This window comes from Megascapheus bottae, chromosome 37 (assembly GCF_031878675.1).
Source record: "Megascapheus bottae isolate mThoBot1 chromosome 37, mThoBot2.hap1, whole genome shotgun sequence".
Taxonomy (NCBI): domain Eukaryota; kingdom Metazoa; phylum Chordata; class Mammalia; order Rodentia; family Geomyidae; genus Megascapheus; species Megascapheus bottae.
The window spans coordinates 2,682,292-3,259,007 of NC_143545.1; the positions used below are offsets into that span (position 1 = coordinate 2,682,292).

Consider the following 576,716-nt stretch of genomic DNA (forward strand, 5'->3'; position numbering starts at 1 on the left):
AAACCAGCTCTGGCAAAAAAAAGTCCATGAGACTCTTATCTCTAATGAACCAGCAAAAAGCCACAAGTGGAGTTGTGGCTCAAGTGGCTTGAGTGCCAGTCTTGTGAGAAGAAACCAAATGGGAGCGAGAGGCCCCGAGTTCAAACCCCAGCACTGACAATACACACCAAAAAAGGAGATCAAGAGACATTGTACTCACAGATACACGGAATAGAAACCCTGTGTTCAACTAAGATAATACAATAATTAAAACCAAACCATATAAATATCCGGCAAATTGGCCCTAAAAATGATACTGCTCAGGTTTTACAGAAACTCTAGCCTGATTTTTTTTTAAAAAGAGTAAATCCATCTATGTATGAGCTAGTGCATGTGCAATACATTCTTATAGTTCTTAAAAAACAAAAACAAAAAATATGCATATCCGTTTGGGCCAGAGATATTTGAAGAGTCAATACAGAGGAATATCTTGACTAATTGTGGCCCCGCCCCACCCCACCAAAGAATTGGAGGCTCACAAGAGAAAGTATATTTGTTTAGTTTGAGGAGGAGAGAGACAGTTTAAAGTTCTGTGGAATGAGTTCACGTGTATTTCATTCCGGCATATTACCTACCTCGACATAAACGAGCGGGAACTGAAAAAGAAGAGAGAAAAACAATGAGTGTGTCTTCTAGAATAATAAAGCTTAGGGGATTCTGGCTTTTTGGTGATTAATTGGAAACCGGAGTCTGGGCTGGCTTCTAAATTCAGTCCTCAAATCTCAGCCTCCTGAATAGCTGGGATTAGAGGCGGGAGCTACTAGTGCCTGTCTGTCTGTCTGTCTGTCTGTCTGTCTGTCTGTCTGTCTCTCCCTCTCCCCCTCCCTCCCTCCTTCCCCCCCCTCTCTGACACCAGCATTTGAGCTTGGGTTCAAGCTCATTTGGTGCTATGTCTCTGTGAGGTGTTTCTGCAGCCTGGCCTTTTGCTGGTATTTCTTAGCTGTTGGAGTGTCATACATTTTCCTACAAAGAGGGATTTGAACTCCTGTCTTTTGCATCACCGCTTCCTGGGAAACTAGGTTTACAGGCATGAGCCAGCAGCAGCTGGGCCCCGACAGAGATCTCTGAAATCACGAACTGTGTTTGTGAAATAAACTCCAAATCGAGGAAATCAAGTCAGACGAAAAGGTCCAAATAGCCAGAGCTTTTTTACTGTTTGGTAAATATTTTGCAAAGAGCTGTTTGCCAGAGGATTATTTGGTTTAAGAGAGAAAGCAGACGCACGTCCATCTTTGGTTTCATTTAAAAACCACAGCAGCTGTGATCTGAACCCGGCACTTCAGCTATCTTTCGACTCCTTCAACATGAAGTGCCTTGGTTATCAACAGTTTTGGGGAGATAAGAGCTTTGAGGACTCCCCTGGCCCCTGGCTGGTTTCTAATCGTGATCCTGTGTAGCTGGGGTGACAGGCGTGAGACGCCAGGCCTGGCCGAGGTGAAGTGGGGTCAGAGGCATGGCTGAGTATGACTGCTATGAGCCCCCCCACACCCCTCCTTTCATATCACACATTGGGGTGACTCACCGTGGGGCTCAAGGGGCGAAAATTGACATCCACAGAGACGATGCGGAATTGCACTGAAATAAAGCACGTGTCACCCCAGAAGTGTGCCAGGGGTGGGAAGCAACCAAGCCGAAAGAAACATGACCAAAGCAAACACCACCCCAAGATCCCCAGCACCCCCAAACAAGCTGTCCCCCACCCCATCTCTTCATACCTGTTTGCCCCGGCTTGTACATGGGTTTGTCTGTCTGCACAAAAACTGGGTTTTGGACCTTCAGGATCTGGATTTGTTTCTTCTTGGTGAAAAGGTGAGTGGGGCCTCGAACTTGCACTGTCAGAACAGCCGAGGAAGATGGCGATGAGGGTATCTACAAAACACAAGGACATCTTGGTTGTGCATCTTAGCTTTTCATCATTTTCTATTTCCCTGGTCAGGCCCTGAGAGGGGACGGGAATGAATATAGGATAATATCAGCCCAGATTCCACTCCCTGATTTTATGTCATTCCTCGGATTGTGTCATCAAATTCCTCATGAATCCAATGCAAGTGGAAGCTTTCTATCAATGTATTCGGTAGACGTGGGGGACTGGTTGTTCACGCCTGTGATTCCCGCTGTTCAAGAGGCTGAGATCTGAGAATCGCAGGTTTGAAACCAGCCAGGGGAGGAAAGTCTGTGAAGACTCAGCTCTCCAACAAACCACCACAAAACCTAGAAGTGGAGGTGACTCAAGTGGTACAGCACCGGCCTTGAGTGGATGGAAACAGCTGAACAAGAACACGAGGCCACCCCCGAATTCAAGCCCCCCCCAGTAATGGCACGAAAACAAACCCACAAATACGTGGAGACAGGAACAGATAAATAACAACAAACATGAAAGAGAATTTGGGGTGAATGTTTTTTCGTTTCCTGGCACCTGATTTGAAAGTCCCTTCGTGAGGACCATCTTTTCTCAACGATGTTTTCTTCCTCATTTTTTGGAGGGGACAACCTGAAACCATACATGTCAACTCCTATCCATCCCTGCCTCTCCCTCCAGCCAACCCTGCTGACCAGAAAGGGGCTGCAGAAGAAGGAGTTTTCCTGCACGGCCTGCTTTGTAAGGATACTCTGGCTGCCCATCCCGTAGCTGAGCACGATGTGGAGAGTCACTGTCTCGTTCAGGTGGCTCAGGTGCACGCAGGCCTTCTCCGGAACCCCAGCATAGAGCTGAGAAGGGACCACCACCATGTACTGTCTGCAAAGAACACGGCACAAAACAGAGTTTCCAGGAAGGCAGTTCTCAAAGACTTGAGGACCCCCCCCCCTCCATAAACAGTGTGAGGGCCCAGGGCTGGTGTTCACGCCTGTCTTCTCAGCTACTTGGGAGACTATAGTCTGAGGACCAAGGTTCAAAGCCAGCCAGGGGCAGGAAAGTCTGTGAGACTCTTATCTCCTATGAACCAGCAAAAAACTGGAAGTGGAGCTGTGGTTCAAGTGGTAGAGCGCCAGCCTTGAGTGAAAAAATTCAGGGACAGCGCCCAAGCTCCCAGAATCAGAGAGAGAGGGGGGTGGAGTGCTATGCCTCTAATATTCATCCTCAGAATGTCAAAAAAATACCTTGGGCAAAAAAAATCACAAGTTATTAAATATTTGGTCTAAAATATTTAAATGTACAAAGTACAAATTCTTCAATGAATCATCATTGAAGACATGATTTCCTCCCCTCTTTTTTTTTATATGCTGGTACTCCCTCCCTCCTTCCCTCCCTTTCTTCCTTCCTTCTTCCCTTCCTCCCTTGCATCAGTGAATGTGTTTCCATCTCTTCTGGAATTAAAAGCATCTAGTCTGAGTGATAACTAAGTTACGCACGCTTCCAGACCCCGAACATGTTCTAGGAAATCAAGAAGTGGATAAAGATCAAGCAGGAGATGAGTCCAGAGGAAAGAAAGAAAAGGGAGGGGGTGATAGAATGTTCTGGAAACTTTTCTCACGGTTTAGCCGCAGGGGAGACATCTCTGGGAAGGAGGAGGAAGAGAAGAATCAAAGCTGGCCTGGGGAGTTTTGTCCTCATGGCGTCAAGACTCCCTGAACTCTGCTCTTACCCCACATCCACTGGTTTTTATGTCACCCAGTGAGCATGAAAGCAAACGTCTAGATATTTGCTTTTGTGACATATTAACTATTTCACTATAAAAAATCAATGCTAGCCAGAAGCCCAGTGTCTCACACCTACCATCCCAGCTGAGATCCGAGGATCACGGTTCAAAGCCAGCCTTGGTCAGGAAGAGCCTATGAAAGTCTATCTCCAATAAGCCAGCAAGAGGCTGAAATGGAGGCGTGGTTCAAACAGTAGAGTGCCAGCCCCTCAAGTGAGAAATTTAAGTGACAGCGCCTGGGTCTACACAATGAACAAATAGGAGATGTTTTTCTGTGTCTGGAGAGATACCGGTCCTGGAGCTCGAACTCAGGGCCTGGATGCTCTACCTCTTGAGCCAGTGTCACTTCCAGCTTTTTCGTGGTTTATTGAAGATAGTCTCATGGATTTTTCCTTCCCTGGGCTGGCTTTGAACCATGATCCTCAGATCTCAGTCTCCTGAATGGCTGGGATGACAGGCAGAAGCCACCGTGCCCAGCTCTCTCTCTAGTTCCTCTGAAGCCCTCACTCTCTCCACCCTCACCCCTGCAGCCATTCATCCCCTCCCTGGAGCAGCAGAATCTGGGGCTGATAAGCAAGGCGTGTGGCGTGTGTATGCTGCAGGCGTGGAGATTTCTCAAACCTGGATTGGATCAAAGGTTGCATCACTGGGTTTGCACAATGAATCCAAGATGGCCTGTCGGTGCTGTGCTTTTCAAAGCAGGCCTGAATCCCAACCGTCACCCCAAATTTTACCATTTTGATCATTTTATGATGTTCTTTAAAACAATTTTTTTTTACTGTTATGAAGGTGACGTGCAGAACGCTGACAGTGACATTTCTTCGTGCACTGTGTATCCCCTTCCCTCGCTCTCTCCCAGTTTTTCCACCCTCCATCCCCATCCATGAGCTGCCTTTGTTTACCCCTTTGTCCTTCCATGTCTGTGCCCCTCTCAGCCCCCCCACAGACCCAGAAACCAACACACAAGACAAAAAAGAAAACAAAAACAACAAAGGAAGAAAAAAAAAACTCTAACATCTGACACGATGAGAAGATGGTCCCGCCCCTGAAGTGTTTAGTACTTTTTTATGGCCAGTCCTGGGGCTTGAACTCAGGGCCTGGGCATCGTCCTCGAACACTTTTTACTCAAGGCTGGCGTGCTACTACTTGAGCCAGAGCACCACTTCCGGCTTTTTCTGTGTATGTGGTACTGAGGAATCGAACCCAGGGCTTTTTGCATGTCAGGCAAGCACTCTACCACTTTGTACTGTCTGCTCTGCTTTGTACTGTCTGACAATCTTCAAGATAGTACTGGGCTTTGAACTCACATCTCAGTGCATTCTAGACAAACACTCTGCCCCGTGAGTCACATCTCCAGGCTCCATAGCTTTCATTACTTTTTTTTAAGATAGAGTTGTACATTTTAAAATTATTTATTTTAATATTTTGGTTCTCACTTTCCCCCCAGGGCCAACCTGTAATTTCATTCCTATTATCAAAACCTTGTATACCTGAGACTAAAGGCATATACCTCCACCCTGAGCATTCATATATTTAATATCTATATTGAGCTATATAAGCATATTCTATTTATATATGCTTATACATATTAATATGTTATATTTAAATATATATTTCTTAAAAGAATCTCACTACAAATATTCTTTGGAACCTTGTCTGCTTGACCTCTAAAACCTTTCATCAGGAGCAAGAAATCCCTCTATGAATCCCTTTATTAGTCATTTCTATGACTAAATATAATGAAATTCTGAAAAGCTGTGCTGTCTCTACAGTTCTATGTTGGTGACTCATGCCTGTAATCCTAGCTACTCAAGGGGCTGAGATTTGTTTAGTAGATCAAAGTCAGCCTGAAACTAATCTCCAAATCAACACCAAAAAAAAAATGCTAGAAGTCGAGCTGTGGCTCAGTGGTAGAGCTCTAACCTTGAGCTCAATAGCTCAGGGACAAAACCCAGGCCCCGAGTTCAAGCCCCAGGACTGGCATAAAACTAAACCAAACCAAACAACAATAGAAATCCCAGACAACCAGAAGTTATAATAAAAAAAAGACAAAAGCCTGTTATTTCTCTTCTCTTTTGTTGCCCTTTGGTTAATCTCATATTGTTACAGTATCTGACTTTGTTTTCTGGTATATTGTATATATGCTTATTTGTTTATTTGCAATAAGAAAGGGAAGGAGGGGAAAACAAAATGATTGGGAGGGGGTTGGAGGAGGGAAATGAGGACAAAAGCAAGGGTATCAATATGTGAGAAGTCATGTACCCTCTATCTTGTGACTATAACTATAACCCCTCTACATTACAATAAAAATAATATATAGATATAGATATAGATAGACAAAAGCTATGTCATGATTGAATTATACACTGAAAGGTTTACCTAAACCAAAATGAGAGGAAGAATACGTAAGTAAATAGAAAAAGGGTTGACTTTGGAATTAATGGTAGTTTTTATATACTCAGGTTAAGAGAGAGAGCTTTTAAACGATCAAATGAAGCTAATTTCCCCCAAACTACAGGAACATCAGCATCACCTTTGAACAGATTTCTAAACCAATGCCATTTCCAGAGAAGTCTGTTTACAGAACGTTGAGCAATATCGTTTTTTTCATGTCGTTTTGCACCACGGGAGTTTGGCAAACACATACTACGTGATTAGCAATAGTTTGGATGAAAACAAAAAGCAAGAATATTTGCTAGACATACAGTTTTGAAAAATGAATCTGCCATTGCTTTTGGGATAAACACTTGGGTTTTGTGGAGAGTCATCTGGTCAACAGATCATGGAATGATAGTGTGGATGTGATTATTTTTGTCTTATTAAGAGACTCTTGCATGCTGGGTGCCGGTGGCTCACGCCTGTAATCCCAGCTTCTCGAGAGGCTGAGATCTGAGGATTGTGGTTTGAAACCAGCCTGGGCAGGAAAGTTGGAGGCTCTTTTTTGTTTTTGTTTTGTTTTTGCTAGTCCTGGGGCTTGAACTCAGGGCCTGGGTGCAGTCCCTGAGCGTCTTTTGCTCAAGCACCACTTTTGCTCAGAGCCACAGCACCACTTCCAGCTTTTTCTGTGTCTGCGGTAGTATGGAATGGAACCCAGGGCTTCATGCATGCTAGGCAAGTATTCTACCACTAGGCCAAAACCCCAGCTTTGGGAGACTTATCTTCACTGAACCATCACAAAAGCCACATGTGGAGCAAAAAAGCTCAGGGACAGGACAGGGCCCAGGCTCTTAGTTCAAGCCCCAGGACTGGCACAAAAAGAAGTAAAAGAAGGAGGAAGAGGAGGAAGCAAAAGAAGAAGAGGAGGAGGAGGAGGAGGAGAAGGAGGAGAAGGAGAAAGAAGAAGAAGAAGGAGAAGAGGAGGAGGAGGAGGAGGAGGAGGAGGAGGAGGAGGAGGAGGAGGAGGAGGAAGAACCACCGAGGTTATGCAAACCCAAGAAGCTAGCTAGGTAAATATATGCAAGAGAAAACTACAAAGACAATGCAACATACAAAAGGTTTACCTTGCACAGACTGTGGGGTGGGGTTCTGGGGTTCATGGAGGCAGACATCAAACTTTTCTAGGGCAAATATGCATTGATAACTCAGGAAAAAATAAACCTGGCCTGGGTAGAAGATTTATTCGGCTATCAAAGAATTTTTTAATGAAGTGTGATTAAGATGCTCTATCTGTGGTCTTGAATAAAGACAGCCTGAGGACATTCCATTTCATTCGGCAAGCTGAGCCCCGAAAACCAGTATTGTGTAATAATAATCAAGTAGTGTGTGTGTGTGTGTGTGTGTGTGTTGTCACTCATGGGTCTTGAACTCAGGGCCTGGGCGCTGACCCTGAGCTCTTCAGCTCAAGGCTGGCGCTCTACCGCTTGAACCACAGCACCACATCCGGTTCTCTGGTGTTTCATGGGAGATCAGGATCTGATAGTCGGGCTTAGAACAGTGGTCCTCCCATCTCTGCCTCCAGAGTCGCTGGGCTGACAGGCGGGAGCCCCTGGGCCTGGCCATTCTTGCAGAAAGCTGTGAGGCTCAGGTGGAGACCAAACCCTCAAACTTGACTCCTGACAGAAGAGGACAGACGCCAGGGATTGTGTGGAAATTCCCCAACTCACCTGAGGAGTGCAGGTGGGAATTGTTCAGGATTAAGGCATCCTGTAGCCAGTGTATTTAGCAAGTGTATTTAGCTATCTAAATACACTATAACTATTTAGATAGCTAAATACACTTGATTTAATGACCCCATTTGTGGGCTGGGAAGGTGCCTGCAAATACCTGGCTGTATCCCAGCCTTGGATTTGATTCTCCAGCAGGTGAGCAAATTAAAGAAACAACACATTATAAAGGCAGTCTTCTTAATTGTTTATGGCAAGGGTTTATTTATGGAGGATTTTAATTTCTCTTCCTCTCAGGGCCTAATTACCCGGATGTGGGTGGCTGCTTGGAGGCCCTCTGTGATTTCAGAGACAGAGCCAAGGTAAACAGACATTGATAAGCCCAGAGCTAGTGGGAAATTGGATCAGCAAAAAGAAAAAAAGAAGGCAACGAAACAAACCAACAAAACAAACAGAAAACAGCCCAACCCTCTTTGCAAGGTTGTGTGATGGTTTGAGGGCAAATCAAAATGTTAGAATAGAAATCTGTCCTGCATCCACAAAAGAGAAGAATAAAAGTCCATCCAGAGGTCAGATTCAAAATTCCTTCACAATTCCAGAATTTCATAATCCCCTCTCTTCTGTATTTAAAACACGCTGGACGCCCTGAGTGAAAGCCACATTCATAATTCTGGATATGAGTGTGTGTGTGTGTGTGTGTGTGTGTGTGTGTGTGTGTGTGCTGATTGTGGAACTTGAACTCAGGGCCTGGGTTTTATTTCACTCAAGGGTAGAGCTCTACCACTTGAGCCACAGCTCCACTACCAGCTTTTTGGCAGTTCATTGGAGAGCAGAGTCTCATGGACTTTTCTGCCTGGGCTGGCTTTGAACCATGATCCTCAGATCTTAGCCTCCTGAGGAGCTCGGATGACAGGCGAGAGCCACCGTGCTCAGTTTATGTTATGATTTTAGAATGCTATTACGCATATTCTTTTCTGATTTATACCTCCATTCCCTCAAGCTTCAGAGTTTTCTCTAGGAAAAAAAAATCAGAAAGAATTGCAAAATAAACATGCCTGAGCTACTGAATTGGTGGTGGCATTTACTAAGATGGCATTTAAGAATTTTGCTTGCCTAGCGGCAGTGATTCTGTATCAGATTTGTGGATCTTTTGGCAAATAGAAGGATAAAATTTACTCCTAATCTGGGCACTGGAGGCTTACGCCTGGCACCCTAGCTATTCACAAGGCTGAGATCTGAGGATCCTGATTCAAATCCATCTGGTTAGGAAAGTCCATGAGATTCTTACCTCCAATGAACCAGCACAAAGCCAGAAGTAGAGCTGTGGCTCAAGTGGTAGAGCACTAGCCTTGAACAAGAAAGCTAAGGGGGAGGAAAGAGAGAGAGAGAGAAAGAGAGAGAGAGAAAGAGAGAGAGAGAGAGAGAGAGAGAGAGAGAGAGGAGAGAGAGAGAGAGAGAGAGAGAGAGAGAGAGAGAGAATATGAGACTGAGTTCAAGCCCTAGTACTGGGATCAGAGAAAAATCTATTCCTAAATGACCTTGGGTAAGACAGTCTTTGACCTTGTGCAGTTTTGGTTTGGGGTTGGAAAGCTGAGACGTGTCAATCCAATCGTACAGGAAATGTAGGTCCCATCTGTTTCCCTTCGTTGCTTTCTGCCCATCATCACCTCCGCTTGGGCATTGTGCTTGGAAATTTCTTTGCAATTTGACTGGAACCATCAAAGCAAAAGCTAAAAGAGAAAAGACAAAGCTAAAACAACCTATGATCAAGAATGGCGATTTTTCCCCTCAATTCAGCTTTGTCCTTGAGGAGAAAATGTGTGTTCCAGGTTTCCCACACCGGAAACTGAATAGTTCTTTTTCTTTTAAAACCATCAGGCTCTGCCTAGCCACACCTGGTCTATTTCTAAGCCCAAGTGTTGGCTTGGATATTTCATAAAAGTTTTTCAGACACTCAGAAGGAAAATTCCTATTTATTTTAACTCTTAACATGGATTGTGTTTGTTTACGCTGCTGCTGCTGCAAAAAAAGGTCAACTAAAATTCTTCTTCTTTTGAAAAGAATGTGAGAAGAATGCTGACTTAGATTCAAGCGAGCAGTGCTAGGAAAATAATGTCTAAAACTCAACATCGCCGCCAGTTAACTATAGAGCAGATAAATGATCACCTTTCTCTGTTGTTCATTCCGTGTGTGTGTGTGTGTGTGTGTGTGTGTGTGTGTGTGTGTCTGTCTGTCTGTCTGTCTGTCTGTCTGTCTGTCCTGGGGTTTGAACTCAGGACCTGATGTTGTCCCAGAGCTTTTGTGTTCAAGGCTGGAGCTCTACCATTTGAGCCACAGCACCAGTCTTGGCTTTCTGGTGGTTCACTGGAGATAAGTGTCTCACAGACTTTAGTTCCTGGACTGGCTTTGAACCAGGATCCTCACATCTCAGTCTCTTGAGTAGCTGGGATTACAGTGTGAGCTACCAGCTCCTGGCTTCTGGTCATTTAAAAAAATTAAATAAAATAACCGGGCGCAATGACTCTTAACTACTCAGAAGACAGGCCCGGAGTTCAAGCCTCACGTGTGTACATATAAAACGAACAGAGAAGGGGTGACTCGGGCTGAGAGATGCAAAGCTCAGAGGGAAAGCGCTTTTGCCTAGCAAGTTCAATGTCCTGGGTTTGATCCTCAGTACCAAAAAAAGAAAAGGCAAACCAGAAAATACAGAAGGAAGGAAGGAAGGAAGGAAGGAAGGAAGGAAGGAAGGAAGGAAGGAAGGAAGTCACTCTTTCCCCGCCATAGGTAACTGTCGCCTCTTTGTGTATCACCGTACTCCTAGCCATTTTTGAAATGGCCTCAGAATCAGGCCATGTGGCCCTCCTGGCTTTGGGAACTTGGAAGGCTCTGATCCCTTTCTTTTCCCTTCTTCCACACCAGGCCACCCACATCCACCCCTCCAAGCTACCATCCTCCTGGCTGGCTGCTGTGTGACTACTCACAGACTCTCGCTTCCTGGTCTCGTGCTTTGACTCTCCAGCCAGCAGCTTCCTGAAGAGCAACCCCAAACCCAGCAGCCCCCTTGTCACCAACTGAAAATGACTGTTGGGGACGCCACACTCAGTCCACGGGCCTATCGTCATGGTTCAAGGGTAAAGTACTTCCATTCGTGAGACTGGTGATCCTGTCCCTGTGTCACTACCTGTCACAGAACAGTTTAGAAAACCTACGTACAAGGCCTGTGAGAGCTCAACAAGCCAGTTGAGAATCAATCCTACATCTCAGAAATAATCCAGGCCTGATGCCAGATGCCTGTAGGCCAGCTACTTATGAGGCTGAGGTTCTGGGTTCAAATCCTCGTTCTTTGTTTTATTTGCTTTGTGTTTGTCTTGTGACAATCCTGGGACTTGAACTCAGGACCTGAACACTGCCCTTGGGCTTTCCTCTAGGCTAGAGCTCTACCCCTTGAACCCCAGCACCATTTCTGGCTTTTTTCTGTGTCTGTGGTACTGAGGAATCGAACCCAGGGCTTCAGGCATACTAGGTGAGCGCTCTACCACTAGGCCAAACTCCCAAACTTTTGATAGTTTATTAGAGATAAGAGTCTCACAGACTTTCCTGCACTGGCTGGGTTTGAACCTTTGATCCTCATCAGACACTGGCACCAGTCTCAAATCCTCACTCTGCCAACATCAAAACAAAAACAAAAAGAAAGATTAAAAGAGAGAGAGAGAGAGAGAGAGAGAAAGTCAATGATACTTCATAGGTTTCATGCAAGGATTGAATGAGTTAACAAATATAATGTTCGTAGAACACCGCGTGGCACACTGTAAAAGTTCACCCAGTATTCACGCACAGAATGTAATACTGAGTGTGGTTTTCAACTTCAAATGTCTTTCACCTGCCTGGTACTGGTGGCTCAAATCTGTCGTCCCACCTACTCATGAGGCTGAGATCTGAGGATCACAGTTCAAAGCCAGCCTGGCCAGGAAAATCTATCTCCATGGACCAGCAAAAAGCCAGAAGTGGAGCTGTGGTTCAAATGGTAGAGCGCCATTTTTCAGCAAAACAGTCAACCAAGAGCATGAGTCCCTGAGTTCAAGTCCCAGAACCAGCACACACACACACACACACACACACACACACACACACTCAAGAATATGACCATGGTACAAAAACAGAACATCTATAACGCCATCTGTTTCTATTGAGCCTGTGTCTAGGGTTAGATTAAATAAAATTCCAAGTTCAATTGTTTAGAAAAACAAGTGTTGTTTTGCTCCTTGGCAGGAACGACGATTTGTCATGTTCGAGGAAAGAGGAAAGAAGATAAAGATTTCCTGATGAATGCATTCTGCCTCATTGATCAGACACTGCGCAAATAATTATAACAATGTTTGATTGATTCTGTCCAACTCACACCTGGGAAATGTCTTCCAGGTCTAGTTTATCTTCCAGGACTAAAAACAGAAACTCAGAAGCATTAATATGTATAATATGATAATATTAATATGTAATATACATAATATACACAAAACCAAATCAAAACAAAAAGCCAGGCAATGTTTTTTGTGGGTCATGGGGCTTGAACCCTGGGCCTGGGCGTTGTCCCTGAGCTCTTCAGCTCAAGGCTACCACCTTATCCTTGAGCCAAGCCCCACTTCTCGTTTTCTAGAGGTTAATTGGAGATAAGAGTCTCAGGTCCTTTTGTGCCTGGGCTGGCTTTGAACCTTGGTCCTCAGATCTCAGCCTCCTGAGTAGCTAGGATTACAGGCGTGAGCCACCACACATGGCTTAATTTTTTTAATACTTCCAATAAACCAGCAGTCATTTCCTGCTAGAAAATACTCTACAGTCAACAGAACATGGAGAGCTTTTGTTAGAAGTCTTTTAAATTAGAGTTGAATTCTGGACCAAGAGCACTGCCTAGTGGTAGAGTGGGTTCAATTCCTCGGTACCACATATAGAGAAAAAGCCAGAAGTGGTGCTGTGGCTCAAGTGGTAGAGTGCCAACCTTGAGAAAGCCCAAGGACAGTGCTTAGGCCCTGAGTTCAAGACCTAGGAATGTAATGGCATTATGATTATGATTATGATTATGATTAATACCTAAAAGAGAGTTGAATTCTGTCTAGGACTCTCAGTTCTTTGTCCTTGAATGTTAAATAAAGAATGAAACAGAGAGTTATTTTTGTCTTCAGACCTCATCAGAGGGAGACAGAGGAGAAGGTGGCATGTTAGTAAAACAAGAACTTTTTCCAGATAACCCTGATTAAGAATAACGTTTTTCAGTTTCATTGTGGCTTGCCCCGAGCTTGTTTTATTTTTTTTCTTTAAATCTTGCTATGAAAATAAAATGAAAAAGGCCACTCACAAAGGTTCACATGCACTCGGCTCCATTTGTTTTTCTGAATTCCTTTTTGTTGTTATTTGAGGCAGTGAAGAAGCTGGCATCTTCCTTCTCCATGTCCGCTCATTGCCAGCTCAATGACACTTAATTCTGGAGGGAGCCGATCTGTCTTATGTAACTGACATGTCACACGGCTCCATCTGTCCCACCTTCCCCCCCTCATTCAGCTCTCTCACCCCCTTCCCCCGTCTGAATCCCCTTGACAGAAGAAGGATGGTAGCCAGGCATTGGAGGTTCAGATCTGAAATCCTAGCTACCCAAGGGGCTGAGATCCAGACACTCTTAGTTCAAAGCCAATCCAAACAGAAAGGTCCAAGAGACTCTATCTCTCGTTAACCAGCGAAATGCTGGCCTGGAGTGGTGGCTTAAGTGGTAGAGCACAAGGCTGGAGTATAAAAAGGGAGTAGGGGAAAACATGAGGTCCTGAAATCAAGTCCCTAGTATGGGCGTGCAAACACACACACACACACACACACACGTATGTAGGTATAGGTAGGTATGTAGGTATGAAGGTAAGTAGGTACAATACATTCCATAAATACATTATATTGTGGCTGGGAGTGTGGCCTAGTGGTAGAGTGCTTGCCTAGCATGCACTAAGACTGGGGTTCGATTCCTCAGTACCACATATGCAGAAAAAGCCAAAATGGCTCTGTGGCTCAAGTGGTAGAGAGCCAGTCTTGAGAAATCTCAAGGACAGTGCCCAGACTATGAGTTCAAGCCCCAGAACTGGGAAAAAGAAAAAAGAAGCCCAAACATTATATATACATATGTTTTATAAATATATTGTATTATACATTACATGATATATTATTATACATAATATATTATAGAATATATATATTAATTGTCAGGATATGTATAGAGGGGTTACAGTTACATTCATCAGGTAATAGTGCATTACTTCTCACACATCGACACCCCTTCTCATGTTTTTGTCCCCATTTCCCTCCCCCAACCCCTCCCAATCATCTTGTTTTCCTCCTTCCCTTCCCTAGTTCAAATAAACAAATAAATGTCTATATACTATTCCAGGTAGCAAAGTCAGATACAGTAACAACATGAGATTAACTATAAGGGCAAAAAAAGAGACAAGAAATAACATAGTACATTAAGAAAAGCAATCACACAAGATAAAGCTCTTGTTTCCATATCCTAGAGGCCCTTTCATTTTTTCTCATCCTATATGACCACATGTATATAGTTTCTGAGCAATTGTAATCCTCTGCTAGGAGAGGCCTAGATGTCTACTGATTATGACGAATGAGGGAAACCATTGAGCCTATGTTCCTTTGGGTCTGACTTACCTCACTTAATATGATTTTTTCCAAGTCTTTCCATTTCCTTATAAGTGGGGCGATGTCCTTCTTTCTGACAGCAGCATAGAATTCCATTGTGTACAAATACCACAACTTGTTGATCCACTCATCAACTGAGGGACATCTAGGTTGGTTTCATATCTTTGCTATGGTGAATAGTGCTGCAATGAACATTGTTGTGCTAGTGGATTTAGTATGTCCTTGTTTCTGGGTGGTTGGGTAAATGCAAAGTAGTGGAATTGCTGGGTCATAGGGGAGTTCTATGTTTAGCCTTTTGAGGCACTGCCACACTGCTTTCCATAGTGGTTGAACGAGTTTGCACTCCCACCAACAGTGTAGTAGTGATCCCTCCTGGCCACATCCCCTCCAGCATCTGTTGTCATTCGTTTTCCTGATCCTGGCCATTCTAACTGGAGTGAGGTGGAATCTTAGAGTTGTTTTGATTTGCATTTCTTTTATGACCAGAGATGGTGAGCATTTCTTCATGTGTCTATAGGCCATTTTTGTTTCTTCTTCAGAGAAGTCTTTCAGTCTTTGGCCCACCTTTTATTGGGATGGTTGTTTCTTTGAGGATTTGTTTTTGAGAGATTCAATTTTTTCAGCTGTTGATATATTTTAGATATGAGGCCTTTGTCTGTTGTATGGTTGTGAAGATCTTCTCCCACTCTCTGGGCTTCCTAGTTAACTTGCTAGCTATGTCCTTTGCCATACAGAAGCTCTGCAGTTTAATGCAGTCCCATTTGTCCAAACTTTCTTTAATTTTTTGTGTTCCTGGGTCTTTATTAAGTTTCAGCTTGTAACAAGGAGACCTAGTGTGTCTCCTATTCCTTCTTGTAAAGTTTTCAGTGTTTCTGCTTTTACCTCAGGTCTTTGATCCATTTGGGATTAATTCTGGTGCAGGGTGACATAGAAGGATCCAGCTTTAGTTTTCTGCAGGTGCTTAACCAGTTCTGCCAGCAGCATTTGTTGAAGAGGCTGTCTTTCTTCCATTCTTGACTCCCTTATCAAAGATTAGGTGGCCATAGGTCTGTGGGTTGATTTCTAGGTCTTCAGTTCTTTTCCATTGGTCTTCAAGCTGTTTTGCTTACTATAGCTCTCTAATGGAGTCTAAACTTTGGTATTGCAATTCCTCCAAGGCTGTTCTATCCACTGAGGATTGTTTTTGCTATATGGGATCTTTTATTATTGCATATGAATTTTTGGATTGCCTCCTCTAGTTCCTTAAAGAATGACATTGGAATATTGATGGGTATTGCATTGAATTTATAGATAGCCCTTGGCAAAGATTGCCATTTTCACGATGTTAATTCTTCCAATCCAGGGGCATGGGAGATTTTTTCATTTCTTCAGTTGTGCTTTAGTTTCCTTTTTCAGAGTTGTAAAGTTTTCATCAAAAAGGTTCTTTTACATTCTTAAGTTAATTCCTGGGTACTTCATTTTTTTTTTTTGAGGCTATTGCAAAAGGAGTTGCTTTCTTGATTGTTGCCTTGTTCCTCTCACTGTTGGCATACAGGGAAGCGGTTGATTTTTGAGGGTTAATTTTATAGCCTGCTACCCTTCCAAAGTTTTGAATCAGCTCAAGTAACTTTGGAGTGGAGTCTGTAGGGTTCTTTAAACACAGAATCATATCATCTGTAAAGAGGGAAAGTTTCACTTCCTCTTTCTCTATGCTTGCTTCTTGCCTTATTGCTCTGACTAGGAATTCTAATACTATGTTAAAGAGGAGTGGAGAGAGTGGGCATCCTTGTCTCGTTCCTGATTTTAGAGGGAATGGCTTTAGCTTTTCGCCATTAAGTATAATACTAGCAGTGGGTTTGTCATACACAGCCTTTATTATATTGAGGAATGTTCCATGGATTCCTAGTTTCTCCAGAGCTTTTAACATAAAGGGGTGTTGGATCTTGTCAAATGCCTTTTCTGGGACAATTATGTGATTTTTGTCCTTGCTCCTGTTGCTGTGTTGAATTATATTAATTGATTTGCGTATGTTGAACCAGGTTTGCTTCCCTGTGATGAATCCTGTTTGATCATAGTGGATAATTTTTTTGATGAGTTGTTGTAGACGGTTGGCCAGTATTTTGTTGAGAAGTTTTGCATCGATGTTCATCAAAGATATAGGTCTATAGTTCTCTTTCTTTGATGAATCTCTGTCTGGTTTGGGGATGAGTGTTATACTGGCTTCATAGAATGAGTTTGGTAAAGAACCTTCATTTTCAATTTCGTTGAAGAGCTTGAGGAGTATTGGTGTGAGCTCTGCTTTGAAGACCTTATAGAATTCAGCTGTGAATCCATCTGGCCCTGGGCTTTTCTTAGGTGGAAGGTCTCTTATTGTCATTTCTATTTCAGAGCTTGAAATAGGCCTGTTTAGTCGGTTTAGTTCTTCTTTGTTCAGTGTGGGGATGTTAATATTGGCTAGAAATTCATCTATCTCTTTTAGATTCTCAAATCTGTTGGCATAAAGGTTTGAAAAGTATTCCCTCATGATGCTCTGGATCTTGGTAACTTCTGTCATGATATTTCCATTCTCATCCATGATTTTGTTTATTTTGGTATGCTCCCATTTTTTTTTATAAGATTTGTTAAGGGTTTGTCAATTTTGTTAATTTTTCCAAAGAACCAACTCCTTCTTTTTGTTTGTTTGGTTTTTTTGCTTTGTTTTGTTTTTGTTTTTGCCAGTCCTGAGCCTTGAACTGAGTACTGTCCTTGGGCTTTCTCAAGGCTACCACTAGAGCCACAGCACCATTTCCAGCTTTTTTTCTCTATATATGTTATTGAGGATTTGAACCTAGGTCTTCATGAAAGGTAGCCAAGCATTCTACCACTAGGCCAGACTCCCAGCCCCTCAACTCCTTGTTTGGTTAATTCTTTCTATTTTTTTTTTACTCTAATTCATTTAATTCTGCTTTAGTCTTAATAATTTGTTTCCTTCTACTCGAATTGGGATTGGTTTGTTGCTCTTTTTCCAAGCACTTAACGTGCACCATTAAATTGTTAGTTTGAGGTTTTTCTAATTTGTTAATTTAGGCTCTCAGAGCTATAAAATTTTCCTCTGAGTACTGCCTTTGCTGTGTCCCAAAGGAGCTGGTATTTTGTGTGCTCCTTTTTGTTAAATACCATAAACTGTTGAATTTCTGTTCTGATCTCTTCAATGACCTACTGGTGATTCAACAATGTGTTATTTAATCTCCAGTGTTTTCCTTGATGGAGATTGGTGCTCAGTTCCAATTTTATGCCATTGTGGTCTGAGAGAATGCAGTGAATAATTTCAGTGTGTCTGAATCTGCACAGGCTTGCTTTATATCCTAAAATGTGGTCTATTGTAGATAATGTTCCATGTGCTGTTGAAAAAAAAAAAACCCGTATATCCTGGTGTTGCTGGGTGGACTAATCTGCAGATGTCTTTTAGGTCTAGTTGGTCTATGCAGTTGTTTAATTCTGAGGTTTCTCTGTTGCGTCTTTGCCTGGTTGATCTATCCAGAGACAACAGTGGTGTGTTAAAGTCACCAACAATCACTATGTTTGGATCCAAATTAGCTGGTATGCCTTTTAGGTGCCATTTCTCTGTTAATAACATGTTTGTGTTGATTCTCAATGTGTGGAACATCTTCGAGAATTTTCTGTAATGCTGGTTACAATTTTTCTTTGCTGTGGAAGGTTTTTATTTTTTTTCTCAGCTATGAATAAGAACTTAGCTGGGTTATTGCAGAATATACTGTGTATAATATAATTCATATGCCAATTAGCATGTATCTCAGACACTGTGATGAGGTTTTGTGGTTTTCTTTTTACTTCCATAGGCTTATGTCTTTTCTTTTCCCTTTTTTCTATTCCTGTCCAAGGGCTTGAATTCAGGCCCTGGGCACTATCTCTGGCTATTTTGCTCAAGGGAGGCGCTCTACCATTTGAGCCACAGCCCCACTTCTGGTTTTTGCTGATTCATTGGAGATTAGAGTCTCATGGAGTTTTCTTCTCAGGCTGGCTTTGAACTGTGATCCTCAGATCTCAGCCCCTGGGTAGCTGGGGTGACAGCCTGAGCCACCAGCACTGCTCTTAGGTTTCTTCCAGCTCCCTTGCAAACCATGCAGAATGAAAGGCCTTGGGAGGGAGGGAAGGGGATTTCAACCCTTTCTGGCCTAAGCAGAGGCCATGGCGTCTCCACTCTCCTGGTCTCCTGTGGAAATGGAACATTGTCACTCTGCAGGCTGCAGCCACGCGCTGCGCCCACACGGGGGCGGTAGATTCCCTGCCAAGTCCACCTGGGCCAGAGACCAAGGCTTCCCTAGACAGCTGAGTGTGTGTGTGTGTGTGTGTGTGTGTGTGTGTGTGTGTGTGTGTGAGTGTGTGACTCCAGAATGAGCAGGGAGCAGTGGGTGTTTCACGTCTGTCACGTCAGTACTCAGGAGGCTGAGATCTGAGGATGGAGGTTCAAAGCCTGGTCAGGTAGACAAACCTGTGAGACTCTTATCTCCCGTGAACCAGCAAAAAGCCACACATGGACCTTTGGCTCAAGTGGCAGAGCACCAGCCTTGAGGGGGGGGGAAGTAAACAAGAGAGCAAGGCCCTGAATTCAAATCCCAGTAACAGAGCAAAGCCCAGTACACACACACACACACACACACACACACATACACACACACGAGTAATCTCTGAGCAGAGCCATGTAGAGACCTGAGTTCCAGTCCTAGTAGAAAATGACAGGTTCAGTGGACGTTTGGTGGCTGTGGAGAATTTTCCTTGTGTTGGATTGGTTTGTTTTTGGGGTCCTGGGGTTTGAACTCAGGGCCAAGCAGTTGTAGGCATGAGCTTTACCTCTAGAGCCACAGCTCCACTTCTGGCTATTTGTACATATGTGGTACTGAGGAATCGAACCCAGGGCTTCCTGCATGCTATGCAAGCTGTCTAAAACGAATCCCCCCTGTCAGTCCTGCCCCTGAGCTCTTCAGCTCAAGGCTACAGGTCTACCCTTGAGCCACAGCCCCACATCCAGTTTTCTAGAGAATAATTGGGTAGAAGAGTCTCTCAGCTTTGTGGTGCTCATCTTAGCCAAGATTACAGGAAGAGCCACGGAGAACGGCCCAGACCCCTTTTCTATTTCTAGTGACTCATTTATTTCTATGTCTTCTATATCCTTATTTTTCTAGTTTTTCTTCTATTCAGTTTCCCCCAGGAAGTGTTTTGTTTTCAAGCAACCCCAGTAGGTGGGCCACAGGGTTTCAACTCCCCCCCCATTTTGCCCTCATCAGATATGGGGGGTCAGATGGGGGTCCCTTTAGCCCTGGCCCCACAGGAGACCTCAGGTCCAGCCCAGCTCTAACTCCACTGTCAGTACTAAGTTTCATTTCTTGGGGAGAAAGTGGAGGAAGTGTTAGAGATCTGGCTAAAAAACAATCCATCTTAGGAGAGCAAGTAGAGCTGCAGAGACTCCTCCCTTCCTGGGGACAATCTGTTAGATAGGTTATCTGCCCTCTTTTCCCTGTAGTGGGGTGCAGAGGTGGACAAACCTTTGAGACAAACTCAGATCCCAATTAAGATGTTAAAAGTTTATTGAGCAGGGAAGGAATTGACAGGCCAAGGTCAGGATCTCAGAGTGCAGCCCCCATCTGCAAAAGCGGGCCATAAATCTCCTTCTTTATCTACAGGTGAGGTGTATGTGGTCCTGGGTGCCAGGAAATTTCAAGAGCCAGCCTTAGTCTGGGTAAGGGATTGTCAGGGGAAAGGGTAAACAATGGCAGAGGGAAGCAGGGGGGAGGGAAGGGCTCTAAACCCCAGTCCCTAATTTCTACAATTCCACAACAATACATTTTCCCTGTTTTCCCCATTACACCCCCTCCCCGCCCTGTCCCAGTTGGAGAGTAGAACTTGGGGAGGGTGGGAATCCTGCCTCCTGGACTGGGAGTCTAGGGGAGAAGCCCTATTTACTTATTTAATTATGTATTTTTTGGACCTTTTTTTTTTGGTATAGGTTGGCTATTCTGCATATTATGGTAGAGGGATGGCTATTCTGCATAATATGGTTAATTTTTTTTTTTTACTAGCAATGTAACCAATGCTCCTGAACTGTGACCATTGTTCTACAAAACAATCAAAAAAAGGGAATTTCAGAGAATTTCAGAAGATAAGGGAGTGTTAGCGCCAGGCAACACCGCACTTCTCATGTGTTATTTTTTTACCCCCCTTAAAAAGTTGTGTACCAGTTAGCAACTTGACGGCTCACGCCTGTCATCCTAGCTACTCAGGAGGCTGAGATCTGAGGATCAAGGTTCAAAGCCAGCCCAGGCACCAAAGGACCCGTTTGGCATATTTGACATTTCACTTGGACTTGAACTCTGGGCCTGGGTGCTGTCCCTCAGCTCTCCAGATCAAGGCCAGCACTCTGCCACTTTGACCTTCAAAGCAACTCTGTCTTCTCAGCACTCTGCTGGCAGATTAAAGATGACAATGTCCCGGGGACTTTACTCTGCCCAGGCTGGCTCAGAACTGCTGTCTTCAGGTCCTTTAAAAGACCACTTTACTGGAAATTAAAGTAACAAGGTAGTCAACACAGAAATAGTCTCCAAGCATGATCTTACCTGGAACTTGGTAAGGGCCAAAATTATATCTGAATAAAGACCTGCTGTCCTTTTTCTCTGGACAAGAAACTTACATGGGCAAACTGAAATCGCAATTAAACAATCACTTTGGCAGTCCTAATTTCCCTTTGTTTTCCTCTTTGAAACAAACATGTAGGACAACCTTACTTCCAAATTTTGTTCAGAAACCCATTTCTATTTTTTTTTAACTTTTACTGATATTTGCTTAAACCTTTAACAGTTTAGCCTTTATTTGCATTATTTGAAAAACCTTTAAGACACTTTGCCTCCAGGCCTCCTTTTAGAAGAGGCTTTTTTTTCTTTTTTTTTAAGTTACTGCCTAGAACTCCAATAATAGTTTAAAATAAGTTTTTTGTTATGGTGAGAATTACAAACGTCATCATTCCACCAAAGGTTCAAATTTAGTTTCTTTCTTTCTTTTTTTTTTAATTGAAACCAAATCATAAGTAGATAAAACATTCCTTTTAAAACTTTTTCCTAAATCTAATACATTTCAGGAGGCAGGTTGTAAGCCCATCTCTTTCATAACTGGGCGAACTTGTCAGTCATCTGTAATACTGGGGTCCAGTGGTGGACAAATATGAGTCGACTTAGAACACGATTAAGGAGTTTATTGATCCACGTCTATAATTTATTGGAAGATAAGAGTCTCACAGAATTACCTGGGCGAGGCTGGCATCAAATCCAGGTCCTCAGATGTCAGTCTTTTGCATAGCTGGGATTCTAGGTGTGAGCTTTTAGGATCCCAGCTACAAGCAGACAGTATGTGGAGAAGGAGACACGGGGTAGGAGAGAACTGGAGGCGGCTGGACACTGGGTGTAGCTGCTTGGTTTGCTGCAGATCCACTTTCTCTCTGCGTAGACCCTGGCGCTGCTAATTCCAAAATCGTCCAAATAAGCGTATTCCCCAGGGCCTCGAACTTCCACGCTAGAGCCAAGCAGAAACACGTTCAGTACTCACATTTGGCGACCTACTTGAGTACTTTTTCACTTTTTGGTCAGGTATAGGGTTTGAACTCGGGCCTGGACACTGACCCTGAGCTTTTGTGCTCAAGACGAGTCCTGCTCTCCCATTAGGAGCCACAGCACCACTTCTGGCTTTTTTTTTTTGGGGGGGGGTGATAAAAGAATCTCATGGATTTTCCTGCCTAGGGTGGTTTTGAACTCTGATTCTCAGCTCTCAGCCTCCTGGGTAGCTAGGATGACAGGTGAGAGCCATCAACACGCAGCCTGTTGCCTGTCTCTAAAAAAAAAAAATGTGGGCCGGGAGTTTGGCCTAGTGGTAGAGTGCCTGCCTAGCATGCACGAAGACCCGGGTTCGATTCCTCGGTACCACATACATAGAAAAAGGCTGGAAGTGGTGCTATGGCTCAAGTGGCAGAGTGCTAGCCTTGAGTAAAGCCCAAGAACAGTGCTCAGGCCCTGAGCTCAAGCGCATGACTGGCAAAAAAAAAAAAATGTTTGTTGTTGTTGTTGTTTCCAGTGCTGGGGCTTGAACTTAGATCCAGGGCACTGTCCCTGAGCTTCTCTGGCTCAAGGCTGAAGCTCTACCACTTGAGCCACAGTGCCACTTCTGGCTCTTTCTATGCATGTGCTAGAAAGGAATCGAACCTAGAGCTTTGTGCATGCTAAGAAAGCACTCCAGCACCAGGCCACAAGCCGGCCCCTGTCTGGAGTTTCAGTAGAATAGAGCAGCGGTCGTCTCACATTGGTGATGAGCACTGCTGACTGAGTTGCGTTTCTTCTCCATTCTCAAAGTCCTGGTGTGAATGCCACCTGTCTGTCCATCACCCGTCCATCCCAGTCACACTAACCACGCATTCATTCATGACCCACGGCCACCTGTGGGCTCCCTAGACGTGACCTCCACTCAGGCTCAACTGATTCCAAAATGCAGAAAAATAAAACATCAACAACAACAAATCCATGGTGGGTTCCAGGACTCACAGCTGTCATCCAGCTACTCAGGAGGCTGAGATCTGACGATCACAGGTCAAAGCCAGCCCTGCCAGCAAAGTCCATGAGACTCTAATCTCCAATAATACTATTTAGGAAAAGCTGGAAGTGGCGCTGTGGTTCAAGTGGTAGAGCACTGGCCTTGAGCAAAACCTCAGGAATAAAGACCCAGGCCCTGAGTTCAAGCCCAAGTCCTGACCTAAAACAAACAAGCCAAAAGATGGTTGAAAACGTACAAGTTGGTGAAGTCTGTGTTGTCTGCCCACTTCCAACTGTGCTTTGAGGATTCTCTTCTCAGTCCAATCCAATGATAGTAACCTTTGTGTTTTTTCAAGAAATTCTGTAATAAAACACAGTAAGTTGAAAATGAGAGTCCTTCTCTTTAACACAAATCTCCTTCCAGTTTTTTCCTGGAAGGTAAGAGTCTCACGACTTTCTTTCACAGTTTGTCTTGGAACTGCGATCCTCCCATCTCAGCCTCCTGGGTAGCTGGATGACAGCGTGAGCTCCTGGCGCCCAACCCTTTAACTTCACACAACCTCTCCAAGTCGGGGTGGGCTGTCTTTAGCAAGTCACAGAGAACAGGAACCCCAAAAGCATTTCTTACCAGGTCCTGGATGGTGTCAAAGGTGGCCAGATTGGCTCCTTTGGAGGCACAAAAGTCCTGACTGGACGTCCAGTTCCTTCTGGTCTCAGAAAAATAGAAACACTGATTCCCAAAGCCAATCCACTCTCTTGGACAGGAAGAATACAGGCTGTGCTCTGGAATGCGGCTTTCTGCTTGGTTCACGAACACACAATGGATTTGCTTTATAATCAGTCTTCTGTTTTCTGTGCCCGTCCCGGGGCCTAAGCCACACATTGGCCATCAAAGCCACTCACCTGCTAGAATCACCGTTAGCACAACTGTCGTCCCAAACAGAAGCACAATAGTCAACAGACAGCACTGCAGTTTGGCTGTGGTGATAGGTGACAATATTCCTAGGCATATTTCCCAGAGCTTTTTCACTGCAAAAAGAGGAGAGTTTGAATCTAAGGAAACGTCTAGAAGGAAAATGATCATAGCATTCCCTACTTGTGGCTTGTCCTGGCTCAATTACCACCAAGGCCATCTTGCAATGGTGGAAATGGAAAGAATAGAGGAGCTGAGCACTGGTGTCTCCTCCTGTAACCCCAGCTACTCAGGAGCCCAAGATGTGAGGGTGGCAGGCAGGGAAGTCTGGGAGACTCTTTATCTCCACAGAACCATGAAAAGGCCAGAAGGGGAGCTGTGGCTCCAGTGATAGAGCCAACCTTGAGAGACAAAGGTGAGTTCAAATCCCTGCTTGGTCATATGCTATATGATAGATATTATAAACATTTCATATGACATACCATTATGTTCTATGATACATAATTTTTTTTTTGCCAGTCCTGGGCTTGAGCTCAGGGCCTGAGCACTGTCCTTGGACTTTCTCAAGGCTAGAGCTCTACCACTTGAGCCTCAGCACCACTTCCGGCTTTTTTCTATGTATGTGGTACCAAGGAATTGAACCTGGGTCTTCATGCATGCTAGGCAAGCACTTTAACCACTAGGCCAAACTCCCGGCCCTATGATACATAATTTATATAACATCATGGTATATGTTCTATTGTAAATATACTGTATAATATAGCATTATATTATATTATATATACTTTCTTTTTTGGTCAGACCTGGGGCTTGAACTCAGGTCCTGGGCACTGTCCTTGAAGGTTTTCCCTCAAGGCTAGTTAGTGTTCTACCACTTTGATCCACAGCTCCACCTCTACTTTTCTGGGGGTTCATTGGAGAGAAGAGGCTCATGGACTTTCCTGCTCAGGATGGTTGACCACCAGCCACCTGAGTAGCTGGGATGACAAATGTAAACTCCAGCCCCCTGGCTACATAGACCCTTATATTACATACAGGATTAGGTTACATGGTGCTACTTAATTGTTGTATGTTGTACTTTATCAATCCTATAACATACTATATGATCTACATGCAAATTGTATATATAATATAAATATATGGAATAATAAAATATAATAATAAAAATGTCATATAAAAGTAGGCCACGAGGGAAATGGGGCTGTGGCTCAGGTATAAGGTGGTATCCTTGAGGTGAAGAGCTCAGGGACAGTGCCCGGGTGCAGAGATCAACCCGATGACCCACGAAAAAAAGAAAAAAGAAAGAAAGAAAAAAGGTACACTGGGAGTGTTGTCTAGTGGTATAATGCCCAGAAACTTGAAGCCCCCCGGAAGGATCACCAGAGACCGAAGATCAGTGCAAATTGCAATGAGTCGTTTATTGACGAGCTCGAGCACGGGTCTCTGCGCACTGATAGTCGAGTGCAGACCAGAGGCCACGTGCACAACATTACAGCACCTTTAATACATTCTTTGGTAGGGGGCAGGTCCCAGTAAGCACTGGCACCAAGATTCCATTAAATGATTGGCACAATACAAAATGGGAGAGGGTCGTGACTAGTCATTGGTCGGTTTAGCAAGCTGTAGTGCTTTGAACTGATTGGCTAATGGGTGAAGGGACAGACCCACTATGTGGTCAGTGGAGAAAACCTGCGGACAGGCTATCAGGCTTCTGCCTAGTTCGCTGGCTCTCGCAGGTCCGACCTTGTACAAGTATAAAGATACAAATAAAGATACAAATGAATACAAGTATAAAAATACAAATGGCTAATCATAGGTTTATAGGAAATATATAGATATTTTCTACGCTCCTCAGTGGAACAGTGCTTTCCTAGGATGCATGGGTTCGATTTCTCAGTACCACATACTCAGAAAAGGCTGGAAGTGGCCAAGTGGCAGAGCACTTGCCTTGAGTAAAATGTGTCCAAGGACAGTGCCCAGCCCCTGAGTTCAAGCCTCAGGACTGGCAATAAAAATTTTTTAGAAATAAGGGCTGGGAGTGTGGCCTAGTGGTAGAGTGCTTGTCTAGCATGCATGAAGACCCAGGTTCGATTCCTCAGTATCACATACATAGAAAAAAGCTGGAAATGGTTCTGTGGCTCAAGTGGTTGAGCTCTAGCCTTGAGAAAGTTCAAGGACAATGTTCAGTCCATAAGCTCAAGCCCAGGACTGGCAAAAAAACAAAAACAAAACAGAAACAAAAAAAGCAGCAGAAGAAAAGCAGAAGAGGAGGAAGAGGAGGAGGACGACAATGAGGAGGAAGAAGAGGGATGTTACAACTCAAGGCACACATCCCAGATCTAACCTTCCCTCCTCCGTCCCAGCCTAGCTGCCTTTGTGGGAGACTTCAACCCTAATGCAAGTTACCTGCTGGCCAGCTTTTTGGGTTGTCTGTGGAAGGCAGATTTTTCTGTACCATTCTCACCAAGGCTTCTGTTATTTTTCCTCCTTGTTCTTTTTAGGCTGAACCGACGGCATTTGCAAGTGTCATATGACAGCTGGATATGCAGATTCTCCCACTAGCCTTCTGCCTTTCCTGGCTCTTAGTCCTGACAGAGAAAACAAACAAACAAAAAACAAAAAACAAAACAAAAACAAGAGAGGAATCAGGATCTGAAATTCAATGGATTAGAAATGAAATGATTGATGTGTCAGAATTATTATTATTATTATTATTATTATTATTATTATTATTATTATTTGCCAGTCCTGGGGTTTGAACTCACAGCCTGGGCACTGTTCCTGAGCTTTCTCAAGGCTGGAGCTCTACCACTTGAGCCACAGCTGCACTTCTTTCTTTTTCTATGTCGGTGGTACTGAGGAATGGAAACCAGGGCTTCATGCATGCTAGGCAAGCATTCTACCACTAAGTTGCTTTCCCTGTTCCCCGAGATCTATTTTTCATAATAATAATAATAGTAATGATTTCTTTGGCTTACAGCCTGAGATGTTATCTGAAGTGAAAACAATCTAGGGCAGGAGAGATTGTGAAATTCCTTAGCTCCTGTTCAGCACCAAAAAGCCAGAAGTGGAGTGGAGAGAAGTGGCTCAAGTGGTAGGGTGCCAGCCTCCAGTGAAAAAGCTCAGGGACTGCACACCAAAAAAATATGAAAAAGAGGGGGCTGGGAGTTTTGCTCCAGGGAAGGAATTCAAAGACTTTGGTTATGCTAAATTATCTTGCTAGCAGATAAACCCTGGAAACAAAAGGCCCAGCAAAGTGCTCAGTAAGAAGTGTTGTCTTAAAGGATGCCAGAGTAAGATTGGCAAAAGTATCTCTTGCCACTGATATTAATTTTGTGCACTTTAAGATCTTTGTGAGTATGAATGTGTGTGTGTGTGAGAGTGTGTGTGCGTGTGAGTGAACATGTTCAAGATTAAACTATCAGCATGCTGTTTTTACGGGTAAGTTTCTACTTGACACACAAAAAGGTAAATGGGTGAATTTAAGTCTAAACTCCAAGAAAAATGATCAAGTTTGGGTGTTCCAAATATCTCAAAGAATTACTGCATTAAGAGGAACTAGTTAAAATATTTTTCTAAGGATTCTGTGATTTGCATTTAAAAACCTGGTATTATAATGCATTAGGCTGTTTATATTATAATCAAGTTATCCAGTTTAGCAAAAAGGCATCAGGGAAACTGGGATTTATTTTCCTCAACTAAATTTGAGGATAAGTATTAGAAATAAGTATTTGATATTTAAATAGAAATGTTTGCTTATCAGTGTCAAGACCTTTGTCTGTCTAAAAGTGTTTATGTAATTAAGTGGCAAGAGAAAGGACTGGGAAAACTTAGGGTAGGCCTGTGGGCCTGACATTGAGGTTGAGAGGAGAACTGGCAAAGGTGTAGCTCTGGTGTCTATGTTGGGACAGGCCCTAGGGAAAGTTCACACATGGCACAAAAGCTGGGCCAGATGTGTCACCTTCATCCTGTCCCTTTTCCTTGCAGACTGACACTGAAAACCTGATGGTAAAATGTGGGTGATGTGATTGGTATTTCTGAAACTGTCCCTTAAAAATATATGAAATTGGAAAAAAGGCTTTAAAAGGAATGTTTAAAAGTTTATCTACTTATGATTTAGTCTCAATACTAGTTTGCAGTTAGATGTATTTAGGAAAAGAAAGATGCTAAGTCTGGATTTGGGTATAGTGATATTTGTAATTCTTGCATCAAGGAAAATCTGTAATTTGGGTTTAATCTGTTATTGGAGTTCTAGGCAGTAATTCAGACTGAAAAAAAAAAAAGCCTCTTAGAAGAGGCCTGGAGGCAAAGGGGATGGCTTTAAGCCTATCAGAGTAATTCAAATGCAAATAAAGGATAAAGTGTGAAGTGTTAAAAGCAAAGGTTAGTAAAAGTTTTTTTTTTTTTTAATTAGAAATGGTTTCTGGATAAAAATTGGAAGTGAGATTGTCCTAAATATTTGTTTCAAAGTTAAAAAAAAAAAAAAAAGGAAAGTTAGTGCTACCAAATGATTGTTTCATTGCCATTCCGGTTTTGACTTGTAGATTTTCTGTAACAATTGTAGTCAGGCCCACAGAGAGAAACAGATCATTCTTACAAGTTTGTCAAATGTAACCCAAGTTACATTTTGGTCCTTAACAAGTTTCAGGTAAGATCATGCTTAAAATCTACTTCTGTGTTCCTCACCTTGTTGCTTTGAATGGAAGTAAAATGGCCTTTTAAAGGACTCATTGAGCTGAAAACTGCATTTCTGGGCCAGTCTGGGCAAAGTCCCTGTGAGATTGTGATATCTAATCTGCCAGCTACCCACCCTAACCTGCCTGACTCCCCCACCCTGCAGGGACATACTTTCTGTGCTAAGTTGAAAGTCCCCTGACTGTATTTAAAAAGTCAGGATTGTCTTAAAATGTTTGTTAAAAGAAAGAAGACAAATCTCATGAAGTTTTGAGTATGTTGCAAATGGTATGAGTATGTCTGAAAGTTGGAGCTTATAAGGAAAATGGGTTATAGGTATGAATTTCCAGGTATGTAGACCTCCCCATTTTTTTCCCCCAAAGATCAGGGAGCTGAGCTGGCTGATAATACTAACCACAATTTAATTCAGTCTTCACTGGCTTGCAGTTGACTCTGGAGCACATTCGTCATTTGGTTGGTAGTACCCAGACACCTGTGGACTCTGAGAAAGTATGCCCTCTTCTCCCCTCACCCAGGCGCGGATTCACCATCTCCAGAGCTCCAGGGCTCAAGCCTAGCTGGACAGGACCCTTCCCTGTGACCTGAGGCCCTCAGCCCTCCATAAAAGGCCCCACCTGGTGATCCCAAGACTGCCAAAATGAGCGGACTCTGAGCTTAGATACACCACACCCAGGTTAAACAGGCATAACACCAAACCTGGACTCTGCTGTGATCACCAAGACACAGGACCCAGAACTACCATCTCCAAAGAGATGGCGACTGGGACCCCCTACCAAGGACTCCCTAAAGCCAAGACTTTTCTATTCTTAACTGTAATCTGTGTTTTGATATTCGCCCCAAATCGCTATCAGCCTAGATCATTTGATTAGGAGTTAATGGACCCCACACCTGGAAGAATATTGGCCAAGGGACTTGAACATACTATGTAGGGCCCTCTTTTGAATTCAATCTCTGTGTTTTATGGGAAAGTCTAGGAAGTTATAAAGGCCAAGGTCTCCCAGGAGCGTCATTAGGAGAAGGGGGAGGCGGCTGACAAATTATGTCTACCTGGTATGGCTGTGGCAATTTCGAATTTGAAAGAATAGAAATCAAAAAACCATTACGAGGAACTACATAGTATGCTTTTCCATCCCAGCAGAACCTTCTGCTAGGCTGCCAGAAAGATTCATTGCAAGAATTGGGGCTATGAAACCATATCTCCGGTAGTTGACAATAACCCCTACATCTCTCTCACTGGACCCCCAAATCAGAAAGTTCCAGGCACCTGTACCGCAGTTATTATTATCCTAAAACACTGCGATGCCTTAACCACATCTGGATATGGGAACTGGAAAAACATGGGGTCTCTGCCAGGAGGCCAGGAATGTTTCCTTCCACCCTTTCTTAACCCAGGGCGCCCAAATTGGGACTTTCTCTTCCATAAGGCGCCCCCTCCGCTTGCCGGAGCCTACTACTTCTCCCTCAGGGCTGCTCACACTAACTTCCCCTAAACTTGTATTTTTTGCCAGTCCTGGGCTTGAGCTCAGGGCCTGAGCACTGTCCTTGGGTTTTTCTCAAGGCTAGAGCTCTGCCACGTGAGCCTCAGCACCACTTCTGGCTTTTTCCATGTATGTGGTACCAAGGAATCAAACCCGGATTTTCGTGCATTCTAGGCCAGCACTCCACCACTAGGACAAACTCCCGGCCCCTCTAAACTTGTTTTAAATGAGCCTTAGATCTTTGACACGTCCTCCAGAACAGAAGGGGGCTCCATCTCCTGTTTCTCAAAGAGGAAGGCCTCGGATGGCTCTGGGAGAGGCCTGTTGTTTTTGTGCCAATTAATCTGGCATCATCAGAGATACAGTGATCAAGGACAGTGAAACTCGAGCACAGACCTCAACCAAGTGGTTTCAGGTATGTTTGGCCAGTCTCCCTGGCTGACCACACTTTTGTCTGCCCTGGCTGCACCCCTACGTGGCTTCTCACTGGCATTACTGCCGGGCCTTGTATCCTTCATACTTTACTCCATTACATAAAGGGGTGAATGAATTCTGTGAAACTCAAGCTCTTACAGTCTCCATACATGAGGATGCACAGGAGTCAAGTTTGACTCAGTACAAACACAGAGAGAGGTGTAATGTAGAAAACGGGGAAAATGCATTCTTATGGAATGGTAGAAATTAGGGACTGGGGTTTACATCCTTCCCTTCCCCAAGCTCCCCTCTGTCACCATTCACTTCAACTTAACACCCTTTCCCCTGCCATTCACTTACCCAGAAGAAGGCTGTATCCTTGCCCACAACCACATGCACCTTGCCTGTAGATAAAGAAGGAGATTTATGGTGAGAACACTCAGCATGTGTGCTGAGCTTCTTTGAAAACCGCCTGCTTCTCACATTGGGGCTGCACCCCGAGATCCCAACCTTGGGGTGTAGTCTGGGTGTGTCGGCTCCTTCCCTGGTGAAATAAACGTTTAACATCTTAATTGTATTCTGAGTCATCTCATATTTTGTCCACCTCTAGACTCCACTAACAGCACCAAGACCTGGGTTCAATTCCTTGGTACCACATACAGAGGGGGAAAAAAGCCAGAAGTGGTGCTGTGGCTCAAGTGGTCTTGAGAAAGCACAAGGACAGTGCCCAGGCCCTGAGTTCAAACCTAGGACCAGCAAAAAGAAAAAAAAATTAAAGAAAGAGAAGAAAATCCCATCCTCACCTTCCCCCCCCAAATAGCAAGAGTTGAAAGACAAAGAAAGAACCTATCAAAAAAAAAAAAGCAAGAAGTAAACTCGTAAAGCATGGAGGGATAGGAGTATGACTGAATAATAGAGACCTGCCTAAGAAAGAAAAGAAAGAAGTAGACTCTAACTGCTAGTAACGGATGCAAAACTGAAGTTATTCCTCAAGCCCAAAGCCCAGGAAAACGCTGCAAACACAGCAGGATGGTAGACAGGGCTCCACTTACATGACAGAATTCAGCCCCCAGAACCAAAATTCAGTCCCCAGAAGCCTCTGAGCACTGCAGAGTAGAGATTACCACAAGAAAGAAATCACAGCAGCGGGTTCTAGTGATTTGTGGGAGGGAAGCCAGCAGAGGGAGGAGGAGTGACCCGCCCACCACACTGGCCCAGAGTATGAAAGCAAGCTGCAGCTCCTCTCTCTCTTTCACTCTCTCTCTCTCATCTCTATCTCCATCTCCCTATGAGAGCACCCACACTCTCAGTGTGTGCCACTGCCCTTCTGTTTGTCTGCCTTTTGTCTATTTCTTTCACTCCTGCCAAGTTTTCCTACCACTGTGACTTGTTCAGAACTTCCAATTCTGCCACCTTCGTCAAGGACCCTAAGTGAACAGGTCCTGTATTTTAAAGGCAAGCTTCACTAAACCCTCACCTCTATCTGGTGACAAGGTCCCCAGTTCAAATCGTGCCACAGTTAAAAAAACAAGCCAGGCTGGGCGTTTGGCCTAGTGGTAGAGGGCTCACCCCGTATGCAGATCTCAGCCACCTGTGTAGCTGGAATTGCAGGTGTGAACCACAGCTGCTGGCTGTTTTTTGTTGTTGTTTTTGTTGTTAGTTTGGTTGTTATGTGTTGTTTTTTTTATTTTTTTGCCAGTCCTGGATCTTGAACTCAGGGCCTGAGCACTGTCCTTGCACTTTCTCAAGCCTAGAGCTCTACCACGTGAGCCACAGCACCACTTCTGGCTTAGTTCTATGTATGTGTTAGGAAGGAATCGAACCTGGGTCTTCATGCATGCTAGGCAAGCACTCTACCACGAGGCCAAACTCCCAGCCCTCTGGCTGTTTTCTTTTGGTCTTGTTTGTGCACTATGTCTTTGGGACACAGGAATGGAGGACAGAGGACGAGCAAAGGCACTGGACACGATGTGGTAAATGAACTCTCCCACTTGTGGGTGGGGACGACAGGAGGAAACTGGGAGAGAGTGGGAGAGAGGGAGGGATACTGTGCAAACAGACATGCGACTTCCAGAACCGTTACCCTCTGCCCATCACATCCATCCAGGATAAGAAACACGTAAACTGTCCTAAATGTCCATTCACTTTCCATCAGTGAATTAACTTTACCTCATCCCGAGACATCAGAGGAGGCCATGAGCAGGGATAAGAACAGGGATATCAGGAAGGGTGAATTGTCACTGGGGTCCCGTGGGAGGGGTGGAAAATGTCATGGCTGCCCTGCCTCAGTTTCCCCCCAGGCAGGGTCCCCTGTGGGGTGAGAATGGAATGGCGGGGCTCAGGCTCTGCTGTCATCACAGGGTGATGGTGTATTTCCACGCAGCTGTTTAATGCACAGCTGGACACAGAGTGGATTGGTCAGGACCCCAGGCTCTGGTCATCCCAGCTAATCAGAAGGCTGAGACCCGAGGATCTCGGTTCAAAGCCACCTTGGGCAGGAAAATCCGGAAGACTCTTATCTCCAGTGAACCACCAAAAACAAGCCAGGGGTGGCACTGTGGCTCCTGTGATAGGGCACAAGCCTTGAGCAAAACCACTCAGGGACAGTGCCCAAGCTATGAGTTCAAACCCAAACACATTACTTGTGAAATACCTGCAGGAGCAGGGGAATCGTGTGCAGGGAACTGGTATTCTCGCCACCCAGGCTCGTGGGATCACACAAGTGTTTGTTTCCGCAAGCATACACCCGTGCCCTACAATGACGGAACACGAACACGACGACACATTAGGAAATACAAGTGAACGTCGGGTGTCGTTTCCCCTGCCTGTAGTCTCAGTGCTTGAATGGTGGAGGCAGGAGGATGCGGGTGAAGGCTGCGCTGAACAGAGGATCCTGAGTGGAATAAGGACATAAACCCCAAGAGAAAAGACGGGAAGGAAGGAAGGAAGGAAGGAAGGAAGGAAGGAAGGAAGGAAGGACGTAAGTAGTAAATTAGACAGGAGGTCAGCAAGCCAAGGAGTCTTCTGGAAAGGATGTACAAGGCTGCACACACCTCCACTGCAGACTTAGAGATCTGACCACGTAGGAAAGAAGACACTGCTCAGGGCCCAGAGATGTGTAAATTTAGTGGTGGAAGGTTCTAGAAGGTTCTCACCTAATGGTCAAGGTTTTTCCCCCTTTGTTTTTTGTGTGTGTGTTTTTTTCCTGGTGCTGGGACTTGAACTCGGGGCCTGGATGCACTCCCTTAGCCATGTCACTCAAGGCTGGCGCTGTGACATTTTGAGCCCCACTTCCGCTTCTGGTGTAAGTATTATTGTTCTTGTTATTATTACTGGTTACTGGAGATAAGAGTCTCTCAGCCCTGCCCAGGGCTGGCTGTGAACTGCAATCTTCAGACCTCAGCTGGGATGACAGACATGAGCCACCATCAGCCAGCCACAGTCACAGGAGTGAAGTGTTCCATGAGAAGGCACCTGGGGGAGTCTAGACGTCCCTCGTGGCCGTGGATGAAGAAAGCTCTTGTTGGCAAATGCAGTGACTGGAAATGGCGCACTTTTCAGAGAAAACGCCCTGGTGTGTGACCAGGGCACAGGCGTTCTCTCCTGCCTGGCCTGCGACCTGAAATCTGGGAGACAAAGACAATCAAAACCCCCAGGCTGGCCCAGGGCCCAGTTCTTCCTCCTCTCCCATTTTGGTTCCCTGCATCTCCTCACCAGCTCCTCTCCAAGCTAGATTGCTTAAAACATGGAAATATGCCATAGACAACATTACACATTGTTTTGCTGACACCAGGACTTGAACTCTCAATTTCCTGGCTCAGGACTGCCACTTTGCCACTGAAACCACGCCTCCGGCTCATTCCCTGTCTCACTCATACAAGTCGTGTGGGCTTTTCTGTGTGGACTGGCTTCCAGCCACCATTCTCCATCTTCAGCTTCCTGAGTAGCTGGGATTACAAGAGGGAGCTTCTGGTGCCTGGCCTGAAAGCCAGGGTGAAGGAATGGTTCCATGCGTATTTGTGTGTGTGTGTGTGTGTGTGTGTGTGTGTGTGTGTGTTGGTCCTGAGTCTTGAACTCAGAGCCTGAGCACTGGCCTTGAGCTTTTTCACTCAAGACTGATGTGATCTACCCTTAAGCCACAGCTCCAGGTTTTGCCTTTTTGCTGGTTCCTTGGAGATAAGGGTCTCATAGACTTTCCTTCCCCGGGCTGGCTTCGAACCATGACTGTGGACTGGCTTCCAGCCACGATTCTCCATCTTCAGCCTCCTGAGTAGCTGGGATGACAGGCGTGAGCCACCAGCACCCAGCATATCCTGGTATATTTAGATCTAGCTTCTGCCTGTGTGTGAGAGAGAGAGCGCCATTTGTCTTTCTGACCCTGGCTGACCTCACTAGCCATGAGTTTGTCCACTCATTCCCCTGCAGCGGGCACGATTGTGGAATAACACACAACCATGACACCACAGCACCAGGGGTGGGTCTGTTACTCTTGAAGAAGAATGTCCTGAAACACTTCATGCTGCAGTGCCTGCCTTACACCAGCAGGTGTCACCAGAGAGCTGTGTGCTGTTTCCACCATGGGCCTTGAAAAGCCAATGACAAACTCACAGCTGTGGGTTCAAGGCCGCCGCATCCAGCCAGGCCCAGGTCTTCTGGGTGTCAGGAAGGTGTAATCCAATCCAAAAATAAACCCCATTTTGCACCTCATTCTGGATGAACTCCTGTGGGAGAAAGAAATCAAGTTCAACCTGTCCACAGAGCCTCCTCTGAGGTTTGCCCAGAGTCTTGACATGAGCTGTCCAGTTTCCACGAGCTGACTTCCACCACCCAGTTCTTACCAGCTCTGCCCTGTCCTCGATCATAAAGAGACTCGATTTCCTCACGGAACAGGATTCTCGACTCTCCTGCCATGACTGGAAGTTCGTGGAAACTTATAACATCTCCTCTTTGTCTGTAACCAGTCACGCAGGCATGTGTTTCCTGAAATAGGAAAGAATTAGAGAAAAAAAGAAATGGAAGCCGGGTACTGGTGTACACGCCTGTAATCCCAGCCACTCCAAAGGCTGAAATCGAGAAGTACACCGTTCAAAGCCCACCTCAGCCCCCTCCCCAACACTCCATCTCTAAAACTCATCAGAATGAAAAAGTTGGAAGGGGTGTGTGACTCAGTCGGTAGAGCACCTGAGCTGGGCTACCAGGGGCTCCGAGCTCAAATTCTGACACTCACCTCCCCCTCCACAGAATAAATAAAAGTACAACGAAATAAACCCCTTACTTGTACCTTTGTCCTGGTGCTTGCTGGGAGAATCTTTCACACAGCTGCAATCATGGCTTCTACTTTCATTACAATACCTTCTATCATTGGGTCCCTCTCGCATGGAATAGCTGCTTAACTGACTTACTAAGAAATACAATATATAGAGCAATGCCCATCATATTTCTACAGATATAACTGCATGCTCTTCCACTACTTATGTTACTGTGGCTACAGTAGAATTTGCACAAACTGTTGTTTCTTGTAGTTGTCTATGAACAGATGAGAGATGTCTTCTTATTCAAACTCATGGAGAAGCCGGGCTTGGTGATGCACGCCTGTAATCCCAGCCACTCAGGAGGCTGAGATCTGAGGATTATGGTTCAAAGCCAGGAAAGTCCCTGAAACTCTCATCTCCAATGAACCACAAGAAAACTGAAGTTGCACTGTGTCTCAAGTGGTAGAGTACCAGCCTTGAGCACACACACACACACACACACACACACACACACCCCTAGAGGGCGCCAGGAGTTTGGTCAAGTGGTAGAGTACCAGCCTTGAGCGCACACACACACACACACACACCTAGAGGGCACCAGGAGTTTGGCCTAGTGGTAGAGTGCCTGTCTACCATGTAAAAAGGCTGAGCTTTTTGGCTCAAGGCTGACGCTCTACCACTTGAGCCACACAGCTCCTCTTCCTGCTTTTTGCTGATTCACTGGAGATAAGAGTCTTATACACTTTCCTGTCCAGAGTGGCTTCGAACTGTGATCCTCAGCTGTCAGCCTTCTGTGTGGCTGGGATGACAGGAGTGAGACGTCAACCAGGGCCAGGCTCGACTTCCTGTGTTCAATTAGTGATCTAGGCATGAAATTCATAAAATAAATGATGATTTCATAGAACTGTTCCATTTCCTGCCTCAGCGGATGGCACGTGGGCACCTGATTAAAAAGAACGTGTTGAAGTTTTAAGGCTGAAGAAAGGGAAATGACAGGGAGCCTCTTTTTTCCGGCCTTTATGCAGGGCTGAAGCCGTCCCATGAAGTTCACCCACACCCACTGGCCTTACTGCACCCTCCTGTAGTCATGGCTGGAAACCTAAGGCCCAAGTGGAGCTGTGGCTCAAGAGGTAGAACACCAGCCTGGAGAGAAAAAGCTCAGGAAAAGCACCCAGGCCCAGGGCTCCAGTCCTGGCCAGGGAAGGCGGCAGTTCCTGCAGAATATTCCCAGCTGATGTGGCTGCGGGGACTCAGGCCCTGGGCTCCAGTCCTGGCCAAGGGAGGCAGAAGTTCCTGCAGAATATTCCCAGCTGATGTGGCTGTAGGGACTCAGGTCCTGGGTTCCAGTCCTGGCCAGGTGAGGTGGCATTTCTGCAGAATATTCCCAGCTGACGAGGCTGCGGGGACTCAGGCCCTGGGTTCCAGTCCTGGCCAGGGGATGCGGCATTTCTGCAGAATATTCCCAGCTGACGAGGCTGCGGGGACTCGGGTCCTGATGCTCCTTTCTTGCCAGGTGGTTTCAGGCCAGCCTGGGCATAAAGAAGTCTACAAGACTCAGCCTCCACCAAGGGCCTGGGTTGCGGCTGAGACGACAGAGCTACAGCGCCGCACACAGCTCTCCTCCTGAGATGGGGCCTCGCTCTCCTCTTCCCCAGGCTTTTCGTGAGAACAGACATCTTTCTTCCCTCCACCTCCTCCATAGCCGGGATGTTTTGATTGCTCTGATTGGTGAAGCGGTGGTCAGGCACCGCCCCACGCCTACTCGGATTGGCTGCTATTTGACCGGGCCCCGCCCACCCTGGCGGAAGTGGGCGGGCCTTCCTCCGGGGCGGGCTCTTGCTCCCCAGAGGACCGGAAGAGGAAGTGGATTCCTCCCGCGAACAGCCATGGCGTCCTCGGCCCGCCGCCCCTCAGCTCAGCCCCGGCCCCGACCCGACGACCCCGCAGGGGCTGCGGGAAGGGCGCTCGCTCCGCGGTGAGTGTGGACGCTGGGCTGGTGGTCGGGTTCTCTCGGGGTGAAGCAGGTTCTGGAATGGAGTCCTGAGGGGGGGGGGCGGCGTCCCGGAGCGGCCGGGCTGCAGGACGGAGCCCCGGGCGCCGCGCTGACGTCCCCGGAGGACCGGGCTGGCCGGGCGGGCCTGGGGCCCGCTGGGGCCGGGACGGAGGCGCCGCTGGGCCCCGGCCGAGAGCGGCCTGGACGCCCTCGTCAGCCTGGAGCCCGGCCTCGTCCACCGTGCCTCGTCCTCCGGGCCTCGTCCTCCGGGCCTCGTCCACCGGGCCTCGTCCTCCTTTTGTGCCCCAGCTGCCTTTGACCCTTGAACCTCTGATGTCAGCCTCCTAGGTAGCTGGGATTGCAGGCCTGAGCCACTGCACCCAGCTTGTGCCAGAGATTCTTTTGCTCAGGACTTGTGGCTTTTGGTGTTCACTGGAGACCAGAGTCTCACAGACTTTCAAACCTCAGTCATCAGATCTCAGCGTCTTGAGCAGCTAGGATGACAGTGTGAGCGGGCAGCGCCCGGCTCCAGGATTTTTTATTTTAGTCAGTGTGACTTGTGTTATATTTCCAGCATGGGTTTTATTTCTCACAAATTGATTGTGCGTCCTATGCCAAAGGGACAGTCCTAGCCAGCTTGTCCTTTCTATTTTATTGTATGATTTCATTGTCATTGTAAGTATAATCTTGCATCATGTGGAAATTCCCACGAGTATCAAAACAAATTGTACCTTTACAGTCATACCAAACAGCCAGGGACACCCTTGAATCAAACTCTCTGGATCCATCAGCGAGTGAGCAGGAGGGTGTATTTGTGAGTGTAGAACCTTCTCAGTGTCTGGTCAACCTAGGGTCACAGGACAGGGAATTAGAAGTGTTGAGAGCCAGGAATGATGGAGCCCCGTGTCTGAGGTCACATTACCATGGTGTGTGACCTGTCATCCATCTCATGGCCTAAATACCACTGGAGACATCCCCCCAAGCCAGCCTTGTCTCAGGAATAGACTTTTAATTGTATTGGGGGGGGGGTGATGTGCTAGCCCTGGGGCTTGAATTCAGGGTCTGGACGCTGTCTCTGAGCTCTTCACTCAAGGCTGGTGCTTTACCACTGGAGCCATAGCACCACTTCCAGCTTTCTGGCGGTTCATGGGAGTTAAGAGCCTCACAGACTTTTTTTTAGCAGGGTTGGCTTTAAATCCTGATCCTCAGATCTCAGCCTCCTGAGTAGCTGGGATGACAGATGTGAGCCACCAGCGCCCAGCTGTTTTTATTCTATTCATCCCCTAAAACCCAGTGTGGTAACACACGTAAGAATTCCCTTACTTCTCCAAGTGTTAATTCTGCCTTCTGTGGTTTTTCTCTTTCTCAAGATAGATAGGTAGAAACATACATCCATAAATACATAGATGTAGATAAAGGTAGATGAGATATAGACATGACATATATGATTGGACAGACACAAAACGATACTCACATGCATGCATATATACATATGTGCAGACACAGATACATACAGAATACATAGATACAGAGATGCTTGCACCTTTGGTATATGACGGTCAAGTTGGGAGAAATAAAACTCATGGTGGAAATAGTACAAGAGTCACACACACAGACCCACCATACACACAGCACCAAGTGAACATTTTAGTGAAGATTTGTTTTAGGAAAATAGGAAGAAATGAGAAAGAGCTTACTCTGTGCAGCTTCTTACCCAGGAAAGGAGTTTTGGGGACTCATAATGGGGATTCTTTTCTGAGCAGGGAGGGTGTTCGGGGTCCTGGAATGTCCAGAAATTTCCCCAGCCGTCCCATAATGTCCAGAGGCCAAGCTGGGTAAGGCACAGCCCCAAATGCAGGCTTTTAATCAGATACACATTCCCCGTCCCCCCCCCCACCCCGTCCATTCATGGAGATGTGTTAGCTCTTTTACTCTGTTAAAAAGGTAGATTTAGATTGTCATTCTATGACTCCAATTCTTTTTTTTTCTTTTTTTTAATGCCAGTCCTGGGGCTTGAACTCAGGGCCTGAGCTTTTTCCTTCAAGGCTGGTGCTCTGCCACCTGAGCCACAGCTCCACTTCTGAGTTTTTGGTGGTACCTTGGAGATACCAGGTCCTTGGACTTTCTTTTCCAGCCTGGCTTTGAACCGTGATTCTCCTATCTAAATACCTTGAGTAGCTGAGATTATAGGCATGAGCCACTGGCACCTGACACTTGACACTTGACTTAATTAGGTGTCAAAGTTAGAAGAGATTAGAAGGAGAACGACAGAAAACAAAGCTAGGGGTTGAAATGACCTCACTTAATTTCCACGTCTAGTGATGGACAGCAAATTAAGAAATCTGTGTGAAGCTTTGTGCTGTAATTTGTTTGGTTGAGTGTGACTCAAGGATTATTTCATTGTTAGATGAAGAATTGGAATGAGGGAGAAGAGTGGAAAATATGAAAACGATCAAGACTAATTGAAGTGCCATGTCAGGGGCTGGCAACTCACTCTGCCATCCCAGCTAATCAGGAGGCTGAGATTTGAGGATCAAGGTTCCAAGCCAGCCCGGGGCAGAAATCCATAAACTTCTTATCTCCAACAGACCAGCAGCAAGGCAGAAGTAGAGGTGTGGCTCAAGCACCACAAAAACTCAGGGACAGTGCCCAGGCCCTGAGTTCAAGTTCCAGGACCAACACACACACACACACACACACACACACACACACACAAACACACACAGAAATAATGCCTTGTACTCTTAGGTAGACATGGTGAGTTGAAACTCTTTTACAACTTCTTGAAGGTAAAGATAATTGTGAAAAAGACAGAACTGAAATGAGTTTCAGGTAGGAAGTGTGTAAATCGCCATCTTTTTGGATAGTACAGGCCTTTCAGGGTGGCTGTGTCACCCACATGTGTGACGCATGATTGACTCATTCCTCATGTGCTCTGATACCCCCACCCCTGGAACAGAAGTGAGCAACTTTTCCCTCCAGTAGCATAGCATCACTGTGCCTACCCTGAACTTTATTCATTATATAGCAAATCTATATGGATGCACGGTTTTTTGGTTTTTTTTTTTATTGTAATTAGTAAAAGGCTTACATGATATTTGCCAGATAGAAGGTGCATTAATTCACATACATTGATACCCTTTCACATGTCTTGGTACCCATTTCCCTCCTCCCCACCCCCCTTTTTTTTCTTTTTCAATCCTGAGGCTTGAACTCCCTGCCTGGCCACTATCCCTCAGATCTTTGGCTCAAGGCTGGCTTCGAATCCAGGTCCTCAGATGTCAGTCTTTTGCACAGCTGGGATTCTAGACATGAGCTATTAGGATTCCAGCTACAAGCAGACAGTATGTAGAGAAAGAGACACGGGGTAGGAGAGAGCTGGAGGCAGCTGGACACTGGACATAGCTGCATGGTTTGCTGCAGATCCACTTTCTCTCTGCGTAGACCCTGGCGCTGCTAATTCCAGCTTCATTCAAATAGGCGTATTCCCCAGAGCCTCGAACTTCAACCCTAGAGTCAAGCAGAAACATGTTCAGTATTTGCATTTGGGTATTTACTTACTTTTGTTCATTTTTCTTTTTGTCAGGTGTGAACTTTGAACTCGGGGCCTGGCCTGCTGTTCCTGAGCTTTTGTGCTCAAGATGCGTCCTGCTCTCCCATTATGAGCCACAGCACCAATTCGGGCCTTTTTTCTTTCTTCTTCTTCTTCTTTTTTTTTTTTTTTTCGTGGTTCATGAGAGGTAAGATTCTCATGGATTTTCCTGCGTAGGCTTGTTTCAAACTCTGATTCTCAGATTTCAGTCTCCTGTGTAGCTAGGATGACAGGTGAGCGCCACCAGCACGCAGCTTGTTGTCTCTAGGGTTTTTTTGCTTTTTCTTTTTTTCATTTTTGGGTCATGGGGCTTGAACTCAGCTGGTTGCTTTCCTTGAGATGTTCGGCTCAAGGCTGCAGCCCTACCCTTGCGCCAAGCCCTACTTTCCCAGCTAGCTTTGAAACTTGATTCTCAGATCTCAGCCTCCTGAGTAGCTAGGATTATAAGTATGAGCCACTGTGCCGAATTTGTTGTCTGTAGTTTTAGGAAAGTAAGAGACTAACAGAAGTTTGACATTGGTGATGAGCACTGCTGACTGAGTTGCGTTTCTTCTCCATTCTCAAAGTCCTGGTATGAATGCCACCTGTCTGTCCATCACCCGTCCATCCCAGTCACACTAACCACGCATTCATTCATGACCCACGGCCACCTGTGGGCTCCCTAGACGTGACCTTCACTCAGGCTCAACTGTTTCCAAAATGCAGAAAAATAAAACATCAACAACAACAACAAATCCATGGTGGGTTCCAGGACTCACAGCTGTCATCCAGCTACTCAGGAGGCTGAGATCTGACGATCACAGTTCAAAGCCAGCCCAGGTAGAAAAGTCCATGAGACTCTTACCTCCAATAAACCTGTTTAGCTAAAGCTGGAAGTGGCACTGTGGTTCAAGTGGCGGAGCACTAGCCTTGAGCAAAACCTCAGGAACAAGGGCCCAGGCCCTGAGTTCAAGCTCCAGTCCTGACCCAAACAAACAAACAAGCAAAAAGATGGCTGAAAACATACAAGTTGGTGAAGTCGGTGTTGTCTGTGCACTTCCAGCTGTGCTTTGAGGATTCTCTTCTAAGTCCAATCCAATGATCGTACGAATCTTTGTATCTTTTCAGGAAACTCTGTAATAAAACACAGTGAGTTGAAAATGAGAGCCCTTGACTTTGGATGTATTTTGTTTTTCTGTCAAAGGCCGGCTTCAAACTGATCTCACATCTCAGCCTCTGAGAAGCTGTGTTTTAGGACTAATAATTCTTTTTCTTTTGTCTGTGTTTATGTGCCAATCCGACTTGCACAGTTTGGCTTGGAACTTCGATCCTCCCATCTCAGCCTCCTGGGTAGTTGGATGAGAGCCTGAGCTCCTGGCACCCAACCCTTTAACTTCACACAACCTCTCCAAGTCGGGGTGGGGTGTCTTTAGCATGTCACAGAGAACAGGAACCCTAAAAGCTTTTCTTACCAGGTCCTGGATGGTGTCAAAGGTGGCCAGATTGGCTCCAAAGGAGACACAAAAGTCCTGACTGGACGTCCAGTTCCTTGTATCCTCAGAAAAATAGAAACACTGATTCCCAAAGCCAATCCACTCTCTTGGACAGGAAGAATACATGCTGTGCTCTGGAGTGCGGCCTTCTGCTTGGTTCCCTAACAGAAAATGGATTTGCTTTATAATCAGTCTTCTGTTTTCTGTGCCTGGGGCCTAAGCCACACCTTGGCCATTCAAAGCCACCCACCTGCTAGAATCACCTTTAGCACAACTATCGTCCCAAGCAGAACCACAATAGTCCACACACAGCAGTGGAATTTGGTTGGGCTGATAGGCAACAATATTCCTGTGTTTCTTTTCTGGAGCCCCTTCACTGCAAACAGAAAGAGGAGGGTTTGAATCCAAGGGTTTGAATCTATAAGGAAAATAATCCTAGCATTACCTACCTGTTGCTTGTCCTGGCTCAATTACTACCAAAGGCCATCTTGCAATGGTGGAAAAGGAAAGAATGGAGGAGCTGAGCACTGGTGTCTCCTCCCTGTAACCCCAGCTACTCAAAGAGGCCGAGATGTGAGGGTGGCAGGCAGGAAAGTCTGGGAGACAGTTTATCTCCAAGGAGCCATGAAAAAGGCAGAAGGAGATCTGTGGCTCCATTGCCAGGGCAGCAGCCTTGAGACAAAGCTTAGAGACAGGATCCAGGTCCTGAGTTCAAACCCCAGCTTGATCATATAATAGTAGATATTATAAATATATGTCATAATGTATGACATATCACATGGACTATTTTAACTGTATACTCTACTGTATTATACTATTATGCTGTATATACTTTTTTTTCTTTTGTCAGGGAGCTTGAACTCAGGGCCCATGTGCTGTCCCAGAGCTTTTTCCTTCAAGACTAGCACTCTACCACTTTGAGCCTCAGCACCACTTGTGATTTTCTGATGGTTCATTGGAGATAAGAGTCTCATGGACTTTCCTGCCTGGACTGGCTTTGAACTGTGATCCTCAGATCTCATCCTCCTGAGTAGCCAGGGTGACAGGTGTGAGCCACCAGCTCCCGGCTATATATCCTCGTATAGATAGATAGTACATCCATCATAGTATATATTATTTGAGGCTATATTATATATCATGATATATGATAAGTAGTATATTATATAGTATTTAATACAGCCTATATAATAAAATAAACAGTAAATATTAAAGTATATGAGATAGTAAGTAATTTACTATTTAGTATGATAAATATGCATAAGAGGTGTATATGTATGTTCTCATATATATATATGTTAGAATATATATAATACACAATGAGCAATGTTTATTGTAAGTGTTTTATTGTCAAGTTACAGCAGGCAGTTCCAGGCATTATTTCTGGCTAACACCAATGGGCAGCCAGTTTAGAACATGGCAGCTCAGCACAGGGTGCCAACTTACCCAAATCCTGAGCACTTATGCCCGCACACACATATGTCTTGCTTTTTCTCTTGTCCTTGCTCAAGCCCTGTCCTCACAACCAGGTTACTGGAAGATTCTGTTCCCCAGAGGCTCAGTTCAAGGCCAGCACTAGAGCAGGGAGGACAAAATAGCCCACAAAGTACTGTGTTTATGAGAACCACAAAAAAAACTACATTTCCTGCCCCGCTTCCTTCAGATATCAACAGGTGATATAGTTCAATGGTGTCAGCCACTATTTTCCATTGGTTTGTTCTGTGTGTGTGTGTGTGTGTGTATTGTGTGTGTGTGTGTGTGTGTGTGTGTGTAGTTGCTGACGACAGGCAGGCCTCAAGTCTAGTTTCTTGGTGATTTATTAGAGATAAGAGTCTCTTGGAGTGGCTGGGAAGGTGTCTAGTGGTAGAGTGCTTGCCTAGCAGGCATGAAGCCCTGGGTTTGATTCCTCGGTACCACATACACAGAAAAAGCCAGAAGGGGTGCAATGTGTGGATCAAGTGGTAGTGTGCCGGCCTTGGGCCAAGAAGCTCAGGGACAACACTGTGGCCATGAGTTCCCAAGACTGGAAAAAGAAAAGGTCTCATGGACTTTGCTGCCTGGGCTGTCTTCAGACTATGATGGTCAGATCTCAGCCTCCTGAGTAGCTGGGAGGACAGGTGGGAGCCACTGGAGTCTGGTCTGAAAGCAAATTCTGCAGAGGTTGCAATGTACATTGCAATTCTGTTCCATTGCAAATGAGGTCAGGTAATAATCTGGGAAAGAGGAAGAAGAAAAAAAAGAGGAAGGAGAGGGATGTTACCTCATCTCAAGGCACACATCCCAGATCTAACCTTCCCTCCCTCCATCCCAGCCTAGCTGCCTTTGTGGGAGACTTCAACCCTAATGCAAGTTACCTGCTGGCCTGCTTTCTGGGTCGTCTGTGGAAGGCAGATCTTTCTGTAACATTTCCAAGGAGGCTTCTATCTTTTTCCTTCCTTGTTCTTTTAGGCAGAACTGGAGCCTGGGATTAAGGAGGTAACCTTGGCCTTCTCCAACATTACCTGACATCTGGTAAACAGATTCTGCCGCCAGCCTTCTGCCTTTCCTGGCTCCAAACAAAAAATAAAAACAAAACAAAAACAAGATTGGAATCAGGATCTGAAATTCAATGGATTAGAAATGAAATGACTGAGGTGTCAGAAAACATGTTAAAATGTCCCAGTATATTTCAATTTAAGCCAGGATGGAATACAAGGGGGATGGTTGAGGGTGGCAGTTAGACTTTTCCACTGAGATCCACTAAAATAATAATAATAATAATAATAATGAGAGTCAGACAACTACCAGAGATCCATCATCATCGTCATTATGATTATTATCATTATCATTATTGTTTGCCAGTCCTGGGACTTGAACTCATGGCCTAGGCACTGTCCCTCAGCTTTCTCAAGGCTGGAGCTCTACCACTTGAACCACAGCTGTACTTCTTTCTCTTTCTATGCCTGTGGTACTGAGGAATGGAAACCAGGGCTTCATGCATGCTAGGCAAGCTCTCTGCCACTAAGCTACCTTCCCAGTTCCCTGAAATCCATTTTTCATATAAGAATAACAATAATGATCTTGGCTCAGGCTGAGATAGGACACTCTAGGGCAGGAAAGATTGGGAAATTCCTTAGTTCCTATTCAGGACCGCCAGAAGTGGAGTGGAGAGAAGTGGTTCAAGTGGTAGGGTGCCAGCCTCCAGTGAAAAAGCTCAGGGACAGCACAGCTAAAACATATTGGAAAGGGAGGAGGGGAATTTGACCTAACGTTAGAGTGCTTGTCTAGTATGCATGAAGACCCGGGGTCAATTCTTTGGTAACACATATATTGAAAAACCAAAAAGCCAGAAGTGGTGCTGTGGCTCAGGTGGTAGAGCACTAGCTCTGAGAAAGCTGAGGGGTAGGGGCCGGGAGTTTGGCCTAGTGGTAAAGTGCTTGCCTAGCATGCATGAAGACCCGGGTTCGATTCCTTAGTACCACACACATTAAAAAAGCCAGAAGTGGTGCTGAGGCTCAAGGGGTAGAGCTCTAGCCTTTAGAAAAATCCAAGGACAATCCTCAGGCCCTGAGCTTAAGCCCAGGAATGGTAAAATAAAGAAAAAAAGAAAAAAAAGCTGAGGGACAGTGCCCAAAAGCCCAAGGACAGTGCTCAGGCCCTGAGCTCAAGCCCCAGGACTGGCAAAAAAAATTTTGTAAAGAAAGAAAAGAGAAGCCCACCTTCCCCTCAAGAAGCAAGAAAACAAAGACAAGAAGCACCAAAAATAAAATAAAAGCAAAAAGTAAACTCCTAAAGCATGAAGGGATAGGAGTATGACCCAAATACTAGAGAAGTGCCCAAGAATGAAAAGAAAAAATTAAAAAAACAAAAAGCAGACACTAACTGCTAGTAACAGACTAGTAAGGCTAGACAGCAGGCAGTCTCTGAAAAGTATTCCTGAAGCCCAAAGCAGAGGAAAATGCTGCAAGCACAGCAGGACTGCAGACAGGGCCACACTTACCCGCCAGAATTCAGTCCCCAGAACCAAAATGCAGTCTCCAGAAGCCTCTGAGCACTGCAGAGTAGAGAAAAGACCACAAGGAAGACGATGATGACGATGACGACGACGACGACGACTATGGTGAAGAAGACAATGTAGACCACAAAGAAAAACTGAGTAGAAGAAGGCGGAGTCACCCCGCCCACCACACTGAACCAAAGCACCAAACCCCAAGCAGGAAATCCACACAGCAGCTGCTGCAATTCAGTATGCAACTTGAACCTGCTGAACCCTAAAAACATAGTTACATAGATGATGTGCAAAAAATGCACACACATATATATAAATAAAAAATATAATACAAATACAATGCATAAATACAAAAGTATACATAATCTATAAAGATACACATTTTGTATATTACATACACATAAATATATGTAACAATATAAAATATATAACATAACATGGCATAGTATATAAATATATTTTTTCAACAAGATACACTTAATAAAAGTCTGGGCTAGGGCCAGGAGTTTGGCCTAGTGGTAGAGTGCTTGCCTAGCATGCACGAAGACCCAGGTTCGATTCCTTGGTACCACATACATAGAAAAAAAGCCAGAAGTGGTGCTGAGGCTCAAGTGGTAGAGCTCTAGCCTTGAGAAAGTCCAAGGACAGTGCTCAGGCCCTAAGCTCAAGCCCAGGACTGGCAAAAAAAAAAACAGTCTGAGCTATCCTGGAAATGAAACTCATATATATGTAATATATATAACATATAATTATATACATATACCTACATTTTGCCAGTTCTGACACTTGAACTCAGGTCCTGGGCACTGTCCTTGGACTCTTTTTGCTCAAGGCTAGAGCTCCACCACTAGAGCCACAGCACCCTTCCCCCTTTTTCTGAACGTGTGGTACTGAAGAATCAAACCTAGGGCTTCCTGCACGCTAGGCGAGCCCACTACCACTAGGCCATGCTCCGGGCCCATATATATGTGTGTGTGTGTGTGTGTGTGTGTGTGTGTGTGTGTATTTTTTTTTAAAGAAGATGCAAACTGTTCATAAGTCTGGGCTACACTGGAGATGTAGCTCATATATATACATAATACATGAATCTGTATGTCTATATTGAAAGAAGCAAAGCCTAAGTAACCCCTCCAGTCCTAAAAGTAGGGAAGAAAAGACAAAGAGATGCAAGTGGTTGAAGACATCTGGGCAATGCTGGAGATGTGACATATATATATTATAACTACAAATATTACAGATATATATTTTATGGTAGTCTTGGTTCTTGAACTCGGGGCACTGTCCTTGAACACTATTTGCTCAAGGCTAGAGTCCACCACTAGAGCCACAGCACCATTAACAGCTTTTTCTGAATATGTGGTACTGAGGAATCAAACCCAGGGCTGCACTGGGTAGCTCATATATTAATATTATGTATAATTTATAAATATATATTTAAAACAAGATACAAACTGTTAATAAAAGTCTGGAGATGTAGCTCATATATATATACATATATATGTACACATAATACATGAATCTGTGTGTCTAGATTGAAGGAGGCGGGGCTAAGTAACTTCTCGCAGCCATCCAGTTGGCTCTAGTGCTGAAAGCATGGAGGTGAGAGATGCTACTCGCCGAATGCAGACGCCTCAGAGAAACACACATAACACAAGCTAGAGAGGAGCTGAGCATCTGGAGAAGGCAGGGCTGCCATCTTGTCCCCAAGGTGGGGAAAGGTGAACCCCCTCCCAGGTGTGGGGTGGCACTTGACTGACAGATTCCTAGACCTGACAGTGTAGTGCCTGGGACTGGACTTTCCTGTGACCCCGCCCCTCTCCCTGACCCAGTGTAACCCTGGACAAGCTTAGATGCATGAAGCCACAGCCATGTGTCTCCATGTTCGAGTCCTGTCTCCTGGCTGTTCTCTGGTCTCCATGGCGTCCTGATCCAGCTCTCCATCAGAGCTGAGTTGGCTTGTTTATTGTTTCTGGCATCCCTGGCCTGTTTCCTAACTGTGTGAATGTGCTTTCTGGCTGCTGGTCTTTGAGACAGGAGTCTGTCATGCAGTCCCTGGCCTAGTAATAAAAGACTCCCCAGATTTGAACTCTCAGAATGTGGCTTCTCTGATTTGGAAGAAATGGTTTTATTGTCAAGATTCCAAGACTTAAACCTATGAAACAATAGAGTTTTTTGTATATTTCAACATTCATATATATATATATATATGTATGTATTTGCCAATAGTGGTGCTGAACTCTGACTAAGCACAATCATTGGGCTTTCTCAAGGCTAGATCTCTACCACTTGAGCCACAGCACCACTTCTGGCTTTTTCTGTGTATATAGTACTGAGGAACGGAACCGGGGTCTTCATGCATGCTAGGTGGGCTCCATTAGGCCAACTCCCAGCCCCAACATTTATAAATTTTGTAGTCTAGAATGATGATGCTTAGAATTATAAAAGTAAAAATGTGCAGCCAGGAGCATGGCCTAATTTTTTGTATATTTCCACATTCATAATTTCTTTTCTTTCTTTTTTTTTGCCAGTCCTGGTGCTTGAACTCAGGGCCTGAGCACTGTCCATGGGCTTTCTCAAGGCCAGAGCTCTACCACTTAGCCACAGAACCACTTCTGGCTTTTTCTGTGTATGTGGTACTGAGGAATTGAGCCCAGAGCTTTGTACACTTAATATGATTTTTTTCTAAGTCTTTCCATTTCCTTAAAATGGGGCGATGTTGTTCTTTCTGGCAGCAGCATAGAATTCCATTGTGTATAAATACCACATCTTGTTGATCCACTCATCAACTGAGGGACATCTGGGTTGGTTCCATATCTTTGCTATGGTAAATAGTGCTGCAATGAACATCATTGTGCTAGTGGATTTAGTATGCCCTTGTTTCTGGATGGTTGGGTAAATGCCAAGTAGTGGAATTGCTGGGGAATAGGGGAGCTCTATGTTTAGCCTTTTGAGGAGCTGCCATACTGCTTTCCATAGTGGTTGAACGAGTTTGCACTCCCACCAACAGTGTGGTAGTGATCTCTCCTGGCCACATCCCCTCCAGCATCTGTTGTTAGTAGATTTCTTGATCCTGGCCATTTTAACTGGAGTGAGGTGGAATCTTAGAGTTGTTTTGATTTGCATTTCTTTTATGACTAGAGATGTTGAGCATTTCTTCATGGGTCTATAGGCCATTTTTATTTCTTCTTCAGAGAAAACTCTCTTTAAGTCTTTGGCTCATCTTTTAATGGGATGGTTGTTACTTTAGAGATTAGTTTTGGAGTGATTCAATTTTTTGAGCTGTTGATATATTTTAGATATGAGGCCGTTGTCCATTGCATGGTTAGTGAAGATCTTCTCCCATTCTGTAGGCTTCCTAATTAATTTACTAGCTATGTCCTTTGCCACACAGAAGCTCTGCAGTTTAATGCAGTCCCACTTATCCAGCCTTTCTCTGATTTGCTGTGTTTCTTGGTCCTTATTGAGAAAGTTTCGACCTGTGCCAAGGAGGCCTGGTGTGTCTCCTATTCCTTCATGTAAAGTTTTCAGTGTGTTGGCTTTTACCTCGAGGTCTTTGATCCATTTGGAGTTAATTCTAGTGCAGGGTGACAAAGAAGGATCCAACTTTAGTTTTCTGTAGGTGAAGATAAGCTTCTTTTTTATGGCAGGGTGCAATCTTTCCAGGAAGCTTGGAAAGCAACACCAGCCGTAATTAAAGCAAAGATAAAGCACCTGGCCTTGCATAACATTGAAGCCAGAACCCCTGCCTTTACCCTAAACACCCCAACAGCCAAGGAGCTGTGTGTCTCTGGGATATTTACACGTCTCTGTCTCTCTCTGTCTGTCTGTCTCTGTCTCTCTCTGTCTCTGACTCTCTCTGTCTCTGTCTCTGTCTCTCTCTCTATCTCCCCATATGAGAGCACCCACATTCTTAGAGTGTGCCACTGCCCTTCTATTTGTCTGCCTTTTGTCTATTTGTCTCACTCCTGCCAAGTTTTCCTACCATTGTGATTTGTCCAGAATTTCAAATTCTGCCACCTATGTAAAGAACTCTAAGTGAACAGTTCCTATATTTTAAAGGCAAGCTTCACTAAACCCTCACCTCCATCTGGTGACAACGTCCTGGGTTCAAATCGTGCTACAGTAAAAGAAAAAAAAAGAGCCAGGCTGGGAGTTTGACCTAGTGGTAGAGTGCTCGCCTAGCATGCATGAAGACTCTGGGTTCGATCCCTCAGTGTCACATACATAGAAAAATTCTGACATGGTGCTATGACTTAAGTAGTTGTGCACTAGCCTTGAAAAATTCCAAGGAGAGTGCTCTGGCCCTGAGTTCAAGCCCCAGGACTGGAGGGAGAAAAAAGAAACAAGGAAGCCAGCATGGTGGCTCATGTCCGTAACCCTAGTTATACTCAAGATTGAGATCTGAGGATGGCAGTTCAAATTCCGCCTGGACAGGAAAAACAAGTCCAGGAGACTTTTAGCTCAACTTAACAAATAAACAAAGAGGGAACAGCTTTGAACAAAAACAACAACAGAAGAAAGCTCAGGAGTCAGGCACGGTGGCTCGAGGCTGTTATCCTAGTAGTAAGGAGGCCGAGATGTGAGGATCACAGTTCAAACTCAGCCTGCGCACTAAAGCCCATGAGAACCTTATCTCCAATTAACCACTAGAAACCCAGAAATGCTACTGTGGCTCAAGTGGTAGAGCACCAGTCTTGAGTAAAAGAGCTCAGGCCCAGAGTTCAAGCCCCACAAGGGACCAAAACAAACAAACAACAACAACAAAAAAAAACAAGCCCAGAAACGGCCATGAAGTCCTGAGTTCAAACTTTCTGGGATTTGTCGTCTACTCTTTTGGGCCTCAAATTCTGACAACCCCAGACTTGGTGACGCTTGTAAAGCAAACACATAGCCATAAAGCTCAAGTATATTGGCATTTACACGGATTGTAATTACTGAAAAAGTACACAAAACCCCACAAAGAACAAACACTGCCTGCTCTTGATGTTCCGAACTGTTGGGAGCCGAGTGCAGGGTCAGGCTGGCCCATGAATCTGCATCATTAAATATGATAACCATGCAAAGAAATGAGCGCCATGCCTCACGTTGAGCTATATTGTCGGTATTGGGAATCACTTTCTGCTGAGACTTGATTACCATTGGGTACGCATGTGTTATTGCTTTATCACTCTGCTGAGACCTAGAGTGAGAATAAACATGTGGACCTCCCCGCCCTGCCCACCTTTGTGCTGATAGGCTCCTGCACTCTATTAACTGAATGGACTTCCTCAATAAACGACCTCCTCCTTGACAGATCTCGAGGGAGGTCTGGGTGTGGACGGTCAGTTGGCCCTCTCCTTTCTTGGCTCTTCCTGGTTGGGGCATGTTCTCTCTATCCCTCCTGAGGGTCAGGAGGGGCCGAGGACTAAAAACCCCTGGCACCACACAAGTAAATGTTTAACTTTATTCTCATACATGGGCCTGGCCCCTAAACCACATTTTACTTTGGAGTTTTTGGTGGGTTTCTGCGATGTGCTTTTTTCCCGCCCTTTGGTCGTGGTCCTCAATTTCAAGTCTGGGTTTTGTTTTTCTGGTTTGGGATTTCTTTTTTTTTGGTGGGGTGGTGATGGGGATTTCTCTCAAGGCTAGCACTCTGCCACTTGAACCACAGTACCACTTCTGGATTTTTTTGTTTGTTTTGTGGTGATAACAGTCTAATCGACGTTCCTGCCCAGACCTGGTTTCAAATCCAGATCCTCCCATCCCAGCCTCCTGAGCAGCTGGGACCACAGGTGTGAGCCACCAGCGCCAGGCTTGGCTGTTTTAAGTCGCTCACTCTCGATTCCCGCAGCCGCACAGCACACTCTTTCATTATCATCTGTCAGCCCACCAGGGGGCTGAAAACCCTCTTGGCTGGACCCCCGACTCTGGCCGAGAAATGGGGTGAAATGGTTGACATGTCAGCCTCTGTAGCATTGCTCTTTTGCCTTCTGATTTCTGGGAAGAGGAAAGTGAAGGCTAAGAAACCAACAGGAAAGCAGCCAAAATTCTGCCCTTATGAGTTCCCTGGCTTCAATTCAAATCCCAGGTTAAAATAAACGCCAGGGTTCTGGGAAGGCCTCAGCCCATCGCCCCGCCCCTCCTTATGTAACACCTTCTCCCTCCTCTGTGAGGCTTGAACTCTTCATCTCAAGGGTAGGGTGGGAGGATTCCTGTCCTTGAGCCAAGCCCCATGTCCTGTTTTTCTAGGTGAATTGTTCATCTGAGGGCTGCTCTGGTCAAATCTGCCTTTTCCATTTTACACTCCCTTCCTCTGGCAACTGGGGCTTCATCCAGGGGTGTCAGAAAGAGAAGGGAGGTGGACAGGGGCTGGTAGAGGCTTTCTTTGGTGACTCCAAGACAAAGGAGTGTGGGAGAGGGAGACAGGGAATAAATAAAGGGGTGTGGCACGCTGGGGGTGCTTGTTTGGTTTCTTTCTCCAGGCCTTTCTCCACTCTGTCTCCCTCTGCCCCCCCCCCCCCCAGATCAGAGCTCCCATCCCAGGAACTGCTTCACTCTGCTTCCCCCCCCCATCCCCTCCCACCCCAACACCAAACACAAAGCCTAAAGTTCCCTGTGGCTTTGGTCAGGAGGATGGATCTGAACCCACAGCATCTGGATTTCTCTTCCAGAGAAAATCTAAGACCTTGTCCAAAACCTGTACACGTGTCTAACTGCCACCACTCTGGGTTTCACCTACATCAAAACAGTGAGAGAGAGGGAGAGGGGTAGGGAGGGAGAGGAAGAGGGAGAGGGAGGGAGGTTAACTTCGCTCCTGGGGCCAGGATAAAGGCTGGGCTTTGCTGAGGCTTCCATTCCTGTGTTTCTGGCCATGGCAAGAGCCTTTCTCTCCAGGACTTCTTCAGCCATCTTCAAAACCAAGAAGAAAACAGATGAACCCACCCTGCCTCCATAGCACCTGCTCACCTAGCCAGGCCTGGCCCTGAGCCACAGGACTCGTGACCACACCTCTGCATACACGCGCCCCCCCTGCCTGGGTCACTCTGCAGGCCTTCCTCACCCCTGCCCTCTAATCCCCCATGAAACCTGACCCCATGTCTGCCTTTCTCTGCTGCCTTTATGAGCCTCTGTGTGTGTGTGTGTGTGTGTGTGTGTCCGCGTGTGCTAGAGCTTGAATTTTAGGGCCTGGCTGCTGCTCCTGACCCTTTGTGCTCAGGCTGGTGCTCTACCACTTGAGCCACAGCACCACTTCTGGATTTTTGCTGGTTCATGGATTCCTGCCCAGGCTGGTCTTAGAACCCTGAAGCTCAGATCGTCTGAGTAGCTGGGATTACAGGTGTGAGCCACAGCACCTGACATCACATGCAGACACACGTGGCTGTGAGGCAGGAGCCCCACCCGACAATGAACTTGAGTCTGCCAGGATGTAGGCCTTTCTGAGAAAAAAACTGAAGCAATGCCCTGCCCCAAATGCAGATCGGCAGGGCGCCCCCTTCTCTCAAGGTTAAGGATCCCAGAAAATAACACCTGCTGTGAGCAGAGCAAAGACAAAAACACCTAGCTTTGAATAACTGAAGCCAGACACCCCTGCCTTTACCACAGAAATACCCAACACCCCAAGAAGTCCTGCCTCTCTCCCCCTGTGTCTCTGTCTCTATTTCCCTGTGAGAACACCCCCACTCTGCCACAGCCTGCCCACACCTTTCTGTGTGTCAGTTTTGGGGTCTGCTTACCTGCAAGTTTACTTCATCAAACCCTGCCATGTTTTCTTACCATGGTGACTTGTCCAGAAATTCCTCATTGTGCCATCAAAGTCAATCACCCTCCGTGAAGAGTTCCCACATTTAAAAAGGAAAACTTCAGGGCTGGGAGTTTGGCCTAGTGGTAGAGTGCTTGCCTAGCATGCACAAAGACCCAGGTTCGATTCCTCACTACCACATACATAGAAAAAACTGGAAGTGGTGCTATGGTTCAAGTGGTAGAGCTCTAACCTTGAGAAAGTCCAAGGGCAGTGCTCAGGCCCTGAGTTTAAGCCCCAGGACTGGCCAAGAAAAAAGGAAAACTTAACTAAACCTCGCTCATCCTGTAGGCCTCCTGGATTTTGTAGGTTCTGGCATCTAGAGTCTTGGGGCTCAACACCCCACTCTGGAAGTGCTTTAAAAGTTGGGGGGTCACCCACTGTCCCAGACCCTTTTCTATTTCTAGTGATTCTTATTTATTTCTATGCTTTCTATATCCTTATTTTTCTATTTTTTCTTCTATTCAGTTTTCCCTAGGAAGCCTTTGGTTTTCAAGCAACCCCAGTAGGTGTGCCACAGGATTTCAACCCCCCATTTTGCCCTCATCAGATATGGGGGTGTGGGAGGGGGTCCCCTTAGCCCTGGCCCCACAGGAGACCTCAGGTCCAGCCCAGCTCTAAACTAAAGAAACTGTCAGTATTAAGGTCCATTTCTTGGGGAGGAAGTGGAGGAAATTGTAGCAATCTGACTAAATAACAACCCATCTTAGACAAGCAAGTAGAGTCTCAGAGAGGCCTCCCTTCCTGGGGACAATCTGTTAGATCAGATTATCTGCCCCCCATCCCCCAACTGCCACCTCATCCCCCCCATTGGAGAGCAGAACTTGGGGAGTCAGGAAACCTGTCTCCTGGTCTGGGAGTCTAGGAGATAAGCCCTATTATTTATTTACTCCTTTCTTCAATTAATTTTTGCCCAAGAATAATCCAGGACCTTTTTTTGTACAGAGCAGCGATTCTGCATACTACAGTAGAGGGACAGTTATTCTGCACAATATGGTTAATTTTTTTTAATAGCAGTGTAGCCATTGGAGTGCTGGTGAACTATCACCATTGTTCTTAGAAACAACTAAAAATGGAATTTCATAACTTTCAGAATACAGGCAACTGTGAGCACTAGGGAAGTCCCCACTTGCCACGTGTTATTTTTTTACTTCCCTTCAAAAGTTGTGGACCAGGATATTTCTTTGCAATTCATGCAGTATGTCATGTCTGTCTTTGTTAAAGAGAACAAAACTGGCAGCTAGAATCATTTCCTCCTCTTGTAATGGTGTAAACGAGTTAGCTTTATTAGTTCCAAAGTTTAGTATTGTCAATATTATTTACAATGCCAATATTATTCTAACGACTGAAGCTAAATGTTTTCCAACTAGCCCTACCATCAAGCTCTGCAGCCATATAACTTGGTTTGAATTGGTCCTTGTTCTGCTTCTTTCTTGGAAACCTGGGAAACAGGTCAGGAGACAGGTCAGAAGCCATTTGGTGGCAGGAGTTGCCTCTTGGGGGCTTCAGGTGAGAACTGGACAAGCAAGTTCAGTCATTTAATGACTACAGGCCAGGCTGCACGAAATCATAGAAGAGTAGAACAATTCAGACTTTTTCTAGAAGAGGATATGGCTGGTTACCTTCTGAAAATACCTAGTCATACACAGCCAGCATCTTACAAGTGTGAGTCCAAGAGCAAAACAGATTCATGTCTGCAGAGCTTTATGGTAGGGGCTAGCTGGAAAACTTTTAGCTTCAATCCATAGAATAATAAGGGCAATATAAACAATATTGGTAATATTAAAAATTGGAAAAAATTAAAACGATAACCCCATTTCATTTTCCCCCTTTTTTGTCAGACATCAAATCTTTGATGTTTGGGGCTCTTCAATTAGAGGCAAATATTGAGAACACAAGACCATGAGGGTTTTTTTTAATTAAAGAATTTATTAACATTGATTTTTACATCACATTTCAAATGACATGTTTAACAAACGAGTGTTCAAGAAGGGAATCTCTATATATAATCACTGGCACTTGGATTTTAGAACATAATTAAAATTAGGCGAGGGTTTATATGCCATAGATACATCTTAATCTATGTAATAAAACATTATGTCTATAGAGTCATAAATTTTTATGACTATGTAGTTGTGTTTATATTTCCAGTTCCATGTCCATATCACTGGGTATGTAAATATTGAGTCCTCGCTCTTGTACTGTTTGGATCTAATAGCCACATATTAAGGATACCTTGTGCCTTTTGTTTCTTTGGTCTTGTCTCACTCAACATGATTTGCTCTAGATTCCTCCATTTCCCCAAGAATGCCATTATTTTATCTTGTCTGTTGGCTATGTAGAATTCCATTGTGTATATATACCACATTTTCTGTATCCATTCATCTGCAGTAGGGCATCTGGATTGTTTCCATCGCCTGGCTATTGTGAATAATGCAGAGATGAACATGGCTGAGCAGGTGTCTTTATAATATCCTGGGTTACGATGTTCAGGATAGATGCCCAGAAGTGGTATGACAGGATCATAGAGAAGGTCAATTTTTAGTTTTTTAAGAAAACTCCACACTGCTTTCCAGAGTGGCTGAACTAGTTTACATTCCCACCAGCAGTGCAGTAGAGTTCCTTTTTCTCCACAACCCCACCAGCAACTGTCATTGTCTGAGCTCAAAATCTTGGTCATTCTTGTTGGGGTAAGGTGGTATCTTAGGGTTGTTTTTATTTGCATTTCCTTTATGACCATGGATGATGAACATTTTCTCATATGTTTTTCTGCCATTTTAATCTCTTCTTTTGCTAAGTCTCTCTTTAGTTCCCTTGCCCATTTAGTGAATGGTTTGTTGGGTTTGCGGGCGGGTGGGGGCATTAGTTTCTTGAGTTCCCTGTAGATACTGGACATTAAGCATTTGTCTGATGTATTATAGGTAAATATCTTTTTCCAGTTGGTTGGCTATCTTTCTATGTTAGTGGCTATGCTTTTATCTGTGCAGAAACTTTTTATTTTTAGGTAGTCCCATTTATGGAGTCTCTCTCAAACCTGTTGTGACCCTGGGATTCTGTTCAGGAATCTTTTGCCTGTGCCTGTGAGTTCCAGTGTCTCTCCTACTCTATCATGTAGCAGTTTCACTGTTTCTGGTCTGACGTTGAGGTCTTTGATCCACTTTGAGTGAATGCTTGTGCATGGCGAAAGACTACGGTCAATTTTTAGTTTCCTGCATGTGGCTAGCCAGTTTTGCCAACACCAATAATTGAATAGATTGTGTTTGTTCCACTGTATATCTTTGGCTCCTTTGTCAAATACAAGTTGCCTATAGGTCTGTGATTCTATTTCAGGGTCTTCTATTCTGTTCCATTTGCCCTGGCCTGTAGGGTGAGTCAACTAGAGCTCGAGGAGGAGCAGACCTGAATGAGAGAGACAAACAGACACCAGAAAGGAGACCAAGACAGTATTCTGATCAAGATCTCAATCGTTATTTTTGCACAGCAGAATATATACGTTTAGCAAAAGGGTGATTGACGCAAGCAGGTTGCCTAGTGATATTGTGTAGTAACCATCTCTATACAACATGTACCTGAAACAAACCTGGGGAGGGGGTCAGGAGTTGGTCAAAGTGTTCTGCCAAACAGGATACATAAATCAAGTTCTTTATGCTTAACAGAATATTGCAGTTGGGTCATCATGGAAGGGGTAGTAGAAACAATAAGCGATTCTTTCAAATTACAGACAGAGTCTTACAGTTACTAAGGTCTTTCAGTTTACAGAAACTTATAGTTTCTGGATGGCATAGTAACAGCTATTTGGTTCCCAGTACCATTGATCTTCTGGTCTGTTTTTGTGCCAATACCATGCGGTTTTTGTTATTACGGCTCTACAGTAGAGTTTGAAGTCTGGTGTTGTAATACCACCAGCATCCTACCGCTATCCCTATTCGCAGATGACATGATCCTCTACTTGAGTGACCCCAGAAGCTCCACTCCCAAACTCCTAGAATGAATAAACTACTTTAGCAAAGAGGCAGGATACAAAATTAACCTTCAGAAGTCAGAAGCCTAGGCCGGGAGTTTGGCCTAGTGGTTAAAGTGCTTGCCTAGCATGCATGAAGACCCGGGTTTGATTCCTCGGTACCACATATAGAAAAAAGCTGGAAGTGGTGCTGAGGCTCAAGTGGTAGAGCTTTAGCCTTGAGAAACTCTAAGGACAGTGCTCAGGTCCTGAGCTCTAGCCCAGGACTGGCAAAAAAACAAAAGTCAGAAGCCTTCTTGTACACCAACAATACACAAACACAAGGCCAAATCAAGAAAATGATCCCATCCACAATAGCCCCCCCAAAGAATAAAATACTTAGGAATTAACTTAACCAAAGATGTAAAGAAATTATTTAATGAAAAGTATAAAAGCCTTATGAAAGAAATTAAAGAGGACGCTAGGAAATGGAAAGACATCCCATGCTCATGGCTAGGGAGAACCAACATAGTGAAAATGGCTCTACTGCCAAAATTGATATACAAATTCAATGAAATCCCCATCAAAATCCCAAAAACATTCTTTACTGAAATAGAAGATAAAATCCAAAGATTTATATCGACCAAGAAAAGACCTAGAATAGCCAAGACAATCCCAGGCAAAAAGACCATGAGTTTTACAGAATTACTGTGGCTCTGGATATAGCAAATAGTGTGCCAGTGACTCAGAGTTCAACAGTAATACATTCCTAAAGAGCAGCATCAAGACACGGACCAGGGCTGGAAGCACCAGGCTTCTCCTATAATTATAGAGGCGCCTTCTTTTAGAAAGAGCAGGTCTAGTCCTCTTCCATGTTGCAGGGCTACCTCAGCTTGGATTCTACCCACCTTTAAAGCAGTGAACAGAGCTTTGGAGAAAGAGGGAAGTCTCGCTTAGCTTGTGGCATGCTCTAGGACACAGGCCTCTGCATACTGGGAAGTGAAAATGTCTACAGCCAGGCAGGTGGGGAGGCCTGAAGTGCAAGAGAACCAAGCATTTTCTAGCTCTGGCTGAGTTTTGTTAATAAGCCTGTGCCTTGTATTCACCATTGCCACTTTTTGAGAAGGGTGACCGCCCTCGGGGGCTGAAACTACTGGCTTCAGTAGAAAGTTCTAATTCCTTCTTTTTCTTGGGAAGAGGTTGGCTGTTGGGCTAACGCTGATCCTCATTCTGTTTCCCGTATTTGTCATTCTCAGACTGATGGGGTTTATTATTATTATTATTATTATTATTATTAGTCCTCCCTCAACCCCAAACGAATTCCATAAGAGCATTAGGATGATTCTGACAGGCTGACCTTTAGTGGATTTCTTGGATCACACTGAGGTGTCCATTTTCCCGAGAGTGTGAAAGTCCAGGATCCTCCCACACTGTGCTCAGCTGGGAGTGGAGAATCCAGCAGCTCTTTCCACCACCTTCACAGAGGCTGGGCTGAGAATCCAGTGTAGGCCTGCACCAGCTGGGCTCGGGTGTGGAGCTCTGGTGACAGCGAATACACACTTGGGTGCCAGGGCACTGGAAACCCGACGTTGACCGTGTCTCAATGTCAATTTGTAAGGCCTGTAAGGTCTGGATTCAGTCGTGGTCAGCAAGCTCACCTAGCTCAGCTTCCCAGTTTTAGGGGACAGCTAAGAGCTCCTTCAAATGCCTCCTCCTGGATCTGTGTGTGGACATGGGGGATAATAGGCCTGGGGTCAACCATTGTCAGCAGACCTGGGCACCCAGCATTCTTTGGCTCCCAGTTCTGCACCCAATAAGACCCTCACCATTGGGAAATAGGCATCAAAGCATCGCCAGCCTTCAGGTGGATGTAAAGGAAAGTTCCACCTCAGTGTTACCAACCCTGAGCCTGTTTATATTATAACTAACTCAATTCCATAAACCTCGACTTGTAACTTCCATTCTGAAGACACACTCAAACTTCCTGGGATTTGTCTTCCTCCCTTTGCCTCTGAGGTGGTCTGGGTAAATGAAGGGGCAGCAGAGACCATTCCCTCTTCTGGGTTTAAACACCTGCACGATGGTGATTGTGCCTGTTCAGTTGAACCTGCATGATGTGATGGAATCACAGTCTCCACAAGCTATACATACTACTCTTCTCCTGCCTATAAAATCCCCAATTTGCTTAAGTTTCAGTTAAGCTTCTCACGTCCCAACCAGGAGTTTGCCCAGAAGTGGACCCAAATACACTTTCCTTTGTCTCCACTTTCCCCTCTTTCTCAAACCCTTACACCAACATTTTAAGAGAATCCGTACTTCTCAGATGCTTTCTTATCCAGAGGAGACCATTTTTCTGCTTCCTCAGTTCCTTTCCCTAGGTTTTCATGGCTAGCCTCCCTCTTTCTTTTACATTTCCCATAATCCTCATTTGCACTCAGCATCTCTCCCCTCCAGGCTTTTCAGCACTGGGTGCAGAATTCCCCTCCCCCAGCCAGAGGCACCAGCACAGCTACAAAACCTACTTAGGTTCAACTCCTTCCTTCCGTCCCTCCTCACATGAAATCATACTATTGGTTTCTCTGGAAGAGAGGTGAATGTGGGCCTGAGCTTTTCCTCCTGTGATGTAAGGTGTCTCCAGAAATTACAGTTGACCCCAGACGACTAGAAACTATAATCAAGGGATTTTGAAATTAGCAAGAAAAGAATGTTCCACCGCCAAAGTCTTCATTCTAGTAGAATCAAAGCCCTGCAGGGTGGTGGAAGCAGGCAGGAAATGGTGGGTTGCCCCAGCCTTGTTTCTCAGCAGCACGGATGGAATGTCACACCTCCTGCTGGGTTGCCTGCAAATTTCTGCCCAGACTGGTTAAAGAAGCTGAACCTAAGGCCTGACTTGGTGAAATCTCCCAGTGATTACCTCCTTGCTTCCCTGAGTACACTGGCTTCTGCAGGCTGGCACCCCAATGGTTTGGAAGACAATATAAAGCTGAGACCTTAAAGTAAATTACCAGGGGAACAACTTTGAGGAAGCAATTTAAAAAAAAAATCAGGCTAGGATTTTCTGGGCAGGCACAGAAGATTTGGACTTGTTACCTTTCCACACAAGTGCAATCTTCCTCTTGCACACTTGCTTATTACCACTGTTTCCCATGCCTCTTTAATTTATCCTGCCTCATCTTCTGAAGATGACGCTGGTCTCTTGATCTTCAGGGGTTTATGGGAGTATTTCCATCTTCTATAACTTCTTCAAGTTGATTCAGGTGCATTGACTCCATTCTTAGCCATGGACCCTAAAAGCTTAGCCTATTTTACCAAGAGGGTTGCCAAGATTAGAGATCATAGCAATATTTTCCGCCAAGCTGGAGACATACACACCATTTACCATCTGCACAGGCCTTTTCTTCAGCTGCCATGGTGCAGCTTCCTTAGCACTTGTTGGTAAAGGCATTTTCTTGATTGTCTGGGGAACTTGATCTCCGTGACTCTAACAACATCTAAGTTAACTCTGCAGGCCTTTAAACAGATCTCAATAGGAAATGGGTTAAAAAAGAAAATTCATGAGAACTGTCAGCATAAACTGTCAGATTAAAGAAAGAGAGTTATCAGAGAAACCTCAGGCAAACAGCCCAACAACTTAGCAGGAAACCCCAACAAAAGAATTTGGAGAATGACGTAATACCAAGATCATATGGTCCACTTGTTATAAAAATAAACCAAAAAAATATGTTCTAAGTTTCACTTCCGCATCCTACTTGCTGACATGGTCACGTCAATTTTGACGTTTATAGTGATTGCCATATAAAGATTAGGCCTCAGAACTCGGATGGCAGTGTGTCTATATGTGGTCTTTGTCTTTATAAACCCCCACTTTGTGAATTCGGGGCTGCTCACTTCTCAGTTGAGTTAGCCCCGGCCAGTCAGCTCAATTAACCACGAGACAGAGTTTGTGACTTTCTTTCTTTCTTTCTTTCTTTCTTTCTTTCTTTCTTTCTTTCTTTCTTTCTTTCTTTCTTTCTTTCTTTCTTTCTTTCTTTCTTCCTTTCTTGCTTTCTTTTTTCTTTTTTGCTAGTCCTGGGGGTTGAACTTTGGGCCTGAGCTTTTTCCTTGGGATTTCTCAAGACTAGAGCTCTACCACTTGAGCTGTAGCACCTCTTTCAGCCTTTTCTATGTGGTACTGAGGAACCGAACCTGGGTTTCCATGCATGCTAGGCAAGCCCTCTACCACTAGGCCAAACTCCCAGCCCACAGTTTGTGATTTAATAAGGTCCCAACCCACTGAAAATAGGAACAGGATCTCAAGTCCAGGAAAACCCACGAGTCTCTCATCTCCATTGAAACGACCAGAAAACCAGAAGAGGTGCTGTGGCTCAAGTGGTACAGCGCCCACCTTGAGCACAAACTGCTCAGGGACAGCGGCCTAGGCCCTGAGTTTAAGCCCCAGGGTGGGAAACAAACAAAAAAACAACCAACCATGAAATGGTGCATAAGTTATTATCTCACAGTATATGAAATATATACAATTTTATTTTTCAGTTACACATCCAAAAAAGCCAAAGGAACAACAACAAAAATGGGTTAAATGAAGGAAGCGTGGCTGAGTGAATGACCCCCTTAGCACCTGGGAACTAGGGATGTCCCATGCCTTCCATGTGTGCACACAGGGTTTCCACTGTGCTCCAGAATGCAGGCCAAATCCTCAGGAAAATAATAATAATAAAGCCAGGCACCCATGGCTCATGCCTGTAGTCCCGGCTACTCAGGAGGCTGAGATCTGAGGATTGTGGTGAGGATTGTGGTGCAAAGCCAGGCTAGGCAGGAAAGTCCCTGAGACTCTTATCTCCAATGAACCACCAGAAAACTGAAAGAGGAGCTATGGCTCAAGTGGTAGAGCACCAGCCTTGAGCCCAAGAAGCGCAGGGACAGCGCCTAGGTCCTGAGTTCAAGCCCCACAACTGAACAAAAGAAAGAAAAATGGACCTGGTGGACATTAAGACCACAGGCTTCTCTCACACATGTGATGACCCTGGAGCCACCACCACTGTGGTCAGAAATAGACGGCCACCATCTCACAAACTGATCGCAGCCTTTTACTACAGCGTATGTCATTCCAGGCCCATATTCTAGAATAATACTCTGGAGCGTTCATCCCAACACAGGCTTCTTCCATGTCACTGGGTTCACCCCTGCGCCAGAATCTGAAAGGGAGAAAACGGAGGAGGACATTTCTTTTATTTTGGTTTCTTTTTTTGTGTCAGTCCCGGGGCTTGAACTCAGGGCTTAGCCACTGAGCTTTTTCAATGGAAGCTGCTGCTCTACCACTTGAGCTGCAACTCTACTTCTGGACTTTTTAGGGGTTTAGGACTTGGAGATCAGAGCCTCAGAGACATTCCTGTCCAGGCTGGATTGGAACCAGGATCCTCAGATTTCAGCTTCCGGAAAAGCCAGAGTTATAGGTGTGAGCCACTGGGGCCTGACAGAATGTGTCAATAGTAAGTTGTGACCTCAGTGGACCTGAGTTGCTGGTGTGATAACATGATAAAGAGATTCTGGGGACAGAGGAACCCAGCAGGATCTTAGCACATTTTGGGGGAGATCTTACAGGAAATGTCCAATCTGTAAACTCAATTTCCTCAGGTTGAATGGAAGAAAATTAATAGTGTGTCTCACAGGGAGGGTTGTGGTGAATAAATAAGATAATAAAGTAATTTAACCCAGTGCCCAATACTTAAAATTGAGCTATTTCATAGAATTTTACCACCCATTAGAAAGAATAATATCCCAGCTACTCAGGAGGCTGAGAGCTGAGAATCTCAGTTCAAAGCCAGCCAGTGCAGGAGACTCTTATCTCCAGTAAACTGGAAAAAAAGCCAGAATTGGAGCTGTGGCTCAAGTGGTAGAGCACTAGTCTTGAGCTTAAGAGTTCAGGCACTGAGATCAAGCCCCATGACTAAAATAATAGTAGTAATAATAATAATAATAATACTTTGCTTATTTTTCAATAAAGGGAGGCATCTCAGATCCTGGCACGTGGCTGGCCCCCTCCCCACGCATGCCCCCTATGCGATGTCTGCACTCACATGGCACTGAGGTTGTACGGTGTCCCATGTACCCACTGCCAGTCATTCTGACCACGTAGGTCCCACAAGCCCAGGTAATAAGAGGAATCTTTATCCAGATGCTTGGTGATGAAATCCTAGATCCATTAAAAATTAAAATAAAAGAGGTCCTGGCATTAGAAGACTCAGCTTCAACAGAATTCTTTTTGTCATAACCACTCCTTTTAAACAATTGGGTGTTCTCTCTCTCTCTCTCTCTGTCTCTCTCTCTCTGTCTCTCTCTCTCTGTCTCTCTCTCTCTGTCTCTCTCTCTCTGTCTCTCTCTCTCTCTCCTCTCCTCTTCTCTCCTCTTCTCTTCTCTTCTCTCTTTAATGGTGATGGTACTAAGATTTGAACTCAGGACCTCACACTTTCCAGGAACTCAATTCACCTGTCACTCATCCAGCCCGTTTGGTGTTAGCTTCTCTCACAGGTCGGGATTTGTGCTTTTGTCCTGGACATAATCTTCATTCCTCCATATACCCAGAGTGGCTGAGATTACAGTGATGAGCTACTGTGACCAGTGTGTGTGTGTGTGTGTGTGTGTGTGTGTGTGTGTGTGTGTGTGTGTGTGTTGGTCCTGAGGCTTGAACTCAGAGCCTGGACACTGTCCCTGAGCTTCTTTTGCTCAAGGCTAGCACTCTACCACTTGATCCACAGAAACACTTCCAGCTTTTTCTGTGTATGTGGCACTGAGGAATCGAACCCAGGGCTTTGTGCATGCTAGGCGAGCACTCTACCACTAGGCCATACTCCCAGCCCCAGCCACAACATTCTTATACTTCACCTTTGGAACAATGAGAACAATACACCCCTAGGCCAGGCCTGATAGTTAACTTTAATTGTATGATTCTGTGGAAATATAGGATGATAACTTGATATATGTACATCGCATACCACTAACCAAATTAGATCCATCATATTTCCATTTCCTTAGCAACTTTTATAATTTAGATGTAGCTAAATGACGGAGGCTCAAGCCTCTAATCCCACCTACTCAGGAGGCTGAGAGCTGAGGATCATGGTTCAAAGCCAGCCCAGGCAAAAAAAGTCCAGGAGACTCTTACCTCCAATGAGCCACCAGAAAATCAGAAGTGGAGCTGTGGCGGAAGTGGTACAGTGCCAGCCTTGAGCTGAAGAGCTCAGTGCCTAGGCACTGAGTTCAAGCCCCAGGATGGGCACACACACACACACACACACACACACACAAAATTAAGGGACAAAGGTTGCATATTCTGTGGGGAGAAAGTACCTGCTCATCTTTACTGTTCACCACCAGCAGATGGGCCTGCATCCTCGAACACGCCTTCCTGCTCTCCTTCCACGTTTTGGCATCACCAGACATGAAATAGCAGTGGGAACCAAATGAGTGCCAATTCTTTGGGCAACACCGCCAGGCTTTTCCTTTATTGGGGAAAAAGAGGTCCTTTGATTCCAGTGGAAGAAAATCCATTTAAAGGGGAAAGCCGGGGGCTGGCGCCTCACGCCTGTCATCCAGGTTCTCAGAAGGCGGAGATCCAAGGATCGCGGTTCAGAAAAGTCTGATATCTCCAAGGAAACACCAGAAAACTGAAAGTGGTGCTGTGACCCAAGCGGTAGAGCACCAGCCATGCACAAAAGAAGCTCAAGGACAGAGCCCAGGCCCTGAGTTCAAGTCTTATAACCAACAGAAGAAGGAGAGGAAAGAAAAAAGCTAGATTAAGATTGCCTGACTGGGTGCCAGGGGCTCATACCTGTAATCCTAGCTACTCAAGAGGCTGAGATCTGAGGATCACCGTTCAAAGCCAGCCTGTGCACAGAAGTCCAAGGGACTCTCATCTCCAGCTAACCACTAGAAAACCAGATGTGGCACTGTGGCTCAAGGGGTAGAGTGGTAGCCTTGAGCTGAAGAGCTCAGGGACAGCGCCCAGGCCCAAAGTTCAGGCCCTACCATGAAAAAGAAGAAGAAGAAGAAGGAGGAGGAGGAGGAGGAGGAGGAGGAGGAAGAGGGGGAGGGGGAAGGAGAAGGAAGGAGGCGGAAGGAAGAAGAATAGGAGGAGGAGGGAGAGAGAAGGAGGGGATAAGGAGGAGGTGGTCACGTTTCTATGGTTGGAAGAGGTGGGGCAAAACAATGTTGAAATTGAGGAAGAATTGCTCACCACAACATAAGGTCTCACCGTGGGATAAGGGGCCCAAGAAATGAGAAAAACCCAGAGGTAGAGAGACCCAGAGACGGCAGCGACCAGAGAGCCCAAGACTTCCTGGTCAAATAAACACTTTTATCTGAGTTCATGCAGGGAACATGAATACATGCAAAAAAATAAAGCCTCGATCTGTCACACTCAGAGTCAACACAGAGATTGTGACACGTTTTTCCTTTATTGTTGCAGACAGAAGACTTGCAGATTAGAGAAAGATATGATGAAAGCCAACTAAATCTATGCATTTATTATATGTATTGGGTAGATACATAGAGATATAGATTCCTTAATAAGTGGTATGTGCACAGATTTTAACAACAAATGTCATGGCTGCCCTGCCTCAGTTTCCCCCCAGGCAGGTTCCCCGTGGGGTTAGAACGGAATTGCGGGGCTCAGGCTCTGCTGTCGTGACAGGGTGATTGTGTATTTCCACGCAGCTGTTTAATGCACAGCTGGACACAGAGTGGATTGGTTGGGACCCCAGGCTCTGGTCATCCCAGCTAATCAGCAGGCTGAGACCCGAGGATCACGGTTCAAAGCCAGCAGGAAAGTTCAGAAGACGCTTGGGCAGGAAAGTTCAGAAGACTCTTATCTCCAGTGAGCCACCAAAAATAAGCCAGGGGTGGCACTGTGGCTCACGTGATAGGGCACCAGCCTTGAGCAAAACCACTCAGGGACAGTGCCCAAGCTATGAGTTCAAGCCCCAGGGCTGGCCAAAACAAACATTACTTGTAAAATATCTGCACGAGCAGGGGAATCGTGTGCAGGGAACTGGTATTCTCGCCACCCAGGCTCGTGGGATCACACAAGTGTTTATGTTTCCCCAAGCACACACCCGTGCCCTACAATGACGGAACACGACGACACATTAGGAAATACAAGTGAACGCCGGTGTCGTTTCCCCTGCCTGCAGTCTCAGTGCTTGAATGGTGGAGGCAGGAGGATGCGGGTGAAGGATGCGCTGAACAGAGGATCCTGAGTGGAATAAGGACATAAACAAACCCCAAGAGAAAAGACGGGAAGGAAGGAAGGAAAGAAAGAAGGAAAGAAGGAAGGGAGGAAGGAAGGAAAAGAAGGAGGAGAAAGGATGGGAGGGAGGGACAGAAGGAAGAGGGACATAAGTAGTAAATTAGACAGGAGGTCAGCAAGCCAAGGAATCTTCTGGAAAGAATGTACAAGGCTGCACACACCTCCACTGCAGACTTAGAGATCTGACCAGGTAGGAAAGAAGAGACTGCTCAGGGCCCAGAGTTGTGTAAATTTACTGGTGGAAGGTTCTAGAAGGTTCTCACCTAATGGCTTCTCTTTCTACATCAAGGTTTTCCCCCCTTTGTTTTTTTGTGGGTGTTTTTTTCCTGGTGCTGGGACTTGAACTCGGGCCTGGATGCACTCCCTTAGCCATGTCACTCAAGGCTGGCGCTGTGACATTTTGAGCCCCACTTTCGCTTCTGGTGTGAGTATTATTGTTCTTGTTATTATTAATGGTTGCTTGGAGATAAGAGTCTCTCAGCCCTGCCCGGGGCTGGCTGTGAACTGCAATCTTCAGACCTCAGCTGGGATGACAGACGTGATCCCCCATCAGCCAGCACAGTCACAGGAGTGAAGGGTTCCATGAGAAGGCACCTGGGGGAGTCTAGACGACCCTCGTGGCCGTGGATGAAGAAAGCTCTTGTTGGCAAATCCAGTGACTGGAAATGGCGCACTTTTCAGAGAAAACGCCCTGGTGTGTGACCAGGGCACAGGCGTTCTCTCCTGCCTGGCCTGCGACCTGAAATCTGGGAGACAAAGACGATCAAAACTCCCCAGGCTGGCCCAGGGCCCAGTTCTTCCTCCTCTCCCATTGTGGGCTCCCTGCATCTGCTCACCAGTTCCTTAAAACATGGAAATATGCCATAGACAACATTACACATTGTTTTGCTGACACCAGGACTTGAACTCTCAATTTCCTGGCTCAGGACTGCCACTTTGCCACTGAAACCACGCCTCCAGCTCATTCATTGTCTCACTCATACAAGTCGTGTGGGCTTTTCTGTGTGGACTGGCTTCCAGCCACCATTCTCCATCTTCAGCTTCCTGAGTAGCTGGGATTACAAGAGGGAGCTTTTGGTGCCTGGCCTAAAAGCCAGGGTGAAGGAATGGTTCCATGCGTATTTGTGTGTGTGGGTGGGTGTTGGTCCTGAGTCTTGAATTCAGAGCCTGAGCACTGGCCTTGAGCTTTTTCATTCAAGACTGATGTGATCTACCCTTAAACCACAGCTGTACGTTTTGCCTTTTTGCTGGTTCCTTGGAGATAAGGGTCTCATAGACTTTCCTTCCCCGGGCTGGCTTCGAACCATGACTGTGGACTGGCTTCCAGCCACGATTCTCCATCTTCAGCCTCCTGAGTAGCTGGGATGACAGGCGTGAGCCACCAGCACCCAGCATATCCTGGTATATTTAGATCTAGCTTCTGCCTGTGTGTGTGTGTGAGAGAGAGAGAGCCATTTGTCTTTCTGACCCTGGCTGACCTCACTAGCCATGAGTTTGTCCACGCATTCCCCTGAGCGGGCACGATTGTGGAATAACACACAACCATGACACCACACCACCAGGGGTGGGTCTGTTACTCTTGAAGAAGAATGTCCTGACACACTTCATGCTGCAGTGCCTGCCTCACACCAGCAGGTGTCACCAGTGAGCTGTGTGTAGTTTCCACCATGGGCCTTGAAAAGCCAATGACAAACTCACAGCTGTGGGTTCAAGGCCGCCCCATCCAGCCAGGCCCATGTCTTCTGGGTGTCAGGAAGGTGTAATCCAATCCAAAAATAAACCCCACCTTGCACCTCATTCTGGATGAACTCCTGTGGGAGAAAGAAATCAAGTTCAACCTGTCCACAGAGCCTCCTCTGAGGTTTGCCCAGAGTCTTGACACGAGCTGTCCAGTTTCCACGAGCTGACTTCCACCACCCACTTCTTACCAGCTCTGCCCTGTCCTCGATCATCAAGAGACTCGATTTCCTCACGGAACAGGATTCTCGACTCTCCTGCCACGACTGGAAGTTCATGGAATACTTATAACATTTCCTCTTTGTCTGAAACCAGTCACGCGGGCATGCGTTTCCTGAAATAGGAAAGAATTAGAGAAAAAAAGAAATGGAAGCCAGGTACTAGTGTACACGCCTGTAATCCCAGCCACTCCAAAGGCTGAAATCGAGAAGTACACAGTTCAAAGCCCACCTCAGCCCCCTCCCCAACACTCCATCTCTAAAACTCATCAGAATGAAAAAGTTGGAAGGGGTGCGTGGCCCAGGTGGTAGAGCACCTGAGCTGGGCTACCAGGGGCTCCGAGCTCAAATTCTGATACTCACCTCCCCCTCCAAAGAATAAATAAAAGTACAACAAAATAAACCCCTTACTTGTACCTTTGTCCTGGTGCTTGCTGGGAGAATCTTTCGCACAGCTGCAATCATGGCTTCTACTTTCATTACAATACGTTCTATCATTGGGTCCCTCTCGCATGGAATAGCTGCTTAACTGACTTACTAAGAAATACAATCTATAGAGCAATGCCCATCATATTTCTACAGATATAACTGCATACTCTTCCACTACTTATGTTACTGTGGCTACAGTAAAATTTGCACACACTGTTGTTTCTTGTAGTTGTCTATGAACAGATAAGAGATGTCTTCTTATTCAAACTCATGGAGAAGCCGGGCTTGGTGATGCACGCCTGTAATCCCAGCCACTCAGGAGGCTGAGATCTGAGGATTATGGTTCAAAGCCAGGAAAGTCCCTGAAACTCTCATCTCCAATGAACCACAAGAAAACTGAAGTTGCACTGTGGCTCAAGTGGTAGAGTACCAGCCTTGAGCACACACACACACACACACACACACACACACACACACACCCCTAGAGGGCGCCAGGAGTTTGGTCAAGTGGTAGAGTACCAGCCTTGAGCGCACACACACACACACACACACACACACACACACACCCCTAGAGGGCGCCAGGAGTTTGGCCTAGTGGTAGAGTACCAGCCTTGAGCACACACACCACACACACACACACACACACACACACACACACACCTAGAGGGCTCCAGGAGTTTGGCCTAGTGGTAGAGTGCCTGTCTACCATGTAAAAAGGCTGAGCTTTTTGGCTCAAGGCTGACGCTCTACCACTTGAGCCACACAGCTCCTCTTCCTGCTTTTTGCTGATTCACTGGAGATAAGAGTCTTACCCACTTTCCTGTCTAGAGTGGCTTCGAACTGTGATCATCAGCTGTTAGCCTTCTGTGTGGCTGGGATGACAGGAGTGAGACGTCAACCAGGGCCAGGCTAGACTTCCTGTGTTCAATTAGTGATCTAGGCATGAAATTCATAAAATAAATGATGATTTCATAGAAGTGTTCCAATTCCTGCCTCAGCGGGTGGCACGTGGGCATCTGATTAAAAAGAATGTGTTGAAGTTTTAAGGCTTAAGAAAGGGAAATGACAGGGAGACTTTTTTTCCGGCCTTTATGCAGGGCTGAAGGCGTACCATGAAGTTCACCCACACCTGCTGGCCTTACTGCACCCTCCTGTAGTCACGGCTGGAAACCCAAGGCCCAAGTGGAGCTGTGGCTTAAGAGGTAGAGCACCAGCCTGGAGAGAAAAAGCTCAGGGACAGCGCCCAGGCCCTGGGCTCCAATTCTGGCCAGGGAAGGCGGCAGTTCCTGCAGCATATTCCCAGCTGATGTGGCTGCGGGGACTCAGGCCCTGGGTTCCAATCCTGGCCAAGGGAGGCGGAAGTTCCTGCAGAATATTCCCAGCTGACGTGGCTGCGGGGACTTGGGTCCTGGGCTCCAGTCCTGGCCAGGGGAGGCGGCATTTCTGCAGAATATTCCCAGCTGACGAGGCTGCGGGGACTCGAGCTCCTGATGCTCGTTTCTTGCCAGGTGGTTTCAGGCCAGCCTGGGCATAAAGAAGTCTACAAGACTCAGCCTCCACCAAGGGCCTGGGCTGCGGCTGAGACGACAGAGCTACAGCGCCCCACGCAGCTCTCCTCCTGAGATGGGGCCTCGCTCTCCTCTTCCCCAGGCTTTTCTTGAGAACAGACATCTTTCTTCCCTCCACCTCCTCCATAGCCGGGATGTTTTGATTGCTCTGATTGGTGAAGCGCTGGTCAGGCACCGCCCATGCCATCCTCTGATTGGATGCTGTTTGCAGGGCCCCGCCCACCCTGGCGGAAGTGGGCGGGCCTTCCTCCGGGGCGGGCTCTCGCTCCCCACGAGGACCGGAAGAGGAAGTGGATTCCTCCCGCGAACAGCCATGGCGTCCTCGGTCCGCCGACCCTCAGCTCAGCCCCGGCCCCGACCGGACGACCCCGCAGGGGCTGCGGGAAAGGCGCTGGCTCCGCGGTGAGTGTGGACGCTGGGCTGGTGGTCGGGGTTCTCTCGGGTGAAGCAGGTTCTGGAATGGAGTCCTGAGGCGGGCGGGGGGGGGGGGCGGCGTCCCGGAGCGGCCGGGCTGCAGGACGGAGCCCCGGGCGCCGCGCTGACGTCCCCGGAGGACCGGGCTGGCCGGGCGGGCCTGGAGAGCGGCCTGGACGTCCTCGTCAGCCTGGAGCCTGGCCTCGTCCAGCGGGGCCTCGTCAGCCTGGAGCCCGGGCCTCGTTTCCCGGCTTCGACGCTGGGGGGCGGGCGCCGCTCACACGAACCTCACAGCCGCCCTGGGGACCAGGTGACATTGTGAACAAAAACCTTGACAGGTTCAGTTCTGTCTGTCCGTCTATTTTATCTACCTGCCCACCTACCTACAGGTGCATATGCATAGCGTGTGCCTTTACGCGTGTGTGTGTATGGTTATTACATACATACGTATATATTTATTTATTTCAATTCATCCTTATTTTGCCTTCTAAGAATCTTCCACCTTCAGAATGTTGGAGGTTCACTGGAGATAACAGTCTTACACACTTTTCCTCCACCTCTACCCCCAGTCCTGGGGCCTCAACGCAGGGCCTACGCACTGTCCCAGAGATTTTTCTTTTTTGGTGTGTCATGGGGCTTGAACTTTGGCTTGGACACTGTCCCTGAGCTCTTCAGCTCAAGGCTATCTCCCTACCTTAAGCCAAGCCCCACTTGCTGTTTTCTAGAGGTTAATTGGAGATAAGAGTCTCAGGTCCATTTGTGCCTGGGCTGGCTTTGAACCTTGATCCTCAGATCTCAGCCTCCTGAGTAGCTGGGAGTGCAGACGTGAGCCATCGCACCCAGCTTGTGCCAGAGATTCTTTTGCTCAAGACTTACTTAGCACTCTACTAACTTGAGCCACAGTGCCACTTCCCGCAGTTCCTGCAGTAAAGAGGAACTGAACCTTGATCTTCCACCTCAGCCTCCTCCGGGGTAGCTGGGATGGCAGGCAGGCAGGCAGGCTGGCAGCGTGGGAAAGACAAAAGTGGCTCTTGGGTATGTGGAGATTTGTGCTGCAAAGAAGGGAAATAACCAGGCCACTAGAGGTCAGGCTGTTTTCCCTACAAAACCTTTCAGCTTTTTTATATGGCTTGGAACAGTGGCAGATTCACATAGCAGTGGTGGCTGGCCTGGGAATGAAGATCTATACACCCCAGAACAATAGGCCCTTTTCAGGGCTTTTGAAGTCTGGCGTATAACCAGAGATGGATATATACACCCCAAAACATGAGGCCCTTTTCAGGGATTTTGAAGTCTGGCATATAACCAGAGATTTTACTTCCTTGGAAGAAGAAAGTAGAGGTGAGAGTCAACTTAGTAGGTAAAAAATGTACACAATCCTATTGCAGATTAAAATATAGCACACGCTCTCTCGCTTTTGCTCTCGTTCTCCTTTTTATTTTTTATTTTTTTTATTTTGGCTTTCAGTATTCTGTAGAGGAAGAGGAGGAAGAAACTGGTTCATTTTGTGATCTAGCTCTAGAAAAGGAGAATTTGACTGGTACATTGTGTAGTGTGTGTGTGTTTTCCTGGGACTTGAACTTAGGATCTGGGCGCTGTCTCTGAGCTTTTGTTTTCAAGGCTACCACTTTGAGCTACAGGTCCACTTCTGACTTTTTTTGTGTGATTCATTGGAAATAAGAATCTCATGGTCTTCCCTGCTGGGACTGGTTTGAAACTGCAGTCTTTAGACCTGAGCCTCCTAGGTAGTTGAGATTACAGTTGTGACCCACTGACAATTGATTTGTTCATTTTCTTCTTTTTTATCCTCTGTTTCAGTCTTTGCCATTTAATAAGTTGATCTTATTGTTGTATACTCGAAATGATTGATGATAAATGATTTATGTACACCTTGTCTTTGTGTCTTCTGTATTCTTATTCTGTAATTTATCTCTGTCATTGTTGTACCCAAAGTTCCCAATCCTCCCGAAAGACCACCAGAGTCCACGACCAATGCAAGCAACAAAGAGCAGTTCATTAGCAAGCTCGAGCTTGGTCCTCCTTGCCTTAGAAACCAGTGATGCTTGGAGCCCCGGAGTACAGAATTAGCACAGCTTTTATAGTACAGAATAAACAAGTTAGCTTTTTTTTTTTTTAGTTTCCATCCTCACAGCCTTAGCCTCATGTTTTGGTTAACTTTTACATTGGAACACTCCTTCATTTCTTATCGGCTCTGATGTCACTGTTTTCCACAGAAATTTAGGTCAGGATTGCCTTGCTAGCTGTGGAACACAGCTGTAGTCCTAGAGATTACCTTTGAACGTCCTTGCTAGCTGTGTGAGTCAACAACTGATGGAGCATCTCACAGTTCTCCTGAGAAGAAACAGGAGCTTTCTCAGACTTAACTTCTGCTTAGAAATAACTCTTTACTAAAGTTCATGAAACTTCAAAATTAATTTAGCCTCACATTCCTCCCTCTCACTAGTACATTAATGAGTCAATCATGACTCATTACTGATTGCATTGCCACTTTTAGTGGTTGGTATTGTCATCTAAGAACCATTACCTGAACTGTATTGATCCTCTTCTTTACAAAAATCACCAATCTGATTAACATGGTCACCTTGATTAGTAAGGCAATTAGAGGCCCCAGTAGAGTTGTAATTAATGTTGTCAGCCACGGGGAGGCATTAAACCAAGATTTAAACCATCCTTGGCACCCCTGTTACTCTCTTTTTGGTCAGGTTGCTGTGGACCCACATCCTCATGATTGACATGTGTCTCTCCACAGCAATAGCCAGCTAATTGATCACGAGGCAGTCAGGCTTGTGTCCAGAGGCCCCTGGTAGAGAAACCAGAGGTTGACAGTCAGTGTTTTTGAAACTGGGCCTGTGTTAAACATCAGGAAGACATAGACAATTCCAGCAAAGAAATGGGCAGTGGCTAAGTTAGCCAACAGGTAGTAGAAGGGGAAGTGAAATTTTCTGTTGTTGATCACGGCTGCGATGACCAGAGAATTGGAAAAATAAACAGGCAGAAAAAGGTCCCAACACACAAAACAATCACAAGCTTTGTTCCTGTCCACTCATCTGCAGTGTCAGTGCTGCTCCTATTATCGAAAAAGTTCATGTGTTTATCATAGTGACATTCATTCATTGTGGAGAAGAGCTGAACACCCTAAGACAGTCTTCACACAGTCTTCATTAGTTTCATAGGCGCCCTCCGGCGGCTGAGAGACCCACTTGTGTGGGGGGACAAGACATTGGTCTTCCTCTTGACGTACATGTAGATCCACAGGCACACTACTGTTGGGAGCCGGAGTGTGGAGTCAGACTGACCCATGATTCTGCATAACTCAGTAAGATAACCACACAAAGACAGGAGCTGTCATGTATGGCACCATACCTAGGAACTTTTGAACTGCATTGTGTTGTGAGCTCCCAGACCTTATCAATTTATTGCTTTATTGTTTTATGGCCTTGTCCTGCTTAACTGATCTGAGATTTACCACTTTGTAAAAATGTAACCCCTGGCAGTTCCCTAGTTTCAAGAAAGTATTTAAGGCTTGATTTGGAAATAAATCGGGGCTACAGTCTTAAGCTCATAGCCTTCTTGGGCTGCTGACTTAGGCTGTAGTCCTCCTGATCCCATCTTGTTTGCCTCTTGTCTATTTTTTTTCCCAGTCTTCACCCCCAAGGTCAGGAATTCCGGTTCGCTGCCAGCTGGCTCCGGCACACTACCACCATGATGAAGAAGGCCATGAGGTTGGATACAGTCCAGCCTGGGGGGGAGGGGTTAACAATTGCTAACCGACAGCTGGACAGAATGCTGGCTAGACAGCATTCTTTGGAAGAGCATACAGCATACCCTCCAAGTTCTGCACCCAAGAAAACCCTCACAGTTAGGAAATGTTCATCCAATCATAGTAACCCCTCACATCAGTGTATCAGTTCTGACTCTATTTACATTACTGCATTAACTAACGGCATAGCAACTTTACTCAAGACATACTCATACCTACATACTCAAACCTTCTACGACTTACTTAGACATTCCTTAATTTTTCCCTTTTGAGCAAACATTTAAGACAATTTCTTTCAGATCCTTTTTTATCCAAAATGAACCATTTTTTTTAACTCCTTTTCCAAAACCTTTACTAACCTTTTTTTCTCTTAATTGACTATAGGCCTCATTTACATTTAGTGCCTCTCACCTCTAGATTGTTTAGCACTAGATGGAAAATTTCCTTCATCCATCCAGAGTCACCATGATGGCTGCAAAAAGTTACTTAGGTGCAGTCTCCTTATTTTATTTTTATTTATATGAAATTATACTATTGATTTTTCTGTAAGATTTTCTGCCTGAACTTTTTTTTTCCCCCATGACTTTGTTAGGGGACTTTGAACTTAGCACAGATAGAATGTCCCACCACCAAGGGTTTCTAGTCTTTAGGGAACAGCTGTGGGGTGGTGGAATCAGGCGGATGTGTAGCAGCAGCCTTGTCTCTCAGTAGCTCCAGTAGAATGTCACACCTCCTGCTGGGTGGCCTGCAAATTTCTGCACAGACTGGTTAGAGAAGCTTAACCCAAGGCCTTACTTTGGTGAATTTTTCCAGTGATTTCCTGATTGCTTTTCCTGAGCACACTTGTTTATGCTTGCACCCCATTGGTTTTCAAGACAGTATAAGGCGAGACCCCAAAATAATTTACCGGGGTGACAACTTTTAGTAACCAGATTTCCTTTGAATGAGGCTAGGATTTTCTAGACAGGTATAGAAGACTTGAACCTGTAAACATTTCTTACAAGTGCAGTTTCCGTTCTTGTACATTTGTTACTACTGTTACCCATGCCTCTAATTTATCCTCTTTTTTCCAAAAATGACTCATCCCTTTATCTTAAAGGGGGAGGGGGATTGATGGGCAGAAGATCCATGTTCTGTAACTTTTTCAAGCTGACTCAGGGGTGTTGTTTCTAGGGACCTAAAAGCTTAGCCTATTTTATGAAGGAGTTGCCAGGATTAGATATCAGGAACAACACAACATTTACCAACTGCACAAATCTTTTCTTTGGCTACAACAGTGTAGCTTACTTATTAGCCCCCATTTGCAAAGGCATTTTCCTGATTGTCTGGGGAATCTTAGTTTCTGTGACCCTAACTATGCCTAAGTTATCTATATAAGCCAATATACAGATCAATAGGGACACAACCTCAGGTCCACAAACTTTTTTCCCAGAATTTGTGGCTGGTGTCAACTCAGAATTTGCTCAGTTTGGGCTTTGAGCAAACATGGGATTCAGGATTGTGAACTACCCACTATTACAGATAACTGACAAGTTCCTGCCCAGTTATGGAGTAAATTGACATGGACAGTAGTAAGGCATGCTCACAAACTATTCTATGACCTCCAGGCTCATTACTTTTGAATGGCCAAGCACGAGTGACTCTAGGAGCTGACACCATCTCTGCCATCCAAGCAGAGGCTTTCTGCATCTGGATGCCTCGTTGCCTACCGTCTCCAGGATTTTAGCTGTTGGTTTTTCTCTCCAATTAAAAACAGTTAACATAACACAAGACAAAACACTTAATCAGACAAATCTCATGCGCATCCAGGCTGTAAACCTGAGGGATTTGGTGTCCCTCCAAAATGTGGACTCCACGTCCCACTAAGACAGGAACTATCAGACAACAGATGGACACAACAACGCATCCCTCCTAAGGATAGTCCCCAGTACAGCCTGGATGGAGCTATCAGACAACGAGACGGTCTCAGACTTAACTTCTGCAGAATGGAGGCTGCTTAGAAATAACTCTTTACTGAAGTTCATTAAAGTTCAAAATTCATTTAGGCCTCACAGGGCCCCAGAGGAGGAGGATTTTTAGGGGTGTGTTTGTTTTACACTCAACTTCCCTATAACCCTTTAAAGTAGGTAAAAGTTATTTTGTATTTTCCACCCAAACTCCACACAGGACCTTGAAAATGTCTCCTCTATCCACTGCTGCTCACGCCTGTTATCCAGATCCTCAGGAGGCTGGGAGCTGAGTGTGGAGGTTCAAAGCCAGCCTGGGCATGAAAGTATGTGACTCTTATTGTCAACGAACCACCCGAAAACGGGAAGTGGAGCTGTGGCTCTAGAGGTAAAGCTCATGTCTACAAGTGCTTGGCCTTGAGTTCAAACCCCAGGACCCCAAAAACAAACCAATCCAACACAAGGAAAATTCTCCACAGCCACCAAATGCCAGCTGAACCTGTCATTTTCTACTAGGACTGGAACTCAGGTCTCTACATGGCTCTGCTCAGAGATTACTCGTGTGTATATGTGTGTGTGTGTGTTGAGTTTTACCCCGGTGCTGGAATTTGAACTCAGGACCCTGTTCTCTTGCTTAGTTTCTTGTTTTTCCCCCCTCAAGGCTGGTGCTCTGCCACTTGAGCCAAAGGTTCATGTGTGGCTTTTTGCTGGTTCACAGGAGATAAGAGTCTCACAGGTTTGTCTACCTGACCAGGCTTTGAACCTCCATCCTCAGATCTCAGCCTCCTGAGTACTGCTGTGACAGGCGTGAAACACTCACCCACTGCTCCCTGCTCATTCTGGGGTTTTACACACACACACGCACACGCACACTCAGCTGGCTAGGGAAGCCTTGGTCTCTGGCCCAGGTGGACTTGGCAGGGAATCTACCGCCCCCGTGTGGGCGCAGCACGCGGCTGCAGCGTGCAGAGTGACAATGTCCCATATCCACAGGAGACCAGGAGAGTGGAGACGCCATGGCCTCTGCTTAGGCCAGAAAGGGTTGAAATCCCCTCCCCTCCCTCCCAAGGCCTTTTATTCTGCATGGTTTGCAAGGGAGCTGGAAAAAGCCTAAGAGCGGTGCTGGTGGCTCAGGCTGTCACCCCAGATACCCAGGGGCTGAGATCTGAGGATCACAGTTCAAAGCCAGCCTGGGAACTCCAGGAGACTCTTAGCACCAATGAACCAGCAAAAAAATGTGGCTCAAGTGTCAGAGCACCCGCCATGGAGAGACACAGTGCCCAGGATAGGCAAACAAACAAAAAGACATAAATCTGAGAAAGTGTTTTAAAAAAAAAAAAGACCCACATATAGTGTCTGAAATACAATCACATGCACATTGGCATATGAATTGTATATTATACACAATATATTAATATGTTATATATTACATACATGCATACATATGTAAACGTGTGTATATAATATGTTTTGTTTTTGCTAGTTGTGGGATTTGACTCAGGGTCTGGACACTGTTCTTGACCTTTCTCAGGCTAGAACTCTACCACTTGAGCCACAGCGCCACTTCTGGCTTTTTCTGTGTCTGTGGTACTGAGGAATCGAACCCAGGGCTTCCTGCATGCTAGACAGGCACTCTACCACTAGGCAACACTTCCAGCCATAATCTAATGTATTTATAAAATATGTATTATAAGTACATTCATACACACACATATGTGCGTGTGTGTGTGTGTGTGTGTGTGCTGGTACAGGGGGACTTGAACTCAGGGCATTATCTATTCCCATACTTTAAAAAATATAAACAAAACCCTCAGAGCTGGTGCCCTAACCTCTGAGCCATGGCTTTAGCTATCTGAAAATCCCCAGGCAAAAAGTAGGTGTGGCTTCAAGTTAGAATCACGTGGTTCACATTTCACAAAATCCAGCTCGCAGCTCTGCCTCTGGAATCTGCTCACCTACTTCTGCACCCATTTTTGGTAATCTTTAAAATGACAGATCACAGTTCAAAGCCAGCCTGGGCAGGAAAATCTGTGAGACTCGTATCACCCATGGACCAGCAAAAAGCCAGAAGTGGAGCTGAGGCTCAAATGGTAGAGAGCCTTCTTCAGAAGAACAGCCAACCAACAGCACGAGTCCCTGAGTTCAGGGCCCAGAACAGACACTCACACATACACCATACACACACACACACACAAGTATATGACCATGGTACAAAAACAGAACTTCTACAATGCCATCCATTTCTACTAAGTCTATGTCTAGGGCTAGATTACATAAGATTCCAAGTTCAGTTATTTAGAATTGTAAAGAAGAATGTCATTTCCCCATGTTAAGTGAGTAGCACAACACACACACACACACACACACACTATACAGAGAGAGAGAGAGAGAGAGAGAGAGAGAGAGAGAGAGAGAGAGAGAGAGAGAGAGAATAGATGTGTTGCGTTTCTAACATAACATGGGGAGAGGAAAGGAATCCTTTGTTGTGCACAGAGGAGGGGGCCCCAAGGAAGACCACCAAGAGCCAGGCGTCCCTCTGCTGCTCACTCATTGCAGTGAGGAGGGAGGAGCTGTTAATCAGGGTTTACGCAGTCTTTTTAAGGGCAAAAACCACAGATTTACACCCACCAAGTGGTCGAGTGAGATAAGGTGGGGCTCAGGGGACTTTCCATGGCAATGGAAACTGATAGAAGTTGAGTCCCCTTCAACTGTCAGAGAGAGTAGTTTTATGGCTTGGGAAACAAATGCTATACGTGTAATCTAATTTTGACACAAAATAGGCGAGTTCCTGGAGCTTATGGACACCTGCACAAACAATGGCTGACTGGGTTTATAAGTTCCTTTCAGATAAGGTGGCTTATTAATTTTTCTTTCCCATTTGTGCAGCCTCTGGGTCCTTGGAGACATTTTCCAATCACTGTTTCTGCCGGGGCCTACCGGCAGCAAATTGGGGTTCCTGAAATAGGGGGCAGGGACTGGAAAAAATAGAAGAGAGACAAACACATCGGGTCCGGGAGGTCTGCAGCCCAGGTAAAAACTGCAGCCCCGTTTATTACCAACTCAAAGCTTATATCCCTTCTTGAGACCAGGGTACTGCCAGTTGTTACATCCAGATGGTTAATCAGGGAACTGTTGGGGGTTACATTCATATGGTAAATCTCAGATCAATTGAACAGGAGAAGGCCAAAAAACAATAAGACAATCAAGCAATTATCTGATGCAAATCAAAGTACAGTTTGATTCCACTCTGGCTCCCAACAGGTTTCTATTCTGCTTGCTGAAAAGGAATAGTTTTGAATCTGGGTGTAGTTATTATTCTTTTTTATCCCTTCACCTTCTTCACAATTCCTTGGAAGTAAAGATACGGTGAAAGTAAAAGCAGGAAGTGGGATGAGCTTCAGGTGGGAAATGTGTAAGTCCCCATCTTCTGGTAGCACAGGCCTTTGACGCCTGGCCGTGTCATGCATGTGTGTCACTGGTGAATGACTCGTGTTTCCAGTGGGCTCTGACACCCCCTGGCTCCATGAACCCCAGAATAGAGAAGTCACATCTTTGTCCCCTAGTAGCAACGCTAAAGTTGCTGTAAACTTTATTTATTTTATTTGGCAATCCTGGGGCTTGAACTCAGGGCCTGAGCACTGGCCCTAGCTCAAGACTAGTGCTCTACTAATTAAGCCACAGTGCCTCTGCTGGTTTTCTAGTGTTTCACTGGAGCTGAGACTCTCACAGAATTTCCTGCCCGGGCTGGCTTTGAACCCAGGTCCTCAGATGTTAGTCTTTTGCATATCTGGGATTCTAGGCATGAGCTATTAGGATCCTAGCTACAAGCAGACAGTATGTAGAGAAGGAGACATGGGGTAGGAGAGAGCTGGAGGCAGCTGGACACTGGGCATAGAGGCTTGGTTTGCTGCAGATCCACTTTTTCTCTGCGTAGACCCTGGCGCTGCTAATTCCAACATCATCCAAATAGGCGTATTCCCCAGGGCCTCGAACTTCCACCCTGGAGCCAAGCAGAAACACGTTCAGTACTCACATTTGGGTACTTACTTGCTTTCTTTTTTTTCTTTTTGTCAAGTATGAGGTTTGAACTCAGGGCTTGGTCTCTCCCTGAGGTTTTGTGTTCAAGACTAGGCCTGCTCTCCCATTATGAGCCACAGCACCACTTCTGGCTTATTTTTTTTGTGTGTGTGTGGTTCATGGGAGATAAGAGTCTCATGGGTTTTCCTGCCTCGGTTGGTTTTGAACACTGATTCTCAGATTTCACCCTCCCGTGTAGCTAGGATGACAGGAGAGAGCCACCAGAGCGCAGCTTGTTGCCTGTCTTTTTTTTCCCCTCCTTTTATTTATTTATTTTCTTCTTGCCAGTCCTGGGACTTGAACTCAGGGCATGGCACTGTCCCTGAGCTTCTCTGGCTCGAGGATGAAGCTCTACCACTTTAGCCACTGCACCATTTCTATGTATGTGCTAGGAAGGAATCCAACCTAGAGCTTTGTGCATGTTAGGAAAGCATTCCAGCACCAGGCCACAAAACGGCCCCTGTCTGGGGTTTCACCAGAATAGACCAGCGGTCATCTCACATTAGTGATGAGCACTGATGGCTGAGTTGCGTTTCTTTTCCATTCTCAAAGTCCTGGTGTGAATGCCACCTGTCTGTCCATCATCCGTCCATCCCAGTCACACTAACCATGCATTCATTCATGACCCACGGCCACCTGTGGGCTCCCTAGATGTGACCTTCACTCAGGCTCAACTGTTTCCAAAATGCAGAAAAATAAAGCATCATCAGCAACAACAGATCCATGCTGGGTTCCAGGACTCACAGCTGTCATCCAGCTACTCAGAAGGCTGAGATCTGAGGATCACAGTTCAAAGCCAGTCCTGGAAGAAAAGTCCATGAGACTCTAATCTCCAATAAACTCTTTAGCAAAAGATAGAAGTGGCACTGTGGCTCAAGTTGTAGAGCGCTGGCCTTGAGTAAAACCTCAGAAACAAGGGCCCAGGCCCTGAGTTCAAGCCCCAGTCCTTGCCCAAAACAAACAAACAAGCCAAAAGATGGTTGAAAACGTACAAGTTGGTGAAGTCTGTGCTGTCTGCCCACTTCCAGCTGTGCTTTGAGGATTCTCTTCTCAGTCCAATCCAATGATTGTATGAATCTTTGTATCTTTTCAAGAAATTCTGTAATAAAACACAATGCGTTGAAAATGAGAGTCCTTGTCTTTCGGTGAAGTTTATTTTTCCCCTGTCGCAGGCTAGCTTAGAAGTGTTATATCACTTCTCAGCCTCCTGAGAAACAATGTGTGTGTGTGTGTGTGTGTGTTCGTGGTTACATAAGCGTGCCAATATTGGGCTTGAAGTCAGGGCCTGGCAGTGTTCCTGAGTCTTTTTTGTTTGTTTGTTTTGTTTTGTTTTGTTTTGCCAGTCCTGGGCTTGAGCTCAACGCCTGAGCACTGTCCTTGAACTTTCTCAAGGCTAGAGCTCTACCACTTGAGCTTCAGCACCACGTCTGGCTTTTTTTTCTATGTATGTGGTGCCGAGGAATCAAACCTGGGTCTTCGTGCATGCTAGGGAAGCACTGTACCACTAGGCCAAACTTCCGCCCCCCTGAGTCTCTTTTTCCTCAAGGCTAGCACTCTGCCACTTGATCCACAGCTCCACTTCCCATCTTTTTGCCATATGTAGTTCTGAGGAATCAAACCCAGTACTTCCTACATGCTATCAAGCTCTTAAAACCAAGCCACCCTGCCAGTCCTGTCCCTGAGCTCTTGTGCTCAAGGCTTTAACACAAATCTCGTTCCACCTTTTTCCTGGGAGGTAAGAGTCTCACCAACTTTCTTGCAGTTTGTCTTGGAACTTCAATCCTCCCATCTGAGTCTCCTGGGTAGCTGGATGACAGCGTGAGCTCCTGGCACCCAACCCTTTAACTTGACCCAACCTATCCAAGTCGGGGTGGGGTGTCTTCAGCATGTCACAGAGAACAGGAACCCCAAAAGCATTTCTTACCAGGTCCTGGATGGTGTCAAAGGTGGCCAGATTGGCTCCAGAGGAGGCACAAAAGTCCTGACTGGACGTCCAGTTCCTTGTATCCTCAGAAAAATAGAAACACTGATTCCCAAAGCCAATCCACTCTCTTGGACAGGAAGAAAACAGGCTGTGCTCTGGAATGCGGCTTTCTGCTTGGTTCACAAACAGACAATGGATTTGCTTTATAATCAATCTTCTGTTTTCTGTGCCCGTCCCGGGGCCTAAGCCACACATTGGTCATTCAAAGCCACTCACCTGCTAGAATCACTGTTAGCATAACTGTCGTCCCAAACAGAGTCACAATAGTCAACAGACAGCAGTGGTGTTTGGCTGGCATGATAGGTGATGATATTGCTATGTATTTTTCCTGGAGCCCCTTCACTGCAAACAGAGAAAGGGGAGGGTTTGAATCCAAGGAAAGCTCTAGAAGGAAAATGATCATAGCGTTCCCGTCTTGTGGCTTGTCCTGGCTCAATTACCACCAAAGGCCATCTTGCAATGGTGGAAAAGGAAAGAATGGAGGAGCTGAGCACTGGTGTCTCCTCCTGTAACCCCAGCTACTCAGGAGCTTGAGATGTGAGGGTGGCAGGCAGGGAAGTCTTCAAGGAGCTGGGAAAAGGGCAGAAGGACAGCTGTGTCTCCAGTGATAGAGCACCAGGCTTGCGAGACAAAGCTAAGGAACAGGGTCCAGGCCCTGAGTTCAAATCCCAGCTTGACCGTATGCTATATGACAGATAGTATAAATATGTCATATGACATACTATTTATGTTCTATGATACATACACAGTTATGTAACATAGTAGTATATGGTCTATTATAAATATACTGCATAATATAACATAATATTACACAGTATATTATACTATTATATATACTTTCTTTTTTGGTATTTCTGGGGCTTGAACTCAGGTCCTGGGCACTGTCCTTGAAGGTTTTCCCTCAAGGCTAGTTAGTGCTCTACCACTTTGATCCACAGCTCCACCTCTACTTTTCTGGTGGTTCATTGGAGAGAAGAGGCTCATGGACTTTCCTGCTCAGGATGGCTTGACCACCAGCCACCTGAGTAGCTGGGATGACAAATGTAAACCCCAGCCCCCTGGCTACATAGACCCTTATATTACATACAGGATTAAGTTACATGGTGGTACTTAATTGTTGTATTTTCTACTTTATCAATCATATAACATACTATATGATCTACATGTAAATGGTATATATATATATATATAAAATATAAATATATGAAATAATAAAATATGAAAATAAAAATGTCATATAAAAGTAGGCCAGGAGGGAAGTGGGGCTGTGGCTCAAGTGGCAGAGCACTTGAGTAAAAGGTGTTCAAGGACAGTGCCCAGCCCCTGAGTTCAAGCCTCAGGACTGCCAATAAAAAAATTTAAAAAATAAGGGCTGGGAGCTTGGCCTTGTGGTAGAGTGCTTGTCTAGAATGCACGGTTCGATTCCTCGATACCTCATACATAGAAAAAACTGGTGCAGAGGCTCAAGTGGTAGAGTTCTAGTCTTGAGAAAGTTCAAGGACAGTGCTCAGGCCCTGAGCTCAAGCCAAGGACTGGCAAAAAAAAAAAAAAAAAAAGAAGCAGAAGAAAAGAAGGAAGAAAGGAGGAGGAGGAGGAAGAAGAGGAATGTTACCTCCACTCGAGTCACCCATCCCAGATCTCTCTTTCCCCACTCCGTCCCAGCCTAGCTGCCTATGTGGGAGATTTCAATCCTAATGCAAGTTACCTGCTGGCCTGCTTTCTGGGTAGCCTGTGGAAGGCAGATGTTTCTGTAACAGTCCAGCTGAGCCTGCCAGACCTGTCATTTCTCCTCCTGGTTCTGTTTGGGCAGAACTTGCTGGAGGGCTGGAATTAAGGAGGTAACCTCAGCATTTGCAAGTGTTTCAGGACAGCTGGATATGCAGATTCTCCCACCAGCCTTCTGCCTTTCCTGGCTCTTAATCCTGACAGAGAAAACAAACAAACAAATAAAAACAGAACAAAAACAAGGGAGGAATCAGGATCTGAAATTCAATGGATTAGAAATGAAATGATTAATGTGTCAGAATTATTATTGTTATTATTATCATTACTATTTGCCAGTCCTGGGGCTTGAACTCATGGTCTGGGCACCATTCCTGAATTTTCTCAAGGCTAGTGCTCTACCACTTGAGCCACGGCTGCACTTCTTTCTCATTCTATGTCTGTGGTACTGAGGAATGGAAACTAGGGCTTTGTGCATGCTAGGCAAGCACTCTACCACTAAGCCACCTTCCCTGTTCCCCGAGATCTGTTTTTCATAATAATAATAATGATTTCTTTGGCTTATAGGCTCAGATATTACCTGAAGTGAAAACACTCTAGGGCAGGAAAGATTGGAGAATTCCTTAGCTCCTGTTCAGCGCCAAAAAGCCAGAAGTGGAGTGGAGAGAAGTGGCTCAAGTGGTAGGGTGCCAGCCTCCAGTGAAAATGCTCAGGGACAGCACAGCTAAAACATGTTAAAAAGAGGGGGCTGGGAGTTTAGCGCCAGGAGGAGGAATTCAAAGTGTTTGGTTATACTAAATTATCTTGCTAGCAGATAAACCCTGGAAACAAAAGGCCTAGCAAGTGCTCAGTAAGAAGTTTTGTCTTAAAGGATTCAAGAGTAAGATTGGCAAAAGGATCTCTTGCCACTGATATTAATTTTGTGCACTTTAAGATCTTTGTGAGTATGAATGTGTGTGTGTGAGTGAGTGAGTGAATGAACATGTTCAAGACTAAACTGTCAGCATGCTGTGTAAAACATTGGGTGAGTTTCTACTTGACACACACAAAGGTTAATGGGTGATTTAAGTCTAAACTCCAAGAAAAATGATCAAGTTTGGGCATTCCAAATATCTCAAAGAATTATTGCATTAAGAGGAATGAGTTAAAAGATTTTTCTAAGGATTCTGTGATTTGCATTAAAAAATCTGGTATTAAAATGCATTAGTCTCGGGGCCGGGAGTTTGGCCTAGTGGTTAAAGTGCTTGCCTAGCATGCACGAAGACCCGGGTTCGATTCCTTGGTACCACATATAGAAAAAAAGCCGGAAGTGGTGCTGAGGCTCAAGTGGTAGAGCTCTAGCCTTGAGAAAGTCCAAGGACAGTGCTCAGGCCCTGAGCTCAAGGCCAAGACTGGCAAAAAATAAATAAATAAATAAAATGCATTAGTGTGTTTATTTTATAATCAAGTTATCCAGTTTAGCAAAAAGGCATCAGGGAAATTGGGATTTATTTCCCTCGACTAAATTTAAGGATAAGTGTTAGAAATAAGTATTCAAAACTTATAGTTTACTTATCAGTGTTAGGAACTTTGTCTAAAAGTGTTTGTGTAATCAAGTGGCAAGAGAAAGGACAGGCAAAATTTAGGGTAGGCCTGTGGGCCTGATTTTGAGGTTGAGAGGAGAACTGGCAAAGGTGTAGCTATGGTTTTCCATGGTGGATCAGGCCCTAGGGAAAGTTCACACATAGCGTAAAAGCTGTGCATCTAAGCCCAGTCAGATGGGTAGAAGGGGCCGGATGACTCACCTTCATCCTGTACCTTTTTCTGCTACTGACACTGAAAACTTGATGGTAAAATGTGGGTGATGTGATTGGTACTTCTGAAACTGCCCCTTAAAAATGTATGAAATTGAGTGGGGGGGAAAGACTTTAAAAGGAATGTTTGAAAATTTATCTACTTATGATTTAGTTTCAATACTAGTTTGCAGTTGGATGTATTTAGGGAAAGAAAGATGCTAAGTCTGGATTTGGGTACAGTGATAGTTGTAATTATTGCATCAAGGAAAAACTGTAATTTGAGTTTAATCTGTTATTGGAGTTCGAGGCAGTAAGTCAGACAGGGGAAAAAAAAAGAAAGAAAAAGCCTCTTAGAAGGAGGCCTGGAGGCAAAGGGGACAACCTTGAGCCTATCAGATTAATTCCAAAGCAAATAAAGGATAAAGTGTGAAATGTTGAAGCAAAGATTAGTAAAATTTTTTTTTAATTAGTAATGGTTACTGGATAAAATTTGGAAGTGAGATTGTCCTAAACATTTGTTTCAAAGTAAAAAAAAAAAGGGAAAGTTAGTGCTATCAAACGATTGTTTCATTGCCATTCCAGTTTTGCCTTGTAGATTTTCTGTAACAATTTTAGGCAGGCCCACAGAGAGAGACAGATCATTCTTACAAGCTTGTCAAATGTAACCAAAATTACAATTTGGTCCTTAACAAGTTCCAGGTAAGACTGAAAGACCCGCGGAGACCCGCACCCAAGGACGCACACAGGGACCACTGGATGCAATAGGCAAGAGGATTTTATTCGGGCATATGCTCGGGCTCCCAAGTCCACTTGACCACGAGATCCACAAGGTTCGGGTCAGTGTCTGGGCTCAGGCTTCCCAGGTACACGTGACCTTGAGATCCGTGAGGTTCGGGTCAGTGGCTGAGAGCCCCGATCTGTCTCGGGAGTGACTTTTTATACAGTCCTACAGTCCGTTATAGCAGAGCCCGCGCTTTTATAGCCAATAAGTTTAAAGCATTTCAGCAAGGTCTGCACGCAGGCAGCCAATCCTTGAGAAACAAATTATACATTTTGACCAATAATCGCTCAGACAGGGCCTGGTGGGAAATATGTCCTTTGGGTGGGGAGGCGACCCTTATCTGAGTTAGCACATGCTGTTTGTGAGGTAGGATGGCCAGCTGCAGAGACTGGTCAGCAGGATGTGAGCTTATTGATTAGCTTGTGAGGCTACTACCTATTTACCAAGGGGAGAGGGTGGGGTGAGTGATCTAATAATATAATTTTCTTAGCAAAGCATATTTTGTACAGAAGCCAGAAACAGCTTGGTCAGGCACAGAAGTCTGCTCCCTGCTCCTTAACAATGTGGGCTAGCAGGGTCTTCGCGCTGAGTAGCACATTCCAACGGGCCCGCGGTCCTGGGGAAAATGACCCTTGTCCTGTTATAGAATTAACTCCTTTCAAGGCCTGGATGGTGCTACTGCCAGCTAGTTGTCGACTACAGATAGCAGAGCAACCAGGACGTTACAGAAAACAGAACAAGCAGGACGTGGGCTAAGCTTGTAAAAACTACTACCATGGGGAAGGGGCAGGGTCGGGTTTTACACAAGTTCCTGCCCAGTTATGAGAGGTACGGGCATTAGTAAGGCGTGCTTACAAACTAAAAAGTGCCCCCATTCTGAAGCAGCAACTGTCTTGTTTATGTAAGCTGTTCAGGGTATAGAGATGAAAAATAACTACCCCCAGACCCAAAACCATTCCCCATCAGTAAGCAGAATAAAAATCCCCAAGGACCCAGAGGCTGCACAAACAGGAACTCTGAGCCCTAGTCAGCCATTGTTCACACAGATGTCCATAAGCTCCAGGAACCAACCTATTTTGTGTCAAAATTAGACTGCACGTATAGCATTGTATAGCATTTGTTTCCCAAACCATAAAACTACTCTCTGACAGTTGAATGGGACCCGGCGTCTGAGAACTTCCCGTTGGTTTCTGTTGGGAGCCAGAGTGGAATCAAATTGTACCTTGATTTGCATCAGACAATGGCTTTATTGTCTTATTGTTTTATGGCCTTATTCTGTTTAAATGACCTGAGATTTACCATAAGACTGTAACACCTGGAAGTTCCCTGGTTTCAAGAAGGGATATAAGCCTGGAGTTGACAATAAACGAGGCGGCAGTTTTGCCTAGGCTGCAGACTTCCCGGACCTGATGTGTTTGTCTCTCTTCTATTCTTTCCAGTCCCTGCCCCCTATTTCAGGAACCCCAATTTGCTGCCGGTAGGCCCCGGCAACTGGCGCCCGAACAGGGACCCTGAAAATCTGGGACTACGGTGGACGACCCCGCTGTGGTGAGTAACACATCATAGGACTATTAAGAGAGGATCTTAAGAGAGTGTATAGTCAGGAGTAAAAATTATGGGTCAAACTCATAGCCATAGGTCATATGTACCGATCTTAACAGGCCTACTTGAACGTGGGTGGAAAAAGGGGTGCTTCAGAGCTTCCTACAGTTTGTCGAGGAGGCATGCCCGAGGTCTATAGAGGAGGAATTCCTAAAAACCTGGCAACGGATAGGAAAAGGAATTCAAGATTATTATAATGTATATGGCCCCGAAAAGACCCCAGTAGAGGCTATTAATGTATGGAATTTAGTAAGTGAATGCATAAATCCTCAACATGAGAATGCTGAACTTAATCTTGAATTAAGGGAAATTTATAAATTAAAGGACCCTTCTGAAAAACCTGAGGCTGAGCCATATGCCGCAGCCCAAGAGAGTCTAAGTGAGATCTTGAAACCAGGGAACTTCCAGCTGTTACATTCCTATGGTAAATCTCAGGTCATTTAAACAGAATAAGGCCATAAAACAATAAGACAATAAAGCCATTTTCTGATGCAAATCAAGGTACAATTTTGTAGGGAGCCGGAACAAACGCCATTATAAGATGGCGCCCGTTTCCTGACTCCTTAGAGGTAAACAACTCCATATAAGGCAATGCTGTGCTCGACTACGTGTCCTAAGTTATGCGCATGCGCGAATCACATGATGATCCCTGACCAATCCCGCGGCACCTTGTTGGGGCAGTAGGGCGGCAGCCAATGGTGGAGCGACCCGTGTTCCTGTTCCCTATATAAGCAGCTGCTTTTGATGCCTTTGCCCCTTTTCGCTTCCTGCTCCCCCTTCAATCAAAAGGCTCTCCAATAAGGTATGATTTGAGAAGAATCCTCGAGTGGTGGTCGTTCTTCCTCGCTGGTCGAGGAGCTCGCCACACAATTTGATTCCACTCTGGCTCCCAACAGGTTTCCACCAGCCTGGGAAGCTCCCTAATCCCTATCTTATCTCATCTGACCACCTGATGGGTGTAAATCTGTGATATTTGCCTTTGAAAAGACTTTGTAAACCCTGACTGTCAGCTTCTCCCCCCCCACCCCCCCCCACCCCCCCCCCCCCCGCACCTCACAGCATCACTGCTTTGAGGTGTGAGTGGACAAGTTGCTTGCTGGCTCCCTTAATCTATGGCCAACTGGCCACCGTTCCTTAGTTAGCAAAAGCATGAGTTAAACTTTAAGATGGCAGCACTATGGTTCTGACCTGGGGTCCTTCACTCCTATCCCCTCATGCTTTAGGCGTGCACTTTATGTATTTATTTTTGGTGGTTCTTCTTCCTCTTTCTCTTTTTGCGGGGAAGGAAGGCTGTTCTTTTTTTTCTTAAAAAATTTTTTTTTCTAAGTCCTCGGCTGCCCCCTGCCCCCACCCGTGTATAGGTTATGTGCGGGGCCGCGGCACAAGCCGGCGAGGAAGAGTGCGCGGGGGCTGCGCACGCTCCTCTAGCAGAAGGCTAGGACATGGGGCTAGGGAGCCCCGCTGGAGTCTCTCCATGGCTCCCTGCGTTGCTGGTCTGATCCCCTTCCCCAGCTCTTCCATGGTGGCCCGCAACTCCGCCTACTTCCTCTGGGCCACCTGAAGGCTCCCTGTTCCCTGGGAAGAGCCCAGCAAGGGCGGCAGTGGCAAAGCCGGTTGGCCGTGCGTGGACCCCGGGTCCCTGCGCCCCGGGTCCCCACATCCCCGCGCCTGCCAAGCGCCCGCGCACTCTTCCTTGTCCCCGGCTCGGGCCGCGCCCTGCAGATCACATGGGGCACAGGCTCGGGGCGGCAGACAACTTAGAAATGTTTTTTAAGAAAGAAAAGAACTGCCCTCCCTCCCCGCAAAAAGAGAAAGACAAAGAAGAACCACCAAAAATAAACTCCTAAAGCATGAAGGGATAGTGCCCGAGCCAGCGGGCAGCAAACCAGGCTTCGCAGATTGGGATTCCTGAAAAGGGGGGCAGGGACTAGGAAAAAATAGAAGAGAGACACAAACAGATGGGGTTCGGGAGGGCCACAGCCCAAGTCAACAGCCCAGGAAGGCTGTGAGCTCAAGACTGCCGCCTAAGACTGCAGCCCAGTTTATGTCAAGTTCCGCCCTTAAATACTCTTCTTAGAACTAGGGAACTGCCAGAGGCGACATTCATACAAAATAGTAATCAAGTCACAAACAGGGTGAATGACAAGAGATTAACATTGCCCAAAGTCATGTTGATAAGATGTGATTGACATTGCTTAAAGTTATCATGATAAGGACTACTTCCTTGTGTACACAATTGTGTGGGTCCACGGTCACTGACCCCACAGTCGGTCCCCAACAGGATAGGAGTATGACACAAATACTAGACAAGTGCCTAAGGATAAAAAGAAAAGAAAAAATTAAAAAAAAAAAAAAGAGCAGACTGAAGATGACAGTTATTGTAAGGCTAGACAGCAGGCAGTCTTTGAAAAGTATTCCTGAAGCCCAAAGAGGAGGAAAATGCTGCAAGCACAGCAGGACTGCAGACAGGGCCACACTTACCCGACAGAATTCAGGCCCCAGAACCAAAAATGCAGTCTCCAGAAGCCTCCACGATGAAGACGAGGACGACGACGACGACCAGGACGACTAGGACTAAGACAAACTGAAGACCAACCACAAAATATGAAGGATTCCTGAGCAGAGGGAGGCGGAGTCACCCCGCCCACCACACTGAACCAAAGCACCAAACCCCAAGCAGGAAATCCACACAGCAGCTGCTGCAGTTCAGTGTGCAACTTGAACCTGCTGAACCCTAAAAACATAGTTACATAGATGATGTGCAAAAAATGCACACAAACGCAAATATACACATAAATAAAATATATAATACATACAAATACGATGCATAAATATAAAAGTATACATAATCTATAAAGATATATAGACATTTTATATATTACATATAAATATATGTAACAATAAAAATATATAACAATAACATGGCATATTCTATAAATGTATTTTTTTAATATTTTTATTGTAATTAATAAAAGGGTTACATGATATTTGCCAGATAGAAGGTGCATTAATTCACATACATTGATACCCTTTCACATGTCTTGGTCCTCATTACCCTTCCCTTCCACCCCCCATGTTGGTTTTCCCCCTTCCCTATCCAATTTCAAATAACCAAATATAAGTATATCCAATATATCAGATAACAAAGTGAGATACTGTAACAATATGAGATAACCAAGGGACAGCAAAAGAGATGAGAGATAACATAGTACATTGAGGACAATAATCATTCATTATGTGGCTTTTGTTTCAGTATCCTGGAGGTTCTTTCAATTAGCTTCAAACTATATGGCCTTATGTATCAATGTTTTGCTTTATTGCAAATCTCTTCTAGGAGAGCCCAAGGTTTCTACTGATTATGACGAATGAGGGAAATCATTGAGCCTAAGTTCCTTTGACTCTGGCTTACTTCACTTAATATGATTTTTTCTAAGTCTTTCCATTTCCTAACAAATGGGGCGATGTCATTCTTTCTGATAGCAGCATAGAATTCCATTGTGTACAAATACCACATCTTGTTGATCCACTCATCAACTGAGGGACATCTAGGTTGGTTCCATATCTTTGCTATGGTAAATAGTGCTAGAAAATACTCTACAGTCAACAGAACATGGAGAGCTTTTGTTAGAAGTCTTTTAAATTAGAGTTGAATTCTGGACCAAGAGCACTGCCTAGTGGTAGAGTGGGTTCAATTCCTCGGTACCACATATATAGAAAAAGCCAGAAGTGGTGCTGTGGCTCAAGTGGTAGAGTGCCAACCTTGAGAAAGCCCAAGGACAGTGCTTAGGCCCTGAGTTCAAGACCTAGGAATGTAATGGCATTATGATTATGATTATGATTAATACCTAAAAGAGAGTTGAATTCTGTCTAGGACTCTCAGTTCTTTGTCCTTGAATGTTAAATAAAGAATGAAACAGAGAGTTATTTTTGTCTTCAGTCCTCATCAGAGGGAGACAGAGGAGAAGGTGGCATGTTAGTAAAACAAGAACTTTTTCCAGATAACCCTGATTAAGAATAACGTTTTTCAGTTTCATTGTGGCTTGCCCCGAGTTTGTTTTATTTTTTTTCTTTAAATCTTGCTATGAAAATAAAATGAAAAAGGCCACTCACAAAGGTTCACATGCACTCGGCTCCATTTGTTTTTCTGAATTCCTTTTTGTTGTTATTTTAGGCAGTGAAGAAGCTGGCATCTTCCTTCTCCATGTCCACTCATTGCCAGCTCAATGACACTTAATTCTGGAGGGAGCGGATCTGTCTTATGTAACTGACATGTCACACAGCTCCATCTGTCCCACCTTCCCCCCCTCATTCAGCTCTCTGCGCCCCCTTCCCCCGTCTGAATTCCCTTGACAGAAGAAGGATGGTAGCCAGGCACTGGAGGTTCAGATCTGAAATCCTAGCTACCCAAGGGGCTGAGATCCAGAGACTCTTAGTTCAAAGCCAAACCAAACAGAAAGGTCCAAGAGACTCTATCTCTCGTTAACCAGCGAAATGCTGGCCTGGAGTGGTGGCTTAAGTGGTAGAGCACAAGGCTGGAGTACAAAAAGGGAGTAGGGGAAAACATGAGGTCCTGAAATCAAGTCCCTAGTATGGGCGTGCAAACACACACACACACACACACACACACACACATGTATGTAGGTATAGGTAGGTATGCAGGTAGGTAGGTAAGTAGGTACAATACATTCCATAAATACATTATATTGTGGCTGGGAGTGTGGCCTAGTGGTAGAGTGCTTGCCTAGCATGCACTAAGACTGGGGTTCGATTCCTCAGTACCACATATGCAGAAAAAGCCAAAATGGCTCTGTGGCTCAAGTGGTAGAGAGCCAGTCTTGAGAAATCTCAAGGACAGTGCCCAGACTGTGAGTTCAAGCCCCAGAACTGGCAAAAAGAAAAAAGAAGCCCAAACATTATATATACATATGTTTTATAAATACATTGTATTATACATTACATGATATATTATTATACATAATACATTATAGAATATATATATATTAATTGTCAGGGGTTACAGTTACATTCATCAGGTAATAGTGCATTACTTCTCACACATTGATACCCCTTCTCATGTTTTTGTCCCCATTTCCCTCCCCCAACCCCTCCTAATCATCTTGTTTTCCTCCTTCCCTTCCCTAGTTCAAATAAACAAATAAATGTCTATATACTATTCCAGGTAGCAAAGTCAGATACAGTAACAACATGAGATTAACTATAAGGGCAAAAAAAGAGACAAGAAATAACATAGTACATTAAGAAAAGCAAACACACAAGATAAAGCTCTTGTTTCCATATCCTAGAGGCCCTTTCATTTTTTCTCATCCTATATGACCACATGTATATAGTTTCTGAGCAATTGTAATCCTCTGCTAGGAGAGGCCTAGATGTGTACTGATTATGACGAATGAGGGAAACCATTGAGCCTATGTTCCTTTGGGTCTGACTTACTTCACTTAATATGATTTTTTCCAAGTCTTTCCATTTCCTTATAAATGGGGTGATGTCATTCTTTCTGACAGCAGCATAGAATTCCATTGTGTACAAATACCACAACTTGTTGATCCACTCATCAACTGAGGGACATCTGGGTTGGTTCCATATCTTTGCTATGGTGAATAGTGCTGCAATGAACATCGTTGTGCTAGTGGGTTTAGTATGTCCTTGTTTCTGGATGGTTGGGTAAATGCCAAGTAGTGGAATTGCTGGGTCATAGGGGAGTTCTATGTTTAGCCTTTTGAGGCACTGCCACACTGCTTTCCATAGTGGTTGAAGGAGTTTGCACTCCCACCAACAGTGTAGTAGTGATCCCTCCTGGCCACATCCCCTCCAGCATCTGTTGTCATTCGTTTTCCTGATCCTGGCCATTCTAACTGGAGTGAGGTGGAATCTTAGAGTTGTTTTGATTTGCATTTCTTTTATGACCAGAGATGTGGAAGCATTTCTTCATGGGTCTATAGGCCATTTTTGTTTCTTCTTCAGAGAAGTCTTTCAGTCTTTGGCCCACCTTTTATTGGGATGGTTGTTTCTTTGAGGATTTGTTTTTGAGAGATTCAATTTTTTTTAGCTGTTGATATATTTTAGATATGAGGCCTTTGTCTGTTGTATGGTTGTGCAGATCTTCTCCCACTCTCTAGGCTTCCTAGTTAACTTGCTAGCTATGTCCTTTGCCATACAGAAGCTCTGCAGTTTAATACAGTCCCATTTGTCTAAACTTTCTTTAATTTTTTGTGTTCCTGGGTCTTTATTAAGTTTCAGCTTGTAACAAGGAGACCTAGTGTGTCTCCTATTCCTTCTTGTAAAGTTTTCAGTGTTTCTGCTTTTACCTCAGGCCTTTGATCCATTTGGGATTAATTCTGGTGCAGGGTGACATAGAAGGATCCAGCTTTAGTTTTCTGCAGGTGCTTAACCAGTTCTGCCAGCACAACTTGTTGAAGAGGCTGTCTTTCTTCCATTCTATTTTTTTGGCTCCCTTATCAAAGATTAGGTGGCCATAGGTCTGTGGTTTAATATCTGGGTCCTCAGTTCTATTCCATTGGTCTTCAAGCTGTTTTGCTTACTATAGCTCTCTAATGGACTCTAAAGTTTGGTATTGAAATTCCTCCAGGGCTGTTCTATCCACTGAGGATTGTTTTTGCTATATGGGATCTTTTGTTATTGCATATGAATTTTTGGATTGCCTCCTCTAGTTCCTTAAAGAATGACATTGGAATATTGATGGGTGTTGCATTGAATTTATAGATAGCCCTTGGCAAAGATTGCCATTTTCACGATGTTAATTCTTCCAATCCAGGGGCATGGGAGGTTTTTCCATTTCCTTAGTTGTGCTTTAGTTTCCCTTTTCAGGGTTTTAAAGTTTTCATCAAAAAGGTCCTTTTACATTCTTAGTTAATTCCTGGGTACTTCATTTTTTTTTTTGAGGCTATTGCAAAAGGAGTTGCTTTCTTGATTGTTCCTCTCACTGTTGGCATACAGGGAAGCGGTTGATTTTTGAGGGTTAATTTTATAGCCTGCTACCCTTCCAAAGTTTTGAATCAGCTCAAGTAACTTTGGAGTGGAGTCTGTAGGGTTCTTTAAACACAGAATCATGTCATCTGCAAAGAGGGAAAGTTTCACTTCCTCTTTCTCTATGCTTGCTTCTTGCCTTATTGCTCTGGCTAGGAATTCTAATACTATGTTAAAGAGGAGTGGAGAGAGTGGGCATCCTTGTCTCATTCCTGATTTTAGAGGAAATGGCTTTAGATTTTCACCATTACGTATAATGCTAGCTGTGGGTTTATCATACACAGCCTTTATTATTCTGAGAAATGTTCCATGGATTCCTAGTTTCTCCAGAGCTTTTAACATAAAGGGGTGTTAGATCTTGTCAAATGCCTTTTCTGTATCTATTGAGACAATCATGTGATTTTTGTCCTTGCTCCTGTTGATGTGTTGAATTATATTAATTGATTTGCGTATGTTGAACCAGCTTTGCCTCCCTGTGATGAATCCAGTTTGATCATAGTGTATAATTTTTTGATGAGTTGTTGAAAACAGTTGGCCAGTATTTTGTGGAGAAGTTTTGCATCAATATTCATCAAAGAAATGGGTCTATAGTTCTCTTTCTTTGATGAATCTCTGTCTGGTTTGGGGATGAGGGTTATACTGGCTTCATAGAATGAGTTTGGTAAAGAGCCTTCATTTTCAATTTCATTGAAGAGCTTGAGGAATATTGGTGTGAGCTCTGCTTTGAAGACCTTATAGAATTCAGCTGTGAATCCATCTGGCCCTGGGCTTTTCTTAGGTGGAAGTTCTCTTATTGCCATTTCTATTTCAGAGCTTGAAATAGGCCTGTTTAGTCGGTTTAGTTCATCTTTGTTCAGTGTGGGGATGTTAATATTGGCTAGAAATTCATCTATCTCTTTTAGATTCTCAAATCTGTTGGCATAAAGGTTTGAAAAGTATTCCCTCATGACGCTCTGGATCTTGGTAACTTCTGTCATGATATTTCCATTCTCGTCCATGATTTTGTTTATTTGAGTGTGCTCCCATTTTTTTTTGGTAAGATTTGCTAAGGGTTTGTCAATTTTGTTAATTTTTCCAAAGAACCAACTCCTTCTTTTTGTTTGTTTGTTTTTTTTTGCTTTGTTTCATTTTTTTTTTTGCCAGTCCTGAGCCTTGCACTTTGGGCCTGAGTACTGTCCTTGGGCTTTCTCAAGGCTACCACTAGAGCCACAGCACCATTTCCAGCTTTTTTTCTCCATATATGTTATTGAGGAATTGAACCTAGGTCTTCATGAAAGGTAGCCAAGCATTCTACCACTAGGCCAGACTCCCAGCCCCTCAACTCCTTGTTTGGTTAATTCTTTCTATTTTTTTTTACTCTAATTCATTTAATTCTGCTTTAGTCTTAATAATTTGTTTCCTTCTACTCGAATTGGGATTGGTTTGTTGCTCTTTTTCCAAGCACTTAAGGTGCACCATTAAATTGTTAGTTTGAGGTTTTTCTAATTTGTTAATTTAGGCTCTCAGAGCTATAAAATTTTCCTCTGAGTACTGCCTTTGCTGTGTCCCAAAGGAGCTGGTATTTTGTGTGCTCCTTTTTGTTAAATACCATAAACTGTTGAATTTCTGTTCTGATCTCTTCAATGACCCACTGGTGATTCAACAATGTGTTATTTAATCTCCAGTGTTTTCCTTGATGGAGATTGGTGCTCAGTTCCAATTTTATGCCATTGTGGTCTGAGAGAATGCAGTGAATAATTTCAGTGTGTCTGAATCTGCACAGGCTTGCTTTATATCCTAAAATGTGGTCTATTGTAGATAATGTTCCATGTGCTGTTGAAAAAAAACCCGTATATCCTGGTGTTGCTGGGTGGAATAATCTGCAGATGTCTTTTAGGTCTAGTTGAGGTTTCTCTGTTGCGTCTTTACCTGGTTGATCTATCCAGAGACAACAGTGGTGTGTTAAAGTCACCAACAATCACTATGTTTGGATCCAAATTAGCTGGTATGCCTTTTAGGTGCCATTTCTCTGTTAATAACATGTTTGTGTTGATTCTCAATGTGTGGAACAGCTTCGAGAATTTTCTGTAATGCTGGTTTCAATTTTTCTTTGCTGTGGAAGGTTTTTATTTTTTTTCTCAGCCCTGAATAAGAACTTAGCTGGGTTATTGCAGAATATACTGTGTATAATATAATTCATATGCCAATTAGCATGTATCTCAGACACTGTGATGAGGTTTTGTGGTTTTCTTTTTACTTCCATAGGCTTATGTCTTTTCTTTTCCCTTTTTTCTATTCCTGTCCAAGGGCTTGAATTCAGGCCCTGGGCACAATCTCTGGCTGTTTTACTCAAGGGAGGCGCTCTACCATTTGAGCCACAGCCCCACTTCTGGTTTTTGCTGATTCATTGGAGATTAGAGTCTCATGGAGTTTTCTTCTCAGGCTGGCTTTCAACTGTGATCCTCAGATCTCAGCCCCTGGGTAGCTGGGGTGACAGCCTGAGCCACCAGCACCGCTCTTAGGTTTCTTCCAGCTCCCTTGCAAACCATGCAGAATAAAAGGCCTTGGGAGGGAGGAGAGGGGATTGCAACCCTTTCTGGCCTAAGCAGAGGCCATGGCGTCTCCACTCTCCTGGTCTCCTGTGGAAATGGAACATTGTCACTCTGCACGCTGCAGCCACGCGCTGCGCCCACACGGGGGCGGTAGATTCCCTGCCAAGTCCACCTGGGCCAGAGACCAAGGCTTCCCTAGACAGCTGAGTGTGTGTGTGTGTGTGTGTGTGTGTGTGTGTGTGTGTGAGTGTGTGACTCCAGAATGAGCAGGGAGCAGTGGGTGTTTCACGTCTGTCACGTCAGTACTCAGGAGGCTGAGATCTGAGGATGGAGGTTCAAAGCCTGGTCAGGTAGACAAACCTGTAAGACTCTTATCTCCCGTGAACCAGCAAAAAGCCACACATGAACCTTTGGCTCAAGTGGCAGAGCACCAGCCTTGAGGGGGGGGGGAAGTAAACAAGAGAGCAAGGCCCTGAATTCAAATCCCAGTAACAGAGCAAAGCCCAGTACACACACACACACACACACACACACACACACTCACACACGAGTAATCTCTGAGCAGAGCCATGTAGAGACCTGAGTTCCAGTCCTAGTAGAAAATGACAGGTTCAGTGGACATTTGGTGGCTGTGGAGAATTTTCCTTGTGTTGGATTGGTTTGTTTTTGGGGTCCTGGGGTTTGAACTCAGGGCCAAGCAGTTGTAAGCATGAGCTTTACCTCTAGAGCCACAGTTCCACTTCCAGCTATTTGTACATATGTGGTACTGAGGAATCGAACCCAGGGCTTCCTGCATGCTATGCAAGCTGTCTAAAACGAATCCCCCCTGCCAGTCCTGCCCCTGAGCTCTTCAGCTACAGGTCTACCCTTGAGCCACAGCCCCACATCCAGTTTTCTAGAGAATAATTGGGTAGAAGAGTCTCTCAGCTTTGTGGTGCTTAGCCAGGATTACAGGAAGAGCCAAGGAGCCCGGCCCAGACCCCTTTTCTATTTCTAGTGACTCATTTATTTCTATGTCTTCTATATCCTTATTTTTCTAGTTTTTCTTCTATTCAGTTTCCCCCAGGAAGCGTTTTGTTTTCAAGCAACCCCAGTAGGTGTGCCACAGGGTTTCAACTCCCCCCCCCATTTTGCCCTCATCAGATATGGGGGGTCAGACGGGGGTCCCTTTAGCCCTGGCCCCACAGGAGACCTCAGGTCCAGCCCAGCTCTAACTCCACTGTCAGTACTAAGTTTCATTTCTTGGGGAGAAAGTGGAGGAAGTGTTAGAGATCTGGCTAAAAAACAATCCATCTTAGGAGAGCAAGTAGAGCTGCAGAGACTCCTCCCTTCCTGGGGACAATCTGTTAGATAGGTTATCTGCCCTCTTTTCCCTGTAGTGGGGTGCAGAGGTGGACAAACCTTTGAGACAAACTCAGATCCCAATTAAGATGTTAAAAGTTTATTGAGCAGGGAAGGAATTGACAGGCCAAGGTCAGGATCTCAGAGTGCAGCCCCCATCTGCAAAAGCGGGCCATAAATCTCCTTCTTTATCTACAGGTGAGGTGTATGTGGTCCTGGGTGCCAGGAAATTTCAAGAGCCAGCCTTAGTCTGGGTAAGGGATTGTCAGGGGAAAGGGTAAACAATGGCAGAGGGAAGCAGGGGGGAGGGAAGGGCTCTAAACCCCAGTCCCTAATTTCTACAATTCCACAACAATACATTTTCCCTGTTTTCCCCATTACACCCCCTCCCCGCCCTGTCCCAGTTGGAGAGTAGAACTTGGGGAGGGTGGGAATCCTGCCTCCTGGACTGGGAGTCTAGGGGAGAAGCCCTATTTACTTATTTAATTATGTATTTTTTGGACCTTTTTTTTTTGGTATAGGTTGGCTATTCTGCATATTATGGTAGAGGGATGGCTATTCTGCATAATATGGTTAATTTTTTTTTTTTACTAGCAATGTAACCAATGCTCCTGAACTGTGACCATTGTTCTACAAAACAATCAAAAAAAGGGAATTTCAGAGAATTTCAGAAGATAAGGGAGTGTTAGCGCCAGGCAACACCGCACTTCTCATGTGTTATTTTTTTACCCCCCTTAAAAAGTTGTGTACCAGTTAGCAACTTGACGGCTCACGCCTGTCATCCTAGCTACTCAGGAGGCTGAGATCTGAGGATCAAGGTTCAAAGCCAGCCCAGGCACCAAAGGACCCGTTTGGCATATTTGACATTTCACTTGGACTTGAACTCTGGGCCTGGGTGCTGTCCCTCAGCTCTCCAGATCAAGGCCAGCACTCTGCCACTTTGACCTTCAAAGCAACTCTGTCTTCTCAGCACTCTGCTGGCAGATTAAAGATGACAATGTCCCGGGGACTTTACTCTGCCCAGGCTGGCTCAGAACTGCTGTCTTCAGGTCCTTTAAAAGACCACTTTACTGGAAATTAAAGTAACAAGGTAGTCAACACAGAAATAGTCTCCAAGCATGATCTTACCTGGAACTTGGTAAGGGCCAAAATTATATCTGAATAAAGACCTGCTGTCCTTTTTCTCTGGACAAGAAACTTACATGGGCAAACTGAAATCGCAATTAAACAATCACTTTGGCAGTCCTAATTTCCCTTTGTTTTCCTCTTTGAAACAAACATGTAGGACAACCTTACTTCCAAATTTTGTTCAGAAACCCATTTCTATTTTTTTTTAACTTTTACTGATATTTGCTTAAACCTTTAACAGTTTAGCCTTTATTTGCATTATTTGAAAAACCTTTAAGACACTTTGCCTCCAGGCCTCCTTTTAGAAGAGGCTTTTTTTTCTTTTTTTTTTAAGTTACTGCCTAGAACTCCAATAATAGTTTAAAATAAGTTTTTTGTTATGGTGAGAATTACAAACGTCATCATTCCACCAAAGGTTCAAATTTAGTTTCTTTCTTTCTTTTTTTTTTAATTGAAACCAAATCATAAGTAGATAAAACATTCCTTTTAAAACTTTTTCCTAAATCTAATACATTTCAGGAGGCAGTTTGTAAGCCCATCTCTTTCATAACTGGGCGAACTTGTCAGTCATCTGTAATACTGGGGTCCAGTGGTGGACAAATATGAGTCGACTTAGAACACGATTAAGGAGTTTATTGATCCACGTCTATAATTTATTGGAAGATAAGAGTCTCACAGAATTACCTGGGCGAGGCTGGCATCAAATCCAGGTCCTCAGATGTCAGTCTTTTGCATAGCTGGGATTCTAGGTGTGAGCTTTTAGGATCCCAGCTACAAGCAGACAGTATGTGGAGAAGGAGACACGGGGTAGGAGAGAACTGGAGGCGGCTGGACACTGGGTGTAGCTGCTTGGTTTGCTGCAGATCCACTTTCTCTCTGCGTAGACCCTGGCGCTGCTAATTCCAAAATCGTCCAAATAAGCGTATTCCCCAGGGCCTCGAACTTCCACGCTAGAGCCAAGCAGAAACACGTTCAGTACTCACATTTGGCGACCTACTTGAGTACTTTTTCACTTTTTGGTCAGGTATAGGGTTTGAACTCGGGCCTGGACACTGACCCTGAGCTTTTGTGCTCAAGACGAGTCCTGCTCTCCCATTAGGAGCCACAGCACCACTTCTGGCTTTTTTTTTGGGGGGGGGGGGTGATAAAAGAATCTCATGGATTTTCCTGCCTAGGGTGGTTTTGAACTCTGATTCTCAGCTCTCAGCCTCCTGGGTAGCTAGGATGACAGGTGAGAGCCATCAACACGCAGCCTGTTGCCTGTCTCTAAAAAAAAAAAAATGTGGGCCGGGAGTTTGGCCTAGTGGTAGAGTGCCTGCCTAGCATGCACGAAGACCCGGGTTCGATTCCTCGGTACCACATACATAGAAAAAGGCTGGAAGTGGTGCTATGGCTCAAGTGGCAGAGTGCTAGCCTTGAGTAAAGCCCAAGAACAGTGCTCAGGCCCTGAGCTCAAGCGCATGACTGGCAAAAAAAAAAAAATGTTTGTTGTTGTTGTTGTTTCCAGTGCTGGGGCTTGAACTTAGATCCAGGGCACTGTCCCTGAGCTTCTCTGGCTCAAGGCTGAAGCTCTACCACTTGAGCCACAGTGCCACTTCTGGCTCTTTCTATGCATGTGCTAGAAAGGAATCGAACCTAGAGCTTTGTGCATGCTAAGAAAGCACTCCAGCACCAGGCCACAAGCCGGCCCCTGTCTGGAGTTTCAGTAGAATAGAGCAGCGGTCGTCTCACATTGGTGATGAGCACTGCTGACTGAGTTGCGTTTCTTCTCCATTCTCAAAGTCCTGGTGTGAATGCCACCTGTCTGTCCATCACCCGTTCATCCCAGTCACACTAACCACGCATTCATTCATGACCCACGGCCACCTGTGGGCTCCCTAGACGTGACCTTCACTCAGGCTCAACTGATTCCAAAATGCAGAAAAATAAAACATCAACAACAACAAATCCATGCTGGGTTCCAGGACTCACAGCTGTCATCCAGCTACTCAGGAGGCTGAGATCTGACGATCACAGGTCAAAGCCAGCCCTGCCAGCAAAGTCCATGAGACTCTAATCTCCAATAATACTATTTAGGAAAAGCTGGAAGTGGCGCTGTGGTTCAAGTGGTAGAGCACTGGCCTTGAGCAAAACCTCAGGAATAAAGACCCAGGCCCTGAGTTCAAGCCCAAGTCCTGACCTAAAACAAACAAGCCAAAAGATGGTTGAAAACGTACAAGTTGGTGAAGTCTGTGTTGTCTGCCCACTTCCAACTGTGCTTTGAGGATTCTCTTCTCAGTCCAATCCAATGATAGTAACCTTTGTGTTTTTTCAAGAAATTCTGTAATAAAACACAGTAAGTTGAAAATGAGAGTCCTTCTCTTTAACACAAATCTCCTTCCAGTTTTTTCCTGGAAGGTAAGAGTCTCACGACTTTCTTTCACAGTTTGTCTTGGAACTGCGATCCTCCCATCTCAGCCTCCTGGGTAGCTGGATGACAGCGTGAGCTCCTGGCGCCCAACCCTTTAACTTCACACAACCTCTCCAAGTCGGGGTGGGCTGTCTTTAGCAAGTCACAGAGAACAGGAACCCCAAAAGCATTTCTTACCAGGTCCTGGATGGTGTCAAAGGTGGCCAGATTGGCTCCTTTGGAGGCACAAAAGTCCTGACTGGACGTCCAGTTCCTTCTGGTCTCAGAAAAATAGAAACACTGATTCCCAAAGCCAATCCACTCTCTTGGACAGGAAGAATACAGGCTGTGCTCTGGAATGCGGCTTTCTGCTTGGTTCACGAACACACAATGGATTTGCTTTATAATCAGTCTTCTGTTTTCTGTGCCCGTCCCGGGGCCTAAGCCACACATTGGCCATCAAAGCCACTCACCTGCTAGAATCACCTTTAGCACAACTGTCGTCCCAAACAGAAGCACAATAGTCAACAGACAGCACTGCAGTTTGGCTGTGGTGATAGGTGACAATATTCCTAGGCATATTTCCCAGAGCTTTTTCACTGCAAAAAGAGGAGAGTTTGAATCTAAGGAAACGTCTAGAAGGAAAATGATCATAGCATTCCCTACTTGTGGCTTGTCCTGGCTCAATTACCACCAAGGCCATCTTGCAATGGTGGAAATGGAAAGAATAGAGGAGCTGAGCACTGGTGTCTCCTCCTGTAACCCCAGCTACTCAGGAGCCCAAGATGTGAGGGTGGCAGGCAGGGAAGTCTGGGAGACTCTTTATCTCCACAGAACCATGAAAAGGCCAGAAGGGGAGCTGTGGCTCCAGTGATAGAGCCAACCTTGAGAGACAAAGGTGAGTTCAAATCCCTGCTTGGTCATATGCTATATGATAGATATTATAAACATTTCATATGACATACCATTATGTTCTATGATACATAATTTTTTTTTTGCCAGTCCTGGGCTTGAGCTCAGGGCCTGAGCACTGTCCTTGGACTTTCTCAAGGCTAGAGCTCTACCACTTGAGCCTCAGCACCACTTCCGGCTTTTTTCTATGTATGTGGTACCAAGGAATTGAACCTGGGTCTTCATGCATGCTAGGCAAGCACTTTAACCACTAGGCCAAACTCCCGGCCTTATGATACATAATTTATATAACATCATGGTATATGTTCTATTGTAAATATACTGTATAATATAGCATTATATTATATTATATATACTTTTTTGGTCAGACCTGGGGCTTGAACTCAGGTCCTGGGCACTGTCCTTGAAGGTTTTCCCTCAAGGCTAGTTAGTGTTCTACCACTTTGATCCACAGCTCCACCTCTACTTTTCTGGGGGTTCATTGGAGAGAAGAGGCTCATGGACTTTCCTGCTCAGGATGGTTGACCACCAGCCACCTGAGTAGCTGGGATGACAAATGTAAACTCCAGCCCCCTGGCTACATAGACCCTTATATTACATACAGGATTAGGTTACATGGTGCTACTTAATTGTTGTATGTTGTACTTTATCAATCCTATAACATACTATATGATCTACATGCAAATTGTATATATAATATAAATATATGGAATAATAAAATATAATAATAAAAATGTCATATAAAAGTAGGCCACGAGGGAAATGGGGCTGTGGCTCAGGTATAAGGTGGTATCCTTGAGGTGAAGAGCTCAGGGACAGTGCCCGGGTGCAGAGATCAACCCGATGACCCACGAAAAAAAGAAAAAAGAAAGAAAGAAAAAAGGTACACTGGGAGTGTTGTCTAGTGGTATAATGCCCAGAAACTTGAAGCCCCCCGGAAGGATCACCAGAGACCGAAGATCAGTGCAAATTGCAATGAGTCGTTTATTGACGAGCTCGAGCACGGGTCTCTGCGCACTGATAGTCGAGTGCAGACCAGAGGCCACGTGCACAACATTACAGCACCTTTAATACATTCTTTGGTAGGGGGCAGGTCCCAGTAAGCACTGGCACCAAGATTCCATTAAATGATTGGCACAATACAAAATGGGAGAGGGTCGTGACTAGTCATTGGTCGGTTTAGCAAGCTGTAGTGCTTTGAACTGATTGGCTAATGGGTGAAGGGACAGACCCACTATGTGGTCAGTGGAGAAAACCTGCGGACAGGCTATCAGGCTTCTGCCTAGTTCGCTGGCTCTCGCAGGTCCGACCTTGTACAAGTATAAAGATACAAATGAATACAAGTATAAAAATACAAATGGCTAATCATAGGTTTATAGGAAATATATAGATATTTTCTACGCTCCTCAGTGGAACAGTGCTTTCCTAGGATGCATGGGTTCGATTTCTCAGTACCACATACTCAGAAAAGGCTGGAAGTGGCCAAGTGGCAGAGCACTTGCCTTGAGTAAAATGTGTCCAAGGACAGTGCCCAGCCCCTGAGTTCAAGCCTCAGGACTGGCAATAAAAATTTTTTAGAAATAAGGGCTGGGAGTGTGGCCTAGTGGTAGAGTGCTTGTCTAGCATGCATGAAGACCCAGGTTCGATTCCTCAGTATCACATACATAGAAAAAAGCTGGAAATGGTTCTGTGGCTCAAGTGGTTGAGCTCTAGCCTTGAGAAAGTTCAAGGACAATGTTCAGTCCATGAGCTCAAGCCCAGGACTGGCAAAAAAACAAAAACAAAAACAAAACAGAAACAAAAAAAGCAGCAGAAGAAAAGCAGAAGAGGAGGAAGAGGAGGAGGACGACAATGAGGAGGAAGAAGAGGGATGTTACAACTCAAGGCACACATCCCAGATCTAACCTTTCCTCCTCCGTCCCAGCCTAGCTGCCTTTGTGGGAGACTTCAACCCTAATGCAAGTTACCTGCTGGCCAGCTTTTTGGGTTGTCTGTGGAAGGCAGATTTTTCTGTACCATTCTCACCAAGGCTTCTGTTATTTTTCCTCCTTGTTCTTTTTAGGCTGAACCGACGGCATTTGCAAGTGTCATATGACAGCTGGATATGCAGATTCTCCCACTAGCCTTCTGCCTTTCCTGGCTCTTAGTCCTGACAGAGAAAACAAACAAACAAAAAACAAAAAACAAAACAAAAACAAGAGAGGAATCAGGATCTGAAATTCAATGGATTAGAAATGAAATGATTGATGTGTCAGAATTATTATTATTATTATTATTATTATTATTATTATTATTATTATTATTTGCCAGTCCTGGGGTTTGAACTCACAGCCTGGGCACTGTTCCTGAGCTTTCTCAAGGCTGGAGCTCTACCACTTGAGCCACAGCTGCACTTCTTTCTTTTTCTATGTCGGTGGTACTGAGGAATGGAAACCAGGGCTTCATGCATGCTAGGCAAGCATTCTACCACTAAGTTGCTTTCCCTGTTCCCCGAGATCTATTTTTCATAATAATAATAATAGTAATGATTTCTTTGGCTTACAGCCTGAGATGTTATCTGAAGTGAAAACAATCTAGGGCAGGAGAGATTGTGAAATTCCTTAGCTCCTGTTCAGCACCAAAAAGCCAGAAGTGGAGTGGAAAGAAGTGGCTCAAGTGGTAGGGTGCCAGCCTCCAGTGAAAAAGCTCAGGGACTGCACACCAAAAAAATATGAAAAAGAGGGGGCTGGGAGTTTTGCTCCAGGGAAGGAATTCAAAGACTTTGGTTATGCTAAATTATCTTGCTAGCAGATAAACCCTGGAAACAAAAGGCCCAGCAAAGTGCTCAGTAAGAAGTGTTGTCTTAAAGGATGCCAGAGTAAGATTGGCAAAAGTATCTCTTGCCACTGATATTAATTTTGTGCACTTTAAGATCTTTGTGAGTATGAATGTGTGTGTGTGTGAGAGTGTGTGTGCGTGTGAGTGAACATGTTCAAGATTAAACTATCAGCATGCTGTTTTTACGGGTAAGTTTCTACTTGACACACAAAAAGGTAAATGGGTGAATTTAAGTCTAAACTCCAAGAAAAATGATCAAGTTTGGGTGTTCCAAATATCTCAAAGAATTACTGCATTAAGAGGAACTAGTTAAAATATTTTTCTAAGGATTCTGTGATTTGCATTTAAAAACCTGGTATTATAATGCATTAGGCTGTTTATATTATAATCAAGTTATCCAGTTTAGCAAAAAGGCATCAGGGAAACTGGGATTTATTTTCCTCAACTAAATTTGAGGATAAGTATTAGAAATAAGTATTTGATATTTAAATAGAAATGTTTGCTTATCAGTGTCAAGACCTTTGTCTGTCTAAAAGTGTTTATGTAATTAAGTGGCAAGAGAAAGGACTGGGAAAACTTAGGGTAGGCCTGTGGGCCTGACATTGAGGTTGAGAGGAGAACTGGCAAAGGTGTAGCTCTGGTGTCTATGTTGGGACAGGCCCTAGGGAAAGTTCACACATGGCACAAAAGCTGGGCCAGATGTGTCACCTTCATCCTGTCCCTTTTCCTTGCAGACTGACACTGAAAACCTGATGGTAAAATGTGGGTGATGTGATTGGTATTTCTGAAACTGTCCCTTAAAAATATATGAAATTGGAAAAAAGGCTTTAAAAGGAATGTTTAAAAGTTTATCTACTTATGATTTAGTCTCAATACTAGTTTGCAGTTAGATGTATTTAGGAAAAGAAAGATGCTAAGTCTGGATTTGGGTATAGTGATATTTGTAATTCTTGCATCAAGGAAAATCTGTAATTTGGGTTTAATCTGTTATTGGAGTTCTAGGCAGTAATTCAGACTGAAAAAAAAAAAAAGCCTCTTAGAAGAGGCCTGGAGGCAAAGGGGATGGCTTTAAGCCTATCAGAGTAATTCAAATGCAAATAAAGGATAAAGTGTGAAGTGTTAAAAGCAAAGGTTAGTAAAAGTTTTTTTTTTTTTAATTAGAAATGGTTTCTGGATAAAAATTGGAAGTGAGATTGTCCTAAATATTTGTTTCAAAGTTAAAAAAAAAAAAAAAGGAAAGTTAGTGCTACCAAATGATTGTTTCATTGCCATTCCAGTTTTGCCTTGTAGATTTTCTGTAACAATTGTAGTCAGGCCCACAGAGAGAAACAGATCATTCTTACAAGTTTGTCAAATGTAACCCAAGTTACATTTTGGTCCTTAACAAGTTTCAGGTAAGATCATGCTTAAAATCTACTTCTGTGTTCCTCACCTTGTTGCTTTGAATGGAAGTAAAATGGCCTTTTAAAGGACTCATTGAGCTGAAAACTGCATTTCTGGGCCAGTCTGGGCAAAGTCCCTGTGAGATTGTGATATCTAATCTGCCAGCTACCCACCCTAACCTGCCTGACTCCCCCACCCTGCAGGGACATACTTTCTGTGCTAAGTTGAAAGTCCCCTGACTGTATTTAAAAAGTCAGGATTGTCTTAAAATGTTTGTTAAAAGAAAGAAGACAAATCTCATGAAGTTTTGAGTATGTTGCAAATGGTATGAGTATGTCTGAAAGTTGGAGCTTATAAGGAAAATGGGTTATAGGTATGAATTTCCAGGTATGTAGACCTCCCCATTTTTTTCCCCCAAAGATCAGGGAGCTGAGCTGGCTGATAATACTAACCACAATTTAATTCAGTCTTCACTGGCTTGCAGTTGACTCTGGAGCACATTCGTCATTTGGTTGGTAGTACCCAGACACCTGTGGACTCTGAGAAAGTATGCCCTCTTCTCCCCTCACCCAGGCGCGGATTCACCATCTCCAGAGCTCCAGGGCTCAAGCCTAGCTGGACAGGACCCTTCCCTGTGACCTGAGGCCCTCAGCCCTCCATAAAAGGCCCCACCTGGTGATCCCAAGACTGCCAAAATGAGCGGACTCTGAGCTTAGATACACCACACCCAGGTTAAACAGGCATAACACCAAACCTGGACTCTGCTGTGATCACCAAGACACAGGACCCAGAACTACCATCTCCAAAGAGATGGCGACTGGGACCCCCTACCAAGGACTCCCTAAAGCCAAGACTTTTCTATTCTTAACTGTAATCTGTGTTTTGATATTCGCCCCAAATCGCTATCAGCCTAGATCATTTGATTAGGAGTTAATGGACCCCACACCTGGAAGAATATTGGCCAAGGGACTTGAACATACTATGTAGGGCCCTCTTTTGAATTCAATCTCTGTGTTTTATGGGAAAGTCTAGGAAGTTATAAAGGCCAAGGTCTCCCAGGAGCGTCATTAGGAGAAGGGGGAGGCGGCTGACAAATTATGTCTACCTGGTATGGCTGTGGCAATTTCGAATTTGAAAGAATAGAAATCAAAAAACCATTACGAGGAACTACATAGTATGCTTTTCCATCCCAGCAGAACCTTCTGCTAGGCTGCCAGAAAGATTCATTGCAAGAATTGGGGCTATGAAACCATATCTCCGGTAGTTGACAATAACCCCTACATCTCTCTCACTGGACCCCCAAATCAGAAAGTTCCAGGCACCTGTACCGCAGTTATTATTATCCTAAAACACTGCGATGCCTTAACCACATCTGGATATGGGAACTGGAAAAACATGGGGTCTCTGCCAGGAGGCCAGGAATGTTTCCTTCCACCCTTTCTTAACCCAGGGCGCCCAAATTGGGACTTTCTCTTCCATAAGGCGCCCCCTCCGCTTGCCGGAGCCTACTACTTCTCCCTCAGGGCTGCTCACACTAACTTCCCCTAAACTTGTATTTTTTGCCAGTCCTGGGCTTGAACTCAGGGCCTGAGCACTGTCCTTGGGTTTTTCTCAAGGCTAGAGCTCTGCCACGTGAGCCTCAGCACCACTTCTGGCTTTTTCCATGTATGTGGTACCAAGGAATCAAACCCGGATTTTCGTGCATTCTAGGCCAGCACTCCACCACTAGGACAAACTCCCGGCCCCTCTAAACTTGTTTTAAATGAGCCTTAGATCTTTGACACATCCTCCAGAACAGAAGGGGGCTCCATCTCCTGTTTCTCAAAGAGGAAGGCCTCGGATGGCTCTGGGAGAGGCCTGTTGTTTTTGTGCCAATTAATCTGGCATCATCAGAGATACAGTGATCAAGGACAGTGAAACTCGAGCACAGACCTCAACCAAGTGGTTTCAGGTATGTTTGGCCAGTCTCCCTGGCTGACCACACTTTTGTCTGCCCTGGCTGCACCCCTACGTGGCTTCTCACTGGCATTACTGCCGGGCCTTGTATCCTTCATACTTTACTCCATTACATAAAGGGGTGAATGAATTCTGTGAAACTCAAGCTCTTACAGTCTCCATACATGAGGATGCACAGGAGTCAAGTTTGACTCAGTACAAACACAGAGAGAGGTGTAATGTAGAAAACGGGGAAAATGCATTCTTATGGAATGGTAGAAATTAGGGACTGGGGTTTACATCCTTCCCTTCCCCAAGCTCCCCTCTGTCACCATTCACTTCAACTTAACACCCTTTCCCCTGCCATTCACTTACCCAGAAGAAGGCTGTATCCTTGCCCACAACCACAAGCACCTTGCCTGTAGATAAAGAAGGAGATTTATGGTGAGAACACTCAGCATGTGTGCTGAGCTTCTTTGAAAACCGCCTGCTTCTCAGATTGGGGCTGCACCCCGAGATCCCAACCCTGGGGTGTAGTCTGGGTGTGTCGGCTCCTTCCCTGGTGAAATAAACGTTTAACATCTTAATTGTATTCTGAGTCATCTCATATTTTGTCCACCTCTAGACTCCACTAACAGCACCAAGACCTGGGTTCAATTCCTTGGTACCACATACAGAGGGGGAAAAAAGCCAGAAGTGGTGCTGTGGCTCAAGTGGTCTTGAGAAAGCACAAGGACAGTGCCCAGGCCCTGAGTTCAAACCTAGGACCAGCAAAAAGAAAAAAAAAATTAAAGAAAGAGAAGAAAAACTCATCCTCACCTCCCCCCCGAAAAATAGCAAAAGGAGAAAGACAAAGAAGAACCTATCAAAAAAAAGCAAGAAGTAAACTCGTAAAGCATGGAGGGATAGGAGTATGACTCAATAATAGAGACGTGCCTAAGAAAGAAAAGAAAGAAGTAGACTCTAACTGCTAGTAACGGATGCAAAACTGAAGTTATTCCTCAAGCCCAAAGCCCAGGAAAACGCTGCAAACACAGCAGGATGGTAGACAGGGCTCCACTTACATGACAGAATTCAGTCCCCAGAACCAAAATTCAGTCCCCAGAAGCCTCTGAGCACAGCAGTGTAGATTACCACAAGAAGGAAATCACGGCAGAGGGTTCTAGTGATTTGTGGGAGGGAAGCCAGCAGAGGGAGGAGGAGTGACCCGCCCACCACACTGGCCCAAAGTATAAAACCAAGCTGCAGCTCCTCTCTCTCTTTCTCTCATCTCTATCTCCCTATGAGAGCACCCACACTCTCAGAATGTGCCATGGCCCTTCTGTTTGCCTGCCTTTTGTCTATTTCTTTCACTCCTGCCAAGTTTTCCTACCACTGTGACTTGTTCAGAACATCGAATTCTGCCACCTTCGTCAAAGACCCTAAGTGAACAGTTCCTGTATTTTAAAGGCAAGCTTCACTAAACCCTCACCTCCATCTGGTGACAAGGTCCCCAGTTCAAATCGTGCTACAGTTAAAAAAACAAGCCAGGCTGGGCGTTTGGCCTAGTGGTAGAGGGCTCACCCCGTATGCAGATCTCAGCCACCTGGGTAGCTGGAATTGCGGGTGTGAACCACAGCTGCTGGCTGGTTTTTGTTGTTGTTCTTGTTGTTAGTTTGGTTGTTATGTGTTGGGAGCCAGAGTGGAATCAAACTGTACCTTGATTTGCATCAGACAATGGCTTTATTGTCTTATTGTTTTCTGGCCTTATTCTGCTTAAATGACCTGAGATTTACCATATGAATGTAACACCTGGAAGTTCCCTGGGTTTGAAGAAGGGAGATGAGCCTGGAGTTGAATAAACGGGGCGGCAGTTTTTACCTGGGCTGCAGACCTCCCAGACCCGATGTGTTTGTCTCTCTTCTATTTTTTCCAGTCCCTGCCCCCTATTTCAGGAACCCCAATTTGCTGCCGGTAGGCCCCGGCAGTTATGGGTTTTTTTTTTATTTTTTTGCCAGTCCTGGATCTTGAACTCAGGGTCTGAGCACTGTCCTTGCACTTTCTCAAGGGTAAAGCTCTACTACTTGAGCCACAGCACCACTTCTGGCTTTTTTCTATGTATATGGTAGGAAGGAATCAAACCCGGGTCTTCATGCATGCTAGGCAAGCAAGCTACCACTAGGCCAAACTCCCAGCCCTCTGGCTGTTTTCTTTTGGTCTTGTTTGTTTACTGTGGGAGCGGTGGAAAATGTCATGGCTGCCCTGTCTCAGTTTCCCCATAGGCACGGTCCCCCGTAGGGTGAGAATGGAATGGTGGGGCTCAGGCTCTGCCGTCGTCATCATCACAGGGTGATTGTGTATTTCCATGTAGCTGTTTAATGCACAGCTGGACACAGAGTGCATTGGTGGGGACCCCAGGCTCTGGTCATCCCAGCTAATCAGCAGGCTGAGACCCGAGGATCTCGGTTCAAAGCCAGCTTGGGCAGCAAAATCCGGAAGACTTATCTCCAGTGAAGCACCAAAAACAAGCCAGGGGTGGCACTGTGGCTCACGTGATAGGGCACCAGCCTTGAGCAAAACCACTCAGGGACAGTGCCCAAGCTATGAGTTCAAACCCAAACACATTACTTGTGAAATACCTGCACGAGCAGGGGAATCGTGTGCAGGGAACTGGTATCCTCGCCACCCAGGCTCGTGGGATCACACAAGTGTTTATGTTTCTGCAAGCACACACCCGTGCCCTACAATGACGACACATCAGGAAATACAAGTGAACGCCGGGTGTCCTTTCCCCTGCCTGTAGTCTCAGCGTTTAAATGGTGGAGGCAGGAGGATGCGGGTGAGGGCTGCGCTGAACAGAGGATCCTGAGTGGAATAAGTACATAAACAAACCCCAAGAGAAAGACGGGAGGGAAGGAAGGAAGGAAGGAAGGAAGGAAGGAAGGAAATAAGTAGTAAATTAGACAGGAGGTCAGCAAGCCAAGGAATCTTCTGGAAAGGATGTACAAGGCTGCACACACCTCCACTGCAGACTTAGAGATCTGACCAGGTAGGAAAGAAGACACTGCTCAGGACCAGAGTTGTGTAAATTTACTGGTGGAAGGTTCTAGAAGGTTCTCACCTAATGGCTTCTCTTTCTACGTCAAGGTTTTCCCCTCTTTGTTTTGTGTGTGTGTGGTTTTTTTTCTGGTGCTGGGACTTGAACTCGGGGCCTGGATGCACTTCCTTAGCCATGTCACTTAAGGCTGGTGCTGTGACACTTTGAGCCCCACTTCCGCTTCTGGTGTGAGTATTATTGTTCTTGTTATTATTACTGGTTGCTGGAGATAAGAGTCTCTCAGCCCTGCCCGGGGTTGGCTGTGAACTGCAATCTTCAGACCTCAGCTGGGATGACAGACGTGAGCCACCATCAGCCAGCCACAGTCACAGGAGTGAAGTGTTCCATGAGAAGGCATCTGGGGGAGTCTAGACGTCCCTCGTGGCCATGGATGAAGAAAGCTCTTGTTGACAAATCCAGTGACTGGAAATGGCGCACTTTTCAGAGAAAACGCCCTGGTGTGTGACCAGGGCACAGGCGTTCTGTCCTGCCTGGCCTGCGACCTGAAATCTGGGAGACAAAGACAATCAAAACCCCCCAGTTGAGCCCAGGGCCCAGTTCTTCCTCCTATCCCATTTTGGGCTCCCTGCATCTGCTCACCAGCTCCTCTCCAAGCTAGATTGCTTAAAACATGGAAATATGCCATAGAGAATATTATAAAATTTTTTAGTGACACCAGGACTTGAACTCGTGGCCTTGAACTCTCAATTTCCTGGCTAAGGACTGCCACTTTGCCACTGAAACCACGCCTCCGGCTCATTCCCTGTCTCACTCATACAAGTCGTGTGGGGTTTTCTGTGTGGACTGGCTTCCAGCCACCATTCTCCATCTTCAGCTTCCTGAGTAGCTAGGATTACAAGAGGGAGCTTCTGGTGCCTGGCCTAAAAGCCAGGGTGAAGGAATGGTTCCATGTGTATTTGTGTTTGTGAGTGTTGGTCCTGAGTCTTGAACTTAGAGCCTGAGCACTGGTCCTGAGCTTTTTCACTCAAAACTGATGTGATCTACCCTTAAGCCACAGCTCCACGTTTGGCCTTTTTGCTGGTTCCTTGGAGATAAGGATCTCATACACTTTCCTTCCCCGGGCTGGCTTCAAACCTTGATCCTCAGACCTCAGCCTCCTGAGTAGCTGGGATGACAGGCGTGAGCCAGCAGCACCCACCATATCCTGGTATATTTAGATCTAGCTTCTGCCTGTGTGTGAGCCTGGCTGACCTCACTAGCCATGAGTTTGTCCACGCATTCCCCTACAGTGGGCACGATTGTGGAATAACACACAACCATGACACCACACTACCAGGGGTGGGTCTGTTACTCTTGAAGACAAAAGTCCTGCCATACTTCATACTGCAGTGCCACCTCCCACCAGCAGATGTCACCAGTGAGCTGTGTGCAGTTTCCACCATGGGCCTTGGAAAGCCAATGACAAACTCACAGCTGTGGGTTCAAGGCCGCCCCATCCAGCCAGGCCCAGGTCTTCTGGGTGTCAGGAAGGTGTAATCCAATCCAAAAATAAACCCCATCTTGCACCTCATTCTGGATGAACTCCTGTGGGAGAAAGAAATCAAGTTCAACCTGTCCACAGAGCCTCCTCTGAGGTTTGCCCAGACTCTTGACACGAGCTGTCCAGTTTCCACGAGCTGACTTCCACCACCCAGTTCTTACCAGCTCTGCCCTGTCCTCGATCATCAAGAGACTCGATTTCCTCACGGAACAGGATTCTCGACTCTCCTGCCACGACTGGAAGTTCATGGAAAACTTATAACATTTCCTCTTTGTCTGAAACCCGTCACGCGGGCATGAGTTTGCTGAAATAGGAAAGAATTAAAGAGGAAAAGACATGGAAGCCGGGTACTGGTTCATATGCCTGTAATCCCAGCCACTCCAAAGGCTGAAATCCAGAAGTACACGGTTCAAAGCCCACCTCAGCCCCCTCCCCAACACTCCATCTCTAAAACTCATCAGAATGAAAAAGGGGTGTTCAGGTGGTAGTAGAGCACCTGAGTTGGGCTAGCAGGGGCTCTGAGTTCAAATTCTGATACTCACCTCCCCCTCCAAATGAATAAATAAAAGTACAACAAAATAAACCACTTACCTGTATCTTTGTCCTGTTGCATGCTGGGAGAATCTTTCACACAGCTGCAATCATGGCTTCTACTTTCATTACAATACGTTCTCCCGTTGGGTCCCTCTCACATGGAATAGCTGCTTAACTGACTTACTAAGAAATAAAATATATACAGTAATGCCCATCATATTTCTTCAGATATAACTGCATGCTTTTACACTGCTTATGTTCCTATGACTACGGTAGAATTTGCACACTCCCTTGTTTCTTGTAGTTGTCTATGAACAGATGGGAGATGTCTTCTTATTCAAACTCGTGGAGAAGCCGGGCTTGGTGACGCACCCCTGTAACCCCAGCCACTCAGGAGGCTGAAATCTGAGGATTATGGTTCAAAGCCAGGAAAGTCCCTGAAACTCTCATCTCCAATGAACCACAAGAAAACTGAAGTTGCACTGTGTCTCAAGTGGTAGAGTACCAGCCTTGAGCGCGCGCGCACACACACACACACACACACACACACACACACACACACACACACACACACCCCTAGAGGGCGCCAGGAGTTTGGTCAAGTGGTAGAGTACCAGCCTTGAGCACACACCACACACACACACACACACACACACACACACAGCTAGAGGGCGCCAGGAGTTTGGCCTAGTGGTAGAGTGCCTGTCTACCATGTAAAAAGACTGAGCTTTTTGGCTCAAGGCTGATGCTCTACCACTTGACCACACAGCTCCTCTTCCTGCTTTTTGCTGATTCACTGGAGATAAGAGTCTTACACACTTTCCTGTCTAGAGTGGCTTCGAACTGTGATCCTCAGCTGTCAGCCTTCTGTGTGGCTGGGATGACAGGTGTGAGACATCAACCAGAGCCAAGCTAGACTTCCTGAGTTCAATTAGTGATCTAGGCATGAAATTCATAAAATAAATGATGATTTCATAGAACTGTTCCATTTCCTGCCTCAGCGGATGGCACGTGGACATCTGACTAAAAAGAACGTGTTCAAATTTTAAAGCTGAAGAAAGGGAAATGACAGGGAGCCTCTTCTTTCCGGCCTTTATGCAGGGCTGAAGGCGTCCCATGAAGTTCACCCACACCTGCTGGCCTTACTGCACCCTCCTGTAGTCACAGCTGGAAACCCAAGGCCCAGGGGAGCTGTGGCTCAAGAGGTAGAGCACCAGCCTGGAGAGAAAAAGCTCAGGACAGCGCCCAGGCCCTGGGTTCCAGTCCTGGCCAGGGGAGGCGGCAGTTCCTGCAGGATATTCCCAGCTGATGTGGCTGCGGGGACTCAGGCCCTGGGCTCCAGTCCTGGCCAGGGGAGGCGGCAGTTCCTGCAGAATATTCCCAGCTGACCAGGCTGTGGGGACTCAGGCCCTGGGCTCCAGTCCTGGCCAGGGGAGGCGGCATTTCTGCAGAATATTCCCAGCTGACGAGGCTGCGGGGACTCGGGTCCTGATGCTCCTTTCTTGCCAGGTGGTTTCAGGCCAGCCTGGGCATAAAGAAGTCTACAAGACTCAGCCTCCACCAAGGGCCTGGGCTGCGGCTCAGAGGACAAAGCTACCGCGCCCCACACAGCTCTCCTCCTGAGATGGGGCCTCGATCTCCTCTTCCCCAGGCTTTTCTTGAGAACAGACATCTTTCTTCCCTCCACCTCCTCCATAGCCGGGATGTTTTGATTGCTCTGATTGGTGAAGCGCTGGTCAGGCACCGCCCCTGCCATCCTCTGATTGGATGGTGTTTGCATGGCCCCGCCCACCCTGGCGGAAGTGGGCGGGCCTTCCTCCGGGGCGGGCTCTCGCTCCCCACGAGGACCGGAAGAGGAAGTGGACTCCTCCCGCGCACAGCCATGGCGTCCTCGGCCCGCCGCCCCTCAGCTCAGCCCCGGCCCCGACCGGACGACCCCGCAGGGGCTGCGGGAAGGGCGCTGGCTCCGCGGTGAGTGTGGACGCTGGGCTGGTGGTCGGGGTTCTCTGGGGGTGAAGCAGGTTCTGGAATGGAGTCCAGAGGCGGGCGGAGGGGGGGGGGGCGGCGTCCCGGAGCGGCCGCGCTGCAGGACGGAGCCCCGGGCGCCGCGCTGACGTCCCCGGAGGACCGGGCTGGCCGGGCCGGCCTGGGGCCCGCGGGGGCCGGGACGGAGACGCGAGCCGGGCCGGGCGCCTAGGAGAGGCCGCGGGGCCACGGCCGAGAGCGGCCTGGACGTCCTCGTCAGCCTGGAGCCCGGCCTCGTCCACCCGGCCTCGTCCACCGGGCCTCGTCCACCCGGCCTCGTCCACCCGGCCTCGTCCAGGTGCATATCATAGCGTGTGCCTTTACGCGTGTGTGTATATGGTTATTACATACATACGTATATATTTATTTCAATTCATCCTTATTTTGCCTTCTAAGAATCTTCCACCTTCAGAATGTTGGAGGTTCACTGGAGATAACAGTCTTACACACTTTTCCTCCACCTCCAACCCCAGTCCTGGGGCCTCAACGCAGGGCCTGTGCACTGTCCCAGAGATTTTTCTTTTTTGGTGGGTCATGGGGCTTGAACTTTGGCTTGGACACTGTCCCTGAGCTCTTCAGCTCAAGGCTATCTCCCTACCTTAAGCCAAGCCCCACTTGCTGTTTTCTAGAGGTTAATTGGAGATAAGAGTCTCAGGTCCATTTGTGCCTGGGCTGGCTTTGAACCTTGATCCTCAGATCTCAGCCTCCTGAGTAGCTGGGAGTGCAGACGTGAGCCACCGCACCCAGCTTGTGCCAGAGATTCTTTTGCTCAAGACTTACTTAGCACTCTACTAACTTGAGCCACAGTGCCACTTCCCGCAGTTCCTGCAGTAAAGAGGAACTGAACCTTGATCTTCCACCTCAGCCTCCTCCGGGGTAGCTGGGATGGCAGGCAGGCAGGCAGGCTGGCAGCGTGGGGAAGACAAAAGTGGCTCTTGGGTATGTGGAGATTTGTGCTGCAAAGAAGGGAAATAACCAGGCCACTAGAGGTCAGGCTGTTTTCCCTACAAAACCTTTCAGCTTTTTTATATGGCTTGGAACAGTGGCAGATTCACATAGCAGTGGTGGCTGGCCTGGGAATGAAGATCTATACACCCCAGAACAATAGGCCCTTTTCAGGGCTTTTGAAGTCTGGCGTATAACCAGAGATGGATATATACACCCCAAAACATGAGGCCCTTTTCAGGGATTTTGAAGTCTGGCATATAACCAGAGATTTTACTTCCTTGGAAGAAGAAAGTAGAGGTGAGAGTCAACTTAGTAGGTAAAAAATGTACACAATCCTATTGCAGATTAAAATATAGCACACGCTCTCTCGCTTTTGCTCTCGTTCTCCTTTTTATTTTTTATTTTTTTTATTTTGGCTTTCAGTATTCTGTAGAGGAAGAGGAGGAAGAAACTGGTTCATTTTGTGATCTAGCTCTAGAAAAGGAGAATTTGACTGGTACATTGTGTAGTGTGTGTGTGTTTTCCTGGGACTTGAACTTAGGATCTGGGCGCTGTCTCTGAGCTTTTGTTTTCAAGGCTACCACTTTGAGCTACAGGTCCACTTCTGACTTTTTTTGTGTGATTCATTGGAAATAAGAATCTCATGGTCTTCCCTGCTGGGACTGGTTTGAAACTGCAGTCTTTAGACCTGAGCCTCCTAGGTAGTTGAGATTACAGTTGTGACCCACTGACAATTGATTTGTTCATTTTCTTCTTTTTTATCCTCTGTTTCAGTCTTTGCCATTTAATAAGTTGATCTTATTGTTGTATACTCGAAATGATTGATGATAAATGATTTATGTACACCTTGTCTTTGTGTCTTCTGTATTCTTATTCTGTAATTTATCTCTGTCATTGTTGTACCCAAAGTTCCCAATCCTCCCGAAAGACCACCAGAGTCCACGACCAATGCAAGCAACAAAGAGCAGTTCATTAGCAAGCTCGAGCTTGGTCCTCCTTGCCTTAGAAACCAGTGATGCTTGGAGCCCCGGAGTACAGAATTAGCACAGCTTTTATAGTACAGAATAAACAAGTTAGCTTTTTTTTTTTTTAGTTTCCATCCTCACAGCCTTAGCCTCATGTTTTGGTTAACTTTTACATTGGAACACTCCTTCATTTCTTATCGGCTCTGATGTCACTGTTTTCCACAGAAATTTAGGTCAGGATTGCCTTGCTAGCTGTGGAACACAGCTGTAGTCCTAGAGATTACCTTTGAACGTCCTTGCTAGCTGTGTGAGTCAACAACTGATGGAGCATCTCACAGTTCTCCTGAGAAGAAACAGGAGCTTTCTCAGACTTAACTTCTGCTTAGAAATAACTCTTTACTAAAGTTCATGAAACTTCAAAATTAATTTAGCCTCACATTCCTCCCTCTCACTAGTACATTAATGAGTCAATCATGACTCATTACTGATTGCATTGCCACTTTTACTGGTTGGTATTGTCATCTAAGAACCATTACCTGAACTGTATTGATCCTCTTCTTTACAAAAATCACCAATCTGATTAACATGGTCACCTTGATTAGTAAGGCAATTAGAGGCCCCAGTAGAGTTGTAATTAATGTTGTCAGCCACGGGGAGGCATTAAACCAAGATTTAAACCATCCTTGGTACCCCTGTTACTCTCTTTTTGGTCAGGTTGCTGTGGACCCACATCCTCATGATTGACATGTGTCTCTCCACAGCAATAGCCAGCTAATTGATCACGAGGCAGTCAGGCTTGTGTCCAGAGGCCCCTGGTAGAGAAACCAGAGGTTGACAGTCAGTGTTTTTGAAACTGGGCCTGTGTTAAACATCAGGAAGACATAGACAATTCCAGCAAAGAAATGGGCAGTGGCTAAGTTAGCCAACAGGTAGTAGAAGGGGAAGTGAAATTTTCTGTTGTTGATCACGGCTGCGATGACCAGAGAATTGGAAAAATAAACAGGCAGAAAAAGGTCCCAACACACAAAACAATCACAAGCTTTGTTCCTGTCCACTCATCTGCAGTGTCAGTGCTGCTCCTATTATCGAAAAAGTTCATGTGTTTATCATAGTGACATTCATTCATTGTGGAGAAGAGCTGAACACCCTAAGACAGTCTTCACACAGTCTTCATTAGTTTCATAGGCGCCCTCCGGCGGCTGAGAGACCCACTTGTGTGGGGGGACAAGACATTGGTCTTCCTCTTGACGTACATGTAGATCCACAGGCACACTACTGTTGGGAGCCGGAGTGTGGAGTCAGACTGACCCATGATTCTGCATAACTCAGTAAGATAACCACACAAAGACAGGAGCTGTCATGTATGGCACCAGGCCTAGGAACTTTTGAACTGCATTGTGTTGTGAGCTCCCAGACCTTATCAATTTATTGCTTTATTGTTTTATGGCCTTGTCCTGCTTAACTGATCTGAGATTTACCACTTTGTAAAAATGTAACCCCTGGCAGTTCCCTAGTTTCAAGAAAGTATTTAAGGCTTGATTTGGAAATAAATCGGGGCTACAGTCTTAAGCTCATAGCCTTCTTGAGCTGCTGACTTAGGCTGTAGTCCTCCTGATCCCATCTTGTTTGCCTCTTGTCTATTTTTTTTCCCAGTCTTCACCCCCAAGGTCAGGAATTCCGGTTCGCTGCCAGCTGGCTCCGGCACACTACCACCATGATGAAGAAGGCCATGAGGTTGGATACAGTCCAGCCTGGGGGGGAGGGGTTAACAATTGCTAACCGACAGCTGGACAGAATGCTGGCTAGACAGCATTCTTTGGAAGAGCATACAGCATACCCTCCAAGTTCTGCACCCAAGAAAACCCTCACAGTTAGGAAATGTTCATCCAATCATAGTAACCCCTCACATCAGTGTATCAGTTCTGACTCTATTTACATTACTGCATTAACTAACTGCATAGCAACTTTACTCAAGACATACTCATACCTACATACTCAAACCTTCTACGACTTACTTAGACATTCCTTAATTTTTCCCTTTTGAGCAAACATTTAAGACAATTTCTTTCAGATCCTTTTTTATCCAAAATGAACCATTTTTTTTAACTCCTTTTCCAAAACCTTTACTAACCTTTTTTTCTCTTAATTGACTATAGGCCTCATTTACATTTAGTGCCTCTCACCTCTAGATTGTTTAGCACTAGATGGAAAATTTCCTTCATCCATCCAGAGTCACCATGATGGCTGCAAAAAGTTACTTAGGTGCAGTCTCCTTATTTTATTTTTATTTATATGAAATTATACTATTGATTTTTCTGTAAGATTTTCTGCCTGAACTTTTTTTTTCCCCCATGACTTTGTTAGGGGACTTTGAACTTAGCCCAGATAGAATGTCCCACCACCAAGGGTTTCTAGTCTTTAGGGAACAGCTGTGGGGTGGTGGAATCAGGCGGATGTGTAGCAGCAGCCTTGTCTCTCAGTAGCTCCAGTAGAATGTCACACCTCCTGCTGGGTGGCCTGCAAATTTCTGCACAGACTGGTTAGAGAAGCTTAACCCAAGGCCTCACTTTGGTGAATTTTTCCAGTGATTTCCTGATTGCTTTTCCTGAGCACACTTGTTTATGCTTGCACCCCAGTGGTTTTCAAGACAGTATAAGGCGAGACCCCAAAATAATTTACCGGGGTGACAACTTTTAGTAACCAGATTTCCTTTGAATGAGGCTAGGATTTTCTAGACAGGTATAGAAGACTTGAACCTGTAAACATTTCTTACAAGTGCAGTTTCCGTTCTTGTACATTTGTTACTACTGTTACCCATGCCTCTAATTTATCCTCTTTTTTCCAAAAATGACTCATCCCTTTATCTTAAAGGGGGAGGGGGATTGATGGGCAGAAGATCCATGTTCTGTAACTTTTTCAAGCTGACTCAGGGGTGTTGTTTCTAGGGACCTAAAAGCTTAGCCTATTTTACGAAGGAGTTGCCAGGATTAGATATCAGGAACAACACAACATTTACCAACTGCACAAATCTTTTCTTTGGCTACAACAGTGTAGCTTACTTATTAGCCCCCATTTGCAAAGGCATTTTCCTGATTGTCTGGGGAATCTTAGTTTCTGTGACCCTAACTATGCCTAAGTTATCTATATAAGCCAATATACAGATCAATAGGGACACAACCTCAGGTCCACAAACTTTTTTCCCAGAATTTGTGGCTGGTGTCAACTCAGAATTTGCTCAGTTTGGGCTTTGAGCAAACATGGGATTCAGGATTGTGAACTACCCACTATTACAGATAACTGACAAGTTCCTGCCCAGTTATGGAGTAAATTGACATGGACAGTAGTAAGGCATGCTCACAAACTATTCTATGACCTCTAGGCTCATTACTTTTGAATGGCCAAGCACGAGTGACTCTAGGAGCTGACACCATCTCTGCCATCCAAGCAGAGGCTTTCTGCATCTGGATGCCTCGTTGCCTACCGTCTCCAGGATTTTAGCTGTTGGTTTTTCTCTCCAATTAAAAACAGTTAACATAACACAAGACAAAACACTTAATCAGACAAATCTCATGCGCATCCAGGCTGTAAACCTGAGGGATTTGGTGTCCCTCCAAAATGTGGACTCCACGTCCCACTAAGACAGGAACTATCAGACAACAGATGGACACAACAACGCATCCCTCCTAAGGATAGTCCCCAGTACAGCCTGGATGGAGCTATCAGACAACGAGACGGTCTCAGACTTAACTTCTGCAGAATGGAGGCTGCTTAGAAATAACTCTTTACTGAAGTTCATTAAAGTTCAAAATTCATTTAGGCCTCACAGGGCCCCAGAGGAGGAGGATTTTTAGGGGTGTGTTTGTTTTACACTCAACTTCCCTATAACCCTTTAAAGTAGGTAAAAGTTATTTTGTATTTTCCACCCAAACTCCACACAGGACCTTGAAAATGTCTCCTCTATCCACTGCTGCTCACGCCTGTTATCCAGATCCTCAGGAGGCTGGGAGCTGAGTGTGGAGGTTCAAAGCCAGCCTGGGCATGAAAGTATGTGACTCTTATTGTCAACGAACCACCCGAAAACGGGAAGTGGAGCTGTGGCTCTAGAGGTAAAGCTCATGTCTACAAGTGCTTGGCCTTGAGTTCAAACCCCAGGACCCCAAAAACAAACCAATCCAACACAAGGAAAATTCTCCACAGCCACCAAATGCCAGCTGAACCTGTCATTTTCTACTAGGACTGGAACTCAGGTCTCTACATGGCTCTGCTCAGAGATTACTCGTGTGTATATGTGTGTTGTGTGTGTTGAGTTTTACCCCGGTGCTGGAATTTGAACTCAGGACCCTGTTCTCTTGCTTAGTTTCTTGTTTTTCCCCCCTCAAGGCTGGTGCTCTGCCACTTGAGCCAAAGGTTCATGTGTGGCTTTTTGCTGGTTCACAGGAGATAAGAGTCTCACAGGTTTGTCTACCTGACCAGGCTTTGAACCTCCATCCTCAGATCTCAGCCTCCTGAGTACTGCTGTGACAGGCGTGAAACACTCACCCACTGCTCCCTGCTCATTCTGGGGTTTTACACACACACACACACGCACACGCACACTCAGCTGGCTAGGGAAGCCTTGGTCTCTGGCCCAGGTGGACTTGGCAGGGAATCTACCGCCCCCGTGTGGGCGCAGCACGCGGCTGCAGCGTACAGAGTGACAATGTCCCATATCCACAGGAGACCAGGAGAGTGGAGACGCCATGGCCTCTGCTTAGGCCAGAAAGGGTTGAAATCCCCTCCCCTCCCTCCCAAGGCCTTTTATTCTGCATGGTTTGCAAGGGAGCTGGAAAAAGCCTAAGAGCGGTGCTGGTGGCTCAGGCTGTCACCCCAGATACCCAGGGGCTGAGATCTGAGGATCACAGTTCAAAGCCAGCCTGGGAACTCCAGGAGACTCTTAGCACCAATGAACCAGCAAAAAAATGTGGCTCAAGTGTCAGAGCACCCGCCATGGAGAGACACAGTGCCCAGGATAGGCAAACAAACAAAAAGACATAAATCTGAGAAAGTGTTTTAAAAAAAAAAAAAGACCCACATATAGTGTCTGAAATACAATCACATGCACATTGGCATATGAATTGTATATTATACACAATATATTAATATGTTATATATTACATACATGCATACATATGTAAACGTGTGTATATAATATGTTTTGTTTTTGCTAGTTGTGGGATTTGACTCAGGGTCTGGACACTGTTCTTGACCTTTCTCAGGCTAGAACTCTACCACTTGAGCCACAGCGCCACTTCTGGCTTTTTCTGTGTCTGTGGTACTGAGGAATCGAACCCAGGGCTTCCTGCATGCTAGACAGGCACTCTACCACTAGGCAACACTTCCAGCCATAATCTAATGTATTTATAAAATATGTATTATAAGTACATTCATACACACACATATGTGCGTGTGTGTGTGTGCTGGTACAGGGGGACTTGAACTCAGGGCATTATCTATTCCCATACTTTAAAAAATATAAACAAAACCCTCAGAGCTGGTGCCCTAACCTCTGAGCCAAGGCTTTAGCTATCTGAAAATCCCCAGGCAAAAAGTAGGTGTGGCTTCAAGTTAGAATCACGTGGTTCACATTTCACAAAATCCAGCTCGCAGCTCTGCCTCTGGAATCTGCTCACCTACTTCTGCACCCATTTTTGGTAATCTTTAAAATGACAGATCACAGTTCAAAGCCAGCCTGGGCAGGAAAATCTGTGAGACTCGTATCACCCATGGACCAGCAAAAAGCCAGAAGTGGAGCTGAGGCTCAAATGGTAGAGAGCCTTCTTCAGAAGAACAGCCAACCAACAGCACGAGTCCCTGAGTTCAGGGCCCAGAACAGACACTCACACATACACCATACACACACACACACACAAGTATATGACCATGGTACAAAAACAGAACTTCTACAATGCCATCCATTTCTACTAAGTCTATGTCTAGGGCTAGATTACATAAGATTCCAAGTTCAGTTATTTAGAATTGTAAAGAAGAATGTCATTTCCCCATGTTAAGTGAGTAGCACAACACACACACACACACACACACTATACAGAGAGAGAGAGAGAGAGAGAGAGAGAGAGAGAGAGAATAGATGTGTTGCGTTTCTAACATAACATGGGGAGAGGAAAGGAATCCTTTGTTGTGCACAGAGGAGGGGGCCCCAAGGAAGACCACCAAGAGCCAGGCGTCCCTCTGCTGCTCACTCATTGCAGTGAGGAGGGAGGAGCTGTTAATCAGGGTTTACGCAGTCTTTTTAAGGGCAAAAACCACAGATTTACACCCACCAAGTGGTCGAGTGAGATAAGGTGGGGCTCAGGGGACTTTCCATGGCAATGGAAACTGATAGAAGTTGAGTCCCCTTCAACTGTCAGAGAGAGTAGTTTTATGGCTTGGGAAACAAATGCTATACGTGTAATCTAATTTTGACACAAAATAGGCGAGTTCCTGGAGCTTATGGACACCTGCACAAACAATGGCTGACTGGGTTTATAAGTTCCTTTCAGATAAGGTGGCTTATTAATTTTTCTTTCCCATTTGTGCAGCCTCTGGGTCCTTGGAGACATTTTCCAATCACTGTTTCTGCCGGGGCCTACCGGCAGCAAATTGGGGTTCCTGAAATAGGGGGCAGGGACTGGAAAAAATAGAAGAGAGACAAACACATCGGGTCCGGGAGGTCTGCAGCCCAGGCAAAAACTGCTGCCCCGTTTATTATCAACTCAAAGCTTATATCCCTTCTTGAGACCAGGGCACTGCCAGGTGTTACATCCAGATGGTTAATCAGGGAACTGTTGGGGGTTACATTCATATGGTAAATCTCAGATCAATTGAACAGGAGAAGGCCAAAAAACAATAAGACAATCAAGCAATTATCTGATGCAAATTAAAGTACAGTTTGATTCCACTCTGGCTCCCAACAGATTTCTATTCTGCTTGCTGAAGGGGAATAATTTTGAATCTGGGGGTAGTTATTATTCTTTTTTATCCCTTCACCTTCTTCACAATTCCTTGGAAGTAAAGATACGGTGAAAGTAAAAGCAGGAAGTGGGATGAGCTTCAGGTGGGAAATGTGTAAATCCCCATCTTCTGGTAGCACAGGCCTTTGACGCCTGGTCGTGTCATGCATGTGTGTCACTGGTGAATGACTCGTGTTTCCAGTGGGCTCTGACACCCCCTGGCTCCATGAACCCCAGAATAGAGAAGTCACATCTTTGTCCCCTAGTAGCAACGCTAAAGTTGCTGTAAACTTTATTTATTTTAGTTGGCAATCCTGGGGCTTGAACTCAGGGCCTGAGCACTGGCCCTAGCTCAAGACTAGTGCTCTACTAATTAAGCCACAGTGCCTCTGCTGGTTTTCTAGTGTTTCACTGGAGCTGAGACTCTCACAGAATTTCCTGCCCGGGCTGGCTTTGAACCCAGGTCCTCAGATGTTAGTCTTTTGCATATCTGGGATTCTAGGCATGAGCAATTAGGATCCTAGCTACAAGCAGACAGTATGTAGAGAAGGAGACACTGGGTAGGAGAGAGCTGGAGGCAGCTGGACACTGGGCGTAGAGGCTTGGTTTGCTGCAGATCCACTTTTTCTCTGCGTACACCCTGGCGCTGCTAATTCCAACATCATCCAAATAGGCGTATTCCCCAGGGCCTCCTCGAACTTCCACCCTGGAGCCAAGCAGAAACACGTGCAGCATTCACATTTGGCTACATACTTGCTTTCTTTTTTTTCTTTTTGTCAAGTATGCGGTTTGAACTCAGGGCTTGGTCTCTCCCTGAGGTTTTGTGTTCAAGACTAGGCCTGCTCTCCCATTATGAGCCACAGCACCACTTCTGGCTTATTTTTTTTGTGTGTGTGTGGTTCATGGGAGATAAGAGTCTCATGGGTTTTCCTGCCTCGGTTGGTTTTGAACACTGATTCTCAGATTTCACCCTCCCGTGTAGCTAGGATGACAGGTGATAGCCACCAGAGCGCAGCTTGTTGCCTGTCTTTTTTTTCCCCTCCTTTTATTTATTTATTTTCTTCTTGCCAGTCCTGGGACTTGAACTCAGGGCATGGCACTGTCCCTGAGCTTCTCTGGCTCGAGGATGAAGCTCTACCACTTTAGCCACTGCACCATTTCTATGTATGTGCTAGGAAGGAATCGAACCTAGAGCTTTGTGCATGTTAGGAAAGCATTCCAGCACCAGGCCACAAACCGGCCCCTGTCTGGGGTTTCAACAGAATAGACCAGCGGTCATCTCACATTAGTGATGAGCACTGATGGCTGAGTTGCGTTTCTTTTCCATTCTCAAAGTCCTGGTGTGAATGCCACCTGTCTGTCCATCATCCGTCCATCCCAGTCACACTAACCACGCATTCATTCATGACCCACGGCCACCTGTGGGCTCCCTAGACGTGACCTTCACTCAGGCTCAACTGTTTCCAAAATGCAGAAAAATAAAACATCATCAACAACAACAAATCCATGCTGGGTTCCAGGACTCACAGCTGTCATCCAGCTACTCAGGAGGCTGAGATCTGAGGATCACAGTTCAAAGCCAGCCCTGCCAGCAAAGTCCACGAGACTCTAATCTCCAATAAACTCTTTAGCAAAAGATAGAAGTGGCGCTGTGGCTCAAGTTGTAGAGCGCTGGCCTTGAGTAAAACCTCAGAAACAAGGGCCCAGGCCCTGAGTTCAAGCCCCAGTCCTTGCCCAAAACAAACAAGCACTCCAAAAGATGGTTGAAAACGTACAAGTTGGTGAAGTCTGTGCTGTCTGCCCACTTCCAGCTGTGCTTTGAGGATTCTCTTCTCAGTCCAATCCAATGATTGTATGAATCTTTGTATCTTTTCAAGAAATTCTGTAATAAAACACAGTGAGTTGAAAATGAGAGTCCTTGTCTTTCGGGTGAAGTTTATTTTTCCCCTGTCGCAGGCTAGCTTAGAACTGTTATATCACTTCTCAGCCTCCTGAGAAACTATGTGTGTGTGTGTGTTCGTGTGTTCGTGGTTACATAAGCGTGCCAATATTGGGCTTGAAGTCAGGGCCTGGCAGTGTTCCTGAGTCTTTTTTGTTTGTTTTGTTTTGTTTTGCCAGTCCTGGGCTTGAGCTCAACGCCTGAGCACTGTCCTTGAACTTTCTCAAGGCTAGAGCTCTACCACTTGAGCTTCAGCACCACGTCTGGCTTTTTTTTCTATGTATGTGGTGCCGAGGAATCAAACCTGGGTCTTCGTGCATGCTAGGGAAGCACTGTACCACTAGGCCAAACTTCCGCCCCCCTGAGTCTCTTTTTCCTCAAGGCTAGCACTCTGCCACTTGATCCACAGCTCCACTTCCCATCTTTTTGCCATATGTAGTTCTGAGGAATCAAACCCAGGACTTCCTGCATGCTATCAAGCTCTTAAAACCAAGCCACCCTGCCAGTCCTGTCCCTGAGCTCTTGTGCTCAAGGCTTTAACACAAATCTCGTTCCACCTTTTTCCTGGGAGGTAAGAGTCTCACCAACTTTCTTGCAGTTTGTCTTGGAACTTCAATCCTCCCATCTCAGCCTCCTGGGTAGCTGGATGACAGCGTGAGCTCCTGGCGCCCAACCCTTTAACTTCACACAACCTCTCCAAGTCGGGGTGGGGTGTCTTTAGCATGTCACAGAGAACAGGAACCCCAAAAGCATTTCTTACCAGGTCCTGGATGGTGTCAAAGGTGGCCAGATTGGCTCCTTTGGAGGCACAAAAGTCCTGACTGGATGTCCAGTTCCTTCTGGTCTCAGAAAAATAGAAACACTGATTCCCAAAGCCAATCCACTCTCTTGGACAGGAAGAAAACAGGCTGTGCTCTGGAATGCGGCTTTCTGCTTGGTTCACGAACAGACAATGGATTTGCTTTATAATCAGTCTTCTGTTTTCTGTGCCCGTCCTGGGGCCTAAGCCACACATTGGTCATTCAAAGCCACTCACCTGCTAGAATCACCATTAGCATAACTGTCGTCCCAAACAGAGCCACAATAGTCAACAGACAGCAGTGGTGTTTGGCCGGCGTGATAGGTGATGATATTCCTGTGTATTTTTCCTGGAGCCCCTTCACTGCAAACAGAGAAAGGGGAGGGTTTGAATCCAAGGAAAGCTCTAGAAGGAAAATGATCATAGCGTTCCCGTCTTGTGGCTTGTCCTGGCCCAATTACCACCAAAGGCCATCTTGCAATGGTGGAAAAGGAAAGAATGGAGGAGCTGAGCACTGGTGTCTCCTCCTGTAACCCCAGCTACTCAGGAGCTTGAGATGTGAGGGTGGCAGGCAGGGAAGTCTTCAAGGAGCCGGGAAAAGGGCAGAAGGACAGCTGTGTCTCCAGTGATAGAGCACCAGGCTTGCGAGACAAAGCTAAGAAACAGGGTCCAGGCCCTGAGTTCAAATCCCAGCTTGACCATATGCTATATGACAGATAATATAAATATGTCATATGACATACTATTTATGTTCTATGATACATACACAGTTATGTAACATAGTAGTATATGGTCTATTATAAATATACTGCATAATATAACATGATAATATTACACAGTATATTATACTATTATATATACTTTCTTTTTTGGTATTTCTGGGGCTTGAACTCAGGTCCTGGGCACTGTCCTTGAAGGTTTTCCCTCAAGGCTAGTTAGTGCTCTACCACTTTGATCCACAGCTCCACCTCTACTTTTCTGCTGGTTCATTGGAGAGAAGAGGCTCATGGACTTTCCTGCTCAGGATGGCTTGACCACCAGTCACCTGAGTAGCTGGAATGACAAATGTAAACCCCAGCCCCCTGGCTACATAGACCCTTATATTACATACAGGATTAAGTTACATGGTGCTACTTAATTGTTGTATTTTCTACTTTATCAATCATATAACATACTATATGATCTACATGTAAATGGTATATATATAATATAAATATATGGAATAATAAAATATGAAAATAAAAATGTCATATAAAAGTAGGCCAGGAGGGAAGTGGGGCTGTGGCTCAAGTGGCAGAGCACTTGAGTAAAAGGTGTTCAAGGACAGTGCCCAGCCCCTGAGTTCAAGCCTCAGGACTGCCAATAAAAAAATTTAAAAAATAAGGGCTGGGAGCTTGGCCTTGTGGTAGAGTGCTTGTCTAGAATGCATGGTTCGATTCCTCAATACCTCATACATAGAAAAAACTGGTGCAGAGGCTCAAGTGGTAGAGTTCTAGTCTTGAGAAAGTTCAAGGACAGTGCTCAGGCCCTGAGCTCAAGCCAAGGACTGGCAAAAAAAAAAAAAAGAAGAAGCAGAAGAAAAGAAGGAAGAAAGGAGGAGGAGGAGGAGGAAGGAGAGGAATGTTACCTCCACTCGAGTCACCCATCCCAGATCTCTCTTTCCCCACTCCGCCCCAGCCTAGCTGCCTATGTGGGAGACTTCAATCTTAATGCAAGTTACCTGCTGGCCTCCTTTCTGGGTAGCCTGTGGAAGGCAGATGTTTCTGTAACAGTCCAGCTGAGCCTGCCCGACCTGTCATTTCTCCTCCTGGTTCTGTTTGGACAGAACTTGCTGGAGGGCTGGAATTAAGGAGGTAACCTTAGCATTTGCAAGTGTTACAGGACAGCTGGATATGCAGATTCTCCCACCAGCCTTCTGCCTTTCCTGGGTCTTAATCCTGACAGAGAAAATAAACAAACAAATAAAAACAGAACAAAAACAAGGGAGGAATCAGGATCTGAAATTCAGTGGATTAGAAATGAAATGATTAATGTGTCAGAATTATTATTGTTATTATTATCATTACTATTTGCCAGTCCTGGGGCTTGAACTCATGGTCTGGGCACCATTCCTGAATTTTCTCAAGGCTAGTGCTCGACCACTTGAGCCACGGCTGCACTTCTTTCTCGTTCTATGTCTGTGGTACTGAGGAATGGAAACTAGGGCTTTGTGCATGTTAGGCAAGCACTCTACCACTAAGCCACCTTCTCTGTTCCCCAAGATCTGTTTTTCATAATAATAATAATGATTTCTTTGGCTTATAGGCTCAGATATTACCTGAAGTGAAAACACTCTAGGGCAGGAAAGATTGGGAAATTCCTTAGCTCCTGTTCAGCGCCAAAAAGCCAGAAGTGGAGTGAAGTGGCTCAAGTGGTAGGGTGCCAGCCTCCAGTGAAAAAGCTCAGGGACAGCACAGCTAAAACATGGTAAAAAGAGGGGGCTGGGAGTTTAGCTCCAGGAGAAAGAATTCGAAGACTTTGGTTATGCTAAATTAACTTGCTAGCACATAAACCCTGGAAATAAAAGGCCTAGCAAGTGCTCAGTAAGAAGTTTTGTCTTAAAGGATTCAAGAGTAAGATTGGCAAAAGTATCTCTTGCCACTGATATTAATTTTGTGCACTTTAAGATCTTTGTGAGTATGAATGTGTGTGTGTGAGTGAGTGAGTGAACGAACATGTTCAAGACTAAACTGTCAGCATGCTGTGTAAAACATTGGGTGAGTTTCTACTTGACACACACAAAGGTTAATGGGTGATTTAAGTCTAAACTCCAAGAAAAATGATCAAGTTTGGGCATTCCAAATATCTCAAAGAATTATTGCATTAAGAGGAATGAGTTAAAAGATTTTTCTAAGGATTCTGTGATTTGCATTAAAAAATCTGGTATTAAAATGCATTAGTCTCGGGGCCGGGAGTTTGGCCTAGTGGTTAAAGTGCTTGCCTAGCATGCACGAAGACCCGGGTTTGATTCCTTGGTACCACATATAGAAAAAAAGCCGGAAGTGGTGCTGAGGCTCAAGTGGTAGAGCTCTAGCCTTGAGAAAGTCCAAGGACAGTGTTCAAGCCCTGAGCTCAAGGCCAAGACTGGCAAAAAAAAATAAAAATAAAAAAAAATAAAATGCATTAGTTTGTTTATTTTATAATCAAGTTATCTAGTTTAGCAAAAAGGCATCAGGGAAATTGGGATTTATTTCCCTCGACTAAATTTAAGGATAAGTGTTAGAAATAAGTATTCAAAACTTATAGTTTACTTATCAGTGTTAGGAACTTTGTCTAAAAGTGTTTGTGTAATCAAGTGGCAAGAGAAAGGACAGGGAAAATTTAGGGTAGGCCTGTGGGCCTGATTTTGAGGTTGAGAGGAGAACTGGCAAAGGTGTAGCTATGGTTTTCCATGGTGGATCAGGCCCTAGGGAAAGTTCACACATAGCGTAAAAGCTGTGCATCTAAGCCCAGACAGATGGGTAGAAGGGGCCGGATGACTCACCTTCATCCTGTACCTTTTTCTGCTACTGACACTGAAAACTTGATGGTAAAATGTGGGTGATGTGATTGGTACTTCTGAAACTGCCCCTTAAAAATGTATGAAATTGGGTGGGGGGGAAAGGCTTTAAAAGGAATGTTTGAAAATTTATCTACTTATGATTTAGTTTCAATACTAGTTAGGGAAAGAAAGATGCTAAGTCTGGATTTGGGTACAGTGATATTTGTAATTATTGCATCAAGGAAAAACTGTAATTTGAGTTTAATCTGTTATTGGAGTTCTAGGCAGTAAGTCAGACAGGGGAAAAAAAAAACAAAGAAAAAGCCTCTTGGCCTGGAGGCAAAAGGGGACAACCTTGAGCCTATCAGATTAATTCCAAAGCAAATAAAGGATAAAGTGTGAAATGTTAAAGCAAAGATTAGTAAATTTTTTTTTTTAATTAGTAATGGTTTCTGGATAAAATTTGGAAGTGAGATTGTCCTAAACATTTGTTTCAAAGTAAAAAAAAAAAGGGAAAGTTAGTGCTATCAAACGATTGTTTCATTGCCATTCCAGTTTTGCCTTGTAGATTTTCTGTAACAATTTTAGGCAGGCCCACAGAGAGGGACAGATCATTCTTACTAGCTTGTCAAATGTAACCAAAATTACAATTTGGTCCTTAACAAGTTCCAGGTAAGACTGAAAGACCTGCAGAGACCCGCACCCAAGGACGCACACAGGGACCACTGGATGCAATAGGCAAGAGGATTTTATTCGGGCATATGCTCGGGCTCCCAAGTCCACTTGACCACGAGATCCGCAAGGTTCGGGTCAGTGTCTGGGCTCAGGCTTCCCAGGAACACGTGACCTTGAGATCCGTGAGGTTCGGGTCAGTGGCTGAGAGCCCTGATCTGTCTCGGGAGTGACTTTTTATACAGTTCTACAGTCCGTTATAGCAGAGCCCGTGCTTTTACAGCCAATAAGTTTAAAGTATTACAGCAAGGTCTGCACGCAGGCAGCCAATCTTTGTGAAACAAGTTATACATTTTGACCAATAATCGCTCAGACAGGGCCCGGTGGGAAATATGTCCTTTGGGTGGGGAAGCGACCCTTATCTGAGTTAGCACATGTTGCTTGTGAGGTAGGATGTGAGCTTATTGATTAGCTTGTGAGGCTACTACCTATTTACTAAGGGGAGAGGGTGGGGTGAGTGATCTAATAATATAATTTTCTTAGCAAAGCATATTTTGTACAGAAGCCAGAAACAGCTTGGTCAGGCACAGAAGTCTGCTCCTTAACAATATGGGCTAGTAGGGTCTTTGTGCTGAGTAGCACATTCCAATGGGCCCGTGGTCCTGGGGAAAATGACCCTTGTCCTGTTATAGAATTAGCTCCTTTCAAGGCCTGGATGGTACTACTGCCGGCTAGTTGTTGATTACAGATAGCATAGCAAACAGGACGTTACAGATAACAGAACAAGCAGGACATGGGCTAAGCTTGTAAAAACTACTACCATGGGGAAGGGGCAGGGTCGGGTTTTACACAAGTTTCTGCCCAGTTATGAGAGGTACGGGTATTAGTAAGGCATGCTTACAAACTATTAAGAAGCGCCCTCATTCTGAAGCAGCAGCCGTCTTGTTGTTTATGTAAGCTGTTCAGGGTATAGAGATGAAAAATAACTACCCCCAGACCCAAAATTATTCCCCATCAGTAAGCAGAATAAAAATCTCCAAGGACCCAGAGGCTGCACAAACAGGAACTTCTGAGCCCTAGTCAGCCATTGTTCACACAGGTGTCCATAAGCTCCAGGAACCAACCTATTTTGTGTGAAAATTAGACTGCACGTATAGCATTGTATAGCATTTGTTTCCCAAACCATAAAACTACTCTCTGACAGTTGAATGGGACCGGGCATCGTGAGAACATCCCCTCGGTTTCTGTTGGGAGCCAGAGTGGAATCAAATTGTACCTTGGTTTGCATCAGACAATGGCTTTATTGTCTTATTGTTTTATGGCCTTATTCTGTTTAAATGACCTGAGATTTACCATAGGAATGTAACACCTGGAAGTTCCCTGGTTTCAAGAAGGGAGATAAGCCTGGAGTTGACAATAAACGAGGTGGCAGTTTTTACCTGGGCTGCAGACCTCCCGGACCAATGTGTTTGTCTTTCTTCTATTCTTTCCAGTCCCTGCCCCCTATTTCAGGAACCCCAATTTGCTGCCGGTAGGCCCCGGCAACTGGCGCCCGAACAGGGACCCTGAAAATCTGGGACGACGGTGGAGGACCCCGCAGTGGTGAGTAACACATCGTAGGACTATTAAGAGAGGATCTTAAGAGAGTGTATAGTCAGGAGTAAAAATTATGGGTCAAACTCATAGCCATACGTCATATGTACCGATTTTAACAGGCCTACTTGAAGCCCACGGAACGTGGGTGGAAAAAGGGGTGCTTCAGGGCTTCCTACACTTTGTCGAGGAGGCATGCCCGAGGTCTATAGAGGAGGAATTCCTAAAAACCTGGCAGCGGATAGGAAAAAGAATTCAAGAATATTATAATGTATATGGCCCCGAAAAGACCCCAGTAGAGGCTATTAATGTATGGAATTTAGTAAGTGAATGCATAAATCCTCAACATGAGAATGCTGAACTTAATCTTGAATTAAGGGAAATTTATAAATTAAAGGACCCTTCTGAAAAACCTGAGGCTGAGCCATATGCCGCAGCCCAAGAGAGTCTAAGTGAGATCTTGAAACCAGGGAACTTCCAGCTGTTACATTCCTATGGTAAATCTCAGGTCATTTAAACAGAATAAGGCCAGAAAACAATAAGACAATAAAGCCATTGTCTGATGCAAATCAAGGTACAATTTGATTCCACTCTGGCTCCCAACAGGTTTCCACCAGCCTGGGAAGCTCCCTAATCCCTATCTTATTTCATCTGACCACCTGATGGGTGTAAATCTGTGATATTTGCCTTTGAAAACACTGTGCAAACCCTGACTGTCAGCCTCTCCCCCTCACCTCACAGCATCACTGCTTTGAGGTGTGTGTGGACAAATTGCTTGCTGGCTCCCTTAATCTATAGCCAACTGGCCACAGTTCCTTAGGTAGCAAAAGCATGAGTTAAACTTTAAGTGGCAGCACTATGGTTCTGACCTGGGGTCCTTCACTCCTATCCCCTCATGCTTTAGGCGTGCACTTTATGTATTTATTTTTGGTGGTTCTTCTTCCTCTTTCTCTTTTTGCAGGGAAGGAAGGCTGTTCTTTTTTTTCTTAAAATAATTTTTTTTTCTAAGTCCTCGGCTGCCCCCTGCCCCACCCATGTATAGGTGATGTGCGGGGCCGCGGCACAAGCAGGCGAGGAAGAGTGCGTGGGGGCCGCGCATGCTCCTCTAGCAGAAGGCTAGGACGTGGGGCTAGGGAGCCCCGCTGGAGTCTCTCCATGGCTCCCTGCGTTGGTGGTCTGATCCCCTTCCCCAGCTCTTCCATGGTGGCCCGCAACTCCGCCTACTTCCTCTGGGCCACCTGAAGGCTCCCTGTTCCCTGGGAAGAGCCCAGCAAGGGCGGCAGTGGCAAGGCCGGGCGGCCGTGCGTGGACCCCGGGTCCCTGCGCCCCGGGTCCCCGCGTCCCGTGCCTGCCAAGCGCCCGCACACTCTTCCTTGTCCCTGGCTCAGGCCGCACCCCGCAGATCACCTACACATGGGGCGCGGGCTCAGGGCGGCAGACAACTTAGAAATGTTTTTTAAGAAAGAAAAGAACTGCCCTCCCTCCCCGCAAAAAGAGAAAGACAAAGAAGAACCACCAAAAATAAACAAACTCCTAAAGCATGAAGGGATAGTGCCGGAGCCAGCGGGCAGCAAACCAGGCTTTGCAGATTGGGATTCCTGAAAAGGGGGGCAGGGACTAGGAAAAAATAGAAGAGAGACACAAACAGATGGGGTTCGGGAGGGCCACAGTGGAAAATTTGAAAGCGATCAACACTCATTGAAGTGCCATGTCAGGGGCTGGCAACTCACTCTGCCATCCCAGCTAATCAGGAGGCTGAGATCTGAGGATCAGGGTTCCAAGCCAGCCTGGGGCAGAAATCCATAAACTTCTTATCTCCAACAAACCAGCAACAAGGCAGAAGCGGAGGTGTGGATCAAGTGGTAGAGCACCACAAACGCTCAGGGACAGTGCCCAGGCCCTGAGTTCAAGCCCCAGGACCAATACACATACACACACACACACACACACACACACACACACACACATACACAGAAATGATGCCTTGCACTCCTAGGTAGACATGGTGAATTGAAACTCTTTTGTGATTTTTTTTGCATATATTATTGAAATTAAGATTATTAGTATTCACCAGCTAGAAGGTGCATTATTACTTCACAAACATTGATATCCTTTCTCATGTCTTGGTCCCATTACCCTGCCCTCACCATCGCCCTTTTTACAACTTCTTGAAGGTAAAGATAATTGTGAAAATGAAAGACAGAACTGCAATGAGTTTCAGGTGGGAAATGTGTAAATCCCTCATCTTTTCAGATACTGCGGGCCTTTGAAGGTGGCTGTGTCACCCTCATATGTGGGTAATTGACTCATATTCCCCAGGTGATCTGACACCCTCACCCCCAGAGAACCCAGGAACAGAAGTGAGCAACTTTTCCCTCCACTAGCATCACTGTGCCCACCCTGAACTTCATTCATTGTACAGCAAACCAATATGGGTGCACGGTACCCCCTGCCCCCCAAAATGCAGGGTTTTTTTTTTTCAATACTGAGTCTTGAACTCCCTGCTTGGCCACTATCCCTCAGATCTTTGGCTCAAGGCTGGCTTCGACCCAGGTCCTCAGATGTTGGTGCCTGATCGCCGTCTCTGGGGCCTGTTCACCATTCTGGCTCAGCGGCCACTAAAGGGCTTTGTCCAGGCCTTCCTCGCAGACCTCTCTTGAGGTGTTTCTGTGAACATGACTCCACTGAACCCCTAGCGCAGGACTGCAGCCCTTGCATGATTTCTTGCACAGGTCCTGCCCAGTAGAAACCTGAAAGTTTGCCCTGACCCTTAGTGACAGCACCTTGGCCTTTTTTCTGTTGGGTCCTTTCTGCTTCTCCATCTCTTTCCCCCACAGTATATAACTAAGTGCCCAACACAATAAACCTGAGATCTGCTGCGCTTTCATGGCTGACACAGTGCCTGGCTGTTTTCTCCCGGGTAATTGGGGGAGGGCTGGGTTACTTGCCATCTCCTCGGCTCTGTGGGACTTCAGGCTGGCCCCGTGTCCTACCTGTGTCCTACCTGTGTTCCTGGAGAGCAACACTCAGATGTCAGTCTTTTGTGTAGCTGGGGTTCTAGGCATGAGCTATGAGGATCCCAGCTACAAGCAGACAGTATGTAGAGGAGGAGACGACACGGGGTAGGAGAGAGCTGGAGGCAGCTGGGCACTGGGCGTAGTGGCTTGGTTTGCTGCAGATCCACTTTCTGTCTGCGTAGACCCTGGCGCTGCTAATTCCAACTTCACTCAAATAGGCGTATTCCCCAGAGCCTCGAACTTCCACCCTAGAGCCAAGCAGAAACACGTGCAGTATTCACACTGGGTACTTACTTGCTTTTGTTCATTTTTCTTTACCTTTTTGTCAGGTGTGGGGTTTGAACTTGGGGCCTGGGCTGCTGTCCCTGAGCTTTTGTGCTCAAGACGAGTCCTGATCTCCCATTATGAGCCACAGCACCACTTCTGAACATTTCTAGCTTTTCTTTCTTTCTTTCCTTCTTATTTCTTTCTTTCTTTCTTTCTTTCTTTTCTTTTTTTGTGGTTAAAGGGAGGTAAGAGTCTCATGGATTTTCCTGCCTAGGGTGGTTTCGAACTCTTGATTCTCAGATTTCAGCCTCCCATGTAGCTAGGATGACAGGTGAGAGCCACCAGCACACAGCTTGTGGTCTGTAGGTTTTTCCTGGGTGCTCTTCCTGAGCTCAAGGCTAATTCCATACCCTTGAGCCAAGCCCTACTTCCCTGGCTGGCTTTGAACCTTAATACTCAGATCTCAGCCTCCTGAGTAGCTAGAATTATAAGCATGAGCCACCGCGCCCGCATTTGTTGTCTGTAGTTTTAACAGAAGTAAGAGACTAGCGGTCGTCTCACATTGGTGATGAGCACTGCTGACTGAGTTGCGTTTCTTCTCCATTCTCAAAGTCCTGGTGTGAATGCCACCTGTCTGTCCATCACCCGTCCATCCCAGTCAGAAGAACCACACATTCATTCATGACCCACGACCACCTGTGGGCTCCCTAGACGTGACCTTCACTCAGGCTCAACTGTTTCCAAAATGCAGAAAAATAAAACATCAACAACAACAAATCCATCCTGGGTTCCAGGACTCACAGCTGTCATCCAGCTACTCAGGAGGCTGAGATCTGAGGATCACAGTTCAAAGCCAGCCCAGGAAGAAAAGTCCATGAGAATCTTATCTCCAATAAACTATTTAGCAAAAGGTAGAAGTGGTGCTGTGGTTCAAGTGGTAGAGCACTAGCCTTGAGCAAAACCTCAGGAACAAGGACCCAGCCCCTGAGTTCAAGCCCCAATCCAGACCCAAAACAAACAAGCCAAAAGATGGTTGACAACGTACAAGTTGGTGAAGTCTGTGTTGTCTGCCCACTTCCAGCTGTGCTTTGAGGATTCTCTTCTCAGTCCAATCCAATGATCGTACGAATCTTTGTATCTTTTCAGGAAATTCTGTAATAAAACACAGTGAGTTGAAAATGGGAGTCCTTGACTTTGGATGTATTTTGTTTTTCTGTCAAAGGCCGGCTTCAAACTGTGATCTCACATCTCAGCCTCTGAGAAGCTCTGTATTAGGACTAATAATTCTTTTTCTCTTCTTTGTGTGTATGTGCCAACCCGACTTCCACAATTTGTCTTGGAACTTCGATCCTCCCATCTCAGCCTCCTGGGTAGCTGGATGACAGCGTGAGCTCCTGGCGCCCAACCCTTTAACTTCACACAACCTATTCGAGTTGGGGTGGGGTGTCTTCAGCATGTCACAGAGAACAGGAACCCCAAAAGCATTTCTTACCAGGTCCTGGATGGTGTCAAAGTTGGCCAGATTGGCTCCAAAGGAGGCACAAAAGTCCTGACTGGACGTCCAGTTCCTTGTATCCTCAGAAAAGTAGAAACACTGATTCCCAAAGCCAATCCACTCTCTTGGACAAGAAAACAGGCTGTGCTCTGGAATGCGGCTTTCTGCTTGGTTCCCTAACACACAATGGATTTGCTTTATAATCAGTCTTCTGTTTTCTGTGCCCGTCCCGGGGCCTAAGCCACCCATTGGCCATTCAAAGCCACTCACCTGCTAGAATCACTGTTAGTACAACTGTCATCCCAAACAGAACCATAATAGTCAGCAGACAGCAGTGAACTTTGGCGCGGGTGATTTGTGATGATATTCCTGGGTATTTTACTATATTCCTGAGTATTTTTCCTGGAACCCTTTGACTGTACACAGAGAAAGAGGAGGGTTTGAATCCAAGGGTTTGAATGTAGAAGGAAAATGATCATAGTGTTCCCGTCTTGTGGCTTGTCCTGCTCAATTACCACCAAAGGCCATCTTGCAATGGTGGAAAAGGAAAGAATGGAGGAGCTGAGCACTGGTGTCTCCTCCCTGTAACCCCAGCTACTCAGGAGCCCGAAATGTGAGGGTGGCAGCCAGGAAAGTCTGGGAGACTCTTTATCTCCAAGGAGCCATAAAAAGGGCAGAAGGGGAGCTGTGGCTCCAGTGACAGGGCAGCAGCCTTGAGACAAAGCTTAGAGACAGGATCCAGGTCCTGAGTTCAAACCCCTACGTGATCATGTAATACAGTAGGTATTATAAATATATATATCATAATATATGACATACTATATCACATGGTCTGTTATAAATGTATACTCTGTATTGTATTATACTACTATGCTGTATATACTTTTTTTCTTTTGTCAGGGAGCTTGAACTCAGGGCCCATGTGCTGTCCCAGAGCTTTTCCCTTCAAGACTAGCACTCTACCACTTTGAGCCTCAGCACCACTTCTGATTTTCTGATGGTTCATTGGAGATGAGAGTCTCATGGACTTTCCTGCCTGGACTGGCTTTGATCTGTGATCCTCAGATCTCACCCTCCTGAGTAGCCAGGATGACAGGTGTGAGCCACCAGCACCCGGCTGTATATCCTTGTATAGATAGGTAGTATATCCATCATATATTATATTATATATTATTTGAGGCTATGTCACATATCATGATATATGGTAAGTAGTGTATTATACTGTATATAGTATGTAATATGGCCTATATAACAAAATACACAGTAAATATTATACAAGATATATGTGATACTAAATAATTTAGTATGATATATATGCATAAGATGTGTATATGTATGTTCTCATATATATGTTAGAATATATATAATACACAATACACAATGATCAATCTTTATTGTAAGTGTTTTATTGTCAAGTTAAAACAGGCAGAGGGACTGAGCCTCAGTGGAAGTTCCAGGCATTATTTCTGGCTAACACCAATGGGCAGCCAGTTTAGAACATGGCAGCTCAGCACAGGGTGCCAACTTACCCAAATCCTGAGCACTTATGCCCGCACACACATATATCTTACATTTCTCTTGCCCTTGCTCAAGCCCTGTCCTCACTACCAGGTTTCCGGAAGATTCTGCTCCCCAGAGACTTAGTTTGAGGCAAGCATTAGAGCAGGGAGGAAAAAATAGCCCAGAAAGTACTGTGTTTATGAGAACCACAACATTTCCTGTCCTGCTTCCTTCAGACATCAACAGGTGATATAGTTCAGTGGTGTCAACCACTGTTTTCCATTAGCTTTGCTGTGTGTGTGTGTGTGTGTAGTTGCTAACGACAGGCAGGCCTCACATCTAGCTTCCCAGCCACTCCAAGAGTGACTGGGAAGATGGCCTAGTGGTAGAGTGCTTGCCTAGCAGGCATGAAGCCCTGGGTTTGATTCCTCAGTTCCACATACACAGAAAAAGCTGGAAGTGGTGCTATGTATGGATCCAGTGGTAGTGAGCCAGCCTTGAGCAAAAGAAGCTCAGGGATAACACCCAGGCCCTGAGTTCAAATCCCAGGACTGGAAAAGAAAAAGTCTCATGGACTTTGCTGCCTGGGCTTTCTTCAAACTATGATCGTCAGATCTCAGCCTCCTGAGTAGCTGGGAGGACAGGAGGGAGCCACTGGAGTCTGGCTTGAAAGCAAATTCCGCAAGGGTTGCAATGTATATTGCAATCCTGTCCCATTGCAAATGAGGTCAGGTAATAATGTGGGAGAGAGGAACCAGAAGGAAAAGGAGGAAGGAAAAAAAGAAGTAGAAGAGGAACTAGAAAAGGAAGGAAAGGGATGTTACCTAACTCAAGTCACACATCCCAGATCTGACCTTCCCTCATCCCAGATCTAACCTTCCCTCCCTCTGTCCCAGCCTAGCTGCCTTTGTGGGAGACTTCAACCCTAATGCAAGTTATCTGCTGGCCTGCTTTCTGGGTCGTCTGTGGAAGGCACATCATCCTGTAACATTCCCACCGAGGCTTCTGCCATTTTCCCTCCTTGTTCTTTTTAGGCAGAACTGCCTGGAACCTGGGATTAAGGAGTTAACCTTGGCCTTCTCCAGGGTTACATGGCAGCTGGTAAACAGATTCTCCACCTGCCTTCTGCCTCTCCTGGCTTCTAGTCCTGGCAGAGAAAACTAACAAACAAAAAATAAAAACAAAACAAAAAGAAGATTAGAATGAGGATGTGAAATTCAATGGATTAGAAATGAAATGACTGATGTGTCAGAAAACATGTTAAAATGTCTCAGTGCATTTCAAGTTAGACACATTTAAACCAGGATGGGATACAAGGGGATGATTGAGGGTGACAGTTAGACTTCCTACTGACATCCACTAAAATAATAATAATAATAATAATAATAATAATAACAACAACAATAATAATAGCCAGACAACCACCAGAGATCCATCATCATCATCATCATCATCATCATCATCATCATCATCATCATTATTATTGTTTGCCAGTCTTGGGACTTGAACTCATGATTTGGGCTCTGTCCCTCAGCTTTCTCAAGACTGGAGCTCCACCACTTGAACCACAGCTGCACTTCTTTCTCTTTCTAGGTCTGTGGTACTGAGGAATGGAAACCAGGGCTTAGTTCAAGCTAGGCAAGTACTCTACCACTAGGCCACCTTCCCAGTTCCCTGAGATCCATTTTTCATATAATTATAATAATAATAATGACCTTTTTGGCTCAGAGGCTGAGATGTTATCTGAGATGCAAACACTCTAGGGCAGGAAAGATTGGGAAATTCCTTAGCTCCTGTTCAGCACCAAAAAGCCAGAAGTGGAGTGGAAAAAAGTGGCTCAAGTGGGAGGGTGGCAGCCTCCAGTGAAAAAGCCCAGGGACAGCACAGCTAAAACATGTTAAAAAGGGGAGAAGGGAATTTGGCCTAATGTTATAGTGCTTGTCTAGCATGCATGAAGACCCGGGGTCAATTCCTTGGGAACACATATATTGAAAAATAAAAAAAAGCCAGAAGTTGTGCTATGGCTCAGGTGGTAGAGCTCTTGCCTTGAGAAAGCCCAAGGACAGTGCCCAAAAGCCCAAGGGCAGTGCTCAGACCCTGAACTCAAGCCCCAGGACTAGCAAAAATGTTTTTAAGAAAGAAAAGAAAAGCCCACCCTCCCCCCCAAAAAGCAAGAAAAGAAAAAGAAGAACCACCAAAAAAAAAGAAAAAAGAAAGCCAAAGGTAAACTCCTAAAGCATGAAGGGATAGGATTATGACACAAGTACTAGAGAAGTGCCCAAGGATGAAAAGAAAAGAAAAAAACTAAGAAAAAAAAAAGCAGACTAACTGCTAGGAACAGACTCAAAATGGCAGTTATTGCAAGGCTAGAGAGCAGGCAGTCTCTGAAAGGATTCCTGAAGCCAAAGCAGAGGAAAATGCTGCAAGCACAGCAGGACTGCAGACAGGGCCACACTTACACGCCAGAATTCAGGCCCCAGAACCAAAATGCAGTCTCCAGAAGCCTCCACGATGAAGACGAGGACGACAAAGACCAGGACGACGACGATGATGACGACGACGACGACGACCAGGACGAAGACAAAACATGAACGATTCCTGAGCAGAGGGAGGCGGAGTCACCCCGCCCACCACACTGAACCAAAGCAGAAAACCCAAGCAGGAAATCCACACAGCAGCTGCTGCAGTTCAGTGTGCAACCTGAACCTGCTGAACCTAAAAACATAGTTACATAGATGATGTGTAAAAAATGCACACACATATAAATAAAATATAACACATACAAATACAGTGTATAAATATAAAGTATACATAATCTATAAAGACATAGACATTTTATATATTACATATAAATATATGTAACTATAAAATAACATGGCATATTATATAAATATATTTTTTTCAACAAGATGCAAACAGTTAATAAAAGTCTGGGCTAGCCTGGAATGAAACTCATATATATGTGATATGTATAACATATAATTATATACATAACATATAATTATATACATATTTGTATATATTTTTTGCCAGTCCTGGGGCTTGAACTCTGGTCCTGGGCACTGTCCTTGGACTCTTTTTACTCAAGGCTAGAGCTCCACCACTAGAGCCACAGCACCACTTCCCCTTTTTCTGAACATGTGGTACTGAAGAATCAAACCTAGGGCTTCCTGCATGCTTGGTGAGCACTCTACCACTAGGCCACGTTTGAAGCCCATATATATATATATTTTTTTTTTTTTAAAGAAGATGCAAACTTAGTAAGTCTGGGCTGCACTGGAGATGAAGCTCATATATATATATATACATAATACATGAATCTGTACGTCTATATTGAAGGAAGCAAAGCCTAAGTAACCCTCCAGCCCTAAAAGCAGGGGAAAAAGCCAAAAAGATATAAATGGTTAATAAAAGTCTGGGCTATGCTGGAGATGTAACATATATAAACATATATGTAATGTATGTAAATATATATTACATATATTTTTATGGTAGTCCTGTTTTTTTCATATATTTTTATTGTAATTAATAGAGGGTTACATTATATTTGCCAGGTAGAATTTGCATTAATTCACATACATTGATACCCTTTCTTATGTCTTGGTCCCCATTTCCCTCCCCCCTACCCCTACCCAGTCCTGGTTCTTAGACTCAGAGCCTGGGCACTGTCCTTGAACATTATTTGCTCAAGGCTAGAGTCCACCACTAGAGCCACAGCACCATTAACAGCTTTTTCTGAACATGTGGTACCAAGGAGTCAAATCCAGGGCCGCAGTGGACATGTAGCTCATATATTAATATTATGTATAATTTATAAATCTATATATAAGACAAGAAGCAAACTGTGAATAAAAGTCTGGACATGTAGCTCATATGTATACATACATAATATATGAATCTTGTGTGTCTAGACTGAAGGAGGCGGGGCTAAGTAACTTGTCGCAGCCATCCAGTTGGCTCTAGTGCTGAAAGCATGGAGGTGAGAGATGCTACTCACTGAATGCAGACGCCTCAGACACACACACATAACACAAGCTAGGGAGGAGCTGAGCATCTGGAGAAGGCAGGGCTGCCATCTTGTCCCCAAGGTGGGGAATGGTGAACCCCCTCCCAGGTGTGGGCACTTGACTGACAGTTTCCTAGACCTGACAGTGCAGTGCCTGGGACTGGACTTTCCTGTGACCCCGCCCCTCTCCCTGACCCAGTGTAAGCCTGGACAAGCTTAGCTGCCACCAAGCCACAGCCATGTGTCTCCATGTTCCAGTCCTGTGTCCTGTCTCCTGGCTGTTCTCTGGTCACCATGGCGTCCTGATCCAGCTCTCCATCAGAGCTGAGTTGGCTTGTTTATTGTTTCTGGCATTTCTGGCCTGTTTCCTAACTGTGTTAAATGTGCTTTCTGGCTGCTGGTCTTTGAGACAGGAGTCTGTCATGCAGTCCCTGGCCTGGTAATAAAAGACTCCCCAGATTCGAACCCTCAGAATATAGCTTTTCTGATCTGGAAGAAATGGTTTTATACTCAAGATTCCAAGACTTAAACCTTTCTTTCTATGAAAGGATAGAGTTTTTTGTATATTTCAACATGCTAGTACTGGTGTTGAACTCAGGACCTAAGCGCTATCATTGGGCTTTCTGAAGGCTACAGCTCTCCCACTTGAGCCACAGCACCACTTCTGGCTTTTTCTGCGTATGTAGTACTGAGGAACAGAACCGGGGTCTTCATGCATGCAGGTGGCTCCATTAGGCCAACTCCCAGCCGCAACATCTATAAATTTTGTGGTCTAGAGAATTATAAAAGTAAAAATGTGAGGCCAGGAGCATGGCCTAGTTTCTTGTATATTTCAACATTCATACTTTTTTTTTTTGCCAGTCTTGGGCTTGAACTCAGGGCCTGAGCACTGTCCTTGGGCTTTCTCAAGGCTAGAGTTCTACCACTTGAGCCACAGCACCACTTCTGGCTTTTTCTGTGTATGTGGTACTGAGGAATTGAGCCCAGAGCTTTGTGCATGCCAGGCAAGCACTCTACCAGTAGGCCACACTCTCAGCCAGCCAATTTATATATATATTTAAAACAAGAATGGAACTCTTACTAAATGAATGGGCTCTTCTCGAGATGCAGCTCAGTCTCTAAGCCAGGGTGAGGTTTAAGCTGGACAGAAAAGGGCAGAATGAAGCACAGTCAGCTAACAGCAAGGAAGCCAGCGCTGTGGCTCACATCTGTAACCCTTATTACTCAGGAGGATCGGGGTTCAAAGCCAGCCTGGGCACTGAAGTCCCTGAGACTCCAAGTAACCACTAGAGAAGCAGAAGTGGCCCTGAAACTTAAGGATTAGGGTGGTAGCCTTAAGCCAAAGAGCTCAGAGACAGCGCCCAGGCTCAGAGTTCAAGCCCCACGACCCACAAAAACAAAAAAACAAAAAACAGGAAGTATTCCTGTGGCTCAAGCCTTGAGAAAGCTGCTTAAGGAAGCAAAAGTCATTTTAGAGGAAATGAATCAGGATTACTGAAGGAAACGGGAATGTGGTGTAGACAATGCAGAAATATGGTCTTTAGAAACAAGTGCTATTTGTTCTGCAGACACAGCAGGATCAGGATGCATTCATTCCTCTCTAGGATTAACAGCTGTCAGATAGCATGCCCCAAAGGCAGATCCCCCCCCCAACCTTATCTCAAGGATAAGCTTTGTTTTTATGGCAGGGTGCAATCTTTCCTGGAAGCTTGGAAAGCAACACCAGCTGTAATTAGAGCAAAGATAAAGCACCTGGCCTTGCATAACATTGAAGCCAGAACCCCTGCCTTTACCCTAAACACCCCAACAGCCAAGGAGCTGTGTGTCTCTGGGATATTTACACGTCTCTGTCTGTCTCTGTCTGTTTATCTGTCTCTGTCTGTCTCTGTCTCTGTCTCTCTCTCTCTCTATCTCCCCATATGAGAGCACCCACATTCTTAGAGTGCGCCACAGCCCTTCTGCTTTTTGTCTATTTGTCTCACTCCTGCCAAGTTTTCCTACCAGTGTGACTTGTCCAGAATTTCAAATTCTGCCACCTACGTCAAGGACCCTAAGTGAACAGTTCCTATATTTTAAAGGCAAGCTTCACTAAACCCTCACCTCCATCTGGTGACAAGGTCCTGAGTTCAAATCGTGCTACAGTAAAAGAAAACAAAAAGCCAGGCTGGGAGTTTGGCCTAGTGGTAGAGTGCTTGCCTAGCCTACATGAAGACTCTGGGTTCGATCCCTCAGTGCCACAAACATAGAAAAAGCCTCAAGTGGTGCTATGACTCAAGTGGTTGCTCACTAGCCTTGAAAAATTCCAAGGACAGTGCTCAGGCCCTGAGTTCAAGCCCCAGGACTGGAGAAAAACAGCCAGCGTGGTGGCTCATGTCTGTAACCCTAGTTATACCCAAGATTGAGATCTGAGGACGGCAGTTCAAATTCAGCTTGGACAGGAAAAAAAAGTCCAGGAGACTAAACAAATAAACAAACAAAGAGGGAACAACTTTGAACAAAAACAACAGAAGAAAGCTCAGGAGTCAGGCACGGTGGCTCGAGCCTGTTATCCTAGTAATAAGGAAGCTGAGGTCTGAGGATCACAGTTCAAACTCAGCCTGGGCACTAAAGCCCATGAGAATCTTATGTCCAATTAACCACTAGAAACCCAGAAGTGGTACTGTGGCTCAAGTGGTAGAGCACCAGTCTTGAATAAAAGAGCTCAGGGACAGTGCTCAGGCCCAGAGTTCAAGACCCACAAGGAACCACCTACCCCCTCCCCCACCAAGACAAAAAAAAGCTCAGAAACAGCCATGAAGCCCTGAGTTCAAACTCCAGGGCCTACACACACACACACACACACACACACACACACACACACACACACACACACACACACACGTGCGCCTGGCCCCCGAAACACATTTGACCTTGGAGTTTTTGGTGGGTTTCTGTGATGTGTCCCCCCTCCCCCGTACTGGTCCTGAATTTAGAGTCTGGGTTTTGTTTTTCTGGTTTTGGGGGAGTTTTTTTGGGGGGTGGAGGGGGTTTCTCTCAAGGCCAGCACTCTGCCACTTGAGCCATGGTACCACTTCTGCTGGGGTTTTGTTTGGTTTGGTTTGGTTTGGTGATTCAGTGGTGATGACAGTCTCGTGGACTTTCCTGCCCAGACTTGGTTTCAAACCCAGATCCTCCCATCTCAGCCTCCTGAGCAGCTGGGACGACAGGTGTGAGCCACCAGCGCCAGGCTTGGCTGTTTGAAGTCACTCACTCTCGATTCCCGCAGCCGCACAGCGCACTCTTCCATTATCATCTGTCAGCCCACCAGGGGGCTGCAAACCCTCTTGGCTGGACCCCCGACTCTGGCCGAGAAATGGGGTGAAATGGTTGACATGTCAGCATTTCTCTGTAGCATTGCTCTCTTGCCTTCTGATTTCTGGGAAGAGGAAAGTGAAGGCCAGGAAACCAACAGGAAAGCAGCCAAGTCTCTTCAATTTTCAGTTCTTTAAGAAACCTCCACATTGCTTTCCAGAGTGGCTGAACTAGTTTACATTCCCACCAGCAGTGCAGTAGGGTTCCTTTTTCTCCACAACCCCGCCAGCAACTTTCATTGTCTGAGTTCAAAATCTTGGCCATTCTTGTTGGGGTAAGGTGGTATCTTAGGGTTGTTTTTATTTGTATTTTCTTTATGACCATAGATGATGAACATTTTCTCATATGTTTTTCTGCCATTTTAATCTCTTCTTCTGATAGGTCTCTCTTTAGTTCCCTTGCCCATTTAGTGAATGGTTTATTGGGTTTGGGGGGGATTAGTTTCTTGAGTTCCCTGTAGATACTGGATATTAAGCATTTGTCTGATGTATTATTGGTAAATATCTTTTCCCAGTTGGTTGGCTGTCTCTCTACTTTGCGACTATGCTTTTATCTGTGTAGAACCTTTTTATTTTTAGGTAGTTCTATTTATTCAGTCTCTCTCCAATCTCTTGTGACCCTGGGATTCTGTTCAGGAATCTTTTGCCTGTGCCTATGAGTTCCAGTGTCTCCCCTACTCTATCATGTAGCAGTTTCACTGTTTCTGGTCTGACGTTGAGATCTTTGATCCACTTTGAGTTAATGCTTGTGCATGGCGACAGGCTAGGGTCAATTTTTAGTTTTCTGCATGTGGCTGCCCAGTTTTGCCAGCACCAATAGTTGAATAGACTGTGTTTGTTCCACTGAGTATCTTTGGCTCCTTTGTCAAATACAAGTTGCCTATAGGTATGTGGTTCTATTTCTGGGTCTTTGATTCTGTTCCATTGATCTTCTGGTCTGTTTTTGTGCCAATACCATGCGGTTTTTGTTATTAGGGCTCTACAGTAGAGTTTGAAGTCCGGTGTTGTAATACCACCAGCATCCTACCACTATCCCTATTCTCAGATGACATGATCCTCTACTTGAGTGACCCCAGAAGCTCCACTCCCAAACTCCTAGAATGAATAAACTACTTTAGCAAAGAGGCAGGATACAAATTAACCTTCAGAAGTCAGTAACATTCTTATACACCAACAATACACAAACAGAAGGCCAAATCAAGAAAATCATCCCATTCGCAATAGCCCCCAAAAGAATAAAATACTTAGGAATTAACTTAACCAAAGATGTAAAGGAATTATTTAATGAAAACTCTAAAAGCCTAATGAAAGAAATTAAAGAGGACACTAGGAAATGGAAAGACATCCCATACTCATGGCTAGGGAGAACCAACATAGTGAAAATGGCTATACTGCCAAAATTGATATACAAATTCAATGAAATCCCCATCAAAATCCCAAAAACATTCTTTTTTTTTTTGCCAGTCCTGGGCTTGAGCTCAGGGCCTGACCACTGTTCTTGGACTCTCTCAAGGCTAGAGCTCTACCACTTGAGCCTCAGCACCATTTTTGGCTTTTTTCTATGTATGTGGTACCGAGGAATCAAACCTGGATCTTTGTGCATGCTAGGCAAGCTTTCTACCACTAGGCCAAACTCCCGGCACCCCAAAGACATTCTTTACTGAAATAGAAGATATAATCTAAAGGGTCATATGGAAAAGAAAAGACCTAGAATAGCCAAAACAATTCTAGGCAAAAAGACCATGAGTTTTATAGAATTACTGTGGCCCTGGATATAGCTAACTAGTGTGCTGGTGACACACAGTCCAACAGCAATTCCTACAAGAGCAGAGTCAAGACACGGACCAGGGCTGGAAGCACCAGGCTTCTCCTATAATTATAGAGGCGCCTTCTGTTAGAAAGAGCAGGTCTAGTCCTCTTCCATGTTGCAGGGCTACCTCAGCTTGGAATCTACCCACCTTTAAAGCGGTGAACAGAGCTTTGGAGAAAGAGGGAAGTCCCGCTTAGCTTGTGGCATGCACTAGGACACAGGCCTCTGCATACTGGGAAGTGAAAATGTCTACAGCCAGGCAGGCGGGGAGGCCTGAAGTCCAAGAGAACCAAGCATTTTCTAGCTCTGGCTGAGTTTTGCTAATAAGCCTGTGCATTTTTCTCACCATTGCTACTTCTTGAGAAGGGTGACCGCCTGCAGGGGAGGGGCGGTGGCTGAAACCACTGGCTTCAGTAATAACTTCTAATTTCCTCCTCCTTTGGGGAAGAGGTTGGCAGTTGGGCTAACACTGGTCCTAATTAATTATTATTATTATTATTATTATTATTATTATTATTATTATTAACTCTCATTCCTCCCTCAACCCCAAAAAAATTCCATAAGAGCATTAGGATGGTACTGACAGTCTGATCTTTAGTGGATTTCTTGGATCACACTGAGGTGTCCATTTGCCCGAGAGGGTGAAAGTCCAGGATCCTCCCACACTGTGCTCAGCTGGGAGTGGAGAATCCAGTAGCTCTTTCCACCACCTTCACAGAGGCTGGGCTGAGAATCCCAGCTGAGCCCAAACTGGGCTCCAGTGTGGGGCTCTGGTGACAGCAAATACACACTTGGGTGCCAGGGCACTGGAAACTCGACGTTGACCGAGTCTCAAAGTCAATTTGTAAGGCCTGCAAGGTCTGGAGTCAGTCGTGGCCAGCAAGCTCAGCTAGCTCAGCTTCCCAGTTTTAGGGGACAGCTAAGAGCTCCTTCAAATGCCTCCTCCTGGATCTGTGTGTGGACATGGGGCTAATAGGCCTGGGGTCAACCATTGTCACCAGACCTGGGCACCCAGCATTCTTTGGCTCCCAGTCCTGCACCCAATAAGACCCCACAATTGGGAAATAGGCATCAAAGCATGGCCAGCCTTCAGGTGGACGTAAAGGAAAGTTCCACCTCAGTGTTACCAACCCTGAGCCTGTTTATATTATAACTAACTCAATTCCATACCAACTCAACTTGTAACTTCCATTCTGAAGACACACTCAAACTTCCTGGGATTTGTCTTCCTCCCTTTGCCTCTGGGGTGGTCTGGGTAAATGAAGGGGCAGCAGAGACCATTCCCTCTTCTGGGTTTAAACACCTGCACGATGGTGATTGTGCCTGTTCAGTTGAACCTGCAGATGGTGATGGAATCACAGTCTCCACAAGCTGTACGTATTTCTCTTCTCCTGTCTATAAAAAACCCCAGTTTGCTTAAGTTTCAGTTAAGCTTCTCAAGTCCCAACCAGGGGTTTGCCCCGGAGTGGACCCTAATACACTTTCCTTTGTCTCCACTTTCCCCTCTTTCTCAAACCCTTACACCAACATTCTAAGAGAATCCGTACTTCTCAGATGCTTTCTTATCCAGAGGAGACCATTTTTCTGCTTCCTCAGTTCCTTTCCCTAGGTTTTCAAGACTAGCCTCCCTCTTTCTTTTACATTTCCCATAATCCTCATTTGCACTCAGCATCTCTCCCCTCCAGGCTTTTCAGCAATGGGTGCAGAATTCCCCTCCCCCAGCCAGAGGCACCAGCACAGCTGCAAAACCTACTTAGGTTCAACTCCTTCCTCCCGTCCCTCCTCACAGGAAATCATACTATTGGTTTCTCTGGAAGAGAGCTGAATGTGGGCCTGAGCCTTTTCCTCCTGTGAGGTAAGGTGTCTCCAGAAATTACAGTTGACCCCAGACAACTAGCAACTATAATCAAGGGATTTTGAACTTACCAAGAAAAGAATGTCCCACCACCAAGGTCTTCCTTCTGGTAGAATCAAAGCTACTGCAGGGTGGTGGAAGCAGGCAGGAAATGGTGGGTTGCCACAGCCTTGTTTCTCAGCAGAGCCCATGGAATGTCACACCTCCTGCTGGGTTGCCTGCAAATTTCTGCCCAGACTGGTTAAAGAAGCTGAACCTAAGGCCTGACTTTGGTGGAATCTCCCAGTAATTACCTCCTTGCTTCCCTGAGTACACTGGTTTCTGCAGGCTGGCACCCCAATTGTTTGGAAAACAATATAAAGCCAGGACCTTAAAGTAATTTACCAGGGTGACAACTTTGAGGACGCAAATTTAAAAAAAAAAATCAGGCTAGGATTTTCTGGGCAGGCACAGAAGTTTGGACTTGTAACGTTTCCACACAAGTGCAATCTTCCTCTTGCACACTTACTGTTTCCCGTGCCTCTTTAATTTCTCCTGCCTCATTTCTGAAGATGACTCTGGTCTCTTGATCTTCAGGGGTTTATAGGACTATTTCCATTTTCTGGAACTTCTTCACGTTGACTCAGGGGCATTGACTGTATTCTTAGCCAGGGACCCTAAAAGCTTAGCCTATTTTACCAAGAGGGTTGCCAAGATTAGAGATCATAGCAATATTTTCCTCCAAGCTGGAGATCATACACACCATTTACCATCTGCCCAGGCCTTTTCTTCAGCTACCATGGTGCAGCTTCCTTAGCACTTGTTGGTAAAGGCATTTTCTTGATTGTCTGGGGAACTTGATCTCTGTGATTCTAACAACATCTAAGTTAACTCTGCAGGCCTTTAGACAGATCTCAATAGGAAATGGGTGAAAAAAGAAAATTCATGAGAACTGTCAGCATAAACTGTCAGATTAAAGAAAGAGAGTTATCAGAGAAACCTCAGGCAAACAGCCCAACAACTTAGCAGGAAACCCCAACAAAAGAATTTGGAGAATGACGTTATACCAAGATCATATGGTCCACTTGTTCTAAAAATAAACCAAAAAAATATGTTCTAAGTTCCACTTCCGCATCCTACTTGCTGACATGGTCACATCAATTTTGACGTTTATAGTGATTGCCATATAGAGATTAGGCCTCAGAACTCGGATGGCAGTGTGTCTATATGTGGTCTTTGTCTTTATAACCCCCACTTTGTGAATTCGGGGCTGCTCACTTCTCAGTTGATTTACCCCGGCCAGTCAGCTCAATTAACCACGAGACAGAGTTTGTGACTTTCTTTCTTTCTTTCTTTCTTTCTTTCTTTCTTTCTTTCTTTCTTTCTTTCTTTCTTTCTTCCTTTCTTTCTTCCTTTCTTGCTTTCTTTTTTCTTTTTTGCTAGTCCTGGGGGTTGAACTTTGGGCCTGAGCTTTTTCCTTGGGATTTCTCAAGACTAGAGCTCTACCGCTTGAGCTGTAGCACCTCTTCCAGCCTTTTCTATGTGGTACTGAGGAACCGAACCTGGGTTTCCATGCATGCTAGGCAAGCCCTCTACCACTAGGCCAAACTCCCAGCCCACAGTTTGTGATTTAATAAGGTCCCAACCCACTGAAAATAGGAACAGAATCTCAAGTCCAGGAAAACCCATGAGTCTCTCATCTCCATTGAAACGACCAGAAAACCAGAAGAGGTGCTGTGGCTCAAGTGGTACAGCGCCCACCTTGAGCACAAACTGCTCAGGGACAGCGGCCTAGGCCCTGAGTTTAAGCCCCAGGGTGGGAAACAAACAAAAAAACAACCAACCATGAAATGGTGCATAAGTTATTATCTCACAGTATATGAAATATATACAATTTTATTTTTCAGTTACACATCCAAAAAAGCCAAAGGAACAACAACAAAAATGGGTTAAATGAAGGAAGCGTGGCTGAGTGAATGACCCCCTTAGCACCTGGGAACTAGGGATGTCCCATGCCTTCCATGTGTGCACACAGGGTTTCCACTGTGCTCCAGAATGCAGGCAAAATCCTCAGGAAAATAATAATAATAATAATAATAATAATAATAATAATAATAATAATAAAGCCAGGCACCCATGGCTCATGCCTGTAGTCCCGGCTACTCAGGAGACTGAGATCTGAGGACTGTGGTGCAAAGCCAGGCTAGGCAGGAAAGTCCCTGAGACTCATCTGCAATGAACCAGCAGAAAACTGGAAGAGGAGCTATGGCTCAAGTGGTAGAGCACCAGCCTTGAGCCCAAGAAGTGCAGGGACAGCGCCTAGGTCCTGAGTTCAAGCCCCACAACTGAACAAAAGAAAGAAAAATGGACCTGGTGGACATTAAGACCACAGGCTTCTCTCACACATGTGATGACCCTGGAGCCACCACCACTGTGGTCAGAAATAGACGGCCACCATCTCACAAACTGATCGCAGCCTTTTACTACAACGTATGTCATTCCAGGCCCATATTCTAGAATAATACTCTGGAGCGTTCATCCCAACGCAGGCTTCTTCCATGTCACTGGGTTCACCCCTGCGCCAGAACCTGAAAGGGAGAAAATGGAGGAGGACATTTGTTTTATTTTGGTTTCTTTTTTTATGTCAGTCCCGGGGCTTGAACTCAGGGCTTAGCCACTGAGCTTTTTCAATGGAAGCTGCTGCTCTACCACTTGAGCTGCAACTCTACTTCTGGACTTTTTAGGGGTTTAGGACTTGGAGATCAGAGCCTCAGAGACATTCCTGTCCAGGCTGGATTTGAACCAGGATCCTCAGATTTCAGCCTCCCGAAAAGCCAGAGTTATAGGTGTGAGCCACTGGGGCCTGACAGAATGTGTCAATAGTAAGTTGTGACCTCAGTGGACCTGAGTTGCTGCTGTGATAACATGATAAAGAGATTCTGGGGACAGAGGAACCCAGCAGGATCTGAGCACATTTTGGGGGAGATCTTAGAGGAAATGTCCAATCTGTAAACTCAATTTCCTCAGGTTGAATGGAAGAAAATTAATAGTGTGTCTCACAGGGAGGGTTGTGGTGAATAAATAAGATAATAAAGTAATTTAACCCAGTGCCCAATACTTAAAATTGAGCTATTTCATAGAATTTTACCACCCATTAGAAAGAATAATATCCCAGCTACTCAGGAGGCTGAGAGCTGAGAATCTCAGTTCAAAGCCAGCCAGTGCAGGAGACTCTTATCTCCAGTAAACCAGGAAAAAAAGCCAGAAGTGGAGCTGTGGCTCAAGTGGTAGAGCACTAGTCTTGAGCTTAAGAGTTCAAGCACTGAGATCAAGCCCCATGACTACAATAATAATAGTAATAATAATAATAATACTTTGCTTATTTTTCAATAAAGGGAGGCATCTCAGATCCTGGCACGTGGCTGGCCCCCTCCCCACGCGTGCCCCCTATGCGATGTCTGCACTCACATGGCACTGAGGTTGTATGGCGTCCCATCTACCCACTGCCAGTCATTCTGACCACGTAGGTCCCACAAGCCCAGGTAATAAGAGGAATCTTTATCCAGATGCTTGGTGATGAAATCCTAGATCCATTAAAAATTAAAATAAAAGAGGTCCTAGCATTAGAAGACTCAGCTTCAACAGAATTCTTTTTGTCATAACCACTCCTTTTAAACAATTGGGTGTTTTCTGTCTCTTCTCTCTCTATCTCTCTCTCTCTCTCTCTCTCTCTCTCTCTCTCTCTCTCTCTCTCTCTCTCTCTCTCTCCCCCTCTCTCCTCTCTCTCTCTCTCTCTCTCTCTCTCTCTCTCTCTCTCTCTCTCTCTCTCTCTCCCTCTCTCTGTCTCTCTCTCTCTCCTCTCCTCTCCTCTCCTCTCCTCTCCTCTCCTCTCCTCTCTCCTCTTCTCTTCTCTTCTCTTCTCTTCTCTTCTCTTCTCTTCTCTCTTTAATGGTGATGGTACTAAGATTTGAACTCAGGACCTCACACTTTCAAGGAACTCAATTCACCTGTCACTCATCCAGCCCGTTTGGTGTTAGGTTCTCTCACAGGTCGGGATTTGTGCTTTTGTCCTGGACATAATCTTCATTCCTCCATATACCCAGAGTGGCTGAGATTACAGTGATGAGCTACTGTGTGTGTGTGTGTGTGTGTGTGTGTGTGTGTGTGTGTGTGTTGGTCTTGAGGCTTGAACTCAGGGCCTGGACACTGTCCCTGAGCTTCTTTTGCTCAAGGCTAGAGCTCTACCACTTGATCCACAGAAACACTTCCAGCTTTGTCTGTGTATGTGGCACTGAGGAATCGAACCCAGGGCTTTGTGCATGCTAGGCGAGCACTCTACCACTAGGCCATGCTCCCAGCCCCAGCCACAACATTCTTATACTTCACCTCTGGAACAATGAGAACAATACACCCCTAGGCCAGGCCTGATGGTTAACTTTAATTGTATGATTCTGTGGAAATATAGGATGATAACTTGATATATGTACATCGCATACCACTAACCAAATTAGATCCGTCATATTTCCATTTCCCTAGCACTTTATATAATTGAGATGAAGCTAAATGACGGAGGCTCAAGCCTCTAATCCCACCTACTCAGGAGGCTGAGAGCTGAGGATCATGGTTCAAAGCCAGCCCAGGCAAAAAAAGTCCAGGAGACTCTCACCCCCAATGAGCCACCAGAAAACCAGAAGTGGAGCTGTGGCGGAAGTGGTACAGTGCCAGCCTTGAGCTGAAGAGCTCAGGGACAGTGCCTAGGCACTGAGTTCAAGCCCCAGGATGGGCACACACTCACACACAATTAAGGGACAAAGGTTGCATATTCTGTGGGGAGAAAGTACCTGCTCATCTTTACTGTTCACCACCAGCAGATGGGCCTGCATCCTCGAACACGCCTTCCTGCTCTCCTCCCACGTTTTGGCATCACCAGACATGAAATAGCAGTGGGAACCAAATGAGTGCCAATTCTTTGAGCAACATTGCCAGGCTTTTCCTTTATTGGGGAAAAAGAAGGTCCTCTGATCCCAGTAGAAGAAAATCCATTTAAAGGGGAAAGCCGGGGGCTGGCGCCTCACGCCTGTCATCCAGGTTCTCAGAAGGCGGAGATCCAAGGATCACGGTTCAGAAAAGTCTAATATCTCCAAGGAACCACCAGAAAACTGAAAGTGGTGCTGTGACCCAAGCGGTAGAGCACCAGCCATGCACAAAAGAAGCTCAAGGACAGAGCCCAGGCCCTGAGTTCAAGTCTTATAACCAACAGAAGAAGGAGAAGGAAAGAAAAAAGATAAAGATTGCCTGACTGGGTGCCAGGGGCTCATAGCTGTAATCCTAGCTACTCAAGAGGCTGAGATCTGAGGATCACCGTTCAAAGCCAGCCTGCGCACGGAAGTCCAAGGGACTCTCATCTCCAGCTAACCACTAGAAAACCAGATGTGGCACTGTGGCTCAAGGGGTAGAGTGATAGCCTTGAGCTGAAGAGCTCAGGGACAGCGCCCAGGCCCAAAGTTCAGGCCCTACCATGAAAAAGAAGAAGAAGAAGAAGGAGCAGGAGGAGGAGGAGGAGGAGGAGGAGGAGGAAGAGGAGGAGGAGGAAGAAGAGGGGGAGGGGGAAGGAGAAGGAAGGAGGCGGGAGGAAGAAGAAGAGGAGGAGGAGGGAGAGAGAAGGAGGGGGATAAGGAGGAGGTGGTCACGTTTCTATGGTTGGAAGAGGTGGGGCAAAACAATGTTGAAATTGAGGAAGAATTGCTCACCACAACATAAGGTCTCACCATGGGATAAGGGGCCCAAGAAATGAGAAAAACCCAGAGGTAGAGAGACAGAGAGATGGCAGCGACCAGAGAGCCCAAGACTTCCTGGTTCAAATAAACACTTTTATCTGAGTTCATGCAGGGAACATGAATACATGCAAAAAAATAAAGCCTCGATCTGTCACACTCAGAGTCAACACAGAGATTGTGACACGTTTTTCCTTTATTGTTGCAGACAGAAGATTTGCAGATTAGAGAAAGATATGATGAAAGCCAACTAAATCTATCTATGCATTTATTATATGTATTGGGTAGATACATAGAGATATAGATTCCTTAATAAGTGGTATGTGCACAGATTTTAACAACAAATGTCATGGCTGCCCTGCCTCAGTTTCCCCCCAGGCAGGTTCCCCGTGGGGTTAGAATGGAATGGCGGGGCTCAGGCTCTGCTGTGGTCACAGGGTGATTGTGTATTTCCATGCAGCTGTTTAATGCACAGCTGGACACAGAGTGGATTGGTTGGGACCCCAGGCTCTGGTCATCCCAGCTAATCAGCAGGCTGAGACCTGAGGATCACGGTTCAAAGCCAGCAGGAAAGTTCAGAAGACGCTTGGGCAGGAAAGTTCAGAAGACTCTTATCTCCAGTGAGCCACCAAAAATAAGCCAGGGGTGGCACTGTGGCTCACGTGATAGGGCACCAGCCTTGAGCAAAACCACTCAGGGACAGTGCCCAAGCTATGAGTTCAAGCCCCAGGGCTGGCCAAAACAAACATTACTTGTGAAATACCTGCACGAGCAGGGGAATCGTGTGCAGGGAACTGGTATTCTCACCACTGAAGCTCGTGGGATCACACAAGTGTTTATGTTTCTGCAAGCACACACCCATGCCCTACAATGACGGAACACGACGACACATTAGGAAATACAAGTGAACGCCGGTGTCCTTTCCCCTGCCTGTAGTCTCAGTGCTTGAATGGTGGAGGCAGGAGGATGCGGGTGAAGGCTGCGCTGAACAGAGGATCCTGAGTGGAATAAGGACATAAACAAACCCCAAGAGAAAAGATGGGAAGGAAGGAAGGAAGGAAGGAAGGAAGGAAGGAAGGAAGGAAGGAAGGAAGGAAGGAAGGAAGGAAAAGAAGGAGGAAAAAGGATGGGAGGGAGGGACAGAAGGAAGAGGGACATAAGTAGTAAATTAGACAGGAGGTCAGCAAGCCAAGGAATCTTCTGGAAAGGATGTACAAGGCTGCACACACCTCCACTGCAGACTTAGAGATCTGACCACGTAGGAAAGAAGAGACTGCTCAGGACCAGAGTTGTGTAAATTTAGTGGTGGAAGGTTCTAGAAGGTTCTAAGAAGAGAGTGATCAGGGCCCAGAGTTGTGTAAATTCAGCGGTGGAAGGTTCTAGAAGGTTCTCACCTAATGGCTTCTCTTTCTACATCAAGGTTTTCCCCCCTTTGTTTTTTGGTGGGTGTTTTTTTCCTGGTGCTGGGACTTGAACCCGGGGCCTGGATGCACTCCCTTAGCCATGTCACTCAAGGCTGGCGCTGTGACATTTTGAGCCCCACTTCCACTTCTGGTGTAAGTATTATTGTTCTTGTTATTATTACTGGTTACTGGAGATAAGAGTCTCTCAGCCCTGCCCAGGGCTGGCTGTGAACTGCAATCTTCAGACCTCAGCTGGGATGACAGACGTGAGCCCCCATCAGCCAGCACAGTCACAGGAGTGAAGGGTTCCATGAGAAGGCACCTGGGGGAGTCTAGACGTCCCTCGTGGCCGTGGATGAAGAAAGCTCTTGTTGGCAAATCCAGTGACTGTAAATGGCACACTTTTCAGAGAAAACGCCCTGGTGTGTGACCAGGGCACAGGCGTTCTCTCCTGCCTGGCCTGCGACCTGAAATCTGGGAGACAAAGACGATCAAAACCCCCCAGGCTGGCCCAGGGCCCAGTTCTTCCTCCTCTCCCATTTTCGGCTCCCTGCATCTGCTCACCAGCTCCTCTCCAAGCTAGATTGCTTAAAACATGGAAATATGCCATAGACAACATTACACATTGTTTTGCTGACACCAGGACTTGAACTCTCAATTTCCTGGCTCAGGACTGCCACTTTGCCACTGAAACCACGCCTCCAGCTCATTCATTGTCTCACTCATACAAGTCGTGTGGGCTTTTCTGTGTGGACTGGCTTCCAGCCACCATTCTCCATCTTCATCTTCCTGAGTAGCTGGGATTACAAGAGGGAGCTTCCGGTGCCTGGCCTGAAAGCCAGGGTGAAGGAATGGTTCCATGTGTATTTGTGTGTGTGTGTGGGTGTGTGTTGATCCTGAGTCTTGAATTCAGAGCCTGAGCACTGGCCTTGAGCTTTTTCACTCAAGACTGATGTGATCTACCCTTAAGCCACAGCTGTACATTTTGCCTTTTTGCTGGTTCCTTGGAGATAAGGGTCTCATAGACTTTCCTTCCCCGGGCTGGCTTCGAACCATGACTGTGGACTGGCTTCCAGCCACGATTCTCCATCTTCAGCCTCCTGAGTAGCTGGGATGACAGGCGTGAGCCACCAGCACCCAGCATATCCTGGTATATTTAGATCTAGCTTCTGCCTGTGTGTGTGTGTGAGAGAGAGAGAGCCATTTGTCTTTCTGACCCTGGCTGACCTCACTAGCCATGAGTTTGTCCACGCATTCCCCTGCAGCGGGCACCATTGTGGAATAACACACAACCATGACACCACACCACCAGGGGTGGGTCTGTTACTCTTGAAGAAGAATGTCCTGACACACTTCATGCTGCAGTGCCTGCCTCACACCAGCAGGTGACACCAGTGAGCTGTGTGCAGTTTCCACCATGGGCCTTGGAAAGCCAATGACAAACTCACAGCTGTGGGTTCAAGGCCGCCCCATCCAGCCAGGCCCAGGTCTTCTGGGTGTCAGGAAGGTGTAATCCAATCCAAAAATAAACCCATCTTGCACCTCATTCTGGATGAACTCCTGTGGGAGAAAGAAATCAAGTTCAACCTGTCCACAGAGCCTCCTCTGAGGTTTGCCCAGACTCTTGACACGAGCTGTCCAGTTTCCACGAGCTGACTTCCACCACCCACTTCTTACCAGCTCTGCCCTGTCCTCGATCATCAAGAGACTCGATTTCCTCACAGAACAGGATTCTCGACTCTCCTGCCACGACTGGAAGTTCATGGAAAACTTATAACATTTCCTCTTTGTCTGTAACCAGTCACGCGGGCATGAGTTTGCTGAAATAGGAAAGAATTAGAGAAAAAAAGACATGGAAGCCGGGTACTGGTGTACACGCCTGTAATCCCAGCCACTCCAAAGGCTGAAATCGAGAAGTACACAGTTCAAAGCCCACCTCAGTCTCCTCCCCAACACTCTATCTCTAAAACTCATCAGAATGAAAAAGTTGGAAGAGGGGTGTGTGACTCAGTCGGTAGAGCACCTGAGCTGGGCTACCAGGGGCTCCGAGCTCAAATTCTGATACTCACCTCCCCCTCCAAAGAATAAATAAAAGTACAACGAAATAAACCCCTTACTTGTACCTTTGTCCTGGTGCTTGCTGGGAGAATCTTTCACACAGTTGCTGCAATCATGGCTTCTACTTTCATTACAATACCTTCTATCGTTGGGTCCCTCTCGCATGGAATAGCTGCTTAACTGACTTACTAAGAAATACAATATATAGAGCAATGCCCATCATATTTCTACAGATATAACTGCATGCTCTTCCACTACTTATGTTACTGTGGCTACAGTAGAATTTGCACACACTGTTGTTTCTTGTAGTTGTCTATGAACAGATGAGAGATGTCTTCTTATTCAAACTCATGGAGAAGCCGGGCTTGGTGATGCACGCCTGTAATCCCAGCCACTCAGGAGGCTGAGATCTGAGGATTATGGTTCAAAGCCAGGAAAGTCCCTGAAACTCTCATCTCCAATGAACCACAAGAAAACTGAAGTTGCACTTGGCTCAAGTGGTAGAGTACCAGCCTTGAGCACCCGCACACACACACACACACACACACACACACACACACACCCCTAGAGGGCGCCAGGAGTTTGGTCAAGTGGTAGAGTACCAGCCTTGAGCACACACACACACACACACACACACACACACACACACACACACACCTAGAGGGCTCCAGGAGTTTGGCCTAGTGGTAGAGTGCCTGTCTACAGATGAGAGATGTCTTCTTATTCAAACTCATGGAGAAGCCGGGCTTGGTGATGCACGCCTGTAATCCCAGCCACTCAGGAGGCTGAGATCTGAGGATTATGGTTCAAAGCCAGGAAAGTCCCTGAAACTCTCATCTCCAATGAACCACAAGAAAACTGAAGTTGCAATTGGCTCAAGTGGTAGAGTACCAGCCTTGAGCACCCGCACACACACACACACACACACACACACACACACACACCCCTAGAGGGCGCCAGGAGTTTGGTCAAGTGGTAGAGTACCAGCCTTGAGCACACACACACACACACACACACACACACACACACACACACACACACACCTAGAGGGCTCCAGGAGTTTGGCCTAGTGGTAGAGTGCCTGTCTACCATGTAAAAAGGCTGAGCTTTTTGGCTCAAGGCTGACACTCTACCACTTGAGCCACACAGCTCCTCTTCCTGCTTTTTGCTGATTCACTGGAGATAAGAGTCTTATACACTTTCCTGTCCAGAGTGGCTTCGAACTGTGATCCTCAGCTGTCAGCCTTCTGTGTGGTTGGGATGACAGGAGTGAGACGTCAACCAGGGCCAGGCTCGACTTCCTGTGTTCAATTAGTGATCTAGGCATGAAATTCATAAAATAAATGATGATTTCATAGAAGTGTTCCAATTCCTGCCTCAGCGGGTGGCACGTGGGCATCTGATTAAAAAGAATGTGTTGAAGTTTTAAGGCTTAAGAAAGGGAAATGACAGGGAGACTTTTTTTCCGGCCTTTATGCAGGGCTGAAGGAGTCCCATGAAGTTCACCCACACCTGCTGGCCTTACTGCACCCTCCTGTAGTCACGGCTGCAAACCCAAGGCCCAAGTGGAGCTGTGGCTTAAGAGGTAGAACACCAGCCTGGAGAGAAAAAGCTCAGGGACAGCGCCCAGGCCCTGGGCTCCAATTCTGGCCAGGGAAGGCGGCAGTTCCTGCAGAATATTCCCAGCTGATGTGGCTGCGGGGACTCAGGCCCTGGGCTCCAGTCCTGGCCAGGGGAGGTGGCAGTTCCTGCAGAATATTCCCAGCTGATGTGGCTGTGGGGACTCAGGCCCTGGGTTCCAGTCCTGGCCAGGGGAGGTGGCATTTCTGCAGAATATTCCCAGCTGATGAGGCTGTGGGGACTCAGGCCCTGGGCTCCAGTCCTGGCCAGGGGAGGCGGCATTTCTGCAGGATATTCCCAGCTGACGTGGCTGCGGGGACTCGAGCTCCTGATGCTCGTTTCTTGCCAGGTGGGTTTTAGGCCAGCCTGGGCATAAAGAAGTGTACAAGACTCAGCCTCCACCAAGGGCCTGGGCTGCGGCTCAGAGGACAGAGCTACAGTGCTCCACACAGCTCTCCTCCTGAGATGGGGTCTCGCTCTCCTCTTCCCCAGGCTTTTCTTGAGAACAGACATTTTTCTTCCCTCCACCTCCTCCATAGCAGGAATGTTTTGATTGCTCTGATTGGTGAAGCGGTGGTCAGGCACCGCCCCATGCCTTCTCGGATTGGCTGCTATTTGGCCGGGTCCCGCCCACCCTGGCGGAAGTGGGCGGGCCTTCCTCCGGGGCGGGCTCTCGCTCCCCACGAGGACAGGAAGAGGAAGTGGATTCCTCCCGCGAACAGCCATGGCGTCCTCGTGTAAGACCCCCGACTCAGCGGGATGTCTACAGATGGAGACCCTTCCCAGGAAACAACGAGACCACGCAGTCGGATGCAAACAGCAAGAGGTTTATTCGGGTACACGAGCGCCCGGGGCTGCAAAGTCTCCAAGAAGACTTGCGCGCCGAGGCTGGGGAGAGGGGAGTATTTATGGGTAGCTGAAGCGGGTTACAGAAGCAGAAGCATGGTTACAGTGTAGGGATTGGTTAATTCAAATGAGGCTGGGGGTTTATTCTGGGCAGTAGTGGAATTTTCCTTTTTGGCTAGAGAAGGACTTACGTGTCCTTCTCCTGGTCATAACATGTTTTTCACATACTCCTTATCTTTATCCTGTTTATACAACTTCAGTCCTCGGTCACTCTGACCGTGAACATCTTGCTGGTTATTTTTCAATTTCTTTTTATAACTAAACTGCAGCTGCTACACAAAATGGAGTCACTTCTGCTATTCTGGAAATTACAGTTAAAGCAGTTAAAAGCTATACATTCCTCACTCGGCCCGCCGCCCCTCAGCTCAGCCCCGGCCCCCACCGGACGACCCCGCAGGGGCTGCGGGAAGGGCGCTCGCTCCGTGGTGAGTGTGGACGCTGGGCTGGTGGTCGGGGTTCTCTCAGGGTGAAGCAGGTTCTGGAATGGAGTCCTGAGAAGGGGGGGCGGCGTCCCGGAGCGGCCGGGCTGCAGGACAGAGCCCCGGGCTCCGTGCTGACGTCCTCCGGAGGACCAGGGTGGCCAGGCTCCGGGGCCCGCTGGGGCCGGGAGGAGCGACACAGGGCCCCCGCCAAGAACGTCCTGGACGTCCTCGTCAGCCTGGAGCCCGGGCCTCGTCCAGCCGGGCCTCCTCCAGCTGGGCCTCGTCCCCTGCCTGTCCCCCGCCTGTTCCCTGCCTGTTCCCTGCCTGTTCCAGGCCTGTTACCTCTCGCAGTCGTTTCTGCTCTGTCTGCTCAGCGTCGTTACCCGGAAGTCTGTGACACACCCATCTCCCAGGAACAAACCCAAAAATATGGAGGTGGAGTTATGGCTCAAGTGGTAGAGCACCAGCCTTGAGTGAAAAATCCAAGTGACAGTACAGGCCCCAAGTTCCAACCTCTGCACCAAAATAAAGATCTAAATTAAAGATCAATGGGCAAATGCACACTTCCTCCACGTGGAAATTAACATGCAGCCTGGGAATCCTTTGTCTTCGCAGGCTTGTTCGCCTCTGGAGAATTTCCTGGCCCAAACTAAGATACCTCCATTGAGAAACAGGCTCCATCTTGCACCACACACCTGACACCTGTATTGTAGGGTAATGTCACCAGGACTCACATGTTGAGATTGAATGCAGAACCATTTCTCCACTTGCACGCCTTCTCTGGCAGTGTGTACTGTAGTCCAACTTGGTAGGGATGTCTGCCATGTTTCAGAAAGTCCTGAAGAGATGACAACATGACTCTCTTTCTTTTTTGTGTCAGTCCTGGGACTTGAACTCCGGCCTTGGTACTGTCTCTGAGCTCTTTTATTCAGGCTGGCTCTCTCTACCACTTGAAGCACAGCTCCACTTCTAACATTTTGCTGGTTCACTGGGGGTAAGAGTCTCAAGGGCCAAGAGTGTGGCCTAGTGGTAGAGTGCTTGCCTTGTATGCACAAAGTCCTGGGTTCAATTCCTTGGTACTACATACACAGAAAAGGCCAAAAGTGGTATGTAGCTCAAATGGCAGAGCACTAGCCTTGAGCAAAAAGTGTCCAAGGACAGTGGCCAGGCCCTGAGTTCAAGCCCCAGGCCTGAAAAAAAAAAAGTTACCTGGTCTTTCTTGCCCTAGCTGGCTTTGAACCTGAATCCTCACCTTCCAGCCTCCTGAGTATCTGAGATTACAGGTGTAAACAATCTAATCTCCCAATTGATAAATGAGACTTTTTCATGGTCTCTGTATGCAGTTTGGTAAGAAAATACAAAAACTTTTAACTACTTTAAGGGTTATCTGGAAGTCAAGTGTAAAACAAACACATCCACCTAAATCCGCCTTCCTCCACTGTGGGGTGAGTCCAGGTCTCCTTCCACAGCCAGAGTCACCCTTGAATCAAACTCTCTGGATCCAACAGCGAGCGAGCGGGAGGGTGTATTTGTGAGTCTAGAACCTTCTCAGTGTCTGGTCAACCTAGGGTCACAGGACAGGGAATTAGAAGTGTTCAGAGCCAGGAATGATGGAGCCTCGTGTCTGAGGTCATGTTCCCACAGTGTGTGGGAACTGGAGCCATAGCACCACTTCCAGTTTTCTGGTGGTTCATAGGAGTTAAGAGCCTCACAAACTTTTTTTTTTGGCCTGGGTTGGCTTTAAACCCTGATCCTCAGATCTCGGCCTCCTGAGTAGCTGGGATGACAGATGTGAGCCACCAGCGCCCAGCTGTTTTTATTCTATTTATCCCCTAAAACCCAGTGTGGTAACACAAGTAAGAATTCCCTTACTTCTCCAAGTGTTAATTCTGCCTTCTGTAGTATTTCTCAAGATAGATAGGTAGAAATATGCATCCATAAATACATAGATGTAGATAAATGTAGATGAGATACAGACATGACAGACATAATTGGACAGACACAAAATGATACACACATTTGCAGACACAGATGCATGCAGGATACCTAGAGATGGACATACTTGCACCTTTGGCATATGACAGTCAAGTTGGGAGGAATAAAATTCATGCTGGAAATAGTGCAAGAGTTACGCACACAGACCCACCATACACAGAGCACCAAGTGAACGTTTTAGTGAAGATTTGTTTTAGGAAAACAGGGAGAAATGGGAAAGAGTTTATTCTTTGCAGCCTCCTACCCAGGAAAGGGGTGTTGAGGGCTCATAATGGGGATTCTCTTCTGAGCAAGTAGGGTGTTCGGGGTCCTGGTCCAGAAACTTCCCCAGCCGCCCCATAATGTCCAGAGGCCAAGCCGGGTAAGGCACACCCCCAAATGCAGGCTTTTAATCAGCTACACATGCCCCCCCCCCGTCCATTCATGGAGATGTGTTAGCTCTTTTACTCTGTTAAAAAGGTAGGTTTAGATTGTCATTCTGTGACTCTGGTTCTTATTTTTTCTTTTGTGCCAGTGCTGGGGCTTGAACTCAGGGCCTGAGCGCTGTCCCTGAGCTTTTTCCCTCAAGGCTGGTGCTCTACCACCTGACCCACAGCTCCACTTCTGAGTTTTTGCTGGTACCTTGGAGATTCCAGGTTCTTGGACTTACTTTTCCAGGCTGGCTTTGAACCGTGATTCTCCTATCTAAATACCTTGAGTAGTTGCGATTATAGGCATGAGCCACTGTCACCTGACACTTGACTTATTTATGCGTCTATGTTAGAAGAGATTAGAAGGAGAATGACAGAAAACAAAGCTAGGGGTTGAAATGACCTCGCTTAATTTCTACATCCAGTGGTGGACAGCAAATTAGGAAATCTGTGTGAAGCTTTGTGCTGTAATTTATTTGGTTGAATGTGACTCAGAAGGATTATTTCGTTGTTAGATGAAGAATTGGAATGAGGGAGAAGAGTGGAAAAGATGAAAATGATCAAGACTCATTGAAGTGCCATGTCAGAGGCTTGCACCTCACTCTGCCCTCCCAGCTAATCAGGAGGCTGAGACCCGAGGATCAGGGTTCCAAGCCAACCCGGGGCAGAAATCCATAAACTTCTTATCTCCAACAAACCAGCAACGAGGCAGAAGTGGAAGTGTGGCTCAAGTGGTAGAGCACCACAAAAGCTCAGTGCCCAGGCCCTGAGTTCAAGCCCCAGGACCAACACACACACACACAGAAATAATTCCTTGCACTCCTAGGTAGACATGGTGAATTACAACTGTTTTACAACTTCTTGAAGGTAAAGATAATTGTGAAAAAGACAGACAGAACTGCAATGAGTTTCAGGTGGAAAGTGTGTAAATCACCATCTTTTTGGATAGTATAGGCCTTTGAAGGTGGCTGTGTCACCACATATGTGGGTAATTGACTCGTATTCCACATGTGCTCTGACAACCCCCACCCCCGGAGAACCCCGGAACAGAAGTGAGCAACTTTTCCCTCCAGGAGCATTACTGTGCCTACCCTGAACTTTATTCATTGTACAGCAAATCAGTATGGGTGCACAATTACCCCCCTTCCCCCCCCAAAATGCAGGCTGTTTTTTTCCCCAATCCTGAGGCTTGAATTCCCTGCCTGGCCATTATCCTTTAGATCTTTGGCTAGAGGCTGGCTTCAAACCCAGGTCCTCAGATGTCAGTCTTTTGCATAGCTGGGATTTTAGTAATGAGCTATTAGGATCCCAGCTACAAGCAGACAGCATATAGAGAAGGAGACACGGGGTAGGAGAGAGCTGGAGGCAGCTGGGCACTGGGCGTAGAGGCTTGGTTTGCTGCAGATCCACTTTCTCTCTGCGTAGACCCTGGTGCTCCTAATTCCAATATCATCCAAATAGGCATATTCACCAGAGCCTTGAACTTCAACCCTAGAGCCAAGCAGAAACACGTTCAGTATTCACATTTGGGTATTTACTTGATTTTGTTCATTTTTTCTTTTTGTGAGGTGTGGGGTTAGAACTCAGGGCCTGGGCACTGTCTCTCAGCTTTTGTGTTCAAGTCGAGTCCTGCTCTCCCATTAGGAGCCACAGCACCACTTCTGGCTTTTTTTTGTGTGTGTGGTTCATAGGAGGTAAGGATCTCATGGATTTTCCTGCCTAGGCTGATTTCAAACTCTGATTCTCAGATTTCAGCCTCCTATGTAGCTAGGATGACAGGTAAGAGCCACCAGCACGCAGGTTGTTATCTGTAGGGGTTTCATTTGTCTTTTTTTTGTGGGTCATGGGTTTTGAACTGGCCTGAATGCTCTCCCTGAGCACTTCAGCTCAAGGCTACCGCCCTGTTGGCTTTGAATCCTGATCTTCAGATCTCAGCCTCCTTAGTAGCTAGAATTATAGGTGTGAGCCACTGTGCCTGGCTTTGTTGTCTGTAGTTTTAACAGAAGTAAGAAACTAGCAGTAGTCTGACATTAGTGATGAGCAGTGATCACTGAATTGCGTTTCTTCTCCATTCTCAAAGTCCTGGTGTGAATGCCACCTGTCTGTCCATCACCCGTCCATCCCAGTTACACTAACCACGCATTCATTCATGACCCATGGCCACCTGTGGGCTCCCTAGACGTGACCTTCACTCAGGCTCGACTGTTTCCAAAATGCAGAAAAATAAACCAACAACAACAAATCTATGCTGGGTTCCAGGACTCGCACTTGTCATCCCAGCTACTCAGGAGGCTGAGATCTGAGGATCCCATAGTTCAAAGCCAGCCCTGGACGAAAAGTCCAGGAGACTCTAATCTCCAATAACTATTTAGCAAAAGCTGGAAGTGGCCCTGTGGTTCAAGTGGTAGAGCACTGGCTATAAGTAAAACCTCAGGAACAAGGACCCAGGCCCTGAGTTCAAGCCCCAGCCCTGGCCCCGGCCCAAAATAAACAAGCAGAAAGATGGTTGAAAACGTACAAGTTGGTGAACTCTGTGTTGTCTGCCCACTTCCAACTGTGCTTTGAGGATTCTCTTCTAAGTCCAATCCAATGATAGTGACCTTGGTGTCTTTTCAAGAAATTCTGTAATAAAACACGGTAAGTTGAAAATGAGAGTCCTTGTCTTTTGGGTGAAGTTTACTTTTCCCCTGTCCCGGGCTGGCTTTGAACTGTAATCTCACATATCACCCTCCTGAGAAGGTATTTATATTAGAAGGAATTATTCTTTTTCTTTCTTCTGTGTGTGTGTGTGTGTGTGTGTGTGTGTGTGTGTGTGTGTGTGTGTACATGTGTACATGTGTGTATACGTGCTAGTGTCTGTGTGCCAATATTGGGGCTTGAATTCAGGGCCTGGGTGCTGTTCCTGCGTCTCTTTTTGCTCAAGGCTAGCACTCTACCACTTGAGCCACAGCTCCACTTCCCACTTTTTTGGCAGTTGTGGTATTGAGGAATTGAATCCAGGGCTTCCTGCATGCTATCAAGCTCTCTAAAGCCAATCCACACTGCCAGTCCTGTCCCTGAGCTCTTGTGCTGAAGGCTGTAACACAAATCTCCTTCTAGCTTTTTCCTTAAAGGTAAGAGTCTCACCGACTTTTCTTGCAGTTTGGCTTGGAACTGCAATCCTCCCATCTCAGTCTCATGGGTAGCTGGGATGACAGGCATGAGCTCCTACACGAGCCCTCCATTCTGTTTTACCTTTAACGTTACACTACTTATCCAAGTTGGGGTGGGGTGTCTTTAGCATGTTACAGAGAACAGGAACCCCAAAGGAATTTCTTACCAGGTCCTGGATGGTGTCAAAGTTGGCCAGATTGGCTCCAAAGGAGGCACAAAAGTCCTGACTGGACGTCCAGTTCCTTGTATCCTCAGAAAAATAGAAACACTGATTCTCAAAGCCAATCCACTCTCTTGGACAGGAAGAAAACAGGCTTTGCTCTGGAATGCGGCTTTCTGCTTGGTTCACTAACAGACAATGGATTTGCTTTATAATCAGTCTTCTATTTTCTGTGCCCGCCCCAGGGCCTAAGCCACACATTGGTCAATCAAAACCACTCACCTGCTACAATCACCATTAGCAAAACTGTCCGCCTAAACAGAACCACAATAGTCAACAGACAGCTGTGAACTTTGGCTGGGGTGATAGGCCACGATATTCCTGTATATTTTTCCTGGAGCCCCTTCACTGCAAATAGAGAAAGAGGAGGGTTTGAATCCAGAAGGAAAATGATCATAGCATTCCCTACTTGTGGCTTTTCCTGGCTCAATTACCACCAAAGGCCATCTTGCAATGGTGGAAAAGGAAAGAATGGAGGAGCTGAGCTCTGGTGTCTCCTCCTGTAACCACAGCTACTCAGGAGCCTGAGATATGAGGGTGGCTGGCAGGAAAGTTTGGGAGACTCTCTATCTCCAAGGAGCCATGAAAAGGGCAGAAGTAAAGCTGTGGCTCCAGGGCTAGGGTACCAGGCTTGAGAGACAAAGCTTAGGGACAGGATCCAGGTCCTGAATTCAAACCCCAGCTTGATCATGTAATATACAGTAGATATTATAAATATATGCCATAATATATGACATACCATAATATTGCATATGTCCTATCATAAATGTATACTATATACTGTATTATACTATTATGCTGTATATATTTTTTATCTTTTGTCAGGGAGCTTGAACTCAGGGCCTGTGTGCTGCCCCAGAGGTTTTTCCCTCAAGGCTAGCATGCTACCACTAACAGAGACAAGATTTAAAAAATAGAGTTTCATGAACTTTTCTGCCTGGGCTGGCTTTGAACTGTGATACTCAGATTTTAGCCTCCTGCATAGCTGGTATGACAGGTGTGAGCCACTGGTGTCTGGTTTGAAAGCAAATTCTGCAAGGGTTGCAAGGGTACATTGCAATACTGTCCCGTTGAAAATGAGGTTAGGTAGTAATCTGGGAAAGAGGATCAAAAAGTAAGAGGAGGAGGAAAAAAGAAATAGAAGAAGAGGAACGAGAAGAGGAAGGAGAGGGATGTTACCCCAACTCGAGGCACATATCCCAGATCTAACCTTCCCTCCCTCCATCCCAGCCTAGCTGCCTTTGTGGGAGACTTCAACCCTAATGCAAGTTACCTGCTGGCCTGCTTTCTGGGTCGTCTGTGGAAGGCAGATCTTCCTGTAACATTCCTACCGAGGCTTCTGTCATTTTCCCTCCTTGTTCTTTTTAGGCAGAACTGACTGGAGCCTGGGATTAAGGAGGTAACCTTGGCCTTCTCCAGGGTTACCTGGCAGCTGGTAAACATTCTCCACTAGCCTTCTGCCTTTCCTGGCTCCTAGTCCTGACAGAGAAAACAAACAAACAAAAAATAAAAACAAAACCAAAGCAAATTGGATTAGAAATGGAATGACTGCTGTGTCAGAAAATATTTTAAAATGTCCCAATACATTTCAGTTTAGACACATTTAAACCAGGATGGAATACAAGGGGGATGGTTGAGGGTGGCAGTTAGACTTTCCCACTAAGGTCCATTAAAATAATAATAATAATAATAATAATAATAATAATAATAGCCAGATAACCATCTGAGATCCATTATTATTATTATTATTATTATTATTATTATTATTATTATTATTTGCCAGTCCTGGGACTTGCACTCATGGCCTGGGCACTGTCCCTCAGCTTTCTCAAGGCTAGAGCTCTACCATTTGAGCCACAAATGCACTTCTTTCTCTTTCTATGTCTGTAGTATCGAGGAATGGAATCCAGGGCTTCGTGCATGCTAGGCAAGCACTCTACTACTAGGCCACCTGCCCAGTTCCCTGAGATCCAATTTTCATATAATAATAATAGTAATAATGATGATGATCTCCTTGGCTCAGAGGCTGAGATACTATCTGAGGTGCAAACACTCTAGGGCAGGAAATATTGTGAAATTCCTTAGCTCCTGTTCAGGACCAAAAAGCCAGAAGTGGAGTGGAGAGAAGTGGCTCAAGTGGTAGGGTGCCAGCCTCCAGTGAAAAAGCTCAGGGACAGCACACCTAAAACATTAAAAAGGGAGAGGGGAATTTGGCCTAATGTTAGAGTGCTTGTCGAGTATGCAAGAAGACCCAGTTCAATTCCTTTGTAACACATAAATTGAAAAAGAAAAAGCCAGAAGTGGTGCTGTGGATCAGTTGGTAGCCCTAAGAAAGCACAAGGACAGTGTTTAGGCCCTGAGCTCAAGCCCCAGGACTGGAGAAAAAAAAATTTTAAAGAAAAAAAAGAAAATCCCACCTTCCCCCGAAGAAAGCCTAAGAAGAACCACCAAAAAAAAAAAAAAAGGAAAAAGTAATCTCCTAAAGCATGATGGGATAGGAGTATGTCTCAAATAATAGACAAGTGACCAAGGATGAGAAGAAAAGAAAAAAAATATTAAAAACAGAAACACCAAAAAGCAGACTAACTGCTAGTAACAGACTCCAAACCACAGTTATTGTAAGGCTGACAGCAGGCAGTCTCTGAAAAGATTCCTGAAGCTCAAAACAGAGGAAAATGCTGCAAGCACAGCAGGACTGCAGACAGAGCCCTACTTACCCGCCAGAATTCAGTCCCCAGAACCAAAATGCAGTCTCCAGAGCCTCTGAGCACTGCAGAGTAGAGAAAAGACCCCGATGAAGACGATGGATGACTATGGTGAAGAAGACAATGCAGATGACAAAGAAAAACTGAGCAGAGGGAGGCAGAGTCACCCCGCCCACCACACTGAACCAAAGCTTGAAAACCCCAAGCAGGAAATCCACACTGCAGCTGCTGCAGTTCAGTATGCAACCTGAACCTGCTGAACCTAAAAACATAGTTACATAGATGATGTGTAAAAAATGCACACATATGCAAATATATAAAATAAAACATACATACAAATACAATGCATAAATATAAAAGTATATAATCTATAGAGATATATAGGCATTTTATATATTACATACATATATAAATATATGTAACATAATATAAAATATATGACATAATAACATGGTGTATTATATAAATAAGTTTTATTTCAATAAGCTGCAAACAGTTAATAAAAGTGTGGGCTACCTGGAAATGAGACTCATATCTATATAATATATATATAACATATAATTATATACATATATACAGAACATGTGGTACTGAAGAATCAATCCTAGGGCTTCCTGCATGCTTGGCGAGCACTCTACCACTAGGCCACGCTCTGTGCCCAAAGAAGATGCAAACTGTTGATAAGTCTGGGCTGCACTGGAGATGTAGCTCATATACATACATAATGCATGATTCTGTATGTGTATATTGAAGGAGGAAAAGCCTAAGTAATACCCCAGGCCTAAGAGTAGGGAAGAAAAGACAAGAAGATGTAAATGGTTAATAAAAGTCTGGGCTGTGCTGGAAATGTAACATATATATGTATATATAATATATATATCCCATACATATTTTTATGATAGTCCTGGTTCTTGAACTGAGGGCCTGGGCACTGTCCTTGAACACTATTTGCTCAAGGCTAGAGTCCACCACTAGAGCCACAGCATCATTGACAGCTTTTTCTGAACAAGTGGTACTGAGGAATCAAACCCAGGGCCGCACTGTTGATGTAGCTCATATATAACATATAAATCTCTCTCTATATATATAAAACAAGTTACAAACTGTTAAAAGTCTGGAGATGTAGCTCATATATATATATACAAATAATATATGAATCTGTGTGTCCAGATTGAAGGGGGCGGAACTAAGTAACTTCTCAGCCATCCTGTTGGCTCTAGTGCTGAAAGCATGGAGGTGAGAAATGCTATGCACTGAATTCTCTGAATGCAGGCGCCTCAGAGAAACACAGATAACTCAAGCTAGGGAGTTGCTGAGCATCCGGAGAATTCAGGGCTGGCATCTTGTCTCCAAGGTGGGGAAAGGTGAACCTCCCTCCCAGGTGTGGGGTGGGCACTTGACTGACAGATTCCTAGACCTGACAGCCCAGTGCCTGGTTCTGGACTTTGCTGTGATCCCACCCCTCTCCTTGACCCGATGTAAGCCTGATCAAGCTTAGATGCATGAAGCCACAGCCCTGTGTCTCCATGTTCCAGTCCTGTGTCCTGTCTCCTGGCTGTTCTCTGGTCACCATGGCGTCCCGATCCAGCTCTCCATCAGAGCTGAGTTGGCTTGTTGGTGTTGTTTATTGTTTCTGGCATCTCTGGCCTGTTTCCTGTCTGTGTTAAATGTGCTTTCTGGCTGCTGGTCTTTGAGACAGGAGTCTGTCATGTAGTCCCTGTCCTTGTAATAAAAGACTCCCCAGATTCGAACCCTCAGAATGTGGCTTCTCTGATCTGGAAGAAATGGTTTTATTGTCAAGGTTCCAAGACTTAAACCAATGAAAGAATAGAGTTTTTTGTGTATTTCAACATTCATAATTTTTTTCCAGTACTGGTGCTTGAACTCAGGGTCTAAACACTACCATTGGACTTTCTGAAGGCTAGAGCTCTACCACTTGAGCCACAGCACCACTTCTGGGTTTTTCTGTGTATGTACTATTGAGGAATGGAACTGGGGTCTTCATGCATGCTAGGTGGGCTCCATTAGGCCAACTCCTGGCTCGAACATTTATAAATTTTGAAGTCTAGAATGATGATGGTTAGTATTACAAAAGTTAAAATGTGAGGCCGGGACCATGGCCTAGTATTTTGTGTATTTCAACATTCATAAATTCTTTTATTTTTTTTGCCAGTCCTTGTGCTTGAACTCAGGGCCTGGGCACTATCTATCCTTGGATTTTCTAAAGGCTAGATCTCTACCACTTGAGCAACAGTACCACTTCTGGCTTTTTCTGTGTTTGTGTTACTGAGGAATTGAACCCGGAGCTTTGTGCATGCCAGACAAGCCTTATACCACTAGGCCACACTCCCAGCCCCGCCCCCTATATACATATATATATATATATATATATATATATATATATATTTAAAACGAGATTCGAACTGTTAATAAGTGACTGGGCTACTCTCGAGATGCAGCTCAGCTGTTTAAGCCAGGGTGAGGTTTAAACTGGACAAAGGAGGGAAAAATGAAGCACAGTCAGCTAACAGCAAACCCAGGGGATAGATCTCCATGTACCTCTCTTTAGATTAAGGGAAAAGGAAGCCTAGTGCTGTGGCTCACTTCTGTAATCCTAATTACTCAGTAGGATTGTGGTTCAAAGCCAGCCTGGGCACTAAAGTCTCTGAGACTCTTATCTCCAAGTAACCGCTAGAAAAGCAGAAGTGGCCCTGAAGCTTAAAGATTAGGATGATAGTCTTGAGCTGAAGAGCTCAGGGACATGCCCAGGCCCAGATTTCAAGCCCCATGACCCTCACACACACACAAAAAGAAAAGAAAAGGAAAAAGAAAAAACAGGAACTGGTCCTGTGTCTGAAGCCTTGAGAAAGATGATTAAGGAAACAAAAGTTGTTTTAGAGAAAATGAACCAGGATTACTAAAGGAAACTGGAATGTGGTGTAGGCAACTCAGAAATATGGTATTTAGAAACAAGTGCTATTTGTTCTTCAGACACAGCAGGATCAGGATGCATTCATTCCTCACCCTAGGATTAACAGCTGTCACATAGCATGCCCCAAAAGGCAGATGACCCCCAACCTCATCTCAAGGATAAGCTTCTTTTTTAAGGCAGGGTGCTATCTTAAAACCTCAACCTTACAATAAACAAACACTAACAATAACCCAAACAATAAACAAAAACCCTGAGAATAAACTTTAATGCAAATCATAACCGAAATCCGAACACTAACCCATACACCAACCCTAACTCCAATCCAAACCTGAACCTTAACCCTAACCAGAACCTTAATCCTATACCTAATCTGAACCCTAACCCTAAGCCTAACCCCTAGTCCTAAACCTATCCACTAACCCTAATCCTAAACCTATCTATCCCTAATCCTAACCCTAACCCCAACCCTAAACCCTAACCCTAATCCTAAACCCTAACCTAAAACTCTAATCCTAGCTCTAACCCTAAACCTAAGCCTAACCCTAACACTAAACCCTAACCCTAATCCTATAACCTAACCCTAACTATAAACCAAACCAGAAAATTAACCCTATCCCTAACCTGAACCCAAACTGTATCCCTGATGTTAGACCTAACCCAGCTCTATTCTAATCCTAATTCCTAACCCTAACCCTAACCCAGTCCTAATCTCTAACCCTAATCAGAACCGGAACCTAAACCCCAACCCATGCACTAACCCTAACCCTAATCCAAACCGTAACACGAACCCTAAACCTAACCTTAAACCTGACCCAAAAAATAACCCTAACCGAACACCATCCCTAACCCTAACCCTAACCTGAACCCTAATCCTAAACCAAACCCGAACACAAACCCTAACCCTAAACTGAACCCTAACCCTAACCTGAACCCTCATCCAAACCTTAACCCTAAACCGAACCCTAAACGAACCCTAATCCCTAACCCTAACCTAACCCTTAACCTAAGCCGAACCCTAACACTATCCGTAAACCTAACACTAATCCTAACACTGAACCCTAAATCTAAACCCTATCCCGAACCCTAATCTCTAACCCTAACACCTAACACTAACCCTAACCCAAACCCTAACCCTAAACCAAACCTTAAACCGATCGCTCACTCGATCCTTATCCCTAAATCTAACCTGAACACCATGTCTAACCCTAACCCTAACCCAAACCCCAACATGAACCCAACCCAAACCCGAACCCCAACACTAACCCTAAACTTAAACCTAAACCTATTCTTAACTCCTAACCCTAACACTAACCTTAAACCCAAACTGTAATTCTAATCCTAAACCCTAACTCTCAACCTAAACCTAAACCCTAACCCTAAACCAAACCCTATCCCTAAACCCTAAAACTATACCCTATCCCTAAAACCTAACCGTAACCCCAACACGAACATGGACCCTAACCCTAAGCTGAACCTTAACCCTAAACTGAAACCTAACCCAGCTCTAACCCAACCCTTATCCGAACCTTAACCCTGAACCGAACCCTAACCCTAACCCTAACCCTAACCTGAACCCTCACACGAATCCTAACCCTAACCCTATCCATAACCATAACCATAACCATAACTCTCAACCTAACCTGAACCCTCACACGAACCCTAACCCTATCCCTAATCCTAACCCTAACCTGAACCCTAACTCTAACCCGAACCCGCATGTGAACCTTAACCCTAAAGGTAACCCTAATTCGAACTGGAACTGGAACCCGACCCTAACCCTAACCCAAACCAGAACCCTAATTCTAAACACAACCCTAATCCTAAACCTAATCAGAATCCTCAACCAAATCCTAAACCTTACCCTAACCCAAACCCTAAACCAAAACCAAACACAAACCCACACCCTAACCCAAACATGAACCTGAACTGGAACCCTAAACCTAAACATAATCCTAACCTGAACTTGAACCCGAACCCATACACTAACCAGAAACCTAAAGCTCAACCTAATTCTTTTTTTATTAAAGAATTTATTAATGTTGATTTTATATCATATTTCAAATGACATGTTTCACAAACTCAAAGATTTTTTAATAGTTCAATTTCATTTAATCATTTTTCATATGAATGAGAAAGCATTTACTCCTTCCCTCCAAAATCCCCCTCTTTCTTCATTGCTTTGTAAATCGTTTCCATTAAGATTTCAATTCACAGCCAGGTATCAATGACTCACATCTATACTCCTAGCTACTCAGAAGGCTGAGGTTCGAGAATAATGACTTGAAACTTATTCCAATTAGCCACTAAAAAATGTCAGAAGTGGTGCCCAGGCCCTGAGTTCAAGCCCCACTACAGGCACAGATACTATATATGAATATATATACATATATATATACAGATACATATTTCATCATATATCTGGCCACTTCACATCATATGACTGCCCTATCATTTATATAGGCATTGGAGTTTATTCATATACATTTATGTATATTCTTATTTGCATAAGCTTATTTACATTCTCAAATGGAGTCAGCAAAGATGTGAAGTCTTTAAGGTGGGGACAAAGTCATATTTTTTTTGTACCTTACTAGGGCTTGAATATCAGTCTAGTTGCTATCCCTCAGTTATTTTGCTCAAGGTTAGCACTCTATTAACTGAACCACAATGCCCTTCTTATTTGGGGAAGCTCAACCTAATTCTTAACCGAACCCTAAACATAAGTGGAAACCTAACCAGACCAGGAATCAAGTCGAAAAGGAACCCTAACCCCTAATACTAACCATAATCCTAAACCCTATCCCTATCCCTAACCCTAACCCCAACCCCTAATCATAACCCGAAACTCTAACCCTAACCCCTAAAACTAACCCTAAACCCCAACCCTAACCCTAACCGTAAACCCTGACACTAAACCCTAACCCTAACCCTAACAATATACCCTGTCCCTAAATGCTAAACCTAACCCTAACCCCTAACCCTAAATCAAACCTGAAGATGAACCCAAACACTAACGCTAACCTGAACCTAATCCTAACCTGAAACCTAACCCAGCTCTAACCCAAATCCTCATCTGAAATTTATCCCTAAACGGAACCCTAACACTAACTCTAACCCTAGCCGGAACACTAACCCGAACCCTCACCCAATCCTAATCCCTAACCCTAACCCTAACCTTAACCCTAACACAAATCCTCACATGAACCAAAACCAAATCTTAACCCGAACCCTCACCTGAACCTGATCCCTAAACCTAAGCCTAACACAAACTCTAACCCAACCCTAAACCAAACCAGAACACAAACCCTAATACTAACCCTAACCCAAACCTGTAACCGTAACCCCTAAGCCAAAACCTAAACCCTAACCCTAATCCTAAACCCTAACCCTTAACAAAATCTTAAAAAATGAACAATAAGCAATAACCCAAACAATAAAACCTAAAACTTCAAAACAAAAAAACATAGAAACATGGAAAGACAGCTGTCTGGAATTTAAGAGTGACTTGCTAGCCAGGGAGGAGGAGGAGAAGGAGGAGGAAAAGTTACTCCACTCCTTACCAAACAACTTGGAATATGGAGGCAAAAAGAATTTTTAAATTAAATTTAAAAATGGGGGGTGGGGAGAGAGACTGGGAACTTGAAGTTAAGAGTCTAAAAGAAAAGGTGCTACTTATCAAACAAGATTCTGTGAGACTCTACCCAGGAAACAGAATGCAGTTTGGGGATCTCTAGTTGCATACAGTTCCCTTTTGTGGGCTGAGTAGTTCTCTGTTCCATTCCGGTCACTCACAAAGGGAGAACAATCTCAAAACTTGCATGGCCGGGCAGGAGTTTGGCCTAGTGGTAGAGTGCTTGCCTAGCATGCCCGAAGACCAGGGATCAATTCCTCAGTACCACATACATATAAAAAAGCTGGAAGTGGTGCTAAGGCTCAAGTGGTAGAGCACTAGCCTTGAGAAAGCCCAAGGACAGTGCTCAGGCCCTGAGCTAAAGCTCAGGACTGGCAAAAGACAAAACAGAACAAAAAACTTGCATAGCCAAAGCAAGAAACAAGTTAGGTCAAATTGGTCAACTAAATACCCAAAAGTTGTACTGTGGCTCAGGTGCTAGGGCTCTAGCTTTGAGAAAGTCCAAGGACTAGTGCTCAGTCCCTGAGCTTAAGCCCAGGACTGTCAAAAAAAAAAAAAGAAAAGAAAAAGAAAAAGAACCACCAGAGTAGCCATGATCAGCTCAGTGTCCACAATGAAAACAAAAATGGAAGCATTAAGCAACAGATTGACTGAGATGGAGAATAGGACATCAGGAACGGAAGATAAAACACAAGAGCTTGAACAGAGAATCAGAGAATCATCAGTCTGGAGAAATCAGTCAGTATTCACCAGAGAACTCCAGGACCTGGCAGATGCAGCCAAGAAATCCAATCTTCGTATAAGGGATTGATGAAGGAGTGGAATATATCAGTAAAGGAATGAAAGCCTTATTCACCAAGATCATAGCAGAGAACTTCAGCAACAACAAAAGGGAAAATACACCCATTATTGAAGACTTCGGCTCCAAACAGGCAAGACCCTAGAAGGAACTCATCTAGACACCTCATAATAAAAATGCTAGACCCAGGGCTGGGAATTTGGCCTAGTGGTTAAAGTGCTTGCCTAGCATGCATGAAGACCCGGGTTCAATTCCTCGGTACCACATACATAGAAAAAAGCCGGAAGTGGTTCTGAGGGTCAAGTGGTAGAGCTCTAACCTTGAGAAAGTCCAAGGACAGTGCTCAGGCCCTGAGCTCAAGCCCATGACTGGCAAAAAAAAAAAAAAATGCTAGACCCAAATACTAAGGAGCTCATCTTAAATGCCACAAAAACAAAGAAAGAACTATACTACACTGGAAAAAAATTAGAATCACTGCAGACCTCTCCACGCAAACCCTAAATGCAAGAAAAGCTTGAAAAAATATCATTCATGCCCTGAAGACCAACAACTGCCAACCCAGACAGATATATCCAGCAAAACTAGCATTTACATTTGAGAGAGAAACAAGAATATTTCATTCCAAAGAGAAGCTATATGAATACATGCACACTAAATCAGCATTACAAAAAATATTAAATAATCAAGAACAAATTGCAGAACAGCAAGAACTCCCATCAAGAAGCTATCACCTATAAATCACTAAATACAAAAGGGGAAAAAAAGAGAAAGAAATTCAGAAATAAAACTAATGACAAAGGACACTGACCTCTTCTCTATAATTTCCCTAAATGTGATTGGGCTGAACAATCCAATCAAAAGACACAGAGCAGCCGACTGGATTAAGAAACAAGACCCATCCATATGTTGCCTCCAAGAGACCCACCTCACTGCCAAAGACAGAAACAAATTTGATGTGAAAGGATGGAAAAGAATTTTCCACTCCAACCCACTGGGGGAAAAGAGTAGGAGTAGCAATCTTAATCTCTTGACAAAATTAACTTCTCAGTAAAATCAGTACATAAAGATAAAGATGGCCACAACATATTAGTAAAGGGTACAATCCATACCCAGAATATTACAGTTTTAAACATTTACTCCCTCAACACGGGAGCACCCAAATTCGTCAGGAAAACCCTTAGAATTACAGTACAAGATAGACTCAACACACAGTCATAGTGGGAGACTTCAATACGCCACTCTCACCAAAAGACAGGTCAACCCAACAAAAGTTAAACAAAGACACCACTAACTTAAATGACACCATAGCCCAGCTGGGCTTAATAGATACACAAAGAGTCTTATATCCAATGGTAAAACATTTATCTCAGCAGCACATGGAACACACTCCAAAATAAATCATATAATAGTTCATACGGAAAACTTAAGCAGATACAAGAGGACTGATATAATCCCATGCATTCTATCTGATCACAGTGGAATCAGACTAGTTACAATGCAGTAAAAGTCAAAATACATTCAAATACTTGGAAGCTGAACAATACCCCTCGGAATAATTCCTGGGTTACAGAACAAATCAAAGAAGAAACTCAAAACTATCTAGAATGTGATGACAATCAAGAGACATCACAAAGGAACTTATGGGACACAGCAAAGGCAAAATTTATCGCGCTAGGAGTGCATATTAAAAAGAAGAAGAGCATGTAAATAATCTAAAGAAAAAATTGAAGCACCTAGTGGAGCAAGGAAAAAATTCTAAAACAAATAGAAGGACAGAAATAACAGAAATAAAATCAGAAATATCAGAGATTCAAATAAGACCTGCTATACATAAAGTGAATACATCAAAAAGTTGGTTCTTTGAAAGTCAACAAAATTGACAGACCTCCATTTGACGAAATACAACATCTATTCGTGTTGAAAGCACTAGAAAAAATAGGAATAAGAGGTACATTCCTTAAAATAATTAAAGACATATGTGACAAACGTACAGCCAATATTATACTAAATGGAGAAAGACTGGAACCATTTACCTTAACATCAGGAACTAGACAGGGATGCCCACTCTCTCCATTTCTCTTCGATATAGTGCTGGAATACTTAGCCAGAGCAATAAGACAAGAGAAGGACATCAAAGAGATCCACATAGGGAAAGAAGAAATTAAACTATCCTTATTTGCAGACGACATGATCCTCTACATGAGTGACCCGATAAACTCCACTGCCAAACTCCTAGAATTAATAAACCACTTTAGCAAAGTGTCAGGATACAAAATTAACCTGAAAAAGTCAGTAGCCAACAATACACAAACAGAAGGCGAAATCAAGAAGATGATCCCATTTGCAATAGCCCCCAAAAGAATAAAATACTTAGGAATTAACTTCACCAAAGGTATAAATGAATTGTTTAATGAAAACTATAAAAGCCTAATGAAAGCAATTAAAGAGGACACCAGGAAATGGAAAGACATCCCATGCTCATGAGTAGGGCGAACCAATATAATGAAAATGGCCATTGTGGGGCACGTCACATCAGGGAAATGGCTTGGGACCGCACCTAGCTTAGATGGTGCCTGCCGCCTGGTTGGAAGGCGTGGCTGTGGTTGCATCCTCCCCTGGTCCTGTCTCCCTTTATGCTGATTGGCTCCTGCATCCTATATTAGCCCAATGTACTTCCGGAATAAACGAGTTCTCCTGTGACAGTCACCTGGGCGTGTCTGTCTGTCCTTTGGTAAGGGAGGGCCCTAACCTTTCTCGGTCTCAGTCGGGCCATGTTTTCCTAAGAAGGACTAAAAACCCTAACAGGCCATACTGCCAAAATTAATACACAAATTCAATACAAAAAAAGTTTTTTTAAAGAAAGAAAAGAAAAGCCCACCTTCCCCCCAAAAGCAACAAAAGAAAGACAAGTTCTGTGCACACACACAAAAAGGAAAAAGTACACTCCTAAAGCATGAAGGGATAAGAGTATGACACAAACACTAGAGAAGTGCCTAAGAATGAAAAGAAAAGAAAATTAAAAAAAAAAAGCAGACTAACTGCTAGGAACAGACTGAAGATGGCAGTTATTCTAAGGCTAGAGAGCAGGCAGTTTCTGAAAAGTATTCCTGAAGCCCAAAGCAGAGGAAAATGCTGCAAGCACAGCAGGACTGCAGACAGGACCCTACTTACCCGCCAGAATTCAGTCCCCAGAACCAAAATGCAGTCTCCAGAAGCCGCTGAGCACTGCAAAGTAGAGAAAAGATGATGGAGAAGACAGGATAACGAAAAACTGAGGACTAACCACAAAATAGGAAAGATTCCTGAGCAGAAGGAGGCGGAGTCACCCCGCCCACCACACTGAACCAAAGCAGAAAACCCCAAGCAGGAAATCCACACAGCAGCTGCTGCAGTTCAGTATGCAACCTGAACCTGCTGAACCCTAAAAACACAGATGATGTGTAAAAAATGCACACACATATATATAAATATATAATGCATACATAATATATTATAAAATATATAACATAACATGCTGTATTATATAAATACATTTTTTTCAACAAGATGCAGTTAATAAGGGTGTAGGCTACCCTGGAAATGAAACTCATATATATAATATATGATTATATATATATTTTTTACCAGTCCTGGGGCTTGAACTCAGGTCCTGGACACTGTCCTTGGACTCTTTTTGCTCAAGGCTGGCGCTCCACCACTAGAGCCACAGCACCACTTCCCCCTTTTTCGGAACATGTGGTACTGAAGAATCAAACCTAGGGCTTTCTGCATGCTAGGCAAGCACTCTACCACTAGGCCACGCTCCTGGCCCTTATATACATATATATATATATTTTTTTTTTCTAAAGAAGAAGCAAACTGTTAATAAGTCTGGGCTGCACTGGAGATGAAGCTCATATATATACATAGTACATGAATCTGTATGTCTATATTGAAGGAGGCAAAGCCTAAGTAATCCTCCAGTATTAAAAGTAAGGGGAAAAAAAGACAAAGAAAATGAAACTGGTTAAAGAAATCTGTGCTATGGATCAAGTGGTAGTGTGCCAGCCTTGGGCAAAAGAAGCTCAGGGACAGTACCCAGGCCCCGAGTTCAAATTCGAGGACTGGAAAAAAAGGTCTTATGGACTTTACTGCCTGGGATTAGTTCAAACTATGATCGTCAGATCTCAGCCTCCTGAGAGGTGTGAGCCACTGGAGTCTGGGTTAAGGCAAATTCTGCAAGGGTTGCATTGTACATTGCAAACCTGTCCTATTGCAAATGGGGTCAGGAGAGGGATGTTACCCCAACTCAAGGCACACATCGCAGATCTGACCTTCCCTCCCTCCATCCCAGCCTAGCTGCCTTTGTGGGAGACTTCAACCCTAATGCAAGTTACCTGCGGGCCTGCTTTCTGCGTAGTGTGTGGAAGGCAGATCTTCCTGTAACATTCCTACCGAGGCTTCTGTCATTTTCCCTCCTTGTTCTTTTTAGGCAGAACTGACTGGAGCTTGGGATTAAGGAGGTAACCTTGGCCTTCTCCAGGGTTATATGACAGCTGGTAACAGATTCTCCACCAACCTTCTGCCTTTCCTGGCTCCAAGTCCTGACAGAGAAAACAAACAAACAAAAAACAAAACCAAAACAAGATTGGAATTAGGATGTGAAATTCAATGGATTAGAAATGAAATGACTGATGTGTCAGAAAGTATTTTAAAATGTTGCAATGCATTTCAATTTAGATACATTTAAACCAGGATGGGATACAAGGGGGATGGTTGAGGGTGGCAGTTAGACTTTCCCACTAAGGTCCATTAAAATAATAATAATAAATAATAAAAGCCAAATAACTACCTGAGATTATTATTATTATTATTATTATTGTTGTTATTTACCAGGCCTGGGCAATGTCCCTCAGCTTTCTCAAGGCTGGAGCTTTACCACTTGAACCACAGCTGCACTTCTTTCTCTTTTGTGTCTGTGGTACTGAGGAATGGAAACCAGGGCTTCGTGCATGCTTGGCAAGCAGTTTACCTTCCCAGTTCCCTGAGATCTATTTTTCATATAATAATAATAATAATAATGACCTTTTTGGCTCAGAGGCTGAGATATTATCTGAGGTGCAAATACTCTAGGGCAGGAAATACTGTGAAATTCCTTAGCTCCTGTTCAGGACCAAAAAGCCAGAAGTGGAGTGGAGAGAAGTGGCTCAAGTGGGAGGGTGGCAGCCTCCAGTGAAAAAGCTCAGGGACAGCACATCTAAAACATATTGAAAAGGAGAGAGGGGAATTTGACCTAATGTTAGAGTGCTTGTATAGTATGCATGAAGACCCGGGTGCAATTCCTTGGTAACACATTTATTGGGAAAAAAAAAAAGCTAGAAGTGGTGCTGTGGCTCAGGTGGTAGAGCTCTAGCCCTGAGAAAGCCCAGGGACAGTGTTCAGGCCCTGAGCTGAAGCCCAGGACTGGAGAAAAAAATCTGTTTAAAGTAAGAAAAGAAAAGCCCTCCCTCCTCGCAAAAAGCAAGAACAGAAATTCGACAAAGAAGAACCACCAAAAAAAAATCAATTAATTTAGAAAAATAAATTAAAAAGGAAGCACAAAGTGAACTCCTAGAGCATGAAGGGATAGGAGTATGACTCAGATACTAGAGAAATGCCTAAGGGTTAAAAGAAAAGAAAAAAAGCAGACTCTAACTGCTAGGAACAGACTGAAAATGGCAGTTATTGTAAGGCTAGACAGCAGGCAGTCTCTGAGAAGTATTCCTGAAGCCCAAAGCAGAGGAAAATGCTGCAAGCACAGCAGGACTGCAGACAGGGCCCTACTTACACGCCAGAATTCAGTCCCCAGAACCAAAATGCAGTTTCCAGAAGCCTCCATGATGAAGACTACGATGAAGAGGACAAAGAGAAACTGAAGACCAACCACAAAACATGAAGGATTCCTGAGCAGAGGGAGGCGGAGTCACCCCGCCCACCACACTGAACCAAAGCAGAAAACCCCAAGCAGGAAATCCACACAGCAGCTGCTGCAGTTCAGTATGCAACCTGAACCTGCTGAACCCTAAAAACATAGTTACATAGATGATGTGCAAAAAATGCACACACATATATATAAATAAAAATATAATACAAATACAGTGCATAAATATAAAAGTATACATAATCTATAAAGATATATAGACATTTTATATATATTACATATACATATAAATATATGCAATGATATAAAATATATAGCATAACAACATGGTGTATTATATAAATATTTTTTCAACAAGCTGCAAACAGTTAATAAAAGCCTGGGTTACCCTGGAATGAAACTCATATATATGTAATATATATAACATAATTATACATATATTTATATTTTTTTTTTGCCAGTCCTGGGGCTTGAACTCAGGTCCTAGGCACTGTCCTTGAACTCTTTTTGCTCAAGGCTAGAGATCCACCACTAGAGCCACAGCACCACTTCCCCCTTTTTCTGAACATGTGGTATTGAAGAATCAAACCTAGGGCTTCCTGCATACTTGGCGAGCATTCTACCACTGGGCCACGCTCCGAGCCCACATATATATGCATATATATATATATATATATTTAAAGAAGATGCAAACTGTTAATAAGTCTGGGCTGCACTGGAGATGTAGCTCATATATATATATATATATATATATATATATACACACATAATACATGAATCTGTATGTGTATATTGAAGGAAGCAAAGCCTAAGCAATCCCTCCTCAAAGTAGGGAAAAAAAGACAAAGAAGATGTAAATGGTTAATAAATGTCTGGGCTATGCTGGAGATAAAACATACCTACATATTATATAACTACATATATTACATATATATTTTTTTGGTAGCCCTGGCTCTTGAACTCAGGGCCTGGGCACTGTTGAACACTATTTGCTCAAGGCTAGAGTCCACCACTAGAGACACAGCACCATTAACAGCTTTTTCTGAACATGTGGTACCAAGGAATCAAACCCAGGGCCGCACTGGAGATGTAGCTCATATATTAATATTATGTATAATTTATAAATATATATATCTAAAACAAGATGTAAACTGTTAATAAAAAGTCTGGAGAGGTAGCTTATATATACACACACACACACACACACACACACACACACACACACACACACACACAATATGTGAATCTCTGTGTCTAGATTGAAGGTGGCGGGGTTAAGTAACTTCTCTCGGCCATCCAGTTGGCTCTAGTGCTGAAAGCATGGAGGTGAGAGATGCTATTCACTGAATGCAGACGCCTCAGAGAAACACACATAACACAAGCTAGGAAGGAACTGAGCATCTGGAGAAGGCAGGGCTGCCATCTTGTCCCCAAGGTGGGGAAAGGTGAACCCCCTCCCAGGTGTGGGATAGGCACTTGACCTACAGATTCCAAGACCTGACAGTCCAGTGCCTGGGACTGGACTTTCCTGTGACCCCTTCCCTCTCGCTGACCCCATGTAAGACTGGACAAGCTTAGATGCATGAAGCACACCATTAGCACAACTGTGGTCCCAAACAGAACCACAATAGTCAACAGACAGCAATGAACTGTGACCAGGGTGATAGGTGATCATATTCCTGTGCATTTTTCCTGGAGCCCTTTAACTGCAAACATAGAAAGAGGAGGGTTTGAATCCAAGGTTTGAATGTAGAAGGAAAATAATCCTAGCATTCCCTACTTGTGGCTTGTCCTGCTCAATTACCACCAAAGGCCATCTTGCAATGGTGGAAAAGGGAAGAATGGAGGAGCTGAGCACTGGTGTCTCCTCCTGTAACCCCAGCTACTCAGGAGACCGAGATGTGAGGGTGGCAGGCAGGAAAGTCTGGGAGACTCTTTATCTCCAAGGAACCATGAAAAGGGCAGAAATAGACCTGTGGCTCCAGTGCCAGGGCAACAGTCTTGAGAGACAAAACTTAGAGACAGGATCCAGGTCCTGAGTACTATTATGCTGTATATACTTTTTTTCTTTTGTCAGGGAGCTTGAACTCAGGACCTGTGCGCTGTCCCAGAGCTTTTTCCTTCAAGACTAGCACTCTACCACTTTGAGCCTCAGCACCACTTCTGATTTTCTGATGGTTCATTGGAGATAAGAGTCTCATGGACTTTCCTCTCTGGGCTGGCTTTGATCTGTGATCCTCGGATCTCAGCCTCCTGAGTAGCCAGGATGACAGGTGTGAGCCACCAGCACCCGGCTGTATATCCTTGTATAGATAAATAGTATATCCATCATGGTATATATTATTTGAGGCTATATTATACCTCATATGATATATGGTAAGTAGTATATTACATTGTATATAGTACATAATATACCCTATATAAAAATGTACAGTAAATATTATGCAAAATATATGAGATACTAAATAATTTAGTATTTAGTATGATACATGTGCATAAGACATGCATATGAATGTTCTGATATATATATATATACACAAATATGTTAGAATATATGTAATACACAATACACAATGAGCAATCTTTATTGTAAGTGTTGTGTTGTCAAGTTACAGCAGGCAGAGGGACTGAGCCCCAGTTCCAGGCATTATTTCTGGCTAACACCAATGGGCAGCCAGTTTAGAACATGGCAGCTCAGCACAGGGTGCCAATTTACCCTAATCCTGAGCACTTATGCCCACACACACATATGTCTTGCTTTTTCTCTTGCCTTTGCTCAAGCCCTGTCCTCACTACCAGGTCTGTGAGATTCTGCTCCCCAGAGGCTCAGTTCAGGGCAAGCACTAGCACAGGGAGGAAAAAGCAGCCAGAAAGTACTGTGTTTATGAGAACCACTACATTTCCTGTCCAACATCTTTTAGGTGATATAGTTCAGTGGTGTCAGCCACTATTTTCCATTAGCTTTGCTCACTCTGTGTGTGTGTGTGTGTGTGTGTGTGTGTATGTGTGTGTGTGGTTGTTGATGACAGGCAGGCCTCAAGTCTAGCTTTTTGGTGATTTATTAGAGAAAAGAGTCTCTTGGAGTGGCTTTGAAACTGGCCTAGTGGTAGAGTGCTTGCCTAGCAGGCATGAAGCCCTGGGTTTGATTCCTCAGTACCACATAACCAGAAAAAGCCAGAAGTGGTGCCAGCCTTGGGAAAAAGAAGTTCAAGGACAATACCCAGGCCATGAGTTCAAATCCCAGGACTGGAAAAAAAGGTCTCATGGACTTTGCACCTGGGCTTACTTCAAACTATGATCGTCAGATCTCAGCCTCCTGAGTAGCTGGGAGGACAGGTGGGAGCCACTGGAGTCTGGTTTGAAAGCAAATTCTGCAAAGGTTGCAGTGTACCTGCACAAGCTTAGATGCCACAAAGCGACAGCCATGTGTCCCCATGTTCAAGTCCTGTGTCCTGTCTCCTGGCTGTTCTCTGGTCACCATGGCGTCCTGATCCAGCTCTCCATCAGAGCTGAGTTGGCTTGTTGGTGTTGTTTATTGTTTCTGGCATCTCTGGCCTGTTTCCTGACTGTGTTAATGTGTTTTCTGGCTGCTGGTCTTTGAGACAGGAGTCTGTCATGTAGTCCCTGGCCTTGTAATAAAAGACTCCCTAGATTCGAACCCTCAGAATGTGGCTTCTCTGATCTATAAGAAATGATTTTATTGTCAAGGTTCCAAGACCTAAACCTATGAAAGAATAGAGTTTTTTGTATATTCATAATTTTTTTTTACCAGTACTGGTGCTGAACTCAGAGCCTAAGTGCTATCATTGCACTTTCTCAAGGCTAGAGCTCTAACACTTGAGCCACAGCACCACTTCTGGTTTTTCTATGTAGGTAGTACTGAGAACTGAACCGGGGTCTTCATGCATGCTAGTCAAGCTCCATTAGGCCAACCCCCGGCCCCAACATTTATAAATTTTGTAGTCTAGAATGATGATGCTTAGTATTGTAAGAGTAAAAATGTGAGGCCAGGAGCATGGCCTAGGTTTTTTCCATATTTCAACATTCATAATTTTTTTCTTTTCTTTTGCCAGTCCTGGTGCTTGAACTCAGGGCCTGAGACTGTCGTTGGGCTTTCTAAAGGCTAGATCTCTACCACTTCAGCAACAGTACCACTTCTATATATATATAGTTAAAACAAGAATCAAACTGTTAATAAGTGACTGGGCTACTCTCGAGATGCAGCTCAGTTCTCTAAGCCAGGGTGAAGTTTAAGCTGGACAGAAAAGGGAAAAATGAAGCACAGTCAGCTAACAGCAAGGAAGCCGGCACTGTGGCTCACATCTGGAACCCTAATTACTCAGGAGGATCAGGTTCAAAGCCAGCCTGGGCACTGAAGTCCCTGAAACTCTTATCTCCAGTTAACCACTAGAGAAGCAGAAGTGGCCCTGAAACTTAAGGATTAGGGTGGTAACCTTAAGCCAAAGAGCTCAGAGACAGCGCCCAGGCCCAGAGTTTAAGCCCCATGACCCACAAACAAACAAACAAACAAAAACAAACAAAAAAGGAAGTGTTCCTCTGGCTCAAGCCTTGAGAAAGATAATTAAGGAAGCAAAAGTCATTTTAGAGATGAATCAGGATTACTAAAGGAAACTGGAATGTGGTGTAGACAATGCAGAAATATGGTATTTAGAAACAAGTGCTATCTGTTCTTCAGACACAGCAGGGTCAGGATTCATTCATTCCTCACCCTAGGATTAACAACTGTCACATAGCATACCCCAAAAGGCAGATGACCCCCCCCTTCCACCTTATCTCAAGGATAAGCTTCTTTTTTAGGCAGGGTGCAATCTTTCCTGGAAGCTTGGAAAGCAACACCAGCTGTAGTTAGAACAAAGATAAAGCACCTGGCCTTGCATAACATTGAAGCCAGAACCCCTGCCTTTACCCTAAACACCCCAACAGCCAAGGAACTCTGGTCTCCTTCAGGATCTTTCCAGGTCTCTCTCTCTCTCTCTCTCTCTCTCTCTCTCTCTCTCTCTCTCTCTCTCTCTCTCTCTCTTTCTTTCTTTGTGTGTCTATCTCCCTATTCTTAGAGTGCACAACAGCCCTTCTGCTTTTTGTCTATTTGTCTCACTCTTGCCAAGTTTTCCTACCATTGTGACTTGTCCAGAATTTCAAATTCTGCCACCTATGTCAAGGACCCTAAGTTCCTATATTTTAAAGGCAAGCTTCACTAAACCCTCACCTCCATCTGGTGACAAGGTCCTGAGTTCAAATCATACTACAGTAAAAGAAAAAAAAAGCCAGGCTGGGAGTTTGGCCTAGTGGTAGAGTGCTCGCCTAGCATGCATGAAGACTGTGGGTTCAATACCTCAGTGCCACATACATAGAAAAAGCCTGAAGTGGTGCTATGACTCAAGTGGTAGAGTGCTAGCCTTGCAAAAGCCCAAGGACAGTGCTATGGGCCTGAGTTCAGCCCCAGGACTGGAGAAAAAAAAAGCCAGCCAGCGTGGTAGCTCAAGTCTGTAACGCTAGCTATACACAAGATTGAGATCTGAGAACGGCAGTTCAAATTCAGCTTGGACAGGAAAAAAAGTCCAGGAGAGTTTTAGCTCGACTTAACAAATAAACAAACAGAGAGGGAACAGCTTTGAACAAAACAATAACAATGAATCTCAGAAGTCAGGCACCGGTGGCTCCAGGCTGTTATCCTAGTAATAAGGAGGCTGAGATGTGAGGATCACAGTTCAAACTCAGCCTGGGCACTAAAGCCCATGAGAATCTTATCTACAATTAACCACTAGAAACCCAGAAGTGGTACTGTGGCTCAAATGGTAGAGCACCAGTCTTGAGTAAAAGAGCTCAGGGGGCCAGGAGTTTGGCCTAGTGGTAGAGTGCTTGCCTAGATGCATGAAGACCCAGGTTCCGTTCCTTGGTATACATAGAAAACAGCTGGAAGTGGTGCTGAGGCTCAAGTGGTAGAGTGCTAAGCCTTGAGAAAGTCCAAGGACAGTGCTTAGACCCTGAGCTCAAGCCCAGGACTGGCAAAAAAAAAAAAAAAGAGCTCAGGGACAGTGCTCAGGCCCAGAGTTCAAGCCCCACAAGGGACCAAAACAAACAAACAAAAAAACAAGCCCAGGAACAGCCATGAAGCCCTGAGTTCAAACTCCAGGGCCTACACACACACACACACACACACACACACACACACACACACACACACACACACACACACACACACACACACACACACACAGCCAAAAGCAACAAAATCTCATGATGAAGAAAGCTTCAGCATGGGGTTAAATTTTTCACTGGACATTTCTTGAATTCTAGAGTCCAATTCTGTAACACAGGCTTGTTGGCACTTGTAAAGCAAACACATAGCTCAACTATTGACATTTACACGGGTCATAGTTACTGAAAAAGTACACACAACCCCACAAAGAGCAAACACTGCCTGCTCTTGATGTTCTGAACAAGGAAAGAAATGTTTAACTTGATTCTCAGACTTAGGCCTGGTCCCCGAACCCCATTTTACTTTGGAGTTTTTCGTGGGTTTCTGTGATGTGTCCCCCCCGCCCCCTGCCCCGGTACTGGTCCTGAATTTAGAGTCTTGGTTTTGTTTTTGTTTTGGGGGGGGGGTTGAGGGGGTGGAGGGGGTTTCTCTCAAGGCTAGCACTCTGTCATTTGAGCCATGGTACCACTTCGGCTGGGTTTTGTTGTTGTTGTTTTGGTTTTGGTGATTCAGTGGTGATGACTGACAGTCTCATAGACTTTCCTGCCCAGACCTGGTTTCAAACCCAGATCCTCCTATCTCAGCCTCCTGAGCAGCTGGGACGACAGGTGTGAGCCACCAGCGCCAGGCTTGGATGTTTTAAGTCATTCACTCTAGATTCATGCAGCGGCACAACGCACTCTTTCATTATCATCTGTCAGCCAACCATGGGGCTGAAAACCCTCTTGGCTGGACCCCCAACTCTGGCTGAGAAATGGGGTGAAATGGGTTGGCATGTCAGCCTCTCTGTAGCATTGCTCTCTCTTGCATTCTGATTTTTGGGAAGAGGAAAGTCAAGGCTAGGAAAGCAGCCAAGCCTCTGCCCTTATCAAGTTCCCTGGTTTCAATTCAAATCCCATGGTAAAATAAACCCCAGGGTTCTGGGAAGGCCTCAGCCCATCCGCCCCACACCTCCTTATATAACACTTCCTCCCTCATCCGCATCCCCGCCTTTCTTTGTGCCTGTTAGGGCTGAACCACCCTATCCTTGAGCCAAGCCCCTCGTCCTGTTTTTCTAGGTGAATTGTTCATCTGAGGGCTGCTCTGGTCAAATCTGCCTTTTCCATTTTACACTCCCTTCCTCTGGCAACTGGGGCTTCATCCAGGGGTGTCAGAAAGAGAAGGGAGGTGGACAGGGGCGGGGAGAGGCTTTCTTTGGTGACCCCAAGAAAGGAGTGTGGAGGAGGGAGACAAGGAATAAATAAAGGGGGTGTGGCACACTGGGGGTGCTTGTTTGGTTTCTTTCTCCACCCTGTCTCCCCCCCACATCAGAGCTCCTATCCCAGAAACTGCTTCACTCTGCCTCCTTCCCCTTCCCTCCCCCCCAACACCAAACACAAAGCCTAAAGTTCCCTGTGGCTTTGGTCAGGAGGATGGATCTGAACCCACAGCATCTGGATTTCTCTTCAAGAGGAAATCTAGGACCTTGTTCAAAACCTGAACACGTGTCTAACTGCCACCATTCTAGGTTTCACCTACATCATAACAGTGAGAGAGGAGGAGGGGAGGGAAGGGAAGGAGAGGGAGAGGGAGAGGGAGGGAGGCTAACTTCGCTCCTGGGGCCAGGATAAAGGCTGGGCTTTGCTGAGGCTTCCATTCCTGTGTTTCTGGCCATGGCAAGAGCCTTTCTCTCCAGGACTTCTTCAGCCATCTTCAAAACCAAGAAGAAAACAGATGAACCCACCCTGCCTCCATACACCTGCTCACCTAGCCAGGCATGGCCCTGAGCCACAGGACTCCTGACCACACCTCTGCACACACGGCCCCCCCCCCCTGCCTGGGTCACTCTGCAGGCCTTCCTCACCCCTGCCCTCCAATCCCCCATGAAACCTGACCCATGTCTGCCTTTCTCTTCCTGCCTTTATGAGCCTCTGTGTGTGTGTGTGTGTGTGTGTGTGTGTGTGTGTGTGTGTGTGTGTGTGTGTCCGCGTGTGCTAGAGCTTGAATTTTAGGGCCTGGCTGCTGCTCCTGAGCCTTTGTGCTCAGGCTGGTGCTCTACCACTTGAGCCACAGCACCACTTCTGGATTTTTGCTGGTTCATGGATTCCTGCCCAGGCTGGTCTTAGAACCCTGAAGCTCAGATCGTCTGAGTAGCTGGGATTACAGGTGTGAGCCACAGCACCTGACACTACATGCAGACACACGTGGCTGTGAGGCAGGAGCCCCACCCGACAATGAACTTGAGTCTGCCAGGATGCAGGCCTTTCTGAGAAAAAAACTGAAGCAATGCCCTGCCCCAAATGCAGATCGGCAGGGCGCCCCCTTCTCTCAAGGTTAAGGATCCCAGAAAAAAAAATCACCTGCTGTGAGCAGAGCAAAGACAAAAACACCTACTTTGCATAACTTGGAAGCCAGACTCTCCTGTCTTTACCACAGAAATACCCCAACACCCCAAGAAGTCCTGTGTCTCTCCACCTGTGTCTTTGTCTCTATTTCCCTGTGAGAACACCCCAACTCTGCCACGGCCTGCCCACACCTTTTTGTGTGTCAGTTTTGGGGTCTGCTTACCTGCAAGTTTACTTCATCAAACCCTGCCATGTTTTCTTGCCATGGTGACTTGTCCAGAAATTCCTCATTGTGCCACCAAAGTCAACCACCCTCCGTGAAGAGTTCCTAATGTAAAAAGGAAACTTCAAGGGCTGGGAGTTTGGCCCAGTGGTAGAGTGCTTGCCTAGCATGCACAAAGACCCAGGTTCAATTCCTCAGTACCACATACATAGAAAAAGCTGGAAGTGATGCTGTGGTTCAAGTGGTAGAGCTCTAGCCTTGAGAAAGCCCAAGGACAGTGCTCAGGCCCTGAGTTCAAGCCCCAGGACTGGCCAAGAAAAAAGGAAAACTTAACTAAGCCTCGCTCATCCAGTAGGCCTCCTGGATTTTGTAGGGTCTGGCATCTAGAGTCTAGGGACTCAACAGCCCACTTTGGAAGTGCCTGAAAAGTTGGGGGGTCACCCACTGTCCCAGACCCCATTTCTCTTTCTAGTGATTCTTATTTATATCTATGCCTTCTATATCCTTAGTTTTCTATTTTTTCTTCTATTCAGTTTCCCCCAGAAAGCATTTGGTTTTTAAGCAACCCCAGTAGCTGGGCCACTGAGTTTGAACTCCCCTCCCATTTTGCCCTCATCATATATGGGGGGGAGTGGGAGGGAGGTCCCCTTAGCCCTGGCCCCACAGGAGACCTCAGGCACAGCCCAGCTCTAACCTCAAGTAACTTTCAGTACTAAACTTCATTTCCTAGGGAGGAAGTAGAGGAAGTTGTAGAGATCTGACTAAATAACAACCCATCTTAGGCAAACAAGTAGAGTCGCAGAGAGGCCTCCCTTCCTGGGGACAATCTGTAAGAACACGTTATCTGCCCTCCTTCCCCCCCCCCAACCCCATTAGGAGAGCAGAACTTGGGGAATCAGGAAACCTGCCTCCTGGTCTGGGAGTCTGGGAGAGAAACCCTATTATTTATTTACTCATTTCTTTAATTAATTTTTGCCCAAGAGTAACCCAGGACCTTTTTTTGTACAGAGCAGCTATTCTGCATACTACTGTAGAGAGACCGTTATTCTGCCCAATACGGTTAATTTTTTTCAATAGCAATGTAACCATTGGAGTGCTGGTGAACTATCACCATTGTTCTTGGAAACAACTAAAAAATGGAATTTCATAGACATTCAGAAAACAGGGAATTGTGAGCACTAGAGAAGTCCCCACTTGACACATGTTATTTTTTACTTCCTTTCAAAAGTTGTGCACCAGGGTGTTTCTTCTCAATTCATGCTATATGTTATATGTCCTGTCTTTGTTAAAGAGACCAAAACTGGCAACTAGAATCATTTCCTCTTCTTGTAGTCGTGTAAACAAGTTAGTTTTAATTGTTCCAATGTTTAGTATTGTCGATATTATTTGCAGTACCAATATTATTCTATTAATTGAAGCTAAAAGTTTTCTAACTAGCCCTACCATAAAGCTCTGCTGCCATATTTGTTAAACTTGGTTTGAATTGGTCCTAGTTCTGCTTCTTTCTTGGAAACCTGGAAAACAGGTCAGGAGACAGGTCAGAAGGCATTTGGTGTCAGGAGTTGCCTCTTGGGGGCTTCAGGATAGAACTGGACAAGCAAGTTCAGTCATTTAATCACTACAGGCCAGGCTGCACGAAATCATAGAAGCATAGACCAGTTCAGACTTTTTCTGGTAGAGACATGGCTGGTTACCTTCTGAAAATACCTAGTCATAAACAGCCAGCATCTTACAAGTGTGAGTCCAAGAGCAAAACAGATTCAGATCAAGTGATAATTCAAACCAAGTTTAACAAGTATGTCTGCAGAGCTTTATGGTAGGGGCTAGCTGGAAAACTTTTAGCTTCAATCCATAGAAGAATATTGGCATTACAAACAATATTGACAATATTAAAAAATTGGAACAAATTAAAATGATAACCCCATTTCATTTCCCCCTTTTTTTCAGACATCAAGTCTTTGATGTTTGGGGGTCTTAAGTTAGAGGCAGATATTGAGAGCACAAGACATTGAGTTTTACAGAATTACTGTGGCCCTGGATATAGCTAACTAGTGTGCCAGTGACTCAGAGTCCAACAGTAATTCCTACAAGAGCAGCATCAAGACACGGACCAGGGCTGGAAGCCCCAGGCTTCTCCTATAATTATAGAGGCGCCTTCTTTTAGAAAAGCAGGTCTAGTCCTCTTCCATGTTGCAGGGCTACCTCAGCTTGGAATCTACCCACCTTTAAAGTGGTGAACAGAGCTTTGGAGAAAGAGGGAAGTCTCGCTTAGCTTGTGGCATGCTCTAGGACACAGGTCTCTGCATACTGGGAAGTGAAAATGTCTAAGGTCAGGCAGGTGGGGAGGCCTAAAGTGCAAGCAAACCAGCATTTTCTAGCTCTGGCTGAGTTTTGTTAATAAGCCTGTGCATTGTACTCACCATCGCCACTTCTTTTTTTTTTTTTTTTTGCCAGTCCTGGGCTTGAGCTCAGGGCCTGAGCACTGTCCTTGGACTTTCTCAAGGCTAGAGCTCTACCACTTGAGCCTCGGCACCACTTCCGGCTTTTTTTCTATGTATGTGGTACCGAGGAATCGAACCCGGGTCTTCATGCATGCTAGGCAAGCACTTTAACCACTAGGCCAAACTCCCGGCCCCGACCATCGCCACTTCTTGAGAAGGGTGACCACCCCAGGGGTGGGGGAGTGGCTGAAACCACTGGCTTCAGTACTAAGTTCTAATTCCTTCTTTTTGGGGGAAGAGGTTGGCTGTTGGGCTAACACTGGTCCTAATTATTATTATTATTATTATTATTATTATTATTATTATTATTATTAACTCAACCCCAAACGAATTCCATAAGAGCATTAGGATGGTCTGACAGGCTGATCTTTAGTGGATTTCTTGGATCACACTGAGGTGTCCATTTTCCCGAGAGTGTGAAAGTCCAGGATCCTCCCACACTGTTCTCAGCTGGGAGTGGAGAATCCAGTAGCTCTTTCCACCACCTTCACAGAGGCTGGGCTGAGAATCCAGTGTAGGTCTGTCCCAGCTGGGCTCAAGTGCGGGACACTGGCGACAGCGAATACACACTTGGGTGCCAGGGCACTGGAAACCCGACGATGACCGTGTCTCAAAGTCAGTTTGTAAGGCCTGCAAGGTCTGTATTCAGTTGTGGTCAGCACGCTCACCTAGCTGAGCTTCCTAGTTTTAGGGGACAGCTAAGAGCTCCTTCAAATGCCTCCTCCTGGATCTGTGTGTGGACATAGGGATAATAGGCCGGGGTCAACCATTATCAGCAGACCTGGGCACCCAGCATTCTTTGGCTCCCAGTTCTGCACCCACTAAGACCCCCACAATTGGGAAATATGCATCAAAGCATCACCAGCCTTCAGGTGGACGTAAAGGAAAGTTCCACCTCAGTGTTACCAATCCTGAGCCTGTTTATACCATAGCTAACGCAATTCCATACAACTCTGCTTGTAACTTCCATTCTGAAAACACACTCAAACTTCCTGGGATTTGTCTTCCTACCTTTGCCTCTGGGGTGGTCTGAGTAAATGAAGGGGCAGCAGAGACCACTCCCTCTACTGGGCTTAAACACCTGCACGATGGTGATTGTGCCTATTCAGATAAACCTGCAGATGGTGATGGAATCACAGTCTCCACTAGGTATAAATACTTTTCTTCTCCTGCCTATAAAAAAACCCCAGTTTGCTTAAATTTCAGTGAAACTTCTCATGTCCTGACCAGGGATTTGCCCGGGAGTGGACCCAAATACACTTTCCTTTGTCTCCACTTTCCCCTCTTTCTCAAACCCTTACACCAACATTCTAAGACAATCCGTACTTTTCAGATGCTTTCTTATCCAGAGGAGACCATTTTTCTGCTTCCTCAGTTCCTTTCCCTAGGTTTTCATGGCTAGCCTCCCTCTTTCTTTTACATTTCCCATAATCCTCATTTGCACTCAGCATCTCTCCCCTCCAGGCTTTTCAGCAATGGGTGCAGAATTCCCTTCCCCCAGCCAGAGACACCAGCACAGCTGCAAAACCTACTTAGGTTCAACTCCTTCCTCCCGTCCCTCCTCACATGAAATCATACTATTGGTTTCTCTGGAAGAGAGCTGAATGTGTGCCTGAGCCTTTTCCTCCTGTGACATAAGGTGTCTCCAGAAATTACAGTTGACCCCAGATGACTAGAAACTATAATCAAGGGACTTTGAACTTAGCACAGAAAAGAATGTCCCACCACCAAGGTCTTCCTTCTGGTAGAATCAAAGCTACTGCAGGGTGGTGGAAGCAGGCAGGAAATGGTGGGTTGCCACAGCCTTGTTTCTCAGCAGAGCCCATGGAATGTCACACCTCCTGCTGGGTTGCCTGCAAATTTCTGCCCAGACTGGTTAAAGAAGCTGAACCTAAGGCCTGACTTTGGTGGAATCTCCCAGTAATTACCTCCTTGCTTCCCTGAGTACACTGGTTTCTGCAGGCTGGCACCCCAATTATTTGGAAAACAATATAAAGCCAAGACCTTAAAGTAATTTACCAGGGTGACAACTTTGAGGACGCAAATTTAAAAAAAAAATCAGGCTAGGATTTTCTGGGCAGGCACAGAAGTTTGGACTTGTAACGTTTCCACACAATTGCAATCTTCCTCTTGCACACTTACTGTTTCCCGTGCCTCTTTAATTTCTCCTGCCTCATTTCTGAAGATGACTCTGGTCTCTTGATCTTCAGGGGTTTATAGGACTATTTCCATTTTCTAGAACTTCTTCACGTTGACTCAGGGGCATTGACTGTATTCTTAGCCATGGACCCTAAAAGCTTAGCCTATTTTACCAAGAGGGTTGCCAAGATTAGATATCATAGCAATATTTTCCTCCAAGCTGGAGATCATACACACCATTTACCATCTGCACAGGCCTTTTCTTCAGCTACCATGGTGCAGCTTGCTTAGCACTTGTTGGTAAAGGCATTTTCTTGATTGTCTGGGGAACTTGATCTCTGTGACTCTAACAACATCTAAGTTAACTCTGCAGGCCTTTAGACAGATCTCAATAGGAAATGGGTGAAAAAAGAAAATTCATGAGAACTGTCAGCATAAACTGTCAGATTAAAGAAAGAGAGTTATCAGAGAAACCTCAGGCAAACAGCCCAACAACTTAGCAGGAAACCGCAACAAAAGAATTTGGAGAATGATGTTATACCAAGATCATATGGCCACTTGTTCTAAAAATCAACCAAAAAAATATGTTCTAAGTTCCACTTCCGCATCCTACTTGCTGACATGGTCACGTCAATTTTGACGTTTATAGTGATTGCCATATAAAGATTAGGCCTCAGAACTCGGATGGCAGTGTGTCTATATGTGCTCTTTGTCTTCATAAACCCCCACTTTGTGAATTCGGGGCTGCTCACTTCTCAGTTGAGTTAGCCCCGGCCAGTCAGCTCAATTAACTTCAGACTTTTTACCACCAGACAGAGTTTGTGACTTTCTTTTTTTCTTTCTTTCTTTCTTTCTTTCTTTCTTTCTTTCTTTCTTTCTTTCTTTCTTTCTTTCTTTCTTGCTTGCTTGCTTCCTTTCTTGCTTTCTTTTTTCTTTTTTGCTAGTCCTGGGGCTTGAACTTTGGGCCTGAGCTTTTTCCTTGGGATTTCTCAAGACTAGAGCTCTACCACTTGAGCTGTAGCACCTCTTCCAGCCTTTTCTATGTGGTACTGAGGAACCGAACCTGGGTTTCCATGCATGCTAGGCAAGCCCTCTACCACTAGGCCAAACTCCCAGCCCACAGTTTGTGATTTAATAAGGTCCCAACCCACTGAAAATAGGAACAGGATCTCAAGTCCAGGAAAACCCACGAGTCTCTCATCTCCACTGAAACCACCAGAAAACCAGAAGAGGTGCTGTGGCTCAAGTGGTACAGCGCCCACCTGGAGCACAAACTGCTCAGGGACAGCAGCCTAGGCCCTGAGTTTAAGCCCCAGGGTGGGAAACAAACAAAAAAACAACCAACCATGAAATGGTGCATAAGTTATCATCTCATAGTATATGAAATATATACAATTTTATTTTTCAGTTACACATCCAAAAAAGCCAAAGGAACAACAACAAAAATGGGTTAAATGAAGGAAGCGTGGCTGAGTGAATGACCCCCTTAGCACCTGGGAATTAGGGATGTCCCATGCCTTCCATGTGTGCACACAGGGTTTCCACTGTGCTCCAGAATGCAGGCAAAATCCTCAGGAAAATAATAATAATAAAGCCAGGCACCCATGGCTCATGCCTGCAGTCCCGGCTACTCAGGAGGCTGAGATCTGAGGATTGTGGTGCAAAGCCAGGCTAGGCAGGAAAGTCCCTGAGACTCATCTCCAATGAACCAGCAGAAAACTGGAAGAGAAGCTATGGCTCAAGTGGTAGAGCACTAGCCTTGAGCCCAAGAAGCTCAGGGACAGCGCCTAGGTCCTGAGTTCAAGCCCCAGGACCAAACAAAAGAAAGAAAAATGGACCTGGTGGATATCAAGACCACAGGCTTCTCTCACACATGCGATGACACTGGAGCCACCACCACTGTGGTCAGAAATAGACGGCCACCATCTCACAAACTGATCGCAGCCTTTTACTACAGCGTATGTCATTCCAGGCCCATATTCTAGAATAATACTCTGGAGCGTTCATCCCAACGCAGGCTTCTTCCATGTCACTGGGCTCACCCCTGGGCCAGAATCTGAAAGGGAGAAAATGGAGGAGGACATTTCTTTTAGTTTGGTTTCTTTTTTTGTGTCAGTCCCGGGGCTTGAACTCAGGGCTTAGCCACTGAGCTTTTTCAATGGAAGCTGCTGCTCTACCACTTGAGCTGCAACTCTACTTCTGGACTTTTTAGGGTTTAGGACTTGGAGATCAGAGCCTCAGAGACATTCCTGTCCAGGCTGGATTTGAACCAGGATCCTCAGATTTCAGCCTCCCGAGTAGCCAGGATTACAGGTGTGAGCCACTGGGGCCTGACAGAATGTGTCAATAGTAAGTTGTGACCTCAGTGGACCTGAGTTGCTGCTGTGATAACATGATAAAGAGATTCTGGGGACAGAGGAACCCAGCAGGATCTGAGCACATTTTGGGGGAGATCTTAGAGGAAATCTCCAATCTGTAAACTCAATTTCCTCAGGTTGAATGGAAGAAAATTAATAGTGTGTCTCACAGGGAGGGTTGTGGTGAATAAATAACAAGAAAGTAATTTAACCCAGTGCCCAATACTTAAAATTGAGCAATTTCGTAGAATTTTACCACCCATTAGAAAGAATAATATTGAAGCCACACACCGGTGGCTCACGCCTGTCATCCCAGCTACTCAGGAGGCTGAGAGCTGAGAATCTCAGTTCAAAGCCAGCCAGTGCAGGAGACTCTTATCTCCAGTAAACCAGGAAAAAAAGCCAGAAGTCGAGCTTTGGTTCAATTGGTAGAGCACTAATCTTGAGCTTAAGAGTTTAGGCACTGAGTTCAAGCCCCATGACTAAAATAATAATAGTAATAATAATAATACTTTGCTTATTTTTCAATAAAGGGAGGCATCTCAGATGCCTGGCGCGTGGCTGGCCCCCTCCCCACGTGTGCCCCCTCTGCGATGTCTGCACTCACGTGGCACTGAGGTTGTACGGCGTCCCATCTACCCACTGCCAGTCATTCTGACCCTGTGGGTCCCACAAGCCCAGGTAATAAGAGAACTCTTTATCCAGATGCTTGGTGATGAAATCCTAGATCCATTAAAAATGAAAATAAAAGAGGTCCTAGCATTAGAATACGCAGCTTCAACAGAATTCTTTTTGTCATAACCACTCCTTTTAAACAATTGGGTGTTTTCTCTCTCTTCTCTCTCTCTCTCTCTCTCTCTCTCTCTCTCTCTCTCCTCTCTCTCTCTCTCTCTCTCTCTCTCTCTCTCTCTCTCTCTCTCTCTCTCTCTGTCTCTCTCTCTCTCTCTCTCCTCTCCTCTCCTCTTCTCTTCTCTTCTCTTCTCTTCTCTTTTCTTCTCTTCTCTCTTTAATGGTGATGGTACTAAGATTTGAACTCAGGACCTCACACTTTCAAGGAACTCAATTCACCTGTCACTCATCCAGCCCGTTTGGTGTTAGCTTCTCTCACAGGTCGGGATTTGTGCTTTTGTCCTGGACATAATCTTCATTCCTCCATATACCCAGAGTGGCTGAGATTACAGTGATGAGCTACTGTGACCAGTGTGTGTGTGTGTGTGTGTGTGTGTGTGTGTGTGTGTGTGTGTGTGTGTGTGTGTGTTGGTCCTGAGGCTTGAACTCAGGGCCTGGACACTGTCCCTGAGCTTCTTTTGCTCAAGGCTAGCACTCTACCACTTGATCCACAGAAACACTTCCAGCTTTTTCTGTGTATGTGGCACTGAGGAATCGAACCCAGGGCTTTGTGCATGCTAGGCGAGCACTCTACCACTAGGCCATGCTCCCAGCCCCAGCCACAACATTCTTATACTTCACCTCTGGAACAATGAGAACAATACACCCCTAGGACAGGCCTGATGGTTAACTTTAATTGTATGATTCTGTGGAAATATAGGATGATAACTTGATATATGTACATCGCATACCACTAACCAAATTAGATCCGTCATATTTCCATTTCCTTAGCAATTTATATAATTTAGATGAAGCTAAATGACGGAGGCTCAAGCCTCTAATCCCACCTACTCAGGAGGCTGAGAGCTGAGGATCATGGTTCAAAGCCAGCCCAGGCAAAAAAAGTCCAGGAGACTCTCACCCCCAATGAGCCACCAGAAAACCAGAAGTGGAGCTGTGGCGGAAGTGGTATAGTGCCAGCCTTGAGCTGAAGAGCTCAGGGACAGTGCCTAGGCACTGAGTTCAAGCCCCAGGATGGGCACACACACACACACACACACACACACACACACACACACACAAAATTAAGGGACAAAGGTTGCATATTCTGTGGGGAGAAAGTACCTGCTCATCTTTACTGTTCACCACCAGCAGATGGGCCTGCATCCTCGAACACGCCTTCCTGCTCTCCTTCCACGTTTTGGCATCACCAGACATGACATAGCAGTGGGAACCAAATGAGTGCCAATTCTTTGGGCAACAACGCCAGGCTTTTCCTTTATTGGGGAAAAAGAAGGTCCTCTGATCCCAGTAGAAGAAAATCCATTTAAAGGGGAAAGCCGGGGGCTGGCGCCTCACGCCTGTCATCCAGGTTCTCAGAAGGCGGAGATCCAAGGATCACAGTTCAGAAAAGTTTAATATCTCCAAGGAAACACCAGAAAACTGAAAGTGGTGCTGTGACCCAAGCGGTAGAGCACCAGCCATGCACAAAAGAAGCTCAAGGACAGAGCCCAGGCCCTGAGTTCAAGTCTTATAACCAACAGAAGAAGGAGAAGGAAAGAAAAAAGATAGATTAAGATTGCCTGACTGGGTGCCAGGGGCTCATACCTGTAATCCTAGCTACTCAAGAGGCTGAGATCTGAGGATCACCGTTCAAAGCCAGCCTGCGCATGGAAGTCCAAGGGACTCTCATCTCCAGCTAACCACTAGAAAACCAGATGTGGCACTGTGGCTCAAGGGGTAGAGCGGTAGCCTTGAGCTGAAGAGCTCAGGGACAGCGCCCAGGCCCAAAGTTCAGGCCCTACCATGAAAAAGAAGAAGAAGAAGAAGAAGAAGGAGGAGGAGGACGAGGAGGAAAAGGAGGAGGAGGGGGAGGAGGAGGAGGAGGAGGAGGGGGAAGGAGAAGGAAGGAGGCGGGAGGAAGAAGAAGAGGAGGAGGGAGAGAGAAGGAGGGGGATAAGGAGGAGGTGGTCACGTTTCTATGGTTGGAAGAGGTGGGGCAAAACAATGTTGAAATTGAGGAAGAATTGCTCACCACAACATAAGGTCTCACTGTGGGATAAGGGGCCCAAGAAATGAGAAAAACCCAGAGGTAGAGAGACAGAGAGATGGCAGCGACCAGAGAGCCCAAGACTTCCTGGTCAAATAAACACTTTTATCTGAGTTCATTCAGGGAACATGAATACATGCAAAAAAAATAAAGCCTCGATCTGTCACACTCAGAGTCAACACAGAGATTGTGACACATTTTTCCTTTATTGTTGCAGACAGAAGATTTGCAGATTAGAGAAAGATATGATGAAAGCCAACTAAATCTATCTATGCATTTATTATATGTATTGGGTAGATACATAGAGATATAGATTCCTTAATAAGTGGTATGTGCACAGATTTTAACAACAAATGTCATGGCTGGCCTGCCTCAGTTTCCCCCCAGGCAGGTTCCCCATGGGGTTAGAACGGAATGGCGGGGCTCAGGCTCTGCTGTCATCACAGGGTGATTGTGTATTTCCATGCAGCTGTTTAATGCACAGCTGGACACAGAGTGGATTGGTTGGGACCCCAGGCTCTGGTCATCCCAGCTAATCAGCAGGCTGAGACCCGAGGATCACGGTTCAAAGCCAGCAGGAAAGTTCAGAAGACGCTTGGGCAGGAAAGTTCAGAAGACTCTTATCTCCAGTGAGCCACCAAAAATAAGCCAGGGGTGGCACTGTGGCTCACGTGATAGGGCACCAGCCTTGAGCAAAACCACTCAGGGACAGTGCCCAAGCTATGAGTTCAAGCCCCAGGGCTGGCCAAAACAAACATTACTTGTAAAATACCTGCACGAGCAGGGGAATCGTGTGCAGGGAACTGGTATTCTCGCCACCCAGGCTCATGGGATCACACAAGTGTTTATGTTTCCCCAAGCACACACCCGTGCCCTACAATGACGACACATTAGGAAATACAAGTGAACGCCGGGTGTCGTTTCCCCTGCCTGTAGTCTCAGTGCTTGAATGGTGGAGGCAGGAGGATGCAGGTGAAGGCTGCGCTGAACAGAGGATCCTGAGTGGAATAAGGACATAAACAAACTCCAAGAGAAAAGACGGGAAGGAAGGAAGGAAAGAAAGAAGGAAAGAAGGAAGGGAGGAAGGAAGGAAAAGAAGGAGGAAAAAGGATGGGAGGGAGGGACAGAAGGAAGAGGGACATAAGTAGTAAATTAGACAGGAGGTCAGCAAGCCAAGGAATCTTCTGGAAAGGATGTACAAGGCTGCACACACCTCCACTGCAGACTTAGAGATCTGACCAGGTAGGAAAGAAGACACTGCTCAGGACCAGAGTTGTGTAAATTTAGTGGTGGAAGGTTCTAGAAGGTTCTAAGAAGAGAGTGCTCAGGGCCCAGAGTTGTGTAAATTCAGCGGTGGAAGGTTCTAGAAGGTTCTCACCTAATGGCTTCTCTTTCTACATCAAGGTTTTTCCCCCTTTTTTTGTGGGTGTTTTTTTCCTGGTGCTGGGACTTGAACTTGGGGCCTGGATGCACTCCCTTAGCCATGTCACTCAAGGCTGGCACTGTGACATTTTGAGCCCCACTTCCGCTTCTGGTGTGAGTATTATTGTTCTTGTTATTCTCAGTGTTTGCTGGAGATAAGAGTCTCTCAGCCCTGCCCGGGGCTGGCTGTGAACTGCGATCTTCAGACCTCAGCTGGGATGACAGACGTGAGCCACCATCAGCCAGCACAGTCACAGGAGTGAAGTGTTCCATGAGAAGGCACCTGGGGGAGTCTAGACGTCCCTCGTGGCCGTGGATGAAGAAAGCTCTTGTTGGCAAATGCAGTGACTGGAAATGGCGCACTTTTCAGAGAAAATGCCCTGGTGTGTGACCAGGGCACAGGCGTTCTCTCCTGCCTGGCCTGCGACCTGAAATCTGGGAGACAAAGACGATCAAAACCCCCCAGGCTGGCCCAGGGCCCAGTTCTTCCTCCTCTCCCATTTTGGTTCCCTGCATCTGCTCACCAGCTCCTCTCCAAGCTAGATTGCTTAAAACATGGAAATATGCCATAGACAACATTACACATTGTTTTGCTGACACCAGGACTTGAACTCTCAATTTCCTGGCTCAGGACTGCCACTTTGCCACTGAAACCACGCTCCAGCTCATTTATTGTCTCACTCATACAAGTCGTGTGGGCTTTTCTGTGTGGACTGGCTTCCAGCCACCATTCTCCATCTTCAGCTTCCTGAGTAGCTGGGATTACAAGAGGGAGCTTCTGGTGCCTGGCCTGAAAGCCAGGGTGAAGGAATGGGTTGTGTGTGTGTGTGGGTGTTGGTCCTGAGTCTTGAATTCAGAGCTTGAGCACTGGCCTTGAGCTTTTTCACTCAAGACTGATGTGATCTACCCTTAAGCCACAGCTGTACGTTTTGCCTTTTTGCTGGTTCCTTGGAGATAAGGGTCTCATAGACTTTCCTTCCCCGGGCTGGCTTCCAGCCACGATTCTCCATCTTCAGCCTCCTGAGTAGCTGGGATGACAGGCGTGAGCCAGCAGCACCCAGCATATCCTGGTATATTTAGATCTAGCTTCTGCCTGTGTGTGAGAGAGAGAGAGCCATTTGTCTTTCTGAGCCTGGCTGACCTCACTAGCCATGAGTTTGTCCACACATTCCCTTGCAGCGGGCACGATTGTGGAATAACACACAACCATGACACCACAGCACCAGGGGTGGGTCTGTTACTCTTGAAGAAGAATGTCCTGACACACTTCATGCTGCAGTGCCGCCTCCCACCAGCAGGTGTCACCAGTGAGCTGTGTGCAGTTTCCACCATGGGCCTTGAAAAGCCAATGACAAACTCACAGCTGTGGGTTCAAGGCCGCCCCATCCAGCCAGGCCCAGGTCTTCTGGGTGTCAGGAAGGTGTAATCCAATCCAAAAATAAACCCCACCTTGCACCTCATTCTGGATGAACTCCTGTGGGAGAAAGAAATCAAGTTCAACCTGTCCACAGAGCCTCCTCTGAGGTTTGCCCAGAGTCTTGACACGAGCTGTCCAGTTTCCACGAGCTGACTTCCACCACCCACTTCTTACCAGCTCTGCCCTGTCCTCGATCATCAAGAGACTCGATTTCCTCATGGAATAGGATTCTCGACTCTCCTGCCACGACTGGAAGTTCGTGGAAAACTTATAACATTTCCTCTTTGTCTGTAACCAGACATGCGGGCATGAATTTGCTGAAATAGGAAAGAATTAAAGAGGAAAAGACATGGAAGCCGGGTACTGGTGTACACGCCTGTAATCCCAGCCACTCCAAAGGCTGAAATCGAGAAGTACACAGTTCAAAGCCCACCTCAGCCCCCTCCCCAACACTCCATCTCTAAAACTCATCAGAATGAAAAAGTTGGAAGGGGTGCGTGGCCCAGGTGGTAGAGCACCTGAGCTGGGCTACCAGGGGCTCCGAGCTCAAATTCTGATACTCACCTCCCCCTCCAAAGAATAAATAAAAGTACAACGAAATAAACCCCTTACTTGTACCTTTGTCCTGGTGCTTGCTGGGAGAATCTTTCACACAGCTGCAATCATGGCTTCTACTTTCATTACAATACGTTCTATCGTTGGGTCCCTCTCGCATGGAATAGCTGCTTAACTGACTTACTAAGAAATACAATCTATAGAGCAATGCCCATCATATTTCTACAGATATAACTGCATGCTCTTCCACTACTTATGTTACTGTGGCTACAGTAAAATTTGCACACACTGTTGTTTCTTGTAGTTGTCTATGAACAGATGGGAGATGTCTTCTTATTCAAACTCATGGAGAAGCCGGGCTTGGTGATGCACGCCTGTAATCCCAGCCACTCAGGAGGCTGAGATCTGAGGATTATGGTTCAAAGCCAGGAAAGTCCCTGAAACTCTCATCTCCAATGAACCACAAGAAAACTGAAGTTGCACTGTGGCTCAAGTGGTAGAGTACCAGCCTTGAGCACACACACACACACACACACACACACACACACACACACACACACACACACACCTAGAGGGCGCCAGGAGTTGGTAGAGTGCCTGTCTACCATGTAAAATGGCTGAGCTTTTTGGCTCAAGGCTGACGCTCTACCACTTGAGCCACACAGCTCCTCTTCCTGCTTTTTGCTGATTCACTGGAGATAAGAGTCTTACACACTTTCCTGTCTAGAGTGGCTTCGAACTGTGATCCTCAGCTGTCAGCCTTCTGTGTGGCTGGATGACAGGAGTGAGACGTCAACCAGGGCCAGGCTAGACTTCCTGTGTTCAATTAGTGATCTAGGCATGAAATTCATAAAATAAATGATGATTTCATAGAACTGTTCCATTTCCTGCCTCAGCGGGTGGCATGTTGGCATCTGATTAAAAAGAACGTCTTCAAGTTTTAAGGCTGAAGAAAGGGAAATGACAGGGAGACTCTTCTTTCCGGCCTTTATGCAGGGCTGAAGGCGTCCCACGAAGTTCACCCACACCCGCTGGCCTTACTGCACCCTCCTGTAGTCACGGCTGGAAACCCAAGGCCCAAGTGGAGCTGTGGCTCAAGAGGTAGAGCACCAGCCTGGAGAGAAAAAGCTCAGGGACGGCGCCCAGGCCCTGGGCTCCAGTCCTGGCCAGGGGAGGCGGCAGTTTCTGCAGGATATTCCCTGCTGATGAGGCTTCGGGGACTCAGGCCCTGGGCTCCAGTCCTGGCCAGGGGAGGCAGCAGTTCCTGCAGAATATTCCCAGCTGACGAGGCTGTAGGGACTCAGGCCCTGGGCTCCAGTCCTGGCCAGGGGAGGCAGCAGTTCCTGCAGAATATTCCCAGCTGACGAGGCTGTAGGGACTCAGGCCCTGGGCTCCAATCCTGGCCAGGGGAGGCGGCAGTTTCTGCAGAATATTCCCAGCTGATGAGGCTTCGGGGACTCAGGTCCTGGGTTCCAGTCCTGGCCAGGGGAGGCGGCAGTTCCTGCAGAATATTCCCAGCTGATGAGGCTGCGGGGACTCAGGCCCTGGGCTCCAGTCCTGGCCAGGGGAGGTGGCATTTTGTTGGAGACTGCCTCTGGGTCTCTTAACTTGTTGCCTAGGACTTTAATATGATAGGCTTAGGAATGCTTTAAGTTGCTTTGATCTGTGTTAAGAAACGTCTGGACTGCTATCTTTCTCACAGACCTGCTATCTTTCTCACAGACCTGCTATCTTTCTCACAGATCCGTTATCTTAGTGACCAAATTGCCTATGTCCTGTTCCCACAGACTCATGCTGAGGAAAATTTTTTCTACTGAACCTAGCCCCTGCTTTAGAGCCCTATATAAACCCCCTCTGACTTTCAATAGACAGACCTTGATCAGAGCACTGTCTTGGTCTCATTCTTTGTGTTTGTCTGTCCCACTCATTTAGGTATGGTTCCCTCTCGGGTCTCAGTTGACTGAACCCCGCGGACCGGGGCAGATTGGCGCCCAACGAGGGGCTCGAGGCACGGGAACCCCGCCTAAAGCCGTCGCCACCGAAGAAGGACTGCGCAGTCCAAGCCACCCCAAATTCAGAGGACGAGGAGTACCCGCCTGCGTCCGCTGCCAAGGTAGGAGAAATTCGACGAATTGGGACAGAAACTTAGTAAGCAAGAGTTGTTTGTTCAAGGCTTAAAGGCTTCATTCAAAACACAAGGAACTTGGGTTAAAAAGAAAGATTCAAAGGCATTTTTCGAAGAATTATGTCCTTGGTTCCCCAAAGAGGGAACGATTAATGAGGTTAAATGGCAAAGAGTAGGGGACTGTTTAAATGATTAAGAAGATTCATGTTTTTATAAGAATTTTCATGTAATTATTGCAATTGTGGTCAAATAAGGAACATTTTCTGCTTGAAACTATAACTAGTGCATGCTTGGCCATGTACATTGTAAATAGCCTTTACCAAATGTGTTTGACAAGGAATTGTTTTTATGTAGATAAAATGATCATTGATCTTAAAGATTGCTTTTTTACAATTCCACTACACCCTGATGATATTTTGTTGGCAGCTCAAGACAGGCCAGATCTACTTTCTAAGGCCTTTCTTAACCTTGGCTTGCAAATAGCTCCTGATAAAGTCAAAGTAGTGTTGACTGCCTCCATACCCTTAGATATTCAATGGCTCAGGCCTTATTGAAAATTGCCTAATAATATCTTTTTGCCCCTCAATGATATTCTGCGAGGAGACTCTGACCCCTCCTCCCCCCGCAAGCTTACAGCAGGCTAACTTATTGCAGGCCTTGTGTCAGCTTGATTTGGACATCTCCTCCCAGTTAAAAGTTAGACCCTTAAAGAATCCACACAAGTCTCAGGTAAAACAGCAGGCCCCTCCCTTACTTGTCTGTCCAGTCACTCCCTCTCAGATTAAAATTACCCCAGGGTGGTGACAACCAAAACAAGGAGGCAGAAATCCTGGAGTGAAGGGGAGTCAGGAAATGACTCCCCTCAAGGAGATCAAATAGAGCACTCTGATAATCAGAGTGAGGAGGAGTCAGAAGAAGAGGGAGAAAGAGGCCCCCGGTTAATCCTCAGAGCCCAAAATAATTATCGGCCTTTCAGATTTAAACAAATTAAAGAACTAAAGAACGCTGTTTCCTCCTATGGGCCGACTGCCCCTTTTACTCTGTCTCTGTTGGAAACCTTGTGCTCATAATACCTCACTATCTATGATTGGGAAACCCTGGCAAAGGCAGTTCTTGGCCGAGGTCAATATCTTTCCTGGAAAGCTGATTATACAGAAAGATGTCGAGAGCAAGGAAGGAGCAATGTCCTTAAACCAGAAAAGGCCAAGTGGACGCTTAAAAAATTATTAGGACAGGCTCCCTCTAACACTAATGAATGGCAAGCCAGGTTTTCCCCTGAGTTGTTAGCACAGGCCTGAGAAGTGCAGCTAATAAGTCATTAGTGAGGCCTTGACTATAATTGCTATTGCTTAACAAAGGCACCTCTATTCTGTGCAGCAATAGCAACTTAGTAAAGAAAGAAGTTGAAAAACAGCCAGCAGGATGTTCGCGGTTGGGGCCGATAACGTTGTGTATCCAGATAAAGCAGGGAAATTCCAGGAAAGGGACATGTGAAAAACATCTAGTGACCAGATTGCAAGGCACGTCAGCCCTCTTCTAGCTGAGAGGAAAATTCCACTACTCCCCAGAGTGAACTCCTAGCCTTATTTGAATTAACCAATCCCTACACTGTAACCATGCTTCTGCTTCTGTAACCGTGCTTTTGCTACCCATAAATACTCCCCTCTCCCCAGCCTCGGCGCGCAAAGTCTTCTAGGAGGCTTTGTCGCCTCGGGTGCCCGTGTTCCTGAATAAACCTCTTGCTGTTTGCATCCGACTGCGTGGACTCGCTGTTCCTTGGGAAGGGGGCTCCGTCTGGAAGACGTCCCGCTGAGTCGGGGGTCTTACAGGCCCAGCTTGCCACACTGCAGGCCTGGAAAGCAATACCTTCCCCTGGCTCCATTTTTTCCTCCATTGCCAAGATTCGTTAGGGACCGCAAGAGCCCTATAATGAATTTGTGGGGAGGCTTACTGAAGCCGCTGAACGTATTTCTGGTAGGGATGAAACTGAGAGTGAGTTTATTAGACATCTGGCCTTTGGATATGCTAACACTGTCTACCAAGCAACTCAAAGAGTTACACCCAGAAAAAATGCACCTGTGTTTTAACTGCCTTCAGGCCAGGCCAGACACTTTGCTTGGGAGTGCCCAGAGCCCAAAACTACTAACTCAGCTCCGGGGAACTCCCCACAGCAGGGACAAATTCTGCCCTTTTGTCCTCGGTGTAAAAAGGGCAGACATTGGGTTTCCCGAGTGCCACTCCAAGATAGATATTCAAGGAAAACCTTTAACTTCTGGGCTGGCGGGAAACTACAGGAGGGGCCAGCCTCAGGACCCCAGTCAACAAACTTCTGGGGCAGTCAGATTTGTTCCCCCACAGCAGGCGGCCCCTGCAGTGTCTCATCCCTCATAGGGGCCACCCCAGGGAGCGCAGGACTTGACCTCTGTTCCTCCACCCATACATATTAACCCCTGAGGTGGGAACCCAGCTCCTATGCACCGGAGTGTTTGGGCCCCTGCCGCCAAATGTATTTGGCCTTATTTTAGGAAGAGGCAGCTCAGTTATTCAGGAACTTAATATTTCACCTGGCATAATTGTTAATGATTACACAGGTGAGATAAAAATCATGGCCTCTGCACAGGACGGCCCTGTCTCTATTTATCCGGGACAGAGAATCGCTCAATTGGCTTTATTACCCCCTCATTAACACATTTAAAAGGAATCTGCCAGTCTTCCAACCCTCTCCAGAGCTCAAAAGTTTTAACATGGGAGGATCAAGAAGGAAGTAAAGGCACAGTTCAGCCCTATGTAGTTCCAAATATCCCAGTTAACTTATGGGGGAGGGCTAGTCTCTCTCAAATGAAGCTTTTTATGTGCAGGCCAAATGAGATTGTAACACAGCAAATGCTTAGTCAAGGAATTCTTCCCGGCCAAGGGCTTGGAAAAGAAAAGCAAAGGCCTCCGGCCTAGAAACTGCTGCAGGCCCAGCTCCTGGGTGTAGCTGGCCTAGCAGCATCTTAGCAATTGGCATGCCCCCTGTTCTGGCCAGAGCCATTCAGCCGCTGCTCCTATAATCTCTAGGGAGAGACAAGATATGGATGTTGTGACATTCTATGATGACTGCATTAGTTATGAAAAAATTGACATGGAACTGCTCCCCCAATTCTAGGGGCCACAGTCTAATCGCATAGACGGGAAAAAACAATTGGGGCTACTAAAATTAATAAGGATCAGGCAAATACAAGCTTCAAATACAGGTTTCTTCATAATCTCCCCACAGTAAATATGCTCATGGGAACCACCCAACCAAGGCTCCCAAGTCTTTCACCAATTCCTAATAATTTGTATATTTATACTATTGAGATAAAAGATTGCTTTTTTCTAGAAACAGTGGTTTTCCTTTAACAACCTGTTTTGTAAAATATGCCCAGGTGAAAAGCAAAGGGCTCCGGAGGTAAGTAGAAATTGGCTGACCCCCTGTATGTCTGTGTTTTGTTTTGTTTTGTTTTTAAGAAAGTGCACTGTGGTCCTAAAACAGAGAAAAGAAGGCTGGACGCAGCAAGGTCTCTAAGGCCTGGGTGGTCAAGGGACGCCTTGACCCCCCCTTCTGAGTTTCTTGTGGATAACAGGGCATGCCTGAGAGTCCCACCAGCAAGACACGTCTAAATCTAAAAACAGCTGTTTGGTGAAAACATTCATCTGAGCTCATGTTTTTGTGTTAAGTGTATCTGATTGAGTCCAATTTTCTTGTTATATGTCAATGTCTGATTTTGTTTCAGAGGCTTTTGTAGGTAGATTAGGATGGCCTCCGTCTGCCAGCTACCAGGGGATGGAAATCTCTTTCTGTCACTCTGGTAGTTTAAGGCCAGGCATGCCATCAAAAGTTTAGGAGTTACTTAAAAGTCTCTGCTTCTCTGTCTTGTTCGTGTTACATATTTTTCCTTGTCCAGTTTTGTCTTTAAAATTGGTACCAGTTCTAAATATGGATCCTTGTGATTTTTATGTGTGTATATGTCTTTGTTATTTATTTGAACATTTCTGGGCCTGGTATGGCCGCCCCCGCGTGTCTGCAGTTGTAACAAGCCCTGGAAAAATAAATTCCAGCTAAGTTGCCTTGCAAAAAGTTTTGTTTTGAACCTGGTTCTTACCTGCAAGAGTAAAATTGGCAAAGCTCTCTTGACACAAACTTCCGGAAAACGAACGGCCGATATTAATTTTACGCGCTTTAAGATCTTTGAGTATGAATGTGTGTGAATGAGTAAGTGAGCATATTCAAGGTTAAATTCTCAGCATGCTGTATAAAATGGATGAGTTCATACTTGAAACACAAAAGCAATTGGGTAGATCTAAGTTTAAACTTCAGGAAAAGTATTAGGTTTAAATGTTTCCTATGTCTCAAAGGTGCATTGTTTTAAAGAGAAACTGGTAAAAAGTATTTTCCTAAAGATCCTAAAATCTGCATTTTAAAAATTTGATATTGTAATGCATAGAGCTGTTTACATTGTAAACATTGTATCCTGTTTAGCACAGAAAAAATTAAGGACTTTGAAATTTATTTCCTTAAGTTAAAGCTTGGAGACATGTATTAGAGATTTAACTGTAAATTGTTTATCAATCTCAGAAACTTTGCCTGTCTTTTAAAACTGTTTAGGTAATCAAATGCCAAGAGAAAGGACAGAAAACTTAGGATCATCTTCATCTTTTTTCCTTGCAAACTGACACTAGAAATCTGATGGTAAAGTGTGGATAATATGATTAGTATTTTAAAGGAATGTTTAAAGGTTTATCTCCATGCAATTGGGTGTATTTAAAAAAAAAAAGGGAAGGAAACTAAGTCCAGACTTAAGACTTTTGGTGCACTGATGTCCGTAGTTCTTGCATTAGGGAAAAAGTGTTATTTGAGTTTAAACTGTTGTAGGAGTTCTAGGCAGTAATCTAAACTGCAGGAAATAACAAAAAAGCCTCTTCTAAGGCAAGGGGAGAGCCTTGAGCCCTAGGGGGCCTGGAGACAAAAGGAAGTTCCTTGAGCCCTTGAAGGTTTTTCAAATGCAAATAAAGACTAAAGAGTTAAATGTTTAAGCAAATATCTGTAAAAGTTTTAAAGAACATTAGAAATGGGTTTCTGAACAAAGTTTGAAAGTGAAGTTGTCCTAAATGTTTGTTTCAAGAAAGAGAAAAGAGGAAAATTAGGACTACCAAAATGATTGCTTAATTGCTATTTAGCTAGCTCTTATAAAGTCTCCTTATAGCAATTTCCAGCTGGCCCATGGAGAAGGACAGCAATCCTTATACAGATGTAATTTTGGCTCTTACCAGGTTCCAGGTAAGATCATGCTTAGACTATTTCTGAGTTGACCACCTTGTTGCTTTAATTGGAGTAACATGGACTTTTGTAGGACTCATTTGATCTGAAAGCTGCAGTTTTGAGCCAGCCCGGACAAAGCAAGGTCCCTGTGAGACTGTGGTGTCTAATCTGCCAGCAGAATGCTGAGGCAGAGTTGCTTTGGAGCTCAAAGTGGCAAAGTGCTAGCCTTGAGCTGGAGAGTTGAGGGAAGCACCCAGGCCCTGAGTTCAAGTCCAGCAACCAACAGAGTGAAGTGCCAATGGGATGTTCTTCCCTGTGTGGAGAGACACCACTGGGACAAAAAGCAATAATGCAGTAAGCCGCTGCTTGGATGGCAGAGATGGTGTCAGATCCTAGAGTCACTTGTGCTTAGCTATTCAATATTAATCAGAGCCGGGAGGTCATAGAATAGTTTGTAAGCATGCCTTACTAATGCCCGTGCCTTTCATAACTGGGCAGGGGCTTGTCAATCATCTGTGATAATGGTAGTTCTGACTAAGTAAAGTTTGGTTTGACACCAGCCACAAATTCAGGAAAGTTTGTGGATCTGAGGCTTGTGTCCCTACTATCTGTTTAGATCTGGCAACTGAAGCATAGTTAGAGTCACAGGGATTAAGTTCCCCAGACAATCAAGAAAATGCCTTTGCAAATGGATGCTAAGTAAGCTAAACTATTGTAGCCAAAGAAGGTTTGTGCAGTTGTTAAATGTTGAATATGATCTCTAGTTCAGAGCAAATCATTGCTCCTGATAGCTAATCCTGGCAACCCCTTGGTAAAATAGGCTAAACCTTTTAAGGTCCCTGGTCAAGTACAGAGACAACGCCCCTGAGTCAGCTTGAAGAAGTTACAGAATCTGAATCTCCACCCATCAATCTCCTTTAGATAAAGGGACCAGGAAATCATTGGGAGAATTCACCAAAGTCAGGCATTAGGTTAAGCTTCTTTAACCAGTTTGTGCAGAAATTTGCAGGCCATCCAGCAGGAGGTGTGACATTCCATTGGAGTTCCTGAGAGATGAAGCTGCTGCCACATATTCTGCCCTGCCTGATTCCACCACCACCGCACATCTGTTTCCTGAGAGGACGGGAAAACCTCTTGGTGATGGGAATTGGAGATGTACAAGCATTATCTAGTACTGTCCGAGATTTACAGGACCAGCTAGATTCCTTGGCAGAGGTAGTACTTCAGAACAGGAAAGGGTTAGATTTGTTAACTGCAGAAAAGGGAGGTATCTGTTTGGCTTTACAGGAACGATGTTGCTTCTATGCAAACAAGTCTGGCATCGTCCGGGACAAAATCAAAAACCTTCAGGAAGATTTGGAAAGAAGGCGAAAAGAGCTGGCTGATAACCCCCTCTGGAGCGGATTCAATGGACTCTTACCTTATCTCTTGCCCCTGCTAGGACCCTTGCTTGCTTTATTACTAATTGCTATGATTGGACCATGTATTGTTAATAGGCTTGTTTCATTCATAAAGCAGCAGGTAGATACCCTGATGGCAAAACCCATACAAATCCATTATCATCAATTGGCTCTCAAAGACCTTGATGTACCATATGGCTCTCCTATGGAGACTGCGCCTTAGTCCCACATGGCGCACACCCTCTGGGTGAAGTCATCTGCTTAAGAGGTGCACTGCTAGTGCAAAGGGGCTAGTAAAGCTAGCATGTGGGACCCCTTGAGAGATACGCACGATAGCATAGGGGTTGGTGTCGCATCATCATTGGACGTGGCCTTGTGAGTACGGGACCATTTCCCCTGACAACCCCCTCCTTCTCAAAACGACACCCGAGGCTTTAAATAAAGGACACAACTGCCAACCAACAGTTCGCTCCCCTTGTTCCACCTCCAAAGTACATGAAGGATAAGTGCCTCTGTCTCCCCTCTCAGATTAATGCCTATCATTACCAATGTTGCCATATGCGTTCATTTATAAAAACAAAAAGGGGGATTTGTTGGAGACTGCCTCTGGGTCTCTTAACTTGTTGCCTAGGACTTTTAATATGATAGGCTTAGGAATGCTTTAAGTTGCTTTGATCTGTGTTAAGAAACGTCTGGACTGCTATCTTTCTCACAGACCTGCTATCTTTCTCACAGAACTGCTATCTTTCTCACAGACCTGCTATCTTTCTCACAGATCCGTTATCTTAGTGACCAAATTGCCTATGTCCTGTTCCCACGGACTCATGCTGAGGAAAATTTTTTCTGCTGAACCTAGCCCCTGCTTTATAGCCCTACATATAAACCCCCTCTAACTTTCATTAAACAGACCTTGATCAGAGCACTGTCTTGGTCTCATTCTTTGTGTTTGTCTGTCCCACTCATTTAGGTATGGTTCCCTCTCGGGTCTCAGTTGACTGAACCCCGCGGGCCGGGGCATGCTGGAAATATCACACACACACACACACACAAACACATACCATGCAGAGAGAGAGAGAGAGTTGATGTGTTGCTTTTCTAACTTACCATGGGGAGGGGAAACCCTTCTTCACAATTCCTTGAAGGTAAAGATGTGGTGAAACTGAAAGCAGGAACTGAATGAGCTTCAGGTGGGAAATGTGTAAATCCCAATCTTTTCTGATAGCACAGGCCTTTGACGCCTGGCCGTGTCATGCACGTGTGTCACTGGAGAATGACTCGTGTTTCCAGTGGGCTCTGACACCCCCTGGCTCCATGAACCCCAGAACAGAGAAGTCACATCTTTGTCTCCCAGTAGCAATGCTTAAGTTGTTATAAACTTTATTTATTTTATTTGGGCAATCCTGGGGCTTGAACTCAGGGCCTGGGCATTGCCCCTGAGCTTTTCAGCTCAAGGCTAGTGCTCTACTAATTAAGCCACAGTGTCATTTTGAGTTTTCTAAAACTTTATTGGAAGATAAGAGTCTCACAGAATTTCCTGGCCAGGCTGGCATTGAACCCAGGTCCTCAGATGTCAGTCTTTTGCATAGCTGGGATTCTAGGCATGAGCTTTTAGGATCCCAGCTACAAGCAGACAGTATGTAGAGGAGGAGACACGGGATAGGAGAGAGCTGGAGGCAGCTGGGCACTGGGCGCAGCTGCTTGGTTTGCTGCAGATCCACTTTCTCTCTGCGTAGACCCTGGCGCTGCTAATTCCAACTTCACTCAAATAAGCGTATTCCCCAGAGCCTCGCACTTCCACCCTAGAGCCAAGCAGAAACACGTTCAGTACTCACATTTGGGTACATACTTTCTTTCTTTCTTTCTTCTTGTCAGGTATGGGGTTTGAACTCGGGGCTTGGTCTCTCCCTGAGGTTTGGTGTTCAAGACTAGCCCTGCTCTCCAATTATGAGCCACAACATCACTTCTGCCTTATTTTTGTTTGTGGTTCATGGGAGATAAGAGTCTCATGGATTTTCCTGCCTCGGCTGGTTTGAACCCTGATTCTCAGAAGTCAGCCTCCCGTGTAGCTAGGATGACAGGTGAGAGCCACCAGAGCGCAGATTGTTGCCTGTCTTTTTTTGTCTTTTTTTTTTGTCTTGCCAGTACTGGGGTTTGAACTCAGGGCCTAGCCACTGTCCTTGAGCTTCTTTGGCTCAAGGCTGAAGCTCTACCACTTGAGCCACAGTGCCACTTCTGGCTCTTTCTATGTATGTGGTACAAAGGAATCGAACCTAGAGCTTTGTGCATTCGAGGAAAGCACTCCAGCACCAGGCCACAAGCCGGCCCCTGTCTGGAGTTTCACCAGAATAGACCAGCGGTCGTCTCACATTTGTGATGAGCACTGATGACTGAGTTGCATTTCTTCTCCATTCTCAAAGTCCTGGTGTGAATGCCACCTGTCTGTCCATCACCCGTCCATCCCAGTCACACTAACCACGCATTCATTCATGACCCACGGCCACCTGTGGGCTCCCTAGACGTGACCTTCACTCAGGCTCAACTGTTTCCAAAATGCAGAAAAATAAACCATCATCAGCAACAACAAATCCATGCTGGGTTCCAGGACTCACAGCTGTCATCCAGCTACTCAGGAGGCTGAGATCTGAGGATCACAGTTCAAAGCCAGCCCTGGAAGAAAAGTCCATGAGACTTTTATCTCCAGTAAACTATTTGGCAAGAGCTGGAAGTGGCGCTGTGGCTCAAGTGGTAGAGCGCTAACCTTGAGCAAAACTTGAGGGACAAGGACCTAGGCCCTTTGTTCAAGCCCCAGTCCTGACCCAAAACAAACCAACAAGCCAAAAGTTGGTTGACAACGTACAAGTGGGTGAAGTCTGTGATGTCTGCCCACTTCCAGCTGTGCTTTGAGGATTCTCTTCTAAGTCCAATCCAATGATCACAACCTTTGTGTCTTTTCAAAAAATTCTGTAATAAAACACAGTGAGTTGAAAATGAGAGTCTTTGTCTTTCAGATGAATTTTATTTTTCCCCTGTCCCAGGCTGGCTTTGAATTTTGACTTCGCATCTTAACCTACTGAGAAGCTATTTATTAGAAGGAATTATTCTTTTTCTTTCGTGTGTGTGTGTGTGTGTGTGTGTGTGTGTGTGTGTGTGTGTGTGTGTATGTTTGCATATCTGTGCCAATATTGGGACTTGAACTCAGGGCCTGGGCGCTGAGTCTCTTTTTGCTCAAGGCCAGCACTCTACCATTGAGCCACAGCTCCACTTCCCATCTTTTTGCCTTATGTGGTACTGAAGAATCGAACCCATGGCTTCCTGCATGCTATCAAGCTCTTAAAACCAAGCCACCCTGCCAGTCCTATCCCTGAGCTCTTGTGCTCAAGGGTTTAACACAAATCCCCTTCCAGCTTTTTCCTGGGAGGTAAGAGTCTCATGACTTTCTTGCAGTTTGTCTTGGAACTTCGATCCTCCCATCTTAGCCTCCTGGGTAGCTGGATGACAGCGTGAGCTCCTGGCACTCAACCCTTTAACTTCACACAACCTCTCCAAGTTGGGGTGGGGTGTCTTCAGCATCTAACAGAGAACAGGACCCCAAAGGCATTTTTTTTGCCAGTTGGGGCTTGAGCTCAGGGCCTGAGCACTGTCCTTGGGCTTTCTCAAGGCTAGAGCTCTACCACTTAAGCCTCAGCACCACTTCTGGCTTTTTTTTCTATGTATGTGGTTCCAAGGAATTGAACCTGGGTCTTCGTGCATGCTAGGCAAGCACTTTACCACTAGGCCAAACTCCGGGCCCCTAGGCCAAACTCGTGGCCCCCCAAAGGCATTTCTTACCAGGTCCTGGATGGTGTCAAAGTTGGCCAGATTGGCTCCAGAGGAGGCACAAAAGTCCTGACTGGACGTCCAGTTCCTTGTATCCTCAGAAAAGTAGAAACACTGATTCCCAAAGCCAATCCACTCTTTTGGACAGGAAGAATACAGGCTGTGCTCTGGAATGCGACTTTCTGCTTGGTTCCCTAACAGACAGTGGATTTGCTTTATAATCAGTCTTCTGTTTTCTGTGCCCATCCCGGGGCCTAAGCCACACATTGGTCATTCAAAGCCACTCACCTGCTAGAATCACCGTTAGCACAACTGTCGTCCCTAACAGAACCACAATAGTCAACTGACAGCAGTGCCATTTTGTCAGTGTGATAGGTGATGATATTCCTGGGTATTTTTCCTGGAGCCCCTTCACTGCAAACAGAGAAAGAGGAGGGTCTAAATCCAAGGAAAGTGCTAGAAGGAAAATGATTATAGCATTCCCTACTGTGGCTTGTCCTGCTCAATTAGCACCAAAGGCCATCTTGCAATGGTGGAAAAGGGAAGAATGGAGGAGCTGAGCACTGGTGTCTCCTCCTGTAAGCCCAGCTACTCAGGAACCCGAGATGTGAGGGTGGCAGGCAGGAAAGTCTTGAAGACTCTTTATCTCCACAGAACCACAAAAAGGCCAGAAGGGAGCTGTGGCTCCAGTGGTTGAGCCAACATTGAGAGGCAAATCTAAGGGACAGCACCCAGGCTCTGAATTCAAATCCCAGCTTGGTCATATGCTATATGATAGATATTATAAATACTTCATCTGATATACCATTGTGTTCTGTGATACATAATGTTATATAACATAATGGCATATATTCTAATATAAATATATGTTATAATATAACATGATAATACTATATATTGTATCATACTACTATATTATATATACTTTCTGTTTTGATCAGACCTGGGGCTTGAACTCAGGTCCTGGGCACTGTCCTTGAAGGTTTTCCCTCAAGGCTAGTTAGTGCTCTACCACTTTGATCCACAGCACCACCTCTACTTTTCTGGTGGTTCATTGGAGAGAAGAGGCTCATGGACTTTCCTGCTCAGGATGATTGACCACCAGCCACCTGAGTAGCTGGGATGACAAATGTAAACCCCAGCCCCCTGGTTATATAGACCCTTATATTACATACAGTATTAGGTTACATGGTGCTATATAATTGTTGTATGTTGTACTTTATCAATCCTATAACATACTATATGATCTACATGCAAATTGTATATATATAATATGAATATATGGAATAATAAAATATAAAAATAAAAATGTAATATAAAAGTAGGCGAGGAGGGAAGTGGGGCTGTGGCTCAGGGGTAGGGTGGTAGCCTTGAGGTGAAGAGCTCAGAGATAGCGCCCAGGTGCAGAAAAGAAAGAAAAAAGGTACACGGGGAGTGTTGTCTAGTGGAACAGTGCTTCCCTAGTATGCATGCAGCCCTGGGTTCGATTTCTCAGTACCACATACTCAGAAAAGGCTGGAAATGGCACTGTGGCTCAAGTGGCAGAGCACTAGCCTTGAGCAAAAGGTGTTCAAGGGCAGTGCCCAGCCACTGAGTTCGATCCTCAGGACTGGCAATAAAAAAATTAAAAAAATAAGGCTTGGGAGTTTGGCCTGGTGGTAGAGTGCTTGCCTAGCATGCATGAAGACCCTGGTTCGATTTCTCAGTACCACATACATAGAAAAAAGCTGGAAATGGTGCTGTGGCTCAAGTAGTAGAGCTCTAGCCTTGAGAAAGTTCAAGGACAATGTTCAGTCCATAAGCTCAAGCCCAGGATTGTCGAAATAATAAAAATAAATAAATAAAGCTGGACAGGATGGCTCACGCCTGGAATCCTAGCTACTCAGGAGGCTGAGAACTGAGGATGGTGGTTGAAAGCCAGCCCAGCACTAAAGTCCATGAGACTCTTATCTCCAAATAATCACTAGAAAACTGGAAGTGACACTGTGGCCCAAGGGTAGGGCGGTAGCCTTGACCTGAAGAGCTTAGGGTCAGTTCCCAGGCCCAGAGTTCCATAATCAACATACACACACACACACACACACACACACACACACACACACACACACACAAAGAAGGGCTGGAATTTGGCATAGTGGTAGAGTGCTTTCCTAGCATGCACAAAGACAGGGGTTCGATTCCTCAGTACCACATACATAGAAAAAAGCTGGAAATGGTTCCATGGCTCAAGTAGTAGAGCTCTAGCCTTGAGAAGTTCAAGGAAAATGCTCAGTCCATGAGCTCAAGCACAGGACTGGCAAAAAAAAAAGCAGAAGAGGAGGAGGACGACAAGAAGGAGGAGGAGGAGAAGAAAGAAAGAAGAGGAATGTTACTCCAACTCAAGTCACACATCCCAGATCTAACCCTCCCTCCATCCATCCCAGCCTAGCTGCCTTTGTGGGAGACTTCAACCCTAATGCAAGTTACCTGCTGGCCTGCTTTCTGCGTAGTGTGTGGAAGGCAGATCTTCCTGTAACATTCCCACCGAGGCTTCTGTCATTTTCCCTCCTTGTTCTTTTTAGGCAGAACCGACTGGATCCAGAGGATTAAGGAGGTAACCTTGGCATTTGCAAGTGTTATCTGGCAGCTGGATATGCACATCCTCCCACCAGCCTTCTGCCTTTCCTGGCTCTTAGTCCTGACAGAGCAAACAAACAAAAAATAAAAGCAAAACAAAAACAAGAGAGAAATCAGGATCTGAAATTCAATGGATTAGAAATGAAATGATTGGTGTGTCAGAATTATTGTTATTATTATTGTTATTGTTACTGTTATTTGCCAGTCCTGGGGTTTGAACTCACGGCCTAGGCACTGTTTCTGAGCTTTCTCAAGGCTAGAGCTCTACCACTTGAGCCACAGCTGCACTTCTTTCTCTTTCTATGTCGGTGGTACTGAGGAATGGAAACCAGCGCTTTGTGCATGCTAGGCAAGGACTCTACCACTAGGCCACCTTCCCTGTTCCCGAGATCTAGTTTTCATAATGATAATAATAATGCTTTCTTTGGCTTACACCCTGAGATACTATCTGAAGTGAAAACACTCTAGGGCAGGAAAGATTGGGAAATTCCTTAGCTCCTGCTCAGCATCAAAAAGCCAGAAGTGGAGTGGAGAGAAGTGGCTCGAGTGGTAGGGTGCCAGCCTCCAGTGAAAATGCTCAGGGACAGCACAGCTAAAACATGTTAAAAAAAAGAGGGGGCTGGGAGTTTAGCACCAGGAGGAGGAATTCAAAGAGTTTGGTTATGCTAAATTATCTTGCTAGCACATAAACCCTGGAAATAAAAGGCCCAGCAAAGTGCTTGGTAAGAAGTTTTGTCTTAAAGGATGCCAGAGTAAGATTGGCAAAAGTATCTCTTACCACTGATATTATTTTTGCATGCTTTAAGATCTTTGTGAGTATGAATGTGTGTGTGAGTGTGTGTGTGTGTGTGTGAGAGAGAGTGAACATGTTCAAGATTAAACTATCAGCATGCTGTGTAAAACAATGGGTGTGTTTCTACTTGACACAAAAATGTAAATGTAAATGTGATTTTAAGTCTAAACTCCAAGAAAAATGATTAAGTTTGGGCATTCCAAATATCTCAAAGAATTATTGCTTTATTTTAAGAGGAACAAGTTAAAAGATTTTTCTAAGGATTCTGTAATTTGCATTAAAAAATCTGGTATTATAATACATTAGGCTGTTTATATTATAATCAAGTTATTCAGTTTAGCAAAAAGGCATCAGAGAAACTGGGATTTATTTCCCTCAACTAAATTTGAGGATAAGTATTAGAAATAAGTATTAGAAATTTAAATATAAATGTTTGCTTATCAGTGTCAAGACCTTTGTCTGTCTAAAAGTGTTTATGTAATCAAGTGGCAAGACAAAGGACAGGGAAAACTTAGGGTAGGCCTATGGGCCATAACATTGAGGTTGAGAGGGGAACTGGCAAAGGTGTAGCTCTGGTGTCTATGTTGGGACAGGCCCTAGGGAAAGTTCACACATGGCACAAAAGCTGTGCAGATAAACCCAGTGGGATGGGTAGAGGGGCTGGATGGCTCACCTTCATCCTGTCCCTTTTCCTTGCAGACTGACACTGAAAACCTGGTGGTAAAATGTGGGTGATGTGATTGGTATTTCTGAAACTGCCCCTTAAAAATATATGAAATTGGAAAAAAAGGCTTTAAAAGGAATGTTTAAAAGTTTATCTACTTATGATTTAGTCTCTAGTTTGCAGTTAGGTGTATTTAGGAAAAGAAAGATGCTAAGTCTGGATTTGGGTACAGTGATATTTGTAATTCTTGCATCAAGGAAAATCTGTAATTTGAGTTTAATCTGTTATTGGAGTTCTAGGCAGTAATTCAGACTGAAAAAAAAAGCCTCTTAGAAGGAGGCCTGGAGGCAAAGGGGACAGCCTTGTGCCTGTAAGAGTAATTCAAAAGTAAATAAAGGATTAAGTGTGAAATGTTAAAGCAAACATTAGTAAAAGTTTTTTTTTAATCAGAAATCATTTCTGGAAGTGAGATTGTCCTAAATATTTGTTTCAAAGTAAAAAAAAAAAAAGGAAAGTTAGTGCTACCAAATGATTGTTTCATTGCCATTCCAGTTTTGCCTTGTAGAATTTCTGTAACAATTGTAGGCAGGCCCACAGAGAGAAACAGATCATTCTTACAAGCTTGTCAAATGCAACCAAAGTTACATCTTTTTCCTTAATAAGTTCCAGGTAAGACCATGCTTAAAATCTACTTCTGTGTTCCTCACCTTGTTGCTTTGAATAGAAGTAAAATGGCCTTTTAAAGGACTCATTGAGCTGAAAACTGCATTTCTGAGGCAGCCCAGGCAAAGTCCCTGTGAGATTGTGATATCAAATCTGCATGCGTGCTGGGCTTCTTTAAAAACCACTTGCTTTTGCAGATTGGGGCTGCACAACAAATTCCCACCCACAGGTTACAGTCCTGGCCTGACAGCTCCTTTACTGGTGAAATAAACTTTTAACATCTCAATCGTGTTCTGAATCATCTCATTTTGTCCACCTCTGGACTCCACTAACAGCACCAAGACCTGGGTTCAATTCCTTAGTACCACATACATAGGGAAAAAAATGCCAGAGGAGGTGTTGTGGCTCAAGTGGTAGAGCTCTAGTCTTGAGAAACCACAAGGACAGTGCCCAGGCCCTGAGTTCAAACCTAGGACTGGCAAAAAAAAAATTAAAGAAAGAGAAGAAAACCCCATTCTTACAGTCCCCCACCCCCCAAAAATAAGGGATTCTACATCCCTCCCGATAGGAACCTCCACCAGGGGGTCAAGGCGTCCCTTGACCAGGCTGGCCTTAGAGAGCTTGCTGCGTCCAGCTTTTCCTCTCTGTTTTAGGCCACAGTGCACTTCCCTGATATAAGTACAGAAATACAGATCACTTGACTGACTTCTACTTACCTCCGGAGGTCTTTACTTTTCACCCAGGCAAATTCTCCCAAAAAGATCATTAGGAATTCCTCAAGGATAATCAGAGGCTCTCTTGGGTCTGACGCTATGGATGGGATTCCACATCCACCAGTGGGACTCGAACCCATGCGTCACCCTGTGGTTAAGGATTCACTCCCGGCCCATGCACCCAAAATGTTATGGGGTCAGGAGGAGGGGATTCCACATCCCTCCAGGTGGGGATTCCACGTCCCACCAGAGTCCACCACACAGAGACAGTCTCATATAAAAAGGTGGATTTATTGGGGAAGTAGATGGTGAACTGACTGGCCAGGGACACAGCCCAGACTCCGGAGGTGACACTGTGAGTTTTTAAAACCCATGTGGTCGAACGTGGGCACACACAGGTGGCCAATAGGATAGTGACATACACAGAGGGGCCATTGCCAGCTCGTGCCACACGCAGGGAGCCAATAAGGTTAGAGCCCAGTGCTTGAATTTACCTTAGTTGGAGTTGGCACAGGAATTGGGCAGATCGCCACAGGAAGCAGGCCCAGCCCCACCCAGGTGGATTTCCCTCTTCATGGAGGATGGGGAGAAGGCCAAAGTTGCCCCACCCTAGAAGCGCAAAGCTGGCTGGGCTGCTTTACCATTGTTAACTTTCCACAACTCCTGGCCAGGCTTGGCCTGAGCTTGGAAAATGAAGAGGAGACAAGACTCCTGACTTCCTCCCCTCTCTCCTCTCCCCAGAGGGAGGTAACGTGGGGGTCAGCCATGGGACATTTCCTACTCACACACTCGGCCTCACCGAAGGGTAGAGGGCAGAGCCCAGTCCTGCCCAGACATGCCCACGCCCTCCCCCAATTCTGCCTGTCTGTCTCCCTGGGACTGGGGTGGCACTCACTCCACCACCTGCAGGGGGTGGGTGGTAGCAGTCTGATCAGTCCAGCTAGCAGGAATCAAGCCAGCCAGCCAGCCAGCCAGCCAGTCAGTCAGTGGTTGGCCCAGGGAAGCAGGGAAGTGGCTGGCAGCAGCAGAAAAAAAATACTCCAAAAGCTGCCTTTTCCTGCCCAAGGATCAAGCCAAGCACAAAAGAGGCTATGTTTGAAGAGTGAGCCATTTCCCCGTGTGCGTGTGTGTGTGTGTGTGTGTGTGTGTGTGTGTGTGTGTGAGACACCTCACCAGCGCCCTCTGCATGGTGGGGGTGCCTGCCTGATGCGTGTCTCTACCCACCCCCCCTCCACCCACCAACACTTGTTCACTCGTGCTTTTGTTTCTGGACTCCAGAAAGAACTGTATTTTAAGGCCGACGGGTCTGCCAATCTCCCTGCCAGCCTGGAAACCATGGAGAGCAGATTCCACTGCAGAGTCCAGGAAGGAACACACACACACACACACACACACACACACACACACACACACACACACATACACACTGCATTGAAGCACATGGGCTGAGCTCCAGAAAAGGCAAAGAATCCATTGAGTGGCCTCTTGTCTCATTTGGAGCACCGATACTGTCATCATGTCACTTCATCACTGTTTCTGAAGAGGAAAATCCCTCTGTCCCCAGCTGTCCCCCCTCACCACCCACCCAAGAGGGGCAGTAAGGGCAGTAGTTTTCGGTCAGTGTGTGTATGAAGGTGAAGAGCATAAGATCTTTTGTGAGCAAGGTAGTGATGAAAACAAAGTAGCAGGGGTGGCTAGAATAGAACTGTGGCTCTAAAACAAAAACATCTGACATCTGTGGGTAGAGATTCAAACTCAGCTCAAGCTCAAAAGATTCTCTCTTTCTCTTTCTATTTTCCCCTTCCTTCCTTCCTTCCTTCCTTCCTTCCTTCCTTCCTTCCTTCCTTCCTTCCTTCCTTGTTCTGGCCCTTGAACGCAAGGCCTGGATTCTCTGGCCTTGGTCTCTCTCGAAGCTAGTGAGTGCCCTAACCACTGGTGCCACAGCACCACTTCTGGCGTTTCTGTGTAAGTAGTACAGAGACATCCAACCCAGGGCTGCACGCATGCTAGGCAAGTATTCGATCACTAGGTCACAGTCCTGGCCCACTTTTGAGATTCCTCATCATGATTCATCCCTAAAAATGCCACAAGTGGACCTGTGGGTCCTGTGTTGTCTAGAGTCCTAGACGTGAGCCCCCCTCCCCCAAAAGTCAGGGGCAATGCTGAAGTCTCAGGACCTACCTCGGTGCAATTCTCAGTACTGAACCCGCAACCCCCCCCCAACAGAGAGTCACAGAGAGACATAGAGAGAAAGAAAGAAAGAAAGAAGGAAAGAAAGAAAGTTGTTTGAAGACTATTTCCTCAGTGTTGAATTAGTAGTATGTCATGCAAGAACAGAAGCTCAGGGATCATGGCTCCAGGCAGGCAAAATCCGGTTTCTTACCTCCTGCGCGCCCCCACCTGTCCCTCTCCTCCCTGTGCCATTCAACGTGCCGAAGGCCAGCACGTGTCCGCTATCTACTGTCAACTTTCTGAAACTACCAGGGCTGTGAATTCCCATGGCGGGTCTGTCCTTTGGTCCAGTAGGAGCCGGGGTGGGTGCAGGGCGCAGAGAGTGGGTGAGATGGACATTGAAAACAGTACGTGCAGCACACACACCAACCAGCGCCCAAGATCTCAAAGAGAGCAAGGGAGCACACGGAAATCCGGCCACCTAGGCTCTTCTCTTCCAGTCAGTCGGGCCTGGCCGGGCCGAGACTAGCTCTTCACATAAATCAGGGAGGGGTGGTGGTGGTGGTGGTGGTGGTGCTAAAAGCAGGCATCTGCATGCATGGATGGATGGATGAGCAGCAGAGAAAGGCCAGGCAGGCTCTGATTCAAGAACTCCTGACCTGCCGGGCGGGCAACCTTTGGCTCGGGCTGTTGACCCAATGACTGAGGATGCAGACAGAGGAGGGAGCAAGGTCCTTCCTGCCATGCATGCCAACCCTCCCTCTGAGGAGAGGCAGACAGAGAGCAGCGTGGTGTCCTACCACCCCCATCCCATCGTCCATCTGTCTGCCCATCTGCCCGCCGACCCATCCACCCACCCCACACCCTGACCCCCAAGAAAGAACCTTCTCTCTCTGGCCCAGCATAGGGAGAATCGGGCATCACCCCCTTTCATCTTGGGAGTGGAATACAAACACAAGCAAAAGACAGTGCGATTCAAGCAAATGGGTCCTTTTATTTTATTTCTAGGGGAGGGAGGGAGGGCTGTGAGGTTGCGGTGGGGGCAGGGGGAGGGAGGGAGCTAGGGAGGAGGAAGGGGCAAGGGCAAGGGCAGGGGCAGGAGGCAGAGGCCGAGGGGAGTTTAGGAAGAAGCAGGAGGCTTGCTTCTTCCCCCAAATCTCGCCTTGCATCCCTGGCTCAACAAAACCTCCACACACACCAATGGTGCACTGGATCGGATTCCTGGCTGGCTGGCTTCTGCTCAGTGCTGAGTGTTTTAGACGTCTCTCCCTGGTCCTGTGGTCTATCCAGCGGTCCCTGGCGGGGGTGCAAGATAAAGAGATGTTACAAGGAGGAGCAGCCTTTACTTTTTCATCATGGATTTTTTTTTTATCTTTCCCTTTCCCATCAAACTCCCCACCTGACAGAGCTTGAACGTACTGGCCACACACGTGCACAAGTATCTACTACTTGAAATGGACCCCACCCACCCCCAAAGGAAAAGGTTTGGGAACTCGATGCGGGATGGGTGGACATGGAACCTACAGGCAGGCAGGCAGGCAGGCAGGCCCCACCCACATAGGCCCAAAGGAAGGACCTGTCGTGGAGACAGATGCCATCTAGTGTCCGGATCCCACTACTACTACGAAGGTTTAGGAAAGGAAAGTCTGTTTGGTGAGAAAGAAAAATCCACAGAGTGCAGCCACGTTCACATACATACATACATACATACATACATACATACATGCATACGTACGTACATACATACCTCCAGAAACAAGTCCAAGTACAGCCACCTCTCCGCTGCTTTGGTTTTCGCCTCCACAAGTTGCTCTCTTCTACCAGTAAATGGGCTGTTTTAGAGACTCTGGGGAGGGAGGGAAGGACGGGGGAGAGAGAGCACAAACAATCACAAGCAGGGAGGGGGCGGCGGGGGAGGAGGTGGTGAAAAATGCAAGACCCTGTTTCTGACATACAAAGCCTTAGCCTAATTTTGATTAAGTTCTAAATACTAAGTCCCAGTGATTGTAAAAAGAGATTCCCTCCTTGAATACTTGCTTGTTAAACTTATCATTTAAAAAATGACATAAAAATCATTAATAAATTCTTTTTTTTAATGTTATTTATTTATTTATTTTTTGCCAGTCCTGGGCTTGAGCTCAGGGCCTGAGCACTGTCCTTGGACTTTCTCAAGGCTAGAGCTCTACCACTTGAGCCTCAGCACCATTTCCGCTTTTTTTCTATTTATGTGGTACCAAGGAATCGAACCCGGGTCTTTGTGCATGCTAGGCAAGCACTTTAACCACTAGGCCAAACTCCCGGCCCCTCATTAATAACTTCTTTAATAAAAAAAAATGCAAGACCCTAACAGCCTGGAACCAGCAAGCAAGAATCTACTCAATGAACACACACACACACACACACACACACACACACACACAAACACACCTACCTATCTTTAAATTAAAAAAAAAAACACGAAAGATGGTGGAATAGCACCGCGAGGTTGTTAATATTAAGTCTCTGCGCCGACCTAGCTTCTCCTCTTCGCAGCACCCGTGACCTCTTAGAGAAGACCTAGGAAAGCTGTCCAAGATGCCGAATATCAAAATCTCCAGCGGTAGCTCCCATCAAGACTTAGCTCAGAAAATTGCAGACCGCCTGGGCCTGGAGCTAGGCAGGGTGGTGACTAAGAAATTCAGCCATCAGGAGACCTGTGTGGAGATTGGTGAAAGGGTACGTGGAGAAGATGTCCACATTGTTCAGAGTGGGTGTGGTGGAATTAATGACAATCTCATGGAGCTTTTGAACATGATTCGTGCGGGCAAGATTGCTTCAGCCAGTCGGGGTACTGCAGTCATCCCATGCTTCCCTTATGCCCGGTAGGATAAGAAGGATAAGAGCCGGGCTCCAATCTCAGCCAAGCTGGTTGCAAATATGCTGTCTGTAGCTGGTGCAGATCCCATCATCACCATGGATCTACATGCTTCTCGGGTTTAGGGCTTTTCTGATATCCCTGTGGACAATTTGTATGCAGAGCCTGCAGTCCTGAAGTGGATTAGGGAGAACATCTCTGAATGAGGAATTGTACTATTGTTTCACCTGATGCTGGTGGAGCCAACAGAGTGACTTCCATTGCAGACCGTTTAAATGTGGACTTTGCCTTGATTCACAAGGATCAGAAGAAGGCCAATGAGGTGGACCACATGGTGCTCGTAGGAGATGTCAAGGATCCTTGTGGATGACATGGCTGACACTTGTGGCACCATCTGCCATGCAGCTGACAAACTTCTCTCAGCTGGAGCCACCAGAGCTTATGCAATCTTGACTCATGGGATCTTTTTCTGGCCCAGCCATTTCTCGCATCAACAATGCCTGCTTTGAAGCAGTTGTAGTCACCAACACTATACCTCAGGAGGACAAGATGAAGCATTGCTCCAAAATACAGGTGATCGACATCTCCAGGATCCTCGCAGAAGCCATCGGAAGAACTCACAATGGAGAATCTGTTTCTTACCTATCCTGCCGTGTCCCTTTATAATAGAATAACTTCTGAGGCTTTTTAAAAAATGTTAGCCCCCACCCCTTCTTCTCCCTTGGTTTCTCTTAGTATTTGATAAATTGAGCAGAAGGCCTAGCTTGCTCCAGTGTAGCTTTCTATGTCCCACATGTTATATTAGAGTTGGTGGATCCTAACCTGGGGAAAGACAAATTGAGATGAACTGCTGGGATTTTCTCCCTGCGATATCCTGGCTTCCTTGCTCATTTTATGACCCCTTCAGCATGAACTAGAGCTCAGCTGCTGTAAGATTTGCAGACCTTTGTGCATATTCTGCAAAGCAGTTTAAATGTGATTGATAAAGTTTAGACTCCTTTGCTTGTGAACGCTTTGGGTTTTTCCCCCCTTTGTTCCAAGTAACTTGCAACAAAGCCAGCCTATGTGAGACAAATTCTCCAAGGCCTATAATACTACAATAAAGCAGGTCTGAACAACCTCAAACCTAGTCCTGGTAGCTGAGCACCCTGTAAGGCAGGAGCAAGTAGTTCAGCTTAAGCAGTTGTTAGGCAGGATCTTGAAGAGGGGATGGAGGGTAGCAAATGTGTTTTGGGAGGAAGAAGCCTGATCATCATCATCATCATCATCATCATCATCATCATCATCATCATCATCTGCTTGACTATGTGTAGCTTGGATACTCCTTTGTATCTATTCCTTTCCATTTGGCTTTACATTTAGCTATCTTGACCTTTTCCTGGCCAAATATCATGTTGGGCCCAACTGGTCATTGTACTATAGTCTCCTGCAGTACAAACTTGCTTCCTGCTGTATAACTGTTAATGTTCACATTAATTTGCTGTAGTTTAATCTTTCAGCTTGTTGCCACAGTGGTTGTAGGTATTAGGTGATATCTTACATAGTGCCTTTTAACTAATTTAAATATTTAATTTTCATCTGTGTTCCTTGGATCCATTTGGCCTGAAGTAAACTGAGAATCTGTTTTTAAAAGACTGATGTTATTGTCTGTTGTAGAGAAACTAATAAAGTGTTTGTGTGGGGGGGAAAAAAAAACGAAAAAAATGAAAGACCTCATAAAGAGGAGGGGTGGAGGTAAGTTTAAATACATAGAACTGTTTTTAGAGTTCCCAAAAAGGCAATAACCTCACTGAGAGATCTGGTTGACCTTCCAAATGGAATAGAGACATCTGGTCTACCTTCTAAATGGAACAAAGACATCTAGTGAACCTTCCAAACGGAACAGAGACAGCTGGTCTACCTCGGTATGGTTAGGCAGGGATAACTGGTCGACCTAGCAACTTCCAGGAAAGAAGGAGTACAAGTCTCCGTGGACTCCTCCCGGACATCTTCCCAGACTCCCTGGACTCCCCGAACTCTGAGTCCGAGTCCGAGTCCGAGTGCGAGTCCGAGTGCGAGTCCGAGTCCGGGTCCAAGTCCGGGTCCGGGTCCGAATCCGAATCGCGGGTTGTCGCCAAGTCCTGGGTGGGTCACCCCGTCCTTGGGTCCACGGTGTGTCCCAGCGACTCCACGGCTCCCAGAGTCCCAGTCAGTCCTCGGCGGGTACCTGGGTCCCTGGTCCCCGGACTCGGTCCTCGGTCCTCGGTCCTTGATACTCAGCGGGTCCCCGGGATCCTCTCCTCCATCCAAATCCGAGTCCGAGTCGCAGGTTGTCGGCAGGTCCTCGGCGGGTCCTCAGCGGGTCACCCCGTCTTCGGGTCCACATCGTGACCAGGGGCTCCACAGCTCCCCGAATCCCAGTCAGTCCTTAGCGGGTCCCCGGATCCCCGGTCCCTGGTCCCTCGTCCTCTGTTCTCGGTTCTCGGTCCTCGGCGGGTCCCCGGATTCTCGGGTCCCAGGTCCCAGGCGCGTCCCGGGGATCCTCTTCTCCGTTCGAGTCCGAGTCCGAGTCCGGGTCCCCCGTCCACGGATTCTTGTGTTCCACCCCCTAAGTCCAAAAAGAGGATGGACAACAACTGGTCGACCACTCTGCCATCTGAAGGAGGAGGAAATTTGGGCCGAGTCCCCCGCGTGGCTGGCAACTGGTCAACCTTCCAGGACCCGAAAAGGGGGGAAACGAGGGGTAGGGAAGGCCTGCGGCGTCGGGAGACCGACAGCCTTCTCCCTCCTTCCCCCCACCAACAACGCCAAGCACAGGCATGGGGGGAAAGACGGGAGACGGGATGGAGCGGAGAAACAGGACCGCGACATGGGGACGAGGTCGGGAACAACGCCCAGGCGGGGCCGAGGGAAGCGCGGTGATCAGGAACCTGATGAGACCCGCCACCACGCGCCTCGTTTTCCCCAACCCCCGGCGGTGGAGAGACCCGGGCCTGGGCCCACCACCCACCTGTCCAGGCCTGCTTCGTGCCCCAGCCCGATCGACCCAGCCATTAGAGCCAATCCTTATCCCAAAGTTACAGATCTGGCTTGCCGACTTCCCTTACCTACATGTTCCAACATGCCAGAGGCTGTTCACTTTGGAGACCTGCTGCGGATATGGGTACGGCCCGGTGCGAGATTTACACCCTCTGCCCCGGAATGGACAGGTACAAAACAATACACACATGCATATACACACCTATGCACACAAGAGGCATACAGAATACATAGAGACGGACATGTTTGCACCTTTGGCATATGACAATCAAGTGGGGAGGAATGAAATTCATGGTGGAAATAGCGCAAGAGTCACACACACAGACCCACCATACACACAGCACCAAGTGAACATTTTAGTGAAGATTTGTTTTAGGAAACTAGGGAGAAATGGGAAAGAGCTTACTCTTTGCAGCTTCCTACCCAGGAAAGAGGTGTTGGGGGCTCCTAATGGGGATTCTCCTCTGAGCAGGGAGGGTGTTCCGGGTCCTGGTATGTCCAGAACCTTCCCCAGCTGCCCCATAATGTCCAGAGGCCAAGCTGGGTAAGGCACAGCCCCAAATACAGGATTTTAATCAGATACACATTGTCCTCCTCCCCCCTCCCCTATCCATTCATGGAGATGTGTCAGCTCTTTTACTCTGTTAAAAAGGTAGATTTAGATTGTCATTCTATGACTCCAATTCTTTTTGTTTTCTTTTTTGTGCCAGTGCTGGGGCTTGAACTCAGGGCCTGAGCGCTGTCTCTGAGCTTTTTCCCTCAAGGCTGGTGCTCTACCACTTGAGCCACAGCTCCACTTCTGACGTTTTGCTGGTACCTTGGAGATACCAGGTTCTTGGACTTTCTTTTCCAGGCTGGCTTTGAACCGTGATTCTCCTATCTAAATACTGTAAGTAGCTGAGATTATAGGCATAAGCCACTGGCACCTGACACTTGACTTAATTAGGTGTCAAAGTCAGAAGAGATTAGAAGGAGAATGACAGAAAACAAAGCTATGGGTTGAAATGACCTCACTTAATTTCCACGTCCAATGGTGGACAGCAAATTAGGAACTCTGTGTGAAGCTTTGTGTTGTAATTTATTTGGTCTAGTGTGACTCAGAAGGATTAGTTCATTGTTAGATGAAGAATTGGAATGAGGGACAAGAGTGAAAAGATGAAAACGATCAAGACTCATTGAAGTGTCATGTCAGGGGCTGGCAACGCACTCTGCCATCCCAGCTAATCAGGAGGCTGAGATCCGAGGATCAGGGTTCTAAGCCAGCCCGGGGCAGAAATCCATAAACTTCTTATCTCCAACAAACCAGCAACAAGTCAGAAGTGGAGGTGTGGCTCAAGTGGTAGAGCCCCACAAAAGCTCAGGGACAGTGCCCAGGCCCTGAGTTCAAGCCCCAGGACCAACACACACACACACACACATAGAAATGATGCCTTGCCACTCCTAAGCAGACATGGTGAATTGAAACTCATTTTTACAACTTCTTTTTTGCATATATTGTTTATTGAAATTAATATTAATGTTATTATTAATATTATATTCTCCAGATAGAAGGTGCATTATTACTTCACAGACACTGACACCCTTTCTCATGTCTTGGTCCCATTTCCCTGCCCTCACCACCGCCCTTTTTACAACTTCTTGAAGGTAAAGATAATTGTGAAAATGAAAGACAGAACTGCAATGAGTTTCAGGTGGGAAATGTGTAAATCCCTCATCTTTTCAGATACTCCGGGCCTTTGAAGGTGGCTGTGTCACCACATATGTGGGTAATTGACTCATATTCCCCAGGTGCTCTGACACCCCCACCCCCAGAGAACCCCGGAACAGAAGTGAGCAACTTTTCCCTCCACTAGCATCACTGTGCCCACCCTGAACTTCATTCACTGTACAGCAAACCAATATGGGTGCACGGTACCCCCTGCCCCCCAAAATGCAGGCTGTCTTTTGTTGCTGTTTTTTTCAACCCCGAGGCTTGAACTCCCTGCCTGGCCACTATCCCTCAGATCTTTGGTTCAGCTGTTTGTCGCTATCCCCTCGGCCGGCAAGGAAGACGCAACAAGTGAGACTTCTTCTAGAGCAGCAGTTTATTCAGCAAGCTTACAGCTATGCCGGGTCGACCCCGACTTCCTCAATACCCTGGGCTTTTATAGGCCCATCATCCAATCACATTTGCTTTCTTACAATTCTATAGCCAATAATATAAGTACACCTCTATAGCACATTCTAAACAAGTAGCAATATGGCATTACACATACTTCCAATCATGCATAAAGCTCATGAACAATCACATCTTTTCCTGGAAACTTTCAGACAAACAACTCAGTGGCGCAACCACAAAGGCGGATGCCAGCGCCATCTTGTAATGGCGAATGTAATAGCTCTCTACAGCTGTTGGGGCCTGATCACCATCTCTGGGGCCTGTTCACCATTCCGGCTCAGCGGCCACTAAAGGGCTTTGTCCAGGCATTCCTCGCATAACTCTCTTGAGGTGTTTCTGTGAACCTGACTCAGCTGAACCCCTAACTCGGGTCCTCAGCCCTCGTGCTTTCTTGCACTGGTCCCGCCCCGTAAAACCTGGAAAGTTTGCCCTGACCCTTAGTGACAGCACCTTGGCCTTTTATCTGTTGGGTCCTTTCTGCTTCTCCATCTCCTCTTTCCCCCACAGTATATAACTAAGTGCCCAACACAATAAACCTGAGATCTGCTGCGCTTTCATGGCTGACACAGCTCCTGGCTCAGTGTTGTTTTCTCCCCGGCAATTGGGGAGGGCTGGGTTACTTGCCATCTCCTCAGCTCCATGGGACTTCAGGCTGGCCCTGGGTGTCCCTTGTCATACCTGTCAGTCTTTTGCATAACTGGGGTTCTAGATGTGAGCTATTAGGATCGCAGCTACAAGCAGACAGAATGTAGAGAAGGAGACACGGGGTAGGAGAGAGCTGGAGGCAGCTGGACACTGGGCATAGCTGCTTGGTTTGCTGCAGATCCACTTTTTCTCTGCGTAGACCCTGGCACTGCTAATTCCAACTTCATTCAAATAGGCGTATTCCCTAGTGCCTCGAACTTCCACCCTAGAGCCAAGCAGAAACAGGTTCAGTACTCACATTTGGGTATTTACTTGCTTTTGTAAATTTTTCTTTTTCTTCTTGTCAGGTGTGGGGTTAGAAACTGGGTCCTGGGCTGCTGTCCTGAGCTTTTGTGCTCAAGACGAGTGAGTCCTGCTCTTCCATTAAAAGCCACAGCACCACTTCTGACCACTTCTGGCTTTTTTTTTTTGTGGTTCATGGGAGGTAAGAGTCTCATGGATTTTCCTGCCTAGGCTGGTTTTGAGCTATGATTCTCAGATTTCAGCCTCCTGTGTAGCTAGGATGATAGGAAAGCGCCACCAGCATGCAACTTATTGCCTGTAGGGTTTTTGTTGTTTTTTGTTGTTGTTGTTTGCTTTTTGTTTTCATTTTTTGTGGGTCATGGGGCTTGAGCTTGACCTTGAGATTTTCGGCTCAAGGCTACTGCACTTCCCTTGAGCCAAGCCCCTACTTTCCTGGCTGGCTTTGAACCTTGATACTCAGATCTCAGCCTCCTGATTAGCTAGGATTATAGGTATGAGCCACTGTGTCGGGATTTGTTGTCTGTAGTTTTAGAAAAGAAAGAGACTAACAGAAATTTGACATTAGTGCTGAGAACTGATGACTGAGTTGTGTTTCTTCTCCATTCTCAAAGTCCTGGTGTGAATGCCACCTGTCTGTCCATCACCCGTCCATCCCAGTCACACTAACCACGCATTCATTCATGACCCACGGCCACCTGTGGCTCCCTAGACGTGGCCTTCACTCAGGCTCAACTGTTTCCAAAATGCAGAAAAATAAACCATCAACAACAACAACAAATCCATGCTGGGTTCCAGGACTCACAGCTGTCATCCAGCTACTCAGAAGGCTGAGATCTGAGGATCACAGTTCAAAACCAGCCCTGGCAGAAAAGTCCATGAGACTCTTATCTCCAATAAACTCTTTAGCAAAAGCTGGAAGTTGCGCTGTGGTTCAAGTGGTAGAGCACTGTCCTTTAGCAAAACCTCAGGAACAAGGACCCAGGCCCTGAGTTCAAGCCCCAGTCTTGGCCCAAAATAAACAAACAAGCCAAAAGATGGTTGAAAACGTACAAGTTGGTGAAGTCTGTGTTGTCTGCCCACTTCCAACTGTGCTTTGAGAATTCTCTCCTAAGTCCAATCCAATGATCGTACAAATCTTTGTGTCTTTTCAAGAAATTCTGTAATAAAACACAGCAAATTGAAAATGGGAGTCCTTGACTTTTGGATGTATTTTGTTTTTCTGTCAAAGACCGGCTTCAAACTGTGATCTCACATCTCAGCCTCTGAGAAGCTGTGTATTAGGACTAATAATTCTTTTTCTTTTCTTTGTGTGTATGTGCCAATCTGACTTCCACAATTTGTCTTGGAACTTCGATCCTCCCATCTCAGCCTCCTGGGTAACTGGATGACTGCGTGAGCTCCTGGCGCCCAACCCTTTAACTTCACACAACCTCTCCAAGTCGGGGCGGGGTGTCTTCAGCATGTCACAGAGAACAGGAACCCCAAAAGCTTTTCTTACCAGGTCCTGGATGGTGTCAAAGGTGGCCAGATTGGCTCCAAAGGAGGCACAAAAGTCCTGACTGGATGTCCAGTTCCTTGTATCCTCAGAAAAATAGAAACACTGATTCCCAAAGCCAATCCACTCTCTTGGACAGGAAGAATACAGGCTGTGCTCTGGAATGAGGCTTTCTGCTTGGTTCCCTAACAGACAATGGATTTGCTTTATAATCAGTCTTCTGTTTTCTGTGCCCGTCCCGGGGCCTAAGCCACACCTTGGCCATTCAAAACCACTCACCTGCTAGAATCACCGTTAGTACAACTGTCGTCCCAAACAGAACCATAATAGTCAGCAGACAGCAGTGAACTTTAGCGCACGTGATATATGACAATATTCCTGGGTATTTTTCCTGGAACCCCTTGACTGAAAGAGGAGGGTTTGAATCCAAGGGTTTGAATCTAGAAGGAAAATAGTCATAGCATTCTCTACTTGTGGCTTGTCCTAGCTCAATTACCACCAAAGGCCATCTTGCAATGGTGGAAAAGGACAGAACGGAGGAGCTGAGCACTGGTATCTCCTCCCTGTAACCCCAGCTACTTAGGAGCCCAAGATTGAGGGTGGCAGGCAGGAAAGTCTGGGCACAAGGAGAGCTGTGGCTCCAGTGCCAGGGCAGCAGCCTTGAGACAAAGCTTAGAGACAGGATCCAGGTCCTGAGTTCAAACCCCTACGTGATCATGTAATAGACAGTAGATATTATAAATATATGTCATAATATATGACATATCACATGGTCTATTATAAATGTTTACTCTGTACTGTATTATTCTATTATGTATATGTACTTTTTTTCTTTTGTCAGTCATGAAGCTTGAACTCAGGGCCTGTGTGCTGTGCCAGAGCTTTTTCCCTCCAGGCTAGCACTCTACCACTTTGAGCCTCAGCACCACTTCTGATATTCTGATGGTTCACTGGAGATAAGAGTCTCATGGACTTTCCTCTCTGAGCTGTCTTTGAACTGTGATCCTCAGATCTCAGCCTCCTGAGTAGCCAGGATGACAGGTGCGAGCCACCAGTACCTGGTTATATATCCTCATATAGATAGATAGTATATCCATCGTAGTATGTATTATTGAGGCCATATCATATGTCATGATATTCGGTAAGTAGTAAGTGTTTTGTTGTCAAGTTAAAGCAGGCAGAGGGACTGAGCCCCAGTTCCAGGCATTATTTCTGGCTAACACCCATGGGCAGCCAGTTTAGAACATGGCAGCTCAGCACAGGGTGCCAGCTTACCCAAATCCTGAGCACTTATGCCCACACACACATATGTCTTGCTTTTTCTCTTGCCCTTGCTCAAGCCCTGTCCTCACTACCAGGTTTCTGGAAGATTCTGCTCCCCAGAGGCTCAGTTCAAGGCCAGCACTAGAGCAGGGAGGACAAAATAGCCCAGAAAGTACTGTGTTTATGAGAACCCCCCAAAAACTACATTTCCTGTCCTGCTTCCTTGATACATGAACAGGTGATATAGTTCGGTGGTGTGTGTGTGTGTGTGTGTGTGTGTGTGGTTGCTGATGACAGGCAGGCCTCGTCTAGTTTTTTGGTGGTTTATTAGAGGTAAGAGTCTCTTGGATGGGGCCTGAAGTTTGGCCTAGCGGTTAAAGTGCTTGCCTAGCATGCACGAAGACCCGGGTTCCATTCCTTGATACCACATATATAGAAAAAAGCCGGAAGTGGTGGTGAGGCTCAAGTGGTAGAGTTCTAGCCTTGAGAAAGTCCAAGGACAGTGCTCAGGCCCTGAGCTCAAGCCCTGGACTGGCAAAAACAAAACAAAACACAACAAAAAAAAGAACAACAAAATGAGTCTCTTGGAGTGGCTGGGAAGGTGTCTAGTGGTAGAGTGCTTGCCTAGCAGGCATGAAGCCCTGGGTTTGATTCCTTAGTACCACATACCCAGGAAAAGCCAGAAGTGGTGCCATGTATGGATCAAGTGGTAGTGTGCCAGCCTTGACCATAAGAAGCTCAGGGACAACACCCGGGCCATGAGTTCAAATCCCAGGACTGGAAAAGAAAAGGTCTCATGACTTTGCTGCCTGGGCTTTCTTCAGACTATGATCGTCAGATCTCAGCCTCCTGAGTAGCTGGGAGGACAGGTGGGAGCCACTGGAGTCTGGTTTGAAAGCAAATTCTCCAAGGGTTGCAATTTAATCAGGGAAAGAGGAATATGAAGGAAGAGGAGGGTGAAGACAAAGAAAAAAGAAGAGGAAGAGGAAGGAGAGGGATGTTACCCCAACTCAACTCACACATCCCAGATCTAAACTTCCCTCCTTCTGTCCCAGCCTAGCTGCCTTTGTGGGAGACTCCAACCCTAATGCAAGTTAACTGCTGGCCTGCTTTCTGGGTCGTCTGTGGAAGGCAGATCTTTCTGTAACATTTCCACTGAGGCTTCTCTCATTTCCCTCCTTGTTATTTTTAGGCAGAACTGACTGGAGCCAGGGATTAAGGAGGTAACCTTGGCCTTCTCCAGATACATGGCAACTGGTAAACAGATTCTCCACTAGCCTTCTGCCTTTCCTGGCTACAAACAAAAAAATCAAAACAAGATTGGAATCAGGGTGTGAAATTCAATGGATTAGAAATGAAATGACTGATGTGTCAGAAAACATTTTAAAATGTCCCAATGCATTTCAAATTAGACACATTTAAACCAGGATGGGATACAAGGGGGATGGTTGAGGGTGGCAGTTAGACTTTCCCATTGAGATCCATTTGAATAATAAATAATAGTAATAATAAAAGCCAGACAACCACCTGAGATCCATCATCATGTTTATTATTATCATCATTATTATTATTATTTGCCAGTCCTGGGACTTGAACTCATGGCCTGGGCACTGTCCCTCAGCTTTCTCAAGGCTAGAGGTCTACCACTTGAGGCACAGCTGCACTTCTTTCTCTTTCTAGGTCTGTGGTACTGAGGAATGGAAACCAGGCCTTCCTGCATGCTAGGCAAGCACTTTGCCACTAAGCCACCTTCCCAGTTCCCTGAGATCCATTTTTTTATATAATCATCATCATTATCATCATCACGATCATAATGAAGACCTTGGCTCAGAGGCTGAGATATTATCTGAGGTGCAAACACTGTAGGGCAGGAAAGATTGGGAAATTTCTTAGCGCCTGCTCAGGACCAAAAAGTGGAGAGAAGAGGCTCAAGTGGTAGAGTGCCAGCCTCCAGTGAAAAAGCTCAGGGACAGCACATCTAAAAAAAATTAAAGGAGGGGATGGGAGTTTGGCCTAATGTTAGAGTGTTTGTCTAGTATGCATGAAGGCCCAGGTTCAATTCCTTGGTAACACATATATTGAAAAAAAGCCAGAAGTGGTGCTGTGGCTCATGTGGTAGAGCTCTAGCCCTGAGAAAGCCCAAGGACAGTGCTCTGGCCCTGAGCTCAAGCCCCCTGGACTAGCAAAAAAAAGTTTTTTTAAAGAAAGAAAAGAAATGCCCTCCCTCCCCCCAACAAGCAAGAAAAGAAAAAGAAGAACCACCAAAAAAAAAAAAAGCAAAAAGTGAACTCCTAAAACATGAAGGGATAGGAGTATGACCCAAATATTAGAGAAGTGCCCAAGAATGAAAAGAAAAGAAAAGATAAAAATTTAAATAAAAGCAAACTCTAACTGCTAGGAACAGACTCAAAATAGCAGTTATTGTAAGGCTAGACAGCAGGCAGTCTCTGAAAAGTATTCCTGAAGCCCAAAGCAGAGGAAAATGCTGCAAGCACAGCAGGACTGCAGACAGGGCCACACTTACCCGCCAGAATTCAGTCCCCAGAACCAAAATGCAGTCTCCAGAAGCCTCTGAGCACTGCAGAGTAGAGTGACAAGGACTATGGAGAGGATGGGAGACAGGGGAAGAAGGAGAATAAGGAAGACCAGGAGACTAACCACAAAACAGGTTTCCTGAGCAGAGGGAGGCGGAGTCACCCCGCCCACCACACTGAACCAAAGCACCACACCCCAAGCAGGAAATCCACACCGCAGCTGCTGCAGTTCAGTATGCAACCTGAAGCTGATGAACCTAAAAACACATGTACATAGATGATGTGTAAAAAATGCACACACACACAAATATACACATAAATAAAATATATAATACTTACAAATACGATGCATAAATATAAAAGTATACGTAATCTAAAAAGATAGACATTTTATATATTACATATACATATAAATATATGTAACATCATATAAAACATATATAACATAATAACATGCATATTATATAAATATATTTTTTCAACAAGATGCAAACAGTTAATAAACGCCTGAGCTATTCTGGAAATCAAACTCATATCTATGTATGACCCTAAAGTTTTTACTTCCCAGAACAAGGTGGAAACAAGGTGGGCCTAGCAGGGGTGTTTCTTAGCTTGTCCATTCCTCCTTCAGGAACAGCTTTGAACAAAAACAACAACAGAAGAAAGCTCAGGAGTCAGGCACGGTGGCTCGAGGCTGTTATCCTAGTAATAAGGAAGCTGAGATCTGAGGATCACAGTTCAAACTCAGCCTGGGCACTAAAGCCCATGAGAATCTTATGTCCAATTAACCACTAGAAACCCAGAAGTGGTACTGTGGCTCAAGTGGTAGAGCACCAGTCTTGAGTAAAAGAGCTCAGGGACAGTGCTCAGGCCCAGAGTTCAAGACCCACAAGGGACACACACACACACACACACACACACACACACACACACACACAAACAAAAAAGTTCAGAAACAGCCATGAAGCCCTGAGTTCAAACTTCACGGGCCTACACACACACACACACACACACACACACACACACACACACTGGAATTCTAGACTCCAGTTCTGTAACACCAGACATGCTAACACTTTAAAGTAAACACATAGCCATAAAGCTCAAATATTGACATTTACACAGGTCATAATTACTGAGAGTACACAAAACCCAACAAAGAGCAAACATTGCCCTGCTCTTGCTGTTCCGAACAAGGAAAGAAATGATTAACTTTACTCTCAGACGTGGGCTTGGCCCCCGAACCATATTTGACTTTGGAGTTTTAGGTGGGCTTCTTGGATGACTTCTTCAGCCATCTTCAAAACCAAGAAGAAAACAGATGAACCCACCCTGCCTCCATAGCACCTACTCACCTAGCCAGGCCCGGCCCTGAGCCACAGGACTCGTGACCACACCTCTGCACACACCGCCCCCCATCCTGGGTCACTCTGCAGGCCTTCCTCACCCCTGCCCTCCAATCCCCCATGAAACCTGACCCATGTCTGCCTTTCTCTGCCTGCCTTTATGAGTGTGTGTGTGTGTGTGTGTGTGTGTGTGTGTGTGTCTGTGTGCACGCGCCCACGCGTGTGCGAGAGCTTGAATTTTAGGGCCTGGCTGCTGCTCCTAAGCCTTTGTGCTCAGGCTGGTGCTCTACCACTTGAGCCACAGCACCACTTCTGGATTTTTGCTGGTTCATGGATTTCTGCCCAGGCTGGTCTTAGAACCCTGAAGCTCAGATTGTCTGAGTAGCTGGGATTACAGGTGTGAGCCACAACACCTGGCACTACATGCAGACACACGTGGCTGTGAGGCAGGAGCCCCACCCGACAATGAACTTGAGTCTGCCAGGATGCAGGCCTTTCTGAGAAAAAAACTGAAGCAATGCCCTGCCCCAAATGCAGATCGTCAGGGCGCCCCCTTCTCTCAAGGTTAAGGATCCCAGAAAATAACACCTGCTGTGAGCAGAGCAAAGACAAAAACACCTAGCTTTGAATAACTCTGAAGCCAGACACCCCTACCTTTACCACAGAAATACCCAACACCCCAAGAAGTCCTGTGTCTCTCCACCTGTGTCTCTGTCTCTATTTCCCTGTGAGAACACCCCCACTCTGCCACAGCCTGCCCACACCTTTCTGTGTGTCAGTTTTGGGGTCTGCTTACCTGCAAGTTTACTTCATCAAACCCTGCCATGTTTTCTTACCATGGTGACTTGTCCAGAAATTCCTCATTATGCCTTCGAAGTCAACCACCCTCCGTGAAGAGTTCCCACATTTAAAAAGGAAAACTTCAGGGGCTGGGAGTTTGGCCTAGAGGTACAGTGCTTGCCCAGCATGCACAAAGACTGGGGATCAATTCCTCAGTACCGCATACATAGAAAAAAAGCCCCCGGACTGGCCAAGAAAAAAGGAAAACTTAACTAAACCTTGCTCATCCTGTAGCCCTCCTGGATTTTGTAGGTTCTGGTATCTAGAGTCTTGGGGCTCAACACCCCACTTTGGAAGTGCCTTAAAAGTTGGGGGGTCACCCACTGTCCCAGACCCTTTTCTATTTCTAGTGACTCTTATTTATTTCTATGCTTTCTATATCCTTATTTTTCTATTTTTTCTTCTATTCAGTTTTCCCTAGGAAGCCTTTGGTTTTCAAGCAACCCCAGTAGGTGGGCCACAGGATTTCAACCCCCCATTTTGCCCTCATCAGACATGGGGGTGTGGGAGGGGGTCCCCTTAGCCCCTGGCCCCACAGGAGATCTCAGGTCCAGCCCAGCTCTAAACTAAAGAAACTGTCAGTATTAAGGTCCATTTCTTGGGGAGGAAGTGGAGGAAATTGTAGCAATCTGACTAAATAACAACCCATCTTAGACAAGCAAGTAGAGTCTCAGAGAGGCCTCCCTTCCTGGGGACAATCTGTTAGATCAGATTATCTGCCCCCCATCCCCCAACCCCCACTTCATCCCCCCCCCATTGGAGAGCAGAACTTGGGGAGTCAGGAAACCTGTCTCCTGGTCTGGGAGTCTAGGAGAGAAGCCATATTATTTATTTACTCCTTTCTTTAATTAATTTTTGCCCAAGAGTAACCCAGGACCTTTTTTTTTTTAACAGAGCAGCTATTCTGCATACTACGGTAGAGGGACAGTTATTCTGCACAATACGGTTAATCTTTTTAAATAACAGTGTAGCCATTGGAGTGCTGGTGAACTATCACCATTGTTCTTAGAAACTGAAAATGGAATTTCACAGACTTTCAGAATACAGGCAACTGTGAGCACTAGGGAAGTTCCCACTTGCCACGTGTTATTTTTTTACTTCCCTTCAAAAGTTGTGGACCAGGATATTTCTTTGCAATTCATGCAGTATGTCATATGTCTGTCTTTGTTAAGGAGAATAAAACTGGCAACTAGAATCATTTCCTCCTCTTGTAATGGTGTAAACGGGTTAGTTTTAAATTTTTTCCAAAGTTTAGTATTGTCAATTGTTTCCATCGCCTGGCTATTGTGAACATAGCTGAGCAGGTGTCCTTATCGTATCCTGGGTCATGCTGTTCAGGATAGATGCCCAGAAGTGGTATGGCGGGATCGTAGGGAAGGTCAATTTTCAGTTCTTTAAGAAACCTCCACACTGCTTTCCAGAGTGGCTGCACTAGTCTACATTCCCACCAGCCGTGCAGTAGGGTTCCTTTTTCTCCACAACCCCGCCAGCAACTGTCATTGTCTGAGTTCAAAATCTTGGCCATTCTTGTTGGGGTAAGGTGGTATCTTAGGGTTGTTTTCATTTGCATTTCCTTTATGACCATGGATGATGAACATTTTCTCATCTGCTTTTCTGCCATTTTAATCTCTTCTTCTGATAGGTCTCTCTTTAGTTCCCTTGCCCATTTAGTGAATGGTTTATTGGGTTTGGGGGGGGATTAGTTTCTTGAGTTCCCTGTAGATACTGGATATTAAGCATTTGTCAGATGTATTGTTGGTGAATAGCTTTTTCCAGTTGGTTGGCTGTCTCTCTACTTTTGCGACTATGCTTTTATCTGTGTAGAACCTTTTTATTTTTAGGTAGTTCCATTTATTCAGTCTCTCTCCAATCTTTTGTGACCCTGGGATTCTGTTCAGGAGTCTGTTGCCTGTGCCTGTGAGTTCCAGTGTCTCCCCTACTCTATCATGCAGCAGTTTCATGGTTTCCGGTCTGACACTGAGGTCTTTGATCCACTTTGAGTTAATTCTTGTGCATGGCGACAGGCTAGGGTCAATTTTTAGTTTTCTGCATGTGGCTGCCCAGTTTTGCCAGCACCAATAGTTGAATAGACTGTGTTTGTTCCACTGTCTATCTTTGGCTCCTTTGTCAAATACAAGTTGCCTATAGGTTTGTGGTTCTATTTCTGGGTCTTTGATTCTGTTCCATTGATCTTCTGGTCTGTTTTTGTGCCAATACCATGCGGTTTTTGTTATTAGGGCTCTACAGTAGAGTTTGAAGTCCGGTGTTGTAATACCACCAGCATCCTACCACTATCCCTATTCTCAGATGACATGATCCTCTACTTGAGTGACCCCAGAAGCTCCACTCCCAAACTCCTAGAATGAATAAACTACTTTAGCAAAGAGGCAGGATACAAATTAACCTTCAGAAGTCAGTAACATTCTTATACACCAACAATACACAAACAGAAGGCCAAATCAAGAAAATCATCCCATTCGCAATAGCCCCCAAAAGAATAAAATACTTAGGAATTAACTTAACCAAAGATGTAAAGGAATTATTTAATGAAAACTCTAAAAGCCTAATGAAAGAAATTAAAGAGGACACTTAGAAATGGAAAGACATCCCATACTCATGGCTAGGGAGAACCAACATAGTGAAAATGGCTATAATGCCAAAATTGATATACAAATTCAATGAAATCCCCATCAAAATCCCAAAAACATTCTTTTTTTTTTGCCAGTCCTGGGCTTGAGCTCAGGGCCTGACCACTGTTCTTGGACTCTCTCAAGGCTAGAGCTCTACCACTTGAGCCTCAGCACCATTTTTGGCTTTTTTCTATGTATGTGGTACCGAGGAATCAAACCTGGATCTTTGTGCATGCTAGGCAAGCTTTCTACCACTAGGCCAAACTCCCGGCACCCCAAAGACATTCTTTACTGAAATAGAAGATATAATCTAAAGGGTCATATGGAAAAGAAAAGACCTAGAATAGCCAAAACAATTCTAGGCAAAAAGACCATGAGTTTTATAGAATTACTGTGGCCCTGGATATAGCTGACTAGTGTGCTGGTGACACACAGTCCAACAGCAATTCCTACAAGAGCAGAGTCAAGACACGGACCAGGGCTGGAAGCACCAGGCTTCTCCTATAATTATAGAGGCGCCTTCTGTTAGAAAGAGCAGGTCTAGTCCTCTTCCATGTTGGAGGGCTACCTCAGCTTGGAATCTACCCACCTTTAAAGTGGTGAACAGAGCTTTGGAGAAAGAGGGAAGTCCCGCTTAGCTTGTGGCATGCACTAGGACACAGGCCTCTGCATACTGGGAAGTGAAAATGTCTACAGCCAGGCAGGCGGGGAGGCCTGAAGTCCAAGAGAACCAAGCATTTTCTAGCTCTGGCTGAGTTTTGCTAATAAGCCTGTGCATTTTTCTCACCATTGCTACTTCTTGAGAAGGGTGACCGCCTGCAGGGGAGGGGCGGTGGCTGAAACCACTGGCTTCAGTAATAACTTCTAATTTCCTCCTCCTTTGGGGAAGAGGTTGGCAGTTGGGCTAACACTGGTCCTAATTAATTATTATTATTATTATTATTATTATTATTATTATTATTATTAACTCTCATTCCTCCCTCAACCCCAAAAAAATTCCATAAGAGCATTAGGATGGTACTGACAGTCTGATCTTTAGTGGATTTCTTGGATCACACTGAGGTGTCCATTTGCCCGAGAGGGTGAAAGTCCAGGATCCTCCCACACTGTGCTCAGCTGGGAGTGGAGAATCCAGTAGCTCTTTCCACCACCTTCACAGAGGCTGGGCTGAGAATCCCAGCTGAGCCCAAACTGGGCTCCAGTGTGGGGCTCTGGTGACAGCAAATACACACTTGGGTGCCAGGGCACTGGAAACTCGACGTTGACCGAGTCTCAAAGTCAATTTGTAAGGCCTGCAAGGTCTGGAGTCAGTCGTGGCCAGCAAGCTCAGCTAGCTCAGCTTCCCAGTTTTAGGGGACAGCTAAGAGCTCCTTCAAATGCCTCCTCCTGGATCTGTGTGTGGACATGGGGCTAATAGGCCTGGGGTCAACCATTGTCACCAGACCTGGGCACCCAGCATTCTTTGGCTCCCAGTCCTGCACCCAATAAGACCCCACAATTGGGAAATAGGCATCAAAGCATGGCCAGCCTTCAGGTGGACGTAAAGGAAAGTTCCACCTCAGTGTTACCAACCCTGAGCCTGTTTATATTATAACTAACTCAATTCCATACCAACTCAACTTGTAACTTCCATTCTGAAGACACACTCAAACTTCCTGGGATTTGTCTTCCTCCCTTTGCCTCTGGGGTGGTCTGGGTAAATGAAGGGGCAGCAGAGACCATTCCCTCTTCTGGGTTTAAACACCTGCACGATGGTGATTGTGCCTGTTCAGTTGAACCTGCAGATGGTGATGGAATCACAGTCTCCACAAGCTGTACGTATTTCTCTTCTCCTGTCTATAAAAAACCCCAGTTTGCTTAAGTTTCAGTTAAGCTTCTCAAGTCCCAACCAGGGGTTTGCCCCGGAGTGGACCCTAATACACTTTCCTTTGTCTCCACTTTCCCCTCTTTCTCAAACCCTTACACCAACATTCTAAGAGAATCCGTACTTCTCAGATGCTTTCTTATCCAGAGGAGACCATTTTTCTGCTTCCTCAGTTCCTTTCCCTAGGTTTTCAAGACTAGCCTCCCTCTTTCTTTTACATTTCCCATAATCCTCATTTGCACTCAGCATCTCTCCCCTCCAGGCTTTTCAGCAATGGGTGCAGAATTCCCCTCCCCCAGCCAGAGGCACCAGCACAGCTGCAAAACCTACTTAGGTTCAACTCCTTCCTCCCGTCCCTCCTCACAGGAAATCATACTATTGGTTTCTCTGGAAGAGAGCTGAATGTGGGCCTGAGCCTTTTCCTCCTGTGAGGTAAGGTGTCTCCAGAAATTACAGTTGACCCCAGACAACTAGCAACTATAATCAAGGGATTTTGAACTTACCAAGAAAAGAATGTCCCACCACCAAGGTCTTCCTTCTGGTAGAATCAAAGCTACTGCAGGGTGGTGGAAGCAGGCAGGAAATGGTGGGTTGCCACAGCCTTGTTTCTCAGCAGAGCCCATGGAATGTCACACCTCCTGCTGGGTTGCCTGCAAATTTCTGCCCAGACTGGTTAAAGAAGCTGAACCTAAGGCCTGACTTTGGTGGAATCTCCCAGTAATTACCTCCTTGCTTCCCTGAGTACACTGGTTTCTGCAGGCTGGCACCCCAATTGTTTGGAAAACAATATAAAGCCAGGACCTTAAAGTAATTTACCAGGGTGACAACTTTGAGGACGCAAATTTAAAAAAAAAAATCAGGCTAGGATTTTCTGGGCAGGCACAGAAGTTTGGACTTGTAACGTTTCCACACAAGTGCAATCTTCCTCTTGCACACTTACTGTTTCCCGTGCCTCTTTAATTTCTCCTGCCTCATTTCTGAAGATGACTCTGGTCTCTTGATCTTCAGGGGTTTATAGGACTATTTCCATTTTCTGGAACTTCTTCACGTTGACTCAGGGGCATTGACTGTATTCTTAGCCAGGGACCCTAAAAGCTTAGCCTATTTTACCAAGAGGGTTGCCAAGATTAGAGATCATAGCAATATTTTCCTCCAAGCTGGAGATCATACACACCATTTACCATCTGCCCAGGCCTTTTCTTCAGCTACCATGGTGCAGCTTCCTTAGCACTTGTTGGTAAAGGCATTTTCTTGATTGTCTGGGGAACTTGATCTCTGTGATTCTAACAACATCTAAGTTAACTCTGCAGGCCTTTAGACAGATCTCAATAGGAAATGGGTGAAAAAAGAAAATTCATGAGAACTGTCAGCATAAACTGTCAGATTAAAGAAAGAGAGTTATCAGAGAAACCTCAGGCAAACAGCCCAACAACTTAGCAGGAAACCCCAACAAAAGAATTTGGAGAATGACGTTATACCAAGATCATATGGTCCACTTGTTCTAAAAATAAACCAAAAAAATATGTTCTAAGTTCCACTTCCGCATCCTACTTGCTGACATGGTCACATCAATTTTGACGTTTATAGTGATTGCCATATAGAGATTAGGCCTCAGAACTCGGATGGCAGTGTGTCTATATGTGGTCTTTGTCTTTATAACCCCCACTTTGTGAATTCGGGGCTGCTCACTTCTCAGTTGATTTACCCCGGCCAGTCAGCTCAATTAACCACGAGACAGAGTTTGTGACTTTCTTTCTTTCTTTCTTTCTTTCTTTCTTTCTTTCTTTCTTTCTTTCTTTCTTTCTTTCTTCCTTTCTTTCTTCCTTTCTTGCTTTCTTTTTTCTTTTTTGCTAGTCCTGGGGGTTGAACTTTGGGCCTGAGCTTTTTCCTTGGGATTTCTCAAGACTAGAGCTCTACCGCTTGAGCTGTAGCACCTCTTCCAGCCTTTTCTATGTGGTACTGAGGAACCGAACCTGGGTTTCCATGCATGCTAGGCAAGCCCTCTACCACTAGGCCAAACTCCCAGCCCACAGTTTGTGATTTAATAAGGTCCCAACCCACTGAAAATAGGAACAGAATCTCAAGTCCAGGAAAACCCATGAGTCTCTCATCTCCATTGAAACGACCAGAAAACCAGAAGAGGTGCTGTGGCTCAAGTGGTACAGCGCCCACCTTGAGCACAAACTGCTCAGGGACAGCGGCCTAGGCCCTGAGTTTAAGCCCCAGGGTGGGAAACAAACAAAAAAACAACCAACCATGAAATGGTGCATAAGTTATTATCTCACAGTATATGAAATATATACAATTTTATTTTTCAGTTACACATCCAAAAAAGCCAAAGGAACAACAACAAAAATGGGTTAAATGAAGGAAGCGTGGCTGAGTGAATGACCCCCTTAGCACCTGGGAACTAGGGATGTCCCATGCCTTCCATGTGTGCACACAGGGTTTCCACTGTGCTCCAGAATGCAGGCAAAATCCTCAGGAAAATAATAATAATAATAATAATAATAATAATAATAATAATAATAAAGCCAGGCACCCATGGCTCATGCCTGTAGTCCCGGCTACTCAGGAGACTGAGATCTGAGGACTGTGGTGCAAAGCCAGGCTAGGCAGGAAAGTCCCTGAGACTCATCTGCAATGAACCAGCAGAAAACTGGAAGAGGAGCTATGGCTCAAGTGGTAGAGCACCAGCCTTGAGCCCAAGAAGTGCAGGGACAGCGCCTAGGTCCTGAGTTCAAGCCCCACAACTGAACAAAAGAAAGAAAAATGGACCTGGTGGACATTAAGACCACAGGCTTCTCTCACACATGTGATGACCCTGGAGCCACCACCACTGTGGTCAGAAATAGACGGCCACCATCTCACAAACTGATCGCAGCCTTTTACTACAACGTATGTCATTCCAGGCCCATATTCTAGAATAATACTCTGGAGCGTTCATCCCAACGCAGGCTTCTTCCATGTCACTGGGTTCACCCCTGCGCCAGAACCTGAAAGGGAGAAAATGGAGGAGGACATTTGTTTTATTTTGGTTTCTTTTTTTATGTCAGTCCCGGGGCTTGAACTCAGGGCTTAGCCACTGAGCTTTTTCAATGGAAGCTGCTGCTCTACCACTTGAGCTGCAACTCTACTTCTGGACTTTTTAGGGGTTTAGGACTTGGAGATCAGAGCCTCAGAGACATTCCTGTCCAGGCTGGATTTGAACCAGGATCCTCAGATTTCAGCCTCCCGAAAAGCCAGAGTTATAGGTGTGAGCCACTGGGGCCTGACAGAATGTGTCAATAGTAAGTTGTGACCTCAGTGGACCTGAGTTGCTGCTGTGATAACATGATAAAGAGATTCTGGGGACAGAGGAACCCAGCAGGATCTGAGCACATTTTGGGGGAGATCTTAGAGGAAATGTCCAATCTGTAAACTCAATTTCCTCAGGTTGAATGGAAGAAAATTAATAGTGTGTCTCACAGGGAGGGTTGTGGTGAATAAATAAGATAATAAAGTAATTTAACCCAGTGCCCAATACTTAAAATTGAGCTATTTCATAGAATTTTACCACCCATTAGAAAGAATAATATCCCAGCTACTCAGGAGGCTGAGAGCTGAGAATCTCAGTTCAAAGCCAGCCAGTGCAGGAGACTCTTATCTCCAGTAAACCAGGAAAAAAAGCCAGAAGTGGAGCTGTGGCTCAAGTGGTAGAGCACTAGTCTTGAGCTTAAGAGTTCAAGCACTGAGATCAAGCCCCATGACTACAATAATAATAGTAATAATAATAATAATACTTTGCTTATTTTTCAATAAAGGGAGGCATCTCAGATCCTGGCACGTGGCTGGCCCCCTCCCCACGCGTGCCCCCTATGCGATGTCTGCACTCACATGGCACTGAGGTTGTATGGCGTCCCATCTACCCACTGCCAGTCATTCTGACCACGTAGGTCCCACAAGCCCAGGTAATAAGAGGAATCTTTATCCAGATGCTTGGTGATGAAATCCTAGATCCATTAAAAATTAAAATAAAAGAGGTCCTAGCATTAGAAGACTCAGCTTCAACAGAATTCTTTTTGTCATAACCACTCCTTTTAAACAATTGGGTGTTTTCTGTCTCTTCTCTCTCTCTCTCTCTCTCTCTCTCTCTCTCTCTCTCTCTCTCTCTCTCTCTCTCTCTCTCTCTCCCCCTCTCTCCTCTCTCTCTCTCTCTCTCTCTCTCTCTCTCTCTCTCTCTCTCTCTCTCTCTCTCTCTCTCTCTCTCTCCCTCTCTCTGTCTCTCTCTCTCTCCTCTCCTCTCCTCTCCTCTCCTCTCCTCTCCTTTCCTCTTCTCTTCTCTTCTCTTCTCTTCTCTTCTCTTCTCTCTTTAATGGTGATGGTACTAAGATTTGAACTCAGGACCTCACACTTTCAAGGAACTCAATTCACCTGTCACTCATCCAGCCCGTTTGGTGTTAGGTTCTCTCACAGGTCGGGATTTGTGCTTTTGTCCTGGACATAATCTTCATTCCTCCATATACCCAGAGTGGCTGAGATTACAGTGATGAGCTACTGTGTGTGTGTGTGTGTGTGTGTGTGTGTGTGTGTGTGTGTGTGTGTGTGTGTGTGTGTTGGTCTTGAGGCTTGAACTCAGGGCCTGGACACTGTCCCTGAGCTTCTTTTGCTCAAGGCTAGAGCTCTACCACTTGATCCACAGAAACACTTCCAGCTTTGTCTGTGTATGTGGCACTGAGGAATCGAACCCAGGGCTTTGTGCATGCTAGGCGAGCACTCTACCACTAGGCCATGCTCCCAGCCCCAGCCACAACATTCTTATACTTCACCTCTGGAACAATGAGAACAATACACCCCTAGGCCAGGCCTGATGGTTAACTTTAATTGTATGATTCTGTGGAAATATAGGATGATAACTTGATATATGTACATCGCATACCACTAACCAAATTAGATCCGTCATATTTCCATTTCCCTAGCACTTTATATAATTGAGATGAAGCTAAATGACGGAGGCTCAAGCCTCTAATCCCACCTACTCAGGAGGCTGAGAGCTGAGGATCATGGTTCAAAGCCAGCCCAGGCAAAAAAAGTCCAGGAGACTCTCACCCCCAATGAGCCACCAGAAAACCAGAAGTGGAGCTGTGGCGGAAGTGGTACAGTGCCAGCCTTGAGCTGAAGAGCTCAGGGACAGTGCCTAGGCACTGAGTTCAAGCCCCAGGATGGGCACACACTCACACACAATTAAGGGACAAAGGTTGCATATTCTGTGGGGAGAAAGTACCTGCTCATCTTTACTGTTCACCACCAGCAGATGGGCCTGCATCCTCGAACACGCCTTCCTGCTCTCCTCCCACGTTTTGGCATCACCAGACATGAAATAGCAGTGGGAACCAAATGAGTGCCAATTCTTTGAGCAACATTGCCAGGCTTTTCCTTTATTGGGGAAAAAGAAGGTCCTCTGATCCCAGTAGAAGAAAATCCATTTAAAGGGGAAAGCCGGGGGCTGGCGCCTCACGCCTGTCATCCAGGTTCTCAGAAGGCGGAGATCCAAGGATCACGGTTCAGAAAAGTCTAATATCTCCAAGGAACCACCAGAAAACTGAAAGTGGTGCTGTGACCCAAGCGGTAGAGCACCAGCCATGCACAAAAGAAGCTCAAGGACAGAGCCCAGGCCCTGAGTTCAAGTCTTATAACCAACAGAAGAAGGAGAAGGAAAGAAAAAAGATAAAGATTGCCTGACTGGGTGCCAGGGGCTCATAGCTGTAATCCTAGCTACTCAAGAGGCTGAGATCTGAGGATCACCGTTCAAAGCCAGCCTGCGCACGGAAGTCCAAGGGACTCTCATCTCCAGCTAACCACTAGAAAACCAGATGTGGCACTGTGGCTCAAGGGGTAGAGTGATAGCCTTGAGCTGAAGAGCTCAGGGACAGCGCCCAGGCCCAAAGTTCAGGCCCTACCATGAAAAAGAAGAAGAAGAAGAAGGAGCAGGAGGAGGAGGAGGAGGAGGAGGAGGAGGAAGAGGAGGAGGAGGAAGAAGAGGGGGAGGGGGAAGGAGAAGGAAGGAGGCGGGAGGAAGAAGAAGAGGAGGAGGAGGGAGAGAGAAGGAGGGGGATAAGGAGGAGGTGGTCACGTTTCTATGGTTGGAAGAGGTGGGGCAAAACAATGTTGAAATTGAGGAAGAATTGCTCACCACAACATAAGGTCTCACCATGGGATAAGGGGCCCAAGAAATGAGAAAAACCCAGAGGTAGAGAGACAGAGAGATGGCAGCGACCAGAGAGCCCAAGACTTCCTGGTTCAAATAAACACTTTTATCTGAGTTCATGCAGGGAACATGAATACATGCAAAAAAATAAAGCCTCGATCTGTCACACTCAGAGTCAACACAGAGATTGTGACACGTTTTTCCTTTATTGTTGCAGACAGAAGATTTGCAGATTAGAGAAAGATATGATGAAAGCCAACTAAATCTATCTATGCATTTATTATATGTATTGGGTAGATACATAGAGATATAGATTCCTTAATAAGTGGTATGTGCACAGATTTTAACAACAAATGTCATGGCTGCCCTGCCTCAGTTTCCCCCCAGGCAGGTTCCCCGTGGGGTTAGAATGGAATGGCGGGTCTCAGGCTCTGCTGTGGTCACAGGGTGATTGTGTATTTCCATGCAGCTGTTTAATGCACAGCTGGACACAGAGTGGATTGGTTGGGACCCCAGGCTCTGGTCATCCCAGCTAATCAGCAGGCTGAGACCTGAGGATCACGGTTCAAAGCCAGCAGGAAAGTTCAGAAGACGCTTGGGCAGGAAAGTTCAGAAGACTCTTATCTCCAGTGAGCCACCAAAAATAAGCCAGGGGTGGCACTGTGGCTCACGTGATAGGGCACCAGCCTTGAGCAAAACCACTCAGGGACAGTGCCCAAGCTATGAGTTCAAGCCCCAGGGCTGGCCAAAACAAACATTACTTGTGAAATACCTGCACGAGCAGGGGAATCGTGTGCAGGGAACTGGTATTCTCACCACTGAAGCTCGTGGGATCACACAAGTGTTTATGTTTCTGCAAGCACACACCCATGCCCTACAATGACGGAACACGACGACACATTAGGAAATACAAGTGAACGCCGGTGTCCTTTCCCCTGCCTGTAGTCTCAGTGCTTGAATGGTGGAGGCAGGAGGATGCGGGTGAAGGCTGCGCTGAACAGAGGATCCTGAGTGGAATAAGGACATAAACAAACCCCAAGAGAAAAGATGGGAAGGAAGGAAGGAAGGAAGGAAGGAAGGAAGGAAGGAAGGAAGGAAGGAAGGAAGGAAAAGAAGGAGGAAAAAGGATGGGAGGGAGGGACAGAAGGAAGAGGGACATAAGTAGTAAATTAGACAGGAGGTCAGCAAGCCAAGGAATCTTCTGGAAAGGATGTACAAGGCTGCACACACCTCCACTGCAGACTTAGAGATCTGACCACGTAGGAAAGAAGAGACTGCTCAGGACCAGAGTTGTGTAAATTTAGTGGTGGAAGGTTCTAGAAGGTTCTAAGAAGAGAGTGATCAGGGCCCAGAGTTGTGTAAATTCAGCGGTGGAAGGTTCTAGAAGGTTCTCACCTAATGGCTTCTCTTTCTACATCAAGGTTTTCCCCCCTTTGTTTTTTGGTGGGTGTTTTTTTCCTGGTGCTGGGACTTGAACCCGGGGCCTGGATGCACTCCCTTAGCCATGTCACTCAAGGCTGGCGCTGTGACATTTTGAGCCCCACTTCCACTTCTGGTGTAAGTATTATTGTTCTTGTTATTATTACTGGTTACTGGAGATAAGAGTCTCTCAGCCCTGCCCAGGGCTGGCTGTGAACTGCAATCTTCAGACCTCAGCTGGGATGACAGACGTGAGCCCCCATCAGCCAGCACAGTCACAGGAGTGAAGGGTTCCATGAGAAGGCACCTGGGGGAGTCTAGACGTCCCTCGTGGCCGTGGATGAAGAAAGCTCTTGTTGGCAAATCCAGTGACTGTAAATGGCACACTTTTCAGAGAAAACGCCCTGGTGTGTGACCAGGGCACAGGCGTTCTCTCCTGCCTGGCCTGCGACCTGAAATCTGGGAGACAAAGACGATCAAAACCCCCCAGGCTGGCCCAGGGCCCAGTTCTTCCTCCTCTCCCATTTTCGGCTCCCTGCATCTGCTCACCAGCTCCTCTCCAAGCTAGATTGCTTAAAACATGGAAATATGCCATAGACAACATTACACATTGTTTTGCTGACACCAGGACTTGAACTCTCAATTTCCTGGCTCAGGACTGCCACTTTGCCACTGAAACCACGCCTCCAGCTCATTCATTGTCTCACTCATACAAGTCGTGTGGGCTTTTCTGTGTGGACTGGCTTCCAGCCACCATTCTCCATCTTCATCTTCCTGAGTAGCTGGGATTACAAGAGGGAGCTTCCGGTGCCTGGCCTGAAAGCCAGGGTGAAGGAATGGTTCCATGTGTATTTGTGTGTGTGTGTGGGTGTGTGTTGATCCTGAGTCTTGAATTCAGAGCCTGAGCACTGGCCTTGAGCTTTTTCACTCAAGACTGATGTGATCTACCCTTAAGCCACAGCTGTACATTTTGCCTTTTTGCTGGTTCCTTGGAGATAAGGGTCTCATAGACTTTCCTTCCCCGGGCTGGCTTCGAACCATGACTGTGGACTGGCTTCCAGCCACGATTCTCCATCTTCAGCCTCCTGAGTAGCTGGGATGACAGGCGTGAGCCACCAGCACCCAGCATATCCTGGTATATTTAGATCTAGCTTCTGCCTGTGTGTGTGTGTGAGAGAGAGAGAGCCATTTGTCTTTCTGACCCTGGCTGACCTCACTAGCCATGAGTTTGTCCACGCATTCCCCTGCAGCGGGCATGATTGTGGAATAACACACAACCATGACACCACACCACCAGGGGTGGGTCTGTTACTCTTGAAGAAGAATGTCCTGACACACTTCATGCTGCAGTGCCTGCCTCACACCAGCAGGTGACACCAGTGAGCTGTGTGCAGTTTCCACCATGGGCCTTGGAAAGCCAATGACAAACTCACAGCTGTGGGTTCAAGGCCGCCCCATCCAGCCAGGCCCAGGTCTTCTGGGTGTCAGGAAGGTGTAATCCAATCCAAAAATAAACCCATCTTGCACCTCATTCTGGATGAACTCCTGTGGGAGAAAGAAATCAAGTTCAACCTGTCCACAGAGCCTCCTCTGAGGTTTGCCCAGACTCTTGACACGAGCTGTCCAGTTTCCACGAGCTGACTTCCACCACCCACTTCTTACCAGCTCTGCCCTGTCCTCGATCATCAAGAGACTCGATTTCCTCACAGAACAGGATTCTCGACTCTCCTGCCACGACTGGAAGTTCATGGAAAACTTATAACATTTCCTCTTTGTCTGTAACCAGTCACGCGGGCATGAGTTTGCTGAAATAGGAAAGAATTAGAGAAAAAAAGACATGGAAGCCGGGTACTGGTGTACACGCCTGTAATCCCAGCCACTCCAAAGGCTGAAATCGAGAAGTACACAGTTCAAAGCCCACCTCAGTCTCCTCCCCAACACTCTATCTCTAAAACTCATCAGAATGAAAAAGTTGGAAGAGGGGTGTGTGACTCAGTCGGTAGAGCACCTGAGCTGGGCTACCAGGGGCTCCGAGCTCAAATTCTGATACTCACCTCCCCCTCCAAAGAATAAATAAAAGTACAACGAAATAAACCCCTTACTTGTACCTTTGTCCTGGTGCTTGCTGGGAGAATCTTTCACACAGTTGCTGCAATCATGGCTTCTACTTTCATTACAATACCTTCTATCGTTGGGTCCCTCTCGCATGGAATAGCTGCTTAACTGACTTACTAAGAAATACAATATATAGAGCAATGCCCATCATATTTCTACAGATATAACTGCATGCTCTTCCACTACTTATGTTACTGTGGCTACAGTAGAATTTGCACACACTGTTGTTTCTTGTAGTTGTCTATGAACAGATGAGAGATGTCTTCTTATTCAAACTCATGGAGAAGCCGGGCTTGGTGATGCACGCCTGTAATCCCAGCCACTCAGGAGGCTGAGATCTGAGGATTATGGTTCAAAGCCAGGAAAGTCCCTGAAACTCTCATCTCCAATGAACCACAAGAAAACTGAAGTTGCACTTGGCTCAAGTGGTAGAGTACCAGCCTTGAGCACCCGCACACACACACACACACACACACACACACACACACCCCTAGAGGGCGCCAGGAGTTTGGTCAAGTGGTAGAGTACCAGCCTTGAGCACACACACACACACACACACACACACACACACACACACACACCTAGAGGGCTCCAGGAGTTTGGCCTAGTGGTAGAGTGCCTGTCTACCATGTAAAAAGGCTGAGCTTTTTGGCTCAAGGCTGACACTCTACCACTTGAGCCACACAGCTCCTCTTCCTGCTTTTTGCTGATTCACTGGAGATAAGAGTCTTATACACTTTCCTGTCCAGAGTGGCTTCGAACTGTGATCCTCAGCTGTCAGCCTTCTGTGTGGTTGGGATGACAGGAGTGAGACGTCAACCAGGGCCAGGCTCGACTTCCTGTGTTCAATTAGTGATCTAGGCATGAAATTCATAAAATAAATGATGATTTCATAGAAGTGTTCCAATTCCTGCCTCAGCGGGTGGCACGTGGGCATCTGATTAAAAAGAATGTGTTGAAGTTTTAAGGCTTAAGAAAGGGAAATGACAGGGAGACTTTTTTTCCGGCCTTTATGCAGGGCTGAAGGAGTCCCATGAAGTTCACCCACACCTGCTGGCCTTACTGCACCCTCCTGTAGTCACGGCTGCAAACCCAAGGCCCAAGTGGAGCTGTGGCTTAAGAGGTAGAACACCAGCCTGGAGAGAAAAAGCTCAGGGACAGCGCCCAGGCCCTGGGCTCCAATTCTGGCCAGGGAAGGCGGCAGTTCCTGCAGAATATTCCCAGCTGATGTGGCTGCGGGGACTCAGGCCCTGGGCTCCAGTCCTGGCCAGGGGAGGTGGCAGTTCCTGCAGAATATTCCCAGCTGATGTGGCTGTGGGGACTCAGGCCCTGGGTTCCAGTCCTGGCCAGGGGAGGTGGCATTTCTGCAGAATATTCCCAGCTGATGAGGCTGTGGGGACTCAGGCCCTGGGCTCCAGTCCTGGCCAGGGGAGGCGGCATTTCTGCAGAATATTCCCAGCTGATGTGGCTGTGGGGACTCAGGCCCTGGGCTCCAGTCCTGGCCAGGGGAGGCGGCATTTCTGCAGGATATTCCCAGCTGACGTGGCTGCGGGGACTCGAGCTCCTGATGCTCGTTTCTTGCCAGGTGGGTTTTAGGCCAGCCTGGGCATAAAGAAGTGTACAAGACTCAGCCTCCACCAAGGGCCTGGGCTGCGGCTCAGAGGACAGAGCTACAGTGCTCCACACAGCTCTCCTCCTGAGATGGGGTCTCGCTCTCCTCTTCCCCAGGCTTTTCTTGAGAACAGACATTTTTCTTCCCTCCACCTCCTCCATAGCAGGAATGTTTTGATTGCTCTGATTGGTGAAGCGGTGGTCAGGCACCGCCCCATGCCTTCTCGGATTGGCTGCTATTTGGCCGGGTCCCGCCCACCCTGGCGGAAGTGGGCGGGCCTTCCTCCGGGGCGGGCTCTCGCTCCCCACGAGGACAGGAAGAGGAAGTGGATTCCTCCCGGGAACAGCCATGGCGTCCTCGTGTAAGACCCCCGACTCAGCGGGATGTCTACAGATGGAGACCCTTCCCAGGAAACAACGAGACCACGCAGTCGGATGCAAACAGCAAGAGGTTTATTCGGGTACACGAGCGCCCGGGGCTGCAAAGTCTCCAAGAAGACTTGCGCGCCGAGGCTGGCGAGAGGGGAGTATTTATGGGTAGCTGAAGCGGGTTACAGAAGCAGAAGCATGGTTACAGTGTAGGGATTGGTTAATTCAAATGAGGCTGGGGGTTTATTCTGGGCAGTAGTGGAATTTTCCTTTTTGGCTAGAGAAGGACTTACGTGTCCTTCTCCTGGTCATAACATGTTTTTCACATACTCCTTATCTTTATCCTGTTTATACAACTTCAGTCCTCGGTCACTCTGACCGTGAACATCTTGCTGGTTATTTTTCAATTTCTTTTTATAACTAAACTGCAGCTGCTACACAAAATGGAGTCACTTCTGCTATTCTGGAAATTACAGTTAAAGCAGTTAAAAGCTATACATTCCTCACTCGGCCCGCCGCCCCTCAGCTCAGCCCCGGCCCCCACCGGACGACCCCGCAGGGGCTGCAGGAAGGGCGCTCGCTCCGCGGTGAGTGTGGACGCTGGGCTGGTGGTCGGGGTTCTCTCAGGGTGAAGCAGGTTCTGGAATGGAGTCCTGAGAAGGGGGGGCGGCGTCCCGGAGCGGCCGGGCTGCAGGACAGAGCCCCGGGCTCCGTGCTGACGTCCTCCGGAGGACCAGGGTGGCCAGGCTCCGGGGCCCGCTGGGGCCGGGAGGAGCGACACAGGGCCCCCGCCGAGAACGTCCTGGACGTCCTCGTCAGCCTGGAGCCCGGGCCTCGTCCAGCCGGGCCTCCTCCAGCTGGGCCTCGTCCCCTGCCTGTCCCCCGCCTGTTCCCTGCCTGTTCCCTGCCTGTTCCAGGCCTGTTACCTCTCGCAGTCGTTTCTGCTCTGTCTGCTCAGCGTCATTACCCGGAAGTCTGTGACACACCCATCTCCCAGGAACAAACCCAAAAATATGGAGGTGGAGTTATGGCTCAAGTGGTAGAGCACCAGCCTTGAGTGAAAAATCCAAGTGACAGTACAGGCCCCAAGTTCCAACCTCTGCACCAAAATAAAGATCTAAATTAAAGATCAATGGGCAAATGCACACTTCCTCCACGTGGAAATTAACATGCAGCCTGGGAATCCTTTGTCTTCGCAGGCTTGTTCGCCTCTGGAGAATTTCCTGGCCCAAACTAAGATACCTCCATTGAGAAACAGGCTCCATCTTGCACCACACACCTGACACCTGTATTGTAGGGTAATGTCACCAGGACTCACATGTTGAGATTGAATGCAGAACCATTTCTCCACTTGCACGCCTCCTCTGGCAGTGTGTACTGTAGTCCAACTTGGTAGGGATGTCTGCCATGTTTCAGAAAGTCCTGAAGAGATGACAACATGACTCTCTTTCTTTTTTGTGTCAGTCCTGGGACTTGAACTCCGGCCTTGGTACTGTCTCTGAGCTCTTTTATTCAGGCTGGCTCTCTCTACCACTTGAAGCACAGCTCCACTTCTAACATTTTGCTGGTTCACTGGGGGTAAGAGTCTCAAGGGCCAAGAGTGTGGCCTAGTGGTAGAGTGCTTGCCTTGTATGCACAAAGTCCTGGGTTCAATTCCTTGGTACTACATACACAGAAAAGGCCAAAAGTGGTATGTAGCTCAAATGGCAGAGCACTAGCCTTGAGCAAAAAGTGTCCAAGGACAGTGGCCAGGCCCTGAGTTCAAGCCCCAGGCCTGAAAAAAAAAAGTTACCTGGTCTTTCTTGCCCTAGCTGGCTTTGAACCTGAATCCTCACCTTCCAGCCTCCTGAGTATCTGAGATTACAGGTGTAAACAATCTAATCTCCCAATTGATAAATGAGACTTTTTCATGGTCTCTGTATGCAGTTTGGTAAGAAAATACAAAAACTTTTAACTACTTTAAGGGTTATCTGGAAGTCAAGTGTAAAACAAACACATCCACCTAAATCCGCCTTCCTCCACTGTGGGGTGAGTCCAGGTCTCCTTCCACAGCCAGAGTCATCCTTGAATCAAACTCTCTGGATCCAACAGCGAGCGAGCGGGAGGGTGTATTTGTGAGTCTAGAACCTTCTCAGTGTCTGGTCAACCTAGGGTCACAGGACAGGGAATTAGAAGTGTTCAGAGCCAGGAATGATGGAGCCTCGTGTCTGAGGTCATGTTCCCACAGTGTGTGGGAACTGGAGCCATAGCACCACTTCCAGTTTTCTGGTGGTTCATAGGAGTTAAGAGCCTCACAAACTTTTTTTTTTGCCTGGGTTGGCTTTAAACCCTGATCCTCAGATCTCGGCCTCCTGAGTAGCTGGGATGACAGATGTGAGCCACCAGCGCCCAGCTGTTTTTATTCTATTTATCCCCTAAAACCCAGTGTGGTAACACAAGTAAGAATTCCCTTACTTCTCCAAGTGTTAATTCTGCCTTCTGTAGTATTTCTCAAGATAGATAGGTAGAAATATGCATCCATAAATACATAGATGTAGATAAATGTAGATGAGATACAGACATGACAGACATAATTGGACAGACACAAAATGATACACACATTTGCAGACACAGATGCATGCAGGATACCTAGAGATGGACATACTTGCACCTTTGGCATATGACAGTCAAGTTGGGAGGAATAAAATTCATGCTGGAAATAGTGCAAGAGTTACGCACACAGACCCACCATACACAGAGCACCAAGTGAACGTTTTAGTGAAGATTTGTTTTAGGAAAACAGGGAGAAATGGGAAAGAGTTTATTCTTTGCAGCCTCCTACCCAGGAAAGGGGTGTTGAGGGCTCATAATGGGGATTCTCTTCTGAGCAAGTAGGGTGTTCGGGGTCCTGGTCCAGAAACTTCCCCAGCCGCCCCATAATGTCCAGAGGCCAAGCCGGGTAAGGCACACCCCCAAATGCAGGCTTTTAATCAGCTACACATGCCCCCCCCCCCGTCCATTCATGGAGATGTGTTAGCTCTTTTACTCTGTTAAAAAGGTAGGTTTAGATTGTCATTCTGTGACTCTGGTTCTTATTTTTTCTTTTGTGCCAGTGCTGGGGCTTGAACTCAGGGCCTGAGCGCTGTCCCTGAGCTTTTTCCCTCAAGGCTGGTGCTCTACCACCTGAGCCACAGCTCCACTTCTGAGTTTTTGCTGGTACCTTGGAGATTCCAGGTTCTTGGACTTACTTTTCCAGGCTGGCTTTGAACCGTGATTCTCCTATCTAAATACCTTGAGTAGTTGCGATTATAGGCATGAGCCACTGTCACCTGACACTTGACTTATTTATGCGTCTATGTTAGAAGAGATTAGAAGGAGAATGACAGAAAACAAAGCTAGGGGTTGAAATGACCTCGCTTAATTTCTACATCCAGTGGTGGACAGCAAATTAGGAAATCTGTGTGAAGCTTTGTGCTGTAATTTATTTGGTTGAATGTGACTCAGAAGGATTATTTCATTGTTAGATGAAGAATTGGAATGAGGGAGAAGAGTGGAAAAGATGAAAATGATCAAGACTCATTGAAGTGCCATGTCAGAGGCTTGCACCTCACTCTGCCCTCCCAGCTAATCAGGAGGCTGAGACCCGAGGATCAGGGTTCCAAGCCAACCCGGGGCAGAAATCCATAAACTTCTTATCTCCAACAAACCAGCAACGAGGCAGAAGTGGAAGTGTGGCTCAAGTGGTAGAGCACCACAAAAGCTCAGTGCCCAGGCCCTGAGTTCAAGCCCCAGGACCAACACACACACACACACACACACACATACACACACACACACACACACACACACAGAAATAATTCCTTGCACTCCTAGGTAGACATGGTGAATTACAACTGTTTTACAACTTCTTGAAGGTAAAGATAATTGTGAAAAAGACAGACAGAACTGCAATGAGTTTCAGGTGGAAAGTGTGTAAATCACCATCTTTTTGGATAGTATAGGCCTTTGAAGGTGGCTGTGTCACCACATATGTGGGTAATTGACTCGTATTCCACATGTGCTCTGACAACCCCCACCCCCGGAGAACCCCGGAACAGAAGTGAGCAACTTTTCCCTCCAGGAGCATTACTGTGCCTACCCTGAACTTTATTCATTGTACAGCAAATCAGTATGGGTGCACAGTTACCCCCCTTCCCCCCCCAAAATGCAGGCTGTTTTTTTCCCCAATCCTGAGGCTTGAATTCCCTGCCTGGCCATTATCCTTTAGATCTTTGGCTAGAGGCTGGCTTCAAACCCAGGTCCTCAGATGTCAGTCTTTTGCATAGCTGGGATTTTAGTAATGAGCTATTAGGATCCCAGCTACAAGCAGACAGCATATAGAGAAGGAGACACGGGGTAGGAGAGAGCTGGAGGCAGCTGGGCACTGGGCGTAGAGGCTTGGTTTGCTGCAGATCCACTTTCTCTCTGCGTAGACCCTGGTGCTCCTAATTCCAATATCATCCAAATAGGCATATTCACCAGAGCCTTGAACTTCAACCCTAGAGCCAAGCAGAAACACGTTCAGTATTCACATTTGGGTATTTACTTGATTTTGTTCATTTTTTCTTTTTGTGAGGTGTGGGGTTAGAACTCAGGGCCTGGGCACTGTCTCTCAGCTTTTGTGTTCAAGTCGAGTCCTGCTCTCCCATTAGGAGCCACAGCACCACTTCTGGCTTTTTTTTGTGTGTGTGGTTCATAGGAGGTAAGGATCTCATGGATTTTCCTGCCTAGGCTGATTTCAAACTCTGATTCTCAGATTTCAGCCTCCTATGTAGCTAGGATGACAGGTAAGAGCCACCAGCACGCAGGTTGTTATCTGTAGGGGTTTCATTTGTCTTTTTTTTGTGGGTCATGGGTTTTGAACTGGCCTGAATGCTCTCCCTGAGCACTTCAGCTCAAGGCTACCGCCCTGTTGGCTTTGAATCCTGATCTTCAGATCTCAGCCTCCTTAGTAGCTAGAATTATAGGTGTGAGCCACTGTGCCTGGCTTTGTTGTCTGTAGTTTTAACAGAAGTAAGAAACTAGCAGTAGTCTGACATTAGTGATGAGCAGTGATCACTGAATTGCGTTTCTTCTCCATTCTCAAAGTCCTGGTGTGAATGCCACCTGTCTGTCCATCACCCGTCCATCCCAGTTACACTAACCACGCATTCATGGCCACCTGTGGGCTCCCTAGACGTGACCTTCACTCAGGCTCGACTGTTTCCAAAATGCAGAAAAATAAACCAACAACAACAAATCTATGCTGGGTTCCAGGACTCGCACTTGTCATCCCAGCTACTCAGGAGGCTGAGATCTGAGGATCCCATAGTTCAAAGCCAGCCCTGGACGAAAAGTCCAGGAGACTCTAATCTCCAATAACTATTTAGCAAAAGCTGGAAGTGGCCCTGTGGTTCAAGTGGTAGAGCACTGGCTATAAGTAAAACCTCAGGAACAAGGACCCAGGCCCTGAGTTCAAGCCCCAGCCCTGGCCCCGGCCCAAAATAAACAAGCAGAAAGATGGTTGAAAACGTACAAGTTGGTGAACTCTGTGTTGTCTGCCCACTTCCAACTGTGCTTTGAGGATTCTCTTCTAAGTCCAATCCAATGATAGTGACCTTGGTGTCTTTTCAAGAAATTCTGTAATAAAACACGGTAAGTTGAAAATGAGAGTCCTTGTCTTTTGGGTGAAGTTTACTTTTCCCCTGTCCCGGGCTGGCTTTGAACTGTAATCTCACATATCACCCTCCTGAGAAGGTATTTATATTAGAAGGAATTATTCTTTTTCTTTCTTCTGTGTGTGTGTGTGTGTGTGTGTGTGTGTGTGTGTACATGTGTACATGTGTGTATACGTGCTAGTGTCTGTGTGCCAATATTGGGGCTTGAATTCAGGGCCTGGGTGCTGTTCCTGCGTCTCTTTTTGCTCAAGGCTAGCACTCTACCACTTGAGCCACAGCTCCACTTCCCACTTTTTTTGCAGTTGTGGTATTGAGGAATTGAATCCAGGGCTTCCTGCATGCTATCAAGCTCTCTAAAGCCAATCCACACTGCCAGTCCTGTCCCTGAGCTCTTGTGCTGAAGGCTGTAACACAAATCTCCTTCTAGCTTTTTCCTTAAAGGTAAGAGTCTCACCGACTTTTCTTGCAGTTTGGCTTGGAACTGCAATCCTCCCATCTCAGTCTCATGGGTAGCTGGGATGACAGGCATGAACTCCTACACGAGCCCTCCATTCTGTTTTACCTTTAACGTTACACTACTTATCCAAGTTGGGGTGGGGTGTCTTTAGCATGTTACAGAGAACAGGAACCCCAAAGGAATTTCTTACCAGGTCCTGGATGGTGTCAAAGTTGGCCAGATTGGCTCCAAAGGAGGCACAAAAGTCCTGACTGGACGTCCAGTTCCTTGTATCCTCAGAAAAATAGAAACACTGATTCTCAAAGCCAATCCACTCTCTTGGACAGGAAGAAAACAGGCTTTGCTCTGGAATGCGGCTTTCTGCTTGGTTCACTAACAGACAATGGATTTGCTTTATAATCAGTCTTCTATTTTCTGTGCCCGCCCCAGGGCCTAAGCCACACATTGGTCAATCAAAACCACTCACCTGCTACAATCACCATTAGCAAAACTGTCCGCCTAAACAGAACCACAATAGTCAACAGACAGCTGTGAACTTTGGCTGGGGTGATAGGCCACGATATTCCTGTATATTTTTCCTGGAGCCCCTTCACTGCAAATAGAGAAAGAGGAGGGTTTGAATCCAGAAGGAAAATGATCATAGCATTCCCTACTTGTGGCTTTTCCTGGCTCAATTACCACCAAAGGCCATCTTGCAATGGTGGAAAAGGAAAGAATGGAGGAGCTGAGCTCTGGTGTCTCCTCCTGTAACCACAGCTACTCAGGAGCCCGAGATATGAGGGTGGCTGGCAGGAAAGTTTGGGAGACTCTCTATCTCCAAGGAGCCATGAAAAGGGCAGAAGTAAAGCTGTGGCTCCAGGGCTAGGGTACCAGGCTTGAGAGACAAAGCTTAGGGACAGGATCCAGGTCCTGAATTCAAACCCCAGCTTGATCATGTAATATACAGTAGATATTATAAATATATGCCATAATATATGACATACCATAATATTGCATATGTCCTATCATAAATGTATACTATATACTGTATTATACTATTATGCTGTATATATTTTTTATCTTTTGTCAGGGAGCTTGAACTCAGGGCCTGTGTGCTGCCCCAGAGGTTTTTCCCTCAAGGCTAGCATGCTACCACTAACAGAGACAAGATTTAAAAAATAGAGTTTCATGAACTTTTCTGCCTGGGCTGGCTTTGAACTGTGATACTCAGATTTTAGCCTCCTGCATAGCTGGTATGACAGGTGTGAGCCACTGGTGTCTGGTTTGAAAGCAAATTCTGCAAGGGTTGCAAGGGTACATTGCAATACTGTCCCGTTGAAAATGAGGTTAGGTAGTAATCTGGGAAAGAGGATCAAAAAGTAAGAGGAGGAGGAAAAAAGAAATAGAAGAAGAGGAACGAGAAGAGGAAGGAGAGGGATGTTACCCCAACTCGAGGCACATATCCCAGATCTAACCTTCCCTCCCTCCATCCCAGCCTAGCTGCCTTTGTGGGAGACTTCAACCCTAATGCAAGTTACCTGCGGGCCTGCTTTCTGCGTAGTGTGTGGAAGGCAGATCTTCCTGTAACATTCCTACCGAGGCTTCTGTCATTTTCCCTCCTTGTTCTTTTTAGGCAGAACTGACTGGAGCCTGGGATTAAGGAGGTAACCTTGGCCTTCTCCAGGGTTACCTGGCAGCTGGTAAACATTCTCCACTAGCCTTCTGCCTTTCCTGGCTCCTAGTCCTGACAGAGAAAACAAACAAACAAAAAATAAAAACAAAACCAAAGCAAATTGGATTAGAAATGGAATGACTGCTGTGTCAGAAAATATTTTAAAATGTCCCAATACATTTCAGTTTAGACACATTTAAACCAGGATGGAATACAAGGGGGATGGTTGAGGGTGGCAGTTAGACTTTCCCACTAAGGTCCATTAAAATAATAATAATAATAATAATAATAGCCAGATAACCATCTGAGATCCATTATTATTATTATTATTATTATTATTATTATTATTATTATTATTATTTGCCAGTCCTGGGACTTGCACTCATGGCCTGGGCACTGTCCCTCAGCTTTCTCAAGGCTAGAGCTCTACCATTTGAGCCACAAATGCACTTCTTTCTCTTTCTATGTCTGTAGTATCGAGGAATGGAATCCAGGGCTTCGTGCATGCTAGGCAAGCACTCTACTACTAGGCCACCTGCCCAGTTCCCTGAGATCCAATTTTCATATAATAATAATAGTAATAATGATGATGATCTCCTTGGCTCAGAGGCTGAGATACTATCTGAGGTGCAAACACTCTAGGGCAGGAAATATTGTGAAATTCCTTAGCTCCTGTTCAGGACCAAAAAGCCAGAAGTGGAGTGGAGAGAAGTGGCTCAAGTGGTAGGGTGCCAGCCTCCAGTGAAAAAGCTCAGGGACAGCACACCTAAAACATTAAAAAGGGAGAGGGGAATTTGGCCTAATGTTAGAGTGCTTGTCGAGTATGCAAGAAGACCCAGTTCAATTCCTTTGTAACACATAAATTGAAAAAGAAAAAGCCAGAAGTGGTGCTGTGGATCAGTTGGTAGCCCTAAGAAAGCACAAGGACAGTGTTTAGGCCCTGAGCTCAAGCCCCAGGACTGGAGAAAAAAAAATTTTAAAGAAAAAAAAGAAAATCCCACCTTCCCCCGAAGAAAGCCTAAGAAGAACCACCAAAAAAAAAAAAAAAAGGAAAAAGTAATCTCCTAAAGCATGATGGGATAGGAGTATGTCTCAAATAATAGACAAGTGACCAAGGATGAGAAGAAAAGAAAAAAAATATTAAAAACAGAAACACCAAAAAGCAGACTAACTGCTAGTAACAGACTCCAAACCACAGTTATTGTAAGGCTGACAGCAGGCAGTCTCTGAAGAGTATTCCTGAAGCTCAAAACAGAGGAAAATGCTGCAAGCACAGCAGGACTGCAGACAGAGCCCTACTTACCCGCCAGAATTCAGTCCCCAGAACCAAAATGCAGTCTCCAGAGCCTCTGAGCACTGCAGAGTAGAGAAAAGACCCCGATGAAGACGATGGATGACTATGGTGAAGAAGACAATGCAGATGACAAAGAAAAACTGAGCAGAGGGAGGCAGAGTCACCCCGCCCACCACACTGAACCAAAGCTTGAAAACCCCAAGCAGGAAATCCACACTGCAGCTGCTGCAGTTCAGTATGCAACCTGAACCTGCTGAACCTAAAAACATAGTTACATAGATGATGTGTAAAAAATGCACACATATGCAAATATATAAAATAAAACATACATACAAATACAATGCATAAATATAAAAGTATATAATCTATAGAGATATATAGGCATTTTATATATTACATACATATATAAATATATGTAACATAATATAAAATATATGACATAATAACATGGTGTATTATATAAATAAGTTTTATTTCAATAAGCTGCAAACAGTTAATAAAAGTGTGGGCTACCTGGAAATGAGACTCATATCTATATAATATATATATAACATATAATTATATACATATATACAGAACATGTGGTACTGAAGAATCAATCCTAGGGCTTCCTGCATGCTTGGCGAGCACTCTACCACTAGGCCACGCTCTGTGCCCAAAGAAGATGCAAACTGTTGATAAGTCTGGGCTGCACTGGAGATGTAGCTCATATACATACATAATGCATGATTCTGTATGTGTATATTGAAGGAGGAAAAGCCTAAGTAATACCCCAGGCCTAAGAGTAGGGAAGAAAAGACAAGAAGATGTAAATGGTTAATAAAAGTCTGGGCTGTGCTGGAAATGTAACATATATATGTATATATAATATATATATCCCATACATATTTTTATGATAGTCCTGGTTCTTGAACTGAGGGCCTGGGCACTGTCCTTGAACACTATTTGCTCAAGGCTAGAGTCCACCACTAGAGCCACAGCATCATTGACAGCTTTTTCTGAACAAGTGGTACTGAGGAATCAAACCCAGGGCCGCACTGTTGATGTAGCTCATATATAACATATAAATCTCTCTCTCTATATATAAAACAAGTTACAAACTGTTAAAAGTCTGGAGATGTAGCTCATATATATATATACAAATAATATATGAATCTGTGTGTCCAGATTGAAGGGGGCGGAACTAAGTAACTTCTCAGCCATCCTGTTGGCTCTAGTGCTGAAAGCATGGAGGTGAGAAATGCTATGCACTGAATTCTCTGAATGCAGGCGCCTCAGAGAAACACAGATAACTCAAGCTAGGGAGTTGCTGAGCATCTGGAGAATTCAGGGCTGGCATCTTGTCTCCAAGGTGGGGAAAGGTGAACCTCCCTCCCAGGTGTGGGGTGGGCACTTGACTGACAGATTCCTAGACCTGACAGCCCAGTGCCTGGTTCTGGACTTTGCTGTGATCCCACCCCTCTCCTTGACCCGATGTAAGCCTGATCAAGCTTAGATGCATGAAGCCACAGCCCTGTGTCTCCATGTTCCAGTCCTGTGTCCTGTCTCCTGGCTGTTCTCTGGTCACCATGGCGTCCCGATCCAGCTCTCCATCAGAGCTGAGTTGGCTTGTTGGTGTTGTTTATTGTTTCTGGCATCTCTGGCCTGTTTCCTGTCTGTGTTAAATGTGCTTTCTGGCTGCTGGTCTTTGAGACAGGAGTCTGTCATGTAGTCCCTGTCCTTGTAATAAAAGACTCCCCAGATTCGAACCCTCAGAATGTGGCTTCTCTGATCTGGAAGAAATGGTTTTATTGTCAAGGTTCCAAGACTTAAACCAATGAAAGAATAGAGTTTTTTGTGTATTTCAACATTCATAATTTTTTTCCAGTACTGGTGCTTGAACTCAGGGTCTAAACACTACCATTGGACTTTCTGAAGGCTAGAGCTCTACCACTTGAGCCACAGCACCACTTCTGGGTTTTTCTGTGTATGTACTATTGAGGAATGGAACTGGGGTCTTCATGCATGCTAGGTGGGCTCCATTAGGCCAACTCCTGGCTCGAACATTTATAAATTTTGAAGTCTAGAATGATGATGGTTAGTATTACAAAAGTTAAAATGTGAGGCCGGGACCATGGCCTAGTATTTTGTGTATTTCAACATTCATAAATTCTTTTATTTTTTTTGCCAGTCCTTGTGCTTGAACTCAGGGCCTGGGCACTATCTATCCTTGGATTTTCTAAAGGCTAGATCTCTACCACTTGAGCAACAGTACCACTTCTGGCTTTTTCTGTGTTTGTGTTACTGAGGAATTGAACCCGGAGCTTTGTGCATGCCAGACAAGCCTTATACCACTAGGCCACACTCCCAGCCCCGCCCCCTATATACATACATATATATATATATATATATATATTTAAAACGAGATTCGAACTGTTAATAAGTGACTGGGCTACTCTCGAGATGCAGCTCAGCTGTTTAAGCCAGGGTGAGGTTTAAACTGGACAAAGGAGGGAAAAATGAAGCACAGTCAGCTAACAGCAAACCCAGGGGATAGATCTCCATGTACCTCTCTTTAGATTAAGGGAAAAGGAAGCCTAGTGCTGTGGCTCACTTCTGTAATCCTAATTACTCAGTAGGATTGTGGTTCAAAGCCAGCCTGGGCACTAAAGTCTCTGAGACTCTTATCTCCAAGTAACCGCTAGAAAAGCAGAAGTGGCCCTGAAGCTTAAAGATTAGGATGATAGTCTTGAGCTGAAGAGCTCAGGGACATGCCCAGGCCCAGATTTCAAGCCCCATGACCCTCACACACACACAAAAAGAAAAGAAAAGGAAAAAGAAAAAACAGGAACTGGTCCTGTGTCTGAAGCCTTGAGAAAGATGATTAAGGAAACAAAAGTTGTTTTAGAGAAAATGAACCAGGATTACTAAAGGAAACTGGAATGTGGTGTAGGCAACTCAGAAATATGGTATTTAGAAACAAGTGCTATTTGTTCTTCAGACACAGCAGGATCAGGATGCATTCATTCCTCACCCTAGGATTAACAGCTGTCACATAGCATGCCCCAAAAGGCAGATGACCCCCAACCTCATCTCAAGGATAAGCTTCTTTTTTAAGGCAGGGTGCTATCTTAAAACCTCAATCTTACAATAAACAAACACTAACAATAACCCAAACAATAAACAAAAACCCTGAGAATAAACTTTAATGCAAATCATAACCGAAATCCGAACACTAACCCATACACCAACCCTAACTCCAATCCAAACCTGAACCTTAACCCTAACCAGAACCTTAATCCTATACCTAATCTGAACCCTAACCCTAAGCCTAACCCCTAGTCCTAAACCTATCCACTAACCCTAATCCTAAACCTATCTATCCCTAATCCTAACCCTAACCCCAACCCTAAACCCTAACCCTAATCCTAAACCCTAACCTAAAACTCTAATCCTAGCTCTAACCCTAAACCTAAGCCTAACCCTAACACTAAACCCTAACCCTAATCCTATAACCTAACCCTAACTATAAACCAAACCAGAAAATTAACCCTATCCCTAACCTGAACCCAAACTGTATCCCTGATGTTAGACCTAACCCAGCTCTATTCTAATCCTAATTCCTAACCCTAACCCTAACCCAGTCCTAATCTCTAACCCTAATCAGAACCGGAACCTAAACCCCAACCCATGCACTAACCCTAACCCTAATCCAAACCGTAACACGAACCCTAAACCTAACCTTAAACCTGACCCAAAAAATAACCCTAACCGAACACCATCCCTAACCCTAACCCTAACCTGAACCCTAATCCTAAACCAAACCCGAACACAAACCCTAACCCTAAACTGAACCCTAACCCTAACCTGAACCCTCATCCAAACCTTAACCCTAAACCGAACCCTAAACGAACCCTAATCCCTAACCCTAACCTAACCCTTAACCTAAGCCGAACCCTAACACTATCCGTAAACCTAACACTAATCCTAACACTGAACCCTAAATCTAAACCCTATCCCGAACCCTAATCTCTAACCCTAACACCTAACACTAACCCTAACCCAAACCCTAACCCTAAACCAAACCTTAAACCGATCGCTCACTCGATCCTTATCCCTAAATCTAACCTGAACACCATGTCTAACCCTAACCCTAACCCAAACCCCAACATGAACCCAACCCAAACCCGAACCCCAACACTAACCCTAAACTTAAACCTAAACCTATTCTTAACTCCTAACCCTAACACTAACCTTAAACCCAAACTGTAATTCTAATCCTAAACCCTAACTCTCAACCTAAACCTAAACCCTAACCCTAAACCAAACCCTATCCCTAAACCCTAAAACTATACCCTATCCCTAAAACCTAACCGTAACCCCAACACGAACATGGACCCTAACCCTAAGCTGAACCTTAACCCTAAACTGAAACCTAACCCAGCTCTAACCCAACCCTTATCCGAACCTTAACCCTGAACCGAACCCTAACCCTAACCCTAACCCTAACCTGAACCCTCACACGAATCCTAACCCTAACCCTATCCATAACCATAACCATAACCATAACTCTCAACCTAACCTGAACCCTCACACGAACCCTAACCCTATCCCTAATCCTAACCCTAACCTGAACCCTAACTCTAACCCGAACCCGCATGTGAACCTTAACCCTAAAGGTAACCCTAATTCGAACTGGAACTGGAACCCGACCCTAACCCTAACCCAAACCAGAACCCTAATTCTAAACACAACCCTAATCCTAAACCTAATCAGAATCCTCAACCAAATCCTAAACCTTACCCTAACCCAAACCCTAAACCAAAACCAAACACAAACCCACACCCTAACCCAAACATGAACCTGAACTGGAACCCTAAACCTAAACATAATCCTAACCTGAACTTGAACCCGAACCCATACACTAACCAGAAACCTAAAGCTCAACCTAATTCTTTTTTTTATTAAAGAATTTATTAATGTTGATTTTATATCATATTTCAAATGACATGTTTCACAAACTCAAAGATTTTTTAATAGTTCAATTTCATTTAATCATTTTTCATATGAATGAGAAAGCATTTACTCCTTCCCTCCAAAATCCCCCTCTTTCTTCATTGCTTTGTAAATCGTTTCCATTAAGATTTCAATTCACAGCCAGGTATCAATGACTCACATCTATACTCCTAGCTACTCAGAAGGCTGAGGTTCGAGAATAATGACTTGAAACTTATTCCAATTAGCCACTAAAAAATGTCAGAAGTGGTGCCCAGGCCCTGAGTTCAAGCCCCACTACAGGCACAGATACTATATATGAATATATATACATATATATATATATACAGATACATATTTCATCATATATCTGGCCACTTCACATCATATGACTGCCCTATCATTTATATAGGCATTGGAGTTTATTCATATACATTTATGTATATTCTTATTTGCATAAGCTTATTTACATTCTCAAATGGAGTCAGCAAAGATGTGAAGTCTTTAAGGTGGGGACAAAGTCATATTTTTTTTGTACCTTACTAGGGCTTGAATATCAGTCTAGTTGCTATCCCTCAGTTATTTTGCTCAAGGTTAGCACTCTATTAACTGAACCACAATGCCCTTCTTATTTGGGGAAGCTCAACCTAATTCTTAACCGAACCCTAAACATAAGTGGAAACCTAACCAGACCAGGAATCAAGTCGAAAAGGAACCCTAACCCCTAATACTAACCATAATCCTAAACCCTATCCCTATCCCTAACCCTAACCCCAACCCCTAATCATAACCCGAAACTCTAACCCTAACCCCTAAAACTAACCCTAAACCCCAACCCTAACCCTAACCGTAAACCCTGACACTAAACCCTAACCCTAACCCTAACAATATACCCTGTCCCTAAATGCTAAACCTAACTCTAACCCCTAACCCTAAATCAAACCTGAAGATGAACCCAAACACTAACGCTAACCTGAACCTAATCCTAACCTGAAACCTAACCCAGCTCTAACCCAAATCCTCATCTGAAATTTATCCCTAAACGGAACCCTAACACTAACTCTAACCCTAGCCGGAACACTAACCCGAACCCTCACCCAATCCTAATCCCTAACCCTAACCCTAACCTTAACCCTAACACAAATCCTCACATGAACCAAAACCAAATCTTAACCCGAACCCTCACCTGAACCTGATCCCTAAACCTAAGCCTAACACAAACTCTAACCCAACCCTAAACCAAACCAGAACACAAACCCTAATACTAACCCTAACCCAAACCTGTAACCGTAACCCCTAAGCCAAAACCTAAACCCTAACCCTAATCCTAAACCCTAACCCTTAACAAAATCTTAAAAAATGAACAATAAGCAATAACCCAAACAATAAAACCTAAAACTTCAAAACAAAAAAAACATAGAAACATGGAAAGACAGCTGTCTGGAATTTAAGAGTGACTTGCTAGCCAGGGAGGAGGAGGAGAAGGAGGAGGAAAAGTTACTCCACTCCTTACCAAACAACTTGGAATATGGAGGCAAAAAGAATTTTTAAATTAAATTTAAAAATGGGGGGTGGGGAGAGAGACTGGGAACTTGAAGTTAAGAGTCTAAAAGAAAAGGTGCTACTTATCAAACAAGATTCTGTGAGACTCTACCCAGGAAACAGAATGCAGTTTGGGGATCTCTAGTTGCATACAGTTCCCTTTTGTGGGCTGAGTAGTTCTCTGTTCCATTCCGGTCACTCACAAAGGGAGAACAATCTCAAAACTTGCATGGCCGGGCAGGAGTTTGGCCTAGTGGTAGAGTGCTTGCCTAGCATGCCCGAAGACCAGGGATCAATTCCTCAGTACCACATACATATAAAAAAGCTGGAAGTGGTGCTAAGGCTCAAGTGGTAGAGCACTAGCCTTGAGAAAGCCCAAGGACAGTGCTCAGGCCCTGAGCTAAAGCTCAGGACTGGCAAAAGACAAAACAGAACAAAAAACTTGCATAGCCAAAGCAAGAAACAAGTTAGGTCAAATTGGTCAACTAAATACCCAAAAGTTGTACTGTGGCTCAGGTGCTAGGGCTCTAGCTTTGAGAAAGTCCAAGGACTAGTGCTCAGTCCCTGAGCTTAAGCCCAGGACTGTCAAAAAAAAAAAAAAAAGAAAAGAAAAAGAAAAAGAACCACCAGAGTAGCCATGATCAGCTCAGTGTCCACAATGAAAACAAAAATGGAAGCATTAAGCAACAGATTGACTGAGATGGAGAATAGGACATCAGGAACGGAAGATAAAACACAAGAGCTTGAACAGAGAATCAGAGAATCATCAGTCTGGAGAAATCAGTCAGTATTCACCAGAGAACTCCAGGACCTGGCAGATGCAGCCAAGAAATCCAATCTTCGTATAAGGGATTGATGAAGGAGTGGAATATATCAGTAAAGGAATGAAAGCCTTATTCACCAAGATCATAGCAGAGAACTTCAGCAACCACAAAAGGGAAAATACACCCATTATTGAAGACTTCGGCTCCAAACAGGCAAGACCCTAGAAGGAACTCATCTAGACACCTCATAATAAAAATGCTAGACCCAGGGCTGGGAGTTTGGCCTAGTGGTTAAAGTGCTTGCCTAGCATGCATGAAGACCCGGGTTCAATTCCTCGGTACCACATACATAGAAAAAAGCCGGAAGTGGTTCTGAGGGTCAAGTGGTAGAGCTCTAACCTTGAGAAAGTCCAAGGACAGTGCTCAGGCCCTGAGCTCAAGCCCATGACTGGCAAAAAAAAAAATGCTAGACCCAAATACTAAGGAGCTCATCTTAAATGCCACAAAAACAAAGAAAGAACTATACTACACTGGAAAAAAATTAGAATCACTGCAGACCTCTCCACGCAAACCCTAAATGCAAGAAAAGCTTGAAAAAATATCATTCATGCCCTGAAGACCAACAACTGCCAACCCAGACAGATATATCCAGCAAAACTAGCATTTACATTTGAGAGAGAAACAAGAATATTTCATTCCAAAGAGAAGCTATATGAATACATGCACACTAAATCAGCATTACAAAAAATATTAAATAATCAAGAACAAATTGCAGAACAGCAAGAACTCCCATCAAGAAGCTATCACCTATAAATCACTAAATACAAAAGGGGAAAAAAAGAGAAAGAAATTCAGAAATAAAACTAATGACAAAGGACACTGACCTCTTCTCTATAATTTCCCTAAATGTGATTGGGCTGAACAATCCAATCAAAAGACACAGAGCAGCCGACTGGATTAAGAAACAAGACCCATCCATATGTTGCCTCCAAGAGACCCACCTCACTGCCAAAGACAGAAACAAATTTGACGTGAAAGGATGGAAAAGAATTTTCCACTCCAACCCACTGGGGGAAAAGAGTAGGAGTAGCAATCTTAATCTCTTGACAAAATTAACTTCTCAGTAAAATCAGTACATAAAGATAAAGATGGCCACAACATATTAGTAAAGGGTACAATCCATACCCAGAATATTACAGTTTTAAACATTTACTCCCTCAACACGGGAGCACCCAAATTCGTCAGGAAAACCCTTAGAATTACAGTACAAGATAGACTCAACACACAGTCATAGTGGGAGACTTCAATACGCCACTCTCACCAAAAGACAGGTCAACCCAACAAAAGTTAAACAAAGACACCACTAACTTAAATGACACCATAGCCCAGCTGGGCTTAATAGATACACAAAGAGTCTTATATCCAATGGTAAAACATTTATCTCAGCAGCACATGGAACACACTCCAAAATAAATCATATAATAGTTCATACGGAAAACTTAAGCAGATACAAGAGGACTGATATAATCCCATGCATTCTATCTGATCACAGTGGAATCAGACTAGTTACAATGCAGTAAAAGTCAAAATACATTCAAATACTTGGAAGCTGAACAATACCCCTCGGAATAATTCCTGGGTTACAGAACAAATCAAAGAAGAAACTCAAAACTATCTAGAATGTGATGACAATCAAGAGACATCACAAAGGAACTTATGGGACACAGCAAAGGCAAAATTTATCGCGCTAGGAGTGCATATTAAAAAGAAGAAGAGCATGTAAATAATCTAAAGAAAAAATTGAAGCACCTAGTGGAGCAAGGAAAAAATTCTAAAACAAATAGAAGGACAGAAATAACAGGAATAAAATCAGAAATATCAGAGATTCAAATAAGATCTGCTATACATAAAGTGAATACATCAAAAAGTTGGTTCTTTGAAAGTCAACAAAATTGACAGACCTCCATTTGACGAAATACAACATCTATTCGTGTTGAAAGCACTAGAAAAAATAGGAATAAGAGGTACATTCCTTAAAATAATTAAAGACATATGTGACAAACCTACAGCCAATATTATACTAAATGGAGAAAGACTGGAACCATTTACCTTAACATCAGGAACTAGACAGGGATGCCCACTCTCTCCATTTCTCTTCGATATAGTGCTGGAATACTTAGCCAGAGCAATAAGACAAGAGAAGGACATCAAAGAGATCCACATAGGGAAAGAAGAAATTAAACTATCCTTATTTGCAGACGACATGATCCTCTACATGAGTGACCCGATAAACTCCACTGCCAAACTCCTAGAATTAATAAACCACTTTAGCAAAGTGTCAGGATACAAAATTAACCTGAAAAAGTCAGTAGCCAACAATACACAAACAGAAGGCGAAATCAAGAAGATGATCCCATTTGCAATAGCCCCCAAAAGAATAAAATACTTAGGAATTAACTTCACCAAAGGTATAAATGAATTGTTTAATGAAAACTATAAAAGCCTAATGAAAGCAATTAAAGAGGACACCAGGAAATGGAAAGACATCCCATGCTCATGAGTAGGGCGAACCAATATAATGAAAATGGCCATTGTGGGGCACGTCACATCAGGGAAATGGCTTGGGACCGCACCTAGCTTAGATGGTGCCTGCCGCCTGGTTGGAAGGCGTGGCTGTGGTTGCATCCTCCCCTGGTCCTGTCTCCCTTTATGCTGATTGGCTCCTGCATCCTATATTAGCCCAATGTACTTCCGGAATAAACGAGTTCTCCTGTGACAGTCACCTGGGCGTGTCTGTCTGTCCTTTGGTAAGGGAGGGCCCTAACCTTTCTCGGTCTCAGTCGGGCCATGTTTTCCTAAGAAGGACTAAAAACCCTAACAGGCCATACTGCCAAAATTAATACACAAATTCAATACAAAAAAAGTTTTTTTAAAGAAAGAAAAGAAAAGCCCACCTTCCCCCCAAAAGCAACAAAAGAAAGACAAGTTCTGTGCACACACACAAAAAGGAAAAAGTACACTCCTAAAGCATGAAGGGATAAGAGTATGACACAAACACTAGAGAAGTGCCTAAGAATGAAAAGAAAAGAAAATTTAAAAAAAAAAAGCAGACTAACTGCTAGGAACAGACTGAAGATGGCAGTTATTCTAAGGCTAGAGAGCAGGCAGTTTCTGAAAAGTATTCCTGAAGCCCAAAGCAGAGGAAAATGCTGCAAGCACAGCAGGACTGCAGACAGGACCCTACTTACCCGCCAGAATTCAGTCCCCAGAACCAAAATGCAGTCTCCAGAAGCCGCTGAGCACTGCAGAGTAGAGAAAAGATGATGGAGAAGACAGGATAACGAAAAACTGAGGACTAACCACAAAATAGGAAAGATTCCTGAGCAGAAGGAGGCGGAGTCACCCCGCCCACCACACTGAACCAAAGCAGAAAACCCCAAGCAGGAAATCCACACAGCAGCTGCTGCAGTTCAGTATGCAACCTGAACCTGCTGAACCCTAAAAACACAGATGATGTGTAAAAAATGCACACACATATATATAAATATATAATGCATACATAATATATTATAAAATATATAACATAACATGCTGTATTATATAAATACATTTTTTTCAACAAGATGCAGTTAATAAGGGTGTAGGCTACCCTGGAAATGAAACTCATATATATAATATATGATTATATATATATTTTTTACCAGTCCTGGGGCTTGAACTCAGGTCCTGGACACTGTCCTTGGACTCTTTTTGCTCAAGGCTGGCGCTCCACCACTAGAGCCACAACACCACTTCCCCCTTTTTCGGAACATGTGGTACTGAAGAATCAAACCTAGGGCTTTCTGCATGCTAGGCAAGCACTCTACCACTAGGCCACGCTCCTGGCCCTTATATATATATATATATATATATATATATATATATATATATATATATATATATTTTTTTTTTTTTTCTAAAGAAGAAGCAAACTGTTAATAAGTCTGGGCTGCACTGGAGATGAAGCTCATATATATACATAGTACATGAATCTGTATGTCTATATTGAAGGAGGCAAAGCCTAAGTAATCCTCCAGTATTAAAAGTAAGGGGAAAAAAAAAACAAAGAAAATGAAACTGGTTAAAGAAATCTGTGCTATGGATCAAGTGGTAGTGTGCCAGCCTTGGGCAAAAGAAGCTCAGGGACAGTACCCAGGCCCCGAGTTCAAATTCGAGGACTGGAAAAAAAGGTCTTATGGACTTTACTGCCTGGGATTAGTTCAAACTATGATCGTCAGATCTCAGCCTCCTGAGAGGTGGGAGCCACTGGAGTCTGGGTTAAGGCAAATTCTGCAAGGGTTGCATTGTACATTGCCAACCTGTCCTATTGCAAATGGGGTCAGGAGAGGGATGTTACCCCAACTCAAGGCACACATCGCAGATCTGACCTTCCCTCCCTCCATCCCAGCCTAGCTGCCTTTGTGGGAGACTTCAACCCTAATGCAAGTTACCTGCGGGCCTGCTTTCTGCGTAGTGTGTGGAAGGCAGATCTTCCTGTAACATTCCCCCCGAGGCTTCTGTCATTTTCCCTCCTTGTTCTTTTTAGGCAGAACTGACTGGAGCTTGGGATTAGGGAGGTAACCTTGGCCTTCTCCAGGGTTATATGACAGCTGGTAACAGATTCTCCACCAACCTTCTGCCTTTCCTGGCTCCAAGTCCTGACAGAGAAAACAAACAAAAAACAAAACCAAAACAAGATTGGAATTAGGATGTGAAATTCAATGGATTAGAAATGAAATGACTGATGTGTCAGAAAATATTTTAAAATGTTGCAATGCATTTCAATTTAGACACATTTAAACCAGGATGGGATACAAGGGGGATGGTTGAGGGTGGCAGTTAGACTTTCCCACTAAGGTCCATTAAAATAATAATAAATAATAAAAGCCAAATAACTACCTGAGATGATTATTATTATTATTATTATTATTATTATTGTTATTTACCAGGCCTGGGCAATGTCCCTCAGCTTTCTCAAGGCTGGAGCTTTACCACTTGAACCACAGCTGCACTTCTTTCTCTTTTGTGTCTGTGGTACTGAGGAATGGAAACCAGGGCTTCGTGCATGCTTGGCAAGCAGTCTACCTTCCCAGTTCCCTGAGATCTATTTTTCATATAATAATAATAATAATAATGACCTTTTTGGCTCAGAGGCTGAGATATTATCTGAGGTGCAAACACTCTAGGGCAGGAAATACTGTGAAATTCCTTAGCTCCTGTTCAGGACCAAAAAGCCAGAAGTGGAGTGGAGAGAAGTGGCTCAAGTGGGAGGGTGGCAGCCTCCAGTGAAAAAGCTCAGGGACAGCACATCTAAAACATATTGAAAAGGAGAGAGGGGAATTTGACCTAATGTTAGAGTGCTTGTATAGTATGCATGAAGACCCGGGTGCAATTCCTTGGTAACACATTTATTGGGAAAAAAAAAAAAGCTAGAAGTGGTGCTGTGGCTCAGGTGGTAGAGCTCTAGCCCTGAGAAAGCCCAGGGACAGTGTTCAGGCCCTGAGCTGAAGCCCAGGACTGGAGAAAAAAATCTTTTTAAAGTAAGAAAAGAAAAGCCCTCCCTCCTCGCAAAAAGCAAGAACAGAAATTCGACAAAGAAGAACCACCAAAAAAAAAATCAATTAATTTAGAAAAATAAATTAAAAAGGAAGCACAAAGTGAACTCCTAGAGCATGAAGGGATAGGAGTATGACTCAGATACTAGAGAAATGCCTAAGGGTTAAAAGAAAAGAAAAAAAGCAGACTCTAACTGCTAGGAACAGACTGAAAATGGCAGTTATTGCAAGGCTAGAGAGCAGGCAGTCTCTGAGAAGTATTCCTGAAGCCCAAAGCAGAGGAAAATGCTGCAAGCACAGCAGGACTGCAGACAGGGCCCTACTTACACGCCAGAATTCAGTCCCCAGAACCAAAATGCAGTTTCCAGAAGCCTCCATGATGAAGACTACGATGAAGAGGACAAAGAGAAACTGAAGACCAACCACAAAACATGAAGGATTCCTGAGCAGAGGGAGGCGGAGTCACCCCGCCCACCACACTGAACCAAAGCAGAAAACCCCAAGCAGGAAATCCACACAGCAGCTGCTGCAGTTCAGTATGCAACCTGAACCTGCTGAACCCTAAAAACATAGTTACATAGATGATGTGCAAAAAATGCACACACATATATATAAATAAAAATATAATACAAATACAGTGCATAAATATAAAAGTATACATAATCTATAAAGATATATAGACATTTTATATATATTACATATACATATAAATGTATGCAATGATATAAAATATATAGCATAACAACATGGTGTATTATATAAATATTTTTTCAACAAGCTGCAAACAGTTAATAAAAGCCTGGGTTACCCTGGAATGAAACTCATATATATGTAATATATATAACATATAATTATACATATATTTATATTTTTTTTTGCCAGTCCTGGGGCTTGAACTCAGGTCCTAGGCACTGTCCTTGGACTCTTTTTGCTCAAGGCTAGAGATCCACCACTAGAGCCACAGCACCACTTCCCCCTTTTTCTGAACATGTGGTATTGAAGAATCAAACCTAGGGCTTCCTGCATACTTGGCGAGCATTCTACCACTGGGCCACGCTCCGAGCCCATATATATATGCATATATATATATATATATTTAAAGAAGATGCAAACTGTTAATAAGTCTGGGCTGCACTGGAGATGTAGCTCATATATATATATATATATATATATATATATATATATACACATAATACATGAATCTGTATGTGTATATTGAAGGAAGCAAAGCCTAAGCAATCCCTCCTCAAAGTAGGGAAAAAAAGACAAAGAAGATGTAAATGGTTAATAAATGTCTGGGCTATGCTGGAGATAAAACATACCTACATATTATATAACTACATATATTACATATATATTTTTTTGGTAGTCCTGGCTCTTGAACTCAGGGCCTGGGCACTGTTGAACACTATTTGCTCAAGGCTAGAGTCCACCACTAGAGACACAGCACCATTAACAGCTTTTTCTGAACATGTGGTACCAAGGAATCAAACCCAGGGCCGCACTGGAGATGTAGCTCATATATTAATATTATGTATAATTTATAAATATATATATCTAAAACAAGATGTAAACTGTTAATAAAAAGTCTGGAGAGGTAGCTTATATATATATATATATATACACACACACACACACACACACACACACACACACACATACACATAATATGTGAATCTCTGTGTCTAGATTGAAGGTGGCGGGGTTAAGTAACTTCTCTCGGCCATCCAGTTGGCTCTAGTGCTGAAAGCATGGAGGTGAGAGATGCTATTCACTGAATGCAGACGCCTCAGAGAAACACACATAACACAAGCTAGGAAGGAGCTGAGCATCTGGAGAAGGCAGGGCTGCCATCTTGTCCCCAAGGTGGGGAAAGGTGAACCCCCTCCCAGGTGTGGGATAGGCACTTGACCTACAGATTCCAAGACCTGACAGTCCAGTGCCTGGGACTGGACTTTCCTGTGACCCCTTCCCTCTCGCTGACCCCATGTAAGACTGGACAAGCTTAGATGCATGAAGCACACCATTAGCACAACTGTGGTCCCAAACAGAACCACAATAGTCAACAGACAGCAATGAACTGTGACCAGGGTGATAGGTGATCATATTCCTGTGCATTTTTCCTGGAGCCCTTTAACTGCAAACATAGAAAGAGGAGGGTTTGAATCCAAGGTTTGAATGTAGAAGGAAAATAATCCTAGCATTCCCTACTTGTGGCTTGTCCTGCTCAATTACCACCAAAGGCCATCTTGCAATGGTGGAAAAGGGAAGAATGGAGGAGCTGAGCACTGGTGTCTCCTCCTGTAACCCCAGCTACTCAGGAGACCGAGATGTGAGGGTGGCAGGCAGGAAAGTCTGGGAGACTCTTTATCTCCAAGGAACCATGAAAAGGGCAGAAATAGACCTGTGGCTCCAGTGCCAGGGCAACAGTCTTGAGAGACAAAACTTAGAGACAGGATCCAGGTCCTGAGTACTATTATGCTGTATATACTTTTTTTCTTTTGTCAGGGAGCTTGAACTCAGGACCTGTGCGCTGTCCCAGAGCTTTTTCCTTCAAGACTAGCACTCTACCACTTTGAGCCTCAGCACCACTTCTGATTTTCTGATGGTTCATTGGAGATGAGAGTCTCATGGACTTTCCTCTCTGGGCTGGCTTTGAACTGTGGTCCTCGGATCTCAGCCTCCTGAGTAGCCAGGATGACAGGTATGAGCCACCAGCACCCGGCTATATATCCTTGTATAGATAAATAGTATATCCATCATGGTATATATTATTTGAGGCTATATTATACCTCATATGATATATGGTAAGTAGTATATTACATTGTATATAGTACATAATATACCCTATATAAAAATGTACAGTAAATATTATGCAAAATATATGAGATACTAAATAATTTAGTATTTAGTATGATATATGTGCATAAGACATGCATATGAATGTTCTGATATATATATATATACACAAATATGTTAGAATATATGTAATACACAATACACAATGAGCAATCTTTATTGTAAGTGTTGTGTTGTCAAGTTACAGCAGGCAGAGAGACTGAGCCCTAGTTCCAGGCATTATTTCTGGCTAACACCAATGGGCAGCCAGTTTAGAACATGGCAGCTCAGCACAGGGTGCCAATTTACCCAAATCCTGAGCACTTATGCCCACACACACATATGTCTTGCTTTTTCTCTTGCCCTTGCTCAAGCCCTGTCCTCACTACCAGATTTCTGGAAGATTCTGCTCCCCAGAGGCTCAGTTCAAGGCCAGCACTAGAGCAAGGAGGAAAAAGCAGCCAGAAAGTACTGTGTTTATGAGAACCACTACATTTCCTGTCCAACATCTTTTAGGTGATATAGTTCAGTGGTGTCAGCCACTATTTTCCATTAGCTTTGCTCACTCTGTGTGTGTGTGTATGTGTGTGTGTGGTTGTTGATGACAGGCAGGCCTCAAGTCTAGCTTTTTGGTGATTTATTAGAGAAAAGAGTCTCTTGGAGTGGCTTTGAAACTGGCCTAGTGGTAGAGTGCTTGCCTAGCAGGCATGAAGCCCTGGGTTTGATTCCTCAGTACCACATAACCAGAAAAAGCCAGAAGTGGTGCCAGCCTTGGGAAAAAGAAGTTCAAGGACAATACCCAGGCCATGAGTTCAAATCCCAGGACTGGAAAAAAAGGTCTCATGGACTTTGCACCTGGGCTTACTTCAAACTATGATCGTCAGATCTCAGCCTCCTGAGTAGCTGGGAGGACAGGTGGGAGCCACTGGTGTCTGGTTTGAAAGCAAATTCTGCAAAGGTTGCAGTGTACCTGCACAAGCTTAGATGCCACAAAGCGACAGCCATGTGTCCCCATGTTCAAGTCCTGTGTCCTGTCTCCTGGCTGTTCTCTGGTCACCATGACGTCCCGATCCAGCTCTCCATCAGAGCTGAGTTGGCTTGTTGGTGTTGTGTTTATTGTTTCTGGCATCTCTGGCCTGTTTCCTGTCTGTGTTAAATGTGCTTTCTGGCTGCTGGTCTTTGAGACAGGAGTCTGTCATGCAGTCCCTGGCCTTGTAATAAAAGACTCCCCAGATTTGAACCCTCAGAATGTGGCTTCTCTGATCTATAAGAAATGATTTTATTGTCAAGGTTCCAAGACCTAAACCTATGAAAGAATAGAGTTTTTTGTATATTCATAATTTTTTTTTACCAGTACTGGTGCTGAACTCAGAGCCTAAGTGCTATCATTGCACTTTCTCAAGGCTAGAGCTCTAACACTTGAGCCACAGCACCACTTCTGGTTTTTCTATGTAGGTAGTACTGAGAACTGAACCGGGGTCTTCATGCATGCTAGTCAAGCTCCATTAGGCCAACCCCCGGCCCCAACATTTATAAATTTTGTAGTCTAGAATGATGATGCTTAGTATTGTAAGAGTAAAAATGTGAGGCCAGGAGCATGGCCTAGGTTTTTTCCATATTTCAACATTCATAATTTTTTTCTTTTCTTTTGCCAGTCCTGGTGCTTGAACTCAGGGCCTGAGACTGTCCTTGGGCTTTCTAAAGGCTAGATCTCTACCACTTGAGCCACAGCACCACTTCTATATATATATAGTTAAAACAAGAATCAAACTGTTAATAAGTGAGTGGGCTACTCTCGAGATGCAGCTCAGTTCTCTAAGCCAGGGTGAAGTTTAAGCTGGACAGAAAAGGGAAAAATGAAGCACAGTCAGCTAACAGCAAGGAAGCCGGCACTGTGGCTCACATCTGGAACCCTAATTACTCAGGAGGATCAGGTTCAAAGCCAGCCTGGGCACTGAAGTCCCTGAAACTCTTATCTCCAGTTAACCACTAGAGAAGCAGAAATGGCCCTGAAACTTAAGGATAAGGGTGGTAGCCTTGAGCTGGAAGAGCTCAGAGACAGCGCCCAGGCCCAGAGTTTAAGCCCCATGACCCACAAACAAACAAACAAACAAAAACAAACAAAAAAGGAAGTGTTCCTCTGGCTCAAGCCTTGAGAAAGCTGCTTAAGGAAGCAAAAGTCATTTTAGAGATGAATCAGGATTACTAAAGGAAACTGGAATGTGGTGTAGACAATGCAGAAATATGGTATTTAGAAACAAGTGCTATTTGTTCTTCAGACACAGCAGGGTCAGGATTCATTCATTCCTCACCCTAGGATTAACAACTGTCACATAGCATACCCCAAAAGGCAGATGCCCCCCCCCTTCCACCTTATCTCAAGGATCAGCTTCTTTTTTATGGCAGGGTGCAATCTTTCCTGGAAGCTTGGAAAGCAACACCAGCTGTAGTTAGAACAAAGATAAAGCACCTGGCCTTGCATAACATTGAAGCCAGAACCCCTGCCTTTACCCTAAACACCCCAACAGCCAAGGAACTCTGGTCTCCTTCAGGATCTTTCCAGGTCTCTCTCTCTCTCTCTCTCTCTCTCTCTCTCTCTCTCTCTCTCTCTCTCTCTCTCTCTCTCTCTCTCTCTCTCTCTTTCTTTCTCTGTGTGTCTATCTCCCTATTCTTAGAGTGCACAACAGCCCTTCTGCTTTTTGTCTATTTGTCTCACTCTTGCCAAGTTTTCCTACCATTGTGACTTGTCCAGAATTTCAAATTCTGCCACCTATGTCAAGGACCCTAAGTTCCTATATTTTAAAGGCAAGCTTCACTAAACCCTCACCTCCATCTGGTGACAAGGTCCTGAGTTCAAATCATACTACAGTAAAAGAAAAAAAAAAGCCAGGCTGGGAGTTTGGGCTAGTGGTAGAGTGCTCGCCTAACATGCATGAAGACTGTGGGTTCAATACCTCAGTGCCACATACATAGAAAAAGCCTGAAGTGGTGCTATGACTCAAGTGGTAGAGTGCTAGCCTTGCAAAAGCCCAAGGACAGTGCTATGGGCCTGAGTTCAGCCCCAGGACTGGAGAAAAAAAAAGCCAGCCAGCATGGTAGCTCAAGTCTGTAACGCTAGCTATACACAAGATTGAGATCTGAGAACGGCAGTTCAAATTCAGCTTGGACAGGAAAAAAAGTCCAGGAGAGTTTTAGCTCGACTTAACAAATAAACAAACAGAGAGGGAACAGCTTTGAACAAAACAATAACAATGAATCTCAGAAGTCAGGCACCGGTGGCTCCAGGCTGTTATCCTAGTAATAAGGAGGCTGAGATGTGAGGATCACAGTTCAAACTCAGCCTGGGCACTAAAGCCCATGAGAATCTTATCTACAATTAACCACTAGAAACCCAGAAGTGGTACTGTGGCTCAAATGGTAGAGCACCAGTCTTGAGTAAAAGAGCTCAGGGGGCCAGGAGTTTGGCCTAGTGGTAGAGTGCTTGCCTAGATGCATGAAGACCCAGGTTCCGTTCCTTGGTACCACATACATAGAAAACAGCTGGAAGTGGTGCTGAGGCTCAAGTGGTAGAGTGCTAAGCCTTGAGAAAGTCCAAGGACAGTGCTTAGACCCTGAGCTCAAGCCCAGGACTGGCAAAAAAAAAAAAAAAGAGCTCAGGGACAGTGCTCAGGCCCAGAGTTCAAGCCCCACAAGGGACCAAACAAACAAAAAAACAAGCCCAGGAACAGCCATGAAGCCCTGAGTTCAAACTCCAGGGCCTACACACACACACACACACACACAGCCAAAAGCAACAAAATCTCATGATGAAGAAAGAAAGCTTCAGCATGGGGTTAAATTTTTCACTGGACATTTCTTGAATTCTAGAGTCCAATTCTGTAACACAGGCTTGTTGGCACTTGTAAAGCAAACACATAGCTCAACTATTGACATTTACACGGGTCATAGTTACTGAAAAAGTACACACAACCCCACAAAGAGCAAACACTGCCTGCTCTTGATGTTCTGAACAAGGAAAGAAATGTTTAACTTGATTCTCAGACTTAGGCCTGGTCCCCGAACCCCATTTTACTTTGGAGTTTTTCGTGGGTTTCTGTGATGTGTCCCCCCCGCCCCCTGCCCCGGTACTGGTCCTGAATTTAGAGTCTTGGTTTTGTTTTTCTTGTTTTGGGGGGGGGTTGAGGGGGCGGAGGGGGTTTCTCTCAAGGCTAGCACTCTGTCATTTGAGCCATGGTACCACTTCGGCTGGGTTTTGTTGTTGTTGTTTTGGTTTTGGTGATTCAGTGGTGATGACTGACAGTCTCATAGACTTTCCTGCCCAGGCCTGGTTTCAAACCCAGATCCTCCTATCTCAGCCTCCTGAGCAGCTGGGACGACAGGTGTGAGCCACCAGCGCCAGGCTTGGATGTTTTAAGTCATTCACTCTAGATTCATGCAGCGGCACAACGCACTCTTTCATTATCATCTGTCAGCCCACCAGGGGGCTGAAAACCCTCTTGGCTGGACCCCCAACTCTGGCTGAGAAATGGGGTGAAATGGGTTGGCATGTCAGCCTCTCTGTAGCATTGCTCTCTCTTGCATTCTGATTTTTGGGAAGAGGAAAGTCAAGGCTAGGAAAGCAGCCAAGCCTCTGCCCTTATCAAGTTCCCTGGTTTCAATTCAAATCCCATGGTAAAATAAACCCCAGGGTTCTGGGAAGGCCTCAGCCCATCCGCCCCACACCTCCTTATATAACACTTCCTCCCTCATCCGCATCCCCGCCTTTCTTTGTGCCTGTTAGGGCTGAACCACCCTATCCTTGAGCCAAGCCCCTGGTCCTGTTTTTCTAGGTGAATTGTTCATCTGAGGACTGCTCTGATCAAATCTGCCTTTTCCATTTTACACTCCCTTCCTCTGGCAACTGGGGCTTCATCCAGGGGTGTCAGAAAGAGAAGGGAGGTGGACAGGGGCGGGGAGAGGCTTTCTTTGGTGACCCCAAGAAAGGAGTGTGGAGGAGGGAGACAAGGAATAAATAAAGGGGGTGTGGCACACTGGGGGTGCTTGTTTGGTTTCTTTCTCCACCCTGTCTCCCCCCCACATCAGAGCTCCTATCCCAGAAACTGCTTCACTCTGCCTCCTTCCCCTTCCCTCCCCCCCAACACCAAACACAAAGCCTAAAGTTCCCTGTGGCTTTGGTCAGGAGGATGGATCTGAACCCACAGCATCTGGATTTCTCTTCAAGAGGAAATCTAGGACCTTGTTCAAAACCTGAACACGTGTCTAACTGCCACCATTCTAGGTTTCACCTACATCATAACAGTGAGAGAGGAGGAGGGGAGGGAAGGGAAGGAGAGGGAGAGGGAGAGGGAGGGAGGCTAACTTCGCTCCTGGGGCCAGGATAAAGGCTGGGCTTTGCTGAGGCTTCCATTCCTGTGTTTCTGGCCATGGCAAGAGCCTTTCTCTCCAGGACTTCTTCAGCCATCTTCAAAACCAAGAAGAAAACAGATGAACCCACCCTGCCTCCATACACCTGCTCACCTAGCCAGGCATGGCCCTGAGCCACAGGACTCCTGACCACACCTCTGCACACACGGCCCCCCCCCCCTGCCTGGGTCACTCTGCAGGCCTTCCTCACCCCTGCCCTCCAATCCCCCATGAAACCTGACCCATGTCTGCCTTTCTCTTCCTGCCTTTATGAGCCTCTGTGTGTGTGTGTGTGTGTGTGTGTGTGTGTGTGTGTGTGTGTGTGTGTGTGTGTGTGTGTCCGCGTGTGCTAGAGCTTGAATTTTAGGGCCTGGCTGCTGCTCCTGAGCCTTTGTGCTCAGGCTGGTGCTCTACCACTTGAGCCACAGCACCACTTCTGGATTTTTGCTGGTTCATGGATTCCTGCCCAGGCTGGTCTTAGAACCCTGAAGCTCAGATCGTCTGAGTAGCTGGGATTACAGGTGTGAGCCACAGCACCTGACACTACATGCAGACACACGTGGCTGTGAGGCAGGAGCCCCACCCGACAATGAACTTGAGTCTGCCAGGATGCAGGCCTTTCTGAGAAAAAAACTGAAGCAATGCCCTGCCCCAAATGCAGATCGGCAGGGCGCCCCCTTCTCTCAAGGTTAAGGATCCCAGAAAAAAAAATCACCTGCTGTGAGCAGAGCAAAGACAAAAACACCTACTTTGCATAACTTGGAAGCCAGACTCTCCTGTCTTTACCACAGAAATACCCCAACACCCCAAGAAGTCCTGTGTCTCTCCACCTGTGTCTTTGTCTCTATTTCCCTGTGAGAACACCCCAACTCTGCCACGGCCTGCCCACACCTTTTTGTGTGTCAGTTTTGGGGTCTGCTTACCTGCAAGTTTACTTCATCAAACCCTGCCATGTTTTCTTGCCATGGTGACTTGTCCAGAAATTCCTCATTGTGCCACCAAAGTCAACCACCCTCCGTGAAGAGTTCCTAATGTAAAAAGGAAACTTCAAGGGCTGGGAGTTTGGCCCAGTGGTAGAGTGCTTGCCTAGCATGCACAAAGACCCAGGTTCAATTCCTCAGTACCACATACATAGAAAAAGCTGGAAGTGATGCTGTGGTTCAAGTGGTAGAGCTCTAGCCTTGAGAAAGCCCAAGGACAGTGCTCAGGCCCTGAGTTCAAGCCCCAGGACTGGCCAAGAAAAAAGGAAAACTTAACTAAGCCTCGCTCATCCAGTAGGCCTCCTGGATTTTGTAGGGTCTGGCATCTAGAGTCTAGGGACTCAACAGCCCACTTTGGAAGTGCCTGAAAAGTTGGGGGGTCACCCACTGTCCCAGACCCCATTTCTCTTTCTAGTGATTCTTATTTATATCTATGCCTTCTATATCCTTAGTTTTCTATTTTTTCTTCTATTCAGTTTCCCCCAGAAAGCATTTGGTTTTTAAGCAACCCCAGTAGCTGGGCCACTGAGTTTGAACTCCCCTCCCATTTTGCCCTCATCATATATGGGGGGGAGTGGGAGGGAGGTCCCCTTAGCCCTGGCCCCACAGGAGACCTCAGGCACAGCCCAGCTCTAACCTCAAGTAACTTTCAGTACTAAACTTCATTTCCTAGGGAGGAAGTAGAGGAAGTTGTAGAGATCTGACTAAATAACAACCCATCTTAGGCAAACAAGTAGAGTCGCAGAGAGGCCTCCCTTCCTGGGGACAATCTGTAAGAACACGTTATCTGCCCTCCTTCCCCCCCCCCAACCCCATTAGGAGAGCAGAACTTGGGGAATCAGGAAACCTGCCTCCTGGTCTGGGAGTCTGGGAGAGAAACCCTATTATTTATTTACTCATTTCTTTAATTAATTTTTGCCCAAGAGTAACCCAGGACCTTTTTTTGTACAGAGCAGCTATTCTGCATACTACTGTAGAGAGACCGTTATTCTGCCCAATACGGTTAATTTTTTTCAATAGCAATGTAACCATTGGAGTGCTGGTGAACTATCACCATTGTTCTTGGAAACAACTAAAAAATGGAATTTCATAGACATTCAGAAAACAGGGAATTGTGAGCACTAGAGAAGTCCCCACTTGACACATGTTATTTTTTACTTCCTTTCAAAAGTTGTGCACCAGGGTGTTTCTTCTCAATTCATGCTATATGTTATATGTCCTGTCTTTGTTAAAGAGACCAAAACTGGCAACTAGAATCATTTCCTCTTCTTGTAGTCGTGTAAACAAGTTAGTTTTAATTGTTCCAATGTTTAGTATTGTCGATATTATTTGCAGTACCAATATTATTCTATTAATTGAAGCTAAAAGTTTTCTAACTAGCCCTACCATAAAGCTCTGCTGCCATATTTGTTAAACTTGGTTTGAATTGGTCCTAGTTCTGCTTCTTTCTTGGAAACCTGGAAAACAGGTCAGGAGACAGGTCAGAAGGCATTTGGTGTCAGGAGTTGCCTCTTGGGGGCTTCAGGATAGAACTGGACAAGCAAGTTCAGTCATTTAATCACTACAGGCCAGGCTGCACGAAATCATAGAAGCATAGACCAGTTCAGACTTTTTCTGGTAGAGACATGGCTGGTTACCTTCTGAAAATACCTAGTCATAAACAGCCAGCATCTTACAAGTGTGAGTCCAAGAGCAAAACAGATTCAGATCAAGTGATAATTCAAACCAAGTTTAACAAGTATGTCTGCAGAGCTTTATGGTAGGGGCTAGCTGGAAAACTTTTAGCTTCAATCCATAGAAGAATATTGGCATTACAAACAATATTGACAATATTAAAAAATTGGAACAAATTAAAATGATAACCCCATTTCATTTCCCCCTTTTTTTCAGACATCAAGTCTTTGATGTTTGGGGGTCTTAAGTTAGAGGCAGATATTGAGAGCACAAGACATTGAGTTTTACAGAATTACTGTGGCCCTGGATATAGCTAACTAGTGTGCCAGTGACTCAGAGTCCAACAGTAATTCCTACAAGAGCAGCATCAAGACACGGACCAGGGCTGGAAGCCCCAGGCTTCTCCTATAATTATAGAGGCGCCTTCTTTTAGAAAAGCAGGTCTAGTCCTCTTCCATGTTGCAGGGCTACCTCAGCTTGGAATCTACCCACCTTTAAAGTGGTGAACAGAGCTTTGGAGAAAGAGGGAAGTCTCGCTTAGCTTGTGGCATGCTCTAGGACACAGGTCTCTGCATACTGGGAAGTGAAAATGTCTAAGGTCAGGCAGGTGGGGAGGCCTAAAGTGCAAGCAAACCAGCATTTTCTAGCTCTGGCTGAGTTTTGTTAATAAGCCTGTGCATTGTACTCACCATCGCCACTTCTTTTTTTTTTTTTTTTTGCCAGTCCTGGGCTTGAGCTCAGGGCCTGAGCACTGTCCTTGGACTTTCTCAAGGCTAGAGCTCTACCACTTGAGCCTCGGCACCACTTCCGGCTTTTTTTCTATGTATGTGGTACCGAGGAATCGAACCCGGGTCTTCATGCATGCTAGGCAAGCACTTTAACCACTAGGCCAAACTCCCGGCCCCGACCATCGCCACTTCTTGAGAAGGGTGACCACCCCAGGGGTGGGGGAGTGGCTGAAACCACTGGCTTCAGTACTAAGTTCTAATTCCTTCTTTTTGGGGGAAGAGGTTGGCTGTTGGGCTAACACTGGTCCTAATTATTATTATTATTATTATTATTATTATTATTATTATTATTATTAACTCAACCCCAAACGAATTCCATAAGAGCATTAGGATGGTCTGACAGGCTGATCTTTAGTGGATTTCTTGGATCACACTGAGGTGTCCATTTTCCCGAGAGTGTGAAAGTCCAGGATCCTCCCACACTGTTCTCAGCTGGGAGTGGAGAATCCAGTAGCTCTTTCCACCACCTTCACAGAGGCTGGGCTGAGAATCCAGTGTAGGTCTGTCCCAGCTGGGCTCAAGTGCGGGACACTGGCGACAGCGAATACACACTTGGGTGCCAGGGCACTGGAAACCCGACGATGACCGTGTCTCAAAGTCAGTTTGTAAGGCCTGCAAGGTCTGTATTCAGTTGTGGTCAGCACGCTCACCTAGCTGAGCTTCCTAGTTTTAGGGGACAGCTAAGAGCTCCTTCAAATGCCTCCTCCTGGATCTGTGTGTGGACATAGGGATAATAGGCCGGGGTCAACCATTATCAGCAGACCTGGGCACCCAGCATTCTTTGGCTCCCAGTTCTGCACCCACTAAGACCCCCACAATTGGGAAATATGCATCAAAGCATCACCAGCCTTCAGGTGGACGTAAAGGAAAGTTCCACCTCAGTGTTACCAATCCTGAGCCTGTTTATACCATAGCTAACGCAATTCCATACAACTCTGCTTGTAACTTCCATTCTGAAAACACACTCAAACTTCCTGGGATTTGTCTTCCTACCTTTGCCTCTGGGGTGGTCTGAGTAAATGAAGGGGCAGCAGAGACCACTCCCTCTACTGGGCTTAAACACCTGCACGATGGTGATTGTGCCTATTCAGATAAACCTGCAGATGGTGATGGAATCACAGTCTCCACTAGGTATAAATACTTTTCTTCTCCTGCCTATAAAAAAACCCCAGTTTGCTTAAATTTCAGTGAAACTTCTCATGTCCTGACCAGGGATTTGCCCGGGAGTGGACCCAAATACACTTTCCTTTGTCTCCACTTTCCCCTCTTTCTCAAACCCTTACACCAACATTCTAAGACAATCCGTACTTTTCAGATGCTTTCTTATCCAGAGGAGACCATTTTTCTGCTTCCTCAGTTCCTTTCCCTAGGTTTTCATGGCTAGCCTCCCTCTTTCTTTTACATTTCCCATAATCCTCATTTGCACTCAGCATCTCTCCCCTCCAGGCTTTTCAGCAATGGGTGCAGAATTCCCTTCCCCCAGCCAGAGACACCAGCACAGCTGCAAAACCTACTTAGGTTCAACTCCTTCCTCCCGTCCCTCCTCACATGAAATCATACTATTGGTTTCTCTGGAAGAGAGCTGAATGTGTGCCTGAGCCTTTTCCTCCTGTGACATAAGGTGTCTCCAGAAATTACAGTTGACCCCAGATGACTAGAAACTATAATCAAGGGACTTTGAACTTAGCACAGAAAAGAATGTCCCACCACCAAGGTCTTCCTTCTGGTAGAATCAAAGCTACTGCAGGGTGGTGGAAGCAGGCAGGAAATGGTGGGTTGCCACAGCCTTGTTTCTCAGCAGAGCCCATGGAATGTCACACCTCCTGCTGGGTTGCCTGCAAATTTCTGCCCAGACTGGTTAAAGAAGCTGAACCTAAGGCCTGACTTTGGTGGAATCTCCCAGTAATTACCTCCTTGCTTCCCTGAGTACACTGGTTTCTGCAGGCTGGCACCCCAATTATTTGGAAAACAATATAAAGCCAAGACCTTAAAGTAATTTACCAGGGTGACAACTTTGAGGACGCAAATTTAAAAAAAAAATCAGGCTAGGATTTTCTGGGCAGGCACAGAAGTTTGGACTTGTAACGTTTCCACACAATTGCAATCTTCCTCTTGCACACTTACTGTTTCCCGTGCCTCTTTAATTTCTCCTGCCTCATTTCTGAAGATGACTCTGGTCTCTTGATCTTCAGGGGTTTATAGGACTATTTCCATTTTCTAGAACTTCTTCACGTTGACTCAGGGGCATTGACTGTATTCTTAGCCATGGACCCTAAAAGCTTAGCCTATTTTACCAAGAGGGTTGCCAAGATTAGATATCATAGCAATATTTTCCTCCAAGCTGGAGATCATACACACCATTTACCATCTGCACAGGCCTTTTCTTCAGCTACCATGGTGCAGCTTGCTTAGCACTTGTTGGTAAAGGCATTTTCTTGATTGTCTGGGGAACTTGATCTCTGTGACTCTAACAACATCTAAGTTAACTCTGCAGGCCTTTAGACAGATCTCAATAGGAAATGGGTGAAAAAAGAAAATTCATGAGAACTGTCAGCATAAACTGTCAGATTAAAGAAAGAGAGTTATCAGAGAAACCTCAGGCAAACAGCCCAACAACTTAGCAGGAAACCGCAACAAAAGAATTTGGAGAATGATGTTATACCAAGATCATATGGCCACTTGTTCTAAAAATCAACCAAAAAAATATGTTCTAAGTTCCACTTCCGCATCCTACTTGCTGACATGGTCACGTCAATTTTGACGTTTATAGTGATTGCCATATAAAGATTAGGCCTCAGAACTCGGATGGCAGTGTGTCTATATGTGCTCTTTGTCTTCATAAACCCCCACTTTGTGAATTCGGGGCTGCTCACTTCTCAGTTGAGTTAGCCCCGGCCAGTCAGCTCAATTAACTTCAGACTTTTTACCACCAGACAGAGTTTGTGACTTTCTTTTTTTCTTTCTTTCTTTCTTTCTTTCTTTCTTTCTTTCTTTCTTTCTTTCTTTCTTTCTTGCTTGCTTGCTTCCTTTCTTGCTTTCTTTTTTCTTTTTTGCTAGTCCTGGGGCTTGAACTTTGGGCCTGAGCTTTTTCCTTGGGATTTCTCAAGACTAGAGCTCTACCACTTGAGCTGTAGCACCTCTTCCAGCCTTTTCTATGTGGTACTGAGGAACCGAACCTGGGTTTCCATGCATGCTAGGCAAGCCCTCTACCACTAGGCCAAACTCCCAGCCCACAGTTTGTGATTTAATAAGGTCCCAACCCACTGAAAATAGGAACAGGATCTCAAGTCCAGGAAAACCCACGAGTCTCTCATCTCCACTGAAACCACCAGAAAACCAGAAGAGGTGCTGTGGCTCAAGTGGTACAGCGCCCACCTGGAGCACAAACTGCTCAGGGACAGCAGCCTAGGCCCTGAGTTTAAGCCCCAGGGTGGGAAACAAACAAAAAAACAACCAACCATGAAATGGTGCATAAGTTATCATCTCATAGTATATGAAATATATACAATTTTATTTTTCAGTTACACATCCAAAAAAGCCAAAGGAACAACAACAAAAATGGGTTAAATGAAGGAAGCGTGGCTGAGTGAATGACCCCCTTAGCACCTGGGAATTAGGGATGTCCCATGCCTTCCATGTGTGCACACAGGGTTTCCACTGTGCTCCAGAATGCAGGCAAAATCCTCAGGAAAATAATAATAATAAAGCCAGGCACCCATGGCTCATGCCTGCAGTCCCGGCTACTCAGGAGGCTGAGATCTGAGGATTGTGGTGCAAAGCCAGGCTAGGCAGGAAAGTCCCTGAGACTCATCTCCAATGAACCAGCAGAAAACTGGAAGAGAAGCTATGGCTCAAGTGGTAGAGCACTAGCCTTGAGCCCAAGAAGCTCAGGGACAGCGCCTAGGTCCTGAGTTCAAGCCCCAGGACCAAACAAAAGAAAGAAAAATGGACCTGGTGGATATCAAGACCACAGGCTTCTCTCACACATGCGATGACACTGGAGCCACCACCACTGTGGTCAGAAATAGACGGCCACCATCTCACAAACTGATCGCAGCCTTTTACTACAGCGTATGTCATTCCAGGCCCATATTCTAGAATAATACTCTGGAGCGTTCATCCCAACGCAGGCTTCTTCCATGTCACTGGGCTCACCCCTGGGCCAGAATCTGAAAGGGAGAAAATGGAGGAGGACATTTCTTTTAGTTTGGTTTCTTTTTTTGTGTCAGTCCCGGGGCTTGAACTCAGGGCTTAGCCACTGAGCTTTTTCAATGGAAGCTGCTGCTCTACCACTTGAGCTGCAACTCTACTTCTGGACTTTTTAGGGTTTAGGACTTGGAGATCAGAGCCTCAGAGACATTCCTGTCCAGGCTGGATTTGAACCAGGATCCTCAGATTTCAGCCTCCCGAGTAGCCAGGATTACAGGTGTGAGCCACTGGGGCCTGACAGAATGTGTCAATAGTAAGTTGTGACCTCAGTGGACCTGAGTTGCTGCTGTGATAACATGATAAAGAGATTCTGGGGACAGAGGAACCCAGCAGGATCTGAGCACATTTTGGGGGAGATCTTAGAGGAAATCTCCAATCTGTAAACTCAATTTCCTCAGGTTGAATGGAAGAAAATTAATAGTGTGTCTCACAGGGAGGGTTGTGGTGAATAAATAACAAGAAAGTAATTTAACCCAGTGCCCAATACTTAAAATTGAGCAATTTCGTAGAATTTTACCACCCATTAGAAAGAATAATATTGAAGCCACACACCGGTGGCTCACGCCTGTCATCCCAGCTACTCAGGAGGCTGAGAGCTGAGAATCTCAGTTCAAAGCCAGCCAGTGCAGGAGACTCTTATCTCCAGTAAACCAGGAAAAAAAGCCAGAAGTCGAGCTTTGGTTCAATTGGTAGAGCACTAATCTTGAGCTTAAGAGTTTAGGCACTGAGTTCAAGCCCCATGACTAAAATAATAATAGTAATAATAATAATACTTTGCTTATTTTTCAATAAAGGGAGGCATCTCAGATGCCTGGCGCGTGGCTGGCCCCCTCCCCACGTGTGCCCCCTCTGCGATGTCTGCACTCACGTGGCACTGAGGTTGTACGGCGTCCCATCTACCCACTGCCAGTCATTCTGACCCTGTGGGTCCCACAAGCCCAGGTAATAAGAGAACTCTTTATCCAGATGCTTGGTGATGAAATCCTAGATCCATTAAAAATGAAAATAAAAGAGGTCCTAGCATTAGAATACGCAGCTTCAACAGAATTCTTTTTGTCATAACCACTCCTTTTAAACAATTGGGTGTTTTCTCTCTCTTCTCTCTCTCTCTCTCTCTCTCTCTCTCTCTCTCCTCCTCTCTCTCTCTCTCTCTCTCTCTCTCTCTCTCTCTCTCTCTCTCTCTCTCTCTGTCTCTCTCTCTCTCTCTCTCCTCTCCTCTCCTCTTCTCTTCTCTTCTCTTCTCTTCTCTTTTCTTCTCTTCTCTCTTTAATGGTGATGGTACTAAGATTTGAACTCAGGACCTCACACTTTCAAGGAACTCAATTCACCTGTCACTCATCCAGCCCGTTTGGTGTTAGCTTCTCTCACAGGTCGGGATTTGTGCTTTTGTCCTGGACATAATCTTCATTCCTCCATATACCCAGAGTGGCTGAGATTACAGTGATGAGCTACTGTGACCAGTGTGTGTGTGTGTGTGTGTGTGTGTGTGTGTGTGTGTGTGTGTGTGTGTGTGTGTTGGTCCTGAGGCTTGAACTCAGGGCCTGGACACTGTCCCTGAGCTTCTTTTGCTCAAGGCTAGCACTCTACCACTTGATCCACAGAAACACTTCCAGCTTTTTCTGTGTATGTGGCACTGAGGAATCGAACCCAGGGCTTTGTGCATGCTAGGCGAGCACTCTACCACTAGGCCATGCTCCCAGCCCCAGCCACAACATTCTTATACTTCACCTCTGGAACAATGAGAACAATACACCCCTAGGACAGGCCTGATGGTTAACTTTAATTGTATGATTCTGTGGAAATATAGGATGATAACTTGATATATGTACATCGCATACCACTAACCAAATTAGATCCGTCATATTTCCATTTCCTTAGCAATTTATATAATTTAGATGAAGCTAAATGACGGAGGCTCAAGCCTCTAATCCCACCTACTCAGGAGGCTGAGAGCTGAGGATCATGGTTCAAAGCCAGCCCAGGCAAAAAAAGTCCAGGAGACTCTCACCCCCAATGAGCCACCAGAAAACCAGAAGTGGAGCTGTGGCGGAAGTGGTATAGTGCCAGCCTTGAGCTGAAGAGCTCAGGGACAGTGCCTAGGCACTGAGTTCAAGCCCCAGGATGGGCACACACACACACACACACACACACACACACACACACACACAAAATTAAGGGACAAAGGTTGCATATTCTGTGGGGAGAAAGTACCTGCTCATCTTTACTGTTCACCACCAGCAGATGGGCCTGCATCCTCGAACACGCCTTCCTGCTCTCCTTCCACGTTTTGGCATCACCAGACATGACATAGCAGTGGGAACCAAATGAGTGCCAATTCTTTGGGCAACAACGCCAGGCTTTTCCTTTATTGGGGAAAAAGAAGGTCCTCTGATCCCAGTAGAAGAAAATCCATTTAAAGGGGAAAGCCGGGGGCTGGCGCCTCACGCCTGTCATCCAGGTTCTCAGAAGGCGGAGATCCAAGGATCACAGTTCAGAAAAGTTTAATATCTCCAAGGAAACACCAGAAAACTGAAAGTGGTGCTGTGACCCAAGCGGTAGAGCACCAGCCATGCACAAAAGAAGCTCAAGGACAGAGCCCAGGCCCTGAGTTCAAGTCTTATAACCAACAGAAGAAGGAGAAGGAAAGAAAAAAGATAGATTAAGATTGCCTGACTGGGTGCCAGGGGCTCATACCTGTAATCCTAGCTACTCAAGAGGCTGAGATCTGAGGATCACCGTTCAAAGCCAGCCTGCGCATGGAAGTCCAAGGGACTCTCATCTCCAGCTAACCACTAGAAAACCAGATGTGGCACTGTGGCTCAAGGGGTAGAGCGGTAGCCTTGAGCTGAAGAGCTCAGGGACAGCGCCCAGGCCCAAAGTTCAGGCCCTACCATGAAAAAGAAGAAGAAGAAGAAGAAGGAGGAGGAGGACGAGGAGGAAAAGGAGGAGGAGGGGGAGGAGGAGGAGGAGGAGGAGGGGGAAGGAGAAGGAAGGAGGCGGGAGGAAGAAGAAGAGGAGGAGGGAGAGAGAAGGAGGGGGATAAGGAGGAGGTGGTCACGTTTCTATGGTTGGAAGAGGTGGGGCAAAACAATGTTGAAATTGAGGAAGAATTGCTCACCACAACATAAGGTCTCACTGTGGGATAAGGGGCCCAAGAAATGAGAAAAACCCAGAGGTAGAGAGACAGAGAGATGGCAGCGACCAGAGAGCCCAAGACTTCCTGGTCAAATAAACACTTTTATCTGAGTTCATTCAGGGAACATGAATACATGCAAAAAAAATAAAGCCTCGATCTGTCACACTCAGAGTCAACACAGAGATTGTGACACATTTTTCCTTTATTGTTGCAGACAGAAGATTTGCAGATTAGAGAAAGATATGATGAAAGCCAACTAAATCTATCTATGCATTTATTATATGTATTGGGTAGATACATAGAGATATAGATTCCTTAATAAGTGGTATGTGCACAGATTTTAACAACAAATGTCATGGCTGGCCTGCCTCAGTTTCCCCCCAGGCAGGTTCCCCATGGGGTTAGAACGGAATGGCGGGGCTCAGGCTCTGCTGTCATCACAGGGTGATTGTGTATTTCCATGCAGCTGTTTAATGCACAGCTGGACACAGAGTGGATTGGTTGGGACCCCAGGCTCTGGTCATCCCAGCTAATCAGCAGGCTGAGACCCGAGGATCACGGTTCAAAGCCAGCAGGAAAGTTCAGAAGACGCTTGGGCAGGAAAGTTCAGAAGACTCTTATCTCCAGTGAGCCACCAAAAATAAGCCAGGGGTGGCACTGTGGCTCACGTGATAGGGCACCAGCCTTGAGCAAAACCACTCAGGGACAGTGCCCAAGCTATGAGTTCAAGCCCCAGGGCTGGCCAAAACAAACATTACTTGTAAAATACCTGCACGAGCAGGGGAATCGTGTGCAGGGAACTGGTATTCTCGCCACCCAGGCTCATGGGATCACACAAGTGTTTATGTTTCCCCAAGCACACACCCGTGCCCTACAATGACGACACATTAGGAAATACAAGTGAACGCCGGGTGTCGTTTCCCCTGCCTGTAGTCTCAGTGCTTGAATGGTGGAGGCAGGAGGATGCAGGTGAAGGCTGCGCTGAACAGAGGATCCTGAGTGGAATAAGGACATAAACAAACTCCAAGAGAAAAGACGGGAAGGAAGGAAGGAAAGAAAGAAGGAAAGAAGGAAGGGAGGAAGGAAGGAAAAGAAGGAGGAAAAAGGATGGGAGGGAGGGACAGAAGGAAGAGGGACATAAGTAGTAAATTAGACAGGAGGTCAGCAAGCCAAGGAATCTTCTGGAAAGGATGTACAAGGCTGCACACACCTCCACTGCAGACTTAGAGATCTGACCAGGTAGGAAAGAAGACACTGCTCAGGACCAGAGTTGTGTAAATTTAGTGGTGGAAGGTTCTAGAAGGTTCTAAGAAGAGAGTGCTCAGGGCCCAGAGTTGTGTAAATTCAGCGGTGGAAGGTTCTAGAAGGTTCTCACCTAATGGCTTCTCTTTCTACATCAAGGTTTTTCCCCCTTTTTTTGTGGGTGTTTTTTTCCTGGTGCTGGGACTTGAACTTGGGGCCTGGATGCACTCCCTTAGCCATGTCACTCAAGGCTGGCACTGTGACATTTTGAGCCCCACTTCCGCTTCTGGTGTGAGTATTATTGTTCTTGTTATTCTCAGTGTTTGCTGGAGATAAGAGTCTCTCAGCCCTGCCCGGGGCTGGCTGTGAACTGCGATCTTCAGACCTCAGCTGGGATGACAGACGTGAGCCACCATCAGCCAGCACAGTCACAGGAGTGAAGTGTTCCATGAGAAGGCACCTGGGGGAGTCTAGACGTCCCTCGTGGCCGTGGATGAAGAAAGCTCTTGTTGGCAAATGCAGTGACTGGAAATGGCGCACTTTTCAGAGAAAATGCCCTGGTGTGTGACCAGGGCACAGGCGTTCTCTCCTGCCTGGCCTGCGACCTGAAATCTGGGAGACAAAGACGATCAAAACCCCCCAGGCTGGCCCAGGGCCCAGTTCTTCCTCCTCTCCCATTTTGGTTCCCTGCATCTGCTCACCAGCTCCTCTCCAAGCTAGATTGCTTAAAACATGGAAATATGCCATAGACAACATTACACATTGTTTTGCTGACACCAGGACTTGAACTCTCAATTTCCTGGCTCAGGACTGCCACTTTGCCACTGAAACCACGCTCCAGCTCATTTATTGTCTCACTCATACAAGTCGTGTGGGCTTTTCTGTGTGGACTGGCTTCCAGCCACCATTCTCCATCTTCAGCTTCCTGAGTAGCTGGGATTACAAGAGGGAGCTTCTGGTGCCTGGCCTGAAAGCCAGGGTGAAGGAATGGGTTGTGTGTGTGTGTGGGTGTTGGTCCTGAGTCTTGAATTCAGAGCTTGAGCACTGGCCTTGAGCTTTTTCACTCAAGACTGATGTGATCTACCCTTAAGCCACAGCTGTACGTTTTGCCTTTTTGCTGGTTCCTTGGAGATAAGGGTCTCATAGACTTTCCTTCCCCGGGCTGGCTTCCAGCCACGATTCTCCATCTTCAGCCTCCTGAGTAGCTGGGATGACAGGCGTGAGCCAGCAGCACCCAGCATATCCTGGTATATTTAGATCTAGCTTCTGCCTGTGTGTGAGAGAGAGAGAGCCATTTGTCTTTCTGAGCCTGGCTGACCTCACTAGCCATGAGTTTGTCCACACATTCCCTTGCAGCGGGCACGATTGTGGAATAACACACAACCATGACACCACAGCACCAGGGGTGGGTCTGTTACTCTTGAAGAAGAATGTCCTGACACACTTCATGCTGCAGTGCCGCCTCCCACCAGCAGGTGTCACCAGTGAGCTGTGTGCAGTTTCCACCATGGGCCTTGAAAAGCCAATGACAAACTCACAGCTGTGGGTTCAAGGCCGCCCCATCCAGCCAGGCCCAGGTCTTCTGGGTGTCAGGAAGGTGTAATCCAATCCAAAAATAAACCCCACCTTGCACCTCATTCTGGATGAACTCCTGTGGGAGAAAGAAATCAAGTTCAACCTGTCCACAGAGCCTCCTCTGAGGTTTGCCCAGAGTCTTGACACGAGCTGTCCAGTTTCCACGAGCTGACTTCCACCACCCACTTCTTACCAGCTCTGCCCTGTCCTCGATCATCAAGAGACTCGATTTCCTCATGGAATAGGATTCTCGACTCTCCTGCCACGACTGGAAGTTCGTGGAAAACTTATAACATTTCCTCTTTGTCTGTAACCAGACATGCGGGCATGAATTTGCTGAAATAGGAAAGAATTAAAGAGGAAAAGACATGGAAGCCGGGTACTGGTGTACACGCCTGTAATCCCAGCCACTCCAAAGGCTGAAATCGAGAAGTACACAGTTCAAAGCCCACCTCAGCCCCCTCCCCAACACTCCATCTCTAAAACTCATCAGAATGAAAAAGTTGGAAGGGGTGCGTGGCCCAGGTGGTAGAGCACCTGAGCTGGGCTACCAGGGGCTCCGAGCTCAAATTCTGATACTCACCTCCCCCTCCAAAGAATAAATAAAAGTACAACGAAATAAACCCCTTACTTGTACCTTTGTCCTGGTGCTTGCTGGGAGAATCTTTCACACAGCTGCAATCATGGCTTCTACTTTCATTACAATACGTTCTATCGTTGGGTCCCTCTCGCATGGAATAGCTGCTTAACTGACTTACTAAGAAATACAATCTATAGAGCAATGCCCATCATATTTCTACAGATATAACTGCATGCTCTTCCACTACTTATGTTACTGTGGCTACAGTAAAATTTGCACACACTGTTGTTTCTTGTAGTTGTCTATGAACAGATGGGAGATGTCTTCTTATTCAAACTCATGGAGAAGCCGGGCTTGGTGATGCACGCCTGTAATCCCAGCCACTCAGGAGGCTGAGATCTGAGGATTATGGTTCAAAGCCAGGAAAGTCCCTGAAACTCTCATCTCCAATGAACCACAAGAAAACTGAAGTTGCACTGTGGCTCAAGTGGTAGAGTACCAGCCTTGAGCACACACACACACACACACACACACACACACACACACACACACACACACACACACACCTAGAGGGCGCCAGGAGTTGGTAGAGTGCCTGTCTACCATGTAAAATGGCTGAGCTTTTTGGCTCAAGGCTGACGCTCTACCACTTGAGCCACACAGCTCCTCTTCCTGCTTTTTGCTGATTCACTGGAGATAAGAGTCTTACACACTTTCCTGTCTAGAGTGGCTTCGAACTGTGATCCTCAGCTGTCAGCCTTCTGTGTGGCTGGATGACAGGAGTGAGACGTCAACCAGGGCCAGGCTAGACTTCCTGTGTTCAATTAGTGATCTAGGCATGAAATTCATAAAATAAATGATGATTTCATAGAACTGTTCCATTTCCTGCCTCAGCGGGTGGCATGTTGGCATCTGATTAAAAAGAACGTCTTCAAGTTTTAAGGCTGAAGAAAGGGAAATGACAGGGAGACTCTTCTTTCCGGCCTTTATGCAGGGCTGAAGGCGTCCCACGAAGTTCACCCACACCCGCTGGCCTTACTGCACCCTCCTGTAGTCACGGCTGGAAACCCAAGGCCCAAGTGGAGCTGTGGCTCAAGAGGTAGAGCACCAGCCTGGAGAGAAAAAGCTCAGGGACGGCGCCCAGGCCCTGGGCTCCAGTCCTGGCCAGGGGAGGCGGCAGTTTCTGCAGGATATTCCCTGCTGATGAGGCTTCGGGGACTCAGGCCCTGGGCTCCAGTCCTGGCCAGGGGAGGCAGCAGTTCCTGCAGAATATTCCCAGCTGACGAGGCTGTAGGGACTCAGGCCCTGGGCTCCAGTCCTGGCCAGGGGAGGTGGCATTCCTGCAGAATATTCCCAGCTGATGAGGCTTCGGGGACTCAGGCCCTGGGCTCCAGTCCTGGCCAGGGGAGGCAGCAGTTCCTGCAGAATATTCCCAGCTGACGAGGCTGTAGGGACTCAGGCCCTGGGCTCCAATCCTGGCCAGGGGAGGCGGCAGTTTCTGCAGAATATTCCCAGCTGATGAGGCTTCGGGGACTCAGGTCCTGGGTTCCAGTCCTGGCCAGGGGAGGCGGCAGTTCCTGCAGAATATTCCCAGCTGATGAGGCTGCGGGGACTCAGGCCCTGGGCTCCAGTCCTGGCCAGGGGAGGTGGCATTTTGTTGGAGACTGCCTCTGGGTCTCTTAACTTGTTGCCTAGGACTTTAATATGATAGGCTTAGGAATGCTTTAAGTTGCTTTGATCTGTGTTAAGAAACGTCTGGACTGCTATCTTTCTCACAGACCTGCTATCTTTCTCACAGACCTGCTATCTTTCTCACAGATCCGTTATCTTAGTGACCAAATTGCCTATGTCCTGTTCCCACAGACTCATGCTGAGGAAAATTTTTTCTACTGAACCTAGCCCCTGCTTTAGAGCCCTATATAAACCCCCTCTGACTTTCAATAGACAGACCTTGATCAGAGCACTGTCTTGGTCTCATTCTTTGTGTTTGTCTGTCCCACTCATTTAGGTATGGTTCCCTCTCGGGTCTCAGTTGACTGAACCCCGCGGACCGGGGCAGATTGGCGCCCAACGAGGGGCTCGAGGCACGGGAACCCCGCCTAAAGCCGTCGCCACCGAAGAAGGACTGCGCAGTCCAAGCCACCCCAAATTCAGAGGACGAGGAGTACCCGCCTGCGTCCGCTGCCAAGGTAGGAGAAATTCGACGAATTGGGACAGAAACTTAGTAAGCAAGAGTTGTTTGTTCAAGGCTTAAAGGCTTCATTCAAAACACAAGGAACTTGGGTTAAAAAGAAAGATTCAAAGGCATTTTTCGAAGAATTATGTCCTTGGTTCCCCAAAGAGGGAACGATTAATGAGGTTAAATGGCAAAGAGTAGGGGACTGTTTAAATGATTAAGAAGATTCATGTTTTTATAAGAATTTTCATGTAATTATTGCAATTGTGGTCAAATAAGGAACATTTTCTGCTTGAAACTATAACTAGTGCATGCTTGGCCATGTACATTGTAAATAGCCTTTACCAAATGTGTTTGACAAGGAATTGTTTTTATGTAGATAAAATGATCATTGATCTTAAAGATTGCTTTTTTACAATTCCACTACACCCTGATGATATTTTGTTGGCAGCTCAAGACAGGCCAGATCTACTTTCTAAGGCCTTTCTTAACCTTGGCTTGCAAATAGCTCCTGATAAAGTCAAAGTAGTGTTGACTGCCTCCATACCCTTAGATATTCAATGGCTCAGGCCTTATTGAAAATTGCCTAATAATATCTTTTTGCCCCTCAATGATATTCTGCGAGGAGACTCTGACCCCTCCTCCCCCCGCAAGCTTACAGCAGGCTAACTTATTGCAGGCCTTGTGTCAGCTTGATTTGGACATCTCCTCCCAGTTAAAAGTTAGACCCTTAAAGAATCCACACAAGTCTCAGGTAAAACAGCAGGCCCCTCCCTTACTTGTCTGTCCAGTCACTCCCTCTCAGATTAAAATTACCCCAGGGTGGTGACAACCAAAACAAGGAGGCAGAAATCCTGGAGTGAAGGGGAGTCAGGAAATGACTCCCCTCAAGGAGATCAAATAGAGCACTCTGATAATCAGAGTGAGGAGGAGTCAGAAGAAGAGGGAGAAAGAGGCCCCCGGTTAATCCTCAGAGCCCAAAATAATTATCGGCCTTTCAGATTTAAACAAATTAAAGAACTAAAGAACGCTGTTTCCTCCTATGGGCCGACTGCCCCTTTTACTCTGTCTCTGTTGGAAACCTTGTGCTCATAATACCTCACTATCTATGATTGGGAAACCCTGGCAAAGGCAGTTCTTGGCCGAGGTCAATATCTTTCCTGGAAAGCTGATTATACAGAAAGATGTCGAGAGCAAGGAAGGAGCAATGTCCTTAAACCAGAAAAGGCCAAGTGGACGCTTAAAAAATTATTAGGACAGGCTCCCTCTAACACTAATGAATGGCAAGCCAGGTTTTCCCCTGAGTTGTTAGCACAGGCCTGAGAAGTGCAGCTAATAAGTCATTAGTGAGGCCTTGACTATAATTGCTATTGCTTAACAAAGGCACCTCTATTCTGTGCAGCAATAGCAACTTAGTAAAGAAAGAAGTTGAAAAACAGCCAGCAGGATGTTCGCGGTTGGGGCCGATAACGTTGTGTATCCAGATAAAGCAGGGAAATTCCAGGAAAGGGACATGTGAAAAACATCTAGTGACCAGATTGCAAGGCACGTCAGCCCTCTTCTAGCTGAGAGGAAAATTCCACTACTCCCCAGAGTGAACTCCTAGCCTTATTTGAATTAACCAATCCCTACACTGTAACCATGCTTCTGCTTCTGTAACCGTGCTTTTGCTACCCATAAATACTCCCCTCTCCCCAGCCTCGGCGCGCAAAGTCTTCTAGGAGGCTTTGTCGCCTCGGGTGCCCGTGTTCCTGAATAAACCTCTTGCTGTTTGCATCCGACTGCGTGGACTCGCTGTTCCTTGGGAAGGGGGCTCCGTCTGGAAGACGTCCCGCTGAGTCGGGGGTCTTACAGGCCCAGCTTGCCACACTGCAGGCCTGGAAAGCAATACCTTCCCCTGGCTCCATTTTTTCCTCCATTGCCAAGATTCGTTAGGGACCGCAAGAGCCCTATAATGAATTTGTGGGGAGGCTTACTGAAGCCGCTGAACGTATTTCTGGTAGGGATGAAACTGAGAGTGAGTTTATTAGACATCTGGCCTTTGGATATGCTAACACTGTCTACCAAGCAACTCAAAGAGTTACACCCAGAAAAAATGCACCTGTGTTTTAACTGCCTTCAGGCCAGGCCAGACACTTTGCTTGGGAGTGCCCAGAGCCCAAAACTACTAACTCAGCTCCGGGGAACTCCCCACAGCAGGGACAAATTCTGCCCTTTTGTCCTCGGTGTAAAAAGGGCAGACATTGGGTTTCCCGAGTGCCACTCCAAGATAGATATTCAAGGAAAACCTTTAACTTCTGGGCTGGCGGGAAACTACAGGAGGGGCCAGCCTCAGGACCCCAGTCAACAAACTTCTGGGGCAGTCAGATTTGTTCCCCCACAGCAGGCGGCCCCTGCAGTGTCTCATCCCTCATAGGGGCCACCCCAGGGAGCGCAGGACTTGACCTCTGTTCCTCCACCCATACATATTAACCCCTGAGGTGGGAACCCAGCTCCTATGCACCGGAGTGTTTGGGCCCCTGCCGCCAAATGTATTTGGCCTTATTTTAGGAAGAGGCAGCTCAGTTATTCAGGAACTTAATATTTCACCTGGCATAATTGTTAATGATTACACAGGTGAGATAAAAATCATGGCCTCTGCACAGGACGGCCCTGTCTCTATTTATCCGGGACAGAGAATCGCTCAATTGGCTTTATTACCCCCTCATTAACACATTTAAAAGGAATCTGCCAGTCTTCCAACCCTCTCCAGAGCTCAAAAGTTTTAACATGGGAGGATCAAGAAGGAAGTAAAGGCACAGTTCAGCCCTATGTAGTTCCAAATATCCCAGTTAACTTATGGGGGAGGGCTAGTCTCTCTCAAATGAAGCTTTTTATGTGCAGGCCAAATGAGATTGTAACACAGCAAATGCTTAGTCAAGGAATTCTTCCCGGCCAAGGGCTTGGAAAAGAAAAGCAAAGGCCTCCGGCCTAGAAACTGCTGCAGGCCCAGCTCCTGGGTGTAGCTGGCCTAGCAGCATCTTAGCAATTGGCATGCCCCCTGTTCTGGCCAGAGCCATTCAGCCGCTGCTCCTATAATCTCTAGGGAGAGACAAGATATGGATGTTGTGACATTCTATGATGACTGCATTAGTTATGAAAAAATTGACATGGAACTGCTCCCCCAATTCTAGGGGCCACAGTCTAATCGCATAGACGGGAAAAAACAATTGGGGCTACTAAAATTAATAAGGATCAGGCAAATACAAGCTTCAAATACAGGTTTCTTCATAATCTCCCCACAGTAAATATGCTCATGGGAACCACCCAACCAAGGCTCCCAAGTCTTTCACCAATTCCTAATAATTTGTATATTTATACTATTGAGATAAAAGATTGCTTTTTTCTAGAAACAGTGGTTTTCCTTTAACAACCTGTTTTGTAAAATATGCCCAGGTGAAAAGCAAAGGGCTCCGGAGGTAAGTAGAAATTGGCTGACCCCCTGTATGTCTGTGTTTTGTTTTGTTTTGTTTTTAAGAAAGTGCACTGTGGTCCTAAAACAGAGAAAAGAAGGCTGGACGCAGCAAGGTCTCTAAGGCCTGGGTGGTCAAGGGACGCCTTGACCCCCCCTTCTGAGTTTCTTGTGGATAACAGGGCATGCCTGAGAGTCCCACCAGCAAGACACGTCTAAATCTAAAAACAGCTGTTTGGTGAAAACATTCATCTGAGCTCATGTTTTTGTGTTAAGTGTATCTGATTGAGTCCAATTTTCTTGTTATATGTCAATGTCTGATTTTGTTTCAGAGGCTTTTGTAGGTAGATTAGGATGGCCTCCGTCTGCCAGCTACCAGGGGATGGAAATCTCTTTCTGTCACTCTGGTAGTTTAAGGCCAGGCATGCCATCAAAAGTTTAGGAGTTACTTAAAAGTCTCTGCTTCTCTGTCTTGTTCGTGTTACATATTTTTCCTTGTCCAGTTTTGTCTTTAAAATTGGTACCAGTTCTAAATATGGATCCTTGTGATTTTTATGTGTGTATATGTCTTTGTTATTTATTTGAACATTTCTGGGCCTGGTATGGCCGCCCCCGCGTGTCTGCAGTTGTAACAAGCCCTGGAAAAATAAATTCCAGCTAAGTTGCCTTGCAAAAAGTTTTGTTTTGAACCTGGTTCTTACCTGCAAGAGTAAAATTGGCAAAGCTCTCTTGACACAAACTTCCGGAAAACGAACGGCCGATATTAATTTTACGCGCTTTAAGATCTTTGAGTATGAATGTGTGTGAATGAGTAAGTGAGCATATTCAAGGTTAAATTCTCAGCATGCTGTATAAAATGGATGAGTTCATACTTGAAACACAAAAGCAATTGGGTAGATCTAAGTTTAAACTTCAGGAAAAGTATTAGGTTTAAATGTTTCCTATGTCTCAAAGGTGCATTGTTTTAAAGAGAAACTGGTAAAAAGTATTTTCCTAAAGATCCTAAAATCTGCATTTTAAAAATTTGATATTGTAATGCATAGAGCTGTTTACATTGTAAACATTGTATCCTGTTTAGCACAGAAAAAATTAAGGACTTTGAAATTTATTTCCTTAAGTTAAAGCTTGGAGACATGTATTAGAGATTTAACTGTAAATTGTTTATCAATCTCAGAAACTTTGCCTGTCTTTTAAAACTGTTTAGGTAATCAAATGCCAAGAGAAAGGACAGAAAACTTAGGATCATCTTCATCTTTTTTCCTTGCAAACTGACACTAGAAATCTGATGGTAAAGTGTGGATAATATGATTAGTATTTTAAAGGAATGTTTAAAGGTTTATCTCCATGCAATTGGGTGTATTTAAAAAAAAAAAGGGAAGGAAACTAAGTCCAGACTTAAGACTTTTGGTGCACTGATGTCCGTAGTTCTTGCATTAGGGAAAAAGTGTTATTTGAGTTTAAACTGTTGTAGGAGTTCTAGGCAGTAATCTAAACTGCAGGAAATAACAAAAAAGCCTCTTCTAAGGCAAGGGGAGAGCCTTGAGCCCTAGGGGGCCTGGAGACAAAAGGAAGTTCCTTGAGCCCTTGAAGGTTTTTCAAATGCAAATAAAGACTAAAGAGTTAAATGTTTAAGCAAATATCTGTAAAAGTTTTAAAGAACATTAGAAATGGGTTTCTGAACAAAGTTTGAAAGTGAAGTTGTCCTAAATGTTTGTTTCAAGAAAGAGAAAAGAGGAAAATTAGGACTACCAAAATGATTGCTTAATTGCTATTTAGCTAGCTCTTATAAAGTCTCCTTATAGCAATTTCCAGCTGGCCCATGGAGAAGGACAGCAATCCTTATACAGATGTAATTTTGGCTCTTACCAGGTTCCAGGTAAGATCATGCTTAGACTATTTCTGAGTTGACCACCTTGTTGCTTTAATTGGAGTAACATGGACTTTTGTAGGACTCATTTGATCTGAAAGCTGCAGTTTTGAGCCAGCCCGGACAAAGCAAGGTCCCTGTGAGACTGTGGTGTCTAATCTGCCAGCAGAATGCTGAGGCAGAGTTGCTTTGGAGCTCAAAGTGGCAAAGTGCTAGCCTTGAGCTGGAGAGTTGAGGGAAGCACCCAGGCCCTGAGTTCAAGTCCAGCAACCAACAGAGTGAAGTGCCAATGGGATGTTCTTCCCTGTGTGGAGAGACACCACTGGGACAAAAAGCAATAATGCAGTAAGCCGCTGCTTGGATGGCAGAGATGGTGTCAGATCCTAGAGTCACTTGTGCTTAGCTATTCAATATTAATCAGAGCCGGGAGGTCATAGAATAGTTTGTAAGCATGCCTTACTAATGCCCGTGCCTTTCATAACTGGGCAGGGGCTTGTCAATCATCTGTGATAATGGTAGTTCTGACTAAGTAAAGTTTGGTTTGACACCAGCCACAAATTCAGGAAAGTTTGTGGATCTGAGGCTTGTGTCCCTACTATCTGTTTAGATCTGGCAACTGAAGCATAGTTAGAGTCACAGGGATTAAGTTCCCCAGACAATCAAGAAAATGCCTTTGCAAATGGATGCTAAGTAAGCTAAACTATTGTAGCCAAAGAAGGTTTGTGCAGTTGTTAAATGTTGAATATGATCTCTAGTTCAGAGCAAATCATTGCTCCTGATAGCTAATCCTGGCAACCCCTTGGTAAAATAGGCTAAACCTTTTAAGGTCCCTGGTCAAGTACAGAGACAACGCCCCTGAGTCAGCTTGAAGAAGTTACAGAATCTGAATCTCCACCCATCAATCTCCTTTAGATAAAGGGACCAGGAAATCATTGGGAGAATTCACCAAAGTCAGGCATTAGGTTAAGCTTCTTTAACCAGTTTGTGCAGAAATTTGCAGGCCATCCAGCAGGAGGTGTGACATTCCATTGGAGTTCCTGAGAGATGAAGCTGCTGCCACATATTCTGCCCTGCCTGATTCCACCACCACCGCACATCTGTTTCCTGAGAGGACGGGAAAACCTCTTGGTGATGGGAATTGGAGATGTACAAGCATTATCTAGTACTGTCCGAGATTTACAGGACCAGCTAGATTCCTTGGCAGAGGTAGTACTTCAGAACAGGAAAGGGTTAGATTTGTTAACTGCAGAAAAGGGAGGTATCTGTTTGGCTTTACAGGAACGATGTTGCTTCTATGCAAACAAGTCTGGCATCGTCCGGGACAAAATCAAAAACCTTCAGGAAGATTTGGAAAGAAGGCGAAAAGAGCTGGCTGATAACCCCCTCTGGAGCGGATTCAATGGACTCTTACCTTATCTCTTGCCCCTGCTAGGACCCTTGCTTGCTTTATTACTAATTGCTATGATTGGACCATGTATTGTTAATAGGCTTGTTTCATTCATAAAGCAGCAGGTAGATACCCTGATGGCAAAACCCATACAAATCCATTATCATCAATTGGCTCTCAAAGACCTTGATGTACCATATGGCTCTCCTATGGAGACTGCGCCTTAGTCCCACATGGCGCACACCCTCTGGGTGAAGTCATCTGCTTAAGAGGTGCACTGCTAGTGCAAAGGGGCTAGTAAAGCTAGCATGTGGGACCCCTTGAGAGATACGCACGATAGCATAGGGGTTGGTGTCGCATCATCATTGGACGTGGCCTTGTGAGTACGGGACCATTTCCCCTGACAACCCCCTCCTTCTCAAAACGACACCCGAGGCTTTAAATAAAGGACACAACTGCCAACCAACAGTTCGCTCCCCTTGTTCCACCTCCAAAGTACATGAAGGATAAGTGCCTCTGTCTCCCCTCTCAGATTAATGCCTATCATTACCAATGTTGCCATATGCGTTCATTTATAAAAACAAAAAGGGGGATTTGTTGGAGACTGCCTCTGGGTCTCTTAACTTGTTGCCTAGGACTTTTAATATGATAGGCTTAGGAATGCTTTAAGTTGCTTTGATCTGTGTTAAGAAACGTCTGGACTGCTATCTTTCTCACAGACCTGCTATCTTTCTCACAGAACTGCTATCTTTCTCACAGACCTGCTATCTTTCTCACAGATCCGTTATCTTAGTGACCAAATTGCCTATGTCCTGTTCCCACGGACTCATGCTGAGGAAAATTTTTTCTGCTGAACCTAGCCCCTGCTTTATAGCCCTACATATAAACCCCCTCTAACTTTCATTAAACAGACCTTGATCAGAGCACTGTCTTGGTCTCATTCTTTGTGTTTGTCTGTCCCACTCATTTAGGTATGGTTCCCTCTCGGGTCTCAGTTGACTGAACCCCGCGGGCCGGGGCATGCTGGAAATATCACACACACACACACACACAAACACATACCATGCAGAGAGAGAGAGAGAGTTGATGTGTTGCTTTTCTAACTTACCATGGGGAGGGGAAACCCTTCTTCACAATTCCTTGAAGGTAAAGATGTGGTGAAACTGAAAGCAGGAACTGAATGAGCTTCAGGTGGGAAATGTGTAAATCCCAATCTTTTCTGATAGCACAGGCCTTTGACGCCTGGCCGTGTCATGCACGTGTGTCACTGGAGAATGACTCGTGTTTCCAGTGGGCTCTGACACCCCCTGGCTCCATGAACCCCAGAACAGAGAAGTCACATCTTTGTCTCCCAGTAGCAATGCTTAAGTTGTTATAAACTTTATTTATTTTATTTGGGCAATCCTGGGGCTTGAACTCAGGGCCTGGGCATTGCCCCTGAGCTTTTCAGCTCAAGGCTAGTGCTCTACTAATTAAGCCACAGTGTCATTTTGAGTTTTCTAAAACTTTATTGGAAGATAAGAGTCTCACAGAATTTCCTGGCCAGGCTGGCATTGAACCCAGGTCCTCAGATGTCAGTCTTTTGCATAGCTGGGATTCTAGGCATGAGCTTTTAGGATCCCAGCTACAAGCAGACAGTATGTAGAGGAGGAGACACGGGATAGGAGAGAGCTGGAGGCAGCTGGGCACTGGGCGCAGCTGCTTGGTTTGCTGCAGATCCACTTTCTCTCTGCGTAGACCCTGGCGCTGCTAATTCCAACTTCACTCAAATAAGCGTATTCCCCAGAGCCTCGCACTTCCACCCTAGAGCCAAGCAGAAACACGTTCAGTACTCACATTTGGGTACATACTTTCTTTCTTTCTTTCTTCTTGTCAGGTATGGGGTTTGAACTCGGGGCTTGGTCTCTCCCTGAGGTTTGGTGTTCAAGACTAGCCCTGCTCTCCAATTATGAGCCACAACATCACTTCTGCCTTATTTTTGTTTGTGGTTCATGGGAGATAAGAGTCTCATGGATTTTCCTGCCTCGGCTGGTTTGAACCCTGATTCTCAGAAGTCAGCCTCCCGTGTAGCTAGGATGACAGGTGAGAGCCACCAGAGCGCAGATTGTTGCCTGTCTTTTTTTGTCTTTTTTTTTTGTCTTGCCAGTACTGGGGTTTGAACTCAGGGCCTAGCCACTGTCCTTGAGCTTCTTTGGCTCAAGGCTGAAGCTCTACCACTTGAGCCACAGTGCCACTTCTGGCTCTTTCTATGTATGTGGTACAAAGGAATCGAACCTAGAGCTTTGTGCATTCGAGGAAAGCACTCCAGCACCAGGCCACAAGCCGGCCCCTGTCTGGAGTTTCACCAGAATAGACCAGCGGTCGTCTCACATTTGTGATGAGCACTGATGACTGAGTTGCATTTCTTCTCCATTCTCAAAGTCCTGGTGTGAATGCCACCTGTCTGTCCATCACCCGTCCATCCCAGTCACACTAACCACGCATTCATTCATGACCCACGGCCACCTGTGGGCTCCCTAGACGTGACCTTCACTCAGGCTCAACTGTTTCCAAAATGCAGAAAAATAAACCATCATCAGCAACAACAAATCCATGCTGGGTTCCAGGACTCACAGCTGTCATCCAGCTACTCAGGAGGCTGAGATCTGAGGATCACAGTTCAAAGCCAGCCCTGGAAGAAAAGTCCATGAGACTTTTATCTCCAGTAAACTATTTGGCAAGAGCTGGAAGTGGCGCTGTGGCTCAAGTGGTAGAGCGCTAACCTTGAGCAAAACTTGAGGGACAAGGACCTAGGCCCTTTGTTCAAGCCCCAGTCCTGACCCAAAACAAACCAACAAGCCAAAAGTTGGTTGACAACGTACAAGTGGGTGAAGTCTGTGATGTCTGCCCACTTCCAGCTGTGCTTTGAGGATTCTCTTCTAAGTCCAATCCAATGATCACAACCTTTGTGTCTTTTCAAAAAATTCTGTAATAAAACACAGTGAGTTGAAAATGAGAGTCTTTGTCTTTCAGATGAATTTTATTTTTCCCCTGTCCCAGGCTGGCTTTGAATTTTGACTTCGCATCTTAACCTACTGAGAAGCTATTTATTAGAAGGAATTATTCTTTTTCTTTCGTGTGTGTGTGTGTGTGTGTGTGTGTGTGTGTGTGTGTGTGTGTATGTTTGCATATCTGTGCCAATATTGGGACTTGAACTCAGGGCCTGGGCGCTGAGTCTCTTTTTGCTCAAGGCCAGCACTCTACCATTGAGCCACAGCTCCACTTCCCATCTTTTTGCCTTATGTGGTACTGAAGAATCGAACCCATGGCTTCCTGCATGCTATCAAGCTCTTAAAACCAAGCCACCCTGCCAGTCCTATCCCTGAGCTCTTGTGCTCAAGGGTTTAACACAAATCCCCTTCCAGCTTTTTCCTGGGAGGTAAGAGTCTCATGACTTTCTTGCAGTTTGTCTTGGAACTTCGATCCTCCCATCTTAGCCTCCTGGGTAGCTGGATGACAGCGTGAGCTCCTGGCACTCAACCCTTTAACTTCACACAACCTCTCCAAGTTGGGGTGGGGTGTCTTCAGCATCTAACAGAGAACAGGACCCCAAAGGCATTTTTTTTGCCAGTTGGGGCTTGAGCTCAGGGCCTGAGCACTGTCCTTGGGCTTTCTCAAGGCTAGAGCTCTACCACTTAAGCCTCAGCACCACTTCTGGCTTTTTTTTCTATGTATGTGGTTCCAAGGAATTGAACCTGGGTCTTCGTGCATGCTAGGCAAGCACTTTACCACTAGGCCAAACTCCGGGCCCCTAGGCCAAACTCGTGGCCCCCCAAAGGCATTTCTTACCAGGTCCTGGATGGTGTCAAAGTTGGCCAGATTGGCTCCAGAGGAGGCACAAAAGTCCTGACTGGACGTCCAGTTCCTTGTATCCTCAGAAAAGTAGAAACACTGATTCCCAAAGCCAATCCACTCTTTTGGACAGGAAGAATACAGGCTGTGCTCTGGAATGCGACTTTCTGCTTGGTTCCCTAACAGACAGTGGATTTGCTTTATAATCAGTCTTCTGTTTTCTGTGCCCATCCCGGGGCCTAAGCCACACATTGGTCATTCAAAGCCACTCACCTGCTAGAATCACCGTTAGCACAACTGTCGTCCCTAACAGAACCACAATAGTCAACTGACAGCAGTGCCATTTTGTCAGTGTGATAGGTGATGATATTCCTGGGTATTTTTCCTGGAGCCCCTTCACTGCAAACAGAGAAAGAGGAGGGTCTAAATCCAAGGAAAGTGCTAGAAGGAAAATGATTATAGCATTCCCTACTGTGGCTTGTCCTGCTCAATTAGCACCAAAGGCCATCTTGCAATGGTGGAAAAGGGAAGAATGGAGGAGCTGAGCACTGGTGTCTCCTCCTGTAAGCCCAGCTACTCAGGAACCCGAGATGTGAGGGTGGCAGGCAGGAAAGTCTTGAAGACTCTTTATCTCCACAGAACCACAAAAAGGCCAGAAGGGAGCTGTGGCTCCAGTGGTTGAGCCAACATTGAGAGGCAAATCTAAGGGACAGCACCCAGGCTCTGAATTCAAATCCCAGCTTGGTCATATGCTATATGATAGATATTATAAATACTTCATCTGATATACCATTGTGTTCTGTGATACATAATGTTATATAACATAATGGCATATATTCTAATATAAATATATGTTATAATATAACATGATAATACTATATATTGTATCATACTACTATATTATATATACTTTCTGTTTTGATCAGACCTGGGGCTTGAACTCAGGTCCTGGGCACTGTCCTTGAAGGTTTTCCCTCAAGGCTAGTTAGTGCTCTACCACTTTGATCCACAGCACCACCTCTACTTTTCTGGTGGTTCATTGGAGAGAAGAGGCTCATGGACTTTCCTGCTCAGGATGATTGACCACCAGCCACCTGAGTAGCTGGGATGACAAATGTAAACCCCAGCCCCCTGGTTATATAGACCCTTATATTACATACAGTATTAGGTTACATGGTGCTATATAATTGTTGTATGTTGTACTTTATCAATCCTATAACATACTATATGATCTACATGCAAATTGTATATATATAATATGAATATATGGAATAATAAAATATAAAAATAAAAATGTAATATAAAAGTAGGCGAGGAGGGAAGTGGGGCTGTGGCTCAGGGGTAGGGTGGTAGCCTTGAGGTGAAGAGCTCAGAGATAGCGCCCAGGTGCAGAAAAGAAAGAAAAAAGGTACACGGGGAGTGTTGTCTAGTGGAACAGTGCTTCCCTAGTATGCATGCAGCCCTGGGTTCGATTTCTCAGTACCACATACTCAGAAAAGGCTGGAAATGGCACTGTGGCTCAAGTGGCAGAGCACTAGCCTTGAGCAAAAGGTGTTCAAGGGCAGTGCCCAGCCACTGAGTTCGATCCTCAGGACTGGCAATAAAAAAATTAAAAAAATAAGGCTTGGGAGTTTGGCCTGGTGGTAGAGTGCTTGCCTAGCATGCATGAAGACCCTGGTTCGATTTCTCAGTACCACATACATAGAAAAAAGCTGGAAATGGTGCTGTGGCTCAAGTAGTAGAGCTCTAGCCTTGAGAAAGTTCAAGGACAATGTTCAGTCCATAAGCTCAAGCCCAGGATTGTCGAAATAATAAAAATAAATAAATAAAGCTGGACAGGATGGCTCACGCCTGGAATCCTAGCTACTCAGGAGGCTGAGAACTGAGGATGGTGGTTGAAAGCCAGCCCAGCACTAAAGTCCATGAGACTCTTATCTCCAAATAATCACTAGAAAACTGGAAGTGACACTGTGGCCCAAGGGTAGGGCGGTAGCCTTGACCTGAAGAGCTTAGGGTCAGTTCCCAGGCCCAGAGTTCCATAATCAACATACACACACACACACACACACACACACACACACACACACACACACACAAAGAAGGGCTGGAATTTGGCATAGTGGTAGAGTGCTTTCCTAGCATGCACAAAGACAGGGGTTCGATTCCTCAGTACCACATACATAGAAAAAAGCTGGAAATGGTTCCATGGCTCAAGTAGTAGAGCTCTAGCCTTGAGAAGTTCAAGGAAAATGCTCAGTCCATGAGCTCAAGCACAGGACTGGCAAAAAAAAAAGCAGAAGAGGAGGAGGACGACAAGAAGGAGGAGGAGGAGAAGAAAGAAAGAAGAGGAATGTTACTCCAACTCAAGTCACACATCCCAGATCTAACCCTCCCTCCATCCATCCCAGCCTAGCTGCCTTTGTGGGAGACTTCAACCCTAATGCAAGTTACCTGCTGGCCTGCTTTCTGCGTAGTGTGTGGAAGGCAGATCTTCCTGTAACATTCCCACCGAGGCTTCTGTCATTTTCCCTCCTTGTTCTTTTTAGGCAGAACCGACTGGATCCAGAGGATTAAGGAGGTAACCTTGGCATTTGCAAGTGTTATCTGGCAGCTGGATATGCACATCCTCCCACCAGCCTTCTGCCTTTCCTGGCTCTTAGTCCTGACAGAGCAAACAAACAAAAAATAAAAGCAAAACAAAAACAAGAGAGAAATCAGGATCTGAAATTCAATGGATTAGAAATGAAATGATTGGTGTGTCAGAATTATTGTTATTATTATTGTTATTGTTACTGTTATTTGCCAGTCCTGGGGTTTGAACTCACGGCCTAGGCACTGTTTCTGAGCTTTCTCAAGGCTAGAGCTCTACCACTTGAGCCACAGCTGCACTTCTTTCTCTTTCTATGTCGGTGGTACTGAGGAATGGAAACCAGCGCTTTGTGCATGCTAGGCAAGGACTCTACCACTAGGCCACCTTCCCTGTTCCCGAGATCTAGTTTTCATAATGATAATAATAATGCTTTCTTTGGCTTACACCCTGAGATACTATCTGAAGTGAAAACACTCTAGGGCAGGAAAGATTGGGAAATTCCTTAGCTCCTGCTCAGCATCAAAAAGCCAGAAGTGGAGTGGAGAGAAGTGGCTCGAGTGGTAGGGTGCCAGCCTCCAGTGAAAATGCTCAGGGACAGCACAGCTAAAACATGTTAAAAAAAAGAGGGGGCTGGGAGTTTAGCACCAGGAGGAGGAATTCAAAGAGTTTGGTTATGCTAAATTATCTTGCTAGCACATAAACCCTGGAAATAAAAGGCCCAGCAAAGTGCTTGGTAAGAAGTTTTGTCTTAAAGGATGCCAGAGTAAGATTGGCAAAAGTATCTCTTACCACTGATATTATTTTTGCATGCTTTAAGATCTTTGTGAGTATGAATGTGTGTGTGAGTGTGTGTGTGTGTGTGTGAGAGAGAGTGAACATGTTCAAGATTAAACTATCAGCATGCTGTGTAAAACAATGGGTGTGTTTCTACTTGACACAAAAATGTAAATGTAAATGTGATTTTAAGTCTAAACTCCAAGAAAAATGATTAAGTTTGGGCATTCCAAATATCTCAAAGAATTATTGCTTTATTTTAAGAGGAACAAGTTAAAAGATTTTTCTAAGGATTCTGTAATTTGCATTAAAAAATCTGGTATTATAATACATTAGGCTGTTTATATTATAATCAAGTTATTCAGTTTAGCAAAAAGGCATCAGAGAAACTGGGATTTATTTCCCTCAACTAAATTTGAGGATAAGTATTAGAAATAAGTATTAGAAATTTAAATATAAATGTTTGCTTATCAGTGTCAAGACCTTTGTCTGTCTAAAAGTGTTTATGTAATCAAGTGGCAAGACAAAGGACAGGGAAAACTTAGGGTAGGCCTATGGGCCATAACATTGAGGTTGAGAGGGGAACTGGCAAAGGTGTAGCTCTGGTGTCTATGTTGGGACAGGCCCTAGGGAAAGTTCACACATGGCACAAAAGCTGTGCAGATAAACCCAGTGGGATGGGTAGAGGGGCTGGATGGCTCACCTTCATCCTGTCCCTTTTCCTTGCAGACTGACACTGAAAACCTGGTGGTAAAATGTGGGTGATGTGATTGGTATTTCTGAAACTGCCCCTTAAAAATATATGAAATTGGAAAAAAAGGCTTTAAAAGGAATGTTTAAAAGTTTATCTACTTATGATTTAGTCTCTAGTTTGCAGTTAGGTGTATTTAGGAAAAGAAAGATGCTAAGTCTGGATTTGGGTACAGTGATATTTGTAATTCTTGCATCAAGGAAAATCTGTAATTTGAGTTTAATCTGTTATTGGAGTTCTAGGCAGTAATTCAGACTGAAAAAAAAAGCCTCTTAGAAGGAGGCCTGGAGGCAAAGGGGACAGCCTTGTGCCTGTAAGAGTAATTCAAAAGTAAATAAAGGATTAAGTGTGAAATGTTAAAGCAAACATTAGTAAAAGTTTTTTTTTAATCAGAAATCATTTCTGGAAGTGAGATTGTCCTAAATATTTGTTTCAAAGTAAAAAAAAAAAAAGGAAAGTTAGTGCTACCAAATGATTGTTTCATTGCCATTCCAGTTTTGCCTTGTAGAATTTCTGTAACAATTGTAGGCAGGCCCACAGAGAGAAACAGATCATTCTTACAAGCTTGTCAAATGCAACCAAAGTTACATCTTTTTCCTTAATAAGTTCCAGGTAAGACCATGCTTAAAATCTACTTCTGTGTTCCTCACCTTGTTGCTTTGAATAGAAGTAAAATGGCCTTTTAAAGGACTCATTGAGCTGAAAACTGCATTTCTGAGGCAGCCCAGGCAAAGTCCCTGTGAGATTGTGATATCAAATCTGCATGCGTGCTGGGCTTCTTTAAAAACCACTTGCTTTTGCAGATTGGGGCTGCACAACAAATTCCCACCCACAGGTTACAGTCCTGGCCTGACAGCTCCTTTACTGGTGAAATAAACTTTTAACATCTCAATCGTGTTCTGAATCATCTCATTTTGTCCACCTCTGGACTCCACTAACAGCACCAAGACCTGGGTTCAATTCCTTAGTACCACATACATAGGGAAAAAAATGCCAGAGGAGGTGTTGTGGCTCAAGTGGTAGAGCTCTAGTCTTGAGAAACCACAAGGACAGTGCCCAGGCCCTGAGTTCAAACCTAGGACTGGCAAAAAAAAAATTAAAGAAAGAGAAGAAAACCCCATTCTTACAGTCCCCCACCCCCCAAAAATAAGGGATTCTACATCCCTCCCGATAGGAACCTCCACCAGGGGGTCAAGGCGTCCCTTGACCAGGCTGGCCTTAGAGAGCTTGCTGCGTCCAGCTTTTCCTCTCTGTTTTAGGCCACAGTGCACTTCCCTGATATAAGTACAGAAATACAGATCACTTGACTGACTTCTACTTACCTCCGGAGGTCTTTACTTTTCACCCAGGCAAATTCTCCCAAAAAGATCATTAGGAATTCCTCAAGGATAATCAGAGGCTCTCTTGGGTCTGACGCTATGGATGGGATTCCACATCCACCAGTGGGACTCGAACCCATGCGTCACCCTGTGGTTAAGGATTCACTCCCGGCCCATGCACCCAAAATGTTATGGGGTCAGGAGGAGGGGATTCCACATCCCTCCAGGTGGGGATTCCACGTCCCACCAGAGTCCACCACACAGAGACAGTCTCATATAAAAAGGTGGATTTATTGGGGAAGTAGATGGTGAACTGACTGGCCAGGGACACAGCCCAGACTCCGGAGGTGACACTGTGAGTTTTTAAAACCCATGTGGTCGAACGTGGGCACACACAGGTGGCCAATAGGATAGTGACATACACAGAGGGGCCATTGCCAGCTCGTGCCACACGCAGGGAGCCAATAAGGTTAGAGCCCAGTGCTTGAATTTACCTTAGTTGGAGTTGGCACAGGAATTGGGCAGATCGCCACAGGAAGCAGGCCCAGCCCCACCCAGGTGGATTTCCCTCTTCATGGAGGATGGGGAGAAGGCCAAAGTTGCCCCACCCTAGAAGCGCAAAGCTGGCTGGGCTGCTTTACCATTGTTAACTTTCCACAACTCCTGGCCAGGCTTGGCCTGAGCTTGGAAAATGAAGAGGAGACAAGACTCCTGACTTCCTCCCCTCTCTCCTCTCCCCAGAGGGAGGTAACGTGGGGGTCAGCCATGGGACATTTCCTACTCACACACTCGGCCTCACCGAAGGGTAGAGGGCAGAGCCCAGTCCTGCCCAGACATGCCCACGCCCTCCCCCAATTCTGCCTGTCTGTCTCCCTGGGACTGGGGTGGCACTCACTCCACCACCTGCAGGGGGTGGGTGGTAGCAGTCTGATCAGTCCAGCTAGCAGGAATCAAGCCAGCCAGCCAGCCAGCCAGCCAGTCAGTCAGTGGTTGGCCCAGGGAAGCAGGGAAGTGGCTGGCAGCAGCAGAAAAAAAATACTCCAAAAGCTGCCTTTTCCTGCCCAAGGATCAAGCCAAGCACAAAAGAGGCTATGTTTGAAGAGTGAGCCATTTCCCCGTGTGCGTGTGTGTGTGTGTGTGTGTGTGTGTGTGTGTGTGTGTGTGTGTGAGACACCTCACCAGCGCCCTCTGCATGGTGGGGGTGCCTGCCTGATGCGTGTCTCTACCCACCCCCCCTCCACCCACCAACACTTGTTCACTCGTGCTTTTGTTTCTGGACTCCAGAAAGAACTGTATTTTAAGGCCGACGGGTCTGCCAATCTCCCTGCCAGCCTGGAAACCATGGAGAGCAGATTCCACTGCAGAGTCCAGGAAGGAACACACACACACACACACACACACACACACACACACACACACACACACACATACACACTGCATTGAAGCACATGGGCTGAGCTCCAGAAAAGGCAAAGAATCCATTGAGTGGCCTCTTGTCTCATTTGGAGCACCGATACTGTCATCATGTCACTTCATCACTGTTTCTGAAGAGGAAAATCCCTCTGTCCCCAGCTGTCCCCCCTCACCACCCACCCAAGAGGGGCAGTAAGGGCAGTAGTTTTCGGTCAGTGTGTGTATGAAGGTGAAGAGCATAAGATCTTTTGTGAGCAAGGTAGTGATGAAAACAAAGTAGCAGGGGTGGCTAGAATAGAACTGTGGCTCTAAAACAAAAACATCTGACATCTGTGGGTAGAGATTCAAACTCAGCTCAAGCTCAAAAGATTCTCTCTTTCTCTTTCTATTTTCCCCTTCCTTCCTTCCTTCCTTCCTTCCTTCCTTCCTTCCTTCCTTCCTTCCTTCCTTGTTCTGGCCCTTGAACGCAAGGCCTGGATTCTCTGGCCTTGGTCTCTCTCGAAGCTAGTGAGTGCCCTAACCACTGGTGCCACAGCACCACTTCCGGCGTTTCTGTGTAAGTAGTACAGAGACATCCAACCCAGGGCTGCACGCATGCTAGGCAAGTATTCGATCACTGGGTCACACTCCTGGCCCACTTTTGAGATTCCTCATCATGATTCATCCCTAAAAATGCCACAAGTGGACCTGTGGGTCCTGTGTTGTCTAGAGTCCTAGACGTGAGCCCCCCTCCCCCAAAAGTCAGGGGCAATGCTGAAGTCTCAGGACCTACCTCGGTGCAATTCTCAGTACTGAACCCGCAACCCCCCCCCAACAGAGAGTCACAGAGAGACATAGAGAGAAAGAAAGAAAGAAAGAAGGAAAGAAAGAAAGTTGTTTGAAGACTATTTCCTCAGTGTTGAATTAGTAGTATGTCATGCAAGAACAGAAGCTCAGGGATCATGGCTCCAGGCAGGCAAAATCCGGTTTCTTACCTCCTGCGCGCCCCCACCTGTCCCTCTCCTCCCTGTGCCATTCAACGTGCCGAAGGCCAGCACGTGTCCGCTATCTACTGTCAACTTTCTGAAACTACCAGGGCTGTGAATTCCCATGGCGGGTCTGTCCTTTGGTCCAGTAGGAGCCGGGGTGGGTGCAGGGCGCAGAGAGTGGGTGAGATGGACATTGAAAACAGTACGTGCAGCACACACACCAACCAGCGCCCAAGATCTCAAAGAGAGCAAGGGAGCACACGGAAATCCGGCCACCTAGGCTCTTCTCTTCCAGTCAGTCGGGCCTGGCCGGGCCGAGACTAGCTCTTCACATAAATCAGGGAGGGGTGGTGGTGGTGGTGGTGGTGGTGCTAAAAGCAGGCATCTGCATGCATGGATGGATGGATGAGCAGCAGAGAAAGGCCAGGCAGGCTCTGATTCAAGAACTCCTGACCTGCCGGGCGGGCAACCTTTGGCTCGGGCTGTTGACCCAATGACTGAGGATGCAGACAGAGGAGGGAGCAAGGTCCTTCCTGCCATGCATGCCAACCCTCCCTCTGAGGAGAGGCAGACAGAGAGCAGCGTGGTGTCCTACCACCCCCATCCCATCGTCCATCTGTCTGCCCATCTGCCCGCCGACCCATCCACCCACCCCACACCCTGACCCCCAAGAAAGAACCTTCTCTCTCTGGCCCAGCATAGGGAGAATCGGGCATCACCCCCTTTCATCTTGGGAGTGGAATACAAACACAAGCAAAAGACAGTGCGATTCAAGCAAATGGGTCCTTTTATTTTATTTCTAGGGGAGGGAGGGAGGGCTGTGAGGTTGCGGTGGGGGCAGGGGGAGGGAGGGAGCTAGGGAGGAGGAAGGGGCAAGGGCAAGGGCAGGGGCAGGAGGCAGAGGCCGAGGGGAGTTTAGGAAGAAGCAGGAGGCTTGCTTCTTCCCCCAAATCTCGCCTTGCATCCCTGGCTCAACAAAACCTCCACACACACCAATGGTGCACTGGATCGGATTCCTGGCTGGCTGGCTTCTGCTCAGTGCTGAGTGTTTTAGACGTCTCTCCCTGGTCCTGTGGTCTATCCAGCGGTCCCTGGCGGGGGTGCAAGATAAAGAGATGTTACAAGGAGGAGCAGCCTTTACTTTTTCATCATGGATTTTTTTTTTATCTTTCCCTTTCCCATCAAACTCCCCACCTGACAGAGCTTGAACGTACTGGCCACACACGTGCACAAGTATCTACTACTTGAAATGGACCCCACCCACCCCCAAAGGAAAAGGTTTGGGAACTCGATGCGGGATGGGTGGAGCGCTGCAGGACATGGAACCTGCCGGCAGGCAGGCAGGCAGGCCCCACCCACATAGGCCCAAAGGAAGGACCTGTCGTGGAGACAGATGCCATCTAGTGTCCGGATCCCACTACTACTACGAAGGTTTAGGAAAGGAAAGTGTTCGGTGAGAAAGAAAAATCCACAGAGTGCAGCCACGTTCAACTATATACATACATACATACATGCATACATACGTACACACATACCTCCAGAAACAAGTCCAAGTCCAGCCACCTCCCCGCTGCTTTGGTTTTCGCCTCCACAAGTTGCTCTCTTCTACCAGTAGAGGGGCTGTTTTAGAGACTCTGGGGAGGGAGGGAAGGACGGGGGAGAGAGAGCACAAACAATCACAAGCAGGGAGGGGGCGATGGGAGAGGAGGTGGTGAAAAATGCAAGACCCTGTTTCTGACATACAAACCCTTAGCCTAATTTTGATTAAGTTCTAAATACTAAGTCCCAGTGATTGTAAAAAGAGATCCCCTCCTTGAATACTTGCTTGTTAAACTTATCATTTAAAAAATGACATAAAAATCATTAATAAATTCTTTTTTTTAAAATGTTATTTATTTATTTTTTGCCAGTCCTGGGCTTGAACTCAGGGCCTGAGCACTGTCCTTGGGCTTTTTCAAGCCTAGAGCTCTACCACATGAGCCACAGCACCACTCTGGCTTTTTTCTATGTATATGGTAGGAAGGAATCGAACCCGGGTCTTCATGCATGCTAGGTAAGCACTTGACCACGAGGCCAAACTCCTAGCCCTCTGGCTGTTTTCTTTTGGTCTTGTATGTTCACTGTGTCTTTGGGACACAGGAATGGAAGACAGAGGACAAGCAAAGGCACTGGACATGATGTGGGAAATGAACTCTCCCACTTGTGAGTGGGGACGACAGGAGAAAACTGGGAGAGAGTGGGGGAGGGCAGGGATACTTTCCACACAGAAATGTGACTTCCAGAACCGTTACCCTCTGCCCATCACATCCATCAAGGATAAGAAACATGTAAACTGTCATAAATGTCCATTCACTTTTCATCAGTGAATTAACTTTACCTCATCCCCAGACATCAGATGAGGCCATGAGCAGGGATAAGAGCAGGGATCTCAGGAAGGGTGAATTGTCCCGTGGGAGCGGTGGAAAATGTCATGGCTGCCCTGCCTCAGTTTCCTCCCAGGCAGAGTCCCCCATGGGGCGAGAATGGAATGGCGGGGCTCAGGCTCTGCCTTTGTCACAGGGTGATGGTGTATTTCCATGCAGCTGTTTAATGCACAGCTGGACACAGAGTGGATTGGTGGGGACCCCAGGCTCTGGTCATCCCAGCTAATCAGCAGGCTGAGACCCCAGGATCATGGTTCAAAGCCAGCTTGGGCAGGAAATCCGGAAGGCTCTTATCTCCAGTGAACCACCAAAAATAAGCCAGGGGTGGCACTGTGGCTCACGTGATAGGGCACCAGCCTTGAGCAAAACCACTCAGGGACAGTGCCCAAGCCATGAGTTCAAACCCAAACACATTACTTGTGAAATACCTGCACGAGCAGGGGAATCGTGTGCAGGGAACTGGTATCCTCGCCACCCAGGCTCGTGGGATCACACAAGTGTTTATGTTTCTGCAAGCACACACCCGTGCCCTACAATGACGGAACACGACGACACATTAGGAAATACAAGTGAACGCCGGGTGTCCTTTCCCCTGCCTGTAGTCTCAGCGTTTAAATGGTGGAGGCAGGGGGATGCGGGTGAAGGCTGCGCTGAACAGAGGATCCTGAGTGGAATAAGTACATAAACAAACTCCAAGAGAAAAGACGGGAAGGAAGGAAGGAAGGAAGGAAGGAAGGAAGGAAGGAAGGAAGGAAGGAAATAAGTAGTAAATTAGACAGGAGGTCAGCAAGCCAAGGAATCTTCTGGAAAGGATGTACAAGACTGCACACACCTCCACTGCAGACTTAGAGATCTGACCAGGTAGGAAAGAAGACACTGCTCAGGGCCCAGAGTTGTGTAAATTTACTGGTGGAAGGTTCTAGAAGGTTCTAAGAAGAGACTGCTCAGAGCCCAGAGTCGTGTAAATTTAGTGGTGGAAGGTTCTAGAAGGTTCTCACCTAATGGCTTCTCTTTCTACGTCAAGGTTTTCCCCCCTTTGTTTTTTGTGTGTGTGGTTTTTTTTCTGGTGCTGGGACTTGAACTCGGGGCCTGGATGCACTTCCTTAGCCATGTCACTCAAGGCTGGCGCTGTGACACTTTGAGCCCCACTTCCGCTTCTGGTGTGAGTATTATTGTTCTTGTTATTATTACTGGTTGCTGGAGATAAGAGTCTCTCACCCTGCCCGGGGCTGGCTGTGAACTGCAATCTTCAGACCTCAGCTGGGATGACAGACGTGAGCCACCATTAGCCAGCCACAGTCACAGGAGTGAAGTGTTCCATGAGAAGGCACCTGGGGGAGTCTAGATGTCCCTCGTGGCCGTGGATGAAGAAAGCTCTTGTTGGCAAATCCAGTGACTGGAAATGGCGCAGTTTTCAGAGAGAACGCCCTGGTTTGTGACCAGGGCACAGGCGTTCTCTCCTGCCTGGCCTGCGACCTGAAATCTGGGGAGACAAAGACAATCAAAACCCCCAGTCAGGCCCAGGGCCCAGTTCTTCCTCCTCTCCCATTTTGGGCTCCCTGCATCTGCTCACCAGCTCCTCTCCAAGCTAGATTGCTTAAAACATGGAAATATGCCATAGAGAATATTATAAAATTTTTTAGTGACACCAGGACTTGAACTCGTGGCCTTGAACTCTCAATTTCCTGGCTAAGGACTGCCACTTTGCCACTGAAACCACGCCTCCGGCTCATTCCCTGTCTCACTCATACAAGTCGTGTGGGCTTTTCTGTGTGGACTGGCTTCCAGCCACCATTCTCCATCTTCAGCTTCCTGAGTAGCTGGGATTACAAGAGGGAGTTTCTGGTGCCTGGCCTAAAAGCCAGGGTGAAGGAATGGTTCCATGTGTATTTGTGTGTGTGTGTGTGTGTGTGTGTGTGTGTGTGTGTGTGTGTGTTGGTCCTGAGTCTTGAATTCAGAGCCTGAGCACTGGCCTTGACTTTTTCACTCAATACTGATGTGATCTACCCTTAAGCGACAGCTCCACGTTTGGCCTTTTTGCTGGTTCCTTGGAGATAAGGGTCTCATACACTTTCCTTCCCCGGGCTGGCTTCAAACCTTGATCCTCAGACCTCAGCCTCCTGAGTAGCTGGGATGACAGACGTGAGCCAGCAGCACCCAGCATATCCTGGTATATTTTAGATCTAGCTTCTGCCTGTGTGTGACCCTGGCTGACCTCACTAGCCATGAGTTTGTCCACACATTCCCTTGCAGCGGGCACGATTGTGGAATAACACACAATCATGACACCACAGCACCAGGGGTGGGTCTGTTACTCTTGAAGAAGAATGTCCTGACACACTTCATGCTGCAGTGCCTGCCTCACACCAGCAGGTGTCACCAGTGAGCTGTGTGCAGTTTCCACCATGGGCCTTGGAAAGCCAATGACAAACTCACAGCTGTGGGTTCAAGGCCGCCCCATCCAGCCAGGCCCATGTCTTCTGGGTGTCAGGAAGGTGTAATCCAATCCAAAAATAAACCCCACCTTGCACCTCATTCTGGATGAACTCCTGTGGGAGAAAGAAATCAAGTTCAACCTGTCCACAGAGCCTCCTCTGAGGTTTGCCCAGACTCTTGACACGAGCTGTCCAGTTTCCACGAGCTGACTTCCACCACCCAGTTCTTACCAGCTCTGCCCTGTCCTCGATCATCAAGAGACTCAATTTCCTCACGGAACAGGATTCTCGACTCTCCTGCCACGACTGGAAGTTCATGAAAAACTTATAACATTTCCTCTTTGTTTGAAACCAGTCATGGGGGCATGCGTTTCCTGAAATAGGAAAGAATTAGAGAGGAAAAGACATGGAAGCCGGGTAATGGTGCATATGCCTGTAATCCCAGCCACTCCAAAGGCTGAAATCCAGAAGTACACGGTTCAAAGCCCACCTCAGCCCCCTCCCCAACACTCCATCTCTAAAACTCATCAGAATGAAAAAGGGGTGTGTGGTTCAGGTGGTAGTAGAGCACCTGAGTTGGGCTAGCAGGGGCTCTGAGTTCAAATTCTGATACTGACCTCCCCCTCCAAATGAATAAATAAAAGTACAACAAAATAAACCACTTAGGGCCCGGGAGTTTGGCCTAGCGGTTAAAGTGCTTGCCTAGCATGCACAAGGACCCGGGTTCGATTCCTCGGTATCCCACATACACAACCAAGCCGGAAGTGGCAGAGACGAGACACAACCAAACTGGAAGTGGCAGAGACGAGACTGCGACGGCGACAGAGAGCGAAAGAAGCGAGCTGAGCTGAAGTGAGCGGAGCCCAACCGAGTGGTGGCCGGAGCGAGCGGGGCCGGAGCGAGCGGTGCCCGAGCTAGAAAGGGAGGCTAGCCGGGCCGGAGCGAGCGGGGCCAGAAAGAGAAAGGGGCAAAAAAAAAAAAAAATAAAAATAAACTACTTACCTGTATCTTTGTCCTGTTGCATGCTGGGAGAATCTTTCACACAGCTGCAATCATGGCTTCTACTTTCATTACAATACGTTCTCCCGTTGGGTCCCTCTCACATGGAATAGCTGCTTAACTGACTTACTAAGAAATACAATATATAGAGCAATGCCCATCATATTTCTACAGATATAACTGCATGCTCTTCCACTACTTATGTTACTGTGGCTACAGTAGAATTTGCACAAACTGTTGTTTCTTGTAGTTGTCTATGAACAGATGAGAGATGTCTTCTTATTCAAACTCATGGAGAAGCCGGGCTTGGTGATGCACCCCTGTAACCCCAGCCACTCAGGAGGCTGAAATCTGAGGATTATGGTTCAAAGCCAGGAAAGTCCCTGAAACTCTCATCTCCAATGAACCACAAGAAAACTGAAGTTGCACTGTGTCTCAAGTGGTAGAGTACCAGCCTTGAGCACACATACACACACACACACACCCCTAGAGGGCGCCAGGAGTTTGGTCAAGTGGTAGAGTACCAGCCTTGAGCACACACCACACACACACACACACACACACACACACACACACACACACACACACACACACACCTAGAGGGCGCCAGGAGTTTGGTCAAGTGGTAGAGTACCAGCCTTGAGCACACACCACACACACACACACACACACACACACACACACACCTAGAGGGCGCCAGGAGTTTGGTCAAGTGGTAGAGTACCAGCCTTGAGCACACACCACACACACACACACACACACACACACACACACACACACACACACACCTAGAGGGAGCCAGGAGTTTGGCCTAGTGGTAGAGTGCCTGTCTACCATGTAAAAAGACTGAGCTTTTTGGCTCAAGGCTGACGCTCTACCACTTGACCACATAGCTCCTCTTCCTGCTTTTTGCTGATTCACTGGAGATAAGAGTCTTACACACTTTCCTGTCTAGAGTGGCTTCGAACTGTGATCCTCAGCTGTCAGCCTTCTGTGTGGCTGGGATGACAGGTGTGAGACATCAACCAGAGCCAAGCTAGACTTCCTGAGTTCAATTAGTGATCTAGGCATGAAATTCATAAAATAAATGATGATTTCATAGAACTGTTCCATTTCCTGCCTCAGCGGATGGCACGTGGACATCTGACTAAAAAGAACGTGTTCAAGTTTTAAAGCTGAAGAAAGGGAAATGACAGGGAGCCTCTTCTTTCCGGCCTTTATGCAGGGCTGAAGGCATCCCATGAAGTTCACCCACACCTGCTGGCCTTACTGCACCCTCCTGTAGTCACGGCTGGAAACCCAAGGCCCAGTAGAGCTGTGGCTCAAGAGGTAGAGCACCAGCCTGGAGAGAAAAAGCTCAGGACAGCGCCCAGGCCCTGGGCTCCAGTCCTGGCCAGGGAAGGTGGCAGTTCCTGCAGAATATTCCCAGCTGACGAGGCTGCGGGGTCTTGGGTCCTGGGTTCCAGTCCTGGCCAGGGGAGGCGGCAGTTCCTGCAGAATATTCCCAGCTGATGTGGCTGCGGGGACTCAGGCCCTGGGCTCCAGTCCTGGCCAGGGGAGGCGGCAGTTCCTGCAGAATATTCCCAGCTGACGAGGCTGCGGGGACTCAGGCCCTGGGCTCCAGTCCTGGCCAGGGGAGGCGGCATTTCTGCAGAATATTCCCTGCTGACGAGGCTGCGGGGACTCAGGCCCTGGGCTCCAGTCCTGGCCAGGGGAGGTGGCAGTTCCTGCAGAATATTCCCAGCTGACGAGGCTGCGGGGACTCAGGCCCTGGGCTCCAGTCCTGGCCAGGGGAGGCGGCAGTTCCTGCAGAATATTCCCAGCTGATGAGGCTGCGGGGACTCAGGCCCTGGGCTCCAGTCCTGGCCAGGGGAGGCGGCATTTCTGCAGAATATTCCCAGCTGACGAGGCTGCGGGGACTCAGGCCCTGGGCTCCAGTCCTGGCCAGGGGAGGCGGCAGTTCCTGCAGAATATTCCCAGCTGACGAGGCTGCGGGGACTCAGGCCCTGGGCTCCAGTCCTGGCCAGGGGAGGCGGCATTTCTGCAGAATATTCCCAGCTGATGAGGCTGCGGGGACTCGAGCTCCTGATGCTCGTTTCTTGCCAGGTGGGTTTCAGGCCAGCCTGGGCATAAAGAAGTCTACAAGACTCAGCCTCCACCAAGGGCCTGGGCTGCGGCTCAGAGGACAAAGCTACCGCGCCCCACACAGCTCTCCTCCTGAGATGGGGTCTCTATCTCCTGTTCCCCAGGCTTTTCTTGAGAACAGACATCTTTCTTCCCTCCACCTCCTCCATAGCCGGGATGTTTTGATTGCTCTGATTGGTGAAGCGCTGGTCAGGCACCGCCCATGCCATCCTCTGATTGGATGGTGTTTGCATGGCCCCGCCCACCCTGGCAGAAGTGGGCGGGCCTTCCTCCGGGGCGGGCTCTCGCTCCCCACGAGGACGGGAAGAGGAAGTGGATTCCTCCCGCGAACAGCCATGGCGTCCTCGGGCCGCCGCCCCTCAGCTCAGCCCCGGCCCCGACCGGACGACCCCGCAGGGGCTGCGAGAAGGGCGCTCGCTCCAAGGTGTGTGTGGACGCTGGGCTGGTGGTCGGGGTTCTCTCGGGGTGCAGCAGGTTCTGGAATGGAGTCCTGAGGCGGGCGGCGTCCCGGAGCGGCCGCGCTGCAGGACGGAGCCCCGGGCGCCGCGCTGATGTCCCCGGAGGACCGGGCTGGCCAGGCGGGCCTGGGGCCCGCGGGGGCCGGGACGGAGACGCGAGCCGGGCCGGGCGCCCAGGAGACGCCGCGGGGCCCCGGCCGAGAGTGGCCTGGACGTCCTCGTCAGCCTGGAGCCCGGCCTCGTCCACCGGGCCTCGTCCACCCGGCCTCGTCCACCGGGCCTCGTCCAGCCGAGCCTCGTCCATCGGGCCGGGCCTCGTCCCTGCCCGTCACCCCCCAGGCCTCCCGCAGTGGTTTCTGCTCAGCGTCGTTTCCCGGCTTCGACAGGGGGGGGGGGGGCGGGCGCCGCTCACACAAACCTCACAGCCGCCCTGGGGACCAGGTGACATTGTGAACATAAACCTTGACAGATTAAGTTCTGTCTGCCCGTCTATTTTATCTACCTGCCCGCCTAGCTACATGTGCTTATGGATAGTGTGTGTGTTCCTTTATGCGTGTGTGTATGTCTTTATTACATACATACATATATATTTATTTCAATTCTTCCTTATTTTGCCTTTAATAATGTTGGAGGTTCACTGGAGATAACAGTCTTACACACTTTTCCTCCACCTCCACCCCCAGTCCTGGGGCCTCAATTCAGGGCCTGGGCACTGTCCCAGAATTTTTTTTTTGAGGGGTTTTGGGGCTTGAACTCTGGCCTGGGCACTGTCCCTGAGCTCTTCAGCTCAAGGTTATCGCCCTACCCTTAAGCCAAGCCCCACTTGCTGTTTTCTACAGGTTAACTGGAGATAACAGGCTCAGATTCTTTTGTGCCTGGGCTGACTTTGAACCTTTGTCCTTTGATATCAGCCTCATGAGCAGCTATGATTGCAGGCATGAGACACTGCACCCAGCTTGTGCCAGAGATTCTTTTGCTCAAGACTTCTGGCTTTTGGTGTTCACTGGAGACCAGAGTCTCACAGACTTTCAAACCTCAGTCATCAGATCTCAGCCTCTTGAGCAGTTAGGATGACAGGTGTGAACCGCCAGCGCCCGGCTCCAGGATGTTTTATTTTAATCAGTGTGACTCATGTTATATTTCCAGCGCAGGTTTTACTCCTCACAAATTGATTGTCCTATGCAAAGGGACAGTCCTAGCCTGAGTCCAAGCTGGGTAAGGCACACCCCCAAATGCAGGCTTTTAATCAGATACACATTCTTCCCCCTGTCTATTCATGGAGATGTGTTACCTGTTTTACTTTGTTAAAAAGGTAGATTTAGATTGTCATTCTGAGTCGAATTCTTTTTTTTTCTTTTTTTAATGCCAGTCCTGGGGCTTGAATTCAGGGCCTGAGTGCTCTCCCTGAGCTTTTTCCCTCAAGGTTGGTGTTCTACCACCTGAGCCACAGCTCCACTTCTGAGTTTTTGCTGGTACCTTGGAGATACCAGAATCTTAGATTCTGTTTTCCAGGCTGGCTTTGAACTGTGATTCTCCTATCTAAATATCTTCAGTAGCTGATATAAGCATGAGCCACTGGCACCTGACACTTGACTTTTTTAGGTGTCAAAGTCAGAAGACATTAGAAGGAGAATGACAGAAAACAAAGCTAGGGGTTGAAATGACCTCACTTAATTTACATGTCCAATGGTGGACAGCAAATTAGGAAACCTGTGTGAAGCTTTGTGCTGTAATTTATTTGGTTGAGTGTGACTCAGAAGGATTATTTCATTGTTAGATGAAGAACTGGAATGAGGGAGAAGAGTGGAAAAGACAAAAATGATCAAGACTCATTGAAGTGCCATGTCAGGGGCTGGCAACTCACTCTGCCATCCCAGCTAATCAGGAGGCTGAGATCCGAGGATCAGGGTTCCAAGCCAGCCCGGGGCAGAAATCCATAATCTTCTTATCTCCAACAAACCAGCAACAAGTCAGAAGTGGAGGTGTGGCCCAAGTGGTAGAGCACCACAAAAGCTCAGGGACAGTGCCCAGGCCCAGAGTTCAAGCCCCAGGATCAACACACACACACACACAGAAATGATGCCTAGGTCAACATGGTGAATTAAAACTCTTTTTTACAACTTCTTTTTTTGCATATATTGTTTATTGAAATTAATATTATCATTACTCTTATATTCACTAGATCGAAGCTGTATTATTACTTTACAAACATTGATACCCTTTCTCATGTCTTGGTCCCATTTCCCTCCTCCCACCCCCACCCTTTTTACAACTCCTGACGGTAACGATAATTGTGAAAATGAAAGACAGAACTGCAATGAGTTTCAGGTGAGAAGTGTGTAAATCCCCCATCTTTTCAGATACTACGGGCCTTTGAAGGTGGCTATGTCACCCACATGTGTGGTAATTGACTCATATTCCCCATGTGCTCTGACACCCCCACCCCAGAGAACCCCGGAACAGAAGTGAGCAACTTTTCCCTCCTCTAGCATCACTGTGCCTACCCTGAACTTCATTCATTCTATAGCAAATCAGTATGGGTGCACAGTACCCCCCTACCCCCCAAAATGCAGGCTGTTTGTTTTTTTCAATGTTGAGGCTTGAACTCCCTGCCTAGCCACTATCCCCCAGATCTTTGGCTCAAGGCTGGCTACGAACCCACGTCCTCCGATGTTGGGGCCTGATCGCCATTCCGGCTCAGCAGGCATTAAAGGGCTTTGGCCAGGCATTCCTCCCTTACCTCTCTTGAGGTATTTCCTGTGTATGTGACTCAACCCTTGTGGACCTGTGTTGCTGAAGAGCAACATTCAGATGTCAGTCTTTCGCATAGCTGGGATTCTAGGTGTAAGGTATTAGGATCCCAGCTACAAGCAGACAGTATGTAGAGGAGGAGACCCGGGGTAGGAGAGAGCTGGAGGCGGCTGGGCACTGGGCGTAGCTGCTTGGTTTGCTGCAGATCCACTTTCTCTCTGCGTAGACCCTGGCGCTGCTAATTCCAACATCATCCAAATAGGCGTATTCCCCAGAGCCTCGAACTTCCACCCTAGAGCCAAGCAGAAACACGTTCAGTACTCACATTTGGATATTTACTTCCTTTTGATCAGGTGTGGACTATGAACTTGGGGTCTTGGACTGCTGGTTCCTGAGCTGTGCTCAAGACAAGTCCTGCTCTCCTATTATGAGCCACAGCACCACTTCTGAATTTTCTTCTTCTTTTTTTTTTTTTTTTTTTTTTTGGTGATACATGGGAGATAAGAGTCTTACGGATTTTCCTGCCTAGGCTGGTTTCAAACTAATTCTCAGATTGCAGTCTCCTGTGTAGCTAGGATGACAGGTAAGCACCACCAGCACACAGCTTGTTGTCTGTAGGTTTTTTACTTTTCCTTTTTTGTGGGTCATGGGGCTTGAACTCCGTGAGATCTTCAGCTCAAGGCCTACCCTTGAGCCAAGCCCCCACTTCCCCAGCTGGCTTTGAACCTTGAGACTCAGATCTCAGCCTCCTGAATAGCTAAGATTATGAGTATTAGCCACTGCGCCCAGATTTGTTGTCTGTAGTTTTAGAAAAATAACAGACTAACAGAAGTTTGGCATTAATGATAAGCACTGATGACTGAGTTACGTTTCTTCTCCATTCTCAAAGTCCTGGTGTGAATGCCACCTGTCTGTCCATCACCCGTCCATCCCAGTCACACTAACCACGCATTCATTCATGACCCACGGCCACCTGTGGGCTCCCTAGACGTGACCTCCACTCAGGCTCAACTGATTCCAAAATGCAGAAAAATAAAACATCAACAACAACAAATCCATGCTGGGTTCCAGGACTCACACCTGTCATCCCAGCTACTCAGGTGGCTGAGCTCTGAGGATCACAGTTCAAAGCCAGCCCTGGAAGAAAAGTCCATCAGACTCTAATCTCCAATAAACCTATTTAGCAAAAGCTGGAAGTGGCCCTGTGGTTCAAGTGGTAGAGCGCTAACCTTGAGCAAAACCTCAGGAACAAGGGCCCAGCCCTGTGTTCAAGCCCCAGTCCCAACCCAAAACACAGAAGCCAAAAGATGGCTGACAACGTACAAGTTGGTGAAGTTTGTGTTGTCTGCCCACTTCCAACTGTGCTTTGAGGATTCTCTTCGAAGTCCAATCCAATGATAGTAACCCCTGTATCTTTTCAAGAAATTCTGTAATAAAACAGTCAGTTGAAAATGAGAGTCCTTGTCTTTTGGATGTATTTTATATTTCTGTCAAAGGCTGGCTTCAAACTGTCATCTCACATCTCAGCCTCTGAGAAGCTCTGTATTAGGACTAATAATTCTTTTTCTTTTGTTTGTGTGTATGTGCCAATCTGACTTGCACAGTTTGGCTTGTAACTGCGATCCTCCCATCTCAGCCTCCTGGGTAGCTGGGATGACAGGTGTGAGCTCCTGGCGCTTAAACCCTTTAACTTCACACAACCTCTCCAAGTCGGGGCAGGGTGTCTTTAGCATGTCACAATGTCACAGAGAATAGGAACCCCAAAACATTTTCTTACCAGGTCCTGTATGGTGTCAAAGGTGGCCAGATTGGCTCCAAAGGAGGCACAAAAGTCCTGACTGGACGTCCAGTTCCTTGTATCCTCAGAAAAATAGAAACACTGATTCCCAAAGCCAATCCACTCTCTTGGACAGGAAGAAAACAGGCTGTGCTCTGGAATGCGGCTTTCTGCTTGGGTCACGAACACACAATGGATTTGCTTTATAATCAGTCTTCTGTTTTCTGTGCCCGTCCCGGGGCCTAAGCTACACCTTGGCATTCAAAGCCACCCACCTGCTAGAATCACCGTTAGCACAACTGTCGTCCCAAACAGAACCACAATAGTCAACAGACAGCAGTGCCATTTGGCCGGGGTGATAGGTGATAATATTCCTGTGTATTTTTCCTGGAGCTCCATCACTGCAAACAGGGACAGAGGAGGGTTTGAATCCAAGGGTTTGAATGTAGAAGGAAAATGATCATAGCATTTTCTCCTTGTGGCTTGTCCTGCTCAGTTACCACCAAAGGCCATCTTGCAATGGTGAAAAAGGAAAGAATGGAGGAGCTGAGCACTGGTGTCTCCTCCTGTAAGCCCAGCTACTCAGGAGCCCTAGATGTGAGGGTGGCAGGCAAGAAAGTCTGGGAGACTCGTCTCCAAGAAGCCATGCAAAGGGCAGAAGGAGAGATGAGGCTCCAGTGCCAGGGCAGAAGCCTTGAGAGACAAAGCTTAGAGACAGGATCCAGGTCCTGAGTTCAAACCCCAGCTTGATCATGTAATATGCAGTAGATATTATAAATATATGTCATAATAACATACTATATCACATGGACTATTATCAGTGTATTCTCTGTACTGCTGTATTTTTTCTCTTTTGTCAGGGAGCTTTAACTCAACTCAGTGCATGTATGCCATCCTAGACATTTTTCCTTTAAGACTAGCACTCTAGCACTTTGAGCTTCAGCACCACTTCTGATTTTCTGATAGTCCACACATATGCAAATATATAAAAGTAAAATATTGAAATTGAAAGGTCTTTTTTTTTTTTTGCCAGTCCTGGGCTTCGGCTCAGGGCCTGAGCACTGTCCTTGGACTTTCTCAAGGTTAGAGCTCTACCACTTGAGCCTCAGCACCACTTCTGGCATTTTTCTATGTATGTGGTACCGAGGAATCGAACCCGGGTCTTCATGCATGCTAGGCAAGCACTTTAACCACTAGGCCAAACTCCCGGCCCCCAAAATGAAAGCTCTTTACCAAACTCATTCTATGAAGCCAATATAGCCCTCATACCCAAACCAGATAGAAATTTATCAAAAAAGAGAACTATAGACCCATTTCTTTGATGAACATCAATGCAAAACTTTTCAAGAAAATATTGGCCAACCATGTACAACAACTCATCAAAAAAATTATACACTATGATCAAACAGGATTCATTACAGGGAGGCAAAGCTGGTTCAGCATACGCAAATCAATTAATATAATTCAGTACATCACCAGGAGCAAGGACAAAAATCACATGATTGTCTCAATAGATGCAGAAAAGCCATTTGACAAGATCCAACATCCCTTTATGCTAAAAGCTCTGGAGAAACTAGGAATCCATGGAACATTTCTCAGTATAATAAGGGCTGTATATGACAAACCCACAGCTAGTATTATACTTAATGGTGAAAAGCTAAAACCATTCCCTCTAAAATCAGGAACGAGACAAGGATGCCCACTCTCTCCACTCCTGTTTAACATAGTATTAGAATTCCTAGCCAGAGCAGTAAGGCAAGAAGCAAGCATAAAGGGAAAGAGGAGGTGAAGGAGGAGGTGAACCTTTCCCTCTTTGCAGATGACATGATTCTATATTTAAAGAATCCTATAGACTCCACTCCCAAGCACCTTCAGCTGATCCAAAACTTTGCCTTCCTCTATGCCAACAGTGAGAGGAATGAGGCAACAATCAGGAAAGCAACTCCTTTTGGCAATAGCCTCAAAGAAAATAAAGTACCTAGGAATTGTCTTAACTAAGAATGTAAAGGACTTTTTTTGTTGAAAACCCTAACAAAAGAAATTAAAGCAGAACTGAGGAAATGGAAAACCTCCCATGCTCCGGGATTGGAAATCAACATCGTGAAAATGACAATCTTGCCAAGGGCTGTCTACAAATTCAGTGCAATACCCATCAATATCCCAATGTCATTCTTTAAAGAAATAGAAGAGGCAATCCAAAATTTCATATGGAATAATAAAAGACCCTGTATAGCAAAAACACTTCTTAGCAGAAAGAACAGCACAAGAGGAATCCCAATACCAAACTTTAGACTCTATTACAGAGCTATAGTGACCAAAACAGCTTGGTACTGGCACAAGAACAGGCCTGAAGACCAATGGAATAGAACTGAGAACCCAGATATTAACCCACAGACCTATGGCCACCTAATCTTTGATAAGGGACATGAGAAACGGTATCATTGTATGTGAATTAATGCACCTTCTATCTGGTGAATATAACATAACCCTTCTATTAATTACAATAAAAATATATGAAAAATGCATAACACATACAAATACATTGCATAAATATGAAAGTATACCTTTATTATGTATACATAATAAAAATTGATACTTTTATTATGTATACATAATCTATATATACTTTTTATTAAAGAATTTAACACTGATTTTTGCATATTTCAAATGACGTGTTTAACAAACTGGTATTCAAGAAGGGACTCTCTATACAAGTAATGGCTATGGAATCATCTGCCACAGATGGCCAATGGCAGCAGCGGCCCCAGATCCGCCTGAGAGAGGGGCACCACCCAAATCCAAGCCACAGCTGCACACACACGCTTCTTACGACGCCACCGACGTGGAGCGAGCTAAGTCAGGCACAGGACCAGGGCTGCAGCAGGCCCGCAGTGGCGACATGCACAGGAGTGGGTGGGGGGCCCACGCCACCCTGGATCAGAAGTGGGACAACATGGGTGGGCCTACGACGACATCAAAGATCATTTTTTCTCTATTCCTCTCCACCTGGAAGATGCTGAGAAGTTTGCCTTCTCCCTTCCTTCATTAAATTATAAAGGCCCTAATTTGTGTTTTGAATGGACAGTTCTACCTCAAGGTATGGCCAGTAGTCCTCCTATATGTCAGGACTATATGTCTAGAGTCTTATCCCCTCCTAACGAGGAGACAGGCTCACTTTTCTATGTACATATGGATGATATCATTATAGGAAGCTCAGACACTCAGCATTTAGATTGTCTTTTTAATAAATGTCTCCAACTGTTAAAAGTTAATGGCTTCCAAATTGCCCCAGAAAAAATCCAAAAAATACCCCCCTTTAAAATCCTGGGATCTGTCCTAACACTGGATGTTGTGTCTCCTTTAAAACCCCAATTATCTATCCAAGATACTTATACCCTGCCCCAACTTCAAAAACTTCTTGGTGAGATTAATTGGATGAGACCATGGATCCCCATAACCACTGCAACTCTCACACCTCTTTTTGATCTCTTAAAGGGTCTTGATCTGACCTCCATAGTAACGTTGTCAGCTGATCATAAAGAGGTTCTAAATAAAATTCAATTAGCTATTGATGAAGCAGCCTTAAAGAGATATGATCCTGCTATGCCCCTAACGCTCAATGTCCTACCAGGACAGACCCTCTTTACTGCCCTTTTAGGCCAGGAAGGGGAACCTCTTCACTGGATTCACCTGTCAGTTGGAGGAACACCTAGAGTTTACTCCATGATTGACCAGATGGCAGATTGCATTGTCAAAGGACGAGACTTATCCACTCGTCTTTTTGGGAGTGAACCCCACTCTCTTATTGTCCCTTTTAGGATTAATGATTTCTCTTGGCTACAAAGAAATAATGCTAGACTTGCAATAGCCATGGAAGGCTTTCCAGGTAAAGTGGATTGTCATTATGGTCCCCATAAATGGATGCCCTCCTTTAGCCAGCTGGAGTGGCGACCTCCAAAACTTTTTCTAGGTGAAGCTGATCCCTCTTTCCCCACCGTATTCACGGATGGAGGCAAGAAGGGGGCTTCTGTTGTTATTTTCCCCCCAGGTAAAGGCAATTCTTCTCCTGCAGTGACCCTGTCTCATGAAATACAGGCTTCAGCGCAATTTAAGGAACTTTATGCGGTGGTCTTAGCTTTATCTGAGGTTACTGGTCCTCTTAACCTATTCTCAGATAGCCTGTATGTGGTCAATTTGTTACCTAACCTCATAGAAGCTCATATTAAACTTGATAGCAACCCCATCACTCCTTTGATGATTCAAGCTAGAAATCTGCTCAAACAAAGGATTGCTCCTATGTTTATTCAACATCTGAGGGGACATCAAAGCCTTCCAAGTATTTTGACCAAAGGCAATGCCCTTGCTGACCAGTTAGCCTCTAATCCTGAATGTTACACTTTACAGGAGGCTATCTCTTTCCATCAGCTCATGCATGCCAACTGGAGGGGACTACACCACCAATTTCCCCAAGTCGCTATTAAAGACCTAAAAAAGATTATTAGGGCCTGCAAGTCATGCCACCCTTTCTTACAGGTTCCACCACTCCAAATGGGTGGTGTTAACCCTCGAGGCCTTAGGCCTAATAATCTGTGGCAAACGGATGTGACACATTTTCCCTTTTTTGGAAAACTTAAATACATTTTTTTTAACAATAGACACCTTTTCCCATGCCTGTTGGGCTACAGCCCATTCCGGGGAGAGAGCTAAACATGCTATCAGTCATTTTCTTCAATGTTTTGCTACTCTCGGATTGCCAGACCAAATAAAAACCGATAACGGTCCATGTTTTGTAAGCAAGTCTCTTGATGACTTCTTTAAACAATGGCAAATTACCCATACTACTGGCATCCCTCATAATCCCAGAGGACAAGCAATAGTAGAAAGATACAACCATGTCCTTAAATCTCAATTAATAAAACAAAAAAGGGGGAATACACTCCCCCCCCATGATCAGCTAAAGATGGCTTTGTTTACTCTCAATATTTTAAATTTTGCCAAAGGGGAACATCTCTCACCCTTCCAGAAACATTGGACAACTTCTATTCCCTATCGAACTGTCTATGTCCGGTGGAAGGACCCCCTTAATGGGGAGTGGAGGGGCCCTGACCCCCTCATTACAGCTGGAAGAGGATTTGGTTGTGTTTTCCCCACTGATGAAACAAAGCCAATTTGGGTCCCTACAAGGGATCTTAAATATTGTCCCCAAATATGGAGGGACCCCAATAATACTGATGAGGACCCAGAAGGCTCTCTGCCTCCTGAGGATATCTCTCTCTCTCTCTTCTTTTTCAGAATAAATAATGGACCTTACAGTGCTGATCCTGTTTCTTCTTGGAGTCAAGATACCCATCATCAACATCCTCTGGACCGGACTGCACAGATGGCTACCCTATGTCCTTCCTTGGTCCTATACTCCTCTTGTTCTTACTCTTAACTTTTGGGCCCTGTGTTATCAATAAGGTTACAATTCATTCAAAGCAGGATAGAATCCATTCAGTTGATGAACGAATCCATTCACTTGATGAACGTACAGGTGCATTACCAGAGGCTTGCTACCAATGCCAATGACCGCAATGACCAAGGAGAGCCCTATGACGAGGAGGGATCCCTCGATTCCCCTTAGATGTCTCCCCGAGAGCCAATGACGGGTAAGATCTCTGGAGCGGGGACAACCTAAGACAGGCCCGGGGGTGATCTGTACTGTGGGACAGAAGGCCGCAGAGCACTCAATGATGGGTAAGATCCCCTGAAGGGGACGACCTAAGACAGGGGTTTTGCGCGCTTGTCCCCCCCTGTTCTAATAAACAAAAAAGGGGGAATTGTTGGGGCCTAGCCTCCATCTCTGAGGCCTGATTCTGGCTCAGCTGCAATTAAAGGGCTTTGTCCAGGCATTTGGTCTTTTGCATACCTCTCTTAAGGCTGTGTACGTGACTCGATTGAACCCCCTGCAGTTTCGAGGGTCTCGCAGCAGCTCAAGTCTCGCGCGCTTTCCTGCACCTGTCCTGCCCACTACCTGAAAGCCCACCCAGACCCTTAGTGGTAGCACAGCGGCCCTCTTCCTATTGGCTAGCTTCCCAGTGCCCACCTTCTCCTACCCTAACAGTATGTAACTATTTGTCTGACGCAATAAAAGGGGAGAGCATCAAGAGAGCATCAGAGAGAACAAGAGATCAGCAGAGATCAGCAGAGAGATCTGATGCGCTTCCATGGTTAACACTGCTTCTGACTCAGCGTGGTTTTTTCTTCCCCGGTGATTGGGGGAGGGCTGGGTCTTCGACACTTACCATCTCGCTCGGCTCCCGGGGAACTACAGGCTGGCCCTGTGTGTCCCTCCCCGTTCCCGTGTTGCTGCCCCAGAGAGGAGCAACAATAGGGCACAAGCCTTGAGCAAAACCACTCAGGGACAGTGCCCAAGCCATGAGTTCAAACCCAAACACATTACTTGTGAAATACCTGCACGAGCAGGGGAATCATGTGCAGGGAACTGGTATTCTCACCACCCAGGCTCGTGGGATCACACAAGTGTTTATGTTTCCCCAAGCACACACCCGTGCCCTACAATGACGGGACACGATGACACATTAGGAAATACAAGTGAACGCCGGTGTCCTTTCCCCTGCCTGTAGTCTCAGTGCTTGAATGGTGGAGGCAGGGGGATGCGGGTGAAGGCTGCGCTAAACAGAGGATCCTGAGTGGAATAAGGACATAAACAAACCCCAAGAGAAAAGACGGGGGTTCCAAAGAGAAGCACAAATATGAATTATCACGAGACAGGAGAAACAGAGCCTGATGCAGAAAAATAGTACTTGGCTTCTGTCATAAACAGAGAGAGACAGGCAGACAGAGAAGTGAGGGGTAGTGGATGGTTTGGACAAAGAACAAAGAACCAGAAGGTATAGGAAGAGAGGGGGGGGAGGACGGGGGAGGGAGTGAGGGAGAGAGTGAGGGAGGAATTAAGGAAGGAAGGGAGGGAGGGAGGGAAGGAAGGATAGAAGTAGTAAATTAGACAGGAGGTCAGCAAGCCAAGGAATCTTCTGGAAAGGATGTACAAGGCTGCACACACACCTCCACTGCAGACTTAGAGATCTGACCAGGTAGGAAAGAAGACACTGCTCAGGACCAGAGTTGTGTAAATTTACTGGTGGAAGGTTCTAGAAGGTTCTAAGAAGAGACTGCTCAGAGCCCAGAGTTGTGTAAATTTAGTGGTGGAAGGTTCTAGAAGGTTCTCACCTAATGGCTTTTCTTTCTACGTCAAGGTTTTCCCCCCTTTGTTTTTTGTATGTGTGGTTTTTTTTTCTGGTGCTGGGACTTGAACTCGGGGCCTGGGTGCACTCCCTTAGCCATGTCACTCAAGGCTGGCGCTGTGACATTTTGAGCCCCACTTCCGCTTCTGGTGTGAGTATTATTGTTCTTGTTATTACTGGTTGCTGGAGATAAGAGTCTCTCAGCCCTGCCCGGGGCTGGCTGTGAACTGCAATCTTCAGACCTCAGCTGGGATGACAGACGTGAGCCCCCATCAGCCAGCCACAGTCACAGGAGTGAAGGGTTCCATGAGAAGGCACCTGGGGGAGTCTAGACGTCCCTCGTGGCTGTGGATGAAGAAAGCTCTTGTTGGCAAATCCAGTGACTGGAAATGGCGCACTTTTCAGAGAAAACACCCTGGTGTGTGACCAGGGCACAGGCGTTCTCTCCTGCCTGACCTGCGACCTGAAATCTGGGAGACAAAGACAATCAACCCCCCCCAGGCTGGGCCAGGGCCCAGTTCTTCCTCCTATCCCAGTTTGGTTCCCTGCATCTCCTCACCAGCTAGATTGCTTAAAACATGGAAATATGCCATAGAGAATATTATAAAATTTTTTAGTGACACCAGGACTTGAACTCGTGGCCTTGAACTCTCAATTTCCTGGCTAAGGACTGCCACTTTGCCACTGAAACCACGCCTCCCGCTCATTCCTTGTCTCACTCATACAAGTCGTGTGGGCTTTTCTGTGTGGACTGGCTTCCAGCCATGGTTCTCCATCTTCAGCTTCCTGACTAGCTGGGATTACAAGAGGGAGCTTCTGGTGCCTGGCCTGAAGGCCAGGGTGAAGGAATGGTTCCATGTCTATTTGTGTGTGTGAGTGTTGGTCCTGAGTCTTGACCTTAGAGCCTGAGCACTGGTCCTGAGCTTTTTCACTCAATACTGATGTTTTACCCTTAAGCCACAGCTCCACGTTTTGCCTTTTTGCTGGTTCCTTGGAGATAAGGGTCTCATAGACTTTCCTTCCCCAGGCTAGCTTTGAACCTTGATCCTCAGACCTCAGCCTCCTGAGTAGCTGGGATGACAGGCGTGAGCCAGCAGCACCCAGCATATCCTGGTATATTTAGATCTAGCTTCTGCCTGTGTGTGAGCCTGGCTGACCTCACTAGCCATGAGTTTGTCCACGCATTCCCCTGCAGCGGGCACGATTGTGGAATAACACACAACCATGACACCACACCACCACGGGTGGGTCTGTTACTCTTGAAGACAAAAGTCCTGCTACACTTCATGCTGCAGTGCCTGCCTCCCACCAGCAGGTGTCACCAGTGAGTGTGTGCAGTTTCCACCATGGGCCTTGCAAAGCCAATGACAAACTCACAGCTGTAGGTTCAAGGCCGCCCCATCCAGCCAGGCCCATGTCTTCTGGGTGTCAGGAAGGTGTAATCCAATCCAAAAATAAACCCCACCTTGCACCTCATTCTGGATGAACTCCTGTGGGAGAAAGAAATCAAGTTCAACCTGTCCACAGAGCCTCCTCTGAGGTTTGCCCAGACTCTTGACACGAGCTGTCCAGTTTCCACGAGCTGACTTCCACCACCCAGTTCTTACCAGCTCTGCCCTGTCCTTGATCATCAAGAGACTCGATTTCCTCACGGAACAGGATTCTCGACTCTCCTGCCATGACTGGAAGTTCATGAAAAACTTTTAACATTTCCTCTTTGTCTGAAACCAGTCACGCGGGCATGTGTTTCCTGAAATAGGAAAGAATTAGAGAAAAAAAGAAATGGAAGCCGGGTACTGGTGTACACGCCTGTAATCCCAGCCACTCCAAAGGCTGAAATCAAGAAGTACACAGTTCAAAGCCCACCTCAGTCCCCTCCCCAACACTCCATCTCTAAAACTCATCAGAATGAAAAAGTTGGAAGGGGTGCATTGTTCAGGCTGTAGATCATCTGAGCTGGGCTAGCAGGGGCTCTGAGTTCAAATTCTGATACTCACCCCTCCCTCCAAAATGAGTCAATAAAAGTACAACCAAATAACCACTTACCTGTATCTGTGTCCTGGTGCTTGCTGGGAGAATCTTTCACACAGTTGCAATCATGGCTTCTTATGTTATCTCCAATGAACCACAAGAAAACTGAAGCTGCGCTGTGGGTCAAGTGGTAGAGTACCAGCCTTGAGCACAAAGCAAACAGACACACACACACACACACACACACACACCCTAGAGGGCTCCAGGAGTTTGGCCTAGTGGTAGAGTGCCTGTCTACCATGTAAAAAGACTGAGCTTTTTGGCTCAAGGCTGACGCTCTACCACTTGAGACACACAGCTCCTCTTCCTGCTTTTTGCTGATTCACTGGAGATAAAGAGTCTAACACACTTTCCTGTCCAGAGTGGCTTTGAACTGTGATCCTCAGTTCTCAGCCTTCTGTGTGGCTGAGGTGACAGGAGTGAGACGTCAACCAGGGCCAGGCTAGACTTCTTCTGCTCAATTAGTAATCTAGGCATGAAATTCATAAAATAAATGATAGTTTCTTAGAACTGGATGGCACGTGGGCATCTGATTAAAAAGAACGTGTTGAAGTTTTAAAGCTGAAGAAAGGGAAATGACAGGGAGCCTCTTCTTTCCGGCCTTTATGCAGGGCTGAAGGCATCTCATGAAGTTCACCCACACCTGCTGGCCTTACTGCACCCTCCTGTAGTCATGGCTGGAAACCCAAGGCCCAAGTGGAGCTGTGGCTCAAGAGGTAGAGCACCAGCCTGGAGAGAAAAAGCTCAGGACAGCGCCCAGGCCCTGGGTTCACCTCTCAGGACCAAAACCACAATAAAATACAATAAAATAACATAGGAGGGAGAGAGGGGGAGGGGGAGGAAGAGTGGAGGAGGGGGAGACAAGAGGAGGGGAAAGTAAATGGTGAGGGGAAGGAAAGGGGGAGGGGGAAAAGGGGAGAGGGAGGGGGGAGGAGGAATGAGTGGAGGGAGTGAGGAGGAGAGGAGGGAATGGGGAGGAGGAGAGAGAGAGGAGGGTATGGAGGAAGGGAGTGGGGAGGAGAGGAGGAGGAGGACAGGAAGGAGGGGAGGAGGAGGGGAATGGGGAGGAGGAGAAGGGGAGGAGGGTATGGAGGAAGGGAGTGGGGAGGAGAGAAGGAGGAGGACAGGAAGGAGGGGAATGGGGAGGAGGAGAGAGGGAGGAGGGTGTGGAGGAAGGGAGTGGGGAGGAGAGGCGGAGGAGGACAGGAAGGAGGGGAGGAGGAGGGGAATGGGGAGGAGGAGAGAGGGAGGAGGGTATGGAGGAAGGGAGTGGGGAGGAGAGAAGGAGGAGGACAGGAAGGAGGACAGGAAGGAGGGGAATGGGGAGGAGGAGAGAGGGAGGAGGGTGTGGAGGAAGGAGGAGAGGAGGAGGAGGAGGGCTGAGTAGGGGAGGAGGAGGGGAATGGGGAGGAGGAGAAGGGGAGGAGGGTATGGAGGAAGGAGGAGAGGGGGAGGAGGAGGAGGAGGAGGAGGACGAGGGCTGAGTAGGGGAGGAGGAGGGGAATGGGGAGGAGGAGAAGGGGAGGAGGGTATGGAGGAAGGAGGAGAGGGGGAGGAGGAGGAGGAGGGCTGAGTAGGGGAGGAGGAGGGGAATGGGGAGGAGGAGAAGGGGAGGAGGGGATGGAGGAAGGAGGAGAGGGGGAGGAGGAGGAGGAGGGCTGAGTAGGGGAGGAGGAGGGGAATGGGGAGGAGGAGAAGGGGAGGAGGGTATGGAGGAAGGAGGAGAGGGGGAGGAGGAGGAGGAGGGCTGAGTAGGGGAGGAGGAGGGGAATGGGGAGGAGGAGAAGGGGAGGAGGGGATGGAGGAAGGAGGAGAGGGGGAGGAGGAGGAGGAGGGGATGGAGGAAGGAGGAGAGGGGGAGGAGGAGGAGGAGGGCTGAGTAGGGGAGGAGGAGGGGAATGGGGAGGAGGAGAAGGGAGGGAGGAGCTGGTCAGGAAAAGTGAACTGAGTGCGCTGGTGTTCGTTTGAAGGTGAGGAGGCCGTGGTGGGAAGCGGGGAGGACGGGGCCTCCCGGGTGGCGCCTCCCCGGGTGGCCGGGGTCCCCTCCGCCTCTCCAGGGAGAAACTGGGCATCTGCTAGCGGGCTCGGCTGGGATCCGGTCCCCGGCGTGGCTCTCCAGGAGAGATGTTTTGATTGCTCTGATTGGTGAAGCGCTGGTCAGGCACCGCCCACGCCCCCTTCTGATTGGATGCTGTTTGGCCGGGCCCCGCCCACCCTGCGGAAGTGGGCGGGCCTTCCTCCGGGGCGGGCTCTCGCTCCCCACGAGGACCAGAAGAGGAAGTGGATTCCTCCCGCGCACAGCCATGGCGTACTCGGCCCGCCGCCCCTCAGCTCAGCCCCGGACCCGACCGGACGACCCCGCAGGGGCTGCGGGAAGGGCGCTCGCTCCGCGGTGAGTGTGGACGCTGGGCTGGTGGTCGGGTTCTCTCGGGGTGAAGCAGGTTCTGGAATGGAGTCCTGAGGCGGGCGGCGTCCCGGAGCGGCCGGGCTGCAGGACGGAGCCCCGGGCGCCGCGCTGACGTCCCCGGAGGACCGGGCTGGCCGGGCGGGCCTGGGGCCCGCGGGGGCCGGGACGGAGACGCGAGCCGGGCCGGGCGCCCAGGAGACGCCGCGGGGCCCCGGCCGAGAGCGGCCTGGACGTCCTCGTCAGCCTGGAGTCCGGCCTCGTCCACCCGGCCTCGTCCACCCGGCCTCGTCCACCGGACCTCGTCCAGCGGGGCCTCCTCCACCCGGCATCGTTCACCCGGCCTCGTCCACCCGGGCCTCGTCCACCCGGGCCTCGTCCACCCGGGCCTCGTCCACCGGGCCTCCTCCTCCTTCTTTTGTGCCCCAGCTGCCTTTGACCCTTGAACCTCTGATGTCAGCCTCCTAGGTAGCTGGGATTGCAGGCCTGAGCCACTACACCCAGCTTGTGCCAGAGATTCTTTTGCTCAGGACTTGTGGCTTTTGGTGTTCACTGGAGACCAGAGTCTCACAGATTTTCAAACCTCAGTCATCAGATCTCAGCGTCCTGAGCAGCTAGGATGACAGTGTGAGCCGCCAGCGCCCGGCTCCAGGATTTTTTATTTTAATCAGTGTGACTCGTGTTATATTTCCAGCATGGGTTTTATTTCTCACAAATTGATTGTGCGTCCTATGCCAAAGGGACAGTCCTAGCCAGCTTGTCCTTTCTATTTTATTGTATGATTTCATTGTCATTGTAAGTATAATCTGGCATCATGTGGAAATTCCCACGAGTATCAAAACAAATTGTACCTTTACAGTCATACCAAACAGCCAGGGTCACCCTTGAATCAAACTCTCTGGATCCATCAGCGAGTGAGCAGGAGGGTGTATTTGTGAGTGTAGAACCTTCTCAGTGTCTGGTCAACCTAGGGTCACAGGACAGGGAATTAGAAGTGTTCACATCCAGGAATGATGGAGCCCCGTGTGTGACCTGTCACCCATCTCATGGCCTAAATACCACTGGAGCCATCCCCAAGCCAGCCTTGTCTCAGGAATAGACTTTTAATTGTATTAGTGGTGATGTGCCAGCCCTGGGGCTTGAATTCAGGGTCTGGGCGCTGTCTCTGAGCTTCTCACTCACGGCTGGTGCTTTACCACTGGAGCCATAGCACCACTTCCAGCTTTCTGGTGGTTCATAGGAGTTAAGGGCCTTACAGACACTTTTTCCCCCCCCTGGGTTGGCTTTAAACCCTGATCCTCATATCTCAGCCTCCTGAGTAGCTGGTGAAAGACCCGGGGGGACCTGCACCCAAGGACGCACACACGGACCACTGGATGCAATAGGCAAGAGGATTTTATTCGGGCATATGCTAGGGCTTCTCAGGTACACGTGACCTCGAGATCCATGAGGTTCGGGTCAGTGGCTGAGAGCCCCCATCTGTCTCGGGAGTGACTTTTTATACAGTTCTACAGTCTGTTACAACAGAGTCCGCGCTTTTACAGCCAATAAGTTTAAAGTATTACAGCAAGGTCTGCACGCAGGCAGCCAATCCTTGTGAAACAAGTTATACATTTTGACCAATAATTGCTCAGACAGGGCCCGGTGGGAAATATGTCCTTTGTATGGGGAAGAGACCCTTATCTGAGTTAGCACATGTTGTTTGTTCTTTTCAAGGCCCAGGATGCTGGTTAGCTGCAGGATTTAGATAACAGGTCATGGGCAGTTGCCCTTTGCCCTAATCCCAGGCCTCAAGGAGGAGGAGGAGGGGTCTTCCAAGCAACCTCCCAGGGAAAGTGTTACATGGCGGGGTTTAAACAATTTGTACAGAGGCCAGAAACAGCTTGGTCAGGCACAGAAGTCTGCTCCTTAACAATATGGGCTAGTAGGGTCTTCACGCAGAGTAGCACATTCCAATGGGCCCGCGGTCCTGGGGAAAATGACCCTTGTCCTGTTATAGAATTAGCTCTTTTCAAGGCCTGGATGGTGCTACTGCTGGCTAGTTGTTGATTACAGATAGCATAGCAAACAGGACGTTACAGATAACAGAACAAGCAGGACATGCGCTAAGCTTGTAAAAACTACTACCATGGGGAAGGGGCAGGGTCGGGTTTTACACAAGTTCCTGCCCAATTATGAGGTAAGGGCATTAGTAAGGCGTGCTTACAAACTAATAAAAAGCGCCCTCTTTCTGAAGCAGCAACCGTCTTGTTGTCCATTAAGCTGCCCAGGGTATAGAGATGAAAAATAACTACCCCCAGACCCAAAATTATTCCCCATCAGTAAGCAGAATAAAAATCTCCAAGGACCCAGAGGCTGCACAAACAGGAACTTCTGAGCCCTAGTCAGCCATTGTTCACACAGATGTCCACAAGCTCCAGGAACCAACCTATTTGGTGTCAAAATTAGACTGCACATATAGCATTGTATAGCATTAGTTCCCAAACCATAAAACTACTCTCTGACAGTTGAATGGGACCCGGCGTCTGAGAACTTCCCGTTGGTTTCCACCAGCCTGGGAAGCTCCCCAATCCCCATCTTATCTCATCCGACCACCTGATGGGTGTAAATCTGTGACATTTGCCTTTGAAAAGACTGTGTAAACCCTGACTGTCAGCCTCTCCCCTGCACCTCACAGCATCACTGCTTTGAGGTGTGAGTGGACAAGTTGCTTGCTGGCTCCCTTAATCTATGGCCAACTGGCCACAGTTCCTTAGTTAGCAAAAGCATGAGTTAAACTTTAAGATGACAGCACTATGGTTCTGACCTGGGGTCTTTCACTGGGATGACAGATGTGAGCCACCAGCGCCCAGCTGTTTTTATTCTATTCATCCCCTAAAACCCAGTGTGGTAACACACGTAAGAATTCCCTTACTTCTCCAAGTGTTAATTCTGCCTTCTGTGGTGTTTCTCAAGATAGATAGGTAGAAATATGCATCCATAAATGCATAGATGTAGATAAAGGTAGATGAGATACAGACATGACATATATAATTGTGCAGATTCAAAACGATACACACATGCATGCGTATATACATATGTGCAGACAGATACATACAGAATACATAGATACGGAGATGCTTGCACCTTTGGCATATGATGGTCAAGTGGGGAGAAATAAAATTCATGATGGAAATAGTACAAGAGTCACACACACAGACCCACCATACACACAGCACCAAGTGAATGTTTTAGTGAAGATTTATTTTAGGAAAATAGGGAGAAATGGGAAAGAGCTTACTCTTTGCAACTTCCTACCCAGGAAAGGGGTTTTGGGGGCTCGTAATGGAGATTCTTTTCAGAGCCCGGAGGTGTTCAGGGTCCTGGTATGTCCAGAAACTTCCACAGCTGCCCCATAATGTGCAGAGGCCAAGCTGGGTAAGGCACACCCCCAAATGCAGGCTTTAAATCAGATACACATTCCCCCTTCTGTCCATTCTTGGAGATGTGTTAGCTCTTTTACTCTATTAAAAAGGTAGATTTAGATTGTCATTCTATGACTCCAATTCTTTTTTTTCTTTTTTTAATGCCAGTCCTGGGGCTTGAACTCATGACCTCACTTAATTTCCATGTCCAGTGGTGGACAGCAAATTAGGAAATCTGTGTGAAGCTTTGTGCTGTAATTTATTTGGTCTAGTGTGACTCAGAAGGATTAGTTCATTGTTAGATGAAGAATTGGAATGAGGGAGAAGAGTGGAAAAGATGAAAACGATCAAGACTCATTGAAGTGCCATGACAGGGGCTGGCAACGCACTCTGCCATCCCAGCTAATCAGGAGGCTGAGATTTGAGGATCAGGGTTCCAAGCCAGCGCAGGGCAGAAATCCATAAACTTCTTATCTCCAACAAACTAGCAACAAAGCAGAAGTGGAGGTGTGGCTCAGGTGGTAGAGCACCACAAACGCTCAGGGACAGTGTCCAGGCCCTGAGTTCAAGCCCCAGGACCAACACACACACACACATACACACACACAAAAGTGATGCCTTGTACTCATAGGTAGACATGGTGAATTAATAATAAATAAAGGGAGGAGAAGGAAGATGGCGCCGAGACAATAGGGACGATGCCTAGCTTTCTCTGACAAAAAGAAAGAACCAGGGAGTCCCACGAGCCAACTACCTAAAGAAATCCACAACAACAAACTCAAAAAGCAACAGAGAAGGACTCAAACCGGAAAAGAAATCCAGATAAAGCTCACATCCAACTTTCTCAAAGAATTCGGAATGCGAGGACCCCTCCCCCACCTCTCGCTGCCAGATCCAAGCCGAGAAAGCCGCGGAAAGCCGTGGAAAGCGGCAGCTGGTGCCGGACCAAGCCACGAAAAGCGACTTGAGCGGGTGCCGGATCCACGCGGGGAAAGCGGCGGCGGGCACCGGCTCTAATCCACGAAAAGTGGCGGCAGTGGAGGGCGCCAGGCTGGGAGCCCAACGGCTGCAGAAACCAGCACAGAACCGGGCCAGCGAACGGCGGAAGCAGCGGAACCCAGACGTGGAACCAGAACAGCAAGCAGCTGAACCCAGACGCAGAACACAGGTGGCGGCGGAGACCCGAGGGGAGTGAAAGACTCCCCACCACCGTGGAGCACCCGCAGACGGACGCAGAGGCGTGAGTAATACAGTGTGTCCCCAAACACATCGGGAAAGCAGAGCGGGTGCCAAGCAATAGAACTTAACTCAGACCCCAACACCCCGCCCGAGAAAGACTGGCGGGAGCAGGGGGGCAAGGAATTTAGAATCCTGTCCCTTCCCTCAGCAGCCCCCTCCCTCAGGCCATTGACTGGAGATTGACAGGCGGGCTACCCATAAGACCCAGCACCCCACCAAGGGAGGCGGGGCTGCCCCAACTCCCACCCGCCCAACGGGCTCAACCCCCAGCCCTCTGACTGGAGACTGACAAGCGGGCGGACCCTAAGGCTCAGCACCCCACCAGGGGAGGCGGAGCTGTCCCAGCTCCCACCTGCCCACCAGGCTCCTCTCCCAGGCCACTGGATCTGGAGAGTGGAGGGCGTTGAGACCCTGCCTTACAACAGTGGGTAGGGGGTGCCAGTAAATAGGAGCCAGCATCTGCCCCCCCCCTCAATTCTTGAGCGGGGCATCCTCCAGCTGGGAATCCTGAGCACCACCGAGGGGCCCCCCCACAGTCACAGACTCTGTCAAAGCAGTGGAAACACAGCAGGGATCTGAAGGGCCTACCAGCAGCCAAGCTCCCCTTCTGAGAACCATAAAGGCGCGGCTCCGTCCTTGGAGCCCACATCCCCAGCTGGGCCCCGCCCCTGGGAACAGAGGGGTCTCCTGCTGGTCCTGCTGAGAGCCCCTGAAACTCTCAATCCCCAGACCCTTGTCTTGGGGCCGCCCCTGGAAGCAGCACAGGAAAACGTCCGCCAACCGCGCTCAGACGGAAGCTCGCAGATCCATACCATGGTCCACTGTGAGGCCACTGGTGAGGCTAAGAGCTAGTCACGCAGCAACACGTAAGTTTTATTCTAATACTTTCCAAACTTTGTACTCAGATACGCTACCTACTTACCCCCTGACCTCTCTCATTCTATTTTTCTATCTCTGGACCTCTGTTCGTCTTTCAACCCTTATACTGCATGGATCTACACTTGATGGCTGTTGAGCAACACTGTATATCTAGGTGTTTAATTATTCTCTAGGCTCAGAGGGACTTAAAGACAATAGAGATTGGATTGAGAGGCTTATTGTTTTGGGTATAAATCACTTATCAGTGGATTATTAGACTGGTCGGTAACTGCACAAAAAGAAAGAGTGATAACACCAATCAAAACTTGTGAACATCTAGAGTCTGCCAGCTACAGAGGTCTAGTTTGGTTATATCTGAAAAACTATAATCGTGTTTAGTATTAATCTTGCTCCCATTTTCAAATGGGCAGAACAAGAAACTCAAGAAAAATGTCAAATCAAGAATCAACATCCCCCATCCAATGTAAACAGACAATGGAACAGTCACTGGCAAACCTAGAGGAGAGTCTTCCAAGTGCTGTACAAATGCAATTGATAAACATCATTAATGAAAAATGTGAAAATATAAAGAAAGAGATAAGGGAGGAAGCCATAGCTGAACAAGAGGAAACCATAAACAAGGTGATAAGTGAAAAAGAAGAAGCCATAAAGGAGGCCATAGTAAAGGTTTTTCAAAGAAAGATGGATGAATTCATAGAATCCACAAATAAAAAGGTGGCCAAACGCCAGCAAATGTTCAAAGAAAATAAAGCTACTGAACTAACCACTCAAATGGAAATCAAGGAGCTAAAGAAATCCATACATGATCTAAAAGAAGAGATGCAAGGAATCAAAAATGAGCAATTAGTAGCAAGGGAGATGAAAAAGTAGATAGCTTTGATAGGAGGTTAGACAATGCAGAGGAGAGAATTTTCGGGGTTGAAGATAATTTCGTTATTATAGAGAAAGAACAGAAAATGAGTCAATTCAAATCAGGAAAAATGAGAGAGCGCTTCAGGAGGTCCAAGATACAATTAGGAAGCCTAATTTAAGGCTAATTGGTATTGAGGAGGGCGTGGAGAAAGAGGTCAATGGTATTGGAAATATACTTCAGGGAATCATCTCAGAGAATTTCCCAAACATCCAGAAGGGAAGACCCATCCAGATACAAGAAGCTTTTAGAACCCCAAACAGACCTGACCAGAAAAGAACATCCCACCGCCACATCGTAATCCGAACTGGATCAATAGAAACCAAAAGAAGGATTCTAAAGGCAGCCAGGGAAAAGGGTTCAGTAACCTATAAAGGAAAACCAATCAGAATAACCCCAGATTACTCAGCAGAGACCATGCAAGCAAGAAGTGACTGGAAGCATATATGTCATGCCCTTAAGTCAAATAACTACCAACCAAGAATACTGTACCCAGCTAAGCTCTCATTCATAACTGAGGGAACAATAAAAACATTCCATTCCAGGGAAAAGCTGCAACAATACGTCGCAAAAAAACCAACACTACAGAGAATTCTGAAAGATGTTCTATACATAGAAAACCAAAATAAATGCAATATAGGGAAAGAAATGGCACCTAAACAGCATACCATCTAAGGATCACAAGAACTGTCAAGACACAGGCCCAAATAAAAGCTTTTAAAAATGGTAGGAACTAATAAATATCTCTCAATCCTAACTCTCAATATCAATGGACTTAACTCTCCAATTAAACGGCATAGGCTGTCTAGTTGGATCAAAAAGCAAGAGCCATCGTTCTGCTGTCTTCAAGAGACACATCTTACCCAAAAAGACAAGCATCTTTTGAAAGTGAGAGGTTGGAATAAACTCTATCAAGCTAACGGCCCCCATAAACAGGCTGGAGTTGCCATGCTCATACCAGATAAAATAGACTTCAAACCAAAATTAGTAAGAAAAGACAAAGAAGGATACTACATACTACTAAAGGGATCGTTCCTCCAGGAAGACACAACGATCCTAAATATTTACACACCCAATCCCAGAGCTCCAAACTTCATCAAGCAAACTTTACTTACACTGAAACCATACATAGATCGAAATGCAGTGATTGTCGGTGACTTTAACACACCACTCTCACCTATGGACAGATCAACAAGGCAAAAACTCAACAGAGAAAACTTAGAACTGAACAACTATATAGACCAACTAGATCTAACAGACATCTGCAGAATATTCCACCCAGCAACAACACAATATACGTTTTTCTCAGCAGCACATGGAACATTTTCCAAAATAGATCACATCTTAGGCCATAAAACAAACCTGGACAGATTCAGAAACACTGAAATTATTCCATGCACACTCTCAGACCACAAAGGCATCAAACTGGAACTGAACACACATCTCCACCAACGAAAACCCTGTAACTCATGGAGACTGAACAACACATTGTTGAATCACCAATGGGTCATCGAGGAGATCAGAACAGAAATCCAACAGTTTATGAAATTTAACAGTAAGGAGCACACAAAATACCAACTCCTTTGGGACACAGCAAAGGCAGTACTCAGAGGAAAATTTATAGTGCTGAGTGCCTACAACAACAAGTTGGAAAAATTGCAAACCAACAAGTTAATGTCTCACCCTAAGGTCCTGGAAAAAGAGCAACAAACCAATCCTAATCCCAGTAGAAGAAAGCAAATAATTAAAATCAAAGCAGAATTAAATGATTTGGAATCCAAAAAAAACTATAGAAAGAATCAACAAAACAAGGAGTTGGTTCTTTGAAAGAATTAACAAAATTGACAAGCCCTTAGCAAATCTTACCAAAAAAAGAAGAGAGCATATCGAAATAAACAAAATCGCAGATGAAAATGGTAATATCACGACAGAAATTACCAAGATCCAGAATATCATGAGGGAATACTTCTCAAAGCTTTATGCCAACAAATTTGAGAATCTAGATGAAATGGATGAATTCCTAGCCAATATTAACATACCCACACTGAACCAAGAAGAACTAAGCCAACTCAACAGGCCTATTTCAAGCTCTGAAATAGAAATGGCAATTAGAGAACTTCCACCTAAGAAAAGCCCAGGGCCAGATGGATTCACAGCTGAATTCTATAAGGTCTTCAAAGCAGAGCTCACACCAATACTCCTCAAGCTCTTCAACGAAATTGAAAATGAAGGTTCCTTACCAAACTCATTCTATGAAGCCAGTATAACCCTCATCCCCAAACCAAACAGAGATTCATCAAAGAAAGAGAACTATAGACCTATATCTTTGATGAACATCGATGCAAAACTTCTCAACAAAATACTGGTCAACCGTCTACAACAACTCATCAAAAAAATTATACACTATGATCAAACTGGATTCATCACAGGGAGGCAAAGCTGGTTCAACATACGCAAATCAATTAATATAATTCAACACATCAACAGGAGCAAGGACAAAAATCACATGATTGTCTCAATAGACACGGAAAAGGCATTTGACAAGATCCAACACCCCTTTATGTTAAAAGCTCTGGAGAAACTAGGAATCCATGGAACATTCCTCAATATAATAAAGGCTGTGTATGAGAAACCCACAGCTAGTATTATACTTAATGGTGAAAATCTAAAGCCATTCCCTCTAAAATCAGGAACGAGACAAGGATGCCCACTCTCTCCACTCCTCTTTAACATAGTACTAGAATTCCTAGCCAGTGCAATAAGGCAAGAAGCAAGCATAAAGGGGATCCAAGTAGGGAAAGAGGAAATAAAACTATCCCTCTTTGCAGATGACATGATTCTGTATTTAAAGAATCCTATAGACTCTACTCCCAAGCTCCTTGAGCTGATTCAAAGCTTTGGAAGAGTAGCAGGCTATAAAATCAACCCTCAAAAATCAACTGCCTTCCTTTACGCCAACAGTGAGAGGAACAAGGCAATAATCAGGAAAGAAACTCCTTTCACAATAGCCTCAAAGAAAATAAAGTACGTAGGAATTAACTTAACTAAGAATGTAAAGGACCTTTTTGACGAAAACTTTAAAACCCTAAAAAAGGAAATTAAAGCAGAACTAAGGAAATGGAAAAACCTCCCATGCTCCTGGATTGGAAGAATCAACACTGTGAAAATGACAATCTTGCCAAGAGCTATCTACAAATTCAATGCAATACCCATCAACATCCCAATGTCATTCTTTAAAGAAATAGAAGAGGCAATCCAAAATTTCATATGGAATAATAAAAGACCCCGTATAGCAAAAACACTTCTTAGCAGAAAGAACAGCGCTGGAGGAATTTCAGTTCCAAACTTTAGACTCTATTACAGAGCTATAATTCTCAAAACAGCTTGGTACTGACACAGGAATAGGCCTGAAGACCAATGGAATAGAACTGAGGACCCAGATATTAAACCACAGACCTATGGCCACCTAATCTTTGACAAGGGAGCTAAAAAAATAGAATGGAAGAAAGACAGCCTCTTCAACAAGTTGTGCTGGCAGAACTGGTTAAGCACCTGCAGAAAACTAAAGCTGGATCCTTCTTTGTCACCTTGCACTAGAATTAACTCCAAATGGATCAAAGACCTGGAGGTAAAAGCTGACACACTGAAAACTCTACAGGAAGGAGTAGGAGATACATTAGGCCTCCTTGGCACAGGTAAAAACTTTCTTAATAAGGACCAAGAATCACAACAAATCAGAGAAAGGCTGGATAAGTGGGACTGCATTAAACTGCAGAGCTTTTGTATGGCAAAGGACATAGCTAGTAAACTAATCAGGAAGCCTACAGAGTGGGAGAAGATCTTCACCAACCAAACAACGGACAAAGGCCTCATATCTAAAATATATCAACAACTCAAAAAATTGAATCACTCCAAAACTAACCTCCAAAGTAACAACCATCCCATTAAAAAATGGGCCAAAGACTTAAAGAGAGTCTTCTCTGAAGAAGAAACAAAAATGGCCTATAGACACATGAAGAAATGCTCAACATCTCTGGCCATAAAAGAAATGCAAATCAAAACAACTCTAAGATTCCACCTCACTCCAGCTAGAATGGCCAGGATCAGGAAAACGAATGACAACAGATGCTGGAGGGGATGTGGCCAGGAGGGATCACTACTACACTGTTGGTGGGAGTGCAAACTCGTTCAACCACTATGGAAAGCAGTGTGGCAGTGCCTCAAAAGGCTAAACATAGAACTCCCCTATGACCCAGCAATTCCACTACTTGGCATTTACCCAACCACCCAGAAACAAGGACATACTAAACCCACTAGCACAACAATGTTCATTGCAGCACTATTCACCATAGCAAAGATATGGAACAAACCTAGATGTCCCTCAGTTGATGAGTGGATCAACAAGTTGTGGTATTTATACACAATGGAATTCTATGCTGCTGTCAGAAAGAATGACATCGCCCCATTTGTTAGGAAATGGAAAGTTTAGAAAAAATCATTAAGTGAAGTAAGCCAGACTCAAAGGAACTTAGGCTCAATGGTTTCCCTCATTCGTCATAATCAGTAGAAACCTTGGGCTCTACTAGCAGAGATTTGCAGTAGAGCAAAATCTTGATACATAAGGCCATATAATGTGAAGCTAATTGAAAGGACCTCCAGGATAGTGAAACAAAAGCCATATAATGAATGATTGTTGTCCTTAATGTACTATGCTGTCTCTCATCTCCTTTGCTGTCCCTTGGTTATCTCATATTGGTATAGTATCTCACTTTGTTATCTGATATATTGAATTTATTTGTATTTGGATATTTGAAATTTGATAGGGAAGGGGGGAAAACCAAGACGGGTGGGAGGGTGTGGGGGGGGAGGGAAACGGGTACCAAGACATGTGAAAGGGTATCAATGTATGTGAATTAATGCACCTTCTATCTGGCAAATATCATGTAACCCTTTTACTAATTACAATAAAAAAATTTTTAAAAAAAACAAAAAAACATGAAATGTCAGTATTAAAAATATTTGCTTTTAGAGGGGTGGGGGTGGGGGGGAGGGAAATGGGGACCAAGACATGTGAAGGGTATTAATGAATGGGAAGTAATGCACCATCTATCTGGCAAATATTATGTAACACTTCTATTAATTACAATAAAATATATGAAAAAAAAGAAAAAAAACCACACAGAACTGTTATTAGAGGTCCCAAAAAGGCAATAACCTCACTGAGACATCTGGTTGACCTTCCAAATGGAATAGAGACATCTGGTGTACCTTCTAAATGGAACAAAGACATCTAGTCAACCTTCCAAACGGAACAGAGACAGCTGGTCTACCTCGGTATGGTTAGGCAGGGATAACTGGTCGACCTAGCAACTTTCAGGAAAGAAGGAGTACAAGTCTCCGTGGACTCCTCCCGGACATCTTCCCAGACTCCCTGGACTCCCCGAACTCTGAGTCCGAGTCCGAGTCCGAGTCCAGGTCCAAGTCCGGGTCCGGGTCCGAATCCGAATCGCGGGTTGTCGCCAAGTCCTGGGTGGGTCACCCCGTCCTTGGGTCCACGGCGTGTCCCGGCCACTCCACGGCTCCCAGAGTCCCAGTCAGTCTTCGGCGGGTACCTGGGTCCCTGGTCCCCGGACTCGGTCCTCGGTCCTCGGTCCTTGATACTCAGCGGGTTCCCGGGATCCTCTCCTCCATCCAAATCCGAGTCCGAGTTGCAGGTTGTCGGCAGGTCCTCGGCGGGTCCTCAGCGGGTCACCCCGTTTTCGGGTCCACGTCGTGACCAGGGGCTCCACAGCTCCCCGAATCCCAGTCAGACCTTAGCGGGTCCCTGGATCCCGGGTCCCTGGTCCCTGGTCCTCGGTCCTCGGCGGGTCCCCGGATTCTCGGGTCCCAGGTCCCAGGCGCGTCCAGGGGATCCTCTTCTCTGTTCGAGTCCGAGTCCGAGTCCGGGTCCCCCGTCCACGGATTCTTGTGTTCCACCCCCAAAGTCCAAAAAGAGGACGGACAACAACTGGTCGACCACTCTGCCATCTCCAGGAGGAGGAAATTTGGGCCTAGTCCCCCGCGTGGCTGGCAACTGGTCAACCTTCCAGGACCCGAAAAGGGGGGAAAAGAGGGGTAGGGAAGGCCTGCGGCGTCAGGAGACCGACTGCCATCTCCCTCCTTCCCCCCCACCAACAACGCCAAGCACAGGCATGGGGGGAAAGACGGGAGACGGGATGGAGCGGAGAAACAGGACCGCGACATGGGGACGAGGTTGGGAACAACGCCCAGGAGGGGCCGAGGGAAGCGCGGTGATCAGGAACCCGATGAAACTCGCCACCACGCGCCTCATTTTCCCCAACCCCCGGCGGTGGAGAGACCCGGGCCTGGGCCCACCACCCACCTGTCCAGGCCTGCTTCGTGCCCCAGCCCGATTGACCCAGCCATTAGAGCCAATCCTTATCCCAAAGTTACAGATCTGGCTTGCCGACTTCCCTTACCTACATGTTCCAACATGCCAGAGGCTGTTCACTTTGGAGACCTGCTGTGGATATGGGTACGGACGGTGCGAGATTTACACCCTCTCCCCCGGAATGGACAGGTACAAAACAATACACACATGCATATACACACCTATGCACACAAGAGGCATACAGAATACATAGAGACGGACATGTTTGCACCTTTGGCATATGACAATCAAGTGGGGAGGAATGAAATTCATGGTGGAAATAGCGCAAGAGTCACACATACAGACCCACCATACACACAGCACCAAGTGAACATTTTAGTGAAGATTTGTTTTAGGAAACTAGGGAGAAATGGGAAAGAGCTTACTCTTTGCAGCTTCCTACCCAGGAAAGAGGTGTTGGGGGCTCCTAATGGGGATTCTCCTCTGAGCAGGGAGGGTGTTACGGGTCCTGGTATGTCCAGAACCTTCCCCAGCTGCCCCATAATGTCCAGAGGCCAAGCTGGGTAAGGCACAGCCCCAAATACAGGATTTTAATCAGATACACATTGTCCTCCTCCCCCCTCCCCTATCCATTCATGGAGATGTGTCAGCTCTTTTACTCTGTTAAAAAGGTAGATTTAGATTGTCATTCTATGACTCCAATTCTTTTTGTTTTCTTTTTTGTGCCAGTGCTGGGGCTTGAACTCAGGGCCTGAGCGCTGTCTCTGAGCTTTTTCCCTCAAGGCTGGTGCTCTACCACCTGAGAAACAGCTACACTTCTGACGTTTTGCTGGTACCTTGGAGATACCAGGTTCTTGGACTTTCTTTTCCAGGCTGGCTTTGAACCGTGATTCTCCTATCTAAATATCTTGAGTAGCTGAGATTATAGGCATGAGTCACTGGCACCCGTCACTTGATTTATTTATGTGTCTAAGTTAGAAGAGATTAGAAGGAGAATGGGTTGAAATGACCTCACTTAATTTCCACGTCCAGTGATGGACAGCAAATTAAGAAATCTGTGTGAAGCTTTGTGCTGTAACTTATTTGGTCGAGTGTGACTCAAGGATTAGTTCATTGTTACATGAAGAATTGGAACGAGGGAGAAGAGTGAAAAGATGAAAACGAACAACTCATTGAAGTGCCATGTCAGGGGCTGGCAACTCCCTCTGCCATCCCAGCTAATCAGGAGGCTGAGATATGAGGATCAGGGTTCCAAGCCAGCCCAGGGCAGAAATCCATAAACTTATTTCAAACAAACCAGCAACCAGGCAGAAGCGGAGGTGTGGCTAAAGTGGTAGAGCACCACAAAAGCTCAGGGACAGTGCCCAGGCCCTGAGTTCAAGCCCCAGGACCAACACACACACACACACACACACACACACACACACACACACACACATAGAAATGATGCCTTGCACTCCTAAGCAGACATGGTGAATTGAAACTCATTTTTACAACTTCTTTTTCTGCATATATTGTTTATTGAAATTATTATTATTATTATTATTATTATTATTATTATTATTATTATTATTATATTCACCAGATAGAAGGTGCATTACTTCACAAACATTGACACCCTTTCTCATGTCCTGGTCCCATTTCCCTCCCCCCACCTACGCCCTTTTTACAACTTCTTGAAGGTAAAGATAATTGTGAAAATGAAAGACAGAAGTGCAATGAGTTTCAGGTGGAAATGTGTAAATCCCTCATCTTTTCAGATACTGCGGGCCTTTGAAGGTGGCTGTGTCACCCTCATATGTGGGTAATTGACTCATACTCCCCATGTGCGGTGACATCCCCACCCCCAGAGAACCCCGGAACAGAAGTGAGCAACTTTTCCCTCCACTAGCATCACTGTGCCCACCCTGAACTTCATTCATTGTACAGCAAACCAATATGGGTGCACGGTACCCCCTGCCCCCCAAAATGCAGGCTGTTCTTTTGTTGCTGTTTTTTTCAACCCTGAGGCTTGAACTCCCTGCCTGGCCACTATCCCTCAGATCTTTGGTTCAGCTGTTGGGGCCTGATCGCCGTCTCTGGGGACTGTTCACCATTCTGGCTCAGCAGCCACTAAAGGGCTTTGTCCAGGCCTTCCTCACAGACCTCTCTTGAGGTGTTTCTGTGAACGTGACTCAACTGAACCCCTAGCGCGGGTCCTCAGCCCTCGTGCTTTCTTGCACTGGTCCTGGCCAGTAAAACCTGGAAAGTTTGCCCTGACCCTTAGTGATAGCACTTTGGCCTTTTTTTCTCTTGGGTCCTTGATGCTTCTCCACCTCTTCTTTCCCCCACAGTATATAACTAAGTATATAACACAATAAACCTGAGATCTGCTGCGCTTTCATGGCTGACACAGCTCCTGGCTCGTGTTGTTGTTTTCTCCCCGGCAATTGGGGAGGGCTGGGTTACTTGCCATCTCATCGGCTCCATGGGACTTCAGGCTGACCCTGGGTGTCATACCTGTCATACCTGTGTTGCTGGAGAGCAACACTCAGATGTCAGTCTTTTGCATAACTGGGGTTCTAGGTGTGAGCTTTTAGGATCGCAGCTACAAGCAGACAGTATGTAGAGGAGGAGACACGGGGTAGGAGAGACCTAGAGGCGGCTGGACACTGGGCATAGAGGCTTGGTTTGCTGCAGATCCACTTTCTCTCTGCGTAGACCCTGGCACTGCTAATTCCAATATCATCCAAATAGGCGTATTCCCCAGGGCCTCGAACTTCCACCCTAGAGCCAAGCAGAAACACGTTCACTACTCACATTTGGCTGCATACTTGCTTTCTTTTTCCTTTTTTTCTTTATGTCAGTTGTGGGGTTTGAACTAGGGGCCTGGATGCTTTCCCTGAGTTTTCGTGCTCTCCATCATGAGCCCCAGCACCACGTCTGGCTTTCTGTTGTGTGGTTCATGGAAGATGAGAGGCTCACAGATTTTCTGCCTCTGCTGGTGTGGATCCTGATTCTCACACCTCAGCTTCCTGTGCAGCTAAGATGACACGTGAGAGCCACCAGCACGCAGCTGTGGCCTGTCTTTTCTTTTTCATTGTTTTTTCTTTCTTGCCAGTGCTGGGCTTGAACTCAGGGCCTGAGCACTGTCCCTGAGCTTCCTGGGCCCAAGTTTAGAGCTCTACCACTTGAGCCACAGCACAATTTCCACTGTCTCTGTGTAAGTGCTTCAGGGGAATCGAACCTAGAGCTTTGTGAATGTGAGGCAAGCACTTTAGCACCAGGCCACAACCCGGATGCTAGGTGTGGTTTTAACAGAAGTAAGAGACCAGCGCTCATCTGACTTTAGTGCTGAGCACTGATGGCTGAGTTGTGTTTCTTTTCTATTCTCAAAGTCCTGGTGTGAATGCCACCTGTCTGTCCATCACCCGTCCATCCCAGTCACACTAACCACGCATTCATTCATGACCCACGGCCACCTGTGGGCTCCCTAGACGTGGCCTTCACTCAGGCTCAACTGTTTCCAAAATGCAGAAAAATAAACCATCATCAACAACAACAAATCCATGCTGGGTTCCAGGACTCACAGCTGTCATCCCAGCTACTCAGGAGGCTGAGATCTGAGGATCATAGTTCAAAGCCAGCCCAGGCAGAAAAGTTCATGAGACTCTAATCTCCAAAAAAACTATTTAGCAAAAGCTAGAAGTGGCACTGTGGTTCAAGTGGGACATTGCTTGCCTTGAGCAAAACTTCAGGAACAAGGGCCCAGGCCCTGAGTTCAAGCCCCAATCCTGACCCAAAACAAACAAGCTAAAAGATGCTTGACAACGTACAAGTGGGTGAAGTTTGTGTTGTCTGCCCACTTCCAGCTGTGCTTTGAGGATTCTCTTCTCAGTCCAATCCAATGATCGTAACCTTGGTGTCTCTTCAAGAAATTCTGTAATAAAACACAGTGAGTTGAAAATGAGAGTCCTTGTCTTTTGGATGTATTTTGTTTTCTGTCAAAGGCTGGCTTCAAACTGTGATCTCACATCTCAGCCTCTGAGAAGCTGTGTATTAGGACTTTTTTCTTTTCTTTGTGTGTGTGTGCCAATCCGACCTCCACAATTTGGCTTGGAACTTCAGTCCTCCCTTCTCAGCCTCTTGGGTAGCTAGATTACAGCGTGAGCTCCTGACCCCCAGCCCTTTAACTTCACACAATCTCTCCAAGTCGGGGTGGGGTGTCTTCAGCATGTCACAGAGAACAGGAACCCCCAAATCATTTCTTACCAGGTCCTGGATGGTGTCAAAGTTGGCCAGATTGGCTCCAGAGGAGGCACAAAAGTCCTGACTGGACGTCCAGTTCCTTGTATCCTCAGAAAAATAGAAACACTGATTCCCAAAGCCAATCCACTCTCTTGGACAGGAAGAATACAGGTTGTGCTCTGGAATGTGGCTTTCTGCTTGGTTCACGAACAGACAATGGATTTGCTTTATAATCAGTCTTCTGTTTTCTGTGCCCGTCCCGGGGCCTAAGCCACCCATTGGTCATTCAAAGCCACTCACCTGCTAGAATCACCGTTAGCACAACTGCTGTCCCAAGCAGAAGCACAGTAGTCAACCGACAGCAGTAAACTTTGGCTGTGTGTTTTTCCTGGTGCTCCATCACTGCAAACAGAGGAGGGTTTGTATCCAAGGGTTTGAATCTAAAAGGAAAATAGTCCTAGCATTCCCTACTTGTGGCTTGTCCTGGCTCAATTACCACCAAGGCCATCTTGCAATGGTGGAAAAGGAAAGAATGGAGGAGCTGAGCACTGGTGTCTCCTCCTGTAACCCCAGCTACTCAGGAGCCTGAGATTGAGGGTGGCAGGCAGGAAAGTCTGGGAGACTCTATCTGCAAGGAGCCATGAAAAGGGCAGAAGTAGACCTGTGGCTCCAGTGCCGGGGCAGCAGCCTTGAGACTAACCTTAGAGACAGGATCCAGGTCCTGAGTTCAAACCCCAGCTTGCTCATGTAATATACAGTAGATGTTATAAATATATATCATAATATATGACATACTATATCACACGGTCTATTATAAATGTATACTCTGTATTGTATTATACTATTATGCTGTATATACTTTTTTTCTTTTGTCAGTCATGGAGCTTGAACTCAGGGCCCATGTGCTGTCCCAGAACTTTTTCCTTCAAAGCTAGCACTCTACCACTTTGAGCCTCAGCACCACTTCTGATTTTCTGATGGTTCATTGGAGATGAGAGTCTCATGGACTTTCCTGCCTGGACTGGCTTTGAACTGTGGTCCTCAGATCTCAGCCTCCTGAGTAGCCAGGGTGACAGGTGTGAGCCACCAGCACCTGGCCATATATCCTCATATAGATAGATAGTATATCTATCATGGTACATATTATTTGAGGCTATATTACATATCATGATATATGGTAAGTTGTGTGTTATATATAGTATGTAATATAGCCTATACAACAAAACACACAGTAAATATACAAAATATACGAGATGCTAAATAATTTAGTATGATATATATGCATAAGACGTGTATATGTATGTTCTCATATATATGTGTGTGTCAGAATATGTATATATAATATACAATGAGCAATCTTTATTGTAAGTGTTTTGTTGTCAAGTTACAGCAGGCAGAGGGACTGAGCCTCAGTGGAAGTTCCAGGCATTATTTCTGGCTAACACCAATGGGCAGCCAGTTGAGAACATGGCAGCTCAGCACAGGGTGCCAACTTACCCAAATCATGAGCACTTATGCCCGCACACACTTATGTCTTGCTTTTTCTCTTGCCCTTACTCAAGCCCTGTCCTCACTACCAGGTTTCCAGAAGATTCTGTTCCCCAGAGACTTAGTTCAAGGCAAGCACTAGACCAGGGAGGAAAAAATAGCCCAGAAAGCACTGTGCTTATGAGAACTACTACATTTCCTGTCCTGCTTCCTGCAGACATCAGGTGATAACCACTATTTACCATTAGCTTTGCTCACTCTGTGTGTGTGTGTGTGTGTGTGTGTGTGTGTGTGTGTGTGTGTGTGTGGTTGCTGACGACAGGCAGGCCTCAAGTCTAGCTTTTTGGTGGTTTATTAGAGATAAGAGTCTCTTGAGTGGCTGGGAAGGTGGCCTAGTGGTAGAGTGCTTGCCTAGTATGCACGAATACCGGGGTTCGATTCCTTGGTACCACATACATAGAAAAAAAAAAGCCGAAAGTGGTGCTGAGGCTCAACTGGTAGAATGCTAGCCTTGAGAAAGTCCAAGAACAGTGCTCAGGCCCTGAGCCCAAACCCAAGACTGGCAAAAACAAAGTAGAAGAAGTGAAACTAGAAGAGGAAGGAGAGGGATATTACCCCAACTCAAGGCACACATCGCAGATCTGACCTTCCCTCCCTCCGTCCCAGCCTAGCTGCCTTTGTGGGAGACTTCAACCTTAATGCAAGTTACCTGCTGGCCTGCTTTCTGGGTTGTGTGTGGAAGGCACATCATCCTGTAACATTACCACCGAGGCTTCTGTCATTTTCCCTCCTTGTTCTTTTGAGGCAGAACTGCCTGGAGCCTGGGATTAAGGAGGTAACCTTGGCCTTCTCCAGGGTTACATGGCAGCTGGTAAACAGATTCTCCACCCGCCTTCTGCCTTTCCTGGCTCTTAGTCCTGACAGAGAAAACCAGCAAACAAAAAATAAAAACAAAACAAAAAGGTTGGAATCAGGGTGTGAAATTCAATGGATTCGAAATGAAATGACTGATGTGTCAGAAAACATGTTAAAATGTCCAATGCATTTCAATTTAGATACATTTAAACCAGGATGGGATATAAGGGGGATGATTGAGGGTAGCAGTTAGACTTCCTACTGACATCCACTAAAATAATAATAATAATAATAACAATAATAATAGCTAGACAAGCACCTGAGATCCATCATCATCATCATTATTATCATTATTAGTATTGTTTGCCAGTCTTGGGACTTGAACTCATGGCCTGGGCACTGTCCCTCAGCTTTCTCAAGGCTAGTGTTCAACCACTTGAACCACAGCTGCACTTCTTTCTCTTTCTATGTCTGTGGTACTGAGGAATGGAAACCAGGGCTTCGTGCAAGCTAGGCGAGCACTCTACCACGAGGCCACCTTCCCAGTTCCCTGAGATCCATTTTTTTTCATATAATAATAATAATAATGACCTTTCTGGCTCAGAGGCTGAGATATTATCTGAAGTTAAAACACTCTAGGGCAGGAAAGATTGTGAAATTCCTTAGCTCCTGTTCAGCACCAAAAAGCCAGAAGTGGATTGGAGAGAAGTGGTTCAAGTGGTAGGGTGGCAGCCTCCAGTGAAAAAGCCCAGGGACAGCACACCTAAAACATGTTAAAAAGGGGAGGAGGGAGTTTGGCCTAATGTTAGAGTGTTTGTCTAGCATGCATGAAGACCCAGGTTCAATTCCTTGGTAACATATATATTGAAAAAAAAAGCCAGACGTGGTGCTGTGGCTCAGGTGGTAGAGCACCAGCCTTGAGAAAGCCCAAGAACAGTGCTGAAAAGCCCAAGGCCAGTGCTCAGGCCCTGAGCTCAAGCCCCAGGACTAGCAAAAAAAAAATTTAAAGAAAAGCCCACCTTCCCGCCGAAAAAGCCAGAAAAGAAAAAGAGGAACCACCAAAAAAAAAAAAAAAAAAAAGCAAAAAGTACACTCCTAGAGCATGAAGGGATAGGAGTATGATACAAATAATAGAGAAGTGCCCAAGAATGAAAAGAAAAAAAAGTAAAAAAAAAAAAAAAGCAGACTAACTGCTAGTAACAGACTCAAAATCGCAGTTATTGTAAGGCTAGACAGCAGGCAGTCTCTGAAAAGTATTCCTGAAGCCCAAAGCAGAGGAAAATGCTGCAAGCACAGCAGGACTGCAGACAGGGCCACACTTACCTGACAGAATTCAGGCCCCAGAACCAAAATGCAGTCTCCAGAAGCCGCTGAGCGCTGCAGAGTAGAGAAAAGACCATGATGAAGAAAAAGACAACTCCAATGACAGGGACAACAGAAAAACTGAGCGAACAGGGAGGCGGAGTCACCCCGCCCACCACACTGAATGAAAGCAGAAAACCCCAAGCAGGAAATCCACACAGCAGCTGCTGCAGTTTAGTATGCAACCTGAACCTGCTGAACCTAAAAACAGTTACATAGATGATGTGCAAAAAATGCACACACACGCAAATATATACATAAAAATATATAATACATACAAACACAATGTATAAATATAAAAGTATACATAATCTTTAAAGACATAGACATTTTATATATTACATACATATCAATATATGTAACAATATAAAATATATAAAATAACATGGCTTACATGTTTTTTTCAACAAGATGCAAGCAAACAGTTAATAAAAGTCTGGGCTACCCTGGAATGAAACTCATATATAATATATATATAAAACATATAATTATATACATAACATAATTATACATATATAAATATATTTTGCCAGTCCTGGCTCTTGAACTCAGGTCCTGGGCACTGTCCTTGGTCTCTTTTTGCTCAAGGCTAGAGCTCCACCACTAGAGCCACAGCACCACTTCCCCCTTTTTCTGAACATGTGGTACTGAAGGATCAAACCTAGGGCTTCCTGCATGCTTGACAAGCACTCTACCACTAGGCCACGCTCGGAGCCCCCATATATATATATATATTAAAGAAGATGCAAACTGTTCATAAGTCTGGGCTGCACTGGAGATGTAGCTCTTATATATATATACATAATACATGAATGTGTATGTCTATATTGAAGGAGGCAAAGCCTAAGTAACCCCCTAGCCCTAAAAGTAGGGAAGAAAAGACAAAGAAGATGTAAATGGTTAATAAAAGTCTGGGCTATGCTGGAGATGTAACATATATAAATATATATGTAATATATGTAAATATATAATTACATATATATGTATTTTTTTTGGTAGTTCGGGTTCTTGAACTCAGGGCCTGGGCACTGTCCTTGAACACTATTTGCTCAAGGCTAGAGTCCACCACTAGAGCCACAGCACCATTAACAGCTTTTTCTGAACATGTGGCACCGAGGTGTCAAACCCAGGGCGGCACTGGAGGTGTAGCTCACATCTTAATATCATATATAATATATAAATCTCTATATATTTAAAACAAGATGCAAACTGTTAATAAAAGATTGAAGGAGGCGGGGCTAAGTAACTTCTGGCAGCCATCCAGTTGGCTGTAGTGCTGAAAGCATGGAGGTGAGAGATGCTATTCGCTGAATGCAGATGCCTCAGAGAAACACACATAACACAAGCTAGGGAGGAGCTGAGCATCTGGAGAAGGCAGGGCTGCCATCTTGTCCCCAAGGTGGGGAAAGGTGAACCCCCTCCCAGGTGTGGGGTGGCACTTGACTGACAGATTCCTAGACCTGACAGTCCACTGCCTGGGACTGGACTTTCCTGTGACCCCGCCCCTCTCCCCGACCCAGTGTAAGCCTGGACAAGCTTAGCTGCCACCAAGCCACAGCCATGTATTTGCATGTTCCAGTCCTGTGTCCTGTCTCCTGGCTGTTCTCTGGTTACCATGGCGTTCCGATCCAGCTCTCCATCAGAGCTGAGTTGGCATGTTGGTGTTGTTTATTGTTTCTGGCATCTCTGGCCTGTTTCCTGACTGTGTTAAATGTGCTTTCTGGCTGCTGGTCCTTGAGACAGGAGTCTGTCATGCAGTCCCTGGCCTGGTAATAAAAGACTCCCCAGATTCAAACCCTCAGAATGTGGCTTCTCTGATTGGGAAGAAATGGTTTTATTGTTAAGGTTCCAAGACCTAAACCCATGAAACAATAGAGTTTTTTGTATATTTCAACATTCATATATATATATGTATAGCTAGTACTGGGGCTGAACTCAGGTACTAAGTACTATCATTGGACTTTCCGAAGGCTAGATCTCATTGGACTTTCCAAAGGCTAGATCTCTACCACTTGAGCCACAGCACCACTTCTGGCTTTTTTTTGTGTATATAGTACTGAGGAACAGAACCGGGGTCTTCATGTATGCTAGGTGGTCTCCATTAGGCCAACTCCTGGCCCCAACATTTATAAATTTTGTAGTCTAGAATGATGATGCTTAGGATTATAAAAGTAAAAATGTGAGGCTGGGAATATGGCCTAGGATTTTGTATATTTCAACATTCATAATTTCTTTTCTTTTTCTTTCTTTTATTTTGGCCAGTCCTGGTGCTTGAACTCAGGGCCTGAGAAATCTCCCTGGGCTTTCTCAAGGCTAGAGCTCTACCACTTGAGCCACAGTACCACTTCTGCCTTTTTCTGTGTGTGTGGTACTGAGGAATTGAACCCAGAGCTTTGTGCATGCCAGGCAAGCACTCTACCACTAGGCCACACTCTCAGCCCTCAGCCCCACCCCTGCAAATATATATATATATATATTTATTTATTTATTTATATATTTATTTATATATTTAAAACAGGAATGGAAGTGTTAATAAGTGACTGGGCTACTCTCGAGATGCAGCTCAGTTGTCTAAACCAGGGTGAGGTTTAAGCTGGACAGAGGAGGGAAAAATTAAGCACAGTCAGCTAACAGGAAACCCAGGGGATAGACCTCTATGTATCTCTCTTTAGATTAGGAGAACAGGAAGCCGGGCCCTGTGGCTCACATCTGTAATCCTAATTACTCAGGCGGATCGCGGTTCAAAGCTAGCCTGGGCACTAAAGTCCCTGAGACTCTTATCTCCAGTTAACCACTAGAAAAGCTTAAGGATTAGGGTGGTAGCCTTGAGTTGAAGAGCTCAGAGACAGTGCCCACGCCCAAGTTCAAGACCCATGACTCACAAAAACAGAAAAAAAAACAACAACAAACAAAAAATGGGAAGTGGTCCTGTGGCTCAGGGCTTGAGAAAGATGATTAAGGAAGCAAAAGTCTTTTTAGAGGAAATGAGACAGAATTACTAAAGGAAACTGGAATGTGGTGTAGACAATGCAGAAATATGGTATTTAGAAACAAGTGCTATTTGTTCTGCAGACACAGCAGGATCAGGATGCATTCATTCCTCTCTGTAGGATTAACAGCTGTCAGATAGCATGCCCCAAAGGCAGATGCCTCCCCCCCCAACCTTATCTCAAGGATAAGCTTCTTTTTTATGGCAGGGTGCAATCTTTCCTGGAAGCTTGGAAAGCAACACCAGCTGTAATTAGAGCAAAGATAAAGCACCTGGCCTTGCATAACATTGAAGCCAGAACCCCTGCCTTTACCCTAAACACCCCAACAGCCAAGGAGCTGTGTGTCTTCAGGATATTTCCTCTCTCTCTCTCTCTCTCTCTCTCTCTCTCTCTCTCTCTCTCTCTCTCTCTCTCTCTCTCTCTCTCTCTCTCCTCTGTCTCCCTCCCTCCCTCCCTCTGTGTCTGTCTCCCTCTGTGTCTATCTCCCTATGAGAACACCCACATTCTTAAGAGTGTGCCAATGCCCTCCCTTCTGTTTGTCTGCCTTTTGTCTATTTGTCTCACTCTTGCCAAGTTTTCCTACCAATGTGACTTGTCCAGAATTTCGAATTCTGCCACCTACGTCAAGGACCCTAAGTGAACAGTTCCTGTATTTTAAATGCAAGCTTCACTAAACCCTCACCTCCATCTGGTGACAAGATCCCGAGTTCAAATCATGCTACAGTAAAAGAAAAAAAAAAGCCAGGCTGGGAGTTTGGCCTAGTGGTTGCAGAGAGGCCTCCCTTCCTGGGGACAATCTCTTAGATCAGCTTATCTGCCCCCTCCATCCCCTCACCCCCGCCTCACCCGACCCCAGTTGGAGAGCAGAACTTGGGGAGTCAGGAAACCTGTCTCCTGGTCTGGGAGTCTAGGAGAGAAGCTGTATTATTTATTTACTGCTTTCTTTAATTAATTTTTGCCCAAGAGTAACCCAGGACCTTTTTTTTTTTTTTAACAGAGCAGCTATTCTGCATACTATGGTAGAGGGACAGTTATTCTGCACAATACGGTTAATTTTTTAAATAGCAGTGTAGCCATTGGAGTGCTGGTGAACTATCACCATTGTTCTTAGAAACTAAATATGGAATTTCACAGACTTTCAGAATACAGGAACTGTGAGCACTAGGGAAGTCCCCACTTGCCACGTGTTATTTTTTTACTTCCCTTAAAAAAGTTGTGCACCAGGGTATTTCTTTGCAATTCATGCAGTATGTCATGTGTCCTATCTTTGTTAAAGAGACCAAAACTGGCAACTAGGATCATTTCCTCCTCTTGTAATGGTGTAAACGAGTTAGCTTTATTAGTTCCAAAGTTTAGTATTGTCAATATTATTTACAATGCCAATATTATTCTAATGATTGAAGCTAAACATTTTCCAACTAGCCCTACCATAAAGCTCTGCAGCCATATAACTTGGTTTGAATTGGTCCTAGTTCTGCTTCTTTCTTGGAAACCTGGGAAACAGGTCAGGAGACAGGTCAGAAGCCATTTGGTGGCAGGAGTTGCCTCTTGGGGGCTTCAGGTGAGAACTGGACAAGCAAGTTCAGTCATTTAATCACTACAGGCCAGGCTGCACGAAATCATAGAAGCGTAGAACAATTCAGACTTTTTCTAGAAGAGGGTATGGCTGGTTACCTTCTGAAAATACCTAGCCATACACAGCCAGTATCTTACAAGTGTGAGTCCAAGAGCAAAACAGATTCATGTCTGCAGAGCTTTATGGTAAGGGCTAGCTGGAAAACTTTTAGCTTCAATCCATAGAATAATATGGGCATTATAGACAATATTGGTAATATTAAAAATTGGAACAAATTAAAACGATAACCCCATTTCATTTTCCCCCTTTTTGTCAGACATCAAATCCTTGATGTTTGGGGCTCTTCAATTAGAGGTAAATATTGAGAGCACAAGACCATGAGTTTTTTTTATTGTTGTTGTTTTTTGTTTTGTTTCTATTTAAATAATTTATTAACATTGATTTTTACATCACATTTCAAATGACATGTTTAACAAACGAGTGTTCAAGAAGGGAATCTCTATATATAATCACTGGCACTTAGTTTTTAGAACATAATTAAAATTGGGCGAGGGTTTATATGTCATAGATACATATTAATCTATGTAATAAAACATTATGTCTATAGTCATAAATTTTTTTTTGCCAGTACTGGGCTTGAGCTCAGGGCCTGAGCACTGTCCTTGAACTTTCTCAAGGCTAGAGCTCTACCACTTGAGCCTCAGCACCACTTCCGGCTTTTTTTTTCTATGTATGTGGTACCGAGGAATCGAGCCCGGGTCTTCATGCATGCTAGGCAAGCACTTTAACCACTAGGCCAAACTCCCGGCCCCCTATAGTCATAAATTTTTATGACTATGTAGTTGTGTTTATATTTCCAGTTCCGTGTCCATATCATTGGGTATGTAAATATTGAGTCCTCCCTCTTGTACAGTTTGGATCTAATAGCCACATATTAAGGATACCATGTGCCTTTTGTTTCTTTGGTCTTATCTCAACATGATTCGCTCTAGATTCCTCCATTTCCCCACTAATGCCATTATTTTATCTTGTCTGTTGGCTATGTAGAATTCCATTGTGTATATATAACACATTTTCTGTATCCATTCATCTGCAGGGGGGCATCTGGATTGTTTCCATCGTCTGGCTATTGTGAATAGTGCAGAGATGAACATAGCTGGGCAGGTGTCCTTATCATATCTTGGGTCATGATGTTCAGGGTAGATGCCCAGGAGTGGTATGATGGAATCATAGAGAAGGTCAATTTTCAGTTCTTTAAGAAACCTCCACACTGCTTTCCAGAGTGGCTGAACTAGTCTCCATTCCCACCAGCAGTGCAGTAGGGTTCCTTTTTCTCCACAACCCCGCCAGCATCTGTCATTGTCTGAGTTCAAAATCTTGGCCATTCTTATTGGGGTAAGGTGGTATCTTAGGGTTGTTTTTATTTGCATTTCCTTTATGACCATGGATGATGAACATTTTCTCATATGCTTTTCTGCCATTTTAATCTCTTCCTTTGATAAGTCTCTCTTTAGTTCCCTTGCCCATTTAGTGAATGGTTTGTTGGGTTGGGGGGGATTAGTTTCTTGAATTCCCTGTAGATACTGGATATTAAGCATTTGTCTGATGTATTATTGGTAAATATCTTTTCCCAGTTGGTTGGCTGTCTCTCTACTTTTGTGGCTATGCTTTTATCTGTGCAGAAACTTTTTATTTTTAGGTAGTCCCATTTATTGAGTCTCTCTCCAATTTCTTGTTACCCTGGGATTCTGTTCAGGAATCTGTTGCCTGTGCCTGTGAGTTCCAGTGTCTCTCCTACTTTATCATGCAGCAGTTTCATGGTTTCCAGTCTGACATTGCCGTCTTCTATCCACTTTGAGTTAATACTTGTGCATGGCGAAAGGCTAGGGTCAATTTTTAGTTTCCTGCATGTGGCTAGCCAGTTTTGCCAGCACCAATAATTGAATAGACTGTGTTTGTTCCACTGTATATATCTTTGGCTTCTTTGTCAAATGCAAGTTGCCTATAGGTATGTGGTTCTATTTCTGGGTCTTTGATTCTGTTCCATTGATCTTCTGGTCTGTTTTTTTTTGTGCCAATACCAAGCAGTTTTTGTTATTATGGCTCTATAGTAGAGTTTGAAGTCTGGTGTTGTAATACCACCAGCATCCTGCCACTATCCCTATTCGCAGATGACATGATCCTCTAATTGAGTGACCCAATAAACTCCACTCCCAAACTCCTAGAATGAATAAACTACTTTAGCAAAGTGGCAGGAAACAAAATTAACCTTCAGAAGTCAGTAGCCTTCTTATACACCAATAATACACAAACAGAAGGCCAAGTCAATAAAATAATCCCATTCGCAATAGCCCCCCCAAAATAAAATACTTAGGAATTAACGTAACCAAAGATGTGAAGGAATTGTTTAATGAAAACTCTAAAAGCCTAATGAAAAAAATTAAAGAGGACACTTGGAAATGTAAAGACATCCCATGGTCATGGCTAGGGAGAACCAACATAGTGAAAATGGCTCTACTGCCAAAATTGATATACAAATTCAATGCAATCCCCATCAAAATCCCAAAAACATTCTTTTTTTTGCCAGTTGTGGGCTTGAGCTCAGGGCCTGACCACTGTCCTTGGACTCTCTCAAGGCTAGAGCTCTACCACTTGAGCCTCAGCACCATTTTCGGCTTTTTTCTATGTATGTAGTACCGAGGAATCAAACACGGGTCTTCGTGCATGCTAGGCAAGCTTTCTACCACTAGGCCAAACACCGGACCCCCAAAGACATTCTTTACTGAAATAGAAGATATAATCTAAAGGGTCATATGGAAAAGAAAAGACCTAGAATAGCCAAAACAATTCTAGGCAAAAAGACCATGAGTTTTACAGAATTACTGTGGCCCTGGATATAGCTAACTAGTGACACACAGTCCAACAGTAATTCCTACAAGAGCAGCATCAAGAGACGGACCAGGGCTGGAAGCACCAGGCTTCTCCTATAATTATAGAGGCGCCTTCTTTTAGAAAGAGCAGGTCTAGTCCTCTTCCATGTTGCAGGGCTACCTCAGCTTGGAATCTACCCACCTTTAAAGCGGTGAACAGAGCTTTGGAGAAAGAGGGAAGTTTCGCTTAGCTTGTGGCATGCTCTAGGACACAGGCCTCTGCATACTGGGAAGTGAAAATGTCTATGGCCAGGCAGGTGGGGAGGCCTGAAGTGCAAGAGAACCAAGCATTTTCTAGCTCTGGCTGAGTTTTGCTAATAAGCCTGTGCATTGTACTCACCATCGCCACTTCTTGAGAAGGGTGACCGCCTGCAGGGGAGGGGCAGTGGCTGAAACCACTGGCTTCAGTAATAACTTCTAATTTCCTCCTCCTTTGGGGAGGAGGTTGGCAGTTGGGCTAACACTGGTCCTAATTATTATTATTATTATGTAGTAGTAGTAGTAGTAGTCCTCCCTCAACCCCAAACAAATTCCATAAGAGCATTAGGATGGTTCTGACAGGCTGATCTTTAGTGGATTTCTTGGATCACACTGAGGTGTCCATTTTCCCGAGAGGGTGAAAGTCCAGGATCCTCCCCCACTGTGCTCAGCTGGGAGTGGAGAATCCAGTAGCTCTTTCCACCACCTTCACAGAGGCTGGGCTGAGAATCCAGTGTAAGCCTGTCCCAGCTGGGCTTGGGTGTGGGGCTCTGGGCGACAGCGAATACACCCTTGGGTGCCAGGGCACTGGAAACCCGACGTTGACAGTGTCTCGAAGTCACTTTGTAAGGCCTGTAAGGTCTGGATTCAGTCGTGGGCAGCGCACTCAGCTAGCTCAGCTTCCCAGTTTTAGGGGACAGCTAAGAGCTCCTTCAAATGCCTCCTCCTGGATCTGTGTGTGGACATGGGGCATAATAGGCCTGGGGTCAACCATTGTCAGCAGACCTGGGCACCCAGCATTCTTTGGCTCCCAGTTCTGCACCCAATAAGACCCCCACCATTGGGAAATAGGCATCAAAGCATCGCCAGCCTTCAGGTGGACGTGAAGGAAAGTTCCACCTCAGTGTTACCAACCCTGAGCCTGTTTATATTATAACTAACTCAATTCCATACCAGCTCGACTTGTAACTTTCATTCTGAAGACACACACAAACTTCCTGGGATTTGTCTTCCTCCCTTTGCCTCTGAGGTGGTCTGGGTAAGTGAAGGGGCAGCAGAGACCATTCCCTCTTCTGGGCTTAAACACCTGCACGATGGTGATTGTGCCTGTTCAGTTGAACCTGCAGATGGTGATGGAATGACAGTCTCCACAAGCTAGAAATACTTCCCTTCTCCTGCCTATAAAAAACCCCAACTTTCTTAAGTTTCCATGAAACCTCTCAGGTCATGACCAGGGGTTTGCCCGGGAGTGCACCCTAATACACTTTCCTTTGTCTCCACTTTCCCCTCTTTCTCAAACCCTTACGCCAACATTCCAAGACAATCCGTACTTTTCAGATGCTTTCTTATCCAGAGGAGACCATTTTTCTGCTTCCTCAGTTCCTTTCCCTAGGTTTTCATGACTAGTCTCCCTCTTTCTTTTACATTTCCCATAATCCTCATTTGCACTCAGCATCTCTCCCCTCCAGGCTTTTCAGCACTGGGTGGAGAATTCCCCTCCCCCAGCCAGAGGCACCAGCACAGCTGCAAAACCTACTTAGGTTCAACTCCTTCCTCCAGTCCCTCCTCACATGAAATCATACTATTGGTTTCTCTGGAAGAGAGCTGAATGTGAGCCTGAGCTTTTCCCTCCTGTGACGTAAGGTGTCTCCAGAAATTACAGTTGACCCAGACGACTAGAAACTATAATCAAGACTTTGAACTTAGCACAGAAAAGAATGTTCCACAATCAAGGTCTTCCTTCTGGTAGAATCAAAGCCCTGCAGGGTGGTGGAAGCAGGCAGGAAATGGTGGGTTGCCACAGCCTTGTTTCTCAGCAGAGCCCATGGAATGTCATACGTCCTGCTGAGTTGCCTGCAAATTTCTGCCCAGACTGGTTAAAGAAGCTGAACCTAAGGCTTGACTTTGGTGAAATCTCCCAGTGATTACCTCCTTGCTTCCCTGAGTACACTGGCTTCTGCAGGCTGGCACCCCAATGGTTTGGAAGACAATATAAAGCTGAGACCTTAAAGTAAATTACCAGGGGAACAACTTTGAGGAAGCAATTTTAAAAAAAAAATCAGGCTAGGATTTTCTGGGCAGGCACAGAAGATTTGGACTTGTTACCTTTCCACACAAGTGCAATCTTCCTCTTGCACACTTGCTTATTACCACTGTTTCCATGCCTCTTTAATTTATCCTGCCTCGTTTCTGAAGATAATTTTGATCCCTTGATCTTCAGGGGTTTATGGGAGTATTTCCATCTTCTATAACTTCTTCAAGTTGATTCAGGTGCATTGACTCCATTCTTAGCCAGGGACCCTAAAAGCTTAGCCTATTTTACCAAGAGGGTTGCCAAGATTAGAGATCATAGCAATATTTTCCACCAAGCTGGAGATCATACACACCATTTACCATCTGCCCAGGCCTTTTCTTCAGCTACCATGGTGCAGCTTGCTTAGCACTTGTTTGCAAAGGCATTTTCTTGATTGCCTGGGGAACTTGATCTCTGTGACTCTAACAACATCTAAGTTAACTCTGCAGGCCTTTAGACAGATTTCAATAGGAAATGGGTGAAAAATGAAAATTCTTGATTCAGATTAAAGAAAGACAGTTATCAGAGAAACCTCAGGCAAACAGCCCGACAACTTAGCAGGAAACCCTGAGGCAAGAACTTCTAAGAATTTGAAGTCATATCAAGATTATGTGGTCCACTTGTTTAAAAAAAGGGGGGGAGGGGCTGGAGTGTGGCCTAGTGCTAGAGTACTTGCACGCAAACCTGGATTCGATTCCTTGGCACCACATACATAAGAAAAATAAAAAAGCGGGAAGTGGTGCTGTGGCTCTGGCTCAAGTGATAGAGCTTTAGTCTTGAGAAAAAAGTCTAAAGATAGTGCTTAGGCCCTGAGTTCAAGCCCCACAACTGGCAAACAAAACAAAACAAAACAAATAGAGATTAGACATCAGAACTCGGATGACAGTGTGTCTATATGTGCTCTTTGTCTTTATAAACCCCAACTTTGTGAATTCGGGCTGCTCACTTCCCAGTTGGGTTAGCCCTGGCCAGTCAGCTCAATAAACTTCAGACTTTTTACCACCAGAGTTTGTAAATTCTTTCTTTCTTTCTTTTCTTTTTTATTTTTCTTTTTGGCAGTCCTGGGGCTTGAACTGAGGGCCTGAGCACTGTCCTTGGACTTTCTCAAGACTAGAGCTCTACCACTTGAGCCTCAGCACCACTTCCGGCTTTTTTTTTCTCTAAGTATGTGGTACTGAGGAATCGAACCCGGGTCTTCATGCATGCTAGGCAAGCACTTTAACCACTAGGCCAAACTCCCAGCCCCTCCCTTGAGTTTTTACTACCCACTGTCACAAATGCCTGGCAAGTTCCTGCGCAGTCATGAAGTAGATAGACATGGGCAGTAAAAAAGCATGCGTACAAACTATTCTATGATCTCCTTCCTCTGATTAATTTTAAATGGCCAAGCACAGGAGACTCTAGGATCTGACATCATCTCTGCCATCAGAGCTGTGATTTACTGCATGTGGATGTTTCATTCCTTTTGTCCTGTCTGTGTCCTTTCCACACAAGGATAAATTTCCCATTGGCTTTTCACTTGGTTACTGGACTTGAACTCAGGGTCTAAGTGGTGTCCCTCAGCTCCCCAGCTCAAGGCTAGAACTCTGCCACTTTGAGTGCCAAAGCAACTCTGCCCCCTCAGATTAGAGAGCATGATCTCACAGGGACTTTGCCAGGGCTTGCTCAGAACCACAGTTTTTTGATTAAATGAGTCATTTTAAGAGGGCCGCTTTACTCCAATTAAAAGCAACAAGGTAGTCAACACTGAAGTCGTTTTTAAGCCTAGTGTTACCTGGAGCTTGTGAAGGACAGAAGTTAACATCTGACAGACATGTAAGAATCTCTTCTCCTTCTCTATGGGCCTGCTGGAAATTGTTACAAACAAACAAACAAAAACTTATAAGGGCAAACTGAAATGGCATTTAAACAATCTGTTGGACCCTTGGGGGTCGTGAGGGCAACTGAAATGGCAGCAGAGACCATCCCTCTTCTCATCAATGACTGTGCAATGCTAACTGTGCCTGCAAGATGGCGACTGAATCACAGGCTCCACCAGCTACAAATATTTCTCTTCCCCTATCTATAACAACCCCAACTTGCTTAGGTTCCCGCACAACCTCTCTGGTGCCCGCCCAGGGGGGGTGCCCTGAAGCGAACCCCAATAAACTTTCCCTTGCCTTTACTTACCCCGTGTCTGTTAGATAATATGGAGACAGGCTATTGCTGGGGTGACCTGTGTAGTCTGTGGGAAATGGAATGGTCACCTGATTTCCCCAGGGGACCTCTAGGAGCAGTAGAGTGTTGGAAATCTTACCTGGCAGCCTGGTGATAGCTCAGCCCCAGGGGGTTGTCCCAGACCAATGGGGGGCTAGGTGATTCTAATGAATGCTCCTGATGTTGCCTAGGGAACAAGCATGCTGGCTGGTGAGAGAGTTCTGAGAGGCCACCAGGCCTGCACTGTCACACTCAGTGTCTCTCCTCATCTCGAACCCTCACACACTCATTTTGGCAGTCCTACTTTTCCTTTTTTTTCCACTTGGAAACAAACATGTAGGACAATCTCACTTCTAAATTTTATCCAGAAGCCCATTTCTAATTAAAGAAACAAACAAACCAAAAACTTTTACTAATCTTTGCTTTACCATTTTATATGTTAGCCTTTATTTGCATTTGAAGAGTTCTTTGTAGGCTCAAGGCACTCCCCTAGCCTCCAGGCCTCCATTTATTTATTTTATTAATTTATTTTGCCAGTCTTGGGGCTTGAACTCAGGGCCTGAGCACTGTCCTTGGGCTTTCCTCAAGGCTAGAGTTCTATCACTTGAGCCACAGCTCCACTTCCGGTTTTTTCTATTAATGTGGTACCAAGAAGTTGAACTCAGGTCAAGGAAAGTACTGTACCAGTAGGCCAAACTCCTGGCCCCAGGCCTACTTTTAAAAGAGGCATTTATTTATTTATTTAGTAGTCTGAGTAACTGCCTAGAACTCCATTAACAGTTTGAAGTCAAACAACAGGTTTTTTTCCTTATTGCAAGAATTGTAAATATCACTGTACCAAATTTAAATATATATCTATAGATATAGATCCAATTGTAAAATAGCACTGAAATCAAATTATCACACTGATAACATTTTAAACCCTCCATTAATGCTTTTCCAAAAATTCTTTTTTTTTTTTTGAGTGTCATGGAGCTAGAACTCTGGGTTTATGTATTGTCCTAAGCTCTTCAGTCAAGGCTACCGCTCTATCCCTGGACCCCTTGAGCCACAGCCCCACTTCCCATTTTCTAGTGATTAATTGCACATAAGAGTCTCAAGGCCTTTAGTGTCCGGGCTGGCTTTGAACTTTGATCCTCAGATCTCAGCCTCCTGAGTAGCTAGGATGACAGGCGTGAGCCACTGTGCCCAGACAAAAATTCTTTTTAAAGACAACCCAAAGGGAAATTTTCAAAATACCAATCACATCACCCATTTTACCATCAGGTTTCCAGTGCCAGTCTGTCAGGAAAAGAGGGTGAAGATAGTCCATTCAGCCCATGCTACTAGGTTTAGAGAACAGCTTTTGTGCCAGGTTATCGTCTTCCACTGCCGGGGCCAACCGGCAGCAAACCAGGGTTCGCAGATTGGGGTTCCTGAAATAGGGGACAAGGACTAGGAAGAAAAAGAAGAGAGACAGACACACTGGGTCTGGGATGTCCGCAGTCCAGGCAAAGACTGCTGAGACTGCCACGTTTATTTTCCACTCCCCCTTCTCCCCTCCTCCAGACCCCGGGAACCTCCAGGTGTTACATTCATATGGTAATTCTCAGGTCATTTACATAGAATAGGGCCAGAAAGCAATAAGACAATAAAGCCATGGTCTGATGCAAGTCAAGGTACAGTTTGATTCCACTCTGGCTCCCAACATTCCACCATGCGGGGACTCCCCCTATGGCCTGTCTCCCTATGGTAATCAGAGTCACACCTTTGCTAGTTCACCTCTCACCCCCAAAGATAGTACAGGCCTAACCTAACTTTTCCTTGGCACTTGATTACGTAAAGAGTTTTAAACACATAGGCAAAGTTTCTGACTGTGAAAAACAAACCTTCACATTTAAATTATGAATGCTTATTTCTGCTACTTAGCCTCAAATTTAGCAAAGGGAAATAAATCCCAAATCCTCTGATGCCTTTTGCTAAACCAGATAACTTAATTACAGTGTAAAACTTGATTACAATGTAAACAGCCTTATGCCTTCTATATAATAGCAGATGTTTTTTCAAGTGCAAATTATGAAATCCATAGAATAATCTTTTAACTAGTTCCTCTTTAAAACAATGCAATAGCAAAGACATAGCTACTAAAGTAGAAAGACAATCAAGCAACTGGGAAAAGATATTTACCAATAATACAGCAGATAAATGCTCAATATCCAATATCTACAGGGAACATAAAAAACTAATCCCCCCTAACCCAACAAACCAATCACTAAATGGGTAAAGGCACTAAAGGGAGACCTATCAAAAAAGAGGTTAAAATGACAGAAAAGCAGATGAGAAAATGCTCATCATCCATGGTCATAAAGGAAATGCAAATGAAAACAACCGTAAGATACCACTTTACCCAATCAGAATGGTAACTATTCTGAACTTGGACAACAACAAATGCTGGCAGAGATGTGGAGAAAGAGGAATCCTACTGCACTGCTGCTGGGAATGTAAACTAGTTCAGCCACTCTGGAAGGGAGTTTGGAGGTTTCTCCAAAAACTAAAACTAGACCTTCCCTATGATCCCACAATACCACTCCTGGGCATCTACCCTGAGCATCATAAGCCGGATATGATAAGGACACCTGCTCAGCCATGTTCATCTCTGCACTATTCACAATAGCCAGGCGATGGAAACAATCCAGATGCCCTCCTGAAGATGAATGGATACAGAAAATGTTGTATATTTATAAATGTAATTCTACATAGCCACCAGACAAGATACAATAATGGCATTCACTGTGAAGTGGATAAAACTAGAGCAAACCATGTTGAGTGAGATAAGCCAAGACCAAAATAAAAGACACATAGTCTCCTTGATGTATGGATATTAGATCCAAACAGTACAAGAGCGATGACTCAATACTCAGGTACTAAAGGTCAGTGACATGGTCTCGGAGATATAAATATAACTACATAGACAAAAATCTATGATGAGATATATATTCTATAGACATATTGATCTATAGATCTGTTCTATAGATCAATATGTATCTTGACATACAAACCCTCAGCTTAATTTTATTCTTAAACTTATGTGGCAGTGATTGCATATACAGAGTCCATTCTTGAATACTTGTTTGTTAAACTTGACATATGAAATACGATGTAAAAGAGTCAGTGTCGGGCTGGGAGTTTTGCCTAGTGGTAGAGTGCTTGCCTAGCATGCATGAAGACCCGGGTTCAATTCCTCTGGTACCACATACATAGAAAAAAGCCAGAAGTGGTGCTGTGGCTCAAGTGGTAGAGCCCTAGCCTTGAGAAAGTCCAAGGACAGTGCTCAGGCCCTGAGCCCAGGCCCAGGACTGGCAAAAAATAATAAAAATAGAAAATAGAAAAAAAAAGAGTCAGTGTTAATAAAAATCCTTTTAATAAAAAATAAAAATAACACAATGCAATAATTCTCTAACACATTTGAAATACCCAAACCTGATCACTTTTCTTGAGCTTTAGACTCAAATTTTTTTGTGTTCAAGTAGAAATTCACCCATTGTTTTATACAGCATGCAGATAATTTAATCTTGAATATGTTCACTCATGTGAACATTCACATACAATAATTCTCACAAAGATCGTAAAGCATGCAAAATTAATATGCGCCATATAGCCATATATTTTGGGGGACTTTTAGTGTCAGGAGTTTTTTTTTTTTTTTGGCCAATGTCACTCTTGCTCATGATAACCAAGTTTTAAAACAAAACTTCTTAACAAAGTCCTAATTTAGACCATTTTACATACCAATTTACACTAGGGCCAAATTTAAACCTGGGAAACCAAGGCTAATGCCTTTGTCCTATCTTCAGATTATCACTTTAGCCAGGTTGGTGGAAAAAAAAAAAGACCCAAACTAGCTGCCATGCCTTACCTATGCCCACCGCAAATGCAGCCATGGGAGAACCAAGCCATACCAAGCCTGTGACCCATCCCAGCTGGGCCTGCAACTTTTATTCCCCAGAAATGTCCAAATAAATAATAACAAAGACACAGGATCCATATTCAGGAGCCGTACGAACTTCAAATAACAACAACAACAAAGAAAAAACAAAAGACAGGAGACTTTGTCTAACAAGTGAATTACCCAGGGAAACAGAAATCAAAACCACAAGACAGACAAGACCACAATAAAAATGAAAATGGCCGTGAGGTGTCAAGAAGCAGACCAGATTCCAGCTTCCACTGGGCTGACCGGGGCATCAGAGAGTGGGTGGCGTGTCCAGCTTTCTCATGCACAGCAGACAGACCGGACTCACCTCCACAGACCCACAGCCTTCTCGCTCACCACACCAAGGACAAAGCTCAAGGGCCTACACAGGCAGCTCAGTCTTCTGCTGGGAGGAGGCCGGTGGCAGGCCTGTACCCCTGGGACGGGGGTCCTCATGTCCCCTATCCCAGATGAGCCCCCAAGTGTCGTGGGGTCCTGATCCAGGAATAATGAGAGCAGTCAAGTCACAACTGAGAACAGATAAGATGTTTTTATTGAGTGAGAAATGTCTGATGCATCAGATGACACTGAGGTCAGCATCCCAGAATGTCACATCAGACTATGTCTGGGGGTTTCTTTAAATCCCATAAACCACAGGAAATTCCTAGCCTACCTAATTAGCATATTTTACCTTCTGAAAAATACGTAATCATACAAAAGGTGCATCTTACAAGTGTGAGTCATACAGAGCAAACCAGCTTCAGGACAAGTACCCGTTCCAACCAAGTTGAACACATATGGCTTTATGGTGGGGTTAGCTGGAATACTTTTAGCTTCAATCAGTAGAATAATATTGACATTACAAATAATATTGGCAATACTAAAAATTGGAACAAATTAAAACAAGTTTTTTACCCCATTTCAAAATCCCCGCCATATTTTCTTACCATGGTAACGTGTCCAGAAATTGTTCACCTCCATCTGGTAGGCCTCTTGGAATTTTGGGGGGGGTCTGGCATCTAAAGTCTTGGGGATCAACACCCCACTTTGGGTCACCCACTATCCCAGAGCCCTTTTCCATTTCTAGTTGTTTCTATGTCTTCTGTACTCTTTCTTCTCTTCAGTTTCCCCCAGGACGCACTTGGTGTTCAAGCAACCGCAGCAGGTGTGTCACAAGGTCTCCACCTCTCCATTTTGCCCTCATCTGATCTGAAGGGAAGGGGACCCCTAAGACCCAGCCCCACATGAGAGCTCAGGTTCCAATCCTTTCTCACCACAAGTAAGTCTAGGGTTTAGATGACTGATGTTCATTTCATGGCGCAGGAAGTGGAGGGGAGGAAGTTGAAGAGGCCAGGCGGAATAAAACACACACCAGCCTAACAACCCAGTAGAGACCCACAGACTCCCTCCCTCCTGGGGACAACCTGAGATTCAGATTATCTGCCCTCCTGCCCTGCGTGTGCCCCAAGTTGGAGGGCAGAACCTGGGGAGTCCCAGGAACATGCCTCCTGGTCTGGGAGCCTATTTTTCAGAGCCCTATTATTTATTTATTTAGTTAGTTAGTTAGTTAGTTAGTTAGTTTTACCCCAGGACATTTTTTTTTTCTTCAAGGTGACTATACTGCAATATGACCTTAGAGGGACAGTTATCCTACATAATCCAGTACTTTTTTTGTGTGTGTGGGGTCATGGGATTGAACTGGGCGCTGTCCCTGAGCTCTTCAGCTCAAAGCTACCACCCTACCTTTGAGCCAAGCCCCACTTCCCATTTTCTAGAGGTTAATTGGAGATAAGAGTCTCAGGCTCTTACTCTGAAATGTTAGGCAATCTGAGAAATAAATGGAAAGTTGGAAGATTAAAAAAAAAGTCTCAGGTCCTTTTGTGTCTGGGCTGGCTTTGAACCTCGCTCCTCAGATCTCAACCACCTTAGTAACTAGGATTACAGGCAGTAGTCACTGTGCCTGGCTATAGTAAATTTTTTTTAATTGCTATCTAGCCATCCTCGGTTCTCATAAACTGTAACCTTTGTTCTACAAAACAACAACCAAAAATGGAATTTCAGAGAATTTCAGAATAGAAAAGAACCGTTAGCACTCAGAAACGCCGCACTTTCCATGTGTTATTTTTTACTTCCTTGAAGAAGTCGTGCGCCAGGGCTCTCTTTCCACTTCATGCAATGGAGAGAGAGAGAGACAGAGAGAGACAGAGAGAGAGAGAGAGAGAGAGAGAGAGAGAGAGAGAGAGAGAGAGAGAGAGAGAGAGAGAGAGAGAGAGAGAGAGAGACAGAGACAGAGACAGAGAGAGAGACAGAGAGAGAGACAGAGACAGAGAGCGCTAGGAAATTTGAAATCAAGGCCTCATGACTCGAGTCTGGAGACTTTACTCCATGAGCCACGCCTCCAGTTCAGGTTTTCTGCTGGTTCATTTGGAGATCAGAGTGTCGCAGACTTTTCCTGGCTTTGAACCCTGATCCTCAGGATCTTAGCTCCTCAGTGGCTGGGATTCCAGGACTGAGTCAGTGTAAGGTGTGGGGTGAGACTTTTAAAGAGCACACAGGGAGAAATGAGGTATAGAGGGAGGTGAATTGGGGTACGCTTCAGTGGCACTGAGTCTGATTGCCAGTGGGGATGGCTGGGGTGAAAGCTGAACTGGGGAGTCCGTGGGAATTGTTAGCAGGGCTTGTGCTGCAGGTTTGGGCAATTCTGCATCCGTGGCCTTCATTGGCTAGGCACGTGGTGTGTGTGTGCAGGGAAGTGGTTCCTGACAGCGGCCTGACAGTTGCAGGGGTTTAGGTAGATAGCGTGACATAGGTAAACCACCATGAGCAAAGATATGGGAAGACACCGTAAATTCAGAGCTCACAGGGTCTCTGAGAACAAATTACAGTTAAACTCCTAGAGCCCGAATGGGGTCTTACGCCTGTAATCCAGATACTCCAGAGGCTGAGATCTGAGGATAGAAGTTCAAAGCCAGCCTAGACAGGAAAGTCCATTAGACTCTCTTCTCCAATGAACCTCCAGATAAACAGTAGTGGTGCTGTGACTCAAGTAATAGAGCACCAGTCTTGAATGAAAAACCTCAGGGACAGCACCCGGGCCCCGAGTTCAAGTCCCAACACTGGCACACACAAACTATGGGGAGACTGATATTCACTGTGAAACTCAAGGATGTTCAAGTGTGCTGAATAGCTGGGAATACAGGAATGAGCCACCCTCTCTGTCTGTCTGTCTGTCTCTCTCTCTCTTTCATGCACACTCGTGCACGCACACACACACACACACACACACACACACACACACACACACACATACACAGTGTATTTGTATGGCTATAAATTAATTTCAAGCAATAGCAAAGCCTGGTTTCTCTGTCTCCATTTTTTTCTTTATTTCTTGCCTTGAACTCAGGGCCTAAGCACAGTCTTTGGGCTTTTTCAAGGCTAGAGCTCTACCACTTGAGCCACAGCACCACTTCTGTCTTGTTCTGTGTATGTGGTACTGAGGAATCAAACCTGGGTCTTCATGCATGCTAGGCAAGCACTCTACCACTAGGCCAAACTCCAGGCACTTTGTTTTCTTTAAAAAAAAATTGGTGGCTGAGTGTGGTGGCTCACGCCTGTCTTTGTAGATACTCAGGTGGTTGAGATCTGAGGATCAGGCTTCAAAGCCAGCCCGGGCAATAAAGTCCCTAAGACTTTTATCTGCAGTTAACCACCAGAAAACTGCGAGTGGCACTGTGGCTCAAGGGTAGGGTGGTAGCCTTGAGCTGAAGAGCTTAGGGACAGCACCCAGGCCCAGAGATCAAGTCCCTAACCCACAAAGATAGATAGATAGATAGATAGATAGATAGATAGATAGATAGATAGATAGATAGATAGATAATGTGCCTGGTGCCTGTTTTAAAACTTGCACTCAGGACCTGGCCGCTGTTTCTTAGGTTTTCAGCTCAACACCCGGCACTGTGCTATGAGAGTCACAGTTCCCCTTTGTTTATTCCAGAGAGAGAGATGCCCCATCCCTCTAGGGGTTTTGATAAGACACGCAGCGACTCCCCACACTTCCACTACTGAAGTGTGGGGCCAGTCTTCCACTCAGTAGGGCTTGTTGTTGTTTTGTTTTGTTTTGATTTCGTGGGTCATGGGGCTTGAACTCGGGCCTGGGCCTTGTCCCCGAGCTCTTCAGCTCAAGGCTACTCCCCATCCCTGGGTTGGTTGTTGTCCTGAGCCCCACTTCTCATTTTCTAGTGCTTAACTGGAGATAAGAGTCTCAAGAGTGCCCAAGGTAGCTTTGAACCGCCATCCTCAGATCTCAGCCCCCTGAGTAGCTAGGAGTAGGCGAGAGCCACTGTGCCTGGCTTCAGTGGGGTTTTTTAGGTAAAAATCGCATGCAGGTGGTGGTGTTTGTGCAAGCAAGCAAGATTACAGAAGCAGAAATTAGCAGTAAATGATGGCAATTACAATTGCAATATATGTTGTAAGTCATTAAGCAGAGCTGGGTTACAGAAGCAAAACACGCAATTAGCCTTATCAGGACCAATTGCTTTCCTTTACCTACCCCCTCCCTCCCTTCCTCGCTTCCTTGCTTGCTTGCTTGCTTCCTTCCTTCCTTCCTTCTTTGAACTCAGGCCCTGGGCACTGTCCCTGAGTTCTTCAGCTCCAGGCTGGTATTTTAACCACTTGAGCCACTTCTGGTTTTCTGGTGGTCACTGGAGATAAGAGTCTCACACACTTTTCATGCCCAGGGCTGGCATTGAACCCCAATCCTCAGATCTCAGCCTCCTGAGTAGCTGGGATGACAGGCGTGAGCCACCTCGCCCAGCTCAGGAGCAATTTCTAGACACTATTCATAAGCAAGTGCATGAAGTGACCTATTGAGGCCATGGGGGAGGAGAGGGGCCTTGTGCAGCTTCCCGGACAGCAGAGATGCCACATGGTCCAGAGGGGCCAACAGCTGGGACCAGGCCTGTGTACACAGCAATCTGCTGCTAGTGCTGGAAAGGCTACAGGTACCTGCATTTCAGGATGGGGGATGGCCCAGGTTATATCATTCATTCAGGGAAAGAGCTAGGGGTCGAAAAACTCTATCTAAACCTAGATTTTATATATCTATAATTTATATATATAATTATATATCTTATATATATATAAAAAATTGGGTTCTTCCATTCCTCCCTTTTGTTTGGGGACATGGCAAAACACTGACATGTTTCAATCTCATTTCCTGGCACAGGAGCTGCTATCGTGTCTGCATAAGCAAAACTGTCAACTTCACAGCCTGGACTCTTTCCTGGATTAACAAGTCAAGCACACTTAATAAGGCAAGGTGTGATAGCCTAAGAAACTGTGGTACATTCCGTGAGAAAAAATAAGATTGGAAAGCCCCGGGCACTCTGACACTTGGCAACATTTTAAGGAAAACTACATTTCAAGTTGCCAGGCCAGCTGGCGAGCCGTCAAAGACAGAAACAGCTGTGCCAAAAAGGAGAACAACAAACAAACGCCCAAACTAACATAAAAACAAATGAGCAAAAAAAGAGTTAAAAAAACAAGTTGTTAAAATGCAACATGAGCTCTCTCTGGTCACCATGGCAGGCAGGTCTGCTGTTTCAGTCTCGGGACAGTGGCTAGATGGTGTTTGAAAATGGTATTACGATGCTGCATGATAAACAGACAGGGGTGATTGCGAGATGATTCCATACAGGAAGATGAAGAGGGATAAAAAGCCATAACACGGCTTCCTGAGAAACTTTATCATGACAGAATGTTTCACATCAAGAGAGCCCTGGAGGGGCCGGGAGTTTGGCCTAGTGGTTAAAGTGCTTGCCTAGCATGCATGAAGACCCGGGTTCAATTCCTTGGTACCACATACATAGAAAAAAGCCAGAAGTGGTGATGAGGCTCAAGTGGTAGAGCTCTAGCCTTGAGAAAGTCCAAGGACAGTGCTCAGGCCCTGAGCTCAAGCCCAGGACTGGCAAAAAAAAAAAAAAAAAAAGAGAGAGAGCCCTGGACCTGTCAGTGAGGCACCAGATCTTGCCTGAGGAGCAGTGGACAAGATATGAAGAGGATAAATTCTACCTCGAGCCATTCCTGAAGGAAGTTATTCGGGAAAGAAAAGAGAGAGGAGAATGGGCAAAGAAGTATTCCCACAGTTGGAATCTGTGAATGCAGTTGTCCTCAGAGAATCCTTATTAAGTAGACTAAGCCTGAAGCATACAATTTAAGAATTATTTAAATAAATGTCTACAATCATAAAAGAATGCAACATGATCAGAAACAGCTAGATCCCTGTAGGGGAAAGACAGAGTTTTCTGGAATGCAGACCTCATGTCTCCCTGCTAAATCGCCCAAGAAAAAGTCATGTGAAATGGAAACTTTCTTGTAATAGTTTTCCCGAGTAATCACTCATTATTTGATGAACTGTACCCCTGAGATGCATGTAAGCATTTAAGATTTATTGCTCATTTAGCAGTCAATGTTCATTTATCGTCTCTAAATTTATGATCTGTAATTGCACTAACGTTCACCACCTGTGACTTGTCTAAAAATACCAACTCACAAATTTTACTTGTCTGTGGTTTTGTACCTGCACGGCATCTCGTCAGCTGCTTGTGGTCTGGGGCTGTAAAAACCCCAGTTCAGTGGCCAGGAGTTTTGCCTAGTGGTAGATTGCTCACCTAGCATGTACAAAGACCTGGGTTTGATTCGTCAGTACCACATACACAGAAAAAGCCAGAAGTGGTGCTGTGGCTCAAGTGGTAGAGCTCTAGCCTGGAGAAAGCCCAAGGACAGTGCTTGGGCCCTGAGATCAATTCCCAGGACTGGCAAAAACAAACAAACAAAAAACAACTGGGTTGTGTAGGAGACCAAAGCTACATTGCTATCTGATTAGCGGGGTGTGGTCCCATAGTAGATAAAACAGCCCCAGCTGCGTTTATCTGAGTTGGTGGCAGTAATTTGGTTATTTCCAGAAATTAGGATTCAAAAGAGCCCTATTGTTAAAACCAATAAGAGCATCACTAATGCCCCCCAGCTGATAGTTATCTCGCTGTCATGGAGACCAGTCCAAGGTTCTGAGGCCAGCAGCTCACATCCTCTGGCCCTGAGGTTTTCCCTACCCAAGGCTAAAATTTCCCTAATAACCCCAGATAGATTTGCATCAAATTTGCATCAAATTTGCCCTCATGCCATGTATCTTCTTGTTCTTGTGTCATAAAAACCAAATGAAGGGGGCGGGAGTTTGGCCTAGTCAGTAAAGTGCTTGCCTAGCATGCACGAAGACCTGGGTTCGATTCCTTGGTACCACATACATGGAAAAAAGCCAGAAGTGGTGCTGTGGCTCAAGTGGTAGAGCTCTAGCCTTGAGAAAACCCAAGGACAGTGCCCAGGCCCTGAGTTCAAGCACCAGGACTGGCAAAAAAATAAAAAATTAAAATTAAAAAAAACTTTCCAAAATCTAATGAAGGCCTCCCCTGGTTTCACGATTGACCTCTTGAGAATCCACTTGATTTTCCATTATGGCTAAGGAATGTTCTAAAAGCACCCTGTCCTCAACTAACTGCAAACTCAGTGGCCAGGAATGTTCTAAAAGCACTATGCAGGGAATGTTACTTTCACCACGATTACTGCGAAAGTATTTAATGGCAGGAAATTCCACCATTCCTAGGCCCAAAAGGAGTTGAGGCTTGTATCTCCAATTAACAAAGGGAAGTAGGGCTTGGCTCCAGGGTAGGGTGCTAGCCTTGAGCTGAAGAGCTCAGGAAGAACACCCAGGCTGAGTTCAAGCCTCATGACCCACAAAAAAAAGAAAAGACAAAGAAAATGCCAGATGTGGTGCAGTGGCTAAAGTGGTAGAGCTCTAGCACTGAGAAAACCCAAGGACAGTGCTCAGGCCCTGAGTTCGAGCCCCATGACTAAAACAATAAATAAATAAATGTGACCTTTGGTTTACTTTTATTGATCCAGACCATAGAAGCAGCAGGTATAAGGCACTTTTGAAGAATTAGGCCCATCCTCAGGGAATAATGCCTTCCTCCTGTGTTCTTTTTCTTCAGGTGTCCTGGCATTTTGGGCATTGCATTGTATACTGGCTGGATTGGACGAGCCTGGATGTTCAAGGTAAGAATCAGAAATTCATGATTGGCCTTTAAGATGTAGAAACGTCAGTCAGGGAAACAATCCCCTCGTCAAAATGCTTCCAAAGAAGCCTGGGGTTAAATACTTTGCCAACAAGTTTATAGACCAAAATAAAATAAAATGAATGTTTACTTCGCCCTCTGCTGGGAACTGGAAGTATACCAACGTAGAGGAAAGCTGATTTATTTTTACACATTTTCAAAATTGTTATTGTAAAGGTGACACACAGAGGGGTGACAATTCCATGAGTCAGTAAAAATGCATTTTTTTTTTGTGGGTCATGGGGCTTGAACTCGGTCTGGGCACTGTCCCTGAGCTCTTCAGCTCAAGGCTACCTCCCTACCCTTGAGCCTCTTGAGTAGCTAGGATTACAGGCGTGAGCCACCACGCCCGGCAAGAATGCATTTTTTTTTTACCAGTCCTGGGCTTGAACTCAGGACCTGAGCACTGTCCTTGGACTTTCTCAAGGCTAGAGCTCTACCACTTGAGCCTCAGCCCCACTTCCGGCTTTTTTCTATGTATGTGGTACCTAGGAATTGAACCTGGGTCTTCTTGCATGCTAGGCAGGCACTCTACCACTAGGCCACGCTCGCAGCTAAGAATGCTTTTGTTTGACAGTGCCCCCTTCCTCCACTCTCTTCCGGCTTCTCCCTCCCATCCCCACTCACCAATTGTAGAGCTCATTTTCCATATGTGCCCAATGAGAACTGGGGCTGCCTCTGTTTACCCTTTCACTCTCCACTTCTATGCCTCCCTCACGCTCCCAAAGACAAGCAAAAATACATGAGACCAAAAGAAGAAAACGATAACAATAAGAAAGAGAAACTTATTTCCATTTCCTGGAGTTCATTTTAATCAATATCCTTTTCTTCCGTTTTCTTTCCTTTTTCTTTTTCTTTTTTTTTTTGTCGTCGGTCATGAGACTTGAACTCTGGGCCTGGGTGCTGTCCCTGAGCTCTTCAGCTCAAGGCTACTGCCCTACCCTTGAGCCACAAGGCCACTTTGAGTTTTCTGGTCATTAATTGCAGATAAGAGTATCAGGGACTTGGGGCGAGGAGTTTGGTCTAATGGTAGAGTGCTTACCTAGCATGCATGAAGACCCGGGTTCAATTCCTCAGTACCACGGACATAGAAAAGGCTGGACATGGTACTGTGGCTCAAGTGGTAGAGCTATAGTCTTGAAAAAGTCCAAGGACAGGGCTCAGGCCCTGAATTAAAGCCCCAGGACTGGCCAAAAAAAAAGTCTCAGGGACTTTAGTGCCCAGGCTGGCTTTGAACCGTGATCCTCAGGTCTCAGCCTCCTGAGTAGCTGGGATGACAGGTTTGAGTGGTGCCGGGCTTTAATACCATTTTTCTATGATCCAGGACCCAGAGACCCTGTAAGCCAGACCCAGAGACACACAGGCTGCATGGCTTCTTTCATTGATGGCACCAGAATGTGCCTAGAAATGTACAGATAAACACAGTGGATAGTAACATAAGAAAGAGAAATGGTATTGTGTTGGGAGCCAGAGTGGAATCAAACTGTACCTTGACTTGCATCAGACATGGCTATATTGTCTTATTGCTTTCTGGCCCTATTCTATGTAAATGACCTGAGAATTACCATATGAATGTAACACCTGGAGGTTCCCTGGGAGAGGAGGAGGGAAGAAGGGGGAGTGGAAAATAAACGCGGCAGTCTCGGCAGTCTTTGCCTGGACTGCGGACATCCCGGACCCGGTGTGTCTGTCTCTCTTCTTTTTCTTCCTAGTCCTTGTCCCCTATTTCAGGAACCCCAATCTGCGAACCCTGGTTTGCTGCTGGTTGGCCCCGGCATCTGGCGCCCGAACAGGGACCTGAAAATCTGGGACGAAGGTGAAGGACCCCTCCCTGTGGTGAGTGACACATCGTAGGACTATTAAGAGAGTATAGTCAGGAGTAAAAATTATGGGTCAAGCTAATAGCCATGGGTTATTTCTACCGATCTTAACAGGCCTATTTGAAGCCCACGGAACGTGGGTGGAAAAAGGGGTGCTTCAGAGCTTCCTACAGTTTGTCGAGGAGGCATGCCCGAGGTTTATAGAGGAGGAATTCCAAAAAGCCTGGCAGCGGATAGGAAAAAGAATTCAAGATTATTATGATGTATATGGCCCCGAAAAGACCCCAGTAGAGGCTACTACTGTATGGAATTTAGTAAGTGAATACATAGATCCTCTACATGAAAATGCTGAACTTAATCTTGAATTAAGGGAACTTTATGAGTTAAAGGACCCTTCTGAAGAACCTGAGGCTGAGCCATATGCCGCAGCCCAAGAGAGTCTAAGTGAGATCTTGAAAAGGGAACAACAACCAGTAGATATTGAGTATCAGAATTCAGGTTTGAATACCAAGGAGGAAAGTTATGATGAGTCATTGGAGGGCCGGGTGGCTACGATAGAGAAGAAGTTAGAAGAAATGCTACATCTTCTATCGAAAATGGGGACAGAGCAGAGAGCCCCCTCAGAAGTAGGAAAGAAATATGACCCTCAGGCCACTATGGTGTCTGATTCTAAACCTTACCCCTCACACCCACCGCCTCCTGCTGCAGCCTTACGGCCCCAATCCCTTTCTCAACCTTTAGGCAAGCCTAAAGGCCCTAGCAACAAGTCCCTTTTAACAGGCACTACAACCAGGCACAGTGCATCGCAATTAAACCTGACTCAGGCTGCTAGAGAGAGGGAAGGTATTTCAGGGCCTCGATGCTTCCCTAGTTTAGTTGATCATGATGAACAAGTATACCATCAGCCTGTTCCTGTTAAACTATTACAGGATTTAAAAAATGCCTGCTCCCAGTATGGGCCAACTGCCCCTTTTACTCAAGCAATATTGGAGGCCGCGTGTGCTGGTATTGCATGCCCAAATGACTGGAAGCGGCTTGCCAGAGCATGCCTTAGTGCAGGAGAGTACTTATTATGGGAGACAGAGTTCACTGCACAGTGTCGGGCTAAAATTGAAACAAATAGGTCTAAGAACCTGCCTTACACTGTTGATCAGTTGTTAGGAGAGGGAACCTATAAAAACACCGAAGATCAATTGGGTTATGCAAAGGAGGCCTATTTACAAATAAATGCTGCGGCGAGAGAGGCTTGGAAAAAGTTACGCAATTCCAATCGTACAAAAAATCTAGTAGAAGTTAAACAAGGACCAAATGAGCCTTATTTAGAATTTTTGTCTCGATTAATGGAGACTGCAGACCGCCTAGTACAAGATGAGAATGCAAGGGAGATTATAGTTAGACACATAGCCTATGAAAATGCCAACGCCGCCTGTCAGGCAGCTATCAGACCCCATAGGAATAAGGGAGGAATCACGGACTTTATTTCACTGTGTGCTGATATTGGACCCTCCCATGTACAAGGCCTTACTTTAGCCGCCGCTCCTCAAGGAAAGACTGTTACTGAGTCTCTAAAATATAGAGGTCAGCGGCATTCTCGGGCTGCTAGACCCCCAGGGCGTTGCTTCTCTTGTGGACAAATAAGACATTGGATGACGCAATGCCCACGCCAGGCCAGGTTAAAGAGAGAAAAATCACCTGGCACATGTCCACGCTGTGGTAAAGGGAAGCACTGGGCTAAAGATTGCAAGTCAGCAACAAATCGCAATGGCCGCCTGTTTTCGGGAAACTGGAGAAGGGGCCAGCCCCTGGCCCCGCAAAACCATGGGGCAGTCCCTCCCTCTTCTCGGCCACAAGTGCATCTTCTAACCCCCCAAGATCAGTCTCCAGCCTCCTCCGTGCCACCCCAGGCAGCGCAGGATTAGACCTCTGTTCCTCCACCTGCTCAGTATTGACCCCAGAGATGGGGACACAAGCTCTCCCCACGGGGGTCTTCGGTCCCCTTCCCCCGGGAGTGGTTGGATTGCTGTTAGGGCGAAGTAGCTCAGCCCTTAAAGGGATACAGATTACACCTGGCAAAATTGACCAGGATTTTACTGGAGAAATCAAAGTTATGGCCTCTGCCCCGAAACACGTGGTATCGATCCCAGCCGGTCAAAAATTAGCACAACTAATACTTGTGCCTTTACCTCCCGGGGAGACTGCTAATTCCCCATGTGGACAGAGAGGATTTAGATCTTCTGATATCTATTGGGTACAAAGCATAAAACAAGAGAGGCCTGAGATGACTATATTTATACAAGAAAAGCCCTTTAAAGGAATATTAGACACTGGAGCAGATGTGTCTGTGATATCTAAAAACCATTGGCCAGCCCAATGGCCCCTGACAACCTCTATGACTTCCTTACAGGGGGTTGGGCAAGCAACTGACCCACAGCAGAGCAGTGCGATCCTTGTTTGGAGAGATGAGGAAGGGCACTCTGGTCATTTTCAGCCATTTGTCCTGGATCATCTGCCAATTAATTTATGGGGTCGTGATATCATGGAAAAAATGGGAGTGTATATGTTTAGTCCTAGTGCTGCGGTCACTAAGCAGTTACTTGATCAAGGCCTCCTCCCCTTTAGGGGACTAGGCCGAGCAGCACAGGGGGAGCTAGAGCCACTCCAACCCCAGTCTCACCCTACGAGACAAGGATTAGGGTATTCTTTAACGGGGGCTGTAGTTTGTCCTGCCCCTCATGCTGATCCCATAAATTGGCTCTCTGAAGAACCGGTATGGGTCGAACAGTGGCCTCTTTCACTAGAAAAGATCATTGCAGTACAGCAGCTGGTACAGGAACAGCTGGACTTGGGACATGTGGCCCCTTCTAACTCTCCATGGAATTCTCCAATTTTTGTTATAAAGAAAAAGTCAGGTAAATGGAGGCTGTTACAGGATTTGAGAAAGGTGAATGCGACCATGGAACTGATGGGGGCCCTACAGCCTGCCTTGCCTTCACCCATGGCAATCCCAAAGGATACTTATAAGATTATTATAGATTTGAAGGATTGTTTCTATACTATACCCCTGGCACCTCAAGACTGTAAGCTCTTTGCCTTCAGCGTCCCCTCTGTTAATTTTAAAGAACCCATGAAGCGATATCACTGGCTTGTGCTTCCACAGGGCATGGCAAATAGCCCAACTTTATGTCAAAGTTTTGTAGCTAGAGCCATTTCTTCCACTCGTGAAAAATTTTCTTCTGTTTATATTGTTCATTATATGGATGACATCTTGTTGGCTTGTTCTGACCCTATCGTCGTACGACAAGCCTTTGGACAACTAAAGCAAGATCTGAGCCTCTTTGGCCTTATAATAGCAGCTGAAAAGGTTCAGGAACACCCCCCTTTTACGTATCTAGGCCATATATTAGGCCCACACTATTTTAAAAGCCAAAAAATACAATTAAAAACTTCACACTTAAGAACTCTTCATGATTTTCAGCAATTCTTAGGAGATATAAATTGGCTTCGGCCTTATCTAAAGCTGTCCACAGGAGAGTTAAAACCCCTCTTTGATCTCTTAAAAGGAGATACCAACCCTACATCCTTGCGCGAATTAAATCCTGACGCCAGGAGGGCCATCCAAATTGTAGAAAAGGCAATTTCCCAGCAACAAGTGACCTATTGTGACTACTCTAAACCATGCGGAGTTTATATTTTAGCTACTTCTCACTCCCCAACTGCTGTATTGTGGCAGGATGGCCCACTTATGGCTTTATCTACCATCAACACCCGGCAAAGTGCTGACCCCCTACTACGAATTGGTAGCTAATCTGATACATATGTGCCGAGTGGATTCCCGTAAATATTTAGGTCAGGAATCTCATTTTATCTGTGTCCCATATAATCTACAACAACAAGATTGGCTATTCGTCCATTGCGATCCTTGGGCCATTGCTTGGGCCAATTATACGGGAAAAATTTTGCATCACTACCTGTCTAACAAACTTCTCCAATTTGCTGCGTGTCATACATTTCTATTTCCTTCCATAGTACGGGTCTCGCCTTTATCTTCTGCCGCTTTGGTATTTACAGATGGACCCTCTAATGGAACGGCTGCTTTGACCATTAATGGGAAAACTCAATCTTGGGTTACAGGTTTTCCTCCGCCCAAGAGGTGGAATTAGAGGCTGTTTTACAAGCACTTGTCCTGTTACAAGACGAGCCCTTTAACTTATACTCAGACAGTCAATATGTAATTCGTGCTCTTCAAGTCATAGAAACTGTTCCCTTTATTGGAACTACTAACTCCAATATTCAGACCCAATTTCGCCAAGTACAAACTTTGCTTTGTTCTCGCAACCACCCCTGTTTTTTTTGGCTTTGTTCGAGCTCACACTAATCTTCCTGGCCCTTTAAGTGAGGGCAATGCAGTTACTGACTCCGCCACCAGAGTTTACTTAACTCAGGTTGAACTTGCTAAGCAGTCACATGCCATCCACCATCAAAACAGTCGAGCCTTGCGCCGACAGTTTAAATTATCTAGAGAAGCAGCACGACAAATAGTTAAGACTTGCTCCAACTGTGTCCCTTTTTCACCAGCTCCTCATTTAGGTATAAATCCACGAGGACTGCTTTCTAATCACATTTGGCAGATGGATGTCACACATGTTCCATCATTTGGCCGATTAAAATATGTTCATGTTACTGTAGATACTTATTCTAATTTTATCCTGGCCACCCCCCTTGCTGGGGAAGCCAGTAAACATTGTATTTCTCACTGCATTCGATGCTTTGCTGTGATGGGGACTCCCTCGCAAATAAAAACAGATAATGGCCCTGGCTATGCAAGCCGAGCATTTCAATCCTTCTGCCATTCCTATAATATCACTCATATTACAGGCATTCCTTACAATCCTCAAGGTCAAGGCATCGTGGAGAGAGCTAATGGATTATTAAAACATCAAATTGCTAAAATACAGAAAGGAGAGTCATATCCCGCTACCCCTGTGAATGTACTTAATCATGCTTTCTTTGTTTTAAATTTTTTGAATTTGGATTCAAATAATTTATCTGCTGCTCAGCGATTCTGGGAAAAAAGAGAGCAGCGTGCTTTTGCCTTAGTAAAGTGGAAGGATCCCCTAACTGGTGCTTGGCATGGACCCGATCCTGTTCTAACCTGGGGTCGAGGGCATGTATGTGTTTTTTCACAAGGAGAAAATGACGCCCGGTGGCTGCCTGAACGCTGTGTTCGGATCGTGGAGAGTGACAGTGGCCATCCAAGCAGCGACTCACTGGGCCTACACCCCCAACCCTCCAGTGGTGCATCTTGCGACATGGGAAGGACCTGAGTTTTTTGTGCATGTCAATTGGGACTGCTACTGATCCACTTGTTCCACACATTCATATGAGCTGTGTTTCTCCTCCTTTTACTATTATGTACGGACCTTCTAACATATTCATTGACTCTACACAATTTAATATGTGACATTATTTTGTCTTTACCATTCCTCTTCTTAATAACCTTTTTTGTAAAAGATGCCCACGTGAAAAGCAAAGGCCTCCAGAGGTAAGTAGAAGTCTGCATTTTATTTTATTTTATTTTTGTTTGTTTGTTTGAAAAGGTGCACTGTGGGCCTAAAACAGAGGCCTGGGTGGTCAAGGGACGCCTTGAACCCCCTCCCCTTCTGAGTTTCTTGTCGATAACAAGGCATACCTGAGAGTCCCACCAGCAAGACATGTCTAAATCTAAAAATAACTGTTTGGTGAAAACATTCATTTGAGCTCATGTTTTATGTGTTAAGTGTATCTGATTGAGTCCAATTTTCTTGTTATATGTCAATGTCTGATTATTTAAAAGTCTCCATTTCTCTGTCTTGTTCGTGTTACATATTTTTCCTTGTCCAGTTTTGTCTTTAAAATTGGTACCATTTCTAAATATGGATCCTTATGGTTTTTCAGTGCATACTCAAGCACACATCCTTGTTATATATTTGAACATTTCTGGGCCTAGCATGGCCGCTCCCCCATGTCTGCAGTTGTAACAAGCCCTGGAAAAATAAATTCCAGCTAAGTTGCCTTGCAAAAAGTTTTGTTTTGAACCTGGTTCTCACCTGTAAGAGTAAAATTGGCAAAATTCTCTTGACACAAACTTCCGGAAAATGAACGGCCGATATTAATTTTGCGCGCTTTATGATCTTTGAGTATGAATGTGTGTGAATGAGTGAGTGAACATGTTCAAGGTTAAATTTTCAGCATGCTGTATAAAACAATGGATAAATTTATACTTAAACACAAAGACAATTGGGTAAATCTAAGCTTAAAACTTCAAGAAAAATATTAGGTTTGAGGGGCCGGGAGTTTGGCCTAGTGGTTAAAGTGCTTGCCTAGCATGCATGAAGACCTGGGTTCGATTCCTCGGCACCACATACATAGAAAAAAGCCGGAAGTGGTGCTGAAGCTCAAGTGGTAGAGCTCTAGCCTTGAGAAAGTCCAAGGACAGTGCTCAGGCCCTGAGCTCAAGCCTAGGACTGCCAAAAAAAAAATAATATTAGGTTTGAATGTTTTACAATGTCTCAAAGGATTATTACATTGGTTTAAAGAGAAATTGGTAAAAAAAAATCTGGTTTTGTAATACTTAGAGCTGTTTACATTGTAAACATTGTATCCTGTTTAACCCAGAGGTATTAGGGAATTTGGGATTTATTACCTTTAAAGTTTGGAGACATGCATTTTAGAGATTTAAATGTAAAATTGTTCATTAATGTCAGAAACTTTGCCTATCTGTCTTTTCTTGCAGACTGACACTGGAAGTCTGATGATAACTTTTGGTGCACTGATGTTTGTAATTCTTGCATTAGGGAAAAACTGTGATTTGAGTTTAAACTGTTGATGGAGTTCTAGGCAGTAATAATCCAAACTGCAGAATAATACAAAAAGTCTCTTCAAAGGCAAAGGGAGTGACCTGGGCCCTAGGGGGCCTGGAGGCAAAGGGAATTCCTTCAGCCTTAAAGGTTTTTCAAATGCAAATAAAGACCAAAGTGTTAAGAGTTTAAGTTAAAAAGTGTAAAAGTTTTAAAGAAAAGTAGAAATGGTTTCTGAACAAAATTTAAAAGTAAAGTTGTCCTAAAGTTTTGTTTCTAAAAAAGAAACAAGGAAAATTAGGACAATCAAAATGGTTGCTTAATTGCTATTTCAGCTTACTCTTGTAAGTTACTTCATAGCAATCTCCAGCAGGCCCATGGAGAAGGACAGCAGGTCCTCATTCAGATGTAAGTTTGGCCCTCATCAAGTTCTAGGTAGGCTCATGCTTAGAGACTATTTCTGTGTTGACCACCTTGTTGCTTTAATTGGAGTAACGTGGCCTTTTGTAGGACTCATTGATCTGAAAGCCGCAGCTTTGAGCCTGCCCGGGCAAAGCAAAGTCCCTGTGAGACTGTGGTGTCTAATCTGCCAGCAGGATGCTGGGACAGAGTTGCTTTGGAGCTCGAAGTGGCAGAGTGCTAGCTCTGAGCTGAAAAGCTGGGGGGAAGCACTCAAGCACCAAGCTCGGGACTCACAGTGGCAGGGTGCTAGCCTTGAGCTGGAGAGCTGAGAGACAGCGCCCAGACCCTGAGTTCAAATACAGCAACCAACAAAGTGAAATGCCAATGGCATGTTTATCCCTGTGTGGAGAGACACTACTGGGACACGAAAGCCTCTGCTTGGATGGCAGAGATGGTGTCAGATCTTAGTCACTTGTGCTTGGCCAATCAAATTAATCAGAGCCGGGAGGTCATAGAATAGTCTGTAAGCATGCTTTACTAATGCCCGTGCCTTTCATAACTGGGCAGGAACTTGTCAATCTTCTGTGATAGTGGGTAGTTTAAAGTCCTAATTGAGCGAAATTTTTATTTTTTATTTTTTTGACACCAGCCACAAATTCAGGAAAAGTTTGTGGATCTGAGGCTTGTGTCTCTATTAATCTGTTTAGATCTGACAACTGAAGCATTGTTAAGGTTGCAGAAATTTAGTTCCCCAGACAATCAAGAAAAAGCCTTCGTAAATGGGTGCTATGTAAGCTACACTATTGTAGCCAAAGATGGTTTGTGCAGTTGTTAAATGTTAAATATGATCTCTAATTTGGAGTAAATTATTGTTCCTAATATCTAATCCTTGCAACCCCTTGATAAAACAGGCTAGGCTTCTTAAGGTCCCTGGTCAAGCACAGAGACAACGCCCCTGAGTTAGCTTGAAGAAGTCACAGAAGCTGAATCTCCGCCCATCAATCCCCGTTAGACCAAGGGACCAAAGTCATTTTTGGAAAATGTGACAGGATAATTAGAGGTATAGAAAAGAGTAAAAATTGCACTTGTGTTTCTTTTAAAATAAAAACGGGGGATATGTTGGGAGCCAGAGTGGAATCAAACTGTACCTTGATTTGCATCAGACAATGGCTTTATTGTCTTATTGTTTTCTGGCCTTATTCTGTTTAAATGACCTGAGATTTACCATATGAATGTGACACCTGGAAGTTCCCTGGGTCTCTGTTGCTCCTCTCCTCTCCGGGGCAGCAACACGGGAACGGGGAGGGACACACAGGGCCAGCCTGTAGTCCCCCGGGAGCCGAGCGAGATGGTAAGTGTCGAAGACCCAGCCCTCCCCCAATCACCGGGGAAGAAAAAACCACGCTGAGTCAGAAGCAGTGTTAACCATGAAAGCGCATCAGATCTCTCTGCTGATCTCTGCTGATCTCTGATGCTCTCTGATGCTCTCCGATGCTCTCCTCCTTTATTGCGTCAGACAATTAGTTATATACTGTTAGGGTAGGAGAAGGTGGGCACTGGGAAGCTAGCCAATAGGAAGACGGCCTCTGTGCTACCACTAAGGGTCTGGGTGGGGCTTTCAGGTACTGGGCAGGACAGGTGTAGGAAAGCTCGCGAGACTTGAGCTGCTGCGAGACCCGCGAAACTGCGGGGGGTTCAATCGAGTCACGTACACAGAGATGCCTTAGGAGAGGTATGCAAAGGACCAAATGCCTAGACAAAGCCCTTTAATTGCAGCTGAGCCAGAATCAGGCCTCAGAGATGGAGGCTAGGCCCCAACAATTCCCCCTTTTTTGTTTATTAGAACAGGGGGGACAAGCGCGCAAAGCCCCTGTCTTAGGTCGTCCCCTTCAGGGGATCTTACCCGTCATTGAGAGCTCTGCGGCCTTCTGTCCCACAGTACAGATCACCCCCGGGCCTGTCTTAGGTTGTCCCCGCTCCAGAGATCTTACCCGTCATTGGCTCTCGGGGAGACATCTAAGGGGAGTTGAGGGATCCCTCCTCGTCCTTGGGCTCTCCTTGGTCATAGCGGTCATTGGCATTGGTAGCAAGCCTCTGGTAATGCACCTGTACGTTCATCAACTGAGTGGATTCGTTCATCAACTGAATGGATTCTATCCTGCTTTGAATGAATTGTAATCTTATTGATAACACAGGGCCCAGAAGTTAAGAGTAAGAACAAGAGGAGTATAGGACCAAGAAATGGAAGGACATAGGGTAGCCATCTGTGCAGTCCGGTCCAGAGGAAGTTGATGATGGGTATCTTGACTCCAAGAAGAAACAGGATCAGCACTGTAAGGTCCATTATTTATTCTGAAAAAGAAGAGAGAGAGAGATATCCTCAGGAGGCAGAGAGCCTTCTGGGTGTTCATCAATATTATTGGGGTCCCTCCATATTTGGGGACAATATTTAAGATCCCTTGTAGGGACCCAAATTGGCTTTGTTTCATCAGTGGGGAAAACACAACCAAATCCTCTTCCAGCTGTAATGAGGGGGTCAGGGCCCCTCCACTCCCCATTAAGGGGGCCCTTCCACCGGACATAGACAGTTCGATAGGGAATAGAGGTTGTCCAATGTTTCTGGAAGGGTGAGAGATGTTCCCCTTTGGCAAAATTTAAAATATTGAGAGTAAACAAAGCCATCTTTAGCTGATCATGGGGGGGGAGTGTATTCCCCCTTTTTGTTTTATTAATTGAGATTTAAGGACATGGTTATATCTTTCTACTATTGCTTGTCCTCTGGGATTATGAGGGATGCCAGTAGTATGGGTAATTTGCCATTGTTTAAAGAAGTCATCAAGAGACTTGCTTACAAAACATGGACCGTTATCGGTTTTTATTTGGTCTGGCAATCCGAGAGTAGCAAAACATTGAAGAAAATGACTGATAGCATGTTTAGCTCTCTCCCCGGAATGGGCTGTAGCCCAACAGGCATGGGAAAAGGTGTCTATTGTTAAAAAAATGTATTTAAGTTTTCCAAAAAAGGGAAAATGTGTAACATCCATTTGCCACAGATTATTAGGCCTAAGGCCTCGAGGGTTAACACTGCCCATTTGGAGTGGTGGAACCTGTAAGAAAGGGTGGCACGACTTGCAGGTCCTAATAATCTTTTTTAGGTCTTTAATAGCGACTTGGGGAAATCGGTGGTGTAGTCCCCTCCAGTTGGCATGCGTGAGCCGATGGAAAGAGATAGCCTCCTGTAAAGTGTAACATTCAGGATTAGAGGCTAACTGGTCAGCGAGGGCATTGCTTTTGGTCAAAATACTTGGAAGGCTTTGATGTCCCCTCAGATGTTGAATAAACATAGGAGCAATCCTTTGTTTGAGCAAATTTCTAGCTTGAATCATCAAAGGAGTGATGGGGTTGCTATCAAGTTTAATATGAGCTTCTATGAGGTTAGGTAACAAATTGACCACATACAGGCTATCTGAGAATAGGTTAAGAGGACCAGTAACCTCAGATAAAGCTAAGACCACCGCATAAAGTTCCTTAAACTGCGCTGAACCCTGTATTTCATGAGACAGGGTCACTGCAGGAGAAGAATTGCCTTTACCTGGGGGGAAAATAACAACAGAAGCCCCCTTCTTGCCTCCATCCGTGAATACGGTGGGGAAGGAGGGATCAGCTTCACTTAGAAAAAGTTTTGGAGGTCGCCACTCCAGCTGACTAAAGGAGCTCATCCATTTATGGGGACCATAATGACAATCCACTTTACCTGGAAAGCCTTCCATGGCTATTGCAAGTCTAGCATTATTTCTTTGTAGCCAAGAGAAATCATTAATCCTAAAAGGGACAATAAGAGAATGGGGTTCACTCCCAAAAAGACGAGTGGATAAGTCTCGTCCTTTGACAATGCAATCTGCCATCTGGTCAGTCATGGAGTAAACTCTAGGTGTTCCTCCAACTGACAGGTGAATCCAGTGAAGAGGTTCCCCTTCCTGGCCTAAAAGGGCAGTAAAGAGGGTCTGTCCTGATAGGACATAGAGCGTTAGGGGCATAGCAGGATCATACCTCTTTAAGGCTGCTTCATTGATAGCTAATTGAATTTTATTTAGAACCTCTTTATGATCAGCTGACAACGTTACTATGGAGGTCAGATCAAGACCCTTTAAGAGATCAAAAAGAGGTGTGAGGGTTGCAGTGGTTATAGAGATCCATGGTCTCATCCAATTAATTTCACCAAGAAGTTTTTGAAGTTGGGGCAGGGTATAAGTATCTTGGATAGCCAATTGGGGTTTTAAAGGAGACACAACATCCAGTGTTAGGACAGATCCCAGGATTTTAAAGGGGGGTATCTTTTGGATTTTTTCTGGGGCAATTTGGAAGCCATTATCTTTTAACAGTTGGAGACATTTATTAAAAAGACAATCTAAATGGTGAGTGTCTGGGCTTCCTATAATGATATCATCCATATGTACATAGAAAAGTGAGCCTGTCTCCTCGTTAGGAGGGGATAAGACTCTAGACATATAGTCCTGACATATAGGAGGACTATTGGCCATACCTTGAGGTAGAACTGTCCATTCAAAACGCAAATCAGGCCCCTTATAATTTAATGAAGGAAGGGAGAAGGCAAACTTCTCAGTATCTTCCGGGTGGAGAGGAATAGAGAAAAAACAGTCTTTGATGTCTATGACTATGAGATATTGGTGATTAGGAATGGCAGGTATCCAGGGCATCCCCCTTTGGGGGGTCCCAAAAAGTTCCATCCTCTCATTTATTTTTCTCAAATCTTGGAGTAGTCTCCACTTGCCATTAGGCTTTTTAATCACAAACACTGGGGAGTTCCAAGGGCTCAGAGAGCGCTGGAGATGTCCCAACTGGACTTGTTGGTCAACCAAATGGTGAAGTTGCTCTAATTTTTGGCGAGGCAATGGCCACTGCTCCACCCAGACAGGGGGACCCGAGATCCAACGTATTTTCGGTGTCCCCGGAGGAGCAGTGGCCCGTAGGATTGGGGGTGAGGCCGAGAGCAGCAAAGTAGTTGATCCCTTCTGGCCAACCCAAATGTAGGGTGGTTTTTATAACTTCTTTGATCTTCAAGAGAGTATTGCCGATATTCCTCATCATCCAGACCATTATCATAAGAGGCTTTACGGTCAGTGGTAATAAATGCCTCTGCTTCCCCTAATACATCTTGACCTAGCAAATTGGTGGTTAAGCCTGAGGCCACTAGGGGGCGAATTTCTCCTGTATTGCCATCGGGATCCTCCCAAGTTACCCAATCAGCTGTCTGCTGTGATCCTGTCTGCCCTCCAACCCCCAACAGGGGTGGGCCGGCAACCAGCTTCCACTGAGCGGGAATCTCCTCTTTCCTAAGCACTGTCCGATCTGCACCTGTATCAATGAGGCACTTGAAAGGCTTTCCTCCTATAATGAACACCATCTTAGGCCTAACCCCAGACACGAGAGGCACTGTCCAATGCACACGCGCTGGAGTTTTCCCCTTATTTAACGGGGCTGGGGTACGCCCCTCTTGGAGTTTAAAGGCCTGCCCTGAATATCAGTCTTGGATCGGCAGTCTTTAGCCCAGTGAAATCCTTTTCTGCACCTAGGACAGGGGGTCCGAGGCAAACTGGAGTCTTGTGATCTATTAAATGGAAGCGGTGGCGGTGGCGGCGGAGGCTTATTGGGACAGTCTTTCTTAAAATGTCCCTCTTGACCGCATCCAAAACAAGTACGCCCTCTCCCAGGGAGTGCCTGCCTGAGGGTGGAAGCAAGGGTGGCCATATCATCTCTACGGGAGGCCTGAAGCACAGCCGCCATCGTCTGTGCCTGGTGGGAATGAGTACCTATGTCCTGGGAGGCCACGATCCACCTCTCCATGGATCTGCCTTTTAATCCTGAACAAGCCATCTTGTGCTCATTGTTCATACCCTCCCAAACCATCATCTTAACAAACTGGTCCCTAAGATCTCCAGGAGGGAACTTTCTTTTTATACTCCCCTCAACTCTATCAATAAAAGTGGACAGGTCCTCTTCTGGTCTTTGGTTAATTCCTGCTATCGGAGACTCAGAGGGACCCTCCTCCAGTTTTCTCCAGGCCGCTAGGCCCAAAGCTCTAATCTGATCCTGATAGGGAGGGGGGATGGCGGCCTGCTGGATCCCCATTGAGTACTGATCAGAGGTCCCTGCAAGCATCCCCAAAGTAATGGGGATTACAGGTTGCACGTGTTGGTTCCTCTCTGCCTGTTGGCGGCATTCTTCTTTATACAGGGCGCACCACTTAATGAAAAGCGGGCCTGGAAGGACTGCCTTGGCCAGAGTCATCCAATCAGCTGCGGTATATGGTTGATGAGCAAGGCCTTGGAGGATGGTTTCCGTCCAAGGAGCATTAGGGCCATCCTCTAAAACAGCCTTCTTGAGTTCCTTAAGGTTGCTAGGTTCCCAGGGATACCAGGCTGCAGGGCAGTTACCGCCCGGGTCAATATTAACAGGGAAAAGCTGGCAGTACTCTGGGCCATGTGGTGGATAGAGCTCTGGCGCCGAGGGGGTTGGGAAACTAGCAGGGCCGCTCAGGCCCAGGCCCTCCTGTGAGACTACAGAGGCCTCATGGCCTGGGTTTGATGGGGGAGGAGCAGAGGGTGGCTCCTTCTCATCTCCCTGAGGGGAACTTGGCCTTCCAGTAGATAATGAGAGATTAGCAGGGAGTAAGGGAGGCATCTGGCCTCTCTTTGTTAACTGTGTCCCCAGGGGACCCAGCCCTCTGGTTGGAAAGTTGAGGAGAAAAACTAGACTTTAGAGCATAAACTCCTCCTGAAGGAATCTCCCCTTGATTAATCTGGGCTTTTCTGATTAGATGCTCAATTTTGTCCCAAGTATTCCAGTCTACCAAGTTGCTAGTTGGCAGCCACGGGGCGATTTTAACTAAAGTATCCCAAACTTTACATGTCTGTGCAGCTAAAATCTCTAAGCCTCGACTTTCAAGGAAGAGCTTAAGAGAGTCGAGGGAAGGGTCATTCTTAGAAAGGTTCTTTCCCATATCTGATGGGAGTACACTTACCCGCAGTCCGATTAGCTCGTCGGCGGTGAGTTTCTCGAGCACGTGGAGCCCTCACACGGGCGGCAGTCTCCTCACACGGGGCACCAGATGTTGCTCCTCTCCTCTCCTGGGCAGCAACACAGGAACAGGGAGGGACACACAGGGCCAGCCTGTAGTCCCCCGGGAGCCGAGCGAGATGGTAAGTGTCGAAGACCCAGCCCTCCCCCAATCACCGGGGAAGAAAAAACCACGCTGCGTCAGAAGCAGTGTTAACCATGGAAGCGCATCAGATCTCTCTGCTGATCTCTGCTGATCTCTCGTTCTCTCTGATGCTCTCCTCCTTTATTGCATCAGACAATTAGTTATATACTGTTAGGGTAGGAGAAGGTGGGCACTGGGAAGCTAGCCAATAGGAAGAGGGCCTCTGTGCTACCACTAAGGGTCTGGGTGGGGCTTTCAGGTACTGGGCAGGACAGGTGCAGGAAAGCACTCGAGACTTGAGCTGCTGTGAGACCCGCGAAACTGCAGGGGGGGGGGGTTCAATCGAGTCACGTACACAGAGATGCCTTAAGAGAGGTATGCAAAAGACCAAATGCCTAGACAAAGCCCTTTAATTGCAGCTGAGCCAGAATCAGGCCTCAGAGATGGAGGCTAGGCCCCAACATTATACTACTATGCTGTATATACTTTTTTTCTTTTGTCAGGGAGCTTGAACTCAGGGCCCATGTGCTGTCCCAGAGCTTTTCCCCTCAAGACTAGCACTCTACCACTTTGAGCCTCAGCACCACTTCTGATTTTCTGATGGTTCATTGGAGATGAGAGTCTCATGGACTTTCCTGCCTGGACTGGCTTTGATCTGTGATCCCCAGATCTCACCCTCCTGAGTAGCCAGGATGACAGGTGTGAGCCACCAGCACCCGGCTGTATATCCTTGTATAGATAGGTAGTATATCCATCATATATTATATTATATATTATTTGAGGCTATGTCACATATCATGATATATGGTAAGTAGTGTATTATACTGTATATAGTATGTAATATGGCCTATATAACAAAATACACAGTAAATATTATACAAGATATATGAGATACTAAATAATTTAGTATGATATATATGCATAAGATGTGTATATGTATGTTCTCATATATATGTTAGAATATATATAATACACAATACACAATGATCAATCTTTATTGTAAGTGTTTTATTGTCAAGTTAAAACAGGCAGAGGGACTGAGCCTCAGTGGAAGTTCCAGGCATTATTTCTGGCTAACACCAATGAGCAGCCAGTTTAGAACATGGCAGCTCAGCACAGGGTGCCAACTTACCCAAATCCTGAGCACTTATGCCCGCACACACATATATCTTACATTTCTCTTGCCCTTGCTCAAGCCCTGTCCTCACTACCAGGTTTCCGGAAGATTCTGCTTCCCAGAGACTTAGTTTGAGGCAAGCATTAGAGCAGGGAGGAAAAAATAGCCCAGAAAGTACTGTGTTTATGAGAACCACAACATTTCCTGTCCTGCTTCCTTCAGACATCAACAGGTGACATAGTTCAGTGGTGTCAACCACTCTTTTCCATTAGGTTTGGTGTGTGTGTGTGTGTGTGTGTGTGTAGTTGCTAACGACAGGCAGGCCTCACGTCTAGCTTCCCAGCCACTCCAAGAGTGGCTGGGAAGGTGTCTAGTGGTAGAGTGCTTGCCTAGCAGGCATGAAGCCCTGGGTTTGATTCCTCAGTTCCACATACACAGAAAAAGCTGGAAGTGGTACTATGTATGGATCCAGTGGTAGTGAGCCAGCCTTGAGCAAAAGAAGCTCAGGGATAACACCCAGGCCCTGAGTTCAAATCCCAGGACTGGAAAAGAAAAAGTCTCATGGACTTTGCTGCCTGGGCTTTCTTCAAACTATGATGGTCAGATCTCAGCCTCCTGAGTAGCTGGGAGGACAGGAGAGAGCCACTGGAGTCTGGCTTGAAAGCAAATTCTGCAAGGGTTGCAATGTATATTGCAATCCTGTCCCATTGCAAATGAGGTCAGGTAATAATCTGGGAAAGAGGAACCAGAAGGAAAAGGAGGAAGGAAAAAAAGAAGTAGAAGAGGAACTAGAAGAGGAAGGAAAGGGATGTTACCTAACTCAAGTCACACATCCCAGATCTAACCTTCCCTCCCTCCATCCCAGTCTAGCTGCCTTTGTGGGAGACTTCAACCCTAATGCAAGTTATCTGCTGGCCTGCTTTCTGGGTCGTCTGTGGAAGGCAGATCTTCCTGTAACATTCCCACGGAGGCTTCTGTCATTTTCCCTCCTTGTTCTTTTTAGGCAGAACTGCCTGGAGCCTGGGATTAAGGAGGTAACCTTGGCCTTCTCCAGGGTTACCTGGCAGCTGGTAAACAGATTCTCCACCTGACTTCTGCCTCTCCTGGCTTCTAGTCCTGGCAGAGAAAACTAACAAACAAAAAATAAAAACAAAACAAAAAGAAGATTGGAATGAGGATGTGAAATTCAATGGATTAGAAATGAAATGACTGATGTGTCAGAAAACATGTTAAAATGTCTCAGTGCATTTCAACTTAGACACATTTAAACCAGGATGGGATACAAGGGGGATGGTTGAGGGTGGCAGTTAGACTTCCTACTGACATCCACTAAAATAATAATAATAATAACAACAACAATAATAATAGCCAGACAACCACCTGAGATCCATCATCATCATCATCATCATCATCATCATCATCATCATCATCATCATCATCATTATTATTATTGTTTGCCAGTCTTGGGACTTGAACTCATGGTTTGGGCTCTGTCCCTCAGCTTTCTCAAGGCTGGAGCTCCACCACTTGAACCACAGCTGCACTTCTTTCTCTTTCTATGTCTGTGGTACTGAGGAATGGAAACCAGGGCTTAGTTCAAGCTAGGCAAGCACTCTACCACTAGGCCACCTTCCCAGTTCCCTGAGATCCATTTTTCATATAATTATAATAATAATAATGACCTTTTTGGCTCAGAGGCTGAGATGTTATCTGAGATGCAAACACTCTAGGGCAGGAAAGATTGGGAAATTCCTTAGCTCCTGTTCAGCACCAAAAAGCCAGAAGTGGAGTGGAAAAAAGTGGCTCAAGTGGTAGGTGGCAGCCTCCAGTGAAAAAGCCCAGGGACAGCACAGCTAAAACATGTTAAAAAGGGGAGAAGGGAATTTGGCCTAATGTTATAGTGCTTGTCTAGCATGCATGAAGACCCGGGGTCAATTCCTTGGGAACACATATATTGAAAAATAAAAAAAAGCCAGAAGTTGTGCTATGGCTCAGGTGGTAGAGCTCTTGCCTTGAGAAAGCCCAAGGACAGTGCCCAAAAGCCCAAGGGCAGTGCTCAGACCCTGAACTCAAGCCCCAGGACTAGCAAAAATGTTTTTAAGAAAGAAAAGAAAAGCCCACCCTCCCCCCCAAAAAGCAAGAAAAGAAAAAGAAGAACCACCAAAAAAAAAGAAAAAAGAAAGCCAAAGGTAAACTCCTAAAGCATGAAGGGATAGGATTATGACACAAGTACTAGAGAAGTGCCCAAGAATGAAAAGAAAAGGAAAAAAAGTAAGAAAAAAAAAAAAGCAAACTCTTAACTGCTAGGAACAGACTCAAAATGGCAGTTATTGCAAGGCTAGAGAGCAGGCAGTCTCTGAAAGGATTCCTGAAGCCAAAGCAGAGGAAAAGGCTGCAAGCACAGCAGGACTGCAGACAGGGCCACACTTACCCGCCAGAATTCAGGCCCCAGAACCAAACTGCAGTCTCCAGAAGCCTCCACGATGAAGACGAGGAGGACGAGGACGACCAGGACGACGAAGACGAGGACGACCAGGAGGACCAGGACAAAGACAAAACATGAAGGATTCCTGAGCAGAGGGAGGCGGAGTCACCCCGCCCACCACACTGAACCAAAGCAGAAAACCCAAGCAGGAAATCCACACAGCAGCTGCTGCAGTTCAGTATGCAACTTGAACCTGCTGTACCCTAAAAACATAGTTACATAGATGATGTGCAAAAAATGCACACACATATAAATAAAATATAACACATACAAATACAATGTATAAATATAAAGTATACATAATCTATAAAGACATAGACATTTTATATATTACATATAAATATATGTAACTATAAAATAACATGGCATATTATATAAATATATTTTTTTCAACAAGATGCAAACAGTTAATAAAAGTCTGGGCTAGCCTGGAATGAAACTCATATATATGTGATATGTATAACATATAATTATATACATAACATATAATTATATACATATTTGTATATATTTTTTGCCAGTCCTGGGGCTTGAACTCTGGTCCTGGGCACTGTCCTTGGACTCTTTTTGCTCAAGGCTAGAGCTCCACCACTAGAGCCACAGCACCACTTCCCCTTTTTCTGAACATGTGGTACTGAAGAATCAAACCTAGGGCTTCCTGCATGCTTGGTGAGCACTCTACCACTAGGCCACGTTTGAAGCCCATATATATATATATTTTTTTTTTTTTAAAGAAGATGCAAACTTAGTAAGTCTGGGCTGCACTGGAGATGAAGCTCATATATATATATATACATAATACATGAATCTGTACGTCTATATTGAAGGAAGCAAAGCCTAAGTAACCCTCCAGCCCTAAAAGCAGGGGAAAAAGCCAAAAAGATATAAATGGTTAATAAAAGTCTGGGCTATGCTGGAGATGTAACATATATAAACATATATGTAATGTATGTAAATATATATTACATATATTTTTATGGTAGTCCTGTTTTTTTTCATATATTTTTATTGTAATTAATAGAGGGTTACATTATAGTTGCCAGGTAGAATTTGCATTAATTCACATACATTGATACCCTTTCTTATGTCTTGGTCCCCATTTCCCTCCCCCCTACCCCTACCCAGTCCTGGTTCTTAGACTCAGGGCCTGGGCACTGTCCTTGAACATTATTTGCTCAAGGCTAGAGTCCACCACTAGAGCCACAGCACCATTAACAGCTTTTTCTGAACATGTGGTACCAAGGAGTCAAATCCAGGGCCGCAGTGGACATGTAGCTCATATATTAATATTATGTATAATTTATAAATCTATATATAAGACAAGAAGCAAACTGTGAATAAAAGTCTGGACATGTAGCTCATATGTATACATACATAATACATGAATCTGTGTGTCTAGATTGAAGGAGGCGGGGCTAAGTAACTTCTCGCAGCCATCCAGTTGGCTCTAGTGCTGAAAGCATGGAGGTGAGAGATGCTACTCACTGAATGCAGACGCCTCAGACAAACACACATAACCAAGCTAGGGAGGAGCTGAGCATCTGGAGAAGGCAGGGCTGCCATCTTGTCCCCAAGGTGGGGAAAGGTGGACCCCCTCCCAGGTGTGGGGTGGCACTTGACTGACAGATTCCTAGACCTGACAGTGCAGTGCCTGGGACTGGACTTTCCTGTGACCCCGCCCTTCTCCCCGACCCAGTGTAAGCCTGGACAAGCTTAGCTGCCACCAAGCCACAGCCATGTGTCTCCATGTTCCAGTCCTGTCTCCTGGCTGTTCTCTGGTCACCATGGCGTCCTGATCCAGCTCTCCATCAGAGCTGAGTTGGCTTGTTGGTGTTGTTTATTGTTTCTGGCATCTCTGGCCTGTTTCCTAACTGTGTTAAATGTGCTTTCTGGCTGCTGGTCTTTGAGACAGGAGTCTGTCATGCAGTCCCTGGCCTGGTAATAAAAGACTCCCCAGATTCGAACCCTTGAAAAGTGCAGCTGCAGCCAATATTAGTGAGACCCCGGCTACGGTTGTAACTGCTGTTGCCCAACAAAAGAAGTTAAAAAGCAGCCCCGCAGGATGTTTGCGGATGAGGCTGATAAGGTTGTAAATCCAGATGAAAGGCACGTCCGCCCTCTTCTAGTTAAGAGAAAAATTCCACTACTGCCCAAAGTAAACTCCTAGCCTTATTTGAAGTTAACCGACCCCTACCCTGTAATTACGCTTCTGCTTCTGTAACCGTGCTTCTGCTACCCATAAATACCCCTCCTCCCCAAGCCTCGGCGCGCGAGTCTTCTAGGAGGCTTTGTCGTCCCGGGTACCCATGTTCCTGAATAAACCTCTTGCTGTTTGCATCCGACTGGGTGGTCTCGCTGATCCTTGGGAAGGGGCTCCGTCTGAAAGACGTCCCGCTGAGTCGGGGGTCTTACATTTGGAGGTCCCACCGAGATAGGAGACCCCCACCCAGGGACCACCGACCCACCTCCGGGAGGTAAGCTGGCCAGCAAATTTTTGTTGTTTTCTGTATGTCTTGTCTTATGTTAAGAGTATTTCTGGAATCTGTGACTCGGCCGTGTCAATCTGTATCTGGCGGACCCGTGGAGGAGCTGACGAGCTCGGACTCCCGACCACAGCCCCTGGGAGACGTCCCGGAGGCATCTGGGGTCAGATTTCTGACCCATCTGGTATCTGTTTTCGGGCCCGGTCTGAGGACTCTCTAGTCCATCTGTTTTCGGGGCTTCGCCCCGGTCTGAGGACTCTCTAGTCCATTTGATAGGGGAGACTCCGAGCTCCCCCCCGTCCCGGAGGCATCTGGGGTCAGAATTCTGACCCATCTGGTATCTGTTTCCGGGGCTTCGCCCCGGTCTGAGGACTCTCTAGTCCATCTGTTTCCGGGGCTTTGCCCCGGTCTGAGGACTCTCTAGTCCATCTGATAGGGGAGACTCCGAGCTCCCCCGAACGCCCTTCCCCTTTCGGTTTTGCACCGAAGCCGCGCTGCGAAGTGTCTCTCGTTTAGTGTTTAATTCTTGTGTTTGGTGTGACGGGACTTGGACTTGGACTGAATATTAACATGGGACAGACTGTGACGACCCCCTTAAGCCTTACTTTACAGCACTGGAAGGAGGTCTGGACAATAGCCAGCAACCAGTCGGTGGAGGTCCGGAAGAATAAGTGGATGACTCTTTGTTCCTGAGTGGCCGACTTTCGGAGTCGATTGGCCACTAGATGGCACCTTTGACCTAACCATTATTTCACAGGTCAAGTCTAAAGTGATGAACCCAGGACCGCATGGCCATGGGGGGGCCCGATTTTTCGGTGCCCCCAGCGTATTGGAAGGATACATTCCTCTGTTGGTCTAGGGAACGGCTTTTGCCCCTCCCCGACCGTCTGAAAGCCGTGCGGTAGGTTAAGGGACCGGTCTGTTTGTTTTGTTTCTTGTATGTCTGTTTTGTTATGTTTTACTCGGAGTCTAAAATGGAACAGTCTGAGGCTGCTGCCATGCATGCCATCAAAATTTGGGGTACTTAAAGGTCTCTGCTTCTGTCTTGTTTTGTGAGGTGTTTTTTTTGTTGTCTGGTTTTGTTTTCAAAATTGGTACCAGTCTTAAATATGGATCCTTGCAATCTTTGTGTGTGTATTTTTGGGCAGTTGTAACAAGCCCTGGATAAATAAATCACAGCTAAGTTGCCATGTAAAAAGTTTTGTTTTAAACCTGGTTCTCACCTGCAAGAGTAAAATTGGCAAAGCTCTCTCGACACAAACTTCCAGAAATTGAACGGCCGATATTAATTTTGCGCACTTTAAGATCTTTGAGTATGAATGTGTGTGAATGAGTGAGTGAACATGTTCAAGGTTAAATTGTCAGCATGCTGTATAAAACAATGGGTTAATTTATACTTAAAAACAAAAAGGCAATTGGGTAAATCTAAGTCTAAACTTCAAGAAAATTATTAGGTTAAAATGTTTTACAATGTCTCAAAGGGTTATTGCATTGTTTTAAAGAGAAACTGGTAAAAAGTATTTTTCTAAAGTAGAAAAAGTATTTTCTAAATGAAATTTGCATTAAAAATAATTTGATATTGAAATGCATAGAGCTGTTTACATTGTAAACATTGTGTCCTGTTTAGCCCAGAGGTATTAGGGAATTTGGAATCTATTTCCTTAAGTTAAAATTTGGAGATAAATATTAGGAATTAAAATGTAAATTTATTTATTAATGTCAGAGACTTTACCTATCTTTCAAAACTGTCTAGGTAATCGAATGCTAAGAGAAAGGATGGGAAAACTTAGGATAGTCCTGTGTGACCATCTTTGGAGGTGAGAGGTGAACTGGCAAAGGTGCAGCTCTGGGTAAATAAGCTGGAATGAAGGCCGTTCACTTAACCTGGTCAGGTGGACTGAGATCCACATCTTCGCTCTTTTTCTTTGCAGACTGACACTGAAAATCTGATGGTAAAATCTGGGTAATATGATTAGCATTTTAAAAGGAATGAATGTTTAAAAGTTTATCTCTGTATGATTTGGGTTCATGTTACTGGGTTGCAATTGGACGTATTTTAGAAAAAGAAGGAAACTAAGTCCAGATTTAGACTTTTGATGCACTGATGATGTTTGCAGTTCTTGCATTGAGGAAAAACTTATTTGAGTTAAACTGTTGCTGGAGTTTTAGGCAGTAACCTAAACTGCAGGAAAAAAAAATGCCTGTCCAAAAAGGAAACCTGGAAACAAAGGGAGTGCCTTGAGCCCTAGGGGGCCTGAAGGCTAAGGGCTTTCTTTGAGCCCAAGGAAAATCTGGAGAAAAGGGAGTTCCTTGGGCCCTTACAGATTTTTTCAAATGCAAATAAAGGCTAAAGTGTTAATTGTTTAAGCAAATATCAGTAAAAGTTTAAAGAACATTGGAAATGGGTTTCTGAACAAAGTTTGAAATTGAAGTTGTCCTAAATGTTTGTTTCAAGAAAAAAAGAAAACAAGAAAAATTAGGACTACCAAAATGGTTGCTTAATTGCTATTTCAGCTTATTCTTGTAAGTTATTTTATAGCAATCTCCAGCAGGCCCATGGAGAAGGACAGCAGATCCTCATTCAGATGTAAATTTGGCCTTCACCAAGTTCCAGGTAAGATCATGCTTAGAGACTATTTCTGAGTTGACCACCTTGTTGCTTCTAATTGGAGTAAAGTGGCCTTTGTAGGACTCATTGATCTGAAAGCCGCAGTTTTGAGCCTGCCCGGGCAAAGCAAAGTCCCTGTGAGACTGTGGTGTCTAATCTGTCAGAGTGCTATTGAGAGTTGCTTTGGAGCTCCAAGTGGCAGAGTGCTAGCTCTGAGCTGAAAAGCTGGGGGACAGCACTCAAGCACCAGGCCCAGGACTCACAGTGGCAGAGTGCAAGCCTTGAGCTGCAGAGCTGAGGAGCGGCACTCAGGCCCTGAGTTTGGGACTTAAAAGTGGCAGGGTGCTAGCCTTGAGCTGGAGAGCTGAGAGACAGCACCCAGACCCTGAGTTCAAGTCTAGAAACCAACAAAGTGAAATGCCAATGGGACATTTATTCCTGTGTGGAGAGACACTACTGGGACAATGAAGCATCCAGATGCAGTAGGCCACAGCTTGGATGGCAGAGGTGGTGTCAGATCCTAGAGTCACTTGTGCTTGGCCATTCAGTATTAATCAGAGCCGGGAGGTCATAGAATAGTTTGTAAGCATGCCTTACTAATGCCCATGCCTTTCATAACTGGGCAGGAACTTGTCAATCATCTGTGATAGAGGATAGTTTAAAGTCCTAACTGAGTGAAGTTTGATTTGACACCAGCCACAAATTCAGGGTGGATCTGAGGCTTGCGTCCCTATTATCTATTTAGATCTGGCAACTGAAGCATAGAGTGCAGGGATTAAGTTCCCCAGCCAATCAGGAAAATGCCTTTGCAAATGGGTGCTAAGTAAGCTACACTGTTGTAATCAAAGAAAAAGTTTGTGCAGTTGTTAAATGCTTTACATGACCTCCCATTTGGAGTAGAATATCACTCCTGATATGTAATCTTGGCAGCCTCTTGGTAAAATAGGCTAAGTTTTTAGGGTCCCTGGCTAGGTATAGAGACAACGCCCCTGAGTCAGCCTGAAGAAGTTATAGAAGACGGATCATCGCCCATCAATCCTCTTTAGATAAAGGGACCAAAAAGTTGTTTTTTAAAAAATTAAGACAGCATAAGTTAAAGGCATGGAGAAAAATAGTAACAGATGTGCAAGAGTAGAGACTGCACTTGTGGGAATGGCTACAGTTTCGAGTCTTCTGTGCCTGTCTAGAGAAGCCTAGCCTTGTTTAATCTGGTTACTAAAAGTTGTCACCCTGGTATTACTTTGGATTCTCAACCCTATACTGTCTTAAAAACCAATGGGTGCCAGCCTGCAAAAATGAGTGTGCTCAGGTAAAGCAACTAGGAAAGCATTGGGAGAATTCACCAAAGTCAGGCCTTAGGTTAAGCTTCTTTAGAAATTTTGCTGGCGACCCAGCAGGAGGTGTGACATTCCATTGGAGCTGCTGTGCTGCCTGTTCCACCACCACCTCACAGTTGTTTCCTGAGAGGACTGGAACTAAACTCTTGGTGATGGGACATTTTATCTGTGCTAAATTCAAAGTCTTCTAGATTTTTGCAGCCATTATGGTGACTGGATGACTGAAGGGAATTTTCTATCCAGTGCTGAACAGTCTAGACATGAGAGGTGCTAAATGTGAATGAGGGCTATAGTCAGGTAAAGGAGAGAAAAAAAGTTTAGTAAATAAAACCTTTAGAAAAGAATTGAGAAAACAGAAGAACAGTCTATGGAAAAGGGGGGATCTGGAAAGCATTGTCTTATGTTTGCTCTACAAAAAGGGAAAAAGACAAATCCTAGAAAGTTCCTGTATATTGTATATGGTATGAGCATGTCTTGAGAATGGAGCTTACAAGTAAAATTGGCATGAAGTTGAGTCAACCATAATACAAACAGGGTTAGGATTGCTATACTGATGTGGAACCATTCTTTGTGCCCATCTGAGGAATTGCTGTGCTTGGATGTATATTTCCTAGTTGTGAGGGCTTTCTTGGGTGCAGAACTAGGAGGGCATGCTCTATGCCCCTCCAAACCAGAGAATGCTGTCTGCCCGAATCTGATAACAATTGTTGCCCCCCCCAGCCATGTGTTATCTCAGCTGGCACTGTTAACCATGATTCAGTCCAGTCCTTACAGGCCTTATAACTTGATCTGGGAATGTGTTCAGCGTCTGGTTTCCAGTACCCTGGCACTCAAATGAACCTGCACTGTGATTCCCAACACACCAGCCATTGTGAAGGTAGCAGGAATGAGCTACTGGGTTCATCACTCCTAGGTGAAGACTGCTTGTGAGAACCCTGGACTTTCACACTCCCAGAGAAAATATTTGGCCGATGGAGGAGCCAGGATGATTCTGTCTCTGTCCCTACCCCCCATTTGTTCAGATCAGGCGGCCGGGTGCTCATCTGGAGACACAATCCTAAGACTCTGAAACCATGGTGGAAAGGGCCCCACATGGTGTTGCTGACAGAGTCACCACCTGGGTCCATTACTCGCAAGCCAGACCAGCAGATCCCTTTGACCTGAAAGAAGATTATCGTGGAGATAACTGGAAGGCCAGCAGTAATGGTAATCCACATCTCCCCTGAAACCTTGCAGGAGAACTTCGGAATCCCTGGGATAGGACTCATGCTCACCGCTCTACAAGAATCATTAACCTCCCTATCAGAAGTAGTGTTACAAAACAGGCGTGGGCTAGACTTACTGTTCATGAAAGAGGGAGGATTATGTGCAGCCCTAAAAGAAGAATGCTGTTTTTATGCTGACCATTCGGGGGTAGTAAGGGAATCCATGAATAGACTGCAGGAGTGCCTTAGAGAAACGCAGACAGAGAAAGAAGCCCAACAAGGATGGTTCGAAAGCTGGTTTAATAGATCGCCCTGGCTCACTACCTTGTTGTCGTCCATCACAGGCCCACTTATCATCCTGTTATTATCTTAAACAGGCTAGTACAATTCCTTAAGGATCGTCTGTCTGTTGTTCAGACTATGGTCTTAACCCAGCAATACCAACTACTCAAACAAGCGGAACCTCAGACAGATTTACTTGAGGAACAGGGCAAATGGATATAGGATTTTATCCATGATAAAGAAAGAGGGAGGAATGAGAGACCCCAGGTCAGAACCATAGTGCTGTCATCTTAAAGTTTAACTCATGCTTTTGCTAACTAAGGAACGGTGGCAAGTTGGCCATAGATTAAGGGAGCCAGCAAGCAACTTGTCCACACACACCTCAAAGCAGCGATGCTGTGAGTGCAGGGGAGAAGCTGACAGTCAGGGTTTACACAGTCTCCTCAAAGGCAAATGTCACAGATTCACACCCATCAGGTGGTCGGATGAGATAAGATGGGGATTGGGGAGCTTCCCAGGCTGGTGGAAACCAACGGGAAGTTCTCAGACGCCGGGTCCCATTCAACTGTCAGAGAGTAGTTTTATGGTTTGGGAACTAATGCTATACAATGCTATACGTGCAGTCTAATTTTGACACCAAATAGGTTGGTTCCTGGAGCTTATGGACACCTGTGTGAACAATGGCTGACTAGGGCTCAGAAGTTCCTGTTTGTGCAGCCTCTGGGTCCTTGGGGATTTTCATTCTGCTTACTGATGGGGAATGGTTTTGGGTCTGGGGGTAGTTATTTCTCATCTCTATACCCTGGGCAGCTTACATAAACAACAAGACGGCTGCTGCTTCAGAATGAGGGCGCTTTTTAATAGTTTGTAAGCACGCCTTACTAATACCTGTACCTCTCATAACTGGGCAGGAACTTGTGTAAAACCCGACCCTGCCCCTTCCCCATGGTAGTAGTTTTTACAAGCTTAGCCCATGTCCTGCTTGTTCTGTTATCTGTAACGTCCCGTTTGCTCTGCTGCTATCTGTAGTCGACAACTAGCTGGCAGTAGCACCATCCAGGCCTTGAAAGGAGCTAATTCTATAACAGGACAAGGGTCATTTTCCCCAGGACCGCGGGCCCATTGGAATGTGCTACTCAGCGTGAAGACCCTGCTAGCCCATATAGTTAAGGAGCAGACTTCTGTGCCTGACCAAGCTGTTTCTGGCCTCTGTAAACCCCACCATGTAACACTTTCTCTGGGAGGTTACTTGGAAGACCCCTCCTCCTCCTCGAGGCCTGGGATTAGGGCAAAGGGCAACTGCCCATGGCCTGTTATCTAAATCCTGCAGCTAACCAGCATCCTGGGCCTTGAAAAGAACAAACAACATGTGCTAACTCAGATAAGGGTCTCTTCCCCATGCAAAGGACAAATTTCCCACCGGGCCCTGTCTGAGCAATTATTGGTCAAAATGTATAACTTGTTTCACAAGGATTGGCTGCCTGCGTGCAGACCTTGCTGTAATACTTTAAACTTATTGGCTGTAAAAGCGCGGACTCTGTTGTAACAGACTGTAGAACTGTATAAAAAGTCACTCCCGAGACAGATCGGGGCTCTCAGCCACTGACCCGAACCTCACGGATCTCGAGGTCACGTGTACCTGAGAAGCCCTAGCATATGCCCGAATAAAATCCTCTTGCCTATTGCATCCAGTGGTCCCTGTGTGCGTCCTTGGGTGCGGGTCTCCGGGGGTCTTTCAAGTACTGGTGCTTGAACTCATGACCTAAGTGCTATCATTGGGCTTTCTCAATGCTAGAGCTCTACCACTTGAGCCACAGCACCACTTCTGGCTTTTTCTGCGTATGTAGTACTGAGGAACAGAACCGGGGTCTTCATGCATGCAGGTGGCTCCACTAGGCCAACTCCCAGCCGCAACATTTATAAATTTTGTGGTCTAGAGAATTATAAAAGTAAAAATGTGAGGCCAGGAGCATGGCCTAGTTTCTTGTATATTTCAACATTCATACTTTTTTTTTTGCCAGTCCTGGTGCTTGAACTCAGGGCCTGAGCACTGTCCTTGGGCTTTCTCAAGGCTAGAGCTCTACCACTTGAGCCACAGCACCACTTCTGGCTTTTTCTGTGTCTGTGGTACTGAGGAATTGAGCCCAGAGCTTTGTGCATGCCAGGCAAGCACTCTACCACTAGGCCACACTCTCAGCCCCCCCAAATATATATATATATATATATACATATATATATATATTTAAAACAAGAATGGAAGTGTTAATAAGTGACTGGGCTACTCTCGAGATGCAGCTCAGTCTCTAAGCCAGGGTGAGGTTTAAGCTGGACAGAAAAGGGCAAAATGAAGCACAGTCAGCTAACAGCAAGGAAGCTAACGCTGTGGCTCACATATGGAACCCTAATTACTCAGGAGGATCGGGGTTCAAAGCCAGCCTGGGCACTGAAGTCCCTGAGACTCTTATCTCCAGTTAACCACTAGAGAAGCAGAAGTGGCCCTGAAACTTAAGAATTAGGGTGGTAGCCTTAAGCCAAAGAGCTCAGAGACAGCGCCCAGGCTCAGAGTTCAAGCCCCACGACCCACAAAAACAAAAAACAAAAAACAGGAAGTGGCTCAAGCCTTGAGAAAGCTGCTTAAGGAAGCAAAAGTCATTTTAGAGGAAATGAATCAGGATTACTGAAGGAAACTGGAATGTGGTATAGACAATGCAGAAATGTGGTATTTAGAAACAAGTGCTATTTGTTCTGCAGACACAGCAGGATCAGGATGCATTCATTCCTCTCTAGGATTAACAGCTGTCAGATAGCATGCCCCAAAGGCAGATGCCCCCCCTTTCCACCTTATCTCAAGGAGAAGCTTCTTTTTTATGGCAGGGTGCAATCTTTCCTGGAAGCTTGGAAAGCAACACCAGCTGTAATTAGAGCAAAGATAAAGCACCTGGCCTTGCATAACATTGAAGCCAGAACCCCTGCCTTTACCCTAAACACCCCAACAGCCAAGGAGCTGTGTGTCTCTGGGATATTTACACGTCTCTGTCTCTCTCTGTCTGTTTGTCTGTCTCTGTCTCTCTCTGTCTCTGCTTCTCTCTGTCTCTGTCTCTCTCTGTCTCTGTCTCTGTCTCTCTCTCTATCTCCCCATATGAGAGCACCCACATTCTTAGAGTGTGCCACTGCCCTTCTGTCTGCCTTTTGTCTGCCTTTTGTCTATTTATCTCACTCTTGCCAAGTTTTCCTACCAATGTGACTTGTCCAGAATTTCAAATTCTGCCACCTACGTCAAGGACCCTAAGTGAACAGTTCCTATATTTTAAGTGCAAGCTTCACTAAACCCTCACCTCCATCTGATGACAAGGTCCTGAGTTCAAATCATGCTACAGTAAAAGAAAACAAAAAGCCAGGCTGGGAGTTTGGCCTAGTGGTAGAGTGCTTGCCTAGCATGCATGAAGACTCTGGGTTCAATCCCTCAGTGCCACAAACATAGAAAAAGCCTCAAGTGGTGCTATGACTCAAGTGGTTGCTCACTAGTCTTGAAAAATTCCAAGGACAGTGCTCAGGCCCTGAGTTCAAGCCCCAGGACTGGAGAAAAACAGCCAGCGTGGTGGCTCATGTCTGTAAACCTAGTTATACCCAAGATTGAGATCTGAGGACGGCAGTTCAAATTCAGCTTGGACAGGAAAAAAAGTCCAGGAGACTTTTAGCTCAACTAAACAAACAAACAAAGAGGGAACAGCTTTGAACAAAAACAAGAGAAGAAAGCTCAGGAGTCAGGCACGGTGGCTCGAGGCTGTTATCCTAGTAATAAGGAAGCTGAGATGTGAGGATCACAGTTCAAACTCAGCCTGGGCACTAAAGCCCATGAGAATCCTATCTCCAATTAACCACTAGAAACCCAGAAGTGGTACTGTGGCTCAAGTGGTAGAGCACCAGTCTTGAGTCAAAGAGCTCAGGGACAGTGCTCAGGCCCAGAGTTCAAGACCCACAAAGAACCACCTACCCCCTCCCCCACCAAGACAAAAAAAAGCTCAGAAACAGCCATGAAGCCCTGAGTTCAAACTCCAGGGCCTACACACACACACACACACACACACACACACACACACACACACACACTCATACACACACACACACACACACACACACACGTGCGCCTGGCCCCCGAAACACATTTGACCTTGGAGTTTTTGGTGGGTTTCTGTGATGTGTCCCCCCTCCCCCGTACTGGTCCTGAATTTGGAGTCTGGGTTTTGTTTTTCTGGTTTTGGGGGAGTTTTTTGGGGGGGGGCAGAGGGAGTTTCTCTCAAGGCCAGCACTCTGCCACTTGAGCCATGGTACCACTTCTGCTGGTTTTGTTGTTGTTGTTGTTTTGGATTTAGTGATTCAGTGGTGATGACTGACAGTCTCGTGGACTTTCCTGCCCAGGCCTGGTTTCAAACCCAGATCCTCCCATCTCAGCCTCCTGAGCAGCTGGGATGACAGGTGTGAGCCACCAGCGCCAGGCTTGGCTGTTTTTTTTTTATTTTTTTTTCAGTTTACCTAAATATTTTTTTTCTTTTTTTTTATTGTAATTAGTAAAAGGGTTACATGATATTTGCCAGATAGAAGGTGCATTAATTCACATACATTGATACCCTTTCACATGTCTTGGTACCCATTTCCCTCCCCCACCCACACCCCCCACCTGTCTTGGTTTTCCCCCCTTCCCTATCAAATTTCAAATATCCAACTCCAAATAAGTTCAATATATCAGATAACAAAGTGAGATACTATACCTATATGAGATAACCAAGGGACAGCAAAGGAGATGAGAGACAACACAGTACATAAAGGACAACAATCATTCATTATATGGCTTTTGTTTCACTATCCTGGAGGTCCTTTCAATTAGCTTCACATTATATGTCCTTATGTATCAAGATTTTGCTCTATTGCAAATCTCTGCTAGTAGAGCCCAAGGTTTCTACTGATTTTGACGAATGAGGGAAACCATTGAGCCTAAGTTCCTTTGAGTCTGGCTTACTTCACTTAATATGATTTTTTCTAAGTCTTTCCATTTCCTAACAAATGGGGCGATGTCATTCTTTCTGACAGCAGCATAGAATTCCATTGTGTACAAATACCACAACTTGTTGATCCACTCATCAACTGAGGGACATCTAGGTTGGTTCCATATCTTTGCTATGGTGAATAGTGCTGCAATGAACATTGTTGTGCTAGTGGGTTTAGTATGTCCTTGTTTCTGGATGGTTGGGTAAATGCCAAGTAGTGGAATTGCTGGGTCATAGGGGAGTTCCATGTTTAGCCTTTTGAGGCACTGCCACACTGCTTTCCATAGTGGTTTGAACGAGTTTGCACTCCCACCAACAGTGTAGTAATGATCCCTCCTGGCCACATCCCCTCCAGCATCTGTTATTATTCATTTTCCTGATCCTGGCCATTCTAACTGGAGTGAAGTGGAATCTTAGAATTGTTTTGATTTGCATTTCTTTTATGACCAGAGATGTTGAGCATTTCTTCATGTGTGTATAGGCCATTTTTGTTTCTTCTTCAGAGAAGACTCTCTTTAAGTCTTTGGCCCATGTTTTAATGGGATGGTTGTTACTTTGGAGGTTAGTTTTGGAGTGATTCAATTTTTTGAGTTGTTGATATATTTTAGATATGAGGCCTTTGTCCGTTGTTTGGTTGGTGAAGATCTTCTCCCACTCTGTAGGCTTCCTGATTAGTTTACTAGCTATGTCCTTTGCCATACAAAAGCTCTGCAGTTTAATGCAGTTCCACTTATCCAGCCTCTCTCTGATTTGTTGTGATTCTTGGTCCTTATTAAGAAAGTTTCGACCTGTGCCAAGGAGGCCTAGTGTATCTCCTATTCCTTCCTGTAGAGTTTTCAGTGTGTCAGCTTTTACCTCCAGGTCTTTGATCCATTTGGAGTTAATTCTAGTGCAAGGTGACAAAGAAGGATCCAACTTTAGTTTTCTGCAGGTGCTTAACCAGTTCTGCCAGCACAACTTGTTGAAGAGGCTGTCTTTCTTCCATTCTATTTTTTTGGCTCCCTTGTCAAAGATTAGGTGGCCATAGGTCTGTGGTTTAATATCTGGGTCCTCAGTTCTATTCCATTGGTCTTCAGGCCTGTTCCTGTGCCAGTACCAAGCTGTTTTGAGGATTATAGCTCTGTAATAGAGTCTAAAGTCTGGAATTGAAATTCCTCCAGCGCTGTTCTTTCTGCTAAGAAGTGTTTCTGCTATACGGGGTCTTTTATTATTCCATATGAAATTTTGGATTGCCTCTTCTATTTCTTTAAAGAATGACATTGGGATGTTGATGGGTATTGCATTGAATTTGTAGATAGCTCTTGGCAAGATTGTCATTTTCACAGTGTTGATTCTTCCAATCCAGGAGCATGGGAGGTTTTTCCATTTCCTTAGTTCTGCTTTAATTTCCTTTTTTAGGGTTTTGAAGTTTTCGTCAAAAAGGTCCTTTACATTCTTAGATAAGCTAATTCCTAGGTACTTTATTTTCTTTGAGGCTATTGTGAAAGGAGTTTCTTTCCTGATTATTGCCTCCTTCCTCTCACTGTTGGCGTAAAGGAAGGCAGTTGATTTTTGAGGGTTGATTTTATAGCCTGCTACTCTTCCAAAGCTTTGAATCAGCTCAAGGAGCTTGGGAGTAGAGTCTATAGGATTCTTTAAATACAGAATCATGTCATCTGCAAAGAGGGATAGTTTTATTTCCTCTTTCCCTACTTGGATCCCCTTTATGCTTGCTTCTTGCCTTATTGCACTGGCTAGGAATTCTAGTACTATGTTAAAGAGGAGTGGAGAGAGTGGGCATCCTTGTCTCGTTCCTGATTTTAGAGGGAATGGCTTTAGATTTTCACCATTAAGTGTAATACTAGCAGTAGGTTTCTCATACACAGCCTTTATTACATTGAGGAATGTTCCATGGATTCCTAGTTTCTCCAGAGCTTTTAACATAAAGGGGTTTTGGATCTTGTCAAATGCCTTTTCCGCGTCTATTGAGACAATCTTGTGATTTTTGTCCTTGCTCCTGTTGATGTGTTGAATTATATTAATTGATTTGCGTATGTTGAACCAGCTTTGCCTCCCTGTGATGAATCCAGTTTGATCATAGTGTATAATTTTTTTGATGAGTTGTTGTAGACGGTTGGCCAGTATTTTGTTGAGAAGTTTTGCATCGATGTTCATCAAAGAAATGGGTCTATAGTTCTCTTTCTTTGATGAATCTCTGTCTGGTTTGGGGATGAGGGTTATAGTGGCTTCATAGAATGAGTTTGGTAAGGAACCTTCATTTTCAATTTCGTTGAAGAGCTTGAGGAGTATTGGTGTGAGCTCTGCTTTGAAGACCTTATAGAATTCAGCTGTGAATCCATCTGGCCCTGGGCTTGTCTTAGGTGGAAGTTCTCTAATTGCCATTTCTATTTCAGAGCTTGAAATAGGCCTGTTGAGTTGGCTTATTTCTTCTTGGTTCAGTGTGGGTATGTTAATATTGGCTAGGAATTCATCCATTTCATCTAGGTTCTCAAATTTGTTGGCATAAAGGTTTGAGAAGTATTCCCTCATGATATTCTGGATCTTGGTAATTTCTCTTGTGATATTACCATTTTCATCTGCGATTTTGTTTATTTCGATATGCTCTCTTCTTTTTTTGGTAAGATTTGCTAAGGGCTTGTCAATTTTGTTAATTCTTTCAAAGAACCAACTCCTTGTTTTGTTGATTCTTTCTATAGTTTTTTTGGATTCCAAATCATTTAATTCTGCTTTGATTTTAATTATTTGCTTTCTTCTACTGGGATTAGGGTTGGTTTGTTGCTCTTTTTTCCAGGAGCTTAAGGTGGGACATTAACTTGTTGGTTTGCAATTTTTCCAACTTGTTGTAGGCACTCAGCACCATAAATTTTCCTCTGAGTACTGCCTTTGCTGTGTCCCAAAGGAGTTGGTATTTTGTGTGCTCCTTACTGTTAAATTTCATAAACTGTTGGATTTCTGTTCTGATCTCTTCAATGACCCATTGGTGGTTCAACAATGTGTTGTTCAGTCTCCATGAGTTACAGGGTTTTCGTTGGTGGAGGTGTGTGTTCAGTTCAAGTTTGATGCCTTTGTGGTCTGAGAGTGTGCATGGAATAATTTCAGTGTTTCTGAATCTGTCCAGGTTTGTTTTATGGCCTAAGATGTGATCTATTTTGGAAAATGTTCCATGTGCTGCTGAGAAAAACATATATTGTGTTGTTGCTGGGTGGAATATTCTGCAGATGTCTGTTAGATCTAGTTGGTCTATATAGCTGTTCAGTTCTAAGGTTTCTCTGTTGAGTTTTTGCCTTGTTGATCTGTCCATAGGTGAGAGTGGTGTGTTAAAGTCACAGACAATCACTGTACTTCGATCTATGTATGGTTTCAGTGTAAGTAAAGTTTGCTTGATGAAGTTTGGAGCTCCGGGATTGGGTGTGTAAATATTTAGGATCGTTATGTCTTCCTGGAGGAAAGATCCCTTTAGTAGTATGTAGTCACATTCTTTGTCTTTTCTTACTAATTTTAGTTTGAAGTCTATTTTATCTGATATGAGGATGGCAACTCCAGCCTGTTTATGGGGGCCGTTAGCTTGATAGAGTTTATTCCAACCTCTCACTTTCAAAAGATGATTGTTTTTTTGGGTAAGATGTGTCTCTTGAAGACAGCAGAACGATGGCTCTTGCTTTTTGATCCAACTAGACAGCCTATGCCGTTTAATTGGAGAGTTGAGTCCATTGATATTGAGAGTTAGGATTGAGAGATATTTATTAGGTCCTACCATTTTTAAAAGCTTTTATTTGGGCCTGTGTCTTGACAGTTCTTGTGGTCATTAGGTGGTATGCTGTTTAGGTGCCATTTCTTTCCCTATATTGCCTTTATTTTGGTTTTCTATGTATAGAACATCTTGCAGAATTCTCTGTAGTGTTGGTTTTGTTGCGACATATTGTTGCAGCTTTTCCCTGGAATGGAATGTTTTTATTGTTCCCTCAGTTATGAATGAGAGCTTAGCTGGGTACAGTATTCTTGGTTGGTAGTTGTTTGACTTAAGGGCATGACATATATGCTTCCAGTCACTTCTTGCTTGCATGGTCTCTGCTGAGTAATCTGGGGTGATTCTGATTGGTTTTCCTTTATAGGTTACTGATCCCTTTTCCCTGGCTGCCTTTAGGATCCTTTTTTTGGTTTCTACTGATCCAGTTCGGATTATGATGTGGCGGTGAGATGTTCTTTTCTGGTCAGGTCTGTTTGGGGTTCTAAAAGCTTCTTGTATCTGGATGGGTCTGCCCTTCTGGATATTTGGGAAATTCTCTGAGATGATTCCCTGAAGTATATTTCCAATACCATTGACCTTTTTCTCCACGCCCTCCTCAATACCAATTAGCCTTAAATTAGGCTTCCTAATTGTATCTTGGACCTCCTGAAGCGCTCTCTCATTTTTCCTAGATTTGGATTGACTCATTTTCTGTTCTTTCTCTATAATAACTAAATTATCTTCAGCCCCGGAAATTCTCTCCTCTGCATTGTCTAACCTGCTATCAAAGCTATCTACTTTATTTTTCATCTCCCTTGCTACTAATTGCTCATTTTTGATGCCTTGCATCTCTTCTTTTAGATCATGTATGGATTTCTTTAGCTCCTTGATTTCCATTTGAGTGGTTAGCTCAGTAGCTTATTTTCTTTGAACATTTGCTGGAGTTTGGTCATGTTTTTATTTGTGGATTCTATGAATTCATCCATCTTTCTTTGAACAGCCTTTATTATGGCTTCCTTTATGGCTCCTTCTTTTTCACTTATCACCTTGTTTATGGTTTCCTCTTGTTCAGCTATGGCTTCCTCCCTTATCTCTTTCTTTATATTTTCACATTTTTCATTAATGATGTTTATCAATTGCATTTGTACAGCACTTGGAAGACTCTCCTCTAGGCTTGCCAGTGACTGTTCCATTGGCTGTTTACATTGGGTGGGGGAGGTGGGAGGTGTTGTTTCTTGATTTGACATTTTTCTTGAGTTTCTTGTTCTGCCCATTTGAAAATGGGAGCAAGATTGATACTAAACACGATTATAGTTTTTCAGATATAACCAACCTAGACCTCTGTAGCTGGCAGACTCTAGATGTTCACGAGTTTTGATTGGTGTTATCACTCTTTCTTTTCGTGCAGTTACCGACTAGTCTAATTTTTCACTGATAAGCAATTTATATTCAAAACAATAAGCCTCTCAATCCAATCTCTATTGTCTTTAAGTCCCTCTGAGCCTAGAGGATAATTAAACACCTAGATATACAATGTTGCTCAACAGCCATCAAGTGTAGATCCATGCAGTATAAGGGTTGAAAGAGGAGCAGAGGTCCAGAGATAGAAAAATAGAATGAGAGAGGTCAGGGGGTAAGTAGGTAGAGTATTTGGAAAGTATTAGAATAAAACTTATGTGTTGCTGCGCGACTAGTTCTTAGCCCAACCAGTGGCCTCACTGTGGACCATGGGATGGATCTGCGAGCTTCTGTCTGAGCGCGGTTGGCGGAAGTTTTCCTGTGCTGCTTCCAGGGGCGGCCCCAAGCCAACGGTCTGGGGATTGAGAGTTTCAGGGGCTCTCAGCAGGACCAGCAGGAGACCCCTCTGTTCCCAGGGGCGGGGCCCAGCTGGGGGCGTGGGCTCCAAGGGCGGAGCCGCGCCTTTTTGGTTCTCAGAAGGGGAGCTTGGCTGCTGGTCGGCCCTTCAGATCCCTGCTGTGTTTCCACTGCTTTGTCAGAGTCTGTGACTGTGGGGGGGGCCCTCGGTGGTGTCTTGCTCAGGATTCCCAGCTGGAGGATGCCCCGCTCGAGAATTGAGGGGGGGCAGATGCTGGCTCCTATTTTCCCGCACCCCCTACCCACTTTTGTAAGGCAGGGTCTCAAAGCCCTCCACTCTCCAGATCCAGTGGCCTGGGTGAGGAGCCTGGTGGGCGGGTGGGAGCTGGGACAGCTCCGCCTCCCCTGGTGGGGTGCTGAGTCTTAGGGTCCGCCCGCTTGTCAGTCTCCAGTCAGAGGGCTGGGGATTGACCCTGTTGGGCGGGTGGGAGTTGGGACAGCTCTGCCTCCCTTGGTGGGGTGCTGGGTCTTCTGGGTAGCCCGCCTGTCAATCTCCAGTCAATGGCCTGAGGGAGGGGGCTGTTGAGGGGAGGGACAGGATTCTAAATTCCTTGCCCCCCTGCTCCCGCCAGTCTTTCTCGGGCGGGGTGTTGGGGTCTGAGTTAAGTTCTATTGCTTGGCACCCGCTCCGCTTTCCCGATGTGTTTGGGGACACGCTGTATTACTCACGCCTCTGCGTCCGTCTGCGGGTGCTCCACGGTGGTGGGGAGTCTTTCACTCCCCTCGGGTCTCCGCCGCCGCCTGTGTTCTGCGTCTGGGTTCCGCTGCTTGCTGTTCTGGTTCCGCGTCTGGGTTCCGCTGCTTCCGCCGTTCACCGGCCCGGTTCTGTGCTGGTTTCTGCAGCCGTTGGGCTCCCAGCCTGGCGCCCTCCACTGCCGCCACTTTTCGTGGGTTAGAGCCCGTGCCCGCCCCGCTTTCCCCGCGTGGAGCCGGTGCCCGCTCAAGCCGCTTTTCCGGGCTTGGTCCGGCGCGGCTTTCCGCGGCTTTGGGCGAGAGGTGGGGAGGGGTCCTCGCGTTCCGAATTCTTTGAGAAAGTTGGATGTGAGCTTTATCTGGATTTCTTTTCAGGTTTGAGTCCTTCTCCGTTGCTTGTTGAGTTTGTTGTTGTGGATTTCTTTAGGTAGTTGGCTCGTGGGACTCCCTGGTTCTCTCTTTTTGTCAGAGAGAGCTAGGCAGTGTCCCTATTGTCTCGGCGCCATCTTCCTTCCTCTTCTATCCAATTTTCATATGTATGTTTGTGTAACACTTCCAACTTTATTTCTGCATCTAGGCATCAACATCTATGATGTGAGTATGTATGTGTGTGTGTATGTATGTATGTATGTATGTATGTATGTATGTATGTGTGTGTGTATGTGTCTATCTGTATACATCACAGAGAAGGCAGAATTAACACTTAGAGACGTGAGGGCATTCTTGCTTGTGCTGCTACACTAGGGGAAAATAAAATAAAAGCAGCTGGGTGTTGGTAGCTCACACCTGTCATCCCAGCCTCTCAGGAGGCTGAGATCTGAGGATCAGGGTTCAAAGCCAACTCAGGCAACAAAGCCTGTGCGACCAATGAACCACCAAAATGACCTAGGTGCAGTTTTGGCTCAAGTGGTAGAGTGCCAGCCTTCAGCAAAACAGCTCAGGGACAGTGCTTAGGCCACGAGTTCAAGCCCCAGGACTGGCGTGTGCACACACACCACACATACAAACCACACACGTGCACACACACACACACACACACACACACACACGCACACGCACACACACACACAGAGTCATGTTGTCATTTGTTCTCCTATCCCAGAGGCTCCTGCAGAACTGTCTGGAACATGACAAAAGCCTCTACTGGATTGGACTAAGTCACACACTGCCGGAGGAGGCGTGGAAGTGGATAAATGGCTCTGCGTTCAATCCCACAACGTGAGTCCGGGGATGTAATGTGACACTCCACGGGTGTCAGCTGTGTGCTGTAAGATGGAGCCTGTGCTCAACAGAGGTGTCTTTGTTTGGTCAGGAAATTTCCAGAGGCTGAGCAGCCTGCGAAGACAAGGGGTTCCCAGGCTGCAGGAGCATTTCCACGTGGCAGGGGCGTCACTCGCTCTTTTATCCAGTGTGCACACTCATCTCTAGTTAGTTTGTTTATTTCGCTGCTGCTCCTGGGGTTGGAACTCAGGGCCTGTCTGTCACTTGGCTTTTTCACTCCAGGCTGGTCCTCTGCCACTTGAGCCACAACTCCACTTGCAGCTTTTCTGGTGGTTCATGGGAGATCAGAATCTCATGGACTCTCTTGCCTGGGCTGGCTTTGAACCTGGATCCTCAGATCTCAGCCTCCTGAGCAGCTGGGATAACAGGCGGGAGCCACCAGAGCCTGGCTTCTAATGGAGTTTGACAGGACCAGGAAGAGATTCACAGCTTCACCTGGGAATCAGTGGCTCACGCCTGACCTCCCAGCCGCTCAGGAGCTGAGATCTGAGGATCCAGGTTCAAAGCCAGCCTGGGCAAAAAAAAAACATGAGATTTTCATCTCCAATGAAGCCACCAAAACAGTGGTAAGTGGCGCTGTGGTTCTAATAGTAGAGTGCTGGGCCTTGAGCAAAAGTAGCTCAGGGACAGCACCAAGGTCCTGGGTTCAAGTCCTGGGAAAACACACACACACACACACACACAGGAATGATTCTTTCCAGTAGAGATGAACTCTAGCATGGCTGAGGATTCTGTGAGCTGCATGAAAAGGTTTTTTGGCAACCTTGTGCTTGTGACCTTGAGCCTGTGTCCTTTCTGCGGGTCGTGGGGGGAGGGATGGATTGAGACATTGCTCCAGGTCATGCGGGTTTTTGGTCCTGCCTCTCAGATTCCAGATGACCGGAGATTCCCAGGCCCCGAGCTGCGCCCACATCTCACACAGAGGCCTCTATGCTGAGAACTGCGATTCTGAAATACAGTGGATCTGTCAGAAGGAACTTCCCAGACAGAAATCACAGCCATGACTCCCAGCTCAGCTTTCTGCCTCTCCAGTTCAGATTTCACCCTTGACCTGTGCACAGAACTCGGAACTGGAGGGGAATAAATCTTGGTTGTGGATGGGGGGCGGGAGGGGAATAGCAGGAGGAGAAACACAAGGAAATGTGAACACACACATGAACCCGTTGGCGTTGTGTTCTGTCCACCATGGCGCTCGACTGAGCTCATTCTAGAGTCTACATTCCTGCACAGACCTGTGTGCAACTGTCAACCACCCCCCACACCCCGTGCTGGACCTTGAACTCAAGGCCTTGGGTAATTCCTTGGCTTTTGCTCTCATGGGTTGGGTGCTCTACCACATGAACCGCTTGTCCATTGTCAGCTTTTTGCTGGCTAATTGGAGATTAAGAGTCTCATGGGCTGGGAAGGAGGCTCGGGGTAGAGTGCTTGCCTCCCATGCAGGAAGCCCTGGGTTCGATTCCTCAGTACCACATACATAGATCAAAGCCGGAAGGAGCATCGTGGCTGAAGCAGTAGAGCGCTAGCCTTGACCACAAAGAGGCTCAGTGTCAGTGCCCAGGCCCTGAGTTCAAGTCTCAGGAATAGCAAATTTAAAAAAAAAAGTCTAACAGACTTTCTTTCCCAGGCTGGCTTTGAACCTCAATCCTCAGCTCCCAGTTGACTGAGTAGCTAAAATTACAGGTTTAAGCTACTGGAACATAAATGTGTGCATATAAAATATTAAATATGCAACATGCATAATATTTATTAAATAAATAATAGTTATATATGATTTATAACAATGTATTATGTAATAAGTGTATAATATACATTTTATAACATATTCTCATGATATAAAGTATAATATATCATATATTCTTATTTATCATATATTATGTTATATAGTCTTACGATATATATCATGCGATATTCTATATCATAAGAATATATGATATGAAATATACTATTATAAATATATACTCAGGAGGCTGGGAGCTGAGTGTGGAGGTTCAAAGCCAGCCCAGGCAGGAAAGTCTGTGAGACTCTTACTGTCAACCAACCACCTGAAAACCGGAAGTGGAGCTGTGGCTCTAGAGGTAAAGCTCACGTCTACAACTGCTTGGCCCTGAGTTCAAACCCCATGACCCCCAAAACAAACCAATCCAATCCAACAGAAGGAAAATTCTCCACAGCCACCAAATGCCAGCTGAATTTGTCATTTTCTACTAGGACCAGAATTCAGGGCTCTACATGGCTCTGCTCAGAGATTACTCGTGTGTGTGTGTGTGTGTGTGTGTGTGTGTGTGTGTGTTGGGCTTTGCCCTGGTGCTGGAATTTGAACTCAGGACCCTGTTCTCTTGCTTAGCTCCTATTTTTTTCCCTCAAGGCTGGTGCTCTGCCACTTGAGCCAAAGGTTCATGTGTGGATTTTTGCTGGTTCACAGGAGATAAGAATCTCACAGGTTTGTCTACCTGACCTGGCTTTGAACCTCCATCCTCAGATCTCAGCCTCCTGAGTACTGCGGTGACAGGCGTGAAACACGGACCACTGCTCCCTGCTCATTCTGGGGTCACACACACACACACACACACACACACACACACACTCAGCTGTCTAGGGAAGCCTTGGTCTCTGGCCCAGGTGGACTTGGCAGGGAATCTACCGCCCCCGTGTGGGCGCAGCGCGCGGCTGCAGCATACAGAGTGACAATGTCCCATTTCCACAGGAGACCAGGAGAGTGGAGACGCCATGGCCTCTGCTTAGGCCAGAAAGGGTTGAAATCCTCTCCCCTCCCTCCCAAGGCCTTTTATTCTGCATGGTTTGCAAGGGAGCTGGAAGAAGCCTAAGAGCGGTGCTGGGGGCTCAGGCTGTCACCCCAGCTACCCAGGGGCTGAGATCTGAGGATCACAGTTCAAAGCCAGCCTGGGAACTCCAGGAGAATCTTAGCACCAATGAACCAGCAAAAAACTGTGGCTCAAGTGGCAGAGCACCCGCCATGGAGAGACACAGTGCCCAAGCCCTGAGTTCAATCCCCAGGGTAGGCAAACAAACAAACAAAAAGACGTAAACCTGAGAAAGTGTTAAAAAAAAAAAAGACCCACGTACAGTGTCTGAAATAAAATCACATGCACATTTGCATAGGAATTGTATATCATACACAATATATTCTACAATACATTGATAATATGTTATATATTAATGCATATATACACATGTGTATATATAATATAATGTTTTGTTTTTGCTAATCGTGGGGCTTGACTCGGGGTCTGGACACTGTTCTTGACCTTTCTCAGGGCTAGCGCTCTACCACTTGAGCCACAGCACCACTTCCGGCTTTTTCTGTGTCTGTGGTACTGAGGAATCGAACCCAGGGCTTCCTGCATGCTAGGCAAGCACTCTACCACTAGGCCACACTCCCAGCCATAATCTAATGTATTTATAAAATATATTATGTATTATAAATACATTCATACACACACACGTGTGTGTGTGTGTGTGTGTGTGTGTGTGTGTGTGTGTGCTCATAGGGGGGCCTTGAACTCAGGGCATTATCTATTTACATGCTTTAAAAAATATAAACAAAACCCTCAGAGCTGGTGCCCTACCCTCTGAGCCATGGCTTTAGCCATCTAAAGACCCCCAGCCAAACAGGAAGCTTACCTGAAAATCCCCAGGCAAAAAGTAGCTGTGGCTTCAAGTTAGAATCACGTGGTTCACATTTCACAAAATCCAGCTCATAGCTCTGCTTCTGGAATTTGCTCACCTACCTCTGCACCCATTAGTTTTGGTAACCTCTAAAATGACAGATTTCCTTGTAAGGTGACAGTAGAGCCAGTGGCCAGATTTATGTGACATCACTTCTTGGCCACGTGTGTGGGGCTATATGGAGCCCCACACACGTGGTGTTTTTGTGTTCATAAACCCCCTGCTTTTTGAGTTCGGGCCTCTCACTCCCGAGTTGAGTTGCCCTGGCCAGTCAGCACAAGAGAAAACCTCACACTTTTTACCAGCAGTCCGAGCGTGTGACTTTATGGGGGTCCTAGTTCATTAGAGGCCCCAGCGAGATAGCCTGGGACAGGCCACAGACAGAGCCCTTGTGTGGGACAGGCCACAGAAGGAGCCCGGGGAAGCCTGTGGAGTGGATTTCCACGGGGGATTTCTGGTGGAGGGCTGTGAAAGGGCTCACGGGAGAGGAACAGGCCTGAGCCCAGCACAGCCTCTCCAGCCCCGCAGCAAGCCCAGTCGTGGGCCTTCCCCGTCCTATTCTCACTGTCCAGTGGTCACAGTGGGTCTGTGCTGTTTGGATTATTATGGGGCAGAGATGTGGATTTCCTGAGCCCACAGGTGACAGGGACACCATGGGGAGGAGTCATGAGACTTCTGAGGACCCCGTGGTCTTCCGTCACTCTGACAGTTGGTGGGTGGTCACCAGGCCACCGTGAGTACTTAAAAAGTCTCTGTGGCTCTGTCTGGTTTTGTTATGTGTTTTCCTGGAGTCTCTTGGTCTTGTCCTGCGTTGGTTTTGAACTTGGTTCCATGCCTAAATATGGAAGCTTATTTCCTATGTCTTTGTCATTATTTATTTGGACATTTCTGGGCCTGGTGTGGCTCCTCCTGCGTGGCTGCAGTCGTGGCAGGCAGAGGAGAGGGGAGGCAGCTGCAGGCGCAGTTGGGTTTTTCCTGACACCCTGGCTGACGTGACAATGGATTCAGCTGGGTGAGGACGCCGACGTCAGTCTTGACTCCCCCAGGTTTAAATTTCCCCAGTGGAGACTGGCATGGAAAATGGTCTAGTCAAAATGGGGGAAATGACGAGAGATTCGTGCTCTGGGTGGGCTAAACTCAGAAGACTCCCACCCTGCTTCCCCTGCAGAAAGTGTCATGGTGGCCGGGCGTGGTGGTTCACGCCTCTGTCATCCTAGCTTTTCAGGAGGCTGAGATCTGAAGATGGTGGTTCAAAGCCAGCCTGGGCACTAAAGTCCAGGAGACTCTTACCTCCAATGAACCACCAGAAAACCAGAAATGGAGCTGAGGCTCAAATGGTAGAGCACCATTCTTCAGAAGAACAGCCAACCAAGAGCATGAGTCCCTGAGTTCAAGACCCAGGACAAGCATGCGCGCACATGCAGGCATACACATACACACACACACACACACACACACACGACCATGGTACAAAAACAGAACTTCTACAATGCCATCCGTTTCTATTGAGCCTGTGTATGAGGCTAGATTACGTAAGATTCTAAGCTCAGTTATTTAGAATTGTAAAGAAGGGTTTCATTTCCCCATGTGAAGTGAGTAGCACAACACACACACACACACACAGACACACACTATACAGAGAGAGAGAGAGAGAGTTGATGTGTTGCTTTTCTAACTTACCATGGGGAGGGGAAACCCTTCTTCACAATTCCTTGAGGTAAAGATGTGGTGAAATAAAAGCAGGAACTGAATGAGCTTCAGGTGGGAAATGTGTAAATCCCATCTTCTGGTAGCACAGGCCTTTCACGCCTGGCCGTGTCATGCACGTCTGTCACTGGTGAATGACTCGTGTTTCCAGTGGGCTCTGACACCCCCTGGCTCCATGAACCCCAGAACAGAGAAGTCACAACTTTGTCCTCCAGTAGCAATGCTAAAGTTGCTGTAAACTTTATTTTATTTGGCAATCCTGGGGCTTGAACTCAGGGCCTGAGCACTTTCCCTAGCTCAAGGCTAGGGCTCTACTAATTAAGCCACAGTGCCTCTGCTGGTTTTCTAGTGTTGCACTGGAGCTGAGACTCACAGAATTTCCTGCCCGGGCTGGCTTTGAACCTAGGTCCTCAGATGTCAGTCTTTTGCATAGCTGGGATTCTAGGCATGAGCTATTAGGATCCCAGCTACAAGCAGACAGTATGTAGAGGAGGAGGCACGGGGTAGGAGAGAGCTGGAGGCAGCTGAGCACTGGGCATAGAGGCTTGGTTTGCTGCAGATCCACTTTCTCTCTTCGGAGACCCTGGCGGTGCTAATTCCAATCTCATCCAAATAAGCGTATTCCCCAGGGCCTTGCACTTCCACCCTAGAGCCAAGCAGAAACACGTGCAGTACTCACATTTGGGTACATACTTGCTTTCTTTCTTTCTTTTGTCAGGTATGGGGTTTGAACTCGGGGCTTGATCTCTCCCTGAGGTTTGGTGCTCGACTGGCCCTGCTCTCCCATTATGAGCCACAGCACCACTTCTGCCTTATTTTTTTTTTTTCGTATGGTTCATGGGAGATAATCTCATGGATTTTCCTGCCTTGGCTGGTTTGAATCCTGATTCTCAGATCTCAGCCTCCCGTGGAGCTAGGATGACAGGTGAGAGCCACCAGAGCCCAGCTTGTTGCCTGTCTTTTTTTCTTCGTTTATTTATTTTTTCTTGAACTCAGGGCCTGGGCACTGTCCCTGAGCTTCTCTGGCTCAAGGCTGAAGCTCTACCACTTGAGCCACAGTGCCACTTCCGGCTGTTTCTATGTATGTGCCAGGAAGGAATCGAACCTAGAGCTTTGTGCATGCGAGGAAAGCACTCCAGCACCAGGCCACAAGCCGGCCCCTGTCTGGAATTTCACCAGAATAGAGCAGCGGTCGTCTCACATTGGTGATGAGCACTGCTGACTGAGTTGCATTTCTTTTCCATTCTCAAAGTCCTGGTGTGAATGCCACCTGTCTGTCCATCACCCGTCCATCCCAGTCACACTAACCACGCATTCATTCATGACCCACGGCCACCTGTGGGCTCCCTAAACGTGGCCTTCACTCAGGCTCAACTGTTTCCAAAATGCAGAAAAATAAACCATCATCAACAACAAATCCATGCTGGGTTCCAGGACTCACAGCTGTCATCCAGCTACTCAGGAGGCTGAGATCTGAGGATCACAGGTCAAAGCCAGCCCAGGCAGAAAAGTCCATGAGACTCTAATCTCCAATAAACTATTTAGCAAAAGCTGGAAGTGGCGCTGTGGCTCAAGTGGTAGAGCACTGGCCTTGAGCAAAACCTCAGGAACAAGGACCCAGGCCCTTTGTTCAAGCGCCAGTCCTGACCCAAAACAAAGAAGCCAAAAGATGGTTGACAACGTACAAGTTGGTGAACTCTGTGTTGTCTGCCCACTTCCAGCTGTGCTTTGAGGATTCTCTTCTCAGTCCAATCCAATGATCGTAACCTTGGTGTCTCTTCAAGAAATTCTGTAATAAAACACAGTGAGTTGAAAATGAGAGTCCTTGTCTTTCAGATGAAGTTTATTTTTCCCCTGTCCCAGGCTGGCTTTGAACTTTGACTTCACATCTTAACCTCCTGAGAAGCTATTTATTAGAAGGAATTATTCTTTCTCTTTCATGTGTGTGTGTCCGTGTGTGTGTGTGTGTGTGTCTGTGTGTGTGTGTGTATGTACATGCTGTGTATGTGTGCCAATATTGGGGCTTGAACTCAGGGACTGGCACTGTTCCTGAGTCTCTTTTTGCTCAGGGCTGGCACTCTACCACTTGAGCCACAGCTCCACTTCCCACTTTTTCGCCATATGTGGTATGGAGGAATCGAAACCAGGGCTTCCTGCATGCTATCAAGCTCTTAAAACCAAGCCACCCTGCCAGTCCTGTACCTGAGCTCTTGTGCTCAAGGCGGTAACACAAATCTCCTTCCAGCTTTTTCCTGGGAGGTAAGAGTCTCACGACTTTCTTGCACAGTTTGGCTTGGAACTGCGATCCTCCCATCTCAGTCTCCTGGGTAGCTGGATGACAGCGTGAGCTCCTGGCGCCCAACCCTTTAATTTCACACAACCTCTCCAAGTCGGGGTGGGGTGTCTTTAGCATGTCACAGAGAACAGGAACCCCAAAAGCATTTCTTACCACGTCCTGGGTGGTGTTAAAGTTGGCCAGATTGGCTCCAAAGGAGGCACAAAAGTCCTGACTGGACGTCCAGTTCCTTGTGTCCTCAGAAAAATAGAAACAGTGATTCCCAAAGCCAATCCACTCTCTTGGACAGGAAGAAAACAGGCTGTGCTCTGGAATGCGGCTTTCTGCTTGGTTCCCTAACAGACAATGGATTTGCTTTATAATCAGTCTTCTGTTTTCTGTGCCCGTCCCGGGGCCTAAGCCACCCATTGGTCATTCAAAGCAACTCACCTGCTAGAATCACCGTTAGCACAACTGTCGTCCCTAACAGAAGCACAATAGTCAACTGACAGCAGTGCCATTTTGCCAGTGTGATAGGTGATGATATTCCTGGGTATTTTTCCTGGAGCCCCTTCACTGCAAACAGAGAAAGAGGAGGGTCTGAATCCAAAGAAAGTTCTAGAAGGAAAATGATTATAGCATTCCCTACTGTGGCTTGTCCTGGCTCAATTAGCACCAGAGGCCATCTTGCAATGGTGGAAAAGGGAAGAATGGAGGAGCTGAGCACTGGTGTCTCCTCCTGTAACCGCAGCTACTCAGGAGCCCGAGATGTGAGGGTGGCAGGCAGGAAAGTCTTGAAGACTCTTTATCTCCACAGAACCATGAAAAGTCAGAAGGGAGCTGTGGCTCCCGTGGTTGAGCCAACATTGAGAGGCAAATCTAAGGGACAGCACCCAGGCTCTGAATTCAAATCCCAGCTTGGTCATATGCTATATGATAGACATTATAAATACTTCATATGATATACCCTTATGTTCTGTGATGCATAATGTTATATAACATAATGGCATATATTCTAATATAAATATACTGTATACTATAACATGATAATACTATATATTGTATCATACTACTATATTATATATACTTTCTGTTTTGATCAGACCTGGGGCTTGAACTCAGGTCCTGGGCACTGTCTTTGAAGGTTTTCCCTCAAGGCTAGTTAGTGCTCTACCACTTTGATCCACAGCTCCACCTCTACTTTTCTGGTGGTTCATTGGAGAGAAGAGGCTCATGGACTTTCCTGCTCAGGATGGCTTGACCACCAGCCACCTGAGTAGCTGGGATGACAAATGTAAACTCCAGCCCCCTGGCTACACAGACCCTTATATTACATACAGGATTAGGTTACATGGTGCTATATAATTGTTGTATGTTGTACTTTATCAATCCTATAACAGACTATATAATCTACATGCAGATTATATATATAATATAAATATATGGAATAATAAAATATAAAAATAAAAATGTAATATAAAAGTAGGCGAGGAGGGAAGTGGGGCTGTGGCTCAGGGGTAGGGTGGTAGCCTTGAGGTGAAGAGCTCAGAGACAGCGCCCAGGTGCAGAAAAGAAAGAAAAAAGGTACACGGGGAGTGTTGTCTAGTGAAACAGTGCTTCCCTAGTATGCATGCAGCCCTGGGTTCAATTTCTCAGTACCACATACTCAGAAAAGGCTAGAAATGGCACTGTGGCTCAAGTGGCAGAGCACTAGCCTTGAGCAAAAGGTGTTCAAGGACAGTGCCCAGCCACTGAGTTCGATCCTCAGGACTGGCAATAAAAAAATTTAAAAAATAAGGCTTGGGAGTTTGGCGTAGTTGTAGAGTGCTTGCCTAGCATGCATGAAGACCCTGGTTCGATTTCTCAGTACCACATACATAGAAAAAAGCTGGAAATGGTCCTGTGGCTCAAGTAGTAGAGCTCTAGCCTTGAGAAAGTCCAAGGACAGTGCTCAGTCCATAAGCTCAAGCCCAGGATTGTCGAAATAATAAAAATAAATAAATAAAGCTGGACAGAATGGCTCACGCCTGTAATCCTAGCTACTCAGGAGGCTGAGAACTGAGGATGGTGGTTGAAAGCCAGCCCAGCACTAAAGTCCATGAGACTCTTATCTCCAAATAATCACTAGAAAACTGGAAGTGACACTGTGGCCCAAGGGTAGGGCGGTAGCCATGACCTGAAGAGCTTAGGGTCAGTTCCCAGGCCCACAGTTCCATAATCAACACACACACACACACACACACACACACACACACACACACACACACACACACACAAAGAAGGGCTGGAATTTGGCATAGTGGTAGAGTGCTTTCCTAGCATGCACAAAGACAGGGGTTCGATTCCTCAGTACCACATACATAGAAAAAAGCTGGAAATGGTTCCGTGGCTCAAGTAGTAGAGCTCTAGCCTTGAGAAGTTCAAGGAAAGTGCTCAGTCCATGAGCTCAAGCACAGGACTGGCAAAAAAAAAAAAAAGCAGAAGAGGAGGAGGACGACAAGAAGAAGGAGGAGGAGAAGAAAGAAAGAAGAGGAATGTTACTCCAACTCAAGGCACCCATCCCAGATCTGACCTTCCCTCCCTCCATCCCAGCCTAGCTGCCTTTGTGGGAGACTTCAACCCTAATTCAAGTTACCTGCTGGCCTGCTTTCTGGGTCGTCTGTGGAAGGCAGATCTTCCTGTAACATCCCCAGCGAGGCTTCTGTCATTTTCCCTCCTTGTTCTTTTTAGGCAGAACCGACTGGATCCAGAGGATTAAGGAGGTAACCTTGGCATTTGCAAGTGTTATCTGGCAGCTGGATATGCAGATTCTCCCACCAGCCTTCTGCCTTTCCTGGCTCTTAGTCCTGACAGAGCAAACAAACAAAAAATAACAACAAAACAAAAACAAGAGAGAAATCAGAATCTGAAATTCAATGGATTAGAAATGAAATGATTGGTGTGTCAAAATTATTGTTATTATTATTATTATTATTGTTATTATTATTGTTATTGTTACTGTTATTTGCCAGTCCTGGGGTTTGAACTCACAGCCTGGGCACTGTTCCTGAGCTTTCTCAAGGCTGGAGCTCTACCACTTGAGCTACAGCTGTACTTCTTTCTCTTTCTATGTTTGTGGTACTGAGAAATGGAAACCAGGGCTTCGTGCATGCTAGGCAAGCACTCTACCACTAGCCCACCTTCCCTGTTCCCGAGATCTAGTTTTCATAATAATAATAATGCTTTCTTTGGCTTACAGCCTGAGATACTAGCTGAAGTGAAAACACTCTAGGGCAGGAAAGATTGGAGAATTCCTTAGCTCCTGTTCAATGCCAAAAAGCCAGAAGTGGAGTGGAGAGAAGTGGCTCAAGTGGTAGGGTGCCAGCCTCCAGTGAAAAAGCTCAGGGACAGCACAGCTAAAACATGTTAAAAAAAAAAGAGGGGGCTGGGAGTTTAGCCCCAGGAGAAGGAATTCGAAGAGTTTGGTTATGCTAAATTAACTTGCTAGCACATAAACCCTGGAAATAAAAGGCCCAGCAAAGTGCTCGGTAACAAATTTTGTCTTAAAGGATGCCAGAGTAAGATTGGCAAAAGTATCTGTTACCACTGATATTATTTTTGCATGCTTTAAGATCTTTGTGAGTATGAATGTGTGTGTGTGAGTGTGTGTGTGTGAGAGAGTGAACATGTTCAAGATTAAACTATCAGCATGCTGTGTAAAACAATGGGTGTGTTTCTACTTGACACACAAAAATGTAAATGTAAATGTGATTTTAAGTCTAAACTCCCAGAACAATGATTAAGTTTGGGCATTCCAAATATCTCAAAGAATTATTGCTTTATTTTAAGAGGAACAAGTTAAAAGATTTTTCTAAGGATTCTGTAATTTGCATTAAAAAATCTGGTATTATAATGCATTAGGCTGTTTATATTATAATCAAGTTATCCAGTTTAGCAAAAAGGCATCAGGGAAACTGGGATTTATTTCCCTCAACTAAATTTGAGGATAAGTATTAGAAATAAGTATTAGATATTTAAATAGAAATGTTTGCTTATCAGTGTCAAGACCTTTGTCTGTCTAAAAGTGTTTATGTAGTCAAGTGGCAAGAGAAAGGACAGGGAAAACTTAGGGTAGGCCTGTGGGCCTGATATTGAGGTTGAGAGGGGAACTGGCAAAGGTGTAGCTCTGGTGTCTAGGGTGGGACAGGCCCTAGGGAAAGTTCACACATGGCACAAAAGCTGGGCCAGATGTCTCACCTTCATCCTGTCCCTTTTCCTTGCAGACTGACACTGAAAACCTGATGGTAAAATGTGGGTGATGTGATTGGTATTTCTGAAACAGTCCCTTAAAAATATATGAAATTGGAAAAAAGGCTTTAAAAGGAATGTTTAAAAGTTTATCTACTTATGATTTAGTCTCAATACTAGTTTGCAGTTAGATGTATTTAGGAAAAGAAAGACGCTAAGTCTGGATTTGGGTATAGTGATATTTGTAATTCTTGCATCAAGGAAAATCTGTAATTTGGGTTTAATCTGTTATTGGAGTTCTAGGCAGTAATTCAGACTGAAAAAAAAAAGCCTCTTAGAAGGAGGCCTGGAGGCAAAGGGGATGGCTTTGAGCCTATCAGAGTAATTCAAATGCAAATAAAGGATAAAGTGTGAAGTGTTAAAAGCAAAGGTTAGTAAAAGTTTTTTTTTTAATTAGAAATGGTTTCTGGATAAAATTTGGAAGTGAGATTGTCCTAAATATTTGTTTCAAAGTTAAAAAAAAAAAAAGGAAAGTTAGTGCTACCAAATGATTGTTTCATTGCCATTCCAGTTTTGCCTTGTAGATTTTCTGTAACAATTGTAGGCAGGCCCACAGAGAGAAACAGATCATTTTTACAAGTTTGTCAAATGTAACTCAAGTTACATTTTGGTCCTTAACAAGTTTCAGGTAAGATCATGCTTAAAATCTACTTCTGTGTTCCTCACCTTGTTGCTTTGAATGGAAGTAAAAGGGCCTTTTAAAAGACTCATTGAGCTGAAAACTGCATTTCTGGGCCAGTCTGGGCAAAGTCCCTGTGAGATTGTGATATCTAATCTGCCAGCTACCCACCCTAACCTGCCTGACTCCCCCACCCTGCAGGGACCTACTTTCTGTGCTAAGTTGAAAGTCCCCTGACTGTATTTAAAAAGTCAGGATTGTCTTAAAATGTTTGTTAAAAGAAAGAAGACAAATCCCATGAAGTTTTGAGTATGTTGCAAATGGTATGAGTATGTCTGAAAGTTGGAGCTCATAAGAGAAATGGGTATACAATGAATTTCCAGGTATGTAGACCTCCCCATTTTTTCCCCCCCAAAGATCAGGGAGCTGAGCTGGCTGATAATACTAACCACAATTTAATTCAGTCTTCACTGGCCTTGCAGTTGACTCTGGAGCACATTCGTCATTTGACTGGTTGTACCCAGACACCTGTGGACTCTGAGAAAGTATGCCTTCTTCTCCCCTCACCCAGGCGTGGATTCACCATCTCCAGAGCTCCAGGGCTCAAGCCTGGCTGCACAGGACCCTTCCCTGTGACCTGAGGCCCTCAGCCCTCCATAAAAGGCCCTACCTGGTCATCCCAAGACTGCCAAAATGAGCGGACTCTGAGCTTAGATACACCACACCCAGGTTAAACAGGCATAACACCAAACTTGGACTCTGCTGTGATCACCAAGACACAGGACCCAGAACTACCATCTCCAAAGAGATGGCGACTGGGACCCCCTACCAAGGACTCCGTAAAGCCAAGACTTTTCTATTCTTAACTGTAATCTGTGTTTTGATATTCGCCCCAAATCGCTATCAGCCTACGTCATTTGATTGGGAGTTAATGGACCCCACACCTGGAAGAATATTGGCCAAGGGACTTGAACATACTTACTATGTAGGACCCTCTTTTGAATTCAATCTCTGTGTTTTATGGAAAAGTCTAGGAAGTTATAAAGGCCAAGGTCTCCCAGGAGCGTCATTAGGAGAAGGGGGAGGCGGCTGACAAATTATGTCTACCTGGTATGGCTGTGGCAATTTCGAATTTGAAAGAATAGAAATCAAAAAACCATTACGAGGAACTACATAGTATGCTTTTCCATCCCAGCAGAACCTTCTGCTAGGCTGCCAGAGAGGTTCATTGCAAGAACTGGGGCTGTGAAACCATATCTTGGGGAGTCGACAATAACCCCTACATCTCTCTCACTGGACCCCAAAATCAGAAAGTTCCAAGCACCCGTACCCCAGTTATTATTATCCTAAAACACTGCGATGCCTTAACTACATCTGGATATGGGAACTGGAAAAACATGGGGTCTCTGCCAGGAGGCCAGGAATGTTTCCTTCCACCCTTTCTTAACCCAGGGCGCCCAAATTGGGACTTTCTCTTCCATAAGGCGCCCCCTCTTCTTGCTGGAGCCTACTACTTCTCCCTCAGGGCTGCCCACACTAACTTCCCCTAAACTTGTATTTTTTGCCAGTCCTGGGCTTGAACTCAGGGCCTGAGCACTGTCCTTGGGTTTTTCTCAAGGCTAGAGCTCTGCCACGTGAGCCTCAGCACCACTTCTGGCTTTTTCCATGTATGTGGTACCAAGGAATCAAACCCGGATCTTCGTGCATTCTAGGCCAGCACTCCACCACTAGGACAAACTCCCGGCCCCTCTAAACTTGTTTTAAATGAGCCTTAGATCTTTGACACGTCCTCCAGAACAGAAGGAGGCTCCATCTCCTGTTTCTCAAAGAGGAAGGCCTCGGATGGCTCTGGGAGAGGCCTGTTGTTTCTGTGCCAATTAATCTGGCATCATCAGAGATACAGTGATCAAGGACAGTGAAACTCGAGCACAGACCTCAACCAAGTGGTTTCAGGTATGTTTGGCCAGTCTCCCTGGCTGACCACACTTTTGTCTGCCCTGGCGGCACCCCTACATGGCTTCTCACTGGCATTACTGCCGGGCCTTGTATCCTTCATATTTTACTCCATTACATAAAGGGGTGAATGAATTCTGTGAAACTCAAGCTCTTACAGTCTCCATACATGAGGATGCACAGGAGTCAAGTTTGACTCAGTACAAACACAGAGAGAGGTGTAATGTAGAAAACGGGGAAAATGCATTCTTATGGAATGGTAGAAATTAGGGACTGGGGTTTACATCCTTCCCTTCCCCAAGCTCCCCTCTGTCACCATTCACTTCAACTTAACACCCTTTCCCCTGCCATTCACTTACCCAGAAGAAGGCTGTATCCTTGCCCACAACCACAAGCACCTTGCCTGTAGATAAAGAAGGAGGAGATTTATGGTGAGAACACTCAGCATGTGTGCTGGGCTGCCCCGGCCTTAAACTACCAGAGTGACAGAAAGAGATTTCCATCCCCTGGTAGCTGGCAGACGGAGGCCATCCTAATCTACCTACAAAAGCCTCTGAAACAAAATCAGACATTGACATATAACAAGAAAATTGGACTCAATCAAATACACTTAACACAAAAACATGAGCTCAGATGAATGTTTTCACCAAACAGCTGTTTTTAGATTTAGATGTGTCTTGCTGGTGGGACTCTCAGGCATGCCCTGTTATCCACAAGAAACTCAGAAGGGGGGGTCAAGGCGTCCCTTGACCACCCAGGCCTTAGAGACCTTGCTGCGTCCAGCCTTCTTTTCTCTGTTTTAGGACCACAGTGCACTTTCTTAAAAACAAAACAAAACAAAACACAGACATACAGGGGGTCAGCCAATTTCTACTTACCTCCGGAGCCCTTTGCTTTTCACCTGGACATCTTTTACAAAACAGGTTGTTAAAGGAAAACCACTGTTTCTAGAAAAAAGCAATCTTTTATCTCAATAGCATAAATATACAAATTATTAGGAATTGGTGAAAGACTTGGGAGCCTTGGTTGGGTGGTTCCCATGAGCATATTTAATGTGGGGAGATTATGAAGAAACCTGTATTTGAAGCTTGTATTTGCCTGATCCTTATTAATTTTAGTAGCCCCAATTGTTTTTTCCTGTCTATGCGATTAGACTGTGGCCCCTAGAATTGGGGGAGCAGTTCCATGTCAATTTTTTCATAACTAATGCAGTCATCATAGAATGTCACAACATCCATATCTTGTCTCTCCCTACAGATTATAGGAGCAGCGGCTGAATGGCTCTGGCCAGAACAGGGGGCATGCCAATTGCTAAGATGCTGCTAGGCCAGCTACACCCAGGAGCTGGGCCTGCAGCAGTTTCTAGGCCGGAGGCCTTTGCTTTTCTTTTCCAAGCCCTTGGCCAGGAAGAATTCCTTGACTAAGCATTTGCTGTGTTACAATCTCATTTGGCCTGCACATAAAAAGCTTCATTTGAGAGAGAATAGCCCTCCCCCATAAGTTAACTGCGATATTTGGAACTACATAGGGCTGAACTGTGTCTTTACTTCCTTCTTGATCCTCCCATGTTAAAACTTTTGAGCTCTGTTAATGAGGGGGTAATAAAGCCAATTGAGCGATTCTCTGTCCCGGATAAATAGAGACAGGGCCGTGCTGTGCAGAGGCCATGATTTTTATCTCACCTGTGTAATCATTATCAATTATGCCAGGTGAAATATTAAGTTCCTGAATAACTGAGCTGCCTCTTCCTAAAATAAGGCCAAATACATTTGGCGGCAGGGGCCCAAATACTCCGGTGGATAGGAGCTGGGTTCCCGCCTCAGGGGTTAGTATTGTATGGGTGGAGGAACAGAGGTCAAGTCCTGCGCTCCCTGGGGTGGCACGTGTGAGGGATGAGACACTGCAGGGGCCACCTGCTGTGGGGAACAAATCTGACTGCCCCAGAAGTTTGTTGATTGGGGCCCTGAGGCTGGCCCCTCCTGTAGTTTCCCGCCAGCCCAGAAGTTAAAGGTTTTCCTTGAATATCTGTCTTGGAGTGGCACTCGGAAACCCAGTGTCTGCCCTTCTTACACCGTGGACAAAAGGGTGGAATTTGTCCCTGCTGTGGGGAGTTCCCCTGAGCTGAGTTGATAGTTTTGGGCTGGGGGCACTCCTGAGCAAAATGTCCAGCCTGACGACAGTTAAAGCACAGGCGCGTTTTTTTTCTGGGTGTAACTCTTTGAGCGCCGCTCTGATAGCTAGGCCAATATTGCGGGAGGTGGGGTCTACATCTGAGCAGATTTTTATATAGTCAGAGAGAGTCTTAAGACGCCGATGAGGCCGTAACGCAGCTTGGCAGGCGGAGTTGGCGTTTTCAAAAGCCAGGTGTTTAATGAAATCACTCTCAGTTTCATCCCTACCAGAAATACGTTCAGCGGCTTCAGTAAGCCTCCCCACAAACTCATTATAGGGCTCTTGTGGTCCCTGACGAATTTTAGCAATGGAGGAAAAAATAGAGCCGGGGGAAGGTATTGCTTTCCAGGCCTGCAGCGCGGCGAGCCGGATCTGTGCTAATAACCTAGGAGAAAACCTGGCTTGCCGCTCATTGGTGTTATAGGGAGCCTGTCCTAATAATTTTTTAAGCATCCACTTGGCCGTTTCTGGTCTAAGGACATTACTATTTTCTTGTTCCCGACACCTCTCTGTATAATCAGCTTTCCAGGAGAGATATTGACCTCGGCTAAGAACTGCTTTTGCCAGGATCTCCCAATCGTAAATAGTGAGGTATTGTGAACACAAGCTCTCCAGCAAAGACAGAGTAAAAGGGGCAGTCGGCCCGTAGGAGGAAACAGCGTTCTTCAGTTCTTTAATTTGTTTAAATTTGAAAGGCCGATAATTATTTTGGGCTCTGAGGGTTAACCAGGGGCCTCTTCCTCCCTCTTCTTCTGACTCCTCTTCACTCTGGTTATCAGAGTGTTCTGTCTGATCTCCTCGAGGGGAGTCATTTTCCAATTCTCCTTCACCCTGCTCCGGGGTTCCTGCCTCCTTGTTTTGGCTCTCGCCATTCTGGGGTAATTAATCTGAGAGCCAGTGACTGGAAAGACAAGTAAGGGAGGGGCCTGCTGTTTTACCTGAGATTTGTGTGGATTCTTTAAGGGTCTAACTTTTAACTGAGAGGAGATGTCTAAATCAAGCTGACACAAGGCCTGCAATAAGTTAGCCTGCTGTGAGTTTGCGGAGGGAGGAGGGGTCAGAGTCTCCTCGCAGAATATCATTGAGGGGCAAAAAGATATTATTGGGCAATTTTCAATAAGGCCTGAGCCATTGAATATCTAAGGGTATGGAGGCAGTCAACACGACATTGACTTTATCAGGAGCTATTTGCAAGCCAAGGTTAAGAAAGGCCTTAGAAAGTAGATCTGGCTTGTCCTGAGCCTCCAACAAAATATCATCAGGGTGTAGTGGAATTGTAAAAAAGCAATCTTTAAGATCAATGATCATTTTATCTACATAAAAACAATTCCTTGTCAAACACATTTGGTAAAGGCTATTTACAGTGTACATGGCCAAGCATGCACTATTTCTAGTTTCAAGCAGAAAATGTTCCTTATTTGACCACAATTGCAATAATTACATGAAAATTCTTATAAAAACATGAATCTTCTTAATCATTTAAACAGTCCCCTACTCTTTGCCATTTAACCTCATTAATCGTTCCCTCTTTGAGGAACCAAGGACATAATTCTTCGAAAAATGCCTTTGAATCTTTCTTTTTAACCCAAGTTCCTTGTGTTTTGAATGAAGCCTTTAAGCCTTGAACAAACAACTCTTGCTTACTAAGTTTCTGTCCCAATTCGTCGAATTTCTCCTACCTTGACAGTGGACGCAGGCGGGTACTCCTCGTCCTCTGAATTTGGGGTGGCTTGGACTGCGCAGTCCTTCTTCTGTGGCGACGGCTTTAGGCAGGGTCCCGTGCCTCGAGCCCCACGTTGGGCGCCAATCTGCCCCGGCCCGCGGGGTTCAGTCAACTGAGACCCGAGAGGGAACCGTACCTAAATGAGTGGGACAGACAAACACAAAGAATGAGACCAAGACAGTGCTCTGATCAAGGTCTGTTTATTGAAAGTCAGAGGGGGTTTATATAGGGCTCGAAAGCAGGGGCTAGCGCAGTGGAGTTTTTACTTTGCAAGATTCATTATAGGCAGGAAAAGGAGGTTTGTGAGAATCTAATTATAAGAAGGAAAGGGAGTTTGGGAAGACAGGAGATGGAGCAAGTCGACCTGTGGAGATAACACTTCAAACATTTCTTTAACATAAATCAGAATGGTCTACAAATCAACTGTCAAGATAGCAGTCCAGATGTTTCTTAACACAGATCAAGGCAACTTAAAGCATTACTAAGCCTATCATATTAAAAGTCCTAGGCAACAAGTTAAGAGACCCAGAGGCAGTCTCCAACACTGGGCTTCTTTGAAAACCGCCTGCTTCTCAGATTGGGGCTGCACCCCGAGATCCCAACCTTAGGGTGTAGTCTGGGCATGTGGGCTCCTTCCCTGGTGAAATAAACATTTAACGTCTCAATCGTGTTCTGAGTCATCTCATATTTTGTCCACCTCTGGCCTCCACTAACAGCACCAAGACTTGGGTTCAATTCCTTGGTCCCACATACAGAGAGGGGGGAAAGCCAGAAGTGGTGCTGTGGCTTAAGTTGTCTTGAGAAAGCACAAGGACAGTGCCCAGGCCCTGAGTTCAAACCTAGGACCAGCAAAAAGAAAAAAAAATTAAAGAAAGAGAAGAAAATCCCATCCTCACCCCCCCCCCCAAATAGCAAGAGTTGAAAGACAAAGAAAGAACCTATCCAAAAAAAAAAAAAAAGCAAGAAGTAAACTCGTAAAGCATGGAGGGATAGGAGTATGACTCAATAATAGAGACGTGCGTAAGAAAGAAAAGAAAGAAGTAGACTCTAACTGCTAGTAACGGATGCAAAACTGAAGTTATTCCTCAAGCCCAAAGCCCAGGAAAATGCTGCAAACACAGCAGGATGGTAGACAGGGCTCCACTTACATGACAGAATTCAGCCCCCAGAACCAAAATTCAGTCCCCAGAAGCCTCTGAGCACTGCAGAGTAGAGATTACCACAAGAAAGAAATCACAGCATGGGCCGGGGGTTTGGCCTAGTGGTTAAAGTGCTTGCCTAGCATGCATGAAGACCTGGGTTTGATTCCTTGGTACCACATACATAGAAAAAAGCTGGAAGTGGTGCTGAGGCTCAAGTGCTCAGGCCCTGAGCTCAAGCCCAGGACTGGCAAAAAAAAAAAAAAAGAAAGAAAGAAATCACAGCAGCGGGTTCTAGTGATTAGTGGGAGGGAAGCCCGCAGAGGGACGTGGAGTGACCCCCCACCACACTGGCCCAGAGTATAAAACCAAGCTGCAGCTCCTCTCTCTCTTTCTCTCATCTCTATCTCCCTATGAGAGCACCCACACTCTCAGAGTGTGCCACTGCCCTTCTGTTTGCCTGCCTTTTGTCTATTTCTTTCACTTCTGCCAAGTTTTCCTACCACTGTGACTTGTTCAGAACGTCGAGTTCTGCCACCTTCGTCAAGGACCCTAAGTGAACAGGTCCTGTATTTTAAAGGCAAGCTTCACTAAACCCTCACCTCCATCTGGTGACAAGTTCCCCAGTTCAAATCGTGCTACAGTTAAAAAAACAAGCCAGGCTGGGCGTTTGGCCTAGTGGTAGAGGGCTCACCCCGTATGCAGATCTCAGCCACCTGTGTAGCTGGAATTGCAGGTGTGAACCACAGCTGCTGGCTGTTTTTTGTTGTTGTTCTTGTTGTTAGTTTGGTTGTTATGTGTTGGGAGCCAGAGTGGAATCAAACTGTACCTTGATTTGCATCAGACAATGGCTTTATTGTCTTATTGTTTTCTGGCCTTATTCTGCTTAAATGACCTGAGATTTACCATATGACTGTAACACCTGGAAGTTCCCTGGGTTTGAAGAAGGGAGTTGAGCCTGGAGTTGAATAAACGAGGCTGCAGTTTTTACCTGGGCTGCAGACTTCCCGGACCCAATGTGTTTGTCTCTCTTGTATTTTTTCCAGTCCCTGCCCCCTGTTTCAGGAACCCCAATTTGCTGCCGGTAGGCCCCGGCAGGTATGGGTTTTTTTATTTTTTTGCCAGTCCTTGATCTTGAACTCAGGGTCTGAGCACTGTCCTTGCACTTTCTCAAGGGTAAAGCTCTACTACTTGAGCCACAGCACCACTTCTGGCTTTTTTCTATGTATATGGTAGGAAGGAATCAAACCCGGGTCTTCATGCATGCTAGGCAAGCAAGCTACCACTAGGCCAAACTCCCAGCCCTCTGGCTGTTTTCTTTTGGTCTTGTTTGTTTACTGTGGGAGCGGTGGAAAATGTCATGGCTGCCCTGTCTCAGTTTCCCCATAGGCTGGGTCCCCCGTAGGGTGAGAATGGAATGGTGGGGCTCAGGCTCTGCCGTCGTCATCATCAAGGGTGATTGTGTATTTCCATGTAGCTGTTTAATGCACAGCTGGACACAGAGTGGATTGGTCAGGACCCCAGGCTCTGGTCATCCCAGCTAATCAGCAGGCTGAGACCCGAGGATCTCGGTTCAAAGCCAGCTTGGGCAGGAAAATCCGGAAGACTCTTATCTCCAGTGAACCACCAAAAACAAGCCAGGGGTGGCACTGTGGCTCACGTGATAGGGCACCAGCCTTGAGCAAAACCACTCAGGGACAGTGCCCAAGCTATGAGTTCAAACCCAAACACATTACTTGTGAAATACCTGCACGAGCAGGGGAATCGTGTGCAGGGAACTGGTATTCTCGCCACCCAGGCATTGAAAGACCCCAGGTCATAGTGCTGTCATCTTAAAGTTTAACTCATGCTTTTGCTAACTGAGGAACTGTGGCCAGTTGGCCATAGATTAAGGGAGCCAGCGAGGAACTTGTCCACTCACACCTCAAAGCAGTGATGCTGTGAGGTGCAGGGGAGAAGCTGACAGTCAGGGTTTACACAGTCTATTCAAAGGCAAATGTCACAGATTCACACCCATCAAGTGGTCGGATGAGATAAGATGGGGATTGGAGAGCTTCCCAGGCTGGTGGAAACCAAGGGGAAGTTCTCAGATGCCAGGTCCCATTCAACTGTCAGAGAGTAGTTTTATGGTTTGGGAACTAATGCTATACAATGCTATACGTGCAGTCTAATTTTGACACCAAATAGGTTGGTTCCTGGAGCTTGTGGACATCTGTGTGAACAATGGCTGACTAGGGCTCAGAAGTTCCTGTTTGTGCAGCCTCTGGGTCCTTGGAGATTTTTATTCTGCTTACTGATGGGGAATGGTTTTGGGTCTGGGGGTAGTTATTTTTCATCTCTATACCCTGGGCAGCTTAATGGACAACAAGACGGTTGCTGCTTCAGAATGGGGGCGCTTTTTAATAGTTTGTAAGCACGCCTTACTAATGCCCGTACCTCATAATTGGGCAGGAACTTGTGTAAAACCCGGCCCTGCCCCTTCCCCATGGTAGTAGTTTTTACAAGCTTAGCCCATGTCCTGCTTGTTCTGTTATCTGTAACGTCCTGTTTGCTATGCTATCTGTAATCAACAACTAGCCGGCAGTAGCACCATCCAGGCCTTGAAAGGAGCTAATGCTATAACAGGACAAGGGTCATTTTCCCCAGGACCGCGGGCCCAGTGGAATGTGCTACTCAGCGTGAAGATCCTACTAGCCCATATTGTTAAGGAGCAGACTTCTGTGCCTGACCAAGCTGTTTCTGGCCTCTGTACAAATTGTTTAAACCCCACCATGTAACACTTTCTCTGGGAGGTTGCTTGGAAGACCCCCTCCTCCTCCTCCTTGAGGCCTGGGATTAGGGCAAAGGGCAACTGCCCATGGCCTGTTATCTAAATCCTGCAGCTAACCAGCATCCTGGGCCTTGAAAAGAACAAACAACATGTGCTAACTCAGATAAGGGTCTCTTCCCCATACAAAGGACATATTTCCCACCGGGCCCTGTCTGAGCAATTATTGGTCAAAATGTATAACTTGTTTCCCAAGGATTGGCTGCCTGCGTGCAGACCTTGCTGTAATACTTTAAACTTATTGGCTGTAAAAGCGCGGACTCTGTTGTAACAGACTGTAGAACTGTATAAAAAGTCACTCTCGAGATAGATCGGGGCTCTCAGCCACTGACCCGAACCTCACGGATCTCGAGGTCACGTGTACCTGAGAAGCCCGAGCATATGCCCGAATAAAATCCTCTTGCCTATTGCATCCAGTGGTCCCTGTGTGTGTCCTTGGGTGCAGGTCTCCCCGGGTCTTTCACTAGCTACTCAGGAGGCTGAGATCTGAGGATCAGGGTTTAAAGCCAACCCAGGGGGGGAAAAAAGTGTCTGTAAGGCCCTTAACTCCTATGAACCACCAGAAAGCTGGAAGTGGTGCTATGGCTCCAGTGGTAAAGCACCAGCCTTGAATGAGAAGCTCAGAGACAGCGCCCAGACCCTGAATTCAAGCCCCAGGGCTGGCACATCACCACTAATACAATTAAAAGTCTATTCCTGAGACAAGGCTGGCTTGGGGATGGCTCCAGTGGTATTTAGGCCATGAGATGGGTGACAGGTCACACACGGGGCTCCATCATTCCTGGATGTGAACACTTCTAATTCCCTGTCCTGTGACCCTAGGTTGACCAGACACTGACAAGGTTGTAGAACCTTGTCACAAATACACCCTCCTGCTCACTCGCTGATGGATCCAGAGAGTTTGATTCAAGGGTGACCCTGGCTGTTTGGTATGACTGTAAAGGTACAATTTGTTTTGATACTCGTGGGAATTTCCACATGATGCAAGATTATACTTACAATGACAATGAAATCATACAATAAAATAGAAAGGACAAGCTGGCTAGGACTGTCCCTTCGGCATAGGACGCACAGTCAATTTGTGAGAAATAAAACCCATGCCGGAAATATAACACGAGTCATACTGATTAAAATAAAACATCCTGGAGCCGAGAGCTGGCGGCTCACACTGTCATCCTAGCTGCTCAAGACGCTGAGATCTGAAGACTGAGGTGTGAAAGTCTGTGAGACTCTTGTCTCCAGTGAGCCACCAAAAGCCACAAGTCCTGAGCAAAAGAATCTCTGGCACAAGCTGGGTGCAGTGGCTCAGGCCTGCAATCCCAGCTACCTAGGAGGCTGACATCAGAGGTTCAAGGGTCAAAGGCAGCTGGGGCACAAAAGAAGGAGGACGAGGCCCGGTGGACGAGGCCGGGTGGACGAGGCCGGGTGGACGAGGCCGGGTGCACGAGGCCCGGTGGACGAGGCCCGGGTGGACGAGGCCGGCTGGACGAGGCCGGGCTCCAGGCTGACGAGGACGTCCAGGCCGCTCTCGGCCGGGGCCCCGCGGCGTCTCCTGGGCGCCCGGCCCGGCTCGCGTCTCCGTCCCGGCCCCCGCGGGCCCCAGGCCCGCCCGGCCAGCCCGGTCCTCCGGGGACATCAGCGCGGCGCCCGGGGCTCCGTCCTGCAGCCCGGCCGCTCCGGGACGCCGCCCCCCCCCCTCAGGACTCCATTCCAGAACCTGCTTCACCCCGAGAGAACCCGACCACCAGCCCAGCGTCCACACTCACCGCGAAGCGAGCGCCCTTCCCGCAGCCCCTGCGGGGTCTTCCGGTCGGGGCCGGGGCTGAGCTGAGGGGCGGCGGGCAGAGGACGCCATGGCTGTTCGCGGGAGGAATCCACTTCCTCTTCCGGTCCTCGTGGGGAGCGAGAGCCCGCCCCGGAGGAAGCCCCGCCCACTTCCGCCAGGGTGGGCGGGGGCCCGGCCAAACAGCATCCAATCAGAGGGGGGCATGGGCGGTGCCTGACCAGCGCTTCACCAATCAGAGCAATCAAAACATCTCTCCTGGAGAGCCACGCCGGGGACCGGATCCCAGCCGAGCCCGCGAGCAGACGCCGAGTTTCTCCCTGGGGAGGCGGAGGGGCCCCCGACCACCCGGGGAGGCGCCACCCGGGAGGCCCTGTCCTCCCTGCTTCCCACCACGGCCTCCTCACCTTCAAACGAACACCAGCGCACTCCGTTCACTTTTCCTGACTAGCTCCTCCCTCCCTTCTCCTCCTCCCCACTCCCCTCCTGCTCCCCTACTCAGCCCTCCTCCTCCTCCCCCTCTCCTCCTTCCTCCATACCCTCCTCCCCTTCTCCTCCTCCCCACTCCCCTCCTCCTCCCCTCCTTCCTGTCCTCCTCCTCCTCCCCCTCTCCTCCTTCCTTCATCCCCTCCTCCCCTTCTCCTCCTCCCCATTCCCCTCCTCCTCCCCTCCTTCCTATCCTCCTCCTCCTCCTCCCCCTCTCCTCCTTCCTCCATACCCTCCTCCCTCTCTCCTCCTCCCCATTCCCCTCCTCCTTCCCTCCTTCCTGTCCTCCTCCTCCTCTCCTCCCCACTCCCTCCTCCATCCCCCTCCTCCCTCTCTCCTCCTCCCCACTCCCCTCCTCCTCCCCTCCTTCCTGTCCTCCTCCTCCTTTCTTCCTCCATACCCTCCTCCCTCTCTCCTCCTCCCCACTCCCCTCCTCTTCCCCTCCTTCCTCCTCCTCCTCTCCTCCCCACTCCCTTCCTCCATACCCTCCTCCCTCTCTCCTCCTCCCCACTCCCCTCCTCCTCCCCTCCTTCCTGTGCTCCTCCTCCTCTCCTCCCCACTCCCTTCCTCCATACCCTCCTCCCTCTCTCCTCCTCCCCATTCCCCTCCTCCTCCCCTCCTTCCTGTCCTCCTCCTCCTCTCCTCCCCACTCCCTTCCTCCATACCCTCCTCCCTCTCTCCTCCTCCCAATTCCCCTCCTCCTCCCCTCCCCTCCTCCCCATTCCCATCCTCTCCTCCCCATTCCCCTCCTTTCCTCCTCACTCCCTCCACTCATTCCTCCATCCCCCTCCCTCTCCCCTTTTCCCCCTCCCCCCTTTCCTTCCCCTCACCATTTACTTTCCCCTCCTCTTGTCTTCCCTTCCTCCACTCTTCCTCCCCCTCCCCCTCTCTCCCTCCTATGTTATTTTATTGTATTTTATTGTGGTTTTGGTCCTGAGAGGTGAACCCAGGGCCTGGGCGCTGTCCTGAGCTTTTTCTCTCCAGGCTGGTGCTCTCCCTCTTGAGCCACAGCTCCACTTGGGCCTTGGGTTTCCAGCCGTGACTACAGGAGGGTGCAGTAAGGCCAGCAGGTGTGGGTGAACTTCGTGGGACGCCTTCAGCCCTGCATAAAGGCCGGAAAGAAGAGGCTCCCTGTCATTTCCCTTTCTTCAGCTTTAAAACGTGAACACGGTCTTTTTAATCAGATGCCCACGTGCCATCTAGTTCTAAGAAACTATCATTTATTTTATGAACTTCATGCCTAGATTACTAATTGAGCAGAAGAAGTCTAGCCTGGCCCTGGTTGACGTCTCACTCCTGTCACCTCAGCCACACAGAAGGCTGAGAACTGAGGATCACAGTTCCAAGCCACTCTGGACAGGAAAGTGTGTAAGACTCTTATCTCCAGTGAATCAGCAAAAAGCAGGAAGAGGAGCTGTGAGGCTCAAGTGGTAGAGCGTCAGCCTTGAGCCAAAAAGCTCAGCCTTTTTACATGGTAGACAGGCACTCTACCACTAGGCCAAACTCCTGGAACCCTCTAGGGTGTGTGTGTGTGTGTGTGTGTGTGTGTCTGTTTGCTTTGTGCTCAAGGCTGGTACTCTACCACTTGACCCACAGCGCAGCTTCAGTTTTCTTGTGGTTCATTGGAGATAACATAAGAAGCCATGATTGCAACTGTGTGAAAGATTCTCCCAGCAAGCACCAGGACACAGATACAGGTAAGTGGTTATTTGGTTGTACTTTTATTGACTCATTTTGGAGGGAGGGGTGAGTATCAGAATTTGAACTCAGAGCCCCTGCTAGCCCAGCTCAGGTGCTCTACCACCTGGGCCACGCACCCCTTCCAACTTTTTCATTCTGATGAGTTTTAGAGATGGAGTGTTGGGGAGGGGGCTGAGGTGGGCTTTGAACTGTGTACTTCTGGATTTCAGCCTTTGGAGTGGCTGGGATTACAGGCGTGTACACCAGTACCCGGCTTCCATGTCTTTTCCTCTTTAATTCTTTCCTATTTCAGCAAACTCATGCCCGCGTGACTGGTTACAGACAAAGAGGAAATGTTATAAGTTTTTCATGAACTTCCAGTCGTGGCAGGACAGTCGAGAATCCTGTTCCGTGAGGAAATCGAGTCTCTTGATGATCGAGGACAGGGCAGAGCTGGTAAGAACTGGGTGGTGGAAGTCAGCTCGTGGAAACTGGACAGCTCGTGTTAAGAGTCTGGGCAAACCTCAGAGGAGGCTCTGTGGACAGGTTGAACTTGATTTCTTTCTCCACAGGAGTTGATCCAGAATGAGGTGCAAGATGGGGTTTATTTTTGGATTGGATTACACCTTCCTGACACCCAGAAGACCTGGGCCTGGCTGGATGGGGCGGCCTTGAAGCCACAGCTGTGAGTTTGTCATTGGCCTTTCAAGGCCCATGGTGGAAACTGCACACAGCTCACTGGTGACACCTGCTGGTGTGAGGCAGGCACAGCAGCATGAAGTGTGTCAGGACATTCTTCTTCAAGAGTAACAGACCCACCCCTGGTGCTGTGGTGTCATGGTTGTGTGTTATTCCACAATGGTGCCCGCTGCAGGGGAATGCGTGGACAAACTCATGGCAAGTGAGGTCAGCCAGGGTCAGAAAGACAACTGGCGCTCTCTCTCTCACACACAGGCAGAAGCTAGATCTAAATATACCAGGATATGCTGGGTGCTGGTGGCTCACGCCTGTCATCCCAGCTACTCAGGAGGCTGAAGATGGAGAATCATGGCTGGAAGCCAGTCCACAGTCATGGTTCGAAGCCAGCCCGGGGAAGGAAAGTCTATGAGACCCTTATCTCCAAGGAACCAGCAAAAAGGCAAAACCTGGAGCTGTGGCTTAAGGGTAGATCACATCAGTTTTGAGTGAAAAAGCTCAGGACCAGTGCTCAGGCTCTAAGTTCAAGACTCAGGACCAACACACACACACACACACACACACACACACACACACACACACACACAAATACACATGGAACCATTCCTTCACCCTGGCTTTCAGGCCAGGCACCAGAAGCTCCCTCTTGTAATCCCAGCTACTCAGGAAGCTGAAGATGGAGAATGGTGGCTGGAAGCCAGTCCACACAGAAAAGCCCACACGACTTGTATGAGTGAGACAGGGAATGAGCCGGAGGCGTGGTTTCAGTGGCAAAGTGGCAGTCCTGAGCCAGGAAATTGAGAGTTCAAGGCCACGAGTTCTAGTCCTGGTGTCACTAAAAAATTTTATAATATTCTCTATGGCATATTTCCATGTTTTAAGCAATCTAGCTTGGATAGGAGCTGCTGAGGAGATGCAGGGAACCAAAATGGGGTAGGAGGAAGAACTGGGCCCTGGGCCAGCCTGGGGGGTTTTGATTGTCTTTGTCTCCCAGATTTCAGGTCGCAGGCCAGGCAGGACAGAACGCCTGTGCCCTGGTCACACACCAGGGCGTTTTCTCTGAAAAGTGCGCCATTTCCAGTCACTGGATTTGCCAACAAGAGCTTTCTTCATCCACGGCCACGAGGGACGTCTAGACTCCCCCAGGTGCCTTCTCATGGAACACTTCACTCCTGTGACTGTGCTGGCTGATGGGGGCTCACGTCTGTCATCCCAGCTGAGGTCTGAAGATTGCAGTTCACAGCCAGCCCCGGGCAGGGCTGAGAGACTCTTATCTCCAAGCAACCAGTAATAATAACAAGAACAATAATACTCACACCAGAAGCGGAAGTGGGGCTCAAAGTGTCACAGCGCCAGCCTTGAGTGACATGGCTAAGGGAGTGCATCCAGGCCCGAGTTCAAGTCCCAGCTCCAGGAAAAAAACCACACACACAAAAAACAAAGGGGGGAAAACCTTGACGTAGAAAGAGAAGCCATTAGGTGAGAACCTTCTAGAACCTTCCACCGCTAAATTTACACAACACTGGGCCCTGAGCAGTCTCTTTCCTACCTGGTCAGATCTCTAAGTCTGCAGTGGAGGTGTGTGCAGCCTTGTACATCCTTTCCAGAAGATTCCTTGGCTTGCTGACCTCCTGTCTAATTTACTACTTATGTCCCTCTTCCTTCTGTCCCTCCCTCCCATCCTTTTTCCTCCTTCTTTTCCTTCCTTCCTTCCTTCCTTCCTTCCTTCCTTCCTTCCTTCCTTCCTTCCCGTCTTTTCTCTTGGTGTTTGTTTATGTCCTTACTCCACTCAGGATCCTCTGTTCAGCGCAGCCTTCACCCGCATCCTCCTGCCTCCACCATTCAAGCACTGAGACTACAGGCAGGGGAAAGGACACCCGGCGTTCACTTGTATTTCCTAATGTGTCCTCGTGTCCCGTCATTGTAGGGCACGGGTGTGTGCTTGGGGAAACATAAACACTTGTGTGATCCCACGAGCCTGGGTGGCGAGAATACCAGTTCCCTGCACACGATTCCCCTGCTCGTGCAGGTATTTCACAAGTAATGTGTTTGGGTTTGAACTCATGGCTTGGGCACTGTCCCTGAGTGGTTTTGCTCAAGGCTGGTGCCCTATCACAGGAGCCACAGTGCCACCCCTGCTTATTTTTGGTGGTTCACTGGAGATAAGAGTCTTCCGGATTTTCCTGCCCAAGCTGGCTTTGAACCATGATCCTGGGGTCTCAGCCTGCTGATTAGCTGGGATGACCAGAGCCTGGGGTCCCCACCAATCCACTCTGTGTCCAGCTGTGCATTAAACAGCTGCGTGGAAATACACCAACACCCTGTGATGATGACGACGGCAGACCCTGAGCCCCGCCATTCCATTCTCACCCCACAGGGGACTCTGCCTGGGGGGAAACTGAGGCAGGGCAGCCATGACATTTTCCACCGCTCCCACGGGACAATTCACCCTTCCTGAGATCCCTGCTCTTATCCCTGCTCATGGCCTCATCTGATGTCTCGGGATGAGGTAAAGTTAATTCACTGATGGAAAGTGAATGGACATTTATGACAGTTTACATGTTTCTTATCCTTGATGGATGTGATGGGCAGAGGGTAACGGTTCTGGAAGTCACTTTTCTGTTTGCACAGTATCCCTCCCTCTCCCCGGCTCTCTCCCAGTTTTCTCCTGTCGTCCCCCACCCACAAGTGGGAGAGTTCATTTCCCACATCGTGTCCAGTGCCTTTGCTCGTCCTCTGTCCTCCATTCCTGTGTCCCACAGACACAGTGAACAAACAAGACCAAAAGAAAACAGCCAGAGGGCTGGGAGTTTGGCCTCATGGTAGAGTGCTTGCCTAGCATGCATGAAGACCCGGGTTCAATTCCTTCCTAATTCCTTCCTAACACATACATAGAAATAAGCCAGAAGTGGTGCTGTGGCTCACGTGGTAGAGCTCTAGGCTTGAGAAATTGCAAGGACAGTGCTCAGACCCTGAGTTCAAGATCCAGGACTGGCAAAAAAATAAAAAATCAACCCATAACAACCAAACTAACAACAAGAACAACAACAAAAAACAGCCAGCAGCTGTGGTTCACACCTGCAATTCCAGCTACACAGGTGGCTGAGATCTGCATACGGGGTGAGCCCTCTACCACTAGGCCAAACGCCCAGCCTGGCTTGTTTTTTTAACTGTAGCACGATTTGAACTGGGGACCAGATGGAGGTGAGGGTTTAGTGAAGCTTGCCTTTAAAATACAGGAACTGTTCACTTAGGGTCCTTGACGTAGGTGGCAGAATTGGAAGTTCTGAACAAGTCACAGTGGTAGGAAAACTTGGCAGGAGTGAAACAAATAGACAAAAGGCAGGCAAACAGAAGGGCAGTGGCACACTCTGAGAGTGTGGGTGCTCTCATAGGGAGATGGAGATGAGAGATGAGAGAGAAAGTGAAAGAGAGAGAGGAGCTGCAGCTTGCTTTCATACTCTGGGCCAGTGTGGTGGGCGGGTCACTCCTCCTCCCTCTGCTGGCTTCCCTCCCACAAATCACTAGAACCCGCTGCTGTGATGTCTTTCTTGTGGTAATCTCTACTCTGCAGTGCTCAGAGGCTTCTGGGGACTGAATTTTGGTTCTGGGGACTGAATTCTGTCATGTAAGTAGAGCCCTGTCTACCATCCTGCTGTGTTTGCAGCGTTTTCCTGGGCTTTGGGCTTGAGGAATAACTTCAGTTTTGCGTCCGTTACTAGCAGTTAGAGTCTACTTCTTTCTTTTCTTTCTTAGGCAGGTGTCTATTATTCAGTCATATTCCTATCCCTCCATGCTTTACGAGTTTACTTCTTGCTTTTTTTTTTTTGATAGGTTCTTTGTCTTTCAACTCTTGCTATTTTGGAGGGGGGGGTGTAAGGTTGGGATTTTCTTCTCTTTCTTTATTTTTTTTTTTCTTTTTGCTGGTCCTAGGTTTGAACTCAGGGCCTGTGCACTGTCCTTGTGCTTTCTCAAGACTACTTGAGCCACAGCACCACTTCTGGCTCCCCCCCCCCCCCGTATGTGGTACCAAGGAATTGAACCCAGGTCTTGGTGCTGTTAGTGGAGGCCAGAGGTGGACAAAATATGAGATGACTCAGAACACGATTGAGACGTTAAACGTTTATTTCACCAGGAGCTGACACGCCCAGACTACACCCCAAGGTTGGGATCTCGGGGTGCAGCCCCAATCTGAGAAGCAGGCGGTTTTTAAAGAAGCCCAGCACACATGCTGAGTGTTCTCACCATAAATCTCCTCCTTCTTTATCTACAGGCAAGGTGCATGTGGTTGTGGGCAAGGATACAGCCTTCTTCTGGGTAAGTGAATGGCAGGGGAAAGGGTGTTAAGTTGAGGTGAATGGTGACAGAGGGGAGCTTGGGGAAGGGAAGGATGTAAACCCCAGTCCCTAATTTCTACCATTCCATAAGAATGCATTTTCCCCGTTTTCTACATTACACCTCTCTCTGTGTTTGTACTGAGTCAAACTTGACTCCTGTGCATCCTCATGTATGGAGACTGTAAGAGCTTGAGTTTCACAGAATTCATTCACCCCTTTATGTAACGGAGTAAAGTATGAAGGATACAAGGCCTGGCAGTAATGCCAGTGAGAAGCCATGTAGGGGTGCAGCCAGGGCAGACAAAAGTGTGATCAGCCAGGGAGACTGGCTAAACATACCTGAAACCACTTGGTTGAGGTTTGTGCTCGAGTTTCACTGTCCTTGATCACTGTATTTCTGATGATGCCAGATTAATTGGCACAAAAACAACAGGCCTCTCCCAGAGCCATCCGAGGCCTTCCTCTTTGAGAAACAGGAAATGTAGCCCCCTTCTGTTCTGGAGGACGTGTCAAAGATCTAAGGCTCATTTAAAACAAGTTTAGAGGGGCCGGGAGTTTGTCCTAGTGGTGGAGTGCTGGCCTAGAATGCACGAAGATCCGGGTTTGATTCCTTGGTACCACATACATGGAAAAAGCCAGAAGTGGTGCTGAGGCTCACGTGGTAGAGCTCTAGCCTTGAGAAAAACCCAAGGACAGTGCTCAGGCCCTGAGTTCAAGCCCAGGACTGGCAAAAAATACAAGTTTAGGGGAAGTTAGTGTGGGCAGCCCTGAGGGAGAAGTAGTAGGCTCCGGCAAGCGGAGGGGGCGCCTTATGGAAGAGAAAGTCCCAATTTGGGCGCCCTGGGTTAAGAAAGGGTGGAAGGAAACATTCCTGGCCTCCTGGCAGAGACCCCATGTTTTTCCAGTTCCCATATCCAGATGTGGTTAAGGCATCGCAGTGTTTTAGGATAATAATAACTGGGGTACAGGTGCCTGGAACTTTCTGATTTTGGGGTCCAGTGAGAGAGATGTAGGGGTTATTGTCGACTCCCCAAGATATGGTTTCACAGCCCCAGTTCTTGCAATGAACCTCTCTGGCAGCCTAGCAGAAGGTTCTGCTGGGATGGAAAAGCATACTATGTAGTTCCTCGTAATGGTTTTTTGATTTCTATTCTTTCAAATTCGAAATTGCCACAGCCATACCAGGTAGACATAATTTGTCAGCCGCCTCCCTCTTCTCCTAATGACGCTCCTGGGAGACCTTGGCCTTTATAACTTCCTAGACTTTTCCATAAAACACAGAGACTGAATTCAAAAGAGGGCCCTACATAGTATGTTCAAGTCCCTTGGCCAATATTCTTCCAGGTGTGGGGTCCATTAACTCCCAATCAAATGACGTAGGCTGATAGCGATTTGGGGCGAATATCAAAACACAGGTTACAGTTAAGAATAGAAAAGTCTTGGCTTTAGGGAGTCCTTGGTAGGGGGTCCCAGTCGCCATCTCTTTGGAGATGGTAGTTCTGGGTCCTGTGTCTTGGTGATCACAGCAGAGTCCAAGTTTGGTGTTATGCCTGTTTAACCTGGGTGTGGTGTATCTAAGCTCAGAGTCCACTCATTTTGGCAGTCTTGGGATGACCAGGTAGGGCCTTTTATGGAGGGCTGAGGGCCTCAGGTCACAGGGAAGGGTCCTGTCCAGCTAGGCTTGAGCCCTGGAGCTCTGGAGATGGTGAATCCACGCCTGGGTGAGGGGACAAGAGGGCATACTTTCTCAGAGTCCACAGGTGTCTGGGTACTACCAACCAAATGACGAATGTGCTCCAGAGTCAACTGCAAGCCAGTGAAGACTGAATTAAATTGTGGTTAGTATTATCAGCCAGCTCAGCTCCCTGATCTTTGGGGGGAAAAAATGGGGAGGTCTACATACCTGGAAATTCATTGTATATCCATTTCCCTTATGAGCTCCAACTTTCAGACATACTCATACCATTTGCAACATACTCAAAACTTCATGGGATTTGTCTTCTTTCTTTTAACAAACATTTTAAGACAATCCTGACTTTTTAAATACAGTCAGGGGACTTTCAACTTAGCACAGAAAGTAGGTCCCTGCAGGGTGGGGGAGTCAGGCAGGTTAGGGTGGGTAGCTGGCAGATTAGATATCACAATCTCGCAGGTACTTTGCCCAGACTGGCCCAGAAATGCAGTTTTCAGCTCAATGAGTCTTTTAAAAGGCCATTTTACTTCCATTCAAAGCAACAAGGTGAGGAACACAGAAGTAGATTTTAAGCATGATCTTACCTGAAACTTGTTAAGGACCAAAATGTAACTTGGGTTACATTTGACAAACTTGTAAAAATGATCTGTTTCTCTCTGTGGGCCTGCCTACAATTGTTACAGAAAATCTACAAGGCAAAACTGGAATGGCAATGAAACAATCATTTGGTAGCACTAACTTTCCTTTTTTTTTTTTTAACTTTGAAACAAATATTTAGGACAATCTCACTTCCAAATTTTATCCAGAAACCATTTCTAATTAAAAAAAAAAACTTTTACTAACCTTTGCTTTTAACACTTCACACTTTATCCTTTATTTGCATTTGAATTACTCTGATAGGCTCAAAGCCATCCCCTTTGCCTCCAGGCCTCCTTCTAAGAGGCTTTTTTTTTTCAGTCTGAATTACTGCCTAGAACTCCAATAACAGATTAAACCCAAATTACAGATTTTCCTTGATGCAAGAATTACAAATATCACTATACCCAAATCCAGACTTAGCATCTTTCTTTTCCTAAATACATCTAACTGCAAACTAGTATTGAGACTAAATCATAAGTAGATAAACTTTTAAACATTCCTTTTAAAGCCTTTTTTCCAATTTCATATATTTTTAAGGGACAGTTTCAGAAATACCAATCACATCACCCACATTTTACCATCAGGTTTTCAGTGTCAGTCTGCAAGGAAAAGGGACAGGATGAAGGTGAGACATCTGGCCCAGCTTTTGTGCCATGTGTGAACTTTCCCTAGGGCCTGTCCCACCCTAGACACCAGAGCTACACCTTTGCCAGTTCCCCTCTCAACCTCAATGTCAGGCCCACAGGCCTACCCTAAGTTTTCCCTGTCCTTTCTCTTGCCACTTGACTACATAAACACTTTTAGACAGACAAAGGTCTTGACACTGATAAGCAAACATTTCTATTTAAATATCTAATCCTTATTTCTAATACTTATCCTCAAATTTAGTTGAGGAAAATAAATCCCAGTTTCCCTGATGCCTTTTTGCTAAACTGGACAACTTGATTATAATATAAACAGCCTAATGCATTATAATACCAGGTTCTTAAATGCAAATCACAGAATCCTTAGAAAAATATTTTAACTAGTTCCTCTTAATGCAGTAATTCTTTGAGATATTTGGAACACCCAAACTTGATCATTTTTCTTGGAGTTTAGACTTAAATTCACCCATTTACCTTTGTGTGTGTCAAGTAGATACTCACCCGTAAAAACAGCATGCTGATATTTTAATCTTGAACATGTTCACTCACACACACACACACTCACACACACACACATTCATACTCACAAAGATCTTAAAGTGCACAAAATTAATATCAGTGGCAAGAGATACTTTTGCCAATCTTACTCTGGCATCCTTTAAGACAAAACTTCTTACTGAGCACTTTGCTGGGCCTTTTGTTTCCAGGGTTTATCTGCTAGCAAGATAATTTAGCATAACCAAAGTCTTTGAATTCCTTCCCTGGAGCAAAACTCCCAGCCCCCTCTTTTTCATATTTTTTTGGTGTGCCGTCCCTGAGCTTTTTCACTGGAGGCTGGCACCCTACCACTTGAGCCACTTCTTTCCACTCCACTTCTGGCTTTTTGATGCTGAGCAGGAGCTAAGGAATTTCACAATCTCTCCTGCCCTAGAGTGTTTTCACTTCAGATAGTATCTCAGGCTGTAAGCCAAAGAAAGCATTATTATTATTATTATTATGAAAAATAGATCTCGGGGAACAGGGAAAGCAGCTTAGTGGTATAGTGCTTGCCTAGCATGCACAAAGCTCTGGTTTCCAGTCCTTAGTACCACCGACATAGAAAAAGAAAGAAGTGCAGCTGTGGCTCAAGCGGTAGAGCGCTAGCCTTGAGAAAGCTCAGGAACAGTGCTCTGGCCATGAGTTCAAACCCCAGGACTGGCAAATAATAATAATAATAATAATAATAATAATAATAATAATAATTCTGACACATCAATCATTTCATTTCTAATCCATTGAATTTCAGATCCTGATTCCTCTCTTGTTTTTGTTTTGTTTTTTGTTTTTTGTTTGTTTGTTTTCTCTGTCAGGACTAAGAGCCAGGAAAGGCAGAAGGCTAGTGGGAGAATCTGCATATCCAGCTGTCATATGACACTTGCAAATGCCATCGGTTCAGCCTAAAAAGAACAAGGAGGAAAAATAACAGAAGCCTTGGTGAGAATGGTACAGAAAAATCTGCCTTCCACAGACAACCCAAAAAGCTGGCCAGCAGGTAACTTGCATTAGGGTTGAAGTCTCCCACAAAGGCAGCTAGGCTGGGACGGAGGAGGGAAGGTTAGATCTGGGATGTGTGCCTTGAGTTGGAGTAACATCCCTCTTCTTCCTCCTCATTGTCGTCCTCCTCCTCTTCTGCTTTTCTTCTGCTGCCTTTTTTGTTTCTATTTTTTTTTTTTGTTTTTGTTTTTTTGCCAGTCCTGGGCTTGAGCTTATGGACTGAACATTGTCCTTGAACTTTCTCAAGGCTAGAGCTCAACCACTTGAGCCACAGAACCATTTCCAGCTTTTTTCTATGTATGTGGTACTGAGGAATCAAACCTGGGTCTTCATGCATGCTAGACAAGCACTCTACCACTAGGCCACACTCCCAGCCCTTATTTCTAAAAAATTTTTATTGCCAGTCCTGAGGCTTGAACTCAGGGGCTGGGCACTGTCCTTGGACACATTTTACTCAAGGCTAGTGCTCTGCCACTTGGCCACTTCCAGCCTTTTCTGAGTATGTGGTACTGAGAAATCGAACCCATACATACTAGGAAAGCACTGTTCCACTGAGGAGCGTAGAAAATATCTATATATTTTCTATAAACCTATGATTAGCCATTTGTATTTTTATACTTGTATTCATTTGTATCTTTATACTTGTACAAGGTCGGACCTGTGAGAGCCAGCGAACTAGGCAGAAGCCTGATAGCCTGTCCGCAGGTTTTCTCCACTGACCACATATTGGGTCTGTCCCTTCACCCATTAGCCAATCAGTTCAAAGCATGACAGCTTGCTAAACCGACCAATGACTAGTCACGACCTGCCTCCCATTTTGTATTGCACCAATCATTTAATGGAATCTTGGTGCCAGTGCTTACTGGGACCTGCCCCCTACCAAAGAATGTATTAAAGGTGCTGTAATGTTGTGCACGTGGCCTCTGGTCTGCACTCGACTATCAGTGCGCAGAGACCCCATGCTCGAGCTCGTCAATAAACGACTCATTGCAATTTGCATTGATCTTCGGTCTCTGGTGATCCTTCCGGGGGGCTTCAAGTTTCTGGGCATTAAACCACTAGACAACACTCCCAGTGTACCTTTATTCTTTCTTTCTTTTTTCTTTTTTTAGTGGGTCATCAGGTTGATCTCTGCACCTGGGCACTGTCCCTGAGCTCTTCACTTATACCTGAGCCACAGCCCCACTTCCCTCATGGCCTACTTTTATATGACATTTTTATTATTATATTTTATTATTCCATATATTTATATTATATATACAATTTGCATGTAGGTCATATAGTATGTTATAGGATTGATAAAGTACAACATACAACAATTATATAGCACCATGTAACCTAATACTGTATATAATATAAGGGTCTATATAACCAGGGGGCTGGAGTTTACATTTGTCATCCCAGCTACTCAGGTGACTGGTGGTCAAGCCATCCTGAGCAGGAAAGTCCATGAGCCTCTTCTCTCCAATGAACCACCAGAAAAGTAGAGGTGGAGCTGTGGATCAAAGTGGTAGAGCACTAACTAGCCTTGAGGGAAAACCTTCAAGGACAGTGCCCAGGACCTGAGTTCAAGCCCCAGGTCTGACCAAAAAAGAAAGTATATATAATATAATATAATGCCATATTATACAGTATATTTACAATAGAACATATACCATGATGTTATATAAATTATGTATCATAGGGCCGGGAGTTTGGCCTAGTGGTTAAAGTGCTTGCCTAGCATGCATGAAGACCCAGGTTCAATTCCTTGGTACCACATACATAGAAAAAAGCCGGAAGTGGTGCTGAGGCTCAAGTGGTAGAGCTCTAGCCTTGAGAAAGTCCAAGGACAGCGCTCAGGCCCTGAGCTCAAGCCCAGGACTGGCAAAAAAAAATTATGTATCATAGAACATAATGGTATGTCATATGAAATGTTTATAATATCTATCATATAGCATATGACCAAGCAGGGATTTGAACTCACCTTTGTCTCTCAAGGTTGGCTCTATCACTGGAGCCACAGCTCCCCTTCTGGCCTTTTCATGGTTCTGTGGAGATAAAGAGTCTCCCAGACTTTCCTGCCTGCCACCCTCACATCTTGGGCTCCTGAGTAGCTGGGGTTACAGGGAGGAGACACCAGTGCTCAGCTCCTCCATTCTTTCCTTTTCCACCATTGCAAGATGGCCTTGGTGGTAATTGAGCCAGGACAAGCCACAAGTAGGGAATGCTATGATCATTTTCCTTCTAGAAGTTTCCTTAGATTCAAACTCTCCTCTTTTTGCAGTGAAAAAGCTCTGGGAAATATGCCTAGGAATATTGTCACCTATCACCACAGCCAAACTGCAGTGCTGTCTGTTGACTATTGTGGTTCTGTTTGGGACGACAGTTATGCTAACAGTGATTCTAGCAGGTGAGTAGCTTTGAATGGCCAATGGGTGGCTTAGGCCCCGGACGGGCACAAAAACAGAAGACTGATTATAAAGCAAATCCATTGTGTGTTTAGTGAACCAAGCAGAAAGCCGCATTCCAGAGCACAGCCTGTATTCTTCCTGTCCAAGAGAGTGGATTGGCTTTGGGAATCAGTGTTTCTACTTTTCTGAGGATACAAGGAACTGGACGTCCAGTCAGGACTTTTGTGCCTCCTCTGGAGCCAATCTGGCCACCTTTGACACCATCCAGGACCTGGTAAGAAATGCTTTTGGGGTTCCTGTTCTCTGTGACGTGCTAAAGACACCCCACCCCGACTTGGAGAGGTTGTGTGAAGTTAAAGGGTTGGGCGCCAGGAGCTCATGCTGTCATCCAGTTACCCAGGAGGCTGAGATGGGAGAATCGCAGTTCCAAGACAAATTGTGCAAGAAAGTCATGAGACTCTTACCTCCCAGGAAAAAACTGGAAGGAGATTTGTGTTAGAGAAGGACTCTCATTTTCAACTTACTGTGTTTTATTACAGAATTTCTTGAAAAAACACAAAGGTTACGATCATTGGATTGGACTTAGAAGAGAATCCTCAAAGCACAGTTGGAAGTGGGCAGACAACACAGAGTTCACCAACTTGTACGTTTTCAACCATCTTTTTGCTTGTTTGTTTGTTTGGGTCAGGACTGGGGCTTGAACTCAGGGCCTAGGCCCTTGTTCCTGAGGTTTTGCTTAAGGCCAGTGCTTTACCACTTGAACCACAGCACCACTTCCAGCTTTTGCTAAAGAGTTTATTGGAGATTAGAGTCTCATGGATTTTCTTCCAGGGCTGGCTTTGAACTGTGATCCTCAGATCTCAGCCTCCTGAGTAGCTGGATGACAGCTGTGAGTCCTGGAACTCAGCATGGATTTGTTGTTGTTGATGATGGTTTATTTTTCTGCATTTTGGAAACAGTTGAGCCTGAGTGAAGGTCACGTCTAGGGAGCCCACAGGTGGCCGTGAGTCATGAATGAATGCGTGGTTAGTGTGACTGGGATGGACGGGTGATGGACAGACAGGTGGCATTCACACCAGGACTTTGAGAATGGAGAAGAAACGCAACTCAGTCAGCAGTGCTCATCACTGAAGTCAGATGAGCGCTAGTCTCTTACTTCTGTTAAAACCACACCTAGCATCCGGGTTGTGGCCTGGTGCTAAAGTGCTTGCCTCACATTCACAAAGCTCTAGGTTCAATTCCTCTGAAGCACATACACAGAAACAGCTGGAAATTGTGCTGTGGCTCAAGTGGTAGAGCTCTAAACTTGGGCCCAGGAAGCTCAGGGACAGTGCTCAGGCCCTGAGTTCAAGCCCAGCACTGGCAAGAAAGAAAAAACAATGAAAAAGAAAAGACAGGCCACAGCTGCGTGCTGGTGACTCTCACGTGTCATCCTAGCTGCACGGGAGGCTGAGGTGTGAGAATCAGGGTTCCACACCAGCAGAGGCAGGAAAATCTGTGAGCCTCTCATCTTCCATGAACCACAAAACAGAAAGCCAGAAGTGGTGCTGGGGCTCTTGATGGAGAGCAGGACTCCTTTTGAGCACAAAAACTCAGGGAAAGCATCCAGGCCCCCAGTTCAAACCCCACAACTGACATAAAGAACAAAAGGAAAAAGAAAGCAAGTGCGCAGCCAAATGTGAATACTGAACAGTGTTTCTGCTTGGCTCTAGGGTGGAAGTTCGAGGCTCTGGGGAATACGCCTATTTGGATGATATTGGAATTAGCAGCGCCAGGGTCTACGCAGAGAGAAAGTGGATCTGCAGCAAACCAAGCCTCTATGCCCAGTGCCTAGCTGCCTCCAGCTCTCTCCTACCCCGTGTCTCCTCCTCTACATACTGTCTGCTTGTAGCTGGGATCCTAATAGCTCATGCCTAGAATCCCAGCTATGCAAAAGACTGACATCTGAGGACCTGGGTTCAAAGCCATCCTAAGCAGGAAATTCCATGAGCATTATTTCCAGTGAAACATTAGAAAACCAGAAGTGGCACTGTGGCTTAATTAGTAGACCACTAACCTTGATCTGAATAGCTCAGGGACAGTGCTCAGGCCCTGAGTTCAAGCTCCATGACCCACAAAAAAGGAAAAATAAGAAAATACCTGGTACCCCTCAGGAGACATTCCGTCTTGTTACAACTTGGGGTTTCTCTCTCTGCCTTCATCTCTGTGTGTCCCCTGACAACTTTGATTTGATTGATAATTAGCTTTTTTCCTTCTTTATTTTGTTATTCCTTAAAAATTTTAATTATTTACTATTATTTTTCATCATTTTTGTTAATTTATTATTTTTCTTTTTTACTTATATATTTTTATATTAAATTGTTATTTTCTTAAAATTATATTTCTTTAAAAAAAATTTTTTCCAGTCCTGGGGCTTAAACTTAGTGCCTGAGCACTGTCCTTGGGCTTTCTCAAGACTAGATCTTGGCTGGGAGCTTGGCCTAGTGGTAGAGTGCTTTCCTAGCATGCAGGAAGACCCGGGTTCGATTCCCTGGTACCACATACATGGAAAAAAGAAGCCAGAAATGGTGCTGAGGCTCAAGTAGTAGAGCTCTAACCTTGAGAAAAAGTCCAAGGACAGTACTCAGGCCCTGAGCTCAAGCCCAGACTGGCAAAAAAAAAAAAAAACTACAGCTCTACCACTTGAACCACAGCACCACTTCCAGCTTGTTTTTTTTTTCTGTTTGTAATGGGGTACCAAGGAATTGAACCCTGGTCTTCATGCATGCTAGACAAGCACTTTACCACTAGGCCAAACTCCTGGCCTTGTTTTTTTGTTTGTTTTGTAACCTTTTATTTTCTTCTCTTCTTTTGCCCAAGGTTGGTGCTCTACCATTGAGCCATAGTGCTACATCTGGCTTTTTGGTGCTCCATGGGAGATGAGGGTCTCCTTTGAACCTCGATCCTCAGATCTCAGCCTCCTGAGTAGCTAGTCAGACAGGCGTGAGCCACCACGCCGGCTCTCTTCCACCTTTTTGATGCTTCACTGGAGAGAGGAGTCTCACAGACTTTCCTGCCCCGGCTGGCTTTGAACCATGATCCTTGGATCTCAGCCTCCTGAGTAAGTTGGGATGACAGGTGTGAGCCACCAGTACTGTAGCCACTTTATACGTTTTCAGAACTAGAACTGGAGCCTTCTGTCGAGCAATGTGTTATTTTAATTTCACATCAAGTATTTATATCAAGGTCTCCCTAGAAATATTATTGTCATCTTCCTACCAGCCCTGCAGTTGACCTGTAAAATTATAGTTATAAAATATTACTAAATAGAAGAGATTTTAGCCTGCTTTGAAGAGAAGAACGTGATGGTGTTTATTTTGTTAAAGCCAAGTATACAGTTATTACAGGATTAGTGCCTGAGTTTTGCTTCCCGAAACAATATAAATATATACTTTGGAATTTAATAGTATAGTTGTGTTTGTAAAATTAAATGTAATCAATTGGACTTTATTCTGGGTTGAAGGGAGTGAAAATATTTTGCTGTTTACTTTACTAAAGCCACACATGCAATTCTAGAGATTAACATCTGTGTTATGCTTTGGGAAGCTAAACAAATGCTTTATCATTTGAAATAAACGTTATAATACATCACTTTCAAACTTTCTAGGTTTTGGCCAGTCCTGGGGCTTGAACTCAGGGCCTGAGTACTGGCCTTGGGCTTTCTCAAGGCAGAGCTCTACCACTTGAGCCACAGCGCCACGTACAGCTTTTTCTATGTATGTGGTACTGAGGAATCAAAACTGAGTCTTCGTGCATGGAAAGCAAGCACTCTATCACTAGACCAAACTCCTGGCGCCCTCTAGAGTGTGCGTGTGTGTGTGTGTGTGTGTGTGTGTGTGTCTGTGTCTGTGTCTGTGTCTGTGTCTGTGTGTGTCTGTGTGTTTGCTTTGTGCTCAAGGCTGGTACTCTACCACTTGAGCCACAGCACAGTTTTCTTGTGGTTCATTGGAGATAAGAATTTCAGGGACTTTCCTGGCTTTGAACCTTGATCGTCAGTTCTCAGCGTCTTGAGTGGCTGGGATTACAGGTGTGCATTGCCACACCTGGCTTCTCCATGAGTTTAAGAAGACATCTCCTGTTGGGAGCCAGAGTGGAATCAAACTGTACCTTGACTTGCATCAGACGATGGCTTTATTGTCTTATTGCTTTCTGGCCCTATTCTATGTAAATGACCTGAGAATTACCATATGAATGTAACACCTGGAGGTTCCCTGGGAGAGGAGGAGGGAAGAAGGGGGAGTGGAAAATAAACGCGGCAGTCTCGGCAGTCTTTGCCTGGACTGCGGACATCCCGGACCCGGTGTGTCTGTCTCTCTTCTTTTTCTTCCTAGTCCTTGTCCCCTATTTCAGGAACCCCAATCTGCGAACCCTGGTTTGCTGCCGGTTGGCCCCGGCATCTGGCGCCCGAACAGGGACCCTGAAAATCTGGGACGAAGGTGAAGGACCCCTCCCTGTGGTGAGTAACACATCGTAGGACTATTAAGAGAGTATAGTCAGGAGTAAAAATTATGGGTCAAGCTAATAGCCATGGGTTATTTCTACCGATCTTAACAGGCCTATTTGAAGCCCACGGAATGTGGGTGGAAAAAGGGGTGCTTCAGAGCTTCCTACAGTTTGTCGAGGAGGCATGCCCGAGGTCTATAGAGGAGGAATTCCAAAAAGCCTGGCAGCGGATAGGAAAAAAAATTCAAGATTATTATGATGTATATGGCCCCGAAAAGACCCCAGTAGAGGCTACTACTGTATGGAATTTAGTAAGTGAATACATAGATCCTGTACATGAAAATGCTGAACTTAATCTTGAATTAAGGGAACTTTATGAGTTAAAGGACCCTTCTGAAGAACCTGAGGCTGAGCCATATGCCGCAGCCCAAGAGAGTGTAAGTGAGATCTTGAAAAGGGAACAACAACCAGTAGATATTGAGTATCAGAATTCAGGTTTGAATACCAAGGAGGAAAGTTATGATGAGTCAATGGAGGGCCGGGTGGCTACGATAGAGAAGAAGTTAGAAGAAATGCTACATCTTCTATCGAAAATGGGGATGGAGCAGAGAGCCCCCCCAGAAGTAGGAAAGAAATATGACCCTCAGGCCACTATGGTGTCTGATTCTAAACCTTACCCCTCACACCCACCGCCTCCGGCTGCAGCCTTACGGCCTCAATCCCTTTCTCAACCTTTAGGCAAGCCTAAAGGCCCTAGCAACAAGTCCCTTTTAACAGGCACTACAACCAGGCACAGTGCATCGCAATTAAACCTGACTCAGGCTGCTAGAGAGAGGGAAGGTATTTCAGGGCCTCGATGCTTCCCTAGTTTAGTTGATCATGATGAACAAGTATACCATCAACCTGTTCCTGTTAAACTATTACAGGATTTAAAAAATGCCTGCTCCCAATATGGGCCAACTGCCCCTTTTACTCAAGTAATATTGGAGGCCGCATGTGCTGGTATTGCATGCCCAAATGACTGGAAGCGGCTTGCCAGAGCATGCCTTAGTGCAGGAGAGTACTTATTATGGGAGACAGAGTTCACTGCACAGGGTCGGGCTAAAATTGAAACAAATAGGTCTAAGAACCTGCCTTACACTGTTGATCAGTTGTTAGGAGAGGGAACCTATAAAAACACCGAAGATCAATTGGGTTATGCAAAGGAGGCCTATTTACAAATAAATGCTGCTGCCAGAGAGGCTTGGAAAAAGTTACGCAATTCCAATCGTACAAAAAATCTAGTAGAAGTTAAACAGGGACCGAATGAACCTTATCTAGAATTTTTGTCTCGATTAATGGAGACTGCAGACTGCCTAGTACAAGATGAGAATGCAAGGAAGAGTATAGTTAGACACATAGCCTATGAAAATGCCAACGCCGCCTGTCAGGCGGCTATCAGACCCCATAGGAATAAGGGAGGAATCACGGACTTTATTTCACTGTGTGCTGATATTGGACCCTCCCATGTACAAGGCCTTACCTTAGCCGCCGCTCCTCAAGGAAAGACTGTTACTGAGTCTCTAAAATATAGAGGTCAGCGGCATTCTCGGGATGCTAGACCCCCAGGGCGTTGCTTTTCTTGTGGACAAATAGGACATTGGATGACGCAATGCCCACGCCAGGCCAGGCAAAAGAGAGAAAAATCACCTGGCACATGTCCATGCTGTGGTAAAGGGAAGCACTGGGCTAAAGATTGCAAGTCAGCAACAAATCGCAATGGCCGCCCGTATTTGGGAAACTGGAGAAGGGGCCAGCCCCTGGCCCCGCAAAACCATGGGGCAGTCCCTCCCTCTTCTCGGCCACAAGTGCATCTTCTAACAACCCCCCAAGATCAGTCTCCGGCCTCCTCCGTGCCACCCCAGGAAGTGCAGGATTGGACCTCTGTTCCTCCACCTGCTCAGTATTGACCCCAGAGATGGGGACACAGGCTCTCCCCACGGGGGTCTTCGGCCCCCTTCCCCCGGGAGTGGCTGGATTGCTGTTAGGGCGAAGTAGCTCAGCCCTTAAAGGGATACAGATTACACCTGGCAAAATTGACCAGGATTTTACTGGAGAAATCAAAGTTATGGCCTCTGCCCCGAAACACGTGGTATCGATCCCAGCCGGTCAAAAATTAGCACAATTAATACTTGTGCCTTTACCTCCCGGGGAGACTGCTAATTCCCCATGTGGACAGAGAGGATTTAGATCTTCTGATATCTATTGGGTACAAAGCATAAAACAAGAGAGGCCTGAGATGACTATATTTATACAAGAAAAGCCCTTTAAAGGAATATTAGACACTGGAGCAGATGTGTCTGTGATATCTAAAAAACATTGGCCAGCCCAATGGCCCCTGACAACCTCTATGACTTCCCTACAGGGGGTTGCGCAAGCAACTGACCCACAGCAGAGCAGTGCGATCCTTGTTTGGAGAGATGAGGAAGGGCACTCTGGTCATTTTCAGCCATTTGTCTTGGATCATCTGCCAATTAATTTATGGGGTCGTGATATCATGGAAAAAATGGGAGTGTATATGTTTAGTCCTAGTGCTGCGGTCACTAAGCAGTTACTTGATCAAGGCCTCCTCCCCTTTAGGGGACTAGGCCGAGCAGCACAGGGGGAGCTAGAGCCACTCCAACCCCAGTCTCACCCTACGAGACAAGGATTAGGGTATCCCTTGACGGGAGCTGTCGTTTGCCCTCCCCCTCATGCTGATCCCATAAATTGGCTCTCTGAACAACCGGTATGGGTTGAACAGTGGCCTCTTTCTCTAGAAAAGATCATTGCAGTTCAGCAGCTGGTACAGGAACAGCTGGACTTGGGACATGTGGCCCCTTCTAACTCTCCATGGAATTCTCCAATTTTTGTTATAAAGAAAAAGTCAGGTAAATGGAGGCTGTTACAGGATTTGAGAAAAGTGAACACCACTATGGAACTGATGGGGGCCCTACAGCCTGGCTTGCCTTCACCCATGGCAATCCCAAAGGATACTTATAAGATTATTATAGATTTGAAGGATTGTTTCTATACTATACCCCTGGCGCCTCAAGACTGTAAGCGCTTTGCCTTCAGCGTCCCCTCTGTTAATTTTAAAGAACCCATGAAGCGATATCACTGGCTTGTGCTCCCACAGGGCATGGCAAATAGCCCAACTTTATGTCAAAGTTTTGTAGCTAGAGCCATTTCTTCCACTCGTGAAAAATTTTCTTCTGTTTATATTGTTCATTATATGCATGACATCTTGTTGGCTTGTTCTGACCCTATCGTCGTACGACAAGCCTTTGGACAACTAAAGCAAGATCTGAGCCTCTTTGGCCTTATAATAGCAGCTGAAAAGGTTCAGGAACACCCCCCTTTTACATATCTAGGCCATATATTAGGCCCACACTATTTTAAAAGCCAAAAAATACAATTAAAAACTTCACACTTTAGAACTCTTCATGATTTTCAGCAATTCTTAGGAGATATAAATTGGCTTCGGCCTTATCTAAAGCTCTCCACAGGAGAGTTAAAACCCCTTTTTGATCTCTTAAAAGGAGATACCAACCCTACATCCTTGCGCGAATTAAATCCTGACGCCAGGAGGACCACCCAAATTGTAGAAAAGGCAATTTCCCAGCAACAAGTGACCTATTGTGACTATTCTAAACCATGGGGAGTTTATATTTTAGCTACTTCTCACTCCCCAACTGCTGTATTGTGGCAGGATGGCCCACTTTTATGGCTTTATCTACCATCAACACCCGGCAAAGTGCTGACCCCCTACTACGAATTGGTAGATAATTTGATACATATGTGCCGAGTGGATTCCCGTAAATATTTAGGTCAGGAACCTCATTTTATCTGTGTCCCATATAATCTACAACAACAAGATTGGCTATTCGCCCATTGCGATTCTTGGGCCATTGCTTGGGCCAATTATACGGGGAAAATTTTGCATCACTACCCGTCTAACAAACTTCTCCAATTTGCTGCGTGTCATACGTTTCTATTTCCTTCCATAGTACAGGCCTCGCCTTTATCTTCTGCTGCTTTGGTATTTACAGATGGATCCTCTAATGGAAAGGCTGCTTTGACCATTAATGGGAAAACTCAATCTTGGGTTATGGGTTTTTCCTCCGCCCAAGAGGTGGAATTAGAGGCTGTTTTACAAGCACTCGTCCTGTTACAAGACGAGCCCTTTAACTTATACTCAGACAGTCAATATGTAATTCGTGCTCTTCAAGTCATAGAAACTGTTCCCTTTATTGGAACTACTAACTCCAATATTCAGACCCAATTTCGCCAAGTACAAACTTTGCTTTGTTCTCGCAACCACCCCTGTTTTTTTTGGCTTTGTTCGAGCTCACACTAATCTTCCTGGCCCTTTAAGTGAGGGCAATGCAGTTACTGACTCCGCCACCAGAGTTTACTTAACTCAGGTTGAACTTGCTAAGCAGTCACATGCCATCCATCATCAAAACAGTCGAGCCTTGCACTGACAGTTTAAATTATCTAGAGAAGCAGCACGACAAATAGTTAAGACTTGCTCCAACTGTGTCCCTTTTTCACCAGCCCCCCATTTAGGCATAAATCCACGAGGACTGCTTTCTAATCACATTTGGCAGATGGATGTCACACATGTTCCATCATTTGGCCGATTAAAATATGTTCATGTTACTGTAGATACTTATTCTAATTTTATCTTGGCCACCCCCCTTGCTGGGGAAGCCACTAAACATTGTATCTCTCACTGCATTCGATGCTTTGCTGAGATGGGGATTCCCTCGCAAATAAAAACAGATAATGGCCCTGGCTATGCAAGCCGAGCATTTCAATCCTTCTGCCATTCCTATAATATCACTCATATTACAGGCTTTCCTTACAATCCTCAAGGTCAAGGCATCGTGGAGAGAGCTAATGAATTATTAAAACATCAAATTGCTAAAATACAGAAAGGAGAGTCATATCCCGCTACCCCTGTGAATATACTTAATCATGCTTTATTTGTTTTAAATTTTTTGAATTTGGATTCAAATAATTTATCTGCTGCTCAGCGATTCTGGGAAAAAAGAGCGCAGCGTCCTTTTGCCTTAGTAAAATGGAAGGATCCCCTAACTGGTGCTTGGCATGGACCCGATCCTGTTCTAACCTGGGGTCGAGGGCATGTATGTGTTTTTTCACAAGGAGAAAATGACGCCCGCTGGCTGCCTGAACGCTGCGTTCGGATCGTGGAGAGTGACAGTGGCCATCCAAGCAGCGACTCACTGGGCCTACACCCCCAACCCTCCAGTGGTGCATCCTGCGACGTGGGAAGGACCTGAGTTATTTGTGCATGTCAATCGGGACTGCTACTGATCCACTTGTTCCACACATTCATATGAGCTGTGTTTCTCCTCCTTTTACTATTATGTACGGACCTTTTAACATATTTATTGACTCTACACAATTTAATATGTGACATTATTTTGTCTTTACCAGCCCTCTTCTTAATAACCTTTTTTGTAAAAGATGCCCAGGTGAAAAGCAAAGGCCTCCAGAGGTAAGTAGAAGTCGGCCGACCCCCTTGTATGTCTGCGTTTTATTTTATTTTATTTTATTTTATTTTTGTTTGTTTGTTTGAAAAGGTGCACTGTGGGCCTAAAACAGAGGCCTGGGTGGTCAAGGGAAGCCTTGACTCCCCCTCACCTTCTGAGTTTCTTGTCGATAACAAGGCATACCTGAGAGTCCCACCAGCAAGACATGTCTAAATCTAAAAATAACTGTTTGGTGAAAACATTCATTTGAGCTCATGTTTTTGTGTTAAGTGTATCTGATTGAGTCCAATTTTCTTGTTATATGTCAATGTCTGATTATTTAAAAGTCTCCGTTTCTCTGTCTTGTTCGTGTTACATATTTTTTCTTGTCCAGTTTTGTCTTTAAAATTGGTACCATTTCTAAGTATGGATCCTTATGGTTTTTCTGTGCGTACTCAAGCACACATCCTTGTTATTTATTTGAACATTTCTGGGCCTAGCATGGCCGCTCCCCCATGTCTGCAGTTGTGACAAGCCCTGGAAAAATAAATTCCAGCTAAGTTGCCTTGCAAAAAGTTTTGTTTTGAACCTGGTTCTCACCTGTAAGAGTAAAATTGGCAAAACTCTCTTGACACAAACTTCCGGAAAACGAACGGCCAATATTAATTTTGCGCACTTTATGATCTTTGAGTATGAATGTGTGTGAATGAGTGAGTGAACATGTTCAAGGTTAAATTGTCAGCATGCTGTATAAAACAATGGTTGAACTCATTTGAAACAAAGGCAATTGGGTAAATCTAAGTCTAAACTTCAAGAAAATTATTATGCTTGAATGTTTCCTATGTCTTAAAAGTATTATTGCATTGTTTTAAAGAAAAACTGGTAAAAAGTATTTTTCTAAAGATCCTGAAATCTGCATTTTAAAAATCTGGTATTGCAATACATACAGCTGTTTACATTCTAAACATTGTATCCTGTTCAGCACAGAGGTGTTAGGGAATTTGGGATTTATTACTTTAAGTTAAAGTTTGGAAACATGTATTAGAAATTTAAATGTAAAATTGTTCATTAACGTCAGAAATTTTGCCTGTCCTTTTTTGCAAACTGACACTAGAAATCTGATGGTAAAATGTGGATAATGTGATTAGTATTTTAAAGGAATGTTTAAAGGTTTATCTCCATGCTATTGGGTGTATTTTAAAAAAGGAGAGGAAGCTAAGTCCAGACTTAGACTTTTGGTGCACTGATGTCTATAGTTCTTGAATTAGGGAAAAACTGTTATTTGAGTTTAAACTGTTGTTGGAGTTCTAGACAGTAATCTAAACTGCAAAAGAGCCCTTTTTTCTAAAAGGCAAGAGGAGTGCCTTGAGCCTTAGGGGGCCTGAAGGCAGAAGGAGTTCTTTGTGCCCTTAAAGGTTTTTCAATTGCAAATAAAGGCTAAGGTGTTAATTGTTTAAGCCAGTATCAGTAAAAGTTATTTAGAACATTGGAAATGGCTTTCTAAAAAATATTTGAAAGTGAAGTTGTCTTAAATGTTTAAAGAAAGAGAAAAAAGGAAAATTAGGACTACCAAAGTAATTGCTTAATTGCTATTTCAGCTTGCTCTTGTAAGTTACCTTATAGCAACTTCCAGCTAGCCCATGGAGAAGGACAGCAATCCTTATTCAGATGTAACTTTGGCTTTTACCAGGTTCTAGGTAAGCTCATGCTTAGAGACTATTTCTGTGTTGACCACCTTGTTGCTTTAATTGGGAGTAACGTGGCCTTTTGTAGGACTCATTGATCTGAAAGCCACAGCTTTGAGCCTGCCCGGGCAAAGCAAAGTCCCTGTGAGACTATGGTGTCTAATCTGCAAGCAGGATGCTAGGACAGAGTTGTTTTGGAGCTTGAAGTGGCAGAGTGCTAGCTCTGAGCTGAAAAGCTGGGGGGAAGCAATCAAGCACCAAGCTCGGGACTCATAGTGGTAGGGTGCTAGCCTTGAGCTGGAGAGCTGAGAGACAGTACCCAGGCCCGAGTTCAAGTACAGCAACCAACAAAGTGAAATGCCAATGGCATGTTTATCCCTGTGTGGAGAGACACTACTGGGACACGAAAGCCTCTGCTTGGATGGCAGAGATGGTGTCAGATCTTAGTCACTTGTGCTTGGCCAATAAAATTAATCAGAGCCGGGAGGTCATAGAATAGTTTGTAAGCATGCCTTACTAATGCCCGTGCCGTTCATAACTGGGCAGGAACTTGTCAATCTTCTGTGATAGCGGGTAGTTTAAAGTCCTAATTGAGTAAAATTTTTATTTTTTATTTTTGACACCAGCCATAAATTCAGGAAAAGTTTGTGGATCTGAGGCTTGTGTCTCTATTAATCTGTTTAGATCTGACAACTGAAGCATTGTTAAGGTTGCAGAAATTTAGTTCCCCAGACAATCAAGAAAAAGCCTTTGCAAATGGGTGCTAGGTAGGCTGCGCTGTTGTGGCCAAGGATGGTTTGTGCAGTTGTTGAATGTCAAGTATGATTTCTAGTTTGGAGTAGATTGTTGTTCCTGGTGTCTAGTCCTTGCAACCCCTTGATAAAACAGGCTGGGCTTCTTAAGGTCCTTGCTCAAGCGTGGAGACGGCGCCCCTGAGTCAGCTTGAAGAAGTCACGGAAGTTGAATCTCCGCCCATCAAATCCCCGTTGGACCAAGGGACCAAAGTCATTTTTGGAAAATGTGACAGGATAAATTAGGGGTATAGAAAAGAATAAAAATTGCACTTGTGTTTCTTTAAAATAAAAAACGGGGGACATGTTGGGAGCCAGAGTGGAATCAAACTGTACCTTGACTTGCATCAGACATGGCTATATTGTCTTATTGCTTTCTGGCCCTATTCTATGTAAATGACCTGAGAATTACCATATGAATGTAACACCTGGAGGTTCCCTGGGAGAGGAGGAGGGAAGTGGGGGGAGTGGAAAATAAACGTGGCAGTCTCGGAGTCTTTGCCTGGACTGCGGAGATCCAGGACCCGGTGTGTCTGTCTCTCTTCTTTTTCTTCCTAGTCCTTGTCCCCTATTTCAGGAACCCCAATCTGCGAACCCTGGTTTGCTGCCGGTTGGCCCCGGCAAGTACTCAGCTTAAAACTGTAGCAATACATAGTTGGGTAATTTCAATAAATATTTCCTGTGATATAAAAAGAGAATAAAACACAGAAAAACATTATTGGTCATTGTAAAATATCATTTTCTTAATATGTTAGGGAGAAAAGCATATATTTCTCATAAATCAATTTCCACTTTTATATTTTAAAATATCTAACACTTAGGATGGGAAAGTAAAGTCATTACCTTTACAGTAAGGAATATTTGTATCTCATGTATGTTTGTGTCTTCTTTTCTATGACTCATTTTAGATGTCCAGGTAATGGAAAATGTGTTCAAGACCTGCCAGGAAAGTCCACATGAATGTCTTTGTGAAGTAGCAGTTGCAAGTAGTATCAAAGTGGAGGAAAACGTGAGATTAGCAACAACTTTAAATTTGAGCTCTACACATAATCCAGAGCTGATTAGTAATAACGGTAACAACTTAGGGGTGAGGACTGAGGAGTTCATTAAGTGTCAGAACATGATTCTGTCTCTTAAGCCTGACGAGATGCATCCTGCATATAGATCTCGTATGTCTCCTGTTCTTAAAAAATCCATCGGATATTCAGAGCATTTTATTCATGATTGTGACAGTCCAAAAGATCTGCAGTATCATAATTCTGTTCTCCCTGCCCAAGAAATTCTTCAGGGAGGGAGGAAAACTGTGAAATGTACATGTGATGAAAAATATTGTACTTAACACCGACCATCACTACACATCCGAAAATGTACACAGGAGAGACTCCTCATACATGTAGTGAATGTGAGAAATCTTTCAGTAATGAAATACGCCTTACAATACCTCAGAGCAAATATCCTGAGATACGTGATGCGTCCATCAAGTGTGAAAATTAATTTCTGAGAAGTCAGACCTGACGCTCCAACCTCGATCTCCAAGAGAAGACAAACCTTATGAATATGAGGAATGTAATAAAATTTCTGCCCAGAATTCAGCTCTCAGCACACATCAGAGATCTCACACAGAAGAGAAATCTTATGAATGGGATAAATGTGGGAAGACTTTTAGACTGAAATCATACCTCACTTTGCACCAGAGAAGACACACAGAAGAGAAACCTTATGAATGTAACAAATGTGAAAAGTCTTTCACCCAGAAGATACACCTTCGAGTTCATCAAATAACACACACAGGAGAGAAATCTTATAAGTGTAATGAATGTGGAAAGTCTTTCCAAGGGAAGGGAAAACTTCGTGTTCATCAGAGAATACACACAGGAGTGAAACCTTATGAATGTAACCAATGTGTAAAGTCTTTCAGACAGAAATCTTCCCTCAAATTGCATCAAAGAACACACACAGGAGAGAAACCTTATGTGTGCAACAAATGTGGAAAGACCTTCAAGTGGAAGTCATATCTTGATGGGCATAATAGAACACACACAGGAGAGAAAACTTATGCATGTAGTGAATGCGGAAAGTCTTTCAAATGGAAGGTAAAACTCCATGTTCATCAGAGAATACACTCAGGAGAAACACCTTATGAGTGTAACATATGTGGAAAGTCCTTCACACAGAAGCCAAACCTCAACATGCATAAGACAATTCAAACAGGAGAAAAACCTTATGAATGTAACCGATGTGGAATGTCTTTCAAATGGAAGTCTTCCCTCAAATTGCATCAGAGAACACACACAGGAGAGAAACTGTACGAGTGCATCAAATGTGGTAAGACCTTCAGATGGAAGTCACATTACAGGAGGCATAACAGAATTCACACATATTAGAAACCTTAGGAATATAACCAAAGTTGAAAGTCTTTCGTGCAGTATTCACCCTTCAGGAAGCGTAAGAGAGTTCACACATATGAGAATCCTTAGCAATGTAATAAATAGGAAAGACTTTTTAGTCTGTGGAAGAAAACTGAGCTTGTGTCACAGAACCAACACAAGATAAAACCCTTAATGAATGTAGCAAATGTTCAGTCTTTTCCCCAGAAGGCACAAGTCAAGATTTATCACTAAACACCCACAGGATAGAATCCGATGAATAAAATGAAAGGGAAATTTTTTGAAGAACTCATAGTTGAGTTTGCATGATACCACGCAGAATATAAGAATATGAAAAATCCATTATGAACGCATGACTAAGTATAAAATGCACACAGGAGAGAAAAACCTTATGAATATTACAAATGTGGAAAGTCTTTGACCTGGAAGGCATACTTCTGTGTTCATCACAAACCTGATTCCCATAGAAGAAAAGAAAACTAATGAATAGAACAAATGTGCAATGACTTTTAATCAGAAGTCAGTCTTCAGTACATTTCAGAACATACACAATAGAGAAATTCTGAGTAATGAAAAACATTTAGCTATATATAGAATCTCTGTATATGGGAGCATTAGGGTAAGTCTTCTAAACAAAGTCAACCTTCAGGAAGCATTAAGAGCACTCACAGAAGAAATAATAGCATGTAGGAAAACCTTTGTCAGAAACCTCTAAAAGCTGACTTTGTGGCTTAGTGGTAGAGTGCTAACCTATCAAGGATGAAGGCCTGGGTTAGATTCCTCAATACTACGTGAAAAGAGCAAGCCAGAAGCAGCACTGTGGTTCAAATGGTAGAGTGCTAACCTTGAGCAAAAGTAGCTCAGGCCCTGAGTTCAAGCCTAAGGATTGGAGAGAAAGAGAGAGAGAGAGAGAGAGAGAGAGAGAGAGAGAGAGAGAGAGAGAGAGAGAGAGAGAGAGAGAGAACAGGAACTTCTAAATTTTACAGAGATAGAGAAGGAGAGAGAAGGAGACAGAAACTAATTTCTAAACTTTACAGTCTTTCTATTTCCTTACAAATTCGTCTATCTCATTCTTTCTGACAGAAGCACAGAATTCCATTGTGTAAAAATACCATATTTGATCTACTCATCAACTGACGAGCATCTGGGTTGGTTCCATACCTTTGCTATAGTAAATAGTGCTGTGATAAATGTTATTGTTCTAGTGAATTTAGTATGTCCTATCTGGACGATTGGCAAGTAGTGAAATTGCTGGATCACAGGGGAGCTCTATGTTTAGTCTTTTGGGGATACTGCCATTGTGCTTTCCATAGTGGTTGAACGAGTTTGCAATCCCACCAGCAGTGTAGTAGTGATCCCTCCTGGCCACATCCCCTCCAGCATACGTTATTCGATTTCTGATCTTTTCCATTCTAACTGGAGTGAGGAGGAAAAGGGAAATAGGAACTGAAACTTTCTCTCCTTACAGATGACATGATTCTGTATTTAAAGAACACTATAGACTCTACCCCGAAACTGCTTGAGCTGATATAAAACTTTGGTAAGGTAGCAGGGTATAAAATTAAGCCTCAATGTCAACTGCCTTCCTATATGCCAACAAATGAGAGGAATGAGGCAAGAATCAGGATAGCAACTCATTTTGCTATCAAAGAAAATAAAATACCTAGGAATTAACTTAGAATGTAAAGCACCTTTTTGATGGAACGATAAACCCTGGAGAAGGAAATTAACGCAGAACTGAGGAAATGCAAAAACCTATGCTCCTGCTTTGGAAGAAGTAATATTGTAAAAATGGCAATCTTGATAAGAACTATCTACAAATTCAGTGCAATATTCGTCAATATCCCAATGTCATTCTTTAAAGAAACAGAAGAGGAAATCCAAAATTTCACTTGGAATAATAAAAGACCCCTTATAGTCTGTCTTCTTGCATGATACATAATGTTTAATCTCACCTTCTCCACCAAAATCTCACCTTTCTCATTGAGACATAGGTGGCCCTGTTTACTAGCAGCAAAGGCTCAAACGCGCAGTTTCAGGTGTCACCACTGCCTCTGTTACTGGGTAGATCCAACTCTGTCATCGATTCTGAGGTCTGCTCTGGGAGTCTTGGTCACAAGTTGTTCTGTGGCATCTGCTGCCAGCCTGTGCCTATTTGCTTCCTTTTCCTCCAGCAGCCTACAACAGGGAATGAAGTTCAGGCGCTGATGCTCTCCTTCATATGCAGGGCAGGATGAGCCCAACCCTCCCTCATCTTCCTCTTCCAATTTTTGGGAAAAAATGTGCTGGCAGAAGTCCTCAGGTGTGGCGCATGGCTGATCCACACTTTTAATCCAGGCTGGTCAGGAGGCTGAGATCTGAGTATGGAAGTTCCAAGTCACCTAGAACAGGAAAGTCTGATGGATTCTTACTACCAAAAATAAAAACAGCTGGGAATGGAGTTTGGGCTCAAGTGGTAAAGGGCTAGTCTTGAGTACAAATGCTTAGTGCCCAGGCCCTGAGTTCAGGCTCCAGCACTGCCAACAACCTCACTTTAGTGAGATTTTAGCTTTACCCAAGTAGGCACATCTCACTGGAATCTTTGCTGGTAGAGATAGTCTTCATAATTTTGTCTCAAGGTAAAGGTCCTCCTGGGGTAGTACACAAAAGGTGTCATGGAGAGAGGAGCCCCACTTGCTCCAGGTTTGAAGATGGCATAGGTCAAGCCAGCATGTAGTTGGTACATCAGTCTTTTTCCTAGCACCACCTACAAGTGAAAGTCAAATGACAATGATTGTTGTGGGATTGTGTGATTGAAGTTCCCCATTAAGGGCAGTGTTAGCACATCCAAACTTGGATACCAGGAATGCTGAAATCCCAAAGCTAAGATTTCTGTTGGCTACAGAAATGCTGCTGTGTCTGTTATTCACTAAAAGTTCAGGTGCAAAGATTCTGAAGCTTGATGCCATGTGTTTATTCCATTTAGTAAAATTATTTTAATGCACTGTATAAGTTAAAACATTTGATAAGAGTCAGGGGTAGTGGAAACATTGTTCTTGAATTCAGGTGTCTGGCAGGGTAATGGGGGGGTGTTGGTGGCTGGGACTATGAAGCTGGAGCTGCTATCAAACCATGGATCATGTTCCTCTTTGTCTGGGAGAAATGACTCCAAAGATGAAATTTGAATGGTGAGGAAAAGATGATGATGTACTCAGGAAATTTCTCCTAAACAAATGCTCATGTGGAAGTGGGATGGGGGCTGGGCTTATCTGAGGCAGAGCTTAAGGGGGCTTCTCATGGCGTTGAGAACGTTCCTTGCAAGGCAGGAGGGATCCCTAGGATCAGAAGCCACAGGAGGGGTGCAGATGGAGGAATGCTAGGGGCCCCAGGGGACAGTGGGAGTTAGGGCACAGTTGGTTCCTTCTGCAGGGTTGACACCGCTTCACAAACCCAACAGAATGAGGTTCACATTACAGATGTCAGAGACAGTGCAGATTGCCAATGGGCGCAGGGGTCACTGTCACCCCCAGATGCTGGCTGCATTCTGGGATGCACGCAGAGATGTTTTCAAGATCAGATAATGAGGATGTTGCAGGGTGTAACCATTCTTTTCAGATGGATCTCTACCTCTCTTGAGCTTCATCTCTATCTTTGGCTTTTTCTTGGCAGTTAACTGGAAATGAGAGTTTCATGGACTTTCCTTTCTGGACTGGCTTCAAACAGAAGCTATGCACAGTTTTCAAACCATACCCTACTGAAGAAGGGAAGCTTGATCTGGTGCTTAACTGGGTTGTACTTTGGCTCCGTTTGCTATGCCTCATGGGAGGGGGCTCATCATTTGTAGACTAAGATCTCATGACCTTCAAAGCCAAATGCTACCTGAAAGTTCAGGGTCCCAGCCTATGTGTTGGGCCGGGGTGAATACATTCTCTGTTATGCTGGGTCATCAACCCATGTTTTAAGCTGGAAGTAGGCAGTGCCACATTTGATAAGAACATCTGCCAGAGATTGACACCTCATGAAAGCAGATTCTAAATTTGTCTTCCATTTCCTGTGGTGGACAAATCCCATCCAAGTTAGACAGGCTCACATCCACCTGCAGGTCACACTCCTAATGCACCCTTGAGTGTCCTCATGGTATTGGGATCTAAGTTTGTAGGGAATGCTGGTTTAGTCCATGAATTAGCTGGACTAGTGATGACAAACGTGTTGTGGATTAATATGAGAACAATTTAAGAAGCCCTGGAGGAGCATCAACCTGACCCTCTGTGGTGCTATAAATCTGATAGGATGTTCCAGACGGAGAAACAATCACATGGCTTTGTGTTTGGCATCTAGACAAGTGAGTGCATGTCTTAGCTGTCAGCCAATACAGAGGAGGACATGAATAAGTGGGTGGAAAGCATCTGTCAGACCCCTGTCTGGGGGCAGGTGGAGAGAACATAGGAAGGTAGATACCATGGCTGTGGTGGGGCCAAAAAAAAGGGTAAAAGAGGCAAAGGAACCAGGTACTGGTAGCTCAAGACTGTCATCCTAGCTACTCAGGAGTTTGAGATCTGAGGATCACAATTCAAATCCAGCCCAGGACAGAAACTCCATGAGACTCTTATCTGCAATAAACTACTGAATGCAAGAAGCTCAAGCTCAGTGACAGCATCCAGGCCTAGCGTTCAAAACCCAGGACTGGCAGAAAAAAGTATCAAAGGACAAGAAGCTGGCCAAAAGTTAGAGGGACTCTACCTTGACAAACAATACAATGGTAAGTTGCACTCAGAAGACTTGCACAAAATCTGGAAATGCCTGAGACCTATCTATGTATGTTTCCTGTTTGTCTAAATACATATGTTTATGCATTTATATATTAGTATAGAGAGACAGATCAATACATATGACTATACATATATACATAGCCAGACACTTATGGGTGGGTGGTATACTGTGTGAGAGTTTGTGTTTGTGTTTTGTGGATGGCTATCTCTGTTTAAGAAAGATAGAAAATATGTAAATATCTTTAAAAAAAACTTGATAGAATATAGAGAGACATAAGCTCTTGAGGGAATCTGAAATGACAAGATTATTCACAGGCACGTTTATCCTTATGGATTCCTCAGCAAGTTTTAATTTTTTTCATTATTTTCTTTCTTTTTTTGAACCAGTGCTAAGGATTTCTCTCAGGGACCAGGTGCTGTCAATTACTAATTTTCTCATGGCTGGTACAAGAGGAAGTGAGCCACAGTTCCACTTTTGCCTTATTTATTCGTGCTTAACTGAAGATAAAGATTTCTATCAGTGAATTTCTTTCAGGGGCTGGATTCTAACGAGGATCCCCAGACCTCAGGCTTCTCTATAGCTACAATTAACAATATGAGAACCCAGCACTGGGTTCCAATGCACAGGGCAAGAAATTGAGTGAATCTCTCAACTCCAATTAGCTATAATAAGCTAGAAGTGAAAGACCAATACCTTTGAGGAAAAGATGCTGAGGGTTATCACACAGGCCCTATGAGTAAGCCCTAAACCCTGTACAAATGTGTGCATGCACACATTGGCAGATACACACACACATGCACACACACAATATCTCAGGCAATATTGTATTTTGAATTAATATCCAAAGATTGGACAACAGGATAGCAAGTAATAAAATCTGTTTTTCTTGTCTACATTGAGGGAAAGGGATAAGTCACAAGATGCAGAAGCGAAGAATTCAGAGGCAAATGCTGTGAGTGAATAACTTGTAAAAAGCACATTTCTTTTCTTTTCTTTTCTTTTATTTTTTCTGCCATTCCTGGGGCTTGAACTCAGGGCCTGAGCACTGCTCTTGGCTTTTCCCAAGTCTAGCCCTCTGCCACTTGAGCCACATTGCCATATGGATTTTTATATCTGTGTGATATTAAGGACTCAAACCTAGATCTTCATGGATGCTAGGCAAGCACTCTACCACTGGGCCAAACTCTAAACCCTGATAAAGTATTTATAAATAGTCATTATCATATCAAAATATCCTTTCTCCTACAAAGAATGAACACTTATCTATGTCTGTAAGCCTTTTTTTTATGTCACCAATGCTTCTGTGATTTTCCCACTTGCATTTTACAGATGACAGCACAGATATTCATCAGGAAGAAAAATAGATTAGGATACAGAAACCTAACAACGTCCTAGTAGATTGAAGTGAAAAATATGTGCAAGATGGCCTGGGTGTTTCATCTATTTGTAGAGTGCTTGGCTACCACACAAAAAGACTCCGGTTTGATTCTGCAGTACCATATACATAGAAAACGCTGGAAGTGGTGCTGTGGCTTGGTGGGACAGCTATAGCCTAAAGAAAGCCTAAGAACAATGGTCAGGCTCTGAGGTCAAGTCCCAGGACTAGCAAAATAAAATGTGCAAGAGGCAAAATGCAAGCTGAGAAGGCACTGTGAAGCAAAATGTCTTGTGAAGGGTAAGGGGAATAGTGACAGTTAAGTTTGGATCTTACCTAAGAAAGGCTCCTTGAGCCTGAGACCAGGCTAGCACTTACGCCTAGTTAATGACTTGGGATTTGAACAAAAAGGTGTGCTGTTTACTACATCCATATGTGAGGTGGGAAGGGAGATTCAGCCTCCAGTATGTCTTTGGGGAGGTCTTCTGTGAGCAAGGAGCTTTGGTCATTGGGCCTTGAAAAATGACCCTACCTCCCTCACAATGGAACAGAATATGGAACCCTGGCAACCAAGCCACTGTATGTGACAACCAGCTCAAGCCAGCTCCCTTGGCCTGTGGCTCAGGAACCAGAAAGATGTTACTGTGCTGTTGCCAAAGGTCAGGAGGCTCGCATCTCAGGCATGAGAGATATGGATGTCTCACTTGAAGAAGTAGATGCTGGATCAGTGCCAAGCCAAAATTCCAGTATATCAGGCATTTCTCTAGGAAGAAAGCCAGGAAACTCCAGGGCAACTCAGATGAGGTATATTGAGAGGAAACCTATTTGAACCCATCATCCTGCCCACACACTACAACCTTCTTGTGTGCTTTCAAGTGACTATACTGAGATTAGAGTGTGTCATTTCCAATCTACTCTATTCCAATTCCTCAGTGTGAAGTGTGGTCCCATTCCTACGTTTGAAATATCCACTGTTTTGCCAACATAGTGTGATGGTAAGTCAGCTCAGACTCTGAATGAGCCTTGTAACCTATGGATCCTGGAGGAAGGCCTGTTGGAGATGCTGCTGACAAAGCTGATCCCTGCCTACCAGAAAGGTGATCTCTTTTATGTGGGAAACTTCCTGCACAATTTCAAATAGTGGAGGACAATGTAGTAGTTGCTGGAAATTCTCTTGAAAAAGTGAGTGTTCCCCCTCCAAACCCAGGTTTGCTCACCCCTCCTGGCCAAGTCTTGGAATACTTGGCTCCTCTCTGAGCCTGTTTGGTTCACTGGGGTGTTCACAGGGGAGCTAAGCATGATAGAAGTGCACAAACTACTTTATTATGACTGGGACACCATGCCATTTCATTTCCCTCACAAGCTACTGGAGTCTCAACAGTGTGCTTACTGAGAAGTTGGATTTCAGGCATGAGTAAGTGGCTCCCAACTGCAGCCCTCACCTAGGTGACATCCTAGGAAATCCCATTTCCCAGTAAGAAATGAGGTGTCAGTACTAATGGCGGAGGCCTGTGAAATACTGGAGTCAGAGGAAAAGCTGGGGGCTGAATCACTTTTGAGCCATCAGGGAGGGATTGTGATAGCTTTGCCTGTTAGAACCTGAAAGCATTTACATTTTGGTGTGTGGTCCAGTGCTGCCACTTGAGCCTGAACCCAGGTCTGAATGCCATCCCTTTGGTGTTAAAAAATTAGCACTGTACCATTTGAGTCATAGGTCAAGTTCTGGCTTTTTGCTGCCTAATTGAAGACAAGTGCCTTTAGACTTTTACTGACTAGACTGGCTTTCCACTGTGATCTTCAGAGCTCAGCCTGCTGGGTGGCTAAGATTAGAGGAATGAGCATTTAGTTCTTTATTTAGAGCATTCACTTATTGATTTATTTAGAGCATTTACTTAGTTAATTTAAGGTGCGTTTACTTTGGACAGATGCATAGAGGCCTCTCTCAGAAGCTTCTGGAAGTGGGGTGTAAAAGTCATCCTGTTCTCGAGTGTCTCTTACCCCCCTCCCAGCACATAAGTGCACATCTCTGCAGGACAGCCACAGCATTAGAGTCCTGCAAGAAAGTGGCTTTGGTAGAAGGCTCAGGATGGAGAGAGAAGGCTCCCACTTTCCTTGTACCGAATGTGCCCACAGCATCATGTGTTCCATCTATACGATGTGAATGGACTTCTACCCCAGTGATTTCTACGAGTTCAAGAACTGCCACACCCTGACACAACTCAAGCTCTATATGAGGCTCCACATGTCGGCTTTGGACCTGCTCTTCTAAACACATACTTTTTGACCAGCTGGAGGAATGTGCGACCAGTAAGACCAAGAAAAAGTAGAAGTCCTGGTGTGGGTGCCTCAGAGCCTGTGAGTAGGAAGCCCATGTGGTCTAGATATTGGTTGGCCCTTACTTCTACAGAGCTTGGCAAAATGCCCTTTATGGGTGGTGTCAGCCAGGTAATGTCTGTCCTCTGAAAGGACTCGGGAATTAGCACTCATTAGAAAGACCCTACACCTCCTCAGTGTTCAGTCCAAACTCCAGTTCTACAGGTTCCTCCATTAGATCCTCATGGAAGTTGAGTGACACTTCAACTTGCAGAGTCCACTCTGTCCACTCTGTACCTACTTCCATTCTTAGGTTTGGGTCATCGTGGAAGAGCTTATCCTGAACTCCGGATGAAAAACCCACCAATGGAGCTGGTGACTGATGGAGACTGAGAATCATCACTGCACTCCAGAAAGCATGGGCCTTCTGTAGAAATTACCAAACAGGTTTAGAGTCCTGTGGATATACCTTTTGCTCTGAACCCCATGTGTGACCCAGTTGAACCTGCAGATACTATGGAGGAAGAAAAAGAGCAGCCAGATTTCCTTCCGTTTCCTTTCACACTCCACCCAGAGTCAGTCCATCTGAGTCAGAGTAACACTCCACTTATTGTGCAAGCTGAAGGGGCACACGCTGGGTTCATGGAAAATGTCCCCATGGGAAGCAGCAAGTGTCCTCTCAATACTGGATTCATTGGAGGAAAGTGAATCCATCCTCACAGAATATCCAGACCCATCCATCTCACTAAAAGAGACTCAATCTCCATTCGACAAACCAGAATCCATCCCCCTCTTAACTCAGGAAGGACATTCTGTTTCTCATGAGGAAGGAGACCCTTCTGAGGACTCTGAAGTAGAATTACTGTCTGAAGGCAACTTGGAGGCCAGTCTGGATTTAGAGCTTCCCTGTCCCCTTCCTAAAAAGACATCTCTTTATCTTGCTCTCATGATTCTTGTCAAGTATTCATTGTATTTACTTTGCTAACTATTAAACTCTCATTGTTAATATTATGGTGTGCAGTTCTTCAGTCCTTATTATACTGTGTTTTATTTTCCACTTAGAATGTGAGACCTCAGACACATAGGTCCTGGGTGGGCCAAAAACCAGACAGGTCTGGTCCCATAGAAGACAACCTTACTGGATATACAGGGAACTATGAAATGCATGGAATCACCAGGAATCCAGGCCAGGCCTCCATGGAAAGACAAGTCAGCTACCAAAGCTTAAGGACAGAGCAGATGCCTGGAAATGTGTTTTGTCAATCGGGAGAAGTGCCAGAGTAACTGTAATATTATGTGGGACTCTGTTCTGTGAGTTCAAGTCTGTTTATATATCCATTGTGCTTTGTACAAATATTTAAGAAAACTAAAACTCCACAATAGTATCAAAAATCTACTTTGGCTTTGAATGTGGCCTAGTTGTAGAGTGCTCGCCTAGTATACAAGAAGACCTTGATTCAATTCCTCGGCACTGCATACACAGAAAAAGCAGATGGGGCACTGTGGCTCAGGTGTCAGAGTGCCACCCTTGAACAAATGTGGCCAACGACAGTTCCTGGTCCCTCAGTTCAAGCCCCAGGACTAGCCAAACAAGAAATCATACCATTTTCCACACATTTGGAAATAAATCTGTTTTATCTAACCCTACTTCTTTTTTGCCAGTCCAGGGTGTGTGCCACCAAGCCAAACTACTGGCCCCCAACCTTACTATTTTGAATCATTTAATTTTTTTACATAATCATATTTCATGCTGTCTGTATTAATACCATAAACAGCATGCTTAGTGTAATAATGTTAAAGGTAAAACATAAGAAATTAATAACTAAAATTCCTTTTTTATTAGTTTTATAGCATTACTACAATTTTATGAGAAAAATTACCTAGAATGTTTATTTTAGAGTTCAAGTAATCCATTTTGATAAATATATCAACCTACATCATTTATTTGAACACATTTTAAACTATTTTTTTCAGGAATGAAAATACATATATATTTGTTGTAAATGAAATTTATGATTTGGGGGGAAGTACAATAAGTTTAAATGTCTACTTTGGGGAGAATTTTTTTTTTGCCAGTACTGGGCTTAGACTCAGGACCTGAGCACGATCCTTGTTTTTGTTTTTGTTTATTCTTAAGGCGCAAGTTCTATCACATGTGCCACAGCACCACTTTTATCTTTTTTTATCTATGTTGTGCTGAGGAATTGAACTTGGGTCTTCATTCATGCTCTGCAAGAACTCTTCCACTAGGCTTAACTTATGGCCCCAGTGGGAAGGAAGTTTTCCATAAAATATGTAGGAAATATGTCCACTAAGGAAAAGCCATCAAAAATAGAAGAAAAATTATATACTTAGATAACGACATGCCAGTATTGTGGCAGATCTCTGTAATTCTAGCTTCAAGAGTGGCCTATTTGGACCGGGAGTTGGCTGGCTGAAGTAAAGTGCTATCCTTGAGCAAGCCCTAGGACAGTGCTCTGGCCATGAGTTGAAGCCATAGGACATGCAAAAAATAATAATTTAATGCCCGTGACTGGTGGCTCACCCTGGTAATCCTAGCTACCCTGGAGGATCAAGGTTCAAAGACGGCCCAGGCATAAAAATCTGTGAGAATCTTATTTCCAAATAATCCAGAAAATTCAACATGACAATGTGCCTCAAGTGGTAGAGCTCTTGGCTTGAGCTGAAGAGCTTAAGGTAAACATCCAGGCCCAGAGTTCAAGCCCCATGAGTGAAAAAAAGAAAAAGAAAGCCCTTATCTAAGGCTGGAGTGCACACTAGTGGTAGTTTGCTTGCCTAGTATGCACAAAGCCCTGTGTTCAATTACTCTGTACCACTTACACCAAAAAAATAAGCTGGAAATGATCTCAGAAGGTTGGGTTCTGAGGATCACAGTTCAAAGCCAGGCCAGACACTAAAGTCCATGAAACTGTTACTTCCACTTAAGCACCAGAAAACCAGCAGTGACACTGTGGCTCAAGGTGTTTAAGGTTGTAGCCTTGAGCTGAAGAGCCCAGGGACACTGCCCAGGTGCACAATTAAAGTCTTACAACCAAGAGAGAGAGAGAGAGAGAGAGAGAGAGAGAGAGAGAGAGAGAGAGAGAGAGAGAGAGAGAGAGAGACAGAGAGACAGAGAGACAGAGAGACAGAGAGAGACAGAGAGTGAGACAGAGAGAGAGACAGAGACAGACAGAGACAGACAGAGATAGAGAGACAGAGACAGAGACATCAAACAGTCAGGCACTGCTGGCTGAAGCGTGTAATTCTAGCTACTATGGAGGCTGAGATTGGAGGATCTTGGTTCAACGCCCAAAGCCAGCCTGGACACATATGTTTGTGAGACTTACATCACCAATTAACTACCAGAAACCAAACATGGAGCTGTAGAGGAAGAGCGCTAGCCTTGAGCTGAAGAGCTCAGGGAAAGTGTCCAGGCCAAAAGTCCAAGCACCATGATGAATCAATAATTAAAAAAAGAAGATAGCTAATAGTAATGATGAATAATTTTATGCTGGGAGTTTGGCCTAGTGATAGAGTGCTTGCCTAGCATGCACGAAGACCTGGGTTCAATTCCTCAATACCACATACATAGGAAAATTCTGGAAGTGGTGCTGAGGCTGAAGTGGTAGAGCTCTAGCCTTGAGAAAATATAAGGACAGTGCTCAGTCCCTGAGTTCAAGCCCAGGACTGGCCAAATCAAAAGTAGTAGAGCACTGGCATTGAACTGAAGATCTGAGGAACAGCCCAGGCACAGAGTTCAAGCACCGCAAACAACAACAACAAAATCTATGAAATGGCAGTGGTGGTTTTAAGCTAAGCAAAAATAGAGTAGAAACTGGTAAAATACATATTTGAGTGTAAGCAAAATAGCCAGACTTATGCATTAGAACAGGATAGCAACTTGAAAAAAAATTTTGTTTTCCATCTCACTAGGTCCTGTCTCTTCATTTATTCAAGTAAGTAAAATGCTGGGTTTTATAATCATTGCTCTGAATATTAGAAAATCATAATATCTCTCATTAACCAACAAAGACCAGGAACTGGGGCTTCATTCAAATGGCAGAGTATCAGGCAAGAGAAGAAAAAATTGAAGTAAGAACTTGAAGTTCTTGATCCAGAACCTGCATAGTAACAGAGCAGCAGCCTGGTGATGGTACCTCACACCTATAATCTTAGCTACTCAGGAGGCTAAGATCTGAGAATCAAAGTTTAAAGCGAGCCAAAGTACCCAGTTAACTGCCAGAAAAACCAGAAGTGGCACTGTGGCTCACAGATTAAAGCACTAGCCTTGAGCTGAAGAGCTCAGGGACAGTGCCCAGGCCCAGAGTTCAAGCCCCACAATTGACAAAAATCAAACAAGCAAACAAAACTCACAAAGAAGCCTGCAGACCACAGTGGTTCTGCTGAGTCTCTTCTCTATGGGGATCAGGAAACATTTCACTTTTTCTGTCTCTTCCCATCTCAACATTCATACTAAAATAAGACTGTGTTGAAAGTTTCAATTTATAAAAATGTTTTTCATGAAGCACCCTGAAATATTCATCGCTTATATCTCAATTGAAGATAGTTGATTTGGGGCTGCATTGGTAGAGTGCTAGCCTTGAGCAGAAAAGGTCAGGGATAGAGCTGAAGCACTCAGTTGAAGACCCAGTGCCAACACACAAAAGAAATTATGCACTTTATACATATTTTCTAATTTCTTAATGAATTTTTCAGTCTGTATAAATATAGGGTACATTCCTTGTTACTTAAGTAAGATTGCTCTTTTTTTTCTTTTTGCCAGTCCTAGGGCTTGGACTCAGGGCCTAGACATTTTCATTGGACTCGCTTGCCCAAGGTGAGTGCTCTACCTCTTGAGACACAGCGCCACTTCTAGCTTTTTTCTGAGTATGCGGTACCGGTGAATAGAACCTAGGTCTTCATGCATTCTAGGTGAGCACTCTACCATTAGGCTACATTCCCAGGCAGTGAGATTCCTCTTACAGTCATTGTATGTTCACAGAGTTTGATCTCACACACTGTAGGGCCCTGGTTGGCTTTGACCTGTGATCCTAAGCCCTGAGCCTCCTAAGCAGCTGAAATTAAGTTGTGAGCCAGCATGATGGCTTCCATTCTTTTTTCTACAAAAATATATGTAGTTATCTAAAATATATCTATAGCTGAAAAAAATGAATCTCTCCCAAACAAATCTTCAAAGAAACAACCATCCTATTAAAAGGTGGGCTAAAGACCTAAAAGAGTATTCTCTGAAGAAAAAATTAAAATGGGCTTTAGACACATGAAGAAATGCTCCATATCTCTAGCAATAAGGGAATTGAAAATCAAAACAACTTTGAGATTCTACCTGACTCCAGTCAGAATGGCCATTATCAAAAAATCTAATAAGAGATACTGGTGGGGAAGTGACCAGGGGGGATCACACCTACACTGTTGGTGTGAGTGTAAACTCGTTCAACCACTAGGGAAAGCAGTGTGGTGGTTCCTCAAAAGACTGAACATAGAGCTCCCCTATGATCCAGCAAATCCACTACTTGGCCCCTACCCAATTGTCCAGAAAAAAGGACATACTAAAGTCACTAGCACAATGATGCTCATTGCAGCACTATTTACCATAGCAAAGATATGAAACCAACCCAGATGCCACTCAGTAGATGACTGAATCAAGATGTGGTACTTATACACAATGGAATGCTATGCTGCCATCAGAAGGAATGACATCGCCCCATTTGTAAGGAAATGGAAAGACTTGGAAAAATTCACATTAAGTGAAACAAGCCAGACCCAAAGAAACATAAGCTCAATGGTTTCCCTCATTTGTAATAATTAGTTCACATCTAGGACTCTCCTAGCAGAGGATTACAATAACTCAAAAACCTAGGTATATAAGGTCATATAGGATGAGACTAAATGAAAGGATCTCTAGGATATGGGAACAAGAGCTATATCTTGTGTCATCGTTGCTCTTAATCTTGTGTGATTTTTGTCCTTAATCTACTATGTTATTTCTCATCTCTTATTTTGCCCTTTGGTTAATGTCAGATTGTTACTGTATCTGATTTTTTTCCCTGGCATATTGTATATATGTTTATTTGTTTATGTCAAATAGGAAAGGGAAGGGGGGAAACAAGATGATTGGGAAGGGGAGGGGAGAGGGAACTGGGGACAAAAACATGTGGAGTGGGATAAATGTGTGAGAAGTAATACAGTCCACTACCTGTAAATGTAATCGTAACCCCTCTATACATTACCCTGAAAATAAAAAAGAGACTATAAATATATCTGTAGAAAATGAGGCTGGATGATGGAAACAACCAGATGCCCTACTACAAAAAATGTGATACACACACACACACACACACACACACACACACACACACAATGAATGATACATAGCTAACCGACAAGATAAAATAATGGCATTCGGAGACAATAGGGACGCTGCTTAGCTTTCTCTGACAAAAAGAGCGAACCAGGGAGTCCCACGAGCCAACTTTCTAAAGAAATCCATGACAACAAACTCAAAAAGCAACGGAGAAGGACTCAAACCGGAAAAGAAATCCAGATAAAGCTCACATCCAACTTTCTCAAAGAATTCGGAACGCGAGGACCCTCCCCACCTCTCCCCAAAGCCGCGGAAAGCCGCGCCGGACCAAGCTGCGAAAAGCGGCTTGAGCTGGCATGGGCTCCACGCAGGGAAAGCAGGGGCGGGCATGGGCTCTAATCCACAAAGTGACTGGAAGCATATATGTCATGCCCTTAAGTCAAACAACTACCAACCAAGAATACTGTACCCAGCTAAGCTCTCCTTCATAACTGAGGGAACAATAAAAACATTCCATTCCAGGGAAAAGCTGCAACAATATGTCGCAACAAAACCAACACTACAGAGAATTCTGCAAGATGTTCTATACATAGAAAACCAAAATAAATGCAATATAGGGAAAGAAATGGCACCTAAACAGCATACCACCTAAGGACCACAAGAACTGTCAAGACACAGGCTCAAATAAAAGCTTTTAAAAATGGTAGGACCTAATAAATATCTCTCAATCCTAACTCTCAATATCAATGGACTCAACTCTCCAATTAAACGGCATAGGCTGTCTAGTTGGATCAAAAAGCAAGAGCCATCGTTCTGCTGTCTTCAAGAGACACATCTTACCCAAAAAAACAAGCTTCTTTTGAAAGTGAGAGGTTGGAATAAACTCTATCAAGCTAACGGCCCCCATAAACAGGCTGGAGTTGCCATCCTCATATCAGATAAAATAGACTTCAAACCAAAATTAGTAAGAAAAGACGCACCCAATCCCGGAGCTCCAAACTTCATCAAGCAAACTTTACTTACACTGAAACCATACATAGATCAGAATACAGTGATTGTCGGTGACTTTAACACACCACTCTCACCTATGGACAGATCAACAAGGCAAAAACTCAACAGAGAAACCTTAGAACTGAACAGCTATATAGACCAACTAGATCTAACAGACATCTGCAGAATATTCCACTCAGCAACAACACAATATACGTTTTTCTCAGCAGCACATGGAACATTTTCCAAAATAGATCACATCTTAGGCCATAAAACAAACCTGGACAGATTCAGAAACACAGAAATTATTCCAAGCACACTCTCAGACCACAAAGGCATCAAACTTGAACTGAACACACACCTCCACCAACAAAAACCCTGTAACTCATGGAGACTGAACAACACATTGTTGAACCACCAATGGGTCATTGAAGAGATCAGAACAGAAATCCAACACTTTATGAAATTTAACAGAAAGGAGCACACAAAATACCAACTCCTTTGGGACACTATATCTAAAATATATCAACAACACAAAAAATTGAATCACTCCAAAACTAACCTCCAAAGTAACACCCATCCCATTAAAAAAATGGGGCAAAGACTTAAAGAGAGTCTTCTCTGAAGAAGAAACAAAAATGGCCTATAGACACATGAAGAAATGCTCAACATCTCTGGTCATAAAAGAAATGCAAATCAAAACAACTCTAAGATTCCACCTCACTCCAGCTAGAATGGCCAGGATCAGGAAAACGGATGACAACAGATGCTGGAGGGGATGTGGCCAGGAGGGATCACTACTACACTTTTGGTGGGAGTGCAAACTCGTCCAACCACTATGGAAAGCAGTGTGGCAGTGCCTCAAAAGGCTAAACATAGAACTCCCCTATGACCCAGCAATTCCACTACTTGGCATTTACCCAACCATCCAGAAACAAGGACATACTAAACCCACTAGCACAACAATGTTCACTGCAGTACTATTCACCATAGCAAAGATATGGAACCAACCTAGATGTCCCTCAGTTGATGAGTGGATCAACAAGTTGTGGTATTTGTACACAATGGAATTCTATGCTGCTGTCAGAAAGAATGACATCGCCCCATTTTTTAGGAAATGGAAAGACTTAGAACAAATCATATTAAGTGAAGTAAGCCAGACTCAAAGCAACTTAGGCTGAATGGTTTCCCTCATTCGTCATAATCAGTAGAAACCTTGGGCTCTACTAGCAGAGATTTGCATTAGAGCAAAAGGCCATATATAAGGCCATATAATGTGAAGCTAATTGAAAGGACCTCCAGGATATTGAAACAAAAGCCACATAATGAATGATTGTTGTCCTTAATGTACTATGTTGTCTCTCATCTCCTTTGCTGTCCCTTGGTTCTCCCATATTGGTATAGTATCTCACTTTATTATCTGATATATTGAATTTATTTGTATTTGGATATTTGAAATTTGATAGGGAAGGGGGGAAAACCAAGACGTGTGGGGGGTGTGGGGGGAGGGAAACGGGTACCAAGACATGTGAAAGTGTATCAATGTATGTGAATTAACGCACCTTCTATCTGGCAAATATCATGTAACCCTTTTACTAATTACAACAAAAAAGAAAAAAAAATAATGGCATTCTCGGGGAAGTGGATGAAAAGGAAAAAAATCATATTAAGTGAAGTAAGCCAAACTCAAAGGAACATAGGCCCAAGAGTCTCCCTCATTTGTCAAATTCAGTAGAAACCTTGGGCTCTGCTACCAGAGATTTACAATAGAACAAAATCTAGAGACATCGTGACAAATAGTATGACACTAAATGTAAGGACCTCCAAGATAAAGAAACAAAACTCATATAATGAGTGATTGTTGTCCTTAATGAACTATGTGATCTCTTATCTCTTTTGCTATCCCTTGGTTATATCATATTGTTACAATATTTCACCTTATTTTCTGATATATTTCATATGTGTCTAATTGGTTATTTGAAACTGGATAGGGAAGGGGGGAAATGAACATGAGTGGGGGTAGGGGAAGGGAAATGGGGACCATATCATTACATGGGGTATCAAAGTTTGAGAAGTAATGCACCTTCTATCTGGTGAATATAATGTAACCCTTCTATAAATTACAATAAAAATAAATACATAAAAAGAAGATCTGCACAGAAAAAAATAATAATGGCATTTTTGGGGTAGTGGATGAAATTAGAGTGAATCCTCTTGAGTGAGATAAGTCAAGACGAAGGAACAAAAGGTACATGGTATCCTTAATATATGGATATTAGTTTCAAACAGTAGTAGAGCGATGATTGAATAGTTGATACCCAAAGTTCTGGACATAATTTTGGAGATATAAACATAACTACATAGACATAAAAATCTAGGATAGACTATACACTCTATAGACATGTGTTTTATTATAGATTAATCTGTATCTATGACATACAAAGACTCAGCTTAATTTTTACTATATTCTAAAATTTATGTGCCAGTGATTGTATAGCGATTCCCTTCTTGAATACTTGTTGGTTAAACATGACATTTGAAATATGATGTAAAATTCAATGTTAATAAATTTTTTTTAAAAAAGAGGCTAGATGTAAATACCACTAATGTACCTGCTCTAAGTGGTACAGAAATTTTCTTAATGAATCAAGGGGTTTTATTACATCTTTATGCAATTATTTTAGTTCTGAGTGTTCTACACTCAATGATACTTCTGGAAAGATGATATAGCTGACTGTGTAGATGGTATGAAGACATACTGGCCTAAACGTAGAATAAAGCATTGGTAAGTGGCTGTTAGCTGTCCAGATTCTACTGGAATATGTGGAAAGAATTTATTAAGCACAATGCAGGCTCTTAGTCAGATCAGGATCAAGATTATGTGGTTCCATGAGATGAATGAGGAAAGATAAGAAAAATCTACTAAGATATCCAGATATACTTTTGAAACTAAGGTATCTGGACTCCTTTTTTTTTCTTTCTTGGTGGGGAGCTTGAACTTTGGACCTGGGCAAGGTCTCTTAGTTCTTTTTCCTCAAGGCTAATGCTGTACCAGTTTTAGCCACAACTCCACTTAGTTTTTGGGTGGATAAGTGGAGAGAAGAATCTTACAGTTTTTTTGTTTTCGTTTTTTTGCTTGCAAAGGCTTTGAATCACCTTCTCCCTGGCTAGTAGAATGACAATTATGACCCTCCAGCGCCTGGCTAGTGATTTTTTGAAAATTGGACTTTCTTCCAAATCACGTAACTGGTTCCTAGCAAAGTTTTGAAGCCTGACTTAAATGTGACAGATTTTTGTCACTTGGAGACACTCTCTGCTGAACGTTAGAAATCTATCAGCTGAATCACAGTGGCACTTCCAGTTTTTGTTTATGTGGTGCTGAGGAATGGAATCCAGGGTTTCATACATGCTAGGCAAGCTACATTTTCAGCCCAAGGTTTTATGTTTTGTTTTTTCAGTGTTGTTGCTTCTAAGGTACTGTATGATGTTCTTTCATTTTCTTTGCTTTTTACCTCTTTTCTTCTTTTTCCCTTTAGTTTTATCCTCTGTAGTCACTGTGTTGAATTCGGGTACCCTGTGTCTTGTACATAGGTTTATGTGATTTGGGGAATGGAGAGGGTATAATAAAATGGTAACAAAAAAAAAACAAAGGAAAAGGGTGAACCAATTGAACAGTGATACTTGGAAGACACTAAACGGAAATGAACTGAACAATCTGGGTGGAGAGGGGGCTGAGGGTAGGAAAACAGAGAAAAATGAGGGAGGGGATAACAATTTTCTTAAGAAATGTGTTCATTACTTATGTAACCGTATGCCAACTATATATTGACTTAACAAAAAAAATTAACTTAAAAAATAATTTAGCCGGGTATGGTGGCTCACACTTGTAAATGTAGCTACTCAAGAGGCTGGGATCCAAGGATAGCAGTTCAAAGTCAGCCTGGGCACTGAAGTCCATGTGACTCTTATCTCCAATTAACCACTAGAAACCCAGAAGTGGCCCTATGGCTCAAAGGATAGGGCAGTAGTCTTGAGATGAAAAGCTCAGTGACAAGACCCAGGTGCAGAATTGCAGTCCCATGACTTGAATGATGAATGATACTAGCCAGGCTCTGTGCGCTCACACTTGGAATCCTATCTACACAGAATCAGGTTTGAATCCAGCCCAAACAAATTGCATGATATTCTGATTTACAGTTCATTACCAAAAATCTGGAAGTGGAGCTGTGGATCAAGTGGTAGAACACTAGCCTGAAGCAAAAAAAAAAAAACATTTAAGGACAGTTCCCAGGCCCTGGGTTCAAGTCCCAGGACTTGCATAAAACAAACAAAATGTGACGCTGAGTCCTCCATCATTTGGTGTTATAGTTCAATATTCTTGATATGCGTCTTAGAAATTAAGTCCCTAGCAAATACTCTCCCCTGAAATTCTGCTTCATAGCTGATTCATAGAATTTCAGCATCATTACTATCACCTTCCAGTTAGCATAGCAGTCGACTACTGAAAATTTGAAGAAAACTTTTGAGTAATCCTAATAAATCTGTGTATCATCTGCACACACATCAAATCAGCAGCAGCTATGTTCTACTATTATCTAAATGTATTTAATCCCTTCTTGAGTTAATGAGCCTTAAAGAGTAAAACATATGAAATAGTTATGAAACTAACAGTCACCATTATTCTACCTAATATTGTAATATAAGTTTATAAATGCAAGGACTATTCTCAAGTGTGCAGAAGATAGCTTCTAATTATAATATTCTCATGAAGTATAGTTTTTAAGAAACATGTTGCTTGCTTTGGGAAAGCAAAGGCAAGGAAAAATGATATAGGTAAGTTCCCTATTTATCAGAAGGAAAATACTATTGGGTTTAGATCAACTTCATTCATTCCCTGCTGATGAAACAAATATTTGCAATTCCTGAGGCCAATCACTTCATTGTGACGCACAATCAGCCAGCTTAGATCAATCTTCCAAAAAAGGAAAGGAACAAATGAGAAGCAATTAAGGTTTCCAAAATGAACCAGGTGGTGGTGGCAGCTCACACTTGTAATTCTATCTACTCAAGGCCTGAAATCCAAGGATCTGGATTAAGTCTGTCTGGGATGAAAATATTCCTGTCTGAAACATCATCTCTGTTATCACAGCCCAGTTGATACACTCTGCCCAACAGGTTCCAAACACCAAAGTCCATCTCCTATCTGAAATACTAGCAAACGTACTCACACATTATTTCCTCTTTGGGAGATAGTTGAAACATGTACCAGAAACATTTCCTTGGCTTCAGAGTGGAAGGGGAAATATATACTCACTAGAAACCGTTCTAGTAAATTACAGTCAATCATCTTTCCTCACATCTTGTTAGTTAAATTGAACAATGAGTGTTTGGATCAGAAGCGATGTGTATGAGCATACAGGTTGTAAAATACTGTAATCCTAGCTACTCAAGATAAGCTGAGACCAGAGGATTCCAGTTCAAAATCAGCCATGCAATAAATTCCATAAGATATTTACCTCTAATTAACCAGCAAAAACAGAGCGTTGAATTGTGCTTAAAATGCCACAGGCCTAAGCTTTGCATAAAAGGGCTAAGGGGTAGCATTCAGGATCCCACTCTCTCCACTCCTTTTTAACATAGTACTAAAATTCCTAGGCAGTGCAATAAGGCAAGAAGCAAGCATAAAGGGGATCCAAGTAGGGAAAGAGGAAATAAAACTATCCCTCTTTGCCGATGACATGATTCTGTATTTAAAGAATCCTATAGACTCTACTCCCAAGCTCCTTGAGCTGATTCAAAGTTTTGGAAAGGTAGCAGGACATAAAATCAACCCTCACAAATCAACTGCTTTCCTTTACGCCAACAGTGAGAGGAATGAGGCAAAAATCAGGAAAGAAACTCCTTTCAAAATAGCCTCAAAGAAAATAAAGTACCTAGGAATTAGCTTAACTAAGAATGTAAAGGACCGTTTAGATGAAAACTTTAAAACCCTAAAAAAGGAAATTAAAGCAGAACTAAGGAAATGGAAAAACCTCCCATGCTCCTGGATTGGAAGAATCAACATTGTGAAAATGACAATCTTGCCAAGGGCTATCTACAAATTCAATGCAATACCCATCAACATCCCAATGTCATTCTTTATAGAAATAGAAGAGGCGATTCAAAATTTCATATGGAATAATAGAAGACCCCGTATAGCAAAAACACTTCTTAGCAGAAAGAACAGCGCTGGAGGAATTTCAATTCCAAACTTTAGACTCTATTACAGAGCTATAACTCTCAAAACAGCTTGGTACGGGCACAAGAACAATCCTGAAGTCCAATGGAATAGAACTGCGGACCCAGATATTAAACCACAGACCTACGACCACCTAATCTTTGACAAGGGAGCCAAAAAAATAGAATGGAAGAAAGACAGCCTCTTCAACAAGTTGTGCAGGCAGAACTGGTTAAGCACCTGCAGAAAACTAAAGTTGGATCCTTCTTTGTCACCTTGCAGTAGAATTAACTCCAAATGGATCAAAGACCTGGAGGTAAAAGCTGACACACTGAAAAATTTACAAGAAGGAATAGGAGGTACACTAGGCCTCCTTGGCACAGGTCGAAACTTTCTTAATAAGGACCAAGAATCACAACAAATCAGAGAAAGGCTGGATAAGTGGGACTGCATTAAACTGCAGAGCTTTTGTTTGGCAAAGGACATAGCTAGTAAATTAATTAGGAAGCCTACAGAGTGGGAGAAGATCTTCACCAACCAAACAGACAAAGGCCTCATATCTAAAATATATCAACAGCTCAAAAAATTGAATCAATCCAAAACTAATATCCAAAGTAACAACCATCCCATTAAAAAATGGGCCAAAGACTTAAAGAGAGTCTTCTCTGAAGAAGAAACAAAAATGGCCTATAGACACATGAAGAAATGCTCCACATCTCTGGTCATAAAAGAAATGCAAATCAAAACAATTCTAAGATTCCACCTCACTCCAGTTAGAATGGCCAGGATCAGGAAAACGAATGACAACAGATGCTGGAGGGAATGTGGCCTGGAGGGATCACTACTACACTGTTGGTGGGATTGCAAACTCGTTCAACCACTATGGAAAGCAGTGTGGCAGTGCCTCAAAAGGCTAAACATAGAACTCCCCTATGACCCAGCAATTCCACTACTTGGCATTTACCCAACAATCCAGAAAAAAGGGCATACTAAACCCACTAGCACAACAATGTTCATTGCAGCACTATTCACCATAGCAAAGATATGGAACCAACCCAGATGTCCCTCAGTTGATGAGTGGATCAACAAGTTGTGGTATTTGTACACAATGGAATTCTATGCTGCTGTCAGAAAGAATGACATCGCCCCATTTTTTAGGAAATGGAAAGACTTAGAACAAATCATATTAAGTGAAGTAAGCCAGACTCAAAGGAACTTAGGCTCAGTGGTTTCCCTCATTCGTCATAATCAGTAGAAACCTTGGGCTCTACTAGCAGAGATTTGCATTAGAGCAAAAGGCCATATATAAGGCCATATAATGTGAAGCTAATTGAAAGGACCTCCAGGATATTGAAACAAAAGCCACATAATGAATGATTGTTGTCCTTAATGTACTATGTTGTCTCTCATCTCCTTTGCTGTCCCTTGGTTCTCCCATATTGGTATAGTATCTCACTTTGTTATCTGACATATTGAATTTATTTGTATTTGGATATTTGAAATTTGATAGGGAAGGGGGGAAAACCAAGGCGAATGGGGGGTGTGGGGTTGGAGGGAAATGGGTACCAAGACATGTGAAATGGTATCAATGTACGTGAATTAATGCACCTTCTATCTGGCAAATATCATGTAACCCTTTTAGTAATTACAATAAAAAAATGAAAAAAAAAAGAAAGTTGTAGTGTGTGGGGATGATGATGGGGTCAAATACATTTCTTCTTAGAAATATACCTCATCTGGTTGCCCTGGATTTTCCTGGCCTTCTTCTGAGAGAAAGGCCTGTTATACTGATCCAGGCATGAAATTCATAAAATAAATGATGATTTCATAGAACTGTTCCATTTCCTGCCTCAGCGGGTGGCATGTGGGCATCTGATTAAAAAGAACGTCTTCAAGTTTTAAGGCTGAAGAAAGGGAAATGACAGGGAGACTCTTCTTTCCGGCCTTTATGCAGGGCTGAAGGCGCCCCACGAAGTTCACCCACACCCGCTGGCCTTACTGCACCCTCCTGTAGTCACGGCTGGAAACCCAAGGCCCAAGTGGAGCTGTGGCTCAAGAGGGAGAGCACCAGCCTTGAGAGAAAAAGCTCAGGGACAGCGCCCAGGCCCTGGGTTCCAGTCCTGGCCAGGGGAGGTGGCATTCCTGCAGAATATTCCCAGCTGACGAGGCTGCGGGGACTCAGGCCCTGGGCTCCAGTCCTGGCCAGGGGAGGCGGCAGTTTCTGCAGCATATTCCCAGCTGACGTGGCTGTGGGGACTCAGGCCCTGGGCTCCAGTCCTGGCCAGGGGAGGTGGCATTTCTGCAGAATATTCCCAGCTGACGTGGCTGCGGGGACTCAGGCCCTGGGTTCCAGTCCTGGCCAGGGGAGGTGGCATTTCTGCAGAATATTCCCAGCTGACGAGGCTGCGGGGAGTCAGGCCCTGGGTTCCAGTCCTGGCCAGGGGAGGTGGCATTTCTGCAGGATATTCCCAGCTGACGAGGCTGCGGGGACTCAGGCCCTGGGCTCCAGTCCTGGCCAGGGGAGGCGGCATTTCTGCAGAATATTCCCAGCTGACGAGGCTGCGGGGGCTCGGGTCCTGATGCTCCTTTCTTGCCAGGTGGTTTCAGGCCAGCCTGGGCATAAAGAAGTCTACAAGACTCAGCCTCCACCAAGGGCCTGGGCTGCGGCTCAGAGGACAGAGCTACAGCGCCCCACACAGCTCTCCTCCTGAGATGTGGCCTCGCTCTCCTCTTCCCCAGGCTTTTCGTGAGAACAGACATCTTTCTTCCCTCCACTTCCTCCATGGCCGGGATGTTTTGATTGCTCTGATTGGTGAAGCGGTGGTCAGGCACCGCCCCAGGCCTACTCGGATTGGCTGCTATTTGACCGGGCCCCGCCCACCCTGGCGGAAGTGGGCAGGGCTTCCTCCGGGGCGGGCTCTCGCTCCCCACGAGGACCGGAAGAGGAAGTGGATTCCTCCCGCGCACAGCCATGGCGTCCTCGACCCGCCGCCCCTCAGCTCAGCCCCGGCCCCGACCGGACGACCCCGCAGGGGCTGCGGGAAGGGCGCTCGCTCCGCGGTGAGTGTGGACGCTGGGCTGGTGGTCGGGGTTCTCTCGGGGTGAAGCAGGTTCTGGAATGGAGTCCTGAGGGGGGGGGCGGCGTCCCGGAGCGGCCGGGCTGCAGGACGGAGCCCCGGGCGCCGCGCTGACGTCCCCGGAGGACCGGGCTGGCCCGGCGGGCCTGGGGCCCGCTGGGGCCGGGACGGAGACGCGAGCCGGGCCGGGCGCCCAGGAGACGCCGCGGGGCCCCGGCCGAGAGCGGCCTGGACGTCCTCGTCAGCCTGGAGCCCGGCCTCGTCCACCCGGCCTCGTCCAGCCGGGCCTCGTCCACCCGGCCTCGTCCACCGGGCCTCGTCCAGCCGGGCCTCGTCCACCCGGCCTCGTCCACCGGGCCTCGTCCACCCGGGCCTCGTCCACCGGGCCTCTTCCACCCGGCCTCGTCCACCTGGCCTCGTCCACCCGGCCTCGTCCTCCGGGCCTCGTCCACCCGGCCTCGTCCACCCGGGCCTCGTCAGCCTGGAGCCCGGGCCTTTTTTCCCGGCTTCGACGCTGGGGGGCGGCGCCGCTCACAGAAACCTCACGGCCGCCCTGGGGACCAGGTGACATTGTGAACAAAAATCTTGACAGATTCAGTTCTGTCTGTCCGTCTATTTTATCTACCTGCCCACCTACCTACAGGTGCATATGCATAGTGTGTGTGTGCCTTTATGCGTGTGTGTATGTCATTATTTAATACATAAAGATTTATTTATTTCAATTCATCCTTATTTTGCCTTCTAAGAATCTTCCACCTTCAGAATGTTGGAGGTTCACTGGAGATAACAGTCTTACACACTTTTCCTCCACCTCCAACCCCAGTCCTGGGGCCTCAACCCAGGGCCTGCGCACTGTCCCAGAGATTTTTCTTTTTTGGTGTGTCTTGGGGCTTGAACTTTGGCTTGGGCACTGTCCCTGAGCTCTTCAGCTCAAGGCTATCTCCCTACCCTTGAGCCAAACCCCACTTCCCATTTTCTAAGAGTCTCAGATCCTTTTGTGCCTGGGTTGGCTTTGAACCTTGATCCTCAGATCTCAGCTTCCTGAGTAGCTGGGAGTGCAGACGTGAGCCACAGCACCCAGCTTGTGCCAGAGATTGTTTTGCTCAAGACTTACTTAGCACTCTACTAACTTGAGCCACAGTGCCATTTTCTGCTTCTTCTGTGTATGCACTACTGAGGAATTGAACCTTGATCCTCCATCTCAACCTCCTCTGGGGTATCTGGGATTGCAGGCAGACAGCATGGAGAGGACAAAAGTGACTCTTGGGGATGTGAGATTTGTGCTGCAAAGAAAGGAAATAACCAGGTCACTGGAGGTCAGGCTGTTTTCCCTACAAAACCTTTCAGCTTTTTTATATAGCTCTAAAGAGTGGCAGATTATTTCACATAGCAGTGGTGGCTGGCCTGGGAGTGAAGATATATACACCCCCAAAACATTAGGACTTTTTCAGGGATTTTGAAGTCGGCATATAACCAGAGATTTTACTTCCTTGGAAGAAGAAAGTAGAGGTGAGGAGTCAACTAAGTAGGTAAAAAAAAAAATACACAGTCTTACTGCAGGTTAAAATATCGCACTCTTTCGAGCATTCTCTCTCTTGCTGTCTCCTTTTTATTCTTTATTTTTTTTTTATCTTGGCTTTCAGTATTCTGTAGAGGAAGAGGAAGAAAAAACTGGTTCATTTTGTGATCTAGCTTTAGAAAAGGAGAATTTGACTGGTACATTGTGTAGAGTGTGTGTGTGTGTGTGTGTGTGTGTTTGTTTGTGTTTATTTTCCTTGGGCTTGAACTTAGGATCTGGGCCCTGTCTCTGAGCTTTTGTTCTCAAGGCTACCACTTTGAGCTGCAGCTCTACTTCTGACTTTTTGTGTGTGATTCATTGGAAATAAGAATCTCATGGTCTTCCCTGCTGGGACTGGTTTGAAACTGCAGTCTTTAAATCTAAACCTCCTAGGAGCTGAGATTACAGTTGTGACCCACTGATGATTTATTAATTTTCTTCTTTTTTATCCTCTGTTTCAGTCTTTGCCATTTAATAAGTTGATCTTATTGTTGTATATTTGCAATGATTGATGATAAATGATTTATGTACACCTCGTCTTTGTGTCTTCTGTATTTTTATTCTGTAATTTTTCTCTGTCATCATTTGATTTCAGAGATTATTTCATGCATAACCTTTTTTAAATCATTTTGCCATAGTTTCGATATTTACTCTCACCTTTTTGTGTTTATCTTTTTGACAACATCACCGTGTTGTGTGTTGTTTAAAACAGACATGTAAAGATTGGTGCATTTGTCTACGTAATATATATAGAGAAAACCAGGAGTTTCAAATTATGCCCCCTACCCCCCAAAAAAAAAGAAAATAAAAGAAATAACCAACCCTTTTGGGGCTAGAGGAGTGGCTCACTTATTAAAGAGTGCTGGCTAAACACCAAGTTCAAGTCCTGGTATGGGGCCTAAAATTTAAAAGAAAAGAAATTTTGCCATGGTGACAATTGTAACTTGCTTTGATTGTCAGCATTCTTTGTGTCTGAGTTACTTCCCTGAATCCTCTCAGCTTCAGGGATGGTCCAGAGCATTTCCTGTCCAATTTCTGCTGGAAATTTGATATCCTCAGTCACCCAGGAATTCACTTCCTGCCCTCCTATGTTTTTCTTATAACCCAGAATTCCATTAGAGATACAGTAAGACATTTTGTAATGGTAATAGTCTCAAATGTTTATATGAAGAATTATGTAATAATAATCAAAAAGCTTGCTTGTGTGCCCTGGAAAATAAAAACAAATGAACTTACAGAGGAAGAGTTCAACAGCACTTCCTGCTTATAGAATAGTTTTGCCAAACGGATGTTGGAACTCAAGATCTTGTACTTGTACACAAGGCGCTGTACCACTTGAGCCACGCCCCCAGCATCTTCCTTTCAGGTCTGGTTTCCCGCCCCTTGGAGCCGCTTTAGACCTAGGATCACAGACATAGCCCCACATGCCCAGCTGACACATTGAAATGCTCAGGCTGCAGCCACGCCCAGCCCATGAGGAACACACCCACAGATGCCAGGGCTTGGAATATCTGCCCTGTGATGATTGACAGCCCTTGGCCCTCTTGGGGCAGGGGTGGAACCTTTAAGGGGTGTGGCCTAGGCAGAAGCTGGGCCCTTGGAGGCTGTTTAGTGAGGAGGTTGGTGTGTGGGGTGTGGCCCAGTGAACAGATGGTAGGCCTGGCTCCTGTTCACCTGCCACCACTGGAGTTAGGGGGACTGCACTGCCAGAAACCCTCCTCAGGGTCCGGTTACCTAAGCCTCTGTTTCCCCACGCTGTCACTGTTGGAATGAACACATGGCTCAACCTTCTCTCCCACACACACCAACCCCACTAGCAACTATCTTAGCTTGTTATACCAGGGCTCTAGGCCAGAGGGTGGGAACATGGAGAAGGGAGGGCTGGGAAGCTAAGTTTGGGTTTAGCCCCAACTCCCCTAGGGTGTCCTTGGAAAAACCCTCTGAGAGCAGGAAGAAAAGAACAAATGGCAGGCTGAGCCCAGCAGGGAGCGGTGAAAACCAATGCCAGGGCTGGGAAGTCTCTGGGGATTTCCTAAAGGTCATTATTATGACCTTGGACAGCCCTTGGCTGGCCAGATTTCAGAAGAGGGAGACACAAGACCCCTAAGCCAGGGCTAGGTCCAAAGTTCAAGAGTTGGGAGCCAGAGTGGAATCAAACTGTACCTTGACTTGCATCAGATGATGGCTTTATTGTCTTATTGCTTTCTGGCCCTATTCTATGTAAATGACCTGAGAATTACCATATGAATGTAACACCTGGAGGTTCCCTGGGTCTGGAGGAGGGAAGAAGGGGGAGTGGAAAATAAACTAAACGCAGCAGTCTCGGCAGTCTTTACCTGGACTGCGGACATCCCGGACCCGGTGTGTCTGTCTCTCTTCTATTTCTTGCTAGTCCTTGCCCCCGATTTCAGGAACCCCAATCTGCGAACCCTGGTTTGCTGCCGGTTGGCCCCGGCATCTGGCGCCCGAACAGGGACCCTGAAAATCTGGGACGAAGGTGAAGGACCCCTCCCTGTGGTGAGTAACACATCGTAGGACTATTAAGAGAGTGTATAGTCAGGAGTAAAAATTATGGGTCAAGTTAATAGCCATAGGTCATATGTACCGATCTTAACAGGCCTACTTGAAGCCCATGGAACGTGGGTGGAAAAAGGGGTGCTTCGGAGCTTCCTACAATTTGTCGAGGAGGCATGCCCGAGGTTTATAGAGGAGGAATTCCGAAAAACCTGGCAGCGGATGGGAAAAAGAATTCAAGAATATTATAATGTATATGGCCCCGAAAAGACCCCAGTAGAGGCTATTGATGTATGGAACATAGGAAGTGAAATGCCAATGGCATGTTTATCCCTGTGTGGAGAGACACTACTGGGACACGAAAGCCTCTGCTTGGATGGCAGAGATGGTGTCAGATCTTAGTCACTTGTGCTTGGCCAATCAAATTAATCAGAGCCGGGAGGTCATAGAATAGTTTGTAAGCATGCCTTACTAATACCCGTGCCTTTCATAACTGGGCAGGAACTTGTCAATCTTCTGTGATAGTGGGTAGTTTAAAATCCTAATTGAGCGAAATTTTTATTTTTTATTTTTGACACCAGCCATAAATTCAGGAAAAGTTTGTGGATCTGAGGCTTGTGTCTCTATTAATCTGTTTAGATCTGACAACTGAAGCATTGTTAAGGTTGCAGAAATTTAGTTCCCCAGACAATCAAGAAAAAGCCTTTGCAAATGGGTGCTATGTAAGCTACACTATTGTAGCCAAAGATGGTTTGTGCAGTTGTTAAATGTCAAATATGACCTCTAGTTTGGAGTAAATTATTGTTCCTAATATCTAATCCTTGCAACCCCTTGATAAAACAGGCTAGGCTTCTTAAGGTCCCTGGTCAAGCACAGAGACAACACCCCCGAGTCAGCTTGAAGAAGTCACAGAAGTTGAATCTCGGCCCATCAATCCCCGTTAGACCAAGGGACCAAAGTCATTTTTGGAAAATGTGACAGGATAAATTAGGGGTATAGAAAAGAGTAAAAATTGCACTTGTGTTTCTTTTAAAATAAAAAACGGGGGATATGTTGGGAGCCAGAGTGGAATCAAACTGTACCTTGACTTGCATCAGATGATGGCTTTATTGTCTTATTGCTTTCTGGCCCTATTCTATGTAAATGACCTGAGAATTACCATATGAATGTAACACCTGGAGGTTCCCTGGGTCTGGAGGAGGGAAGAAGCGGGAGTGGAAAATAAACTAAACGCAGCAGTCTCGGCAGTCTTTACCTGGACTGCGGACATCCCGGACCCGGTGTGTCTGTCTCTCTTCTATTTCTTGCTAGTCCTTGCCCCCGATTTCAGGAACCCCAATCTGCGAACCCTGGTTTGCTGCCGGTTGGCCCCGGCATTCAAGCCCCAGGATTGGTGCATGTGTGTGCACACACACACACACACAGACTGAGGTCTCAGATGAGACTCCCGTCCAGAATTCATCCGAACCACACAAACAGGAAGATTATGAATCTAAGGGCTATTCAAGACAAAGGTAGTGAGACTTTGACCCTAAGACCAAAGTAAAAACAGGATTTTCTTCTGAGGATCACAGTTCAAAGCCAGCCCATGCAGGAAAGTCTGTGAGACTCTTACCTCTAATAAACTACTCAGAAAAAGCCAGGTCATTTGGGGCTGGGAATGTGGCTTAGTGGTAGAGTGCTTGCCTAGCATGCATAAAGCCCTGGGTTCAATTCCTCAGTACCATATGAACAGAAAACCTGCAAGTGGCACTGTAGCTCAAGTGGAAAAGTGCTAGTCTTGAGCAAAAGAAGTTCAGGGACGTCCCCAAAGACCTCCAAGGAGCTGAGCTGAATCCAGTTGACGCGCACAAGTGTTTTCTTGCAAGCTGGAGCCTAAACAGACTCACAACCATCGGCAATGCAGCAGGTCAGAGTTGAGAGCCTTGACTCCTTTGTTTCCAGGGGTTTTATAACCGACCACATGGCGCTACTTGACCATGTACAGGGGCCAATAGGATTGTAACATTCATGCAGAACTGCACAATTTCGTAAGTCACAGTGAGTGGCCATTCCAATCATAACCTGTTTCTGGGGAGTCATTTGAATTGCCCTATCTTTTTCTACTTGACTTTGGCGCGCAGTTTTGGTGGGCAAGAGGAGGAGTCAGCAGCTGCGGCAGGAAGGGTGGGGCAGCTGCCCTTATGTCTCTTCCTGATTGGGCTCCTGCACTTAGTTCCTTGCCTTTTATTCCTGAGTTCTGTTCTGGGGAGTTGACAGTTCCCAGCTTGTTTGGGAACTTCTGTGTTGAGTGTCTATGGGGTCTGGGTTAGTTTAAGTAACATAAGATTCATGTTTCACCAGTTACCCACTCAATTGTGTTCATCCTGGGATGAGAAAGTAGCTGGTGGAGGTGGCTCACACCTGTCATCCTAGCTACTTAGGAGGCTGAGATCTGAGGATCGCGGTTCAAAGCCAGCCCAGGCACAAAAGGACCTGGGACTCCAATTAACCTCTAGAAAAGGGGAAGGGGGGCTTGGCTCAAGGGTAGGGTGGTAGCCTTGAGCTGAAGAGCTCAGGGACAGCGTCCAGGCCAAGTTCAAGCCCCATGACACCACCCCCCCCCAAAAAAAATACACAAACGTGGTGTGATTAGGCTTCTGTAACCTTTGGCCTTTAGGTGGGGGAGACATGGTGTTTTGACACAGGTTCCTGCTCTTCTGCTGAGGCTTGCCTGGAGGCTCCCCACGTAACACAAGCAAACCTGAAACTCAGACCTTCCTACTTGAGCTCCCCAAGTGCTAGAATTGTAGGCATATGTTACCATACCTGGTTCTTTTCACTTAAAAAAAAACTTTTGTAATGAAAGGTTCTTGCTTGACTTAGGCCCAAAGCACTCATCAATCCCTATGATGTGTGCTTCTCCATCTGGTAGCATAAAGCATTAGATTGGAAAAGAAAACATGACTTCGCTTCACCCTTGGATCTGCTGTGCACGTGTAACAGTGTTAAAGGTGAAGGGAAAGTTACAGCAACCATCCCAGAAGCCACTGAGGTCTGGAAAGGCAAGGATGAGAATGCTATCCAAACAACCGGCTCAGAGCTCAGCAGAGCAACCTTCTTTTCATCACTTATATTGGCAACAGAACAGAGTTCAGTGCTCTTTCTCCTGTGACATATTTATTTGCACTGAAATGCTGTTTGATGTGATTCAGTGATCTGAGCCAGGCTAACACAGTACCAATGAGATAAGATTAGCTTTCTTGTTTCCATATCCTGGAACTGATTTCTCTTAGCTTCTTCCTTTTTTTTTGTCAGTCCTGGGCTTGAGCTCAGGGCCTGAGCACTGTCCTTGGACTTTCTCAAGGCTAGAGCTCTACCACTTGAGCCTCAGCACCACTTCCGGCTTTTTTTCTATATGTGGTACTGAGGAATCGAACCTGGGTCTTCATGCATGCTAGGCAAGCACCTTAACGACTAGGCCAAACTCCCGGCCCCTCTTAGCTTCTTCCTGTATGAACATATGCACGTAGTTTTGAGTTATTGTGTTTTACTGCTAGGAAAATCCTAGGCTCATATTAATTATGATAAATGAGGGAAACCATGGAGCCTATGTTTCTTGGGTCTGGTTTACTTCACTTAATATGATTTTTTTCCCAAGTCCTTACAAATGGGGAAATGTCATTCTTTCTGATGGCAGAATAGAATTCCATTGTTTAATATATACTGTACCTTTTTGATCCATTCGTCTACCGAGGGGCATCTGAGTTGGTTCCATATCTTAGCTGTGGTGAATATTCCGGACATTTGGATAAGTACCCAGCAATGGAATTGATAGGTCATCGGGGAACTCTATGCTTAGCCTTTTGAGGAACTGATGGTTGTTGTTTTTAATGTTCTATGTGAGGGTATTTCTTTGCTATTCTTTTTTCTCATTTTCTTTTCCTTATGGTTTATCCTCTGTTGCTGTGTCTGACTTTGGTACCTAGTATATTTATTTGCTTTTATGAATCAGGGAAGGGAAGGGGAAAAACAAGATGATGAGTCAAAGGATGAACAAAATGTAACTAATCCCTCTATATTATCACTGTGATAATAAAAATTAATTAAAAGAAAAAACCAATTTTCTTTCTAATGATTAATATTTAGGGGAGAGGGGTCGGTCAAGTGCCTTGAACCCCAGGCCTGGGCACTGTCTCTGAGCTTTTCTGCTCAAGGCTACCGCTCTACCACTTGAGTCACAGCTCCCACCTCCATCAGTTTTTGTAGGCCAATTAGAGATAAGAACCTCTTGGACTTTTCTTCCTTAGGCTGGCTTGGAACCCTTATCCTCAGATCCCAATCTTCTAAAAGTAGCTAAGATTAACAGGCATGAGCCACCAGTGCCTGACTTTTTAAAAAGTCTTTTTTAAACTATGTGCTCTATGTTTATTCAGGCATTTGACTTGTGTCCTGTACAAGTTAATAATCAAGCATCTGATTCAACACACCAGCCCCAAACACTGGCTGATGAATAAACAAAGCCCTTTGTTTCATATCTTGCAAAGTTCTTGGGGAGCCAAAGGAAACCTCCAGCAATATTTATATTTAATCACCAGCTGTTGCATGTTCCTGGAGACTTCCTGGAGCCTATGCCTAGAGACACAGGCCTTTCAAAGAAGCCTGAGAATGATGAAATCAGAGCCCACAGATTCTGGTGAGTGCCAATTACTCCCCAACTAAACTTGCACTAAAACTACATTGAAGAACATATCCAGTGAATATTTTGGTAAATGTCCTGGGACTTGAACTCATTGCCTCGGTGCTGCCCCTCAGTTTTTCTTGCTGAAGGCTGGCACTGTATCAGTTGAGCCATGGCTCTATTTCTAGCTTCTGGGTGGTTCCTTGGAAATAGGAGTCTCACGAACTTTCCTCCCCAGCCTGGCTCCAAACCAAAAACTCAGCCTCCTGAGGGGCTAGAATGCCAGGTGGGAGCCACTAGTACCCAGCTACCATTTTACTGTTACCAGTTGACTGTGCAAATATCCCTGTTATGAAAGTCAGGGTAATAATTACAAATGCTACTTATTACATCCTGTATATTTCCATTAGAGCTGCAATCTCTGGTATTTAAAGATGAAGAATATGATAACCACTGTTTATCTCCACAAAAACGTATGCAAAGGCTTTCTTGGTACTAGGCATCTTCTTAGTATGTTAGATATGTGGAGTGATTGAATCTTAATAGTTTTTGAATGCACTGAGCTTCCAGTGATTTTCTTTCATTACTCTTCCATTGTAGAGAGAAGGGTGAGTTCTTGTGTCTTTTGCCACAGTGCTGGGCTTTTGACAAGACAGAATACTAAAAACACTTTGTTGTTGTTGTCACTGTTGATCCTGGGACTTGAACTCCGGGTCTGGGCCCTGACCCTGATTGTTTCTGCTCAAGGTTAACACTCTACCACTGGAGCCACAGTTCCACTTTCAGTTTTCTGATGGTTCACTGGAGATACAAGTCTCATGGACTTTCTTGCCCAGGCTGGCTTTGAACCCAGATCCTCAGATCTCAGCCTCCTGTGTAGCTGGGATGACAGGCTTGAGCACCAGCGTGGGGCAAGACCTTTTTGTTTCCAAATGAGAGGCCCCAGTGTCCTGTATAATTCACACCAGAGGGAGAGCCAGCAGACCTTTTTCAAAACCAACTGAAGGAGGCCAAAGGTCAAAGTTGAGTCCATCTCAGTGGGGTTGACAGAGGGCAGAATGGAGACCCTCACGTCACAGGGAGCAGAAATCAACATGGTCATGCCCGGAAGAAGAGCCAGGACAGATCAACTCCCTGCCACCTTGACCAGCCAATCAGTCTTCAGCATCCCTCAGCTCAATTAGCTCCTTAGATTCACCCACTGGTGAAACCACCCCTTCTCCATTTGACTGGTGTCTGGAACATTCTCCCACACACACCTGGAGTTTCTTGGGCTTGAGTCAGCTCCCCGCCTTTGTTAATCTCATGTCTCTGTCCCCCAAGACTCCAACAACTTTTAATTTATTGATTTGGGGTGAGGCGGGCAATCCCATGAGTTACAATGAGGGATCAGAGGTTCCAGAGCACAATGCCCTCTGGAAGGTTCAGGTCCAACAGAGTTAATTCCCCAATTTAAAAGTACGCAAGTCAGTCCAGCGTGCAAAGTTCAGGCACTGGACTTAGTTTAATAAAGGTTCTCAGGTTATATCAATATACAGAAACTGCATAAACCTTTTGTGTGTATGTGTCTATCAGTCCTGGGGCTTGAACTCACCGACTGCAGGCTATCCCTGAGCTTTTTTGGCCTAAAGCTAGTGCTTTACCACTTTGAGCCACAGCTCCACTTTTGGCTTTCTTGCTGGTTCATTGAAGAGGAGAGTCTCAAGGACTTTCCTGCCCAGGCTGGCTTTGAACCGAGATCCTCAGTCTCAGCCTTCTGAGTATTTAGGAGCAGTACAGGTGTGAAGCACTGGTGCTGGGCCATATATCTTTTTATATTATTATTATTGGCAGTCCTGGGGCTTGAGCTCAGGGCCTGGGCACTGTCCTTCTCTCAAGGCTGGTGCTCTACCTCTTGAGCAGCAGCTCCACTTCTGGCTTTTGGTGTTCACTGGAGACCAGAGTCTCACAGACTTTCACACCTCAGTCTTCAGATCTCAGCGTCTTGAGCAGCTAGGATGACAGTGTGAGCCGCTAGCGCCCGGCTCCAGGATGTTTTATTTCAATCAGTATGACTCGTGTTATATTTCCAGCATGGGTTTTATTTCTCACAAATTGACTGTCCTATGCATAGGGACAGTCCTAGCCAGAGGCCAAGCTGGGTAAGGGACACCCCCAAATGCAGGCTTTTAAGCAGATACACATTCCCCTAGGTATGCACCAAGGATAAGGGTTAAAGATTATTCTACAGGGTAAGATATTAGTCAAGCTTATCTTACATGGATGAGGTTTTACAATCCTCAGGTGTTCTTATCAGTGAGGTAAACACCAGATGTTCTTATCAGTTAGGTTCCACTATATGGCAGCTTAGTTTGGCTCCCGACACCCCACCCCCTCTGTCCATTCATGGAGATGTGTTACCTCTTTTACTCCGTCATTCTATGACTCCAATTTTTTTTCTTTTTCTTTTTTGCCAGTCCTGGGGCTTGAACTCAGGGCATGAGCGCTGTCCCTGAACTTTTTCCCCTCAAAGCTGGTGCTCTACCACTTGAGCCACAGCTCCACTTCTGGGTTTTTTTGCCAGTGGTGGGTTTGAGCTCAGGGCCTGAGCACTGTCCTTGGACTTTTTCAAGGCTCTAGCTCTCTACTTCTGGGTTTTTTTTTTTTTTGCCAGTGGTGGGTTTGAGCTCAGGGCTTGAGCACTGTCCTCGGACTTTCTCAAGGCTCCAGCTCTACTACTTGAGCCTCAGCACCACTTTCAGCTTTTCTCTAAGTATGTGACACCGAGGAATTGAACCTGGGTCTTTGTGCATGCTAGGCAAGCACTCTACCACTAGGCCAAACTCCCGGCCCTACACTTCTGAGTTTTTGCTGGTACCTTGGAGATACCAGGTTCTAGGGTTTTATTTTGCAGTCTGGCTTTGAACTGTGATTCTCCTATCTAAATATCTTGAGTAGCTGAGATTATAGGCATGAGCCACTGGCACCTGACGCTTGACTTAATTAGGTGTCTAAGTTAGAAGAGATTAGAAGGAAAATGACAGAAAACAAAGCTATGGGTTGAAATGACCTTGCTTAATTTCCATGTCCAGTGGTGGACAGCAAATTAGGAAATCTGTGTGAAGCTTTGTGTTGTAATTTATTTGGTCGAGTGTGACTCAGGATTATTTCATTGTTAGATGAAGAATTGGAATGAGGGAGAAGAGTGGAAAAGATGAAAATGATCAAGTCTCATTGAAGTGCCATGTCAGGGGCTGGCAACTCACTCTGCCATCCCAGCTAATCAGGAGGCTGAGATCTGAGGATCAGGGTTCTAAGCCAGCCCGGGGCAGAAATCCATAAACTTCTTATCTCCAACAAACCAGCAACAAGGCAGAAGTGGAGGTGTGGCTCAAGTGGTAGAGCACCACAAAAGCTCAGGGACAGTGCCCAGGCCCAGAGTTCAAGCCCCAGGACCAACACACACACACACAGACACACACACACAGAGAAATAATGCCTTGTACTCCTAGTTAGACATGGTGAATTGAAACTCTTTTACAACTTCTTGAAGGTAAAGATAATTGTGAAAAGGAAAGAAGTGATATGAGTTTCAGGTGGAAAATGTGTAAATCGCCATCTTTTCAGATACTACGGGCCTTTGAAGGTGGCTGTGTCACCACATGTGTGATGCACGATTGACTCATATTCCCCATATGCTCTGACACCCCTACCTCCAGAGAACCCCAGAAAGGAAGTTAACAACTTTTCCCTCCAGTAACATCTCTGTGCCTACCCTGAACTTTATTCATTGTACTGCAAATCAGTATACTGTACCCCTGACCCCCAAAATGCAGGCTTTTTTCCCTCCAATCCTGAGGCTTGAACTCCCTGCCTGGCCACTATCCCTTAGATCTTTGGCTCAGGCTGGCTTCGAATCCAGGTCCTCAGATGTCAGTCTTTTGCATAGCTGGGATTCTAGACATGAGCTATTAGCAGACAGTATGTAGAGGAGGAGACACGGGGTAGGAGAGAGCTGGAGGCAGCTGGACACTGGGCATAGAGGCTTGGTTTGCTGCAGATCCACTTTCTCTCTGCGTAGACCCTGGCGCTGCTAATTCCAGCTACATTCAAATAGGCGTATTCCCCCGAGCCTCGCACTTCCACCCTAGAGCCAAGCAGAAACACGTTCAGTACTCACATTTGGGTACTTACTTGCTTTTGTTCATTTTTCTTTTTTCTTTTTGTCAGGTGTGGGGGCCGCTGGCCCTAAGCTTCTGTGTTCAAGACTAGCCCTGCTTTCCCATTATGAGCCACAGCACCATTTCTTGCTTTTTTGTGTGTGTGTGGTTCATAGGAGGTAAGAGTCTCATAGATTTTCCTGCCTCGGCTGGTTTCAAACTCTGATTCGCAGATTTCAGCCTCCTGTGTAGCTAGGAAAACAGGTAAGAGCCAACAGCACGCAGCTTGTTGCCTGTAGGTTTTTAATTTTTCTTTATTTTCTTAATTTTTTTTGCACAGTCTTACTTGGATTTTTTTCATCATATTTCAAATGACAAGTGTTTAAAAAGGGAATCTCTATATACAATCACTGGCACTTAGTTTTTAGAACATAATCAAAATTCAGCTAAGGGTTTGTATATCATAGATACATATTAATTTATGAAATAAAACATGTCTATAGAGTCATAGGTTTTTATGTCTATGTAGTTATGTTTATATTTCCAATACCATGTCCATAGCATTGGGTCCGCAAATATTGAGTCCTCACTCTTGTACTGTTTGGTCTAATAGCCAATAGTAATGCCCTTCATATTTCTACAGATACAACTGTATGCTTTTACACTGCTTATGTTCCTATGGCTACAGTAGAATTTGCACATTCTGCTGTTTCTTGTAGTTGTCTATGAACAGGTGGGAGATGTCTTCTTAAACTCATGGAGAAGCCAGGTGTGGCAGTGCACACCTGTAATCCCAGCCACTCAAGACGCTGAGAACTGACGATCAAGGTTCAAAGCCAGGAAAGTCCCTGAAATTCTTATCTCCAATGAACCACAAGAAAACTGTGCTGTGGCTCAAGTGGTAGAGTACCAGCCTTGAGCACAAAGCAAACACACAGACACACACAGACACACACACACACACACACACACACACACACACACACACACACACTCTAGAGGGTGCCACACACACACACGCACACTCTAGAGGGTGCCAGGAGTTTGGTCTAGTGATAGAGTGCTTGCTTTCCATGCACGAAGACTCAGTTTTGATTCCTCAGTATCACATACATAGAAAAAGCTGTACGTGGCGCTGTGGCTCAAGTGGTAGAGCTCTGCCTTGAGAAAGCCCAAGGCCAGTACTCAGGCCCTGAGTTCAAGCCCCAGGACTGGCCAAAACCTAGAAAGTTTGAAAGTGATGTATTATAACGTTTATTTCAAATGATAAAGCATTTGTTTAGCTTCCCAAAGCATAACACAGATGTTAATCTCTAGAATTGCATGTGTGGCTTTAGTAAAGTAAACAGCAAAATATTTTCACTCCCTTCAACCCAGAATAAAGTCCAATTGATTACATTTAATTTTACAAACACAACTATACTATTAAATTCCAAAGTATATATTTATATTGTTTCGGGAAGCAAAACTCAGGCACTAATCCTGTAATAACTGTATACTTGGCTTTAACAAAATAAACACCATCACGTTCTTCTCTTCAAAGCAGGCTAAAATCTCTTCTATTTAGTAATATTTTATAACTATAATTTTACAGGTCAACTGCAGGGCTGGTAGGAAGATGACAATAATATTTCTAGGGAGACCTTGATATAAATACTTGATGTGAAATTAAAATAACACATTGCTCGACAGAAGGCTCCAGTTCTAGTTCTGAGAACGTATAAAGTGGCTACAGTGCTGGTGGCTCACACCTGTCATCCCAACTTACTCAGGAGGCTGAGATCCAAGGATCATGGTTCAAAGCCAGCCGGGGCAGGAAAGTCTGTGAGACTCCTCTCTCCAGTGAAGCATCAAAAAGTGGAAGAGAGCCGGCGTGGTGGCTCACGCCTGTCTGACTAGCTACTCAGGAGGCTGAGATCTGAGGATCGAGGTTCAAAGGAGACCCTCATCTCCCATGGAGCACCAAAAAGCCAGATGTAGCACTATGGCTCAATGGTAGAGCACCAACCTTGGGCAAAAGAAGAGAAGAAAAAAAAGGTTACAAAACAAACAAAAAAACAAGGCCAGGAGTTTGGCCTAGTGGTAAAGTGCTTGTCTAGCATGCATGAAGACCAGGGTTCAATTCCTTGGTACCCCATTACAAACAGAAAAAAAAACAAGCTGGAAGTGGTGCTGTGGTTCAAGTGGTAGAGCTGTAGTTTTTTTTTTGCCAGTCTGGGCTTGAGCTCAGGGCCTGAGTACTGTCCTTGGACTTTTTCTCAAGGTTAGAGCTCTACTACTTGAGCCTCAGCACCATGTCTGGCTTCTTTTTTCCATGTATGTGGTACCAGGGAATCGAACCCGGGTCTTCCTGCATGCTAGGCAAGCACTCTACCACTAGGCCAAGCTCCCAGCCAAGATCTAGTCTTGAGAAAGCCCAAGGACAGTGCTCGGGCACTGAGTTTAAGCCCCAGGACTGGAAAAAAAATTTTTTAAAGAAATATAATTTTAAGAAAATAACAATTTAATATAAAAATATATAAGTAAAAAAGAAAAATAATAAATTAACAAAAATGATGAAAAATAATAGTAAATAATTAAAATTTTTAAGGAATAACAAAATAAAGAAGGAAAAAAGCTAATTATCAATCCAATCAAAGTTGTCAGGGGACACACAGAGATGAAGGCAGAGAGAGAAACCCCAAGTTGTAACAAGACGGAATGTCTCCTGAGGGGTACCAGGTATTTTCTTATTTTTCCTTTTTTGTGGGTCATGGAGCTTGAACTCAGGGCCTGAGCACTGTCCCTGAGCTATTCAGATCAAGGTTAGTGGTCTACTAATTAAGTCACAGTGCCACTTCTGGTTTTCTAATGTTTCACTGGAAATAATGCTCATGGAATTTCCTGCTTAGGATGGCTTTGAACCCAGGTCCTCAGATGTCAGTCTTTTGCATAGCTGGGATTCTAGGCATGAGCTATTAGGATCCCAGCTACAAGCAGACAGTATGTAGAGGAGGAGACCCGGGGTAGGAGAAAGTTGGAGGCAGCTGGACACTGGGCGTAGAGGCTTGGTTTGCTGCAGATCCACTTTCTCTCTGCGTAGACCCTGGTGCTGCTAATTCCAGCTTCATCCAAATAGGCGTATTCCCCAGGGCCTCGAACTTCCACCCTAGAGCCAAGCAGAAACACGTTCAGAATTCACATTTGGCTGCACACTTGCTTTCTTTTTCCTTTTTTCTTTATGTCAGTTGTGGGGTTTGAACTGGGGGCCTGGATGCTTTCCCTGAGCTTTTGTGCTCAAGACGAGTCCTGCTCTTCATCATGAGCCGCAGCACCACTTCTGGCTTTCTGTTTTGTGGTTCATGGAAGATGAGAGGCTCACAGATTTTCCTGCCTCTGCTGGTGTGGAACCCTGATTCTCACACCTCAGCCTCCCGTGTAGCTAGGATGACACGTGAGAGTCACCAGCACGCAGCTGTGGCCTGTCTTTTCTTTTTCATTGTTTTTTCTTTCTTGCCAGTGCTGGGCTTGAACTCAGGGCCTGAGCACTGTCCCTGAGCTTCCTGGGCCCAAGTTTAGAGCTCTACCACTTGAGCCACAGCACAATTTCCAGCTGTTTCTGTGTATGTGCTTCAGAGGAATCGAACCTAGAGCTTTGTGAATGTGAGGCAAGCATTTTAGCACCAGGCCACAACCCGGATGCTAGGTGTGGTTCTAACAGAAGTAAGAGACTAGCGCTCATCTGACTTTAGTGCTGAGCACTGCTGACTGAGTTGCGTTTCTTCTCCATTCTCAAAGTCCTGGTGTGAATGCCACCTGTCTGTCCATCACCCGTCCATCCCAGTCACACTAACCACGCATTCATTCATGACCCACGGCCACCTGTGGGCTCCCTAGACGTGACCTTCACTCAGGCTCAACTGTTTCCAAAATGCAGAAAAATAAAACATCAACAACAACAACAAATCCATGCTGGGTTCCAGGACTCACAGCTGTCATCCAGCTACTCAGGAGGCTGAGATCTGAGGATCACAGTTCAAAGCCAGCCCTGGAAGAAAATCCATGAGACTCTTACCTCCAATAATACTATTTAGCAAAAGCTAGAAGTGGCGCTTGGCTCAAGTGGTAAAGCGCTGGCCTTGAGCAAAACCTCAGGAACAAGGGCCCAGGCCCTGAGTTCAAGCCCCAATCCAGACCCAAAACAAACAAACTGAAAGTTGGTTGAAAACGTACAAGTTGGTGAAGTCTGTGTTGTCTGCCCACTTCCAACTGTGTTTTGAGGATTCTCTTCTAAGTCCAATCCAATGATCGTACAATTCTTTATGTCTTTTCAAGAAATTCTGTAATAAAACACAGTACATTGAAAATGAGAGTCCTTGTCTTTTGGATGTATTTTGTTTTTCTGTCAAAGGCCGGCTTCAAACTGTGATCTCACATCTCAGCCTCTGAGAAGCTCTGTATTAGGACTAATAATTCTTTTTCTCTTCTTTGTGTGTATGTGCCAATCCGACTTTCACAATTTGTCTTGGAACTTCGATCCTCCCATCTCAGCCTGTTGGGTAGCTGGATGACAGCGTGAGCTCCTGGCGCCAACCCTTTAACTTCACACAACCTCTCCAAGTCGCGGTGGGGTGTCTTCAGCATCCCAAAAGCTTTTCTTACCAGGTCGTAGATGGTGTCAAAAGTGGCCAGATTGGCTCCAGAGGAGGCACAAAAGTCCTGACTGGACGTCCAGTTCCTTGTGTCCTCAGAAAAATAGAACCACTGATGCCCAAAGCCAATCCACTCTCTTGGACAGGAAGAAAACAGGCTGTGCTCTGGAATGCGGCTTTCTGCTTGGTTCACTAAACACACAATGGATTTGCTTTATAATCAGTCTTCTGTTTTCTGTGCCCATCCCACGGCCTAAGCCACACCTTGGCATTCAAAACCACTCACCTGCTAGAATCACCGTTAGTACAACTGTCGTCCCTAACAGAAGCACAATAGTCAACAGACAGCAGTGGCGTTTGGCGGTGGTGATAAGCAACGATATTTCTGTGGGTTTTTCCTGGAGCTCCATCACTGCAAACAGGGACAAAGGAGGGTTTGAATCCAAGGGTTTGAATGTAGAAGGAAAATGATCATAGCATTTTCTCCTTGTGGCTTGTCCTGCTCAATTACCACCAAAGGCCATCTTGCAATGGTGGAAATGGAAAGAATAGAGGAGCTGAGCACTGGTGTCTCCTCCTGTAACCCCAGCTACTCAGGAGCCCGAGATTAAGCGTGGCAGGCAGGAAAGTCTAGGAGACTCTTTATCTCCAAGGAACCATGAAAAGGCCAGAAGAAGAGCTGTGGCTCCAGTGCCAGGGCAGCAGCCTTGAGACAAAGCTTAGAGACAGGATCCAGGTCCTGAGCTCAAACCCCTACGTGATCATGTAATAGACAGTAGATATTATAAATATATGTCATAATGTATGACATATCACATGGTCTATTATAAATGTATGCTCTATTATGCGTATGTATATACTATTATGCGTATATACTTTTTTTTTGGTCAGTCATGCAGCTTGAACTCAGATCCTGTGTGCTGTCCCAGAGCTTTTTCCCTCAAGGCTAGCACTCTCCCACTTTGAGCCTCAGCACCACTTCTGATTTTCTGATGGTTCATTGGAGATAAGAGTCTCATGGACTTTTTCTGCCTGGGCTTTGAACTGTGATCCTCAGATCTCAGCCTCCTGAATAGCCAGGATGACAGGTGCGAGCCACCAGCACCCGGCTATATATCCTGGTGTAGATAGATAGTATATTCATCATGGTACATATTATTTGAGGCTATATTATATATCATGATATATGGTAAGTACTATATTATATTGTATATAGTATGTAATATAGCCTATATAATAAAATACACAGTAAATACTATGCAAAATATATGAAATACTAAATAATTTAGTATTTAGCATGGATAAGATGTATATATGTATGTTATATATATGTTAGAATATATATCATACACAATACACAATGAGCAATCTTTATTGTAAGTGCTTTATTGTCAAGTTACAGCAGGCAGAGGGACTGAGCCCCAGTTCCAGGCATTATTTCTGACTAACACCAATGGGCAGCCAGTTTAGAACATGGCAGCTCAGCACAGGGTGCCAATTTACCCTAATCCTGAGCACTTATGCCCACACACACATATGTCTTGCTTTTTCTCTTGCCCTTGCTCAAGCCCTGTCCTCCCTACCAGGTTTCTGGAAGATTCTGCTCCCCAGAGGCTCAGTTCAAGGCCAGCACTAGAGCAGGGAGGATAAAATAGCCCACAAAGTACTGTGTTTATGAGAACCCCCCCCAAAACTACATTTCCTGCCCTGCTTCCTTCAGATATCAACAGGTGATATATTTCAGTGGTGTCAGCCACTATTTTCCATTAGCTTTGCTCACTCTGTGTGTGTATGTGTGTGTGTGTGTGTGTGTGTGTGTGTGTGTGTGTGTGTGTGGTTGCTGATGACAGGCCTCAAGTGTAGCTTTTTGGTGATTTATTAGAAATAAAGAGTCTCTTGGCGTGGCTGGGAAGGTGGCCTAGTGGTACAGTGCTTGCCTAGCAGGCATGAAGCCCTGGGTTTGATTCCTCAGTTCCACATACACAGAAAAAGCCAGTAGTAGTACTATGTATGGATCAAGTGAGTGTGCCAGCCTTGGGCAAAAGAAGCTCAGGGACAACACCCAGGCCATGAGTTCAAATCTCAGGACTGGGGGAAAAAAAAGGTCTCATGGACTTTGCTGCCTGGGCTTATTTCAAACTATGATCATCAGATCTCAGCCTCCTGAGTAGCTGGGATGACAGGTGTGAGCCACTGGAGTCTGGTTTGAAAGCAAATTTTGCATGGGTTGTAGTGTACATTGCAATCCTGTCCCATTGCAAATGAGGTCAGATAGTAATCTGGGAAAGAGGAACAAGAAGGAAGAGGAGGAGGAGGAGGAGGAGGAAAAAGAAGGAGAAGGAGAAGGAGGAGAAGGAGGAGGAAGAAAGAAGAAGAATGTTACCCCAACTCAAGACACACATCCCAGATCTAACCTTGCCTCATCCCAGATCTGACCTTCTCTCCCTCTGTCCCAGCCTAGCTGCCTTTGTGGGAGACTTCAATCCTAATGCAAGTTACCTGCTGGCCTGCATTCTTGGTCATCTGTGGAAGGCAGATCTTCCTGTAACATTCCCACGGAGGCTTCTGTCATTTTCCCTCCTTGTTCTTTTAGTCAGAACTGCCTGGAGCCTGGGATTAAGGAGTTAACCTTGGCCTTCTCCAGGGTTACATGGCAGCTGGTAAACAGATTCTCCACCAGCCTTCTGCCTTTCCTGGCTCCTAGTCCTGACAGAGAAAACTAAAACAAAAAATAAAAACAAAATCAAAACAAGATTGAAATCAGGATGTGAAATTCAATGGATTAGAAATGAAATGACTGATGTGTCAGAAAATATTTTAAAATGTCCCAATGCATTTCAATTTAGATACATTTAAACCAGATGGAATACAAGGGGATGGTTGAGGGTGTCAGACTTTCCCAATAAGATCCACTAAAATAATAATAATAAATAATAATAATAAAAGCCAGACAACCACCTTGGATTCATTATTATTATTATTATTATTATTATTATTATTATTATTATTATTATTATTAGCCAGTCCTGGGACTTGAACTCATGGCCTGGCCACTGTCCCTCAGCTTTCTCAAGGCTAGAACTCTACCACTTGAGCCACAGCTGCCCCTTTTTCTCTTTGTATGTCTGTGGTACTGAGGAATGAAAACCAGAGTTTCATGCATGCTACGCAAGCCCTCTACCCCTAAGCCACCTTCCCAGTTCCCTGAGATCCATTTTTCATATAATAATAATAATAATGATAATAATAACAAGCCAGAGTGGAGTGGAGTGAAGTAGCTCAAGTGGTAGGGTGCCAGCCTCTAGTGAAAAAGCTCAGGGACAGCACACCTAAAACATATTAAAAAGGAGAGAAGGAAATTTAGCCTAATGTTAGAGTGTTTGTCTTGTATGCATGATGACCTGGGTTCAATTCCTTGGTAACACATATATTGAAAAGAAAAAATGCCAGAAGTGGTGCTGTGGCTCAGGTGTTAGAGAACTAGCCTTGAGAAAGCTCAAGGACCGTACTCAGGCCCTGAGCTCAAGCCCAGGACTGGCAAAAAAAAAAAAAAAATTTAAAGAAAAGAAAAGCCCACCTTCCCCCCAAAAAGCAAGAAAAGAAAGACAAAGAAGAACCACCAAAATAAATAAATAAATAAACTCCTAAAGCATGAAGGGATAGGAGTATGACCCAAATACTAGAGAAGTGCCTGAGAATGAAAAGAAAAGAAAAAAAAAATTTTTAAGCAGACTCTACTAGTAACAGACTGAAAATGGCAGTTATTCTAAGGCTAGACAGCAGGCAGTCTCTGAAAAGTATTCTTGAAGCCCAGAAGCAGAGAAAAACACGGCAAGCACAGCAGAACTGCAGACAGGGTTCTACTTACACTCCAGAATTCAGTCCCCAGAACCAAAATTCATTCTCCAGAAGCCACTGAGCACTGCAGAGTAGAGAAAACATGAGGAGGACAAGGACGACAAAGAAAAACTGAGGACTAATCATAAAACAGAAAGGATTCCTGAGCAGAGGAAGGCGGAGTCGCCCCGCCCACCACAACAGCCCAAAGCAGAAAACCCCAAGCAGGAAATCCACACAGACTTCACTGCAGCTGCTGCAGTTTAGTATGCAACTTGAAGCTACTGAACTCTAAAAATATATTTACATAGATAATGTGTAAAAAATGCACATAGATGCAAATACATATAAATAAAATATGTAATACAAATACAATTCATAAATATAAAAGTATACATAATTTTAAGGATATATACATATTTTATATATTATATACATATATATGTAACAATATAAAACATAAAATAACATGGCTTATTACATATTTTTTCAACAAGATGCAAACAGTTAATAAAAGTCTGGGCTACCCTGGAATGAAACTCATATATATATATATATATATACATATTGCGAGTCCTGGGGCTTGAACTCAGGTCCTGGGCACTGTCCTTGGACTCTTTTTGCTCAAGGCTAGAGCTCCACCACTACAGCCACAGCACCACTTCCCCCTTTTTCTGAACGTGTGGTACTGAAGAATCAAACCTAGGGCTTCCTGCATGCTTGGCGAGCCCACTACCACTAGGCCACGCTCGGAGCCCCTATATAGATAGATAGATATAGAGATAGATAGATACCTTTTTCAAAGAAGATGCAAACTGTTAATAAATCTGGGCTGCACTGGAGATGTAGCTGATATATATACATAATACATGAATCTGTATGTCTATATTGAAGGAGGCAAAGCCTAAGTAACCCCTCCAGCCCTAAAAGTAGGGAAGAAAAGACAAGATGTAAATGGTTAATAAAAGTCTGGGCTATGCTGGAGATGTAACATATATTATATATATATATATATATGTATGTATGTATATATGTATGTATATATGTATATATATATATATATATATATAATTGTAGTCCTGATTCTTGAACTCGGGCCTGGGCACTGTCCTTGAACACTATTTGTTCAAGGCTAGAGTCCACCACTAGAGCCACAGCACCATTAACAGCTTTTTCTGAATATGTGATACCAAGGAATCAAACCCAGGGCTGCAGTGGACATGTAGCTCATATATTAATATTATGTATAATATATAAATCTATATATATCTAAAACAAGATGCAAACTTAATAAAAGTCTGGAGATGTAGCTCATATATTAATATTATGCATAATATATAAATCTATCTAAAACAAGAAGCAAACTGTTAAAAGTCGTGGAGCTGGAGCTCATATATATATACATATATATGTACACATAATATATGAATCTGTGTGTCTAGATTGAAGGAGGAGGAGCTAAGTAACTTCTGGCAGCCATCCAGTTGGCTCTAGTGCTGAAAGCATGGAGGTGAGAGATGCTACTCACTGAATGCAGATGCCTGAGAGAAACACACATAACCCAAGCTAGGGAGAAGCTGAGCATCTGGAGAAGGCAGGGCTGCCATCTTGTCCCCAAGGTGGGGAAAGGTGGACCCCCTCCCAGGTGTGGGGTGGCACTTGACTGACAGATTCCTAGACCTGACAGTGCAGTGCCTGGGACTGGACTTTCCTGTGACCCCGCCCCTCTCCCTGACCCAGTGTAAGCCTGGACAAGCTTAGCTGCCACCAAGCCACAGCCATGTGTCTCCATGTTCCAGTCCTGTGTCCTGTCTCCTGGCTGTTCTCTGGTCACCATGGCGTCCTGATCCAGCTCTCCATCAGAGCTGAGTTGGCTTGTTGGTGTTGTGTTTATTGTTTCTGGCATCTCTGGCCTGTTTCCTGACTGTGTTAAATGTGCTTTCGGGCTGCTGGTCTTTGAGACAGGAGTTTGTCATGCAGTCCCTGGCCTGGTAATAAAAGACTCCCCAGATTCGAACCCTCAGAATGTGGTTTTTCTGATCTGGAAGAAATGGGTTTATAGTCAAGATTCCAAGACTTAAACCTTTCTTTCTATGAAAGGATAGAGTTTTTTGTATATTTCAACATGCTAGTACTGGTGTTGAACTCAGGACCTAAGCGCTATCATTGGGCTTTCTGAAGGCTACAGCTCTCCCACTTGAGCCACAGCACCACTTCTGGCTTTTTCTGCGTATGTAGTACTGAGGAACAGAACCGGGGTCTTCATGCATGCAGGTGGCTCCATTAGGCCAACTCCCAGCCGCAACATCTATAAATTTTGTGGTCTAGAGAATTATAAAAGTAAAAATGTGAGGCCAGGAGCATGGCCTAGTTTCTTGTATATTTCAACATTCATACTTTTTTTTGCCAGTCTTGGGCTTGAACTCAGGGCCTGAGCACTGTCCTTGGGCTTTCTCAAGGCTAGAGTTCTACCACTTGAGCCACAGCACCACTTCTGGCTTTTTCTGTGTATGTGGTACTGAGGAATTGAGCCCAGAGCTTTGTGCATGCCAGGCAAGCACTCTACCAGTAGGCCACACTCTCAGCCCCCCAAATATATATATATATATATATATATATTTATATATATATTTATATATTTATATATATTTAAAACAAGAATGGAACTCTTACTAAATGAATGGGCTCTTCTCAAGATGCAGCTCAGTCTCTAAGCCAGGGTGAGGTTTAAGCTGGACAGAAAAGGGCAAAATGAAGCACAGTCAGCTAACAGCAAGGAAGCCAGCGCTGTGGCTCACATCTGGAACCCTAATTACTCAGGAGGATCGGGGTTCAAAGCCAGCCTGGGCACTGAAGTCCCTGAGACTCTTATCTCCAAGTAACCACTAGAGAAGCAGAAGTGGCCCTGAAACTTAAGAATTAGGGTGGTAACCTTAAGCCAAAGAGCTCAGAGACAGCGCCCAGGCTCAGAGTTCAAGCCCCACGACCAACAAAAACAAAAAAATAAAAAACAGGAAGTATTCCTGTGGCTCAAGCCTTGAGAAAGCTGCTTAAGGAAGCAAAAGTCATTTTAGAGGAAATGAATCAGGATTACTGAAGGAAACTGGAATGTGGTGTAGACAATGCAGAAATATGGTATTTAGAAACAAGTGCTATTTGTTCTGCAGACACAGCAGGATCAGGATGCATTCATTCCTCTCTGTAGGATTAACAGCTGTCAGATAGCATGCCCCAAAGGCAGATGCCCCCCCTTTCCACCTTATCTCAAGGATAAGCTTTGTTTTTATGGCAGGGTGCAATCTTTCCTGGAAGCTTGGAAAGCAACACCAGCTGTAATTAGAGCAAAGATAAAGCACCTGGCCTTGCATAACATTGAAGCCAGAACCCCTGCCTTTACCCTAAACACCCCAACAGCCAAGGAGCTGTGTGTCTCTGGGATATTTACACGTCTCTGTCTGTCTCTGTCTGTTTGTCTGTCTCTGTCTGTCTCTGTCTCTGTCTCTCTCTGTCTATCTCCCCATATGAGAGCACCCACATTCTTAGAGTGTGCCACAGCCCTTCTGCTTTTTGTCTGTTTGTCTCACTCCTGCCAAGTTTTCCTACCAATGTGACTTGTCCAGAATTTCAAATTCTGCCACCTACGTCTGCCGGGGCCAACCGGCAGCAAACCAGGGTTCGCAGATTGGGGTTCCTGAAATAGGGAACAAAGACTAGGAAGAAAAAGAAGAGAGACAGACACACCGGGTCCGGGATGTCCGCAGTCCAGGCAAAGACTGCCGAGACTGCCGCGTTTATTTTCCACTCCCCCTTCTTCCCTCCTCCTCTCCCAGGGAACCTCCAGGTGTTACATTCATATGGTAATTCTCAGGTCATTTACATAGAATAGGGCCAGAAAGCAATAAGACAATATAGCCATCATCTGATGCAAGTCAAGGTACAGTTTGATTCCACTCTGGCTCCCAACATATCCCCCGTTTTTTATTTTAAAAGAAACACAAGTGCAATTTTTACTCTTTTCTATACCCCTAATTTATCCTGTCACATTTTCCAAAAATGACTTTGGTCCCTTGGTCTAACGGGGATTGACGGGCGGAGATTCAACTTCTGTGACTTCTTCAAGCTGACTCAGGGGTGTTGTCTCTGTGCTTGACCAGGGACCTTAAGAAGCCTAGCCTGTTTTATCAAGGGGTTGCAAGGATTAGACACCAGGAACAACAATCTACTCCAAACTAGAAATCATACTTGACATTCAACAACTGCACAAACCATCCTTGGCCACAACAGCGAAGCCTACCTAGCACCCATTTGCAAAGGCTTTTTCTTGATTGTCTGGGGAACTAAATTTCTGCAACCTTAACAATGCTTCAGTTGTCAGATCTAAACAGATTAATAGAGACACAGCCTCAGATCCACAAACTTTTCCTGAATTTGTGGCTGGTGTCAAAAATAAAAAAATTCGCTCAATTAGGACTTTAAACTACCCACTATCACAGAAGATTGACAAGTTCCTGCCCAGTTATGAAAGGCACGGGCATTAGTAAGGCATGCTTACAAACTATTCTATGACCTCCCGGCTCAGATTAATTTGAATGGCCAAGCACAAGTGACTCTAAGATCTGACACCATCTCTGCCATCCAAGCAGAGGCTTTCCTGTCCCAGTAGTGTCTCTCCACACAGGGATAAACATCCCATTGGCATTTCACTTTGTTGGTTGCTGGATTTGAACTCAGGGTCTGGGCGCTGTCTCTCAGCTCTCCAGCTCAAGGCTAGCGCCCTGCCACTGTGAGTCCCGAGCTTGGTGCTTGAGTGCTTCCCCCCAGCTTTTCAGCTCAGAGCTAGCACTCTGCCACTTCGAGCTCCAAAGCAACTCTGTCCCAGCATCCTGCTGGCAGATTAGACACCACAGTCTCACAGGGACTTTGCTTTGCCTGGGCAGGCTCAAAACTGTGGCTTTCAGATAAATGAGTCCTACAAAAGGCCACTTTACTCCAATTAGAAGCAACAAGGTGGTCAATTCAGAAATAGTCTCTAAGCATGATCTTACCTGGAACTTGGTGAGGGCCAAACTTACATCTGAATGAGGATCTGCTGTCCTTCTCCATGGGCCTTCTGGAGATTGCTATAAAGTAACTTACAAGAGTAAGCTGAAATAGCAATTAAGCAACCATTTTGGTAGTCCTAATTTTCCTTGTTTCTTTTTTTGAAACAAAGCTTTAGGACAACTTTACTTTTAAATTTTGTTCAGAAATCATTTCTAATTTTCTTTAAAACTTTTACACTTTTTAACTTAAACTCTTAACACTTTGGTCTTTATTTGCATTTGAAAAACCTTTAAGGCTAAAGGAATTCCCTTTGCCTCCAGGCCCTCTAAGGCTCAAGGCACTCCTCTTGCCTTTTAGAAAAAAGGGCTCTTTTGCAGTTTAGATTACTGTCTAGAACTCCAACAACAGTTTAAACTCAAATAACAGTTTTTCCCTAATTCAAGAACTATAGACATCAGTGCACCAAAAGTCTAAGTCTGGACTTAGTTTCCTCTCCTTTTTTAAAATACACCCAAAAGCATGGAGATAAACCTTTAAACATTCCTTTAAAATACTAATCACATTATCCACATTTTACCATCAGATTTCTAGTGTCAGTTTGCAAGAAAGGACAGGCAAAATTTCTGACGTTAATGAACAATTTTACATTTAAATTTCTAATACATGTTTCCAAACTTTAACTTAAAGTAATAAATCCCAAATTCCCTAACACCTCTGTGCTGAACAGGATACAATGTTTACAATGTAAACAGCTGTATGTATTGCAATACCAGATTTTTTTAAATGCAGATTTCAGGATCTTTAGAAAAATACTTTTTACCAGTTTTTCTTTAAAACAATGCAATAATACTTTTAAGACATAGGAAACATTCAAGCATAATAATTTTCTTGAAGTTTAGACTTAGATTTACCCAATTGCCTTTGTTTCAAATGAGTTCAACCATTGTTTTATACAGCATGCTGACAATTTAACCTTGAACATGTTCCCTCACTCATTCACACACATTCATACTCAAAGATCATAAAGTGCGCAAAATTAATAATGGCCGTTCGTTTTCTGGAAGTTTGTGTCAAGAGAGTTTTGCCAATTTTACTCTTACAGGTGAGAACCAGGTTCACAACAAAACTTTTTGCAAGGCAACTTAGCTGGAATTTATTTTTCCAGGGCTTGTCACAACTGCAGACATGGGGGAGCGGCCATGCTAGGCCCAGAAATGTTCAAATAAATAACAAGGATGTGTGCTTGAGTACGCACAGAAAAACCATAAGGATCCATACTTAGAAATGGTACCAATTTTAAAGACAAAACTGGACAAGAAAAAATATGTAACACGAACAAGACAGAGAAACGGAGACTTTTAAATAATCAGACATTGACATATAACAAGAAAATTGGACTCAATCAGATACACTTAACACAAAAAACATGAGCTCAAATGAATGTTTTCACCAAACAGTTATTTTTAGATTTAGACATGTCTTGCTGGTGGGACTCTCAGGTATGCCTTGTTATCGACAAGAAACTCAGAAGGGGAGGGGGGGTCAAGGCGTCCCTTGACCACCCAGGCCTCTGTTTTAGGCTCACAGTGCACCTTTTCAAACAAACAAACAAAAATAAAATAAAATAAAATAAAATGCAGACATACAAGGGGGTTGGCCGACTTCTACTTACCTCTGGAGGCCTTTGCTTTTCACCTGGGCATCTTTTACAAAAAAGGTTATTAAGAAGAGGGCTGGTAAAGACAAAATAATGTCACATATTAAATTGTGTAGAGTCAATAAATATGTTAAAAGGTCCCTACATAATAGTAAAAGGAGGAGAAACACAGCTCATATGAATGTGTGGAACAAGTGGATCAGTAGGAGTCCCGATTGACATGCACAAATAACTCAGGTCCTTCCCACGTCGCAGGATGCACCACTGGAGGGTTGGGGGTGTAGGCCCAGTGAGTCGCTGCTTGGATGGCCACTGTCACTCTCCACGATCCGAACGCAGCGTTCAGGCAGCCAGCGGGCGTCATTTTCTCCTTGTGAAAAAACACATACATGCCCTCGACCCCAGGTTAGAACAGGATCGGGTCCATGCCAAGCACCAGTTAGGGGATCCTTCCATTTTACTAAGGCAAAAGGACGCTGCGCTCTTTTTTCCCAGAATCGCTGAGCAGCAGATAAATTATTTGAATCCAAATTCAAAAAATTTAAAACAAATAAAGCATGATTAAGTATATTCACAGGGGTAGCGGGATATGACTCTCCTTTCTGTATTTTAGCAATTTGATGTTTTAATAATCCATTAGCTCTCTCCACGATGCCTTGACCTTGAGGATTGTAAGGAATGCCTGTAATATGAGTGATATTATAGGAATAGCAGAAGGATTGAAATGCTCGGCTTGCATAGCCAGGGCCATTATCTGTTTTTATTTGCGAGGGAATCCCCATCTCAGCAAAGCATCGAATGCAGTGAGAGATACAATGTTTAGTGGCTTCCCCAGCAAGGGGGGTGGCCAAGATAAAATTAGAATAAGTATCTACAGTAACATGAACATATTTTAATCGGCCAAATGATGGAACATGTGTGACATCCATCTGCCAAATGTGATTAGAAAGCAGTCCTTGTGGATTTATGCCTAAATGGGGGGCTGGTGAAAAAGGGACACAGTTGGAGCAAGTCTTAACTATTTGTCGTGCTGCTTCTCTAGATAATTTAAACTGTCGGGGCAAGGCTCGACTGTTTTGATGATGGATGGCATGTGACTGCTTAGCAAGTTCAACCTGAGTTAAGTAAACTCTGGTGGCGGAGTCAGTAACTGCATTGCCCTCACTTAAAAGGCCAGGAAGATTAGTGTGAGCTCGAACAAAGCCAAAAAAACAGGGGTGGTTGCGAGAACAAAGCAAAGTTTGTACTTGGCAAAATTGGGTCTGAATATTGGAGTTAGTAGTTCCAATAAAGGGAACAGTTTCTATGACTTGAAGAGCACGAATTACATATTGACTGTCTGAGTATAAGTTAAAGGGCTCGTCTTGTAACAGGACGAGTGCTTGTAAAACAGCCTCTAATTCCACCTCTTGGGTGGAGGAAAAACCCGTAACCCAAGATTGAGTTTTCCCATTAATGGTCAAAGCAGCCTTTCCATTAGAGGATCCATCTGTAAATACCAAAGCAGCAGAAGATAAAGGCGAGGCCTGTACTATGGAAGGAAATAGAAACGTATGACACGCAGCAAATTGGAGAAGTTTGTTAGATGGGTAGTGATGCAAAATTTTTCCCGTATAATTGGCCCAAGCAATGGCCCAAGAATCGCAATGGGCGAATAGCCAATCTTGTTGTTGTAGATTGTATGGGACACAGATAAAATGAGGTTCCTGACCTAAATATTTACGGGAATCCACTCGGCACATACGTATCAGATTAGCTACCAATTCGTAGTAGGGGGTCAGCACTTTGCCGGGTTTGATGGTAGATAAAGCCATAAAAGTGGGCCATCCTGCCACAATACAGCAGTTGGGGAGTGAGAAGTAGCTAAAATATAAACTCCCCATGGTTTAGAATAGTCACAATAGGTCACTTGTTGCTGGGAAATTGCCTTTCTACAATTTGGATGGCCCTCCTGGCGTCAGGATTTAATTCGCGCAAGGATGTAGGGTTGGTATCTCCTTTTAAGAGATCAAAAAGGGGTTTTAACTCTCCTGTGGAGAGCTTTAGATAAGGCCGAAGCCAATTTATATCTCCTAAGAATTGCTGAAAATCATGAAGAGTTCTTAAGTGTGAAGTTTTTAATTGTATTTTTTGGCTTTTAAAATAGTGTGGGCCTAATATATGGCCTAGATATGTAAAAGGGGGGTGTTCCTGAACCTTTTCAGCTGCTATTATAAGGACAAAGAGGCTCAGATCTTGCTTTAGTTGTCCAAAGGCTTGTCGTACGACGATAGGGTCAGAACAAGCCAACAAGATGTCATGCATATAATGAACAATATAAACAGAAGAAAATTTTTCACGAGTGGAAGAAATGGCTCTAGCTACAAAACTTTGACATAAAGTTGGGCTATTTGCCATGCCCTGTGGGAGCACAAGCCAGTGATATGGCTTCATGGGTTCTTTAAAATTAACAGAGGGGACGCTGAAGGCAAAGCGCTTACAGTCTTGAGGCGCCAGGGGTATAGTATAGAAACAATCCTTCAAATCTATAATAATCTTATAAGTATCCTTTGGGATTGCCATGGGTGAAGGCAAGCCAGGCTGTAGGGCCCCCATCAGTTCCATAGTGGCGTTCACTTTTCTCAAATCCTGTAACAGCCTCCATTTACCTGACTTTTTCTTTATAACAAAAATTGGAGAATTCCATGGAGAGTTAGAAGGGGCCACATGTCCCAAGTCCAGCTGTTCCTGTACCAGCTGCTGAACTGCAATGATCTTTTCTAGAGAAAGAGGCCACTGTTCAACCCATAGCGGTTGTTCAGAGAGCCAATTTATGGGATCAGCATGAGGGGGAGGGCAAACGACAGCTCCCGTCAAGGGATACCCTAATCCTTGTCTCGGGGGGTGAGACTGGGGTTGGAGTGGCTCTAGCTCCCCCTGTGCTGCTCGGCCTAGTCCCCTAAAGGGGAGGAGGCCTTGATCAAGTAACTGCTTAGTGACCGCAGCACTAGGACTAAACATATACACTCCCATTTTTTCCATGATATCACGACCCCATAAATTAATTGGCAGATGATCCAAGACAAATGGCTGAAAATGACCAGAGTGCCCTTCCTCATCTCTCCAAACAAGGATCGCACTGCTCTGCTGTGGGTCAGTTGCTTGCCCAACCCCCTGTAGGGAAGTCATAGAGGTTGTCAGGGGCCATTGGGCTGGCCAATGTTTTTTAGATATCACAGACACATCTGCTCCAGTGTCTAATATTCCTTTAAAGGGCTTTTCCTGTATAAATATAGTCATCTCAGGCCTCTCTTGTTTTATGCTTTGTACCCAATAGATATCAGAAGATCTAAATCCTCTCTGTCCACATGGGGAATTAGTAGTCTCCCCGGGAGGTAAAGGGACGAGTATTAGTTGTGCCAATTTTTGACCGGCTGGGATCGATACCACGTGTTTCGGGGCAGAGGCCATAACTTTGATTTCTCCAGTAAAATCCTGGTCAATTTTGCCAGGTGTAATCTGTATCCCTTTAAGGGCTGAGCTACTTCGCCCTAACAGCAATCCAGCCAGTCCCGGGGGAAGGGGGCCGAAGACCCCCGTGGGGAGAGCCTGTGTCCCCATCTCTGGGGTCAATACTGAGCAGGTGGAGGAACAGAGGTCCAATCCTGCACTTCCTGGGGTGGCACGGAGGAGGCCGGAGACTGATCTTGGGGGGTTGTTAGAAGATGCACTTGTGGCCGAGAAGAGGGAGGGACTGCCCCATGGTTTTGCGGGGCCAGGGGCTGGCCCCTTCTCCAGTTTCCCGAAAATGGGCGGCCATTGCGATTTGTTGCTGACTTGCAATCTTTAGCCCAGTGCTTCCCTTTACCACAGCGTGGACATGTGCCAGGTGATTTTTCTCTCTTTTGCCTGGCCTGGCGTGGGCATTGCGTCATCCAATGTCCTATTTGTCCACAAGAAAAGCAACGCCCTGGGGGTCTAGCATCCCAAGAATGCCGCTGACCTCTATGTTTTAGAGACTCAGTAACAGTCTTTCCTTGAGGAGCGGTGGCTAAAGTAAGACCTTGTACATGGGAAGGTCCAATATCAGCACACAGTGAAATAAAGTCCGTGATTCCTCCCTTATTCCTATGGGGTCTGATAGCCTCCTGACAGGCGGCGTTGGCATTTTCATAGGCTATGTGTCTAACTATAATCTTCCTTGCATTCTCATCTTGTACTAGGCGGTCTGCAGTCTCCATTAATCGAGACAAAAATTCTAGATAAGGTTCATTCGGTCCCTGTTTAACTTCTACTAGATTTTTTGTACGATTGGAATTGCGTAACTTTTTCCAAGCCTCTCTCGCCGCAGCATTTATTTGTAAATAGGCCTCCTTTGCATAACCCAATTGATCTTCGGTGTTTTTATAGGTTCCCTCTCCTAACAACTGATCAACAGTGTAAGGCAGGTTCTTAGACCTATTTGTTTCAATTTTAGCCCGACACTGTGCAGTGAACTCTGTCTCCCATAATAAGTACTCTCCTGCACTAAGGCATGCTCTGGCAAGCCGCTTCCAGTCATTTGGGCATGCAATACCAGCACACGCGGCCTCCAATATTACTTGAGTAAAAGGGGCAGTTGGCCCATATTGGGAGCAGGCATTTTTTAAATCCTGTAATAGTTTAACAGGAACAGGTTGATGGTATACTTGTTCATCATGATCAATAAACTAGGGAAGCATCGAGGCCCTGAAATACCATCCCTCTCTCTAGCAGCCTGAGTCAGGTTTAATTGCGATGCACTGTGCCTGGTTGTAGTGCCTGTTAAAAGGGACTTGTTGCTAGGGCCTTTAGGCTTGCCTAAAGGTTGAGAAAGGGATTGAGGCCGTAAGGCTGCAGCCGGAGGCGGTGGGTGTGAGGGGTAAGGTTTAGAATCAGACACCATAGTGGCCTGAGGGTCATATTTCTTTCCTACTTCTGGGGGGGCTCTCTGCTCTGTCCCCATTTTCGATAGAAGATGTAGCATTTCTTCTAACTTCTTCTCTATCGTAGCCACCCGGCCTTCCAATGACTCATCATAACTTTCCTCCTTGGTATTCAAACCTGAATTCTGATACTCAATATCTACTGGTTGTTGTTCCCTTTTCAAGATCTCACTTAGACTCTCTTGGGCTGCGGCATATGGCTCAGCCTCAGGTTCTTCAGAAGGGTCCTTTAACTCATAAAGTTCCTGTAATTCAAGATTAAGTTCAGCATTCTCATGTTGAGGATCTATGCATTCATTTACTAAATTCCATACATCAGTAGCCTCTACTGGGGTCTTTTCGGGGCCATATACATCATAATAATCTTGAATTCTTTTTCCCATCTGCTGCCAGGTTTTTTGGAATTCCTCCTCTATAGACCTCGGGCATGCCTCCTCGACAAACTGTAGGAAGCTCTGAAGCACCCCCTCTTCCACCCACGTTCCGTGGGCTTCAAATAGGCCTGTTAAGATCGGTAGAAATAACCCATGGCTATTAGCTTGACCCATAATTTTTACTCCTGACTATACTCTCTTAATAGTCCTACGATGTGTTACTCACCACAGGGAGGGGTCCTTCACCTTCGTCCCAGATTTTCAGGGTCCCTGTTCGGGCGCCAGATGCCGGGGCCAACCGGCAGCAAACCAGGGTTCGCAGATTGGGGTTCCTGAACTAGGGGGCAAGGACTAGGAAGAAAAAGAAGAGAGACAGACACACCGGGTCCGGGATGTCCGCAGTCCAGGCAAAGACTGCCGAGACTGCCGCGTTTATTTTCCCCTCCCCCTTCTTCCCTCCTCCTCTCCCAGGGAACCTCCAGGTGTTACATTCATATGGTAATTCTCAGGTCATTTACATAGAATAGGGCCAGAAAGCAATAAGACAATAAAGCCATCGTCTGATGCAAGTCAAGGTACAGTTTGATTCCACTCTGGCTCCCAACAGTTGGACGAGTTTGCACTCCCACCAACAGTGTAGTAGTGATCCCTCCTGGCCACATCCCCTCCAGCATCTGTTGTCATTCGTTTTCCTGATCCTGGCCATTCTAACTGGAGTGAGGTGGAATCTTAGAGTTGTTTTGATTTGCATTTCTTTTATGACCAGAGATGTTGAGCATTTCTTCATGTGTCTATAGGCCATTTTTGTTTCTTCTTCAGAGAAGACTCTCTTTAAGTCTTTGGCCCATTTTTTAATGGGATGGTTGTTACTTTGGAGGTTAGTTTTGGAGTGATTCAATTTTTTGTGTTGTTGATGTATTTTAGATATGAGGCCTTTGTCCGTTGTTTGGTTGGTGAAGATCTTCTCCCACTCTGTAGGCTTCCTGATTAGTTTACTAGCTATGTCCTTTGCCATACAAAAGCTCTGCAGTTTAATGCAGTCCCACTTACCCAGCCTTTCTCTGATTTGTTGTGATTCTTGGTCCTTATTAAGAAAGTTTCGACCTGTGCCAAGGAGGCCTAGTGTATCTCCTATTCCTTCCTGTAGAGTTTTCAGTGTGTCAGCTTTTACCTCCAGGTCTTTGATCCATTTGGAGTTAATTCTAGTGCAAGGTGACAAAGAAGGATCCAGCTTTAGTTTTCTGCAGGTGCTTAACCAGTTCTGCCAGCACAACTTGTTGAAGAGGCTGTCTTTCTTCCATTCTATTTTTTTGGCTCCCTTGTCAAAGATTAGGTGGCCATAGGTCTGTGGTTTAATATCTGGGTCCTCAGTTCTATTCCATTGGTCTTCAGGCCTGTTCCTGTGCCAGTACCAAGCTGTTTTGAGGATTATAGCTCTGTAATAGAGTCTAAAGTTTGGAATTGAAATTCGTCCAGCGCTGTTCTTTCTGCTAAGAAGTGTTTTTGCTGTACGGGGTCTTTTATTATTCCATATGAAATTTTGGATTGCCTCTTCTATTTCTTTAAAGAATGACATTGGGATGTTGATGGGTATTGCACTGAATTTGTAGATAGCTCTTGGCAAGATTGTCATTTTCACAATGTTGATTCTTCCAACCCAGGAGCATGGGAGGTTTTTCCATTTCCTTAGTTCTGCTTTAATTTCCTTTTTTATGGTTTTGAAGTTTTCATCAAAAAGGTCCTTTACATTCTTAGTTAAACTAATTCCTAGGTACTTTATTTTCTTTGAGGCTATTGTGAAAGGAGTTTCTTTCCTGATTATTGCCTCGTTCCTCTCACTGTTGGCGTAAAGGAAGGCAGTTGATTTTTGAGGGTTGATTTTATAGCCTGCTACTCTTCCAAAGCTTTGAATCAGCTCAAGGAGCTTGGGAGTAGAGTCTATAGGATTCTTTAAACACAGAATCATGTCATCTGCAAAGAGGGATAGTTTTACTTCCTCTTTCCCTACTTGGATCCCCTTTATGCGTGCTTCTTGCCTTATTACACTGGCTAGGAATTCTAGTACTATGTTAAAGAGGAGTGGAGAGAGTGGGCATCCTTGTCTCGTTCCTGATTTTAGAGGGAATGGCTTTAGATTTTCACCATTAAGTGTAATACTAGCAGTAGGTTTCTCATACACAGCCTTTATTACATTGAGGAATGTTCCATGGATTCCTAGTTTCTCCAGAGCTTTTAACATAAAGGGGTGTTGGATCTTGTCAAATGCCTTTTCCACGTCTATTGAGACAATCATGTGATTTTTGTCCTTGCTCCTGTTGATGTGTTGAATTATATTAATTGATTTGCGTATGTTGAACCAGCTTTGCCTTCCTGTGATGAATCCAGTTTGATCATAGTGTATAATTTTTTTGATGAGTTGTTGTAGACGGTTGGCCAGTATTTTGTTGAGAAGTTTTGCATCGATGTTCATCAAAGATATAGGTCTATAGTTCTCTTTCTTTGATGAATCTCTGTCTGGTTTGGGGATCAGGGTTATACTGGCTTCATAGAATGAGTTTGGTAAGGAACCTTCATTTTCAATTTCGTTGAAGAGCTTGAGGAGTATTGGTGTGAGCTCTGCTTTGAAGACCTTATAGAATTCAGCTGTGAATCCATCTGGCCCTGGGCTTTTCTTAGTTGGAAGTTCTCTAATTGCCATTTCTATTTCAGAGCTTGAAATAGGCCTGTTGAGTTGGCTTAGTTCTTCTTGGTTCAGTGTGGGTATGTTAATATTGGCTAGGAATTCATCCATTTCATCTAGGTTCTCAAATTTGTTGGCATAAAGGTTTGAGAAGTATTCCCTCATCATATTCTGGATCCTGGTAATTTCTGTCGTGATATTACCATTTTCATCTGCGATTTTGTTTATTTCGATATGCTCTCTTCTTTTTTTGGTATGATTTGCTAAGGGCTTGTCAATTTTGTTAATTCTTTCAAAGAACCAACTCCTTGTTTTGTTGATTCTTTCTATAGTTTTTTTGGATTCCAAATCATTTAATTCTGCTTTGATTTTAATTATTTGCTTTCTTCTACTGGGATTAGGGTTGGTTTGTTGCTCTTTTTCCAGGAGCTTAAGGTGGGACATTAACTTGTTGGTTTGCAATTTTTCCAACTTGTTGTTGTAGGCACTCAGCGCTATAAATTTTCCTCTGAGTACTGCCTTTGCTGTGTCCCAAAGGAGTTGGTAGTTTGTGTGCTCCTTACTGTTAAATTTCATAAACTGTTGGATTTCTGTTCTGATCTCTTCGATGACCCATTGGTGATTCAACAATGTGTTGTTCAGTCTCCATGAGTTACAGGGTTTTCGTAAGTGGAGGTGTGTGTTCAGTTCAAGTTTGATGCCTTTGTGGTCTGAGAGTGTGCATGGAATAATTTCAGTGTTTCTGAATCTGTCCAGGTTTGTTTTATGGCCTAAGATGTGATCTATTTTGGAAAATGTTCCATGTGCTGCTGAGAAAAACGTATATTGTGTTGTTGCTGGGTGGAATATTCTGCAGATGTCTGTTAGATCTAGTTGGTCTATATAGCTGTTCAGTTCTAAGGTTTCTCTGTTGAGTTTTTGCCTTGTTGATCTGTCCATAGGTGAGAGTGGTGTGTTAAAGTCACCGACAATCACTGTATTTCGATCTATGTATGGTTTCAGTGTAAGTAAAGTTTGCTTGATGAAGTTTGGAGCTCCGGGATTGGGTGTGTAAATATTTAGGATCGTTATGTCTTCCTGGAGGAAAGATCCCTTTAGTACTATGTAGTAACCTTCTTTGTCTTTTCTTACTAATTTTGGTTTGAAGTCTATTTTATCTGATATGAGGATGGCAACTCCAGCCTGTTTATGGGGGCCGTTAGCTTGATAGAGTTTATTCCAACCTCTTACTTTCAAAAGATGATTGTTTTTTGGGGTAAGATGTGTCTCTTGAAGACAGCAGAACGATGGCTCTTGCTTTTTGATCCAACTAGACAGCCTATGCCGTTTAATTGGAGAGTTGAATCCACTGATATTGAGAGTTAGGATTGAGAGATATTTATTAGGTCCTACCATTTTTAAAAGCTTTTATTTGGGCCTGTGTCTTGACAGTTCTTGTGGTCCTTAGATGGTATGCTGTTTAGGTGCCATTTCTTTCCCTATATTGCATTTATTTTGGTTTTCTATGTATAGAACATCTTTCAGAATTCTCTGTAGTGTTGGTTTTGTTGCGACATATTGTTGCAGCTTTTCCCTGGAATGGAATGTTTTTATTGTTCCCTCAGTTATGAATGAGAGCTTAGCTGGGTACAGTATTCTTGGTTGGTAGTTGTTTGACTTAAGGGCATGACATATATGCTTCCAGTCACTTCTTGCTTGCATGGTCTCTGCTGAGTAATCTGGGGTGATTCTGATTGGTTTTCCTTTATAGGTTACTGAACCCTTTTCCCTGGCTGCCTTTAGGATCCTTTTTTTGGTTTCTACTGATCCAGTTCGGATTACGATGTGGCGGTGAGATGGTCTTTTCTGGTCAGGTCTGTTTGGGGTTCTAAAAGCTTCTTGTATCTGGATGGGCCGGCCCTTCTGGATATTTGGGAAATTCTCTGAGATGATTCCCTGAAGTATATTTCCAATACCATTGACCTCTTTCTCCAGACCCTCCTCAATACCAATTAGCCTTAAATTAGGCTTCCTAATTGTATCTTGGACCTCCTGAAGCGCTCTCTCATTTTTCCTAGATTTGGATTGACTCATTTTCTGTTCTTTCTCTATAATAACTAAATTATCTTCAGCCCCGGAAATTCTCTCCTCTGCATTGTCTAACCTGCTATCAAAGCTATCTACTTTATTTTTCATCTCCCTTGCTACTAATTGCTCATTTTGATGCCTTGCATCTCTTCTTTTAGAACATGTATGGATTTCTTTAGCTCCTTGATTTCCATTTGAGTGGTTAGCTCAGTAGCTTTATTTTCTTTGAACATTTGCTGGAGTTCGGTCACCTTTTTATTTGTGGATTCTATGAATTCATCCATCTTTCTTTGAACAGCCTTTATTATGGCTTCCTTTATAGCTTCTTCTTTTTCACTTATCACCTTGTTTATGGTTTCCTCTTGTTCAGCTATGGCTTCCTCCCTTATCTCTTTCTTTATATTTTCACATTTTTCATTAATGATGTTTATCAATTGCATTTGTACAGTACTTGGAAGACTCTCCTCTAGGCTTGCCAGTGACTGTTCCATTGGCTGTTTACATTGGGTGGGGGAGGTGGGAGGTGTTGTTTCTTGATTTGACATTTTTCTTGAGTTTCTTGTTCTGCCCATTTGAAAATGGGAGCAAGATTAATACTAAACACGATTATAGTTTTTCAGATATAACCAACCTAGACCTCTGTAGCTGGCAGACTCTAGATGTTCATGAGTTTTGATTGGTGTTATCACTCTTTCTTTTCGTGCAGTTACCGACTAGTCTAATTTTTCACTGATAAGCAATTTATATTCAAAACAATAAGCCTCTCAATCCAATCTCTATTGTCTTTAAGTCCCTCTGAGCCTAGAGGATAATTAAACACCTAGATATACAATGTTGCTCAATAGCCATCAAGTGTAGATCCATGCAGTATAAGGGTTGAAAGAGGAGCAGAGGTCCAGAGATAGAAAAATAGAATGAGAGAGGTCAGGGGGTAAGTAGGCAGAGTATTTGGAAAGTATTAGAATAAAACTTATGCGTTGCTGCGTGATTAGCTCTTAGCTCAGCCAGTGGCCTCACAGTGGACCATGGGATGGATCTGCGAGCTTCCGTCTGAGCGCAGTTGGCGGACGTTTTCCTGTGCTGCTTCCAGGGGCGGCCCCAAGCCAAGGGTGTGGGGATTGAGAGTTTCAGGGGCTCTCAGCAGGACCAGCAGGAGGCCCCTCTGTTCCCAGGGGCGGGGCCCAGCTGGGGACGTGGGCTCCAAGGAAGGAGCCGCGCCTTTTTGGTTCTCAGAAGGGGAGCTTGGCTGCTGGTTGGCCCTTCAGATCCCTGCTGTGTTTCCACTGCTTTGTCAGAGTCTGTGACTGTGGGGGGGGCCCTCAGTGGTGTCTTGTTCAGGGTTTCCAGCTGGAGGATGCCCCGCTCGAGAATTGAGGGGGGGCAGATGCTGGCTCCTATTTACCCGCACCCCCTACCCACTGTTGTAAGGCAGGGTCCCAAAGCGCTCCACTCTCCAGATCCAGTGGCCTGGGAGAGGAGCCTGGTGGGCGGGTGGGAGCTGGGACAGCTCCGCCTCCCCTGGTGGGGTGCTGAGTCTTAGGGTCTGCGCGCTTGTCAGTCTCCAGTCAGAGGGCTGGGGGTTGAGCCCGTTGGGCGGGTGGGAGTTGGGGCAGCCCTGCCTCCCTTGGTGGGGTGCTGGGTCTTATGGGTAGCCCGCCTGTCAATCTCCAGTCAATGGCCTGAGGGAGGGGGCTGTTGAGGGGAGGGACAGGATTCTAAATTCCTTGCCCCCCTGCTCCCGCCAGTCTTTCTCGGGCGGGGTGTTGGGGTCTGAGTTAAGTTCTATTGCTTGGCACCCGCTCCGCTTTCCCGATGTGTTTGGGGACGCGCTGTATTACTCACGCCTCTGCGTCCGTCTGCGGGTGCTCCACGGTGGTGGGGAGTCTTTCACTCCCCTCGGGTCTCCGTCGCCGCCTGTGTTCTGCATCTGGGCTCCGCTGCTTGCTGTTCTGGTTCCGCGTCTGGGTTCTGCTGCTTCCGCCGTTCGCTGGCCTGGTTCTGTGCTGGTTTCTGCAGCCGTTGGGCTCCCGGCCTGGCGCCCTCCACTGCCGCCGCTTTTCGTGGATTAGAGCCGGTGCCCGCCCCGCTTTCCCCGCGTGGATCCGGCACCCGCTCAAGCGGCTTTTCGCGGCTTGGATCCGGCGGCGAGAGGTGGGGAGGGGTCCTCGCGTTCTGAATTCTTTGAGAAAGTTGGATGTGAGCTTTATCTGGATTTCTTTTCTGGTTTGAGTCCTTCTCCGTTGCTTTTTGAGTTTGTTGTTGTGGATTTCTTTAGGTAGTTGGCTCGTGGGACTCCCTGGTTCTCTCTTTTTGTCAGAGAGAGCTAGGCAGCGTCCCTAGTGTCTCGGCGCCATCTTCCTTCCTCTTCTATCCAATTTTCATATGTATGTTTGTGTAACACTTCCAACTTTATTTCTGCATCTAGGCATCGACATCTATGATGTGTGTATGTGTGTGTGTGTGTGTGTGTGTGTGTCTATCTGTATACATCACAGAGAAGGCAGAATTAACACTTAGAGACGTGAGGGCATTCTTACTTGTGCTGCTACACTAGGGGAAAATAAAATAGAAACAGCTGGGTGTTGGTAGCTCACACCTGTCATCCCAGCCTCTCAAGAGGCTGAGATCTGAGGATCAGGGTTCAAAGCCAACTCAGGCAACAAAGCCTGTGCGACCAATGAACCACCAAAATGACCTAGGTGCAGTTGTGGCTCAAGTGGTAGAGTGCCAGCCTTCAGCAAAACAGCTCAGGGACAGTGCTCAGGCCACGAGTTCAAGCCCCAGGACTGGCACACACACACCACACACACACACATACACACCACACACACACACACACACACATGCACACACACAAAGTCTGGTTGTCATTTGTTCTCTATCTCAGAGGCTCCTGCAGAACTCTCTAGAACATGACAAAAGTCTCTACTGGATTGGACTAAATCACACAGTGCTGGAGGAGGCGTGGAAGTGGATAAATGGCTCTGCGTTCAATCCCACCACGTGAGTCCGGGGATGTAATGTGACACTCCACGGGTGTCAGCTGTGTGCTGTAAGATGGAGCCTGTGCTCAACAGAGGTGTCTTTGTTTGGTCAGGAAATTTCCAGAGGCTGAGCAGCCTGCGAAGACAAGGGGTTCCCAGGCTGCAGGAGCATTTCCACGTGGCAGGGGCGTCACTCGCTCTTTTATCCAGTGTGCACACTCATCTCCAGTTAGTTTGTTTATTTCGCTGCTGCTCCTGGGGTTGGAACTCAGGGCCTGTTCTGTCACTTGGCTTTTTCACTCCAGCCTGGTCCTCTGCCACTTGAGCCACAACTCCACTTGCAGCTTTTCTGGTGGTTCATGGGAGATCAGAATCTCATGAACTTTCTTGCCTGGGCTGGCTTTGAACCTGGATCCTCAGATCTCAGCCTCCTGAGCAGCTGGGATAACAGGCGGGAGCCACCAGAGCCTGGCTTCTAATGGAGTTTGACAGGACCAGGAAGAGATTCACAGCTTCAGCTGGGAATCAGTGGCTCACGCCTGTCCTCCCAGCCGCTCAGGAGGCTGAGATCTGAGGATCCAGGATCAAAGCCAGCCTGGGCAAAAAAAATCCATGAGATTTTCATCTCCAATGAAGCCACCAAAACAGTGGTAAGTGGCGCTGTGGTTCTAATAGTAGAGTGCTGGGCCTTGAGCAAAAGTAGCTCAGGGACAGCACCAAGGTCCTGGGTTCAAGTCCTGGGAAAACACACACACACGCACACACACAGGAATGATTCTTTCCAATAGAGATGAACTCTAGCATGGCTGAGGATTCTGTGAGCTGCATGAAAAGGTTTTTTGGCAACCTTGTGTTGGTGACCTTGAGCCTGTGTCCTTTCTGCGGGTCGTGGGGGGAGGGATGGATTGAGACATTGCTCCACATCACGTGGGTTTTTGGTCCTGCCTCTCAGATTCCAGATGACCGGAGATTCCCAGGCCCCGAGCTGCGCCCACGTCTCACACAGAGGCCTCTATGCTGAGAGCTGCGATTCTGAAATACAGTGGATCTGCCAGAAGGAACTTCCCAGACAGAAATCAGAGCCATGACTCCCAGCTCAGCTTTCTGCCTCTCCAGTTCAGATTTCACCCTTGACCTGTGCACAGAACTCGGAACTGGAGGGAATAAATCTTGGTTGTGGATGGGGGGCGGGAGGGGAATAGCAGGAGGAGAAACACAAGGAAATGTGAACACACACATGAACCCGTTGGCGTTGTGTTCTGTCCACCATGGCGCTCGACTGAGCTCATTCTAGAGTCCACATTCCTGCACAGACCTGGTGTGCAACTGTCAACCGCCCCCCACACCCCGTGCTGGACCTTGAACTCAGGGCCTTGGGTAATTCCTTGGCTTTTTCTCTCATGGGTTGGGTGCTCTACCACATGAACCGCTGGTCCATTGTCAGCTTTTTGCTGGCTAATTGGAGATTAAAAGTCTCATGGGCTGGGAAGGAGGCTCGGGGTAGAGTGCTTGCCTCCCATGCAGGAAGCCCTGAGTTCGATTCCTCAGTACCACATACATAGATCAAAGCTGGAAGGAGCATCATGGCTGAAGCAGTAGAGCGCTAGCCTTGACCACAAAGAGGCTCAGTGTCAGTGCCCAGGCCCTGAGTTCAAGTCTCAGGAATGGCAAATTTTAAAAAAAAAGTCTAACAGACTTTCTTTCCCAGGCTGGCTTTGAACCTCAATCCTCAGCTCCCAGTTGACTGAGTAGCTAAAATTACAGGTTTAAGCTACTGGAACATAAATGTGTGCATATAAAATATTAAATATGCAACATGCATTATATTTATTAAATAAATAATATTTATATATGATTTATAACAATGTATTATGTAATAATAGTGTATAATATAATACATTTTATAACATATATTCTCATGATATAAAGTATAATATATCATATATTCTTATTTATCATATATTATGTTATATAGTCTTACAATATATATCATGCGATATTCTATATCATAAGAATATATGATATGAAATATACTATTATAAATATATACTCGGGAGGCTGGGAGCTGAGTGTGGAGGTTCAAAGCCAGCCCAGGCAGGAAAGTCTGTGAGACTCTTACTGTCAACCAACCACCTGAAAACCGGAAGTGGAGCTGTGGCTCTAGAGGTAAAGCTCACGTCTACAAGTGCTTGGCCCTGAGTTCAAACCCCAGCACCCCAAAAACAAACCAATCCAATCCAACACAAAGTAAATTCTCCACAGCCACCAAATGTCAGCAAATGAATCTGTCATTTTCTACTAGGACCAGAATTCAGGGCTCTACATGGCTCTGCTCAGAGATTACTCATGTGTGTGTGTGTGTGTGTGTGTGTGTGTGTGTGTGTTTGTGTGTGTGTGTTGGGCTTTGCCCTGGTGCTGGAATTTGAACTCAGGACCCTGTTCTCTTGCTTAGCTCCTATTTTTTTTCCCTGACGGCTGGTGCTCTGCCACTTGAGCCAAAGCTTCCTGTGTGGATTTTTGCTGGTTCACGGGAAATAAGAGTCTCACAAGTTTGTCTACCTGACCAGGCTTTGAACCTCCATCCTCAGATCTCAGCCTCCTGAGTACTGGGGTGACAGGCGTGAAACACTCACCCACTGCTCCCTGCTCATTCTGGGGTCACACACACACACACACACACACACACACACACACACTCAGCTGTCTAGGGAAGCCTTGGTCTCTGGCCCAGGTGGACTTGGCAGGGAATCTACCGCCCCCGTGTGGGCGCAGGGCGCGGCTGCAGCGTGCAGAGTGACAATGTTCCAATTCCACAGGAGACCAGGAGAGTGGAAACGCCATGGCCTCTGCTTAGGCCAGAAAGGGTTGCAATCCCCCCCCTCCCCTCCCTCCTAAGGCCTTTTATTCTGCATGGTTTGCAAGGGAGCTGGAAGAAGCCTAAGAGCGGTGCTGGTGGCTCAGGCTGTCACCCCAGCTACCCAGGGGCTGAGATCTGAGGATCACAGTTCAAAGCCAGCCTGGGAACTCCAGGAGACTCTTAACACCAATGAACCAGCAAAAAACTGTGGCTCAAGTGTCAGAGCACCCGCCATGGAGAGACACAGTGCCCAGGCCCTGAGTTCAATCCCCAGGGTAGGCAAACAAACAAACAAAAAGACGTAAACCTGAGAAAGTGTTAAAAAAAAAAAAAGACCCACGTACAGTGTCTGAAATACAATGACATGCACATTTGCATAGGAATTGTATATCATACACAATATATTCTACAATACATTGATAATATGTTATATATTAATGCATATATACACATGTGTATATATAACATAATGTTTTCTTTTTGCTAGTCGTGGGGCTTGACTCGGGGTCTGGACACTGTTCTTGACCTTTCTCAGGGCTAGAGCTCCACCACTTGAGCCACAGCACCACTTCCGGCTTTTTCTGTGTCTGTGGTACTGAGGAATCGAACCCAGGGCTTCCTGCATGCTAGGCAAGCACTCTACCACTAGGCCACACTCCCAGCCATAATCTAATGTATTTATAAAATATATTATGTATTATAAATACATTCATACACACACATATGTGCGTGTGTGTGTGTGTGTGTGTGTGTGTGTGTGCCGGTAGGGGAGGACTTGAACTCAGGGCATTATCTATTCTCATGCTTTAAAAAATATAAACAAAACCCTCAGAGCTGGTGCCCTACCCTCTGAGCCATGGCTTTAGCCATCTAAAGACCCCCAGCCAGACAGGAAGCTTATCTGAAAATCCCCAGGCAAAAAGTAGCTGTGGCTTCAAGTTAGAATCACATGGTTCACATTTTACAAAGTCCAGCTCGTAGCTCTGCTTCTGGAATTTGCTCACCTACCTCTGCACCCATTAGTTTTGGTAACCTCTAAAATGACAGATTTCCTTGTAAGGTGACAGTAGAGCCAGTGGCCAGGAGAATTATGTGACATCACTTCTTGGCCACGTGTGTGGGGCTATATGGAGCTACTTGTGGTGTTTTTGTGTTTATAAACCCCCTGCTTTTTGAGTTCGGGCCTCTCACTCCCGAGTTGAGTTGCCCTGGCCAGTCAGCACAAGAGAAAACCTCACACTTTTTTACCATCAGTCCGAGCGTGTGACTTTATGGGGGTCCCAGTTCATTAGAGGCCCCAGCGAGATAGCCTGGGACAGGCCACAGACAGAGCCCCTGTGTGGGACAGGCCACAGAAGGAGCCCGGGGAAGCCTGTGGAGTGGATTTCCACGGGGGATTTCTGGTGGAGGGCTGTGAAAGGGCTCACGGGAGAGGAACAGGCCTGAGCCCAGCACAGCCTCTCCAGCCCCGCAGCAAGCCCAGTCGTGGGCCTTCCCCGTCCTGTTCTCACTGTCCAGTGGTCACAGTGGGTCTGTGCTGTCTGTTTCCTGTTTGGATTATTATGGGGCAGAGATGTGGATTTCCTGAGCCCACAGATGGCAGGGAACAAAAAAACCTCTCCAGGGGGAAGCGACCGGAGACATCTGAGGACCCCGTGGACTTTCTGTCACTCTGACAGTTGGTGTGTGGTCACCAGGCTACCATGAGTACTTAAAAAGTCTCTGTGGCTCTGTCTGGTTTTGTTATGTGTTTTCCTGGAGTCTCTTGGTCTTGTCCTGCGTTGGTTTTGAACTTGGTTCCATGCCTAAATATGGAAGCTTATTTCCTATGTCTTTGTCATTATTTATTTGGACATTTCTGGGCCTGGTGTGGCTCCTCCTGCGTGGCTGCAGTCGTGGCAGGCAGAGGAGAGGGGAGGCAGCTGCAGGCGCAGTTGGGTTTTTCCTGACACCCTGGCTGACGTGACAATGGATTCAGCTGGGTGAGGACGCCGACGTCAGTCTTGACTCCCCCAGGTTTAAATTTCCCCAGTGGAGATTGGCATGGAAAATGGTCTAGTCAAAATGGGGGAAATGACGAGAGATTCGTGCTCTGGGTGGGCTAAACTCAGAAGACTCCCACCCTGCTTCCCCTGCAGAAAGTGTCATGGTGGCTGGGCGTGGTGGTTCACGCCTCTGTCATCCTAGCTTTTCAGGAGGCTGAGATCTGAAGATGGTGGTTCAAAGCCAGCCTGGGCACTAAAGTCCAGGAGACTCTTACCTCCAATGAACCACCAGAAAACCAGAAATGGAGCTGAGGCTCAAATGGTAGAGCACCATTCTTCAGAAGAACAGCCAACCAAGAGCATGAGTCCCTGAGTTCAAGACCCGGGACAAGCATGCGTGCACATGCAGGCACACACACACACACACACGCATGACCATGGTACAAAAACAGAACTTCTATAATGCCATCCGTTTCTATTGAGCCTGTGTCTGGGGCTAGATTATATAACATTCCAAGCTCAGTTATTTAGAATTGTAAAGAAGGGTTTCATTTCCCCATGTAAAGTTAGTAGCACAACACACACACACACACACACACACACACACACACACTATACAGAGAGAGAGAGAGAGAGAGTTGATGTGTTGCCTTTCTAACGTACCATGGGGAGGGGAAACCCTTCTTCACAATTCCTTGAGGTAAAGATGTGGTGAAGTAAAAGCAGGAAGTGGGATGAGCTTCAGGTGGGAAATGTGTAAGTCCCCATCTTCTGGTAGCACAGGCCTTTGACGCCTGGCCGTGTCATGCATGTGTGTCACTGGTGAGTGACTCGTGTTTCCAGTGGGCTCTGACACCCCTGGCTCCATGAACCCCAGAACAGAGAAGTCACAACTTTGTCCTCCAGTAGCAACGCTAAAGTTGCTGTAAACTTTATTTTATTTGGCAATCCTGGGGCTTGAACTCAGGGCCTGAGCCCTGGCCCTAGCTCAAGGCTAGGGCTCTACTAATTAAGCCACAGTGCCTCTGCTGGTTTTCTAGTGTTTCACTGGAGCTGAGACTCTCACAGAATTTCCTGCCCTGGCTGGCTTTGAACCTAGGTCCTCAGAGGTCAGTCTTTTGCATAGCTGGGATTCTAGGCATGAGCTATTAGGATCCCAGCTACAAGCAGACAGTATGTAGAGAAGGAGATGACACGGGGTAGGAGAGAGCTGGAGGCAGCTGAGCACTGGGCATAGAGGCTTGGTTTGCTGCAGATCCACTTTCTCTCTTCGGAGACCCTGGCGCTGCTAATTCCAATCTCATCCAAATAAGCGTATTCCCCAGGGCCTTGCGCTTCCACCCTAGAGCCAAGCAGAAACACGTGCAGCATTCACATTTGGGTACTTACTTGCTTTCTTTCTTTCTTTTGTCAGGTATGGGGTTTGAACTCGGGGCTTGGTCTCTCCCTGAGGTCTGGTGTTCAAGCTAACCCTGCTCTCCCATTATGAGCCACAGCACCACTTCTGCCTTATTTTTTTTTTTTCGTATGGTTCATGGGAGATAATCTCATGGATTTTCCTGCCTTGGCTGGTTTGAACCCTGATTCTCAGATCTCAGCCTCCCGTGGAGCTAGGATGACAGGTGAGAGCCACCAGACCCAGATTGTTGCCTGTCTTTTTTTCTTCATTTATTTATTTTTTTTTCTTGAACTCAGGGCCTGGGCACTGTCCCTGAGCTTCTCTGGCTCGAGGCTGAAGCTCTACCACTTGAGCCACAGTGCCACTTCCGGCTGTTTCTATGTATGTGCTAGGAAGGAGTTGAACCTAGAGCTTTGTGCATGCGAGGAAAGCACTCCAGCACCAGGCCACAAGCCGGCCCCTGTCTGGAGTTTCACCAGAATAGACCAGCGGTCGTCTGCTGAGCACTGATGGCTGAGTTGCGTTTCTTCTCCATTCTCAAAGTCCTGGTGTGAATGCCACCTGTCTGTCCATCACCCGTCCATCCCAGTCACACTAACCACGCATTCATTCATGACCCACAGCCACCTGTGGGCTCCCTAGACGTGACCTTCACTCAGGCTCAACTGTTTCCAAAATGCAGAAAAATAAACCATCAACAACAACAACAAATCCATGCTGGGTTCCAGGACTCACAGCTGTCATCCAGCTACTCAGGAGGCTGAGATCTGACGATCACAGTTCAAAGCCAGCCCTGCCAGCAAAGTCCATGAGACTCTTATCTCCAATAAACTATTTAGCAAAAGCTGGAAGTGGCGCTGTGGCTCAAGTGGTAGAGCACTGGCCTTGAGCAAAACCTCAGGAACAAGGGCCCAGGCCCTGAGTTCAAGCCCCAATCCTGACCCAAAACAAAGAAGCCAAAAGGTGGTTGAAAACGTACAAGTTGGTGAACTCTGTGTTGTCTGCCCACTTCCAGCTGTGCTTTGAGGATTCTCTTCTCAGTCCAATCCAATGATCGTAACCTTTGTGTTTTTTCAAGAAATTCTGTAATAAAACACAGTGAGTTGAAAATGAGAGTCCTTGTCTTTCAGATGAAGTTTATTTTTCCCCTGTCCCAGGCTGGCTTTGAATTTTGACCTCACATCTTAACCTCCTGAGAAGCTATTTATTAGAAGGAATTATTCTTTCTCTTTCATGTGTGTGTGTGTGTGTGTGTGTGTGTGTGTCCGTGTGTGTGTATGTGTGTGTGTGTCTGTGTGTGTGTGTGTATGTACATGCTTGTGTATGTGTGCCAATATTGGGGCTTGAACTCAGGGCCTGGCACTGTTCCTGAGTCTCTTTTTGCTCAGGGCTGGCACTCTACCACTTGAGCCACAGTTCCACTTCCCACTTTTTCGCCATATGTGGTACGGAGGAATCGAAGCCAGGGCTTCCTGCATGCTATCAAGCTCTTAAAACCAAGCCACCCTGCCAGTCCTGTCCCTGAGCTCTTGTGCTCAAGGCGGTAACACAAATCCCCTTCCAGCTTTTTCCTGGGAGGTAAGAGTCTCATGACTTTCTTGCACAGTTTGTCTTGGAACTGTGATCCTCCCATCTCAGCCTCCTGGGTAGCTGGATGACAGCGTGAGCTCCTGGCGCCCAACCCTTTAACTTCACACAACCTCTCCAAGTCGGGGTGGGGTGTCTTCAGCATGTCACAGAGAACAGGACCCCAAAGGCATTTTTTTGCCAGTTGGGGCTTGGACTCAGGGCCTGAGCACTGTCCTTGGGCTTTCTCAAGGCTAGAGCTCTACCACTTAAGCCTCAGCACCACTTCTGGCTTTTTTTTCTATGTATGTGGTTCCAAGGAATTGAACCTGGGTCTTCGTGCATGCTAGGCAAGCACTGTACCACTAGCCCAAACTCCGGGCACCTAGGCCAAACTCGTGGCCCCCCAAAAGCATTTCTTACCAGGTCCTGGATGGTGTCAAAGTTGGCCAGATTGGCTCCAGAGGAGGCACAAAAGTCCTGACTGGACGTCCAGTTCCTTGTATCCTCAGAAAAATAGAAACACTGATTCCCAAAGCCAATCCACTCTCTTGGACAGGAAGAAAACAGGCTGTGCTCTGGAATGCGGCTTTCTGCTTGGTTCACTAACACACAATGGATTTGCTTTATAATCAGTCTTCTGTTTTCTGTGCCCGTCCCGGACCTAAGCTACCCATTGGTCATTCAAAGCCACTCACCTGCTAGAATCACCGTTAGCACAACTGTCATCCCTAACAGAAGCACAATAGTCAACACACAGCAGTGCCATTTTGCCAGTGTGATAGGTGATGATATTCCTGGGTATTTTTCCTGGAGCCCCTTCACTGCAAACAGAGAAAGAGGAGGGTCTAAATCCAAGGAAAGTGCTAGAAGGAAAATGATTATAGCATTCCCTACTTGTGGCTTGTCCTGGCTCAATTAGCACCAGAGGCCATCTTGCAATGGTGGAAAAGGGAAGAATGGAGGAGCTGAGCACTGGTGTCTCCTCCCTGTAACCCCAGCTACTCAGGAGCCCGAGATGTGAGGGTGGCAGGGAGGAAAGTCTTGAAGACTCTTTATCTCCACAGAACCACAAAAAGGCCAGAAGGGAGCTGTGGCTCCAGTGGTTGAGCCAACATTGAGAGGCAAATCTAAGGGACAGCACCCAGGCTCTGAATTCAAATCCCAGCTTGGTCATATGCTATATGACAGACATTATAAATACTTCATCTGATATACCATTGTGTTCTGTGATACATAATGTTATATAACATAATGGCATATATTCTAATATATAATATAACATGATAATACTATATATATACTTTCTGTTTTGATCAGACCTGGGGCTTGAACTCAGGTCCTGGGCACTGTCTTTGAAGTTTTTCCCTCAAGGCTAGTTAGTGCTCTACCACTTTGATCCACAGCTCCACCTCTACTTTTCTGGTGGTTCATTGGAGAGAAGAGGCTCATGGCCTTTCCTGCTCAGGATGGCTTGACCACCAGCCACCTGTGTAGCTGGGATGACAAATGTAAACCCCAGCCCCCTGGCTATATAGACCCTTATATTACATACAGGATTAAGTTACATGGTGCTATATAATTGTTGTATGTTGTACTTTATCAATCCTATAGCATACTATATGATCTACATGCAAATTGTATATATATAATATGAATATATGGAATAATAAAATATAAAAATAAAAATGTAATATAAAAGTAGGCGAGGAGGGAAGTGGGGCTGTGGCTCAGGGGTAGGGTGGTAGCCTTGAGGTGAAGAGCTCAGGGACAGCGCCCAGGTGCAGAAAAGAAAGAAAAAAAGGTACACTGGGAGTGTTGTCTAGTGGAACAGTGCTTCCCTAGTATGCATGCAGCCCTGGGTTCGATTTCTCAGTACCACATACTCAGAAAAGGCTGGAAATGGCACTGTGGCTCAAGTGGCAGAGCACTAGCCTTGAGCAAAAGGTGTTCAAGGGCAGTGCCCAGCCACTGAGTTCGATCCTCAGGACTGGCAATAAAAAAATTTAAAAAATAAGGCTTGGGAGTTTGGCCTGGTGGTAGAGTGCTTGCCTAGCATGCATGAAGACCCTGGTTCGATTTCTCAGTACCACATACATAGAAAAAAGCTGGAAATGGTCCTGTGGCTCAAGTAGTAGAGCTCTAGCCTTGAGAAAGTTCAAGGACAGTGTTCAGTCCATAAGCTCAAGCCCAGGATTGTCGAAATAATAAAAATAAATAAATAAAGCTGGACAGAATGGCTCACGCCTGGAATCCTAGCTACTCAGGAGGCTGAGAACTGAGGATGGTGGTTGAAAGCCAGCCCAGCACTAAAGTCCATGAGACTCTTATCTCCAAATAATCTCTAGAAAACTGGAGGTGACACTGTGGCCCAAGGGTAGGGCGGTAGCCTTGACCTGAAGAGCTTAGGGTCAGTTCCCAGGCCCAGAGTTCCATAATCAACACACACACACACACACACACACACACACACACACACACACACACACACACACACAAAGAAGGGCTGGAATTTGGCATAGTGGTAGAGTGCTTTCCTAGCATGCACAAAGACAGGAGTTCTATTCCTCAGTACCACATACATAGAAAAAAGCTGGAAATGGTTCCGTGGCTCAAGTAGTAGAGCTCTAGCCTTGAGAAGTTCAAGGACAATGTTCAGTCCATAAGCTCAAGCCCAGGACTGGCAAAAAAAAAGCAGAAGAGGAGGAGGATGACAAGGAGGAGGAGGAGGAGAAGATAGAAGAGGAATGTTACTCCAACTCAAGGCACATATCCCAGATCTAACCCTCCCTCCCTCCATCCCAGCCTAGCTGCCTTAGTGGGAGACTTCAAACCTAATTCAAGTTACCTGCTGGCCTACTTTCTGGGTAGTCTGTGGAAGGCAGATTTTTCTGTAACATCCCCACCGAGGCTTCTGTCATTTTCCCTCCTTGTTCTTTTTAGGCAGAACCGACTAGATCCAGAGGATTAAGGAGGTAACCTTGGCATTTGCAAGTGTTATCTGGCAGCTGGATATGCAGATTCTCCCACCAGCCTTCTGCCTTTCCTGGCTCTTAGTCCTGACAGAGCAAACAAACAAAAAATAAAAACAAAACAAAAACAAGAGAGAAATCAGGATCTGAAATTCAATGGATTAGAAATGAAATGATTGGTGTGTCAGAATTATTGTTATTATTATTATTATTATTATTATTGTTATTGTTATTGTTACTGTTATTTGCCAGTCCTGGGGTTTGAACTCACAGCCTGGGCACTGTTCCTGAGCTTTCTCAAGGCTAGAGCTCTACCACTTGAGCCACAGCTGCACTTCTTTCTCTTTCTATGTTTGTGGTACTGAGAAATGGAAACCAGGGCTTCGTGCATGCTAGGCAAGCACTCTACCACTAGCCCACCTTCCCTGTTCCCGAGATCTAGTTTTCATAATAATAATAATGCTTTCTTTGGCTTACAGCCTGAGATACTAGCTGAAGTGAAAACACTCTAGGGCAGGAAAGATTGTGAAATTCCTTAGCTCCCGTTCAGCACCAAAAAGCCAGAAGTGGAGTGGAAAGAAGTGGCTGCATAAAAGCAACATTCTTCCTTTAGGGCTGCACATAATCCTCCCTCTTTCCTGAACAGTAAGTCTAGCCCACGCCTGTTTTGTAACACTGCTTCTGATAGGGAGGTTAATGATTCTTGTAGAGCGGTGAGCACGAGTCCTATCCCAGGGATTCCGAAGTTCTCCTGCAAGGTTTCAGGGGAGATGTGGATTACCATTACTGCTGGCCTTCCAGTTATCTCCACGATAATCTTCTTTCAGGTCAAAGGGATCTGCTGGTCTGGCTTGCGAGTAATGGACCCAGGTGGTGACTCTGTCAGCAACACCATGTGGGGCCCTTTCCACCATGGTTTCAGAGTCTTAGGATTGTGTCTCCAGATGAGCACCCGGCCGCCTGATCTGAACAAATGGGGGGTAGGGACAGAGACAGAATCATCTTGGCTCCTCGATCGGCCAAATATTTTCTCTGGGAGTGTGAAAGTCCAGGGTTCTCACAAGCAGTCTTCACCTAGGAGTGATGAACCCAGTAGCTCATTCCTGCTACCTTCACAATGGCTGGTGTGTTGGGAATCACAGTGCAGGTTCATTTGAGTGCCAGGGTACTGGAAACCAGACGCTGAACACATTCCCAGATCAAGTTATAAGGCCGGTAAGGACTGGATTGAATCATGGTTAACAGTGCCAGCTGAGATAACACATGGCTGGGGGGGGGGGGCAACAATTGTTATCAGATTCGGGCAGACAGCATTCTCTGGTTTGGAGGGGCATAGAGCATGCCCTCCTAGTTCTGCACCCAAGAAAGTCCTCACAACTAGGAAATATACATCCAAGCACAGCAATTCCTCAGATGGGCACAAAGAATGGTTCCTAACACGGTTTGTATTATGGTTGACTCAATTACATGCCAATTTTACTTGTAAGCTCCAGTCTCAAGACATGCTCATACCATGTACTATATACAGGAACTTTCTAGGATTTGTCTTTTTCCCTTTTTGTAGAGCAAACATAAGACAATGCTTTCCAGATCCCCCCTTTTCCATAGACTGTTCTTCTGTTTTCTCAATTCTTTCCAAAGGTTTTATTTACTAAACTTTTTTCTCTCCTTTACCTGACTATAGCCCTCATTCACATTTAGCACCTCCCTTGTCTAGACTGTTCAGCACTGGATGGAAAATTCCCTTCAGTCATCCAGTCACCATAATGGCTGCAAAAATCTAGAGGACTTTGAACTTAGCACAGATAGAATGTCCCATCACCAAGAGTTTAGTTCCAGTCCTCTCAGGAAACAACTGTGAGGTGGTGGTTGAATCTGGCAGCACAGCAGCTCCGATGGAATGTCACACCTCCTGCTGGGTCGCCTGCAAAATTTCTAAAGAAGCTTAACCTAAGGCCTGACTCTGGTGAATTCTCCCAATGCTTTTCTAGTTGCTTTACCCGAGCACACTCATTTTTGCAGGCTGGCACCCACTGGTTTTTAAGACCATCTAGGGTTGAGAATCCAAAGTAATACCAGGGTGACAACTTTTAGTAATCAGATTAAACAAGGCTAGGATTCTCTAGACAGGCACAGAAGACTCGAAACTGTAGCCATTCCCCACAAGTGCAGTCTCCACTCTTGCACATCTGTTACTATTTTTCTCCATGCCTCTAACTTATGCTGTCTTAATTTTTTAAAAAACAACTTTTTGGTCCCTTTATCTAAAGAGGATTGATGGACGATGATCCGTCTTCTATAACTTCTTCAGGCTGACTCAGGGGCGTTGTCTCTATACCTAGCCAGGGACCCTAAAAACTTAGCCTATTTTACCAAGAGGTTGCCAAGATTACATATCAGGAGTGATATTTTACTCCAAATTGGTGGTCATGTAAAGCATTTAACAACTGCACAAACTTTTCCTTTGATTACAACAGTGTAGCTTACTTAGCACCCATTTGCAAAGGCATTTTCCTGATTGGCTGGGGAACTTAATCCCTGCACTCTATGCTTCAGTTGCCAGATCTAAACAGATAATAGGGACGCAAGCCTCAGATCCACCCTGAATTTGTGGCTGGTGTCAAATCAAACTTCACTCAGGACTTTAAACTATCCTCTATCACAGATGATTGACAAGTTCCTGCCCAGTCATGAAAGGCATGGGCATTAGTAAGGCATGCTTACAAACTATTCTATGACCTCCCGGCTCTGATTAATTTTGAATGGCCAAGCACAAGTGACTCTAGGATCTGACACCATCTCTGCCATCCAAGCTGTGGCCTACTGCATCTGGATGCTTCATTGTCCTAGTAGTGTCTCTCCACACAGGAATAAATGTCCCATTGGCATTTCACTTTGTTGGTTGCTGGACTTGAACTCAGGGTCTGGGTGCTGTCTCTCAGCTCTCCAGCTCAAGGCTAGCACCCTGCCACTTTTAAGTCCCAAACTCAGGGCCTGAGTGCCGCTCCTCAGCTCTGCAGCTCAAGGCTGGCACTCTGCCACTGTGAGTCCCGGGCCTGGTGCCTGAGTGCTGTCCCCCAGCTTTTCAGCTCAGAGCTAGCACTCTGCCACTTTGAGCTCCAAAGCAACTCTCAATAGCACTCTGACAGATTAGACACCACAGTCTCACAGGGACTTTGCTTTGCCTGGGCTGGCTCAAAACTGTGGCTTTCAGATCAGTGAGTCCTACAAAGGCCACTTTACTCCAATTAGAAGCAACAAGGTGGTCAACTCAGAAATAGTCTCTAAGCATGATCTTACCTGGAACTTGGTGAGGGCCAAATTTACATCTGAATGAGGATCTGCTGTCCTTCTCCATGGGCCTGCTGGAGATTGCTATAAAATAACTTGCAAGAATAAGCTGAAATAGCAATTAAGCAACCATTTTGGTAGTCCTAATTTTTCTTGTTTTCTTTTTTTTCTTGAAACAAACATTTAGGACAACTTCAATTTCAAACTTTGTTCAGAAACCCATTTCCAATGTTCTTTAAAACTTTTACTGATATTTGCTTAAACAATTAACACTTTAGCCTTTATGTGCATTTGAAAAATCTTTAAGGGCTCAGGGAACTCCCTTTGCCCCCAGACCCCCTAGGGGTCAAGGCACTCCCTTTGCTTCCAGGTTTCCTTTTTGGAGAGGCATTTTTTTTTCCTGCAGTTTAGGTTACTGCCTAAAACTCCAGCAACAGTTTAAACTCAAATAAGTTTTTCCTCAATGCAAGAACTGTAAACATCATCATTGCACCAAAGGTCTAAATCTGGACTTAGTTTCCTTCTTTTTCTAGAATACATCCAATTGCAATGCAGTAGCATGAACCCAAATCATACAGAGATAAACTTTTAAACATTCATTCCTTTTAAAATACTAATCATATTACCCAGATTTTACCATCAGATTTTCAGTGTCAGTCTGCAAAGAAAAAGAGCGAAGATGTGGATCTCAGTCCACCTGACCAGGTTAAGTGAACAGCCTTCATTCCAGCTTATTTACCCAGAGCTGCACCTTTGCCAGTTCACCTCTCACCCCCAAAGATGGTCACACAGGACTATCCTAAGTTTTCCCATCCTTTCTCTTAGCATTCGATTACCTAGACAGTTTTGAAAGATAGGTAAGGTCTCTGACATTAATAAATAAATTTACATTTTAATTCCTAATATTTATCTCCAAATTTTAACTTAAGGAAATGAATTCCAAATTCCCTAATACCTCTGGGCTAAACAGGATACAATGTTTACAATGTAAACAGCTCTGTGCATTTCAATATCAAATTATTTTTAATGCAAATTTCATTTAGAAAATACTTTTTCTACTTTAGAAAAATACTTTTTACCAGTTTCTCTTTAAAACAATGCAATAACCCTTTGAGACATTGTAAAACATTTTAACCTATTAATTTTCTTGAAGTTTAGACTTAGATTTACCCAATTGCCTTTTTGTTTCAAGTATAATTTATCCATTGTTTTATACAGCATGCTGACAATTTAACCTTGAACATGTTCACTCACTCATTCACACATTCATACTCAAAGATCTTAAAGCGTGCAAAATTAATATCGGCCGTTCATTTTTCTGGAAGTTTCTGTCAAGAGAGCTTTGCCAATTTTACTCTTGCAGATGAGAACCAGGTTTAAAACAAAACTTTTTACAAGGCAACTTAGCTGTGATTTATTTTTCCAGGGCTTGTTATAACTGCCCAGAAATACACACACAAAAATTGCAAGGATCCATATTTAAGACTGGTACCAATTTTGAAAAACCATACAACAAAAAAACACCTCACAAAACAAGACAGAAGCAGAGACCTTTAAGTACCCCAACTTTTGATGGCATGCATGGCAGCAGTCACAGACTGTCCCATTCTGGATTCTGAATAAAACAAATAACAAATAGCTACAACACTGAACAAGACAAACAGACCGGTCACCAAACGCGCCGCTCGACTTTGGCGCCAAATCACAAGCAGAGTCAGACGGCTGAGGAAGGGCAAAAGTCCGATCCACTTGGGGCTCCGAAAAATCGGACCCCCCCCAAATCCCTGGGACGTCTCCCAGGGTGGCAGGGGAGAAGTCTGAGCTCCTCAGCTCCTTCTCAAGCTGCCCAAATACAAAGCTATTACGCGTAATAGTACAAACCAGGGGACTCCGTCCCCATATGGTCTACAAACCCACGCAACATAGAACAAGAACAGACACAGACAACAAGCAGGCAGACAAGACGACAGAGACAATGGCCGGCCTTACCTCCCGGTGGGACCGGTGGTCATTGGGCTGGGGTTCTCGGTGGAATCTCGGTGGGACCTCCAAATGAAAGACCCGCGGAGACCCGCACCCAAGGACGCACACAGGGACCACTGGATGCAATAGGCAAGAGGGTTTTATTCGGGCATATGCTCGGGCTTCTCAGGTACACGTGACCTCGAGATCCGTGAGGTTCGGGTCAGTGGCTGAGAGCCCTGATCTGTCTCGAGAGTGACTTTTTATACAGTTCTACAGTCCGTTATAACAGAGTCCTCGCTTTTACAGCCAATAAGTTTAAAGTATTACAGCAAGGTCTGCACGCAGGCAGCCAATCCTTGTGAAACAAATTATACATTTTGACCATTAATCTCTCAGACAGGGCCCGGTGGGAAATATGTCCTTTGTGCGGGGAGGCGACCCTTATCTGAGGTAGCACATGTTGTTTGTGAGGTAGGATGTCCAGCTGCAGAGACTGGTCAACAGGATGTGGACTAGGGGATGCGACCCTTATCTGAGGTAGCACCTGTTGTCTGTGAGGTAGGGTGTCCAGCTGCAGACTAGCTTGTGAGGCTACTACTTATTTACCAAGGGGAGAGGGTGGGGTAAATGATCTAGCAATAATATAATTTTCTTTGCAAAGTATATTTTATACAGAGGCCAGAAATCGCTTGGTCAGGCACAAAAGTCTACTCCTTAACAATATGGGCTGGCAGGGTCTTCACGCTGGGTAGCACATTCCAATGGGTCCGCGGTCCTGGGAGAATGACCCTTGTTCTGTTATAAAATTAGCTCCTTTCAAGGCCTGGATGGTGCTATTGCCGGCTAGTTGTCGACTACAGATAGCAGAGCAAATGGGACGTTACAGAGAACAGAACAAGCAGGACATGGGCTAAGCTTGTAAAAACTACTACCATGGGGAAGGGGCAGGGTCGGGTTTTATACAAGTTCCTGCCCAGTTATGAGAGATACAGGTATTAGTAAGGCGTGCTTACAAACTATTAAAAAGCGCCCTCATTCTGAAGCAGCAGCCGTCTTGTTGTCCATGTAAGTTGCCCAGGGTATGGAGATGAAAAATAACTACCCCCAGACCCAAAACCATTCCCCATCAGTAAGCAGAATGAAAATCCCCAAGGACCCAGAGGCTGCACAAACAGGAACTTCTGAGCCCTAGTCAGCCATTGTTCACACAGATGTCCATAAGCTCCAGGAACCAACCTATCTGGTGTCAAAATTAGACTGCACGTATAGCATTGTATAACATTAGTTTCCCAAACCATAAAACTACTTTCTGACAGTAGAATGGGACCCGGCGTCTGAGAACTTCCCGTTGGTTTCCACCAGCCTGGGAAGCTCCCCAATCCCCATCTTATCTCATCCGACCACCTGATGGGTGTAAATCTGTGACATTTGCCTTTGAGGAGACTGTGTAAACCCTGACTGTCAGCCTCTCCCCTGCACCTCACAGCATCACTGCTTTGAGGTGTGAGTGAACAAGTTGCTTGCCGGCTCCCTTAATCTATGGCCTACTTGCCACCATTCCTTAGTTAGCAAAAGCATGAGTTAAACTTTAAGAGGACAGCACTATGGTTCTGACCTGGGATCTATCAGACCTTTGTCTGTCTAAAAGTGTTTATGTAATCAAGTGGCAAGACAAAGGACAGGGAAAACTTAGGGTAGGCCTATGGGCCATAACATTGAGGTTGAGAGGGGAACTGGGAAAGGTGTAGCTCTGGTGTCTATGTTGGGACAGGCCCTAGGGAAAGTTCACATATGGCACAAAAGCTGTGCAGATAAACCAGTGGGATGGGTAGAGGGGCCGGATGGCTCACCTTCATCCTGTCCCTTTTCCTTGCAGACTGACACTGAAAACCTGGTGGTAAAATGTGGGTGATGTGATTGGTATTTCTGAAACTGCCCCTTAAAAATATATGAAATTGGAAAAAAGGCTTTAAAAGGAATGTTTAAAAGTTTATCTACTTATGATTTAGTCTCTAGTTTGCAGTTAGGTGTATTTAGGAAAAGAAAGATGCTAAGTCTGGATTTGGGTACAGTGATATTTGTAATTCTTGCATCAAGGAAAATCTGTAATTTGAGTTTAATCTGTTATTGGAGTTCTAGGCAGTAATTCAGACTGAAAAAAAAAGCCTCTTAGAAGGAGGCCTGGAGGCAAAGGGGACAGCCTTGAGCCTGTAAGAGTAATTCAAAAGTAAATAAAGGATTAAGTGTGAAATGTTAAAGCAAACATTAGTAAAAGTTTTTTTTTTAATCAGAAATCATTTCTGGAAGTGAGATTGTCCTAAATATTTGTTTCAAAGTAAAAAAAAAAGGAAAGTTAGTGCTACATTCGTCCTGATAGGAACCTTCACCAGGGGGTCAAGGCGTCCCTTGACCACCCCAGCTTTAGAGAGTTTGCTGCGTCCAGCTTTTCCTCTCTGTTTTAGGCCACAGTGCACTTTCCAGATATAAGTTTAGGAATATAGATCACTTGACCGGCTTCTACTTACCTCCGAAGGCCTTTACGTTTCACCCAGGCGACTTCCCCCAAAAAGATGGTTACGAATTCCTCGAGGATAATCAGAGACTCTCTTGGGTCTAACGCTATCGATGGGATTCCACATCCACCAGTGGGACTCGAACCCACGCATCACTCCAACACACCAAAAATGGGGTCAGGAGGAGGGGATTCCACATCCCTCCAGGTGGGGATTCCACGTCCCACCAGAGTCCACCACACATTGACAATCTCATATAAAAAGGTGGATTTATTGGGAAGTAGATGGTGAACTGACCGGCCAGGGACACAGTGCAGACTCGGGAGGTGACACTGTGACCCCAAGCAGCTCTCACCCTGGTTTTAAAAGGGCAAAATCCATGTGGTCGAACCTGGGCACACACAGGTGGCCAATAGGATAGTGACATACACAGAGGGACCATTGCCAGCTCTTGCCACACGCAGGTAGCCAATAAGGTTAGAGCCCAGTGCTTGAATTTACCTTAGTTGGAGTTGGCACAGGAATTGGGCAGGTCTCCACAGGAAGCAGGCCCAGCCCCACCCAGGTGGATTTCCCTGTTTGTGGATATGAAGAGCAAAGGTGGCTGGGCTGCTTTACCATTGTTAACTTTCCACAACTCCTGGCCAGGCTTGGCCTGAGCTTGGGAAAATGAAGAGGAGACAAGACTCCTGACTTCCTCCCCTCTCTCCTCTCCCCAGAGGGAGGTAACGTGGGGGTCAGCCATGGGACATTTCCTACTCACACAGCTGGCCTCACCGAAGGGTAGAGGGCAGAGCCCAGTCCTGCCCAGACATGCCCACGCCCTCCCCCAATTCTGCCTGTCTCCCTGGGCCCCAGTGGTGGACTGGGGCCGCACTCACTCCACCACCAGCAGGGGGCGGGCGGTAGCGGTCTGACCAGTCCAGCTAGCAGGAAGCCAGCCAGCCAGCCAGCCAGCCAGCCAGTGGTTGGCCCAGGGAAGCAGGGAAGTGGCTGGAAGCAGCAGAAAAAAAATACTCCAAAAGCTGCCTTTTCTGCCCAAGGATCAAGCCAAGCACAAACGAGGCTATGTTTGAAGAGTGAGCCATTTCCCCGTGTGTGTGTGTGTGTGTGTGTGTGTGTGTGTGTGTGTGTATGTGTGTGTGTGTGTATCTGTGTGTGACACCTCACCAGAGCCCTCTGCGGGGTGGGGGTGCCTGCCTGATGCATGTCTCTACCCCCCCACCCCCCCATCACCAACACTTGTTCACTCGTGCTTTTGTTTCTGGACTCCAGAAAGAACTGTATTTTAAGGCCGACGGGTCTGCCAATCTCCCTGCCAGCCTGGAAACCATGGAGAGCAGATTCCACTGCAGAGTCCAGGAAGGAACACACACACACACACACACACACACACACACACACACACACACTGCATTGAAGCACATGGGCTGAGCTCCAGAAAAGGCAAAGAATCCATTGAGTGGCCTCTTGTCTCATTTGGAGCACCGATACTGTCATCATGTCACTTCATCACTGTTTCTGAAGAGGAAAATCCCTCTGTCCCCAGCTGTCCCCCCTCACCACCCACCCAAGAGGGGCAGTAAGGGCAGTAGTTTTCGGTCAGTGTGTGTATGAAGGTGAAGAGCATAAGATCTTTTGTGAGCAAGGTAGTGATGAACACAAAGTAGCAGGGGTGGCTAGAATAGAACTGTGGCTCTAAAACAAAACATCTGACATCTGTGGGTAGAGATTCAAACTCAGCTCAAGCTCAAAAGATTCTCTCTTTCTCTTTCTATTTTCCCCTTCCTTCCTTCCTTCCTTCCTTCCTTCCTTCCTTCCTTCCTTCCTTGTTCTGGCCCTTGAACGCAAGGCCTGGATACGCTGGCCTTGGTCTCTCTCGAAGCTAGTGAGTGCCCTAACCACTGGTGCCACAGCACCACTTCTGGCGTTTCTGTGTAAGTAGTACAGAGACATCCAACCCAGGGCTGCACGCATGCTAGGCAAGTATTCGATCACTAGGTCACAGTCCTGGCCCACTTTTGAGATTCCTCATCATGATTCATCCCTAAAAATGCCACAAGTGGATCTGTGG

General features: G+C 45.6%; 10 protein-coding genes, 3 long non-coding RNA genes and 3 pseudogenes across 13 annotated transcripts in view; 5 read left to right on the forward strand and 11 right to left on the reverse strand.

Moving 5' to 3' along the window:
• LOC150042054 (pregnancy zone protein-like) overlaps positions 1-3,595 on the reverse strand; it is a 30,801-nt gene extending 27,206 nt beyond the window's left edge. The window contains 5 exon segments of the mRNA XM_090325196.1: positions 615-635; positions 1,562-1,614; positions 1,755-1,908; positions 2,593-2,776; positions 3,513-3,595. Of these exon segments, the coding sequence (XP_090181322.1) occupies positions 615-635; positions 1,562-1,614; positions 1,755-1,908; positions 2,593-2,776; positions 3,513-3,592 (492 nt within the window). The 5' untranslated portion in view covers positions 3,593-3,595.
• Positions 3,596-21,667: 18,072 nt separating this feature from the next.
• On the reverse strand, positions 21,668-23,824 carry LOC150042055 (C-type lectin domain family 2 member D11-like; the record flags this gene model as incomplete). Its single annotated transcript, XM_090325197.1, has 3 exons — positions 21,668-22,003; positions 23,268-23,371; positions 23,639-23,824. Coding segments are annotated over 3 exons (495 nt in total), but the record flags the coding sequence as incomplete, so codon positions are not given.
• Positions 23,825-37,520: 13,696 nt separating this feature from the next.
• LOC150042056 (uncharacterized) lies at positions 37,521-46,891 on the reverse strand. Its single transcript, XM_090325198.1, has 7 exons — positions 46,796-46,891; positions 45,171-45,361; positions 43,070-43,195; positions 42,799-42,980; positions 42,354-42,460; positions 41,118-41,265; positions 37,521-38,099 (listed from the first exon to the last, which is right to left on the reverse strand). Exons 2-7 carry the CDS (start codon positions 45,322-45,324, stop codon positions 37,521-37,523), a joined length of 1,296 nt encoding a protein of 431 aa, XP_090181324.1. The 5' UTR covers positions 45,325-45,361; positions 46,796-46,891.
• Positions 46,892-72,111: 25,220 nt separating this feature from the next.
• On the reverse strand, positions 72,112-75,323 carry LOC150042057 (lysophosphatidic acid receptor 3 pseudogene; annotated as a pseudogene).
• Positions 75,324-102,473: 27,150 nt separating this feature from the next.
• Positions 102,474-104,590, reverse strand: LOC150042058 (uncharacterized). Its single transcript, XR_016533675.1, has 3 exons — positions 104,449-104,590; positions 104,078-104,181; positions 102,474-102,811 (listed from the first exon to the last, which is right to left on the reverse strand). It is a non-coding gene; the product is annotated as an uncharacterized LOC150042058 (long non-coding RNA).
• Positions 104,591-124,345: 19,755 nt separating this feature from the next.
• Positions 124,346-396,350, forward strand: LOC150042059 (uncharacterized). The gene is made up of 3 exons (XR_016533680.1): positions 124,346-124,452; positions 135,759-135,867; positions 396,287-396,350. It is a non-coding gene; the product is annotated as an uncharacterized LOC150042059 (long non-coding RNA).
• On the reverse strand, positions 137,533-140,814 carry LOC150042060 (C-type lectin domain family 2 member D11-like; the record flags this gene model as incomplete). Its single annotated transcript, XM_090325313.1, has 3 exons — positions 137,533-139,123; positions 140,188-140,294; positions 140,635-140,814. Coding segments are annotated over 3 exons (495 nt in total), but the record flags the coding sequence as incomplete, so codon positions are not given.
• Positions 202,377-205,024, reverse strand: LOC150042061 (C-type lectin domain family 4 member A-like). The gene is made up of 3 exons (XM_090325156.1): positions 204,782-205,024; positions 203,436-203,551; positions 202,377-202,527 (listed from the first exon to the last, which is right to left on the reverse strand). The coding sequence occupies exons 1-3, from the start codon at positions 205,022-205,024 to the stop codon at positions 202,377-202,379; spliced, it is 510 nt and encodes a 169-aa protein (XP_090181282.1).
• Positions 217,791-229,674, reverse strand: LOC150042062 (C-type lectin domain family 2 member F-like). Its single transcript, XM_090325157.1, has 6 exons — positions 229,575-229,674; positions 222,014-222,139; positions 221,738-221,919; positions 220,767-220,870; positions 219,561-219,708; positions 217,791-217,853 (listed from the first exon to the last, which is right to left on the reverse strand). Exons 1-6 carry the CDS (start codon positions 229,672-229,674, stop codon positions 217,791-217,793), a joined length of 723 nt encoding a protein of 240 aa, XP_090181283.1.
• Positions 231,921-232,866, forward strand: LOC150042063 (ribose-phosphate pyrophosphokinase 1 pseudogene; annotated as a pseudogene).
• LOC150042064 (uncharacterized) lies at positions 237,318-240,000 on the reverse strand. The gene is made up of 3 exons (XR_016533667.1): positions 239,823-240,000; positions 239,375-239,481; positions 237,318-238,286 (listed from the first exon to the last, which is right to left on the reverse strand). It is a non-coding gene; the product is annotated as an uncharacterized LOC150042064 (long non-coding RNA).
• LOC150042065 (C-type lectin domain family 2 member D11-like) lies at positions 338,199-340,401 on the reverse strand. Its single transcript, XM_090325159.1, has 5 exons — positions 340,389-340,401; positions 340,164-340,289; positions 339,889-340,061; positions 339,435-339,538; positions 338,199-338,403 (listed from the first exon to the last, which is right to left on the reverse strand). The coding sequence occupies exons 1-5, from the start codon at positions 340,399-340,401 to the stop codon at positions 338,199-338,201; spliced, it is 621 nt and encodes a 206-aa protein (XP_090181285.1).
• Positions 393,797-394,781, forward strand: LOC150042066 (cytochrome b-c1 complex subunit 7-like; annotated as a pseudogene).
• A 40,271-nt stretch (positions 396,351-436,621) lies between the features above and the next one.
• LOC150042067 (killer cell lectin-like receptor subfamily B member 1B allele A) lies at positions 436,622-437,986 on the forward strand. The gene is made up of 2 exons (XM_090325200.1): positions 436,622-436,764; positions 437,696-437,986. The coding sequence occupies exons 1-2, from the start codon at positions 436,622-436,624 to the stop codon at positions 437,829-437,831; spliced, it is 279 nt and encodes a 92-aa protein (XP_090181326.1). The 3' UTR covers positions 437,832-437,986.
• A 34,624-nt stretch (positions 437,987-472,610) lies between these two features.
• Positions 472,611-477,302, forward strand: LOC150042068 (C-type lectin domain family 2 member D11-like). Its single transcript, XM_090325357.1, has 5 exons — positions 472,611-472,705; positions 474,974-475,099; positions 475,193-475,374; positions 475,640-475,743; positions 476,813-477,302. The coding sequence occupies exons 1-5, from the start codon at positions 472,654-472,656 to the stop codon at positions 477,015-477,017; spliced, it is 669 nt and encodes a 222-aa protein (XP_090181483.1). The 5' UTR covers positions 472,611-472,653; the 3' UTR covers positions 477,018-477,302.
• An 84,768-nt stretch (positions 477,303-562,070) lies between these two features.
• On the reverse strand, positions 562,071-566,822 carry LOC150042069 (C-type lectin domain family 2 member F-like). The gene is made up of 5 exons (XM_090325201.1): positions 566,750-566,822; positions 564,600-564,725; positions 564,325-564,506; positions 563,315-563,418; positions 562,071-562,278 (listed from the first exon to the last, which is right to left on the reverse strand). Exons 1-5 carry the CDS (start codon positions 566,820-566,822, stop codon positions 562,071-562,073), a joined length of 693 nt encoding a protein of 230 aa, XP_090181327.1.
• Between the last annotated feature and the right edge of the window lie 9,894 nt (positions 566,823-576,716).

Bases quoted from the DNA above. Each gene is read 5' to 3' on its own strand.
- LOC150042065 (XM_090325159.1), bottom strand. The intron at 339,539-339,888 runs GTAAGAAAATGT...GTTTTATTACAG, and splicing joins TTGACACCATACAGGACCTG to AATTTCTTGAAAAGATACAG. The intron at 338,404-339,434 runs GTACGTTGTCAG...GCTTGGCTCTAG, and splicing joins AACACAAACTTCACCAACTT to GGTGGAAGTTCGAGGCTCTG.
- LOC150042062 (XM_090325157.1), bottom strand. From the start codon at position 229,674: ATGGGAATTCACAGCCCTGGTAGTTTCAGAAAGTTGACAGTAGATAGC. The intron at 222,140-229,574 runs GTGGGGGCGCGC...CTCTGTTTGCAG, and splicing joins CACAGGGAGGAGAGGGACAG to TGAAGGGGCTCCAGGAAAAA. The intron at 217,854-219,560 runs GTCTCCTCCTCT...ATCTTCCTGAAG, and splicing joins CCAGCTCTCTCCTATCCCGT to GTTTTTGATTTTGTCCCGGA.
- LOC150042067 (XM_090325200.1), top strand. From the start codon at position 436,622: ATGTTGTCATTTGTTCTCCTATCCCAGAGGCTCCTGCAGAACTGTCTG. The intron at 436,765-437,695 runs GTGAGTCCGGGG...CCTGCCTCTCAG, and splicing joins TCTGCGTTCAATCCCACAAC to ATTCCAGATGACCGGAGATT.
- LOC150042068 (XM_090325357.1), top strand. From the start codon at position 472,654: ATGGTACAGAAAAATCTGCCTTCCACAGACAACCCAAAAAGCTGGCCA. The intron at 475,375-475,639 runs GTAAGAAATGCT...GTTTTATTACAG, and splicing joins TTGACACCATCCAGGACCTG to AATTTCTTGAAAAAACACAA. The intron at 475,744-476,812 runs GTACGTTTTCAA...GCTTGGCTCTAG, and splicing joins AACACAGAGTTCACCAACTT to GGTGGAAGTTCGAGGCTCTG.
- LOC150042069 (XM_090325201.1), bottom strand. From the start codon at position 566,822: ATGACAGAAGCCTCGGTGGGGATGTTACAGAAAAATCTGCCTTCCACA. The intron at 563,419-564,324 runs GTAAGAAATGCT...GTTTTATTACAG, and splicing joins TTGACACCATCCAGGACCTG to AATTTCTTGAAAAAACACAA. The intron at 562,279-563,314 runs GTACGTTTTCAA...GCTTGGCTCTAG, and splicing joins AACACAGAGTTCACCAACTT to GGTGGAAGCGCAAGGCCCTG.
- LOC150042056 (XM_090325198.1), bottom strand. From the start codon at position 45,324: ATGTCAGGTAATGTTGGAGAAGGCCAAGGTTACCTCCTTAATCCCAGG. The intron at 43,196-45,170 runs GTAACTTGCATT...TTCTGTTTGCAG, and splicing joins CCCAGAAAGCAGGCCAGCAG to TGAAGGGGCTCCAGAAAAGA. The intron at 42,461-42,798 runs GTAAGAAAAGCT...GTTTTATTACAG, and splicing joins TTGACACCATCCAGGACCTG to AGTTTCCTGAAAAGATACAA.
- LOC150042061 (XM_090325156.1), bottom strand. From the start codon at position 205,024: ATGACAGGCGTGAGGCGCCAGCCCCCGGCTTTCCCCTTTAAATGGATT. The intron at 203,552-204,781 runs GTACTTTCTCCC...TAATGGATCTAG, and splicing joins TGAACAGTAAAGATGAGCAG to GATTTCATCACCAAGCATCT. The intron at 202,528-203,435 runs GTGAGTGCAGAC...TCTCCCTTTCAG, and splicing joins CCGTACAACCTCAGTGCCAC to ATTCTGGCCCAGGGGTGAGC.